Raw genomic sequence first — 576,716 nt, forward strand, 5'->3', positions numbered from 1 at the left:
AATCTATATAAATATGAGCAAAACGTGTACACTGAAACTTAAAAAACATTGCTGAGATAAATAAGATCCAAATAAATGGAGAATTATACTGTTGCTATAGTCTGGATGTTTGTATGGTGACTGGATTGGTTCTGGATAAATGCACCAGTTCCTGAGAGTGGGTGGCTATAAAGTCAGGATGCACATCAGGGTTGGTTCCCCTTTGCATGTGCTTGCTTCCTTTCTGACCTTCTCCACTGTGTTTTAAAGCAGCACAAAAGAAGCTGAGCAGATGCCATCTTTATACTCCTTATACAGCCTGCAGAATGATGATCTAAATAAACTTTCTTTTATAAATTACCCAACCTCAGATATCCCTTTATAGCAACACAGAATGAACTAAGTCAACTGTGTCCATTGTTATTGTTAAGTGGTCATTTATCCCCAAAGTGGTCTGCTGATTCAATCAAAATTCCAGCAGGGTATTTTATAAACATTGACAAGCTGATTTTAAATTAATATGGGAATTCAAAGGACCTAGAATAATCAAAACAACTTTGAAAAAGGACAACAGCATTGGAAAATTAACACTCTGTAATTTCAAGACTTGTAAAGCCACAGCAATTGGGACAGTGTAATATTGGCATAAGATAGACAAATAGATCAATGGAGCAGCATAGAGTCCAGAAATAAATCCAAATGTGTATTCACAGCTAATTTTTTTAACCGGGGAGCTAATAAAAATCAGCGAAGAAATGATAGTCTTTTCAACAAATGGTGCTGGAACAACTGGACATCTACTTGAAAAAAGATGAACTTGGATCCATATCTTGTACCATATGCAATTATTAATTCAAAATGGAACATTTAAAACCTAAAACTATGAAACTTACAGAGGAAAATATTGGGCTTGGCAAAGAGTTCTTACATATATGAAAAGCATGATTCATTAAATAAAGAGATGGACTTCATCAAAATTAAAAAAATTCTGTTCTTTGAAATACATTGTTATGAGAATGAAAGCAAGGTTGGCAAAAAAACTACTGAAATTATGCATCTGATTAAAGTCACTTTTCTAGAACATAAGTAAAAACTCAAAACCCAACAGTAAGAAAACTAACAATTTTTAAAAATGGGCAAGAGATTTAAAGAAAAACTTAACAAAAAAAATATATGGATGGCAGATAAGCACATGACAAATTCTCAACAGCATTAGTAATTAGGGAAATACAAATAAAACCACAGTGAGATACCACTACATATCTGTGAGAATGGCTAAAATTTAGAAGACTGATCAGACCAAGTGTTGCTGAGGGTGTGAAGCAACTGGAATGCTCATACACTGCCAATGAGGATGTTAAATGGTAGAATCACTTTGGAAACAATTTGGCTATTTCTTAAAAAGTTAATAGTAACTACCATATAACACAGCCATTCCACTCTTAGGTATTTACCCAAAGAAATGAAAGTATATGTCCACCCAAGGACGATGTACAATGTTCATAGCTATGGGTATGTGAAGAAATAAACATGGTCGTGCACTATCGGTAAAACTCGATTTTTTCCAACCTTGTTGGGGTGGGGGGTCAGTAATTTAGTAACATTTATCACTTTTTTTTTCCCCAAGAGAAACTTAGTCTGCAGCTTGTGTGAGGTTCTGTGTTTTCCTCCTACATTTTAGAACTTTCTGGGTTACTCTGTATATTCAGAAAACAATAGACATGGAACTGCTGTAGAAATACACACCAAAATATGTTAGTTATGTGTTAGAATTTTTACTTTATACACCCCATTTTCTTACTTCAGTGGTATTAGTAAATTTATTCCAAATGGAACCTTTGTTAAAAACATTGTGGCCGTTGTGCATTTGCAAAGTTGCTTATTGAAACTACTAAACAAAAGCTAATCCCATTGCTGAGTAGAGTCAGTATTATTTTATTCCTAAATACTTCAGTATGTGTTTCCCAAAAACAAGAACATTCTCTTACATAACCACAGTACAGTGATCAAAATCAGGAATTTAACACTGATACAACGCCATCATCCAATTCACAGACATATTAAAATTTTGATGATTGTCAGAATAATGTTCTTGGTTGCTTGATCACCAAGTGATTTCCTATAAGAAAATAAAAAAAAAAAAAACAACGTAGAAGATTGCTGTAACACTGAACCCAAACACTGAAAAACCTGAATGAAAAGACAGTTTTATATGACTGATCGAAATTAAGTAAATATAGAAAATCTAAGCAGACACATTCACATAGAAAAATCAGAACTGCTCCCTTCAACCCCTGACCCCAAATCACCAGGCTTCCGTGATTTCAAAGGGAGCTAATTATATAATCATCTCCATCTATGAAAAACAAGATTTATTTCCTCATTTTTATGGACAAATAGAAAAACAGTGCCTTAGTGGGACACACTTTTAGCATTTCTGCCAAAGTCAGGAACAAGAACAGGCTGCACTCTGTTACCCCACTATTAGAGGCAGACATCCTCACATGAAGTCACACACGCATACATACACGCACACACATGTACACATGTGTGCACACACGCACACATGCATGCACACACATGCACACACGCGCACACATGCACACACATACATGCACACACATGCACACACAAGTGTGCACACGTGCACACCGGTATGCACACACATGTATGCATGCACACTCACGCACAAAGGTACACACATGTACACACACATGCACACACGCGCACACATGCACACACATACATGCACACACATGCGCACAGAAGTGTGCACACGTGCACACCGGTATGCGCACACATGTATGCATGCACACTCACGCACAAACGTACACACATGTACACACACATGCACACATACATGCACACATGTACTCACATGCACAGGCACCGGCACAGGAACTGGAAAAAAGAGGTGAAACCACCTCTATTGCAGATTGTAGTTCTGGTAAAATCAAGGCAATTGACCAAGAAACTATAATATTAAAACAATAACAAAATTCACTAAAGTGGCAGGATATAAAATTAACATAGAGAAATCAGTAGTCCTCACAGACACAATCAACAAATAATAGTAGAAAGTGGACAACATAGCCAGAAATAAACAAGAAATAAGAAAATCTATTAGAAGAAAGTTTAACCCAAAAGACATGGAAGTAGACTTAAACGAATGAAAAACAGGGCCTGTTCTTGGCCAGGAAGACTCAATATCGTGAAGTTGTCAGGTCTCCTTAAATTAATTTATAATCAAAAATACCAAAAGGTTCTCCGTGTCTGCCAGGGCCTAGACAAAATTTATTCTAAGGTTCCAAAAGAAAAAATAAATAAGAAGAGTCAGGAACATCCTGGAAAAGATTAGCAAGGGCAGGGGCTGTGGGGCTGACCCTGGCAGATATTAAAAGTAGGATCAAGTGTTCATAATTAATAGTGTGGTTCTGGTGACAAATAAATGAATAATGGAACAGACTAGAAGATCCAAAAATAGGCCCACATGAATACGTGGGGTTTATGTGTGATAACAGCGGCCCGTCAGGCTCAGAAGATGGACTTGTCAGCAAATGGTTCTGGCTGCTCTGGAGGCCACCTGGAAACGTGGCTTGGATCCTCGTGCCACACTGGGCTTCATAGTGTAGGACACACTCCAGTGAGGTCATCGAGCCGCACAGGAAACAGGAAATCACATGAACACCAGAAGACAATACAAGAATCGCTTCATCACCTGGGCGTGGGGAAATCCTTTTTAAATGTTGTTCAAAATTCCGTACCAACAGAAGAAATGACCAAGAAATTCAGCTACCTTAAAATACAAAACACCCCTGGCCATCCCCTCCCCAAAAAAGCAAAATCAAAATACTGGGGGTAAATTGTGAACAAACACTTGTACGTTGTCACAAAGGGTGAATCTACATGGTATATAGTTTCCAGAAATGGAGAATTAAAAACAGGACGACAGGACAATGGGCAAGAGCCATGAACAGGCCTTTCTCAGAAATAGCGGCTGAGCATGGCCCGCCACGCAAGCAAGGACCCAACTTCCGCGGTGGAGAGAGAAAGGCCAGCGCTCTGAAACAGCTCGTCCCAGCCCCCAGGGTGATAGACGCTGCGGCTGACCGCGTATTCTGTGGGCGGGAATGGTGAGGGAAGGCCCAGATATACATTGCTGGCTGTCATGCAAAACGGCATGACCCTGTGAAGGGAGATGGCCAGTCCCAACAAAGTCACAGATGCGTTTCCATTGACCTGTCCTGAGAGCACGCATGTGAGCAAAGCAGGAAATGATGCCATTGACCTGTCCTGAGAGCACGCATGTGAGCAAAGCAGGAAATGATGCCGACATGTGGATGATGCTGGCATGTGGGTTTCCTTTGCAGCCTCAAAGACTGGAAACCACCCAGACATCTTACTGTGAGGGGCTCTTGAAACGTTGGTAGACCCACCTCCTGGAAACCCCCTTCTACAGGGAACACAGAGTGATATACAGTAATCGCCAACATATGTTATTAAGTGAAAAAGTAGAGTGCAGATCTGTGACGGTAGTGTTCTACCTTTATAAAAAAGGTGTCACAAAAAGAAACGCTGAAAGAATTAACCAGAAATTGAACAGGCTCCTGCTGGGAAGAGAGTCGCGTGGGGCAGAGACAGGCTGGGAAACCTGGCCTTTCCGGGGACACTTTGGTCTCTGACTTTTAACCAGGTCACTGTTTTTTATATTTGAACTATTAAACTAAATTAAAAAGAAACAAAAATCTCAATATTGAAAAGAAGTTGAAAATGTAACTACATTTTCATTCAAACTACATACATTCAAAACGTGACCCCACAAAGGTAAAAACGGTACAAAAAAAATCCATGCAAGTACTTCCAGAACGCCACACTTTACCAACCACCCTTAGTGCAGCACAGGACAAAAAGGACGGAAAAGAATTCTTCAATTTCATGCGAAGTTTGGAGGAAAGAGAGGCAGCTGTAAAGACAACATCAGGAAACTGTGGAAATGTTAAGTGTGCTCTGGGTGTTAAAAGATGTTCGGGAGCTATTTCTAATTTGGCTAAGTGCAGTAATGGTGTTACACTTGTATAGAAAGCACTCTTTTTTTTAGAGATGAATACTGAAGTATTTACCTGTAACTGTTATAATGTCCGTAACTCACTCAGAAACATTCTACCTATAAAGTCATCAAAGCAGGCCGGGCGCGGTGGCTCACGCCTGTAATCCCAGCACTTTGGGAGGCCAAGGCGGGTGGATCACGAGGTCAAGAGATCAAGACCATCCTGGCCAACATGGTGACACCCTGTCTCTACTAAAAATACAAAAATTAGCCGGGCATGGTGGTGCGCCTGTAGTCCCAGCTACTCGGGAGGCTGAGGCAGGAGAATCACTTGAACCCAGGAGGCGGAAGTTGCAGTGAGCCAAGATCGTGCCACCGCACTCCAGCCTGGCAACAGAGTAAGAGTCTGTCCGAAAATACATAAATAAATAAAAATTAAAACTAAATTAAAAGGTCATTAAAGCAAGCTTGGCAAATGGCCGTAGCAATTGACCCGGGAGATGGAGCTGGGATGTTCACTGGACGGTTTGCTGTACTGTCAACATCCAAGGAGTCTCATAAATGAAAGAAAAGATGGTGAGGAAAAACAACAAGGGGATCTAATGAGACACGGGATTGGGCAAGGCCGTGGGGCCGTGTGAGCTGATGCTTGAGAAGGAAGAGGTGCTCAGAGGGCCAGGGCGAGCGGTCCCAGCAGGGGCAGGGGGAGAGGGTTGTGGGGTCGCTGGTGGCATCAGCCCTGTGCCTGGCTGGTGGCTCTGGCAGGGAAAGCTCGGCCCTGCCCACCTTGTTACTTTATGACTTCTCTCCAGGGAGCCTCAAAAGGAACAGCGACGTCTCAGGAACCAGCTGCCGGGCACCGCATGCTGCGAGTCTTGGCCACCATGAGATGGGGCCAGTGTGGTGACTGTCCTGGAGTAGACGGCGCTGCGAGGTCCGCGTTCATGACTCCTCCAGGGAGAGCAGTCCTGTCTTCGAGCTGAGGACGAGGCCGCCCGGCTGAGGGCGTGTCCTCACAGTCCCTGGCCGAGTGTTTTCTGAAGAATCCAAAATGTTTAGAAGCCAAAGTAATATAATCCATGATCAGGATTTGAGGCGCAAAAACAACCGACACTCTATGTTTAAAAACACATCAATTCATCACGGAGTGACCTCTTCACAGACTGACCTCTCCAAGGAAGTGACCTCTTCACAGAGTGGCCTCTTCATGGGAGTCGCATCTGGCAGTGAGAGGAGCCAGGCAAGAGCTGGGAATGATAGACTCTGAGAGAGACGGCTCCCTCTGGCAAGGCGTTTCCAGCGGTCATCACAAAAGGTGTAGGGGAAGAAAGGAAACTGTGTTGGAAAGGACTCTGGGCTGTGGGTGATTCTCCAAGGAGCTCTGGGTTTGCAAAAGACACTGTCGAAGCTGGAGGGAATGACACAAGGTAATACGGTGAGGTAGGCCAAACAGGGCCAGGAAGCGAGGCCTCGCAACACCACTGAGCAGCAAGCCCACTGGCTGCGTTTGGGCGAGGTGGAAGCCACCACCGCTGACTGGGTGGGGTGGGGTGGGGTGGGGTGGGGTGGGGTGGGGTGGGGTGGGGTGTGGAGGGTCACTCCCTTGACGAGGTCACTCTGTGAAGAGGTCACTCCCTTGGAGGTGTTTGCTCATGCCCTGTCCTCTCCAAGGGAGAGAATGAAGATCTGCAGGAAGCCCCCCCGAGCCCAGGATGGACCAGACTGCCTGGGGTCCAGACCCTGCTGCTCCTGCTTGGGTCTGTGTGCGGGGCCAGTGGGTCCCGGAGCTGACAGGAGGTGGGAAGGCCTCACTTCCCCAGGAGATCTATGGGAGGGGATGGTCGATGTGCAAACCAGCCGTGGAAGGAGCTGCCCCCACTCTGCATGGAAGAAAGGAGGGGCACCCACCCTGGGTGAATGGGGGCTCCATTCCAGGAGCAAGGGTTTGGAGGAGGGAAGGAAAAGCCTACTAGAAATATGGCAAGAGCTCACAGGGTTGGGGATAAAGATGAGGTGTATTCATTCTCTAACACAACCACGTATCGAAGCGTCACCACGCAGTGCCTCAGAGCTGCACCAACGTGCCATCTCACCGGCTGTGTGGTCAGACGCCTGGTCATGGCTCAGCTGGGGCCTGTGCTGGGGTCTCAGCAGCACCAACATGCCATCTCGCCGGCTGTGCGGTCAGACGCCTGGTCACGGCTCAGTTGGGGCCTGTGCTGGGGTCTCAGCAGCACCAACGTGCCATCTCGCCAGCTCTGCGGTCAGACGCCTGGTCACGGCTCAGCTGGGGCCTGTGCTGGGGTCTCACAGGTGAAATCAATGCGTCGACCCCTCACTGGAGGCTCAGGCTCCTGTTTCAAGCTCGCCAGGTGGTGGCGGAACTCAGTTGCTTTCAGTTGCAGGGCGGAGGCCCCTTTTGTTGCTGGCCACTCTTGGGGTCTTGTCATGTGCCCCCCATAGGCAGTTTCTAAGAAGGGTGTTTGCTCCTTTAAGGCCGGGAGGAGAATCTGGCGTCTGTTAAGGGCTCATCTGATTAGGTCTGACCCACCAAGCATAAGCGACCTTCTCTCTGATGAACTCAGAGTCAACCGATGAGGGAACTTAATCACAACCGCAAAGTCCCTGATGCCGAATAATGCAGCACCGTCCCGGGTGGGAGGCCCCAGCAGAGTCACACTCCAGGGGAAGGAGTTATGTGGGGCACGGTCAGTGGGGAGTCCCAGGGCCGTCTCTGGATGGTAAATACACACTATATTCCAGCTGCAAAAAGGCTGAGTGGCTTTGCCAATAAAATGAGAAGGGAGGCACGGTCCCAGTGCACCTCCCACCCAGGAGGTCGTGCCTCAAGCTGGGTTGACCATGGGGAGAGAGGAGGGACGGGAGGCGGTGGCCAGATGAGGAACAGTCGCAGCTACTCTGTTTGTCTGTTTAAGGTCGAGTGTTCATACAGGAAATGTGTAGATTCCACACGTACAATTCAGAGTTTTGGGAAATGCACACCCGTGTCCCACGTTCCAGGACAGAAGCCTCTGCAGGACTCCAAAACATTCCTTGGCACCCACCCAGCCCATCCTGCAGGGAATTGCTGTCCTAATTCCATCGCCACAGTTGGCTTTGGCAGTTCTCAGTTTCTTCCACACGGCACCCCCACGTGGAGCTTTCTGCCACCTGCCCTCTGTTCCTGGGCACCGTCATAGATGGACCAGCCATAGTCTGCCAGTTGCTCTCCTGCTGGCGGACGTCCGGCTGCTCCCAGTCCACTCACCAACCGAAGCGGCTGTGAACATCCGTGTGCGTCTTTCCGAACTTGTGCACGAGTTCTGTGTTTCACTGACCTCGGTAAACACACAGGAGCTTGGCTGGGGTGGGCAAGTGTGCTCTTGGCTTTGAGAAACAGGGGACATTCTAAAGCAGCTGCACCCCACAGCCTGCAGGAGGGCTACAGTCACCCCACGTCCTTGCAGACTGCCGGCGCTGGTGCTGCCAGTCCAGCTTCAGTCTTTTGGGGGTGTGAGGGGGCGCCTCTCACAGTTTAACTCATGTCCCTTAGGCGACATCGCACCCTCACTCAAGATGTGGTTCCCAGCCTCCGGGGCCTGAGGCATCACCACCTGGAACTGCGACAAGGAGAGGGACATGGTCTGCAACCTGTGTGGGTTCTAGACAACGCTGCTGTCTAGAAGCTGTCTCTGCAGAAAGTGCTGCCGGACCAGCCAGCACGGAGCGTGGGAGGACACCTGTGCTCGGTCATCTCACCAACCCGGAGGTCTCCCTCGGGCGGGGGTCACGGAACTGCACCGACCCACTGACATTGGATGAAATGGAAACAATCCCTCTACGTGCTTCCGTAATCGTAGCGTAGCATTGAAAAGACCAAATGTCAGTTGTCTGAAATATGAATGTGTTTAACTTTCCCATAAAGAGCAAAGATGACCTGATTGGGTTTGGAAACGTGAATACTGCTGTCTGCAAACGGGCATGGAAGACAACATATCTCAAAAGACTAAAAGTGAAACACAACAAGGAGAAACAAAATCCAGAAAAGGAAAGTGAGGACCCCAGCACTGGTGCCGTCCAGGAAAGGTTCACAGCAAAGCCACAGCTAGGGTCGCTTTTCATCGACGTGGATGAGAGCAGACCACAGCGCTGGGCCGTCATAGCTGCAGTGGCAGAAGGAAAAACAAAAGCGGCCTCAGACCTCCATCCACCACCAACCCCCGGTGACGGATGGTGGTTAGGATGGCACTCAGCTAGAGGGGTTCCGAGGTGGGCGAATAGGCCCTGTAGTCCCCAGCTCAGGCTGTTGAATCTGGGGTAGCTTTTGAGGTAGGCAGGTGGGGCTGGCCTCACAGGGGAGCTGGTGAGGGCTGGAAGGGGGCTGGGGAGACACCTGGGACCCCCACAGTCTGCTAGACCCCAATGCTCCCTCAGATCCCCTGGGTCCCTGTCCCCTCGAGGACCCTTCCTGGGAGGGAACTGCAGCCAGAGGCTCCCAAGGAGAGGCCCAAGCCTGGCACTGCCCCCACGGTTCTGGATCAGGATGGATGGTTGCAGGGGAAGACCCTCCTGACAGGCCTGAGATCCTAGGGCTCTGTGCCTCCGGCCAATCCCCCGCCTTCTTGAGGTCAGTGGGTCCCAGCTCCTCCTGCACCAGGACAGGAGGGGCCAGGAAGGTGCAGGAGCCTGCTTTGACCTAGGAGTCAGGGAGCCATGCTGTGGATGGCCACGGCCCAGGAAGGATTGGGGTCTCTGATCACTCAGAGCATCGGGGTGACTGGCTTCTCCCTCTTACCTGGAGACTTAGTGTGATGATCTGAAACATTACTTTTCTAAACTGGGAATAAGTATGGGCCGGATGGGCTAAGGTTTCTTTCCTAACTATTTTTTCAAAGTCGAGCTGCTGTGTGTGGGGAGCACCCAGAACAAAAGGGTGCTCCTGACCTGGGAGTCCACAGGTGAGAAGCACAGTGCGGCCACCAGCTTGAAGGATGGTTCAGGGATCAAAGCACTTCCCTTCTTGAAGCAGGTGATACTGTTTGGCTCCGTGTCCCCACCCACATCTCATCTCAAATTGTAATCCCCACGTGTTGAGGGAGGGAGGTGACTGGATCCCAGGGGTGGCCTCCCCTGTGCTGTTCTTGTGATAGTGAATGAGTTCACTTGTGATCTGACAGCTTTATAAGTATTCGGAAGTTCCTCCTTCATGCTTCTCTCTCCTGCTGCCATGTGAAGAAGGACGTGTTTGTTCCCCTTCTGCCATGATTGTAAGTTTCCTGAGACCTCCCCAGCCGTGTGGAACTGTAAGTCAATGGAATCTCTTTTAGTCATAAAATCTCTTTTAGTTATAAATCACCCAGTCTTGGCTGGGCTTGGTGGCTCACGCCTGTAATCCCAGCACTTTGGGAGACCAAGGAGAGCGGATCACTAGGTCAGGAGATCAAGACCATCCTGGCTAACATGTGAAACCCTGTCTCTACTAAAAATGCAAGAAAAATTAGCAGGGCATTGTGGTGGGTGCCTGTAATCCAGCTACTCGGGAGGCTGAGGCAGGAGAATGGCGTGAACCTGGGAGGCAGAGCTTGCAGTGAGCCTGGATCGCGCCACTGAACTCCAGCCTGGGCGACAGAGCAAGACTCTGTTTCAAAAAAAAGAAACAAACAAAAAAAACACCCAGCCTTGGGCAGTTCTTTAGAGCAGGGTGAGAATGGCTGAATGCACAGCGAGGCTCACATTCGTGGCTTCTCATATCCCTTCAGGAAGAGGGTCTTGGACACGCTCTGGACACAGCAGCCCTAAGGCCCCTTGGCTGAGGTGTTTTAGTACCAAAGCTAGAGCCTTGGGCGGGTCCTCTTGGGTTGACCTTGTTCGATCTGGCCGGCCCCAGCATTTTCCTGCAGCTCTGCTGGCCACATGGTGTGACGCATCGAGCAAGGCATGTCCCTGCCTGTGGCACCTGAGGGGCTCACCAGGGTCGCTGCAGGTGAGGGCCTTCAGGAAGCCCCACCCTCACCCCCGATGCCCGTTCCTGCTGCCCTCCTCCAGCCCAGCCCTCGGCTGATCCTCTTAGTCCCCCAACGACCCCAGGAACAACCGTGCACCCCAGATTCTGGGATTCAGGGGCTACGAACTTCTTTCTTTTGAGGATGAGCCCCGCTGCCTTTGCCCTCCGCCCTCCACCTTTCACCCTCCTCTTGCTCTGCCCCGAAGGTGGGGCCTCCCAGGACTTCTTCCTCTGGGCCCTGCAGGATCTCAACTCTCCTTGCCAACTCCCAGGAGTATTTCAGTACCAAGCCTAGAACCTGGGGCTGGCCTTTGTGGTTGACCTTGGTGGATGTGGCCGGCCCCAGACCACTGAGGCCTGAAAGCCCAGGGTGATGTCTCCTCAGCTCCTCTCTGTCCACAGGTGCAGCGTCGTCTCCATGTCACCGACGCAGACGCAGATCAGGGGCATGGATGGACAGCTGTAGCCAAGGGCAGCCCTGGTTCTGGCCTGGGACTGGTGGTGATGGGGCTTGGCAGTGGGCACACATGCACACTCCCCCAACCTCCTGTGCCTGCTCCGTTGGCACACACGGCAGGATTTTACTTTGTGGGGAAGATAACCACAGGGAGAGGAGTGAAAACCTTTATTTGGAAAAGTTGGCCACATGGATATGGTTCAGAGAAAAACACAGAGGGAGCAAAACTAACACGAACATAGAAAGGGGCTTTGATAACACGCCAAACATGTCACCGTTCTGAGGAAGGAGAGTTTTGCATTGTTTCTAGTAAGACACAGCCCTCTGCGGCACCAAGGGGCTCTCATGTCCAGTCCAGGCCCCAGTCTCTGCGGGAGGGAGGAGCGGATGGGGTTAGCACCTTTAATCTCGAGGGTCTTGAGTGCAGCCAGCGCCCCGGCGAGTACTCGTTGAGGTCGGGGTCAGTGCTGGTCAGCAGCAGCCCCTAGGGCTGTGGGGCCGAGGTCCAGGCCGGTCACCAGCAGGACACTCAGGAGACAGGGCCAAGTCGCCAAGATTTATGTCTACAGCGGCCTCCTGACCTTGGTTTCCCAAAATGAGACAGAGTCCAATGGCGGCCTCAAGCTGAGGAGAAAAGCTTGCTTTGACTTTAATTGTAAAGTAACTGTTAGGTGAGGATTGGTGGGAAAAGCCGGCTATGGGGACAAAGGAGAGGGAGGTGTGTGCGGCACAGGTCCCAAGAGGGCGTCCGGCTCAGGCTGGTATGCTGCACAGAGGTGCCTAGGGAAGGAGCTGCAGGAGGGAGGACGGGCAGGAGGGCAGGGCAGGAGGGCCCGGGGCGGGGAGCCCAGGTGACGCCAACTTAGGGCTAAGCCTCAGAGGGCCCTGCACAGGTGACGCCAGCTCAGGGCTGAGCCCCGGAGGGCCCTGCACAAAGCAGGCAGCAGCGTTGTGTCCTGGCTTTCCAAGCTTTTCTTTAAAAAAAAAAAAATCTAGCGAATCAGGTTGGTCGGGAAAATTTGCATCACATTTTACTATTTAGTGATGGGTGGGGAGGGGTGGGAGGACAGGGTTTGGGGCCTGCGTGCGGGGCGGCCTAGCCCAGTGCCACCTTCCTGGAGACGGTCTGGTGGAAGACACCGCGCAGCAGGGCCTGGTAGCTGGGGACACGGAACAGGTGGCGCTCGCCGTAGGCCACGTCGTACTCGGCCGTCTTGCCGGTGACCAGGACGCGGATGTGGGGCTCATTCACCTGGCGGCCCACGACCACCACAAAGATCTCGATCCCTGCTCGCTGGGCCTCCTGCACAGCCTTCTCGATGGCCGCGGGCGTGGCGCCCTGTGAGTTGCCATCTGAGAAGAGCAGCAGCCTCTTCTTAGCTGCGCCAGACGAGGCCTCGCGGTAGAAGCGGGTCACATAGCCCAGGGCGTCGTTGACATCCGTGGCGTCGTTGATAAAGTCCATGGCATCGACAGCACTGGCCAGGGCCGTGTAGTTCTGCAGGAACTGCAGCGACGCCCGCTCTGGCCGCTGCTGGCCTGTGCCGCTGTACTGCACCACAGCCACCCGCACATCATGGGCGGGGTCCGTCCTGTCCGCCATGAGGAAGCGCTCGGCCAGGCGCTTGGCAAAGCGCTTGGTGGTGTCGAAGTTGTGGCTGCCCACACTGGCAGAGCCGTCCAGCAGGATGGTGATGTCAGTGGGGGAGGAGAACGTGACTGCAGAGCAGGGTGGGCAGACGTTAGCATGAGGCCAGGGTGATGCAGCCGTGGTGGGCCGGCCAGAGGGCGTCTGAACTCCCCAGAGAGGGCACGGCACGGTAGTGCTCAGCCACCAGAGTGAGCCATGCACCTGCTCTTGTGACTGCCAGGCCCTCCTCCCAGAGCCCCCTCCTCTCAGAGCCCCCGCCACAGCCACGGTGCCCTCCTCCCCATGTGCCCGGGGTGCTGAGGTACTCACTGGGGCAGGTGTAATCTGGACACTTCTTATCTGTAAAAGAGAAAAACCATGCAATGTGGGCCCACTGCTCCACCTATAACCCCTAGGAGATGTCCCAGGACCTCTGGCTGAGCACAGGGGTGGCTGTGCCCCTGGAGGTCACAGTGAGCTGGGAGGAGGCCTCTGTCTGGGACAGCCCCGGGCGCCCCGTGCACCTATGCAGATCTGGGACACCCCTGAACGCCCCGTGCACCTATGCAGATCTGGGACACCCCTGGACGCCCCGTGCACCTATGCAGATCTGGGCGGTGACATTCTTCAGGAAGGCGTCCTCCAGCAGCTCTGCATAGTTCTCCTTGACCAGTGAGAGGCCGGCCCGGCCCTGGGATGGTGCCAGGCCTTGGCAAGAAATGACATTGAGCTGGTCGGAACCGGGGACGAAGTCAAACACGTCCTTGATGCCCACGGAGACCACCTGTGGGGACAGACAGTGTCAGTGTGGCGCAGCCCACTCTGCCGTCATCTTTCTGGGGACAAGGCCACCCTGGCTGGCGGGGCGCCCTAGGCGGGGCAGGTGCAGCCTGGGGGTGGCCACCCCACCTGGACGCCCGGACTGCAGAGCACGTTGAGCGGTGTGGTGTCCCTCTGGGTGTCTGAGCGCCCGTCAGTGATGACCAGGGCAATGCGGTTGTTTGGGCTGGGTGGCAGCAGCTGGTCCCGCGTGTACTGCAGGGCCTCCCCCGTGAAAGTGCCACCCGCCATCCACTGCAGGTTCTTGATGGCTCTGCACAAGAAGGGGTGGGAGGGGCCGGTTGGGGCCAGGCCTGCCACGGGGCCGAGCCCACCTGGGATCAGGGGTCAGGGCCGATTCGCCGCCGGGCCAGGGGTCGGGGCGAGGGGTGGGAGGGCCCTGGCTGCATGGGGGCACTCACTCCTTGAGCTCCTGCACATTCCGGATGCTGGGGCTGCGCAGGCTCACGTGCTCCTGCATCTGGCTGTGGCTGTACTGCACCACACCTGCGTACGACTGTCCCGGCTCAAACTGTGGGACCAGCACCAGGGTCAGGATGGGAGCGCTGCCCCAGGTCCGCATAAGCCTCCCAGGGATGACTCTGTTGGCTGCGGGTGCCTGGGTCCCCTGCGATTGGCTCTGGGTACCCAGGGGGTGGCACAGCCCCCAGAACCTGGGTCCTCCGCAAACCAATCTTCCTTGGTGGATGATGCCCTCGTAGGTTCTGTCCACGAGGGACAAGCCCACCCCCAGAACTCAGTACCCCAGATTGCTGGCCCTCAAGGAGAGGGGGGCCCCTCCCTCATCTGGGGTGCCTGTGTAGAATGGGCCAGCCTCGCCAGGTGGAGCTGGAGGCCTGGACGGACTGGCGCGTGCTTGGCATCCTCCTCACGAGAAGGGAAGTCACAGGATGCAGCGATGGCCTCGGGAGGCTGAGGTCTGGCGCTGGCAGGGGCGGCTGGCAGGGCCGGGATGCACCTGCGCTTGGCAAAGCCGGGAGGGGCGAGGCCTCACCTTGACCAGCTCGTCCCGGCTCAACCGGTCGATGACCTTGACAACGAAGTCCTTGGCAATCTCGAAGTTCTGCAGGCCGATGCTCTCTGAGCTGTCCAGTACGAAGAGCAGGTCGATAGGGCCGCACTTGCATTCTGCAGGCAGGGGCGGTGTCAGAAGGGCATGCCCCTCCCCTCCACCGCCCTGGCCCCTCCCCTTCTCTGCCCTGGCCCCTCCCCTTTCCGCCTTGGCCCCTCCTTGGCTGCCATGTCATCGCCTGACACGGGGTCCCGTCTGTCTCAGCCCTAGATGAGCCCACCCCCTCGCATGGCCCCCCAATGGCCGCTCCGTTCGGTGGCTGGTCAGGGCCTGCGTTGCTCAGGCTGGGCGTGGGGCCTGTGGGCCAGAACGATGGAGCAGGGACCCCCAGCCTGCTCCTGGTTATTTCAGTTATGGGTGAAAGAGGGAGGGGCCCAGCCCAGCACCCGGGACCCTGCTGGCTTGGAGCAGACCCCAGAGGGGTAGACAGGTGCAAGGAGCTGTGGGCAGGGACCAGGGTGCCACGTGCTGTCCTGTGACGTGCGTGGGACCCAGGCCTCGCTCCCCCACCCCCGGGATCCATTCTCTCCAGAGCTAGAGCACGGGTCTCACCACAGCAAGCTGAGGAGAAGAGAAAGAGTCAGTCAGACCATAGTCAGGGCTGCATCCTGCGCACCTCAGACTCCTGCTCTCAGGGCAGCCTCCCCCCTTCCCCGGCCTCCCTCCCTGCCTCCCTGCCTCCCTGGCCGCCCTCCCGACGTGGCAGCTCTGCCCGGCACCAGGGACTCTCAGCCTGTACGGCGACCTGGGGGCCTGGGAGGGCTTCGGAGGCTGGTAGGGGCTGGCTGAGGTGCCTCCTCCAGGATGTACCCAGAGACCCGGGCCCCCAACAGGGGAGAGATCCTTCTAGGAGTGGAACAGGCCAGGCTGGCGGCCCTGCTCTCCCTAAGAAGGACGGCTTCTCAGAGATACTCACAGCACATTTTCATGATGATGTCCAAAATCTCGCATTCCTGGGGAGGGAGAGACGAGGGTACTGAGGCCATGGACAGCCCCTGCCAGCGGGGACTGTGGGCTACTGGGTCTCCAGGTCACCCTCCCCAGGGCCCCCACAGGGCTGGGTTTGGGCACGGGGTTCTTTGCAGGTATGCCCAGCTCTGCCCACTACACCCCTGCTACATGGCTGGACCCCTGACGTGGTCACAGAAACAGCGCTGTCGTGGGTCTCCTCGTGGCCACCATGGGTCCCCTCATGGTCTTCATGGATACAGGCCCCCCAAGATCCTCACGGGCCCCCATGGCCATCACGTGTCCTCCCATGATCCTGTGTCCCCCCACGGCTGTCACGTGTCCCCCCACGGTCGTCACGTGTCCCCCTACGGTCATGTGTCCCCTATGGCCGTCACAGGTCCCCCCACGGCCGTCACATGTCCCCCCATTATCCTCACGTGTCCTCATAGCCTGGCACTAGCTCTTCTTCCACAACCCACCCCCCTTGTGAGCAGCGTCTACAGGAGCTCCCACGGACAGGACCCACACCCCCAGGGACGGAGGCCGCAGTGGTCGCCCCCAGCGATGTTCACAGAGCCCCACTTACATCTGGCCCGGGCGGTCCTGGGTGTCCTGGGGGTCCCTGTCCGAGAAACGGGGTAGAGGAGCTCTGAGGGTGAGGTGCCCACTGAGCTTCCTGAGCTGAGACAGGCTCCACCCCCGGCCCCTCCCTGCCCGGCCCCTCGTCCTCCAGTGAGGGTCCTGTGAGGGCACCTGGGGCTTCGCACACTGGTGGTCCGGGCGACCATCCCAGGTGGGGCCCCCCCTGAGGACCTGCTGTCTCCCTGGGCTCAGCTCTGCTGCCCTGGCCGCCACCCCGACCCTGGCCGACACCAGACCCTGGCGACCGGCGCCTCCCACCCCCAGAGCCTCCCAGATGACGTGCTCCCCCAAATTCCCTCCCGCTGCCTCCCACTCTCCCAGCCTCTTCCAGCGTTCCCCAGCCCCAGCATCCTGCATCCCAGGCGCAGCCCACCGTGGCCTCACCCAGCCACATCCACCCACCTGGGGGCCCTCGGGGCCCTGGTAACCCTTTGCTCCTTTGACTCCTCGGGGTGCAATGTCGTTGTTCTGGAAGGAAACAGCGTGTCAACAGGCTGTGCACCGCCTGGGCATCTGCGCACTGGCCCCGTCCACAGAGCGTCCAGCAGCCGGGGCCCATGAGGCCTCCCACCAGCCAGTCCTGGTCCACTGCCCTTCGAGGGCAACCCTCTGTGGTCCAGGTGGACTCCAGGCTGGCCCTGCCCCCGTCCACACTTACGTCGTCTCCGGGGTCCCCGGCTTCCCCCTCGTCCCCCTTGAGGCCGGGGTAGCCCTTCGTGCCCTGCAGTGATGGGAGAGTGCTTGGTTATCATGGGTTTTATTTTGTTTTTAGGAAGCAGAAATTTTAAAAGGAGAAAAATAAAGATAAGGGAGGCACTCTTCCCTTCCCCACTTCCCCATTTCCTGGGCTGGAGAAACGGGGTCCTGGAGTGGCCTAGGGAGCCGTGGGGCGGCCTCTGGGGCTGGGCCTGCCCTGTTCACCGAGGGGAGCATCGGGCACCAGGCACAGCCAGGGGACCCACCGGCCACACCACAGCGGGAGCCTTGCAGGGCCTTGGCCACGAGCCTCGGCTTCTGCGGGAGCTGATGCCGACTGGGGCTGTGGTCACAGAGCAGGGCAGTGGTCGGTGCCTGTGTGTTTGCTCGGGAGCCTGTTTACACGTGTGTGTTCACACGTGCGTGTCCCTGTGACTGTGAATGTGTGTGTGCCCACAGCCAGATGGAGGAGGGGGTGTACTCACGTTTATCCCGGGAGGGCCCCTGTTGCCCGGATACCCCTGTCATGGAAAAGCAGGGCAGTGACGCCGGGTTCTGACTTCGAGGGGAGGCTGTGAGGGGGGCACTGGGAAGGGCCTGAGCTGACAGAATCCTGGCCATGGAATTCTTGGGCCAGCTGGCGGTCCTGGGGCCAACCCGCCCACCCAGGAGTGCCCAGTCCGCTAAAGAGGGTGCTGCAGGCGGCTTGGGGCATGTTCCTGTGGGCTCAGCCTCTGGGCACTTACGGGGAAGCCAGGGAAGCCCTCGGTGCCATTTCCAGGGGGGCCGTCTTCACCCTGGGGGAGCACAGTAGCCGTCACAATGCGAATCAGCCAGGCCTGGGATACCCACTGACCAGCACGGGCCCAGGAGCACTGACCCCACAGAGCCCCTCCCTCCCCTGGGGCCACCCTGCTGGTCCCCGTGGACCCTGGGACCCAGACCTCAGGGCAGGAGGGGCCCTGCCGAGGCAGCCTCTGGCGCAGGTGCTGACTGTGGCCAGGAGCCAGTGATGCTGCAGGCGCTCCTGGCCCAGTCAGGGACCCCAGGCAGTTCCACAGTGCAGGGCTGGGGCTCCCCAGGGCCTCTGGTAGCCAAGCCTCAGCCCCAGGGCCCGAGCTGTTGGACACTCACCCTCTCACCCATCAGCCCAGGGTCTCCAGGGGGTCCAGCAGGTCCTGGGGCTCCTCTGGCACCCTGAGGAGGAAGAGGGAGGCGTGAAGGGAGCAGGCTCAGGCATGGTGACCTTGGAGGGAAGAGGGCCCTCCTGGGGCCGGGAGAGGTCCCAACAGGAGCCAGGACACCCAGGACCATGGAGTCCTCAGAGGACGCGGGGCAAGCACTGGGCAGAGAGTGGGTTCTGGATCCTCAGGCTCCTCCTGGGTGGCGGGCGTGGGTGGGGAGTGGGACTCACCTCAGATCCTGGGGGACCCTCATCGCCTCGGTAGCCTTTAGGTCCGATAGGGCCAGCCTCGCCCTGTAGAGAGATGGATGTGGCACGTTGGACCGCAGGCCTCACCCAGCCCTCAGGCCTGAGCCCTCCCTGACCCTAAGCTGAGGGTCTCGGACCGTGAAGCGTCAGGACCCCCAGGCTCCGGCCCTGGTCCAATCAGCACAGGGGGCGAGCCAGGCCCACTCTTGGGTCTGATGAAGGGCCTGGGTACACGTGTTGAAACCTCTTTCAGATGACTTCAGTGGGCGCCCGGCTGGTGCCTCAGGCCCCCACGGAGGGGTGAGGCTACAGGTCCCTGGGCCTCAGACCACCTGCCCCTTCTCCCATCAGATTGGCCCCAGACTGCCCTCCCTCATGGTCCCCTTTGGGCCTGGCCTGGTCCCCTTAGCCCACCCCCAACCGCAGGAGCCTCTGTGGGTTGAGCCTGGACACCACCCTGCCCCCACCTGCACCTGAGGCTGCCTGCTGGACTTCCTTGGGTCCCCCACATCTCATGAGGACCCCCTGTGGGGTCTACTTCCAGAGCTGGCCCCAGCCTCCACCCTCGAGGGCCTGCTCCGTGGACAATCCAGTGGTGAGTCCCTGCCCTTCTGAGTCTAGCCCAGGCTCCCCAAGCACTTCCCAGTGCAGCCAGCTGAGCCAAGAAGGGAGCCGTGTGCACACTGCCTGGCCCACCTGGCCCTGGTGGGCCCCAGCCATGAGCCTGCTCGGACGCCTGTCCCTGGCCTGTGGTTAGGCTGATGCTTCGCGATGAGGCCTGTCCTGGTGTTCAAATGTTTACAACTTCCCCACTACCAGACTTGGCCCATTCACCAGCCTGACCTGTGGCCTCCACCAGGCAGACGGGCGGCACCTAGTGTATTGCTCTCCCTGCCCGATCATGTGAGCATCCAGCCCTGGCTGTGAAGCTCCTGCACCCTGCGTGCTCAACACCCCAGCAGTGTGAGGACTTCACACTTGACTGGGGACTTTGCACACAGGCCTCAAGGAGGTCCCGAAGCCCACCAAACTTGGGGTTCACAGGGGTTAGTCTGGTACCCTGAGACCCTGCCTTGGGAACACAAGAAGGGGAGCCAGGAGGGAGGATGGAAAGGAGGTCTCTGTGCCCTGGGCCAGGTGAGTGGGAGGCAGAAGGCCTGGACCTCACCACACACAGTCAGAGTGTGCCACAGAGAGCAGGAGGCCAGACTCGGCAGTTTCTGCAGAGGCAGCTCACTGGGGGCACCTCCCGGGACCAGCCCTGAGGGCCCAACCACTTCTGGTGTCCACACAGGGAGAGCCCTGTGCTGGGCGGGGTGGAGGGGAGCGGTAAGGCTGGCAAGCGCTGAGTAGGGAGGTGCCCAGAGCAGTGAGAGCCCAGGAGGCCAGCTAGGAGCCCAACGTCCCGATGGACAAATGTGGTTCCAAAGTCACCTATCCACATCCCAGGCCCCAAAAGGCCCCAGGGAGGCTCCAGGTGAACAAGTGCCTGCCTCGGCGAGGCAACTGTGAGTCAAGGCTAACATGGTGCCCTGGTCTCAGGCACTGGGGGAACCTCCTCCAGGACAGCAGCCTAGGGACTGCTCCCAGACCCCAGGCACGGGACCAACCAGCCCCTGTGCAGCCTGCCCCGTGACACGGGGGGTCCTGCAGCCGCCTGCTCACGGGACTGCCTCTCTTACCACAACTCTTTGACAGGGGCTTTGTTTTTTCTGATAGTGGCTATTAATTACTTTGAAAACTGAACATATAAAACAGACAGGGTGTGGTCAGAATTCTCCGAGCAAGTCCTGGCCTCTGAACGCTCACTCCCACTGAGACTTTCAGCTACCAAGGCCTTGAGCTGCCTCGAAAGCCTGGAACCTGGCCCTGGGCTGTCCCCGCCCCACCACCTGCCACTGGCTGCATGGCCTCTTCCATGCACTGCGCCCTGCACTTGGCCCTCTCCTGGAGTGACCACACCAGAGGTCAGAGCAGCCTCAGGGCTGGAGCCCTGGGAGCTCAAAGAGCAAAGAGGATCAGAGGCCGAGGCCGTGCGCTTCACCAGGAAGGTGTCGGGAGCCCTTTCTGCCCCGGCTATGAGCTGCACGAAGGACCAGGTGGACGAACGGCCCAGATCCCGCCTGCCCAGCCCTGCCCTGCCCTGGTCCTAATCTATGACAGGTATTTTTAACAGCTGTGCAACACCTGTTGGTACCACAAAAGCACGATTTCACCTCGTGCACAGAAATACAAATGTGACTTGCACTGGGACGGCCTCTCCCATCTCCCTGGGTCTGAGGCCCCGTCTTGCTGGACGTCTGAGACAGCTGCCATGCCTGCTGCCATGCCCAGGGTCTGGCCTTATGCGTGGCAGGTGGGCAGCTATGCGCATGGAGCTATGAGGTTGATTTGTCCACAGAAGCAGACAAGCTCGGGGAGTACAGACTTGCTGTCTCTGGGCGTGACTATGTGGAGGCCTTCCTGTCCCCGTGGGGCAGGTGAGCTCCGGGAGGATGCAACGGCCCAGCCCAGCCTGTGGGCAACACCACAGTAGATTCACCATCATGGCAGTCATCGGAATGGGGGAAGAGACAGAAAGCCACGCGGCATGCACAGCGATTCCAGAGGCTCGGAGAAGGGAATTTAGAATGAGATGAGAGTGCATTTTCATCCCGACATCCCGGGATTCTGGAACCTTCCATAGCCTCACACTCCCCAGTTGACCTCCAGCCACAGTCATGCCTGGCCCCTGACCCAGAAAAACAAATGCTGACCAAGCTCTCACAGTATCTCCCAGGGGCTCCAACGCCTCTTCCTCACTGCAAGGCACCCTTGCCCCAGACGGGTCCCCAGACAGCGCTTCTCCACTTGGGGCTGAGCGTCTGAGCGTCGGGCCCCCGGGCGCTGGGCCTCACCAATCCATACCAGCCCGGCCCAGGCTGCGCCTCACCCCCAGGACCCGGCTCCCGTGCAGGGACACCCACGAGATCTACGGGAACACAGACGCCCTCGAATGGAAATGAAGAGGCCCCCAGTGCGTGAGCTGCTGGAGCACTTCTACCTCCAAAACCCAAATTGGCCAATGCCCCCCAACCCCACAGGGCCTCCTACCGGGTCTCCAGGGACACCAACGGGGCCTTCTCTTCCCTGATCACCTTGTGGGCCAGCTTCACCCTGAGGAGAGACGAGCAGTGAGTGTGGAGCTGGGCCATCCTTGGGGAGGACAGCTGCCAGGGCACGCTGGGAGCCAGAGCGTGCTATCCAGGTGGTTACCGGGCTGCTCCGGCCTTCCCTCCCCACACAGCTCCTTCCTGGCCTCCCCAAGCGTTTCCTCGGCCCACGTGCGCGGCCATCAGCATGGCTGGCTGTCTTCATTCAGGAGGCCGGCAGCTCTCCTGGGGCCCCAGAGGCGTCCCTGCGTGCATCCCTGCTTCTCCAGTGAGCTCTGCAGACCTGGCAGGTGTTTGTAGCCACAGACTTGTGGCCTGCTGGGAAGCCAGAGCTGTGTGGCCCGCCCTTCCTTTGGGCTCTGCCTGGCTGTCAGTCTCATTTCCTGATCTCAGAGAAGTGGGCCTGGAAGGCAGTCTGAGTCACTAAGTCACACGACCCCTGCTTTGACGTCCCCCCGACCCCTCCACGGGGGCTGTGTGCTTCTGGGGAGCTCCCAGGGAGGAGGTCAGAAATACCCCTTCCCCCTTTGGGGAGCCAAACCCCTCGGTGGCGTGACTCTGGCCCTAGCTCAGCTCCCCGGCCCTGCTGGAGCCCCGCCCGATTGTCAGCACACGACAGCTGCATGTCCTGATTGTCGGACGAGGGAGCACCTGGGGGCACTGCCTCTGAGGCCTGGCGGCTCGGCTGGGCACAACAGGGCATTCTTCCCCCCTCACTCTGCCTGAGCCGGGCAGGACTGAGACACCCAGAATCTGCCAGCTGCCCTGCCCCGGGTTCAGTACAGCTTTCCCAGCAAGTCACAGGGACAGAGAAGGGCCCTGTGCTTCTGCACCCTGAGGCTGGGCTGTGGGGTGGCCTAGCGAGGCCCACAGCCATGGAGCTGGAGGTGGGGGGTGGCCTCTGGGGCCGCCAGAATCTCTGCTTTGGGGTGAGGTTTCTATGTCAAGACTTCCCAGGCAGGCGCCCTGCTGGCCCAGCTTCCCATCTGGGGTTCTGACCCAACTTCCTCACGCTGGGAATTTTAACAAAGGAAAATTGTTCCAAAGAAGAACCCAAGCTCGGAGGCAGAAATGTGGGTGCCGCCTGGTGGGAAAGTGGGCACCGGGCCCACGGGCACCGCCATCACACGAAACAGGTCCCAGCATCAGGCACGTGGCTGGGCGCCCTGACGCCATGCGGATGGGCTGGGCAAGGCGAGGGCGACAGGGCTCCGTGACATGTCCTGTGGCTCCGGAGGCCTGAACCAGCCCCAGCATCTGCCTGCCCCTTCCTGGGGTGGGTCCCAGGTCCAGGAACTGTGACTCACAGGGTCTCCTCTTGGTCCCCGTGTGCCTGGGGTCCCCCGTGGTCCTCTCTCTCCAGGGCCGCCCTGAGTGGAGAGACACAGAGGGTGAAGCCTCAGCCGCTGGGGTGGGGCTTGAGGCCTGGCCTGGGCCGACTCCCCCAGCAGGATCCCTGCGAGGTACCATCCCTCCACCTCATGCTCCACGGTTCCAGAGGCCGGAATCTCCTGGTTGCCCAGGTCCCACCCATTCCGAGCCTGTGGGAAGAGGCGTCCTGGACGTGTGGGTGAAGAAACCCACTTGTCTGGGGCGGAAGGCCGTGACTCTCAGTGCTGGGAGGATCAGACTGGGCCACAGAGGCCACGTCCACAGTTACACAGTGAGGCCAACAGCGCAGGCCACCCCTGCCCCACTCACCCGCTCCCCAGGGGCACCGTCAGGTCCTGGGTTCCCCTGCGATGAAGAGAAACAGACGCCACGTTAGTCTGGTGGACACCCTGTATTTGGTCTCAGGGATGTGGAGCAGACCCCGAGCAAAGAGGATCGGAGGCCGAGGCCGTGCACTTCCCCAGGAAGGTGTCCGGAGCCCTCACTCACCTCGTCGCCCGCCTCTCCTTTCTCTCCGGGAGGACCAGGCTCTCCTGGCTCGCCCTGTGGGGAACAGGGGTAGAATGGTTGCTCCATCTCCTTGACCCTCCCTGGGCCCATGCCCAGCATCTGTGGGGGCTGTGCACCTACTCACCTCGTCTCCAGGTGGTCCCGAGCTCCCTGGTCTCCCCGCCTCCCCGTCAGCTCCAGGCTCACCCTGGGGAAGACCGGGGGGTCACACACGCTTGCAGGGGTGTGCACCAGGGGTGCAGCTGCCACATGCCACGTACAGGGCCCGCCTCACCGAAACCAGGCCCTCCCTCTGACCAACACCTTCTGAGCCCGGATCCCTCAGCACCCTCAGCCTGCACATCCACAACCCTGCACAAAAACCTCCTGGAATGTTTCAACCTTGTTCCCTATGAGGCCCAGCCAAGGGCCGTCTTGTCTAAGGGGCAGGACTCAGTTCCCATTAGAGAAGGCACAGCTTTGCCAGGCTGGCAAATTGGCAAACTCAAATCTAGGGCCTGGAGGGCAATCTGGGAACTCAAAGATGAGATTTGGAAACCGTCTGCTGGGTTCTAGGAGCTCGTCCGGGAACATGTGGGTGGGGTCAGCATTCACCCTTGTCTTCCGCAGCACGTAGGTTTCAACAAAGAAACTCCAGAGAAAACACCAGCCATGGCAGACTCAGCTTTCAGTCAGACTAAAAAGCTCCTTCTCCCGCCTTGCGCTCCCGCCCTCCCGCAGCACTCCCGCTGCCCGCCCGCCCTCCCACCTGCTTGCCGCCCTCAGTGCCACCTGGCCCATTCTCAGTTCTCAGAGCCACTCTGGGCTGCGGCTCACAGGCTGGGAGTGACGCGGTGCGGTCCCATTTGTGCAGAGCGAGCGGCAGGTGCGGGCAACAGAATGGCGGAGGCCTGAAGGCCCTTGGGCTGCAGGGAAGGCTCCGGGCAGGAGCACCATGGCGGCTATCCCCACGCTGGGCCCTGTGCCCGCCGCTCCCCTGCCTGCCTCCAGCCTCCACCAGCTCCCCTCCTCTGAGGCCGCATGGGTGGCCGACCCGCTCGGACCAGGACTTGCTTCCAGGAGCGTTTCCGATTCAGCCAACGGTGAAGGCCCTGGCCCTCCAGGGGCCGCCAGTCACTCACCTTTTCTCCTTTCAGTCCAAAGGCGCCGGGGTCTCCCTTGGGTCCGGGGGCTCCTTGGATGCCCTGGAGAGAAGAGGGCAGCATGATACCAGCAGAGGCCACCGGGCCGCCCAGATGGAGTCAAAACTGAGTCCACACGTGGTGCTGCTCACAGCGCTAGTTTTAACTTATCAGTGAGAGGAAGTGACTTACGTCAAACCCGGGCGAGCCCTTGCAGCCTGGCAGGCCTGGGTACCCCATCTCCCCCTGGAAAGAGGAAGAAAACCAGAAAATCTGAAGGCCAAGTGGGTAAACCAAGGCCAATCACCTGTCAGACTTTGCGCCCTCCATGCCCTCCCTGGAAAGCCCCACCTAGCAGACACCCCCCTGGGGTCACCTTCACACCGTCTACCCCACTCCTCCCCGTCCCTCCCGCCGGGGTCGCCTCACCCCATCCCTCCCCGTCCCTCCCCTGGTCACCTTCACACTGTCCACCCCATCCATCCCCTGGCTACCTTCACGCCGTCCACTCCATCTCTCCCCATCCCTCCCCGTCCCTCCTCGTCCCTCCCTGTCCCTCCCAAGGTCACACAGTCCACTCCATCCTTCCCCATCCCTACCCGTCCTTCCCCTGGTCACCTTCATGCTGTCCAACCCATCCCTTACTGTCCCTCCTACCAGGGTCAGCTTCACTCCATCCTTCCCCAACCCTCCCGACCCCCCTCGTACCTTCTCGTCCCTCCCTGTCCCTCCTCATCCCTCCCTGTCCCTCCCCGTCCCTCCTCATCCCCCCCCGTCCACCCCATCCCTCCCCAGTTACCTCCCTGTCCCTCCTCATCCCTCCCCGTCCACCCCATCCTCCCCAGTCACCTTCACGCCATCCACCCCGTCGATACCACGCTTGCCCTTCTCTCCCTGCGAGGCGGGAAAACGAAGGCAGGGGTCAGATGTAGGTCAGACGTGCTGCTGTGGGGGCAGAACTCCCCCCTCCCAGCAGCCCACACTCACCTTGTAGCCCTTGGGTCCCCTGGAGCCCTGCAGAGACAGGAAGAGGATATGAGGGGGTGTTTGGGGTGGGGAGGGCAGAGCAACCTTGGCTTAGGCCCACACAAGGCAGGGGCTCGGGTGCCCCCAACCCAAGGGGGCAACGTCACTGCTGAGAATCATGGGGTCCGACAGTGATGGGGAGGGGCCGCTCCGGAGAGGGTAACCTCCCGTGGGACCCCCACTCTGCAGAGGGTAACCGCCGTGGGACCCCCACTCTGCAGAGGGTAACTGCCCAGAGGACCCCCACTCCGGAGAGGGTAACCGCTCATGGGACCCCCTCTCTGCAGAGGGTAACTGCCCGTGGGACCCCGCTCTGGGGTGGGGTGAAAGTGACACAAGTGCCCCTGCTGGGTGCCCAGGTGGCTGTCCTTGTCCTTCCAGATGGAGGGGACGGCGAGGGGCGGTGGAGCGGGTCTGCCGGGCACGTGGCTCCTGTCAGGGACGCTGTCCTCATCCCCAGGGACACCCTCGTCCAGGATGGCACATCTGCGCCCAGAGGGACCAGCGCCGAGGTTGAGCCTCACTCACCTTCTCCCCACGGCTCCCTTTTTCTCCCTACACGCCCCATGGAAGAAGAGGAAGAGGAAGGCTTGTTAGTGTCGTGCAGAGCTGAGGGCACCGCCAGGCTCGGGTGAGGAAAGGTGGGGCACGTACCTTCATCCCCTGGTACCCAACAGGTCCGAGGTCCCCGGGTCTTCCCTGGAACACAGGAGGAAATGGTGAGACCCCTGGAGGGGCAGGGGCAGGGGCCAGTCCCACCCAGCTGCACACCCTCCCTCCAGCCCAGGCCTGGTCAACCCGAGAGAGTGGCCCTGCTGCACGGGGCCTGTGGTGCCGAGGGGCTCCAAGGTGGAGCTGGGGGAGGGAGGTCTATGGATAGGATTTGGGCCAAGGAGCCACAGCAGAGGCCCCAGACAGTGCCGGCCTGAGCACCCTGGGCCACCTCCCCACCCAGCCCCTCCCTGGCAGGTGGGCTCAGGGGCTGCCTGGGGGGCTGTGTGGAAGGATGGCTGGGCTGTGGCCCCTCCAGGCCTGCTCCCACCCATAAGGAACAGGCAGTGTGACTTTGGCGCTCAGAACCCAGACACTCTTCCAGAAGTTTCCGAGGCCTAGTCATTCCCCGCCTCCAGCTTCTGAGGGCCCCCACCCCACAGTCAGGCACTCACAGGATCTCCGGCTTCTCCCTTCTCTCCCGGGAGCCCTGGCTTGCCTCGTTCTCCCTGGAACATAAAACAGGTCAAGGTTGGGGGCAGTCCCGTTTCTTTCTAAAAAGCTGGCTCACAAAACAGGTTTTTAAAAAGACACTTCGTCCAGTCTTCAGGGATCACAGGGCTTTAAAGCACCTTCCCCATCACTCCTGGTCAGCCTGGGTCTGGGAGCTCCACCCCGCACGCCAGCTCCCCCCACTCCCTGCCTCCGTTCCTGTCTGCTCAGCTCTGCTGACCCCCAGGCACAGGCGGGACGGATGTGCAGCACAGAAGCCCCCCAGGGCCGCGGCTCGACCCCCAGGATACGGCCATGGCCCACAGCTGCTGGGGTGGATGGTTATTAGGAGAAGCCAGAAATCTGAAGTCCATGAGCAGCCTCGTGGCAAGTTGCAATTATCAGCAGCTAATTCTAACGTTGAAGGTCATCCTGTGTGAGCCACACACGACTGGGGGCCCCACGTTCTCACCCTCCGACCCCCAGAAACATCCTTCTCCTGAGCCGAGTGCGGCTGAGGGCGGGGCGGACAGAGACACCCTCAGAAGCCCCCAACGCCCCCAGGGCAGCCCACACCCTGCACGGGCCAGAACCCGCCTGCTGGACCCTCCTGGTGGACTTGGGTGCCCAGGAGGCTTTGGTCCCACCACCCCCACTCCCAGGCCCCGAGCTGCAGGGACACCCCACAACACACGAGGAGCAGGAGTGACCACTCACCTCGAAGCCGGGGTCGCCCCGGAGCCCCGGAGGTCCTCTTGCAGGCTGCAAGGCAGAGGGGATGGTCAGCCCGGACCCCAGACTCAGGTTCCCAGGGTGCAGGGCACGGGGTCAGGGGTGGGAGGCCCCACTCACCTGGCATTCGAAGGAGCAGCACTGTGGGGGGGAAGGCATGGAGACGAGTCAGTGGGAAAGGCACGGACACGTGGCCGGGACACCCAGGGTGACATGTGACCCAGGCACATGGGCAGACGCGGACACACGGGTGGACACACGTCCCGGACACACAGCCAGACATGCAGGGGACACACGTCCCAGGCACACGGGCAGACACATGGGCAGACATGCAGGGGACACGTGTCCCGGGCACATGGGTGGCTGTGCATGGGGACACGCATCCTGAACACCAGGTGGACATGTGGGTGGACGTGTGCGGACTCGTGGCTGGGGGTTGGCGGGGAGGGCTCTTACCACTTGCTCCACGTTATTTTTCTGAAAAGAGAAATGGAAACGTAGAATTACTTTCCACCTGGGGCCACCGCTGGTCTCCCCGTCTCCCGGGCAGGGTCTCCCCGTCTCCCGGGCAGGGGCCTCACGATCATGTCCACGATGGTGTCGATGGTCTGGCTGATAACCTCCTCCGCGTCGCGGCTCTGGCCCCAGTCAGCCGCCGTGAAGTTGCGCCGGTACGTGTGGTCCGTGGCAATGATGCTGAGACGCGGCTCCTGGGGGCAGTGTTCAGGGCGGGCTGAGCAGGGCTGGGACCCCTGATGGCCGGGGACGCTTCCCACAGGGCCAGAGCGGGGGCTGGGGCGCTCCAGGCTCCTCAGCAGGAGGGGCTGCCCTCTCAGGGGCAAGGGTGGCCGGCTGGAGTCCCCACACCCTCCTGAGGACCAAAAGACCGGCCCGGCTGCCAGGGGCCTCGCAGCCGCCACTCCATGAGGTTGGGGGCATCTGCGGGGCAGGCGGTGCCTACCAGGTGGTCAGGCGTGATGGCCACTGAGAAGACTTTGATGCCCAGGTGCTTGGCCTCGTTCACGGCGTCCTCCAGCCCCCCGCATGGCTCCTTGTAGCCCTCCAGGGGGTGCCCATCAGTCACCACAATCAGGTACTTGTTCTCCTTTAGGTGGGAGCCCCTGGACAGGAGAGGGCAGCATGAGACCCCGAGACTAGGTGGGGGAACTGGAGGGAGACCCAAGCCCATCTGGGAGGTGCTGGTCCCTGTCTCATCGCAAGGAGCTGTTTCTCTTTGCTGATCCTGGCTGTACCGTGAGGATCACTGAAAAGAACCTCGCCGTGGGGAGTAATGCTCTGTGGCTCTCATTTCTCTAAACTGCTTTGGAAAATTCACGCCCTCCCAGGAGAGGCACCCACGACCCTGAAGGAGGCTTGGTTCCCGGGGTGCCCGCGGCACAAAGCCCCTGGCCAGTGAGTGGAGGCTGAAAGGGGCAGGGAGTGTGCCCCTCCGAGATGCCCGCCTCGTCTACCCACAAGCTGCCTCAACTGAAGGCTGCTCTGTCACTACGGCTTTTGCAGGAAATGGGTGTGATGAGCAAACAACAGGGCGATCCCAGAGTGCCCCAAATCAAACCCCCCTAAAGGGAAAGTGAGAGCAGATGGAAGGAGGGCAGCGTCGCAGGGCAGTGGAGCGGGCTGCTGGGGACACCGAGCCTGTCGGCCAGCAGGGCGAGCTCATTAGGAGGAGTCATGTCTGTCCGTGGCTTCCACGGCGGGGCCACACTCTGACATGTGTGGCCACGTCCCCCACGCACCCCCTGCAGACAGCAGACAACTTCCTAGCGACTCCAAGTCCCCCAGGTCCCAGCGTGGCACCAACTCTGGAGGGAGGTGGGCACAACCATTGGAAAGCAAGTGTCTGGCCCACGCCGGCCGTGTGGGCCTCTGAGACCGACCTCAGGAGAGGCTCCCCCTGTACCTCGATGGACAGGGCAGCCTCGGGACCCCCACTGTGATCCTGAGGCCTCGGGAAGGGCTGGGTGTGGGGAGGCCACGTTCCCCTCCAGACACTCTGGGGCTTGCAGCCCCTCTCTCCCCACATCTGGACACTGGGATGAGAGGAAACCCCTCAGTCCAGAAAAACCCCGAGGAAGCAAACAAAATTCAGCGCGTGCTTCGGGTCTGATGAGAGTCAGTTCCAATGATCCTAGCCCTGCTTGGTGTTGATGCTGTGGGGAAAACCAGCCCTGTCTCTCTCTGTCTCTCAGTCTCTCTGCCTCTGTTTCTGGTCTCTCTGTCTCTGTGTGTCCCTGTCTGTCTCTGCACTTCTCTCTCTGTCTCTCTGCCTCTGTCTTTGTGTCTCTCTCTCTCTGCTTCTATCTCTCTGTCTCCCTCTCTGCCCCTCTGTCTCTGTCTGCCTGTCTCTGTCCCCTGTCTCTATCTCTCTCTCTGTTTCTGTCTCTCTCTGTCTTTGTCCCTGTCTCTGCTTCTCTGTCTCTCTGCCTCTGTCTCTCTGTCTCTGTCTGTCTCTGTCTCTGTTTCTCTCTGTCTCTTTCTGTCTCTGTCTCTCTGTCTCTGCCTGTCTCTGCCCCTCTGTCTCTGTCTCTCTCTGTTTCTGTCTCTCTGTCTCTGTCTCTCTGTCTCTGTCTGCCTGTCTCTATTCCCATCTCTGTCCCTCTGTCTCTGTCTCTCTCTGTCTCTGTCTCTCTGTCTCTGTTTCTCTCTGTCTCCGTCTCTCTGTTTCTGTCTATCTCTGTCTCTGTCTGTCTCTGTCTGACTGTCTCTATTTCTCTGTCTCTGTTTCTCTCTGCCTCTGTCTTTTTCTATCAGTCTTTGTCTCTGTTTCCCTCTGTCTCTCTCTCTTTCTATCTCTGTCCCTGTCTGTTTCTGTCTCTCTGTCTCTGTCTCTGTCTCTCTGTCTCTGTCTCTCTCTGTCTCTGTCTGTCTCTGTCTCTGTCTGTCTCTGTCTCTTTCCTGCCCACAAAGTGGTCAGGGAGGCCATACAGCCTCCAAGAGAACAGGGAGGCTGCAGCTGAAGCCACACAGGGTCCCCAGGCCAACCCCGGCCCAGGCTGGGTACCACGCGTGAGAGCTGCGTGGGCAGGAGGCCACTCACCCGACAAGAAGCTGCTCCAGCCCCTTCTTGATGGCACAGTCAGTGTAGGTGCCCTTCCCAAAATACTTGATGGCGTCCACTTTGCTTTTGAGCGTGTCGCGGTCACCAGGCATGCGCGTGAGGCCTTGGATGATCTCCACCTCGTCACTGTAGTGCAGTGCACCCGCGTTCCACACCAGGTTTCGGTCACAGCGGTAGTACCTGCCAGGAACAGGCACGGTGGGCGTCAGACGGGCGGCCCCTGGCACCATCACTGCCCGTCCCAGGGTGCGACGTCACCCGGATGGACGGGCTGCCCCACCCTGGCCGAGGCTGACACACAGCTGGACTTCCCCGTGGCCCTGAGGCCAGCCCTCCTGGAAGGCTGTGTGGGCGGGTGTGGCCAGCAGGCAACCTGTGCCCCAATACCCCGGCCTCAGACCAGGAGCCCTGAGCATGTGGCCCTGCTGGGGTGGGGTCCTCGGGCCTGCAGTGGGTCAGCATGACTCTGGGGGAAGGAGGCACCCGGGGGGTCTGAGCACTGGGGCCTGAGGTTCTCAGGGGTCTGCTCTGCCCCAGCCTGGGGTGGGCTCTCCTCCCGCCCTCCCGCCCATTCCGCAGAGTGACCGCAGCTCCTGCAGGAATGCCAGCGGCAATGTGGGGATGACTCCGCCCCATTTCACAGGTGGGAAACTGAGTCACGGGGCGCCTGAGTAAAGGCAACAAGGGCAACTCGGGGGACGCTGGGTCACATGGCCGCCCCTCCCTGGTGCCATCCACAGCCAGACCCCCAGCACACTGCCTCACGGGCCTGGCCACGTCCACTAAGCCCAGGGTTTCTAATCCCAGTGGCTCCCGCTGGGCACGGTGGGGGTTGGCAGGTACACAGTGCTGTTACCACAGCCTCTGACTGTGCCCCTTCTAGGGGCGGGAGGCTCGGGCCCAGTGGCCAGTCAGCAGGGTCAGGGAAGACTGGGGGGTCCTTCGTCGGCTGAGCTGTGTCCCCACTGCCAGGGCCCGTCTCAGTGGGGGAGCCCCCATTCTACATGCCCCACCCCCACGGCCCTGTGCACCCACGGGACAGACCCCTCCCTGCCCCCCGGTGTGTCCTCAGCCACACGCACAGATGGAGGAACGCGGAGGAGAGTGTGCCAGGTCCCAAGCCCAGAACCAAGCCTGGGGGCCCTGGGGCTGCAGAGCGACGCCCCTCCCGGCCCCTGAGTCAGGGAGCTTCAGAACGTGGAATCCAGGACCCAGGTAGAGGCTCTCACGGCCCACAGAATGAACCAGGGCCCGGGTGGTTAGTGAGGGGCTGCCGGGCACCCGGCAGGACTGCGTGGCTGGGCCAACATGCCAAGCCCTCTCGGTCAGCCTGCGGGAGCCTCTCTTCCCTACGTCTCAGCCTCACTGTCACCTTGGCCCCGTTGAACAGGTGCCACCCCCGTGAGCAGGGTCTCAAACCAGCTCACTCTGGAGGGCGCCAGGAGGGGCTCTGGCCAGGGCAACGCTCGCCCTTCTTAGAGGGGAGGTTGAGGCCATCGCGCCCGTGGTCCCCTGGGCCCCCACCCCACCCTCCAAGAAGCCCAGAAGCACCGGAGGAAGGTCACAGGGCGTCCCTCCTACCTGTCCCTCAGGTTGTCGATGAAACGCTTGGTGAAGGACTTAACTTTGTCCACGAGGGCCCCGTAGGGCTTCAGCCTCAGGGCCACACTCTCAGAGGTATCCAGCACAAAGAACAGGTCCACAGGGCAGTCTGGCCGAAGACGGAGGAGAGGGGCCTTCGAGCTCTCGCCCCATTCCCCGCGTCTCTGCTGGGCCTGCTCTCCCCGCCAGCCCAGCGCCTGCAGCACAGAGCCCTGGGCCTGGAGAGGCTCTCCCAGGAAAAGGCAGCAGGACGTCCCTCATCCCTCGGTGGGGACGGTGGGGACGGGGTGGAGTGAGAGACCCCAAACCGCTCCTGTGCCCCGAGGGGAGTCAGAACCCTTCACAACCTCCCCCGAAGGGCAGGGCGTCCCTGGCATGGGACTGGACAAATGAGACCTCACGTGAAGGTGTCTCGCTGGATTCAGAACCAGCAGCAGCACGACTTAGTCTAGAACGGGGGCCGTGCGTCTGGACTCACTGCCAGGTGAGGGGTCAAACGGATTCACGGCTCGACGGCGTTTATGGAGCCCTGAGACAGCCCCGCATCAGCTCCCCCTCACCCGGGAGCCCCTCCTGAGCTGCCTGCTCTCCTTCCCTGCTGAGAAGGCTGACCCTCTAAGGGCCCCGGCCAAGGCCTGGTGGGGCAGAGCTGGGCGCTGCAGCCGCCCCGAGCAGGGAGTGGGGCTCAGGGGCTCCAGGCCCCCAATCTGCAGTTCCACGGATGGGAAGGGACCCCGCTCATCTGGCCCTGGCCGGCAGCAAAGAGCGGGGAGTCTGGAGCCTCCACCCCCAGCCACCACTCACCCTGGAAGGCCACTGCCCTGGGGGTCTCCGGCTCATCCTGCCCAGCCGTCCAGCAGGCCTGCAACAGCAGGGGCAGCAGAGCGCCGGCTGCCCTCATGTCTGGGGCCTGCAGTCACCACACAGCGCGGCCAGGGCAGGGTGGGCCTCCGTGGCCGACCAGAGACCGAGGCCGTCTTCTGCTCCCAGCCAGAGTGAGCGGAGGGCGGGAGGGGCGGGAGGGGGAGGGCCGGGGTGGGAGGGGGAAGGCGGGGCGGGGCGGGGAGGAGCCGGCCCCGTGAGTCACGGCCTCCTTGCTGGGGTCTCTCCCTCCAGAACGGGCAGCAGCTCTGAGCCCAGGGCCCCGCTGGCTGTGGCTGGAGAAGGCGGTTTCCCTGGCTGGCTCGCCGTGGCCTGCAGTTCAGTTCCCGTGTCCGGGAGGACGAAACTGCAGCCAGGCTGAATAAAATGTCTGAAAACGCGCGTGTCCCCCAGAGAGAGTCTCCCTGAAACATTTTTTGGTGGTTTCCAATCCAGATGTCTCCGTGTGGGACGCACGGGCAGGCTCACTCGCCCCTTCCCACCAACCGCTTCCCGCAGAGGACCCCACCGAGGGCTGAACCCTTGCCTTAACAGTCTCTGAGCTCTTTCTCACGTAAATATTTCTTCACAGTGTAGTCAAATACGTCTTTGCCAAAAATATTTGTTTGTACTATGGGAAAACAAAGTTGCCCACAATATAGTTGTTATATATGGTGTGTGTGGAGAGAGAGAGAGAGACAGAGACAGAGACAGAGAGACAGAGACAGAGACACAGAGAGAGACAGAGAGAGACAGAGACAGAGAGACAGAGACAGATACACAGAGACAGAGAGACAGAGACAGAGAGACAGAGAGAGATAGAGACAGAGAGACAGACAGATACACAGAGACAGAGAGACAGAGACAGAGAGACAGAGACAGAGAGACAGAGAGAGGGAAACAGAGAGAGAGTAACAGAGAGAGACACAGAGAGAGGAGAGACGGGACGTCCTGATATCACCCGGGGGTGGACTCCACATGGGGCCAAACGCATCCCTGCCCCAAAGAAGGTCCCAGAAGAGCTTTCCCAGAGCTGGAGCTGCTGACACTTGCCTAACACCTGCTTAAATGTCTGGTAATTTTAAAACATACACAAATTGTTCATACGAAAAACCATGTTAAAGAAACATTTGAAAAAACCTTTAAAATTCATACGTAATCCCACCACACCACAGACTATTCTTGGATTGCCTTCAATATTTCCCCACACCTACTTTATAGAAGTTGTAAACTCTCCTCCTCCTCCTCCTTCCTATTATTATTATTATCTGAGGGCCTCACTCTGTCATCCAGGCTGGAATACAGTCGCCTCATCACAGCTCACTGCAGCCTCAATGTCGTGGGCTCAGGTGATCCTCCCACCTCAGCCTCCCGAGTAGCTGGGATCACAGGCACGTGCCACCATACCCAGCTAATTTTTTATGTTTTGTAGAGATGGGGGTCTCACGATGTCACCCAGGCTGGTCTCGAACTCCTGGACTCAAGGGGTCCTCCTGCCTCGGCCTCCCAAAGTGCTGGGATTACACGCATGAATCACCGTGCCTGGCCTTGTACACTTACTGTACAGGCAATTTACCTGCCACTGATGTCATCCACACTGTGGCTGTGGGTGCTGAGGCTTGGTGCTGCCTGCCTGGAGCTGTGGCACCAGCCTCTGGGCCCCTGACTCAAGCACAGGGGGCTTCAGGACCTCCGTGTTCTCTTGGCCTCCCCGAGTCTGAGCTGTTTTATCTGCAAGAAGTGCTTGCAGATTTGGGAAAAGAAATTGGAACTGCTGGGTAAGCAAACACCAAGAACACGGCATTCCCTGCAGCGAGGACCCCGCCACAGGCACACAGCAGCAGGTGGCTGACACACGGTCTGTAAAACAGAAGAGATGCAGATGCCCTGACACACAGGGACGTGTTCACTGGGCCCGGTGGCCGATGGCCTGTTTTGCAGAGGTGGTTTTGTGAGTCAGTTCATAGACACCACCAGCACCACCAGCAGGTCTGCAGCGTGGGTGCCCACTTCACGAGGCGGGTGCAGCAGGAGCTGTGGAGATGGCGTGGGAATAGCACCAACACGCCAGGCTGCAGCACTCGGAGCTCTAGGGCCACGGTCCGACTCCTCCCCGGGTCCCACGCTGCAGCCTGGCCTGCGCTTCTCGGAGGCAGGGCTGGGGCCGCACTGAGTGAGGGCCTCAGGCTCAGGGCGGTTCCGGGCCTGGGTGGGGCCCAGAGGTGCCTCTGCCTCACAGGAACTCTGCAGTGATGACCCAGAGTAAACTTTACTTTTTCTCTTATGAAGAAGATACATGTTCATCATAGCGAATTTTTTTTAAAATCGTAAAGCAACATCTAGTTTCACCACCGAGCAGGATTCGGAGCTAATACTTTGGTGTGTTTCTGCTGTAAGCATTTTTCTTTTTTTTAGATGGAGTCTCGCTCCTTGCCCAGGCTGGAGTGCAGTGGCGCCGATCTCGGCTCACTGCAAGCTCCGCCTCCCGGGTTCAGGTGATTCTCCTGCCTCAGCCTCCCGAGTAGCTGGGACTACAGGCACCCGCCACCGTGCCCAGCTAATTTTTGTATTTTTAGTAGAGACGGGATTTCACCATATTGGCTAGGCTGGTCTCGAACTCCTGACCTCAGGTGATCTGGCCACCTCGGCCTCCCAAAGTGCTGGGATGACAGGCATGAGCTACTGCGGCCACTGTGCTGTAAGCATGTTTATAGACGTGCGATCGCGCACTTTGTATCCCTTTATGCACTTTCATCAGGGATCTTCCCTGACTGTAAGTGATGCTTATGTCTTGGGGAGAATATGAAAACCACATAAAGCATGAAAATAAAACATCCTGAATCCCAGTCCTGGCTGAGCTTACTGTTGTCATGGGGCTGATTTCCACCCCCCGCCCTACCCTACCCCACAGCGGGTGAGCTCCCTCCGCTCCCCCTCCCCTCCTTCTCCCACTCCCTCTCCCCCTTCCTCTCCTTCTCCCACTCCCTCTCCCCCTTCCTCTCCCCTCTCCTGCCTCCTCCTCTCCCCCTTTCCTTCTCTCTCACTCTCCCTCCTCTCCCTCCCTCCTCTCACGCTCACTCCTGTCCCCTTCCCTCCTCTCCCCTCCCTCCTCTCTCCCTCCCTCCTCTCTCCCTCCCTCCTCTCTCCCTCCCTCCTCTCACGCTCACTCCTCTCCCCTCCCTCCTCTCTCCCTCCCTCCTCTCACGCTCACTCCTGTCCCACTCCCTCCTCTCTCCTGTCACCTCCTCTCCCGTCCCTCCTCTCATGCTCACTCCTCTCCCCTCTTCTCGCCCCCTCCCTCGTCTCCCCCTTTCCTCCTTTCCCCCTCCCTCCTCTCACGCTTACTCCTCTGCTCCTCCCTCCTCTCTCCTGTCCCCTCCTCTCCCCTCCCTTCTCTTCCCCTTCCCTCCTTTCCCCCTCCCTCCTCTCACACTTGCTCCTCTCCCCCTCCCTCTTCTCCCCTGTCCTCATCCTCCTCTACTGCTCCCTCCTCTCCCCCTCGCCCCCTCCCTCCTCTCTCCTGAAGTTACCCAGGTGTCTCTGGCACATGTCCACCCCCAGCCCCAATCCAGGCCATTCCTGCAAGAGATCCTTCTCCCATGGGGCTCCCCTCCTGAGCCCAGTCGGCTTCCAGGATCCTAGGAAGCACAGAGCCAGGAAACTGCTGCCCTGGGGGGACTACCGGAGAGCTGGACTGCAGGGTTTGACTGGGAAGGGCCCTGCAGCCCCGCCTGTGTGTGGGGGGAGGTAAATGCGCTTGCAGAGAAAGGGAAGAAGGAGGCGAGCCACACCCCCTCCCCTGCGACCTGGGGACTTTTCCTCTTTCTCGGGCCTGCCGGCCCTTCTGCGGATGGGGACTCTGGGCCCAGTCTGGTATCCCAGAAGCAGCTGTGGGGAGCAGGCCTTTACCCCACTGTGCCCGTCGTCCACAGCCCTGGGTGGGTCTGAGTCTCCAGGTGTGGGGAGGGGGTAGGAGGAGGGGGAGAGGGGGTGGGAAGAGGCAGAGGGTAGAAGGAGGGAGAGGGTGGGAGGAGGGGGAGGGGGTGGGAGGGGGAGACGGTGGGAGGAGGGAGAGGAAGAAGGATGGAGGAGAGGGCCTTGAATGGCAGTGCCCCTGGCAGGGCCTCTCTGACTCCTGCGGGTGGACCCGACCCTCCTCTTCCAGCACGACCTGGCCAGGCAGGGGATGAGGAGGGAGCATGAGGTGGGCTTGGCAGAGGAAGCTGTCCTGGGAGGCAGGGGAGGGCGGGGCTATTTCTGGAATCTGCCTGCCCTCCACCCCCACCCCACCCCATCGGGATCCTGCGTTCTGGGAGAGGAGCCCCTCGGTCCGCCTCGGGGAGCCCTGGTGCCTCCAAACGTGAGCGCGGGAAAAGAAGCAAGCGCAGGAAAAGGGGAATTACCCACCACCACTGTCCTGTGTGAGTGGTTTTCTTAAACCCATAAAAGTGGGTGGAACAAGAAGGAAAGACCATCCCAGGAAACTGCCTTTGTCCACAGGGAAGTTAAGAGGAGACTCAGGGCTGCTGGTGGGAGCCCAGGGTTGCTGGCCCAGGCCCCGCTTCTGCCAGCCCCTCTCCTCCCCACGCCTCTCCTCCGCCTCCCCTTTTGGACTAACTGCACCCCCTCCCCCGCCCACGCGGAGCCCCCAACTCCAGCCCCAGGGTAGGGTCCCACCTCCCCTTTAAAAATCTTTTTCCTCCCAGGTCTCTCAGTCACCCCCTCTCCTTTGACCACGGCTGGCCAAGCTCTGCGCGATGCCTTGGTCGCCTCCCTGCCCTACCCAGGGCACCCGAGATGTGGAGGGCCTGCTCTCCATGGGCTCCAAAAACTCAGGCCCCACCTGGGAAATTTTCTGGACAAGGAGGCCACCAAGGCCCACGCAGTGAGGGTGGACGGGGAGGGGACAGTGCTCCCAGCCCCGCAGGGCCAAGCTGCAGCGCTGAGCCTCGGGCCCCGCCCTCCACTCTCCCGGCGCTGGCTGGACCTCCCTCCTGTCCTCCACCCCCAGGAAAGGCTGGGAGGAAACTCATCCAGGGATTTTCCATCCCAGAAGCTCTTTTTCCACAAAAGTCCAAGTGCCTTCTGGGAGGAAGCAGGACAGTTGCGCCCACGGGCAGGGGACAGGCCCTGTGTCTGCGCCCAGAGGGCGGGTGGTGGGGCTGTGACCCCTCCCCAGTGACTGCGGAGTTTCCGGAACGCCCTCCCATGACTCCCTCCTAGGGTGTGGTGTTGGAAGGCAGCCCCCACTATAAACACCGAGGACCCAAGCCCTCCAAGCATCTGTGGAACAAAGACATTTTTTATTTCATCCTACTGCCTCCACTATCCAGTGAATTTTCCTCCCAACTTAGAACATGATTCATCAAGGAGGACCCTGTTTCCAGGGGTTACACATGCGGTTTCCATGGTGGTGGCCCTGTAGCCGGTGGAAGTGGCACAGGGACAGAGAGGCACATGCCGGCCCCTCCAAGGGCCCAAGTGGTACAGGTGGCCCTGGGCTCCGCCCCGGCACCTGGGCACGGCGGCCATCCCCTCCCCCTCCCACCTCTGTAGGGGGTGAACCCATCTCCATCTCCTCCCTGTGAGGGTCCAGGGGTCTGGCTGGCCCACGGGTTTGCTGGGCACCTAGGGCAGGGCGGCGCCTGGCCCCAGCCTGTTTGCCGAGTGTGAATGAGTCCACTGGCCGGAGGCAGCCTGCGGTTGGATCTCCCCGGGGTCGGGCGGGGCAGGTCCCAGGGCCACAGGTGGGGAAGGTGCAGCCCGTCCTGGTCCCAAGCGGGGGTGCGACGACTCAACGCTGGTCCTTCTGAGTCAGGCTGTCCCTACAGGACGTCCCCCAGGTGATCTCTGGGGCCTCATTGACCACGGGCCTCCCCAGTCACCAACAGGACGGCAGAAGGCAGAAAACAGGCCGGGGAGAGGCGGCCGTTGCCACAGGGGCCGGTGGCTGCAGGGAAGACGCCTCGGCTGCAGACGGGGCCCCTGGCAAGCGTGGGGGACGCGGCCTCCCACCGGTCGGGTCGGGAGGGAGCAGGCTTCGGGGGAGAGTGGCCGACGTCGGCGATCCAGGAATGGGTCTGCGACAGACTGACTCCCAGACAGGAAAACACGCGTTTCTGGAGCATTGCCTGTAACTGGAAAGACCCGGCCACACAGTCAAGGCTCCATTCCAGGGGCTGTTCTGTCAATCACGGGCCCTGGGACGGGGACCCCCAGACTGCGGGGGAAAGAGCTCTGCGCGCCTCGTGTGTTCCGGGAGCGCCTCTGGGAGCCGCAGACTCTGGATATCAGCGGGCGGGCGCGACCCCATGGCGGGAGACGCAGGGTCCTGGGGTTGCGTCCCCGCCCTCTCTGCGTTTCCTTTAGTGACTCCTGCTGAGACGGGCTGAAGCGGAAACACCCGCACTGAGTGTGACACTCAGGAGCTCGCTGAGGCCCCCTGGTGCTTCCCGGGGCCACGTGCACTGGCCTAATTTCATTTTGTTCCATTGCCTGTAAGCTGAGGATTTCATTTTCTGGTGAGAATCCGTCCTAGAAGCTCTGGTTCTGGGAACTGTCATTTCAAAGAGACGCAAAAAAAAAAAAAAAAAAAAAAAAAAAAAAAAAAAAAAAAAAAAAAAAAAAAAAAAAAAGAAAAGAAAAGAAAAGAAAAAGAAGGCTGTCTCGATGACGCTGTGATCTCGCTGGGTTGAGAGGCCACTGCCCTGAAACCCAGGGCCCATGAGGCAAAGGGTGGGGGGTCCGGGGCTGCCCGGCGCTGGCAACACAGAGGCTCCTCCAGGCCGTGCCGGGTGCTGGAGCCGCCTCCTGAGGACCCCCGAATGCACCCCTCTCCCAGGCTGGCATCACGCCCCATGCTGTGGCTCCCGGGTGCCCATCGGGGGCTGGTCCAACACGCCCTCCAGGGAGGGCTGCAGACTGCGGAAAAGCGCTCTGAGCCCGTCCGACCGCACACGGGGGGCTCCCGCAGCAGGCAGGCCCAGCCCCGGGGACACGGACGCAGCAGGGGCGTCCCCCACAGCACAGGGTCCCCGCAACCCCCCGAGCTGGGTCCTGGAGGCAGCTGCGAGGCTGCGGGGCTGGACGGGTTAAGCTTTCCACGTCACCTCATGCTGGCCTCTGCCTCCCAACATCTGGCAGGAATATTTCTTTAAAGCCGTCTGAGCTGTGGGGGAGTCTGGCTGCGTTCCCAGAGCCTGTTCCTCAGATTTCAGAGGAATGGGGGAGCCAGCAGCAGCCGGCGTGGACCCCAGGGATGAGGCTTCCCAGGAAGTGACGGCGCTGAGGCCGCACCTGGCCCCCCAGAGCCCACCCTGAAGGGTCCCGGGCAGCCAGCGCATTCCTGCTGATGAGAATCACTTCCGTCGCCGCTGACCCGGGCTGGGAGACCCTGAGATGTCTGTGGGCAGCAGTGGGGCCCTCGGGTGGGGTCACCGAGGCTGGGGAGGGCCAGGGCTGCACGACGGACACAGCTCAGACCTGGGGTCCCTGTGTGAGAACTCCCGGGGCTGGGGCCCGAACCTCCTTCCTCTGTGCCCCCACCATGGCTTCTGGGCCCAAAAGGTGGTGGGGGCAAGGGCAGCCTCCTGAGCACTGGGTTTCAAGCCCCTTTCCCGGCCCTGATGCTGTGGGTCCTGCAGGCCCAATGCTCAGACACCCGGTTCTCTTCGCAGTGCGGGGCATGGCTGAAGAGCTGCTAGGACCTGGTCTGGGAGCCCCACACAGGCGCCCCCGCAGTGGGGAGCTCGGCTGCGGAGCGGCTGCTAGGACCTGGTCTGGGAGCCCCACACAGGCCCCCCCGCAGTGGGGAGCTCGGCTGAGGGGCGGCTGCTAGGACCTGGTCTGGGAGCCCCACACAGGCCCCCCCGCAGTGGGGAGCTCGGCTGCGGGGCGGCTGCTAGGACCTGGTCTGGGAGCCCCACACAGGCCCCCCCGCAGTGGGGAGCTCGGCTGCGGGGCGGCTGCTAGGACCTGGTCTGGGAGCCCCACACAGGCCCCCCCGCAGTGGGGAGCTCGGCTGCGGGGCTGCCCCACATCCCGCCCACCCGCCGGGGTGCAGCAGTTTTAATGAGGCTGGAGCAGTAGGGAAGACAGGGTTAGGGTCCCTTACAGTCCAGCAGCCCCCACTCCGGCTGGGTCCCAGGGAGATGGGGCAGGGGGCTCCTTCCCACTCTGCAGGGAGCTGAACATGGGTGGCCTCAGTCCCAGGTCACCCCACTCCTCAGAGACCCAGAGGGTTTCCACGCAGGACCACAGCATCTATAAGGGGCCACTGCCTATCTATAAGGTGTCTCTATAAGACATCTATAAGGTGTCTCTCTGCCTGACCACACCGTGGCTCAGAGAAACTGTTGGCATTCTGCCTGGTATACCCCAGGCTGGATGAGCCAGGAAAGCTGAGGCAGTCAGAACTGGGTGAGGTCCCAGCTCTGTCATCCACTAGTTGCGTGAGCTCAGGTCGGAACACAGGCTCCCAGAAGCTCTGTTTTCTCAAGTTGTCAAGAGAACACCTACTCTGTCGGTGGGAGCTGGTGGAGGGAGTAACAGTGACAGAGTTGGGGCTCCCATGAGGCCAAGATCCACAGGCCTGGGGGCTCAGAGACCAGTCCAGATGGACGCAGCGCACAGCTGCCAGGGGCCCGCCCACCCAGCCCGGCTTCCCGGCATCTGGTTTCCATTGTCCCCACATGGGAGTCACAGAGCCTGGGGCCTAGCGCTTGGGTAATATCTGGGCTTCTCAGAAACACTCACACTCTTTGGGCCAATCAAACCCGAAAGAGAGGGTGCGGTGGGAACACGGCCGGTCCACGGAAAGACGGCACCTCCGTTCAGGGCTTCCGGGCTTCAGGGACATCTCAGCGCCCACCTTATGGAGCTGTGGCTGGAGGGCCTGGGATCAGGACAGGCTGGGAGCAAGACGCAGCCATCCCTGCTCTGAGCCGGGTCTGGGGTCCCAGGGTGCCAGCCACAGCCAGGCAGGAGGGCCCAGAGCAAGGCCCTCCCTGGTGCCTGGCCTCTGGAGTCCCCACCCTTGGGAGGCAGAGACCCTTGCGTTCAGCAGGGCGAGCTCCATGGTCTGGGGGGTCCTGGGCTGTCGCCAGTTCCCTCCCCAAACATGAGACCCCAAGAGCATCAGGATCTGAGGGTTGTTTCAGAGCTGGGGAAGGGGTTGGGTGCCCTTTAGCCCTCGGGAGAGCAGGCCCAGGACTGAGTGCCCAGGGGTGAGGAGGGCGCAGGAGGCCAGCGCGGGGCCATCAGCCTCTGCACCCCAGAGTCTGAACTCAGGGTCTGAGCGAGTCCAAGGCCGCCCTGCAGTGAGAGGGAGGGCCGGGGTTGGCAGAGCAGGGCGGTGGTGGCTCTGGAGATGGCCGTGGGGGAACCAGGGGCAGGCAGCCTGGCTTTGGGACCCCAGGCCCAAAGGTCACAGCGACCTGCCACCTGCCAGGTCCTGATACACAAGCAGTTGTCACAGCCTAGCTGCTGGGGGGCTCTGGGAGGGAGGCGGGGGCTGCACAGTGTGGGGCAGTGCAGGGTGTGGGACACGGTTTCTGGAGTCTCTGCTCCCCCAGCCTCGTCCCTACACAATCGCAGTCCCCCTCCTCCCCTCCCACTGAAGCTCACTCCGAGGTTGACAGCTGGGTGCCCCTGGACCCTGAGGCTGGTGAGGCTCCCGCGGATGCCATGGAGGGATGGTCAGGGGCGCCCTCTGCTGCCCATGGGCACCAGTGCAGGACGGTCCCCAGAGGGGCCCAGAGCCAGTCACTGTCCCCTCTCCATGGCCTCTCCACTGGCCCCAGGTGCCTGGGTCCACCCGTGCCTGGGAGACTCCGGTGAGGCTTCCACTGGAATCAGTGGATTTGCAACCCCCTCCCTGTCCTGACCCTGCCGGAAGCTGGTGAGGGGGCAGCTGGACAGGGAGGCCCCCAGGCCTGCAGGCAGCGGCTTCCCTCGGCTGGAGGGACTGGGTGGGAGCCAGAGCCTGGCCCAGAGGCTGTGGGGTGCAGGAGGTGAGAGGAGCCCTAGGCCAGGGTCACAGCCCAGGTGGGAGGCGTCAGGGCCTCCGTGATTATTGCTTTCAGCAATCTGAAAGATTGTGAGGTTCTGCTCCGGCCAGTGGATGCAGGACACAGCGGTCAGGACGACCCAAATGCGTGAGGGATAACTATGTCTGCCTTTCCTTTGTTCGGGGGTGCTCTCGCCGTCGTTCCATCTGCAATCAAGCACCCTTTCTGCAGAAAGTGAAGATGGCCTTGCTGAGAGATCTTCTGTCTCTGTGCTGACTTTTCTTCACGGCACCGATTATCTAACAATTTTGCGATTTCTAACAGCACTTGTAGAACCAGCTGCGTAGGAGGCTGAGGTGGGAGGGTCGCTTGAGTCTAGGAATTTCTTGGAGGCTTCAGTGAGCTATGACAGCACCACTGCCCTCCAGCCTGGGGAGGACAGCAAGACCTTCTTTCAAAAAAAGAAAAAAAAAAAAAGAAATAGGTCAAGTGAGAATAGAACTAATGATACAAATCACGTAATTGGAGAAAGCAGCAATGTCACAAATGATCCCAAATTAATAAGACAAAGGGAAACTGACAAAGATACTGCCAGAAATCAATGAAATAGAGAACAATAAAATAATATGAGTAGGAAAAACCAATGATCATACTTTGAAAAGATAGACTGATTTTGACATGAGCAAAAAAGAGGAAAATATATAAATAACAATAGAAACTAAAAATAGAAAACTAACTGCAGACAGAAGGGATCAAAGAAATCACAAGAACATTATGAGCAGCTGCATTCTAACGTTTGAATTCCCAGATCGTTTCAAGGAAAAACAAAATGCCAGAGCTGACCCCGGAAGAGGCCGGTGTGCGCCTGCCCCAGGCTTCCAGGTGGACTGTGCCAAACTCAAGGAACAGCTGACTTAACTTAGACAAACTGTCCCAGAACTTAGAGAAGGGGCAAAAGGCTGGTAAAGCCGATTCCAAAACCAGCTAAAGATAATCTGAGCTTTTGCCTGCTCCGCTGCTGGGTACCATTCCCAGACCAAAGCGAGGGTAGGGGCTGCTCCTGGCTCAGTAACGAGACGCAGATGAACTGGGAGAGAAGTTCCCAGTTAGCCTGATCAATCTTTTAATTCATAGTAGCCCCCACACTCTTTTTTCCCTTTATCCTTTCTGCCTTTGTTAGATGCCCAGGCATGCCACAGTACCAGACCACATTACCAGACCATGCCACAGTACCAGACCACATTACCAGACCATGCCACAGTACAGACCACAGTACCAGACCACACTACCAGACCACATTACCAGACCACGCCATAGTACCAGACCACATTACCAGACCATGCCACAGTACCAGACCACATTACCAGACCACGCCACAGTACAGACCACAGTACCAGACCACATTACCAGACCACATTACCAGACCATGCCACAGTACCAGACCACATTACCAGACCACGCCACAGTACAGACCACAGTACCAGACCACAGTACCAGACCACATTACCAGACCATGCCACAGTACAGACCACATTACCAGACCACATTACCAGACCACGCCATAGTACCAGACCATATTACCAGACCACGCCACAGTACCAGACCACAGTACCAGACCACAGACCAGCTCACATTCCTTTCATTATTTGGAAAGAGGACTAACATTCTAGCCCACTACAGACACCCCTTCCCCTTCCCTCTCTTTTTCTTTTATGTGCTCACCTTATCTAAACAAATTCAGATGTTTAGCCAACCGGGATTAGATTGTATGACCCAATCCCGGCCAATGGGGAAAGGGCACAGGGGCAGGAGGTGCGTCAGGAATAAAGTCTCTCGTGCCCCTCTGTTCAGGTGTTCTCTCATGGTGACTGGCCGAGGAGGCACCCCTCTGTGCAGAAGTAAAATTGCTTTGCTAAGAATCCTTTGTTCAAGTGTTCAATTTCCTTAGGATTTTGAGTGTTATTCCTACCATGGCTAAGTGTAGAAAGAGAAAGAAAGAGATGCAAAGATAGGAAGGGAAGAGAGACGGCTGTCATCTGCAGGTGACACAATCCAGCCACAGAAACCATCAGAATCACCAGTCAAAGACAATTTAGCAAAGTTGCCAGATACAAGATGAAATTAAAAATCAATAGCTTGGGATTCAGCCCGGAGCCTGTTGAGCTGGAAGGAACCGTACAGTAAGAAGAGAAAACTCAAGATGGAGCAGGGATCCCGCTTAAGGGCCTGCAGGGCCCAAAACACAGAAGTCGAGGGAAATCTTGAGTCCCTTCAGGGAAAATTCCAGGCAGGTCGCTGGCTTTAAAAAGTAAGCGAGCAGCCTGATAAGCAAGAAGGTGAGAACAGCTGAAAGCAACAGCCAAGGAGGTGAGAGACCAAATGCTCGGTTCCCCAGAGAAACGAAAGGTCCCGTCACGCACAGACATCGGACGGGGTCGGGGTGCTGAGGACTGAACTGGGACCACCATTCTCTGTCCTCAATTTCTTCCTGAGGGGCCTGGAGGAAGTCACACCCATGGGCCAGAGCTAACATTCCTTTCTGACGGCCTCAGTTTTCCAGATAAAGTTTCCTTCCCTTCCTTAACCAATCACAAGTCAGAGAATATGACCTGTAGCCCCCGGCTTCAAGATGTCCCACCCTTTAGGAGAAGCCAAAGGGCAGCCTCCAGGTATTGATCTCTGGCCTTGCCCCTGACCTCTGCCTCCCGCTTTTAGTAACCTGAGCCGGAAGCCGTCGGAGAGTTCAAATCTGAAGCACCAGCTGCCCGATTCTCCTTGCCTGGCATCCTGCAATGAACGCCTCGCTTTCTCTCGCTGCAAATCCCGATGTTGGGGCTTGGTTTTCTGTGGAGTAGGCAGACCCCAGTTCCATTCAGTAACAAACTTTGCAAACTGCAGATTAACAACTTTTCTTGAGCCTGTCAGAGAACCAAGGTCACAGGACCAATCTCTAGCCCAAAATCCAGAGACAGGCACCTGCAGGGTCCTGGCATTTTCTTACCTGAAGGCCAGAGCAGAGGGCAAGATGGTAGAACCGGAAATTCATAACAAACTGCTGAAGGCTGTGAGCTTCAGGGAAGTGTGGAGCCCCTGGGCGCCGCGGACAGAGGGAAGTTTCATCTTTTTGCAGACTCTGCCTCCAGAAACCCCCCTAGGTGCCCATGGGGAAGACAGGGCAAACTCCAAGAGAGGTTTAGCCCCTGGTGCTGGCTGGGGAGGGACGCTCAGACCACCTCCCACCTCTGGAGGGAGCCTAATCTTCAGGATGCCATGAAGCGTGGTAAGAGGGATGGAGAGGAAGCAGCTCTGTCCCCAGGGCAGGTGTGTTCAGCCCCAGCCTACACCTGCAGGGAGGGCCCGGTTACTTCTAGAAGCTGAGTCAGGGGCTGGGTATTTTCTGTTTCTTGACGAAGGTGTCTTACAATTATTCATTGTATCAGGTATTTAGGTTCTCTGTACTTTTGTGTATGTTTGTCAGCTTTTATGGTAAGAATTTAAGTGAGTTATTAAATATGGAAACAGAATAAGAATACAATTTACAAAGATTGCAAAGGAGGTGGCAGGCATGGTGAAGAGTCGAGAGCTAAATCCTCATCTGTCTTGGCAGGAAACAGCAGGAGAGGTGGGGTCAGACCCAACGACAGCCTCGGGCTTTTCTGTACTGAGGCGTCTCCTCCCCCAGCCGCCCTCCCTTGAGGAGGAGCCACAGCACCCTGGAGGTTGAGTGGGTCCTGGAGGCAGAGCAGGAGGTGGCCGCTGGGAGGCTGCCGCGGGGCAGTGAGGACAGCGCCTGGAGAGAGGGAGGCGGGCAAGAGGGGTGTGTCTGAGGCCAGGCCTGGGACACAGTCTCCGCCCTGAGGACAGGTTTCACTCAGGAGGTAATGATATGTGTGCTTTGTAAAAGGCCACTCCGGAGAAGGAGGGTGGCTGTGTTGCAGTGGAGAAGGTGGGTGCATGGCTGCTCTGGACACAGCATGGGATCCTCGAAAGGGCTCGAACCCTCCTGGGGGTTGGAACAGGGCCAGGGGGTTTTGGACAAGCCCTGCCTGTCGTCCTGGGCAAGGCCCCCAGCCCGGTGCCCTGGCCTGGTGCACCCTTCGCTGCTAGTGTCCCCAAGGCCACCCCGCCCCAGGGTCACAGGTCACCGTTTCCAGGCCGGTCACGCAGGGGCGAGGTGGTACCCAACGTCCTCAGGGACCCACAGGAGGCATCTTACAAAGGCACGTAGTCCAGGTCTTCCTCGTAATCCTTAGACGTGAAAGCCTGGGGGGAATCTGGCAGTCGGGGCACTCACTGTCATTCCCGGGTGAGTACGTCACCGCTGCCCACTCACAGCACTGCAGACGCCGGCAGTGGTCGCATCCCGGCCCATCAGACCCAGGCTGGGAGCATGGCCCTGCGGGTACTGAGGGTGCCCCTGTGCCCACCCCCTGTGGGAGCTCCGGGGCCAAAGAGTGAAGCTGGCATCACTCCAGGAGGCGCTGCGGTGACCCCTGGGCTCAACAAGCCAGTCATGTGATGACACAGGGCACCAGGAGGGGCTGGTGGGCGACAGTCGAAGGGGCAGACGGGTCTGCTCAGGGTGGCGCTGCCTTTGGGATTCCTCAGAGCCAGGCGCTGCTTTTTCTTTTTCTTTTTTTTTTTTGGACACAGGGTCTCACTCTGTTGCCCGGGCTGGAGTGCAGTGGCGTGATCTTGGCTCACTGCAGCCTCGACCTCCTGGGCTCAAGTGATCCTCCCACCTCCTCAGCCTCGAGAGCAGCTGGGACTAGCAGCATGCGCCACCACGCCCGGCTAATTTTTGTATTTTTAGTAGAGACAGGGTTTCGCCACATCGGCCAGGCTGGTCTCGAGCTCCTGGGCTCAAGGAATCCACCCACCTTGGCCTCCCAAAGTCCTGGGATGACAGGCGTGAGTCACCGTGCCCGGCCCAGATGCTTCTGCTGGAACATCTGCCTTTCTCAAAACAGTGCCCTCGAGTGTGTTTTTATGACTGTGTGGCTCTGCACTTAACAGAGTTGTCTCCAACTTCTCCAAACTAGAAGGCAATCCCCATGGGAGGTAAAGAGAATTTATTCTCTGGGTGACGCTGAACGAAGCTGACAGCGCAGCCTGCACGTGGCATGCTGTGGAGAAAAGCACACGTCCACGAGGTTTGTTTCAGGTCTCACCACAGTGACACGCCCTTTCGTCAACCACAAACCTCTTAATCCTTTTTATCATGATGCTTTTTACTCCTGTTGAAGTAGTTTTTATGTATTTTTATTATAATATTGTGCATCCGAGGGTTGAAAGTAGAAATTGTTATTTAATGTATTTCATAGCGCAGGAAAAGTCATCATGAACCTTTATCTCAGAGAAACGTGAAATCATCCCAGGTAAGCCACGGAGCTTGTCCTCGGCTCCTGACAAGCATCAGCCCAACGGCCAACACCGAGTGCAGCTCCCAGCGCGTCCGGGCTGTGCCTGTGGCGAACGGTTCCTCCCTTCCTGCCTTCCGGAGGCGGTGAGTCTCCACACTGCCTCGTCGCCTCATCCTAGAGTCAAGATGCTCTTCCAAAGCGGGATGGACGGGGGCCCGGGAGGCCCAAGAACTTTGCTTCCCGGCCTCCCGCTGGACGCTGGAGTCTGCCTTTCCCCAGGTCTCACCCTGTGCTCTTCTGTGGTTCCGGGGGTTGACTGAGGACAAACATGAGATCACCAACATCCACGGGAACCTGCTGGCAACCTCAGGGAGCTGCTCTCTGTCCAGCTGCTGACGTGCTGGGCTTTTTCCCAACTACCCTTGGTCTTGTCAGTAGAAACACCTAAAAATGCAGCCCCGCCCTCATCAACCCGAAATCCACCCATGCAACTCTGCGTGACAGGAACCCCTCCCCCAGGCCTCCTTCCTCCACCTTCCCCACGTCTGTCGACACACGGCACTGGCCTTAGCCATGCTGAGGCGTATACTGGTCCCAGAGGGGGCCTCACTCCCACCCTTGGATCACTGGAGTCGGACGTGAACTCCCGTGGCTGAGCTGCAGGGTGCCTTGGATTTCCACGTGTCCAAACCCTGGACAATTCTGAGGCCGGCCACTCCCGTGACGTTATCCTCTGTTTTACAAAACCGCACTGGTGCTAAGTGATGCTCACCTGGAACAAGAAGAGGTGGCCACTGACTGGACGTCGCCACAGTTCCTGAGAACAGTTTGTCTATTAAATATCAGTATATTTATTACATTAATTTTTTAAAAATGAAAGCTCCTACCTCGTGAGATTTTTACATCAACCATGAGATTCTTTGAAAGCCTTCAAGTTCATGGGCCGCCGCTTCTGTGATGGTGTTTACTTAAACAAACATTCCCACCAAGTATAATTTCAAAAGCTGAACTTTAAAAAATCTGTTGTGCTGCTTGAGGATTTCTGCAGCAGCCTCAGGAGAGAGGCTAGGGTCCTGGAGACAGGAGAGGCCTGAGAGGCGCGGCTCCGGATCTGGAGTACCGCACTGGCTCGCTCGGGCAGGCATCTGCAGCCCCGTGAACCTCACTCAACAGAAGGCTATGAAGACCAGCAGAAAACTGCTCAAAGCTGGACAGAGCTCTGGTCTAATGGTGCTGGGCAGATGACAAGTCAAGTTCAAAACCCACCCAGGAGGAAGGACCAGTGGACACCCAGAGGCAGCCCTGGGCACTCTGTCCTAAGCCGGGGTGACTTGGGAGCAGAGTAACCCTCACAAAGTCTGACCCAACTTCAGTGAGATTAAGATGATCCATCCCAATGCGAGCCAGCGGGTTGGACAAAGCGTCTCCAGAGGAAGACGGATCATCCAGAGCCCAGCCTCTGTCTAGGAGACGGGCAAAGAGCGGCCTTGCCAGCTTCAGGATATGCTGGTCATGGAGAATGGTTCAAATGGTTGAGCATGAAAGCCATTGGTGGGAAGTTCCCTCAGTCCTCAGCCATGTGCCTCTGTCAGCAAGCGACAGAATTCACACTGTGGCCACAGGAGAACCCTCTCCCCTTGGGAATGGGCCGGTAGCGCAGAGCACACCATCACACAGGCAGTGCGTGGGGAGAGCCACACCTGTAGCTCCACGGGGCAGATGCACCCCGGTGGGACCACGGGCTCCGCACAGCTCGGTACACCTGCTGCGTCTGCTGTGTCTTGTCCTCATACACGCTGGCAGTTCCGGATGAAATGGCAGCAAATCTGCACTAATGCATGGCACGCAGAATGGTGTGAAGAGACAAATATCAATACTTCAGTGACAAAGCTCCCTCCCCACATCCCTACATATGTGAATACAGTGCTATGTAACTGGAGCACTATTAGGCAGTTAGAGTCTAAAAACCCATCTGAGCCCAGGTGCGGTGGCTCACGCCTATAATCCCAGCACTTTGGGAAGCCAAGGCAGGTGGATCACGAGGTCAGGAGTTGGAGACCAGCCTTGCCAACATGGTAAAACCTTGTCTCTACTAAAAATACAAAGATTAGACAGGCATGGTGGTGGGCACCTGTAATCCTAGCTATTCTGGAGGCTGACATAGGAGAATTGCTTGAACTCGGGAGGCAGAGGTTGCAGCAAACTGAGATCCTGCCACTGCACTCCAGCCTGGGCAACAGGAGCAAAACTCCATCTCAAACAAACAAACAAACAAACAACAACCAAAAAACCCCCATCTGAATTGCTCTTACTTATGGCTTTACACACACACACACACACACACACACCATATATATAGTAGCGTGTATGTTTCAGAATTATTCCTCATGCCACAATTCAGACTCGATGAGCAGGAAGGAATCAACTGGAGACTAAATGTACAAAGAAAAATCCTGGGCCCTCAAAATGTTAAAAGCAAAGCAAAACACGGTGAAAGTCGGCTGCTGACACAGGAAGCCGGAAGCTCCAGGGCCACAACCACAACAATACGGAGAAGAATAATTTGTGATTGGCAGTTGTTGCCAAGAAAATACAGATAATTACAATGACAACAAAGAAGGAAGAGAAAACGGTAAGACGAAAGAAGACTTGTGTTCTGGAAACCAAAAGACAGGAAGAAGGTACAGTTAAAACAGCAAGAGAAGCTCCACCATGTGGTCCAAGGGGCGCCTGGATGAATTCGACTTTGTAAGGGCAGCGTCCTTCCCTGTTGCCCGTGACAAGGAGCTGTTGGTGAGGCAGCTTGATTTTATAAAATCACGGTCCCGGTAAGATTTTCAGAGATGTCAACAATGGACAATGCGACGCTTCTCCAACAGAATGTTTGGAAAAAATTGCAAATGGTCAAATTTTCACAAGACCCAAACTGCCCATTCTAGGATGAATGTCGGCCCATTGTTCTGCGTGAAAACGGCATTCAACACCAGAGACTTTCCCGTGCCAGGTAGGCTCTCAGACGGAGAGCCCCATATCAGGGGGATGTGTTGATCCAAGGTCACACAGGCCAGAGAGCAACCGGACCTGAGCCTCTGGGGACAGGCCCAGCCTGCTGGGAATGCCTGCCATCCCAGAAGCACCCACTGACCTCGACCCGCCCACGAGCTTCCAGAAGGTAGAAGCGGGAGGAAGCGCCAGCCACGCGTCTGACCACGGCCTTAGTTTTCCAGCCGCGTATCAAATGACCGAAGCGGCGCCCAGGTGTTAACTCAGTTCCTGCGTCAGGAGTTGGCTCAGCTCAGCTGGCTCCTGTTCTTTGGGGTCTCCCAGGCTGCCATCGGGGAGCTGGTGGTCACATTCCCATGCAGGGGCTGGACTGGGGCGGAACCCACTTCTGGGCCCACCCAGGTTGTTGGCAGAATTCATTTCCTTGCAGCCACAGGAGTGAGCGCTTCTGACGTTGGCTGGTTGTCACTGGGGCCCCCAAGCTCGCTCGGAGGGGTGCCTGCAGTCCACCTCCAGAGGCGGTCACTCTGCGGGCACTCTAGGGCAGTCCCAAAATGCCTGCTTGCTTCTCCAGTGCCACCAGGGGAGCTGGAGCCTTACGCAGTGCCAGGGAGTGACGTCCTGGCCCTTGCCACATCCCACAGGTCAGAAGCAACTCACAGATCCCTCCCACAGCCCCGGGGAGGGGGTCCTCCAATGCTGAGTGGGGGTCCCGGGGCCTCTGTGGGGTCCGTCCCCTATGGTCACAGGCTACTTCCTGTGTCGCCTGCATGCAGGCCACTGAAAATTCACGTTGAAACGTGATCCCCAACGCAGCAGTAGTAGAGGCGGGCCTTCTTGTGGTGATGAGCTGGCGAGCGCTCTTCTGCAGGAGGCTGAAGGGGGCCCTCCAGCCTGCTCGTCCTTCCGCTCTCCAGCCACGTGAGGACGCAGCATTCCTCTGCCTGAGGTCACGGTAACAAGGCACCCTTGGAAGCACAGAGCAGCCCTCACCAGACACATAGCCCAGCGCCTCCATCTCGGACGTCCCCGCCTCCAGAATTGTGGGCCACCCGTTTCCGTCGTGTTTGTTTCCCAGTCTCAGCAACTGAGGGACTCAGATGCCGCCCTTCTGGGTACGTGTGCTGCTTCATGAGACTGTCAAATTATTTTCCAATTACTGTGAGCATCTATCGAACGCCACTGGAGTCAGCCAATTCCTGCCCCTTTCCTGACAGCCACAGACCCCACCGCTGTCCTTGAGGAAGCAGGGGGCATAGACTCTGCTGTGTCCACAGGACACCGAGGTGCGGGGATGTCTGATGACTTGGGACACTCGCTGTGACAGGGTGTGACCCCGTGGCCCTGGGCCAGGTGCCAGTGCCCTGGCGAGATGGAGACTCAGCCACAGGCTTCCAGAAGCTAACAGCCACATTTCCCATGCCCATGATGCGCGCCCAGCAGAGCTGGGGTGCCCCAGCGCCCCTTGTTCTAAGCTTGCACATTTCCTCAGCCCAAGGCCTTGACCACGTGGTTGTGGGTGGAACCGGGACTCACACTGTGGGGAAGGGGCACCGGGAGCTGGGTTGCTGGAGATGTAAGAAGGCACAGGATGGGAACCACTGACCTGCAGGGCTGAGGCTCATGCTCACTCGATTCCTTAGAACTGAGAACTGCCACTTTGCGGGGTCTCACATCGCGGGAGAGCCCAGTCCTCGTGTGAGGTCCAATGCTCGCAGCACTGCCCTGTGAGCTGCCCCAAGTGACAGGATGCCTCCAGCTCTGGTTTGGAGCCCTGGTCCCTGGCTCTGAGTCCCCACTCAGGCCCTCTCATACCCAGCTGGGACTCTGGATTCTGCTGTGCCTCCGTGCCCCCGGGTCCTGAGGGTCTGAGTTCTGCACAACCCCCACCCTGCCACTCCAGCACCCCCGTCTCCCCTCCTCACGTGCTCTGGGCTCCCTTCCACCCCAGCTCTGGCTGCCCCTGCACCTGATGTGCTTCCCACATCTACTGTGCTCCCCCCACCTAAAGTGTTCCTCGCTTGGAGTACTCCCCACACCTGGAGTGCCCCCCCACCTGGAGTGCTCCCCACCTGGAGTGCTCCATTGCCTGCTGTTCTTCGTCCAGATGAGTGAGCAACTAACCCCTTACCTTCTTAGGTCCTGCCCAGCCTGCATCTTCTAGGGGTCTTTCCATCCCATTTTCATTCCTCTCTTCTCGTGGTATCTTATTTCCAGGGCGTCTGTCATTGTCAGTTGTATCCACGCTGTTGACTAACCTTCTCCACTGACACGGGTGCTGGGGAAGGCCTGTGTCTTCCCCAGGGGGAACTTCAGTCCTAAGCTGCCAGCATGTGTGCCCAGGTGCCATGCTGGGCTCACTCCTGTGACTGGGCCCTCCCGGGGGCAGAGGTGGGCAAGGAGTGTGTCCAGGAGGCTGAGTCGGGGCCCTCCAGGCCAGCACCTCAGCCAGGTGCCTGAGGCAGGCCAGGTGGAGTCTGGGAAACAGGGCGGCTTCTGCCTGATCGGGCAGGACGGGGCTCCCGTGAGCGGGTGCCTTGTGGCTGGCTAGGAGCCTGGGGCAGGCTGTCCTGGGCCCTTGGAGGCTCCCCAGGTTCTGGCCAGACTCCCATCCTCCTGGAACCGCCGACTCTTGACAGACACCTCCAGTGAGGGGTCAGTGAGCTGTGTCTGTCCACACATCCCAGGCCCACTACCTTCTAGAAGGTCCTGTGAACACTAGGATCCAGGTGTGGAGGTGGTACCCTGAGCCTGCAGAGCTGGGACAGGAGCCTCCGAGTCCTGCCCTCCCTGGTGCCTGGTTCCCCCTCCATCCTGGGTCTGGGTCCTTCCTGATAAATCACGTGGGGGCTCCCCCCATGCCCTGGGCCTGGGTTAGGGATTAATCACCTGAGGGAGGGCCTGAGTCACATCCAGGGCTTCAGGACTGCGCAGGGGCACAGCCGGGCTCCTTAAGGTGAGCACAGGCTGCCAAGTGAGCCATGCGGACCGTCCCCAAGTGGGTGTGACGTGGACAGGCTCCACGCTGTGGAAGCACTGGGGGTCACTGGGCACAGCCTCTGGTACCCACGATGGCTGTGGAGGAGTAAGTCTCACGAATTAGGAACTGGCATTTTGGTGCCTGGGCAAGAATGGTGTTTTTCTGTTTGTCATTTTAGGTAGTTTTGCCAAAGTACAAACAGAAGTGCTTGTGTGTGTTGTGGAAAGGGGGCATGAAATCGTATCTGCGTGTGAGAACAAACTCAGGCTTCTCCAATAAGCACCGGGCTCAGGGCGTGTCTCCCCAGGGGAAGGACATGCTGAGTCCTGGGTGCATTGGGGGCACAGAGACGAGCCAGAGCCGGTGAGGAGGGGCCACGACATTTATTGAACTCTGAGGAGCACAGAGGGGCTCCCTGGCGTGTCTGTGCTCTCCAGCCACCCTGGAAGACGCTCAGGGGACCCCGATGCCTTCCCAGTACGCAGCATCTCTGTGGAGGCGGGGCCCCCAGCAGGCTCCACCCTCCACCCCACTCCTGAGGTCAGAGCCCCAACCTCCTCCACAACCCTCCTCTTCTGGTGCTCCCCGTGGGTGGTGCTCCCCGTGGGTGGTGCTCCCCGTGGGTGGCAGGAGAGCCACCCCTGATTCCAGCACACAACCTGACCTAGGGCAGAAACTCGAGCCCAGATGACACTGGCTCTGAGGGGAAACTGAGTCAGCACAGCAGGGCTGTGTGAGACAGGAGGGGTCTCAGGCAACAGTTCTGGACAGTTCTGGATGGCGGAGGAGAATGGTAGACAGGAAGTGCTGTTGGAACGCCGACCCAGCTCCTAAGACAGACAGCTATGCTGACACCAAGGAACAATATTTCTAAAATAATTAACACTGCATGCCGGTGCATGGGCAGACTGGAGCGCTGTACGTCATAAATAACACGGAAGGGGGACTCGGCGGAGCCTGCAGCCTCTGTAGAGGGGGTGTGTCTCCAGGGCATATGTCCTTCTGTTAATTAGGAAAACCTCTCTATGGATATCTGTGAGGCAGGGAAGGTGGGCTGTCCAGCGTGTGAGGGAAGGTGGGCTGTCCAGAGTGTGAGAGCCGGGGGCCTTGGGCTCTGGCAGGTGGGTGACGTCGGGGGAGGGTGCTGGGTAGGATTAGAGCGTGCCCATCCCGGTGACCTCGGACGTCAGCCTAGAACAAAGGCAGGAGAGGGAGAGACGGTCACAATGAACACCCTCATCCGTGGGCAGATGTGAGGCCGGGCTGTGTGGCCTCTGTGCTCGCTGGGACAGGCTGTCCCGGTCAGCTCAGGAAGTTCTGAGCTGGAGACCACAGCAGAGTACACGGGCCTCTTCTCCGCCCTGGTCCCCGCCATGCCCGTCACCACGTCAGGTGTGTGAGCCAGCCCTGCATGGGGGCTTGAGGCCTTCCCCGTATGAAGCCTCCCGTGCAGCCCCGGGTCTGCCCTTGCGGGGGCACAAGGCCTTCCCAGTCTCACACCTGGCATCTGAGAAGGGGCTTTGGTTGCCACAGGAGTAAGCGTATGTGGGTAAGAGCCATCTGGCCCTAAGCACGGGGCCCAGCGGGGCTGTCAGTGATGTGGTCGGGCAGGCGGGAGCCTCCCTGACCAGCCCCATCCCCAGGCTCGCCCTGGGTTTGCCAACAATGCGCTTTGCTCAGCCTCCTGCCCATGGGCCTGCAGCCACAGGGATGGAAAGAGGCCCAACCTGGCTCTGGATCGAGGCAGAAGCCCAATGGGGCATCCGTGGGTAAAGTCGGGGGGGCTCCTTGTCCTCTCCAGGCAGCCCCTCACCCACTCACTGGGCGTGCAGATAGCAGAAGGGTCATGGGACAGGGGTTCCAGGGCCCATACAGGGCTGTGTCCACCCAGAGACCCCTCCCCTTCCCTCCCCTCCCCTTTCCTCCCCTCCCCTTTCCTCCCACAAGCCCAGCTTGGGGTTCTTGCAGGAGGACATCCTTGGGGAGGGAGGAGGGATGTTCCTTACATCAGAGGCGGGGCTGGTGGTACGGCCTGCCTGGTGGGGGGACTGGTGGTGTGGTGTGTCAGGCGGGGGTGGGCGCTGGTGGTACGACCTGCCTGGCGGGGTGGCTGGTGGTACGGCGTGCCTGGCAGGGGGTGCTGGTGGTACAGCCTGCCTGGCAGGGGTGGGGCACTGGCTGAGAGGTCAGTGAGGCCGAGTGGGGTATAGTCACAGGGACCCAGGTGGCTTCAGACCCTCCCGTGTGCACCAGGGACCCACGGAAGGAAGGGGCCTGCAGAGTCCTGTCCTGCCTTTCCCTACACTTTTCCATGAGGATGAAAAAGGAGGCAAAACAGCAAAGTCCCCAAACACTGGTCTTTCTGGAGAGCTCTGAGTGGACAAGAGTCAGGTCTTCCAGCATAGGTGTGGCCGCCTGTCTGGGGCCACGGGAGCACCTGCCTTCCCCTCTAGCTTTGGGGATCATCCCCGGAGACACTGGATGGGAGGTCGGCAGAGTGAGGTGGCCTCACGTCTACATGAAGGCTGTCGCCATCCCATCCTGTCCCCACTATCCGGCCTGGAGCAGAGGGAAAAGAGGGGGAGGCAGAGTGTGGCCCAGACCGTGCCTCCTCCCACCCCCGACTGTCCGGGCGATGTAACGCCAGCTGGCGCGTCCCTTTCTGGGCGTCTCTCAGAGGCCCTTGGAGCTGCTCACCTGGCGTTGATGAGATACTGGGCAAGGCTGATGTTCGCCGGGGTCCCCGTGATGGTGATCTGACGCTCTGATGACCCTTCAGTGGCGTTGGCGATTTTGATCTGAGCTCCAGACATCTGTCGAATTTCATTGATTTTGGTCCCTTGGCGTCCAATTATGCAGCCTATTAGCTAGAAACAAGGACAGGGGGATTTCTTAGAGAAGAACCCGAGCCAGCCCCTGAAGACTGTGGGCAGTGTGCCCGAGGGGCCTGTGGGACAGGCTGCCAGCCTTGGACTCTGCCCCAAGCCCTGAGCGCAACACCCTGGAGAGGCCCCGCCCACACCTGCCTACAGGTGGTGCCTGATCCAGGCCACCTGCCCGAGGTCAGGCTAAGAGCACCTGTGCCTCTGCTGGCCCCTCTCAGAGCCGCCCTGCTCCCCGCTCCTGTGGGAGGTCCACAAAGCCAAGAGGCCACAGTCACTCGGCCTGGGCGCTCCACACTGGTCACCCCGGGGTCCAGGAGTGACCCACAGGTGGCAGCCAGGGGCTGAGCAGGGAGGCTCCACCACGGCCTGGAGGCGTCTTCTTGGCCGCATCCCAGGGAGACCAGTTCTGCCCAGACAGGCAACATCACAAATGCTCAAAAAGAAATGTGTGCTTGAAGCCAGAGCGAAACTCACTGCTGCCTAAAACTCAGCTTTTGCTGAACTTAGGTGAAACTCTGAGGCCATTCAGGCGCCTCCTTTCATTCTTCCTTTGGGACCCCTGTTTAAAGATGGAACACAATGGCCTCTGGCCAAGGCGGTCATCAAGAATGAGGGTGCTCCTTGAAGTAGCTGAGAGAGGAGGGTGGTGTATGGAGCAGCCATGAGGGGCTTCAGGGACAACTCGGGCACCCAGAGAAGACTGCACAGGAGCCAGTGGCATCTCTCAATGCCCACCACTGGACGGAAGTCCCTTCATGCACGCACAGGCCACTGATGAGAGCTCTGGAGCTTGGACGGAAAGAGAAGTAGCCAGACCTGTGGCAGGGAGAGCCCGAGACTGGAAGGTACCTGGCACAGGGTGCCAGGAGGGCAATTGGGCACACAGATCCCTGAGGGCCCTCAGGCGGAGTCCACTTCCACCTCCCTTGAGGCTGCTAGGGTGTCAGAATGGTGGTGAAATTGAGTGACAGGAGCAGGTTTCTGTCCTTACGCTGGGTGGAAGGGCTGGGCCGGGCCATGTGGCGGCATGCAGGAGGGACGTCCACTTCCAAGAGTGCCGGGGCTCAATCTGTGGTGTGAGCAGCAGCTCCACGGTGGGACACAGCTGCCCTGCCAGCCAGCCCCTGTCCCTGAGGAGACCAACGGTGTCTCAACTCTGTTCACCTTAGAGGCCGTCTCTGCTGGTTACTTAGGAAATGACAGCCATCTTACTAGACTACAGAACCCTCAGTCTTTGCAGACATCTACAGAGACCCCCACTCTAGAGAATCCAGGGCTGCTGGGAGTCCTCTATCTCCTGCTGCATCTCTGGGCTCCACCCACACCTCAGGCCCCACCCACATCTCCCAAGGCCCCGCCCACAGTCCAGCCTTCTCCCTGCTCACACCTGTGTGTGGTGTTCAGTGTGCCCCTGGGGTCAGGAGGGTGGTTTCCTAATCGGCACAAGGCCACATTTACCTGCCTGGCTGCATCCTCCTCCCTGGTGGCAGATCTGAAGGGCTCATCTCTGTTGGGGGCCAGGGACAGCAGCCACGGCCCGCATGGGGAGGGGGAATGTGGCTGACTCGGCAGCATGACCACAGGTCCCTGCAAGATGCCAGCATCCAGGAGGGAGAGCTCCTGGGCTTTCGCACTGCCCCACTTCCTGTATCCCTCCTTGGCCAGCACACAGCCAGCTTTCCTCCCTAGCACTTCCTGCGCTGGAGTGCGTGGTGTCTGCTGAAGCGCACAGCACTGAGAACCTCGTGCACATATGCTGTTGGATCTCTCCTCAGAGCCTGCTGGAGGAAGTATCTCCCTGCCCCTCCTGCACAAAGTGCCTACCCTCTTCTCTTAACCGTCTGCCCGTCTTCTAACTGCCTCACTCCAGCTGTGCCCTGGCACGCATTCCCCTCCTGCTCTCCCCCCGCCCTCTCCCTCTGCTCCCTGTGATGTGCTGCTCAGGGTGCCCCTCTCCCCAGGCTCTGGAGGATGCTGCCTTTGCCACAGGCCTTTCCCCTCCTCTGCACACAGCTGTGGGGTCTGAATGCTGATGGGACATCATTGAGCCGCAAGGCATGCCCACCTCACCACAAATGCCAAGGTGAACAGCACTGTGATTTCTGTACCGGCACTCTCCACCACGAGAAGTGAATGTGGGGAGGTCGGACCTCCTTCACCTGCCCTGCCCTAGGCTGGCTGGCTCAGTGAAGGGGAAGATGGCTTCTAGGCTGAGCTCTACAGCCCAAGGGCACCTCCCACCTGGCCCCACCTGCACCTGTGAACCTTGCCAGCAGTTAGCAGACTTCTCGCCTCCTCTCATCCTCGTGTGCCTCCACTGCAAATTCAAAGAAGAACGATGGAAATATTCTGAAATAACGTGGCCCCTCCTAATCAGATGTCAATGCCAAATTCCACTGGAACTGTGGTGACACCTCCCACTGCAGCCTCTCCTCCTAGAGACCACTGTTGGACACCTTAGATTCCTTTCCCCAGCAGAAGGCCTGGCTGATTCTGCAGCTGAGAACCAGGGAAAGGGGCATGAGCCTTGGTGGGTGGGTGACTGTTGCTTAGGGCAGAGTAGGGGAGACCACAGGCACCACAGTCTGCATGGCCAAGAGCAAGCACTGAAATAGGCGTTGAGGGAAGCCCACAGTGATCGTCAGAAAGGGAACCAAAGGCCTGGGGCCCCTGGACTGCCCTGTGTCCCCATTGGCCATGCTGGGGAGCCTGCGAGTCTCAAGAGTCCCTGCCTCCAAGCAGTGTCTTTCTGCAGGAACCTTGAGGCAGCATGATCCAACTGTGACCAAGAGACAGACGTGAGCGAGATGACAGGCAAGTTCAGAACAAGCACACCCATTTTATTTCTTCCTTTTCTCCAAGAAGGTAGCAGGCAGCTACCAGGTGAGGAACATCAGCTTTGGTGCAGCCCAGATACATCCCCCATGAAGTCTGGGGGTGCTGGTGAAAGCCCCTGACAGTGCCATCAACAGCCTTTTCCATGAAGAAGCATGGAAGGCTGCGCCCAAATGCACTGGGATAAGAGGAAGCTGCCTTCCTTCTGAGAAGTGGGTCTCTTCCCTAGGAAGATCACCAGGAGGAGGATGGGAAGTGAGTGGTGAAGAGCTCAGAAAACCAGCATCCATCTGTACAAAGGAGACCCCAGGAAACAGGTTGACCAGCTCTCCAAAGATGACTTGTCCTCTTAAAGTTCATTCCCGTTTCAAATGAGTGTTTGGATAAGAGCACCAAACCTGGTGTTAGTGAACACTGATTCACCAAAGAAGGAAAACCCCACAGGAAAAGCCTGCTGGCTTTACTACCTGGAGGAAAAGACTCAGGAGGATGCCAGAAGTCGCATGCTCAAGGAACCACTGCAGTGAGGGAAAGGGCTGAGGAAAAATCCCCTCTCTCCAAGAATGCAGGGACCAGTTGGCTGTGCCACCCCACACCTGGGCAGATGGCTCTGTGCTGCTGCCTTTCAAGTTGGGCCAACCTTAGAAATCCTCGGGGATGCCAGAGGCTGGACCACAATGCTGCCTGGAGGGTGAGTGTCCTGAGCTTCTGTTAGCAGACATGGGGACTCTGTGCCTGACCAGCAACCAGGACAGAAGGCCTAGAGTGCACATTGCCACGAGGGGCTCAAATGAGATGGCTCTTCAGGCAGGTCAGTGGCACCAGCCAGACAGCCTCATGGTCCACTCCTCTGGTGACCCTGCTCTCTTCTGCCTCTTTTTCTCCCACTCCACTGTCCATCTTCCACACACAGGACTGGTGATCTCCCTGAACTGCCAAATCTGTGCTTCCTATGGTCAGCTTGTATGAAAGGAAGGAACAGGGCTTAGAATTCCTGCCCAGCAGGTGTAAAGGGGGGCAGAACAGTGAAGGTTTCCAAAATCCACAGCTCTAGGGCAGAAAAGGCTGCTGGATGCTTGAGCTATAAGTGGGGCAGCCATCTCCACAGCCCACACAGGGACTCTGCTTGCTGCTCTGGCAGCTATCCCTCAAGGACATATGGCCCATGCCCTCCCTGGTCTCTCAGTTTGTGGATAAGTCAAGCACTCAGAGAATAGTCCTTACTATCCTCAGGACCCATGCTTACTCTGGGGAGGACTGAGTGTGTTGAGGGGAGCTCGTAAGGCCACATCCTCAGGTATGCTTAAGGCATGAACAGACTGAGGGGTGCTAGAAGAAATCTAGACAAGTCTGTGACATCCAACCAACTTCAGGTCTGTTGGAGCCAACTCATGGAGAATCCCAAACCTCCTGAGAGGCCAGGGCCCATGGAGATAATACTGCGGGTGGGTCCACTCTAGAGCATTCCTGGGCCACCTTGTTCTTTAAGGTTTGACCCGTACCAGGGCAGTGCCTCCACAGCAACATGAGTTCTCAGCCCAACTCTCATCTGACTACTGATTAATATCTGAAGTCCCCTTTAGCCTGCTGCTTGTTCAACATTTTAGGGATATAAAAGCACACAACTTTTGATGGGCATTAAACCCACTTTAAAAAGGAAAGGAGGGAGGATGCAGATCAAACAGTGGGGTTGGGGTGGTGAAGGCATCACCAAGCAGTGGGTCCCTCTGCCCAAAGGACAGCAGAGCTGACAGCCACTTGTGCCTAGTGTTTCCACCCAGGGACAGGCAGGTACAGGGGGCATACTCACATCATTGGGAATGGTGAGCTCATGAGTGCTGGCCGGTGGGCTGGCGTCCAGACCTGGGCATACCAAGGGGACATGGTTAGGCTGGTGGAAGGCTGCTAACAGTCACACCCCAGTGCCCCCACTCTCCTGGTTCAAGAGAGACAGGGCTGTAGAGCTGGCCCAAGTGTGAGGGTCAGCACAGCCCAGAGGGCCAGGACCCTGTGAGCTTTCAGTCTGAAACTGCCACCTAACTTCCTTAGTCCCAACTTCTCTCAAAAGAAGGAAAGAGAGACTTAAGCAGGACATTTTGTTTTTTTCATTTTGTACACAGCGTGACTTCACTCCCCTGTCATGTTTGTATGCTCTCTTGTGACACCTTGGAAGGCCACCCTGGTGGGCCCCCGGCTGAAGGGCAGGGCCACCCAGCATGTCTCAGGGTCTCTGTGCAGCACCCAGGGCACAGGCCATGCTGGTCACACTGATGCTGAGTGCCCATTTTCCCTTAGTTCTCAGGAGACCCCACTGGTTCTGAGGCCTACACCACTCTACCCAACAGTGCCCCACCTCCCTGTGACACCCCCTGGCCTGCTGCATGGGACAGCAGATGGCAGAGCACACAAAGTTGCCTCTCATTCCGATTCTGATGTAACTCTATCCAGAGGCCCCTGCACATAGCCTGGCTCAGACAGCTCAGGTCCACCAGGCAGTTCTTCCAAATTGGAGCAAGGAGATTCAATAGCATCACTGAGCCAAAAAAGAAGTGTTAGGACCAATGAAAAGCTGCACATTTCTATATAGATATCTTTCTTTGTTGAAGAGTGACGATATGGGTCTAATTGATCATCAAGCCTAAGTTTTTATATTTACAAATCTCCACTTAGTACCATCAGATAAAAGACAACCTCTCAGAGTTCAAGTCCAAGATTTGCTCTTGCTTGGAGGCTGCAAGCCTCATGAGTGTTGGCACAGGAGGGGCAGGGCCAGAGGCCTGCTGTGCTCTTCATGCTCAGCATTTCCATTTCCTGGACAAGTGGCGGCTCCAACCTGCAAGTCTAACACTGACACTCTGCTCTTCCCCTTGCAGGCCCCACGTGGTTCTTGTGACTCGGATTCTGCAGCTCAGCCTGGGCCCTGGAAACTGCAGGATCCACTCCTCCTAACCATCACAGGCCCGGCTGATGTACCTTCAGAATACCCCAGACTGGGGAGCCCTCCTCCCACCCACATGCTCCCCTGTTGCTGGTTCCTGCCTCTGCTGTGCCCCTTAGTCTAGGTTCCAGACAGACCAGAGGGCTCCCCAAAATGCACGTCCAATGGCTGTAGACTCCCAATGAGCTCCTACTTCTTCACAGCACCTCCTGTGCCCCCCAACTCCATGTTAAAGCCACACAGCTCCTGTTCTTTCCCACCACCTCTGCCCTGCCCCCCGTCCCTGCCAGCCACACCCTCCCTGGGCCCTGGGTGGGGCAGTCTGTCTACAATGCCACCTCTCATCTTGTCTTATGGTACTGACACCCCCAACCAGAGGATCCTCTCACTGTGACCAGCCAGTCTCCCTGGCAGGGAGAGACCCCACAGGGCAGATGCAGTCCTGTGGGGCCGTCCAGCACAGGAGGGGATCAGTTGGTGCTGAATGAACCAATTCATCTCTAATTCTCCATTATTTTTCTTTTGCATATATAAGCCTAGAGTTTCTGTTCTTTATATTCTTTTAATAAAGATACTTTCAAAACAACACTTATTTGGTTATTCAACTACCTACACACATTCCATAAACAGTGATATTTAAAATGTCACTTAAAAGATTTCCTTGGTCCTGCCTGAGTCCTAGACAGGAATTCCCGAACAAAGTAGATCTTAGATGAACAGAGAGGAGTGAGCCAGACCTGTTGAACTTGGGATATTTTGATTGAAAGGAGGAAAGTATGGGAAATCTTCCTAGGAGGGCACTAAAGTTAAGCAAATAATATAAAGAAATGTCTGCATAACCAGGACATTCATCTCAGGACAGCGTGGCCAATGTGTTCATTCATCTCAAGAGAGCACGGCCAATGTGTTCATCCACAGTATGGCCCAGGTGTTCATCCATCTAAGGGCAGCATGGCCCAGGTGTTCATTCATCTCAGGACAGCACGGCCAATGTGTTTCATCCATCTCAAGACAGCATGGCTGATGTATTCATTCATCTCAGGACGGCAAGGCCCAGGTGTCCATCCATCTCAGGACAGCATGGCCCAGGTGTTCATTCATCTCAGGACAGCATGGCCGATGTCTTCATCCATCTCAAGACAGCATGGCCAATGTGTTCATTCATCTCAGGACGGCAAGGCCCAGGTGTTCATCCATCTCAGGATGGCATGGCCGATGTGTTCATCCATCTCAGGACAGCATGGCCGATGTGTTCATTCATCTCAAGACAGCATGGCCGATGTGTTCATTCATCTCAGGATGGCATGGCAGCTGTGTTCATTCATCTCAGGACGGCATGGACCAGGTGTCCATCCATCTCAGGACAGCATGACTGATGTGTTCATCCATCTCAGTATGGCAAGGCCCAGGTGTTCATCCATCTCAGGATGGCATGGCCGATGTGTTCATCCATCTCAGGACAGCATGGCCGATGTATTCATTCATCTCAGGACGGCATGGCCGATGTCTTCATCCATCTCAAGACAGCATGGCCGATGTCTTCATCCATCTCAAGACAGCATGGCCAATGTGTTCATTCATCTCAGGATGGCATGGCCGATGTGTTCATTCATCTCAGGACAGTATGGCAGCTGTGTTCATTCATCTCAGGACGGCATGGACCAGGTGTCCATCCATCTCAGGACGGCATCGCTGATGTGTTCATCCATCCCAGGACGGCATGGCCCAGGTGTTCATCCATCTCAGGACAGCATGGCCGATGTGTTCATCCATCTCAGGACGGCATGGCCGATGTGTTCATTCATCTCAGGATGGCATGGCAGCTGTGTTCATCCATCTCAGGACAGCATGGCTGATGTGTTCATTCATCTCAGGACAGCATGGCCCAGGTGTTCATTCATCTCAGGACAGCATGGCTGATGTGTTCATCCATCTCAGGACAGCATGGCCGACGTGTTCATCCATCTCAGGACGGCATGGCCGATGTCTTCATCCATCTCAAGACAGCATGGCCGATGTGTTCATTCATCTCAGGATGGCATGGCCGATGTGTTCATTCATCTCAGGATGGCATGGCCGATGTGTTCATTCATCTCAGGATGGCATGGCCGATGTGTTCATTCATCTCAGGATGGCATGGCCGATGTGTTCATTCATCTCAGGACAGTATGGCAGCTGTGTTCATTCATCTCAGGACGGCATGGACCAGGTGTCCATCCATCTCAGGACGGCATTGCTGATGTGTTCATCCATCCCAGGACGGCATGGCCCAGGTGTTCATCCATCTCAGGACAGCATGACCGATGTATTCATTCATCTTAAGACAGCATGGCCGATGTGTTCATTCACCTCAAGATGGCATGGCCAATGTGTTCATTCATCTCAGGACGGCATGGCCCAGGTGTTCGTTTATCTCAGGACGGCATGGCCGATGTGTTCATTCATCTCAGGATGGCATGGCTAATGTGTTCATTCATCTCAGGATGGCATGGCTAATGTGTTCATTCATCTCAGGACGGCATGGCCCAGGTGTTCATCCATCTCGGGACAGCATGGCCGATGTGTTCATCCATCTCAGGACGGCAAGGCCCAGGTGTTCATCCATCTCGGGACAGCATGGCCGATGTGTTCATTCATCTCAGGATGGCATGGCCGATGTGTTCATTCATCTCAGGACGGCATGGCCCAGGTGTTCATCCATCTCAGGACGGCAAGGCCCAGGTGTTCATCCATCTCAGGACAGCATGGCCGATGTGTTCATCCATCTCAGGACGGCAAGACCCAGGTGTTCATTCATCTCAGGACGGCAAGGCCCAGGTGTTCATTCATCTCAGGACGGCATGGCCAATGTGTTCATTCATCTCAGGACAGCATGACCGTTGGGTTCATTCATCTCAGGACGGCATGGCCGATGTGTTCATCCATCTCAGGACGGCAAGGCCCAGGTGTTCATCCATCTCGGGACAGCATGGCTGATGTGTTCATTCATTTTAGGACAGCATGACCGTTGGGTTCATTCATCTCAGGACGGCATGGCCGATGTGTTCATTCATCTCAGGACGGCATGGCCCAGGTGATTCTGTTTCTTATGAAGATGACGACATTCCAGATACCAGGGTAAAGGAGGCCGCCCAACCTGCCGCCCAAGCCCATGCTGGAAGTCTCCTGGCCTCAGCATTCAAAGAGGCCACAAACACCTCCCATTGCTGCCCACTCAGTTTAACCCTGCTGTGGCTGGCATGTGTGTGCACTGCAGTCCCCAGGGCCTTGGTGAGGGGAGGGTCATCACAGGACGCCTAGCTGGCCACCAGGAAGCCACTGTGGCACCGGCCACGTGCACATGGAGCCATGAGGTGTTGCGTGTGTGTGGCATCTTCCTCATGGGCACCTAGGAACCCGCTAAGCCCCAGGCAAACAACTGTGTCTGTTTCATGGCCTTGGTCACTGAATCTACAAATCTATGTGCTACCCCACAGTATCCGAGGAATGAACATTTTAATGCGAGTCGGGAGGGGTGCAGGCAAATCCAGCACAGCCTGATCGTCCTCCTTAAGGGTTTGCTCATAGTCCTAAAAAACCCACTTCCAAAGCACACCATGGGACAACTCCATTTCCTGCTCCCACGGCTGACTCCCATTGCTGGGGTGCTTTGCTCTGAGCACCTCAGGCCCCACCATCCAGCCACAGTGGCAGCATGGCACCACCCATGCCCTTGGCAGTGCCTGAAGCTGGTCCACAGCCTCCCATGGAAGATGTAAACTGCTGCAGCTGTAGGGCCCCCACACCTCCTCCCGCGGGGGCTCTGCTCTGCCGCCCTGGCCTGCTCTCCTGTCCGTGTGGCTTTGTGTTACCTGATGACTGGCCCATCAGATTTTGAGCTTCTTCGGAGGAGTGTAAAGGCAGCTTTTCTCCTGGAGAGCAAAGAAGAGACAGGTTTAATGTTTTGCCCTCAAGGAGATAAGCAGTGTCCCTTCAACTAGGGAAGCTCAAAATATGACTGGCGCACGCACCGGCGCTGTCTCCGGCCACGGCCACAGGCATGGCACTGCCTCTGTGGGGAGGGACACCCAACTGCCAGGCATGCCAGGGGCAGGATGGGCTTGCCACGCATGGCCACCCTTGATGGCCTCATGACAGCGACTGGGCTGGGGCTGACTCGGGCCACTGCTCTCCTGGGGCAGGGCTGGGTGCCACCTTGGGATACACAGTGGCTTCCTGCAGAATAGCATCCACGCCTGCTATGCGCTCGCTCCTGGAGAGAAGTCTCCAGGGCGGCCCAATGGGTACGCTCAGCAGGAAGGGCCACCCAGGACAGACTGTGGGCAGCACAGGGCACTGCCCAGCAAGTGCAGACCCTCGGTGGGCAGACATCTCTTCACAAGCAAGGCTATGGCAAGGCCAGCTGTAAGGTGAACTAGCTCCCCACAGTGGGAGCGAGACCCACACCCCGCCCCTGCCCTGTCCCCAGTCCCGGTCCTGGCAAGCCTGCTGCATGTGAACCCTGCACCACCGGCACTCACAACTCCAACTGCACCTGTTCTACACGCTGCACCGAATAACACAGCTCAGAAAGAGAAAGTCCCCAGGTGAGAAGAGAAGGAGGTGAGAAAAGGGCTGGGTACGTACCGGGGAAAGCGGGGTTGGTCTGTCCGAGGGGAGGAAAGGGGGTTTGCTGCATGGCCAACTGGTGGAGCTTGGTCAACTGCTGGGGTAGGAGGGACATGAGAGCTAAGAAGGTTATTGTCATCGAGTACAAGTCACACCAAATTAAAACGGCAGTAACAGAACTTTGCACAGATAGATAGAAAGAGGGCCATGCGGACACATGGCAGACGCAAGAGAACGCAAGGACTTGGCCTGGGGGAAGCCAATGGAGCCCAGGCTATGAGCAGGCCAATGCCCGGCGTGCAGACAGCAGCACTGGAAGTCGCTGTCTTCTCTCCCTGGCTTCCTGGCAGCTCCAGCCTGGACTGGCCCAGCCTCCCTCTCACTGGCTGGTATGGACAGGAGGCTGGGCCAGTGGGCCACGGAGTGTCTGGGGGAGTCCAGGAGCCACAGAGGAAACCCAGCTGTGCTTCTAGGCGATTCAAGGCCAAGTCACTAGTCACTAAAGTCAGACTAGCCCCTGGGGGGTCCGAGAGGCACGAGTTTGCAAACCTCGCCCCGGTCTCACCCTGTGCTAGGCCTGGCCCACTCCCCTCCCCTGCAGGGCCTTGCTTTACTCATGAGGTGACCTGAGGTGGGGGGAACACCCAAAGGGCCACACACCTGCCTTTTAGTCACCTCCAAGAGTGTCTCGCCTTCCTGGGATTACAGAACACTAGCACTGGAAGGTTCTGTGGAGGGTATGAGGGACACCTAGGGCCCTCAGCTGGGAGCCGCCTGTGCCACTGGCCCCTGCAGGCTGCCCCCAGCCCTTCTCCTCCCATCCTCGGGCCACAAGACTTTTCAAGGGGGCTTTGATGCCATTTTTAAAGTTATTTTACCTGAGCCTCATTTCTTAAATAAAAACTAAAAATAGCAGAAGATAACGGTAAACGTGACAAGGTGAGACTCAAAATTCTTCCACCCTTTGGAGAGCCAAGGGCTGCTCAGCAGAGGGCATGGGGCTCCTCAGGCCTGGCTCTCCCAGGAGCCGCAGGCCTCCAGTGGCGCTGTCAAGGATGGGTGCTGCAGAGGGTGTCCTGGGGCTCAAGTGGGCACCGGGCAAAGCTCCTCTGTAGTACTGCCCGGCAGGCAGGGGAGGCGGCACATTCAGGGAGGGTACCACCTCCCCAGCTTTTTCCCTTCAGAACATTCAACCCAAACGCATCCCAGTGTGGCTGTGTGTGGACTCCTGCGACCCACAGCCAGGCAGGCAGCCCAGCTTCCTCACTGCACAGGGTGTGGGTGGCAGAAGCTGCCACAGAGGCCACCAATGCTTGGGGGTGTGGGCACTCGGAGCAGAGCTGCTGTCCCCATGTGAGAAGGCCGGCTGCTGAGCACCTGACCAGACCCCCATGCTTGCCCTGGCCACCCCTGGAACCTGGGTTCCCTGACACCAGGGAGCAGTCAGGAAGGCAACGACTGTGGTCCCAGCACCTTCCCAGCTGCGCACTACTGGGTGGGTGTGCACTTGGCCTCCCAGGAGCAGGGAGCCCTCCCCTAAGAGTTCACCCAGAGTCAAGGTAAAGTCCCCTTCCTCAGTACCTAGTAACCTGGGAGGATGGGGGGCTGCTCCCCAGCCCCGCCCCCCCCCAACACCTGGCCTTGCAGCCAGGTGCTGGGCTGGGGGGCAGGGCAGGCCTGGCAGGAGGTGGCCATCTGGCGTGCTGCGGCCCATCTGGCCTCTTCTTGCTCCCACGGGATAGGGTCTGGTCCCCATGGCAAGCCCGTGGCCTCTGGCACACCTCTGTGTTCAGTGGAGAGCCATGAGATTGTAGGGTGTTTGTCACCACAGCCTGACTTCGCTCCCTGAGCACCTGCCATTGCAGACACATCTGGTGAGCACTTACACCAGGACAGTCTACCTCCTGGAAAGACGTGAGGCCCTGCGGAGACAGCAGGAGGAAGCAGGCATATCTGGGGTCCTAGTGAAGGCGCCCCACCTAGACAGGGCACGTCAGGAAAGACTGCAGGTGTCCCAGGCCGGGTAGGAGGACTGCAGGCAAGATCGCCCATGGTGGGGTGAGACACTCCTGGCGAATTCATCCAGTTATCAGATGCTGAATGGCACAGGTGGGATCCGCAAACCCCTGACTCCCAGTGGGGCTCAGGAGCTGCCCTGCGGCCAGGGAATGGGGTACAGGGGAGGGGCACGCCCTGGGCTCTACAGGGGTTAGAGTCAGCTCCAAGATGGCCCAGCCGGTTGCTGTGGCGATAGAAGGCCTGGTGTCTCCAGGCCTCAGTTCCTTGAACTATAAAGTGAGGGAATGGATGTGAGTGAGCAGCAACTGTGGCTGTGGATGACAAAAAGTCTCTCAATAGGTTTTTGGCTTTTTACGAAGAAATGACCACACTAGCAAATAAATCTCTCTCCTCCCCACCTACAAATGTAGGGGACGTCCTAGGGAGGTCTGGACTAGAACAGGGCGGTGCTTGGGGAGCATCTGTGGAGAGGATGGGCAGGTGCTCACCCTAGCTCTGCCCAGGATCAGTCAAGCCACTGCACCTCCTTTGGACTCAATTTCCACATTTTTTAAAGGAGAGAACAGGACTAAGTGCCAAGGGGCCTTCCACTTTTTGAGAAGATTCTGCCCTGTAAAAAAATGAGACCTTTGGTTCTCACCAGTACCTCCAAATCACTGAGAGGAAAGGGGAAGAAAGTCAGGTAGGCAGGCGACAGGAAGGGAGGCAGGGAGAGGAGGGCAGGAGGGGAGGAAGTAGGGGGAGAGGGAGGGAGGGAGAGGAGGGGAGGGAGGGAGAAGAGGGGAGGGAGAGGAGGGCAGGGGGAGGAAGTAAGGGGAGAGGGAGGGGAACAGGAGGGGAGGGAGGGAGAGGAAGGCAGGAGGGGAGGGAGGGAGAGGAAGGGAAGGAGGAGGGGGAGAGGGAGGGAGAGGAGGGCAGGAGGGTGGGCAGGGGAAATATCCCGTTACTGATGTTTCTCTGTAAACTGTCTTTTCTACTTCACATTGTCTCAGAATGTAACACACAGACAACTACTAAAATTGCAACCATTTGTTAAGATGCAACTCAATGAATTAACACAAAACGAATGCACCCATGCAACTATCACTCAGGCCAAGAAACAGGTCCCAGCCACGGTGGTTCTAACCTGCATTCTATTTCATTTGCAGCAAAATGCCTATTTCTGTCATTCGTCCATTTTTCTTATTGCTTGATTTTTGTTGACTTCCCAAGAGCACCCAGCATTTCAGATGCCAGCCTGTCTGTCATTCCTGCTGCACAGATCTTCTCCCCTCTCTCCCATGGTGTCTTATAAGAAACAGTATTCTAACATTTAATATAGTTGAACTCACCGGTTATTTTCCTTTATGGTCTGTGCTTACATTTTAAGAAATCCTCCCTTGACCTGAGAATAGGACATTTTTCTATATTTTCTCCTAAAACTGCTCATTTTTTCTGTCTTGTGTTGGAGTTCTTGACACATGGGAAATGATTTTTGTTTATGGCAGGAAGTAAAGATCAATTTCCCCACATGGTTGACCCACCGTCCTGGCACTATGTGGGCCATCTGCCCTCTCTCTCGTGGGCAGCTTTGTTCCGTCCAAGTATCGTGGATGGCTTCCTTCCTGTGTGAGGGATCCTGGACTCTCAGGTCTCATCCAGTCTACTTGTCTCCCACTGCACCAAAACCACACAGTCTGACATAGTCATCTCTGATGATCACAGTGCCTCCTTCTGGACACCTCCTGCAGGACCTGCCTGAGGCTGTTTTACAGCTAATTTTTTTTAGATAATTAGAAGGAATACACTAAAATAATGATAAAAAGCATAGTAATACACAAACCAGTAAAGCAGCTGTTTATCAGCGTTATGAAGAATGATGAGCTGTGCTTAACAGCGGGTGCTAGACGGCCAGACGGCTGGCAGCGCAGTGGGTTTGCACTAGCAGCACACATGGGGGTAACGTGCTGCAATCTCAGGTCAGCTGCAAGGTCTCCAGGCAACAGTAATTTCTCAGCTCCACTATACTCTCATGGGGTCACCATCGTCTATGTGGTCTGATGCTGGCTGAACCGTCATGTGGTGCATGACTGTAATTGCTTTGTGCTAAGACAGTGTGGGTGATACAATTCCAATTTTTGAAAGATGATGAGATGTGCTTTATGGTCTGGTACATGATCAGGTTTTGTAAATGTCTCCATGAATTCTACAGCTGTGGGGGTGTAGTGTTCAAGGTACGTCAATTACGTCAAGATCATGGATAGTTCTGCTGATGCCTTCTTCACACTTGTCTACTTGACCTATCACTCATGGAAAGAGAGGTGTGCCAAGTTTTTGCTACAATGTCTGTCAAATTCTCTATGTTTTGTCAATTATTTTCTTTATATATTTTAAAGCTATGTTTTAGGCACACATAAATTTTGAATTATTATCTTCTTGTGAGCTGACTTGATTTCTATCAACATGTAATGATTACAGTTTTTCTCTTAAAGTCTTGTTTTTTCCCCTGCTGATGTTAATATTGGTACACCAGTTAATTTTGTTGCATATTCCTCAGCCTTTTTCAATTCTTTCATTTTTTCTGGGTCCTTACGCTTTAAGTGTGTCTCTTGAAAGAGAAAAAAACAACAAAATTATTTTTGCTTGTTGATTTGCCTATTTGTTCAGCTTAAAAATACAGTCTGGCAGCCTTTGCTTCTTAACTAGAATTTCATAATTTTACTTTGATCACAATCATCCACATGTTTAGACTAATTTTTGGCACTTGTTTTCTAATTGTCCTGCTTTTCCAGGGTTTCTTTTTGATTTCACTCCTTTTCTTCTTTTGGATTAATAATTTCCCCCTCACTTGTTTCCCCTGTCCTGTCACAGAGGTTACATATCAGACTCCTTTGTTGTTAGTGGTCATTGAAATTTTAACATGTGCGTTGAGAGTCTACACTCGGTGTCTTCACCCTGCAGTGGAATGAGACAGAGACCTGCGGATGTTCACAACTCCTCGCGCACAACTGATCTTACATGTACTGTTTGTATCCACTTGACTGTTCCGGGTGTTCGTATCTCCTCGCGCACACCTGATCTTATGTGTGCTGTTTCTACCCACTCGACTGTTGTATCAATCCTGTGAATCAGGCAAAGGCATCAGTGAGTCCACAGATGATGTATGTTTACCAAATGTGCACACTTTTCTTTGCATTTCCAGCCTTCCTTCTGGGACAGTTTTCCTTCTTCCCACAGGGCATCCATCAGAAGATCATGTGCTGGGGCCTGCTGGTCAGATCAGTTTGTCTACAAATGGCTACATGTAGGTCCTTGGAAGATCCTCCCTTAAGATGGAATTTTATGCTGACTATTTTCTTTGATTATACCAACATCTGCTGGCTTCTAAAGTTACTGATGAGAAGTCACCAAATTTCTCACTGTTGTTCCTCTGTCATATTTTCTGATTACTTTTAAGATTTGATTTTGGTCTTTGGTGTTATATAGTCTGGCTTCGATATTTCGAAGATGGATTTCTCTTTGTTTATTCTTTTTGGGAATTGTTGGGGTTTCTGAATATGAGGATGGTTTCCAATTTTGGAAGGTTTTCTGTGTGTCTCTTGGAATTTTCTCTCTCCATTCCATGTCTCCTCTGGGCTTCCAACTGGATGCATGTTCTTCCTTCTCAGGCCTCCTGACCAGTGTTTCTCAGACCTCCACGGGCCAGTGAGTTGCCCGAGGGTCCTGTAAAAATGCAAGCCCTTGCCCTTCTGAGAAGGGTAAGCTGGGAGGAACGGTGTGTGAGAGCCGTGTCACTGGGGCCCTGCAGAGGATGGGGTGTTCCAAGAAAGGAAAGATGGAACTCCAGCCAACAGTGAGGGTTGCCTGGGCCTCTTGTTTCGTGAGAGGAGTGGCTGCAATAGCACAGCTCTGACAGCAGGTGGGGCCATGGGCAAGTCTCTGCACCACTTGCAGCCGCAGGGTCTAGGAAGGTGCTAGGAAGGTGCCAGGCTTCAGAGCGAGACAGACTGGACCTCTCAGCAGGTGCCCAGGGCACGCGGCACTGACTACTCTCTCTCTACAGTGAGGGGGCCCCTCACCCACCTCCCCACAGGGTTCTAGAGGGAGACACAGAACAAGTGGGAGGAGAAAGCACTCTGCAACAATCTGTCCAAATCTCTGCAGGTACACGAGATTGTCACGAGCCCACATATGCTCTTCATGTGTCCAGGGGAAATGCATGGCACCAACAGGGTCCCGGGGATTACACAGCTGGGATGAAGGGCTGCACCCAGCAACAGATCTGGCCATGCCTCCTATCCCTGGGTTCCTCTTACGACGACATGTTTCTACAATTTCCCCACGACTCTTTCACTGAAGAACCAGCTTCTTAGCAGATACTGGTGTCCACTTGATTCCCAGCATTGCTGCACATCTGTTGCTCATTCCAGCTGCCTGGGCGGCTGTGCCAAGCACCCCCCCACCCCCCCCCCGCCCCATTCCTGGCTCCCTAGCTCTGGCCAAAGCACCTCTCAGAGCTTCCACTTGCTTGTGTGCTGAACTGGCCCCACAGTCCCGAGATCTGCTTCACAGGGTTGGTGCAAGGCTCATCTAAAATAGCCTACATGGCAAATTCTTCATCAACTCTAACATGTTTTTATTTTTGCTTGTTTTCAACATCCCCTTTAAATGATGGGGACGTTAAGTAAGGGAGTGATAAGGAGACCTGGAAGACTGGAAGTAAAGATTCGTATATATGAGGGTATTTTTTCTTTTTTGAGATAAGGTCTTGCTCTGTCACCCAGGCTGGAGTGTGGTGAAGCAATATCTGCTCACTACAGTCTCGACCTCTGGGGCTCAGGTAACCGCCCCACCTCAGCCTCCTGAGTAGCTGGGCCTACAGGTGCGTGCCACCACAACCAGCTAATTTTTGTATTTTTTTGTAGAGATGGGGTCTTGCTCTTTTGTCCAAGCTGGTCTCGAACTCCTGGGCTCAAGCAATCCTCCCATCTTGGCCTCTCAAAGTGCTGGGATCACAGGAGACAGCTACTGTACCTGGCCTATGAGGGTATTTTTGAAGTTCACTCATTTCTTCCAGAAAAAACAGTTCCTTCCTGGTGTAACTTCCCTGCTATAATTAAAGGTGCAGATGTGCTGGGTGAGAGTCAAGCGGTCTGTCCAGGTGTGGGCGCTCTGGGCTCTGCTCTCAGGTGCCAGGTCTCAGGTGCTGTTTCTCTTTCTCGTTTCTGAAACTGCACTTGGCCTGACCCAGGCAGGACACACAGAGTCATATGAATATTCTCCAGGGCTGACGAGTGGCCACACTGGAGAGCCTGACTGCAGTCCTCCAAAGTCCTTCCCCCTGTAGAGTGGCTTTGAGCCTCTTCAAAACACCTGCACATCCAGAGCACAATGAGCCTCGAGGAGCATGTGGGTAAAACGATGTACGTGGCATGCGAGGAGCTGGAGAAAAGTGGGCAAAGGCAGATCAGTGCCAATTACTCCTTTTTGTTTTTGAAATGGGGTCTCACTCTCTGGCCCAGGCTGGAGTGCAGTGGGATGATCTTGGCTCACTGCAACCTCCACCTCCCGGGCTCAAGCAATCCTCTCACCTCAGTCTCCCGAGTAGCTGGAACTACAAGCGTGTGCCACCACATTCGGCTAAATTTTTTTGTAGTTTTGTTAGAGACGGGGTCTTGCCATGTTGGCCAGGCTTGTCTCAAACTCCTGAGCTCAAGTGATCCACCTGCCTCAGCCTCCCAAAGGGCTGGGATTACAGTCTTGAGCCACCACACCCAGCCTAAGCCACCATGCCTAGCCCCAATGATTCTTAAATAAAAACAAGCTAAAAACACTTTTTTAATTGGGCACAGAAAACACATGCATATTTTAGTTTTACATAAAGAAAGACTCAAACCTAAGGAATGTATTAACTTACGCTCAATGTTTCTTATTCACGGGCCCACACATCCAGGTCAAATATCACATTGCTAAAAAATGACTCTAGTATCTGTCCATAAGCCGCCACTGTGGTATAAATAAACTTTGTATTCAATTATATTATAAATTAAAACAATATATTCTATAATTATATTGATATTATAAGAAATTGAAGCTTTAAAGATTTCTACTAAATACCAAGCTCAGATAAAAATTGCTTCCTGACTGTTGTTACATATGTCACTAAATAATCATTTTATTTTTGTGTTTAATGAATTATTAAGTGATGGTCCAAGTCTTCCATTTTACGTGCCTACAACAAAAGCACTATGGAAGCTTCCAGTCTTCTATTAATAACAGCTGCTCTGCAAATCTCACGACACAGATGTAGAAACAGAATGTCTTCCACAGAGAGCTATTTCACAGGAAAGAACCAAGCGCTTTAGTCCACTCCTGCTGCTATGACAAAATGCCTTAGACTGGGCAATTCAGAAACAGCATAAATGTGTCTCACAGTTACGGGGGCTGGAAACTGGAGATCAAAGTGCTGGCTGGTTGGGTGTATGGGAAGGGCCCAGTCTCTGCTTTCAGTATGGTGCCTGAACGCTCTTGTCCTCACATGGCAGGAGGGATGGAGGGGAGGCCACTCTCTGAAGCCTCTGTTATCTGAAGCCTCTGTTATCTGAAGCCTCTGTTATCTGAAGCCTCTGTTATCTGAAGCCTCTGTTATAGGGACCAATGCTGTTCACGAGGGTGGAGCTCTCATGATCCAATCACTCCCCAGCCTTGGGACCCCCCACCCTCTAATACCATCACCTTGGTGATTAGGTTCCAACACAGAAATTGTGAAAGAATAGACACATTTAAACTATAGCACCAGGTATCTCAAATCATTACCATATGCACTGAGGCAGTTCACTTAACAGTTAGTTATACATTAGTTTAAACTAATTTGAAACAATCTGTACAACTACCCATTTATAAGAGACACTGAGACAGTCACATGAGAAAGAACAAAGTCACTGATCGATGTAAACGCCAATAACCACACATCAGGGTCCTGCGGTCCCACTGTGTGCACACAGCCACAGCCTCTGAGAATTTCAGACCATAAGCATTCTGGCTCAGACGGGTGCTCAGCCAAAGGCCGCAGTGAGAACGTTTGGCTCTGTGGCCACAGGAAACCCATAAGGTGTCACCAGAGGGTCCCTGCAGGTCTGATCATCCAACTTCACGGCTACTGTCTGGGGTAAAGACAAACCCTGACCCCACTGACTAACCTTCCCTTTACCATGGGTGCCACACATTGCCTTTCCTTTGGGTTCCAGAGCTTTGCAAAGTCAAGCAGCCCCCCGCCCCGTCTGGAACCTGCCTCTGCACACGTGTATCTCTAGATGTGCATGACCACCTGTCCTGAGTCTGAAATGGAACTGGGCCATCCCAGAAAGTCGGCTCTGACTCCCCTGGCTTCCATCTTCATCTTCCTTCACACAGGCTTTCCGTTGGGAGACATCACACCTGCCCCCCGTGCCCCTGCCACACACACGCACACACACCTCTGCTTCTGCCCAACACTGCTGCTGAGCGGCCCCAACAGTGCCTTCCGGTGTGTGGTGGCCACAGCCCGGCTTCCTGGTGGGGACAGGCACTGGTGTCTACAGCTGACCCCAGGATGAGATGTCCTTGATGTAGCTACAGCCGCATTACCAAAAGTCTGAAGCCAGGAACCACTAAAAATGGCCTCTGGGGCAGGTGGCGAAAGGCTTTTCTTGATCAGGTTTCTCTACCATCTGATTCATGTGTCGCCTTCAACGGGGTAACTATTGTTATCTATTCTCCACTCAATACAAATTTTCCTGCAATGATAGTAAATTGCAGCTCTATAGCAGACTTATTTAATGATCGTTAACTCTTAAAAACACTCCTGACCTGCCTTCTCATCTCACTCAGATGGACGTCTCTGCCCCCAACTCAAAAGCATCAGGGTTTGAAGGCTCCTGAGCAGCCCGCTCACCGGGTGGCCGCCTCCCATCCAGCTCAGAGGTGCCTCTCGCAGTTCACAGGGAACAGCGAACGGCCGGGAAATGTGTTACGAGGAGCAGCTGCTGAGCTGGGCAACCGTTCAAAATGGTTTAGAGAAGAGAAACCTCCTCAGAACCAACTCCAGGTCTGCCCCATCTGCGGACACACGAAGCCCTTCCAGTGGGGCCATCTCTCGTTCTCTCCTGCTCTCGCCTCTCCTCTCCCCAGCGCCAACCAGTGCAGCCCTCACCCCCTGGGGGCCCTAAGGCTGCCTCCAGAGAGGCCCTTTGCTCGCAGTTTGCACCTTTTATCTCTTGGCCCCTAAGGGCTCAGAGCTGCACAGCCCAGAGCAGCCCAGGGTTCCCCTCCAACAGTTTATCTGAGGGTATCTTCTTCCTCCATCACTGGAATGACACCTAGACCCAGCAGGAGCAGGAGAGAGGTGTCGGAGCCACCAGTCATGGAGACGCATGGTACCCAGCTCTGCATGGCCCGGGCCAAGGATGCTGATGCCCGCCTGGCATCCCCCTGACTCTGGAATGAAGACAAAGGCCTGTTCCACTGGCTTTCTACAGCCCGGATCTCTGTGTGTAGATGGACCCTACATTTCCATGTGGACTCTGAAAGGGGAGAGTTAATTTCACCAGGCCCTCAAATGTCCTTCCCAAGGTATCTCTGTGGCCTGTTTGATAATGTTGCCCAACTTCTTAGAGGCACAGAAAGTGCCACTGACACCTGCCTGTGGCGGTGAGCGCATCCTCGCCGCCCTGCACGGGGACAGAGCCCGTCTCAGTTCCCTCCCAGGCCCCATGGGAGGGAGGAAAACCCAGGACTGCGGCAGAATCGAGACAATTTGACATCAGGCCAAGTCCTCAACACAAGCAGAATTAGTGCTAAGAGGTTAAAAGGTTATTTGAGGTCATATGGATACAACACAGGTCAGGAACGCTGAGAAGTGGATTAATATTATTGTGTAATATTAATGTTAGTAGCAATTAACAGCAGCATGCAGGTAGGTAAACAACCATGAGAAGAGAAAGGTGAGAGGAAGACAAAGTGAACTCACATCCGGGTGAGGGATGGCATACTGTCCCTGGATTGTGTAGGCCTAGAGAGAAGGAGAGAGAGAGACCCTGTCAGACTGCGGCCCGGCTGCACCGCGGCTCAGCACCTGCCGCCACCCTCCAGCATGACAAGAACACTCCGGTAGAAGCTTCCCCTCGTGTGCCTCTCCACCTGTCCCCATCCTAGGACAAAGGGCCAACCCTCCCAGGGCACCAGGAGCCCCAGGGGAGCCGCACCCACTTCCTCTGGGCAGGCAGGCAGAGCTGAGCTGGCCAGGTCAGCGAGGGGGAGGGGAAACCAGGGGAACCGCGCCCACTTGCTCTGGGCGGGCAGAGCTGAGCTGGCCAGGTCAGGGGGCGGGAGGGAAACAGTTCAGCTTTGATGCTTCCGACTCCAAGTTTCTTAAAGCAAGAGAATCAAAGAGTTATCTGTTTGACCTCCCAGTAAGAGGTCCACTAATTATTAAGGTTTTGAAAATGTAATCAGCCAACTGAGTAAATACTTTTGGGAAATATTAGCCCCAAGAAATTCAAACAACAAAAGAAAAGCTCTAAAAGGTGACCAAAAACAATTCACCAAAAGCCAGTCTACGTAGGAAGCGGGTCTACGTCAGTCACGGCTTGCTGCCTTTCATGACCGCCCTGAAGACAGGGAGGGGGTGGCCCTCCTGACGTGGGGGCGGCGGGGAGGGGGTGGTCCTCCTGATGTGGGGCGGCAATGCGCCCCTCCAAAGCTGTCGTGTGGGGTTCCTGAGGCCTCATTTTGGGTTCAGCATTTCTCCTGCCTTCAAAACAGTGACTCCGACCTGCAGCCTCTTCCCACCCACCCTGACTCTGAAATCCGGGCAGGTGAGCGAGGCCCCACTTGCCCCACAGGTCCCATCAGTGGAGACGCTTTCAGGTGATTCAGAAACTCATGGCCAGACAACAAATGGATCACACAGAATCAAGGGAGAGTGAAGACCACGGACAGCTGTCAGGACTCGGGACGTGGACGGGACTGCACCAGTCCTGGTGGTGGCCTGGGGGTGGAGGGAGCAGCTACCAGCTCCTGGCTGTGTGGGCCCCACGCCACTTCGCCTGAGGACCTGTGGTGTCAGTGTCCGCGGTGACCACATGTGGGGCCCCTGTGCACCTGAGGGACGCCCCTGACTGTGCAGGCCCCACACCACTTCCCATGAGGACCTGTGGTGTCAGTGTCTGCGGTGGCCACATGTGGGGCCCCTGTGCACCTGAGAGGGACGCCTCAGGGAAGGATGCGTGTCACCTCTGTGCAGCCCAAACCCTCCCATGGGTTTTGTATCTGCCAAGAGTTTTCATCATAAACAACCCAATCCCGCGAGTTAAAGGCCAATCGACCTCCAGACAGGGACCCGGCCTGCAGCCCAGCTCTGAAACAAGCCCCAGGGCTGTAAGGCCACAGTGCTGCATCGGCTGAGGAAGTAAAAGAATCTTATCAGGTAGAGCAGGAACCAAGGGCCTCACTGTCCTGGACAAAGTGTCTTGAGGACCAACTGCGAGGGTTTTGTAAAGGTGCTGCCAGGGGCACGTTCCCACGTGTCACCGAAGGTGAGGGGCCTGTGCTGCCAGGGGCATGTTCCCACATGTCACTGAAGGTGAGGGGCCATGGAACTCATGCTGGGAGCTGCCCCCTCAGGGCACAGGGTCCCAGGTCAGCCCCGACTGTCTGAGCTGAACAGGAAGAGCTCAAGCATCCTGCATCCTGGGCCACACGAGTTTTCTGACTGATCTTCTTAGTGTTATGTTTTCTATCTGCTCATCCCTTAGCAGGCTCTGCTGACTGAACTCATGACCATGTTGTGCTAGAAACGCGGTGGTGGCTGACAGGAGCTGCTGCTGGGTGCAGAGGCCACAGGGGAGCTGCGTGGGCACCCCCAGAGCACTCACAGTGGTGGGGCATCTTCCAGGTCCCTGATTTCTCCAACTGGACAGAAATAAAGTGGACAGCCCACCAGGTGAGTGCTCTCAGGAAGTGGACGGCCTCCAGGTGAGCTCTCAGGAAGTGCATGGGCCTCCAGGTGAGCTCTCAGGAAGTGGACGGCCTCCAGGTGAGCTCTCAGGAAGTGGACGGGCCTCCAGGTGAGCTCTCAGGAAGTGGCCGGCCTCCAGGTGAGCGCTCTCAGGAAGTGGACGGGCCTCCAGGTGAGCTCTCAGGAAGTGGACGGGCCTCCAGGTGAGCTCTCAGGTCCATATTGGGGTGTGTGTCCTAATCTAGGCCCTGTGGGTCTGAGTTGTCAAGGAGATGCCAGTGGCCTTGCAGGCTCAGGTCTTATTCATGCCCACACTTCTGGGTTTGCATTTTGGCAGCTCCCCTGGGTTACCTCAGGGCAGGTAAATCCCTGTGACTCTGTCCTCCACCACTAAGGCTGACCACTGGCCAGACCAGACTGTCACCAGGGCCCCCGGGCCCAGCTCTCAAAGGGCTGACATTTTAGTATCAGCCTTGGGACAGCATCCACTGCAGAGGGCCCTTCACCTGCTGCAGTCGGGAGGGTGGGCTACTGCCCTCTTTACAGGAGTGAGGGGTGCATGGCCAGTGGCTGAGCAGGGCTCAGCTGCACCCCCTCTCTCCTGGAGCTGTGACTTCACCCCCAGTGGCTTTAAGTGACTCCACATGTGTTTGTATAAATACACCTTCCTTTTTAAAAAAATCCTACCTTTTACCACATGATATCATCATGGATTTATTTAAACATCGGTGGAGTCCACAGGTTACTAACCCAGTTACCTAACTATGAATGTGGGAAAAGCAGTGAAATGGAGTTTTGCACAGGGACTTCTCCCGCTGTGTGACTCCGTGTGGCCCTGTGACCTGAGCCCCCTAAGTCAGCGAGGTAAGGACATGTCCCATTGCCCACAAGGCTGTGACACGAGGCAAATCCCTGGCAAGCCAGGCCCAGTTTCCTGGTTATAAAATGGGGGTGTGCCGTGTCCTGGGGCTGCTGTAAGGACAGCACGTGCATGTGGGTGCTCCCTGACCACAGCAAGGCAGGAAGGGGTGTGTGCCAGGCTGTGGAGACGAGGCCAGCGTGGGGGAAAGGCGTGCCCTGCCCTGAGCACATGGGACCCCTTGGAGGGAAGGGATGGACACACTCCGTCTCTCCCTCAAACGTGGGCCACAACTGGGAGATCTGATAAGATTCCTTTACACCATAAAGAAAAGCACCAGGAAAAGTCCTAACATTTGCCTCTTCTCTTCTTTTTGATGGTAAAGTCAAACCTCAGGCCCGTTCTGCCCTGCCAGGGTCACCCGTGGGGACATCTGTCTCAACTCTCCCTTGAACAAAGACATACATGGCAGCCGACTGGACGCAGAGCTCTTCCAGGCCAACCCCCGCCGGACACCTTCAGTCTGTTGGCCACAGAGTGGCCGTGGGTGGACGGGTGCTCCCCATGCCCTGGCCAGGGTCTGAGCTCAGATGAGGGGCTGGGGCAGGGCTCCCCTCCGCCACTCTCCTGCAGAGGTGCTGCCATCCCTGGTGGGAGAACACAAAGCTCGAAGGCTGACACCAAAGGGCCAGCTCTGCAGACTGGGCGTGGGGCGCCCACGAGGCCCCTGCTCACAGCGGAGGGAGGTCTGGGCACAGCGGCACAGACGCCCGCTGGTCGGGCCACGCGTCCTTCCTCGGTGCAGAGCTCCCCCCTCTCGCGTGTCCCTGCTACGAGCACATCCTGGGAGTTTGGGAACACGGATGTCAGGGGAAACAAGACCCTGGTTCTCACCATGCTGTTTCCAACGTGAGCGTTCAAGTCACCTAGAAAGCGCCTGCATGCTGGCTATCTAAGCTTCCTAAAAACACCCAGTTTCCAAGAACTGGATTTAGGCAGAGCCAAATCTTCCTGCCTGGGTCAGGGAGGGAGAACATGATCCCTTGGGGCCGTCTCTGTGGGGGGATGCCGTTCTGAAGGCCCCCTGCGCCCGCCTGGTGCTGGGTGTAGGTGGAAGAGCTCTGCCTCCAGCACGGGTGGGAGACGTGCACGTGAGAAGGCGAGAAAACCTGAGTGCACTAACGGGCAGCGGCGGGTGCTGCAGTAAAAGGCTGAGGTTGGCAGTGGAGGCCGCGAGCGGATCGGCTCTTACCTGACCACCTGCAAAAATGACAGGGGTGGAGGCGGGCTTTGGGCGGTAGGGAATGGTGGCACCTTTCGGTGGGGACTAGGAAAAGGGACAGGAGAGGGAGAGAGAGCGTTAGAGCAGCTTCACAGCCTGGTACTGGAGAGGCGCGCCCCGGCCCACCCCACTCACCCCCCTGCACCAGCTCCACCATCCCCACGCCTCCCTGAGTTTTGAGTTTTGCAGCAGTGCTGGAGGAGGGGAGTGAAGACCTCCAGCCCCCACACCCTCTGTGTGGCTGTCTTACGGCCCGTCCCTCCAGATGGCTCCTTTTTGCAGAGCCCTGGGCTGCAGTTTGCCACACACCGGCCTCCTCAGAGTACCACCTGCCCCGAACATCCCTGGGAGGCTCTGTGGCTGGTCAGTCCCATTGTGGGAGGCCAGGTGGGGTGGGTCCCTTGCGCATGAGACCCTGCTGGACAAGGGCTGGCCGCCAACCCAGACGGCCCCTGTGGTGCTGGCCTCTCCGCGGGGGCCCCTCCTGGGATGCGCAGGGCCCTGCAGGCTGCACGGCTTCACAGGGAGCTGCCCCTTGGAGCAATTCTCTTGAGTGCTCTGAAGAAAGTTGAGCCCTGCAGGACTCCACCAGGACCCATGTCCAAAGCGCTTGGCTTGGCCTGTGGTGACAGTCAGCAGAGATCTCCACAGGAGACTTGGAAACATCCCACTTCACTATTTGAAAAAGCATATTTAAAGCGCTTACAGACTCCAAAGGAAAAATCCCATAGTTATGATGAAGTTGGCCGTAATTTCCCTTGGTTATTCTGTCGGAAACAGAGGATTAACATTCTCAAGCGCTGGCATTTTGAGCCTGCCCTGCTTCTCCTGGGTCAGTTCCCTGTGTGACCGTCCCCCAGGCCCAGGTCAGGGAGGCAGAAGTCCTGGGTCTGGGGGGCACCACAACTGGGTTTGGTCTAGCAGGGAGAGGTGGGGGCTGGAGCCCATGAGCCGTTCCTGGCAGAGGGCAGCCTGTCCTGCTGGGAGTTCTGGGGCCTTGGCAGACTCAGGGCCAGCCCAGCACTCAGGGAGCGCCACTCACACTCAAAACCCCATGATGGCGAGTGGGTGGCTGGATCCGCAGGGCCAGGGTCCTAGGGTGTGGCCTCAAGTACTGTGAGGAAGGGGATGCTGGGCGGGTCTGGGCTGACTCAGGCTGGGTCTGGGGTGGGAGGAACTGACTAAGGTGGAAGGGAGCCGCCGCCACCCTCCCTGACTCCTGGAGATGCTCAGCTTCGGGCCGGTGCCCCTGTGCTATGGGCCTTCAACCCCTACCCTGGCACAGGAGCTCCCAGCTGACCCTGACCTGTGATTCCTGCTTCTTGTGTGGGCACAGGGCCTGCTGGCCTCCCCTGGGACCGCACCAGCCTCCCTGCACTGGGTGCAGGGGTGCTGGGCCCTGGGTGGGCAGGGCACCATCTGTGGCGATGTCTGTATTCTCGGCGGGCCCCACCCAGACTCATGGCACCCTGGGCAGCCCTTTCCTCCGTCATCTCCCGGGTGTGAGGTGAGGCATGCCCACTACCAAGCCCAGAAGTCCTGCAATCAACCAGGAGGGTCTTCAAGGCATCCTTGATTTATTTTTCCAGTCACTCTTCATCTGAGGGCGGAGCCAGCTCTTTCCAGGTGTGACAAATCTTCCTCCCTGGGATGATGGCCCCTGGGCCTCGGGATGCTGCACAGTCAGCGGGAGTGAGGGCAGCTGCCCGGCCATCTTCACTGGCCACGTATGCTATGAGCTCCCTGTCTTGCTCAAACCTCCCTGCCCAGGAAGGAGACAAGGTGGTTGGGATGACGGCCCTGGGGGCGTGGGCAGCCTTGGGACAGCTGGGGCACCTGCATCTGTGGAGCTGCAGCTGGCACTGCACCGGGATGCAGCTGCAGAGGCACGGGGTGGCACTGACGAGACCCACGTGTTGCTGAGGAGCTGGACCTCGGCCCTCCATTAGGGATGTCCCTCCTAGAACTGTTCATGTCACTGGCTGCTGCTAAGCCTCGGCCGGCAGGGCCCCAGGACCCGAGACTGGAGGGTTGAACAGAGAGCTCCGACCAGCATGGCACTGTCACCCTAACCAGGGAGTGGGGAATATTTCAGAACAAGAATATTTTGAAAAATATTTTTGACTTCACAAAATATCAAACTTCAGGGAAACAACTACACAAACATTTTTTAAAGAGGCAAACACGGGGTTTGAACCCCAAGCCAAGTATGAGAGAGGAGTGAGCCTGGGCTGCAGGAGGGGCTGGAGGCTGACCCCGCAGAGCTGCTAGAACCTTCCATTTGGGGTGATGCTTCTTCATTTTTGCTTCAGGAAAGACTGGCAACTGTTGATAGCTTCATGAATTTTGAGTATATTTCAGAGATTTTTTTCCTCCCCCCAAAATTTCAAGACAGGCGTCTGCTCTGAGCCGGTCCTTCTCTGCTTTTCCATTTTAATGCTGTTGTTCACCCATCTCTACTTCTGCATGGGTTTCGTATGTTTTCCCGAGTTCTGCCCTCTGTTCCTCCACAGTGGTTTAAAACGACGCCTCCTTCTGCAGAACTGCATGAGCAGAGGAGCCTACTGCCTTTGCCTCCCTCCCACCCCCAGCTGCCGGCCAAGGCCTGGCTCCAGTGTAATGAGCACCATTTCTGCAGCTCCAACTCAGTGCAGAAGACCCCTCAGTGGGATGACAACTTCTTATCCAACTCTGAAGAGGAGAGGAGAGGCTCCCTCCTCTCCATTTGCTCTCCCCTAGAAGCCCCCATGAAGACACTGGACCCTGAGCTGGCAGCCCCCGCACCCCTATGGCACCCACACCGACACAGCTCTCGCTCAGGCTGCCTTGGAAGCCCAGGTCCGGAGCCCTCCACAGCCCCAACTGTGTGAGTCCTCGGGGCAACCGGGCCTTCCAAGCCTTTGCCTACAGTGCCAGGAGGCCAAACACAGCACTGACGTGGGCTCGTCCTGGCATGCAGACGGTACCTCCAGCATGACCACACAGATCTGCTTGACACACTGGATGATGGCATCTGGGGTCCCCGAGATGGTCACTGCCCGCTCCGTGGAGTTGGGCAGCATGTCCCCGGCCACCTGCACCTGGGCACCTGTGGACTGGAGAGAGGTGACGTTGGAAGGGAGCACCAGGGTGTCAGCACCTCCCGGGTCTCGGCACCCAAGGCAGCTTGAGAACACTTCCTTAGAAACCTGCATACAGCCCACGCACCCCCTCCCCTGCCCCATCCCAGCACCACCCCTGCCACCACAGCCTGGCACTCAGTCACATGCCCCCTCCCCCGCCCCCATCCCAGCACCACCCCCGTGCCGCTGCTGCCACCACAGCCTGCCACCCGGCCCTGTGCCTTCCCTCAGGTGCAAGTGACACCTGGCCAAGGCTAGACAGGAGGCATCTAACCACAGGCGTTTTCAGGGAGATAAATGACTCCTTTCAAATACATGGAATTCTCTCTCTGTGGAGTTTTAGGTCACAGAGAAAGGTGGACTCTGGTCTTGGGAAAGGAAATGAAGATTGGGGCGGCTGCCCTGCTGCGTAGGGAAAGGATTCAGGCTTTCCTTGAAACGGGACAAACGTGTGAATGTGAAGTTCACACCTGCAAACTCCGCCCATTGGGACAGGCCGATGGCTCAGGGCTGTCTCCAGGTGCCATGGAGGCCCCTCACAGGGAGCAGATACAGCGCCCAGTGCCCAGGGCCTCCCTTGCCCAGAGCCATACGACCAGCTAATTCCTCCCTGTCCCCAGCACGGCCCATAGGTGTGCAGTTGGTGGGCAGGATCCATAGGTGAGCAGTGGGGGGGGCTGTGGGGGGGGGGCCGGGTCCCTGCAGCACACTTGCACTTGCTCATGGGTCCTGTGTTCCTCTCTCGGACTTGGAGCTGTGGGGTCTGCGTGGCCAGCACTGGGCTCACAGACCGCAGGGATGAGGCTCAGGAAGGCTGCCTGACCCGTGGCCACCATCCGCAGCCTGCCTAGAGGCTCCGCAGCGGCCCAGGCTGGGAAGGTCCTGTTACCTCCCTGATCTCCTTGATCTTGGAGCCTCCTTTGCCGATCAGGGACCCGCACTGGCTGGCAGGCACCACCAGCCTCAGCGTCACTGGGGGTTTACTGGTGGCAGGGCTGTTGCTCATGGAGTTGATGATATCCTAGGGGAGAGACACACGTGTTGGCAGCACATCAGGCCTCACGCAGTGAGAAAGCAGGAGGAGTGCAGGGGGTGCGTCCTGACTTCCCACGCTTGGAAGCCCACAGAGCCCCTCCCGTGCACAGCCGAGGACACAGTGGCCAGGCCAGGCCAGGGAGGACCAGGAGATGCTGCTGAGATGGACGGGCAGGCCCAACACGGCACACAGACGGCAAGGCAGGATGGTCACTGTGCCACAGTGGGGTTGGGACAGGTCTGGCCTTGGTCGTGGAGACCTGGTGGGCAGGGGATGTGGGTAGACAGGCTGACACAGGAAGTGTGGACACTGGCATAAGGGGAGGGGAGAATGGAGGCTGGAGACTAGCAGGGCTGGGTAGATGCCCAGGGCCAGGTGAGGCAGGGCTGCCGGGGACAGGCCACAACTGGGTGTCGAGGGTATGGGGGCAGAGAATGGCTCCTGGGGTCTGGCCTGGGGAAGGAGACCAATGTAGAAGTGTGAGGGGGCAGCAAAGGCTGAGGTGGGGGTGGGCCAGTGCCCACCCTCCTGGGCAGCCTGGTGTTTGGCTCGTGGTCCTGACACCCAGGAGACGGAGCTGGGCTTTGGGTTCAGGCTGGTAACCCATGGGGGACAGGGCTTCCATCAGCTGCATGGGAAGTGTCCAGGCTGTGGCCTGGAGCTCGCTGCAGAGCGCGGTAAAGAGCTCAGCAGAGGCAGTGACAGGGAGGCTCCCCCAGGACACCCCCCAGCTCTGGGTCCATCATGCCTGAGCTACGATTCAGGGCAACACAATTTGGTCTCCACAAAAAGTGCCCTCTTCTTAGAAACAAGGCCTGGGTCAGTGTGTGCCTGGACACACTGCTATAGACTACCAAGAAAATAGGACGGTGTTCCCATTTATCTATTTTTTGTGCTGGGAGCTTGACTTTGACCCAGACAGAGCGCTCTCTCCGGTGCTGTACCTGCTGGAGGCTGGGGAGAGCCTCTGTGTGTCAAGGCTGGGGACCTGAGGCACAGGCACGGGCACTAAATTCCCACTTCCTGCCACCCACTCTCATGGGGCCATGTCTCAATCCCCTCCTCTCCCAGGAAAACTCTAGAATGGACTCATTGCAACCCCAATTCTGGTGCCTGTTTCTCCAAGTGCTTTCAATTCCCCAAGGATGACTGGGCCTCAGTGGCTGCCCCGGGGAACATTTGACTTTAACAAAATTGTTCAGGGAGAGGCACCTTAAAAAAGAAAGAAAATAAGATTTTTTCAGGCCCAATGGGCAGCAGTTTTTGATTGGTACGAAGAGGCCTCCATATGAAGTTCTGATTTAAAAATAGCTTCACTAAACATTCTTTGGCTAAAGCTAGTCAGCAACCTGGCAGACATCAGCAACACACCAGACCCCCAGGCTCATAAGCTCTCCCCTCCTTTTCCTCCCGCTGCCCCTGCCCAGCACTCCCCCGCCCTGTCCTTCCCTTCCAGTTCCTCCATCGACTCCACCTCTCTCTTTTCCAGCCCTCCTAAAACCCCCAAATGCCAGCTGTCTGTAAAAACCCAACCCCCCAAAAGCCAGGTGAATAGGCAACTCCAGAAGCTAAACCTTGGACTGGAGCTGAATTGAGAGCTATACTTATGGATTCCCTACACCCAGACAAGACCTGCAATGGCCAACAGAAGAATTTAGAATTATTTTGGTTGCACATGACCCAGAGTTACCTGAACTCTGTCAACAAATAAACCCAAGGATCAAAAAAGGTCCCACAGCAAAGTCCTAAATGCCACTCCTAAAACATCCCCAGCAGGAACTGATTAGAACAATCACAAACACAGCTGTAAGACGGAACGACTGGAGATTTGGGGACAGACTAGAAAGTCCCTTCTGACAACCTCGACTGTCTCTACCCTCCAAGGTAAGGGAGGCGCTGGCGTAAGGGCCTCATGTCCCCCTCATGAAACCCCACGTGAAAACAGAAGTGGGGATGGGAATAGCCCTTCTGCTGAATGACAGCCACTGGCAGAACACACTGAAAAAGCTCTGGAACAAAAATGAGCCAGGATTCCTGCAGATTAGAGAGCTAGGCGCCCCTCACCAGCCCCAGCGCCGGACAAGGATGCTCATTATAGCTGCTGCATTCAGAAAGGACGCCAGAGAAAAGATGATCCCATCCTCAGAAATAACAACTGAGACACAGAAAGATCCTGGGTCCAGGCAGTGAGGGAGCCCGGGAAGGAACGGGCGGCCAGCATCCCACCTGGCCCTCAGCCCTCAGAGTGACTAATGCTGGACGCAGGGCGTCTTCCTCATCCTCCCGGTGGCTATGGCGACTCTTCTTGCATCCGAGTTGCAGAAAGGTCTCATGTCATCCTCCTCCTCAGTTTAGGTACACCACACCCTGGAAGGCGCTTCAAATAACCCGCCGTGTTTTCTCTCCCTATTTCCTAACCCTTGGGCCCTTGCCTGGAAAACATTCATTCCTGCTCTGGGACTCCACCCCTGAAAATTTAGTAGGCAGAGACTTTGCTTGAAAATGGAATGGCATCTTAAATGCACATCAGAGACACTGTTTCCTGAGCTCCTGGAGAACTCCTTGGCCCACTGGCAAGCTGTGTGGGCTCTGGACAGACCCCCACCTCATGAGGTGGGTGCAGACTCCAGACAAGGGTCTTGACGCTGTACCTGACACAATCCCACTAACACAGGCAAAATGACTGGGGCAGAGCCTCCAAAGGCTCCGAGAGGTTCCACCAAAACATGACCCGAAATTCTCCACAATCCTGTGACCCCAAATCCAAAAGAAGGTCTTAAACTACTGATAAACGTCCCCTGTTCAAGGCCTTCCCGACCTGACCCCACCCCTACGGCTCCTACCCAAAGGCCTTCTTGACCCGACCCCAGCCGCTGGGACGTGCCCGTCCTGCCAGTACAGATACCAAACAGACAGAGATACTGATCTGCTGCAGACCTCAGGGCCACCAACAAAATCACTCTCCCTTACTTCCTAGGTGTACCGAACCGAAACACAACTTCGCTGTCCATTCTTCCCAAAGCCACTTGCTTCGTGGTGGCTGTTCACAGTCCCTCCAGGGCTGCCGCTAGACCAGGAGAGTGAGCACGTTTTGCCCTCACTGGGGAGGACAACGATGAACCTGGATGGTCACGCCCTGGGGGTCACTGAAGCCCTCGCCTGCTTTTTCCAGGTGCTCATTAAGACTTAGAAGACCTAAATCTCCCTAGCAATTCAGTTCAGTCCTGGTGACACCCTCCTTTGTTCAGAGACCAGGAAGCCTGTGGAGGGACCCCACCCACCTGCAGCCTTAGCAGACTCCTGCTGAGAACCCCAGCCTAACGTCCTACTTCACAACTGAAGCTGGAGGTGATCAGGCAGGGCCTATGCTACAGAACCGGACCAAGTTCATCCACTGAAACCCTGATCCTCTGTGTGACTGCATTTAGAGATGGGGCTTCACAGAGGTAACTAAGGTAAAATGGGGTGCCTACAGTAGAACCTAATGTAATCTGACTCGTGTCCTTGTAAGAAGAGGGGATGAAGATACTGACACACACAGAGGGGTGACCCTGTGAGGACCCAGGAAGAAGGTGGCGTCTGCAAGCCAAAGAGAGAGGCCTCAGAGGAACCGGCCCTGATGGCACCTTGATCTGAGACTTCCAGCCTCCTGGACTGTGAGAGAACCAGCATCTGCTGTGTAAGCCGCCCAGTTGTGGCATTTTGCAATGGCAGCCCAAGCAGGCTGGGACAGTGTGCTGCTGCTAACCTGGCTCTCCTTCGGCATAGTCCCCTGTGATGGGGAAAGTCTGCCAGATGCAGAACTCATCACACTCCCCGGCGCTTGTCAACTGGCCAAGGGCCCGTGGTGGTGGATGCTCTGGAAACAGAGGGGCTTTTAGCTCTGCTGGAAGCCCACCCCACATGGGCCGCGTGCTGAGTTCTCAGGCACACTTCTTCCTAGAGAGGTGGTGACTGCAGACGCGAGGCCAGTGCAGATGGAGATGCGGACGTTGGAGGAGGTGCCCTGGGGGGGTCATTCTGCCCCACCTAGTGCTTTGGCCATGGCGGACTCCAGCTAAGCCTTGAAGGCTGGATCTCTGGAGGCAAGCAAAGAGGCCATTGTAAGATTTCCACACTTTGCCCCTGATTTTGAAAAGGAAGAATGGACAAATTCTGAAAATTCTGGTTGTACCTTTACTCAGTCTTTTCTGGTGCTCGCAAGACAGCTGGCTTTGGCACCAGATGATTTCAAACGGGTATTAGCTAAGTCAATCCATGAAACTACTCCTCATACCATAGACAAATGGATGAACATCTCCAGTCAGCATCGGTGGGAAGCTTTACAAAGACTGCTGAGGTTCTTTTCAGGCCAGGTATCTGTCAACAGCACAATCCCACATGGTGTGAGGGTGAGACAACGCCCCAGAGCGATGCCTCAAGGGCCCTCTGAATACCTTCAGGTAGATTTTAACCAGCGTCCACCTGGGACTGGAAATGCTTTCGTCGTTGTGTGTGTGTTTTCAGGATGGGTTGAAGCATTTCCTTGTTTAAAAGCTGTAGTCCTTAAAGTTGCTAAAAAAAATTCCTTGATTTTGTATTTCCAAGCTGAAGCATACCAACTTTTACATGAAGTGATTGAGAAATACATTTTACACGAACCATTATAACAGAACTCTGTGAGTGGTTATCCCTTACTCAAGAAAAACACTGTCCTGACCTCCCCAGTCTTCTGGAAAAACCGAAGGACCCAAAGATGAAAACTCCGAATCCTTCAAGCTTTCTCGGCCAAACAGTCTGCTCGCTTGGAGACACCTCAGCTCTCCCTCCATGGACTGATGACTGGAGGGCTCATACCTTGAGGGATTCCTGATACTCGATTCTGTCCTGCTGCGGGCAGAGATGGCAAATGACTGCAGAGAACTCAGCACAGCCCTACGTAACCTACGTAATAGCGTAGGTTACGGCTGCTTCCCATGACATCTTCCCAAACATCCTCCTTAGGTTCTTCAACCAGGAGATTTTGTCTATTGGAAGGGACATCAGAGAAAATCTGTTTCTCTAACTTCATTGGAAGGGGCCTTACCTGGTATTGCTAACAAATCCAGCAGTGAAACTCCAAGGAATCAGTCCTTGGTTTCACATTTCACAGCCAAAGTGGCGATTCAGAATTCCACACAACCAGAAAATGACTCCCACACAGGACCTCAAACTGAGGTTCTCTGAGATCCTCTAGAGGCAGCCATTCTTCAGAAACAGACGGCTGATCTGAGACCTTCCTGCGAGCCGAAGACCTTGGACTAGGGCCAGTTTCTGCTTAGATGTCCTGACAAGACCTCTGTCTGATTTGTTTCCTTTTTCATCTGCTTACATTTAATCATTCTCCCTCTCATTCTCCATGGGCCCCTGGTTGTCATCCACCTCTGGTGACGGTCCCTTTTCTATTTTCTTTTCACTTTATGATCATTGTTAGGTTAACACATATTCATTCTAATGCCATTCTTGATTATCCCAAACAGTAACCACTGCCCACACTCTCACTGACTACTGGACACACCGCCCACCACCAGGCCCCAGGGAGGAAAATCTCGAGACATGCCAATTTCATCAAATGGGACCCTGGGGGATGACAGCTGATGCTTTCTGCTTGCATCTACATGGACAACTTACTCTAAACAAATCACCTGTGACTTTGCTAGCATCCCTTTCTCTTAGAAAAGCAAACAATTATTAAAGTTTACTGATCGGTCCCCAGGTCATTTGAAACTTAAATTCAGCAACCTGCATAGGGCAACCAGCTGTTAAACACTGGCCACGAGGGAGAAACAAAGACAGGTCCCAACTGAAGCTGGAGGGCACAGGCCTCGGTTCTAACCTGTTGGCCTGAGCCACAGCCCTTCCCCAGTCTCCATATGCCTCCACCAGACACTGCTTTCTTGGGGCCAGTCACCAGGCCCTGCTGGCCTCAGATGAATACCTCAGACACCTTAGGAAAGGTATCCTGAGACTTCTTTATATACAAAGACCCTAATTCTATAATCTCCACAGCTGGAAATTCTGACTCAAACTTAAGTTCCAAAACCAGGCCACCTGTGATTATCTGTGTACCTTGTGGGAGGGATGACTGAGTGTCTCCCACAGTGGGAATCACACAGGCAGAAACTGCGGTCAGAAACACATCGCCAACTCTGGCAGAAGTTATCTGGGACGCCGCCTGCCCTGGGTGGGAGATGTGTTGGCATAAGCAGCAGTAAGTAATCGCTTTTCTCCAGGTTTCTTGCTGGCCAGCCATGCTGGTGTCTGGGCCACTGCACATGTCACCTGTAGAGCGAAGGTCCCAGGAGCGGGCTGCCCAGCACTCTAAGGAGTGGCCACGAGGCTCTCCAAGGCTGGTCCTCATGGCTATGGGATGTGTCCTCTTGCCTTGGGTTGGGTAACAGCGCTCTTGGTCTCACCACCATCCGGGGACTCAGTTGTTCTTGTTTCTGTCTTGGTGTCACGATGCTGGTCTGCTGCATTCCATCAGTCTCCCGTCAGACAATGGCCAGGATGACTCAGCAACAGAAAGATCCAGAGGACCCCGCAGCACAGCTGACCAAAAAGGCAACTGAACCATCCCCAAGCAGCATGACCTGGCTCTCTAGCCTTTCCTGAACTGGCTATCCTCTTGCAAATGAGAGAATAGCTAAAAGGGGAAACGAAGAAACAACCTCCAGACAGTGGCCAGGCCACCTGTGATAGGGGAACACCGGCCCCAGTGTCTGCAGCATCCAGCCCTGGAGGCCAGGCCACAGCCTCTGCTGCACTCGGCCCTGAGCAGTCAGCTTCCCTCATGTGCGTCCCCACTTCCAACTCAGGACCCACTCGAAAAGGCCTCACACACTCCCCCAACCAGTCACATGGGATGCCCCACTTCTAGCCCCACTGCCTCCCCCAGAGCACATCCCTCCCCTCCTCTCCCACTCCGAAGTTCCCCCTCCTGCCTGACTTTGAGTCTCTGTCAAGCACAGAAGATGGCACCGACCACCACCATGGCCAGCTTTGAATACTAAAGAGCCTCTGCCCATTCTCCCTTGGAGGACTCTTTGTTTATTCCCACAAAGTGTACCTCATTACTTAATGGTCACCCCTCAAAGACACTAAATGCATCTCTAACTTCCAGCAATTTCAAGAAAATTAGAAACACATGGAAGACATTATAATTTCACTCAATGACAGAATACACAGAAGTGCTGCTCTTTCTCTCTCCCCCTCGCTCTCTGTCTCTCTCTCTGTCTCTGTCTGTCTCTCTCATCTCTGTCTCTCTCTCTCTCTCTCTCTCTCTCTCTCTCTCTCTCTCTCTCTCTCCGTTTCTCTCTCTCTGTCTCTGTCTCATAACCACCAACACGGATGGTCTCTACCTTTACCATCCATATCTAAGCCAGGCTACATCAGCTCTCATGGGGGGCCCAGAGGCATGGTGCTGTGTGGCTGAGGACCAGGGCTGTGCAGCCAGGGCTTCGTCGTGAGCCACATGGCAGAGCTGGCTGGAGGCTGGAGGTGCCGGCGGGGCCTGAGGGTCCGCCAGGCTGCATGCCCCGGGGGGAAGGGTGGGGTGTTCTGAGGCCATGCTAGGTGCCCCAGGGCAGGGTCTGGGGAAGCTGAGGGAGGTGGACTTAAGGCACACAGCTGGGAATAGCTGGCTTCAGAAGGACAGAGGGACACTGGCCCCTGACCAGGTGAACCAGAGCTGGGGAAAGGCCCTGGGAGGTAAAGGAGGTGAGTGTAGTTATGGGGCTGCCTGGGCGGGCTGGGGCATCCCCTAGTCCAGGTACAGGGAAGAAGGCCCAGGGAGCCAGCTGGGACCAGGCCCACCCCCGCCAGGCTGGCCAAGGTGCCCGGGTGCAGGTTACCTCCTCAAACTTGTATGCGATCATGGCAAAGGCCTTGAAGATGGCGTCTGTGGGGCCTGTGATGGTCACAATCCTCTCTGGGCAGTTTCCCTCTGAGATGTTGATCCTCGCACCACTCTAGGGTGAGAGCAGAGAAACCCTTGGGCCAGTGGGCCGGGGGCCAAAGTCCGTTGACAATGACACAAACACATGCCTCTGTCCGCTGACTGGCAAACCACGACTGAACAGTAAAATGCTTCTCAACAATCTCCTTTACAAGGAAATTTTAATTAGCAAAAAGAATCCAATGGATTCCTTCCCCACAGGGAAGCACAGGAGGCCTGAGTAGGGGGAAAGAGGCCCCACACTGCACTTCCCACAGGCCCCGGCTGAGAGCACAGGTAGGATGTCAGCAGGGGCAGAGTCTGGGGACCCTCCCCACCCACCCCGGAATGGCTGCAGACAGGTGAGGACCCACAACACTCACCTCCTCACGCATCTTCTTCACAGTTTCTCCTTTCTGGAATAAAGATTTAGACAATAAGGAAGAGGCGTCCCTTTGGCACTGAGGACAATGCGGCCCAGGGTGGGTGGGGAATGGCCTGGCCCATGTGCCCACATAGCAGAGCCTCCCACCTGCGCTGGAGGAGCAAACCAGCCTCTCCACTAAGAAGGCCAGGCTTCATGCCCACCACGCCCTGGTGGACATTTCGGATGGGAAACTGAGGCCTAGGAAGGCAGGTGCACCCACCTACGGGCACACAGCTGGCAAGGGTGGTGCAGGTCTGACCTGACTCCCCACAGCAGCTCACTCGTGGCACGTGGCAGTGTGCGTGCCCTCAGGCGCCCCACATGGCCCGCTGAGCTCTGGCTCGCCCTCCCGGAGGTGGTGACTCTCGGAGACGCGCCCTCTCAAGTGCTTGGGAGGAAGCCGGGACAATAACCTACTAGAGGCGCCCCCATGGTGGGACTGAGGGGAAGGACACAGGACCCCCGGAGGTGGTGAAAATGTGACAAAGACGGGGAGGTGGCCCTCACTGCTCAGCCTCCCAGGGCAGCAGGCTTCCAAACTGGGCCTTACCTTCCCTGGGCCAGCCCTGATTGGGAAAGGAAGTGTCTGGGGGCTGCTGCCTCCACCGGCACTCCTGGAGACCACCCAGACTACACGGCCGGCTGAAGAACGCTTGAGAAATCATTCTTTGTGGGGTCTTCAACCAGGAAAGAAGGGCTGGCCACCAAGGCCATGGGCAGGGGGCAGCGAGGTGACCAGCTGGGGAGAACCCCTTCCCCTCAGGCTGCACAGAGCCAGGTACCAGCTTCAATGTCACGCAGCATAAAGGTGACACCTCTGGGGTCCCGACTTCATGGAACACAGACCACCCACCTACTGGGAATGGCGCACCTACTGGGTGCCACCTAGCACCCAAGGAGGCTGCCGTCCTCACCATCCCCTCACAGAGACCCCAAGAGAGGCAGAGATTCCATCAATAATTACCTTCCCAATGATGCTTCCAACTTCCTGCAGGAAAAAAATCACAGAAAGATAATGTCATACAGCAGGAGGAGGAAAACACTGGAGGCAGACATTGCTGAAACCTGCCTACCTTCCCTGTGTGAGTAAAGAAGGGAGAATTCAGAATCTGCCGGTGGTGGGGGCGGGGTGTGTGTGTACAACAGGCTGCCTCTACAGAGGCCCTGAGCTGGGGCTTCCTTGGCAACCACCTGACCAGGCCAGAGATGGGCTGACTCTAAGTGCCCCGGGGGAGGGCAGCTGCTGCCCCCAATAAATAACTCAGGGGGCATCACCTATGCACTCAGGCTGCCAGGAAACCCTGGAAGAAATGTGTGAAAAATAAAGTCTCCTTCCATTGTGTGACTCAAATAAAACTTAGCACTGCTAGTGCTCCATGACTGCTATTTAAAAGGCGGCCTGTTAAAAGGAACGCTGGAAGATGCTGCCACAGTTCTGATCGCGAGCCGGAGGTGGTCTGGGACACACTCCCCACTGCGCTGAGTGGCCCAGTGTCTCCCTGTCCAGCAGCGGGGCGGAGCTGACGGGTGCAACTGTGCCTGTCACCTGAAGTGGGGCCAGCAATGGTGACTCTGTGAGGCTGTGAGGATGGCGTGCAGAGGGGCCCATGGAGGCAGAGGGAGGCCATGAGGATGGCCTGCAGAGGGGCCGGTGGAGGCAGAGGGAGGCCGTGAGGATGGTGTGCAGAGGGGTCTGTGGAGGCAGAGGGAGGCTGTGAGGACGGCGTGCAGAGGGTTCGGTGGAGGGAGAGGGAGGCCGTGAGGACGGTGTGCAGAGGGGTCGGTGAAGGGAGAGGGAGGCCGTGAGGATGGTATGCAGAGGGGTCTGTGGAGGCAGAGGGAGGCTGTGAGGATGGTGTGCAGAGGGGTCTGTGGAGGCAGAGGGAGGCTGTGAGGATGGTGTGCAGAGGGGTCCGTGGAGGGAAAGGGAGGCCATAAGGACAGTGTGCAGAGAGGTCCGTGGAGGGAGAGGGAGGCCATGAGGACAGTGTGCAGAGGGGTCCGTGGAGGGAGAGGGAGGCCGTGAGGACGGAGTGCAGAGGGGTCCATGGAGGGAGAGGGACACTGGACACAAGGAGGGGCCCCTGTCAACCAGGTCACCTCTCCCCCAGAGTGCAGCTGGGTAGCATGGCCACTGCTGCTGGAGATGGGCCTGTGCACCTGGCCTCACAGAGCCTCATCTACCATGGGGCCTTGGCTCCTGACACCCACAGTCGGAGAGGCAGGTCCCTCTGTCTCCACTGCAGGAATGAACGCTCTGGGTGTGGGCACCACCACCTTCCCTCAGGAGGAGGCTGTCTTCTGGAAACCTAGGATGTGCCAGTGCTGTGGGGCTAGAGCCCAGAACCTCCGCCATCCTCCTCCTGGAGGGAGGCCACACACAGATACTGGCAGTTGGATTCCTCATGGTGCACACCTGAGGCAGGAAGAACTGGGGGACCCTGTGCTGTGGGGTTGGAACTGGGGTTCCATATAGGGAGCTGAACATGGAAGGAAGTGCTCTGCGGAGGTGCAGCCCGGGACCCACAGCAGCCCAGGAGCACCACGCGCCCTGGCTTCCAGAACATGCCACTACATACAGGAGCTACTGAGGGAGTGGCTGGTTCCAGGCCTGGGACAAGGAGGACAAGATGAACAGAGAGCAGGATGGGGCTGTAGGAACAGGGACTCATCAGGCCTTGGGGTTCTGGCCAAAGCAGGGCAGCGAGGGCATCGGAGCAAATCACGTGGTCACGGAAGGATGGGCCAGGGAAGAACACAGCAACCCGCCTCCCAGAGGACAGAAACACATGCTCTGAAAGTCCGAGGAGTTTCCTGGGAGCGGCCAACAGGCACACCCCAGGGCAGAGCTGCTGCTGTGTTCCTGCCAACGGCCAGGAGACCTAGACCAAGGCACAGGTGCTCCACACACACTGCAAAGTGTCAACTGCAGAGTCAAAGCCAACCATCTATTCCAGGTGGAAGGGACTCGAGACGGCACCAGGGGATGCTGTGCGGCCGCTATGAAGGGAGCCAGTGGTAGGAATGCATCCGTGTGGGTGCCCTGACACTGATGGCTGTGTGTGGCTGTGCTGGGGAAGGTCCCTGTTGGTAGGAAACACGCAGGAGGTATCAGGTTGGCACTGAGTCTCAAAGGGGCTGTACCTATAACTGCTTTGTAAGTTTGAGATTGCTTAAAATGAGATTAAAAAATGATCCAAAGACGCAGGCAGTATCAGGTTCTGTCTGCTGTGGCCGCCTTCCCTACAGTGCCAATGGCGGCTCCTCTTACCTTTCCATGCATCAGCAGGCGGATGGTAAGGGTCACGTTCAGGCCACCTTCTGAGACCTTGGACTCCATCCTTCTGCCAAATTGTGGCTGGGGGTGGTGGCTTAAGGCGCTGAGGGTGCTGTGAGGAAGGACAGATGGGGCCCAGAAGGCGTCACCTGGAGAGACAAGGCACAGCTGCTGCTAGAGAAGAGTCTCATGGCCCATGCACATCCAGGGGCCTCCTGGGTGGCAGTGGGAAGGGGTTGCCCATCCGCCACGTGCTGACCAGGCCTCGCATGCTTGGCACAGCGTACGCAGGAGTTCAGGGGAGGGCCTTGGGAGAGGTCTCCAGGGAGGCCCCACGGCTACCTCCCTCCTGACACTGGGCAGGCCACTGCAGCTCCTGGCCAAGGTCTGCATCTGCCCAGGCTCATAGGAGCACCTCTCTCAGCAGCCAGAGACTGGCAGGAGCTACCCCTGTGAGGCCCTGGGGACTCGCATCTCATAGGCCCAGCGCCCTGCGGCTCTGCCCCTCTGCTTCTGCTGTGGCCTCAACACACAGTTGCGGGGTGCCAGAGTCCCCTCGCCAGGGTGTAGGAGCTGGCCCTTCACATCCCGAGCCTGCCATCCTCATCCCCTCATGCTCTCATGTGACTTAGTCTCTGTCAACTAAGCTGCCAAACAGCTGGTGTCCCTGGCAGTTCTCGGCAAGTACCTTCAACGCACACAGCGCTGTCTGCAGTCATCGTGTCACTGCTGTGCACTGTCATTCAGCGAACTGACGGAGCCCACTGGGCAAAATTAAGGCCTCATTTTATGATTGATCAGCAAAGAATGATGGTAGTGAAGGGGAGGAGCTCGTGCGACAGTCAGAGCGACTTTGTGCGGCACGGTGGGGGCCCTGCTCCGAGGAACTGGGCTCTGCAGAGTCAGTTCCACACCGAGTCCTTCCCTGAAGGGCACCACCTCACCCAGGGGGCTGCCTCGCAAAATCCACCAGGAACAGAACCCTGTGAAGCCGCACCCCCACCATCATCGAGCTGCCTGGACACTGCCCTTCCATTCAACCGGTTCACACAGAAGAAGAGGCGATGGGTTAAAAGATGGGACAAAGGGCTTTTTTCTCAATAAAATAGTTCTGTTAAAAATAAGCTAAAAGAAAAACACAAAGATAACACAGAGGCAAAGCCCATTCCAACTGCCTGTGTGGTGTGTAAGGAGGATCTGCAAAAAGCAGCCACAGGTGTTGGGGTGGAGCCACAGCCTCAGATGCACCTCTGCACTGACAAAGTGACATGCTGTCTACACCCCCGCTGATGCTGTCTACACCCCCGCTGATGCTGTCTACACCCGTGCTTACTGTGCTTAAAAACGCATGTATAGGACACTTCATCAACACACTCAGACTATCACAAAATTACTGCAATTTTATTACAAATTGTTATCTGTAATATTATTTGTATTAATTTATCATTTTATTACATTATTATTTGTAATAAAATGACACTTCGAAGGACAAGGATTTTCACGTTGCATTTAACGAGGACTTCACGTAGCACAAAGGGTTCTGAAGATCATCCTTGCATGCGAATGCTCTTGTTTCACTGTGCAGCACATTGGCCCCATGTGGCTTTTTCAGTTTAAAACTAAACATCCGGCCGAGACGGGTGGATCACGAGGTCAGGAGATCGAGACCATCCTGGTCTACACGGTGAAACCCCGTCTCTACTAAAAAATACAAAAAACTAGCCGGGCGAGGTGGCGGGCGCCTGTAGTCCCAGCTACTCGGGAGGCTGAGGCAGGAGAATGGCGGGAACCCGGGAGGCGGAGCTTGCAGTGAGCCGAGATCGCGCCACTGCACTCCAGCCTGGGCTACAGAGCGAGACTCCGTCTCAAAAAAAACAAAACAAAACAAAACAAAAACAAAACAAAAAAAACCTAAACATCCACAAGCACATTTAAAGTGCAAAACAGTCCTGTGTGGGCAGCGGCAGCTCCCGGGGGAAAAGCAGAGAGGCCGTTTCTGGCACCACGGACAGCTCTGCTGGACAGCACAGCTCATGCCATCGCTTCGGTGACTCATTCTAAGTAGTGCATTCGTGTAGAAAGGTCTCAGAAAGGAGAGAAGAGTATCAGTTCCAATGCATGGTGTGGCCCAATAAGCACCTCTGCGCGCACACGGGCAGCCTGAGATAAGCCCGGCTGCAGCCTTTCACCTGTGGGTACCGACAGACCAGCACACATGGACTGGATCTCGGTGTGGCCGCTCTGGAGCTCTGTGCCTCCTTTTTAATTAAAAACTCTCCTCCCTATCAGAGGGACAGCAGGGCCCTGCAGCCATCTGTTATGTCAAGGTTTCCAGCCGAGGGAAGGGAAAGTGGGTCAGCTCCTGCCAGGGGTGCTTGGGGCTCCAGGCTGTCAGCCTCTATCAGTCACACAGGCCAGCGAGCTGCAGCCAGCGCCTCTCTTCATTGCAAGGGCAGGGTGAGTGACGGGCTGTCCTGTGCAGTGCGGGTCACCTGGGACTCAGTGCCCAGGACCCCAGAGGATCTACCCTGCTCCAGTTAGCAGCTCCCAGAGTTGCAGACCACTTGAAAGGCCAGGGTGAACCAAGTGTCAGCTACTGCCTGGCTGTCCCTGGGCCCCTGCCTGTCCATGCCATCTGCAAAGTACCCTGGCCTTGCTGCCACCTCTGCGGCTGCTGCTGTCCTTCCCAGCTAACACTGGCCATCTGCCCAGAGTCCATGGGGCAGTTTGGTGGCTACCAGGATATGAAGGGCTGAAGTGGAGCCTGCAGCAGCCCACGCTCTGACCACGGGCATCCAAGGCCCCATGCGACTGGCCGTTCCTCAGAATGGAGCCCGTTCTGAGGCTTGCCCACCACTCCCCACACTGTGTTCCAGAAACAGGCAGAGCTCTGGTCCATCCAGGTCCCTCCCTCTGTCCTGTCCAGTGCTGGAGATTTACCACATTTTAGCCCATGCAACGGGAGGGGAAGAAGAGACAGGCACAGTCATCCCGTGAGGGCCTGGGCCCCCAATCGCCTCATCCCTGTCCCCGTCTGCACCCGGGGCCCTCACCTGCCTCCCTTCCTGTCTATACCCGGGGCCCTCACCTGCCTCCCTTCCTGTCTATACCCGGGGCCCTCACCTGCCTCCCTTCCTGTCTATACCCGGGACCCTCACCTGCCTCCCCCTGCCCCATCTACACCCAGGGCCCTCACCTGCCTCCCTTCCCGTCTATACCCAGGGCCCTCACCTGCCTCCCTTCCTGTCTATACCCAGGGTCCCCACCTGCCTCCCCCTGCCCCGCATCTGCACCCAGGGTCCCCACCTCCTCCTACTGTCTGCACTTGCCCAGGGGGTCTGTGGACCACCACCCCCAGATGTGTCTCAGGCCAGAACATACTCTGCACCCCAGATCGCAGGGGATGCAGCCTATAGCTGTGGCCACGGGGATTTCAGACACCCACATTTGACATATGTGACCAGCACGACTCCTGACCTACCCCATCCCATGCATTAACAAACCCAGCAGCCCCTACCCACCATGCGAGGCACAATCTGAGCTTTTCTGACCCTCTTCCACCCTCACTGCCCCCAAGTCCTGCCCCACTCTCCAGCCCCTGCTGTCACAAGTGCCAGGGACGCCTCCAACCAGCAACACAGAGCCCCCTCCCCCCTCCCCACTCAAGACAACTCTCCACGGTCCCATTCTCTCAGAGTTTAGTCTAAGGCCTCATCCACCACCCCCCAACTGCCACAGGCCCTGAGGGTAAAAGCCCCCGGCACTTCTCCTCCCCCGAGACTCCCGCCCTGCCTGAGCCTAGAACACCCTCCTTCCCGTGCTCAGTCCTCGCTCCATGGTGGTCCTTCCTCCTGGGGCTTCCCTGTTAGTAATGGCTCCCCTCCCCAGAACTCCCTCCCTTCTCCAGAGTTCCCTGCGCCGACTTCCAGCTCACACAGTGGCCCTGACGCATAGCTACGGAAGCAGAGAGGGTCTCGGCACCCACAGTGGAGACGGTCACCAAGATGGGGAGATCCAGGTGGACGGAGTGAAGGTGCCCTGAGGATACACAGGCTGAAGGGGGCTGAGCGTGGGGCCTAGACGTGGGGACAGTCCGTGCGTAGAACTGGGGTGCAGAACCCCTTACAGAGGACACAGGGCCAGTGCTGGGAGCCCAATTTAGCCACAGCCTTGGGGTCAGTCCTGGCAGGGCCAGCCTCAGCTGCAGAGACGCCTCATCCAAGGCCCTGTGGATCGGCTGGACCTGCCGCACAGACCATGCCCACTTCCCCTCCTCCCAGGTGTGAACATGAACACAGTCTGGGCACATTAAGCCCCGTGAGAGACAGGACCGTGCCTCATGCCCTGTGAGAGATGGGACTGCACCCCTGACGTGCACTTGCAGCTCCCCTTTCTCAGGCCAGGGACTAATGTGCTGTTTCCTTGTTCTGCACAGTGACTGGAGAGAATTAACCAACGCCAGGGGCAGAAACCTCCAGCCTTCTTAGTTCATGACCCTTGTAGATGAACTTCCCCTGTTTTCTGCACTGCTTAGACCAGACGACGGGAAGCAGTGACTGCCGCACCCTCTGACGGGTTAAATGTACCCTTCCCTGAAACAGGCACTGCCCGTCACCCGTCAAACGCTGTGACTGCGCCCACCTCGTAGGAAGGACGCCGCGATCCTGCTAAAAGCCCCTCGGCCTCTACCTGCTTGAGGGCACCCTTCCCCTCCCTGCTTCCGAGGGCGGACTCCATTCCTCTGGAGTTGGTGTTTCCGGGTGGGCCAGCCTCCACCCACCTTTGAATAAACCCCCCTTACATTAGATTCTGACCCTGTGGTGATTTTAGGCCGGTGGGGCTCTGTGGAATGCAGGCTGTGTGGACGTCCTGCCTCAGGGGCTGCTTCTACTGGGTGACAGGCAGGGCACAACTGAGACAACCCAGGAGGCTGGCGCCTGAGGTCAAAGGGGCGCAGAGGCCCCGGGGCTGTGTGGGAGGAGGGGCCGGGCCAGGGGAGCAGGCACTCAGTGAGAGCTCTGACGGCCCCGTCCAGCAGTGTAGACCGACTCACCATTTATCCTTGTGTGTGTAATGTGGCGCCGTGGCCTTTTAAAGGTATCATTGATTGTTAACAGGCTGCACAAACTTAAAGTCTACAGTGTGACAGCCTTGCCCGTGTATACACCTGGAGCTGCCCCACAGCGGCTCACAGAAGTCTGCAGTCCTTGGTCCCCCGCAGTCCTTGCTCCCGCTGCACCCGTCACTGCCCCCCGACAATCCCTCACTTGTGGTCACTATAGGCTCCGGGACTTTCAGAAGTCGATACAAATGGAATCACGTCGTAAGTATTCTTTTGTGTCTGGCTTCTCTTACTCAGTATTTACTGAAGATGTATCCATGCTGCTGAGCGTATCAACAGTTCCTTTCTGTTTAGAATTCCACTGTGGGAAAATACCACCACTGGCTTCCATTCACCCAGTGAAGAACATTCGAGCTGTTTCCAAGGAGAGCTACCCAAATCAAGCTGCTCTGGACATCTGTGCACAGTTCTTCTCATGGAAGCACATTCATTTCCTGCAGGTACCACCTAGGAGTAGAACGGCGGGATCCTGCAGTAGCTGCACGCAGAACGTCCTAAGAAACTGTTCAAGGCCACGGCACAGCGGTTCCACTATCTACATTCCCTCAGCAGTGCAGACTTCCAGGTTCTATTATCTACATCCCCTCAGCAGCGCACAGAGCTCCAGGTTCTATTATCTACATCCCCTCAGCAGTGCAGACTTCCAGGTTCTATTATCTACATCCCCTCAGCAGTGCAGACTTCCAGGTTCTATTATCTACATCCCCTCAGCAGTGCAGACTTCCAGGTTCTATTATCTACATCCCCTCAGCAGCGCACAGAGCTCCAGGTTCTATTATCTACATCCCCTCAGCAGCGCACAGAGCTCCAGGTTCTATAATCTGTATTCCCTCAGCAGCGCACAGAGCTCCAGGTTCTATTATCTACATCCCCTCAGCAGCGCACAGAGCTCCAGGTTCTATAATCTGTATTCCCTCAGCAGCGCACAGAGCTCCAGGTTCTATTATCTACATCCCCTCAGCAGCGCACAGAGCTCCAGGTTCTATTATCTACATCCCCTCAGCAGCACACAGAGCTCCAGGTTCTATAATCTGTATTCCCTCAGCAGCACACAGAGCTCCAGGTTCTATTATCTACATCCCCTCAGCAGCGCACAGAGCTCCAGGTTCTATAATCTGTATTCCCTCAGCAGCGCACAGAGCTCCAGGTTCTATAATCTGTATTCCCTCAGCAGCACACAGAGCTCCAGGTTCTATTATCTACATCCCCTCAGCAGCGCACAGAGCTCCAGGTTCTATAATCTGTATTCCCTCAGCAGCGCACAGAGCTCCAGGTTCTATTATCTACATCCCCTCAGCAGCACACAGAGCTCCAGGTTCTATAATCTGTATTCCCTCAGCAGCGCACAGAGCTCCAGGTTCTATAATCTGTATTCCCTCAGCAGCGCACAGAGCTCCAGGTTCTATTATCTACATCCCCTCAGCAGCGCACAGAGCTCCAGGTTCTATAATCTGTATTCCCTCAGCAGCGCACAGAGCTCCAGGTTCTATTATCTACATCCCCTCAGCAGTGCAGACTTCCAGGTTCTATTATCTACATCCCCTCAGCAGTGCAGACTTCCAGGTTCTATTATCTACATCCCCTCAGCAGCGCACAGAGCTCCAGGTTCTATTATCTACATCCCCTCAGCAGCGCACAGAGCTCCAGGTTCTATAATCTGTATTCCCTCAGCAGCGCACAGAGCTCCAGGTTCTATTATCTACATCCCCTCAGCAGCGCACAGAGCTCCAGGTTCTATTATCTACATCCCCTCAGCAGCACACAGAGCTCCAGGTTCTATAATCTGTATTCCCTCAGCAGCACACAGAGCTCCAGGTTCTATTATCTACATCCCCTCAGCAGCGCACAGAGCTCCAGGTTCTATAATCTGTATTCCCTCAGCAGCGCACAGAGCTCCAGGTTCTATAATCTGTATTCCCTCAGCAGCACACAGAGCTCCAGGTTCTATTATCTACATCCCCTCAGCAGCGCACAGAGCTCCAGGTTCTATAATCTGTATTCCCTCAGCAGCGCACAGAGCTCCAGGTTCTATTATCTACATCCCCTCAGCAGCACACAGAGCTCCAGGTTCTATAATCTGTATTCCCTCAGCAGCGCACAGAGCTCCAGGTTCTATAATCTGTATTCCCTCAGCAGCGCACAGAGCTCCAGGTTCTATTATCTACATCCCCTCAGCAGCGCACAGAGCTCCAGGTTCTATAATCTGTATTCCCTCAGCAGCGCACAGAGCTCCAGGTTCTATTATCTACATCCCCTCAGCAGCGCACAGAGCTCCAGGTTCTATTATCTACATCCCCTCAGCAGCGCACAGAGCTCCAGGTTCTATAATCTGTATTCCCTCAGCAGCGCACAGAGCTCCAGGTTCTATTATCTACATCCCCTCAGCAGCGCACAGAGCTCCAGGTTCTATAATCTGTATTCCCTCAGCAGCGCACAGAGCTCCAGGTTCTATTATCTACATCCCCTCAGCAGCGCACAGAGCTCCAGGTTCTATAATCTGTATTCCCTCAGCAGCGCACAGAGCTCCAGGTTCTATAATCTGTATTCCCTCAGCAGCGCACAGAGCTCCAGGTTCTATTATCTACATCCCCTCAGCAGCACACAGAGCTCCAGGTTCTATAATCTGTATTCCCTCAGCAGCGCACAGAGCTCCAGGTTCTATTATCTACATCCCCTCAGCAGCGCACAGAGCTCCAGGTTCTATAATCTGTATTCCCTCAGCAGCGCACAGAGCTCCAGGTTCTATTATCTACATCCCCTCAGCAGCGCACAGAGCTCCAGGTTCTATTATCTACATCCCCTCAGCAGCGCACAGAGCTCCAGGTTCTATTATCTACATCCCCTCAGCAGCGCACAGAGCTCCAGGTTCTATAATCTGTATTCCCTCAGCAGCGCACAGAGCTCCAGGTTCTATTATCTACATCCCCTCAGCAGCGCACAGAGCTCCAGGTTCTATAATCTGTATTCCCTCAGCAGCGCACAGAGCTCCAGGTTCTATTATCTACATCCCCTCAGCAGCGCACAGAGCTCCAGGTTCTATTATCTACATCCCCTCAGCAGCGCACAGAGCTCCAGGTTCTATTATCTACATCCCCTCAGCAGCGCACAGAGCTCCAGGTTCTATTATCTACATCCCCTCAGCAGCGCACAGAGCTCCAGGTTCTATAATCTGTATTCCCTCAGCAGCGCACAGAGCTCCAGGTTCTATTATCTACATCCCCTCAGCAGCGCACAGAGCTCCAGGTTCTATTATCTACATCCCCTCAGCAGCGCACAGAGCTCCAGGTTCTATTATCTACATCCCCTCAGCAGTGCAGACTTCCAGGTTCTATTATCTACATCCCCTCAGCAGCGCACAGAGCTCCAGGTTCTATTATCTACATCCCCTCAGCAGCGCACAGAGCTCCAGGTTCTATAATCTGTATTCCCTCAGCAGCACACAGAGCTCCAGGTTCTATTATCTACATCCCCTCAGCAGCGCACAGAGCTCCAGGTTCTATAATCTGTATTCCCTCAGCAGCGCACAGAGCTCCAGGTTCTATTATCTACATCCCCTCAGCAGCGCACAGAGCTCCAGGTTCTATAATCTGTATTCCCTCAGCAGCGCACAGAGCTCCAGGTTCTATTATCTACATCCCCTCAGCAGCGCACAGAGCTCCAGGTTCTATAATCTGTATTCCCTCAGCAGCGCACAGAGCTCCAGGTTCTATTATCTACATCCCCTCAGCAGCGCACAGAGCTCCAGGTTCTATTATCTACATCCCCTCAGCAGCGCACAGAGCTCCAGGTTCTATTATCTACATCCCCTCAGCAGCGCACAGAGCTCCAGGTTCTATTATCTACATCCCCTCAGCAGTGCAGACTTCCAGGTTCTATTATCTACATCCCCTCAGCAGTGCAGACTTCCAGGTTCTATTATCTACATCCCCTCAGCAGTGCAGACTTCCAGGTTCTATTATCTACATCCCCTCAGCAGCGCACAGAGCTCCAGGTTCTATTATCTACATCCCCTAAGCAGTGCACAGAGCTCCAGGTTCTATTATCTATATTCCCTCAGCAGCACACAGAGCTCCTGCTCCTCCACGCCCCTGCCAACACCTGGTCCGATCCGCCTTTTCAGTGCTGGCCAGCGGGCGTGCAGTGCTGTCTAGCTGCAGGGTGCCGCCAGGCAGGACCCCTCCACGTGCTCGCATGCTGGCCTCATGGCCTGTCTGCTCCATTCTCTCCCATGGCAGAGGAGCTGGTGGAAACTGTCCCTGCGACAGCTGCGAGGCCACATCTTCCACCCCTGGCAGTGACAGACACAGTCCAGGCCCCTGGATGGGCCAAGTTCTCAGGTCAGGGGCACAGCACTCCTTACTTAGGGCTACTGGAGGAACAGGGTGGCTGGCTGGAGCCACTCTCAGCTCCAAGACAGAGCAGAAACAAGCCTCCGTCTCGGAGCTACGCTGACTTCTAAAAGTTCCCTTTGGTTTTCAAAAGTATCTTTTCTTTAATGTCATGTTGGAGAGAATCTGGGGGGGATCAGAAGCGGCAGGTGAAATCTCCAGGTACTTGCATGCTCTTCCCTGGACACCAGTGTCACAGGCGGACGGACACGCCCCTGAGGGCTGAGCAGCACTCACAGCAACAAAGATCTGGAGCCACCTCAACGTACTGCTGCAAGAGCTGTGGGAGGAGACTCAGGAACTGTTCAAAGGTCCCCAGGCTAGGGAGAGACGCAACCAGGCCCGAAGCTCCCCTGCCTCTAAGTCCACAGCATCCTTTCCCAAGGGTGGGCTGCGGAAGAAGGGAGAAGGAGGCTGGCCGTGGCCCTGGCCACGAGGAGGGGAGGAAGGGGTGCCAGGCGACCACACTGCCTGGACCACTGCTGTCTGCCCAAGGTGGAGACCAGGTTTCCTGCTCTGAGCTGTGCCTGCCAGAAAAAGCACAGGTGCTGTCCCTGCATTCAGAGGTGGGCTGGGTCTTCACAATGGAGGCATCAGGGAGCAGTAAAGATGGTCCTGACAGCTTCTAAACAGGCCCCAGGCTTGATGTGACTTAATGATTCCTTCTGCAGTCAGAGGAAGCACACATCAGAGGCTGCTGGCCCACACGCAGCGGCTCATGGCAGCTCGGGGCGCTTACATTTAACAGGCACAGCTCTTCTCTCCACTCCACCGTCTCTGAAGCCCCTGTGAGCGCTCCTGCCTGAACCCCCACTCCCACACACATCACTCTTTGTCTGCAAAGATGAAACAGACCCAGGATTAGGGCATCAATGCAGCTCCAGTCATGCAACAGTGCACGGGCCAGAATGCAAGATTTCTTTCTTTACTTACCTGCTTATGGCAAAGTGGTACTGAGCCCATAAAGGTATATTTAGGAAGTTAACATACAAGGGCTATTTAACGTGCAAACCTTATAATCGTTCCATGTATAGATACTGTCCACGTGTGTAACATGTGTTTATTCATTTCAGCTTCACTCAAAACCCACAATGGATTTAAGAATTCAGCTCCAATGGCGGGTCTCAAAGCACTGAAGCTGCACACAGGAGGCTGGCGGGAGGAGAGCTGCCTGTGATATCACACGCCGTGTCGCTGTGGAGCAGGGCCCTGCCCCAGAGCAGGCGTCTGCCATGGGGAAGGTGCTGCGTGCGGTGGTGTGTGGGCGGCCCTGGCTGGGAGACACTGGGTGGGTGAGGGGCCAGTCCACCCTGCTGTGGTGTGGGAGGTGGGACTACAGGAGCAGGGTGGGCTGCTCCAGCCCTGGTTCCCACCTGCAGGCACCCATAAATGCAAGGAGCAGATTGAAATCCACCCTGGAGGTAACACCAGTTATTAATTCATAACTTGAGTATTTTCACAAATATTTCCTAGGCAGTCACTAAGCTTTAGGCTCTGTGCTGTCCTTGAAGAAAAACAGGTAAAATAAGGTGCCTTCCCAAGAAAGGAACTGTCATTATTAAAGTAACAGAAACAGGTGACACAGAAGAGCTGCAGGAGCAGAAGGAGGGCCCAGGCTCAGAGCAGGGCTCAGCTACGGGAGACCCCTCTGCCCTGTGCAGCCTCCCTGGGATTCGTACACGGCCAGGATAGGTACCCAGCAGAGTGTGCGGACCCCAGTGCTCCTGAGGAGAGACCCTGAGAACTGTTGGCCCCCTCCGGAAATGCCCATGGCTCAGCAGCGATGCAGGGCCATCCCCGGAGGACAGAGCTGCAGGCACAGCTGCAAGGGCAGGTCGGGGAAAGGCAGCCCTACCTTCCAGAGTCAGGCTTGTCTCTCTTCGCTGGGGGTTGGTCCTAGACATCTATCGATAAGAGCAGCAGTGACAACAGTGAGGTCGTCACAAAGCCAGGGCTCTCTGGGAAGCCTGGGGAGTGTGTAGCAGTTGCAGGCTCTATACAGGGCAACCTGGCAGAATGTACCAATAGCCTAAAATACTTGCCATCTTTAAACTAGAAAAGTATGTTTGCAGAAATCTCTCCTCCCACAAAAAAGGGCACAGACATTCAAAAAGTAGGTGCCTGGAATGGCGATGCTGTTTGCGTGGGTGCCCACTGGAAACCAGCACCAACGTGTCCACAGCTGGGTAACGAGGCCACTAGTGACAGTGTCCCCCACACCAAGGAGCTCCTGTCTGCTTCTGGCTGGGCCTGTCCTCAGCAGCTGGTGTCTGCTGATGCGTTTACTTGTCCCTCTAACTGAATGAGGTGTGGAGCCACCATCACCCTGTCTTACAGATGGAAGGACTGACGCTAGAGGCTGGAGGGCCTGCACTGGGGACACAGCTGAGCAAGGCAAAGCTGGGGCAGCCCCAGCAGCTCCGGCATCTGTGCTCTCAGATGCCACATGCACAAAAGGAGCGGCAAGGCTGCTGCTTCTGGGAAATGGAGCACACAAGCGCTTCCCAATCCTTCCTGCTAAATACAACAAAAGAGCCTCGATATTGTATCCACAACAAACACTAGAAGACTGAAATGCGTAGGGAAAGTAGACTAGCCAGGGACCAGGGTAGCCAGGGAACGGCATGGTGGTGAACCCCCTGGGCTTTCTCTGTGTCTCTCAGACTTGGAAGCGGAAAAGCTGGCAAGCTGGAAATGCCAACAGGCACAGACAAGAAAAGGGCCTCAACAAAAGTCTGCTCTCTCCAGCCGAAGGGTCAGTGAAGGGACAGCACAGTGAGGCTGGAAATGTTGAGTGGCAGCTCCTTTATTCCACCAGGCACCGTGGAGGACACGATGCCCCTCCCCACCGAGGCAGCAAAGGCCGCATACGGAGCCTAGACCTCCACCCTCACCAGGCTGTCAAGAGGCTCCCGAACCCCACGCTGGGGTGGCTTCAGAGCAGGCTGAGCAGGGACAGGGGCTCTCATCCCCGCAGGTGGTGAGTCCTTGCCCCCTGGTGTCAGTGGAGGCGATGCGGGGGCAGGGATGAGGGAGCCCCCTCCTCTGAGCAGGGAGGTTTCTGCACAGGCCTCCAGGGCCCCAGAGCTCCCACCCTTGCCCAGCGGCAGTGAGGCCTCCTCCACACCTCACCATGTCCTCTGCCTTTGGTATCAGCAGCAATGAGGCCTCTTCCACACCTCACCACATCCTCTGCCCTTGGTACCAGCAGAGGCCGAGTGGAAAGCCTGGACTTTCACTTCTTGTTTCCCCTGCTGGAGAAGTATCAGAAGCAGCCAGCTAAATAGAAGGTTTATATAACCAGAGTCTCATAACATAATATCCAGAAGGTCCAGATTTCAAACAGAAAATCACCTGTTATACAAAGAACCCAAAAGATCTCAAACTGAATGAAGGACAGTGTCAGCCCCAGGATGACAGAGCTGTCGGAATCCTCTGACAAAGACGTGAAAGCAGCCTTCATAAAAATGCTTCAGCGAACAAGCAGGAACACTCTTTAAACAAATGAGAAAACAGAACAAAATGTCTCCACAGGGAAGCCAATTCCCACGAAGCTAATGGGAGCTGCAGAGAACTAAAAGGGAACGACAGAACCAGAAAGTACCATAACAGAGTAGAAGAGTCAGGGAAGAGAAGCAGGGAGCTGTGAGAAAAAACAACAGAAAGTACCAATCCCAACAAGAGGGAGAAAACAGACCAAAGACGCACAGACGGGGCTCCTGAGACCTGTGAGACACGAGGAGGACCTAACATTCATGTCCTTAGGGTACCAGAAAAAGAGAACAAAGGGGATGGGGATAAAGACTCTTGAAAAAATAATGGCTAAAACTTCCCAAATTTGGCAAAAAGTAAAAGCTTACATATTCAAGAAGCTGAGTAAACCCCAAACAGGATAAATCAAAGGAAATCCACACAAACACCATTGTAGTCAAGAGTCTAAAAACCGGCCAGGCGCGGTGGCTCAAGCCTGTAATCCCAGCACTTTGGGAGGCCGAGATGGGCAGATCACGAGGTCAGGAGATCGAGATCATCCTGGCTAACACGGTGAAACCCCGTCTCTACTAAAAAATACAAAAAACTAGCCGGGCGAGGTGGCGGGCGCCTGTAGTCCCAGCTACTCGGGAGGCTGAGGCAGGCGAATGGCGTAAAACCCGGGAGGCGGAGCTTGCAGTGAGCTGAGATCCGGCCACTGCACTCCAGCCTGGGTGGCAGAGCGAGACTCCGTCTCAAAAAAAAAAAAAAAAAAAAAAAAAAAAAAAAGTCTAAAAACCAAAGGCAAATAATAATTCTTGAAAGCAGCAAGAGGGACATGACCCTACGCTACAGAAGGGAGACAAGGGCTGACGTGGATTTCAGGCGAGAAGCCACAGAGGCCAGGAGGATGTGGCCCCGAACTGCTCAGTGCTGAAAAGGACAGAAGTGCCAATTGGAATGATATATCCAGTGAAAATAATCAGGAATAAAGACATTATGGGATGAAGCAAAATTAAGAGAAGTTGCTGCCAGCGTGCCTACACTGGGAGAATGCTTAAGTCCTCTAAACAGAGACGAAATCTTGGAATATCAGGAAGGAAGAAAGAACATAGAAGGCAAATGTGAGTGCACAGAAAGGCTTCATTCTCCTCTTGAGTTTTCTAAATTATGATTGATGGCTGATGCAAAAATTATAGCATTGATATGTACAGAATGTTTAGGAAATATTTAAAGCAACTACATCATAAATGAGGGACAGTAAAAAAAAATAAATAAAGGAAGTTACAGTTTTTTCCCTCAAACTGGTGAAATGTGAAATGTTGACAGCAGTAGAATTGACAACATATATAAGCCTGGGCAACATGGCAAAACCCTGTCTCTACAAAAAATTTTTAAAAATTAGCTGGGTGTGGTGGTGCCTGTGGTCCCAGCTACTGGCAAGGCTGAGGTGGGAGGAAGGCTGGAGCCTGATTAGTCGAGACTATAGTGAGCCATGATTGTGTTACTGCACTCCAGCCCGGGCAACAGAGCAAGATCCTGTCTCAAATATTATACATGCACACACATGTGACATACGTGTATATATGTGCATACATGTTGCATATGTGTATGTTATGTGTATGTTTGTGTATATGTGTATATATATACATATATATGTGTGTGCTACATATGTGTGTGTATGTGTGTATATATATACATGCTATATACTTAGAATTCAGTACATGAGTGTATATATGTATGATATACTACCTGGAGCAAGCACTAAAAAAGAAAGTCATAGAGATACATACTCAAAAATGCTACTGATAAAATAAAATTCCGAAAAAATGTTCACTAACTCACAGGAAGACAGAAAAAAAACCTAAAACCAGAGAAACAAAAAACAGAACCAACAAAATTAAAAATGAGGCTAGGTGCGGTGGCTCACGCCTGTAATCCCAGCACTTTGGGCGGTCCAGGTGGGAGGATCACTTGAGCCAGGAGTTCAAGGCCAGCCTGGGCAACACAGGAAGACAATGTCTCTACAAAATGTAAAAATACATTGGCTGGGCATGGTGGTGCAAGCCTGTGGTCCCAGCTATTTGAGAGGCTGGGGTGGGGGGATCACTTCAGCCCAGAAGAGGCTGCAGTGAGCCATGATCACACTACTGCACTCCAGCCTGGATGACAGAGTAGGACCCTATCTCAAAATAAATAAATACAAAAGATAAATAAAAGGCAAAATGCCAGATTTAAGCCCTAACATCTCAATACCATAATAACTTTAAGTATAAATGATCCAAATACACCAATAGAAGCACAGATTGGCAGAGTGGATTTAAAAATATGACCCCATCATATACTGTCTACAGAAAACTCACTTCAAATAGAACAATATAAGCAAACTGAAGATAAACTAATGGGAAAAGGTGTATCATGCAACCATTAATCAAAAGAAAGCAGGAATGGCTATATTAGTATCAGAAAAAATAGACATCAGAGCAATGAATGTGATCAGAGACGGAGAGGGACACTACATAACGATAAAAGAGTCTGAATAAGCAATAGCAATCCTAAATGTGTATGAGTCAAATAACAGAGCTGTAAAATATGTGAAGCAGAAACTAATAGAAGTGAAAAGAAAAATATAAAAATCCACAACGATAGCTGAAGACTTTATTACTGTCAACAACTGTAAGAAAAACTGGGCAGAGAATTAGCAAAGGATTTAGAAGAACTCAACACTCTCAACCAACAGGGTCTAATGAACACTTCCGGAACACTCTGTCTAGCCTCAGCAGAATCCATACTCTTTTCCTGCATGTACAGAATCTATAACAGGATAGACCATATCCTTGGCCATAAAAGAAACCCCAACAAATTTAACAGAATTGAAATCATAGTGTATGTTCTCTGACCACAGCTGAATCAAACCGGAATCAGTCATGGGAAGGTAACAAGAGAAGTTCCAAGCACTTGGAAATGAAATACAGACACGAACAATCCATGGGTCAAACAGCAAATCTCAAGGAACATCAAAAAAACACATGGACCTGAATGAAAATAAAAACACAGCATATCAAAAATCGCAGGATGTAACTATAGCAGTGCTGAGAGGGAAACCTGTGGCATGAAACACACACATTTGAAGAGAGAAAAGCCTCCAATCAATAATCTAAGCACTCATTTTAAGAATCTAATAAAAGAAGAACAAAATAAATCCAAGTAAGCAGCAGAAGGCAATGCTAAAGACCAGAACGTGGCGCTGGTATAAAAACGACAAACAGGCCAGTGGAGGAGAACGGAGAACCGAGAGCCTGGCGGAAAACCCCACAGCTGCAGCCAATCCATCCACCTACAGCAAAGACACCAGGAACACACACCGGGGAAGGACAGTGTCTTCAATGAACCATGTTGGGGAAACTTGATGTTCCTATGCAGAAGAATGAAATTAGACCCTCATCTCACACCATCTATAAAAATCAACTCAAAATGGGTTAAAGACTTAAATGTAAGATCTGTAAAACCACTAAGAAAAAACACAGGGCAAAATTCCATGACACTGGTCTAGTTAATGATTTTTTTTTTTTAATATGGCCCTCAAAGCATAGGCAACAAAAGCAGAAAGTAGAAAAATGGCATTATAACAAACTAAAAAGCTTCTGCATAACAAACAACAGAGTGAAGAGACAACCTAGGGAACTGGAAAAAAAATGCAAACCATACAACATCTGATAAGGAGTTAATACTCAAAACGCATAAGGAACCCAAACAACTCAATAGCAAGAAAACAAATACTAGATTTAAAAACAATGGCAAAGAAATGGAATGGAAGCTTCTCAGAAGAAGACATACAAATTGCTAACAGGTATATGAAAAAGTGCACAACATCACTAATCATCAGGAAAAATGCAAATTAAAACCACAATGGGAATATTGGCTCATACCTATTAGAATGACTATTATCAAAAAGATAAAAGATAAGTTTTGGTGAGGATGTGGACAGAAGGGAACCCTTGTACAGTGCTGATGGGAAACTAAGTTAGTACAGTCATTATGGAAAACAGTACAGAAGTTCCTCAAAAAACTAAAACTAGAACCACCATAGAATCCAGCAGTCTCACTTCAGGGCATATACCCAAAGTCACTATAGTGAGGAGACACATGCAGGCCCATGTTGATTGTGGCACGACTCACAACAGCCAAGATACGGTGGAATCAGCCTAAGTGTTCACGGAGAAATGAACGGATAAAGAAAATGTCACACACACACAGACACACACACAGAAAGAAATGATGTCATCTGTGACATCGCAGATGAACCTGGAGGACATTATAACAAGTAAAATGAACCACGCACAGAAAGACAAATCCTGCATGATCTCACGCATGTGGAATCTAAAAAAGTGCATCTCACAGAAGCAGAGGGTGGGATGGTGGCTGTCGGGGACTGCGGGGGTTTGGGGGAAATGGGAGCTGTTGGTCACTGGACACGAGTTCAGTTAGACAAGAGGCAAACAGGCTGGACAGCTGCTGTGCGGCACAGTGACTATGGGGAAGAACAATGTATACTTGAAAATTGCTGAGAGCAGATTTTAAATTTTTTGTAGAGATGGGGTCTCTTTCTATGTTGCCTAGGCTGTTGCCTGAGATAGGCAGGTCGCTGGAGTCTAGGAGTTCAAGACCAGCCTGGGCAAAATAGAGAGACTCCATCTCTACAAAATGTTGAAAAAATTAGCTGGGTGTGGTGGTGTGCACATGTGGTCTCAACTCCTGGGAGACTGAGGTGGGAGGATCGCTCGAGCCTCACCACAAACAAAGGTATGTGAGGTGATGAATATGTTAATTAGCTTGATTTAATCATTTCACACACAAACAAACATGAACAAATAGAATTCAGCAATATACCAGAAGAGTTATATACTATAACCATTCTTCCTGTGATACAAGGCTGGCTCAGGGTTGGAAAATCTATCTGTGTAATCCACCTTATTAACAGACTAAAGAAAGCACACAATCATATCAATGCATGCAGAAAAGCCTGTCACAAAACTCAATACCAACTCATTATAAAAATTAAACAATCAGAAAAAAAGCAGGAATAGAGGTGAACTCGCTCAGCTTGATGAAGGACAGCCAGGAAAGTAGCCACAGCTGTGGCCCGCAGCTTGTCCAGGCACGTCCGCTCAGGAGCACTTGGCTGGGCATGAGCTGCCTGACGCTGCCAGTGAGCTTCTAAGCTTGGACTCGCCCCTTGCTGAAGCCCCTGGGTACCTTCCCACTGCTGTGCTGTTCAATCCCGGCCCTGAGCCTCCCGCCCAGAGCCCCGCACCTGCCCCCTCGGTCTTGTTTGTCACTGCCCCCTGCCCTCCCACTGGCTCCCTGGCTTCCCTTGCAGGGACAGGGTGAATTCTCCTAACCACTTACCAGGGCCTTCTTCTGGAGGGCATTGCCCACCAGGCCATCCCTGCAACCCCGTCTCTCCTGGCCCTGCTGCAGTCACCTGGGGCACCCTGGCACCGAGAGGGCAGAGGGCACACGTGTCTCCTCCATTCATCACTGAATCCCCAGTTCCCAGCACCACTCTTGGCCCACAAGGGGGCAACAGGATGTATTCAAGGATTAGACAGATTCACACCATGCACACTGAGCCCAGCTCAATTTCCATGGCCTCCTGGAACGTTCTGAAATTCAGCGATTTCTAAACTCAATACTCAAAGCATTGCAATCCTATTTCCTCTCACACCATCCACTCCCACGTTTTCCATTCAGTCACTCACTGAGGGTTTGCTGGGAGTCTGCTGTGTGCCAGGCCCACAGAGGGAGGCACAGGGCTGGGTGTGGGGTCATGCCAGGAGAATTTGTGTGGGGCCAGGACCGCAGCGCCCCAGGCGCTCCCCTCCCCTCCGAGGCCCAGGGCCATTCCCAGCCAGTAGGGTAGAGCATTCCAGGAGGGCAACTGGGGAACAAGGCAACAGTCCTGCTTTTGAAGGCTCGACGTGACTTGCAAATCCACCAGCTCCTAGAAGAGGCCAAAGGAAAACCACTCACGAAAGGAATATCTTGTCAATAAAAAGGATGCAGAGAAAAATGCCATGAAAACAGGACAGACTCTTACGCCACACAACAAAAGCAGACAGCAGAGAACTGCCACCATCTTGCAAGCTCTTGAAACCCATGATTGTTTTTGTCCTTCCTTTATTTGAGCTGCTCCAATGCGAAAGGCCTAGTTCTGTTTTTAATTTCATTGGGTTTGGGTCTTGATGATTTACTCCCTTCTGCTTGTTTTCTTTTCTTTTTTTAAAGTTTCTTCAAGTGAAAACTTACATTATTGTTTGAAGACCTTTCCTCTTTTCTAATGGATGCTGTCACGCTATAAATTTCTCTAGGGGCACTGATTTACCAGTGGCCTATAGATTTTTTTTTCATTTTCTCTTACTTCAAAGTATTTTCTAATTTTCTTTGATACTTCCTTTTCGACTAGGGCATTATTTAGAGGTGTGTGTTTTGATTTTCAAGTACTTGGAAAATTTCCAGTTATCTCTGGTTATTGATTTATAGTTTAATTCTACTGTGGCCAGAAAATACACGTTATATGATTTAAATTATTTTAAATTTGTTAGGCTTTAGTTTTTTACATGGAATATGGCCTGCCTGGGGGAACATCCCATGTCCACATAAAAACCACGTGTACTGTGGTGTCTGGATTGTCTGCAGGTCTCGGAAGCTCCATTCATTTCTCCCAGTCCTTTTTCTACCGCTCAGCATGGGTCATCTGTACCGAGCTGTCCTCATGTTTGCTGACTCTGTGCCCTGTCACTTCCATTGCTATTGAGTCTACATCATGCATTTTAAATTCTGGTTATTAGATTTTTTAGTTCTAAAATTTCCATATTGTTCTCTAAATCTTCTACTTCCTTGGCCAGGCGCAGTGGCCCACGCTTGTAAACCCAGTACTGTGGGAGGCTGAGGCAGGCAGATCACTTAAGTTTAGGAGTTTAAGACCAGCCCGGGCAACACAGAGAGACCCCAACTCTACAAAAAATTTTTAAAATTAGCCAGGTGTGGAGGCTGCACCTGTGGCTGCAGCTGCTGGAAGGCTGAGATGGGAGGATCACTTGAGCCTGGGAGGTGGCGGCTGCAGTGAGCTAAGATTGCACCACTGCACTCCAGCCTGGGTGACAGAGTGAGACCCTGCCTCACTCAAACAAACTAACAAACAAAACCTTTGCTTTCCCTGTGTAGAGTTCCTATTTTTCCATTCACTTTGAGAGGGCTCGCCCTTCCTCCTGGAGCACGGTGGTACAGCTGCTCTGAGGATCTTGTGGATCCTCCACCAGGAAGGACCCCAGGCTGGTGTGTGTTGCTCATCTCCCGGCTGGAGAAGCTGAGTTTCCACTTCTTCCTGTGCTGAGTACGGACGTTGAGTTGTCCCTGGTCTGTCTGAATATTGTCATAACACTCCAGTGATCACTTAAATCTCATGCAGAACCACGACATTTTTATTTTGTTGGGCAGTGGTCCTAGTTTCTTCCAAAGTCTCTGTGGGCTGTGGCTCCAACGTCAGTTCTGTTCTGAGAGCTTCTGCACCTCTGATAACTCTGTGCCACGTGTGTGCCACCCAGTGCCCGGCTGGGACCTGGGGGTCATCAACCCTGTAGTCCCCTTGTCAAAGCCTTTGCTGTGCTGTGTGTGGTCGGATCTACACGCAGAGTGCAGGCAGTGCCCAGTAATGCACATACAACTTCATGAAATCCCTTTCTCAAACTCACCCCTCTCTGTGATCTCCAGGGCTTTCTGGCCAGGGTCTGGCTTTTGCCACAGTGCCAGAAACTTCCTGCACCTGCATCCCATCTAGGGCCAAGAGGCAGGAGGGCAGAGACACGAAACAGCCCCAGGAGGACCCCCCACCCCGGAGGGCAGGGACGGGAAATGGCCCTGGGAGGGCCCCCTCATTCTCCGGGACCACAGGTCCTCTGGTCAGACAGAATGGTTCTGCCCCTCTGGATTTCCAGTCTGTCAGGCTGCTGTGCCCTCAAAGCCACTGTGACCACAGGATCGCCTGGGGGTGAGGATGGGAGAGACTGGAAGCTGGAGCAAATGCCAACCAGCAGGAGCTCCCTCTCCATCCTCAGACAGAAATGCGGAGCTTCTCTGTGGCTGCACTTCTGGGTATGTGGCTGCCTGGAGTCCAGGCCATGTAGCAAGGGCAGCGAGGATACGGGAAGCTTCCTGCTGGGCTGGACTCCTTTCCAGCCTGCCCCCACTGCTGCCTCCTCGTCCCGAGGGAGCTGCTCCAGCTATCTGTGCAGAAGTCCCAGCTGTGCTCAGTGGGAGGGGCGGGGGGTGTACCCCCTTTCCATTTGACCAGAATCAAACCTCATTTATTTATTTATTTATTTCTGAGATGGAGTTTCACTCTTGTTGCCAAGGTTAGAGTACAGCAGCTCACTGCAACCTCCACCTCCCTGGTTCAAGTGATTCTCCTGCCTCAGCCTCCCGAGTAGCTGGGATTACAGGCGCACGCCACACACCTGGCTAATGTTTTGTATTTTTAGTAGAGATGGGGTTTCATCATGTTGACCAGGCTGGTCTCAAACTCCCGACCTCAGGTGATTTCCCTGCCTCGGCCTCCCAAAGTGTTGGGATTACAGGCGTGAACAACTGCGCCTGGCCATTTCATTTTTATATTGATTAAATTGGCAACATCTGTTTAAAACTGGTACCATTACAGAGAAATTCTGACAAATTTGCCAGTTACTCTTTTTTAAAAAAATATTCAAATCAACAGAATGCTAGTAAAATGAATACTGTCCTAGTAAGAAGTGATGTGTAATGCAACAGCGGCCACATAGGACGACAGCCCCACATTTTTCCATATATAAATCCAGGCTGTCCTAACACAGTAGGGCGAGTTCTTCCTCCGCTTTACACATGAGGCGATGCAGTGCGATGACCCTGAACTGTGACCAGCTGGCTCCAGGCCCAGGTTCCCGAAAACCAGACAGGTAACCCACCATCTATTTTCATCCCAAAAATAACGGTGAATGACATCCCTTCAGACTCGAAGGGAAGAGCCCCCTGTTTGAAAGTGTCACCTGAGGCCCAAGTTGTAAGGCTTGTTTTCTGGGGGTCGGATGAATAGGTTTGGATATTAACATAGAGATGCCTTGGAGTGTAGAAGGGCGGTCACACCGCTATGAGTGTGGCTGGCAGCAGGCGCCCTGAGCTCTCTCCTATGTGCCACTGCTTGTCACGAGAAGGCGGGAGAAGTCTTGCCAGCAAACTGCCATCTGGGGTCCTTGCAGCCACAGCGAGCGCTGTCACGGCCAGCGGCTCTGGCCATGCCCCCGTTAGCTGTGCTCTGTCCAGGGCTGCACTCAGGGCCTCAGCTGTCTGGGGGACGTGACTATGGGAGGGAACACAGCGGGGGGTGGGCGGGAGCAGCCCCAACTTGATTTATCCTGTTTAACAGCTCAGTGCCTGCATCAGGCTGCATGAGGCCAGGACGGCGGAAATGACAGGGCAGATTAGCTGCCACATTCTCCTTGAGAGCCTCACATAATGCACATCATGTCCCTGAGGCCACCCAGAGCAGGGGAGGCTTCTGGAATTTCATGCTCCTGCCTGTCACAGGCGGCATTCGGAGGCCATCTAGGGCTTACACAGCCTGGTCTCGGCGAGCATCCTGAACAGCCTGCTCCCTTGCTACTCAGTGTCAAGGCAGACAAAGGTGCCGGTGGGGACCAGTGACCGTTCACCTTCCCCTGCTCCGGCAGCCCAGGAACACTGGTCTCATGTCTGGAAGATGCTGAGCTTCCCTGGCCATAGTCAGGCGCCCTCACGGTGCCAGCGTTCTTTGGTCCCACCTTTGGGAATTCATGTAAGAGTGTGCCTCCTACAAATGTCCCAATTCTTTCAAATGCTAATTTCGGGATTCGTAATATCTCTTATGAAAGACAGGGTAGGCCACCCTGAGAGCTGAGTCAAGCCTGAGCTCTGACATCATCCTGGCTGTGATGGACACAGGTGGACTCGCATGCCTGAGGGCAGGTTCAGGCCCCCGGCCGCTCCATCTGCGTCCTGGCGCTGCACACAGCAGCTCAGGCTCCACGGGCCCTCTGGTTGCAGTGGGAAGCTGAACGCAGCAGGGACATCCTATCGGCCCATGAAAAAGGGTCCAGCGGGAACATTCCTCACCCCACACCTTTCTTCAGTTCCCACACAGCATCAGGGATGCGGGGCAGTCTGGTGGAGAAATTGGCTGTGGGCTGGGGCTGGGGCAGTGGGGGAGCCAGATGGCCAAAAATCAACATTGGATCCCCCCTCGCCCTCAAACCTGTGTCCTATATAGGTGAAAGATCCAGAAGTGAACAGTAAAAGTTCAACCCTCTTGCAAGGAAGCAAAGGCCAACCTCCCTGTAGCCTCAGGGCCGGTGGGCATGAGGAGGAGAGGCTGCAAATGAGCAGCATCCTTCCCAGCTCCCTGTGGGCATGAGGAGGAGAGGCTGCAAATGAGCAGAGTCCTTCCCAGCTCCCTGTGGGCATCAGAGACATGATCTGTCCTGCTCTCATCCTGGACAGGGAGTGGCGTCACCCTGGCTATTGCTGGTAATGTCCCAAGACCCCTGGGGGAAGCCGGTGTGGGCAGACTGAGCCAGGGAGAAGTAGAGGCACTGCAACCCGCCAGAGTGGCCCCGACTGACTCTGCCCCTTCCCAGGAGCCCAGCGCAGACCTGAGCTTTTAATCGAATTTGAGTTTTCTGACGTTGTGTGACTTGACCCAATGCATCCCCATGGTGCAGGCGGTGAAAGGCAGCAGCAAGGCGAGTACTGGGCCTGCAGACCCCACAGTTTACTTGAAAAGATAATCCCAGGATGTGGCAACCTGGAACAGCTGCCAGCACATGTTCAGCGGGAGCAGGCAGCATAGAGAGGACCCCAGCCCCGGAGAGTCAGCCTGAGCGCGCAGCATGGAGAGGGCCCCAGCCTCGGTGAGTCAGCTGGAGCGGGCAACATGGAGGAGCCCCCAGTCCATGTGGCTGCTGCTGGACGCCCTGAGCCAGGTGGGGAGCCTGGAAGGAAGGTGCCGCGTCAGGGGCGACCACGCTGCTTGGGCTCAATGACTGTCTATGTGAGGAGGCTCTTTTGGGAGCTGGGCAGAGCTCCCTACTTGGACACGGGCTGGCCCAGGCACTCCTGCAGCACTCCTGCCTCCAACCACTCTCGGTTTGGGACCTGCACGCTCTCTAGGGCCACTCCAGAGCTGGTGACATAGCCAGAGGCCAGCAGGAAGGAGCAGCAGCACAGGGGACACAGGCAGCAAAAACCACAGTGACTGACACAGTGACGGGAAGGGATGCCTTCACAGGGTGAGGGCACTCCACATCTCCACGCAGCCAGCAACGGAAAATCAAATCTTAAAAGAAGATATGATTCGAGACCAGCCTGTCCAACATGGCAAAACCCCGTCTCTACTAAAAATACAAAAAATGAGCCGGGCATGGTGGCAAGTGCCTGTAATCCCAGCTACTCCGGGAGGCTGAAGCAGGAGAATCGTTTAAACCTGGGAGGTGGAGGTTGCAGTGAGCCGAGATCGCGCCACTGCACTCCAGCCTGGGTGACAGAGCAAGGCTCTGTCTCAAAAAAAAAAAAAAAAAAAAGAAGATACCATGTATAAGGCTATCAGAAAAAAGGCAAAGAGTTGGGATAGACCCAAAGAAAGATGTGTGAAACCTCTATGTAGAAATTACAAAGCATCATAAAGAGCAATTAAAGAAGACCCGAGAATTAGAAAACATATTTTTCACTGACTCAAACTCTCCATAACTTAAAATGTTAGTTCTTAAACTAACATTTTAAACTTAAACTTAAACTTAAAAAGTTAGTCCATAGGCCGGGCGTGGTGGCTCAAGCCTGTAATCCCAGCACTTTGGGAGGCCGAGACGGGTGGATCACGAGGTCAGGAGATGGAGACCATCCTGGCTAACACCGTGAAACCCCGTCTCTACTAAAAATACAAAAAACTAGCCGGGCGAGGTGGCGGGCGCCTATAGTCCCAGCTACTCGGGAGGCTGAGACAGGAGAATGGCGTGAACCCGGGAAGCGGAGCTTGCAGTGAGCTGAGAACCGGCCACTGCACTCCAGCCTGGGCGACAGAGCGAGACTCCGTCTCAAAAAAAAAAAAAAAAAAAAAAAAAGTTAGTCCATAACTTAAAATGTTAGATCTCCCATGTTTGATCTCTCCAATTTTGATCAGATTCAATTCCGCAGACAAGCTGATTTTAAAATGTACAGGAAAAATTCATCAGTTCAAGAATATCCTGAAGAAAAAGATAAAAGTGAGCCGACTTATTTTACCAGAGATCTGGACATGAAGCTGCAGCAATTTAGCTCACATGACAGTAGCATGAGAACAGACAAGCGGGCCGGGTGTGGTGGCTCACGCCTGTGATCCCAGCACTTAGGCAGGCTGAGGTGGGTAGATCACTTGAGCCCAGTCTGGGCCAGGCGTGGTGGCTCACGCCTGTGATCCCAGCCTGGGCAATATCCAGAGACCTTGTTTCTACAAAAAAGTTCAAGATTAGCCAGGCATGATGGCACACGCTTGTAGTCCCAGCTGCCTGGGAGGTGGAGGGTATAGTGAGCTGAGGTTGCATCACTGCTCTCCAGCCTAGGTGACAGAGCGAGACCCTGTGTCAACAACAACAACAACAACAACAAAAACCAGACACGCAGACCATGGAATAATTCAACGGAAGGTCATGAAAAACAGGTGTGCACAGACACGGGCAGAGCGGAAGGCCTTTCAGTACCCAGTGCATGGTCCCCTGCATGGGCAGGTGGGTAAAATGAAGCCTGAACCCCCTCATCAATCCACCCTCACACGGACTCGGGCACTGTGCATCTCAAGGGGAAGCGTAAACGACACAGCGTCTGAAAGACAGCACAGGACGCCATTTACACAGAGCTGGGAGGCAGGGGAGAAGATTTACACGGAGCTGGGAAACCGGGAGGGGCAGAGTTTTCAGACACCGGAAAGCTCTGACTGTTAAGAAAAAGGCTGAAATGATAAACCACATTAGAATTAAGATTTTGTTTGGATCAGCCAATACTGTGAGGGGACAGAAATAGAGCCCACAAGTGACAGAAGGTGCCTGCAGTTGTTTAATACGAGGGGTTCCTACGCAGAGAATAGTCTGTGTTGCTCACAGGGGACTGGGCAGAGGCCTTAAGCAGGCACATCCCAGAAGGACACCCTCATGGCCAATCCGTGATCCAAAAGGCAGTGGAACGCATCAGCCAGGAGGGAGAGGCAGCCGGACGTCACAGCACACACCCCACAGCCCCCAGAGGTGAAGACACAGCCCAACAAAAATCGCTCCAGGAAGCGCGGGAGAGCACGCGGCACCAGGCAGCCTGCCCCGCTCGCCCGCATCGCCAGGGAAAGCCGCTCGGTGCCGCCCAGGAAGGTTGTCTGTGGGCACATGCTGTGACGCAGCAATTCCAGCTTCTATCCAGACAGAAATTCCAACTCGTGTTCCAAATCAAATATGAACAAATGCAATCAATCGTATATATGAAGACCAATCAGATAGTATCTTAATGGGGTTTATTTTAGGAATGGATGGGTATCGTAATATCACAAATTCTGTCAACATAATTGACAAATTAAAGGGGAAACCCCAATAACCATACAAATAATAATAAACAACACACTGATAGAATGTTTACCACACGCCAGGCACAGACAGCCCTTGCCACAGCCCTCCAAGCATGGAAGCCGCAGGCCGGCTGGGACCGTGCCGACAGCCACACAGTGGGCAGGGGCACTGGGACCGAAGCCCCAGCGCAGGCTCCGGGGCCTGCTCCACTGTAGAAGCTCGGAGGGCACTTAGTACTGTCCACAGCCATCACCATCAAATGGAATTGAATCCAATCCCGCAGGAACGGAAGAAAACAGCTCAGGGAAGGTAAAGACAATTCAGCAAAACACAAAAGCACAGCACTGATTCCAAATCGGTCCCTGCTCCCACATTTCACAGAAGTGGGTGGGTGGGCACAGAGCTCTCCTTCCAGCTTTCGTTACATTAAATGGTCACAGGAGGTAACTGAGGAGACTAGGAAAAATGAGGGACCAGGGAAGCCTGTTAGACACACATGGTAAAATGGGGCGTTGCACTGCTAGCAGGAAAAGCAGACGAGCCTCCAATTACTTGAGTACCACCTAAGATGTTAAAGGAAAAATAAAGCCCACCTGGCTATGGAGAAAAAGGCTGGGTCTACACGGGTCTGCATGGACGTGATACTAAGGAGGGACCCTCGTCCCAGGAGAGCCCTCATCCTTGTCCACACCCCTCCCCAGCTCACTTAAGGCTTGCGGGATGCCCAGGCAGAGCGTGTTGGAGCAACAGCACACAGCTGCCGCCAGCACGAGCGGATGCTCTCCCAACCCTCTGAGGTGTTTGCCCACTCACTCCTGTGCGCCCCCAAACCGGAGCCCAGCCCCTCCCCTGGGGGTCGGAGGCCTCTGCTCTAGGAGTGTTCTCCGGAGTCTGGCACCTTCCCCATCCCAAGGGAACTGTCACTGCAGCAGGAGACACCACTGCGTCCTTCCAGGAGCTGCTTAAGGAAAACTCCCAGAAACAGGCATGGAAGGAACCAGGGCCTCTGTGGAACCAGGGCTCTGAGGAGAGAGGCAAGTGCAGGGATGCTTCTTCCCACAGAGTCGGAGACTTCGCCACCAGAAAGATCACAGCCATGGTACTGGTGCCAAGGGCAGGGAGAGGGCAGTGGCCCTGGCCTCCTTTCAGCAGGCTCTGCATTCTTGTGGCCTGGTTAGGCTCAGGGATTGCAGCTTCCAGCAAGGATTGAAGAGAAGGGGTCACTCGCTTCTCCTTCCACACCCCATACCCCTGCCCGGGCTGCGGGAGTGAAGCAGAGCCTGGCAGGGGAGAGGGAGGAAGCCCAGAGTCGCCTCTGCAGTATCACCCCGCCCCCAGGGTCCTGGAGAGGAGGTGCTCCCATGAAGGTCTCTGGGTGCAGGTGGAGGGAGGAGGACTCAGGCAAGCCCTGCGCAGCACCTTCCCCACCCTAGTCACAGGGCACCAGCTCTCCAGGACACTGAGCTCTCCCAAGCACTGGGCTGCATGGCCTTCCCAGGGGGTGCCCATCTCTCCTGGGCACTGGGCTGCATGGCCTTCCCTGGGGGATTCTGGGCTCTCCCAGGCACCGGGTTGGATGGCCTTCCCTGGGGGTTGCCAGGCTCTCCTGGGCACTAGGCTGCATGGCCTTCCTGGCGAGGGGGCATCTCTCCGGGGCACTGGGCTGCACTGCCTTCCTGGGGGGGTTCCTGTCTTTCCTGGGCACTAGGCTGCATGGCCTTCCCCGGGGGGTGCTGGGCTCTCCCGGGCACTGGACTATACAGCCTTCCCTGGGGGCCCCCTTTTCCTGGCTGGTCTCGTGAGGGGTGTGAAGACCTGGTGAGAAGGCCGGCCAGGTGCCACAGGGGTTCTGCGCATGAGAGAGCTGACTTCCCTGTCCTAAGAAGACTTAACATCCCCTCTGCCTTCAGAACGGGATGAGTGTGGTGGGAACAGAAACAAGGTAACACTACTCACCAACTTGCTGGCTGGACACACGCAGCTGGGGAAAGAGGCCAGAGGCAGTGAGTGGCTTGGCCCATGGTCGCGTGGCAAGTGGTGGGCAGCAGCAGTAGGGTTTGGACCCTCTGGTCCGCCCAGTCAACCCTGCTGTGCACAGGAAGGGCCCGGGGTGTGGGCCAGGCCTCATCACTTCAGACCCCAGGAGCTTCCAGCCAACCAGAGCTGCTCGCAGCTGGGTCTGGCCTCGCAAGGCTGCCAGTGGTGGTCACACGTGTCTCCATGGAGGGCTGGGAAGGAGGGAAACAGGAGACACAGCTCCCAGCCTCCCTGCTGCCCTAGGAAGGGTGTGCATGGGGCTGGCAGGTCCCCTCAGAGGCATGAATTAATGTTTTTAGGAGACTCATTCATCATCACAGGTAAGATAGATCACTCTATTATGGCAGAAAAATAAGCTAAAATTAGATTAGCAAATCATTTCTTTCAGCATCTTAATATTTTAATAATATGACACATGGTATCTGCTAAAAATATCTCCTTAAAAAAGATATAAGCTAAAGCAACTAAAACCATTAAGAATTTTCCCAAAAGAAAGAAAAAAACCACTAAGAAAAACGCAGAAGACAATAAGTGTTGAGTAGAACTTTAAAGAGAATACAAATGAGTGATATAAGATAAATAAATGATAATAGTTAAAATTTATGAAGGTTAAGAAGATAAAGAGATAACACCACAACTACAAATAAATGAACAAAACTAAATTCAATAAAAATATAGATAGATAAGAAACATACACAAAAAAGTTAAAGTTTGAAGTGCGACTAACAGCTACAAAAAATCTGACTAAAAAGCTAAGCACGGTGTGAGTCCGTGGTTGGGCCTGGCACCACCGGTTTGAAGGTACCGGTGCTAAACCCCCGTGCGGCCACAGCACCTTGGTGGGCCCTGCCTGCGAGGGAGGACGTACGCAGCTCTGCAATCAGGGCTGCAGGGATCCAAAGAGGTGCCAGGTGCGGTGGCATGCAAGGTTGGTGGCGAGGGGACAGGCCCTGGTGCCCTGGGGTCACACTCCCCAGGCCCCAATGCCCTTCTGCCCACCGAGGTCTCTACACCCATCTCCTCCCAGCTCTGGAGCTGCCCGGCCACTGAGGAGCCGCACACGTGTGTGTACACTGACAGCGTCCTGCAGGCTGAGGACTGCAGCCCACATGCATGTTGACAGCATGATGGCAGAGGGTGGGGACGGCGAGAGGAGCAGGAGCGGCGGTCCCCCGAAGCCTCGCCTGCACAGTCGAGCCCCAGGGAGCGGCCACCTGCCAGGGTCCTCTGCTGACCTCGGGTCAGAGTAGGGGCCCAGGCGGAAAAGAAGGAGGGAAGAGGAGGGGGAGCTGAAGATGACCCCGGGGTGTCCAAGGGGTCTGGGTGGGGTCCAGGGTACAGCCTGGTGGGGGGAAGCAAAGGCCACAACCTTCATACCTTCAAGCAGCCACGACTGCAGACGCTGCCCACTGCCTAGCCAGATGCTCCCGGATTAGACCGAATCCTCCGGCAGCAGCATCCCCGTCATGTGCGCAGCTTCAGTCCGCTGATGGCCTGTTAATCCCACAACCTCCCAGCAGCCTGCCTCATCTAATTTATGTTTAATGGGTTTGGTTTTTTTTAATTGTATTTCAGGGTCTGTGCTGGGAGAAAGTTACAGATACTTGGGTGAAAGACAAGCTCTGTATTTCCACTTGCCAGAACACACACCTTTCCTCATAAACACATCCCTAAATACTGCACAGGTAAAATCCATAAACTAAACCTCCAGCTGGGGCATCTGAATCGTTAAATTTGTTCTTACTGAATTCCAGTGGGAAGAAGTGAGTCTCATGAGCTTTGCTGTGGCAGGATCTGAAAGGGAAGTATCCACTGAGCTGCCCAGAGCCAACCCCACCGTCCTGGGGGGCTCCTGTCAGTACCACAGGGGCAGGAAGCCCTGGCTTGGCTTGGATGAGGACGTCCGCCATGGCTCCCTTTCCCATCTCGGCCATGCCATCCTAACGCCTGCCTCCCGGGTTCTTCCTAGTGCTGTGGGCTGCAGTCTCCGGCGACAGGGGGATGTACACCGGGGATGGGGACAGTGTTTCTGTAAGTCTGGCCAGGAGGCGGGCCCAGGGACAGGCTCGCAGAAATGCCCTCCAGACCTGCCCAGGCTGAGGCAGGGAGCTGGGCAAGCATGGGGACCCCCGACACCAGGTGGATTCCTCAATGTGCTTGCCAGACGCCCTAAGGCTCAGTGGCGATTTAAACTGCGGAAAGTCAGACACACACATTTGTAGGTCACCTAGACCTGTGGCTTTTAAAAGATTTGACTGTAACAGCATTGGAATCCTTTATTTAAAAAAAAAAAAAAAGCAAATAAGTCAACACAAACACCAGCAAAGCTGCGCAGGCTGAGATTCGGCGGGACAGAGCAGGGTGTGGGCCGCCTCCTTGCAGCCGGGCAGGCAGGACCCTGGGGCTCTGAAAACTGTGCAGACAGAGGAAGCGACCCAGCAACCCTGGGTGCCCACACCGGGAGGAGCCCCTGTCCCTGGGCTCTCTCCTCCGAGGCACCTGCTTTGTTCTGCGTAAACACCACATTCCAGGTGTTCTGTGACTTACTTCAAAATCCAGGCATAACTGACAGGCAGTGAAGCGCAGGAGTCTGAAGTGACGTCTTGATGTCCACTCGGCACTTACGGTGTGGCCACTAATTCCGGACAGGGCTGCTGCGCCCCCGAGTGAGGTGCCAGACCCCCGGCTGCCAGCCTCCTGCGGCCTCTTCAGCACCATCTGGCTTGCACCTTTTTGTGTCCAGCTTCTTTGACTCAAAGTAACATTTCTGAGACTCATCCATGCTGTGTGTGCGACAGGACTGGGTTCTAGCTATCGCTCTTCCTCTTACCACAGAGCAGAATTCCACGGCGTGAGCCTGGTCCCTGCTGGCCCCTTCTGCTGTGGATGGCACTGGCCACTTCCAGTGTGGGGCTGAGGAAGGAAGATGCTGCGTCCAGGAGGTCGAGTCTTCTGTGGCCGCAGCCGGACTTGCTGTCCTGTGTTCATGAGAGACAGCTGTCCGTCTCCACGATGGGCACAGCACCCAGAGCTCCTGCAGCCCACAGTGAGCCTGGAGGTTTCACTTCTCTCTCTCAGATAAACAATCAGGTCGCAAATACCCGGAGCATGTCTGTGCGCAACGCAAGGGTCGGGTGGCAGATTCCCGGAAGGAGAACTGGCTGGTGGAAGGATATTTGCATTTATAATCTTCACGGCCCGCACCCTCCGCGTGCGGTGAGTGCCGGCAGCAGGTGCGCCAGGGACCCTGTCGCGACCCATCCTGCCCGCACGCCCGCGCCAGGTCCTGTGTGCCAGTGACTACATTCGGGAAGTCTCTCGGGTCATCCGTATTCTGTGTTTCTTAGCAGCTGTACGTTCATTTCTAGCTGGTTGCTGCTTTCCCACTGATTCGTGGGGGCTCCATCGCTGTCCTGCGAGCGATGGTGCTGCTCCCGCAGGCTGGCCCTGTCTCAGATCTGGCGCAGCGGCGGTTGCGTGCCAGCATTCCGTTCCGTCGGCCACCTTCCCTTCCACGCCTGCTCTGCTTAGGATGCCTCCACCAAAAGACCACGTTAAACACACGTTTCTATGGCTGCTGTGGCGCTGCGTTCGGTGTGTGGCAGAGTACTAAACCGTGGTTTGGAATAGATACCTCAGTGACCCGACGTCTTTCACTGAATAGTCTGCCCATGCCAAGTAACTTAAATACCACTGTTATTTAAGCAAAACAAAACAAAACCAGCCTCCAGTCCTGCCTGTGTTAATTACTCATTCCTGCCTGATAATGTTCTGTTACGGGATTCCTATTCCCTTCTTTCCTGTGTCCTTCTGACGACTGTCCCCGACCTCTGCCCTGGTACACGCATCTCCGTGAGGGTGACACACAGAGGGGGGTGGGGTGGGCAGGATGACCACAGGAAGGGGAGGGGACAGGAAGGGGGAGGGGGTGCTGGAGCCTCTGGCAGGGGAGAGGGCGTGAGGAGCTGGCTTCTGAACAGGCTCCATGCTTGTGTGCCGCTGGGGCCAGCCTGAACACCTCAGCCTCTCTGGGACTGCCCCCAGCCACTCCCGCCCCCCACCAGACCCCTCCCCAGCCGGGTCCTCTCCTCCCCTAAGGCCATCTGTGGCTGGTTCCTGCCCCAGAGACACAGACCCTTCATTTCTCCTGAGCCCCTGGAGGGGCTCACAGCCTCTGCCACAATGTCCCTCCCACCCAGCCTCTGTCTTGGGTTCCTGCTAACCTTGACCATGAGTGAGCAGGACCACATTTTCTCCATAGCCCCTTCTCCTTTCACTGTCCATGGGGCAGATGGGGCAGGCCCTGTGTCATTTCCATGCTAGAAGAACCCTGGCCTGTGCACCTGGCCAAGTGTACATGGAATTCCTGTCACTGGGCCACAGGTCTGTCTGGCTTGTATCTGACCTGATGGCTCACTGAACAGCACACGCTGCGCCCCTGGCCCTGGGTGCAAGGTGTGGACACTCAGCTGGGCCCTACCTTAGTGCTCCTGACATAGTCCGGTGGGGAGGGAAGCTGAGAATGTACAGATCCAGAAGGTCCAGAAGGTTCTCAGGTGATGGCAAGGGGGGTCCAGGGGTCACAGGTGGAAAGTCACTGACTCGTCCTGTTTCACTGAAACACCGCAGCCCATGCTTGGAGAAGGAAGCCCACTGCTCTTCTGCCGGCTGGAGTGTGGCAGGACAGGCCAAGCCTGGTGGCTCTGCCCACAGATGGTCCTGTCCATGCAGGGGTCCTGGAGACCCTGTCACAGCATCTGGCCTGTGGCTCTGAGTCCCTTCAGTCGCCTCAGCTGGGGTGAAAGTGTCTCTTTGGGAGGCTCTGGCTGTGGGGGGTGCACACCCCAAGCCTGCCTGAGGCCTCTGTAGGACAGTTGCCTGCCCCACTGAGGTCCTGGTCATGCAGAAGCGGCACGAGCCCCCGCTTTCTGAGCAGAGCCCACAGCTCCTGGTGACAACACACACCCCGCACACGGAGCAGGCCGTGTGGCGTCTGCAGGGCCTTGCGGAAGACCACCCTCAAACCCAGCTCCACCAAGCAGCCCTTTCAGTTCCCAAATGAGTCAGGACCCAAGCAATGAGGCCAGCGTGAGGGAGAACGCCAGCCCCTGCCTGGTGCCAGAGGACACTGCATGAGATACTCAGTGGCAGATGGGATGGGAGGCATGGAGGTTCTTCTGAGAAGTACAAAGGGGACATCACCTTGTTGCTTCTGCATCGTTCCATTTCATTATTTCTGCAGAAACAGCAGTATCTTCCACGGATAGAAGCGAGGGAAAATCCATCCAGTAGCACCGGCAGTCTTTGTTCCTGGAGGTAGCAGTACGCATTCTCCCCTAAAGGCGACTGGGGGTGGGCTACGATTTTGTAATATTTTTAATATGAGCAGACATGCTCATTACAGCAGCATCTCTCCGTCTTGTGACCACATACGATGACTAATTGCTCCCATTAAACCAAGTTTTGGGACATAAGTCAGGTGGAGCAGAAAAATGGAGATAATGTTAAAAACTGCATCAAAGTAAGTGGGACTTTCCCCAAGCATAAAAGAAGCATTTATAAAATGAAAACATTACATTCTTCTACCCCGTCTTAAAGAAACAAGAGAAAAACTCCCTCCCTCAAGATTGGCATTGGTAAGAAACAGCCCTTCAGAAATGTTACATGAGATTCGTTTGAAGGCTGTAGTTGGGGGGAACTGGGCATTAGCCTAAATGCAGAATGTTTTCAAAGGGTATTATTTTCACGCAGAGAAAAGCTTCTTTTTGTTATCAGGGGTACAACTGCTATTCCATACAACTAAAATGTAGAATAATTTAAAAATCTAAAGTGTTTATATTTATTTCTATGAACTTGGTCACAGACCCACTTGCCTGGAAAGCCAGTTAAAACACAAATTTAAAATATTTAGCTCTGAAAGGAAAAACCATTTCCCCGATAGGACACACTCAAATCAAACTCCATTATGACTTTGGCTCTGGCAAGCTATTTCCGGGAACGCTTTTCCCAGCAAATGCAAGCAGGAGCAGGAAATGTGTCTAAACATGGCAGCGATGGTCGGCACACCACACAGACATTGCAAACCCTCTCTATTGTACTCACAACTGCCAAAATACGTTTGCCAGAAAGATCCTGAGCTAAGGGAACACTTTAGTTCATTTACAATAGGCGAAACTAAAACAATTTGTTGTGATTCATGAACTGCAAAACTCAGCATTGTTTTCTAAACATTTTAAAGTATTATGTATTCCCTGATGGCTTCATCACACAGGAATCCTGCCCACTGGCCTTCCCGAGGTTAAGAGAATCGTGTTCTTCCCCATTGTAAGCACCACGCTGCAAAAGTGCATGCTCTCCATCCATCGGCAGCACCCATGATCCCGCCTCACTCCGATGCTGGACTTCACAGTGCCCCACGCTAGTGGCGAGGACGCGCTCACCTGTTCACTTCGAGGCCAGCATTCACCCACAGAAGCAGGGATTGAAGGCACTCATCAGACTTGAAAGGTCTGGCCCCATGAGGGTGACCAGTGTTTGCGCAGGTGAGAGTCACACTCCCACACCACATCCAGTATCTCTGATGGACAAACATCCGTAAAACCACGTTTATGTTTCTATCAATAATAACACTGGACTAGTAAAGAACATTAACACTTGCTATGGGTCCTTGGAAGGAACCCTGTTAGTGGAACAGCAGGCCTGACGGGAACCTCATCACCCGAGCGGGCTATAAATGTAACCCAGTTTCCGCTTTTTCATAGTAACGCATTGTGCACGGCTATGCGGATCCTCTAGGCATTTTCCCGACAGTCGACCAAGCATCGACTCTGCCCGCCACGCCGCCTGCGGCTCCCCTCGAAGCCAGTCTCGGCCAACCGTCCTGCCACAGACCACTCACCCAGGGCCCTCAATCCCTTACCTCGGAACAAAGCAGCTCCGTGAGGCTGGGAACGATCGGGTTTGATGCAGGTATCGGACAGATGGCCACTCTCCCCGTTTAGACAAGATGAGATGCTAACGGAGAAAAATGAGAGTGGTGCTTCGCTCTCCACCGAGGGAGGCTGCCCACCCCATTGGCCTCGGGCGGGAGCCACGTGACATGGGCCAGGCACATGTGACCCACTTTTTGCCCAGCTCCCCTCATGCCCTTGGAGGGTGCACCCAGCGCTCATGCACTGTCATTTCAATACCCTCTTCCCCCCACAGGGGCGACTCAACAGCCCGACAAGCCTGTAGGACACACAGCCGCAGCAGCTAAGCCCCTGGAATAGGAAGGGGTGGGTGGGGGCAGAAACCTCAGGGCCCAGCATTAATCCCAACACGGCTCCTAAGCCACGAGCTTTTGCTGCTGCTGCCGCTGGTCTGCCATGGGCAGTGTGGGTATAAAGCAGGCCCCTACCCAGACAGCAGGGTTGACCTGGGCTTGGCTGGCGACGCTCTTGCAGGTCCTCATGAACTGAAGGATGAGGCTATTCCTCACCAGGAGGAGGTACCTGAAACAGCATAAACTGGAAATTCCCTCCTTTCCCTGTTTTCCTCTTTGTTGTGACTGAGATATTCTAGGTCTGTCCCACAAGCAAAACCCATGCGAAGCGGAGCAGACAAGCTGCAGCCTCAAGTGTGGTCCTGACGCCAGCTGTGCCCCGGGCAGGTGGGGTGTAAAGGCCCGGCCCAGGACCCCATAGCCCAGGCACTCGGGGCCAAGAGAGGAGGTGCAGAATGCACCCTGCTCCACCCATTGAACTGGGCACTCCTGCCATGGAGCAGGAGAAAGTCCCCCTCTCTTCTGTTATGGGCTTCTTACCTTGATCCCACCATGTTACACAAGACTCAGGGGTGGTAATGAGAAAAGCACACCGAACGGGCAGAGGTGAAACGTGAATGCAAAGAGACGCCACTGGGCTGTGAAGAGGGCCCGGTTTCATCGGGGACAGGCTGAGCTGACTCCTGCTGGGGCCCAGGCAATGTGCTTGCAGCCTTCTGATGCCAGACAAGGCACAGAGACAGAGTGTGTGGAGTCCTGCAGGTCTTACTGACCAAGCAAAGTCAGCCGATTGCTTATTAAAGAAAGAAACTAAAATAACGAGTATCGGAGGTTCACACAGAAAAAAAAAGAATATGTGCACATGCAAAAGAAACACCTGTCACTGATCATTACCCAGAAGGATCACCACTGATACGTGTTATCTTGTCTACCTATTCAGATTTTGGTCTAGTAGGCCTGTGTTTTTATATCTTTTTAGCAGAAATAGTAACCAACCATGTTTGTTTTTCTTGCTTACTATTATATATGAAATATTTTTCTATGTTAATGTATTGAAGTCTGCATAAAAGGGAGCAGATTCCCCACAGTATTCCATTTTGTGTGTTTTTATGCATCAGAACACAACTAATCTGCAATGACTGACAATTCCAGGTATTCTGAATTGTCACATTAACTAATAATTTAATGACCGTTGCTATGATTTAAATGTACGTGTCCTCCCTGCCCCAATTCCTATGTTAAAACTTAAGACCCAGTGCGATGGTATCAGGAGGTGATTAGGCTACGAGACTCCACTCTCAGAAATGAATCAGTGCCTCATAAAAAGGCTCAAGAAAACTAGCAGGGTTCTTTATGCCCTTATATCCCATCCACCATGGGGACACAGCGTTTGTGACCTCCAGGGGAAGTAGCGTTCAAGGTGCTGTCTCAGACAGGCCAACCCTTCCCAGGCGTGAAACCTGCTGGAGTCTTAATCCTGGATTGCCAGCCTCCGTAACGGGGAGCCATACATTGATTCCGTTTATAAATTGCCCAGTGTTGGGTATCTTGTTCTAGCAGCAGAAACGGACTAAAATCATGACCTTTGGGGAGATCCCACTCTGTCTCTCTCTTATTTCCTTGTAGTCTGTACTTATAATTTTGGGGCCAAAGGAGGCACCAGCTGAAGCGCAGGGTGAGAAGCAGGCCCAGGCGCTGTCCAGCCCCTTCCTCTCCATCGGGCAGGCTCTGCCCTCGGTGTTGTCTGCAAGCACTGAGCTTATGAACACGGAGTGGAGGAGGATACAACGGTCACATTAAGACTACCCTCGCTCTGCATCTGGCACTGCTGACTAATTTAATCTTGAGCAGCTTTCGGCGTGGGCCGTTACGGTTCCTGTTACACATGGCGAGAACAATGGCAGAATCACTCAGGGCGTGCTCTGGCCCTAAAGCTTGGGTGGTGGGCCTGGCACCCAGGCTGGCAAGGGCCCAGGCTGTTGCCCCGGGTGGCCAGGGGAGGACTGGACACTGAGCGTTGAGTCTGGCGTGGGTGGGCCTGTGGTGGTCACAAACAGCCTACTGGAAGGCAAAGCAGAACAGGCAGGCAGGGCCTGGTTGTCAGTGGGGTGGAAGGCGGGTTGCTGCAAGCAGACGCGAGGCCCAGGTGGGTGCTGTGGGTGAGCGGCCTTCCCACCTGCTGTGTGAGGTGGGGAGAAGGAAGCTGACCAGACAGCAGCTGAGATGGGGTGCTGGCAGAAGTGAGAAGGCATGGAGGTGGCTGCACACCAAGCCACTGTGCTTGTGAAGGGAGGAGCTGAGGGTGTGGCCGGGAAGGAGCAGTCCGGAGGCAGGAGGGCAACTAGGGGGCAGGGGCTTCCACAGGGCCCAGGATGGGCAGGAAGAGCCGCTGGCTCGATGCTGCCAAGAGCCCAGTGAGGGCGAGGGGAGGTACAGAGCGGCCCTGCTCGGAGGGGTCACTGCCAGCAGCCTCGGAGTGGAGACTGAACACAGTCATCTGCACCCAGGGCGAGCGCTCCACCTCCATGGGGTTCGCTGCCAGGGGCTGCTCCTCACCACACTGTTTCCTCTACCAATCTTGCTCCCAGGGCCATGCTCAGGGGAGGGTCACTGCCGGCTGGAGGCACAGCTGCATCACGTGTGTGTGAACCGCCTGCGTAAGGAAGGGCTGTCCGTCTCCTCTGCAGTCTCCATTGTGCCTGTTTTACTCTGCACCGTCACACAGCCTCACATGATCTTTGCTGTTGGCCATGAGAGGCTCTTTCAGGCAGGCTTTGGTACTCCTCCAGGGCGGTGGGTTTTCTGCCTTGGGGCTGTCACGTGCTCAGGCTCATCTGTGCTTCCCCACCCAGAATCTGCCATTTCTCCATGGAACCCTTCTGTGTTTGAGCCATTTCGGTAGAAAGAGGATAAAAGGCCATTTGAGTTGCAGCTCTAGCTACATGTTCAACACAGACAGCAACATGGTGTCAAATGTCAACCAAGTCAGCTGCACGGTCCTAACTGCCATTACCCACGTTGCTCCTGCCAACATGCAACTTTCGATATAATAAAATCAGGGACCTAATGGTGTTGCTGTGAAAATTTCACATTTAGTACAAGTATGTGAATACAGCTGCTTCATTCCTTTTCTCTCAAACCACCAGGACCCAGAAGGGCACCGACGTACCCTGGGACTTGGAAGCCATGGGAAGGAGAAGCAGCCCAGAGGCCATGGCCCGGCCATCGGCTGGAGGGGGCACCTGGGTCTGGCTCTAGTCTTTCTGAAGCTGCGTGCTGGAGCCTTTGGTTACCCACCAGCAGCCCAGGAGGTCAGACCCCATCCACGATGGCAGGAACCTTCCAATCCAGGTGCCAAGGACACTCCCATGCTTGACTCTTGGGTGCATTTGTCGGAGGATGGGGGCACCGGCCATCCCTGCGCTGGCTGATCCCGGAGGCCCCTTCCAGTGCACAGCTGCTGGGGTTTGACAGCAGAGTGGCCCTCTATGTTCCCCAGGAGCAGCCTTCTCTATTTAAAGGAAGTTAAAGGTGTTGAAGGGAGAGGTCACCTGCCCTGCTTCCTCAGGTGAAGCGTCTCTGTGACCCAGGTGTGGAGACCAGGCCTGGCAGGCAAACTGCCCTCACGTGGGGTCCAGGCCTGCGCTGCTCACGGTGCATGATCCCTCTCCAGGGCCTGTGCTGGAACAGACCCTGGAGAGGGAGGTGCCCAGCGGAGTGTGGGGCCTGCCCCGGGGCGAGGCACCCACCCATCACACTGACGGCCACGCCTAGTGGTTTCTCCAAGAGGGGAGACGTTGTGTCTTAGGACTGGCCTTCCCTGGGCAGAGGCAGGGAGCCAAGGTGAGGCTGGCAGCCAGTGGAAGGCCAGCTATCCAGGGTCCCAAGGGCCACTGTGGAGTTTCCTGGGCAACCTGGGAGTTTTCCTCCCCAGGGGCTCTGAAGCAGTAAATGGAGAGTGTGGAATGGGTTCATCCCCACTTCTGATGCATAGCCATGCAGGGGAACCCCCATATGATGCAGTTCCCCCTCAGAGAACCCTCTGTGGCCTTGCACCCTGACTCGCTGGCCACCTCTGCTGTGTGGCGCCTCCCAGGCCAGCTGACTCGCTGGCCACCTCTGCTACTTAGCCCCTCCCGGGCCGGCTGCTCCTGGTCGGGCACCTACTGATACCGTAGTGCAGCACCGGGCGTTCACAGAGCTCACATCCCAAGGACGGCGACACCAACAAAGGAGCGGACAAGCAGCAGGAGTTGGTGGCAGCAGACAAGGCTGGACTGAGGTTTCAAATGGCGTCTGTATTAATCTGTTCTCATGCTGCTGATACAGACATACCCAAGACTGTAATTTATAAGGGAAGGAGGTTTCGTGGACTCACAGTTCCACGTGGTTGAGGAGGCCTCACGATCATGGTGGAAGATGCAGGAAGAGCAAAGGGACATCTTACACGGTGGCCGGCAACAGAGGGCATGTGCAGAGGAACTATGCTTTAGAAAACCATCAGATCTTGTGAGACTTACTCACTATCACGAGAGCAGCATGGGAAAGACCCGCCTCCATGATTCACTTACCTCCCACTGAGTCCCTCCCATGACCTGTAGGAACTGTGGGAGCTACAACTCAAGATGAGATTTGGGTGGGGACACAGCCAGACCATATCAGCATCCGTCAGGAAGACCTCACTGAAGGGGGACCTGGGAACTGTGGAAGGAAAATAAAATCTCAGGACCCCAAACCCACTATGACGAAGAGTTCAGTTTGGGAACAGAGTCACGCAAAGGTGGCCTCCCTTTTGGTCCTAAGCAGACAGCTGCAGATAGAAGGCTGCGAGTCTCCCCGGGGGCCTACCTCATCAGCTGCCCACAAGGAAATGCCCTCTGGGCCCCAGTCTGTGCCCTAAGGCAGTGTCCTGACAGTGTCAATAAACAGCTTATCTTCACAGGTACAGGACTAAGACCAGACCAGAAGCCATCCCTCCTCCGCCTGCCCACGGCACACGCATGTCTTCCTCTGCCCACGGCACACGCATGTCTTCCTCTGCCCGCGGCACACGCATGTCTTCCTCTGCTGCAGGTTTCCTTCACTTTATGACAAATGCAGACTCATGGAGAGACCGTGCGTACATGACAGGTCCTCTACCGCCTCCCGCCAGCTCATTCCCCTTCAAACACGGAAGTCTTAAAAGTCTCCTCGGAAAAAGCCCAGGCCACAGGTCCTACAGTAACTGTCTCTCTTTCCCAGGTGAGTCCTCAACCCTGGCAAAATAAACCTCTGGGCAGATTAAGATCTGCCACAGTCCCATTTTGGTTGACAGGTCAGAGACCGGAGGGAGGTGAGGGAGGTCCATGAGGCTCCCTGGGGCCGGGCCCACAAGGCAAGAGTGCAGGGTGGGTCTGAGGAGCACGGCAGCGGGAAGGGTGTGGGAATGGGGGAGGCCTGGCTTGGCTGTTGAGGGAGCCCACATCCCTGCCCTCCGCGAGCCTCTCCCACACGACACCTCCGTCAACACTGGAGAGCAAGGCCCTGGGGGGCAGCCCTGTTTCCCCATCCCCTTCCAGGGCTCATGGATCCAAGAGTGGCAGAGAAGCCAGCATCAGGGCTGGAGGCTTTCTGGTCACTGGTGGGTGCTGGCTCCTATCAACAAGAAGAGCCAAACTCTGCAAAATAATATTTGAAGAGATTTACTCTGAGCCAAATGTGAGTGACCATGGTTGAGGCACACCTCAGGAGAACCTAAGAACCTGTGGCCAGGGTGGTTGGGCTGCAGTGTGGTTTTATATGGTTTAGGGAGATACAGTGAGGTGTGCACTGGTTTGAGGTCCAGAAAGGCAGGACAGCTCGAAGGCGAGGGCTTATAGGTGGTGTATTAGGCTGTTCTTGCATTGTTATGAAGGAATGCCTGAGGCTGGGTAATTTATAAAGACAAGAGGTTCAGCTGGCTCAGGTTCTGCAGGCCACACAGGAGGCTCCGCACTGGCATCTGCTCAGCTTCTGGAGAGGTGCCTCCATGAGGACTCAATTCTGATTTTTTTATCTTGCCTATATTCCTATCTAAGGGGTCTGGGTAGTCATGCTCTACAAACCATAAATTCTCATCAGATGGGTTTTATTTAACCCTATATCGTGACTTACTTTCCAACCTGGCGTAACATTATGAGACAAGGAATACAAAATAATTTACCTCAAAACATGTTTCTTTGCCATATCTTGAGATTGTCCTGCAAAGCCGTCCTTTGTGGGAGAAAATGTGCATCTGTAAAGATCTCTATTCACATAGCTAGATTTTTTTCTTCCAGGCCCTCCCAATCCTGAAGAGATTAACCAAGAGTCTAGCAGCTTTTAAAGGTCTGAACAGGAAGCATTTGTCATCAATTGTCTCTAAGGGCAGGCACTATGAGACTTCAGAAGAACGTTGGTCTCCACAGTCTTTTATCTTAACTTGAGCATTTCCTTTCTATGATCCCAGGTCTTTAGACAAACTCAACCGTCAACCAGAAAACGTTTAAATTCACCAATAGCCTGGAGGCCCCCACTTTTGAGTTGTCCCACCTTTCTGGACCAAACCAATGTATTTGTTAAATGTATTTGATTGATGTCTCATGCCTCCCTAAAATGAATAAAACCAGGCTGCGCCCCGACTGCCTTGGGCACATGTCATCAGGACCTCCTGAGGGCCGCGTCGCAGGCCGTGGTCACGCAGAGCCATGGTCACGCAGAGCCATGGTCACACAGATTTGGCTCAGAATAAACCTCTTCAAATATTTTAGAGTTGGACTTTTTTCGTTGACATCAGGAAACTTGCGATCATGGCGGGAGGCAGAGAAGCAGGCCTGTCACCTGGGCAGAGCAGAAGGGGAGGGGGTGCCACACACTTTTACACAACCAGGTCTCCTGTGAACTCAAGGGCGAGAGCTCGTCATCACCAAGGGGATGGCCCAGACCATTCATGGGGAAGCCGCCCCCATGCCCCGAACACCTCCCACCAGACCCACCTCTGACACTGGGGATCACATTTCCATGTGAGATGTGGGTAGGGCCAATATCCAAGCTGTATCAGATGAGATAAAAGATGTTCTGATGGGCACTTGGTTCAATGAGTTAAGTTACTATCTGAAGGCCTGGAATCAATAGAAAGGAGTGTCCGGGTTAAGGTAAGGGCTGTGGAGACCAAGGTCCTTATTATATGGCTGAAACCTCACAGGTGTCCTCCCTTAGAGGGATTACATGACAAATGTTTCCTGTTCAGACCTGTACGAGGCACTAGACTCTCAGCCAGTCTCCTCAGGATTGGGAGGGTCTGGAAGGGGAAAGATCCAGTTATGTTAATACAGATTCTTTACAGATGCAAACTTTCCCCCACAAAAGATGGTTCTGGAGGCCCATTTCAAACTATGTCAAATAAACATATTTTGGGGTAAAATATTTCTGTTTCCTACTTTATCTGTCATGTGATATGAAGCCACAGTCAGACTGAAAAACCACGTTATGTTGGGTTAAATAAAACCCCTCTCATGAGACGCTACGGTCTGTAGGGTGTGGCCCCCCAGGCTCCTTAGATAGGAATTTGGGGGCAAGAGAGGAAATAGGTCAGAATTTAGTTCTCACTACAAGCCGAGCATCTTCCCTGGCAGGAGGTTTTCTGTCTCCCTGAGTTCCACCCGCCTGTCACTTCTGTGGTGTGTTCTGTGCCTGTGTGGGGTCCGGCCCTCGAGCACTTGGATCCCGGGCAGAAGGCAGACAGACATGTGGACCTGATCCCACACAGTGCATGGCCTGCAGCACAGACCTAGGGTGGTGGGGTACGGAGGCAACCCTGGGTCTCATTTAAATCCCATAGAGAGTATTTATATCTCAGATGTAGAAGGCAACCAGCCTGGCTGGGTTCAGGCTTCAACTCTAAGGGGCTCTGTGTGGTTCCCACGTTGGTGCTTTCAGTCTTTGCAGGGCTATCCAGGCCTTCCATGCATGCCCCCCTGTGCTGGTGGGGTCTGGGAACTGGGCAGCAGTCCACCCCATGGCGTGGCTCTCAAGGTCTGTGATGGGCTGTTCGGGGGCGGATGCGTGTATGTGAAGCTGGGGGTGAGTGTGGGAGACTGCCCAGCCTTCTCTGTGGGTTTCCCGAGCCTGCGTCTGCGCTGGCCTCCCTACGCCTCCCAGATCCCAGGATTCCTCTTTTCCCTCCTACAGTCGGGAAGCTCCAGCCCTCTGAACTCACTTCCCAGGCACACTCCTCTGGGATCAGCTATGGGAAAGTGCAGAGAGAGAGAGAGAAGGCACTGGGGGATCGTGCCACTTGGGCATCACTGCCAGACTTGGAGAGGAAGCTCCCTCCCTCCATGGTAGAGCCTGGGGGCCCCTGCAAACCCCTTGGCCATTCCTGGCACCACTATTGTCGCCATAAGGCTGCCTAGGGTCTAGATGTGAGACAACAGAGAGGAGACCGAAACCCAGGGCATGCCCCCACTTCCCTGGGCATCGGGGACCCCTTTCCTGCTCTTTGAGCTGTTCCCAGAGGCTCCTCCTGGAGCCCCCTGTCAGCTTTCTGCCAGCTTCTGGGTTTCAGCCTGCCGTGAACTCAGGCAGGAGAGATTGTAAGTTTGCATTTCCTCCAACACTCCTGCTACTCACTTCTCAGACCACTGCATTCCACGGGGCAGAGGCTCAGAGTGCTTGCTCCACCCACCCACAGCCCACACTCAGCTTCATTTCAGTCTCATCAAAGAGCATCTTCTACTCAAGGTGAACAATTCAAAATGGAAATTAAGAAAACAATTCTGTTTACAATAGCATCACAAAAAATAAAATACTTAAGATAGGCACACACAAGGGCACTGCTCCTAACAGCCAAGTGGGTGAAGCCCTCCTGTCCATTGATGGCTGTGGTCTTTACATACAATGGGATATCGGTCAGCTTTCAAAAGGAAGGACATTCTCACACATGCCACAGTGTAGATGAACCCTGAAGACATTGGGCTAAAAGAAATAAGCCAGTTACAAACAGACAAATGCCATATAATCCCAGCATATCCCTGAACCGTATGCTAAAAAATAGTTAAGATGGAAAATTCTATGTTAGGTACATTTTACCACAACTAAAAATAAAACAAATTTTAAAAAAGCATTTGTGGTAGCTGACACACACTGCAGGGCATGAGGAGTCATATTTGAGCCTGCAAGTCCAGACTGGCACTTGTATGGAACAAACCGCTCAGCCTCTCAGGGCCCGGGTTCCTGAGCTATGAAACGTGGAGGCCTCATCCCACCCCTTCCATCTCTCTCCCAGGCCCAACTTCAAATGGATGCTGCTCTCTGTGTTTCTTTGCTTTTTTTTTTTTCCCCCCCAACTTTTACCTTTTTGGAAATCTTTTCTCTTCCTAGCCTCATGCACAGAGGCAGAGATGCGGAGTTCATCCTACAGTTTATGACACGTCGGCACCACCGCTTCCTGGGAGCGGCTCCTGCACCGTATCATCGACTCCTTTTCATTCTCACCAGCCCTTATCACCACCACCTGCCACTGCCACCACGCAGGAGCCCATTCTAAAATACCGAGTGCCTGACTCTTACTCACATATGCTCTTGCCAAGTATATGTGTATTTAATTTCCTATGCATGCATCTGTACTCACACAGGCAGAATGGTTTTAACACCACTCATGTTTCTTAGCTTTTTAACCCAGTGAGGCAGGAGAACAGGGCCTGCAGGGAAGAAACCTAAGGTCTTCCTAGACCTAAATCCAATGCAAACACTTCAGCCAGGACAGGAACACCCTCTCCATTCACATGGGGGTGTACACCAAGCAACCAATGGAAACCTGCAGAGGGTATTGAAACCCCAGAAAATTCTGTCACTGGGGCCCGTGATCTGCTTGCTCGGGCTGCTCCCACCCTGTGGACTGTGCTCTCATTTTCAGTAAATCTCTGCTCTCACTGATTTCTTCCTTGCTTTGTTTGTGTGTTTTGTCCAATTATTTTTTCAAAACGCCAAGAACCTGGACACCCTCCATCAGTAACGCCAGCCCTGCCCTTAAGGCCCATTGGCACATCCAGTCCATGGCATTTGACTTCTGCCACAGCCATATTTTTACTCTTACAGGCAAGGGCACTGAGGTCACCTCCCACCCCGACACCCACAGAGCACAAGGAGATGCCGTGTGCATCTGTCTCCATGAACCTGTGGAGATTTTGTCACCACAGAGATGCAGGACAGCATACCAGGTCACATGCCCCGTTGACTCCCCAGTCCCAGGCTCCAGAGAAGACATGCCAGCCCACCCCCTCTGGACAGCGGCACGTGCACTTTCCGCATCTGCTCCCAATGCCTGGTGCAAATTCATCACCTGCTCCTGCTGGTCTCAGCCATAGGAAGGGTACACGCCATGTCACTCTGCATCTCTTAGACAAGAAGTGAGTTTGCACATCTCTTCACCAGCCTTTTGTACTTCTTCTTCTGTAAACTGTCTTTCAGATCCTTCACCCATTTTTCTATAAAAGTTACAGTATTAGTTTCCTATTGCTGATGTTACAAATTACATCACAAATTTATTATCTTCTATTTCCGGAAGTCAGAGGTCTGAATCAGATCTCACTAGACAAGTCAGGGTGTCTGCAGGGCTGTGTTCCTTCTCAACAAAAGTCAGGGTGGCTGAAGGGCTGTGTTCCTTCTGAACAAAAGTCAGGGTGTCTTCTGAACAAAAGTCGGCTGTCTGCAGGGCTGTGTTCCTTCTGAACAAAAGTCAGGGTGTCTTCTGAACAAAAGTCGGCTGTCTGCAGGGCTGTGTTCCTTCTGAACAAAAGTCAGGGTGTCCACAGAGCTCTGTGTCTTCTGAACAAAAGTTAGGGTGGCTGCAGGGCTGTGTTCCTTCTGAACAAAAGTCAGGGTGACTGCAGGGCTATGTTCCTTCTGAACAAAAATCAATGTGGCTGTAGGGCTGTGTTCCTTCTGAACAAAAGTCAGGATGGCTGCAGGGCTGTGTTCCTTCTGAACAAAAATCAGGGTGGCTGCAGGGCTGCGTTCCTTCTGAACAAAAGTCAGGATGGCTGCAGGGCTGTGTTCCTTCTGAAGGCTTTGGAGAAATTTTCCCTTGTCTTTTCCAGGCCACATTCCTTGCCTCATGGCCCCTTACTCGACCTTTGAAGTCTTCATTTTTTTTTAAGCTTTATTTATAATTGACGCATAATAGTTGTACATATTTATAGGATACAGTATGATGTTTCAATACATGTATACGTTATATAATGATCAAACCAGGGAAATTAGCATATCCATCACTGTAAACATTTACGATTTTGTGATAACATTCAACATCCTGCCTTCCAGCTATCTGGACAGACACATTATTAGCTATAGTTACACTATTGTTAACAGAACACCAGAATTTACTCCTGTCTAACCGTAACTTCATACCTGTGGACCAGCCTCTCTTCTTCCAGCCTCAGGGCTGGGGAGCATTATTATCTATTTTCTGAAACAATCTGCGTAAGTTAGAAATCAAGTGCTCCTTCAAATTAGGTATAATTCATCCATAAAAATGTGTCTGAGAACTTTTTGAATGGAGGTCTTTGATTGTCACTTACATCTCTTTAGGATTGTTGGCTTATCCAAGTTATAGCTTATCTGTATTTCTTCTCAAGTCTATTTTTGCATTTCCTATTTTCCCAGGAAGTTATCAGTTTCACCTACGTCTTCTTTTTTTATACTTAGTGATAATTTATTGATAAGTAGTATTTTGTTCCTAGTGAGATAGATTAGTGTTTTCTTTTTGATTTATTAATTTTTTATTATACTTCAAGTTCTAGGGTACATGTATACAATGTGCAGGTTTGTTACATATGCATCCATGTGCCATGTTGGTGTGCTGCACCCATTAACTTGTCATTTACATTAGGTATATCTCCTAATGCTATCCCTCCCCCTCCCCCTACCCCACAACAGGCCCCGGTGTGTGATGTTCCCCACCCTGTGTCCAAGTGTTCTCACTGTTCAGTTCCCACCTATGAGTGAGAATATGTGGTGTTTGGTTTTCTGTTCTTGTGACAGTTTGCTCAGAATGATGGTTTCCAGCTGCATCCATGTCCCTACAAAGGACGCAAACTCCTCCTTTTTTATGGCTGCATAGTATGCCATGGTGTGTATGTGCCACATTTTCTTAATCCAGTCTATCATTGATGGACATTTGGGTTGGTTCCAAGTATTTGCTATTGTGAATAGTGCCACAATAAACATACGTGTGCATGTGTCTTTATAGTAGAATGATTTATAATCCTTTGGTTATACACCCAGTAATGGGATTGCTGGGTCAAATGGTATTTCTAGTTCTAGATCCTTGAGGAATCACCACACTGTCTTCCACAATGGGTGAACTAGCTTACAGTCCCACCAACAGTGTAAAAGTGTTCCTATTTCTCCACATCCTCTCCAGCACCTGTTGTTTCCTGACTTTTTAATGATCGCCGTTCTAACTGGTGTGAGATGGTATCTCACTGTGGTTTTGATTTGCATTTCTCTGATGGCCAGTGATGATGAGCATTTTTTCATGTGTTTGTGCACTGCATAAATGTCTTCTTTTGAGAAGTGTCTGTTCATATCCTTTGCCCACTTTTTGATGGGGTTGTTTTTTTCTTGTAAATCTGTTTGTAGACTCTGATTATTAGCCCTTTGTCAGATGAGTAGATTGCAAAGTTTCTCCCATTCTGTGGGTTGCCTGTTCACTCTGATGGTAGTTTCTTTTCACCTACGTTTTCAAATGTGTTCGCATATTCAAATGTGTTCCCACAGTACTCTAACTTTTCTTCTCGGCTGTATCTATGGTTATTTCTTATCTATCTATGTATCTATCCATCCATCCATCTACATTTATTTTTATTTATTCACTCATTCACTCCTTCCTATATTCTGTTCCATCAACTGTCACCAGTATCACCCCTCCACTTTCTTTCTTTTTCTTTTTTTAGATGGGGTCTCACTCCATGGCCCAGGCTGGAGTGCAGTGGCACAATCTTGGCTCACTAAAACCTCCTCCTCCTGGGTTCAAGCAATTCTCCCGCCTCAGCCTCCCAAGTAGCTGGGATTACAGGCACGCACCACCACGCCCAGCTAATTTTTGTATTTTAGTAGAGACAGGGTTTCATCATGTTGGCCAGGCTGGTCTCGAACTCCTGACCTCGTGATCTGCCTACCTCGGCCTCCCAAACTGTTGGGATTACAGGCGTGAGCCACCGTGTCCGGCCCTTTCCACTTTCTTTAACCAGAGATCTAACTATTGACTCTAAAACACAAAACAGCTTTTAGGGCTGTTAATTTTCTCTGTGTTTTTCTGTGCTCTCTAGTGCACGGATTTCTGCCCTTTCCTTTATTATTTCCTGTCTTATGGATCCTTGGGCTTTCTCCCTTGCTCTTTTTTCAGCCTCTTGAGTTAATGTTTCATGTTTCTTAACACACGTGTTTATAGCTACAAATGTCCTTCTGAGCACTGCTTTAGTCTGCCGTGCTATTGAGACATACACTGCTTCATAATCACTCAGCCCTAAAGTTCCTTTATTTCTTTTATGATTTTATTTCTAACAAGAGTTTTTTATAGCATATTATTTATATGTTATTCCTTTACTATTAATTTCCAGTATAATTGCCTTATGCTCTCCACATGCTGTGTTATAGACAGATTTCACCTGTACACATACATCCCTATGTTACAGACTTCACCTGTACACATCCTAGTATTGTACATGTTCTCTGTATGCTTAGAAAGTAACATGTAGAGTTCAAAATATACTAACAACTCAAACTTATTTATTATATTGCTTCAGATATTAATACTCCTGCTTATTTTTTGTTGCCCTACTTCTTGGAGGGATGTGTTAAAATCTCCAAACACAACTGCTCATTCATCCACCTTTCCTTGCAATTGTATCAACAGAAGTTCATGGTAACAGCTCAAGCCACAGGCACTAATGTCTGCAGGGTATCACCAGACCACCAAAACAGCACCCCCACTCCTGATGTTTTCATTACCTACTCTTTCCAAACACCTCGGGATGATCTTCAGCCCACAGCACCGCCTTCTTGTCCTTCATTCCTGAAACCTGTGCCTCCCTTGCTTCTCAGGGCTGGCTCCAGGGCAGAGCCGAAAGGCTGTGCAAGAACCACCTGGCCAAGCACTGGACCCAAAGGTGTCCAACCACAACCAGCTTACTGCTACCAAAAGTGGGGATCCCCGATTTCCCAAAGTCATACACAGAATAGTCTTCAGGGCACATTGTAGACTGAAGCAGGGTGAAATACAGCACTGTGTTACTTCAAACAGATTTCATTTGTCAAGCGTAAGTCTGACTTTGTTATATACACTCTTGGTAAACAAACATGCCAACAAAAGACAGTAACTCACCTTCCCCCATAAGCAGGCTATAAGGTTTAGAGCAGATCCATAGACAGCAAAGGTTCAGACGTATTGAACTCAGAGCATCATAACCACAGCAGGTGATTTACAGAAGGGTTGACTTTTGTCGTGGAGCCCACCGACCTAAAACACAAAAACACAGGGCTGTGTGAGTGCATCAGTGCGGGGCCTGCCTGCCAGCACTGGGCTTCAACAGAACTGCCTCTTGCCTTCAACACAGCAGTCAACACCTCTTCAGCATTCGAGTACAAGGCATGGTGTGAGTGTGGAGACGGAGTGCCAGCAAGCGCTCCCCCTGGTGCTCTTCCGCCCAACACCCCAAATGAGATGACTCAACCCAAAGGCAGGCTTCTACTTCACAAGTGAGATGTCTACATGAAATGTTTTGATAAAACTGCACTTACTTAGTGTATCTGCTTATATCTACACTGATTTTAAAACAATATTTATTAAATTATACATTAATACATGGCTGGCTTTCTAATTTCACTGATAGTGAACAAATTTCATCTAATTTCTTCAATTTCAGCATGGTCTTAGAGGAGAGACTTGGGGAAAAAAGGCACATTTGAGGTTGGATGTGGTGGCTCATGCCTGTAATCCCAGCACTTTGGGAAGCCAAGACGGGAGGATCACTTAAGGTCAGGAGTTTGAGGCCAGCCTGGGCAACACGGTGAAACCCCCGTCTCTACCAAAATACAAAAAATTAGCCAGGCGTGGCGGCGGGCGCCTGTAATCCCAGCTACTCCGGAGGCTGAGGCAGGAGACTTGCTTGAAACCGGGAGGTGAAGGTTGCAGTGAGTTGAGACTGCGCCACTGCACTGCAGCCTGGGTGTGACAGGGTGAGACTCCATCTAAAAAAAAAAGGCATATTTGGAACCTTGGGAGAAAAAGGGAAGGAGAGATGGAAAAGGTAGAAATTCAGTTTCCTACAGAAATAAAAGCATAGCAAAGCATAAGAAGACATAGATTTAATCCATTTCCAAATGAACCATTCAGTTTTTTTCTTAAAAAAAACCTACGTTTCTGCTGACCAACAAAAAAGGATGCTATTGGACAAAGAAACCTAGTAAACCACCCGTGTCCCTCGGCACGTCTGTTCCCGGCTGGAAACATCTGTTACTGTTAGTGCAGGAAAATCCAAGTGCTTTTAAAATAAATAGAAAAAAGGCATGCAAAATCCTTTTGGGTAAATGATGTTCTCCAGTCGCAGACACTCCTGAAGTCCATCATGGCTCTGGGAGAGGAAACCAGGGTGTAGGCACTGAAACTTCTTCAGCTAATGGAACTGAGCACGCCCGCCCAGCACCGCAGTCCAAAGTCAAATGAGGAAAAGCTGTGCAGGTGTAAGAAACACCAGAAACGAAACACTAAAATACCAAGAATACAAATGCACAGTTAAAATAAGAAACTGCAAAATGAGAATTAATTTAACCTAAGAAAGAAATTAAAGAGAATGACACAATTAGCCTAGAAATGAGACTAAGTTACAAGGTACCAAAAGAGAGAGATTCAGTTGAGTGTGAGGCAGGAGAACAGAAGGAGGCAGGGAACAGAAGGCCGATTCATCCAGGCTGACTTCCTAGAACTAAATCAAATGAAAGCTCCTCAGCAATGACAGGGATGTGAACGGCTTTGCAACTGCACTCCATCCTCTCAGTTCACAGCATTTACCCTTTGTAACTTCACCTGCAGCCTCTCCATTTACACAGACCACACACTCCAAGTAATATCCTCTCCCTTTACAGTAGGGTGCGTTCTGAGTAAATGACTCTGACTTCATTTTCATAGAATATCCACCAAGTAACCAGTGGGAAACCTTTAGAGTATTGAAACCCCAGAAAATTCTGTAAGCTCCTGAGCCCCAATGGTTAGGCTGCTCCCACACCATAGCGTGTACTTTCGTTCTCCATAAAACCCTGCTTTTGCTTTCTTGCTTTGTTTGTGCGTTTTGTCCAGTCCTTTGTTCGAGATGCCACCTGGACACCCTCTACCGGTAACGACTGCATAAGGAACACTGCAGGAGGACTGAGAACATGAAAGAGAACATGAGGCCGACCAAGAGGTGAGAGACGTGCAGAGAAGCTGCCAGATACGGAGCCCAGGCCAACAAAGACCCAAGAAACACAGACTGGAGTTCCCCAAAAAGAAAAGCAAGACTACGAAACAGACCTAATACTTAAATTCCTAGAAACGTTCTTAGGAAAAAATAATCGACAAGTTGAAAGGCTCATCATGTACTTGAACAAACTGACCCAGAACGGTGGCCCTGAAGGCACTGCCCAGTAATGATTACAACTGAAAGAGAAAATTCTTGGGGACTCCAGGCAAAAAGACCAGCTCATTCACAAAGGAAAGAAAATCAGACAGGGATCGGACTTCCTGACTGCAATGTACAAGGTAAGTGAACAGTGGAGCAGTTATTTTCATAAACTCAAGTAAAAATAAAGTGTGACCAAAGGATTTTATGTCAGCCAAGCTGTCCTTCAAAATTAAAGCTCTAGAGAAATACTTTTAAATAGCTAAGAACCCCATGAACAGTGTGTTTCCAGGCCCTTCACGAGAAACCTACCACAAAAGAATCTCCCTCACACCAAGAGACCACTGGGAAATGTCACATAAACAAAAATAACACAGCTGTGGAGCACAGACTAACACAGAAAGCGAGGACAAGGATGGAGGTGGGGTAGGAAACAGCTTCTTATCGGGAGCAGGCTGTTCTGCAGAAGTAAAAATACAGCAAATAAATCAGAGGTAGATGAATCAGGAAAAAAGGAATGTAGAATAAGTTCATAGACTGAAGCGTGAAAAATAGGTGGGAGAAAAGAATCCCACCAGACAAGCCAAAATAAAGAGGTCAGAGGAAGAAACAGAGGGGCTAAGGCGCGATAAGAGGTGTTGTCGTGACAGTAGCCGACAGGACAAAACATAGACTTTCCTAAATGCCAGAAGCAATAGAAAGAAAAAAAGCAAAGATACAAACTACATAAAAACTGAAACGACAGTAAACGCACTCAGTGCAGGAACAAGTCATGCGGCAGGTGGGACAGGACGTGCGGCCCCAGCAGCACGCGAGCAATCGCGCAACACGCGGCCCTATGAAAGTTTCCACTTGGCTCACAAAGCCAGCTCTGCTTTACACAAGAGACATGACCAACGCCAAGTGATTTGAAAAGGCTAAATGTCAAGGAATGAGCAGACGCATGTGAGGTCAATGCACCAGGCTAAAGAGCAGGGGCTGCCATCTGCCTGTCAGACAAGGTCCAGCCTCACCTCAAAGCAGGAAGCAAGACCAAGAAGGGCACTTCCTGATGCCGGAGGCCCCAGTGCACAGTCAAGCCACACGAGTTAAGAATCTACTAGAACCGGCCGGGCGCGGTGGCTCACGCCTGTAATCCCAGCACTTTGGGAGGCCGAGACGGGCAGATCACGAGGTCAGGAGATCGCGACCATCCTGGCTAACACGGTGAAACCCCGTCTCTACTAAAAAATACAAAAAGCTAGCCGGGCGAGGTGGCGGGCGCCTGTGGTCCCAGCTACTAGGGAGGCTGAGGCAGGAGAATGGCGTGAACCCAGGAGGCGGAGCTTGCAGTGAGCTGAGATCCGGCCACTGCACTCCAGCCTGGGTGACGGAGCGAGACTCCGTCTCAAAAACAAAAACAAAGAATCGACTAGAACCCCTCAAACACAGAAGCTGGAGGACCCAGCGCACAGTGAGGCCCTATGAGTTAAGAATCGACTAGAACCCCAAACACAGAAGCTGGCTTTATAATGCAGAAACTATAGGTGTTGGGGAAAGAAGCAGAAACATAAGAATAGCAATCATTAACACATGACCGTCAACCATGGCAAGGTAAGGGGTCAAAAATAATTAAACATGAAAGAGAGCTAATAACAGGAGGTAGGTCTTGGGGACATTACATCAAACTTTGTACTCCAATAATAGAGATTATACTTTCTTCTTAAACATACTTGAAACATTCATTTAAAAAAAAAACTAGCTTGTATTAGGGCACAAAGAAAACCTCAGTAAGTTACATGAAATAGAAATGGCACAGACAGCAGGCAGCAGGCAGCAGTCTATGCTAACAATGCAAGACCAGAAAATAATGAACTTCAACCAAAGTATACTTCCTTGGTAATTTACATCATGTTAGAAACACCTAAGGGGAACTGGTTCATGACGTGTATCTATCAATCCAGTTACAGATAACTCCCTAATAAGCCCCTAAATTGGTAAGGAACACCATGAGACCAGATGTTGAGAGAGTGACGTGACAGACCCACACATTCTTGCAGTGACCCGCCTCTTCCAACCTCATGCACACGCCCGGGGGAGCCTGAGAGCAGTTCCCCAATGGAGCTGGACACGAACGAGATGGAATCTCCACGTGGAAATGCTCTGCAGCTCCCTTTTCAGTGGAACACAGAGCTGTTTAGGAAGGCAAGGAGACGGAGGAGATGCAGGAGGCGTGGAATCCCCTTCCTCAGCTCTGGCCTGCTCTGGCTGTGAGACCGTGGGAGGAAAGCAGAGCAATGGCTTTAACATCTTGCTGAACATGCTGAACTGGCTGCCACAACAGATCAGCTTCAAAGGCAAGGACCCCAGGGGTGTCGCATTCCCTCCTGGGCACAGTCCAGACAAAAGCCGTGCACTCAGCTGCAAACTACACACACACGTGTGCACACGGGTGCTAAAGCAGCTCACACACACGCATACACATGGCAAAGGCACACACACGTGTGCACACGGGTGCTTAAGCAGCTCACACACATGCATACACATGGCAAAGGCACGCACTCAACATATGTGCACATGGGTGCTTCAGCAGCTCACACACGGCAAAGGCACACACTTACACACATGTGCACACAGGTGCTTCAGCAGCTCACAGCATTATCCAGGCTTTTAAGAAGTGGCTTCAGCTTCACCAGAAGGTTTCAAACCTCAGACAATCACCAGGCAGCGTGCTGTCCCTCTGTAACATTCTCCTTGTGACTCTCAGCGTCAGGGCAGCCGCTTCATACAGGAAACCATGACTTGGTAAGAGATCATCTGGTGGCAGGAGCCCCTTGCTAACCAAGTCTGGTTAAGATTAACAAAAGGCATAAGAGAGCAGAACGTCAGTGACCCCTCCGTAGGTGGACTCCTTGGGAATCCAGGTATGGTCCTTTCAGGGAGGAGAGTTTAGAAGATATTCAAGCTGATACCTTAAATTTCTGGGGTACCCAGTGAAAAAAGTCTTAAGAATTCATAAAAAGAAGCTTCTGATGAATGCAAAATTTTTTTCAACCTTAAATAAAGCATATATATATAAACTTTATATATATAAAAAGGCATATACATATATAAACTTTATACATATAAAAAACTTTATACATATATAAAGTTTCAATATGCATATATAGTTTATATATAAACTTATATAGTTTATATTTATGTTTATAGTTTATATATAAAGCTTATATATGTTTATATATAAAGTTTATATATAAAAACTTTTATTTATATATAAAATATAAATATATATAATTAAAATAAAATACAAAAATATATTTTTATAAATATAAAAAACTTTATATACATGTATATAAAAAGGTTTATGCATATAAACTTTATATATATAAAGTTTATATATGTATATATAGTTTATATATGTTTATATATAAACTTACATATATAGTTTATATGTTTATAGTTTATATATAAAGCTTATATATGTTTATATATAAAAACTTTTATTTATATATAAAATATAAATATATATCATTAAAATAAAATATAAAAATATATTTATAAATATAAAAAACTTTATACACATGTATTAAAAAAGATCTATACATATAAACTTTATATATATAAACATATGTATATAAAGCTTTTATATATATATAAACTCAGACCCAGTCTTCTTCTTATGAATCTGCCTGGAGAGGAAGAAAGAGGAACCGTGGTCTCGTATGTGCCAGAGTTTGGACCCTAACATTGCCACTTTTGTAGGCTAACACCCAGGACTACCTCCGTTGTGTCACATCTAAGATGAGGAAGCCACACTGCCCTTGTGGTGCACGTGGAGCCATGCTGCAGGAGCACCATCAGCAGGGAGCACCAACACACAGTACTCACAAAGGAGTGGGGAGCCCAGCCTGCCTACCACCTCCATTACTTCTGCCGCACAAAATCCTCCAGCCACGCTGAATTCTACCCTTGCAGGTGTCCTGCAGCTGTGACAATGCTGGAGGGAGGGTGGAGAATGTGACCCCAGAGCTCCCTCACCTCGAGCTGGGTGGCATCTGGACCATGTGAAGGGCTCTGGAGGGCAGGGCACCACCACCCATCCCTGCCACCCAATCCAAAGAGTCCTTAGGTGCTGGGGCACCTCCCACCCAGTGTGTCTGTGCTCCATGCAGCAGTGCGCAAGAACTCCTTCAAGTGGGGCTCGCACCAAGATGGCAAAGCATTTCCTAATGCAGTGGGTCAATCGTCCAGCTCAAAGGGCAGCCTTGGAGTTGGACAGACCAGCCCAACAAAAAATAAGTATGGTCTTGTCCGCAACCAGACTGCTGGAGCTGGGGCCTGCAATTTTGGGTAGAAACACTGAGAAGAAACACTGAAAGAAGGTCAAGGAGAGAGACGAGCATTAATGGGGGAAGAATGCTACAAGAAGGAGCAGAGAGGTCAGAGGTCACAGGCCCCAAACCACCCATCTGGTAGGAGATGCCAACACACCTCTCTCCTTTACAGTTCCCACAAGCACACCCCACAAAAGTAATAAAGATGCAGAATATATTAACAGCACAAACAACATGATAGTACGTATGTGTGTCTGTGTGTGTATAAAACCCTGTACCTGACAAGTAGAGGTAACACGTTCTCCTAAGGCTGTCAGAGAACAAAATAAAAATTGTTAACGTTTTAGTTCACAATGCAGGTTTCAGCAAATGTTGAAAACATGGAATCCACAGAATGTACCTGCTACTCAGTAGGCAATTAAATATCATTAGCAAAAGATAACTTTACAATTCCCTTGGACATAACACTTTTTAAACATTCCTAGATAAGAAATGGATGAAATCAGAAAACAGACCTCAACAATAATAAAATCATTGCATGCCAAGATTTGTAGCAAACAGCTGCAGCAGGACTCACAGTAACGTTTACAACTTTTAAAAGGAGTAAAGAAACAAAATTAGTGAGTCACAAATCCCATTTAAGAAGTTAGGAAAAGAACAGAAAGTATCCAAGTATCCACAGAAAGTAGAAAGAAGGTAATAACAAAGAAAAGTTGAGAAGTTAAGCAAAGAAACAAAGGCAACTGAGAAGACCAGTAAATATAAAATTTGGTTCTTAAAGTCTAAATAATATACAACCCTCTGACAAGATTAATCAAGAAAAACAACTGCGAAGGCACAGGGGATGTAGTCATGTGAAGGAAGCCATGCCTTCTGGTTCTGGACAGGATGGAATAGACACCTTTCTCCCTATTCCTCCTGCTGAGCACAGCCAACAACTATGGACATGGCATGTGGAACAAACAGAAAAGAACCCTGAAAGCTGGATGCAAGAAGGGGGACTGGCTGGGGCCCTTGGGATTTGAAGAATGACATAGCAGTGAGTTCACTATTCTTTGGGTTTCTTATTTGTTTGTGTTTCCTCCTGTATATTTCAGACAGGTCACTGGAAAAGCTTGCAATTTAAAAATGCCAAAGGATACACATCAAAAAAAAAAAAAAAAAAAAAAGTCTGAAGAAAACTCTCTCTAGGGAAAGGAATGGGTAAAGGGAAACCTATTAAGTCAGAAAGCATTTGATAATACCCGCCCTACTCCATGCAGAGAGGACAGCACACACACAGCACCCTGCCCTGTCAGAGGGGCTGAGCTGGGAGCCTTGGCTTCCACTCCCACCCAGCAGTCCCAAGCACCCTTCTCCCCAGCAATGGTGTCCCCAGGATCCAGGGAGGAGCCTGGATCTCCACCCTAGCTTGCAGGTAACAAGACATCCCTTCCCCACGGTGTCAACAGAGGCCAAAACAGAAGACTGATGTAAGATTCAGACCCTCATAACATCATAACCTATACTTCCAGGATACAAACAGAAATTATTTGTCATGCCCAACATTAGGCATACCTCAACATGAAAGAGAAAAGAAAATCAACAGAAACCAACTACTGAGATAAGAGAGATGCTAGAATTCCTTTACCAGGATTTTAAAGCAGCTTCCCTGAGCCTTTTACAGACAGGCTTAAACCAAGTTTCTAAAAAAGCCTCAGCAAATAAGTAGGCTATATGGAGAATGAACAACAAACAAACAAAATAAACCCAATAAAAAATGAAACAGACAATCTCAATATCCCTACAGCAATTAAAGAAATTGAATTTATCATTTATCATACCAAGTGGGAATCTATTTGAATATCCTGAGAGCAAATGGAGAAACTCCAACTCGTACTTGTAGACTCCAAGTTCCAGGAAAGTAACAAGAAAATACAACACAATGAAACAAAAAAGAACTATTAGGGAGTTCAGTGGAAATTTAAGCCATGCTGAAGGGCCTAAGTCCTCAAGGATCTCAGAAATATACAACGAAGATTCACTTCTGCACAGAGAACTGCCTGAAAGAAAACTGCCCAAAGCAAAACACAAATTCAGCCAGCCTGGAACACGAGGCATTTCTGTATTGAAAGTGCTAGAGAAAGAGAGATCCAGAGGAGGTAAGCCCCAGAACATACTGGTGACAAAGGGCAGTGACTGAAGGCAACAGCTCAGCATGGAGAGAGAGAGGCTGTGCGTCTCCAGACAAGAGTCAGGGAAGGGAGCCCTCCTGAGTGGGAGGTGATGTCCAGAGACAGAAGTGTCCACGCACAGAAGCCTCAAACATATTTCACCGTAACAACAGAGAGACCTCTTGGTTGTTGAGGCTAGGAATGCTACTGTGGCTCATTCCCAGCTCCTCTACAGAAAACTTTCTCCTCATAGTTCAGGAAGACCCTTATTTAAAAATCGGAAACAAAAAATTATGTTCAAATCCTGCATGCGAATATTACCAAAAAGAAGTAAAAGTATGATAAATAACATAGTAGCCAATAATGACAATATAACAAAAAACTGTGGACACAAAGAAAGTGAAAATCATAGCGTAATATGTGAAACTGAACTAAAAATCAAGAAAATAACCAACATTTTAGAATAACATAATTTAAAATAGTATTAGAACATCTCAGAAGTAGAATGGCAAGAAAACAGGAAGATATTTTATTATTGACAGAACTCAAGAACAAACTAGATTTTTTTTCAGAAATGAAAAGTAGAAGAAATGTAAGAGTAAGGAGACATCACAGAAGGCACAGGAAGAAAACAGAAAGAAGAGAATGAAAATAATTAAACAGAAAGAGAGGTAAAAAAGGTTCAGGAGAACATGACAGACACAAAAGACAGGCAAAAGAGATCCAATATACACACAACTGCGATTCCTGTTGCATCTTCCAAGAGCGTGGGGAGACACAGTCCTGCGTTAATGACAAGGATATGTTCTGAGGAATGCACTGTTAGGTGATTTCATCACTGTGCAAACATCATAGCACATACTTACCCAAACCTAGGTGAGAGAGCCTACACACCTAGGCTAGATGGTGTAGCCTAATGCTCTTAAGCCACAAAGCGGTACACAACACATTACTGTACCGAAGGCAACTGTAGGCAACTGTGACACAATTGTAAGTATTTGTGTTTCTAAACATATCTAAACAACATAGAAAATGTTCCACGAAATATGGTATAAGAGATTTTAAAAGGCCGGGTGCAGTGGCTCATATCTATAATCCCAGCACTTTGGAAGGCTGAGGCTGGAGGATCACCTGACCCCAGGAGTTTGAGACCAGCCTAGGGAATATAGAGAGACCTCGGCTCTACAAAAAATTTTAAAATTCTCCTGGCATGGTGGCACATGCCAGCGATTCAGGAAGCTGAGGCGGGAAGATCACTTGAGCTCAGGAGGTCAAGGTTGCAGTGAACCGATAATAAAATGGTACATCTATCTAGGGCACTTACTATGAATGGAGCTCACAGGACTGGAAGTTGCTCTGGGTGAGTCCATGAGTGAGTGGTGAGTAAATATGAAGGCTTGGGACAGGATGACTACTGTATACTTCAGAGATACTGTACACTTAGGCTATACTAAATTTATGAAGATATTTTTCTTTCTTCAATAAATTAAATTAGTTTACTATAACATTTTTACTCTATAAGCTTTTAAATTTTTATAGCTCTTAGCTTAAAACACACACACAAATTGTACAGCTCCACAAAATATTTTCTTTATATCTTTATTCTATAAGCTTATTTCTAATCTTAAAATTTTTATATTTTTACTTTTAAACTTTTGGTTAAAAACTAAGACACAGAGCTGGGGGCTATGGCTCATGCCTGAAATCCCAGCACTTTGGGAGGCTGAGGCAGGCGAATCACTTGAGGTCAGGAGTTTGAGATCAGCCTGACCAACATGGTGAAACCCCGTCTCTACTAAAAATACAAAAATTAGCCAGGTGTGGTGGCAGGCAACTATAATCCCAGCTACTTGGGAGGCTGAGGCAGGAGAATTGCTTGAACCTGGGAGGTGAAGGTTGCAGTGAGTCAAGTTTGCACCACTGCCCTCCAGCCTAGGTGACAAAGTGAGACTCCATCTCAAAAACAACAACAACAACAAAACTAGACATAAACACACAAATTAGCCTAGGCCTACACACAGTCAGAATCACCATGGTGTAAAGCAACATATTTAAGATACTAAAGAGAAAAATATGAACCAAGGATTTTATGGAGCCAAATTACCCTTCTCCTGTGAAGGCTTCAGATAAAAAGATATGACTCCACAAGAACACAGATAATATTTTTCTGATGAGCCCATCCTGAAGAACCTACTATAAAATGGGGTTAGGCCAACCACAAAATAATTGGAGAAGCTTTGTCATAAGGTATGGTGATAAGTGTCAAACACATTTAACTACTGAACTAGGACTAAATGATGGAGTTAAGGGTGACAGGATAATATGTAATCATTAAATGTGCTTAAAACATAAAATTAATACACTAATGAAATGGGAGAAGAGGTGGGAGAGCAAACGAACATTAGGAGTGGCAGAGGAGGAAGAAGAGACTTCTGGCTGATTTTCATACTGCATATTAGGAGTGGGAGAGGAGGAAGAAGAGACTTCTGGCTAATTTTAATACTGCATACAATAGTAAGTCAATAGAAATTATGTAAAAAAGAGGGGTTTATGCAAATTATATAGAGAGTGATAATATAAAGCCAAGAAAAAAAAAATACAAACCTTCCTAAAAGTGAAAAGAAATATGAACATGGAGGAAAAGTTTACTAAATTGAAGAATTCATGTATGCACACATTTGTTCATGTTTTCAAAAAGAAAAAATGGAAAGATTAAAAAATTTAAAAGCTACTTACAGGGGAAGGGAGGGAACTGAATGGAGAGAAAGGGAGGGAAGTGAGAATTTTGTGAATAGCCCTTGCAATAATTTTGACTTTAGAATCATGTAAATGTTTGTATTTTACATAATCAAATGCAGGAATTTCAGTTGAAGCTATAACCACAGAGAGGAGTGGGCACTGACCTTAAAACACAGGAATCTGACTGCATATCCTCAAGGGAATATATTATACAGACAGAAAAAAGTGCAAAGAGATATACTGCTCTAAATTTAGTCATTAATCATGATACTGGTATTATTCTCCAAGCCTGTTACACATTTATTTAGGCTAAAACAAATAAGTAATCATGGTAATGATGAGAGAAAAGAAAAACTAGTATAAATTTAAAATTTTTAAGTTAAAATAATGTAATCTTAAACATGATTTAGAAATATTTACCTTAATTTTCTCTTCTTTTAAAATTACAAAGATTTATTTCTGTTCACTAAATTATAAAAAAGCAATGACAACCCAATTGCAACGAGCACTCCTAATACTCACGCTGTGGTCTCTAACTATTATTCCCCAAATAGTATTATTATTATTTGGACAAAAACAGGCCTCCTACAAGAGTTTGATTCCGGGCGGTCTGTGGAAGAAAATATAAAAGGTAAGGTGGGAACACATATGACAGAAGGCAATAAAGCCATCCAAGACTGATGTGGTTACATCAGAAAGACAGGGGAGTCCAAAAACCACAGAACAATTTGAGTAAAGAAATGGCAGCTGCACTGGCCAAACTCCACTGTGTGTATACCATCCACCAGTTAATAATAATGCTTCACAGGGAAAGAAAACCAGGCAAAGACAAACTCACAGGACAACACTGGGGCTTCCAGAAACCAGCTCGTCCCAGTGAGAACAACTGAGTGCAAAGAATGAAGCATCTATCCTGCCTTTCTGGCATGAATCACAATTTAGGTAACCAAACAGCCCTAGTGGATGAGGCAAACGTTATTCCACATAGATGAATCCCAACTAATAAGTACAGAAAGAATAACACAATTAGAAAATCACCATTCTGCAGCCCCTAACGTGTACTGCATCCAGGCAACGACCATCAGTGAATATTGACAGCAAGCTGCAAGGCTGGTGGGGAACCCAGCAGTGGCGGATCAGGCTGACCCCCTAAGCTCGCTCCTCAGTCTCAGCACCAGTGAAGGAGAGGCCAGACCACACGCCTCATCATGCCATGCAGTACAACGTGCAGTGCCACTCAGGAGGCTCGCTCGCCTCACAGGAAAAATAACTCTGCATGGAATCACGCCTCGGATCTACCAGAGCAAACATGGGGTTGCAGGTGGGCTCTGCACCACGCCAGAGGAGGCAGCCAGCCAAATCCAGAATGTAGGCATTCCACACGGCCGCGAACCCCAAGAGGCAGACAACCCAGGGCTACAAGTGGGCCTTTGACATGAAACTGCCTGTAGGAGAATTTCCACATGCACGTAGCCATGTCCTATAACGTGAAGCTAGGGCGCCGTGGCCTGTCCTCCTCACAGCACTGTCCCTGGGCTCCAAGAGCCAGCATCCTGGGAGCCCTATAGCACCGTGCTACTGCCTGTGGCTTGGACACGGACGTCACATAACATCATTTCCGCTGCAGGCACATGCCTGCCCAGATTAAAGGGGGATCACGAGCCCCTCCCTGGTGGGAGGCACATCAAAGTCACAGCATAAGAGCATGTGGGATGGGAGATACAGACCACAAGGAAACATTATTTATATTCGCTGCATTGCCAAACATTCAGAACATTGGTGGGACTATAGATCATCTGTGGCACTAACACGCTGCTGGGGGATGGGAATCGATACCTGTGCTTTGAAACAAAAACTGACATGGTCCTGGAAGTTCCTGAAAGTTCGCCTTTCACAGACTTTATGATGCAGCAATTCCACTTCCTTAAACCAAAAACACCTGATCTGTGCACCGAAAGAAACACACAGGAATGTCCACAGAAGCATCACTCACAATGGCAAGCGAGCTGCATGGCCCTGCTGGGAGAACAAATAAACTATGCATATTCACACAGTGCAACACCATGCAGCCGGGTGCAGAAACTGCAGCTCTGCCCAGAAACACACACGAATCTAAGACAACTTGTGTGTAACTAAAAAGAACAGATTTGGGAAGTCTATATAGAGACTGACACCACTTTCCAAGAGTTCAGAAACAAGCAATTTTGTGTAATAAAATAAAATTATTTTAAAGAGAAAACAAAATTCCGGATCACGGTAACATCTGGTCGAGGAGGATCCAGAAGAGGAAGCACCCGCGGCAGCACGGGTCATCTCGCTTAGCCTGGGCGTGGGTTCACGGCTGTTCATTAGAAAGCTACGCTCCGCAGCTCACGTTACATATGTGTCATATGCTAGTTCTCACATGTCACAACATTTTAATGAATAAACTGGAAAGTGTAGCCAAGTATTGCAAGCAGAGGAGCCAGCACGCATGATCCCGGGCCAGGTAGCGTGCAGTGCTTACAAAGGATGGCAGGAAGGCCAAGACGCTGTCATGGAGATGAGGCCCAGCAGGGCAGGAAGGCATGACCAGCAGGCCTGGCCACAGGCAGCACCAAATCCCATTCCAGGTGCCAGGAAAGGCACACACAGGCCTGGCGCAGGTGGGCTGTCCTCTGGCCACTGCCTGGGTGGACTGGTCTTGGAGACTGGATGGTAAGGATTGGGGAGAGTCAGGGTCCACTTTGGAGGCAGAATTGGGAGGGTTTGAATCAGATGAGTAAGGAGGAACCAGGAAGGAGTCTGAGGTTCCTTCCGTTTGTATCCCCCACAGATCTGCTGACATCGGCCCCAGGAGCAGGGCAGCCCATGGCCAGGAAAGCAGGCAAAGCTCTGAGCAGACCAGGTAGCCCCTCTGTAAGGCTGGAGGAGCTGCTGGGGGTGGCCTGCACCCCCTGTCATCTCGGGCCCCACCTTGCCCCTCTGGTGATCAAGGACTCACAGACTTCTTGCTCAGATTCTGGAAGATGGGCAGCTTTTTGTTTGGTGAGGTTACCTGCCCGCGGCCACAGCTTCCTCTGTCGAACTGAGATCCAGACCCCACCCAGCCTGGGGCCTGTTGTCCTGGGGTTGCCGTGACGCTGGTCTTCTGCGGTCTCTTCTCCCCAGGACATAAGGCTCAGGCCTCCTGCTGGTCAAGCTCAAGACCCTGGGCCCAGGGTCTGTCTGTCCCTGGCCCAAGCTGGCAGGTGTAGCCTGGCTCGAAAATGGTTCAGGAGAAGCTGATCCGCTATGCAGCCTCGTTTGCCAGAACCAGGGTCCAAGTCCATGGGCAGCTCGCAGGGATGTGGGGCCATGCGCAGGCTCCGTCTTCCTCACACAGGGGCCATGTGGCCAGGCCAGGCCCAGCACACCATGTGAGTGCCCGGGATGCTGAGTGAGGCAAATTAGGTTTGAACCCTGGATCTGTATTTCTGCCTCTCTGACCTCTCAGACGCACAGGGACTTGCAGAGCAGTTCCTTAAGGTGCTCCAGGTCAGTGCTGTCTGTGACTGGGAGCTGATGGCCCACAGGGAGGTGTGGAGACCTGAGGCCAGGGTTAAAAGTGCTACAGCCACTTGGCTTTGCTGTGACCCCCGCGCACAGGAGCGCCAGACTCCTCTCTGCCAACAGGCCACAGAGCACCTTAGGTGCTGCTAAGCCTCCAGAGTGGGGCAAGTCTTGTGCAGGAGGCTCCCAGGCAGGTCCTGGGGAATGAAGTTTAAACAGGCCGCATCCACACTCCTGGGAGCCTGCGTAGGCCCTACCCCTGGGGCCCAAGGGAGTCGTGGGCTGTTCTCTGTCTTGGCTCCCCTCGTCTGGCACTTGCCACAGGAAAAGATGTACCTAACTCCTGTGATTCCTACATCCTCATAAACAAACCCACAGGAACCTGTGGCTCTGTGAGCGGGGAGCAGCCCCCATTGTCAGCAGAGGCTGCTGCGGCATTCTCAAACCAGCCTCCCAAGCCGCCCGCGTCATTCAGTGGCGCTGCCCACCCTGAGCACAGGTGGACACCCAGCAGAGTGACATTTCCAGCAGCGCTTTGAGGGAATCACAGTGCCTCCCCACGCCTGCTGCCTCACGGGGTCTGCACTCAGCATTCAGAAGTGGGCATTTCTGGGCTCTGCCGAAAAGTGTGCCAGGTGACCTCGGAACTCACCTGTTGCTCTCTAGAGGCAGCTCCGAAGTCTGCTTTGTCCTTTTAAAACCTTTCATACCACCTCCCTTGTGGCCCTCTGAGAGACACATCTGATTTTTCAGTGGTGCTTCCTTTGGAGTCCGATGGCCTGCTTCCATCTGCACGCCATCTCACAGGTGCTGCTGCCTCTGAGGCATCCGGCTGCACCCTCACACTGCAGCACTCGTGGACGTGGTGGTCTGGGGAGAGCAGGGCCGTGGCCGTCTTCTGCTGTGAGGCTAGCACAAGGATTTCTTTGGTGGGCACAGGGACAAGCTGTGCTGGGCAGTGGCGAGGAGGCAGCTGGCCCCTCCCCAGGCACAAGCTGCACAGGGAGGCCACCCCCAGACTCTGTCACGGCAAATACTGTGCCTTGGAAATGGATATCCTAGCTAATCACAGATTTCGGTCAACCTCTAGGAAAGCATTTGGTGATTCATTCACGACTTCCAGTCCCTGCTCTAACACGCGCCCCGGTCAGAGCTAGTGACAGGGCACAACACTGCCAGGAAGAGAAGCTGCCGGCCGGGCTCCAGTCACTGTGCAGCATCTTCCTGAAGGGCCTGCTCAGCCTGGCCTTGCTTGGAGTCTGGGCCCTTGACAATCTCCATGTAGACCCAGACTCCTGAGCTCTATGGACTCGTGAATCAGAGCCTTGGTGGCAGTCCCAGGCTGTGGGGGTGCCGGCCAGCCCAGCTCCTCCCTTCCCTACCCAGGACATGTCCTGGCTCAGCCCCTAGCCTTCCCTGTGCTTGGCTGTCCCTCTGGTGACCAGACAATGTCCACGCCATCCTCAGAGGTCACCAAGTGGTGACAAGCACAGGTGAGTCAATTGCCAACATGGTCCAAATTTGTTTCCAACATTTAAAAAACAGATTTCACATTCAAATATGATTTTATGACTTTAAGAGGGAGTCAGATGTTCCCTGAGCTCCTGCCCAGGCAGGGAGGGCCGCAAGCTCCTCCCAGCAAGGTGGTCCCTCCATGACCCTGCCCTGCACGGGGCCACAGCAGCCACCTGTGGTCTGCCCAGAAACAGACGATCCTTCCAGAGCTCCTAGACCCTTAGGTCTGACCTCTGCCACTGGCACTGGCCATTCACACTCATGGGCACATACACTAGGCCTGGGCACCATCCAGTCGTGCTCAGCGGGGTGGCCCGTGTCTGGAATCCTGGTGAAGTAGAAATGCCCTCTGTCCCAAGAAGCCCTTCTCGCCTCCTCCACCCACTCTCCCGACACGGGCAGCACCTCGGCAACTGGCTGGAACCAGACGGTCTTTGTGAATAAGCTGCCGGGGGCTACTGTGGGAAAGTTCTGAGCCTGGCATGCACCACAAGTAGCATGCTGGATTTTTTAGGTTCTAAGGTTGTACTGTTGTGAGGCCGGGGAAGCGCCCCTCAGCTTGGCAATGCCTTCTTTACAGAGATGCCTGAGGGGACAACAGGCTTTCTCTCAGCTTTCCATCTGATGGCATTAAGTAACTGGCAAGCAAAGTCCAAAACTGTGTGAACATAAAAATGCTACATATTGACGAATGAAAGCCCTACTGCCCTACAGTTACCTATGTAACATAGTTATTTAATAACTGCGAGGTGGGGGTAGCTCCTGCCTGCCCATGGCCTGAGGCCTTGTCTCCACCTGCTGGATGGGGGTGCCCACTCCGTCCCTTGCGTGTGCCCACAGCTGCCCACAGAGAGTCTTGCTGGTTGCTGATATGATTTGGCTGTGTCTCCACCCAAATCTCATCTTGAATTGTATTCCCCACAATCCCCACGTGTTGAGGGACCTGGCAGGAGGTGATTGGATCATGGGGGCAGTTCCATCATACGTTCTCAAGACAGCAAGTTCTCACGAGATCTGACGGTTTTGTCTGGCAAGTTCCTCCTTCACCCATACTTCTCTCTCCTGCCGCCTTGTGAAGAAGGTGCTTGCTTCCCCTTCGGCTTCTGTCATGATTCTAAGTTTCCTGTAAGTTTCCTGAGGCCTCCCCAGCCATGTGGAACTGTGAGTCAATTAAACCTCTTTCCTTTATAAATTACTCAGTCTTGGGTATGTCTTTATAGCAGTGTGAAAACGAACTAATACAGCTGCATTTGTTAAGCTCCATCTGCCAAATTTGTTTCTTCTCTTGCTCCTAGGAGTGCTCAACTTCAGGAGGAAGCCACAACTCACTCACTGTACAACACGAGGTTGGCGTGGGGCCATGGGGGTGGGACTCACTGTCAACATGATGCAGGTGTGGGGTCCCAGGGGTGGCTGCACAGCAGAGAGCGGTCAATTTCCCAAAGCTGAAGTTCTGACTGTCAGAGGCATTTGGCAGAGTGACTCCATCTTGCGTAAGGGCTGGGTAAAATAAAGCTGAGACCTGCTGGGCTGCATTCCCAGATGGTTAAGCATTCTAAGTCTCGGGATGAGATAGGAGGTCAGCACAAGACACAGGGTCATAAAGACCCTGCTGATAAAACAGGTTGCAGTAAAACAGTTGGCCAAACCCCACCAAAACCAAGATGGAGATGAGCACGACCTCCGGTCATCCTCACTGCTACACTCCCACCAGCACCATGACAGTTTACAAATGCCAAGGCAACATCAGGAAGTTACCCTATATGGTGTAAAATCCTCTCAGTTCCAGGAATTGCACATGCCTTTCCCAGAAAACTCATGAATAATCCACCCCTTGTTTAGTATACAATTAAGAACTAACAATAAAAACGGGCAACCAGCAGCCCTCAGGGCTGCTCTGATTATGGAGTAGCCATTCTTTCCCCCTTTACCTTCTTAATCTACTTGCTTTGGCCATGTGCGGTGGCTCACGCCTGGAATTCCAGCACTTTGGGAGGCCAAGGTGGTAGGATCACATGAGGTCAGGAATTTGAAACCAGCCTGACCAAAATTATGAAACTCCGTCTCTACTAAAAATACAAAAATTAGCCAGACATCCTGGCGCACACCTGTAATCCCAGCTACTCAGGAGGCTGAGGCAGGAGAATCGCTTGAACCTGGGAAGTGGAGGTCACAGTGAGCCACATGTGCACCACCGCACTCCAGCCTGACTGGGTGACGGAGTGAAACTCTGTCTAAAATAAACAAACAAACAAACTTGCTTTCACTTTACTCTATGGACTTGCCCTGAATTCTTTCTTGTGTGAGATTCAAGACTCCTCTCTTGGAATCTGGATCGGGACCCCCTTCCCGTAACATGACCAGTGCAATGCTTTCCAGTGTGTGGAATACAGCACAATTCAGGTTGAAAAGCTATGAAGTTCTTTAGAAAATCCTACTACAGCCTCTGCACTGCTGAGAGCCAGACTTTCAACAACAGACCTCACCATCTATATGCACATCAAATTCTCATGTTTTCTTACATTAATTCCCTAAGCTGTTAATCAGTTTTGATACTTTTTTTTTTTTTTTTTTTTTTTTTTTTGAGACAGCATCTAACTCTGTTGCCCTGGCTGGACAGCAGTGGCGTGATCTTGGCTCACTCCAACCTCCACCTCCCAGACTCAAGCGATCCTCCCACCTCAGCCTCCCGGCTAGTTGGGATTACAGGCGTGTGCCACACACCCGGCTAATTTTTATATTTTTTGTAGAGACAGCCGGCACTGCCCTGAGTAATGTGTGGAGGATCTGCCTGGAGCTAGCCAGCCTCATGGCCTGGACATGGCCTCAGTGAGCCTGTGATCAGGGCCCTCGGAGCAGAGCCAGCTGCAGGGAGGCAAGTCAGGAGGCCTTTCCTTTTAAGCCCAGGAGAGAAGAACAAATCAGCCAGGAGGGCAGGACAGACTACAGAGACACTCGTTGAGAAAACTGACTTCTGCTCCAGAGTGGGGGGGCGGAGGGGCCGCTCCACCTGGGCAGTGTGGGGACTGCTGTCCGCCGGAGAAGCTGCCAAGAGCCCGGGAGAGAAGGGCAGAGGGCACAGCACTCCTTCTTTATAGACAGCAGGGACAAAGGTGGACAGTGACTACGTCACTCTCGATTCTCTGCCTTTCTGGGAAGGCCTCATCATTAAACATTTTCAGCATCATAATGCTGGCTTATAAATGTTAGTATACCCAATTCCCAAACCATTGATTAATTACTTTATTAAAGCTATGATTTACGTAAGGATGAGCATTTAATTAGAGACGGGCTTCTGCCATTTCACAACCCAGGCAGGGGGAAGGGGTGCGGAGGGGCGGCCGCTGTCCCGGGGTGGCCCTTGGTGTCCTGGTCCAGGCTTTCTCCCCTCCCTTCAGAGGCCTCCTGAGCCCGCTGCTGTGCTGTCTGCGCTAGAAGCCCTGCCCTAGGCTGTGCTGAGCATGCGCACACACACTCCCAACAGGTCAGCGGCCTCACTCTCTACCCTACTCTCCCAGCCAGCCTGCTGTCCGTAGTCTAGCAGGTCTCCTCTTCCCGTTTAGTGACAGAACTGCTCGGCGCATTACAGAGGTCTCCGAAAGGCTGTGTGTTCATGAACCTCCCATGGAGAGGCTCAGAGGAGCAGCCTAAGAGATGCCTGCACTGTGCAAAAAAAGGGGGGCGCCCTGCAGAGCCAGTGCCGTTGGTGGGGGCAGGAGTGGTCTCCACAGTGCACATTTGCACAGATGTTAGGACGAGGCTCTGGGGCACAGAGGGACCATCTGCCCTGCCTGGAGACTGGTCGAGGGTTGCAGGGCCCATGTTCACTGCATGCCCCCAAAAGAGTCAGGGGAAGGCAGTGCCTCCATCCCCGTGGGGCCGCAGCCTCCTACTTGCCTAGGGAAACCTGCCTCTCGGAGGCCCAGGGAGGCCGCTCCCCTGCTGAGTAGGCAGGCCCCAAACTAAGGTGGAGACTGCAGCAGGGCAGCAGAAGCTGGTCTCAGGCTGGTGGGTGAAAGCTGAGGTTACTGGCAGTTGCCATGGCATAAGATTGCCAGGATGAGGGCCCACTTGAAGAACATGCCTGCACTGCCCTAGAGCTCCATCTTCCTAGCAGCAAAATGTCAGGGGAACCAGGCCTCCCCGCTTCAAGTGGGACAAGTGTATGAGCCTGGGGGGCAGGTGGGGAGGGCCCTGCAGGGTGCCTGGGCAGCCTGCGGAGTGGGGGCTCCCTTCGCACCGGGTGTAGCCAGCCGCACTGCATTAACAGCCACTTCTCCTTCAGAACTTTGCTCTTCAGGTGGGGTCTGGGGTGAGGAAGCCCAGTAACCCAGGATTTGTACAAGGAAAGCAGCTTCCTGTGGCTTGGCTTCTTACAAGTGTCTTAAAAGAACCGTCTTGGTACCTCTAGGCCACCAAAAGTTCAGAAAACACTGCAAGAGACACTGGGACACTCTAAAGCCAGGCCCAGAGAAGGAATGCCGAGGAGAGGCCCAGCGGGAAGGGGTTTTGCCCAGCACCCTCTGCTGGTCCCGGGCTCCCTGTGCAGGGAGCTATGCCAGCATGCTGAGGGTGTTCGATGAGGGCAGAGGCTCACAACTGCAGAAGCCATGGACTCCTGAAGAAATGGACCACGCACCTTCTCTCCAGCAAAGTGTCCTCTCTCCAAAGAGCTTTGAATCTCAGAGAATCTGAAGCCCCCACCACACGGGGCCCATCCAGAGCCCTGGCCCAGAGCAGCAGAGGAGAAATCTCTTTAGAGGACGTAGGGAATGCATTGCCAGTCTGCTCCTTCCTTCCACGATTAAGTTTAGGAATTCTAGGATGTGGGTTCTCAAGCCAATCTTTCTGACATGACTTGCCTGATGCCCTGAGTCTCTTAGTTAGACAATGGAACGAATGTAGAAAAAGAAGGAAATGAGATCCAAACACACAGCAAAACTCGGAGGGTTCTAAAAGCACATGTGCTCTGGAAACGAACTTGCATCTGAGTGCAGTGGTGTGATCCTTAGACTTGTCCTGAGTGTCTGAGAGAAACGATACGGGAGACAGGACTCCCAGGAGGCAGAGTGAGGGGCTCAGCATATCCCTTCCCCAAGACAATGACAAATGGGACGAAACCATAAAAAATAGCCATTTTAGGATGCTGGAAATCAACTAAAGGCACGTTATAAATTGAGAAGCATTTATTTAAAAGAAACAAACAGGCCAGGCATGGTGGCTCATGCCTGTAATCCCAGCACTTTGGGAGGCCAAGGTGGGTGAATCAACTGAGGTCGGGAGTTTAAGACCAGCCTGGACAACATGGTGAAACCCCGTCTCTACTAAAAATAAAAAAAATTAGCCGGGTGTGGTGGTGGGTGCCTGTAATTCCAGCTACTCAGGAGGCTGAGGCAGGAGAATTGCTGGAACCCGGAAGATGGGAGGTTGCAGTGAGCCGAGATCGTGCCATTGCACTCCAAACTGGGCTACAGAATGGGACTCCGTCTCAAAATAAATAAATAAAATTTAAAAAATAAAAAAAACAACCAACCTATTTTGCTGGGGGTCCTTTACCACGCTCTCTGAGGAACATCCCCGACCCCAGGCCCATAGACCCCAAATTGCCACGGCTGCCCTGCAGGCACCTATTGGTCACCCCTTTGGGAGAGTCAGTGAATCACAGAGCCAAAGACTGCAGCCCATGCCAAGCCCACGCACTGTGTGAGGACCAGGAAAAACTTTCGAAAGAATGGACATGCATGGTTCCGCAGGACGTGAAAGGGAATCTGCACAGCGGAAAGTACACGCCTGGGCTTGGGGCTCAAGGGGGTTAAGTGGCTGCACTTTCCACTCATGAAGAAACCAGACGCCACCTCAACCGAATCCCCAGCAGGACACCTCAGCCAAATCCCCAGGACGCCTCAACCAGCTCTCCTGGAGCTGCAGAGTGTGGAAGGTCCTCTGAAGGAATCAAGGTCGATGTTTTCCGAAACTCTGAAACTCCTCTGTGTTCCTGGCACAGCAGAGCAGCCACACCAGCGGGCGCCGGGGAGGACGACATGCAGAGAATAGAGATGACTGACCTGAGAGGTCATGGGGACTGGAGAGATCATTTCGCAAAAGGTGCTGGTACAATCAGTTTTAGACCAGAAAGTAAAAAAGTCACAGTCAAATTCTAATCTCACCCACTACATCAGTGTAAGTCCTTTTTAAGGACTTAAAGTAAAGGACTTAAAGTTTTAAGGACTTTAAAGTAAAATTTTAAAAGTAAGAGTTGAATACAACTACAATCTTATCTTACCCCTTAGGTTGCACAGACCGACGTCCTATAAGAGGACAGCATGGAGGAGGAAGACCTTGCCACCAGCTAGGGCCCAGTTCAGCCTCATGAGTCACAGGGGCAGAGTGTGCCGGATACCATGGGGTGACAGTGGTACTTCACCTCTGGGGGCTTCCTCCCCAAACTCATAGCCCCTTCCTGTACCCACGAGAAAAGCATCAGACAGATCCCAGCTGAGGGATATCCTGAAAAATGCCTGATTAGTCCTGCCTAGGACAGTCAAGGTCACCAAAACCAAGAAGAGTCAGAAACTCACAGCCAAGATGGGTGTGTCCCGTGCCAGGTCTGCCCCTCACGCTCCTAACCCTGCCCCTCACGCTCCTAACCCTGTCCGCTGCTGGGTCCGCCCCTCACTCTCCTAACCCTGTCCCATGCCATGTCCACCCCTCACTCTCCTGGCTGTGTCTTGGGTCTGTTATCTGCTTAACTGACTATAATTTTTAAAGAATCGTTTTCTTAAAATAATTTTTACAGTCACTTGGAAAGAGATCAGTTCTTGCTATGGTTGATTTATAGCTTCTTGGGGGATGTGTCCAGTATTAACCATGAAACATTTAAAAGAACACAAAACACTGGAGAAGGCCCCAGAAAAGGCAAAAGAGGGGCTAAAGAAATGGACAGTGCGGCCAGAAGAAAGGCTCAGGCTGCAGTGGGGACTAAGGACCCCGATGGCTTCCAGGATGACGGTGCCTGTGCCTGCGGGAGTCCTGCCAGCTTCTCCTGACCTTCAAAAGGGTCAAATGAGCAAATGGCCTCACACTGAAAACGGAGAGATGCCGGAGGCTATGGGTGACAGTCGTACATCGAGGGACATCATGAAACCACTTCCCAGGGCAAGCAGGGAACAAGCTCAGTTCCAGATGTTCTCCAGAGGATCAGCACGTGGAATATCATTTCTCAAGGCTCATGATTTTGAGGTTTGATAAATATCTAAGTTGTCAGGAAAGATAAGGTAGGAAAATGATGAGAGCAGGTCTCGGAAACACCGAGTGACAATGCACCCTGAGGAGGAGCCCCCGGGGCAGTGCCTCCCGACACTGCCAGCGCTCGCACGACGGAGGCACGAAGGGCCAGGGCTGGGCTCTGCTGCCTCCCATGACCTGCAGCTCCAGTACAGTAGAGGGAACAGAACCCCAACCCCAGCCTGCATGACAGCCCCAGAGCACCAGGCAGAAGTGACAAGAGCAGGGAAGGGAACAGAGACAGGCTGCAACATGTCACGAGCAGTCAGCATCACACGGGAGGACAGGAGGTTCTCGTGGAGAAGTCAGAGCAAGAACCAGGGAGACAGGTGAGGAAGAGTGTTCTAGAAATGAGTTAGGGGAGGGGGCGGGGCCCACAGCAGGGTGCCAGGGGGAAGTGTTCTAGAAATGAGTTGGGGGAGGGTGTGGGGCCCACAGCGTGGTGCAGTGGGGTACTGGACCTCAGCTGAGGACCTGCTGGGCTGGACATCAGGCTGGAGCTCAGTGTGTGCTGGGCCACAGTGCGACCCAGGAGTCACTGGCGGTCCTGAGGGTCTTGGAGCCCCTGCAGAGTCCAGGATTAGCGAAAGGCTGCACAGGAGAGAGGGTGCCACCCAGCCTGCCAGGCAAAGAGGGGGAACCGGGAAGGGGGAGGTCAGGAGTAGAAAGATGCTGTTCTCAAGAAAGGATTCTGCCTCTAAAAAGAAAAAAGTTGCCAAGTTAGCCCAGGTCACAACACCAGGCTCGCTGGCTCTGCAAGACGAGGGTGCTTTGCAGGAGCCACATGGATGGACAAGGACGAGGGGCCGGGTCTCCTCTCAGAACGCACTCCTCAGACACAGGTGTGCTATCACTCCTGTGGCCTTCAGAGTCTGAGGCCCTGTCTTCTCGGGGCTGCATCCCACAGGGTCCTAAGGGTCTCTGCCAAAGGCGGGGCACACAGTCCAGATCGCCGGGCCAACAGAGCTGCCTGTTGGCTGCAAGGATGAAAAAGCGCCTCCCACTGGGACATTTCTAAACCAGGAGAAAAGGACGCAGGTCAGGTAAGTCAGCTCTGCCACAAGGTGGCAGTAGAGGTCCACGGTCATCCTCCAGCTCCCAGGAACTCCTTCCCCTGGCTTCTCCGAGACCAAGGTGCCTCTGGGGCTTGGCTCTAACCCAGGGGTCTGCAGGCCCCACTGGCTGCCCATTTCCACAATCCACATTTCCCCGGAGCACAGTCTCACCCTCGCCTTGACTCGTGGTCTGCAGTTGCCTTCCAGCACCAGGGCAAGGCCACACACGCTGCAGACTGCGTGGCCCGCAGAACCCAAGCCACCTGTCCCATCCTGACCTGGGTCATCACAGGCCCTCAAAGGGATTGCCAGCAGCCCAGCCAAAGTGCCAACACTGCGTGACATCTTCTTGGGCCTGGCACTCCTATCCGTGGGTGACAAGAGTTCCCAGACAGCAAAGCGACGAGGTAAAATGGAGCCCATGGGGCCAGGTAGGTGTGATGACCTCACAGGCAGTAAAGGTGCGCTGGCCCGTGGTGCCCACTGCCGTGGCAGCCAGATTGGGTGTCCCTAGGACGGATACACTTGACATGGACACACCAAAAACTCCCGAGAGCCGGGAGAAGGCCAACACCACTCCCTTCAGAGAAGAAGACGACGTCTGAGTTGGTCCATGGGTCAGACCCAGTGGCTGAAAGGGAGGCCCTGACTCCAGGGAAGACCCACAACAGTCCTGCGGAGTACAGCAAACATTCACCCCCCTTCTCCAGAGGGCCTGACCGCGTGATGGGCAGAGTGAGTGGCCAGGCCCCGGGCCTTCAGACAATGGCTGGGTCTGGGGCCTGAGCTCCTGCCCACTCCAGGGGACACAGACACCATCATGGACCCACAATTAAAATGACAGACAAAGCCTGGCCCGAGCCCATCTGGCAGAGGCCCTGTGCCCCCACCCTGTGCCCCCACCCATCTCTAGACGTTTTGGCACAGCCCTGGACAGAGGCACCCAGCAGCTGCCAGACAAGCCCTCTGGCCCCAGCCGTGAGCAGGATATTAAGGCAGAAAAGGCCAAGTACGGTCCCTGGGAGTCTTCCCCACCTCAGCCAAGACAGCATCTGGGGAAGACTGTAGAGTCTGGGCTACCACCAAGGACTTCAGGGCTGTACGGGCGATTTGGCCCCTTTCCATTTTCCACTCTAGAAACCAGACGGACTCTGGGGACAACAGTGGCTGCCGGCCTCAGCCTCAGGGTGCCCAATGGCAGTGTCGTGCCAGGTGTTGTCTCCGCACCTGCATCAGCTTACCTGACGGACATGCTCTTCCTCCCGTCTGTAAAGAGGATCAAAATCAGACTGAGTGTTCTTGGGAGAAGAGCAAATACATAACCAGCGCTTTCCCTCTGAGCGAAGGGAGTCCTTCCTGCTTGGTCACAGGACAGTCTTCAGGAACTACGACTGCTTTGTTTAGGCTTTATTTTTTGGAGCAGCAAACTGAGCACAAAGCAGCGAGATTTCCTATATACCCTCATCCCCCCATGGCCCCCCACCAGAGCAGCCCATTAGTCACAACCGAACCCACGTGGGCACATCACCACCCCCCAGGTCCGGAGTCACAGCAGGGCTCACGCTCGGTGCCGTGCTCTGTGGTTTGGGCGAATGTGTAGTGACACGTTGACACGTATCCACCACGACAGCATCACCCGGAGTATTTTCCCTGTCGTAAAAGTCCTCTGTGATCCACCTACACATCCATCTCTCCGCCCAACTCTTGGCAACCACTGATCTTTATACTATTTTTATAGTTTCGTCTTTTCCAGAATGTCATATAGTTGGAATCATACAGCTTTCACTACGTAACACGCATTTGAGGTTCCTCCGTGTCTCTTCATGGCTTGACAGCTCATTTCTTTGTAGTGCTGAACCACATTCCACCGTCTGGATGCACCACTGGTTTATGTATTCATTTGCCTACTAAAGGATGTCTCGGTTGCTTCCAAGTGTTGGCAATGATAAACAAAGCTGCTATAAACATCTGTGTGCAGGTTGTTGTGTAGGCTGAAGTTTTCAAATCCTTTGAGTAAATACCAAGGAGCATGACTAATAGATCTTATGGTTAGAGAGTTTTTAGTTTGCAAAATGATGCAACCACTTGGGAAGATAGTTTGGCAGTTTCTTACAAAACGTTGGCAGTTCCTCACAAAACATTCTGCAAATGGCAAAACTATAGCGACAATAAAAACATCAGTGGTTGCCAGGGGCTTCAGGGGAGGGAGGAGTGAGTACATGAAGCTCACGGGGACAGTGGAGCTCTTCTGTATGACACAGTAATGACAGGGAAACATGTCACTGGACACTTGTCAAAACCTGTGTTCAACACAGTGAACCCCAATGCAAACTATGAACATCCATTAATAGTAATGAACCAGGCTGGGAGCAGTGGCTTATACCAGTTATCCTAGAACTTTGGGAGGCCCAGGCAGGCAGATCATGAGATCAGGAGATCAAGACCATCCTGGCTAACAAGATGAAACCCCGTCTCTATTAAAATACAAAAACTTAGCAAGGCGTGGTGGCGCGCACCTGTAGTCCCAGCTACTCAGGAGGCTGAGGCAGGAGAATCGCTTGAACCCAGGAGGCAGAGGTTGCAGTGAGCCGAGATCGCGCCACTGCACTCCAGCCTGGGCGACAGTGCGAGACTCCATCTCAAAAAATAATAATAATGTACCAATATTGGTTCATTGACTGTACCACACTTGAGGCAAGATATATGTAACAGGAGAAGCTCTGTATGAGGGGAGAAGGTGGCACACTCTTTACTTTCCAATAATTTTTCTGTATTGTAGAATAAAACTGCCCTAAAACATAGACTATTAACTTTTCAAAAGTGAAATAAATCCTGAGTTCATAAGGATATCATCAACTGAAAATGGAAATTACAAGGTTTTAGATTTTGATTCCAACCATGAAGGAGTAAGGACTTACGATCCCACAATAAAAACCTTAAGAATTGGACAGAAATAAGAAGCAAATGTGTCCGGGCACTGCACAGCAGGGTGCAGGACTGTGATCTTTCACCCGGCAGAGACGCACGCTGAGCTCCTCTTCGGCTGCTTTCTAGCTGTGTCCACTGTCAAGCTGCTGCCCATGGCAGTGCAGCACACACAGAAGCTGCTGCCTCGCTGGGGGGCTGAGGACAAAAGGCAAGCATGGGGGCTGCGGCAGTGGCTGGAATATGAGAGATGGGGATAGCAAAGGCAAGAGCTAAGAGGAGACAGGGCCCCCAAACTGCAGGAAGATGTCGGCCAAATACTATGCTGTGCATGCAAGGACTCCATTAGGAATGGCCGAGAGAGAGAGAACTACTGAGGTGTATGAGATGAACAGACACGCTGAATGTCATGTGGTACCATGAGGCAGGGACTGCTCACAGGCCACAAGGGAGGCCCCTCACTCAACATCCAGGGTGTTCACGTGAGACCCACGAAAGGCTACACCTTAGGAGGAGGACAACATTAAGTTCTAGAGGAAGGGATAATGAAGACCTTCCTTGACAAAGTTCGACCGAGCCATGACATGAAGTTTCAGTAAATTAGATGCCTGCAGAAATAAAAACCAAAACAACAAACACAACACCCCAAATTCTTAACAGCGTAGCATATACAATCACGTGCCACACAACGACATTTCAGGCAAAACAGACGTGCCATATACCACAGCCGTCCCTTAAAATTAGAATGGAGCTGAAAAGTCCCATCACCCCATGACGCTGTGGCCTCATTAGGCAGGAGTGCAGATGGTTCCTCCCACACTTGCGGTGAAACTGGTGTAAAACTCACCTGCTGCACTGCCAGTCACATCAGAGCGTAACTCGTATAATTATTTATAATAGTAATACCTGACAATGATAATAAACAATGGTGTTACTGGTTTGTGTATTTACTATACTATTTTTTACCATTATGCTAGTGTACTCCTACTTATTAAAAAAAAAAAAGTTAATGTAGAACAGCCTCAGGCAGGTCCCTCAGGAGGTGTCAAGAAGCAGGCATTGTGATCACAGCAGAGGACAGCTCCACGCCTGTTACTGCCCCTGAAGACCTTCCTTCCAGCGGGACAAGTAGTAGAGGTAGAAGACAGTGGCATGCACAATTCGGACCCTGTGCAGGCCTAGGCTAAACGTGTGTGTGTGTGTGTCTCAGTTTTTAACAAAAATGTTTAAAAAGGAAAAGAAAAAAGAAAGGAAAAGAAAAGAAAGGAAAAGAATCTTAAAAATGAAAAATTATTATAATAACATAAAGAAAGAAAATATTTTGGTGCAGCTGTATCCAATGTGTTTGTGTTTTAAGCTAAGGTTATTACAAAAGAGTCAAAAAGTTAAAAAATAAAACTAAAGGTTTATAAAGCAAAAAAGTTACAGTAAGCTAAGATTAATTTATTATTGAAGAAATAAATTTTGTTATATCATAAATTTAGCACATCCCAAGTGTACAGTACTTATGAAGTCTACAGCAGTGCACAGTAATGTCGTGGCCTTCAGATTCACCCACCACTCACTCACTTACCGCTCACTCACCACTCATTCACCACTCACCACTCACCACTCACCCACCACTTTCCACTCACACCACTCACTCACCACTCACTAACCCACCACTCACCACTCACTCACCACTCACTCACTCACCACTCACTCACCACTCACTCACCACTCACTCGTCACTCACTCACCACTCACCCACCACTCTCCACTCACACCACTCACTCACCACTCATCACCCACCACTCACTCACCACTCACCACTCACTCACCACTCATCACCCACCACTCTCCACTCACACCACTCACTCACCACTCACTCACCACTCACTCACCACTCACTCGTCACTCACTCACCACTCACCCACCACTCTCCACTCACACCACTCACTCACCACCCACTCACCACTCACCACTCACTCACCACTCACTCACCACTCACCACTCACCGACCACTCTCCACTCACACCACTCACTCACCCAGAGCAACCTCCAGTCCTGCCAGCTCCTTTCATAAGTGCCCTACCCAGGTGTGCCATTCTTTATGTTTTATACTGTATTTTTGCTGCACCTCTTCTATGTTTCGATGTGTTTAGACACACAATGACCATTGTGTCACAACTGCGTACAGTATTCAGCACAGTCAGGCACTACATAGCTTTGTAGCCTGGGACCAATAGGCTGTACCATACAGCTTAGATGTGTAGTGGGCTGCACCAGCTATGTTTGTGTAAGTACACACCATGATGTTCATACAGGGAGGAAATTGCCTAGCAACACATTTCTCAGCATGTGTCCCTGTCACTAAGTGCCGCACGACTATCCAATGAACATCATACAAACAAAAATACTGCACATACGTAAACACAGAAAAACATGCTCCAATATCAGAAAACAAACTTAGTCCATAAAAATAAAGAGATGGCAGACATATTGGGGTTATTGGGCAGGGACTTTTAAAGGAGATATTATAAATTTGTTAGAAAATGAAAGGAAGGCTGGGCGTGGTGGCTCACGCCCTGGGAGGCCAAGGCAGGTGGATCACTTGAGGCCAGGAGTTCAAGACCAGCCTGGCCAACACGGTGAAACCCCATCTCTACTAAAAGAAAATACAAAAAGTAGCTGGGCGTGGTGGTGGATGCCTGTCATCCCAGCTACTTGGGAGGCTGAGGCAGGAGAATCCCTTGAACCCGGGAGGCAGAGGTTGCAGTGAGCTGAGATCGCGCCACTGCACTCCAGCCTGGTGACAGAGCGAGACTCCATCTCCAAAAAAGAAAATGAAAGGAAAACTGAATAAACTGAACATAATGAGTGAACTCATAAGAGGATCTAAAGAAGAAAATGAAAACTATAAAAATGAGCCAACTAGAAATCAAGAAATGAAAAATAAAAATTTCTGAAAAGACAATCCACTGGATGGACTCAGCAGCAGAACACACACTACAGACAAAGCAACCAGTGAACTACAATGTAGATCAACAGAAGCTATTCACACTATGCACAGATAGAAAAAAAAAGCTTAAAATAAAATCACAGAACCGGAAAGACCTGTGTGACAATAGTGAGTGGTCTAAAATACGTTTAAGTGGAGTCCTAGAAGAGAAAGACGGAAATGGGAAAAAGTTAAGTATGATAGCTAACCGTTTTCTAAATCTGATGGCTAGTGTCAATCACACATATAAAGATGCTCAACAAACTCCCATACAAAAACAGAAGAGAAGAAAACCATACACATACACATCCTAGGCAAACTGCTGAAAATCAGAGACAGAAAATTTTCAAAGCAATGGGAAAAAAATACATTGCACAAAGAGAATGAACACAGTAAGGAATGACCTCTCATCAAAAACAGTGGAAGCCAGAGGCAAAGGAATGATATATTACATGTGGGCAAAAAATCCCAAAACCTCTAACCTAAAATCTGAGAAAGAATTTCAAAATGAAGGCAAAATAAAGACATCATCAAAATTATCTATCAATAAAAATGGAGAGAATTCATACCTAGCAGAACTGCACTACAAAAAATGTTAACAGCTGGGCACAGTGGCTCATGCCTGTAATCCCAGCACTTTGGGAGGCCGAGGCAGGTGGATCACCTGAGGTCAGCAGTTCGAGACCACCCTGGCCAACACGGTGAAACCTGGTTTCTACTAAAAATACAAAAATTAGCAAGGTGTGGTGGTGGGCATCATCCCAGCTACTCAGGAGGCTGAGGCAGGAGAATCACTTGAACTTGGGAAGCAGAGATTGCAGGGAGCCCAGATTGCACCATTGCACTCCAGCCTGCACGACAGCAAGACTCCATCTCAAAAACAACAACAACAACAACAAAATGTTAACGGCAAATCTTCAGACTGAAGAAAATGATGCCAGATGGAAACTCAGATCCATGAGAAAGAATACAGAGTGCCAAAAACAGAAAACAGTAAAGAATATTTCCTTATTCTCAATATTTTAAAAAGAAATCTGACTAAAGCAAATTATAACAATATTTTATATGGTTTATAGTGTAAACCAAAAATAAAATTCTAAGCACCCTGAATGACTGAATGGACTCCCCTTTTGGCCAAGGGGATCCCAAAGAAATGGGAGAAATGAGTTCAGGCCATGACAGGAAAGGGAGGGGTTTTACATGCCCCCCTCATTATAACTACAATGCTTCATTATACCTCCTCCCTTTGGAGTTTACACACAACTGACCAACTTTCACACTAGAACAGAGATGGTAGGACTGATAAAATGGACTCTTTGTAGCAACAAGATTCCACATTCCAACCTGACTCTGGTATGGCATCACATGACGGAGAGCAGGCCCTGAAGGAAATCAAAGTATTTTATCCCAAAATTGATATATTCTGAAATGCCCTTGCAAAGCTGTCTCTTTTCAGAGAAATTCGCATTCTGTAGAGAATTTCCTTTCCTTACTAGGTCTTTTCCGGAAAGTCTGACACTTATTACACCTATTCTCTATGAGGCCCTCTACCTGGAGGCTTCATATACATGACAAGAACCTTGGTTTCCACAACCCCCTTATCTAAACTCAAGCATTTCTTTATGCTGAACTCAACTCCTCAGGCAGAGCTTAACTCTTTCAACCAATTGCCAGTCAGAAAATCTTTAATCCACTTATGACCTGGAAGCCCTTGTTTTGAGATGTCCCACCTTTCTAGGCCAAACCAATATATACCTTACAGGCATTGATTTATGTTTGTGTCTATAACTTCTGTCTCCCTAAAATGTATAAAACCCACACTTTGGGTACATGTTCTCAGGACCTCTCAAGGCTGTGTCATGGCCCATGGTCTTTAACCCTAGCAAAATAAACCTCTAAATTGACTGAGACGTGTATCAGATACTTTCTGGCTTAGGACAGCATGTGCAGAAGTTAATTGTATGGCAACACAATCTCCCCCAAAAGGGAGCAGTTAAATGGAAGTATATTGTTGTATAGATCTTCACAGTAAATGTGAAAAGGTGTCATATAAATTTGAGTGAACAACGGCAAGGTTGTATATTGCAATTTTTAAAACAACAATACAAAGCACGGCTAAAAGATAAAGAGGAAATAAAATAAAATTCTAAGGAATAACTGATCAATATTAAGGCAGAAAAGGAAAAGATATAAAAGAAGAGAGGGACAATTTAAAACACATATAAGAAGAAGAAAGAATAAACTCAACCAAATCAGGTATTACAATAGGTGTAAACAGATTTAACACTCCAGTTAAAAATGTACTGCTAGACTAGATAACCAAAGCACGACTCAAGGCACGTGCTACTTTTAGAGAAACACTTCAAATACAAAGGCACAGACAGTGAAAAGTAAAACAATGAGAAAAAATATGGCATGCAAATACTGATCCTAGCAAGCCAACATGGCTCATTAATACCAGACAAAGCTGGTGTAAGGACAATGAGTATTAGCAGGTAGAAAGGGAAATGTTTCACAATAAAAAAGGGTCAATTTGTCAAGAAGATGTAACAGTCCTAAATGTGTTTGCTGTTTCTGTGCAAAGGGACTGTGCAGATGTGATGAAGGTCACAGACCTTGCAATGGCGAGATTATCCTGGATTATCCAGGTAGGGCCACTCTAATCACTTGAGTTCTTAAAAGTGGAGAATCTTTCCAAAGTGGGTCCTATGGCTGACACAGGAGGTGGAGGAGGACTCAGGAGCAGAGGAACAGGAGCACTTTTAGAATCTGGAAAAGGCAAGGAGGGGAGTCCTCCCTGTGAGCCTTCAGAAGGGATGCAGCACTGCTGTGGAGAGCCCAGTGGGCCTCCTGCTGTCGGGGTTCTCATCAGCAGAACTGAAAGGTGATGAGCTTGTGCTGTAAGCCATGGAGTCTGTGGTGATATTTGGAGGTGGCCATATGTAGCAAATGCAGCAGGAAATAACAAACAGAAATGGAGACTGATGAAAGCACAGTGAACAAACAGTAAACAAAATAAAGGTTAATATAAAAATACGAAAAAATGGAAAAACCCCTAGACCAAGAGAAAAAGAAAACAAAATCACAAAAGATATGAAAGACAAGTTGTCAGTACTGATCTGGTAGATATTAAAATGATAATGTGAGATTACTATGATGACCAACTTCACGCCAACATATGCATCAGTTTAGATGAAGTGGGGCCATTTTAAAACTACAACTTCCAAAATTTATACAAACTATAAAAGGAAATTTTAATATCTCTATATAAACCAAAAAATGAAATTTGTTGTCAAATACCTTCCCAACAAGAAGACTCAAAGGACCAGCAAATTCTGTCAAACACATAGAGACGTAACAACACCAATCTTACACAAGCCCTTTCAGAAAACAGGGAAGAGGGAATAATTCCAAAGTCATTGCATAAACCAACCATAACTGAATTTAAAATCTGACAGAGATGAGAAAAATGAAAATGTCTCCCATGACCATAGCTATAAAAAATCACTACCAAAATACCAGCAAAAAAAATGTAAGAATTGGCTGGGCACAGAGGGCTCACGCCTATAATCCCAGCACTTTGGGAGACTGAGGTGGGAGGATCGCTTGAGCCCAGGAGTTTGAGACCAGCCTGAGAAATGTGGCTAAACCTCATCTCTATTTAAAAAAAAAAAAAAAAAAAAAAAATTAGCCAGGCTTGATGGTGCACACCTGTAGTCCCAGCTACTCAGAAGGCTGGGGTGTAAAGACTGCTTGAGCACAGGAGGCTGAGACTGCCGTGAGCTGAGATTGTGCCACTACATTCCAGCCTGGGCCACAGAGCGAGACTCTGTCACACACACACAACCCCAAGAATCGAATCACAACCAAGTAGGGTTTATACCAGAAATGCAAAATTGGTTATATATTGCAAAATCTGGCAATATGTAATTTGCCATGCTAATATAAGGCAGTAAATTATTATTTCAATAGATGCAGAAAAATGCATTTGACAAAATTCAATACTGTGCATAAAACTTCACAATAAATCTTTTTTCTATTAGGCTAAAACTTGCTTTCCAGTGGCATCACCCTGATTACTGATGTCCTTGATCCTTCAGAGTTAACTGGTTAGAAACCCTGATATCATCTGCAAAACCCCTTGGCCAAGTAACATGGCATAATCACAGGGGTGATGTCCCACCTTATCAGCAGATCCCAGCCACTCTCAAGAGGATGCGTGTATGCAAGGCTTGTACACCAGTGAGCAGAAGCCTTAGGAACCCCTAGAATTCTGCCCCCTCAAACCTCATCAGCTGGCTTCCTGTGGGAGATGCTGCAGGGAGGAGGCAGCAGGACAGAGGGCCCTCCCCTGACCGGGATCGCAGCATAGCAGCTGCTGGCATCTGCTGCGCTTAGCAGCTGCTGTAATGGCAGTGGCAGGAGGGGAGCAGAGGAAGCTCCTTTTAGAAGAGTCAAGCCCTACACAAATCAGATCCTTCACGTGGATCCAGAGCCAAGCACAATAGTGCTCCCAGTGCAGCAGCTGGCCCAGGCTGACAGGCCCAGCCCAGAACCACCAGCAACTCCAGCCCAAGTGAGCCCCTTCCTCCCCTTGCTCGCACACCCCCTCTTTATCTCTCATACTCCTCAGCCCTGCATCACCTTTCTAATCAACTCCCGGTACTCAACATGCTCTCTTTAAATGCCTGGAGTGGAAATGGTTTTCCTAACTGAACCCTGATGTATAGAGTCATCGAAATAAATTCTAGATAGATTAGAGATGGAAATGCAGAGAGATAATTACTACAATAAGTCATCCAATATTTATATAATTGTAAAATGATAAAAGCAGAAAATCACAAATGATAAGTGCTCTTAGAAATCTTTTTTTTTTTTTTTTTTTAATAGTTTAAATCCTGGGATACATGCACAGAACATGCAGGTTTGTTACACAGGTATACACATGCCATGGTGGTTTGCTGCACCCATCAACCTGTCATCTACATTAGGTATTTCTCCTAATGCTATCCCTTGCCTAGCCCCCCACCCCCTGACAGGCCCCAGTATGTGATGTTCCCCTCCCTGTGTCCGTGTGTTCTCATTGTTCAAATCCCACAATATGAGTGAGAACATGCGGTGTTTGGTTTTCTGTTCTTGTGTTAGTTTGCTGAGAATGATGATTTCCAGTTTCATCCATGTCCCTGCAAAGGGCATGAACTCATCCTTTTTTATGCCTGCATAGTATTCCATGGTGTATATTTGCCACATTTTCTTTATCCAGCCTATCACTGGTGGACATTTAGGTTGGTTCCAAGTCTTTGCTATTGTGAACAGTGCTGCAATAAACATACGTGTGCATGTGTCTTTATAGTAGAATGATTTATAATCCTTTGGGTATATACTCAGTAATGGGATTTCTGGGTCAAATGGTATTTCTGGTTCTAGATCCTTGAGGAATCGCCATTCTGTCTTCCACAATGGTTGAACTAATTTACGCTCCCACCAACAGTGTAAAAGCATTCCTATTTCTCCACGTCCTCTCCAGCGTCTGTGGTTTCCTGACTTTTTAGTGATCACCATTCTAACTGGTGTGAGATGGTATCTCATTGTGGCTTTGATTTGCATTTCTCTAATGACCAGTGATGATTAGCGTTTTTTCACGTTTGTTGGCCACATGAATGTCTTCTTTTGAGAAGTGACTGTTCATATCCTTTGCCCACTGTTTGATGGGGGTTTTTTTTTTTTTCTTGTAAACTTGCTTAAGTTCCTTGTAGATTCTGGATATTAACCCTTTGTCAGAGGGATAGATTGCAAAAATTCTCTCCCATTATGTAGGCTGCTTGTTCACTCTGATGATAGTTTCTTTTGCTGTGCAGAAGCTCTTTAGTTTAATTAGATCCCATTTGTCAATTTTGGCTTTTGTTGCCATTGCTTTCGGTTTCAGTCATTAAGTCTTTGCCCATGCCTATGTCCTGAATGGTATTGCCTACGTTTTCTTCTAGGATTTTTATGGTTTTAGGTCTTATATGTAAGTCTTTAATCCATCTTAATTTTTGTGTAAGGTATAAGGAAGGGGTCCAGTTTCAGTTTTCCGCATATGGCTAGCCAGTTTTCCCAACACCGTTTATTAAATAGGGAATCCTTTCCCTATTGCTTTTGTCAGGTGTGTCAAAGATCAGATGGTTGTAGATGTGTGGCATTATATCGGAGGCCTCTGTTCTGTTCCATTGGTCTATATATCTGTTTTGGTACCAGGACCACACTGTTTTGGTTACTGTAGCCTTATAGTATAGTTTGAAGTCAGGTAGCATGAAGCCTCCAGGTTTGAGTTTTTCTGCTTAGAATTGTCTTGGCTATACATGCTCTTTTTTGGTTCCATATGAAATTTAAAGTAGTTTTTTCTAATTCTGTGAAGAAAGTCAATGGTAGCTTCATGGAGCTAGCATTGAATCTATAAATTACTTTGGGCAGTATGGCCATTTTCATGATACCGATTCTTCCTAACCACGAGCACAGAATGTTTTCCCACTTATTTGTGTCCTCTTATTTCCTTGAGCAGTGATTTGTAGTTCTCCTTGAAGAGGTCCTTCACATCACATGTAAGTTGTATTTCTAGGTATTTTATTTTCTTTGTAGCAATTGTGCCTGGGAGTTTACTCATGATTTGGCTGTTTGTCTATTATTAGTATAGAGGAATGCTTGTGGTTTTTACACTTTGATTTTGTATCCTGAGACTTTGCTGAAGTTGCTTATCAGCTTAAGGAGATTTTGGGCTGCGATAATGGAATTTTCTAAATATACAATCATGTCGTCTGTAAAGAGAGACAATTTGACTTCCTCTCTTCCTATTTGAATACCTTTCTTTCTTTCTCTTGCCTGATTGCCCTGGCTAGAACTTCCAATACTATGTTGAAGAGGAGTGGTGAGAGAGGGCATCCTTGTCTTGTGCCGGTTTTCAAAGGGAATGCTTCCAGCTTTTGCCCATTCACTATGATACTGGCAGTGGGTCTGTCATAAATAGCAGAAATCAGTTTGTTTGTTTTTTTAAGCTGACTCCCTTGAAAGGAAAATGGGCAATGCAACACAAATATAAAATTCATGAAAAGCCACAAGGGTTTTTCTAAATCCTGGAGTGTGCAGTGTCCACAGAGACTGGGTGCTGCGTACAGGAGCCAATGACAAGGCGCTCGGAGCATCCGATGAGAAAGAACAAGAGCGAGGCAGGGAGGCCAGCATCCAGAGAGAACAGAGCCCAGTGCCTCAGTGCTCTGGGTGAGAGGACCAGAGTGGAATTCTGAATGCAGGCTGCTCCCTGACCCCAAGGAGATGTTCTGTGGGGTGTGGGGACTCTGTGGCCTGGGTCCCTGGCCCTTTGGGGTCTGCTTTGTGGAGGACTCTTCATTAGAGCGGCCCTGGCTGGTCCCCATGACTCAGCTCCTCATTCCAAAAAAGAGAGATGAAATACCCACCTTTCAAGGTTGTGAAAAGTACTCTGTAATTTGCAAAGTGCTATACAAATGAGAGAACTTCAAGCCTTATTTTCCCAGCATAATTCTAGAGTAAAAATAGGAGATAAGAAAAGGGGACAGAGAAAAGTAGGAGGAATGCCTTGGCCATACTTTTCTGAAGGCATCCAGGGCCACACAGAGCCAGGGTGCAGTTATGTGCCGGTGGATCTGAGAAGAAAGGAGGACTTGGCCCTGTACTCCAGGAAGAACACGTCTCCTGCCCCCACCTCCACTTCCCTTTCTGTGCAGTGAGGGGTAGCTGGCAGCAGCCCTCAGCTCCCACCCTGCTCGAGTCTCTGTATGCACTTGGCTGAAGGGACGGAGAGGCCGCCATTCCATCCAGCACGCGAGTACAGCCACTTATCCGCACCAAGCCTGCCACAAGGGCGATTCTGCGATCCTGCAGCAGGGTGGCTGTGCTGGGGTCTTCCACACTCTGTGCAGAGCTGCTGGTCCTCAGACACATCACATCTGCTCTCTGCCCAGCGAGAGCCCTGGAGGCAGCAATGACAGAGGCTGAAGAAAAAACATCCCCAACAACATGACATTCATGTGGACTGCCCTCTCTACTGCTGAGACACAGCAGCACAGGGAGGCTCCTCCATCTTCTCATGCAATGGGAACCGCACAGACTCCTGGGTGGAGAGGCCTGGACTTCCCCTGATGGCCTGCCCCCCAGCTCTGCTCTCGTCCTCCTTTCCTCAGGACCACCCGAGTGTGCAGGTGCTCAGAGGGGATGCCACCTTTTCCACCACAGAAAGACAGGAGCATGCCTGCAAGCTCAGGTGCAAGGACGAGCTGCCAGCAGCAACGGCTGGTCCTTCCAGTCACACCCTCACTGCGGAATGTGCTTGCCCCAACTGGTGACACAAAAGCAGACAGGAAGCATTATCTTCAAGGTCCCCTAACTTGATTTTAGGCACCTGTGTGTGCTGTTCTGCCACACTGCCCACAAAGCCTCTGAGAACCTCGTCAGCACCAACCCAGGTGGCCCCACTCTGCTGGCGGGAATCTTGAGGCAGTGGATGAGGGAGGACATGGGGCTCCAGAAGGAAGGGCTGCCCGTGGCCACCTCCCCGAGGCCCCAGCACACAGGGCAGGTGGGCAAGGGGGGTGCCAAATCCCTGCATGTTACCAGTCACACCCACCCATAATCTATCTTCTAATTACTTTCCTCCCCTAGACACCACCTGGGGGGTTCCCAGCTCTGCCAAGCAAACAACCAGAGAGTCACACAGGAATGCCTCTTCCTGTAGAAGGCAGGCTTCCGGGGTACAGCCTTAGACCCTGCCACGGGGGCCAGGCCACAGGGGTGTGGCTGTGACATAGTGCCTTGCTAGGAAGCGCCATATGTGGCAGCCATGGCCCAAGATGATGATGCCCAGGGTGGCACAGGCCTTCCCACACATGGCATAGGGCCGCAAGGCTCTCCCCACAGCAGGGCTGTGCCATCACCACGGGATCAGGCAGTCACAGCATCCAGGCAGTGGGAGGCCTTTATCTATGTCAACGACACCCTCCTGTGAGACCCATTTCATAGAAGCACAGGGCCTGCCACAGCAGGGTTGGGATTTGAACCACGCCCAGCTCTGAGCTGGTAAGCCTGACTCCCAGGAGCATGGCCTGGCCTTCCCGTGCTGCCTCTCTCAGGGGCGATCCTTCCTTCCCACCCCTCCTGCTTGTGGTGGCAGCAGAAGAACTGGCCCAAGGTGAAAACTGTCATTCACACACAGGAGGTTTCAGAAGCCATCTTCATGTGGCTAAAACTGGCCAACACTGCAACCCAAGTGATTCCTGAAAGTCACTGTGATTTCGGGAGGCCGAATGCCTGGCATGTGGCGACATCAGCAGGACAGCAGGGACTGGGGAAGCAGCAGTGCCTGGTGAGGACAGCAGAGCCCAGGCCACTGACCAAGGGACACTCAGAGTTGGGGGGTGCAGAATAAATAGAAGTCTTTTATAAGCAAATGCACACATTTTCACCAAGCATCTCCCCTAAGACTAGGATCTTCAGTAAGCTCCCCTGCTCATTTCCGTGGTTTTCGGTTTTGCCAGTTAATCGTGCTGTTTCATGTGGTTTGACATTGTACATCACCTCAAAGCCTTTCAAAGAATAGGTGGAGTAAACCAATATAATCTACATGGATGGTGTGGGCACTAGGATGCAACACATTTTATACCATTTTTATTAAGAATAAGTTACCAAGATGACAAGGTATTGTACCACGCATTCTAAAAATAGAATCCCTCCAAAGGAGTCCTGTGAACATGCCAGAGCCTGCAGCACAAAGCCCAGTGCACAGGAGGGAACCAACGTGTATGTGCCAAGCGAAACAGCAATGGGGTAAAAAACGCTATAGCCACACGGGCAGCAGAGAGGGAGGCACGGCAGTGCGCACCTGTGGGCTGGACCTCCTGTTCCAGGCAGACTGCCACCTCCCCTGGAGGCCCACAACGCCACAGATGAGGAAGAGAAGCACCACAGACGTCTCAAGGATGTTTAGTGCCAGGACACCCCCAAGGCACCCGCACTAAGGTCTAGGTGTCCTTCATCTCAGCGAGGGCACAACTGAGATACAGCGCAAGAACAACATTCACAGGAAGGTACTCAGCAGCCCACCCCAGCAGGACCTGGGCCACCCTGAGGCAGACTCTGTGCAGGCTTCTGGGAGCAGCCGTGGTGCCGTGGCACGGGGTCACCTCACGAAGCCTGACTGTGGCAGCAAGGCAACGGGGAAGCCATGCTCCAGGCTGTCGCCATCTGGGTCCCAGAGAAACTCAGGGGTCTCACGGAGCCCATATTGTTCCAGGTTCTGCTGGGTTATCCCAGGTTCATGCCCAGGTTGGCAGTGCCCAGGGACCGTGGGGTGGCCACCAGAGCCAAGCACTGTGCAGGGCAGCTCAGCATACCTTCCTGCCCTCAGTGTCCTGTTTGCATTTAAACTTCATGGGAAAGCTCCCTACACTGGCAGGCTAAAACCACCACGGCTTTTCCCGACCCAATAACAGACTGCAGGATCCTGGAGAAAGGGTCATCCTTGGATGGAGAGGCCTGGACTTCCCCTCATGGCCCACCCGCTAGTTCTGCTCTCGCCCTCCTCTCCTCAGGACCACCCCAGTGTGCAGCTGCTAGGAGGGGATGCCACCTTTGTCACCACAGAAAAGAAACAATAAAAACAACAAAAATGGCTGCTGTCATTGACCAAACCATTCTGAGGGGCGAAAGGTAAACAAAAGTCCATCTGCTTATTTTAAAGCATGGCCAGCTACATGTGCAAAAAACACACCAATACCCTTACATGGCCACCACCCGCAGCAGAAACGTGGGCTCTGCCACTCAGACTGCAGCCTCTGCCTCTGCTGAGAAAGTGAAGAGGGGACGCACCCACACAGCTGCAGGCACACCAGGCTGGAGGCAGAGACGGGCTGTTTTCTGAAGTGGCTCTGTGACAGATTTCCAATGAATTGATGAAGTTAAAGAATCAGAACAATTGTTTACACAACAAAACAACTTTTGTTTTCAAATTATGACTGTGCAATGCAGACGGGAAATGTTACTTTATTGAAAACAAGAAAAATCATTAAAAAGAACTCATAGAGATTCAACAGTAAATATATAAGTACCAATGAAAAATGCACCAAGACCTAGTGAGTCCTTTATACACGACAAGGGTTCAAAGCTTTTCCCTCTGTGGCCTGCGTGTGGTTTCCCTGGGGTTAGCCCTGCTCAGGGCCCTCCGGACCCCTCCTGCCCCTGCCTCCTCCCAGCACCAGCCCTGGAGGCCCTGCCTGGGCTCCTCAGGGTCTGATGCCCTTCTTGCTCCTGTCTCCCTCAGGGCCTCTCCTCCCCCTGAAGGAGAGGAACATCCCAAACACACAATCTGATCTCCTGCCCTGCTTAGGGCCCCACCATCCTCCCCGAGCCCGGTCCTCCTCCTCCCTCAGCCCGTCCCCATCTCTCATGTCTCCCAGGGGCTCCTGTCCCTTCTCCAGTACAGCTCACTCTTATTCTCAGAGCCCTCTCTGCAGAGCCCTCTGGGCCACGTGCCCTGACACTCATACCACCTTGGGCAGCCCGGGTGGCCGAGTATCTCCACAGGACAATGTAGGCACTCAGTAAGTACAACTGTTTTTAATGAACAACAAGCTAAGAAGAGGTGAGTGAAGGGAGGTGATGCCATCAGGGCTGTCTTGAAAGATCATCCTGACCATGGAAGACAGGACGCTTCAGGAACACAGCAAGGGGTGGTGCTGATGCAGGGGCTGGACGGCTGGCTCACCCCCAGTCCCAGCACCCAGCTGCGAGCCTCTGCACCCAGCCACGGCCACCCCACTTGCATGACAGGGCAGAAACAGCGCCCAGCTACAGAGCCACTACCAGGAGAACGTGGGCAGAAAGTTCACACTGGGCCAAGGCCTCTGCCCAGCATGGCATCCAAGGGGTCTGAGGGTAAAGGAGGGAGCCCCTCTAGCCACGCAGCCCAGAAGTCACTGCTGAATCATGACAATGCCTTCAAGGAAGAGGAGGGGAGACCCTGAGAGCCACAGAGGGACAGTCAGTGTCACAGGACAACAGACCAGCTCCACAGACGATGCTGAGATGTTCGGGAGGGATCACAAACATGATTAACCTGCAGAATCTGATGAAACTGAGTAGATCATGGGGAATAATCATATGGGTTTGGATCTCCACATACTGTTTTTCTGTTTCCACACTGGACTATTTAACGTTGTCTCGCATGCACAAGCCAAATACTTGCTAATGCAACAAATTAGCAAATGCAGTGATAGGCTCAGCCACAGGGACATCACCTCAAGAGGCTGCTTGTTCTCGCTCATTATTTATTTCTTAATCATATTCTGAGGCATTAATTTTGTTGTAATTAAAATTCCAGTTTGAGAAAAGCATTTGAGTAACTAAAACAAAGCCCAGTTCCCAGCACCCCAGGCTCTGGGTGGCCCTGCCGAGGACGCGTGCCTGGCCCCTCAGGACCAGGCACAGACACCTTGGCCTGGCCGCCCAGGTGGGGTCACAGCATCATCTGCCAAAGTCTCGCAGAAGATCTGTTCTGAGAAGAAGGCTGAAGAATTCATTCTGCAGCCCTACCCCCTTATCCAAGGGGGGTACATTCCAAGACTCCTAGTGGCTGCCTGGAACCACGGACTATACCAAACCCTGTTATAAACTGTCCTATGATAAATTTTAATGTATAAATTAGGTACAGAAGGAGATTAACAACAATAATAAAACAGAACAATTTTATCAATATGCCATAATAAAAGTTATGTAAATATGGTTTCTCTCTTAAGATATCTCACTATACTGTACCATGGGTGACTGAAATCACAGAAAGTGAAACTGTGGACAAAGGGGGACTACTGTACTCATTGGACAACTTGTTACTGTGATATAATTTCAAATCTTGAAAAAAGTGTATGAGTATTACAAAGAATCTACACATCCTTTACCACATTTATCCAATTACTTACATTCTGGCCCAACTGTGTGTCATGAATTCGTCCATGCACGCATTCACTCTCTCTACAGATCCATGCATTCATCCATGTATGCATCCATTCATTATCCCTATGGATCCATGCACTCATCCATCCATGCATTCACTCTGTCGAAGGATCCATGCATTCATCCATCCATGCATTCACTCTCTATGGATCCATGCACTCATCCATCCATGCATTCACTCTCTCTATGGATCCATGCACTCGTCCATCCATGCATTCACTCTATGGATCCATGCACACATCCATCCATGCATTCATTCTCTGTGGATCCATGCACTCGTCCATCCATGCATTCACTCTCTGTGGATCCATACACTCGTCCATCCATGCATTCACTCTCTCTATGGATCCATGCACTCGTCCATCCATCCATTCACTCTATGGATCCATGCACACGTCCATCCATGCATTCACTCTCTGTGGATCCATATACTCGTCCATCCATGCATTCACTCTCTGTGGATCCATGCACTCGTCCATCCATACATTCACTCTGTCAAAGGATCCATGCATTCATCCATCCATGCATTCACTCTCTATGGATCCATGCACTCGTCCATCCATACATTCACTCTCTGTGAATCCATGCACTCGTCCATCCATGCATTCACTCTATGGATCCATGCATACGTCCATCCATGCATTCACTGTCTCTATGGATCCATGCACTCGTCCATCCATGCATTCACTCTATGGATCCATACACTCGTCCGTCCATGCATTCACTCTCTCTATGGATCCATGCACTCATCCATCCACGCATTCACTCTCTGTGAATCCATGCACTCGTCCATCCATGCATTCACTCTATGGATCCATGCACACGTCCATCCATGCATTCACTGTCTCTATGGATCCATGCACTCGTCCATCCATGCATTCACTCTATGGATCCATACACTCGTCCGTCCATGCATTCACTCTCTCTATGGATCCATGCACTCATCCATCCACGCATTCACTCTCTGTGAATCCATGCACTCGTCCATCCATGCATTCACTCTCTTTATGGATCCATGCACTTATCTATCCATGTATTCACTCTATGGATCCATGCACTCGTCCATCCATGCATTCACTCTATGGATCCATGCACTCGTCCATCCATGCATTCACTCTCTGTGGATCCATGCACTCGTCCATCCATGCATTCACTCTCTCTATGGATCCATGCACTTGTCTATCCATGTATTCACTCTATGGATCCATGCACTCGTCCATCCATGCATTCACTCTATGGATCCATGCACTCGTCCATCCATGCATTCACTCTCTGTGGATCCATGCACTCGTCCATCCATGCATTCACTCTCTCTATGGATCCATGCACTTGTCTATCCATGTATTCACTTCCTGTGGATCCATGCATTCATCCATCCATGCATTCATTCTCGGTGGATCCATGAACTCGTCTATCCAGTCTATCTATGCATTCACTCTCTCTATGGATCCATGCACTCGTCCATCCATGCATTCTCTCTCTATGGATCCATGTACTCGTCCATCCATGCATTCACTCTCTATGGATCCAAGCACTCGTCCATCCATGCATTCACTCTCTGTGGATCCATGCACTCGTCCATCCATGCATTCATTCTATGGATCCATGCACTCGTCCATCCATGTATTCACTCTCTATGGATCCATGTACTCGTCTATCCATGCATTCACCCTCTGTGGATCCAAGCACTCGTCCATCCATGCATTCACTCTCTCTATGGATCCATGCACTCGTCCATCCATGCATTCACTCTCTGTGGATCCATGCACTCGTGCATCCATGCATTCACTCTCTCTATGGATCCATGCACTCGTCCATCCATGCATTCACTCTCTGTGGATCCATGCACTCGTCCATCCATGCATTCACTCTCTGTGGATCCATGCACTCGTCCATCCATGCATTCACTCTCTGTGGATCCATGTACTCGTCCATCCATGCATTCACTCTCTGTGGATCCATGCACTCGTCCATCCATGCATTCACTCTATGGATCCATGCACTTGTCTATCCATGTATTCACTTCCTGTGGATCCATGCATTCATCCATCCATGCATTCACTCTCGGTGGATCCATGAACTCGTCTATCCAGTCTATCTATGCATTCACTCTCTCTACGGATCCATGCACTCGTCCATCCATGCATTCTCTCTCTATGGATCCATGTACTCGTCCATCCATGCATTCACTCTCTGTGAATCCACGCACTCGTCCATCCATGCATTCACTCTCTCTATGGATCCATGCACTCATCCATCCATGCATTCACTCTCTGTGGATCCACGCACTCGTCCATCCATGCATTCACTCTCTCTATGGATCCATGCACTCATCCATCCATGCATTCACTCTCTGTGGATCCACGCACTCGTCCATCCATGCATTCACTCTCTCTATGGATCCATGCACTCATCCATCCATGCATTCACTCTCTGTGGATCCATGCACTCGTCCATCCATGCATTCACTCTCTCTATGGATCCATGCACTCATCCATCCATGCATTCACTCTCTGTGAACCCATGCATTCGCCCATCCATGCATTCATCCATTCATGCACACATTCACTTTCTCTATGGATCCATGCATCCATCCATCCATGCATTCACATTCACTTTCTCTACAGATCCATGCATCCGTCCATCCACATATTCACTCTCTCTATAGGCCCATACCATCTGAGAGTGCTTACCAGACACCATACTCTTTCACCCCAAATACTGTACCATGTGTTTCCCCAAAACAATGTACAGATAACCACAGTACAATGATCAAAATCAGAACATGAGCACTGAGCCGGTACTATCACCTAATTCTCTGCTGATTCTCCATGCTCTGTCCCCAGACATATTACAAATTCATTGATTAAGCCCTCATATTTAAACTTTACATAAAAATAACACAAGAGGGCCTTCAAGAGCTATGTAATTAGAAATGCTATTATAAATCATGCTTCCATTCTAAGAGGTTTGGGAAACAAATTTCACGCAATTCAAACCCCATATAAAGTTTTTTAAAAGACAAAAGAAAATAAGAAACTAAGTATCATCTTTACTGACAATAAACACACCATAAAAACATGCTAACGAAAAACACAAAAATCATAATCTAGTATTTTTTAATAGGCTAAAAGGCATTAATGTGCAAAAGGTGAAAAAATACAAATCAGAATTAGAAAAACTAAAAATCTGAGGTCACAGAACTACAAAATACGTGGGAATAGAAAGAAAAATATTTAAAAAATAAAGATGAAATTAGAAGACACAAAAAGACCAAATAAACACAACAGACAAAAAATAGAAAAATTTCTAAAATTTTTACAAAAGCAATGAAAAGAATTCAAGAGAAGTAATACATACAGAAGACAGACAAGGAAGTGCAAACACATGTGAACAGCATCCCAAAGAGGAAACTAAGGCAGGAGACACAGCAAAATCTCCCAACCAAATTGTAAAAAGCTCTTCCTAAATGAAAATAAAAATAGTTAAAACTAAGTGCAGGTTGGATTTAATTTTCTAACACTTTACTTACGATTGCACATCTGTTTCCTGAGGGCACAGTTACCTATACAATTTTTTTTTTTAACAATTCTTGCACAATTTCTGCATGACAATATTGCTGAGCTCATCAGACAATCTGGAGAACTTTTGTTGTTTCTTTACTCCAGGATGGTTTACAGACCTCACACATCACCCTTTCTTTGGGACACGCTGAAACGCACCTGCAGAGGGGATCATCAGGTGGTGTGAGTGCAGCCCTCTGAATGGCGTTTTCAGTCACTCTCACAATTACAGGTCTTTTCAGACTTGTCACATACATTGAGGCAGTTTTGTTGATATACATCTTTGTAGAAAACTGTTCACTTAGATTTCCAAATTTCTTTGCACAGAGGCTGTAAACAGCAGTTTCTTAGAGTGTTAACAGCTTCCTACATGCAGTGCCATCTATTTTCCTGTTTCCCAAGTTTCAAGGTTTCACACCTTCTCTTTCTTGATCAAAGTGGCTAATAGTTTAAGTATTTTATTGATTCTTTTTCAGAATTTATCACACCAAGCAATAAGTTCCCATGGTCTACTGTATCAACCTCTACTTTTATCTTCATTCATTTTTCCTACTTTGTCTTGAATTGGTTTTAAGTCTCTCTAATCTTTAGAGTCATATGACCAATTCATTCATTGTAAACGTTTCTGGTTTTCCAACATTTTCTTCTGAGAATTGCTTTTGTGACATCCCTCATGTTTGACACGCAGTGTTCTCTCATTTTCATTACTTTTTAAACAGTATGCCTTATTTAAAGGCATTCCAAAATTCCCAAGTATATAATGACATCTGGGTTATTTTTGGCTATCATTTTGTGTGTTTTTTTTTCCATTTTTACTGTACTTTATGATTTCCACTTTTGAAAATTAAGATTTTCTATAAAATCGAATACATGGCAGAGATATTTGTGAATGGTCCTGGAGGGACAGAGAAGGTAAAGAAAAAAAGAGAAGAAAGGAAAGCCAAAAAAAAAAAAGAAAAAAGAAAAAAGAAGAAGACAAGTGTCCTCTGTGTCCCCTTCCAAAAAGAGAGTGGGTTACAAATGTTCTTCAAATTCCTCGTAAACATACAGACATTCTGGTCCCCTTGATTTGTCAATTGAAATTTCCCATTATGGTACTGAATTAATCCATCTCTTATTCTTAGAATTTCTTCCGGGTGGAGTGGCTCACGCTGTAATCCCAGCACTTTGGGAGGCCAAGGCGGGCGGATCACGAGGTCAGGAGATCAAGACCATCCTGGCTAACACGGTGAAACCCCATCTCTACTAAAAAAAAAAATACAAAAAATTAGCCGGGCGTGGTGGTGGGCGCCTACAGTCCCAGCTACTCGGGAGGCTGAGGCAGGAGAATGGCGTGAACCCGGGAGGCGGAGCTTGCAGTGAGCCGAGATCATGCCACTGCACTCCAGCCTGGGCGACAGAGCAAGACTCCGTCTCAAAAAAAAAAAAAAAAAAAAAAAAAAAAGAATTTCTTCCTACATAAATTTCACAGCTATGTAATTATGTACATAAAAGTTCACAATGATCGTATTTTCTTAGAGGATTATAACTTACCAACATGAAGTATCTTTGTCCCATTTAATGCCTTTCATCTTTTTCGTGAAAATGTCATTGCTGGTCTGCTTTCTAGTGGCTGGCATTGCTCAGTGCCTTTCCCATTAACAAATTCTCTGTTTCTGGGTTTTTTTTTTTTTTTTTTTTTTGAGACAGAGTCTTGCACTGTCACCCAGGCTGCAGTGCAGTGACACGAACTCGGCTCACTGCAAGCTCTGCCTCTCGGGTTCACACCATTCTCCTGCCTCAGCCTCCTGAGTAGCTGGGGCTACAGGTACCTACCACCACGCCCGGCTAATTTTTTGTATTTTTAGTAGAGATAGGGTTTCACCGTGTTAGCTAGGATGGTCTTGATCTTCTGACCTCGTGATCCTCCCGCCTTGGCCTCCCAAAGCGCTGGGATTACAGGCGTCAGCTACCACACCTGGCCTCTGGGTCATTTTTAAGACAATCTGAGGTCTGCCTCTTAGTAGAGAAATCTAACCTTGTATTTGAATTAATGTCTACATAATGTCTTGCCTTATATATTTTCTATTTCAAATGTTTTCCCTTCTACTACACCTTTTGGTGAATTGATGAGGTTTTCTTAGTTCTGAAATTTTTCCTGTTCAAGATGTGAAGTCATGCATCTGTCCCTATTCCTCAGGGGGCTCCTATTTACTTATGTTTAGAGATGGGGTCTCGCTCTGTCACCTGGGCTGGAGTGCAGAGGCACAGTCATGGCTTGCTACAGCCTCAAACTCCTACACTCAAGCGATAATCCCACCTCAGCCTCTGGAGTAGCTGGGACCACATGCATGCACCACTACACCCAGCTAACTTGTAAATTTTCTGTAGAGCCAGGGTTCCTTGTAAATCATTTACAGTCATTCCTTGGAAATCATTAATCCATTTAAGCCTTCATTTCTACACTATGGAGATGAGTAGCATCTATAAATTCCCCCTGAAAAAAAAAAACCCTGAAGTTTAGTAAGCTTTCATTTTTCTCCTTCTCATCATTACATATAGATACATATACTTGAGATTTTGATTTCAAATAGTATTTTAATTTGCATACCATTATACACCAACAGTGATTAGACTAGTACGTGTTACTCTGGATACTTTCCTCACCATTATCTGTGGAATCAAAACTTGTTTTCTTTCATAGATAGTTGTCTTTTTTTTAGTTTTGTCAGGGTATTAGGGATGAGGCTGGTAACCTCCGAGTCCTTCACTATCTGAAGGCACTTTTCCTTTGCCCTTCAATTTGAATTTGTCTGTGTCTAGTCTGTCTGTGTCTAAAATTCCAGGTTTGAAATCATTTTTCCCGAGTATTTTGAAGATACTGTTCCAATTAAATCTAGAGTACAATTTCTCATTGAGAAGTCTGATGCCAATCACCAGCCAGAGCTTTGCAGAGGCTGACTATTGCCTCCTGTCTCCTCCTGCAGAGCCCCTGTGGAGTCTCTGCTGTCCACAGTATCTGGAACTCTGAACTCGGTCCTCACAGGTCCCGGCAGCCGTGTTTTCCCCACGCCCACTCAACACTGCTCAGTCCTGTGATGCGCTCTGTGCTCGGGGAGATGATCTTCTAGGATGTCTCCATTGTCCCCTCAATCTTCTCTTTTTCCTGGTCCTCAGACTCCTGTTAAACACAATATGGAGCTTCTCAGTATCGCACTCAGCCTCAGCTTTTCCTCTCGCTCTCCTCGCCTGTCAGTCCTGGAGCTCTGCATCAGCGAGTCCTGGACTCCCTGGTCCTCAGTCTGCGCTCGGGAATAGCTCTCGGTCTTTGACGTCTGAGTAACAGCACTGGGTCTGCGTTCTCAATAGTCCGTGGCTATTCACTCTTCATGCTGCCCGTTCTGTGAGTCCTGCCTTCCTGGCTGTGCCATTTTGACCGTCCACTCTTCAAGGCCTTTGGTGCTCCCTTTGAAGGAGCCGTGTGTCTGACCCAGTCTCCGTCCAGAAGGCAGCCCCACGTCTTCTTTCTGCCATGCTTGCTGCTGCTTTCTCCTGCTGCCGGTTTCCCTCCAGCATGCTGTGGTTCCCAGCTTGTCGGCAGTTTGGCTTTGGAGAGGCTTGGTTTGCTCATCCTGGATACTGTTCCTGTCTACTTTTGTCAGCCTTGGGTGTTGCAGCGGGGAGAGGGAGGGGTGTCTTTGGACTGCATGTGACAATGTTTAGTCTCCTGGAATTGGCTCCCTGTCCCTCTCTGGAGTTAGTGGCTGGCCCCAACATACCTTCTGACTGCCTGGGCCCAAAGTCGGGGGGTTTGAGGGGGATACCTGACTCTGCTCCTCTGAGTTAGTGCTGCCAGCCAACCCCCAACTCCCTGAGTCCACTAATCTGAGCTGAGTGTCCTCACTTCCACTCTTCTCTGCGTGTCTTCTGTGGTGTTTTGATTCCACAAACATTGCCTGTTTCTATCTCTTAATAATCAATCAAGACATCTGGTCCTCTGACTGCAGTCATCCCTGTCTCCTAGCACATCATGAATTTCTGTTGTTGCTGGTGTTTTAAAATTTCTGTCTTTTCTAGAGATTCTGGTTCAGGATGTCAGTAGATCACTGTTCTCTGGTGACCATCCTGTTACAATCACCAGAAGACCGACTTGTGCCGTCTTTTTTAAAAAAGAAAACTCTATTTAGGTTTTCTTTCCACAGACAATAGATAAGCTAACTTCTTATCCCAGAGGGGCTTCCTGGGAGGGCCCCCACCTTCTCTGCACCTTCATCACTGCCAGACGCTGGCCTCGGTGGGCCAGCCGGGCCCTCCACTGAGCCAGCCCTCCTCGCATCCCAAGACTGCCCCAGCGGTTCTCCTGCCCTTGCTGCAGCTCTGTGGGTTGCTGCAACCGGCACAGAAACAAGCTACTGTTTCTCCCACTTTCAAATAAAGGCTGGAAACACAATTTTTAAAGTTCTGGTTGGTAAGATTAACCTCAACACAGTAGTCTGGAGCCCGGGGCCTGGCCTCCAACTGCTTCACAGCCTGGCCCTGGGAAGGGTGGCCCTGCAGTGGCCTGGGCCAGGTAGGCTTGGAGTTGGCTTGCCTGAGGTCCCAGCACAGAGAAGACGGGAGAAGCAGGACTCACACCCAAGCGACTGGAGCAAGGAAAGGAAAGGCTGTCAGCCTGAGGGCAGGCATTGCCCTAGGATGGGGACTGGGCATGAGGCTCCTGAGTGCAGCCCAGGGCTGGAAATGAACTGTATCCTCGCTTTCATGAGCAGGACCTAACTATGTAGTTGCTTTATGTTTATTTAAGCCTTACCCTGCAATTTCTCTGTTGTCTGTAATTACCCTGAGCCACGACCTAACACTTGCTGTGCAGTTAGTCAAGCGGTTGACAGTTACCAAGGAAACCAAGTAGTACTATTCTCTAAGTTGAAGAGGTAGTTATATTTTAAAGTTTTTTCTTAGTTGTATTCTACTTCGATAGAGACTGACTTATGATTGCCACCAACTGGAAAAAGAAAGTTGTTGGCAGCCACCTGCCTTCCGGCTGTTGCATACCTCCCTCCCAAGCCTCTCTCCTTCGATAGCCCAGATCATGCCGTGAGACCATTGTCTCCTCTCTGCCTTCATATCTGGCTCCCCGCTTGCTTCCTTGTCCTTGCTTGACAAAAGTCACACCCTATTAAAGTCTCACTCTCTGCCAATTCCGTGCCTAGACTCGTGAGCTGCACACAACTGGAGGAGAACACAAACGGTTCAGTATACGCCAGACCAGACCACAGGAAGGCCACACACACCAGTGACAACACCCACTTCCTGGCCTGGCCATGCTCCCAGCCTTCCAAATTCTACTGCACACACCAGACACGGAACCATATGAAACTGCCTTTTATTGTACGTCAAAAACATATAAATATGCATATCTCATACCGATTCCTGTCTTCAAACCTCCCCCTTCCCATGCTGGGCTGACGACCAACACAGCCTTGTTGTGAGGGGCTTCCTGGGATGGACCCCACCATCTCTGCACCTTCACCACTCCAAGATGCTGGCCTCGGTGGGTTGGCCAGCCCCTCTACTGAGCCTACCCCCATCCTGGGCATCCCAACGCTGCCCAGTGGTTCTCCTGCCCTTGGGAGAGCTCTGCTGGTTGCTGTGACCTGCACAGAAACAACCTACGGTTTCTTCCACTCTCAAATAAAACTGTGGCTTCCTTTTCCCCTACTACTCTCTTTTCCTTTGTAGTAAAACTCTTCAAAACTCCACCTTGCTGCCCCAGCCCTTCTGCTGTCCTTCTCCGTCTCCAGAGCACCCCGCTTTTGCTTTTGTTGCCTGCCAAGTCTAAAACTGCTCAAGACCCCCAAGGACCTGCGTGAGCTATGGTGGCTCATTCCTGGCTCTCCCTTTACCCGACCTGTCCCCAGGATTGAGACTCTCTGTCCTCTCCTGATGAGGCAATGCCCTCAGCTTTTGCGTCTCCTGGGTCCCTCGCTGGTCTCTTAGGCTCAGACTTTGCTTGTTCCTCTGGTGCATCCCAGCCTGCCAAGGGAGGGGTGTCCCAGGCCTCAGTCCTCGCTCCTCTTCTCTCCGCAGACGGCCCCTGGACCACCCATGCCATTTCCTGGCATAAAACATCATGGAGGGACCAATCAGGCACAAGTCCACCTCTCCTGCGTCTCTCTATCCAACTGTGTGCTCACTGCTCTGCCTGAATGGCACAGCATCTCACCTTGGCTGCCCTCATCGCAAGTGCTGGACACAACTCCGTCCCTCCTGCTAATCGGGCCTAGAGCCCCGCAGTCATCTCAACTCCCTCATCCCACAGGTCACTTCCACTCCGTTTGAAGGTCCTACCTGCAAACCAATCCCGAATCTGACCCTCTCATGACGTCCCTGGGACCACCTCTCACCTGGGTCCAGGTAGAGCCTCCTCACTGGTCTCTGCTTCCCCACTGGATCCCCTGAGAGATTATTCTGTTTTTTTTTTTTTTTTTTTGAGACGGAGTCTTGCTCAGTCGCCCAGGCTGGAGTGCAGTGGCATGATCTCAGCTCACCGCAAGCTCCGCCTCCCGGGTTCACACCATTCTCCTGCCTCAGTCTCCCGAGTAGCTGGGACTACAGGCGCCTGCTACCACACCTGGCTAATTTTTTTGTATTTTTAGTAGAGACAGGGTTTCACTGTGTTAGCCAGGATGGTCTCAATCTCCTGACCTCGTGATCTACCTGTGTTGGCCTCCCAAAGTGCTGTGATTACAGGCATGAGCCACCGCGCCTGGCTGACAGACTATTCTTTACCCAGACACCAGAGCAATTTGGCGAGAACCTAACTTGGCTCAGGTCTCTCCCCTGTTCAAGACAAGAAGCAATGGCTCCCACTCAGAGCAAAAGCTCTTAGGACACCAGGGGGCCACAAATGACCTGCTCTTTACCTCCTGGAACTCATCCCCTGAAGCTCTTCCTTACTCACTCTACTGTGGCCACACTGGCCCCAGGTTGTTCTCCACCTTAAAGCCTTCATGCTGGGGGCTCCTCTGCCCGGACTACTCCTCATCCATGGCTCACACCCTCATCTTTCCTTTAACATCACCTTCTCAATGAGGCCAACCCTGACGGCCCTATTGAACACTGGCAACCCCCAACTGCATGTATGCATGCACACGTGTACACATACACACATGAAAAGACACTATCACAAACACATATGCACACACTCGTGCACTCACAGGCACACAAGCACACATACACATGCACCCACTCATGCACACATGCACAACTCACATGCACACACCCTCGCACACATGCAGGTACACTCGTGCACTCACAGGCACACAAGCACACATACACATGCACCCACTCATGCACACATGCACAACTCACATGCACACACCCTCGCACACATGCAGGTACACTCGTGCACTCACAGGCACACAAGCACACACACACATGCACCCACTCATGCACACATGCACAACTCACATGCACACACCCTCGCACACATGCAGGTACACTCGTGCACTCACAGGCACACAAGCACACATACACATGCACCCACTCATGCACACATGCACAACTCACATGCACACACACCCTCGCACACATGCAGGTACACTCGTGCACTCACAGGCACACAAGCACACATACACATGCACCCACTCATGCACACATGCACAACTCACATGCACACACCCTCGCACACATGCAGGTACACTCGTGCACTCACAGGCACACAAGCACACATACACATGCACCCACTCATGCACACATGCACAACTCACATGCACACACCCTCGCACACATGCAGGTACACTCGTGCACTCACAGGCACACAAGCACACATACACATGCACCCACTCATGCACACATGCACAACACATGCACACACCCTCGCACACATGCAGGTACACTCGTGCACTCACAGGCACACAAGCACACATACACATGCACCCACTCATGCACACATGCACAACTCACATGCACACACCCTCGCACACATGCAGGTACACTCGTGCACTCACAGGCACACAAGCACACATACACATGCACCCACTCATGCACACATGCACAACTCACATGCACACACCCTCGCACACATGCAGGTACACTCGTGCACTCACAGGCACACAAGCACACACACACATGCACCCACTCATGCACACATGCACAACTCACATGCACACACCCTCGCACACATGCAGGTACACTCGTGCACTCACAGGCACACAAGCACACATACACATGCACCCACTCATGCACACATGCACAACTCACATGCACACACCCTCGCACACATGCAGGTACACTCGTGCACTCACAGGCACACAAGCACACACACACATGCACCCACTCATGCACACATGCACAACTCACATGCACACACCCTCGCACACATGCAGGTACACTCGTGCACTCACAGGCACACAAGCACACACACACATGCACCCACTCATGCACACATGCACAACTCACATGCACACACCCTCGCACACATGCAGGTACACTCGTGCACTCACAGGCACACAAGCACACATACACATGCACCCACTCATGCACACATGCACAACTCACATGCACACACACCCTCGCACACATGCAGGTACACTCGTGCACTCACAGGCACACAAGCACACATACACATGCACCCACTCATGCACACATGCACAACTCACATGCACACACCCTCGCACACATGCAGGTACACTCGTGCACTCACAGGCACACAAGCACACATACACATGCACCCACTCATGCACACATGCACAACTCACATGCACACACCCTCGCACACATGCAGGTACACTCGTGCACTCACAGGCACACAAGCACACATACACATGCACCCACTCATGCACACATGCACAACTCACATGCACACACCCTCGCACACATGCAGGTACACTCGTGCACTCACAGGCACACAAGCACACATACACATGCACCCACTCATGCACACATGCACAACTCACATGCACACACCCTCGCACACATGCAGGTACACTCGTGCACTCACAGGCACACAAGCACACACACACATGCACCCACTCATGCACACATGCACAACTCACATGCACACACCCTCGCACACATGCAGGTACACTCGTGCACTCACAGGCACACAAGCACACATACACATGCACCCACTCATGCACACATGCACAACTCACATGCACACACACCCTCGCACACATGCAGGTACACTCGTGCACTCACAGGCACACAAGCACACATACACATGCACCCACTCATGCACACATGCACAACTCACATGCACACACCCTCGCACACATGCAGGTACACTCGTGCACTCACAGGCACACAAGCACACATACACATGCACCCACTCATGCACACATGCACAACTCACATGCACACACCCTCGCACACATGCAGGTACACTCGTGCACTCACAGGCACACAAGCACACATACACATGCACCCACTCATGCACACATGCACAACACATGCACACACCCTCGCACACATGCAGGTACACTCGTGCACTCACAGGCACACAAGCACACATACACATGCACCCACTCATGCACACATGCACAACTCACATGCACACACCCTCGCACACATGCAGGTACACTCGTGCACTCACAGGCACACAAGCACACATACACATGCACCCACTCATGCACACATGCACAACTCACATGCACACACACCCTCGCACACATGCAGGTACACTACGTGCACAATCACACACATGCATGCACTCACACGCACATGTGCACACACTATGCACAAACATGCGTGCACACTTGCATGTGCAGACACATGCACCCGCACGTGTGCACACACTCACTCCTGGCCTCTGCTTCGTGCCCGTCCTTGATCTGCTGAGCATGCCATCTCCTTTTCTCAGGAATGAAGCACACACAGGACGGCCAGCTCTGGGGACACAGCCATTGGTGTGCGCTCACTGAGAGTGTGTCCAAGCCTAGGACAGAGCCGGGCACAGAGCATGTGTTTAGTTACCGTTGGCTGGGTAAGTCTGTTGGATCTGGACAGCAATTCAATTCTTCCAACCTCATTTAGAATGACTCCTAAAACCATTTCTAACTCTGAAACGTGTCATTAGCTCCACTGTGTCTCTAATCCGAGGAGAACTGCCCTGTGACTGGTGAGTCATTCGCATTCTGCATAGATGAAAAGTTTACAGTCACCACATACTCCAGATCATGTTGTTTAAGAAGTACAACACTTTTTTCTCATTCCACTACAAATTACCCTGTAAAAGGAAACAGACAAGAAGCAGGTCAGCATGAGAGGCTGTTAGCATCGCCTCTGCAGGGGCCCTCGTGGCGGCCCACAGTGACTGAGGTCAGTGGGAGTAGGTGCAGTTCAGGGTTAAGAACCTCGAGAGAACGGTCAAGCAAAGGGAGCAACCAGAAGTCAGGATCGGCCCCGTGGGGTGGGAAAAAAGGGGGCGGGGTGTGGGCTGAGGCAGGTCAGCCAACAGCACTGAGGTCAGGGACAGGCAGGCATGGGGGAGAAGCTGGGCAGGGCAGGCAGGGTCACAGGTGAGCCATCATCTGGAACAGGACAGGGCCGGGCAGGCAGGTCACCAGCAGGGGTAGACGAGAGTACCTGGGAGTGTCTCCTTCTCCCGGCCTGGGGCCGCCTGTCCTGCCAGCCCACCTGCTCCCCGAGGGTGAGACACTGTCCATCTACCAAAAAGCAAGGGAGAAGCATCACGTTACCCGACGAACTTGGCAGGGCCGATGCCAGGCACACCGCCCACACCCCGCATGACCCTCCCCATCCCTCACCCATCTGACTGTGGGGGTTCACAGGACACCTTGTTACTTGAATTCAGTACTGCATCCTCCAGCAATGGTCAGACACGATTCTACAGGTCACAGCAGGTCACAGTAAGGAGACACCAGCTATTCCCGGCTATGCCCTCCTGTCAACTCCTGACAACTGGTGCTCACCCTGCAACTGTAGGTGCCCCCACCTTTCCCCGTAGGTCTCCCCACTCTCTCCCCGCCTTTGCTATAGTCTGCTAAAAAGTTACCCTTTACGTGCAGGTAGCATTACCTGAGCTATACCACAAAGCCTCATCTCTAGCAAGGCTTTCAGCTTTTCCTGTTCCAACAGTCCACATCCTCAGTTATAGCAGAAATACATTTTTAAAAATCTGGCAATACATTTGTGAAGTGTCAAAGGTGCCTGGCATGCTACAGACCCCAACCAAACTCTACCATCTGATGGAGCCAAGTGATGGAGATGCAAGGCCCTACCCTGTGGACAGCCATTAGCCATAGCCTGGGATGTCCCCTACTGCTGTGCGGACAGGAATGCCAGTGCCCACCAGTGCCCAAGCAGGGGGACTCGCTTTGTTCCCTGGAGGCCCCTCTATAGAATTTAGGCAGCAAGGAAACACTTCCAAAAAACTCAGATGAGGCCAGGCACAGGGGCTCACACCTATAATCCCAGCACTGTGGAGGGCCAGGGCAGAAGGATCACTTGAGTCACGGCTGGTCTGGAATTTGAGACCAGCACAAGCAACATAGGGAGACCTAGTCTCTATTAAAGAAAGAAAAAAAAAAAAAAGCCAGGTGTGGTGGCGTGCACCTGTAGTCCCAGCTACTCGGGAGGCTGGGATGAAAGGATCACTTGGGCCCAGGAGGTTGAGGCTGCAGTGAGCTATGATCGTGTCATTGCACTCCAGCCTGGGCAACAGAGCAAGACCCTGTCTCAAACAAAACGAAACTCAGATGAAACGTCAAGATCCAGCTGTTATCCTAATGAATTACGTTCCAGAAACAGGCACTGATTATGAACACATGCAAAATCTTAAAAAGGAGGTGAAACTATTTTCAAGCATTTTATGATTTCTAAGAACATTCAGGTTTATTACAATATACCTAGTATTTACCAGATTGAAAAGCAGGCACTATTATCATGATTTTTGTAGACGAGGATCAGGCTCACAGAAGTAAGCAGTTGTGATGGATCAACAGCTGGAAATTCTTTGTGCAGAGTTGCAGCACAGGCCCTTTCCATCCCAGCAGGCTGCATGCCACTAGGTGACCCATGGACTCTCGTGGAAGGAGGCAGGAGACAGGTTCTAACAATTCCTTCAGAGGGTGTGGGTGAATTCAGGACACATTGCTATTTAGAGCATTTTAATGACTATTATTCTGTGTTCCTAGGAGCAATCATGGTACCAGAACATTCCTGCTCTGCAGGCACCCCCAAGTTGGGGGTGAATTACTTCACATCATGTCTCAGGTTTCCCAATTATTAAACAACAGGAACATACCATGAGTTGGAATGAACGTAGCAATACATGTAAATTCTCTTATTAACAATAATAATTCTTAAAATTCTTTGTGGCTTAGGTGGTTTTCGTAACTCTTCAAAATGATACTTAAGGCTGGGTGTGGTGGCTCACGCCTATAATCCCAGCACTTTGGGAGGCCAAAGCGGGCAGATCACCTGAGATCAGGAGTTCAAGACCAGCTTGGACAACGTGATGAAACTCCGTCTCTACTAAAAATACAAAAATTAGCTGGGCATGTTGGTGGGTGCCTGTAATCCCAGCTACTCAGGAGGCTAAGGCAGAATAATCGCTTGAACCCAGGAGGCGGAGGCTGCAGTGAGCTGAGATTATGCCATTGCACTCCAGCCTGGGTGACAAGAGCAAAACTCCATTTCAAAAAAAAAAAAAGATACTTAAATATAAAGAGTAAAAATGTCAACAATGGAAAACAAGACTCTCTCCTGTTATGCAGAGCTCACTGTCACTATTAACATTCCCTGGTGGTCCATCCAGGAATTTTCTACACAGGTAGGAGCAAAACGTTCATGCCTTTTCTATACCTGGCATGTTATTCTTTACAATCAAAACACCTTAAAATTTTTTTCAATCAGCACATTCAGAGCTACCTTGGCACAAAAAGTGAAACATTGTACACTTTTTATTTCAGAGATGTTAGCCAGAATCTTCTCCACACTGGACTCTGCAAATTACATCCCCATCAAGGTAGACAAGGGGCTGTTTCACACCACTGCTTACACTATTCACTCTCGAATGTTTTAGCCTTTGACAAACTGAAAAGAAAAAATGTTACCTCGTCATTTTAATGATTTAAAACTATAAAACTGCAACCATTTTTAGTGAGTCTGAGTTCTTCTCTATGCTCACTGAACTCCATGCTTTGTGTGTGTGAAGTCCTGCTCACAGCCTGGTCCAGGAAGCGGAATAACTGATGGCTCCCCAAGGGGGAGGAGGAAACTGCCATCTTCACACGCTTGCCACTGCTGGAGTGAGTAGGTTATCCAGCTGGTTTTGGTTCTTTTACTGGTAATCACTGAACGATGTCCTGAAATCCCTGCTTGCTCATCAGTTGGCCCCAAGAGCACAAAGCCGTCTTTCTGACCCTGGCCTCTGCAGCTCAGGCCGTGTACTGACCTCCTCCATCATCATGGCTACCTTGTGAAGCTTGCAACGTTAAAACCCTGTCCCCACCCTGACTTCTCACTCCACTGTGCACTGTGCCTCTGGGAGGCCACTGCCACTCTCTGTGACCTTCCCCCATTCTCCATTCCTCTTCTGGCATCTGATTCTATCTCCAGGAGCTCTTTCAACAATGCTTGTGAGAATCACTTTTCCCAAGTTCTTACAGGTTGAAAATGTACTATTGAGAATATCATTTCTTTCTCTAAAGATTTTTGTATACTTTGCTACACTTTTTTCTACCATGGAAATTGTGGCAAAAACAACTCGGACCAGCCTGATCATCCCTTATACATAACACAGACATCAACAGAAAAACGGCTGAAAACGAAGGAAAGCCCTTCATGAAAGAGGAGCTCCAAATGGCCAATCGCACATGGAAAGATGCTCACGGATTGCAAATTAAGATTTACAAATTAAAACCAAAACCATATTGCTGAAATTTTACTCCATATAGTTTATTTAATGTATTTTTGGGCAAAAATGTCATTATCTGGGCAAGAAAGGTGGAAGATGCTGCTGTCCAAAACTTGGTATAGCTTTTGAAGAGCAATTATGGAGGAAAGTGGTTGCCTGAATGGTCATTATATGAGATCAGTCTGCATTTTACCAGTGGGAGTACAAACTATAAGAGAAAGCCAGAATGGCATCAGTCAGCAAAGCGGAAGCTCCACATAACCTGCGACACAGCAGTTCCGCTCAGCGACACGCGTCACAGAGAAGTGTGTGCTGCGCCCACCACGAGCTTGTGCCAGATGCCGGCTGGGCTCCTCGGAGAGCAACGGACCATTGGAGCAATGGACCATTTTAAAATCTGGTTGGGTTGCTTTTAAGATTTTTTTTGTCTTTGATTTGCAACAAATAATGATATGCCCAGATGTGAAAAGTTTGCTTTGCTTGTTTGCTTGCTTTTTTTATTTGTTCATTTCAGGGTAGGTTGTTTCACGAATTTGAATATAAATGTCTTTTGATGCTTTAGGAAAATCCCTGGTCTTTATCTCTTCAAATATTTTTCTGACCCCCTGCTTCCTGGGATGCTCATTACATGACACTTGACCATTGACTCCATCCTATAGGCCTCTTGCATTCTGCCTTGAATGACTCCATCCTTTTTTCTGTTGTGCTTCAACACTGACTGACTGCACTGAACTGCCTCCCAATGCACCGTGCCTGTTTTCTGCTGTGTTCAGTCTTCTGTTAGACACGTCCAGTAAATTATTAATTTCAGATCCTATATTTTTCAATTCTAAAATGTCCATTTGATTCTTTTTATAGATTATTGCACTTGAAATTCTCCATCTTTTCATATATTTTTCTATTTCTCTTTTTAAAAAAACATACTAATCTTAGTTATTTCCAAGTTCTTATCTGGTAATGCAATTATATACATCATCTCTGGGTCTATTTGTCATGTTTTTATCTCTTGTCTTTCACTTACTGTTCTTGTTTTAGCATGCTTCAAAATTTTTTACTGAGTACTGAACATCATGGTTAAAAAATAATTGAGACTATGGACAATGTTCTCTTGCTCCAAAAAGGAATGCTGCTTTCTTTTGGGGGAAAAAAAATCAGCTTTGAGATATATAATGGAATACTGAATGAGCTACTGATACACATAATGGCACTGAGGAATTTTGTGAGTTATGATGAATAAGAATAGCCAGATCAAAAATCCTAAGTATATATATTGTGCATTTCCATTTATATAAACTTTCAGTGAAAGTAAATTCTGTAGCATCAGAAGGCAAGTAAGTGGTTGCCGGGTAACTGATATATAACAAAATGTACATATTGTAAATATGCAAATTGAAATGTTTTAACATATGTACACACCTTCATTCAGTATTCCATTATATAGATGTACAACAATTTGTATAGCCATTCATGTATGGATGGACATTTGCAATATGAACAAATTGCTACAAATGTTCCTGTTCAAAGTTGTATGGAAATATGCTTTCATTACTTTTGGGTAAATACGTTACAGTGGGATGTTGGCAGGTACATACTTAATAAGCTCTTGGTTTGACTGCCAAAATGTTGCCAAAGTAACTGTACCATTCCCCATTCCCACCAACAGTAGATGAAAGATGCTTCCCATCCTTGCCCATACTTAGTATGATCAGTTACACCAAGTGGCTTTTCATCGTGGTTCTCATTCACATTTCCTTGATGACAATGATGCTGGGCATCTGTTCACGTACTTATGCACCAGTTACACGTCTTTGTGAAATGGATTTTCAAATCTTTCAGTCATTTTTATTTGTTCTTTATTTCCTTAGTACTGCATTTTAAGAGTTCTTTACACATTTTAGATACATTAGATATGTGATTTGCAAACGTTTTTCCTGGTCTGTGGCTTGTTTTTCCATTCTCTTACCCATGTAAGAGAATGTAGTGAATTTTTATAATATTATGTTGCCTGAGAATCCATTTTGAATATAGGTTGGACTTTCTCATACCAGGAGCAGGGCTTGATCATCTTTGACAAACTTTCCAGTTCTCTACCTCCTCCCGGGTCCTCAAGGTGATTGATCAGATATCTGCCTTACACCATAGCCTCCTGGTGATCACCTTCCTGTGGGACAGCTAGACACAACCTACTTGATTCCCCCACTTACCCCCACAGCCCAAATGACTGCCCAGATATACCCCACTGACGCCTTCTCAGTCAGTGTGATCCCACGGACCTTGTGGCTGCTTGATCGAAACCCACCAACTAAAATTCCCTGCAGGAAACCAGCTTGAGCAATGTCCTAGACTCCAATAAAACTGCTGGCCCATCAGTCCCTGGCTCTGTCTCTCTCGCTCCCCACCTGCTGGTTGAGTGCACGTGTCCCACATGGCTTCCCCCGCCTACTGGCCCTGCACGGCTGTCTTCTTCTCTCTGGGATCATATGACATAATACAAAGGCTTCCACTGCTCCATGCTCTGCTGTGCTGTCTCCTGTGTGTTTCACCTGAGCCACATACCCAGACCCAACTCTCCTGTCCTGATCAGGTCTCTCCTAGAGAGTGGCTACCCTGCTAAGAATAAACTAGACGCAGTCAAACAAGGGAACAAGTTGCGTGTGAAAGGGACACCTCGTCACAGGTTGGACCAGGTACCTAAGTAGGCATTAGACCACCTGCCAGGATAAAGAAGAATCCCATTAAAGCACACTGTAAACATTTATGACCCTGGAGCCCCATCAGATCATAACTAGAATTTATAACCTCTTTCCAGAGAGAGACTTCAATATCAAATCAGAGGAAAAAAATCACAACACTGTATCTTGAAGAGCAGAAATTTTTTAATTTTATGAAGTCCAATTTATAAATTTGTATATTTTAGGAATAATGCTTTTAAAGTCATAACTAGGAAAACATTGCCTAATGCAAGATCATACGGTCATAAAGAATGCCTTATCTTTTCTCTAAGAAATTATATATTTTTGAGTTTTAGAGATCGAGATTCCTGATCTACTGTAATTTTTATAAATGGTAAGAAGTATAGGATTTTTTTTCACCTGGATATACAATTATTCCAGGACCATTTGTTTAAAAAGCTATGCTTTTCCCCACTAAATTGCCTGGGCACTACTGTTGAAAATTAGTTGACCATGTATGTGTAGGCCTATTTCTGGACTTTCTATTCTGATCCACTGATCTACTTGTCTATCTTAACAGCGATATCACACTGCATTGATTATTGCAGCCTATAATAAATCATAAAACCAAGTACTGTTATAGTCAAATGTCTATAAAAAGCCTTCTGGGACTTTGATTGGGAGTTCATTGATTCTATTGATCAATTTGGGGAGAATTAACATCTTAACAACATTGAGTCATCTTAACAATGAACATGGTATATCACTCAATGTATTTGTCTTCAATAATTTCTGTCAGCAATTTTTCGTAGTTTTCCATGTTCAAGTGTTGAACATCTCTTGTCCAACTTAGATTTCTAATGTTATTAAAAATAGTATTTTTTCATGGAGAGGAGCTTCAAGATGGCTGACGAGATGCAATTTATGCCCACCTCCTCTACTTTGAAGAAACAAAAGAATGTATAGTCACATTTTGAATATATTATCTAAGAGAGAATGTGAATTCAACAGAGAAGTAACAGGAAATACAAAAAGTGAGTTAAGGAAAAGGAAGACGGGGAGCCTGCCTGGCTGGGATTGGTCAGGAGCCAAAAGTGACTTCCCAACACAAGGAAAGGCTGAATGAGAAACTTCCAGTGGCCCACATCCCTACCATGGAATCATGCAATTCTGCCCATGGGAGACTCCCCCAACCTTCCCCAGTCCCGAAAATAACACCAGGAGCTGCCAGGAGACCGTGGGACAGAGCTGCTCCAGGGAGGGAGCTCATGCTGGGTCCCACGACTCCCTGAGACCTAAGTGGCTACAGCAAGGCACCATTTTCAAACCTAGCCTTTGGCAAACTGCATGATGTCCTAGGGCCCAACAGGGCTGCTACTGAGGCATTACGGAAACTCAGGCTGTCACTGCTGGGACTGGGGAGCAAGCTGGGAGTGTTCCTACAGCTGAGGATAAGAACCACGTGAGGCACAGCCTACTGCCACCAGGGCTGGGGGTCCTGGGAGCTGAGAGGGGTGTGCATTCCCTATCCATCAACCCAGACTTTGATCACTGAGGATGGACCCACCCGCTCCAGTGGCAGGGCCTCAGTGCAGCTGCTCCCACTCTTCACCCAGCACTCCACCTGGGGCCTGAGGATCGACCCACCCCCACCAACCAAAGCTGGTATCTGCCCTCACTACTGGGGGGTCTTGAGCACAAGCCCATCCAGCACAATTTCACCTTCTTTCCCTATTCCAAGACAGAGCATGTAGCCCAGGGTCCTGGGCATTGCCCAACCCAATCTACCATTGTGGGTACCTCAGCACTCCTTCCTGGGGCCTGAGTTTGGGTCTCATCTCCCAGTTGCTATCACCTCAGCTGGCATCTACCTGCAAGCACCACCTGTGGGTCTGGAGACTGGCCCTCCCTGCTCATCACAGCCACCACCAACATAAATGTACATTGCCTAGGACCCAGAGTATCATCCCACCACTGCTATTGTCATCGCCCATGCCAGTTTCCCAGGGGCCCAAGAACCCACCCACCAGCTTGGTCCACTGCTGCTATTACGAGGATCCAAGGAAGACACGTGGAGGCCCAATAGTCGGTCTACTGGTAACCACTAGCACAGGTGACAGGACATGCCACCCTGGGACAAAAAGATGGGCACGCTCAATCCAATGCTGCCTCTAGTGGGGCCTTAAGTCTGGCTCGCCTGGCATCCCAGTCCCAGCACAACTTCAGCACAGCCTCCACTACTAACTGCACCCTAACCTACTGAAGAAATCACAGACACCACTAATGCTGTTTACAGACGAAGATATCATACAGAGACTTCCCTACTGCATGCACCCAGAGTCAAACCCAGAATATCCCAACCAACACAATAGATTCATCTTCAGGAAAAAGTCCTCCCTATGAAGTGAATTCAAAAATAGGAAGAAGCAACTGTTATATCAGAAGTGCAGACATCAAAGTATGAGCACAAGAAACATGAGAAAGCAAAAAAAAAAAAAAAAAAAAAATGACCCTCCCCAAAGGAACACAATAATTATCCATCAATAATAGATCTTAATCAAAAAGAAATATTTGAAATCCCAAATAAAGATTTCAAAATATTGATTTTAAGGAAGTTCAGTGAGATACAAGAGAATTCTGAAAAATAATACAAAGAAATCAGAAAAAGAATTCACGATATAAAAAGGAAATATATGAAAGAGACAGATACTTTAAAAAAAAACAGAAATTCTAGAACTGAAGTTTCATTGAAGGAGATACAAAATACATTTGAAAGCAGCAACAATAGACTAAATCAGGCAGAAGAAAGAATCTCTGCACTTGAAGACAAGTCTTTGGAAATAATCCAGTCAGATAAAAATAAAGATAAAAAATAATACGGAAATCCTTCATGACATTTGGAACAACATAAAGTGATAGAATATTCTAATTATCAGTATCCCCAAGGGTGAAAAGACAAAGGAGGGCCTAGAAAACCTATTTAATGAAATAATAGATGAAAACTTTCCACGTCTAGCAGAAGATTTAGACATTCAGATAAGAATGTTCAGTGATTCCCAGGCAGACACAATGCAAAAAGGTCTTCTCTATGGCATATTATGTCAGAATCTCTAAAGCCAAAGATAAACAGTAAATCCTAAAAACATCAAGAGAAAAGCACCTAGTCATCTATAAAAGAAATCCCTTCAGACTGACAGCAAATTTCTGGGCGGAAAGCTTACAGGCCAGAAGACAATGTGATGATATATTCAAAGTACTGGGTGAAAAAAAAACAAAAAACAAAAAAACCTGCCATCCCAGAAGACTATATCCAACAAAATTATGCTTTGTAAATAAAGTTCTTTCAAGACAAGCAAAGGCTGAGGGAATTTGTTACCATTACATCATCCCTACATGAAATGCTCAAGGGAGTCCTAAACCTGGAAACAGAAAGATGACATTTACCAACATGAAAATATGTGAAACCATAAAACTCAGTAGTAAAGCATCACACAAAGAAGGAAGAGAAATGACTTAAATGGGACCACTAGAAAAATCCACCAAATTAATAAGAGAAAAAGAAACAAAGAATACATAAAACTAGAAAACAACTGTACAACAGAAACAAACCTGTCACATAATCACCTCGAATGCAAACAGGTTAAATGCTCCAGAAACAGAATGGCTGAATATATTTTAAAAACATGATCCAACTAAATGCTGCTTGCGAGAAACTAGCCTTGTTGGTAAAGACACATATGAACTGAAATTAAAGGGATGGAAAAAAATATTTTGTACAAATTGGAAACCAAAAGTGACCAGAAGCTACAGTTATATCAGATAAAACAGACTTTAAGTCAAGAAAGGTAAAAGATAAAGACAAAGAAAGTCATTAAATAATGATAAGTGGATCAATCCAGGAAGAGGATATAACAATTCTAAATATATATGTATCCAACACCAGAGCATCCAGATTCATAAAGCAAATATTACTAGATCTAAAGAGAGAGAGAGACTCAAGTACAAAAATAGTGGGGGACTTCAACATCCCACTCTCAGCATTAGACAGATCATCTAAAGAGAAAATCAACAAAGAAACATTAGATTTAAATTGGACTTCAGCCCAGATGGATTTAACAGACATTTACAGAACCACTGTACTCAACAACTTCAGAATATACATTTTCATCAGCACATGGAACATTCTCCAGGACAGACTACAAAACAAGTCTCAACAAATGTTTAAAAATTATATATCAAGTATCTTCTTAGACCACAACAGAATAAAACCAGAAATCAATACCAACAGGAACTTTGGAAACTACACAAACAGATGGAAATTCCCTATGTTCCTGGGTCAATAAAGAAAAAATGAAAATCAAAAAAATCCCTGAAAAAAATGAAAATAAAAACACATTTCAAAACTGTGTGATACAGCAAAAACAGAGCTAAGAGGGAATTCCATAGCATTAAATACCTACCTGAAAAAAGCAGACAGCTTACAAACTCACAATCTAATAATGCATCTCAAGGAACTAGAAGTGCAAAAACAAATCGAACCCCAAATTAGCAGAAGAGAAGAAATAATAAAAATCAGAGCAGACTAAATGGCATACAGACCAGAAAAACAATACAAAGGATGAATGAAACAAAAACTTGATTTTTCAAAAAGATAAACAAAATTGATAAACCACTAGCTAGACTAACCAAGAAAAGAAGAAGGCTGGGCACAGTGGTTCATACCTATAATCCCAGCATTTTGAGAGCTGCAGTGTGGGAAGACTGCTTGAGGCCAGGAGTTCAAGACCAGTGTGGGCAACATAGCAAGACCTTATCTCTAAAAAAAATTTTTTTAAGTTACCCAAGGGTGGTGGTACCCATCTGTAGTCCTAGCTACTTGGGAAGCTGAGGCTGGTGGACTGCTTGACCCAGGGGTTTGAGGCTGCAGTGAGCTGTGATCATGCCACTGCACTCCAGCCTGGGCAACACAGTGAGGCCCTGTTTCTAAAAAAATTTTTAAATGAAAAAAAGAAAACAATATCAGAAGTGAATAAGGAGGCATCACAACTGATACCACAGAAATACAAAAGGTCATCGGAGACTACTATAAAAAAAAAACCTATATACTCACAAACTAGAAAACCTGGAAGAAATGGATAAACTGGAAATATACAACCTGCCCAGACTGAGTCAGGAGGAAATAAAAATCCTGAACAGACCAATAAGGAATAGTGAGACTGAATCAGTAGTAAAAGTCTCCCAATACAGAAAAGCCCAGGTCCAGATGAATTCACAGCAGAATTCTACTAAAACTACAAAGAAGAACTAATACTAATCCTTCTGAAACTACTCCAAAATATCAAAGGGAATGGAATTCTTCCTAATTCATTCTACGAGGCCAGCATTACCCTGATACCAAAACCAGACACGACTGCAACAAAATAAAACTACAGGCCAATATCCCTGATGAACACAGACACAATAATGCTCAACAAAATATTAGCAAACCGAATTCAACAGCACATCAGAAAAATAATACACCATAATCAAGTGAGATTTATACCAGGAATACAAGTATGGTTTAACATACAGAAATCAATAAACATGATATATCACAAAACAGAGTGAGTGATAAAAACCATATGGCCATCTCAATAAATGCAAAAAAGCATTTGATAAAATTCAACATCGCCTCATGATAAAAACTCTCAACAAACTAAGCATAGTGGTGACATACCTCAAAATAATGAAGCCATATATGACAAAGCCACAACCAACATAATACTAGAGAAAAGCTTAAAGTATTTTCTCTAAGAATTAGAAGAAGATATGTACTTTCACTACTCCTATTCAACATAATACTGGAAGTCCTAGCCAGAGCAGCCAGGAAAGAGAAATAAATAAAAGGAAACCAAATAGAAAACGAGGAAGTCAAATTGTCCTTCTTTGCTGATGATATAATTTCATCCAGAAAAAACTGAAGACTCCACCAAAAAAACTTTTTTTTTTTTTTTGAAATGGAGTCTTGCTCTGTCGCCAGGCTGGAGTGCAGTGGTGCGATCTCGGCTCACAGGTTCAAGGGACTCTCCTGCCTCAGCCTCCCGAGTAGCTGGGATTATAGGTGCGCACCACCACACCCAGCTAATTTTTGCTTTTTTTTTTTTTTTTTTTTTTTAGTAGAGACAGGGTTTCACTATGTTGGCCAGGATGGTCTCAATCTCTTAACCTTGTGATCCACCCACTTCAGCTTCCCAAAGTGCTGGCATTACAGGCGTGAGCCACCACGCCCAGCCCAATAAAACTTGTAGATGCGATAAATGAATTCAATAAGTTACAGGATACACAGTCAACATACAAAAAGCAGTAGCATTTCCATACACCAATAGTGATCTAGTCAAGAAAGACATCAAGAAGACAATCACATTTACAATAGCTACACAAAATACCTAGGAATAATTTAACCAAGGAAACGAAAGATTTCTATAAGGAAAGCTACAAAGTGCTGATCAAAGAAACTGAAGATGACACAAATGGAAAAGCATCCCATGTTCATGGATAAGAAGAATTAATATCATTAAAACGATCATATTGCCCAAAGCAATCTACAGATTCAATGCAAGCCCTATCAAAATACCGACCTCATTCACAGAATTAGAAAAAAAATATCTAAAATTCATATGGAACCAAAAAACGGCATAAAGAGCTAAAGCAATCCTGAGCAAAAAGAACAAAGCTGGAGGCATTACAGTATCTGACTTCAAAATATATAACAAGGGTACAGTAACCAGAACAGTATTGTACTTATATAGAAATAGACATAGAGATCAATGGAGCAGAATAGAGAACCCAGAAATAAAACCACAAAGTTTCTGGTTTAATAGTCCCATTAAAAAGTGAACAAAGAACATGAACAGACATTTCTTAAAAGAAGACACACAAACAGCCAACAAGTATGTGAAAAAATGTTCAACATAATCTTCAACAAAGCTGACAAGAACTTACACTGGGGGAAAAGGACACCCTCTTCAATAAATGATGGTGGAAAAAATTGGATAGCCACATGCAGAAGAATGAAATTAGACCTTATCTATCACCATACACAAAAGTCAATTCACAATGGATTAAATACTTAAAATGTAAGACCTGAAACTATAAAAATACTTAAATGTAAGACCTGAAACTATAAAAACACTAGAAGAAAACCTAGGGAAAACTCTCCCGGACATTGGTCTAGGCAAAGAATTTATGACTAAGACCTCAAAAGCATAGGCAACAAAAGCAAAAACAGACAAATGAAACTATATTAAATTAAAAAGCTTCTGCACAGCAAAGAAAACAATCAGCAGAGTGAAAAGACAACCGTTAAATAGGGAGAAAATATTTACAAATTATTCTTGTGACAGAGAATCAACATCCAGAATATAAAAGGAACTCAAACAATCAAAAGGGAAAAAAACAAACAGTCCCATTAAAAAGTGAACAAAGGACCTGAACAGACATTTCTTGAAAGAAGACACACACACAGTCAAGAAGTATGTGAAAAAATGTTCAACATAATTAATCACCAGAGAAATGCAAATCAAAACCACAATGAGATGTCATCTTGAACCATTCAGAATGGCTACTGTTAAAAATAGAATGGCAATTATCAAAAAATAACAGGTGCTGGTGAGGATGCAGGAAAAAGAAAATACTTACATATTATTGGTGGAAATGTAAACTAGTACAGCCACCATGGAAAACAGTACAGAGATTTTTCAAAAAAACCAACAATAAAATTACCACTCAATCAAGCAATCCCACTACTGAGTATCTACCCAGAGGAAATAAAATCCATATATCAAAGTAGTACCTGCACTCCCATGTTTATTGCAGTACTATTCACAATAACAAAGATAGGGAATCAACCTAAGTATTGATCAAAGGATGAATGAATAAAGAAAATGTAGTATATACACAAAGGAATACTATGCCGCCATAAAAAAGAATAAAATCATGTCAGTTGCAGCAACATGGAGGGAACTCAAAGTCATTACCCTTAAGTGAAATAAGCCAGGCACAAAAAGACAAATTCTTACGTTCTCACTTATATGTGGACGCTAACAAATTTGATCACATGGAGGTACAAAATGGAAAGATAAATACTACAGACTAGGAAGAGTGAATGGGGGTTAGGGGAGAGGATAAAGAGCAAAGGAAGTGGGTTACAAAACCTTCAGTAAGATAGAGGGAATAAATCTAATAATACCAGAGTATGGTATTATTACGTGGTATGAGGCACGGCCCAAGTGAACTTTCATCCAGCTGAGCTGAGGGTCAGAACAACCTTAAAGGGGATCCTTTAGGAGGGAGCACAGCGGAAAATGTCCACACATGCACGCTGGGAAGAAGACAAGACCAGCACTGACTTCTCCTTCAGGGAGCAATGAACAGAAAGAAAGAAACACAGAAGCCATAAAAAAGTCTCTGCCATATGAAGAAAAATACAACAACACAGCAGAAGGTAGAAGAACACATGTTCAGAAATATGTACAAAAAGAAACAGGTGATTTTAGTCAATGGCCTGCTATGTGCTTTCAGAGACAAGAAGGAAAAGAAAAACTCGATGAAACGAGATTAAAAATTGTAAAACGGTAGTCTAAAAAGAAGGGAAATATGAATAAAAAATATATTTGGCTTTAAAATAGCTTTAGATAAAGTCTAGAGGAACTGTAATCATGAGAAGAAATGATCAAAATTACAAATTTCATTTACTTTCCATGTTCTTAATCTTCTGTTTGCTTATTTGACATCAGGGGAGAGGAGGCGCCCCTTCAGCAGAGTTCGGGTGCACCGTCCAGACAGACACAAGGAGCGGAGAGGCAGGGTGACCCTCGATTATTCACCATGTCCAACATGAGGCCGCCACCTGCCGAACTCCCTGCGTTCACCATGTCCAGTGTGGTGAGCACTACTACCCCCATGGTCCACTGTGCATCTCAGGGCTAAAACAAAACCTCCTACAGGCTAAACAACGTCCAGAAAAGTTCTTCCATCTTGTCTTCCCACAGGCTTAATAATAAAGTGTATTTTTCCTAACAAGAGATACAGCTTCTGCTGGGCTGAGTCACAGAGCTGCCGTGCTGTTAAGCTTTCTCTGAATATGTCACATCACATTTCTATCACTTGCGAAAGGAGTAGCCCATTTTCTCTCTCTGAATATCACACACTAGTCACACTACAGAGGCCTGCCTACAAGAGACAGCCAGCCAGGGTGAAGACCTGGCAAGGCAGAAATGCAGGACTTTAGGACCCCAGAGAGAACTTGCAATAATGGGTGGGGCAGAGGCAGGCTGGCCTGCACGCCAACCCAGAGTTTGAGAGAAGGCAACCTAAAAGGTCCAGACACCAGTTCTCTCTTCTGTAGGGGGAACGCAAGACCTGCCTGGAGAGGTGGTTCTAAGAATTAAACTGAACAAAGCACCACAGGGGGCGCCCATTTGAAGATCCCTTTCATTTCAGAGACGCAGGTGCTCCAGCCGCACGGACGGGCGATGCGACCACAGTCCCAGCACAGGCAGCAGACAGCCCTGCGTGAGTACCCACGCCTTCTAATGGTGAGCACGCACTGTCACCTGCACTCAGGGACAGGTTTGGGAGGGCTAGCTTTTACCCTGAGGAATAAGTCGTTCAACACTCTCTCAACTGTAGAAACCTGTGTCCACTCAATTCAAATCACAGAATAACCATGAGAGAGCACTGTGGGAAAACAAACCCATCTCATGCCACCCACAGTGCCTTGTGGGGCCCTCGAACTGAGCTGGGCCTTAGCCAATGCCCAGTGAATGCAAGGAGACAAGGATTCAGTGGCGAAACAAATGAAAGAGGGGCAGAGGCTGAGCTAAGTCAGCACAGGCAATGCAGTCTGCAGCCAGTGCCACACGAAGCCTTGAACCCTACTTCTGGTAACAATCCCCAAACAGCCCTGAACAGAGAAGCAGAGGTACCATCCTCCTGGAACACCCGACACACACTCACCTCCTGCCATCGGTTGTCATGCCCTGATTGCGCCCTGGAGTTCTGGCATCCCCATCAGACAGAACAGGCAGAGGTGCCTGTCGTGGAGACGAGGGGACGATGGCACAGCAGGCCGGGGTGCCCGGCTCCCTGCTCACAGGGCAGGCACAGCACGTCCTCAGCCAGGCCTCCAACTGCAGATGGCGCCCTGGGAAAGTCTGCTGCTGCCGTGGGGAGGGCCAAGCACACCAGTGCAATGGGGTGAAAGTAGCAGCAGGCAGAGCCGTCAGCTTCATGCAATATGTGCACTCAACTGGAGTGTTCTGAGCCATCTTCAATGTTTCCTTTGCTCAACACATTTAAATCTCCACAATTCAGAAAGGAAAAGTTGTGCTGCTGTATTACACTAAATCAAGTTGAATTACCAGGAAGCTATCACACAAGAATGTGGTAATGATATACTGGAAAATGTGAATACATCTCCCCTCAAATGCATCTGCTTTGACATCCCTAAGACACCATGACCATGCCCCACAGTCTGATGCTCAGTAACAAGAATTCTGCCAATGATTTCCACTGAGCAACTGAAATGCCTTCAGGAATTTACTGTAAGCAAAACCAAAGCCAAGTATAACACAATATAACAGACGTGAGAGTCTCGCAATGCTGGAAACCTTCATCTTGTCCAAGTGCTTTTGCTGAGAAACATGAGGGTGGCTCACTGCCACCCACGCAGGAAGCATCAGCAAAGGCCCACAGCAGCGCTAGGCCTCAGCAGGCACCATAGCGGCCACACAGAGAGGCACCCCACAGCCCAGGCTCTCCCTGCCAAAGGGTGAGAAGGCAACTGCCCCACAGAGTGTGCCCCAGTGCAGCTGGGAGGGAAGCAGCCAGCCACCTGCAGGACAGAAGCTGGTGCACTGCGGCAGCAAGGACATTGGCACCATGGCCTTTGGCCAACGTGGGTAGCGGCACTGGTCCTAAAACTACAGGCATCCTTCTCAAACAAGCAAAAAGCAAACCTGCTAGAGCTCACTAAACACCAGCAGGATCTGTGCCCTCGCTCACACTGCCTGCCCCTCTGAGAGCCCTCCCTCTGCCAGCTCAGGGCCCAGCACAGGGCCCCTCCTCTCTGAGAGCCTGTCAGTGCCCTCTAGGGCACCACCTGCAGGGGCCTGGGGACTGACATGAGCACTGGAGCAGGAGCAGGGGCCCTGCCATGGCCTCCCGACTGGCCAGCACAGAGCTGCCTCACCACAAAGGGTTGTCCTATCCTAAGCAAGTCTTTACCTATCCATGCCCCATTTCTTAAAATGGGGATTAAAAAAGTGCTACCTCGAGAAGGCAAAACAGTGCAGTGCAGCTGCTGTGGAAAACAGTCTGGTGGTTCCTCAATCAGTTAAACACAGAGTCTCTACATGTCCCCCAGGTCCACTCCTAAGGAACTGAAAAGAGATGTCAAACAAAAACTTGTACAAGAACGTTCATGGCGGCACTACTCACAACAGCCGAAAGGCAGGAAAAAAACAGTCACTAACCAATAAGTGGATGTGGTATATTCATACAATGGAACATTATTCAGCCATAAAAAGGAATGAAATTCTGACACATGCTACGACGACGTAGAACTACCTCAAAAACAGGATGCAAGTGAAAGAAGCCAGACACTGTGTGGTTCCATTTATATTAAACACCCAGCATGGGCAAATCCGTACACAGAAATTAGACTGGTGGCTGCCCGGGGCTGGGGAAAGGGGGGATTGTGAGGGACTTAACAGGCACAGGGCTTTACTTTGGGGGGATGACAATGTTCTGGAAGTAGGCAGACGTGGTGGCTGCACAGCATGAAGACTGCGCTCAATGCCACTGAATTATACACTTGAAAATGGCACAGTTTATGTTATGTGAATTATGCCTCAATTAAAAGGGGGGAGGGGAGTGACCCCTCACAGAGCTGCTGTCAGGGTCAAAACTGAGTACTTACTGTGTTAATGAGTGACTGTGTGTAAGTGGACATGTTTCTAGTCAGTGTCTGACACAGTAATGATACCACTCTTCTTGTTGTGTTGGCTTTCTCATTTGTTTTTTTCTTTTTTTAAAGAAAGAAAGAAAAAGCTCTAAATAATCCACAAGTTAACTGGCTATGAAGCCCTAAGGGGGAAAGGAGACTCTCAGGATAGGCAGAGTCCTGGCAGCCACACACCTTTCCTGTTGAGAGGAAATCTGCCTCTTCCCTCCAGCCTTTTCAATGACCAACGAGTGACAGGTGACAGGGACATCTGTGGGCATCTGCTGGGGCCTGTGCTCACACAGGCCAGCTGCAGGCTGCTTTCCCAAAAGTGTAACCATGATGTAAAACACAGTGCTTTCGTCTGCTCAGCTGCCATAACAGAACCACACAGACTGGGGGCTTACACAGAAGCTGGAAATTGAGATCAGGGTGCTGGCTGGGTTGGAATCTGGTGCCGGTGCTCTTCCTCGTTTTTGCAGAGGGCTGCCTCCCTGCTGTGTCCTCACATGGGTGCAGAGAGAGACAGCTCTGGCATCCTCCTCTTACAAGGCCACAGTCCTGTCAAATTCGGGCCCGCCCTTATGACCTCAGTAACCTTAATCACATCCCAAGGGCCCCATCTCCAAAGGCAGTCACACTAGAAGTTTGGGCTTCAACACGTGAACTTGGGGGCACAATCCGGTCCATAGCTAGTGGTATCTGAGGAGGAGAAAGTCACATGAGGCACAGCAACACATCAAAGGCGTGGCCAGCCACTCCAGCGGCCCATCTGCAGGGCAGGTGCCTCACGAAGGACCGCTGGTCGACGCTGCTGCTCCCCACATCCTCAGCCTGGGACTGTGAAGCCGTGGATGACGATGCTGTACAGACCCACGTCAGTCTCACAGGAGACAAGACCATGGGAAAAAACGCTGCTTTAAATGTGCCAACATCTCCACATTTAAAAGGCACAGTAGCCCACATCCAACGTCGCTGACCATTAACGTTACTGCATTCATCCTTCCAGGCTCCGGGAGACTTCTGAAGGCATCCACTGAGTACACTATTATTCAGCACAATTATGAGACTGAACAAAATCTGAGCCTTCCCCGATCTCAGAACATGAAGGAAGCACGTCGCCAGTGCTTGTTCAGGAGGAATGATTTGTTTCTGTATTTTATTATCAGCACCATCCGCAGTTACTCCAGTGAACAGCTGTCCCCATGGAAGTCCCCACAGCCCTAAACTGAAGCCGATGTCTGGATATGAGGGGCCTCCTAGGGACCGGCCAGGAGGCAGGAGCCAGGAGACAAGACCCCGACCCCTCAGGAAGGCAGGCAATGGAAGAGTCGCGCTGGCAAAGCCCCCCAGGAACAGCATGGCACTGTCCTCAGTGCCCTCACCAGTCCCAGGAGCCCCACCGGGAGGGGCAGCATGCACCCTGGGGGCTGGCAGGCCCAGCCCGCGGGGAGAGCACATTTGCAGCTCCTCACTGTAGCTGCTGACTTGGTTTGACTGAGGGTTTTTTTCTATTTGAGCTGTCCTCCTATTTAACTTATTGTTTCTACCAACTTCACTTCAGGACCATAATTTTTATGAAACAAAAAATCTGATTACCTCACCTGCTTTCATCTGGCCAATGCCCACCCCAACCTGATGATGCAGATGGCGCTCTGGGAAGGGTTTCCCAGGCCCCAGCCTGGCCACCCTCTCCTCTCACCACAGACATCCTGGCACCCCTGGAGGGTCACCCTGGTGCCCAGTCATCCAAGTCCACAGGGACATCTGCTCATGCCTCTCTGTCTACCCCCACCTTCCCCTAAAGGGCACCATCCCCAACTCAGCAGCTGCACTCTGACCCCACACCGTGCTGTCAGGCACACTCATGCCCTCTGCACACACACCAGGTGTCCATTCTATGGGCTGTACACATGGACAGCAGCGAGTCCACATCTCACCACAGGCTGGCCCAGGCCCCACGGCCCACCCTGGGCCTCGACCACTGATCCTTCCTGTCCAGCTTCAAGGCTCTGCAGCCAAACTCCCAGACCTCCTCCCTTCCAGGAGCATCTCCAGCATAGCCCCCACCCGTTCCCAGGAAGCGCACATCTGTCTCCACACTTGTAATTATCACTTAGCAAACACACAGATGATGGCACCACTCTTTCCCTTGCCAGAATGTGGTAAATGGAAAACTAACATTATAAAGCTATTTTTTACATTCTATGATTTGTTTTAAATTAAAAGCATGAAAACACTCTTGAGTGGGCTGACTCCATGTGTACCCCAGGTGTACTCCTAAGCCCATCTGCCTGCCCACCTTCCAGAAAACTGCAGCGAAAGTTTCTCTGCAAGCCCCCTGCCTTCAGCCTGCAGCTGAAGTTTCTGAGAGAGGCTTCATGGTGGGCAGCAGGGTTAACGGAAGTGGTCAGAAATAGGGTCAGAACATGCAGCACCCCTCACTCAGTGGTTAACTAATACACAGCCAGCTTGTTTTGCTCTAGCACAATTGTTGTATTCAAGAAACTCTGTATTACTGGCTGGTCACAGTGGCTCACGCCTGTCATCCCAGCACTTTGGGAGGCTGAGGCGGGTGGATCGCCTGAGGTTGGAGTTCGAGACCAGCCTGGCCAACAAGGAGAAATGCCATCTCTACTAAAAATACAAAATTAGCCAGGCGTGGTGGCACATGCCTGTAATCCCAACTACTTGGGAGGCTGAGGCAGAAGAATCGCCTGAACCTGGGAGGCGGAGGTTGCAGTGAGCCGAGATCATGCCATTGCACTCCAGCCTGGCCAATAAGAGCAAAACTTTGTCTCAAAAAAAAAAAAAAGAAAAAGAAAAAAAAGAAACAGAAACTTTGTATTACAAAAGCAATTATCTCACTAAGAACAAAAGGGAGGAGCTAGAGAGCTTCACTCACAAATAATAAAGCTATTTTTTTTTCTGCAGATGTTTCAACAGGAAAAGCCATGTATGACATTCAAAACATTGTATTAGTAGAAGCTCAATTAATTGTTTAATGCAGACAAAAATCAAGGCTAACTAAAAGCAGATCAAATGATCCAGTGATCAACCTAGAGGTTCCCACGGGCAAATAGAGGGAGTGCCATGAAGCAGCCTCCAGGGAGAGAGAGGAAGGAGGCCTGCCTGAGAATTCGCTCTGTGTGGACACTGCCCACGTGCAAACAGCAACACTCGCCAGGGCGCTGATGAAACCAACCGCCAGCGAGCAGCACGAGAGACCCGCGGGGAGGTTGCGGCCCTGGCTCTGCCACCTCCCTGCTCCAGGACCACACTGATGGGCTCAGGCAGACGATCCTGATGCTTGACCACGGTCGCATCTCGTCTGGGGGTGCCCTCTGCTATTCTTATCCTCCAGGTGTTCAACCCAAAAAAATCTTTGCAGTGAACTTTGCCTCTTCCTGTCTCTCCTGAGGATGCTCCTCTACCCCCAGTTTAGGAGAAGAGAGGGAGAGGAGCAACAACGAACGGCAAAGGAAACAAATCCATCCACAGGCAGCCCCTTCGCGCCTTCTCCACTGCACCTTGAGCCCCACGGCTGAGAAGCCGCGTCCTGAGACTGTGCCAGCACCGCACGCAGTGCCTGGTGTGTGGTCAGAGCACAGCGTAAGCGGAATGAATGCTGAATAAATAATTATCATCCTACACATCTTCTAAGCCAGAAATAGAGAAATGTTACAGCCCTCAATGGTGGGAACTGCAAAACCTCAGCCCTGCAAAGCATGCCCCATGTAAGGGCAGTGCCACTGCTGCTTGTGCGGCTCAGCTGACTGAGCGGAAAGCCAGAGGGGGCACCTCTGGAGAGTCACCGAGCGCTGCTGCTCCAGTGACCAAACCTCTAGCCTTCTAAGAGGTATGTGTCAACCTCAATCCTAAACAAGCAGCAAGAAGATGTGGATATATATTGTCTCTTTAAGTTAAATTACCTAGAGAAAACCTATTGTAAAAGAAAAGGCAATGAAAGTAACCACAAAAGTGATGAGACAGAAAAGCCAGGGCTCACATGACCCCCTGGAAGGTTTGCCACTGGCCTTACCTACAAGGCAAATGTGGAAAATCCGAGAAGTCCTCAATGAGAGTGAGGTGGTTTGAGAAAATGCCCACAAATTGTTGGATACATCTCTCTTAAAAACGCAGAGTGCAGGCCAGGCGTGGTGGCTCATGCCTGTAATCCCGGCACTTTGGGAGGCTGAGGCAGGCGGATCACTTGAGGTCAACAGTTCAAGACCAGCCTGGCCAACACTGCAAAAACCTGCCTCAACTAAAAATAATAAAATACAAAAAAGTCAGGTGTGGTGGTGGGCACCTGTAATCCCAGCTACTCAGGAGGCTGAGGCAGGAGAATCCCCTAAACCCGGGAGGCAGAAGTTGCAAGGCTGAGCCAAGATCACACCACTGCACTCCAGCCTGGGTGACACAGTGAGACTCTGTCTCAGAAAAAAAACAAAAAGAAAAGAAAAGAAGAAAAAAGGTGGAGCACAATTCCCCTCCCTTAACAGTGGACTGACTTGGTAACGCACATGGAAAGAACACAGTGTGGCAGAAGGGACAGGGTGTGACACCTGAGACTAGGACATGCAGGCCTCGTGACCCCTCCTTGCTGTCTCTCTCTCTCTCTCTCTCTGTCCAATCGCCTGTTCAGGAAAAGCGAATGGCAATGCCACACAGACACGCACGCAGCCCTGTGGGGAGGCCGCAAGGTGCTGGGCTGAGGCCTCCTGCCCTTGCCCTGCGAGAGTACCCTGGAAGTGGGCTGTCCAGCTGGTGTGCAGCCTCAAGAGAGACCCCAAGCCAGACCCACTCATGAAATCTACCCCTGAATTCCGGACTCATAAAATCTCTTAGATAATACATATTTGTTGTTTTAACCCACTCAGTTTTGTGTTGGTTACACAGCAATAGAAAATAAAGAAAGGAGGCAGATAAAATCAATGGAGAAACAATTGCAAAGAAACCCGAATACACAATGCATGAGCCTGTGTCAGGAATGACCATGTGTTCCACAGAAGAGTTGCACAGAGAGAGACCAGTTACAAGATGCTGTCAGGATAACGGGAGCTCCACTGGGGCAGCTGGGCCTTCCGACATCCTCCCTGGTTGTGGTGGCAGTGGTGGTGTCTGCTCCAGGTCAAGGCTGGCACAGAGGAGAAGGGAGGGCCAGCGCCTCAGACAGTCACTGCACCCTCAAGGCCCAGGACACCCAGGGCCACAGGACAAGCATCCCACGGCTCACCTACTGTCCTCACCAGAGACCAACCACACCCACAGAAAGGCCAAGAGGCATTCTGGAAACACAAACCCCACTAACAAAGAAACACTATTTAGGAAAGCCAATGTGATGAAAGAGAGACACCAGACTGAAAGGAGGGACAGTCATCTAAAGGAGGGACAGTCACCCAAGAACACACAAAGCAGGCGGCAAGCGCTAGTGTACACATCCAGGGTGACCGTCACATGCTCTGTCCAGGCAAGAGAGGCAAGCAGCCACCCTGAGAAGGAAAAATGTTGTCAAAATAGAAACCCAATATGCGAACCTAAGAGAAGAATCTAAGAGAAGAACAGACACAGCTTGCGAGCAAACAGACGGTGAGAAGATGAAGCCAAGGCAGTCTCCAGAATGCAGGTGACGGGAAAAAGAGAAGGTAACAAAGATCCACTAGGTCCAGAAGGAATGACCATGGAGCGGAAAGAAAGAAAACAGCATTCAAAAAAGCAATAGAATAAAATTCCCCGAGCTAAAGAAATAAGTCTTCCAAGTGAAAGGATCCAAGGAACAACGTCCTGCTTAAGTTCAGAAAATCCAAGGCTGAGGAGAGAGCCCTGAAAGGCTCAACATGGCAACGCTGTGTGCTAAAGACAGTGGAGTTCTGGGGGGCAGCTCTTTCCACTGAACTTTTTTTTTTTTTTTTTTTTTTTTGAGATGGAGTCTCGCTCTCTAGAATGCAATGGCGTGATCTCAGCTCACTGAAACCTCTGCCTCCCAGGTTCAAGCGATTCTCCTGTCTCAGCCTCCCGAATAACTGGGATTACAGGCACCCACCAGCACGTCAGGTGAATTTTTATATTTTCAGTAGAGACGGAGTTTCACCATGTTGGCCAGGCTGGTCTCAAACTCCTGACCTCCAGTGTTCCGCCCCCACCTTGGCATCCCAAAGTGCTGGGATTACAGGCATGAGCCACCGCACCCAGCCTCAATGGAACTTTTAAATCATCTAGCCCATCAATATTTTAGACATGTCCAATATATCTGGATTTATTTACTATTTTACGTCGTGTTTTCTACTTTTCTTATCTTTCGGTGTTCAAGTATCCTCTCTTGCCTTCTTTTGGATTTTTCTCCCCATTATACATTTTTTTCTTTTTACTTTTTACTCTAGACTTAATTATATAACTTACCAAAGCCTACTGTCCCCACACTCCACCCACACAATCCCAGGACCTTAAAACTCTTTAATGCCATTCCTTTCCCGCTGACATGACCTTGATGTCAATTATGTTAGTTCTACCATTTGTGGTTTAGTCCAGGAGACATCTGCCTCAAGCCTGTTCAATTCACTCACATGCATACAACTTTGTTTATAACGCCTTCTTAGAACTCAGACTTTCCATAGAAGACAACCTTCTCTCTTCCTGAAATAGGTCCTTTAGAAATGCTTTTAGTAGCCAGGCATAGTGGTGCATGCCTGTAGTCCAGGTACTCAGGAGGCTGAGGCAGGAGAATGGACTGAGCCCAGGAGTTCAGGCTGTGGTGCACTGTGCTCATGCCTGTGAGTAGCCACTGCACTCCAGCCTGCGCAACGTGGTGAGACCCTGTCTCTAGACAAACAGAAATGCTTTTAAGAAAGTCCTATAGGTATCAAATTATCTCCACTTGTGTTTGTATAAAAATGTGTTTATTTTTCTATCATTTCTGAAAGATATATTAAGTATATCAGTTAGTGCAAAAGCAATTGCAGGCTAATGGCAAAAACTGCAATTATGTTTGCACCAACCTAATAGAGTGTCATTCTCTTCTCTCCGCATGTGAGATACTATCCAGCTACCTTCTCCTTCCACTGGATTCTTTTCTCTCCGCATGTGAGATACTATCCAGCTGTCTTCTCCTTCCACTGGATTCTCTTCTCTCCGCATGTGAGATACTATCCAGCTACCTTCTCCTTCCACCGGTGCCAGTCAGAAGCCATGTCAGCCTTGATGTCGCTTCCTTGAAGGCAATGTCTTTTCTCTCTGTTAAGAGCTTGTACTTGTCTTCAGTGTTCCAGAGTTTCACCATGATATGTCTGAATATAGACTTCATTTCACCAGGTTGGTATTTGTTAGAGTTTTTGAAACTGTAGATTGGTGGCTTTCACCCACCCTAGAAAACTGTTAGCCATTATTCCAAATGTTACTTTTACTCCATTGTCCCCCTTCTCTTTCTGGAAAACCAGTGAATTGTATGTTATAACTTGTCCACGTCTCTCCATGTCTGAAATCTTCTCTTGCATAGTTTATATCTCTTCGTCCCTCTGGGCTGTGTTCTGTCTGTCTACTGTGGATTACAGTAAAAACCACAGAAGGAAGGTGAATATGAAAAGAAATGACGAGAAGTACAGAGTAAGAAGGTCTGACATAATATAACTGAGGTTTCCAAAGAAGAGAAAAATAATGCAGCAGAGGTGATATTTGACAAGACAAAAAACATGGAATGTTAGTGGAAGCTGTTTCAGATGATATCAAACAAAAACTCAGATCCACACAGAAAAAAAATCTTATAACAATTAAAGAAACGGAATTCACAGTTGAAAAACTCTCTAACAACAACAACAAAAAAAAAACTCCAGGCCCAAATTACTTTAATGGCAAATTCTAATAAACAATTAAGAAAGATAAAACATGATTTCACACAAACTCCTGAAAACAGAAAAGGAGGAAATCCTTCCCAACTCATTTTATGAGGTCAAATTTATCTTAACAGCAAAACTACACAAAGCCACTTCAAGGAAAGAAAATGACAAACCCAAATCCCCCATGAATATAGATGCACAAATTCTTAACAAAATCCCTTTACTGTAACACATCATAACTAAGTAGGATTTAACTTGGAAACCTTCACTCAACAATCAAAAATCAAAGTAATTTGCCATTATATAGATTAAAAATGAAAAAAACATGTTATTTTAATTGATGTAGAAAAAATATGTGACAAAATTCAACTAGCATTCATGATAAAATTTTTCAGCAAATTCCTTAACCTGATAAAACGCTATCATCATACTTAAGGTGAGAAACCAGATGCTTCCCCCAAGAGCAGAAACAAGACAAAGGTGTCCATTTTCACCATCTCCAATCAGCATCCCACCAGGGATCCCAGTAACTACTGTACGAGAAGTAAAAGAAATAAAGAGCCTAGGGGTTAGAATCTGTAAAAAAAATAATTAGAGCTACAAAACAAGTTTAGTAAGATTGCAAGATACCAGGTCAACAAATAAAAATCAGTTGTATTTATTATATACATTAGCCAAGAAAAACCCAAAATAAAATTAAGAAAACGATTACATTTATAATAGCATGGAAAAGCAAAAAATACTTAGAAATAAGTTTAACAAAAAGGCAAGACTTGCACTGTGAGAACTATAAAACATGTTGAAAGAAATCACAGAAGGGCTCAATAAACATAAAGCCATCTCATGTTCCTGACTGAAAGACTTCATATTGTTGTCATGACAATACTCTCCAAATGTATCTACAGATTCAAGGCAATCACTGTCAGATCTGCCATTATTTATTGAAACGGCAAGCTGATCCTAAAATTCACATGGAATGCAGCAATGACAAAAAAAAGTCAAAATTTCGGAAAAGAAGAACTAAGTTAGAGGACTCACCCTTGTCAGTTTCAAAACCTGTAAATCTCCAGGATCCAAAACGTAGTACTGACTTAAGAATATACATAGACTGGTCAGACACGGTGGCTCATGCCACTTTGGGAGGCCGAGGCAGGCAGATTGCCTGAGCTCAGGAGTTCAAGACCACCCTGGGCAACATGGTGAAAACCCGTCTCTACTAAACTACAAAAAATTAGCCAGGCATGGTGGTGCACGCCTGTAATCCCAGCTACTCGGGAGACTGAGAGGCACAACAATCAGTTGAGTCCTGGAGGTGGAGGTTGCAGAGAGCTGAGATCATGCCACTGTACCCCAGCTTGAGCTACAGAGTGAGACTCTGTCTTAAAAAAAAAAAGAATATACATAGACCAATGGGTTAGAATTGAGAATCCAGAAATAAACCCTTCCATCTATGGTTAAATGATTTCCGACTAGAATATTAAGACCATTCCATAGGAAAATAATCGTCTTTTAAAATATAGTTTTGTAACAACTGAATATCCCCAAGCAAAAGAATGACTCTGGACCCCTACTTCACACCACAGACAAAAATTAATTGAAAATGGGCCAAAGACCTAAATGTAAGAGCTAAGACTACAAACCTCTTAGAAGAAAACACTAGCATACATCTCCATAACCTCGGATTAGCCAGCAGTTTCTTAGCTATGACCTTAACTGCACACAACCAAAGAAAAAATAGGTAAAGTGAACTTCACTGAAATTAAAAACTTTTGTTTGTCAAAAGGTACTACCAAGAAAATGAAAAGACAACCTACTAAATGAAAGAAAACTGATAGCCATCTTATATCTGAAAAGTGTCTAGTACCCAGAATATATATTTTTTAAAAACCTACAACTCAACAATAAAAAGAACAAACAATTTAAAAGTGGGCAAAAAAATGTGAATAGACGTTTTTCCAAAGAAGATATACAAATGGTCAATAAGTACAAGAAAAGATGTTCCACATCACTAGTTACCTGGAAATGCTAATCAATACCACAGCATGATACTACTTCATAAAGAAATAGAAGATGGGTGTTGACAGGGATGTGTGGAAACGGGAACACTCACACAGATGGGTGGGAATGTCGAACAGGACAGCATCTGTGAAAAACCACTTGGCATCTTCTCAAAAAGGTAAACACAGAGTTAAGGTATGACACTACAATTATACTTCTACGTATAAACTCAAGCTAAGTTACAATATACGTGCATATAAAAAACTTGTACAGGAATGTTCGTAGAAGCATTATTCATCATAGCCAAAAAGTGTAAACAAACTACATACCCACCAACTACAATGGATAAACCAAATGTGGTCCATCCATACAATGGAGTATTATTCAGCCATAAAAAGGAATAAAGTACTAATACATACCACAACATGGATAAACTTTGAAAATATGCTGAGTGAAAGAAACCAGACACCAAAAGCCACATGTTGTATGATTCCATTAATACAAAACTTCAGAGGAGGCAAATCCATAGGAACAGAAAGGAGGAAGGACTGGGGAGTGACTACTCCCGGGGTTGTTTTACCGGTGGTGATGGTGATAATAGCTGCACACACCAGTGAATGTCCTAAAAACCACTAAAGTCTATAGTGTGTGAATTATATCTTAATACAAACAAGATAAAATGGAAATAAAAGTTTTAAAAACATGCAAATTCTCCCCAAATTGTTCTGCGGACCCAACACTATCTCAATCAAAATCCCAGGGGTCTTTTTTCATAGAAATTGACAGCTGATTCTAAAATTTATATTTTAGAATCAAAGCAAAGGACTTTATAGGAAAAACAATTTTGAAAAAGACCTACATTAGAGGACTCATTGTACCTGATTTAAAGACTTATTATAAAACTATAGTAAACAGAACACTTTGGTGCCGGTGAGAAGACAGGAATGGAGTGCAGTGGACTGGAATACAGAGTCCAGACAGATGCCAGCACAGATGGCTGCCTGGTGAAAGAGCAAACATGACCAATGAAGAAAATAACAGATTTCTGAACAAACAATGCTCAAGGAAATGTACATCCCTGGGGGAAAATGAACCTCAACTCTAATCTTGCACTATATATTTTTAAACTGGCTCAAAATGATGGGGGGTGGGGAATAGATCAGAGACCTAATTAAAAGACCTAAAACTATATAATTTCTAGGAGAAAACAGGAGATAATCTTTGTGACCTCGGGAATGTGCAGAATTCTTAGGACACAGGGACCACAAACCATAAAAGACAAAAATTGACAAATTGTACTTTACCAAGATTCAACACTTCTGTTTCTTTAAAGACATTAAGAAAATAAAAATTCAGGGCACACTTTAGGATAAAACATTTGGAAAATACATATCTGATAAATGGCTGGTATTCATAGTATATAATAAACCCTCACATATCAACAATAAGAAAACAAACAGTACACAAGGTTTTAATTTTAATGGGCAAAATGTATGAACAGACACTTCACCACAGAAGACATACAGATGGCAAACAAGCATGGGTGGAAGGTTGCATATCACAAGTCACCAGGAAAATGCAAATTAAAACTGTAATGTGATACCACTACATGCCCACTAGAAAGGAGAAAATTGTAAAAGCTGACAACACCGAATGCTGACCATTTATTTCACAAGCAACAGGAACTCTCATGCACTGCTTGTGGGAATGTACACTGACTGCTGCAGCAACTTGGGACAATGCGTTCATTGGGAGTTTCTTACAAAATTAAACACACACTTACCATATGATCTAGAAAAGCCCACTCCTATGTATTTACCTATGAAAAACGAAAACATACATCCACATAAAGACCGGTACAAGAAAGTTTATAGCAGATTTATTCATAATCTCTAAAACTGTAAATCTCCAACTTTCTATCAATAGGTGAATGGATGTATAAATTGTGGCATATTTATCAAAAATTGCTCAGCAACAGTATGAATGCATCTCAAAAGTATCATGGGCAAGGGATAAAGCAGAATCAGAACGTCACATACTGTATGATTCCACATTCTGAGAAAGGCAGAGCTGCAGTTAAACAGGTCAGCGATTGTCAGGGGCTTCAGGGGAAGGGTCAGGAGGGAACTTTGAGCTGGTGAAAATATTCTATATATAATATGATTGTGTGGACAGCTAATATCTGCATATATTTGTCGAAACTCATGAAACTGTATCCTTAAAAGGGTGAATTTTATACTATGTAAATTATATCAATATACTTGATGTTAAACAAGATACCAAGAACAAGCCCAAGCAAGATAAATATAAGAAATCTACACTTAAATACACCATAGTAAAACTGTAAAACACCAAAGACATACAGTTCTTAAAAGTAACCAGAATTTTAAAAGAAATTCCTTGAACTGAGTATTATTTAAATTGAAAGATGGCTTCTCAACAGCAATGGAAGCCAAAGACGGTAGAATAAAATCTCTTCCATACTCTAAGAACTTCAACCCAGAGGAGCAGGAGTTAGTATTAGTTTCTCTATTACTAGATTTTCAAACTCTCTACTAAACTCTAATGTGGGATACACAGGCAATTACCATTTAAGTCTTTATGTGGCTGTGAGAAGACACAAGGTGTCATGCTAAATTTAAAACTCATGAATATTTTCTAGCTATTTTCTAGCTATGTCAACAAGGAATATTTTTTAAATGCTGCTGAAAATCTGAGATAATTTCTGGTGGGTCACAAATAGAAACACCAGCAGATTTGGGTAGGTTAGCAGGCCTAATTTAAACAACCACGGCAAAAGAAACGAGCCACTGACATTAATCACCAAAATAAAAAAAACTGTACCGGCAAAGATACAACAAATAAGTCAATACCTTAGATTTCCAGGACACAATTTAAAAGTTTTCTTGGTTTTTCAGCATCAATTTTTTACCGGGTACTTGAACTACTCTTATCATAACCATTTTCATTATGATAATATTATACATATGTTGACAAAGACTCATCACTACTCCTAAACTTGTAGTCCAAGCTTTTTCTATGCCACATGCCAATATTTTTCCATGAAAATTTAATTTTGGAAAGAAGTCTTCGGTAAAACAATTTCAGAATGACTTAATAAGTAAAATATATTTTACTTATTAAAAATTAAAAATAAAATACAGGTTTTGAAAAAAGGTAGAAGGTTTCAGTTAAAAATAGTTTTTTACCCACATTCTCACCACGATGCATTTTAGAAGCAGCATTATCTGTGGTACAAGTGGCAACAAATAGTAATGAATGTTGTGAGATATGAGTAAATCTAAACAGGCACCAATGTATAAAATGTTAGAGAAGGCTGCACGATATTAAAAATACAACAGTTGAGAATGAAAATGCCATTCAAGTCAGGAGAGAATCATCAGAGGTGAGCACTGCCCGCCTTCTCTGGAACGTGGACAGAGTACGGACTGATTCTGGACCCTGATAAATTAAACCTACATATAAGACAAACACAAAAATAAGAGCAATCAAAATTACACAGTGAAGGAGAAAACTGATGGGTAAAACAGTCATCTGTCAATCAAAAGAAGGGAAGAAAGAAAAAATAAGACAGTTGAGCTACAGAGAAAGTCCAAAGTAAAGCGGTATAATGGAGTCCAGATTATAAGTAATTAAAATAAATGAAAGTCAAGTAAATGTTCTAGTCTTTAAAAGGCAAAGATTGTCAGGAAGGATAAAACAAAAATCCATTACATCCCATTTTAAAAGATTCACTAAAACATAACTCAGATACAGAGATACTGAAAAAAGGGGAAAGAAAAATATATACTAGGCAAATACATCAGACAAAGTTTGCTTTAAAACAAGAAGCACTAGCAGAGATAGACTACCTTATACAAAGATTAAAAAGTTCAATTTATCAGCAAGATACTACAATTCTAAACTTACATAGACCTAAGAGCAGAAATGAACAGAAATATAAGAAAATAGGCAAATCTATTAATCCAATCATACCAGCACATGTGAACACAACTGTCATAGTGGCTGATGTATCAGTTGGAGAAACATTTTTCTTTTCCTTTTTTTTTTTTTTTTTTTTTTTTTTTGGAGACGGGGTCTTGCTCTGTCACCCAGGCTGTCATGCAGTGGTACGATCATAGCTCACTACAGCCTCGACCGCCTGGGCTCAAGGATCTTCTTGAGCTCTTGAGTAGCTAGGACTACAAGTGCACACCACTATGCTCAGCTAATTTTTTTTTTTTTTTTTTTAATTTTTGGAGAGACAGGGTTGCTATGTTGCCTAGGTTTGTCTCGAACTCCTGGCCTCAAGCAACCCTCTCACCTTCAGCCTCCCAAAATGCTGAGATTACAGAAGGGTGCCACAGAGAAAAATATCTATGAGAACAGAGAAGACAAGATTATTAAGCTTCACTTAATGGCCATATACAGAAAGCATATATTCAAAATTGTAGAATAGATTCCACTCTCAGATACACAGGCCATTTATAATACGTGACCATATGTGAGCTGCCCTTTGACCACAAACACAAAGATCACCTGGTCCACAATGCAGTGAACTTAGAAACTAAAACACTTAAAATTATTTATATATAAATGTATATTTTTACATGGTTTTTTTTTTTTTTGAGATGGAGTCTCACTCTGTCACCCAGGCTGGAGTGCAGTGGCCGGATCTCAGCTCACTGCAAGCTCCACCTCCCAGGTTTATGCCATTCTCCTGCCTCAGCCTCCCGAGTAGCTGGGATTACAGGCGCCCGCCACCTCGCCCAGCTAGTTTTTTGTATTTTTTTTTAGTAGAGACGGGGTTTCACCGTGTTTGCCAGGATGGTCTCGATCTCCTGACCTCGTGATCTGCCCGTCTCGGCCTCCCAAAGTGCTGGGATTACAGGCTTGAGCCACCGCGCCCGGCCTACATGGTTTTTAAAGCTCTGTGTATTTGGAATTGAGAAACACTTCTAAGTAACTCATAAGCCAAAAAAGGAGTCACAGTAGAAACAAGATAACATTTATAAGTTAAGGATAATAAAAGTACTATATATCTAAATCTATGCACTGCAACATACTTTGAGGGAAATGTACAACTTTAAATGCTTATCTACATTTTTAAAAAGCTGAATATCAATGAGCAAACATCCAACATAAATTTGAAAAAGAACAGAAACATGAACTGGAAAAAAACAAAAGGAAGAAATAAAAACATATATTAATGAAACAGAAAAACATCCCATAGAAAAAAAATCAACAATTGAAAAATTCATGAAAATAAACTAACAAAAAATTAAACTACACAAGTACTAGAATAAAACATGAGCGATTTCCTCTTTAATCTGGGTGTAGAAAAGGCTTTCTAATTGTGAATTAAAAATCTAGATAAAAGATAAATTTGACTATAAAAATTAAAAAATCCTTGGCACAGCAAAATTACATGAGAAAATTTGACAGAAATACTAGGAAGAAAATATTTGCAATGTATTCCACAGGAAAATAAATAATATCCCTAAGATACCAATAAATAAATAAATGTTTAAATTGAGGGGACAAAAAAGACCAAAAACCGTGTAGAAAAATGTATAAAATACATGAAAAGAGACATAAAAATGTCCTTAAACCTATGAAAAGATGTTCTACTTCACTCACAAGAAGAGAAATGCAAGTTAAAACTACACTGAGCTACACTGTTCAGGCATCACTTTGGCAAAAATTCATGAGCTGAAGAACAGACCCCGTGGTGTGGCTGTGGGTGGTGAGGGCGGTGGCCACCCCTGAAGGGGATTTGCAACTGTCTAACTGAAGTAGGAGCACGGAGCACTGCCACTGAACCCAACTACCACACTGCTAAGGCCTTTCCAGGAGATACAGTCACACAAATACAAATGCACAAGGCTATTCACCACTGCACTGTGTGTAACTGCAAAATATCATAAACTACGTCATCATCCCACCATCACGAAACCCAAACGAGGATGCAGCACTGGGCAGCAGAGGAAGCAAAAGGAAGAATGAGGACGATCACTCCGCCCTGGTACGGAGCGACTCCAGGGATGCTGTTTAATAGAAAACACAAAGTACAAAAAGGGAGATGTAGGTGGTGGCATGGCACTGTGAATGTAATTAATGCCACTGAATTATACACTTAAAAACAGCTAAAATAGCAAATGTAATGTTATATTCGTTTACAATAAAAATAGTAAAAAGAGAACATATGTAGCAAGATACATTATGTACATTTTAGGTGAGAAAGAAGAGAAACAGAAAACATACATATGGAGGGCTAATTGTAAAAATGTGTTTGCCTAGAGGTATGCCAGCAAACGTTTAACAAACAGCTCCTGGGGTGGGAGGGAGGACCCGGCCTGTAGTGTTTGCCAGTTTCCTTCCATGTGCAAACCCTCCCACTGTGGGCGATTTCCAACCTACTGCCATGATGTCACTAAACACAGAACTGGGAAGAGATGTGCAGAAGTGGCTCCAGGAGCTGGTGAGAGACCACCTTGGAACATCACTGTCATGTACAAGGCGTGGGGATAACAGGAAAAGAAAGGACTTTGTGGGACTCGTCTGTTTTATACACGCAGATATATGCATGTATATGTGCATATACACACACACACACACACACTTACATGCATGTATGTTTACACAGAGGTGTGTATGCGTACATGCACGTATTTCCCAGCTCTGACCCCTAACAGTGTTAGAAGCAAAGACACCTGACAGCAATAAGCCTACCTCGTACCCAGATATTCTTCCTTGATAACATTTTCACACTACAAAAACTAGAGCCCTTCAAACATCTATCTGGTGGACTCCAGGGCTGGGTAGGTTAGGTGCAAGATGGGCCCGAAACATTATATGGAAAAGTTAGGAAACTGTTTCTTTAAATAAGGCAGATGGTAGCAGGAAGAGAAAGGAAGCTGGGAACTAAAGAGGGAAGGAACCGGGAATTGGTCTGGTGGGCTCCCACTGATCAAATCTAGGAGAATTTGAGCACAAAATCCTCAAGGACAGTGATGAATGAGACACTAGGACAGCGGTGAATTAAGACACAGGAGTCCAGGACAAGAAGTTGGTAAGAGATGAACAGATAAGCAAATGGGGAAGAAGGGAGGGGCCTGCTCCCAGCAGATAGCTAAGTCTGCATGGGAGCTGCACAAGCGCCACTTACAGCCATCACAGTAAAGACGGGTCTAGGCAGAAACCAACCACGGCTAAGTCCACGGGAAATGTCACGAGATGTAGGATTTCCGCATGGTCTTCCAGGGGCTTCCTGCAGATGGTTTATTAGTCATGAGTGGTAACCAAAGTCGGGAGAAGCCAAACAGCTCTGCAGTGAGTCAGCAACCTCACACCCCAAGGTGGGGCAGAGGGTTGCTCTGCACCTGGTGAGGTGAGGCCCTGAGGAAGCACAATCCCATGGAGGCAGGCACCAGCCAAGCGTGCACCACTGAATCCTATCACAGGAGTCCCCGGACATGCCCCAAAGGAGGAAACGTCTACTTATTAAAAGAGACTATTCTTCAAAACGTCAATGTCATGAAAGTGACAGAAAGGCTGTGGAAAATGTTCCTGATTGACAGAGACGACAGACACACGGGTAGGTGCCAACACCTGATCCCAGACCACATCCTGTGCTGGAGGGAAAACAATATAAAAGACATTACTGAGGGAATGGAAATACTGGGGTGTAGCATTAAGATGGGTTTTGTAAAATGGTGCTGTGGTGATGAGAGGACACCCCTATGCCCAGGAAACAGCACCTCTCCACCCTCCAAATAACTTTCTTGACTCCACAGGGACCAATGTCTAGCAGCACCCACGTGTTCTCTGTCTCTTAATTTTCAAAGTTTCTCTACTAACTCATTTTCAGGCTTTAAACATAACCAAGTAGCTAATACTAAAGATGCAACCCAAACACCTCCCTTGTAGGCCCCAAGTTTTCAGAGTCAAACATTTCACACAGCCATCTCCACCCCTCCCTCTCCCTCACTCCTCAAGCTGGCTCAATTTGGCTTCCTCTGCACCTTCTCAAAGTGACTCAGGACCTCTCGACCATCCCTGTGCCAAGTCCAATGCCATCTTTCAGCTCTCATCTGCTGTGCTTTCCTCCCTTCTCAAGCTGGAACAAAGAAAAAGTGCTTCCTGGTGATGCAGCGTGACTGAGGGGTGCTCACACAGGCACTCTCATTAAACGCTGGTGAACAAGTAAAATATCCGTGACTCTGGGTGGTAATTTGACCATGAGTACTTGAGATCTGAACTTCTTACAATCTAATAAAGCGAAGGAGAGAAGGTTCTGAAAAGGGGGAACAATGGGCTGGACTCTGCTCCAATGCTGACTCATCTTTAGTTTCTGTTTCTTTACTGATAAAAAGGGTTAATTCTCCAAGGTTTTGGAGAATTACAGGAATTAAGTGAGGAACCTTTGCAGCGAATATAGTAATGATTAAGGAAACCATCTTCTCACAGGTCATATGTTTGTTCCTAGAAAGACATTGGTGGTTCTTGCCCTCTTTGTAAAAGCTGAAGCAACCTTCCCCCAAGGGTCAGGGCAGGAACAGGTCAGGAAACCCAGTCTCACAGATGGAAAAGCAGCACAGAGAGGGAAGGAACCCAGCCGAGGTCACGTGGTGATCTGGGAGAGGGGACAGAAGCAGAACACAGTCTCTGGATTCTCAGGCTAGTCCTGCTCCACCGGCCCAGCTGGGTCCCTACCGGACACTTCTCTTCCCAGGACTTGTGCTCAGACTCTGCCAGCTTAACACAAGGGAACAATGACAACAGCCCACCGCTGTGCTCCTAACAACAGCTGCCCCCAACTGCAACCAGCCCTGCTGGATGTGGCCAGAGGCAGAAGCTCAGCAAAGAAGGTACACGCGGATGCAGCCGTGTTCAGAGGAGTCCCATCTTGGGTTTGCTGCGAAGGCAGAGGCTGGGAAACAGGTGGGTAAAGTCAAATCCATTTACTCACTACCAGGTGAACAAAGCTGTCGGGCTGTACCTCAGCCTGTACCTCAGAAAAGCAAAATGGCCAGAGCACTTGGAGTAAAGCTCATACCCACACCGAAAGCCTCAACCTAGCTCTATCACTGACTGCCCTTCATCACCAAAGACAGGGTGGCCTCTGTGACACAATTCGCACAGGGCCTATGGCACAAACGCATGAACAATACACAGAATGAAGTAAGCTGTCAAGTGTCACCGCAGATCCAGAGGAAGACGACAGAGGCCTGGGAGGAGCAGGAGACTGGGATGGATGCGGCTCACCATGCACGCTGACGAGCAAGAGTAGACAGGCTGCATCTCCAACGAACAGATAGTGCCTTTGTAAAATAAAAGCACACAGAAATGCTGACTCCCACCTGTCTAAATGTGCACACAGAGGAAATTCTTCTCCATCTGACATACCATCCCCGGCCACCATGGACCAGCAACAACGGCTCTCTAGATCCATCACTGTCTCTGCACGCAGGGTCGCCAGACAGCCTGGCAGCATGGCACGGAGGAGGGATGAGTCATCACGAAAAATGATCATCCCTCCATGCCAGGCTGCAATCTGATCTCAACCTCCGGGAGGGCAGCACTCTCCAAATCCCTGTGAGAGGGAAAAAAGCAAAGCGGAGAAGGTCCAGAAGGAACGCTACCTAGCCAAGGAGAAAACTCAGAGGAGGAAGGAAAGAAGGGCACCAGTGCCATGAGACCTCCGCTGGGCCCATGGCAGTCTGCCCTCCCTTGAGAGGTGTGCCACACCATTTCCAATAAAGAACTTGAGATTCGCTGAGGCTGCAGAGCTTCTGCTGGCTGGCGAGGAGCGGGGTAAGGGCAAGACCTCAGCCTCTGTGACTGAGAGCATGTGGAAACGCCCTGCCCCAGCCGGTCAAGACCTCCAGGTCTTCCCTAGCCCTCCTGGTTCTGGCGCCCACATTTCCACAGTGCAATAGTGCCGCCCATCCCCGCAGGCCCTGGGTCTTGGCTGGGAGGGCTGGAACAGCCCTGCTGCGTCACCACAGCAGCGCCCATGAATGCCAGGTTTGTGCTGGCTAGAATCCAGGAGGCTCAGCAGGCCCAGAACTCACCCCCCAGCCTGGTGCTCCTCTTAGAACAAGGATGCCCGGTGGGCTTTGCAATTGATATGGCTTGGCTGTGTCTGCACCCAAATTTCATCTTGAACTGTAGGTCCCATAATCCCCACGTGTTGTGGGCGGGACCCGGTGGGAGGTGAGTGAATCATGGGGGTGGGTTTTTCTCATGCTGTTCTCATGGCAGTGAGTGAGTCTCACCAGAACTGATGGTTTTATAAAAAGGCAGTTCCCTTGCACACGCTCTCTTGCCTGCCACCATGTAAGATGCACCTTTGATCCTCCTTCCCTTCGGCCATGATTGTGAGGCCTCCCGAGCCATGCGGAACTAAGTCCACTAAACCTCTTTTTCTTTATAAATTACCCAGTCTAGGGTATCTCTTCATAGCAGTTTGAAAACGGACTGATCCAGTGATGCTGACACAACACCGTGTGGGCACTATGTCTGCCTTCACACAACGCCAACACTCTTGCAAGTGTGCCTCACTCTGAAGCGTGGGTGACCCCACGTCCTCACTCACTCCTCTCCTGGCCACTATTCAGTGCCTCCTATGTCCTCATCCTTGCCTATGGAGGCAGAAGCTCTTCCCCTGTCCTCTACTCCCCTTGTCTGTGAAGACAGAGCTTTGGCTGAGCCCAAGGCTGCCCAGCGGGAGAATGTGTTGCCCAGCTCCTCTGCAGAAAGGGTCGCCTGGCACATGTTAGACACACCTGATCTCAGATACCATGACACAAGTCAGCATAACTTGGGCCTCCAATTCTTAAAATGAAGTTGCCTCCTGTTGCATCCACAAGCTAGAACACACGAGGTGCACCTGGGTTCCTTCCACCTTTGCAGTCATGACAACATAGCAAGAGACAGAAACCACACATCAAGAATGGCAGGCCACCCAGAGCCCAGGCCAGGGAAGGCCTCACAGAGCCCAGCCCTCCCATCCTGGAACGATGATGTCAACAAGAGCATCTGACCTTATGAAATAAAGCTGGTGGGTCTGGGAAGCTCTGTGTTTCTGTGGCTTACCCTTTCCCCTGGGTTCAACTCCTCCTCTTGGCACATGGCTCTCTGTATGCCCCACACCGCCCCCTCAGCTGTGAGCTGGGATTCCAAAAGCCTCCATGGCACATCTCCTACGGGTCTCACACAGAAGTCTGTCTGCTCCCCGCAAACGCCAGACTGTTTTTCTTCCAATGCGATCACTCCATCTCCCAGGACTACAGGCAGCATAAAACCCCATGGGGTCCCTCTGGGCACCTTCTCCACTGCTCACACTGTACCCTGCTGCTCTGTGACAGCCTATGACATGCCCACAGTGGGTGCCACTCTTCCATCCCCAACCCCCACAGCCATCTCCTACAAAACACCCACAATCACAAAGGGCCCAGTCCCTCTCTGACCCACACAGGGCAAACATGATACTTAAAAAGCAGAAACCTAACAACAAAAGAATAGTCCTCCTAGACAGGACTACCAATAGATTAATCTTTTAAATTAAAGAATAAAAACATGAGTGACAACAGGTCAGTACATATAAAGCCAGTAGAACAGAGTTAAAAGTGTCTTAGAGGAAGATTGAGAGTCAAATGCATTAGTTGGAAAATAAATGAAAATGTTCAAAGAAGCACTCAGGAAACTATTAAAATAATAGCATTAACTTGAAGAAAAAGAGAATTATAATTATAATGTATGCTAAAATGAGAAATTAATAGTAAAATTATAAATGATCAATATAACTTAAAGCTATTTTGGAGAAAAAATTAGACAAATATGACTAAAATGCTGAAATAAATATTCGAAATAAAGGGAACACAGTAACAGATAAAATGACTGAAAAACTAGGCCCGGCATGGTGGCCTACACCTGTAATCCTAGCACTTTGGGAGGCCATGGCAGGAAGATCACTTGAGGCCAAGAAGTTTGAGACCAGCTTGAGTATCTAAGCAAGACCCCAGTCCCTAAAAAAAATTTTAAAATTAGCTAGATGTGTTGGCACATGCCTGTAGTCCCAGCTACTTAGGAGACTGAGGTGGAAGGATCGCATGAGCCCAGTAGTTCAAGGCTGCAGTGAGCTGAGATCAATATCCAACAGAGTGTGGCTCTGTTTCTAAAAAAAAAAATTAAAATTAAAATTAAATTAAATTAAATTAAAAATTTTAAAAGACTGAAAAATGACAAGAACACAACACATATATTACATACATACATATGTGTGTGTATATATAACATATATACATTTTTACCTATCTACCTAAAAACTTGCTTAAAATTGACTATTTCCTAAGAAAAAACCATTGGTGTATAAGAAAATGTGTATAAAACCAATAACCATGGAAGAAATTATATAGACACTAAAAAATTAGTCTCCAAAATAGACTCCAGGCTTAGCGGCTTTGATAGACGAATTCTATCAAAGGTAGAATTCTATCAAAGGCTGATAACATTGCATTTCTAAACAGAGAACAGAAAAATTTGTTATTTAAATAAAGGATAGAAAAACATGGGAAGATTCTCAAATCATGTTATGAAAGTAAGCTATATATTACCAAAAATCATATAAAAATTAGAAAAAAAGAACCTTATAGAGCAATATCACCCTAGCCATAACCCTCACGATAACCCTAACACTAACCCTAATCCTAACCTTTACAATAACTCGAACACTAACAGTAACCTCAACCCTTATGCTAGCCTTAACTCTAGCCCTAACCCTATTGTTAACCCTTATTCTAGTCCCAGTAAGATATTGGAAGCATATTATAATTGGAAGAGCTATGGCCTAACAGTATTTATTCCAAGAATCAACACTTGGAATGTCAGGAACAGAATTCACTCCATTGAGAGACAAAAGCAGGAATCACATGACCGCCTAAATAGTAGCAATGAACACATTTAGTGAAATGCAGCTTTCATTTTCGATTTTAAAAAACACATAACTTAATAAATAGGAATAAAAGAAAACTTCTGTAGCTTAATGAAGAATATTTATCAGATAGCTACGGCAAGCAAACTTCATGGTGAAGGCATTTGGGTCAAGGTTAAAATAAGCCAAATTTCACCTGAAAACCCTCTTGCAAATAAAACCATTTTAACACATGACCACATTCAAATATATAAAAACTGATAGTTTTCCTATATAATGTTAAATATTTGATAAATGCAATGGGAAAAGTCCCAATTACAATAATCAAGTAACACAAATTAGTTGGAAAAGAATTTGAAAGATAAAACCCATAGCAAGAAAGCTATGAAATGTAACTGAAGGCTAATAACAGAATAAATGGAAAGAGGAATTCCTTGTATATATAGGAAACTATTTAAATATTGTTAAAATATCAGCTGTTTATAATTTAAATTACAGATCTGATCCATTTGAAAAGAAACCTCAATATGATTAACTTTTTAAACTTGAAAATCATTCTAAAGTTCATTTAGAAAGTAGGTAGCCAAGAATAACCAAAATGTTTTTTGAAATATTGGTTACCTTTATCAGATATGGAAATACACCATGAAACTAAAATAATTAAAATAGCGTACCAGCATTAGAACAAAGAGGTCAATTAGAGAATTCAGAAACAGACACTAAAATACACAGTATTTTCATATGTGGTACGCATACATAACAGAAATTGCAACATGAATCATTAGAAAAATGAAGTATTTTTAATAAATGGTGTTTCTTTTTTTTTTTTTTTTTGAGATGGAGTCTCACTCTGTGGAGTGCAGTGGCCGGATCTCAGCTCACTGCAAGCTCCGCCTCCTGGGTTTACACCATTCTCCTGCCTCAGCCTCCCAAGTAGCTGGGACTACAGGCACCAGCCACCTCGCCCGGCTAGCTTTTTTTTGTATTTTTTAGTACAGACAGGGTTTCACCGTGTTAGCCAGGATGGTCTCGAACTCCTGACCTCGTGATCCGCCCGTCTCGGCCTCCCAAAGTGCTGGGATTACAGGCTTGAGCCTCCGCGCCCGGCCTAAATGGTGTTTCTAATATAAGAAAACTAACTTAGATCTAAGAACATACACCTAACTAAATCCCAAGAAAAGGATTTTCTAAATGTAAACACAACAGAAGATGACATCACAAGGGAAAATACTGAGAGCCACCCAAAATGCTACAGATGAGACGAAAGGGTGCGTGACTCAACTGGGGAGAATTCCTCCCACAAACATAAAAGCAGAGTATCTTCAATAACGTAAGAGTGCTTATGAGCATGGGAAAACTACATTATTGTTAAAGAGCTAAAGCCATGTGTGTTCAGTTCGCTTCTGCGTTCTGAGACGGAGACATATGCAGCACCTGGTGTGTCAGGATACAACAGCACAGGTGCTCTGGTACAGCTTGTTCCAGTACAAACTTGCACTTTTGAGATCAGCCTGGCAATTACACATTATGCCTCTTTTAAATGTCCGTGTCCTCTGACCCAGGAATTCTGTAGGTGTGAACATTGCCTACAAAAGAGAGGAAGCTGCTGTGGATTTATGCACAAGGATGTTTACCTTGTATTACGGATATTAGTGGAAATCAGAAAAAAATAAACAAAAAGGGAATAATCCAATAAATGATACCTAGATCCATACATGGGAAACCATGCAACCTTCTAAAAATAATGTTTTCAAACTAGGTAAGGTCGAACACTTTGCAGAATACTATTCAGTTAAAAAGCAGGGCACGGAAGTGTATACTGAATACCTGACGCAGATAGTCTGGACTGAAATTTCCCCACAGCCCCTAGAGCACTGGGCAAGAGGTGCTCACCAGGCCTAACGCTGCAGAGCTCAAGCAACCTGAGTAGAAAGATCTGCCTCAGATTCACCAAGCCAGAGGCTGGGCCTGTGCAGTGGAGAGGACCAGAGGGCAAGGGCAGTGGAAGTCTGACCTGGCAGGAGCAGGGCAAGCAAGGGAGCTTAGGCCCTGAGGTTCATCAATTTTTTATAAAATAATATTTGCCCATATAACCTTTAAAATTTTTTATTTTTAATAAAACTATAAATACACAGTTTTTAAAAGCAAATAATTCGAGAAAGCTTATGAAAAGCAGTGGCCCTGCCCCCCCCTCGTCCCCCACATCACAATCTTTCCCTGAGCTCTTAGCCTCCTTTGGCATTTCTTTATCTCCATATTTCTAATCACTGAGTTTGTATTTGCTATTCGTGATCTTACAATTTTATGTATCAGCTGTTAGCTTCCTGCTATAAAAGATGAGCACCAATTCTCCTGAGCCCCTACCTCGTCCTCCTCCCCACTCTCCAGGACTCCCCTCGCCGGCTGTGCACCTGGTACCTACACCTCATGCTGCAGCTCCCTTCTTGTTTCTGTTTCTCGCAGGGAATCAGGGTCTCCCGACTGCTTTGCTTGGTGCCCTATGAACTTAGGTTGATTTCTTTCCAAACTCCTAGCCATGGGGCTGACCACTGCAGACCCACTCATCCTGACATCACCCTCCAAGCCTTTCTTGGAGCCACGCTCCAGGGCCCCAGCGCCCAGCTTCCTCACCCACCCAGTGGCTCCTTTCCCTCCCTCCTGCGTCTGTTCCTAGGTTCCCAGTGTTCTGGGGCCAAATGAGGGGCTGGGGTGAAGCTATTCTGTGCCCTGCTTTCCGTTTAGGACAGTCCCCCAACACACGGCAGGCTCCCAGGTCACCTTCCAGGGAGGAACCAGACTGGGTAGGAGAGGGCTGAGAGGCTGACTCCTTCTCAGACAGGTTTTCCACAGCTTTCCTATGTCAACACTACCTCCACTGCCTCCCCATGTTCAGCCGCACAGTAACGCCATTCCCAAGACGTGGGGGCACTGTCTGCAACACAAGAAACTCACTTCCCAGTCCCCTCAACACACACACATACAACAGATGCACACAGACCACATACGCACGCACACACCTTCCACACACACAGGTGTGCGCACCTATATACACACTCACCTGCACACACATACACACGCATGTGTACACACAGACCTGCATGGGTAAATACACAGGCACACACACTTCACACACACGCACACTAAACACACCACACACACACTCACACTCACATGCACCTCTCAGCTTTGTAGGTTCAGATCTGCTCTGTTTGTCCATTTGCCTTCCAACTTTCAAAGTTCTGTCATCTTCTTTCTCAATTTCTTGGTGATCGAGACCATCCTGGCTCACACAGTGAAACACCATCTCTACCAAAAATACAAAAAATCAGCCGGCCTGGTGGCGGGCGTCTGTAGTCCCAGCTACTCAGGAGGCTGAGGTAGGAGAATGGCAATGGCCTGAACATGGGAGACAGAGCTTGAAGTGAGCCGAGATGGCACCACTGCACTCCAGCCTGGGCAACAGAGCGAGACTCTGTCTCAAGAAACAAAAAAACAAACAAAAACTCTAAGAAGTAAATAACCAACTCAGTATTACAAGAAATAAAAGACCTCAAAGTAAATAAAAATCTTCAACAAAGTGTTCATTACTACTTATTTCCCCATCTTGCTGTAGCGGAAAAACAGCCCCTAGATGGGGCTAGGAGTGGGCTCTGGCACTAACCAGCTATGGGAGATGGGTCCTTACCTGCAAAATGAAGTGGCCCTCAGAGGTCCGCACAGACCACACACAGCCCAGGGAAGGCCCACCTGTGCTTCTCCATGAGGCCTACGTTTATCGCTCTCTCTCAGGAGGGGGGAAGAGTTCTCCAAGACATGGGAATGGAAAAACCAAGTGCTCCCAAAACTACTGGCTCCCCTGGGAAACATCCACTCAGATGAGCTCTGCGCTGCTTCATCACCGCACCCCAGAATCCCACAGGGGGAAGCTGCAGGACTCACTCGACACAGCCCACGAGAGGAGAGCCCTTCTGTTCCAACCAGCTCAGTGCTCATAGCACCTCCCTTCCCAACAGCAGAAGGGGCCACAGGTGCCTATAAAAGTTCCCTGTCTGTACTGCACACAGGCCTCAGGGAATTTCCAGAATCTGCCTGCTGCAGCCTCCAGAACCCACGTGCTGGCAGGCGATGGTTCCACCTGCACTGCTTGCTCTGCCTCTCAGCCTGGCTGCCAGGGCACGGCTTGCAGGAGGTCAGGCTCGCCCCACCCCAGCACACTGGTTTATTTCCAGAACTGTAGGCTGGGTCTGAAAAGCCTACAGTTAGGCTCAGAAGAAGAATGTGGACAACGCCAAAGTCAAAGAGAAAATGGGAACAGCACATAACAGGTGTTGTTATCTGCCTGAGTCCCAGAGGCTCTTCCCTTGAGATTTTGGTGAAAATTAGATCCAGATCTGTTAGATTACGAAATTGGCCCCAAGGCAACAGCGATTTGGATTCCTCCAAGGAGGTATTACAGAAGCTTTAGTTACAGCCACGACAATAACTTAGCAGAGAGAAGAGACTGGCTGGCTCCCCACTCCCACACCCACCCTGCTGGTAGGCTCCTCTTAGCCCCCAATGCCATGCGGACTGAGAGCAGCCTCAGGATGACCTGTGAGGCCCCTGACATGCCCCAGCCGCACTCTCACCTCCTGCCCCGCAGCCTCCTCACTGCTCCATGGATGCACCAGGCACGTCAGACCCGAACTTCTGCTCAAAACATCCTTGGCCCTGCAGCCCCTTACTTACCTCCTGCACCAAGGGGCTCACACCTGCATCTCTGGCAAGACTCACACAGATGCCCCATGTCTCAGGGCTGACTGACGGCCTATTCACATGGCACCAGGATCCCATACCCTGCCCTTCCGTTTCCTCCACAGCCACTGTCAGCCCCTGACATGCCACAGAATGAACTCACTGACTAGATTTATGTTTTCGAGTCCCCGGCAAGGATGTCAGGATTCTGGCAGTGTGCCTGGGACATCGCAGGCACACTGTAAACATCTGCTAAACAAATGAAGAAACAAACAAAGTATTTGTTCAAGTAATTTGTTGGTAAGAACTCTCCTCTTAGGATATTAGGGTTCCAGTCACCTGCAAGCCCAAGCACCTACATGCACGGGCCCCCAACCCCCCATGCCATCTCTCCAAGGGGCTCCCCCTGCCAACTCCCCACGCCATCTCTCTGACCAGGGCGCTGCCCTGCTGCAGCTGACATCTCTGGAAGCCGGTGGGCAGGAACTGCAGAACTGTCTCCTCAGGATGCACTGTGCCCAGGACCTCACAGCAGCCCAGGGCTGCCATCAAGCACACCAGGAAGGCAAGACACACTGGGAGTTCCGACCAACATCACATCAACAAGGCAGCTCTTCTTACTCTACTATTGTGAAGCTGGAAGACTTGGCTCAAATCCCAGCCCCACCACTGTCACCAAGATAACCTGAGTGAGTTACTTCACCTCGCCAAGCCTCAGGGAATAACAATCCCTATCTCAAAGGGGCACTGGGAGGATGAAGGGAGTGATTCTATGGAAGTTACCAAATCAGGGTGGCTGGTACTACTTCACCAGCATCGGCAGCCATCATGACTACATTAGTTTTCCATGCAAAACTGCAAATATACACTAAGTTCCTGCTGAAAACGTTTTGAAAATGACATTTATAAGCTTTAGAAAAAGAAAGACATCTTAAGGATAATTTTAAAAGGAGTCATCTCGAGGTAGTTTTACAAAACTAGAATTGAGACCACAGTGCATTGTCTGAGACAGGTGTGTGCTGCTGTGTGCTGGCTGGTGCCAGGTCCTTTCCACAGATGTCACCCACGCACCGTGTGGCTTCAGGCATTGTGGTGCCATCACGGCCACCGCATACACAGGCACTATAGGGCAGGGGGCACTGTCGGCACAAGAACAAAGGCGTGCAGTAGGCTCCAAGAGTGCTAACAACTGGCCCTCCAGCTCCTGCTGGTCTACATGGTCAGGTTAACTGTGAAGAAAGGTTACCAGAGAAAGAGGAAACTGCCTCTTTGAAAATCTTGGTTCCACAGAAGCAAGAACGGAAAATGCGTGTCACTCACACTATATGCTCTTGGCAGTAGTGTGACCTGAGGCAGGTTCCTCATGAGACATAAAACCAGGATCCAGGGGGAAGGCAGAGACACATGGCTTCCACTCTGCTGACACAGAAAGAGTCGTTTAGTCTAAAAATATCGCCTGTGACAGCATCATAAGAAGCACTACTTACACAGAACCACGTGGGGAGCTTCTCTCTCGCAGACAGTCCTGTAAACAGTTGAAGGAAAAAACAATTAAAATTGGAAATAACAGGCTTTCCAAAGAGAGACAGAAATCACAATCATCTTTCACCTTAGACACCAAATTTTATCAAACCAAAGTCATCTATTAAAAAGACATGTTCATAACCAGTTATTGGGAAGGTCAAAGACAGTTTCCCAGAGAAAAAATTCCACAAAAAGTGATTCAATTCTAAACTGAGTCTGGAACATACACAATACTGATAAAGACTTAGAGCCGCAGGGTCCCTGAACCTTGACCCACAGTCCTAAGCCTCATTGAAGTCTGGGGCACAGCTGATTCTCAAATCCCTCTGAATCTATGGGGGATGGTAAGAATGCAGGAAGAGTATACGGGACAGGACGGCTGTACCGCGAAGGTCTGCAGCTTCACTCCTGAAGCCAGCGAGACCACGAACCCACCGGGAAGAAGGAACCAACTCCGGTGGTAACAGAGCAAAGTAAGCAGAAGAAAGGAAATAAAGAATAGAAATCGATAAGCTGAAAGCCATTTTAAAAATACTTGCTTCAGGAGACTAAAGTGGGAAGATCACTTGAAGCCAGGAGTTTGAGACCAGCCTGGGCAACATAGCAAGACCTACTCTCTACAGAAAAAAATTCTGTTACATTAGCCAGGCATGGTAGATGGTGGAACATCCCTGTAGTCCTAGCTACTCAAGAGGCAGAGGCAGGAAGATCACTTGAGCCAAGGAGTTCAAGGTTACAGAGCAAGCCTCTGTCTCTAAAATTATATAAATAGAAGCAAAAAATACAGAAAATTAATGAAACCGAAAGTTGGTTCTTTAACAAGGCAAACAATATTGACTGCACTGACCAAGAAAAAAGAGAGAAGGCCGAAATTACCAACATCAAGAATAAGAAATAGAACATTATACAGACACAAAACATATTATAAAGACAATTAGGTCAAACCACAATGTGATACCACTTTACACCAGAATGGCTATAATCAAAAAAGTCTAATGGAAGTGTTGATGAGGACCTGGAGAAACAGGCAACCTCATACATCGCTGGTAGAAATGAAAAATGGCGCTGGTGGAAATGAAAAATGGTGCTGCTAGGGTGGAAAACAGTCTGACAGTTCCACAAAAAGTTAAACATAGAATCACCATACGATAGCAACTCCCCTCCTAGGTACAGACCCAAAAGAATTAAAAATACAGATTTAAGCAGATCCTTGTTTCTAACAGTGCTATTCACAATAGCCAACATGGGGAAACAACCCAAATGTTCATCAGCAGATGAATGGGTAAACACGTTTAGTATAGCCGTACGGGTATAATGGAGTACTCTGCAGACATCAAAAGGAGTGAAGTACGGCACGTGTTACAGATGAACCTCCAAATGGGGCTAAGTCAAAGAACCCAGACATAGAAGGTTATATATTGCATTATCTCTTCAGATGAAATATCTAGAACAGACAAGTCCACAGAGACAAAAAGCAGGTTAGTGGTTTCCAGGGCATAAGGAAAGGGGGAGACCAGGAGTGATTACTTAATGGGTGGGAGGTATTCCTCTGTGGTAACAAACAAGTTTTGAAAACGTCTGAAACTCGGTACTAGTTGTACAACATTCTGAATGCACCAAATTGTACACTTTAAAACGGCTAACTGCATTTTAAGTGAATTGCACCTCAATAAATAAATAAATACAATAAGCGGATGCTATGAACTACTCTGCATGTCAGTAAATCTGCCAACTTAGATGGAGCAAGTTCTTACAAGAATCAAATCATCGAAACTCACTCAAGGAGAATTGAATAATCCTATATATATATATCAAAGAAACTGCATTCAAGATAAAACCTTCCCACAAAGAAAAGAGCTGACTGAGATGACTTCGCAGGTGAATTCTATAAAATATTCAAGGAAGAAATAATATCGATTTCTTACTAACTCATCTAGAAAACTGAAGATGAGAGAATACTTCCCAATTCATTCTATAAGGCAAGCATTAACATGATACAAAATCAGAAAAAGACACAGAAGAAAATACATCCATATTCCTCAGATATAGATGCCAAAATTCTTAAATTTTAGCATATAAAAATCCAACAATATAAAATAAATCCATGCAGATAAAGTGGGTTTTAACCCAGAAATGCAACTGGCTTACTATTGTTTTTTAAAACAAGCAACGTAATTCACCATATAAACAAAAAAAGAGACACCATATGATCATCTCAATAGATCTAGAGAAAACACTTGACAAAATTCAGCATTAACTCATGATAAAAATCCTCAGCAACCTGGGAATTTAAGGACTCTTGCTGAACCTGATAAAGGACCTCCAGTTGAAACATACAGCTAACAGTATACACAGGGGTGAAAACTGAATGCTTACCCCTAAATTCAGGAACAAAGTTACACTGTCTCCTCCAAGCACTTCCTTTAACAAGATACCAACCTCCACAAGTTGATCTATCAATTCAGTGCAACCCCAATCAAAACCTGAACTAATCTAATTCTAGAATTTGTATGAAAATACCGAGGAAATAAACCAGCCAAAGAACTCTGAAAAAGAGAACAAAATGGGAGGGCTTATACTGCCCGATTTCAAGATTATAAAGCTGGTTATAAAGATAAATAAATTGACCCATGGAATAGAGTACAGTCCAGAAATAGTCTGCACACAGTATTAACCATGTTTTTCCTTTTCCGTATCTGATGCTTTGACATCCAGGGTCAGCAGAGGGTCTGCCCTCCAAGCGTTAGCCAATTCCTAGAAATAGCAAACAACCCACCCTAGAGTGTACCTTTCAAATATAAACCCCCCAATCCAGAGCCCACACCCCAACCACCTCCTCTCACATGGGGCCACTCCCCACCTGCCCCAATCACCCAAGGCCAGGCAGCAGACAACTAGGGACAGACTCTACACCCAAGGGCCTGCTGAAATGATTCAAACTGCCACTTCCAAGCCTGCTCCCCGTGCCTCACCCATTCGTCCTGTGGAGACCACGGTGAGGCTTTCCCTGCCCATGTTGTCCCCTTGCTCCCTCTGCCTCTTAACCTACCCGGTGCTTCCCGCGTGGCCCTGCCTGGCAGCCGTGCTCCTGTTTCCAGGGAGCTGTGGGTACAAACACTTTCTTCCTTCATGACAGTCATTTCTATGTCTCATGTCTTAGCACACTGGATTAAAACAAATCCCAGATCTCCTGAAAACACACACATACGAACAAGTGATTTTGACAAAGTTTCCCACGCAACTTAATGAGGAAAAGATCATCTTTTCAAGAAATGGTGCTAGAACAACTGGACATTATATTTTTAAAAAACAAGAAAAATAAGAACCTTGACATTTTCTTTGCATCCAATATAGAATTCAAAATAGATCATAGACTTAAATGTAATAGTCAAAACTATAAAGCTTATAGAAGAATGAAGAAGAGAAAATCTTAAAGACCTTCAATTTCACAAAGAATTATTAAGCATGATACAAAAGGCATGAACTACGAAAGAAAAAAACTGATGTTGGAGGTTAGCAAATTTTAAAATTTTTCATCTTCAAGTCACTGTTATAAAAATGAAAAGTCAGGCTACAGACTGAGAGAAAATATTTGAAAAACACATACGCCATAAAAGACTGTATCCAGAATATATACAGAAAAAATTCTCAAAGCCCAATAAGAAAATAAACAACCCAGTTTTTTAAATGAGCAAAATATTTGATCAGGTACTTCAAAGAAAATATACAGATGGCAAATAAGCACATGAAAAGATGATCTGGCCAGGAAAGCGCAACACATGCTTTCCAGACCAGCCAGACCAGCCATGGGAGCCACACGCGGGTCACTGTCCTCCACATCCTGAATGCCGTGGTGGAAGGCACTGGAAACAGGCAGGCTTCAAGTGGGAGACACAAACATCAGGAAAGGTCGGCACTGTCTGCGACACAGAGACAGATGGACAGGCCTAGCGGGATCATGGGCCTGCAAACCACTGACAGGGGAAAGCAGGGGATGGGGCATGTGAGCAGGGCCAGTCAGGATGCTGCCAACACTCCTTGAGCACACAGAGGTCTGGGGCATGAGCACCCAGGATGGAGTGGAGCAAGCCCCACCTGGAGTTCCAACCACACCAGTCTCTTCTGGGCTCCAGCCACAGGCCTCTGGGTATTGGACCTGGGCCTCTGCTCCTCTCCTAGGTGAGCCCACCCAGTCCATAGCCATGCTCTCTTTCTCTACTGATAATTTCCTAAATTAATCTCCTTGCCCCTGCTGTCCCCCATGAGCTCCCATATCCACTGCCTACCTGGCCAAGCCACTTGGATGTCTATAACCTAAAGTCCAAGACCAAATCATTAACCCCTCCCACCTTGGACCTGACCCTCCCCAAGTCATCCCACCTGAGTTGCTCAGGCCCCTCGGAGTCAGGTCGGAGTCCTCCCTCCAGTCCTGTTGGTGGCCTCAGCACGTATGACATCTCAGCAGGCCTAACCACACTGCCTGGGTACCTGCGGCCTCCGTACCAAACCTGTGCCCCAGTGCCTTTCCCACAGCCAGGGTGAGCCTGTGCTGTGGGGTCTGGGGCCATGCTGTCCACTGCCCTGAGGGTGACACCTGACCTCCTAAGGGGGCCTGCCCTCCTGACCTATCTCCTGCACTGGCTTCCTCACTCCAGCTGCCCCCTGCCTCCTTTCCTTTCCTCCATCAGTTCTTTGCCCCATGCACGCCTCCTGCCTAGACACATGCCTGGCTCCCTCCTGCCACCCAGTTCCAGCACCTCTTCCTCAGAAAGGTCTCCCTTGCCCACCTTCCAGGCAGCCCCTCAGTCCCTCCTGCTCAGCCTCCCTGCTCTCCGTCTAGCATGTGCCTGCTGTGTTTGTAAGTCACTTTCTTTGGTTGTGGGCCCTCTCCCTGCCCACTAGAAATAAGGCCCATGGTAGTAAGAACCTTGCCTGTGTGTCCCCTGCCACTCCGAGACTGGGAAGAGCACTGTGGAGGCAGGCCCCCAGCAGAGGCTTGATGGAGAGAGGACAGGCAGGCACTGCCCCCAAAGTCTTCTCCCTAAGTGGCAGGTCCTGAAGGAGAATGGGGCGTTAAGGACAAGCTTGCTGTGAGACCCATGGCATCTGTGCCTCCACATCTGTGGGCGCTCTTCCTTTTCTAAAAAATCACAGAATGAAGTAATTCTTATTGGACAAGGGAAAGGGAAAACCCTGAACCTTCCACAGGATACTTATAATTCAATTAATCAGAAAAAAAGCACCATCAGAAACTGTCTGACCAGAAGTCATCTGCTCAGAGTTCAGGGCGCTTCCCAAGCGCAGGCCGCAGGTGGAAGCTACCACAGACCATGCCCAGCCGATGCGCCGCAGCCCAGGGCCCAGGCTCTGGCATTGCCACTGGTCTGCAAACACATCCTAGCATCGCAGGGGAAATCACACAGCCACGACAGAATTTCTTCATTAGAAAGATATTTTTAAAACACAGCCAGTAATAGGGCAAAAAAAAAAAAAAAAAAAAAAAAGCAAGCAAAATGTTACACCTTCTGCAGATTTAACCATGATACAAACTGCCATACTTACTGCTCGAAACAGTTTATTTGAGCTATTATCTGTAACTTTCATCACTTAAGTTATAGAGGAAGTTCATGGAATACTGTAGTATCCCAATGACAGCATCTCCTGAGAGTCAGTGCCTCCCTTACAGAGAGGCCGTCTTGTCCTCCTGCCACCCACTTTCTCAGACCAGAGCAGCCTCACAGTCCAACAGCCTGAAAACAATAGCAGACAGAGTGCCACTCCAACTGAGGGAGGGCGGGTTCTCTTTTAGATCCCACTGAGGCACCGCACCCTTGCTGTTCCCCATCACCGCCCACACGTCTACACGTCTCACGCCGCTTCTCATTCTCACACTTAACGGTGACACCGCTAACACCTCACATCAGTTTTAATGTTCGTGTTACAAAGCAGCCTGGCCCGCCACCATGAAGGCAGCGAGATTCCCAGCTGTCCCCACCTCGCTTGGCAGGGGCAGGGCTGGGACTCCTTCCAACATGCAGTGTTGGCTTCTGGGGCTGCCCCATTGGGAGAGGATGAGCAAGCAGAGAGCAGAAAGCAGCAGAGTGGGGGCAGCCCCCATGCACCACCCTGTGGAGTGTTTTAGCCCACCACTTCCAAAGACTGCATTCTCATGACTCGGGGTAACACTGGGGGAGGGGGTGGGTCACAGCTGGACACCCCTGGAAATGCAGCTCCTAGGAATTTGCTCATAGGTTCCATTTTTGCTACATGTGTTAACAGGAGCTCAGACTTCAACAGATCTCAATAAAGGTAAGATGAGCAAATGCTATGTTTTTATCTAAAACCTAAATAGGCCACAGCAAGGATCTGACTTCAGGAGGGGAACAGCCTTGACTCTGAATTTCTCCAGATCTGGGGGACAGTGTCTCATTAACTCACCCTCTCCAGGTGAGTGAATTGAGAGTTTTACAGTGCCAACAAGAAGCAGGATGTGAGGGAGCTAGAGTTTAAAACAGCTTATGATGGAAAAGGACGGGCAAGGAAGATTCAACTTAATTCCTATCGCAGAATCCACCAGTAATCACCATTTCTATTATAAATAATTACCACTCTCAGTGATGGTCTTAGCAGAAAGAAGAAGGAAGCAGTCAGCAGGTGGACTTCTTTACTCCTCCCCCTCAAAAGTGGCATGGCCATGACATGACTGACAAGGCCAGGAAATGCAGATCCCACAGACCCTTAGCTGGACCCTGGGCCTGTCATCCAACCTAAGTGTTGTGCCGGCTGTGCTCCCTTGCTGGGACAGCAGCCAGCCCCTTCCCTCCTTCCAGACACTCGACAGCAAGTTTCCTCCCTTTAGACATTCAGCCTCTGCCCACAGTGTGTATTTTTTATTTCACTTTTCTATTTAAGATAGATCATACTTCAGGTATGTGTGAATACAGATACATATACTCATGTTTCAATCTTATAAAATTACATTGATGGGCTTTACTCACTATCAACTTGTAATGATTTATAAAATGATTTTTGTTTCAATGTTAGCACATGAACTTATTAAAAATTTAAAATTCACTATTTTTACTTTCCTTTTTTCTGAATGGATCACTCTCATTATCAGAACTGGACACAGGAAGTCTGTCTGGCCTCTCACCAGGGTAGTGAAGTTGCCTAAAATATATCTGCTACACTCTCTCTAGACAACTGCCCATATGATCACCAATCCCTGATGGAGAACTAGTTCTGCAGAGCCCTGCCCCAGAGCCTCCCTCAACAGCAGGCCGCCAGGCCGCAGACAGCAGGCCATGTGCTCAGAGCCACTCTCTAGGACGCCTGTGTGTCCCCTGGTTGCCAAACACATGCCAGCTCTCTGTGCAGAAAGCTGGAAAGAACTGAAAAGTGCAAAAAGTATCTGTAAAAGCACCTCCACTTCCCAGATAGAAACGATGATAGCAGTAGAGTGTATTTTCTTCTAGTACTTTCTTATTATTACATTTACCTACATACTTTTTTTTTTTTTTTTTTTGAGACAGAGTCTTGCTGGGTCTCCTAGGCTGGAGTGCAGTGATGCAATATCAGCTCACTGCAACCTCTACCTCCCGGGTTCAAGTGATTCTCATGCCTCAGCCTCCCAAGGAGCTGGGACTACAGGTGCATGCCACCATGCCCGGCTAAGTTTTTTGTTTTTTTAAATATTTTCGGTACAGACGGGGTTTCACCATGTTAGCCAGGATGGTCTCAATCTCCTGACCTCATGATCCACCCGCCTCGGCCTCCCAAAGTGCTAGGATTACAGACGTGAGCCACTGTGCCCGGCTACATTTACCTATATACATTTTTAAAACAAAAATGATATCACACATATGTTTGCTAAGAAAATGTAGTAAATCTGTATCTGTAGTATTTGTAGAAAATATTTATAACAGGTTGTTTTTAGCCTTTTAACAATATTTATTAATAGTCAAAGAAATTTGTCTACGAAAATCTCTATTATTTAAGATTATCTGGATTGCTTTTACGCTTAGAAAAATACTTCTGCATTTCAAATATCAGGTTAATATTCACATAATTCTTCTCCAACAATAAAAATATATATTTATCCTATGAGCATAAAAGTGATATACATTCATTTAAGAAAGCTTAGAAAATTCAGAAGTGTGTGAAAACAAATAGCAGGGTGACCTCAGCTCTCAGCGACAGATGCTGTAAGCCTTTGGTTGTACCTGTACACACACATACACATGCACACATATATCCACTTACATTTTATGTCACGTAGGCCATTTTTACCTACATTACTGATTTAGGTGCCAGTATACTGGGTACATTTTTTTCATGTCATGGATCATTCCTATAAACACTAATTGCTGCCTAATATCTCATTGTGTTGTGAAGCACAATAACTGATTTACTAAATCCTTTATTACTGGGTATTTGGGTTGCTTCCAATTGTTAATTATTTAAATTACTGCTGTAGTGAACATACTCCGTACATAAATTTAGTGCTTATCTGATTATCTCCTGAAGATAAAGCCATAAGAGCAGAATTTTCAGCCAGAGTGCATAAATATTTTTAGAGCTTCTCATACACTTGAACAAAGAGCCCCCAGAAGCTTGCTTCCCTACAGTCATCCTCTGAAACACGCGAAGTGACTTCAGTTTCTGTGATTTCTTGCCAAAACTCTACCTTATCAACCTTCTCAAAACACATGCAGATGAGATCGTGAAAGAACAATGCACATACATTTGCTTAATCAACAGTAAGACTCAGTCCCCTCCCTGTCTATGGACCTCTGTGAAATTCGACAGGAAAGTGACAAAGTGGACCAAATGGAACACATGGAACATGAAAAGAAAGTGGAACCAGTAGCTTCTGGTCAAAGCTCAACAAATTTAAGCAAATACATTTAGATAAGAAATTCTGATGTCTTTCATATTAGAATAACTTTTAAATGAACCTAATAATAATCAAGTCATTTAGTAATAATTAAATTGAGGTCAGGAGCTGTGGATATCATTGTGAACTTGGGACCACAAAAGGCTTATTTCCAGTTCTCTCACCAAAAATGGTCTCCACAAATACTCATGGTCAGTCCTGCAGCCAAGAGTTTAGACTTTTTTTTGTTTTTGTTTTTTGAGATGGAGTCTCACTCTGTCGCCCAGGCTGGAGTACAGACAGTGGCGCAATCTTGGCTCACTGTAACCTCCACCTCCCGGGTTCAAGCGATTCTTATGCCTCCGTCTCCTGAGTAGCTGGGACTACAGGTGCCTGCCACCATACCTGGCTAATTTTTGTATTTTTAGTAGAGAGGGGGTTTCGCCACATTGGCCAGGCTGGTCTTGAACTCCTGGCCTCAAGTGATCCTACTGCCTCGGCCTCCCAAAGTGCTGGGATTACAGGCATGAGCCATCCCACCTGGCCTCAAATACAACTTTCTATACATGCAAACATTATTGGCCAAGTAGCTGCTTCTGCAACTTGAGGCAAGAAAAAGTCAGAGGGCCTGACACAGTGTTCTGACCAGAAAGCAAGTTACCTTCAAACATCTGGGGCAGCGCAGGGCAGCACAAAGTGGCAGCTGAAAGGGCCCCCACACCCAGCCAAGCTGTGGCCATCCTGGCATTGGAGAGAGTAAGTAATATTCTTGTTTAAGTTTGAAGTAGGAGCTCAGATTGAACTCAAGGTCCAAATCATCTTAGAACACGCAACCAAGTCACCTGTCCTAGACTAACTGGTCTAGAACATGAAGCCCGCACCCTGCTGATCAGGGTGCAAGTGCTGAGCTGCTGGACGTTACCCGCACCAGAGAGGTAAGAGAAGCATCCATCAAAACCATTGCAACCTTACAAAGGTAAAGGTACAGAGGTGATGGAGAATTAAACTACAGTGCAGGTGTTTTCAAAACTCTAAACAATCATTGTATTTCTGAATATTTTTACTGCTAAGGCATTTAAAAGAATAATGTACTCACACTGCTTAAATCGTTTTTAAAAATTGATTAGTATATTTTTTTAATTTATTTTTTATTACTTTTTTATTATACTCAAGTTCTGAGATACATGTGCAGAACGTGCAGGTTTGATAGAGTGGATAAAGAAAATGTGGTACATATATACCACGGAATACTATGCAGGCATTAAAAAGAATGAGTTCATGTCCTTTGCAGGGACATGGATGAAGGTGGAAACCATCATTCTCAGCAAACTAACACAGGAACAGAAAACCAAACACCGCATGTTCTCACTCATAAATGAGAGTTGAACAATGAGAACATATGGTCACAGGGAGGGGAATATCACATACTGGGGCCTGTCAGAGGGTCAGGGGTAAGGAGAGGGAGAGCATTAGGAGAAATATCTGATGTAGATGACGGGTTGATGGGTGCAGCGCACCACCATGGCACATATATACAGATGTAACAAACCTGCATGTTCTACACATGTATCCCAGAACTCAAGTATCATATTTTTAACATATTTTTGAGCCCTAAATAAAGTACAAGCAGCAGTGAGCATTCCTCTTTAGGCACTAAGGACCGGTGGATGCTAAAGACCTTTGCAGTTGTCCTGCCAGCTTATCTCTGGCGGGCCATTTGGTGGTGCCTTCTCTACTGGCCCCTCAGGTTTCCACTTACTCTTATTGGCTTTACAAGTTGGTAGGTAATGATTTTGCCTATAGAGGTTCAAAAATCTGGCAATCTTTTAGTTTCCATATTTGGTGTTCATGACGTAGTATGTGTATTAGTCCATTCTCGCACTGCTATGAAGAAATACCTGAGACTGGGTAATTTATAAAGAAAAGAGGTTTAATTGACTCACAGTTCCATACTGCTGGGGAGGCCTCAGGAAACTCAGAATCATGGCAGAAGGCAAAGGAGAAGCAGGCACCTTCTTAACAGGGTGGCAGGATGGAGAAGTGCCAGATGCTTATAAAACCCTCAGATCTCATGAGACTCACTCACTGTCACGAGAACAGCATGGGGGAAATCATCCCCATGATCCAGTTACCTCCACCTGGTCCCGCCCTTGACATGTGTGGATTTTGGGTAATAGGGATTACAATTCAAGATGAGATCTGAGTGAGGACACAAAGCCTAACCATATCAGTATGTCTTGGAGAAGACACACTAAAAATCCTCTGCCCATATCTCCTGCCACCAGATATGGCTTGTTCTCACCACTCAGTTCCTCAGTTGTCTTCTTTTAACTCTCTCAGTGATGGCCCCTCTGGCCTCCCTGAGAACATTTGCTGTTCTGTCCTTCATCCCCAAGAGCGGCCCCAAGTCACTCACATCCACTGAGAAGCCCCTTCCCAACTGCCTCAGCCCTAATTCTGAGGTAAAGCCAACCTTGCTGCAAGGTGAGGATTACGAATGGTCAGCCAGATACAGCTGAGCTAATCATACAACATGGCTTGTTCCCTGAATTCAGCCAGGCCAGGTTTAACCCAAGATAGAACTTTCTCACACGTTGACCTCCCGTCCCATTAGCTGGACTCTAGATTTGCTGCTTGGCCCTGCTTAGCACAAGTCCCACACAGTTTCCACTCCTTTATTTTACAGAGCATCTTGATATCAGATGAATAAACAGCTCTGCACTGCTGTTCTTTTCCAAACTTTATTGGCCAGTCTTGTGCTTTTATTTAATTGTGACATTGAGAAGCAGTTCATCAATTTTCATAAAATATCCTGTGGCAATCACATTCATTTTTTGAAAAGTGTTCATTATAAAACATAGGACGCAGATGACATCCGTGAGAATGGCAGAGTAATAACCACTAACAGCTTACCTCTCCATAAAAGCAATGAGAACACTGGCAAAATTGTCACAATTAACTTTTTAAGAGCTCTGGAAATTCATCAAAGGCTTGCAGCAATCCAAGGATCACTGATTCAAGAAAAACAACTGGACCTTAGTAAGAACAGTGAACTTTGTGGCATTTTAACTTACCCTACTTCCATTCCCTTCCTGCGAGCTGCATCCGAGCCTTAAAAACCAAGAGCCCAGCAATCAATGAGAACCAGCAGCCTGGTGGGCATGGAAGGGGCAGAACAAGACAGGAGTCTTTCGAAGCTGTAAACACCTACCTTTAAAAAAGAAGCAAGATCTCAATTCGATAACCTAAACTTCCATCTTAAGAAATTAGTAAAACAAGAGAAAACTAAACCCAAAGTAAGCAGAAGGAAGGAAACAACAAATACTATGGCAACAAGAAATTAAACACAGAATAGAAAACAAAACCAAAGTTAGTTAGTTTCTTGAAAAGATCAACAAAATTGACAAATCTTCACCTAGACTAGCAAAAAAAAAAAAAAAAAAAGGAGAGAAGACTCAAATTATTAAAATTAGGAACGAAAGTGGAGACATCACTACCAACCTTGCAGAAATAAAAAGGATTATAAGAAAATACTATAAACAATTTTATATCAACAAAAAACCTAGATGAACAAATTCCTAGAAACATACAGAAACTGACTCAAGATAAAAGAGAAATCTGAACAAACCTAAAACAAGTGAAGAGATTTAGTAACCAAAAAACTTTCCACAAGGAAAAGTCCAGGATCAGATGGGATTATACTGTATTCTGCCAAACATTTAAGTAAGAATTAACAACAACCCCTCACAAACTCTTTCAAAATTACAGACAAGAAAAGGATACTTCCCAACTCATTTTATGAGGCCAGTATTAGCCCAATACCAAACCCAGACAAAGACAACAGGAGAAAACCAAAGACCAATGTCTCTTATGAATACGCATGTAAAACATCACAACAAAAATATTAGCAAAGCAAATCTAGCAATATATAAACAAGATTATACACCATAATCAAGTGGGGTTTATCCCCAAAATGCAAAGTTGGCTTAATATCCAAAAATCAATCAATGCAATACACCACATTAATGGAATAAAGGACAAAAACCACATGATCATCTCAGTAGACACAGAAAAAGCATTTGACAAATTTCATTATGTCTAATGATAAAAACACTCAAAAAAACTAGGAATAAAAGGAAGCTTTATTAACTTAATAATGGATATCTATGAAAAGCTCACAGCTAACATCATGATCAACAGCAAAAGACTGAAAGCTTTTCCCCTAAGATGAAAAACAGGACAAGGATGCCAGTACAATCAATGCCGTATTGGAGGTTTTAGCCAGGACAATTAGGCAAGAAAAAGAAATACAGGACATCCAGACTGAAAAGGAAAAATACAAATATCTCTATTTGGAGACGACATGATATTGTATATAGAAAATAATAAGAAATCCACTAAAAAACTAGTATAATAAAGTTCAACAAGGTGGCAGGGATCAATACACAAAAAGTATTTGTATTTCTGTACATTAGCAATGAACAATCCAAAAATAAAATAAAATAAAATTCCATTCATAATAGAGCAAAAAGAATAAAAAACTTAGGAATATATTTAATTTTTAAAAAATGCAAGACTTGCACACCAAAAACTACAAAAAAGGGAAAGGAATTAAACAAAACCTAAATAAATAGAAAAACATCCTATGTTCACCAATTGAAAGATGTAGTATTATTAAGAAGGCAATATGTCCTAAACTAATCTACAAATTCAATGCAATCTCTATAAAAATCCCAGCTGACTTTCTGACAGAAATTGACAAGTTGATCCTAAAATTCATATGAAAACTCAAGGGACTCAGAATAGCCAAAATAATCATTAAAAAGAAAAACAAAGTCAGAGGACTCACATTTCTCAATCTGAAAATGTATTACAAAGCTACAGCACTCAATACATCTGAACTGTATCCCCACAAAACTCATGTGTTGAAGACCTAATCCCCCAAATCACTATATTTAAACATAGGAACTTTAAAGAGGTATTAATAATTAGGATTAAATGAGATCATAACGGTGTGGCCCTAATCCAAAAGAACTAGTGTCCTTACAGGAAGAGGACTGGTATCCTTACAGCAAAAGAACTGTGAAGACATAGCGAGAAGATGTCATCTCCAAACGAAGTAGAGAGTCCCCAGAAGAAACCTAAGCTGCCAACACTTTGATTTTAGACTTCTGGCTTCCAGAACTATGAGAAAATACATTTCTGCTGTTTAAGCCATTCAGTGTAGTATGTTGTTATGGCAGCCCTAGCAGACTAATTCAGGGTATAATGATGTAGATACAGATATATTCTCTCTCCCTCCCCATATATAAATCAACAAATTAACCCTTACATTTATAGTCAACTGGTTTTCACTAAGACTGCCAAGACAATTCAATGGAGAAACACTATTCATTTTAATAATTGTCCCAGTGTGCTGGGACAACTGGATATCCACGTGCTAAAGAATGAATCTGGAACCCTATTTCATACTATATACAAAAATTAATTCAAAATGAATCAAAGACCTAAGGGCTAAACCTACTGAAGCTCTTAGAATAAAACGTGAAAAATATGAAAATATGACCTTGGATTAGGCAGTGGTTTCCTACACATGACACCAAAAGTATAAGCAATGAAAGAAAAAATAAATAAATTGGGCTTAAAACAAAAAACTTGTGTGTTTGCAAGGACATGATCAAAAAAGTAAAAAGTCAACCCATAGAACAAAGGAAAAATTTGGCAAATCTAATAAGGAACTAGTATCCAGAACATATAAAGAATTCCTATAACAATAAAAAGATGACTAACTTAAAAATGGGAAAATGATTTGAATATACATTTCCCTGGAAAATACATGCAAATGGCCAGTAAGCACATGAAAAGCTTTTCAACATCATCAGTCATCAGGGAAATGCCAATGAAAATAACACTGATATACTACTTCACATTCACTAGAACGGTAATAATCAAAAAGACAGACAATAACAAGTACTGGTGAAGACATGCAAAATTCTAACACTCATAAATTGCTGGCAGGAATGCAAAATGACGCAGTCAATTTGGAAAACACTCTGGCATTTTCGTCCCATTTCTCGGGGAAGGAAAGAATGGAGAGTGACTGATAATGTATATGGAATTATTTTCAGGGTATAAAGAATGTTCTGAAATTAGTGATAATAGTTACACAACTCTGTAAATATATTAATACCAAAAACTACTCACTTGGACGCTTTAATGGGAGGATTTTATGGTATGCAAATTATACCTCAATTCAAAAAATAAACGTAATAGACATCTATATACCTACCATGAAGATTAAAAAGTTGTCAACATTTTGATTTGCTTTGGATCTCTTTTAAAAATGCTTGCAGATACCACCAAAGCCCTATACTCCACTGATACCCCACCCTCCCTATAGGAAGGCAGCCACATAATCTACAGATGGTACCTCAGTACTCACATTCACGTGTACATATCTTCACCAACCATATGCATATCCAAAAACAACAATGCCAAACTGCATTTATCCTTTTGCAACCTGCTTTGTTAACACTGTTACTGAGATTTATCCATTTTGATACCCATAGATCTAATTCATTCATTTTAATGTTGAATAGTTTTTGACTATGTGAATAAAACAAATGTCCGGTTCCCCTTACTGAGGCCAGATAAACTGTTTCTACTGTTTTGCTCTTACAAACACCACAGGCCCATATCCTTGGGCACCCACTAGTTCTTCTAGGGCAAACACCTGAAAATGGCATCGGTGGGTCATATTATGTGCACATTTTCAACTTTACCTGAAAATGTGCCTCCAAAATAGTCTCCAAAGTGGTTATAAAAATGTGTACTCCCAAGAGCAAGGTCCCCACATCTCACCAGTACATAGTAACTGACTTCATGCTTGCCAAGCTGATGAATGTGAAATGGTATCTCACTGTTTTAATTCATATTTCATGGATTCATCTCAAAAATGAAGTTTCCATATACTTATAACCTTTTCTGGCTTCTTCATTTTGACTTGTCATTTTACAGCCTTTTATCCACTGTATGCTTATTCTTTCTAGATCTTTGATATTAATCCCTTTCAAGTTATATGATTTTCAAACGTATAATCTTATCTGTAGTTTCTCCTTTAAGTCTATGAATACCCTGTAATGTGAGCTTCATCATTGTGAATCTGCATATGCATGTGTGTGTGTGTTTTCCCTGAAACAGGTTTCCTAGAGGACTGGACTAAGGGTTAAGAGAAGTAGAACCCAGTGTGGCACTAAGGCTTTTGGCCTAAGCAACCAGAAAAAGGAGCTGTCCTGGAATGCTCAAGAGTTCAGTTTTGGACATATTCAGTCTCAAATGCTTATTAGACTTGCAAATGGAAATGTCAAATAGGCACTGAGACAAATTAGTCTGGAGTTGATGGGAGAGTCCCAGAGCAGGAGTCCTCAGAGCACAGCCAGTATTTAAAGTTGAGAGAAGAGATGAGACCCCAAAGGGGAAATGGAGGCACAACCAGCCACGCTGAAGAGAACGAAAACACAGAGCATAGGCAGTGCATTCAGAAGAATGTGTGGGAACTACCAGCCCTTAGAGGAAAGACAAAACAAGAGGACAGAAGTGTACAATGTTTACATTCTCCCATCCCCAAAACTGAAATAAAGGAAGAACACAACTGGAATTTTATCAAGTGGCTCTGCCCATACCCCACCCCTAGCTGTCCTGGCAACAGGCCCCCTTCATAAGACAACAATAAAAATATCGCATGCAAATGAAGAAAACAGAAATCAGAAGCAGGGCCAAGACAACAGCACTGGCTCCTCCTTCGGGAAAGTTCTGGGAGGAGATGCTGAAGCAGATTCACATGGCTGCACATCTGCAGCATCATTCTCATCAGCACCAGCACCATCAAGAGGCTGCTGGAATGGCAGGTGCTCTAAAGAGTGCGTGCGGCCTGTCCTGTGCTCCCTCTGCGCCATGCAAGTAGTGGAGCATGGCATCAGCAGGTGCAGGCACATCTTCAGGGAGCCCACACTGTCTCAGGAAGAGGGGCAGGTACATGCATAACCACGTGCAAAGTAAGGAAGAAATCTCGCTCTGCCTTCATAAGGTGGTCATTAGTGAGGGACAATATTCAAAAGCAGGCCCTGGGTAGTAGATAAGAACACTGCATGGACAGACAAGGTGTGTCTGTATGGGGCCATGTGGGCAGGACTGCTTATGCAGTGAGGGCAGTCCTAGCAGGTAGAAAGCAAGAGCAAGGCCAGTGGCTCATCCCAGTTTGTCTGGATCATAAACCAACTAAAAGGGAGAAGTGGTAGGATATGCTAGAGAGAGAGCCTGCAAGCCAAAGCCAGAAGATCTGGAATGTGAGGCCAAGGGGCTTGCTGGCTGGGCTTTATCTGGAAGATAAAGGGACACTAAGCACAACTTTTAGCAGTAGTGGCATGGTGAAATCTGGAATTCATTACTACTGGAAGTAATTTCCTAAAGTCTACATAATACATTTTATCCCAAAATTCCCATGTGGTCCTAGAAGCTGGCCTCTGTAGCTTCCTGTAAAGGCATTAATAGTTTAGTGTAAATGACTCATAGAAAGAGCAACCCTCAGCCACGTAAGGTGGCTCACACCTATAATCCCAATACTTTGGGAGGCCAAGGCAGGAGGATCACTTGAGCCCAGAGTTCGAGACCACAACAACACAGAGGCAACTGTGTGGGCAACACAGTGAGATCACACCTCTACAAATGATTTTCTTTAATTAGCTGGGCATGGTGGTACATATGGTGTACGTATGGTCCCAGCTACTCAGGAGGCTGTGGCAGGACTATCGCTTCAGTCCAGGAAGCCAAAGGCTGCAGTGAGCCATGATTGCACCACTGCACTCCAGCGTGGGTGAAAGCATGAGGCCCCATCTCAATAGAAAAAAAAAAAAAATGAAAGAAAGAAAGAAAGAGCAACCCTCACAAGAAATGTATAATCATCATCATCATAATTAGTATATAACAGCTCAGGCTAATAAGATGCTGACCACAAACCAATGTGTACAGTGTCAGTAAAGATGCGGAGACAAATCATTTGGAAAAGTAAAAATTTACCTGAAAGAGGTACAAAAGAGTCAGTTTTCCAAACTGGATCACCACATTAAAAAACACATCAAAATTAGGAAAATGCATATTCAAACAAGATACTACCTCACACCTGTTAGAATTATTAATATCAAAAAAACTAAAAATTCTAAATGTTTGCAAGGATGTAGAACAGCAAGAAATCTCATTCACTGCTGGTGGAAATGCAAAATAGTACAGCCACTTTGGAAGAGAGTTTGCTAGTTTCTTATAAATTAAACATACTTTTACAATATGATCCAGCAGTTGTGCTCCCTGGTATTTGCCCAGATGAACTGAAAACATATCCACACAAAAACCTGAACACAAATGTTTATAGCAGCTTTATTCATAACTGCCAAAAACTGGAAGCAACCAAGACATCTTTCAGTAAGTGAATGGATAAACACATCAAGGTATATTTATACAACAGAATATTATTCAGTGATAAGAAGAAATGAACTGTCAAGCAATGAAGACAGATGAACTTTAAATGCATACCACTAAAGCTACACACTGTATCACTCCAACTAGATGACATTCTGGAAAAGGCAAAATTAGAGAGATGGTTAACAGATCAGTGATTATCAGGGATTCAGGGGCAAGGGTAAGGAGATGAAGCACAGGGGATTTTTAGGTCAGTGAAACTACCCTGTATGATGCTGTAATTATAACTACAAGACATTAAGCAGTTCTCAAAAACCACAGAACTTTACAACACAAAAATTAAAACTTAATGTAGGTACTTTATTTTAAAAAATAATTTAGGAGGTCCAAGCTCAAGACAAGATGTGGAAAGTGACAAAACAATCTAACTGTATTAAAAATATATTAAACAACCTTACCAAAGGGGTTGGAGAAGAAGGTGTTGACCTAAGTCATTTTAGAAATAAGTAGAATCTCTAAGGTGGAAGGAGAAAAAGGAACTGTAAGCACTGAAGTACATAAGCACTGTACTCTAGTTGATAAAGTTGTTTACCAAGGAGTACAAGATAACAATCCTCATACTGCTATACGTGTATACTGAAAGTGAACAATTAAGTAAATGAATAGTGGATGGTGCAAACCAGTTTCTCACTGTTGGAGTGAGAGGCCAGCAAGGGGAGAAGGCTAGAACAATCCATGCGGCAATGGATTCAAGTTACAAATGTCAGTATGAACTAATGCTCAAGAAAGGTACAGATGATTACATATAGAAATATCTATAGATGTATATATACACAGGTTAGCTCAAGAAAGATAAAGATGGTTACATATGGAAATATCTATAGACATGTGCCTATATACAAGTTAGTTAGTATACAAACATATATCTCCTTTGCTCTGTCAGCTAAAATGGCCTAAAAGCAACAAAACTCCCATAGCAACAAATACATGCAGCACCTAGATATTGGTTTCTTATATTATTCTCCAATAAAAGGAATCAGGACTCCTTGGAGAAACGGCTGATCCTACCACAAGGGCAGGAAATATTATACACAAAGTGAGCCTGGAGCATCATCACTTTCAGTAGTACCAGAAAGGAAAGAGGTGCTTAAAAACAAAACACACACACAACAATGCGGGTATGTCAAAGGGACACAGGAACCAACTGAAAGTGCTCCCAATGGGCAAAGCTGGAGCAATTTGAGAGAAAAAAAATGCAACATGGAACTATAAACCCAAGAATTTTTTTAAAATCTATCAGTTCATACTGAAATAAATAAATGATTAGAAAAATAAATAAGTGGGAGAGCAGATAAATCTCCCAAGATAATACTAGTCTAAATCATTTATATAGACACTCCATCCTCAGTGAGGCAGAGCACAACCCTCCACCCTTTAAGTGTGCACTACACAAGATAACTTCCTTCCAAACAGTACAGTATGGAAAGACAGAGAAAAAGAAAAGAGTCACTTTACAGTGAAGAAATCTGACAAACACACCTCAGCCAGGTAATCAAGGTCACCATGAAGAGTGATGAGTTATGTTGACAGTGAGCTTCCTTGACATGTGATAGCACTGGCAGTTTATCTCAGTGGTCTTCATCCCCAAAACCCATAACTGGCCGGGTGCAGTGGCTCACGCCTGTAATCCCAGCACTTTGGGAGGCCAAGACGGGTGGATCACAAGGTCAGGAGATCGAGACCATCCTGGCTAACAGGTGAAACCCCATCTCTACTAAAAATACAAAAAACTAGCCGGGCGAGGTGGCGGGCGCCTGTAGTCCCAGCTACTCAGGAGGCTGAGGCAGGAGAATGGCGTGAACCTGGGAGGCAGAGATTGCAGTGAGCCGAGATTGCGCCACTGTACTCCAGCCTGGGCGAGACTCCGTCTCAAAAAACAAAACAAAACCAAAAAAACCCATAACTAATCACGAGAAAACACCAGATCCCAGCAGATCCCAACTGAGGCACATTCTACAGAATACCTGCCCAGTCCTACTCAAAATTGTCAAAGTCATCAAAAACAAGGAAAGTCTGAGAAGCTGTCACAGCCAAGAGGAGTCTGAGGAACCACAATGATTAAATATAATGTGGGATCTTGACTGGGATCCTGGAACAGAAAAGGACATTAAGGGAAAACTGAAGAAATATAAAATATGGACTTTAGTTAATAATAATGGCTTGATATTGGTCCATTAATTTTGACAAATATCCCTTACAGATGTAAGATGTTAAACTGGATGTGGGGTTTACAAAGATTCTCTGTACCATCCTCATCATAATTCTGTAAATCTAACACTGTTCTAAAATCTTAAAAAATATTTTTTAAGAAATAGTAATTAAAGGAAAAAAAAGGCCCCAGTCTTAGTCTGAACACATTGGGAAAACAGCAGCTCCCACAGCAGTGTCAAATTCTGAAAAGTCGTCGCCTATCTTCAGACACTGACATTGCAGAGGTCATGGTAACAGTGTCTTTAGAAGAGGAACCCAGAAAGTCCAACTTTACAGGAAGTACTCAATATTTCATCATTTGAGGCACCCAGTTAGATGCCGTATGTCTAAGATATAGAGTGTTTCCCCTCTGACTAAGGTATGTGATGTGCTTAGTCACAACTGAAGCAGAAAACGTCAGCTTTGCCCCAAAATATTTCCTAATTCTTACAGTGAATACTCAGCTTAAGAGGCTGAATGTTCTGAAGACAGGCTACCAATTTGGGACCCTGCCACAACAGCAGCCCCTTCTGCTGAGAACTTACAGCATGCCAGGCACTTCCTCTGCATGGCTGCTCTCCTCATGCCAGCTCAGCAAAACAAGGACTATTGTTTCTGTTTTACAGATGGGGAAACAGAGGCCCAGAAAGGCTAAGCATTTGTCCACAACTTCTACAGCTAGCAAGCAAGGGAACCAGTCTTTGAAATCACATCTACCAGGCACTGAAGCTCAGGCCAGCTTCTTCATCCATGCTGGGTCCCTTGGCCTCTGCACACACACATAGGCCTGCCAGTGGGGGCCTCGCCCAGCCATGTGCAGAGCTTTCTGGACAACTGGACATTTGTGTGAACAGTGCAAATGCTCCTACGGGGAACAAAGGATTCTTCCGCCCTTGAAACAGAGCCAGGGTCTAAAAGCTCCTACAGAACCCACATGAATCACAGTCACCAATATGCCATTAGATCTTGGACATTAATTCCCTAAAAGTATTTCTGAACCCTTGAAGCGATTAACCCCTCACTGTATTAACTCCCACTCCTGCTGCAAGCTACACTTGCTAGCTTTTCTTTTTCTATTTAAATGAGACGTTGATTTTTATTTCTTTATCTCATGAAGTTTGCTTATATGAAGCTATGTTTTACAAGTGATTATTTTCACTTTATTTCCTGAATTTTAGGATAATCCTTTGTCAGCTTCCAAGATTTCCATGGTTTCCAAACTTAAGCAGCAAAACAGTGGTGTTGCCCTCCTTGGCTTCTTGATCAACAGTGTCCCTCAAGGGTTCAGGGGGTCAGAGACCATGGGGAGTCACAGGATCCCTAAAATCTCACAGCAGCAATTTAACCTTAGAATTGGATAGAAATGCAGATTCTGACCCTCCTGCCATGCCTCCTCCCACAAAGTGGCCCAGCCTCTGCAGGAATACCTTCAGGAGACCAGAGCACCACTCCAGCCCTTGGGAAGAAAAGCTGCAACCCATCCTTCCCCCACAGCACCCACATGGCAAGCCCAAACATCCTCTTTTCATACAGAACCAGTCTAAAGCTTTTTCCCAATTTCGGCATGTGGAACCCCTAGGAAGGAGGGAAGTAGGGTATGCTGAGTCGGACTATCTCAGTAGAACTAAACTTCCTCAGTCCCATAGTTTTACTCAGTGATGAAGCAGAATGTGGGCTTTGCCACTGAAGACACCTGGGCTAAGTTCTGACACCAGTGCAGTGACCTTAAGCAAGCTACTCATGTCATCCTCCTCACCTGGGAGGACCAGCTTCCTGGGGCTGCACGTGCAGTCAGGATGACACCTGGGTGCTCGGCTCTGTAACTCAGAGGATCCTTCAGCGTGGGCTCTTGACACTTCCTCTGACTGCACGTGCCAGTGATGGCCCCACTCTCTCCCTGCTCTCCGAGGAGTCCAAGAACAGGCAGGCAGCACACAGAGAAGCAGGACTATCACCTCCACTATTTGGATATTATGCTCCTAATAATACCTCTGTATTTGGCAAACATCCTCTGGAATCATTCTGATTATGCCTCAGTCAAGGATCACATGCAATGATGGCCCAAAGTCTCACAAAGTGTAGACAGAGGTGCTCACTGGAAATGTGGATCCCCACGCCTCACATCCACTGGGTCAGAAACTGCACTTTATTTATTATATTATTTATTATTTATGTATTTATTTTTGAGATGGAGTCTCACTTTGTCTCCCAGGCTGGGGTGCAATGGCATGATCTCAGCTCACTGCAACCTCTACTTCCCAGGTTCAAGCAATTCTCCTGCCTCAGCCTTCCGAATAGCTGGGATTACAGGCTCCCACCACCATGCCCAGACAATTTTTCTATTTTTAGTAGAGATGGGATTTCACCATGTTGACCAGGCTGGTCTTGAACTCCTGACCTCAGGTGATCCACCCGCCTCAGCCTCCCAAAGTGCTGGGATTACAGGCATGAGTTACTGCACCCGGCCATAATCTGCATTTTAAAAACCCAGGTGACTCATGCACACTAAAGTTTCAGAAGCGCTGACCTAGATCCCCAGAGACAAAAAAGTATTCCAATTCCAAGGGTTCTCTCAGGGAATATTCCCAAGCAGAAAGCATTACTCCTTCCCCATTCCTGCTATCAATAATGTGCGTGCACACTCAGCATGAAGAGCAAGCAGAGGCTGACCTTAGGGGCCTAGAAATAAAAGTTACAGAAAAGGACAAAATAAACGTGCTGACAAGCCTCATAACCAAGAGATTTTCTGTCATCTTTTTACCAACCTCTTTCTAAGCAGTTTCTTGAACTTTGATCCAAACTGCAGAGATAAATATTTTTCAAAGTAAATACCTAATTCCTAGATGTCAGTCCCACTGGGAACTGAAACAGTATCAACTGAAGCACAGAGAGAGAACAGGGGCTTGCTGGTGTCCCTGACATCTGAGAGGCAGCGAGCTCACCCTAAGTGCACACCGTGGATGCTCCACATCAGCCCACCTCCCTCCGCCTGGCTAGGGCTTCTCAACCTAAATGCTGAAAGACCTCCTCATGTCATTTGGGATTTGTGCTAATTGAACCAGCACTTGCTGATTAAGCCAAAAATCTTTCCTCAATTCTAGAGCATTTACAGTATATGGGCAGCGGTGGGGACTGGGGAGGGAGCTATACAGAGGGAGAGAGAGAAATAGAGACAGGTAGGGAAAAAGGGGCAGTAGAGAGAGAAGGCAGAGGGAGAGGGGAGGGAGAGAAGAGAAGGGAGAGAGAGAGCAGAGGGAGGGAAAGGAGAAGCCTGCACTAGTAGCAATAGTAAGCTCCTGTCACACTCCAATGTGTGACAGACTCTGCATACTGTAATGTCAGCCAGACTGGACATCCAGGCAGCACACTCAGAATCAATGAACCTGCTGCTAGACGCTGTAAGCCTGGGCAGAGGGCTCTTCCTCTGGCTACACAGTGATGTCAGGGCCCCCAAGAGATTCAACTTTCCTAGTTAGGGGACCTGGGCACTGCTGTTTTGCAAAAGCCCCCCAGATGACTAATGTGTAGTCAGAGTAGAGAAGACTGCTCTAGGGGGAGAAAGAGTTTGTTCAAATTCATTACCTCTGGTGTATTGCAGCAATGAGGATTTTCTAAAACACAACATTGCTAATGTAAAGGTGGAAAAGATTCTTTGACAACTGAGTGTCTTGAACAGTGAAAGTCTGTAAGAAAGATGGAGAGTCCTCTTCAAAACTGACTTTCACAATGACATAAACACACATGTGCAAAAGAATGATCTGTCCCAAAAAGAGACGTGCTCTGTGCCTCTCTCACCTCTACAGGGACTGAATTAGTGAGCACCACGGCCAAGTCAGTATTTTATTCCTGCCTCCTGGGCTCACAGCAGGGGTCAGTAAGCCATGGCTCACAGACCATTTCTGTACAACCTATGAACTAAAAATGATTTTTATTATTTTAAAAGGCTGAGGGGGGGGAAAAAGACTATAAGAGACCACATGTGACCCTCATGCCTAAAATATTTACTACCCAGGCCTTGACAGAAAACATCCACAGATCCCTGATTTGTGGCAACCACAGGTGCCAAGAGGTTCCCTATTTGGGACCACACTGACGGGCACTTTCCCTGCTAATTCAGACAGGAGCACCCTGAAATGGCTCAAGCAGGTCAAGCCATGTAGAAGTGCACTCTCAGTAAAGAATCCTCAGAGAAAACACAGCCACCAATGGCTAGACTCCCCAGGGAGCTGCAGAAGCCCTTGTCTCTATGTGCACAGTGGCCATCTTCAGCCGAGGAGGGGCCCTGCTTGTCCCAGCCCTGGTGTCACTTACACACTGTGCCCACATCTCCAGCCTGGGTCCTGCTGTGACCTCACATAGAGGCCCTCAGATGCTCACTGAGACCCCTGCTCACAAGGGTGGGGCCTCAAGCTGAAGGCGTCCCTGGATAAGTACAAACAGCAACAGCCCTCACTTGGCGTCAGTGGCCGACGCAGCCAGTCTCCATGAGATTCCCTGGGAACCTGGCTGATCAAGAGAACTCACATAAGCAAATGAGCCTCACTCAGAGGACGCATCCATCACCATGCTGCAGAGAGAGCAACAGCCCAGTGCTCCTGACAAGAGGCCGCAGGGGCCTTCTGGCTGGGCCCAGAAAGAGAGCTCCTCACAGCCAGCAAGGTGACCCTCACAATGGACTCTGGAATCAGCACACTAAAGCCAGAAAAAAGAGGCACACCTCCCCAAGATGGGCTCTGTGGAGGCTAACGGTAGAAACCAGGCTCCAGAGGCCAAAGGGAAGCTGGTATTTGGTTATCTCCAGAATCAACTGTCATCATGTATTCAGCAGACAGCAGGGCTCTGTGTCGTCTACCTGCACTGTATCACATCACTCTCTAGGTCATTTGGCTCACAAAATTGATTTAGGAGAGATTATTCAATTCCATTTTACATTTTCATGTTTTGGAACTCTGCCAGCAGCAACTTCTGTTCTTCCAGAGGTCAGGAAGCTATGGACAAGGCAATCTCTTGCTGTTGTAAATGGAACTCCATATTCCCTTTATGAATTTCCTGTCAATCTTCAAATTACTTCAAATACAATTGCCCTTCACTTAGACAATGTTTAATGTCTCCATGTCTCCCTCCTTCTCATATCCGATCCCCCCCTGCCCCACCCCAGTAGCAGACAGCACTCCCTTGGAGCCCCCTGTGGCACCTCTGCCAGGGGAGAGCAGGAAAATGGAGGCAGACACTGCAGCCTCCCAGTCTGCAGCTGGCCCGCAGACCACAGCAACAGAAGATATCATGTCTTGCATTTTAAAACTTCCTGCTCTTGTTCCCAGTTCCCCCATCAATCACCATGTTTCCTTACTCTTTTCTGCAGAAAAACTATGTCGACTCCCCTCATTCCTGAGGGCTCTGCTCCACCCCAGCAGTGGTGGTCCTTCTCCAGTCACCATTGACTCCACAGTGCTCAGGGTTGCCACCAGAGTCTCCTTGGATCCATCCCCAGCATCTCATACGACCTTCACCACCACCCACTCAGCGGCTGGGCAGTGCCCCTTGGCTTTCCTCCAGCTGACCAGCTTGTTCTTCCCAACTCCCCAAGAGAAACGTGTCTTCCCTTCCAACCTCTTGACATCAGCCAGAGGGCCAGCCTCCATCCTGGATCCTCGTCTCTCCTTGTACTCCCCCCCACTTGGTAATTTCATCCATCCACCACTCCCAACCTCCATCTCCAGGTACTGGTCCCCTCTCCCAAACCCTGGCTCACGTGTAACATCCCATTGCTGTCCCCCACAGGACATGTCCAAACTGCAACCTCATGTGACAATTGCAAGCCATCTTCCTAGGTTATCAGGCCAAGAGCCATTCTTGATGCCTGTCCTTTTCATGTCACATGGATGTTCATGAGCAAGCCCCAGGAGATGTACCACCAAACTACACCCAGAACCCAGCCACCATGCATATCCACTGCTGCCACCCTGGGCACAGCCACCACCATCCTCCCTAGTAAATATGCTCCTTCTTCTGTTCATGCCCCCTGAAACAGCATGCACAATCATCCTTTTACAGGCTAAGTCTATTCATATCACTGCTCTGCTCAAAACCCTGCAATGGCTCCCTATTTCCCATGGAGTAAAAGTCTAATTCTCCCATCAGACTCCAAGGCCCTTCAAGACCAACTCGCCCTCTCCCAGTCACGGTACCCCAGAAAAAGGGTTCTTCTCAAAATATTACTGCTCATGAACAATGCACCCAAGAGCTCTGATGGAGATGTGCAAGGAGAAGAATGTTGTTTTCATGCCTGTTACCACCACATCCATTCTGCAAACCACGGGTCAAGGAGTGATTTTGACTTTCAAGTGTTACTACTTAAGAAATACATTTTGTAAGGCTATAGCTGCCACAGATGGTGATTCCTCTGATGGATCTGGGCAAAGTAAATTGAAAACCTTCTGAGAGGCATTCACCATTCTCGATGCCATTAAGAACATTTGTGACTCATGGGAGGAGGTCAGAACATCAACAGAGTTTAGAAGAAGTTGATTCCAACCCTCATGGATGCCTTTAAGGGGTTCCTTCCTTTATTGAAAGAAGTCACTGCAGATGTGGTGAAAACAGCAAGAGAACTAGAATCAGAAGTGGAGCCAGAAGATGTGACTGAATTGCTGCAATCTCATGATCAAACTTGAACGGATAAGGAGTTGCTTCGTATGCATGAGAAGCAGGAAAGTAGTTACTTGAGATGCAGTCTACTAGTAGTGAAGATGCTGTGAACATTGTTGAGATGACAACGAAGGGTTTAGAACATTACATAAGCTTAGTTACTAAAGCAGCAGCAGGGTTCAAGAAGACTGACTCCAATTTTGAAAGAAGTTATACCGTGGTGAAAGGGTATCAAACAGCATCACATGCTACAGAGAAAACTTTCATGAAAGGAAGAGTCCATTGATGTGGCAAACTTCAGTGTTGTCATATTTTCAGGAATTGCCACAGCCACCCCAGCCTGCAGCCACTATCACCCTGATTGATCAGTGGCCATCAACATCCAGGTAAGACTCTCCACCAGTGAGAAGATGATGACTCACTGAAGGCTTAGATGATCATTAGCATTTTTTAGGAATAAAGTATTTTTTAAATTAAGGCACATACATTGTTTTTAGACATAATGCTATTACACACAATGGAGTGTAAACATAACTTTTGTTTGCCTTGAGAAACCAAAAAATTCACGTGACTTGCTTTGATATTCACTTTATTGTGGTGGTCTGGAATAGAAGCTGCAATAGCTCCGATATTTGCCTATAGTTGATGTTTCTAATGAGCTTAGCGGTGAAATTATCAAGTTATTTTTTGACACTGTATATAGAAATGTGTTAACATTAGGAAAATCTTCGTAACTCAGTGAACTAGTATTTCCAAATGACTAATGCATGTTATGAAAATCATGCATGGTAAAATATTTCTTTGAGGGGCAAGACTGACAGACAATGGGTTATAATAAAGTACTACAAGTTTATTGATAGTGTTTCAGATTCCATTTTGCAACTAACCTTTAAGAAACTACCACCTGTCAAGTTCTGATGTCCTATCTAACAAGAACATCTACAACAATCTGATAAAGCTACAAAAACACTCCTTTTGTTTCTAGTTTTCTTCACATAATTCAATCAGAGCAATGTATCACAACAGATTAATGCAGAAAGACATAGGCAAATCAAGCTGTCGTAGTAACGCTGACATTAAAGAGTTCTAGAAATTCTCCTAATTTATTTTTGTTTTATAAAATATAGTTCTTTTTATTAAAATGTTATTTTGGGGCTGGGTGACGTGGCTCACGCCTGTAATCCCAACACTTTGGGAGGCCGAATTGGCAGATTATTTGAAGTCAGGAGTTCAAGGCCAGCCCGGTCAACATGGCGAAATCCCATCTCTACTAAAAATACAAAAATTAGCCTGGTGTGGTAGCACACACCTGTAATCCCAGCTACTTAGGAGGCTGAGGCAGGAGAATCGCTTGAGCCTAGCAGGCAGAGGTTGCAGTGAGCCAAGATCATGCCACTGCACTCCAGCCTGGGCAACAGAGTGAGAGTCTGTCTCAAAAAAAGAAAATGAAACTCTGTCTCAAAAGGTAAATAATAAAATGTTTTTATTATGTAATGGGTTCATTATTATTACAAATGAATTTCTGAATAACTTTAAAATCTCTGTGTTAATTTCAAGTAAGGTAACTATCAATAGATAGAACCCAACTTAAGAAGTTGAGAGGAAAGGGGTCCTGAATCCAAAATGTTTGAGAGCCCACTGGCCTAGTGTCATAGGATACCTTGGTGCTTGAGGAGGAAACATCAGTGGTTTTGGTGAAGAACGATGGACCCACTGAGATGATAAGCTGTCACCAGATGCTGCCTGTCCCCTTCCTCACACTGAGTCAGAGGGAAGATCTGTTTGTTTGCTTGTTTGTTTTTAGGTGAGTGCTAATAGGAAAGTAGGTTCACTTGAAAGACTAACATTGGAAGGAAACTGATGGATTCATTTCAACTTTAATATTGCAAATAATTTTAGAAACTGATATCAGAATTTAATTTTCAAGGCAAAATCCCTCCAGGCGATTATGCTCTGTGAGAGGAGATTTAACCCAAATTGCTCTGTTATCCAACAACATTTATTAGCACTTGGTGGGGGCAATGTGCTGTTCTAAGAAGGGGATCAGGGATATTGCAGATGATTTTTCTGCCCCTAAGGGTTTTCGGAGAGAGAGAATGTTGGTAGGACAAGCTCTCGATGGAAAGGCTGCCTAAGACGACGTAAAATGGTTGAGGAGATGGGAAAGCTGGAGCCACAGCAACTCTCTACAGAAGGCTCTGGGCCAAGAGAGGCAGTGCCTGAGAAGGAGGGAGTGACCAGCCTTCATGTAGGCTGGAAGCAGTCTGGCAGGTTACAGCCCTAGACAGGAATTCACATCTCACTGCCTGTTATCAGGACATGGAGCTCGCTGGCTCACTCACATGCACGGGGTACCTATGGCACACTGCGTGGTGGAGAAAAAAAGGTCTGTCAGCACCAGAGAGGTCGCTGTTGCTGGGCGGGCACCTTGCAGAAGGAACTCTCCCTGTGGAGGGTGTGGGACACAGGCCCAGGATCACAGAACAGGGGTGCTGTGTACTCATCCTCACTTGGCCTCAGTCCTCTCCACCTATGGGCTGCTTCCAGGGCTCCTTGTGGAAATACAGGAACATCTCTTCTATGGGGAATCCAGGGAACAGGGAATTCTGCTTAATGTGCTCCCTTTCAGTTTCCAGACCATCATTAGAAAATTCCTTAAGCCATAAGACTAAGTTTCTGATTTATTCCCTAGAACACATTAAATATGATTGAGTCTTTCTAAAAAGACAGGATTTTTCAGGGCCTAAGAGCATCACTGACCACAAAATATTAATAATCCAAGTGTCCTGAGAAATCATCTGGTTTAGATCTCCCGTCTCAGAGCAGAAGCACCCAGGGAGCTTTTCCTGCTATTGCGGAGCCTCCCACCAGACTCAGCAAACATTGTCACTGGCATGATGGGTCCTGTCCCTCAGCTTCTTGACTATAGAAATGAAATCAGAAAACCTGACTCAGATGAGACTTTGGACTGTGGACATTTGAGTTAATGGTGAAATGAGTTAAGACTTTGGGGGACTGTTGGGAAAGTATGATTGGTTTGAAATGTGAAGACATGAGATTTGAGAGGGGCTGGGGCAGAATGATATGGCTTGGCTGTGTCCCCACCCAAATCTCATCTTAAATTGTAGGTCCCACAATCCCCACATGTTGTGCGAGGGACCTGGTGGGAGATAAATGAACCGTGCGGGTGGGTCTTTCCCATGCTATTCTGGTGATAGTGAGTAAGTCTCATGAGATTTGATGGTTTTATACAGGGAGTTTCCCTGCACAAGCTCTCTTCTCTTATCTGTTGCCATGTGAGACATGCCTTTCACCTTCTGCCATGATTGTGAGGGCCTCCCCAGCCATGTGGAACTGTGAGCCCTTTAAACCTCTTCCTTTTGTAAATTGTCCAGTCTCAGGTATGTTTATATTAGCAGCGTGAAAACAGACTAATACACTGCGTAAGGGCTAGAGTTCCAGATATGACAAGCTATATGTGACTCTGGACTCTCTTACTGTCTCTTTCTCTACATTGGATGGCACTGAGGTTTGGTGTTAGTAACAAACAGGGAGTGGGTGTTGATTGAAAGCTCTATCAGATTGCATTGGAGGGAGGGCAGATTGAACTCTGGCTTATCTTCTAATCTCCACTGTCTCCTGCTATTCAAGAATCAATCGCAAGAGTCAGTGCCCTCCACAGAAGGTCTCCAGGATGGAGGAATAATGAAAATGCAGAAAGTGATGTGGAATTGTTAGCTTCTAGGTCACTTGGGAGAGCCCTAGGCCATGCCTCGCTGGGGACTCAGAGGTGTGGATTAGGTTGTCTATGCCCATTTTATTTCTTTCATTACCCTCTAACATCTTTCATTACCTTGGGGTACGAAGACTTTCCTCCATTTGTGGGCCATGTTTGAGTTGCTACATAAAGCTCAGGGCTGTGGCAGGTGATGTTAATGAACAAGCTGGTCTTTAAATAGCACAGCTCCAATAAACAGAATCACCTGTTTTATAGCTTGCTATGGAGAAAAGTGTTCACAGAGGATTCCGAATAGCTGGGAGAACATTAGAAAGGCAGTAAAATGTTCCCTGCCCCTGCCGTGAAGCAAGACTGGCTAAGAGCACACCTCACAGCAAAGACACTTCCTTTGGGGTGGACTGGAATCATCCATCATGATGCACTAAACTCAGGTTGCAACAAAATGAAGGGCCAAGCCAAAATCTCCTTGATTACGGGAAACTTAGTCATTTGTTCTCTGAGTCAGCTTAATGGCGCATAATGTTCACATCACATTCTTTTGGGGCTGTGCCAAGAGGCCAGCATGTTTGCCAGCAGTGCAGCAATGAGCTAATCAGCCTTTTGGCTCCCACATTCCTGGCCAAGAGCTCTTCTGGAATGAGTGCTGTCACTGCACCAGACCAGAGACCTCATGTAGACTGCTCTTTCTTTTCCTCTATGTCACATGCTGGTCCTTGCTTTCATCAGATGATCCCCAGATCCCTTCTCCCCAAGAGAGCCCTGCCAGGCTGAGGCTCTGAGATGTGATGCTAGAAATTCAGTCCAACAAATGACTTATTGAAAAGCCCTGTCCTGGTAGCTGCTTGGTGGGCGACAGCTCCCATCCTCAAGGAGCATGTGTCCCCCATAATGGGAGGCTAATGCATGAACACAAGTGTCTTCAGTGCCATACAGTGTCAGGTATGCATAATCAGAGAAGAGCACACACTCCACAAAGCAATGTGGAGCGTCAGAGAGGCGAGCACTTTGGAGAAAGGGAAGGAGCCTCAAGAGGATGGCACCACAGCCTAATCTTGGAGAGGCTGTGGAACAGGCCTGGCACATAGGGATGTTGCAGTAAGGGAGAGTTACTATTATTTTATTGCCTAGACTTCTGTTTTCTAACTTGTAAAATAGAAAAAAGTTGTTTTCCACATCTCTCAGGGACTAAATTGTAAAGCCCAGCTGAGACAACAGGATAAGGTGCATGGGGAGTAGTGTGTAGGGAAGGTGGACGGGCCAGATGGGGACTCAGTATCTGGTGTCTGATGACTGAGATGCTTCAGCCTGCATGATATCTACCCCTGGCCACTTCTGAGGCTCACACAACAGAGGAGAAGTCTTCTGGACTTTGTGGAAACTAGTAGGACACAGCTGATTCAAAAATGAGCCACGGCTACATGTTCTGTCTCTGTCTTATTAATAAGATACTGTAAGTAGGAGAATAATTCCTTTGTAATTTTTTTTTTCTTTTGAGACAAGGTCTCCCTCTGTTGCCCAGGCTGGAGTGCAGTGACATGATCATGGCTCACTGCAGCCCTCACCTGCCAGGCTCAAACAATCCTCCCATCTCAGCCTTCCGAGTAGCTGGGACCACAGGTGTGCACACCTACACCCAGCTAATTCTTAAATTTTTTGTAGAGGTGGCATCTCACTATGTTGTTCAGGCTGGTCTCAACCTCCCGGACTCAAGCAATCCTCCTGCCTCAGCCTCCCAAAGTGCTGGAACTGCAGGTATGAGCCATTGCATCTGGCAACTTTGTGATTTTTTAAAGTGGTTTGTATGATTAAGATGGAAAAGTTTTTAAAAATTAAATTATTAGTGAGTGTATTCTCCACAAGTTTGTGCTGGAACATAAATTTAGGAAGATATTTAGAGTAATTTTTTATGCCATGTAGTATTCCAGTGTACATATGTTCCATAATTTGCTTGTTTGTTTAACTAAAACAGTTGAACTGCTGACGGGCATTCGGGATGTTTCCAGTATTTCACTATTAGGCATAAAGCTTCTATGAAATTTCTTATAGATAACATTTGGCCAACATATGTCCATATTTCTTTTGCATATATATCCAGAAGGAAGACTGGTGTGTCATATGGTTGGTGTAGGTTTATTTTAAGTAGATACTTGCCAGACATTTTTTCAAAGTGGTCAAAGCAGGTCGCAATCAACCAGCAGCATGTAAGAATTCAGTTGCTCTACACCCCTACCAGTACTTGCCATTTTCTGTCTTTTTCACGCTTGCCTTTCTAAAGGCTGTCGTGGTACCTCACTGTGGTTTTGATCTGTACTTTCCAGATCATTGACAGCACTGAGCACTTCTTTATAAGTTACTGGACATTTCAATGTCCTGTTTTGTGAAGTGTCTGCTCAAGTATCTTGCCCACTTTTTGTTGGTTGCTTTTTTTTTTTTTTTTTTTTGAGACAGAGACTGGCACAATCTTGGCTCACTGCAACCTCAGCCTCCCAGGTTCAAGGAATTCTCCTGCCTCAGCCTCCCGAGTAGCTGGGACTACAGGCACGCACCACCATGCCCAGCTAATTTTTGTATTTTTTAGTAGAGACGGAGTTTCACAGTGCTGGCCAGGATGGTCTCAATCTCTTGGCCTCATGATCCACCCACCCCTGCCTCCCAAAGTGCTGGGATTACAGGCGTGAGCCACCGCGCCCAGCCTGTTTGTTGCCTTTTTAAAAAAATTAACTAGGCCGGGCGCGGTGGCTCAAGCCTGTAATCCCAGCACTTTGGGAGGCCGAGACGGGCGGATCACGAGGTCAGGAGATCGAGACCATCCTGGCTAACACGGTGAAACCCCGTCTCTACTAAAAATACAAAAACTAGCCGGGCGAGGTGGCGAGCGCCTGTAGTCCCAGCTACTTGGGAGGCTGAGGCAGGAGAATGGCGTGAACCCGGGAGGCGGAGCTTGCAGTGAGCTGAGATCCGGCCACTGCACTCCAGCCTGGGCGACAGAGCGAGACTCCGCCTCAAAAAAAAAAAAAAAAAAAAAAAAAATTAACTTGCAGTCGCTTTTATACATTCTGGAGACAAATCTTTTGGTTAATATATGTATTGCAAACATCTTTTCTTAGTGTGTGCCCTGTCTTCGCACATTTCTCTCACTTAATGGTCTTCTGATAAACCAAAGTTCTTATTTTTAATAAAGTCCAACTTCTCAATAGTTTCTTTTATAGGTAGGGCTTATTGAGTCTGGTTTAAGAAAAATTTGTTTATCCTGAAGCCATGAAGAAGATATTCTTCCATATTTTCCTCTAGCAGTGTTAGTATATTCATTTAACATTTAGGTCCAATCCAACCGTGGCTGGTGTTAGACGGAGTCCAAGTTCATGTTTGCCATATGTATGTCCAGTTACTCTACTTCCATTTATTGAAAATACTTTTTTTTTTTTGAGACAGAGTTTTGCTCTGTTACCCACGCTGGAGTGCAGTGGCGCAATCTCAGCTCACTGCAACCTCCGCCTCCTGGGTTCAAGTGATTGCCCTGCCTCAGCCTCCTGAGTGGCTGGGATTACAGGTGTGTGCCACCACACCAGGCTAATTTTTGTATTTTTAGTAGAGATGGGATTTCACCATGTTGGTCAGGCTGGTCTTGAACTCCTGACCTCGTGATCCAACTGCCTCAGCCTCCCAAAATGCTGGGATTATAGGTGTAAGCCAACGCGCCTGGCCGGAAAAGACCATTCTTTTCGTGCTTAATTGTAGGTGGTGCCTTTGCTAAAAATCAAACGGCCTTATGTACCAGGTTCTAGTCAGGAGACAATAATTACAGTAGTAATCTGAGTAGGGAAAATTTAATAAAAAGAATAATTAACTAGTAAAAGGGATTAACTACCAAGATGGGTAAAGGGTGAAGACCACTGTAAAGAATACAGGAATAACAAATGTAAAAGCCACTAAAGGAGAGTCCTAAGAAAAGGAATAAACACAGAAGAGGGTCTCTCTAACAAGTCTGAGATTCAGGCACTGTGACAAAGTGCACTGACCCACTGGAGAAACGCACTGAGGTACTTGAGGCTGGAGCCAATGCTGAGGTGCCTGTGAGACTCTCTGGGCACTCATCTACTGGGGTGCTGGCTACTGTTGATAAGAAACTGCCCACTGGCTGCCATGCCATCAAACAATAACAAAAGCCCTGGAACCTGGAAGAGAGGCCCCTTCCTCTACCAGTGTCCCTCCAGCACCCTCTGCTGACAAGCCCACCACTATGCCAAATGGTCAAGAAGAAATTTTCTTAGGGTCCAGCACCAATTTCAACAAATGGGGCCAAGACAGGTGGGATCAGGAGTTAAGAGGTAATAACAGGTAACTGGCACAGCACACCTTTTGGGTGGGTCTGTTTCTTGACTCCTCTGTTTCAATTTCTCCATCTTATGTCAAGGATCTGTACTGATTACCACAGCTTGATAGTATATCCTCATAATGGCTGGTGGAGATCCTCCACTGGCATTCTGCATTAAGACTGCCTGTGCTATTCGAAGTCTTTTGCACATCTTTATGCATTTTAGAATAAACATGCTGCTTTACACCTAAGAAAAAAAAAACCTGCTGAAATTTCTATTGTGGTGTTTAAGTTTCATAGAGTAGTTTGGGAAAGAACTGATACTTTTATAATATTGAGTTTTTCAATGCAAATAATATGATTTATTCCTCCACTTAAGCTTCTTTTTCACAATGATATTCTGTTGTCTTTACTATAGAGGCACTGGTTTTGTTCAATTTATTTCTAGAAATTCTTTTAAGTCTACTGTTGCTGCTACATAGAAATATAATTGAGTGGTGTTTATTCACCTTCTATCCAGCAACCTTGCTAAATTTATTTACAAATTTCAGTGTAATGGCATGTAAAGTCTTCAACTATGATTGCGTATTTATCTATTCCTCTTTTCAGTGCTGTTTTTGCTTTTTGTATTTTAAGGAGACAATATTAGATGCATGCCTATTCAGGGTGTTACATCTTCCCACTGAACTAGCCCTTTTATAATTATGCAATGTCCTTCTTTTTCTCTGGTAATATATTTTGTCCTAGTGTCAATTTTGACTACAGTAATAAAGTTACTCCAGTTTGTCTGGGTTAATGTTCAAGTAGTATAGATTTTTCTCATGTACTTTCAACCTAACTACATCCTTACTTTTAAAATATGCTTCTTTTAGACAGAACATAGTTTTTATTCAGTCTGACAACCTTTAGAATTTTAATTGGAGTGTTTAATCTAGATGCATTCAATTTGTATTTCTAAAATGTTCATTTTAATTCTACCATCTTGCTATTTGGTTGGTTGTTGTTTTTGTTATTTTTTTGGTTCTGTGGTTCTCTGGTTACTTTATTTCCCCTTTCCCAACTTCGTTTGGAATAATGAGGTATTTTTTATTCCGTTGTTTTAATCTCAGCCTTTTGTTTATTCTAGTGTTATCATTTTAGTAGTTATCTAAGAGATTCCAATTACACTATAATTTATTACAGACTGTTTTTAAAATCTCAGAAGAGTTTAACTCCCTTTATCCCCTCCTGCACTGACAGAGTCATACATTTTTACTTTTACATGTTATAGATTCAATATGATATTATTTCTGTTTTAAGCAGTCAGTATCTTAAAATATTTGTTCACATATTTACCCTTTCTTGTGTTCTTCATTCCTTCTATGCTTCCATTTGGGAATATTTCCTTTCAACCTAAAGAACTTGCTAAAAGTATTCTTATAGTACAGGTCTGTCAATGACAGACTGTCTCAATCTTTGTCTGATAACATAATTATGTTGCCCTTCATTTTTAAAAAATATTTTCACTCGGTATAGAAATTCTAGATTGACAGTTTTCTGTCAGCATTGAAATTCTTCATCTTTTTATCCATTTGTTCCTCTTTTCCTGTTTTTAAACATATTAATCATATTTGTTCTCATCAAATTTATTGGGGAATAATTTACCTTAAAAATTATATTCAATCAAAGTGTACAATTTGATGAGTTTTAACAGTTGTATATGATCCTAAGACAGGGCATTTCCATTACCCCCAAAAGATTACTTGTGTTCCTTTATAGGCTATTCCCTCCACTGCCTCTGGGTCCATGAAAAACACAGACACGTTTTTGTCATTTTAGGTTAGTCTGTATTTTTTATTAATGGAATCATATACTATAAACTCTTTTAATTCTGTCTTCTTTCACTTAACATAATAATTTTGAGATTCACCCACGTTATCGTGGGTATCAGAACAATGTTGAAGAGAAGTGGCCAGAGCAGACATCCTTGCCTTGTTGGTAGTCTTAGGAGGTAAGTGTTCACTATTTCACCTTTGAGTATGAAGTTAGCTGTAGGTTTTTTATAGATGCCCTTTATCAGGTTGACAAAATTCTTGTATGTTCCTACTTTACTGAGAATTTTTATCATTAGTGGGTGTTGAATTTTGTCAAATGTTTTTCTGCAACTATTGAAATAATTGTCTGGTTTTTCTCCTTTATTGTTAATATGGTAAATTATATTGAATGATGAGTAAACAAACCTCGTATTCTTGCTATAAACCCCATTTGGTTGTGATGTTTTATCCATTTAAAATATTTCTGAATTTGATTTCATAATGTTTTAAGGATTTTAGTATCTAATTACATGAGGAATATTAGTCAATACCTTTTTCTTGTGATATCTTCATCTGGTTTTGGTATCCGGGTATTATTGGCCTCATAAGTAAGATGAGTTCAGAAGTGTTTTCCTCTCTTCCATTCTCTGGAAGAGTCTGGGTAGAATCAGTATTAGTTCTTTTAAAAATATCTGGTAGAATGCACCAGTGTAGCCTTCTGAGCTTAGAGTTTTTAACTAGAAATTGAATTTATATAGTAGATATGGGCCTATTCTGGTTATTTATTTCTTTTTGAATGAGCTTTAATTGCTTCGTTGTTTTGAATGAGCTTTAGTCTTTCAAGAAATTCGACCAATTCTTCCCAGTTGTGTAATATGCTGGCTAAAGTTGTTTAGGATATTCTCTTTTTATCCTTTTATTATTTGTAGGATCTGTAGAGATAATTCCTCTTTCATTTTTGATATTCATGTTTTGTGCCTTCTTTTTTTTATCTTGATCATTCTAGCTATGAGCTCATAGATTTTGTTGATCTTTTCAAAGAACCAGCTTTTAGCTCAATTTTTTGTCTGTTTTAAATTTTGCTGATTTCCACGATCTTATTTTTTTCCTTCAACTTACTTTAGATTATTTTGCTGTTCTTTTTCTAGTTTTTTGAGTGCAACCTAAGGTCACTGTTTAGAAAACTTCAGTTTGTCCCTGAACTTGAGAGTGGCCTTCCTGGATTCTTCACTGAGACCCTTCCAGGTCCTTATCTCCTCAATCCTGCAAGTTCAGCCAGGTAAAGCTTCTGAGCTGATCGTTTTAGCTTCTTGCCACACACTGATGGATTCAAAATCTGGAAAAATGACTTGAGGGGGAGATGGACTGTGTATTTGTTGCAGGCCTGTTTCCTTCAGGGTGACTTTATTCCCTAGACACCTGGAGAAGGTGGGAGAGTTGCCGTTCTATCTCACTGGCCCATCTCCTGGCTTCCTGGACAGTTCCACAACTTGCCAGATAATCTGATGGACAGAACAGGACTTGTGTTTGGGGACTCCTTTAGTTCCCAGTCAATTACGGTAGTAACTTAAGATTCTACAAACACTCTGCTGGTTTTTCTTTTCTCCCATAGAATCCCTCAGCTTGAACCACACCTGATTCCAGGCAATGTTTGGAATTATTGGCTTATTTTTAGCTTATCTAGGAGGGTTGTTATAGCTCATATACTCTTCATTGCTTTGTTCATTTTAGAAATACAGTTTTTGCAATTTACCATTTTTTATAAATCCGCTTGTTCCATTGGTAACACTGGCCTGCTCTGACTCACTGTATTCTAATTGAAGGCAGAATTCTCCCTCTCTCTGTTTAATTTAAATACAATCAAATTCATCTATTTTAGGTGTACAGATTAGTGAACTGTGATGTATATACACACACCCACACATACATATAAATAGAGTGCTGTATAACTACCCCCACAAACAAGATATAGAACATCACCCCAAAAAGTTCTGGTACCCCTTTTCATTCAATATTCCCCACTCTCACCTTCCAGTCTGGGCAATTATTGATATGCTTATGTAAATAGAATCGTATGATATGTACTGACTTTTTTTGTTACGTCTGGCTTACTTCTTTCATCATTTTTAAGATGAATCCATATTGTATCAATGTATTTTGTTCCTGTTTATTAGTTAGTATTGCACTATATGTTTGTTTACTTGCCTGTTGATAGATTTTTTAATTGTTCCTAGCTTTTAACTATTATAAATAAAGCTACTATGAACACTTTTGTACATGTCTTTGCATAAGAATATACTTTCATTTTTTTGTGGATAATCTGGGAGTGGAATGGTTAGGTGGTATATGGTAAGTGCTATGGTATTTAGCTTTATAAGGATCTGTCAAACTATTTTCCAAAGCGGTTGAGTGGTTTACTCTCCCACTTGGCCTGTGTGATGGATCCAGCTTACCACTATTTGTATCACTACTTATTTTCATTCCATTTTAGGCATTCTGTTAGATGTATACTGGTATCTCTTTATAACTTCAGTTTTTATTTTCCTAAAGACTAATTAATATAGATATTAATCTCTCATTGTGTTTTTAGCTTTCATTTTCCTGAAGACTAATGATGATGAGCATCTTTTTCATATGCTTATTAACCATTTATATGTCTTCTAGGATGTACCTGTAGAAATATTTTGGTATTTTTTTATTGAGTTGCTGTTTCTTTATTATTTAGCTGCAAAAGGTCTTTGTATATTCTGAATGAGCCCTTTTCTCAGATATATGTAGGAAAAAAAATTGCCATTCTGTTATTTGCCTTTTCATTTTGTAAATGGTGCCCTGCAAACAACAGAATTTTAAAACTTTGATGAAATGTAAATTAAAGTTTTTCTTTTGTTGGTATATTGCTTTTTTATTTTTATTTATTTATTTGTTGATGTTTCTAAGAATCTAGTAAGCCCCAAGGTCAGAAAGACTTTCTCCTTTGTTTTCTTCTAAAAGTTTCATGGACTTAGCTTTTATATTCAGGTTAATTTTGAATACAGTGTTAGGCAAGAATCAGGTTCATTTTTTTTATATGGATATTCAGTTCTTCTGACAGTTTGTTGGAAATATTTCCCTTTCTCCACTGAAATGCCTTGACATTTGTCAAAAATCAATTGATCATACAAGCTTGGGTCTAATTTTAGACTCTGTGTTCTGTTCCATCTACATGCCTATCCCTATGCTATTATACGCTATCGATTACTGGATATTTGAAACCAGATAAATCAAGTCCTCCAACTTTGGTCTTATCCAAATAGTTGCGGCTGTTTTAGGTCTTTTGCATTTAAAAACAAAAATTTAGAATCAGCTTCTCAACTTCTTCCAAAAAAGCCTGCTAGAGTTTGATTGAGATAGCTTTCAATCTGTAGATCAATTCAAATTGACATATTACCAACATTGAGTCTTCCATTCAGTGTACATCATAATCTCTTCATGTATTAAGTCTTTTGTTTCTCCTAGCACTGTTTTTGAAATTTCCAGTATACAAGTCTTGCACATATTTTGTTAACTTTACCCTGTTTCATATTCTGGGGTACTATTATAAACGGCTATTTATAATTTTTATCATTTCCAATGTTAGCTAGTATACAGAAATAGTTTGCTTTATATATTGAACTTGAATCCTCGATTTAGCTAAAGCTATTAGTTTTAATAACCTTTGCTCTATGATCTGGTCGTCTGTGAATTTCTATCCAATATGTGTGCCTTTTATTTATTTTTCCCACCTTATTGTCTAGGACTTCCAGTATAATGTTGAATAGAAGTAGTGAGAATGGATCTTCTTGCCTTGTTTTTTACCTTAGGGGGAAACATTCAGTCATTCACCATGAAGTAAAATATTAATGTGGATTTTTCATAAATCCACTTGTTAGCTTGAAGAAGTTCCCTTTTTTCTTGTTTCCTAACATTTTTTTATTATCAATGTGTGTTGAATTTTGTCAAGTGTTTTACCTGCACGTATTGAGGTGATGATAGATTTTTTTTGTTGTTCTGTTAATATTTTGAGTTTACTAAATGTTAAACCAACCTTGCATTCCTAGGTTGAACCCCATTTGGTCCCGATGGCTTATCTACCTACCTACCTATCTTCCTAAGTTTGATTTGCTAATACTTGTCATCTTTTATATCAGTGATTAAGGACTTTTATATCTATGATCCTGAGTTAAATTTTCTGGTGTTTTTTATCTTGGAATATTTTTGCCAGGTTTCATGACAGGATAAAGCTGGCCTCATTAAAGAAAATTCAGCAGTATTCCCTCATCCATTTTCTGGAAAAAAAAAAATTGTGAAGGAATTTTTTTTTCTCAAACTTTTTTGATAGAATTCATCTGGGACTCAAGTTTTCTTAGTGGTAAAATTTTAAATTAAGGACTTAGATTTTTAAAGCTTTTCAGATTTTTGTGTCCTGAGTCACTTTTAGTAATTTCTTTATGTTGTTTTATTAAGGTACTGAATTTTCCTAAGTTATCAAGTTCAGTGATACAAAATATTGCATCATTAGCCTTTTCAGTGTTGTAAGATCTGTAATGTCTTCTTTTTACTACTGATATTTTAACCTGTATTTCTTCTCTTCTCCTGATCAGTTGAGCCAGAGGTTTATTAATTTTATTGACTTTTTCAAGTAAAATGATAATGCCTTCATAGTCTTCTTTCTACTGTTTTCATTTTATTGATCTTTATTCTTAACTTTATTATTTTCTTCCTATTTATTTTGGATATACTTTACTGTTATTTTATTAGCTTCTTAAGGTAAAGGTTAGAGTAATTGATTTGGGATCTTTTTTCTCTTCTGATATCAGCACTGACATCTATACACTTGTACATAACCACTGCCTTAGCTATATCCCACATATTTTTGAACTTTTTATATTTGGAAATAATTGTAGACTTACCAGAAGTTGCAAAAATCATAAGAAGAGTCTCGTGTTCTTATCAATAACCTTATTATTGATTTCTAATTTAATTTTGTGGTAGTCAGAAAACATTTTATTATTTAACACTTTTTCATGTTTTCTTGAAATTAGTTTGTATTCTTCAGTTGTTGCTGACATATTCTATAAGTTTCAGTAGAACAAACTGGTTGATGGTGTTGTTCCACTCTTCTATTCTCTTACTGATTTCATGTCTACTTGCTTTAGTACAGGGAAAAGAGTGCTGTCTTATTTCTACTTTTAATTCTGTTTCATGTATTTTAAAACTTGTTTTTGGGTACATACACAGTAGGATTGTTATATCTTTTTGATAAATTGATACTTTATCATTATGAAATATCTTTGGCTGGGGGCACGGTGGCTCACGCCTGTAATCCCAGCACTTTGGGAGGCCGAGGCGGGCAGATCACGAGGTCAGGAGATCGAGACCATCCTGGCTAACACTGTGAAACCCTGTCTCTACTGAAAATACAAAAAAAAAGCAGGGCATGGTGGTGGGTGCCTGTAGTCCCATCTACTTGGGAGGCTGAGGCAGGAGAATGGCGTGAAACCTTGGGGGCAGAGCTTGCAGTGAGTGGAAATCACACCACTGCACTCCAGCCTGAGCAACAGAGCGAGACTCCATTTCAAAAAAAGAAAAAAAAAGAAAAAGGAAAATAAAAGAAATGTCTTTATCTCTAATTAGTCTTTGCATGGTATATCTTTTTCATCCTTTTTCTTCTAACCTGGTTGTATCTTTATATTTAATGTGAGTTTTATTCATATTGTTGGGTCTCGTTTTTTTATCCTGTCTTTGCCTTGTAATTGGAATGTTTTGACCATTTACTTTTATTATTTAATTTTGATACTGTTGGGTTTAAATTTACTAACTTAATACTTGTTTTTTGTTCATTTCATCTGTTCTTTGTTCCTCTTATTAGTTCTTTATCTTTTAGCATTCCATTTATCTCCAGCCCTGACAACATCACTGTATTATCCATATCTATCATAGCGGATTTTTTTTTTTTTTTTTTTTTTTGAGACGGAGTCTCGCTCTGTCGCCCAGGCTGGAGTGCAGTGGCCGGATCTCAGCTCACTGCAAGCTCCGCCTCCCGGGTTCATGCCATTCTCCTGCCTCAGCCTCCCGAGTAGCTGGGACTACAGGCACCCGCCACCTCGCCCGGCTAGTTTTTGTATTTTTAGTAGAGATGGGGTTTCACAGTGTTAGCCAGGATGGTCTCGATCTCCTGACCTCGTGATCTGCCCATCTCGGCCTCCCAAAGTGCTGGGATTACAGGCTTGAGCCACCACGCCCGGCCAGATTTTTCTTTTTCTTGATGGATAGATGCTCACCTATAACATTTTAATTCCTCCTTAAGAACTTTCTCTAACATCTCTTATTACCTAAATTTGCTGGTGACAAATTCGGCTTTTGTTTTTCTGGAAGTCTTTATTTGCCCTTAATTTTAAATAATATTTACTCCAGAAATAGAATTATAGGTTGACAGTCTTTCTTTTAGCACTTTAAAGTTGTAGGTCCACTGGTTTTTTTTTTGTTTATTTGTTTGTTTTTTAGGTTAATTTCTGATGAGAAATCCATGCGTATTCATTCTTATATTTCTGCCTCTGTGCTTAAGGTTCTCCTCCTATACTTTGGGGTCTCAATATGGTTTTCACTGTGCTTATCTTTCTTGAGTTTTATTAAGCATCTTCAAATTGTGGGTTTATTGCTTTTATCACATTTGAAATATTTTCTGGCATTGCCTGCCATTGTTTCTTCAATTGTTTTTTTTCTTCACACCTTCCTCTTCTCCTCTTCTGGGACTTGTAAGTTATGCCACACTGCCTGATATTGTTCCACAGGTCACTGAAGCTCTTTTTCCCTCCCTGTGTTTTAGTTTAGGTCTTTTCTGTTTCTATGTTATACCACTCTTTTTCTTCTGCACATCTAATCAGCTGTTAATTTCATTTATTAAATTTTTCATTTCTGATATTTATTTCACTGTCAAAGTTCCATCTGATTCTTTTTTATATATCTTCTATTTATCTTACACTATGTTCATGTTGCCCTTTAAGTACTTCTACATATTTATAATACTTGTTTTAAGATCCTTGTTTGGACAGTTCATCATCTCTACCTTTCAGGGTCTGTTTCTATTGACTGTTTTTCCTCTTGTTTTTGGCCATATTTTCTTGCTTTTTTGTAGGTTCAATAGCTTTAGATGATAGTAGACATTGTGAAAATTACATTGTGTCTGGACTTTGTCAGTATTTTTTAAAGAACAGTAGACTTTCTTCTTTCATGCAGTTAATTTACTTGTGGGTCAGCTTTTTAAAGCTTTGTTAGATTGGATGTACAGTATCTTTTACTCTAGAGCTAAGTTAGCCCTACTCTTGAGGTACACCTTTCATTATCTCTACTGATTGCCTTGGTGGTTCAGCAGGGATGCTCCATTCTGGCTGGCCAAAACTCTAATTGTCTCCCAACCCTCTGTTGAGCAATGTAAATTGTTCACTTTAGGCCAGGCACAGTGGTTCACACCTGTAATCCCAGCACTTTGGGAGGCCAAGGCAGGTGAATCACTTGAGGTCAGGAGTTTGAGATCAGCCTGGCCAATATGGCGAAACCCTGTCTCTACTAAAAACAAAAAATTAGGCAAGGTGGTGGCAGGTACCTGTAATCCCAGCTACTCGGGAGGCTGAGGCAGGAGAATCGCCTGAACCCAGGAGGCAGAGGCTGCAGTGACCCAAGATCGTGCCACTGCACTCCAGCCTGGGAGACAGAGTAAGACTCCATCTCAAAAAAAAAAAAAAAAAAAAAAAAAAAAAAATTCATCTTATAGGCTTTTTGTTTTGTTTTGTTTTTGTTTCTTGTCTTGCCTCATGGAGTTTCATGTGTTGGTTATTGGTCAGTGTTTGGCAACAGACTGAAGGAATCCCCAGTGCAGATGTTTGGAGTCATTTTTACTTCTCTTCAGTCTTTCCATGTATCTCCTCTTCACCATCTCCAACTAACTAAGCCTGCCTGAGCTTTTATCTGTTTTACCAACTCGAATGCTGTCAGCCTCTGCTTATGTTCATGTTCCCCCTCATTGCCATGCAGTTTGAAAAGTACTTTTACTAAGAAAGTTGGGAATTATAGGGTTTATCTTTATCAGTCTTGTGCAGCCTGTTATAAATATTATATATTTATAAATATATAAAATTGTTTTATATATTTTGCCAGTTTTCTGGTTGTTTACAACAGAAGGATAAGTCCTATCCTAGTTACTCCATCATGGGCAGAGGCAAAGGTATCCTTCCTTTTTGTATTTCTTATTTTTATTTTTTTAATGGTGGTAAACTACACATAAAATTCACCATCTTAACCATTTTCAAGTGTACAGCTAAGTGGCTTTAAGTACATTCACACTGTTTGCAACTATTACCACCATCTATCTCCAGAACAGTTTTCATCTTGCAAAACTGAAACTCTGTATCCATTAAACAATAATTCCCCAGTTTTCCCTTCCCCACAACCTTTAAAACCCACTCCCCATGTTATTTTCTGTCTCTGAATTTGACTACTCTTGATATCTCACTTAAGTGGAATCATACATTATTCATCCTTTTATGACGGGCTTATTTCACCTCTCTTTGTTTTTAAAGAAAGTGTAACATTTGGTCTTTGCTTCTAATGTTAGGATGATGGTTTGTAATATTCAAAATGTTCAAGCCAACAAGCTGATATGGTAGAGAGTCACAGGGATATAAGTTGATGGTTTTCTGTGGCAGAGTAGCAGGGGGCAGGGTGTGGGGAAGATAGACTTCTGTGTGTTTTATTCCATAGCTTAACATTCATCAAACCTCATGTAAATCACTATAAATACTAAGAATGGAAAATTAAGCTGTAGCATTGCCCATTCATATTCCTCTGGTTTAGCAGACATTTTATGAGCACTATGTTATTCTGTTTTGCATTGCTATAAAGGAATACTTGAGACTGGGCAATTTATGAAGAAAAGAGGTGTTTTGGCTTATGGTTCTGCAGGCTGTAGAGGCATGGCACCAGCATCTGCTTGGCTTCTGCTGAGGCCTCAGGAAGCTTTTACTCATGGTGGAAGGTGAAAGAGGAACAGGCATGTCACATAAACAGAAAGAGAGCAAGGAGGGGGGAAGTTCCATGCTCTTCTTTAAACGAACAGTTATCATGTGAATTAACAGAGTAAGAACTCTCTCATTACTGCGGGGAGGACACCAAGCCATTGATGAGGCATCTTCCCCCATGATTCAAACACCTCCCACTAGGCCCCACCTCCAACACTGGGGATCACATTTCAATATGAGATTTGGAAAGGACAAATATCCAAACTATACAAAGCAGTAAAATCAGTAGTTCTCCATCTCTCTTAAGAGTTAAACTCAGGTCCTTCCTTACCAATGGCACCATCAGAACAGATTAAATTTCATACTTAATACCCTCTTAAATAATTTAACATATACTTCCACAGGACCTTATTACTTGTTTGTTTGTTTTGTTTTTAGAGACAGGGTCTCACTGTCACCCATGCGAGAGTGAAGTGGTGTGATTATAGCTCACTACTACCTTGAACTTCTGAGCTTAAGTGATCCTTCCACCTCAGCCTCCAGAGTAGCTGGGACTACAGGCATGTGCCACCACACCTGGCAATTTCTTTTCTTTTTGTAGACGTGGGGTCTATGTTGACCAGGCTGGTCTTAAGCAATCCTCCTGTCACGGCCTCCCAAAGCACTAGGATTACAGTTATGAGCCACCATGCCCAGCAACATCTTATTTTACTTATTTATTTTATTTATTTATTTATTTATTTTGAGACGAAGTCTCGCTGTCACCCAGGCTGGAGTGCAGTGGAGCGATCTCAGCTCACTGTAAGCTCTGTCTCCCGGGTTCACGCCATTCTCCTGCTTCAGCCTCCTGAGTAGCTGGGACTACAGGTGCCCGCTACCATGCGGGGCTAATGTTTTGTAATTTTGTAGAGACGGGGTTTCACCGTGTTAGCCAGGATGGTCTCAATCTCCTGACCTCGTGATCCACCTGCCTCAGCCTCCCAAAGTGCTGGGACTACAGGTGCAGCAACACCTTATTTTTAAAACACTCACGTGTATTGATTCCTGTGATAAACTTCTTCAAGGCATAGTGTCACATTCCTGGAAAATTCTGTCCTGACTTCCCATCCTGTAAAGAATCTGCCATTCCATTGCAGTATTATACATATTTGTCTATGATCTCCTGTTACAATCCAATATACCTGTTATTTTTATATCTCTCCCTATAACCCTAAAAGTCTCTTTCACCCTAGATCTCCTTACTTTGCTGTGTCTAACCCAAAGTAAGTCCTCAGTAAAGATTAATTTAAGGAAGGAAAGGCATCATCACTATCCTCAATTATAGGTGAACTTAGTGACTCACCTAAATCTACATGTATTATCTCCAATTCCTTCCTATTCTTTCTTTAACCCACTGCAATCTGGATTTTGTCCTATTACTCCACCAAAAACAGCTTTGTGGGGATCACCAAAGGCCTCTTTGACTTTGCTAAATCCAGTGGTCAAGTCTCAATCCTATCTTATTTGACCTATCAGCAGCATCTGCACCAGGTCATTGTTCCCTCCTTCTTGAAATACTTTTTTGACTTGGCTTCTAGGATCTACCCCTATCCTGTCTTTCCTCCTAGCTCTCTGACTGATGATATGCAGTATTTTGTTTTGTTTTGTTTTGTTTTAGATTCCTTCCTCTATCCCAGGCCTCACTGGAAAACCCAGGGTTAGGTTCTTGGTACTCTTCTCTAGCTCACTTCCTTAGTGATTTCACGTGGTTTCATGGCTCTAAATAACTCCTATGGGCTGATGAATCTCCAGTATCTCTTTTCAGCCTGAACTCCATTCCCTAAGCTCCAAGGTGCTCTCCATATGCCTACCTAACACCTTGATTTGGCTGTATAATTGGCATGTTTCACTTCTCATTTGAAAAACATAATTCAACCATCCTTCTGTTCCCCCTAGTCTGCTCCTCCTCATCTTTCTCTATATCAACTGATGGCACGCCATTCTCGTGCTCATCAGTCTAAAACCCTGGGACTCTTTTCTTCCTCTCATACTACATACCTCATAAATCAGCAAATTCTACCTGCACTTTCTTCACACTATGTTCAGAGCCCAGCTGCTTCTTACCACCTCCACTGCTATCACTCTATGGCCGTAAGCCACCATTATTCTTCACGTGGATAAGTGCATTCAGTTTTTTAATAGGTCTTCTTGCTTCAGCTGTTGCCCAGTTACAGGCAGTCAGTCCCATACTAGTCAGAATGATGTTTCTGTAGGTTAACTTCCACTTCTGGGAAGATGGAGTAGATGTGCTTTTTTCTGTATTCCTCCCACTAAGTATAACTGAAAACACTGGACATTATATATAAAACAAATCATAGACTCTGTAAGATGGCTAGAGGAAGGCCGACCAGCTAGAGACCTTGGGACCCAAGGAATGACACGATAGTGAACTCCCTGGGTGTTCATAATACCATAAATATGAATGGGGTGGGAGGGGGAAGAAGCCCCAACAAAAGTATATTTTATCTAGTTTTGACCAGAAAAGGGACAGCCTAGTAAGACAGAAAACTTTAACAAAATAACTGCTCACTCCAGACAAACACCACAGAAATTTTTAGCTATTGTTTTTTCAAGTACTTTTTCCAACTTTGCTCTTTTTCTCCTCTTCTTCTAGAACTGTGATGACATGATTCTTACTCTTTTTTTCATAGCCCCCCAGGTTTCTGAGCCTTTGTTCTTTTTTGGTCTATATTATATCTGTTATTAGTTTAGATAATTTCTAATGTTCTTTCATTTCACTGATTCCTTCCTCTGATCTCTCCATTCATCCATTGAGTTTTTTATTTTGGTTATCATATTTTCCAGAAGAAAAAAGAAGAGGAAAAACTTCTGAATTCATCTTACAAAGTTAGTATTACCCTGACACCAAAACCAAACAAGACATTACCGAAAGAAATAAAAATACAGACCTACATCCCTCATGAATATAGATGTAAAATATCCTTAGCAAAGTATTAAAAAATAGAATTCAGCAATTCCCTGACTTACAATGGTTCAGCTTATGACTTTTTTTATTTTATGATGGTGAAAAAATCATATGAAACCATGAGGTTTCAGACTTTTAGCAACAGTGATTCTTTGACCAAAGACCGGTTGCATTTTTTACTTATGCTACTTTCAATATACAATGGGTTTATCAGGATGTAACCCCATCCTAAGTCAGGGAGCCTCTGTACAAAGAATTGTGCAACATGACCAAATGCGGTTTACTCCAGGAATGCAAAACTGCTCCAGTATTTGAAAATCAATTAATGTAGTACTTCATATTTACAAGCTAAAGAAGAAAAATCAAGTAATCCTATTGCTCAATGTAGTGAAGCATTTGACAAAATCCAACATCTATTCGTGATAAAACCTCTCAGAAAACTAGAAATAGAGGCTGTTATGGTCTGATTGTCCCCTAAAATTAATGTGTTGAAACTAAATCCCCATTGTAGTGGTGTTAAGAGTGGCATCTTCTGGGAAGTGATTAAGTCATCAGGGCTCTGCCCTAATAAATAGATTAATGTCTTATAAAAGGGGTGGAGAGAACTAGCTTAGGCCCTTTTTTGCCCTCTGCCTTCTGCCACGTAAGGACAGAGCATTTGACCCTTCTGCCATGTGAGAATGCAGCAAGGAGGCTCTCACCAACTACCAAATACTGGGACCTTGATCTTGAGCTTCCCGTATTCCAAAACCATGGGAAGTAAATGTCTATTGTTTATAAATTACTAAGTCCAGGTATTTTGTTAGAGCAGTACAAATAGACTAGGACAGAGAAAAAGTTATTTTAACTTGATAAATATAATCTATACAAATCTACAACTAGCATTATACTTCACAGTAAAATAGTGAATGATTTTCCCCTAACATCGGGAACAGGACAAGGTTGCTCACTCATATTCCACATAGTGCTGGAAATTCTAATCTGTGTAATAAGGAAATAAATAAAAGACCTAGAGATCAGAAAAGATACACTAAAATTGTCCAAATCTGCAGATGACTTGATTATGTAAAAAATCCTAAGGAACCTACCAAAAAATTCTAGAATCAATGAGTTCAGCAATGTCAGAAAACTAAAGATAAACACACAAAAATTCATTTTATTTTTGTATATTATCAATGAACACATGGACACTCAAATTTAAAATATAATGAAATCCCTGAAAATAAACAACACTTAGGTGTAAATCCACCAAAACGTGTAGAAATTTTATGCTGAAAACTACAACACTGAAGAATTAAAACAAAATAGATCTAAATAAATGGAGACATACTATGTTCATGGATAAGAACATTCAACATAGTAGAGATATCAACCTTCCCTAAGTTATTATACAAGTTTAATGCAACTTTCATTAAAATTTCATCAAAAATGTGTGTATATAATAATATGGAAAAGCAAATAATATATATGTGTAAAATAAATATGGAAAAGCAAAGAAACTAGAATAACTGAAACATTTTTTAAAAGAGCAAAATGAGAGAAATCTCTACCCAATTTCAAGACTTACAGTCACAGTAGCCAAGATTATGTGACACTGTCAGAAGGATGGACATGTGGCAATCAATCAAACAATATAAGACATCCAGTATGGAAAATACTATAGAGAACCAAATGATTTTGGAGAAATGAGTTTCTCAGATGATTTGGAGAATTGCAAAGGCAACTGCTGACAGGATAGACTTTCCAAAAAATGATGTAAGAGCAATCAAATATCCATAGGCAAAAACATGAACTTCAATCTAAGTCTCACACCTTACACAAAAATTAACTGAAAATAAATTGCACACTCAAATATAAAACGTAAAACTGTAAAACTTAGACAGAATAGAAGGAATCTTTGTGATCTAGGGCTAAATTTAACACCAAACATGCTTTGTAAGAACTGATAATATGGACTTCATGAAAATTACAAATATTTTATCTGCAAAAGCACAGATTAAGAGGATTAAGAGCAGATACAGGATGAGAGAAATATTTGCAAATGTGATAAAAGACACCTATTAGAATATAGCTATACCTCAGAAATACTGCAGGTTCATTTTTCAGGTACCATAATAAAGCAAACATTAAATTAAAGCAAGTCACCTGAATTTTTTCATTTCCCAAGGCATATAAAATTTATGTTTACACCCTACTGTAGTCTATTGTGTGCAACAGCATTATGTCTAAAAACAATGTACATACCTTAATTTTAAAAATACTTTATTGCAGCCAGGAGTGGTGGCTCACACCTGTAGTCCCAGCACACTGGGAGGCTGAAGTGAGTAGACCACTTGAGGTCAGGAGTTCGAGACTAGCTTGGCCAACATGGCAAAACCTCGTTTCTACTAAAAATATAAAAATTAGCTGGGCATGGTGGTACACACCTATAATCCCAGCTACTCGGGAGGTTGAGGCAGGACGATCGCTTGAACCTAGGAGGCAGAGGTTGCAGTGAGCCAAGATTGCACCATTGCACTCCAGCCTGGGCAACAGAGAGAGACTCCGTCTCAAAAAAGTAAAAAGAAAAAAGTAAAAATAGTTTATTGCTTAAAAAAAAATGCTAACTATCATCTGAGTCTTCAGTGAGTCATCATCTTTTTAGTGGTGAGGGTCTTGCCTGGATGTTGATGGCCACTGATCAATCAGGTTGATAGTCGCTGCAGGCTGGGGTGGCTGTGGCAATTCCTGAAAATATGACAACACTAAAGTTTGCCACATCAGTGATGCTGTTTGATACCCTTTCACCACGGTATAACTTCTTTCAAAATTGGAGTCAGTCTTCTTGAACCCTGCTGCTGCTTTAGTAACTAAGCTTATGTAATGTTCTAAACCCTTCGTTGTCATCTCAACAATGTTCACAGCATCTTCACTACTAGTAGACTGCATCTCAAGTAACTACTTTCCTGCTTCTCATGCATACGAAGCAACTCCTTATCCGTTCAAGTTTGATCATGAGATTGCAGCAATTCAGTCACATCTTCTGGCTCCACTTCTGATTCTAGTTCTCTTGCTGTTTTCACCACATCTGCAGTGACTTCTTTCAATAAAGGAAGGAATCCATGAGGGGTGGAATCAACTTCTTCTAAACTCTGTTGATGTTCTGACCTCCTCCCATGAGTCACAAATGTTCTTAATGGCATCGAGAATGGTGAATGCCTCTCAGAAGGTTTTCAATTTACTTTGCCCACATCCATCAGAGGAATCACCATCTGTGGCAGCTATAGCCTTACAAAATGTATTTCTTAAGTAGTAACACTTGAAAGTCAAAATCACTCCTTGACCCGTGGTTTGCAGAACGGATGCGGTGTTAACGGGCATGAAAACAACATTCTTCTCCTTGCACATCTCCATCAGAGCCCTTGGGTGACCAGGTGCATTGTTCACAAGCAGTAACATTTTGAGAAGAACCCTTTTCTGGGTAGCAGGTCTCAAGAGAAGTCTTAAAAGATTTAGTAAACCATGCTGTAAACAGATGTGCTGTTATCTAGGCTTTATTGTTCCAGTATAGAGCACAGGCCGAGTAGATTTAGCATACTTCTTAAGGGTCCTAGGAGTTTTGGAATAGTAAATGAGCACTGGTTTCAACTTACAGTCGTCAGCTGCATTAGGCCCTAACAAAAAAGTCAGCCTGTACTTTAAATCTTTGAAGGCAGGCATTGACTTCTTCTCTCTAGCTATGAGTGTCCTAGATGGCATGCTCTTTCAACAGAAGGCTATTTTGTCTACATTAAAAATCTACTCCTTAGTGTAGCTGCCTTCATCAGTTCTCTTACATATTCTGGAGAACATGGTGCAGCATCTACGTCAGCACTTGCTGTTTTACCTTGCACTTTAATATTATGGAGACTTCTTTACTTAAATCCCATGAACCAACCTCTACTACCTTCAAATTCTCCTATACCTTCCTCATCTATCTCAGTCTCATAGAGGTGAAGCACATTAGGCCTTACTCTGGAGTGGACATTGGCTTAAAGCAATGTTGTGGTTAGTTGCACCTTCTATCCAGACCACTCAAACTTTCTCCATATCAGCAACAAGGCTATTTCACTTTCTTATCATTTGTGTGTTCACTGGAATAACATTTTTCACTTACTTCAAGAACTTCCTTTGCATTCACAACTTGGCTGTTTGGCATAGGAGGGCCAGCTTTTGGCCTATCTGGGCTTTCAACATGCCTTCTTTACTAAGCTTAATCATTTCTAGTTTTTCATGTAAAGTGGGAGACGTGTCCAGGCGCAGTGGCTAATGCAGCACTTTGGGAGGCCGAGGCGGGTGGATCACCTGAGGCCAAGAGTTGGAGACCAGCTTGGCCAACATAGCGAAACCCCGACTCTACTAAAAATACAAAAAATTAGCTAGGCATGATGGCATGCACCTGTAATCCCAGCTACTCGGGAGGCTGAGGCACAAGAATAGCTTGAACCTAAGAGGAAGAGGTTGCAGTGAGCCGAAATCACACCACTGCACTCCAGCCTGGGGAACAGAGTGAGACTCTGTCTCAAAAATAAAAATAAAAAATAAAGTGAGAGATGTGTGACCCTCCCTTTCATCTGAACATGTAGAGGCCACTGAAGGGTTATTAATTGGCCTAATTTCAATATTGTTGTGTCTCAGGGCATACGCAGGTCCCAAGAGAAGCAGAGAGATGGAATGATCGGCTGTGGAGCAGTCAGAACACATAGAACATCTTATATGGGCACAGTTCATGGCACCACAAAATAATACAACAGTAACAAAGATCGCTGACCAGAGACAACCATAACAGATATAATAATGCAAATGTTTGAAATACCATGAGCAGTACTAAAATGTGACACAGAGACATGAAGTAAGCAATGCTATTGGAAAAATGGTATTGAAAGACTTTCTTGATGCAGAGTTGCCACAAACCTTAAATTTGTTAAAAAAAAAAAAAAAAATTCTGTAAAGTGCAATAATATGAGTGATGCCCATATTGGGAGGCTATCAAGCTCACCATGACAGATACAAGTTTTCCACAATTCTAACTTTTGCCTGAAAATTCAATTTTATCATTTGCAACAAATACAGGCAGTTAATTCCTTTGAAGTAACAGTCTCAGTCAGTTCAATTTTCAGACATTTTATGCCAAAAATACAAGTCTGAATAACCATGGTTTGTCTGTCAGTTGTTCTTTAAAGTAAAAACAGTGTTCCATTAAAAGAGGAGCTAGTTTAACTCCTAACCCAAAAAAAGCACAAGTGCTTTTCCTCAAACAATCGTTGTAGTTCCATCTGCCAAAGTACATTATGCAAACTTTCAATTCCATCTCACAGAATATTAAAAAGACATGTACTCATAGGTCAAAATTTAATAAAATTAATCATTCCTACGACTTCATCAAGAACATTCTTAAATGCTGTTGGCTTTTTGTATGCGAGTGGGTGGCAGTGAAGAGTATGATGACTGTCAGTAGAGTTTGGTGCCACAGTCTTGATTTGTGTCAAAGCACCTGCCATTGCTTTTACACCATCAGTGCAAATGTCCACACAGTGAAAAAGGAAAGAATGGCTCCATATCATTACGAAAACAGTTTTGACCTTATGAGTTCACTGAAAGGTTTCCAGGGACCCTGAAACTCCACAAATCACAGGAGATTTTACAGGCTTACCGTGGTTGCTATGGCATAGAGAGAGGGAAAAAAAGAGGGTTTGAGTCCCAGCTCTGCTTTCACTGGCGCTGCAATATGCCTAGTGCCCCCAACCCTGAGCCAACCAGGAGTAAGAACCACCATGACTGCTCGTCAGCTATTACTGCCCTCAATGGGTCACAGTTTTTTCCTCTGTTCAGCAGGAAGTTGTAAGCTCCCTTCCGGCTTGATAGTCCAATCTGGTTCTTTGCCTAATGTACACCACAAATAAGAGCATTTGGGCCTTGTCTGTGGGTTCCCTTGGTGGCACCCCCCTGTCTGTAGGAGCATGTTCGCTGAAATAAGATCTATCCCTGCATCAAGGACACCAAGCAGACAGGCCCAGCCCAGGACCTCAGCCTCAGCTGCCCAAGAGGTAGAAGGCTCTGCCTCCCCACTGTGTGTGCTCACTGAACTGACCTCCACCCCACTGCCCCCATGCACTCACTTTCGGAAATGACAGAAGGAAGACCGGGGTCAAAGTCTCCTCAGTAAGTCCTGCAAAGCACAGCACCTCACCTCAACTATGCTGTTCTTCAGGTGAGAAAACTTCTTGGGACCTTACCACAGAACTCTGGACAACAGAGGCACTCCACAGGCTCCAGGGCATCCCTATCAGCTCGGGAGAAGCTGTGTCCTGAAGATGTGGTGGCACCCAGAGCAAGAGAAATAGAAATGATGGGTGCTAGGTGGGGCAGGTCCAAAAGAAAGAGGCCCCTGTGGATGTCCAAATGAGCCAGGGAACGGGGAAGTCATGTGGGGCTGGATCCCTGTTCCAAGAGCTGGGGAGAAGAGTCAGTCCCAGCATGGGTCACAGACTATGGGAATCTACAGATCACATCTCATTCCAGTGCCCTCATATAAAAGCAAGCTACTACACCTTCTCTCAATATCAGCCTCCACACTAATCATATGAATAATACATGGCTTATCTTTGAAAAGACTAAAACTTTCAGTTTCCTAAGTGGACCTAAAGAAGTATGGCTACCTCAAGTTTATCAGTTTTTTAGTAAGCAACATAACCTACTTCATTATCATTTTTTAAATTAATTGGATAATTAATCAAGTATTCTGTGAAAGGGCCATATACGCAAAGCGATCCTCAAATATCAAAGGAGAAACCAAAGGAGACAGAGAAATCCAAGAAACCAAAGGAGACAGAGAAATCCAGTTTGTTGGTATTGGGTGATTTACTGGAGAATTTACAGACAGAATCATGGTCTTGGGCAGGTGCAAACAGGTAGATTTCTGCACTACAAAACCCTAGACATAGGGTTTATATCTTGGAACAAAAGTATAGTGCTCTGGAAGATATGTGTAGGATGCTGTAATCATCACAGCCTATGATCTCTGCAACAACAAGGGTTGTTTTGAAGAAAACTTACAATGAATTGGTCTTCCTACATAAAGAGTAATAACATTAACTAAACATTGTGGAGGTATGATCAGGTCAGGGTTAGTCAGAAGTTACATGGCAGATTTACATTTAAAATAAAGTCACTCTTGAGTCTTGTCTTGACTCAAGTCAAGATAATTCAGTAAAAGACATTACTGAGAAACATGGTTCCATTACAAAATCTCATTATCTTCAAAATTCCATAAAAACTCAAACCAGCAGTCTAGGACCCTAAGTATTATGGTGATTATTAACTGGGTTATATCACAGATAACTGTAAATTGGACTCTCTGTGTCACCATTTTGGATTGTTTCTTTTTTGCTTAAGGATAATTATAAATAGAGCTCAGAACTCTATAGAAAAGCCCCCAACTCAGTAAAACTCATAGAGAGACATGATCACTGGAACCTCTCCTCTCTCAATGTGTAAGTTTCCAAGGCTGGTTTGGGTACCTTATAGTAGAAACACATGGCCTCAGAGGATGAACTTAGTATGCTAAATAAATCATTTACCTTCCAAAAGTACTTCAGGATGAAATAATGTCTTCTCTACCCAGAGAGCTTTACTATTGAATGTGTTTGCACATCAGTCATTTCATGTTGCTTCCACAAGGGCCCCAGGAGAAGCTCAGGCCAGGTATTCGTTTCTGCCTGTCTTCAAAGCAGAAAAAGACTGAAAGCAAGAAGGTCCAGGCACTTCTTGTAGGATACTACAGAGAGACGGGAATGAGTCTGGGAGTTGTCCACATCACTGCAACTTAAATGCAAAACTCTTCTCTTCATCAAAAATGTTTATCTTTATATCTCATTTTATTCAAAAAAACTGAAGTGTCTTGTTTTTTCTTCTTGTAAGAAATCAGAAAAGGTTTGATTTTCCAATGTTAACACAGTTAAAAACAAAAAAGATGAACTGCCATACCACACCTTTGTGACGTCTGCTTAGAAAACTGCCACAAATGTACAGCTTCATTTCCAAACAGTGGAGAGGAGGAGAGAAGAAGAAAATGGGTCAAATAATTGCCAAAGAAAGAGTCCCAAAGAAAGAGTCTAATCAGAAATTTTCTTCTTTCAAATTATCTATCATTAAACACATATTTCAACAAAAATAAATTAACACGGAATTGGGCTCTTTGAAGAAGGTGACACCATGATAAAAAACCGCTGTCAGAAAGCTGATAGTGAGAAGACCTATTTTATACAGTGCATGTCATTTTATGAAACCGTTTACCCTTGATCACCTGAAAGCAGACCATGCACACACCCAGTCTCCAGCTCAGGGGGAAGAGAAAAAAGAATGCCAACTGTCTAGGTGACTGTTACCCATTTTACTCAGTTGAGCATCACAGAAAGACATGAGCTTAGGCAAAAACTGGCTGGCTTGAGAGAGACAGGAAAGCATCTAGAGACAGTCCAGAAACATGGGCCTCACAATCCAGGAAAAGCTATCCCTCGGCACCCAAAGAGTAAGATATGCGACTGAACATGTTCTGAGCAGCAAAGACCCATTAAGACTCCACAATGAAAAGAGGGCTAAACTGTACACACAGGTGAGATTACAGGTGTGTCTCCCACCCACACCTATGCCTATTATATTATGTTAAGCTTCAAGATGCCCTGAGTGGGGAGAGACACATGCATAAGAAAGCAAAAATATGAAGTAGCTGGAAGATTGTGACTAGAAAAGAACTTTGGCTATAGTTACTGGCACATGAAACTATCAGACGCAAATAGATCAGAAGCTACTAGAACTGGGGAGAAACTGCATTGCCAAAGAAACATGAGCCTAAAACAGTCAGTGACCGTCAAAACAACCCCAGACCTCCAAACTTCCACAAGCAGAAAGCAGGATGTGGGATCTTGCAGCCCCTAACCCCTAAGGAAGATGTTCTCCCTATTTTAGTCAATTTTCTGTTGCTTATAACAGAATACCAAAAGCTCAGTAATTTATAAGGAAAATGAATTTATTTCTTACAGTTGTAGAAGCTGAGAAGTCTAAGGTCAAGGAGGAGAATCTAGTGAGGATCTTCTTGCTGGTGGGGACTCTGCAGAGTCCTGAGGTGGTGCAGGGCATCACTCAATAAGGGGCTGAGTGTGCTAGCTCAGGTCTCTCTTCCTCTTTTTATAAAGTCACCAATTCCACTTCCCTGATAACACATTAATCCATTAATCCATTAACCCATGAATGGATTAATCCACTCATAAGGGAACAGTCCTCAAGATCCAATCATATCTGAAGATTAAGCTTCAACATGAGTTTTGCAGGCGACAAATACTCAAACCACAGCACTCCCAAGGCCTAGCCAGATGGAGGGACAGAGAAAGGAGCCCTGGAGAACAACAGACCAGTTTCTCCTGCCCCCATTTCCAAGATAGGAGATGAAAGAATCAGACACGCCAGCCACACTGTGACCACGATGAATGAAGACAAAAACAAGATTGTGCCAAAATCCCTCTCCCCACTGACGTAAGTGATGACTGTTTCTTTACCAATCACAGCTTTATCCTCATTCCAGTCTAACCTCCTTGTAGATAAGATTTACAGACACTTATCATAAAATTGTCCCCACTTAGTGATACCATCCCACTTTCTTGAACCCTCCCCCAAATCACCTAACCAAAGTCCAAATCCTGTAACAGGTTCTTTCTAATGCCCTCTTACCACAACACCCCATGGTTCCCAAGTGAGTGTCTAGTGGCCTTTGCTTAGAAAACATTGATAGATACCTTCATAATACTTGCCCGTGGGATGTTGCTCTTACTGTGGACCAAGAAATGACGTTTATCTTCCATTCTCCCCTTCCAACATAGAAGTTTTAAAATTGCAATTGGCTTGATTTGGCTCCACTATTGTACAGTGTGAACAGCAGATAACCTGTGTGTCAGTTCAGTCATTCAAACCACAAGAGCAACAACTGGATTTGATAAAGATCACACAATGCTAGAAATCCATCCTTTGTGCAAGACACAGTAACTGGGGGCAACTCTGGATTGTGTCCCTGGAGAGATAAATGCATGACAGTTGTGAAAGAAGGGTGTGCCAAGGCAAAGGACTGAAGCAGAGATAACTAACTGTTCATGAAGAACTGTGCTCCCCTTTCCCAGGACAGCAATGAAACTGGGAAGCAACTGTCAACCAGAAATAACACACTGCAGATCTCAGGCCTGCATCTAGATAGAACCCTGTAACTAGATCTTGCCAGTGGAAAGTATGAAGAGATACAGATCATGGTCCTCGTCACTTTTGGGCCAACATGGCTGAGAAGCATGTGTGCCTTCTTCATGTGTGCTCTCCCATCTGCCAGCTGGACTTACAGGAAGCTGGGCGTAGAGGATAAGGATGCCACCTCCGTAGCAGATGGCATGACCACCCACTGTGAGGAGCTAGGCCGAATCACCACACAGAGGAAACCCAATCACTGATGAGGAACATCCACAGTGAACTGTTACATGAGCAAGAAGTAAATTTTACCATGTAAGGCCCTGAAATTTGTGGGATTGAAAGTTAACCAAAATATCCAAAAACTGGGGGCAAGAGATACAGAGTAAAAGCATGAATCAGATACTGAGAAACCACCCCTCAATTTGCACTGGAACCACAAAGGCTAACCCCTCAAGGTAGAGAATAAGTCCTCAGAAGCAAGTCAGCCCTCCCAAGCACTGAGTCTTTGTTCTACTCATCCGGCTGTCCTTAAGACTACACTGGATTAAGTTTGCTCCTTTAAGAACCTTAGCAGTACCTGACAAAAACCTCTCTAAAAACAATAATCATCCCAAATTATCTCAAATCATTCCTCAAAAAAATTCTGCAAATACAAATGTCTAGCAGCCTAACAGAAATCAGTAACACATCTAGGAAGAAAGAGTAGAAATCACAGCAAACAAAAACATATCTACAAAGACAAGAAGTTAGAATTACCCAACATAGACTATTTTAACAACTACACTTGTATAATTACAAAAACCCCAACAACCCAATTAAAAATCTGGCCAATAACCTGAATACACATTTCCCTCAAGAACACATACTAATGGGCAATAAGCACAAGAAAAAATGGTCAACATTACTAATCATTAGAGAAAAGCAAACCAAAACTACAAAGAGATATCACCTCATACCCATTAGAATGGCTATCATCAAAATAATAATAAGTATTGGTTAGGATATGGAGAAGCTGGAAGCCTTGTGCACTGCTGGTAGAAATGTAAAATGCTGGAGCTGCTATAAAAATAATACAGTCATTCCTCAAAAAGTTAAGAAAATTATTAGCATATGATCTAGTAATTCCATTTCTGGGTATATGCGCAAATGACGTAAAAGCAAGGGACTCAAATATTTTGTATAACCATGTTCGTGGCAGCATTATTCACTATAGCCAGAAGTAGATGCAACCCAAGTGTCCATCAAAGAATGAATAAACAAAATGTGGTGTATATATATATATATATACACACACACACACAAAGTGGAATATTATACAGTCTTAAAAAGGGAAGAAATTCCAACACATGCTACAACACGGATGAACCCTGAAGACATTATGCTACATTAAATAAGCCAGTCACAAAAGGAAAAATATTTATGACTCCACTTATACGAGGTATCTATAGAAGTCAAATTCATAGAAACAGAAAGTAGAATGGTAGTTGCCAGGGATTAATGGGTAAAGAGTTTCAGTTTTGCAAGATGAAAAGAGTATTGGAAATGGATGGTTGCACAACAACATGAATGTACTTAATATCACAGAACTGTACACATAAAACGTACTCTTTAAAATGGCAAATTTTATGTTATATACGCTTGACTAAAATTTTAAAACTATACTTGTAGTTAAAAACAGAAACAAGAAATTAGAAGCTACAAAAAGTAATAGTTTCAATTTTTTTAAATCTAAAACTGGAAAGTTATAAAGTCATGAATGGGTTTTAAAGCAGATTGGGTGCTGCTGAAGAAAGAATTGGTGAACTGGAAACTAGGTCAAAATAAAATAAAATATTCAAAGCAAAGTGGAGCAGCCAAAATCTAGAAATACAAGAGAGAGCATGAGAATATATGGTGAAAAATCTAACACAAATTTAATCAGAGTCCCAGAAAGAAAGAAAAAGGATGATGCAGAAGCAACAGCTGAAGAAAATGGCAGTGAATTTTCCAGACTTATGAAAGACATCATGCCATAGATACAAGAAGCCAACATACCTCAGGCAGGGATGCATGAAACTTAGTAAAACCATAGAAACCTAAGGATAATTGGAAAATCCTTTATGGCAATAGATTACCTCCAGAGGATAGCAGTTACATTTACTGACTTCAGAACAGGAACAAGAAAAGCCAGATGCTGTGGAAATATATCTCCAATGTGCTGAAAAAAAATAATGTCAACATTAAATTCAATATACGGAAACAAAATCTTTTAAGAATAAACATGAGAGTGTGATATCAGTGAAAATATCAAAGTAAGAACTTCCAAAAATCCCTTCTTCCACAAAAGCAATTTTTAAATGCCAAAAAATTAGCCAAATCAACTTTTCTTTAGAAATCTAGAAATTTAACCAAAGATTTGTCACAATCTGGAGAATATTTGTTAAAGGAAAATGATTAAATATCCTAAGAACATAAATTTTGTGGTATTTTAACTTGCCCTATTCCCTCCCCCAATCCCCAACCCTACCCCAGCTCTATAGTAGTCTTGAAAACCAACAGCCTACAATCATAGTGAAAACCAACATCCTATCCTGGCAGCAACAGAAGAGGACGAAACAGGGTTGGAGCTCCTTCAAAGTCTTATTATTTGTTATGGCTACAAGGTTCCACCTGCAAGGTTACATTTATTTGGCCTGACACAGAGCTCACTGAAAAGTATTTTCCTCAGAGGTATCTGTCAAAACAACTAAAGACAATTGTTTAATTTTGTGACTACCTGAGACAGTGGACAACAGTTGGAGCAAATAATATGTTAACCCAAAAGCTTAAAAGGAAAATCTGGGGAATGAGATGCCCACAGGGTATTAAAAACTCTGTATATTTCTGGAAATCTAGAAGACCATGGTGCATACATAGAGCCATGCACCCACTCAAGGTTGTGGGAATGCCCAGAAAAGAAACTGGAGTGCCCTGAGATAGCCCTAAGCTCTCACAATGAGCTGATACTGAGACTCTGCACAATCAGAAAATGAAGACTAATGTTGCAAAATGTTTGCCCTGTTTCTTTCCTGCAGACTGTGAGAACAGGCTGTTCCAATGAGACTTGAAAAGTTGCCTTTGCAATTATAAACTGGTAGGTTAAGAGCTGACACATGTCCCAACACATACACAGGGTCTCTTGGGAAAGACTATGAGACTTACTGATTCCTGGCATTTAAGGAAACCTCTGTCCAATTATTAGCTGACCACTAAGCTATTCAAGTACAGAGTCAGTGAAGATACATGACAAAGAATACAGACTTTACAGAGTTAGTTCAGGAAAGTCACTACACAAACAAATGAACAGAAACTACTATAACAAGCAGCAACAACAACAACAAAAGAAAATGGAAGAAAGGAGAATCAGATTTCCAGAGTTGCCATATTATATTATTTAAAACATAAAGTTTTCAAAAAAGTATTATGACACATACAAAGAAACAGGAAAATATGGCCCATACACAGGGCAAGAAAAAGTAATCAACAGAAACTGTTCCCAAGGAAGCCCCAGTATTGGACTTCAAATAACCTATTTTAAACATATTTGAATAACTAAAGGAAGCCATGTCTAAAGGATTAAATAATGGCAGTGTTGTTTCACCAAGCAGACATCAATAAAGAAACAAATTATAAAAAGAAACCAAATAAAAATTCTGGAGTTAAAAAATACAATAACTGAAATAGCAAAGTCATTAGAGTGGTTCAACATCATATTTGAACAGGCAGGAGAATCAGTGAGCTTGACGATAGATCAACTGAGATTAACCAATCTAAGGAACAGAAAGTCAAGTAAAGAAGTTTGAAAAAAATGAACTGAACCTCAGAGCCCTGTGGGAAACCACCAAGAATACCAACAGATGGCCAACCACGGTGGCTCACACCTGTAATCCCAACATTTGGGGAGGCTGAGGTGGAAGGATGTCTTAAGGTTGGGAGCTCAAGACCAGCCTGGGCAACATAGTGAGAACTCATCTCTACAAAAATGGAAAGAAAGAATGAATGAATGAATGAATGAATGAGAGAAACAGAGAAGAAGGAAGGAAGGAAGGAAGGAAGGAAGAAAGGAAGGAAGGAAGGAAGGAAGGAAGGAAGGAAGGAAGGAAGGAAGGAAGGAAGGAAGGAAGGAAGGAAGGAAGGAAGGAGGGAGGGAGGGAGGGAGGGAGGGAGGGAGGGAGGGAAGGAAGGAAAAATGGATGCATAATGAAACTCTCAGAAGGAGACAAAATAAAGGGGTATAAAGAATATTTGAAAGGATAATAATTGAAAACCTCCCAGATCTGATGGAAAAAAATTATACATTCAAGAACCTGAATATACTTCAAGGATAAACTCAAAGATATCCACACCTAAACATATTATAATCAAACTATCAAAGACAAAGAATTGTGAAAGCAGCAAGAAAGCAACTCATTAAAAAGGAATTCTCGAATTGCTTGAACCCGGGAGGCAGAGGTTGCAGTGAGCTGAGATCACGCTATTACACACCGGTCTGGTGACAGAGCAAGACCCTGTCTTAAAAAAAAAAAAAAAAAAGGATTCTCAATAAGAATAATAGCAGATCTCTCACCAGAAACCATAGAAACTAGAAGGCTGTAGGATAACATATGCAAAATCATAGAAGAAAAAGACTGTCAAACAAGAATTCTATATCCAGAAAAATCATTCTGCAAAAACAAAGGAGAAATTAAGACACTCTCAAATAAAAGCTGAGAGAAGATGTCACTAGAAAACCTACCTAACAAGAAACAGTAAAAGGAGTCCTTCAGGCTTAAATTAAAGGACACTAGATAGTACAGAAAATCCAGGTGAATGAATAAATAGCACCAGTAAAGATGTAACTATAACGGTAAATATAAAAGACAGTATAAATGTAACTTCTATTTGTAACCCTTTCCTCCTACCCGATTTAAAAGATAACTACACATCATCAATGAACAGAAATAATATTATTTCCTCTTTTCCAAATTGGATGCCTTTTATTTCTTTCTCTTACCTGACTGCTCTGTCTAGGACTTCCAGTATTACGATGAACAAGAGTGGTGAAAATGGACATCCTTGTTTTGTTCCAATTCTTAGAGGGAATGCTTTAGGTGTTTCCTCATTCAGAATGATGTGGGCTGTGGGTCTTTCATATATGGTTTGAATTATTTTGAGGTATGTTCCTTCTATGCCTAGTTTATTGAGGATTTTTTCATGAAAAGATATTGAATTTTATTAAATGCTTTCTCTGCATCTATCGAGATAATCATGTTTTTTGTTTTTAATTCTGTTTATGTGGTAAATCACATTTAATGATTTGCATATGTTGAACCATCCTTGCATCCCTGGAATAAAACCCACTTAATTGTGGTGTATTATCTTTTCGATATGTTGTTGGATTTGGATTGCTAGTATTTTTTTGGGAATTTCTGCATGTATTTTCATCAACGATATTGGTCTCTAGTTTTCTTTTCATTGTATCCTTGCCTGGCTTTGGTTTCAGGGTAATACTAGCTTCAGAGAATGACTTAGGGAGAAGGCCCTCCTCCTCAATTTTTTGGAATAGTTTCAGTAGGATTAGTACCGGTTCTTCTTTTACACATCTGGTAGAATTCAGCTCTGATTCCATTTGGTCCTGGGCTTTGTTTTGTTGGGAGAATTTTTATTACTGATTCAATCTCACTACTTGTTATTGGTCTGTTCGGGATATCTAATTTCTTCCTGGTTCAATCTTGGAAGGTTGTATGTTTGGATATGATCTTGTACCTAGAAAGCCCTAAAGACCTAGAAAGCCCTAAATGACTCCTGGATTTGATAAATGAATTCAGTCGCATTTCAGGATACAAAATTAACCAACAAAAATCAGTAGCACTTCTTTTTTTTTTTTTTTTTTTTTTGAGACAGAGTCTCGCTTTTGTCGCCCAGACTGGAGTGCAGTGGCGCAAGCTCAGCTCACTGTAAGCTCCGCCTCCTGGGATCACGCCCTTCTCCTACCTCAGCCTCCTGAGTAGCTAGGAGTTACAGGCACCCTCCACCACACCCAGCTAATTTTTTGTATTTTTAGTAGAGACAGGGTTTTACTGTGTTAGCCAGGATGGTCTAGATCTCCTGACCTTGTGATCCGCCCACCTTGGCCTTCCAAGTGCTGGGATTACAGGTGTGAGCCACCGCGCCCGGCCTCACTTTTTTTTTTAAAGATGAGGTCTCACTCTGTGACAAAGGCCACGGTGCAGTGGTGTGATCAAGGCTCACTGTAGCCTCAAACTCCTGAGCTCAAATGATCCTCCCACCTCAGCCCCCCAAGCAGCTAGGACTACAGGCATGTACCACCATACCTGCCTAAGTTTTTTTTAAATTTTTTGTAGATACGGGGGTCTCATCATGTTACCCAGGACAGTCTTGAACTCCTGGCCTCAAGTGATCCTCCTGCCTTGGCCTCCCAAAATGCTGGAATTATAGGCATGAACCACCATACCCCCGCAGTAGTATTTCTAAACACCAATAACCATCAAGCTGAAAACCAAATAAAGAACTCAATTTCATTTGTGATAGCTACAAAAAAATAATAAAATACCTAGGAATACATTTAACCATGAAGGTGAAAGATTTCTACAAGGACAACAGCAAAATGCTGATGAAAGAAACTGCAGATGACACAAACATATGGAAAAACATCCTATGCTCATGAAATGGAAAAATCAGTATCATTAAAATGACCATACTGCCCAAAGCAATCCACAGATTCAATGCAATTCCTACCAGAACACTAATGTCATTTTTCATAGAGTTAGGGAAAACAATCATACAATTCATATGGAACCAAAAAGAGCCCAAATAACCAAATCAAAAAGAACAAGGCTAGTGGCATCACATTACCTGACTTCAAATTATACTACAAGACAAAGGGAGAATCAGACAGTTCAACAGTCATGGTTGGAAACTTCAAAAGTCCACTTTCAATAAAGGATGGAATGCAAGACAGAAAATCAGAAAGAAAACAAAAGATTTAAACAATACTAATAAACTAATTAGACCTAGCAGACATTTATAGAATTCTCCATTCAAAAAGCAGAAAACATATTATTCTCAAATACACATGGAACATTCTCTAGAATAGAACAGGTGTTAGCCAAGAAAATAAGTCTCAAAATTTTAAAGGATTGAAATAATATAAAACATGTTCCCCAACCACAAGGGAAAAAAATAGAAATCAGTAACAGATAGAAATTTAAGAAATTCAAAATCTGTGGAAATTTAACAATACACTGCTAAATAACCAAAGAGTCAAGGGAGAAACCACAAGGGAAATTAGAAAAGACTTTGAGATCATGAAAAATGAGGCCAGGCACAGTGGCTCACACCTGTAATCCCAGCACTTTGGGAGGCCGTAGTGGGAGGACTGCTTGAGCCCAGGAGTTCAGGACCAGTCTGAGCAACACGACAAGACCTTGTGTTTCACAAAAAATTTAAAAATTAGCCAGGTGTAGGGGAATGCACCTGTAGGCCCACCTACTCAGGAGGCTGAGGTGGGAAGATCATTTGAGCTCAGGAGACTCAAAGTTGAGGCTGCAGTGAGTTGTGATGGCACCAATGCACTTTAGCCTGCATGACAGACCAAGGCCCTGTCTCACAAAAAAAAAAAAAAAAAAAAAGTAAAGTAAAAGAAAGCACAACATATCAAAACTTATGAAAGGCAGTGAAAGCAGTTCTTACAAAATTATAGCTGTAAACACCTATATTAAAAGAGAAGTATCTCAAATCAATAACCTAATGTTCTACCTTAAGAAATTAGAAAAAGAGCCAACTAAACCTTTGCAAGTGGAAGAAAAAAACAAATATTCGAGCAAAAATGAAATAGAAAATAGAAAAACAACAATGAAACCAAAGTTGCTTTTTCTTTTTTTAAAGACCAACGAAATTGACAAACTTTTATCTACAATGACCAAGAAAAAAAGAGGGAAGTCAATTTACTAAAATCAGAAAGAAAACTACCAACCTTACAGAAATAAAAGGACTATAAAGAAATACTATGAACAACTGTTGGCCAATAGGTGAAATTCACAAATTCCTAGAAAGACAGAAACTATCAAAACTAACCCAAAAAATAGTACATCTGAAAAAAAACTAAAACAAGTAAAGATATTCAGTATTTTTAAAATTTCCCACAAGGAAAAATTTAGAAACAGATGGCTTCACTATTAAATTCTACCAAACATTTAAAGAATGAACACCAATCCTTAACAAGGAGAAACGGACACTTCCCAACTCATTCTATAAGGCCAGTATTACCCTAATACGAAAACCAGACAAAGAGATCACAAGAAAACTACAGATTAACACGCCTTAAGAATACAAACATAAAAATCCTTAATAAGGCTGGATGTGGCGGCTCATGTCTGTAATCCCAGCATTTTAGGAGGCCGGGGCAGGTGGATCACTTGAGGTCAGGAGTTCGAGACCAGCCTGGCCAACATGGTAAGACCCCCATCTCAACTGAAAATTCAAAAATTAGCCAGGCATGGAGGCATGCACCTGTCATCCCAGCTAGTTGGGAGACTGAGGCAGGAGAATTGCTTGAACCCAGGAGGCAAGGGGCTGCAGTGAGCTGAGATCGCACCTCTGCACTCCAGCCTGGGTGACAGAGGGAGACTCCATCTCAAAAAATCCTCAACAAAACACTGGCAAAACCAAATCCACCAATATATAAAAAGGATTATACGCCATGACAAGTGGGATTTATCTAAGGAATTCAGAGTTGGCTCAACATACAAAACTGAATCAATGTAATACATGACATTAATATAATAAAGGACAAAAATAACATAGTACAGATGCAGGAAAAGCATCTGTCAACATTCAACACCCTTTCATGGTAATAATACTCAACAAAATAGGAATAGAAGGGAAATTCCTCAACCCAATTAAGTGCATCTATAAAAATTCACAGCTAACTATACTTACTTGTGACTGGCTGAAAGCCTCCCTGTAAGATGAGGAACAAACAATGATGTCCACCCTTGCCACAACAATTAAACAGTGTGTTAAAGGTTATAACCAGGGCAATTACATGAGAAAAATTTTTTAAATTAATGCAGATTAGAAACAAAGAATTAAAAGCATATATATCTGCAGATGATATATTTTTACATATAGAAAATCCTCAGGAATCCACTAAAAAACTATTATAGCTACTAAGTGCTATGCTCATGGATTGGAAAACTTAATATTGTTAACCTGACAATACTCCCCAAATTATCTACAGATTCAATTAATCCCCATCAAAATTCTACCTGCCTTTTTTTTTTTTCCAGAAAGTGACAAACCAAACCTAAAAATTATATGGAAATGCAAGGGACCAGGAATAACCAAAATAAATAAAAAGAACAAAGTTGAAGGACTCACACTTCCCAATCTTAAAACTTACTACAAAGCTACAATAATCAAGACTGTGTGCTGCTGGCATAGAGACAGACATAAAGGTCCGTGGAATCGAGTGGAGAGTTCAGAAATAAGCCCATATTTTATGGTCAATTGATTTTTGACAAAAGTGCTAAGGCCATTCAATAGGTAGTCTTTTGAACGAATGGTACCAGGACTAGACAGCCACAGGCAGAAGAACGAAGTTAAACTCCTCCTTCATACCACAGATAAAAATTAACTCAAAATGCACCAAAGACCTAAATTTCAGAGCTAAAACTATAAAACAGATGTAGAATAAAACAGAGGTATAAATCTGTGTGACCTAGGATTAGGCAATGTCTTAAATATGGCAAAGCATAAGTAACAAAAGAAAAAAAACAGATAAATGTGGTATTATCAAAATAAAAATCATTTGTGCATCAAAGGAAACTATCAAGAAAATGAGGCCGGGTGCGGTGGCTCACGCCTGTAAATCCCAGCACTTTGGGAGACTGAAGCGGGTGGATCACGAGGTCAGGAGATCGAGATCATCCTGGCTAACACGGTGAAACCCTGTCTCTACTGAAAACACAAAAAATTAGCTGGGCGCGGTGGCGGGCGCCTGTAGTCCCAGCTACTTGGGAGGCTGAGGCAGGAGAACGGCGTGAACCTGGGAGGCGGAGCTTGCAGTGAGCCGAGGTCACGCCACTGCACTCTAGTCTAGGTGACAGAGTGAAACTCTGTCTCAAAAAGAAAAGAAAGAAAAGAAAATGAAAAGACTACTCACAGTTCAAGGGGAAATATTTGCAAATCATATACTTGATAAGGAACTAATAGACAGAATATATAAAGAACACTTACAACTCAGTGATAAAAAGACAATCCAGTTTTTAAATGGGCAAAGGATTTATTTTTGTTTTTGCTTTCAGCTTTTTAAAAATTTATTATTATTATTCTGGAATACATGTACAGAATGTGCAGTTTTGTTACATAGGTATACAAATGCCATGGTGGTTTGCAGTACCCATCAACATGTCATCTATATTAGTTCTCCTAATGCTATCCTTTTCCTAGGCCCCCACCACCGACAGGCCCTGGTGTGTGATGTTCTCCTCCCTGTGTCCATGTGTTCTCATTGTTCAACTCCCACTTATGAGTAAGAACATGCAGTGTTCGGTTTTCTGTTCTTGTGTTAGTTTGCTGAGAATGATGGTTTCCAGCTTCATCCATGTCCCTGCAAAGGACATGAACTTATCTTTTTTTTACAGCTGCATGGTATTCCATGGTATATATGTGCCACATTTTCTTTATCCAGTCTATCACTGATGGGCATTTGGGTTGGTTCCAAGTCTTTGCTATCACGAACAATGCTGCAATAAATACATGTATGCACATGTCTTTATAGTAGAATGATTTATAATCCTTTGGGTATATACCCAGTAATGGGATTCCTGGGTCAAATGGTATTTCTGATTCTAGATCCTTGAGAAATTGCCACACTGTCCTCCACAATGGTTGAACTAATTTATACTCCCACCAAAAGTGTAAAAGCGTTCCTATTTCTCCACATCCTCTCCAGCATCTGTTGTTTCCTGACTTTTTAACGATTGCCATTCAAACTGGTGTGAGATGGTATCTCATTGTGGTTTTCATTTGCATTTCTCTAATGACCAGTGATGATGAGCTTTTTTTCATGTTTGTTGGCTGCATAAATGTCTTCTTCTGTTCATATCCCTCGCCCCTTTTTGATGGACTTTTTTTTTTCCTTGTAAATTTGTTTAAGTTCTTTGTAGACTCTGGATATTAGACCTTTGTCAGATGGATAGATTGTAAAAACGTTCTCCAATTCTGTAGGTTGCCTGTTCACTCTGATGATAGTTTCTTTTGCTGTGCAGAAGCTCTTTAGTTTAATTAGATCCCACTTGTTAATTTTGGTTCTGTTGCCATTGCTTTTGGTGTTTTAGTCATAAAGTCTTGTGCAAAGGATTTAAATAGCCATTTCTCCAAAGAAAAAACAAAAATGGCCAATAAGCAGTACATGAAAAGGGTTGAATATCATCAGTCACTACAGAAATGCTAATACCACAGTATCTACTACTTCCCATCCACTACATGGCTATAATCAAAAAACTGAAAAATAACAAGTGTTTGAGAGAATGTGCAGAAATTGGAACCCTCATAAATTACTGATGGGAATATAAAATGGTGCAGCATTTTACATTCCAAATTGTTTGGAATTTTACATTGCCAAATTGTTTTCCGAAGATGCTGCAACATCTTTGGGAAACAATTTGGCAGTTATTCAAAAATTTAAACAGAGTTACTGTATCACTCAGGATTTCTACTTCTAGTGTAAACCCAAGACAAGTGAAAACATATATTCATATGAAAACACGTACCGACTTTACACAATAGCCAAAAAACAACCAAAATGTCTATGTACTGATGAATGGATAAACAAAATGCCATATAGCTACACAACTGAATATTAGCCATAAAAAGGAATGAAATATTGATACATACTACAACATGGATAAAGCTTGAAAATGTTATGCAAAGTGAAAGAAGCCAGATACAAAAGGCCACATCCTATATAATTCCACTTATATGAAATGTTCATAATGGCAAATTCTCAGAGATGAAAACTAAATTAACCGTTGCCAGGGCCTTTGGGGAGGGAGAAACAGGTAGTTACTGTGTATGAGGTTTCTTTGAAGTGAAAAAAAGGTTCTAGAATTATGTAGTGATGATAGTTGTACAACCTTGAAAATTCACCAAAAAAACACTTAACCGTAAACTTTGAAAGGGTGAATTTTATGATGTGTGAATTATATCCCACAAAATGTTTAAGTAAGTTGAAAGAATTTGCTAAAAGATGAAATAAAAATATTTTTAGATTAAAAAATACGTAATGTTGGCCAGGCGCAGTGGCTCACTCCTGTAATCCCAGCACTCTAGGAAGCCAAGGTGGGCAGATCACAAGGTCAAGAGATAGAGACCATCCTGGCCAACAGGGTGAAATCCCGTCTCTACCAAAAATACAAAAATTAGCTAGATGTGTTGGTGTGCACCTGTAGTCTCAGCTACTAGGGAGGCTGAGGCAGGAGAATCGCTTGAACCCAGGAGGCGGAGGTTGCAGTGAGCCAAGATCGCGTCACTGCACTCCAGCCTGGCAACAGAGCAAATCTCAAAAAAAAAAAAAAAAAAAAAAAACTATATATATATACATACACATATATATATGCAGTGTCTACATCAGCTGACCTACAATAAAGGAATTTCTAAAGAGGGCCCTTTGGGCAGAAATGAAATCATCCCAGAATAAGTCAGAAATGCCAGAGAGCAATGAAGAGCAAAGACAAGACAAGTATCTGAATAAATCTAAATGAACACTAACTGTTAATATTACTGTTAATACAATACTGCTAATGTTACCAGTAATAATACTATTAATACCAATATTGTTAATATAATACTGCTAATGTTAATTTATTTCACTGAATTTAAAAAGAATATACAGAATTAAAGTGCACAATAATAAGCACATATGAAACTGGAGGGGGGCTCATAGAGTTCAAGTCTTCTAAGAAACTATGATTTGTCTAGGAGAAAGATGAAGGTATAACCACATTATCTGGATAAGTTAGTAGCAATTTACACAATAACCTCTAAAAGAACGAAAAATAGGACATAATCTCCAATCTACTGGAGAAGGTGGAAAAATAGAGTGATTTTTTCAAAATATCACATAATCAGATTCAAATAATGCAAGAAAAAGAGAGAAAAATAAACAGAAAATGTAGAAAAGACAAATACATAATAGGATGATGAATTTAAACCCAAATAGATCAGTAATTACATTTAATGTAAATGAACTGTTCCAATTAAAAGACACAGACTGTCAGACTTAATGAAAAAAATATATATATCAGCCAGGCGCAGTGGCTCACGCCTGTAATCCCAGCACTTTGGGAGGCTGAGGTGGGCAGATCACGAGGTCAGGAGATCGAGACAATCCTGGTTAACACGGTGAAACCCCGTCTCTACCAAAAAATACAAAAAAAATTAGCCAGGCATGGTGGTGGGCACCTGCAGTCCCAGCTACTGGGGAGGTTGAGGTAGGAGAATGGCATGAACCTGGGAGGCGGAGCTTGCAGGGAGCCGAGACCGCACCACTGCACTTCAGCCTGGGCGACAGAGCAAGACACCATCTCAAAAAAAAAAATCTAACTATACTCTTTGCAAGAGACATACCTAAAGCATAAAACTATAGTAAGGTCGAGAATAAGATAAAAAACAAAGACATCATGTAAATATGAGCCTAAAACATCTAGTACAGGTATGTTAATATTAACATCAGACATACTATATCATAAAGTCAAATATTCATTACTAGATACAAAGAGAAACAGTCATAATAATTAAAGTCTCCATTCATCAGGAAACCTGACAGTTTTTTTTTTTTTTTTGAGACGGAGTCTGGCTCTGTTGCCCAGGCTGGAGTGCAGTGGCCGGATCTTAGCTCACTGCAAGCTCCGCCTCCCAGGTTTATGCCATTCTCCTGCCTCAGCCTCCCGAGTAGCTGGGGCTACAGGCGCCCGCCACCTCGCCCGGCTAGTTTTTTGCATTTTTTAGTAGAGACGGGGTTTCACCGTGTTAGCCAGGATGGTCTCAATCTCCTGACCTAGTGATCCACCCGTCTCGACCTCCCAAAGTGCTGGGATTACAGGCTTGAGCCACCATGCCCGGCCGACCTAATAGTTTTAAATCTGTGTAGCCCTGACAACACAGTCTCAAAAATTTGTAAATAAAAACTTACAGAACTGCAAGGAAAAATGAGACAAATCCATAATCATAATGAAATTGTGTAATTATCTCAGTGATGGATATAACAACCAAAAAAACTAGTAAGAAAGCAGATATAATATGCTTACTAACTCAGCTAAACAGAATACGTAGTATAGTACATTGAACCCAATTATTTCCAGGCACATAGGAATATCTGAGAAAACTTACATACCATATTCTGGGCTGTAAGGCAAATCAGCAAATTTTAAAGGATTAAAATCATAGAAAGCAAGATCTTTGGGCAATATAATTGTCCTGAAGAATAATAAAACAAGAAAATATGCATATGTTTAGAAATGTTTAAATGTTCTTCTAAATTACCTAGGAATCAAAGAAAAAACCATAATGGAAATTAGAAAGTATAACAAACAATAATGAAAATGCCTTAAATCTAAGTTTGTATGATGTAGTTGAGGCATTGTTTACAAGAAAATATATCACTTTAAACACACATATTAGAAAAAAAGGAAAAGCTGCAAATTAATAAATTAAGTATTCATCTCAGATTAGAAAGAGAACAGCTATAATAAAGGAAAATTACAAGCCAATTTCACTCACAGGCACAAATGCAAAAACTCCAAACAAAATATTAGTCATCAGGGCGGGCGCGGTGGCTCACGCCTATAATCCCAGCACTTTGGGAGGCTGAGGCGGGTGGATCACCTGAGGTCAGGAGTTTGAGACCAGCCTGGCCAACATGGTGAAACCCCGTCTCTACTAAAAAATACAAAAATTAGCCAGGCGTGGTGGCATGTGCCTGTAATCCCAGCTACTCTGGAGCTTGAGACAGGGAGAACTGCTTGAACCCAGAAGGAGGAGGTTGCAGTGAGCCGAGATCATGCCACTGCACTCAAACCTGGGCAACAGAGCAAGACTCCATCTAAAAAAATATATATATATATATATATATATATGCCATCAGAATCCAGTCACATATTTTAAGAATAAGCTGGCATGATCAAGTTATGGTTAAATAGTGGTCATCTGTGGGTAGCAGAATTATCAAGATTTTTATTCTGCTTTTTATGCTAATCTTTCCTTTAGAAATTTTCTACACAAACATCCATTACTTTAGAGACCAGGAAAAATATTTTTGAATTAATCATTAATATTCTGATGGCTCATCTTTTTGAGATCCACTAGTTAATAAATGTCAAGAAGAAAAGAACAAGGGCTGGCTCAGAATAGCCATTTTATCTGAGTAATATAAGGATACAAGTCCTTATTTGTCTCAGTGTCTCTACTGGGTTGACTGAGAACAAAGAAAGGGTGAATAGGAGTAGAAAAGATTTACAAAGATAGGAATGTGATAATAGCAATTTGTAGGCTTTTCCCCAAACATTAAGGAAGTGATCTCATACACAAATGCGTCTATAAATAGAATCCATATTGCACTTTAATGAATAATTTAAAACCACTCTGCAAACAGGGTTAAGAAAACAGGAATCTAGATGCTCAAAAATCAATAGTTCTGTCCTATCCCAACCTGGTGAGTTACAAAAACAGATGTCTAAGTTTTATATTATTTTTTAGAAATGTTGGAAGATAGATGGTTAAGCACAAAAAGACTTAAAAACATTTACAACCTTTGAGCTAATAGTTCTACCTTTAGAAATTTAGAAGCAATCAGTGATACGCACAATGATTTTTGTATATGATATTTTTCAAAGCATTATTTATTAATGATGAGTATTTTAAAGCAACATAAATGTCTAGCTATAGGGAAATGGTTCAATAAACTGGGACGCTTCGGAATAGTATGCAGCCATTTGAAATCATATTTTGGAAGAACACATTATGAGACAAGGAAATGCTCATGATCTAGTAAAAGGAAAAATACTGCTTCAAAAAACATACTTCAGAATGAATCCCAATTTTAGGATATGCATATCATACAAAAATATAAGTAGGAAAAAACACTGAATATCCTTTTGTGGTAAGATTATGGATAATGTTGATCTTCTACTTTATACTTTTCTGTTTGTTCCAATTTTTCTACACAAAATATTTATATTACTTTTATAAATAGAAACATCATATAAAAGAAAATAAATAATATGTTGATTACCTTAAACAGAGTCAAACACCCTTCATCAACCCAAATCCACTTCTAAGGGGAGGTCAGTAGAAATCAGTACATCAGTTTTCTATTGCCGCATAACAAACTATCACAAATTTAACACCTTAAACCAATATGTGTTTAATATCTCACAGTTTCTGTGAGTCAGGAATTTAAGCAGGCTTAACTGGGTCGGCTGCTTAGGGTCTCACAAGGCTGCATTCAAAGTGTTAGCCAGGCTGTGTTCTCACCTGAAGGCTTGACTGAAGAAGAATCTGTTTCCACGCTCACTCAAGATTATTGACAAAATTCGTTTCCTTGTGCTATTGGACTGAGTGTCCCCTGCTTCCAGGATGAGGAAGATTCTACCACCCTGCCCCATCTGAAATTAGGTACGGCCAGAATGACTCCTTCTGGCCATGAAATGTGAGCAGAATGGACTAGCGACCCTTCCAAAGTGATTAATTGCTACTGCAAGTGGCTCCATGTTTTAAAAGGTCCAGATCCAGACCAGCTAGAATCGATTTTGCCAAATTTCCAGGAAACAAAAATTCCTCCCTTTCCAAAACTATTACATTTGGGAGGCCAAGGTGGGAGAATTTCTTGAGCCCAGGAGTTCAAGACCAGCCTAGGCAACATAGCAAGACCCTTATTCTACAAAAAGAAAATTTAAAAATTATCTGAGCATGGTGGTTTGTGCCTATAATCCCAGCTAATCAAGAGGCTAAGGCAAGAAGATCACTGGAGCCCAGGAGTTCAAGGCTGCAGTAGGATATGATAGCACCACTGAACTCCAGCCTGAGTGACAGAGAGAGTCCCTGTCCCTAAAAAACAGAAAGAAACTATTACAAAGATGATGAAGTATCATGTTGATACCAAATCTGAATAAGGGCAATACAAGAAAAGATTATCACTGGTCAACACCTCTTATGAATATATGCCAAAATCCTAAATGAAATATTTGCATATTGGGTCCAATAATTTAGGCTGGAGTGCAGAGGCATGATCACAGTTCACTGCAGCTTCAACCTCCCAGTCGCAAGTGATCCTTCAACCTCAGTCCCCCAAGTACCCAAGTAGCTGGGACTACAGATGCATGCCACCATGCCCAGCCAATTTTTTTATTTGGTTTTTTTTTTGTTTGTTTGTTTGTTTTTGTAAAAATGGGGTCTCACTATATTTCCCAGTCTGGTTTTGAACTCCTGGGCTCAAATGATCCTCCGGCCTCAGCCTCTCAGTGTTGGGATTACAAGTGTGAGCCACCACACCTGCCCCGATAATATTTTTTAATGTAGTACATCACAGTTTCTCCCAGGAAATCAATGATGGCTTAAATTAAAAGAATAAAATATTTCATCTCAATCATAAGTTTTAAGAAAAGCATAAAATTATGTAAATAAGTATACTGTATAGAAAACCATTTGAGAAAATTCAAAATCCATTCACGATTTTTTAAAAAAGCTTTTATTAAACTACTAGTAAATGTGATCATCCTTAACCTAATAAAGGAATCTACCAAGAAAAAAAATAACAAAGTTCACAATAAGGTCTTTCACAGCATTTCTTTGAAATGAAAAACAATATAAGGATAATCTTACCACAATCTCCATGCAACTTTCTCTAGTGGTCCAAGCAAAGGAAAAAAGACAAAAAAAAAAAAAAGCTCAATAAAAGATTTAAGAACTAGGGAGAAAGAAATTAAGTTATCATTAGGTACATAAAGAAACCAGAAACTGATTCACCCATTTGTGAAATCTGATGTATTTCAAAGGTACCACTGCAAATCACTGGGGAAAGGACTGTACTCAATAAACAATGCTGATACAACTGGTTATCAGTTTGGAAAAAAATTTAAAATTGGATCTCTATCTCATACCCCACACAAAAATAAGCTCCAAGTAGACTATAAAAAGCAAATATTTAAATATTTTTTAAAGAGGAGGATCTATCATGACTGATATGGTTTAGCTGTGTCCCCACCCAAATTTCATCTTTAATTCCCATGTGTTATGGGAGGGACCCAGTAAGCAGGTAATTGAATCATGGGGGCAGGTCTTTCCCATGCTGTTCTTGTGATAGGAAGTAAGTCTCACGAGAGCTGATAGTTTTAAAAAGGGGAGTTTCCCTGCACAAGCTCTCTCTTCTCTTGTCTGCTGCCATGTGAGATGTACCTTTCATCATCATCACCTTCCGCCATCATTGTGAGGCCTCCCCAGCCACGTGGAACTGTAAGTTATTCAAACCTCTTTCTTTTGTAAATTGCCCAGTCTCGGATATGTCTTTATCAGCAGCATGAAAATGGACTAATACAACGACCTTGGAGTAACACAAGATTTCTTAAATCAGACTCAATCACCATAAACCATAAAGAAAAGATTGATAAATCTGACTACATTAAAACTGAACATCTGTTCATCAAAACAGCATATTTCAAAGGATAAAGAACAGGATACAAATATAATCTAGAATATGTAAAAGAACTTCTACAAAGCTATAAAAAGGATAATCCAGACAATAAATGGACAAACAATATAAGAATACAATTTTTAGAAGAAGTTCAAGTAGCCAAAGTATGGGTGGAAAATCCTCAAACTCACTAGCCAAGGAAACGCTAATTAAAACAGTAAGATAATTAATATCTACTCAATTGACAACAATTAAAACATCTGAAGATACAAAGGATTAGTGAGGATGTAAAGAAACTAACCTCTGGAAAGTAATCTGACAACAACTAGGTTGTTGGAATTGGGCCTAGCCTGTGACAACACAATCTCAGTGGTAAGTGTATACCTGGTCTACTCTTTCCCACGTGTCCAACACAGAGGAAAGATGACCCAGTGGGACATGGCAGTTGGGAAGGGTAGAGGCTGTGGAAGCTGCTCAGAGAGACTGTAAGTGGGATCCGGGCCAAATAAGACAGTATCAGATGCCAGTCTTGCCTAGGAGGTGAAATAGAGAATAGAACTATGCTTATCTGGAGTGAATTCTCCCCAAGTGGCAGCTCCATCATTTTATCTTCTAAAACCAATCTAATCATGTTATTTCCTCCTTAATTTTGTCAGCTAAGACTGCCAAATGAAGAGCCCCAGCTTGTATCAGTTTCTTACCGCTGTTGGAACAAACTTCCAGACACTTAGTGTTTTAATACAACAAACATTTACCTTACAGTTCTGGAGGTCACAAGTCAGACAAGGGTCTCACTGGGCTAGAAATCTAGGACTGCATTCCTTTCCCAAGTCTCTAGGGGAAAGAATCCCTTTTCTTGCCTTTTCCAAAGGCTTCCCACATTCCTTGACTAGTGCACCCTTCCATCCTCAAAGCCAGCAATGGCAGTTAGAGTCTTTCTCACTTCACATCACTCTGACACTGACTATTCTGCCTCTCTCTTCCACTTTTAAGAACCCTTGTGATTACTCAGAGCCCACCCAGATAATCCAGGATAATCTCCCTATTTTAAAATCAGCTGATTAGCAACCTCATTCCATCTGCTGCCTTAACTCCCCTGCCATGTAACATAACATAGTCCTGAGATTAGGATGTGGACAGCTTTGTGAGCCATTATTCTACCTACCATGTAACTCCTCCTCCACTTTCGCCCCCCTCCATCTCCAACAGAATTCCAACCATTTCACAATGCCCCTAACACTTCCAGCAGCGTCCCAACTCCTTTACTATGCTTCCGTACCTCCAGCCTCCACACCACTACACACTCTGTACTCCGGTTATTCCAACCTTCCAGTCTTTTTCTAATAAAGGTATACCCAATCCATGCCCAATTATAACTCATGCCCTAGGGCCCAGCCCAAAGACCACCTCCTCTCTAAAGCTTTCCCTGATTCTCGGCCCAAATGAATCGCCCCTCAACACATTCGCCTGGCTTTCTATGTATCCCAACTGCAGCACTGACTATGGCCCCCTATAATTATATGTTTACATGTTCCTTCCTCAATCTGAACTGGTGAGCCCTTCAATAAGAACTCTGTCTCATTCCCCCATGGGTTCCCAGGTCATAGCATAGGAAATGGCAAAGAGTAGGCAATCAGGGAGTATTTCTGAAGCTTGGATGAGGCAGAAGGAAGATTTCCTGAGTTTCTGTCTACAGAAGAGATGTCAAAAACTAACCTGGGTTAAGTGTACAACAAATGGGGCCAAAGCATTAGTTCAGATGATCATAACAAAAAGCACCTCAACAATCCACTGCTTAGCTTGATATACAATTTACTACCATGTGCAACAATCTCTGTACCACAAGTGACATCTATCATTTTTTTTTACTGCTAACCTGTGGGGCAATTCTAAAGTAGCTGACAAAATTAACCTCAAGAGAAAGAAAAGACTCATGTAAAATGATTTACAAAAATGTCCTCAACGTTAGAGAAAAGAGAGTAGGTATAGCTCTAACACAACAGGAATCCTGACAACCACTCACTAGCCCAACACATAAACAGATCCCTTCATCAGGAAAGGCTGAGAACCAACATACTGGAGAATGCAAAACATGCTACAGTCAACCCTTTTGGGAACAAGTTGCCCCTGCGTAGATATATGCCTACAGATGTATCGCCTGTATTGTAATAAAGGTACTATGGTTGGAATATCCCCTCCAAAACTTATGCTGAAACATAATCCTCAATGCAGCAGTATTGAGAGGTGAGGCCTTTAAGAGGTGATTGGATCAAGAGGGCTCTGCCCTCATAAAATGAATTAATCCATTCAAGGGTTAATGGATTAGTGGGTTGTCATGTGAGTTGGAACTAATGGCTTTGGCCCCTGGACCTTAGACTTCTCAGCCTCCATGACTATAAGAAATAAATTCCTTTTCTTTGTAAATTACCTAGTTTCAGGTATTCTGTTATAAGCAAAACAAAACAGACTAAAACAAACTGGTACTTTCTTAAAAGAATGGTTGTTAAGAAAACAGGGTTTCATGTAATGTCAGTGATTTGTTACTTGATGCCCACACTCAAGCAACAAAACTCCCACCTAGAGAGACGGTGAAGACTAAGCAAAGGAAACGGAATGCTGTAGCATAACTATCCTCCTTAAAAAGAAGAATAAAATGGCTTAAGTGTTTTGAAGACATGCTCCCATTCAACAGAATTTCCCTGATCAAATTTTATTTAATCACATGAATTCTGAAATTAATTTTAAAGTACGCTGGAAAGGAAGTTTGAGCCCCCCGCCCCACGCAAAACACACCCCTCACACACACAACACCCCCCACCAAACACACACAGAGAGAAACAGGTGACACGGATTCAGCACCATGGACAGCGGGCCCACGACGCCTTGCCTGTGAGAGTCACTGCCACCAGAGATGAGAGCTGAGACATCAGAGCTGCCCCAAAATCTACAGCATTTATTCTAATGTTTAAGTTGGGGCAATTCCAATACATGAGCAAGTGTTGTCCTTGGTTATGGCCCAAAGCACAGCCTTCTTCACCGAGAGGATACACAACTTACGTCTACTAAAATCTGCTTCAGTGATCACCTTTACAATAAAGCCCTGAGACTTTTGTAAAAATACAAATGATTCTGCCATTGACACAGGAGCTGAAATAATCAAAACTGACACACAGAATCCAAATTTGAATGGCTAGATTGGTTCAAGAAGCTCATTGAGACTTTTTCAAATTTATAAATGCAACATGCTCTCAGCCTCCCTCAGAACAATAGGGTAAAGGGTAGCTTCTTCAAAACAGCTAACAATATATAACCATGTGTTGAATTTTTTCTCATAAATAGCTAAAAATGTAACCACAAAGCTGTGTGGATTTTCCCCCACCTTGAGTATTATAAAGATATCTGGGAAAGAGATGTTTTGAGGTCCAATAGCACTGCTAATCAGCAGCACTTGTGGCAATACCAGCCAAAAAGCACTGAATTCTAGAGAGTCCATTTTTTTTCAGTTATAAAGACCCCATTTACCATCAAAACTTTTTCAAAACCTTATAATATTGAGTGTCAACTAAGAAAATACGTGAAGTTATGTAAGTTCTAAAACATTTGTAATGAACTTGCACTGTATAAACAACAGCATCTACACACAAGCGAAAAAAAAACTACTACTCGAAAGTGAGACATCAGTTCGTCAGTCACTGCACTTATGTTTTAAGGCCCCATGTTTTCTGGATCTCCAAGTCTGAAAACACCAGAACTATTTCTGTTTCTCTCATGTGAGGATCAATCAGGTCCTTTCAGATCTTGCCAGTGATCCCTTCAGAGTGCCACTGTCCTACAAACACTCCTTTTGGGGCTAAAATAAGTATCTCTGACGCGCTTTAAGATGATGAATTTTTCTTGAATATGAAGAGACTGGGAGTTAGTTCTCTTAAACAGGGAAGCACCCTTGCACACTCCTTTGGGATCCACATCTGAGAAAGTCCAAAGAAAAGAAAAAGGGCAACAGTTTGCCCCTCAAAGTGAGTTCAATTTCGGAGGAATGTGTGAGGGCCTGTGCCAGGGAAATATTTTTGAATTGGGGGAGTCTGTAAGTTACCCAGTCAAATCTCGAAAGGCCTCTCCGCAAGGCCCTGCTGCCCAAGATTCCTTCTGGTGAATCTCCCTCTACAAACACTCAACAACTAAGAGTGCTGTCGGCTCACACTGAGGGCTCACAAGACCTGCAAATCCAGGCTGCTCTGAAGGACGGTGGAAGATAATCCACCCCGAGCCACCAGATGGAGGACCCGACTTTTGGTGAACTTTCGAATGTCTTAGCCAGTATTTCCGAGTAGCGGGAGGGGAAACTGGAAACCATCACCAGGCGAAAACAAGCTCTTTCACAAAACAAGACTTCCAATGACAACACGTGCGGGGACAATAAGAAACACGTTCTAACCAGCCCACATTAAAACAGCACCGCTACCAACAAGAGGAACCTGCGCGCGCCCCGCCGCCCGCGCCGGCTCTCCGTGCGGTCACCGAGGGGTGAGGCCGCGCTCTCCCGGCGGCCGTCCAGGGGGAGGAGTCCCCGCGCCGCGCCCCGCCGCCCTCCAGCCGCCGCGGCCGCCCCGGGCTGTTCCCCAGATCTCTTCTCAACCAAGAGATGAAATCTGTGCTGTTTTGAAACTGAAGCCTCAAGTATCAAGTAGTCCAGACGTTTTCTGACCCACGTCCGAGGCGCTCTCGGCTTCCCGCCGCAACTTCCGAATTTGGGGAAGGGGCGGAGGCGGGCGGGCCAGGCCCGGCGACCGCACCTGGAGGGAGCGCGGGTCCCCTCGCTGCCCCGGGCCGCCGCAGGCGCCGGCGGCGGTCGGGGACGGCGCGACCCAGCCCGGGACCCCCGCCCGCCGCGGCTCGGGCGAAGTTTGCCGCGGCCCGGGGTCGCCCCGCCACTCGGCCTCCGTCGGGGACTCGGTCTCCGTAACCCGCAAGGGCGCCCGACCCCGACCCCGCCCGCCATCGCTCACTCACCTGCCCTGCGCCGGACGGCGAGCCCGCGGGCCGGCGGGGAGAGGCCGGGAGGCCCGGGCGGGATCAGGGCGAGGCGGGCGAGGCGGGTGAGAAGGCGGCGGCGGAGCGTAAGTCGGCTGAGGCGGCGGCGACCGCGGCTGAGGCGGCGGTCGCGGCTTCAGGCGCTTCAGCCGGAGCGTTGCGCGCGGCGCGGGCCCGCCCCTCTGCGCCGCTAACCAATCTAGCGCCGCGCGCCGCCGCCGGCCCCGCCCCCGCCTAAGGGCAGGCTCACGAAAGCGGGCGCCGCGGGCCAATCAAACGGTGGAACATCGACCGGCGCGGCCAATCCAAGCCCGGGAAGTTCTCTGGAAAAAGCCAACTCGAGTCAAAGGGGCGGGGATGGGGCTGCGGGCGGGGCGGGGACTAGGCCCAAAGACGCGTAGGGCGGGGCCGAGTATTGGGCGGGGAGGAGGCGGGGCCTCGAAAGGGCGTGCTAGTCACTGGTAGTGGGCGGGGTCGTAGGCGGGACATTGAGCGGGCGGGGCAAGAATCGGGGCGGGGCCCTAATGAAGTGAAGCGGGGCGGACACGGGCAGTAGGAGGGGCGGGTCATCATTTGGGGTGGGGAAGGGGCGGGGCTGAGTTCGAGAAGCCAGGCCGGGGAGAGGCCTAAGTCGGGGCTGGCGGGAGACGAGCAAGAGCAGTGGACGGGGTTCGGGGTCGGGGGATTCCTGTCCTTGACGGGGCGGGGTCCAGACTGGGGGCGGGCCTGTGGTGGGCGGGGCCGGGGATGGGCGGGGCGAGCCTTGGTAGGCGGGCCAGGCCTGTGGTGGGCGGGGCGGGCCTGTGGTAAGCGAGACCTTGGTGGACGGGGCGGGTCCGTGGTGGACGGGGCGGGTCCGTGGTGGACGGGGCGGGTCCGTGGTGGACGGGGCGGGCCCGTGGTGGGCGGGTCGGACTGGACGCTAGTGGCCGTTGAATTCCCGGCCGGGCCGCAGCCCCGAGCGTCCCGTTGCAGCTCCCGCTTCTCGTTCCCTGCGGGTCTGGCCCCGGCCCCGAGGCTGGGGCCGCAGCGCCCGGCGGGCAGGGGCTCCGAGCGCCCCGTGAAGGGCTGGTCCTCTCGGGCTGGGCCCAGACACCGCCCGCCCCGCGTTGGTCCCGCGGCCCCGTCCCCTCCGCCCGCCCGGCGTTCGCGTGCCCTGGCCTGGGGCGGGGCGTTGCCGGGCCCCGCGGGCTGCAGGGCGAGGCCGCCCTTTCTCTGGACTGGCTCCGGGGTGTTCTGCTCCGCGCCGTTTTCCCGGTACTTCCCGCGGAGCCCGCCTCGCTGTGCGTCCCGCCCCCGGCGTTGCTTCCGCGGCGCTGAGCGCCCGCCTCGGGCAAGGGCAGCTGGACGCCCCCAGGACCAGGGCTCTGGGGCCGAGACGCGTCCTCCGCAGTCGCCGCGCCTGGGCCCCGTTTCCCCGCGGGTCCTCGCCGGGGCGGCAGAGCAGGAGGTGGGGCCTGAGCCGGAGAAACGTCCTCTCCCCGCCCGGGACCTCGGACACCCCAGAACCTCAGGCCGGCAGCCAGTGGCAGGAATTGCGCCCCAAAGCCCGGGGTCCGCGCCCGCCCGCCTGCCGCGAGCGCCAGGGGCTGCCGGGTCACCGGATGCGGCCTCGAGGCAACGTCACAGGCCCCACGCACCCCCGGAGCGGGCGCGGGGACAGGGGTTCGGGATGGACGGAACCCACCCAGGGAACGCTCCGGCCGTCCACGCCAGGCGCAGGGCGGCCGTCAGCTGGGGTTGGAAGTGGGTCAGAAAGAGATGTGCCCTCTTGTCTCCAAATGTCGCTTGTGTCATTAAAAGAAAACCTTAAAATAGAAAAAAAAAAAAAAGCCTGGCTGGCGTGAGGAGGGGCCGTCCGCGAGCTACGGAGGCTGAGTCCGCGGGGAAGGGAATGTGGAGCGGGGGGCGCTTGGCGAACCCATGCTTTGGACGGGCCTGGCGGTTCCGGGGAGAATGAGAATGGAGGAGAGGAAGGCCGAGGCCCGCAGCCTGGTGGGAATGCTGAGAAGGACGCTGTGGACAGGACCTTACTGGAAATGAACCAGAAGGGATGGTGGGCCGGGTGCGGTGGCTTGCCCCTTAATCCCAGCGCTTTGGGAGGCCGAGGCAGGAGGATCGCTTGAGCCCAGGAGTTGGAGACCCGCCTGGGAAACATCGTGAGACTGTGTTTTTAAAAAAGGAGGAGGAGAAGGGATACTGGGCGGCCTCAGCCTCACCTGGACTCTACGGGCAGGGGGCTGGAGGGACCGAGGGCTGCTGTGCTGGAGGCTGGAGCCGGCGCCAGGGTCTGGGCAGAGCGCTGTCAGCGCCCCCAGATTACAGGCTGCCAGCCTCCCACGTCGCGGTCCTCTGCGGGAGCCTGCGGCCTCAGCTGCCTGCCCCACCGGCTGAAAGACACAGTTAGTCATTAGGAAAGTAATGATAGTGTTTTCAGGGCAGCGTGTTGGACCCTAACGACTTTCTATTATTTCCAGTTCCTGCCAACCCTGCGAAGAAAAAAGCAGCTCCATCTCTCACGCCCCGCGCCTTGACACGCGCTGATCCGGCCTCGCTCTGGGTTCTCCCGGAGCCTGCAGGGCAGCCCCGCCCCAGGTGGCAGCAGCTGGGCCTGCAGCGTGTCCCTCGTGGTCCCTGGCCTCCAGGTCCAGAGTTTCCTGCCTCCCTGAGCTCGGAGTGCGCTGTCTCCACCCTCTCATGGTGGTCAGGGTGCTGGTCCCGGCACCAAGGGTTCACATTTATAAATAACTCCAGGGTGTCTTGCTGCGGGTATGGAAATCGGGAAGGCAGGTTATCATCTGCTTGGAATGATGTCAGATCCAGCCCCAGGACCCGGCCTTCCTGCTTGTCGTGGGCTGGGACATCTGGAGGGGTAGGGGCGGGGGCCTTCTGTAGCTCCACATTAGATGACTAAAGTTTGGGGAAAGCAGTTACACACAGAAAGCAATCACGGTGGTAATTAGCGTCACAATCCTGCGAGATGTTTAGGCCTCCCAGGAGCCCTGGAGAAGCCCAGTCCTTCCACACAACCCCAGCACTCCTAGCGGCAGGGCCTCCATCCCCCTGCTGGGGAGGGAGATCCGGAGTCTGGGTGGAGTGTGTGGTCTCTGTGGCCTTCAGCAGGACTACACTCCAGGCTGAGCCTTTCCTCAGGGAGAATTCACACCCTTACCTCAGCCTGCAACCCCAGAACACATGTTACCTAGGGGCAAATGAATACTTTACCCTCCTGTCCTCTTCACAAAGCACTGGGGCAGAAGTCCCTCTTCCAGGGACCAGCAGCACCCAGCCCCTGCTTCCCCAGGCTCCTGCCCTGCACAGGGACCGCTGCCACTGCCCACCAAAAGCTGCTGGGGTGGCGGGGCGGGGGGGGGGGTGCTGGCGCAGCTGAGCTCACAGAGGATCCTCTGATGGCCAGAGTGCTGGAGTGGAAATCAGAGACCAAGAAGCCAATTCCTGTGCCAGCTGCCCTGGTTAGGGAAATACAGAAACTAAAAATACTTCCCACTTCCGCTTCCTCCTTTTTATATCAGCCTCATCATAAATGCACCTGACCTAACTTACCTGGTGCCGTGGTGTTTGTACTTGGATTAGATGAAGCTGCTCAGGGGTCCCCTCATGCCCTCTCCTCTGTCCCCCTGCTGAAGAGGCAGCTCCCACATGCGGCACTGCCTGACTGACTCCTGGCCCTGGGCCTGGGGCACCTGCAGATAGACAGCAAGCCATGGCCAGCAGGCTTGCAAGGTGCCCCCAGCTTGGGTGATGGTGACACCCAGAACAGGGCACTTCCTGGAAGTGTGCTCTGGAAGGGCAGTGGGCATGGGTGGAGCATTGGAAAGAAACACCCAGGACAGGCGGAGAGAGGCATCTGGCGTAGGTGGGGCTGCAGCCACCTCTCCTCTTCAGCGCTGGCAAGGTAACCCTTGCCCTGTGCCCCACAGCCGCCCTGCTTTCCAGGCATCTCCCAGAAGCACACTCCGCACTGCTTCTGCATCCTGGCCACTCCCTCAGTGTCCAACCCCCTTCCCCAGCGTAGAGTGAACACAGAGAGGATGGGGAGTGCCTGCTCTGCCAACGTGAAGGGCTGGCAGTGACACCTGTCCCTATCATATGCACAAAAAGTTATCAATGTTGGTAAGTTGGATTCAAGCCATGCATGGAAGCAGATGGCTCTGCCCCGAAGGGTAAAACATCGTGGAAGTGATTTGGAGTCTCACACAGAGCAGCCCATCAGCTTCTCTGGTGGCGTGCCCTGGTTTTAGCAGAAAATAATCACAGGGTGTCTAATATCTGGCTGTGGAGAAGCGCCCAGAACTCCCCCAGTTGTCCTCATCATGCCTAATGGACGAGGGGTGGGCCCTGTGTCCTCTCAGCCCTTCATGGTAAGAAGCAAATGAATCCTTGGCCTGCCCCCCTCAGACGGGCATCTCGGCAACTGGGATAGACATCTCAGGCCCTGAGGTCCATGAGTCACTGCTGACAGAGAGAGACAGAGAGGGAGGAAAGAGCTCCTGCTGCCACCCTGGTGCCCTTGGGTGCTTCTCAGCCCTGGGGAGCAGTCCTCCTCTGCCCTGGGCCCCTCCCCCACTGCATGCAGAGCATTCTCCCCAGTCTTTTTTATATGCAAGGTTTCTTATATTTTGCATAAAGAAGAAATGCACACACTTCACAGATGCACCAGAAACGTCACGGGTCATCCAGACCTTCCTTTTATTTTGGGAAGACTTTCAGCTCAGAGGCAGCCAGAACTCCGCCCCTTCTCTGTGTGCCTCAACGGGCACCATTAAGACTCTAAAATTAGAACAACTCTTTGTTTTGGTGCCGAGCTACCACGTCACTCCCACCCTCCCTCCAACCTCTGCTGGGTTCTCAGGAAGAGACTGGAGGGGAAACGCAAAGCTTCCAAATCCCGCAAAGAAAGTCCACCAGCTGCTGGGCAGACCAGCATGGGTGGGGTGTGCTGCAGACGCCCTTGCTTTGCCTACCGACAAGTAACACCTTAAGACTGACTTTTATATCCATTTGCAGCTTTTTTATTACAGCCACCTAAAACCTCTCTGTTGACATCAGTAATCCTCTGTAATATTTGTAGAGATGGATTTAAACACGTGGAGCTGTTCAGCAGAGTATTCCTGTAAGAGAAAGAGGGTGGTGGGACAGGCTTCACCCAGCCCCCCAAGCCTTTATTTACTTAGGACCCCAAATTTCTTGGTGTCCCACCTCTGCCACAGTTTAGCAAGCACCTGCCTTCCTACTTTACTGGACTGGAAAATAAATACCAATGCATTTAGTCTCCTTGCAACCAACGACCTCTGGTAAGTGTTTTATGGTGAAAATTCAAGAACATAAATCGTGAGAAATATACCATTAAAATGTAAATTAAGGGGACAAAACCCTCCACTGTAGCTGGAGTCACAAATGGGGAACATAGGAACTTAGTCTGGCTCACAAAGGATTCTTTTTAGCCCCTTCTCTCCCAATTGCCACCCCCCAGACCACCTAGGACTAGGTCAGTCTCTATGTTTATGGTACCTGGGGAGCCTAGGAGTTTGCAAACCTATGAACAAAGGCTGGCAACAAAGCCAAGGTCAGGAGGTCTTGTGTGTACTGCCCTCTGGCCTCCCGAGTGAACGAGTGGGAAGCCCCACACCCAGAGAACAGGATGCGCCCAGCAGGTGGGTTGCCACGGCAGGTTCCCTTCCTCCCTGCCTGACATCCAGATGATGGGGCCTCCTGGAAATGCACAGATATGACTCACATCTGTTAGCGTCCCAAGCTTCGACCGCACTGGTGTATCCTTCCCCCCACCCCCCGCCCCGCCCCGCGCCCGTTGTGGGTCCCTGCTTAAATACTGAAGGGACAGGTGGAGATGGAGGTGGAGGAGCCTGCTTGTCCACTCCCGAGTCCCGGGGTCAGCCATCGTGGAGAGCCAGGGGCGCTCCAGGCCGCTCCAGCTGGGAAAGCTCCTTGGGGTCTGCCCCACCGCATGCCCCAGTTGCCCCACTAACCACCAGCTCTGTGGCCGCTGTATCAGCAGCCCTGGCCCACACAGGCTCTCTCCTGGAGCACAGCAGGTCTACCCTTGCCTACCTCTGGCCTAAAGGACCCCAGAGGAGCTGGTGGCACTCACTCTGCTGGTGTGGACACTACACGGAGGGTGCTTGTCAGCTGCTCAAAGAGGGCCTGACAGACAGCAGCTTCAACTCCACCCCAGCAGGCTCCACAGCTGCACCCACGCAGGATGCTACTGCTGTTCCTTCTCTCTCTGATCGCTGACCCTCTGCGGCAGGCAGAGCATGCTGTGCTGATCCTGTGAGCAGTCCCGTCCAAGCCACGGTGGAGCCGCAGCACGCGGGCATCGTGGTCCCGGGCTACTGGACACATGGAGTGGCAGGGCGCTGAGCTCCCTGGCACAGACTGCGGGTACAGAACGGCGCCAAGGATGGGAATGCTCCGGGCTGGAGAAGTTGTGCCCGGTCACCAGCATGCCCACGGCCCTGTGCCTGGCAGCCCTTTGGGAGGACTGCAAGGAGGCAGTGTGAACTCAGGGGAGAGGCCTGGAGCCAGGTCGCCACTTTGTGTGTGGGGGTCTAGGGGAGAGCAGTCTCTGCTGGCTGCCCGGCGCCAAGCTGAGAGCAGAAATGCACAGCCCTCCCCAAACACATGCACACCACACACATCACACACATACACATATCACACACACCACACCACACACATCACTCACATACACATATCACACACACACCACACACACATCACACACATACAAATATCACACACACACCACACACATCACACACATACAAATATCACACACACCACCCCACACACATCACACATACACATATCACACACACACCACACATGCACCACCACACACATCACACACATACCATACACACCACCACACAATCACACACATACACATACACACACACCACACACATCACACACATTCACACACCACACACACCACCACACACACCACACCACACACATCACACACATTCACACACCACATGCACACCACACCACATACACATCACACATATGCACACCACACACACATCACACATATACATGTATCACATGTACACACAGCACATATAAATATATACACATCACACACATATCACACACATTCACACCCACACCACACACATCACATCCATACACATAACACACACACATACACATATCATGCATACATACACGCACCACACACATACATATATATGTACATCACACACATTCACATACACACACACCACACCACACACCACACCACACACATGTACAAGCACATATCACACACACCACACACATACACATATATTACATACCCCACACATTACATGCAAACACACATCACACACATACGCATATCTCACACACACTCCACACACATCACACACACACACACTATGAATCACACACACAGACACACCACACATACACATAGGCACATAACACATACACCACACACACATCACACACATACACACCACACATCACACATACATATCAGATACAACACACACATACATCACACACATACACCACACATACATCACACACAAACACATCAACATACATATCACAAACACACATCGCATACATATCACACACACACTCATACACACACGTCACACACATACATATCACACACAACACACACATACATCACACACACCATACACACATACATACCACACACATATGTCACATACAAACACATACACACACCACACATGCATACACACCACACACATACATCACATACAAACACACCTCACACACATACATATCACACAACACACACATATACCACACATACATACACACACACATCACATACGTACACACTCCACACAGATTCCACAGCCCATACACATGCACACACACCATCTGAGACCTCCAGCCTCAGAGACCCACATGCCCCAGAGAAGACTCGGCTGCATTCCCAGCCCACCACTCCCACAGCAGCAGCCAGTTATGGCAAAACGTCTCCGTCTTCTGCTAGTCCCCGCCAACAAGAGTGCTGTTCTTTGAAAACAGAAAAGAAGTGAAACAGGAAGTTCCCCAGGGATAGCACACATTTTAATATGATTACTAATTGACTCCAGCCCTCAAACCAGCCTCTGTTTTCAAACTAGATGGAGCTGATGTCACTGCTTTGGTGGGAAGGGGACGTGGTGGGAAGGAGGGGCCAGGAAACCAGCCTCAAGGAGCCCGACAGCAGCTGCTGCAGCAGATGTGGGGTCTTACCTGGGGCAGATCCGCCCAGCCTCTGGCCCAGGAAGGTAGCTATGGAGTGGCACCCATGTTCTCCTCAATCTCCACCAGCACGGGGACCAGAAGCACTTCGCCGGCTTGGCCGGAACAGCAGCACAGGCTCCCAACCCTGCGCTGCTCTTGGACTACTGAGGGTGTAGTCCACAGGGCCTTGAGTGCTGGGGGCTGCTGTATTGCTGCATCCTAACTGGGCCTGGTGAGCAGAACACAGGGGTGCCCTGCCGGCCCTAGGAGCTAAACGCCATGGTGCCCTGCCCACCCTAGGAACTGAACACCATGGTGCCCTGGCCACCCTAGAAGCAGAACACGGCAGTGCCCTACCTGCCCTAGGAAATACCTGTGCACAGGACATTGGGAGCCAACCCAGGAGGACTCAGGGACCTACCCAGGAGTGAAGACGTGGGGGTCTAGTGACTCGGGGCATGCCAGGATCTGTCTTCTAGGTAAATGGCAAGTTGTTGCACCTTGAATCTTCTTCCTTTAAGAAGGAGGCACCAGCTTTGGTGGGCCTCTGTAGATTTCAGAGATAGCGTATGCCACAGCTGGAATGAGTTCCAACCCACCTAGTGTCAGAGCCAGAAAGTGCCTGTTTCCAGTGGGACCCAGAGCAAGGGAAGGCTCCGCATCAGGTCCAGGCCACAGTGCAAGCTGCTGAGCCACTTGTTCTGTGGGATCGGCAGAGTCAATGGTTCTGGAAGTTCCTCTGGAGAGAACGGCATGGCAGTGTTTCTGGTGAATCCTGATACGACAGTCACAGAACATCCCTTGGCGTTCTCAAGCAAGGCCGTGCTTTCAGTGCCAAAGAGCTACCCTCCGTTTCAAAAGCAACTGGGCACGCTTGGCGTTAGCAGAGGCTGACTACGCAACTCGCGGTCAAGTGACTGTGTGAGCAGAGCTGCCGTGTGGGCTGGCTATCACCAGTGCACTGAGCCACAGGAGGGCGAGTGCAGGGTCAGCCCAGAGCACGAGGGAAACAGTCTGAGCAGGTTCAGAAGGCACAGGTGAGTTTCAGGTGCTGCGGAGTCCATGCTGCCTGCCTCCATGCACCGTTACTACTCCTCTGCTCACAGCGCACTCTCGCGGGGGTTCCCTGTGGTAACTGACGGAGGAAGATGGAAACGCTGCCATGTTTCTAGCCAGAAACACAGATGCAACAGCACAATATGTTAGTTCCAGACAGGCATGGATGCTGCCACCCGATGACCTCTCTGGGTGCGGGAAGTCCTCCTGGTGAGAGCTGGGCACACAGCACTCAGGGCTCCAGTTCTGTGGAACGAATGCTAAACACCGGATGGCAGGTATCTTCACTGGCTCCTAGGCAAGCAAACCAAAAGGAGCAAGATCAGAACATGGGAAATAATAGATGTGGGGGAAGAGGCAGGCAGGTGGTCCTACAAAAGAGGGCCCCACATGTGGAGGCATTTGTGTCTTACATTAACACACACCAGGAAGCATCTCCTGCAGAGAACGCAATAGGCCACCAGGCTGACTGGATGGCCGGATAGTAGCCACGAGCCAGCCTGTGCCATCAGCCAACTGAGCCAGGAACAGAGCACACAAGAGAGAAAGGCTGAAAGCTTGGCCTGGGTCCAGCAGCGTCGGTCTCCTCAAGGCTGGCTTGCCAGAGCATGGACTAGCACGGTTTGTGACCTGGCCCTGCTCTTGGGGAAAACCAGTCAGCCTCGTGGAGGCAAACCAATGACCTCAAACTCCTCTCGCCTTGGAGAAGAGGGCAATTCATCCTTACAGAACTTGACCTACACTCACGGTGTGGGGCTGCCTTCCCACCCTTCCTGTGTCTTCCAGCTTCCCTGGCAGTGGCTTTCAGAATTTGAACCCCACTGAATTGCTGACATAGAAGATTAAAGATGCTCACAAATTCCTTGACAGCCCTCCCATGAAAAGGTGAAAACTGTGCTCCTTGTCTTTGAAAGTGGGTGGGTTCTTTAGCCAATACAGTATGGTAGAAGCAATGCTGTGCATTTCCGGGGTTGACCTGCAAATTCTTCCCTCTGGGATTGCTCACTCTGGAAAAAGCCAGTCAGCACATAGGATCCAACTGCGCTGGGCTTACCATGCCATGAGGAAACCCCAGCTGGACGGAAGGAGGGGCTTCATAGAAGGAGAGATCCCTGCAGCAGACACAGTGTCCCAGTGAAGAAGCTTTCAGATGATTCCAGCCTCCGCCGCCATCTGACTGCACCACGTGAAGGAACAGAGTGAGAACAGAACACCCAGCTGAGCCTGTCAGCCCTCAGCACAGTGAGAGATAACACGTCGAGGTTTCAGGCCACTGAGTTCGTAGGTAGCTTCTTACGCTGCATGAGACATTTATGACAGTATTTCACACAGCACCTGCCTTGCACCCAGAGACCTCTTCCAAGTAAAGAAGGTCTGATGACGGGCATGTGACCGTGGAATTCACTGGTGTTACCACAGACCCATCACCCAGAAGCAGCCGGCCTACAACAAGTGAAGGGAGACTTGCGAATGGCCCAGCGTGGGTGGCAGCTCTGAGACAGCCTGGGCCTGTCTGGCCCAGGAACTGCACTCCAGGATGTAGGATCCGTGCTGAGCCCACGGTCAGGAAATGATCCCATGTCCTTGGAACCTTGCATACAAAGCTCCAGAGACCCCAGGGATGGAAGCCAGTTCGGCCCCTCCCCAGCACGCACGGTGAAGGGCTCGCATGACTGTGCTTCCTGGGGCTGAAATCTGAGGCTCTCTTGGACTGGAACCCTTGGCACCCTGGTTGAGACGAGGCTCCTGCCAGAGTACACAGGTTGCCTCAAGACTGGAAGCCATGACCACCATTTGGCCACTGTGGCCTCCTCGTGTCAGTGGGCAAGCCACACATGCACTTGCTGTACCTGTGAAGGGGCCAGGCTCTGAACATCATGGAAATCGGCGGGGTTGTGGGGTGGGTGCCAGGCTCCGAACACCATGGAGATTGGGGTTGGGGGGCCACACTCTGAACACATGGAGATGGGGAGTGGGCAGGCTCTGAACATCGTGGAGATCGAGGCTTGCTTCTGCACCACAGGGACAATGAGGGGAATGCCTGCAGCCGACAGACTCGCTGGGGCACTTCGGGATCTGCGCTGAGTGGCAGCTGTAATCACAGCAACCATGACCTATTCAATGCAGGACGACCAAGGCCTGGGTGTGTGGGGCGAACAGTTCGGACCAAGGCTCAGCTGAGGGAGGCCAGTCTAGAATGTGGGGAGGGCAAGGACAGGGAGTGTGGGGTTTGGCCCCAGGACTAGTGGTGTCAGCAGGGACCACAGCCTGGTGTGGCAACCCTTTTAATGGCTTTTCAGTAGATTACAACCAGAGAGCCTCTGGAGGAATTGCACTTGCACCACCCCTCAGGAACCAGGGCCGTCCATTCCCGGGTGAGACACGCAGGGTGGGCTGTCATCGGTTCCAGGGCCGTCCATTCCCGGGTGAGACACGCAGGGTGGGCTGTCATCGGTTCCAGGGCCGTCCATTCCCGGGTGAGACACGCAGGGTGGGCTGTCATCGGTTCCAGGGCCGTCCATTCCCCCGTGAGACATGCGAGGTGGGCTGTCATTGGTTCCAGGGCCATCTGTTCCCGGGTGAGACATGCGGGGTGGGCTGTGATTGGTTCCAGGGCCATCCAATCCTGGGTGAGACTCACGGGGTGGGCTGTCATCGGTTCCAGGGCCGTCTGTTCCTGGGTGAGACTCGCGGGGTGGACTATCTCAGGTTCCATTCAGGTCACTGAGGCTGGCATGGTCGCCTTGCTGTCGGGCTTGAGCAGCCGTCGCGAATGTCCAGCCCAGCTCCTGCATGCACAGCTGGGTGGCTCCTGTTGCTCCTGCAGCTGTGGCCAGTTGCTGGGTCCCTGGGGAGTTGCTCCCAGGTCCACCCATCAGGTATCAACAAACCCCAACAACGCTCAGCTCCGATCGCACTGGAGGCCTCTTGCTTACTTTCTCAGGGCTCTCTTGTTGCCTGTGATGGGGGAGACGCATCAGAAGCTGTCTGCCACCTGCATTCTGAGGTGTGAGATGATGCCAGCAACAGGAACTGGCAGGTCCACCCTGTCCCACTCCTCTCCCTGCTCCACTGATCAGAGATGCAGGAGCTTCACGCAGTCCCTGAGGAGAAGCATGGAGCCAGCCATCAGCCTGCAGTGGACCTCCCTGAGAGTCGCTTCCCTGCTTTTCTTGCCCTAGTCCCCTCTTCCCTCACTCCTGCTTCCTGGGATTGCACTCCCCAGAAAAATGCAGGCACAAGACTTTTGCCTCAGGTTCTGTTTGCTTGGGGAGCTAGGCTAAGAATACACAACCACCACAATAAAATGTTGGCTATCCAGCCTTGTTCAAAAGAAAGAAAGAAAGGAAGGTATAGAATCATGGTGTCAGAAAACAGAGACAATTTGACTTCTTCTCTTCCTGTTCGAATACCCTTTATGTCTTTCTCTTGCCTGATTGCCCTGGCCAGAACGTCCAATACTATGTTGAAGAGGAGTGGTGAGAGAGGGCATCCTTGTCTTGTGCCGGTTTTCAAAGGGAATGCTTCCAGCTTGCCCATTCACTATGATATTGGCTGTGGGTTTGTCATAAATAGCTCTTACTATTTTGAGATATGTTCCATCGATACCTAGTTTATTGAGAGTTTTTAACATGAAGGATGTTCAATTTTATCAAAGGCCTTTTCTGCATCTATTGAGATAATCATGTGGTTTTGTCTTTGGTTATATTTATGTGATGGATTACGCTTATTGATTTGCATATGTTGAACCAGCCTTGCATCCCAGGGATGAAGCCGACTTGATTGTGGTGGATAAGCTTTTTGATGTGCTGCTGGATTTGGTTTGCCAGTATTTTATTGAGGATTTTTTTTTTTTTTTTTTTTTTTTTTTTTTTTTTTTTTTTTTTTTTTTGAGACGGAGTCTCACTCTGTCGCCCGGGCTGGAGTGCAGTGGCCGGATCTCAGCTCACTGCAAGCTCCGCCTCCCGGATTCACGCCATTCTCCTGCCTCAGCCTCCCGAGTAGCTGGGACTACAGGCGCCCGCCACCTCGCCCAGCTAATTTTTTGTGTTTTTTAGTAGAGACGGGGTTTCACCGTGTTAGCCAGGATGGTCTCGATCTCCTGACCTTGTGATCCGCCCGTCTCGGCCTCCCAAAGTGCTGGGATTACAGGCTTGAGCCACCGCGCCCAGCCCTAAATTTCTTATGGAACCAAAGAAGAGCCCATATAGCCAAGACAATCCTAAGCAAAAAGAACAAAGCTGGAGGCATCATGCTACCTGACTTCAAACTATACTGTAAGTCTACAGTAACCAAAACAGCATGGTACTTATACCAAAACAGACATATAGACCAATGTAACAGAACAGAGACCTCAGAAATAACACTACACATCTACAACCATCTGATCTTCAACAAACCTGACAAAAACAAGCAATGGGGAAAGGATTTCCTATCTAATAAATGGTGCAGGAAGAACTAGCTAGCCACATGCAGAAACCTGAAACTGGATCCCTTCCTTACATCTTATACAAAAATTAATTCAATATAGATTAAAGAGTTAAATGTAAAACCCAAAACCACAAAAACCCTACAAGAAAACCTGGGCAATACCATTCAGAACATAGGCATGGGCAAAGACTTCATGAGAAAAATGCCAAAAGCAACGGCAACAAAAGCCAAAGTTGACAAACGGGATCAAACTAAAGAGCTTCTGCACAGCAAAAGAAACTATCATCAGAGTGAACAGGCAACCTACAGAATGGGAGAAATTTTTTGCAATCTACCCATCTAACCAAGGTCTAATATCCAGAATCTACAAGGAACCTACACAAATTTACAAGGAAAAAAAAAAAAAAAAAACCCCATCAAAAAGTGGGTAAAGGATATGAACAGACACTCCGCAAAAGAAGACATTTATAGGCCGGGCACAGTGGCTCAAGCCTGTAATTCCGGCACTTTGGGAGACCGAGACGGGCGGATCACGAGGTCAGGAGATCGAGACCATCCTGGCTAACACGGTGAAACCCCATCTCTACTAAAAAATACAAAAAACTAGCTGAGCACAGTGGTGGGCACCTGTAGTCCCAGCTACTCGGGAGGCTGAGGCAGGAGAATGGGGGGAACCCGGGAGGCGGAGCTTGCAGTCAGCTGAGATCTGGCCACTGCACTCCAGCCTGGGCGACAGAGCAAGACTCCGTCTCAAAAAAAAAAAAAAAAAAGGAAGACATTTATGCAGCCAACAAACATATAAAAAAGGCTTTACATCATTGATCATTAGATAAATGAAAATCATAACCACAATGAAATACCATCTCACGCCAGTCAGAACAGGGATTATTAAAAAGTTAAGAAACAATAGATGCTGGAGAGACTGTGGAGAAACAGGAACGCTTTTACACAGTTGGTGGGAATGTAAATTAGTTCGACCATTGTGGAAGACAGTGTGGTGATTCCTCAAGGATCTAGAGCCAGAAATATCATTTGACCCAGCAATCCCATTACTGGGTATATACCCAAAGGACTATAAATCATTCTAGTATAAAGACACACACACACGTATGCTTATTGCAGCACTATTTACAATAGCAAAGACACGGAACCAACCCAAATGCCTATCAATGATAGACTGGATAAAGAAAATGTGGTACATATACACCATGGAATACTACACAGCCACAAAAAGGAATGAGATCATGTCCTTTGCAGGGACACAGATGAACCTGAAAACCATCATTCTCAGCAAACTAATATAGGAACAGAAAACCAAACACTGCATGTTCTCACTCGTAAGTGGGAGCTGAACAATGAGAACACATGGACCTAGGGAGGGGAACATCACATACTGGAGCCTGTTGGAGGGTGGGGGGTGAGGGGAGGGAAGCTCTAGAGGATGGGTCAGTAGGTACAGGAAACCACCATGGCACACGTATACCTATGTAACAAACCTGCACGTTCTGCACATGTATCCTGGAACTTAAAGTAAAATAAAAAAGATTTAAAAAGAAAGAGAACTTCATCAGTGCCCAAAAGAAGCAAGACATCACAGCCCGAGTTGTCATGGGAGCTGATGCTGGAAGCAGCCCTGGGAAGAGGGACCAGAAACAGGCCCTGGAGAGGTGAGGGTTGGGTTTTATTTCAAATGGGGTAAAAGAGATGGCCCTGGCCTGCCACAGCAGGGACAGCAGCCTCCTATAGGGTCATTAGGCCACGAGGGCTCTGCCCTCACCCATGACATTTCTTTTCTTTATTTTTTTGAGGCAGAGTCTTGCTCTGTTGCCCAGGCTGGAGTGCAGTGGCACAATCCTGGCTCACTGCAGCCTTGACCTCCTGGGCACAAGCAATCCTCCCACCTCAGCCTCCTGAGTAGCTGGGACCACAGGTGTGCACCACTGCGCCCAGCTAAGGATACTGGCAAGGTCAACACCCTGAAGAGCTATCTCATCCGTGAAGAAAGACTAGGTAAATTCTACCCACGGCTCTAAGATATCAGCAAAGGCATTTTCCCTCTGCCTAGAGATCTTAATGAAAAAAAAACCTCCCCAAAGAGATAAATGAACATGTGACATGTGACCATGTGAAATCTGATTTTCCACTCACTCTTGGTGTGTGGATCTCAACGAAAAAAGTAAAATGAAACATTGTTTAATGTGATTGAAGTCCCTGGTGCCTGGAAAGAAGCAAATACATGTCTCCCTGGAAGGAAACTCCTGCAACCTGAAAGACAAGCTTGTTCTAAAGACACCCAAGCCCCACGAGGGAGAGAAACACACGAGGAAGCATCAAAGAGCTGAGGAATGCAGGTTCTGTGTCCTCCAGAGCTAAAGATGCATTAAAGAATCAAAACAATAATAAAATCAAGAGCAACACGAATAAACAAATGGCTTAGAAATGAACAACATAGGCCGGGCACGGTGGCTGAAGCCTGTAATCCCAGCACTTTGGGAGGCCGAGACGGGTGGATCACGAGGTCAGGAGATCGAGACCATCCTGGCGAACATAGTGAAACCCCGTCTCTACTAAAAAATACAAAAAAAAAAAAAAAAAAAAAAACTAGCAGGGCGAGGTGGCGGGCGCCTGTAGTCCCAGCTACTCTGGAGGCTGAGGCAGGAGAATGGCGTGAACCTGGGAGGCAGAGCCTGCAGTGAACTGAGATCTGGCCACTGCACTCCAGTCTGGGCGACAGAGCGAGACTCCGTCTCAAAAAAAAAAAGAAGTGAACAACATAATCACAGAACCTAAAAACTCAAAGGAAAGGTGAGAACCAGATGAGACACTGTAGAAATGAGAACAAACAAGCTAGAATGCAGAGATGAGAAAATTATCCAGAAAACAGCAGAGAAAGGCCTTAAAATATTCGGGATCTGGGTCATGACGAGATGTGAAAAGCAGAATGAGCCACATAGCAGAGGCAGCATCTGTCAGTTCCTGCTGCTGTAACAAAATGCCCAAGGCCATGCGAGCTGTAAACAGCATGAGCTTATGGCTCACAGTTTGGAGGCTGGAAGTCCAAGATCAAGGTGCCGGCAGGTTTGGTGTCTGGTGAGGGCTGTCTCTGCTTCCAAGACGGTGCCCTGTGGCTGTGTCCTCATGTGGAGGATGATGGAAGGGCAAAAAGGGCCCAGACAGTTGTTTTGAGCCTTTTTAGGAGGCACTCACCTCATCTGTCAGCCTGGGCAACATAGTAAGACCCTGTCTCTACAAAAAACATTTAAAATTAGGCTGGGCACAGTGGCTCACGCCTGTTATCTCAGCACTTTGGAAGGCTGAGGCGGGCGGATCACCTGAGGTCGGGAGTTCGAGACCAGCCTGACCAACACAGAGAAACCCCATCTCTACTAAAAACATACAAAATTAGCTGGGTGTGGTGGCACATGACTGTAATCCCAGCTACTCGGGAGGCTGAGGCAGGAAAATTGCTTGAACCCAGGAGGCGGAGGTTGCCATGAGCCGAGATCTCACCATTGCACTCCAGCCTGGGCAACAACAGTGAAACTCCATCTCAAAAAATATATATATATATATTTTTTAATTGGCCAGGTATGGTGGTGCGTGCTGCAGTCCCATCTATTCACGAGGCCGAGGTAGGAGGATCACTTGAACCCAGGAGGTCAAGGCTGCAGGGAGCCAGGATTGCACCAATGCACTCCAGCATGGGCAACAGAATGAGACTCTCTCCAAAAAGGAAAAGGAAAGAAAGTCAGTCCTGAGGGCAGAGCCCTTGTGGCCTAACGACCTCCTAAAGCCCCATTTCCTAACACTAGCTCAGGTTCCCACACACGAATCTGGGGGACATGTATTCGAAGCACAGCAGGCAGTGATGAGAGAGGGGAAGAAGATGAGGTTCAAAGAGATGGTGACTCAGAATTCTCCAGAATGTGAAGTGCTTTTATCTACTAGGGCTGCCACGAGAAATGCCACAGCCTGAGCGGCTTAAACGAGGCACATTGTCCCGGAGGCTGGACGTCCAAGGTCAGAGTGCCACGGGGCCGGTTCCTCTGGGAACTCTCCCCTGGGCTTGCAGATGGCATCTTCTCCCTGCGTCCTCACAAGGCCATCCCTCTTGCGTGTCTGTGTCCTCATCCCCTCTTCCTGTAAGGACATCGGTCATACTGGTTTAGGCTCACCCTAACATCCCCATTTTAAATCAGTGACCCATCTCCCGGTGCAGTCCCATTCTGAGGTCTGGGGGTTAGGACTTCGACGCAGGAATCTGGTGAGGGGGGAGGACCCCGTTCAGCCTGTAACAGAAAGCGACTGAAGATAGAAAAACAGGAAAGCAGCATTCTTAGGCTTGGGCAAGATTAAAACACAGAATCTCAAAAGTGAAGAGGAGCTTGAAGGTAACTGGAGAGAAAAGGTAAATGCTGTCAAGGAGGAGGGACCAGAGCGACAGGAGGGGCCAGCAGCAGCCTCAGATGCCAGAGAAAGAGCGACATCTTCCCCGCTAGGAGGGGAGCAGACCCCCGAGAATGGGTCCAGGAGGGGAGCGGATCCCCGAGAATGGGCCCAGCTGAACTGTCATCCAGCTGGGAGCTGAGGTCAGTGTCCGTCCAGAGTGACCACTGAATGTTATGGCCCAGCAAGAAGGAAACTGAACCCAGAAGGAAGCCGTGGGATGCAGGGGCTGGAGCATGAAGCCTGAATAAGCCTGGGGCATGAGATGAGCCTCGCAGTGAGGGATGTGGGGACTGCAGGCAAGACAGGGCTGAGACAGCAGAGCCTCGTCTGCAGGATGACACTGGGGATTCTTGCTGTCACTCACTGACCTGACCCTAGGGCCATGAAGCATCGTTGCGGTGGCCTGTCTGCCACGTTTTGGAAACAGCCACCGTTTGGCCACAGGCTGGCAGCTGGGTCTGCCTTGGAGGCCCACACGGGCTTGAAAGCTATCCCAGATAGTTTGTCAGGAAGTTCCAGGCTTCGGGGACCCAGGATGTGGTTCTCCAGGGAAGGAGTGTGGGATCCAGGTGGAGACACCCCGTTGGTTGGCCCCACGGATTTCTACGGGGTCTATGTCCTACTACGGGAGAGGCAGGTCGAACCAGACAGGCTCTGGGTGAAATTTCTCAGGTCCAGGTGACATGAGCCTGACGGCGTGGGTGCACACACGTCTCACTCTGCTTTCAGTAACTATCCCCCACCAGATGGATAAGTGGCTTTTTAAAAAATTATACTTTAAGTTCTAGGGTACATGTGCCCAACATGCAGGTTTGTTACATATGTATACATGTGCCATGTTGGTGGGCTGCACCCATTAACTCGTCATTTACATTAGGTATATCTCCTAGTGCTATCCCTCCCCCCTCCCCCTACCCCACAACAGGCCCTGCTGTGTGATGTTCCCCATCCTGTGTTTAAGTGATCTCATTGTTCAATTCCCACCTATGAGTGAGAACATGCGGTGTTTGGTTTTCTGTCCTTGCGATAGTTTGCTCAGAATGATGGTTTCCAGCTTCATCCATGTCCCTATAAAGGGTATATATCCATGGTGTATATGTGCCACATTTTCTTAATCCTGTCTATCATTGATGGACATTTGGGTTGGTTCCAAGTCTTTGCTATTGTGAATAGTGCCATAATAAACATACGTGTGCATGTGTCTTTATAGCAGCATGATTTATAATCCTTTGGGTAAGATAAGTGGCTTTAAGAGACACACACACACACAGCCCCACAGGCTGGAGACAAGGCAGCAGCTCACACCACACGTGGAAGAGAAGGCACTGACCCTGCCGGCTCTCCAGCCTGTGGACGCCCACATAGGCACCGTCCTCACACTCCAGGCAGGCCTGAAAGCGGGGCGCTGCCGGCGGTCTTAACGAAAAGCAAAAGTACTGACATAATCTCTCTCCCTTCCAGGTAAAAATGAAGTTTTTAGCAATCACTGAAAAGTCAGCTGCCCTTAGAGGCAGGTGCTGGGAGAGGCTGCTGGGGAAGCAAACGTTTGGAACGGTTTCTGAATGTCATGTGACCTTCTTGCCAAAACCTGTTAAACTTGTCACATCTAACAACTACCATATTTGCTCATCCTTAAATTATAGAAATGTTTTCTCTAACCTGTTAAAAAAAGTATTCTAAATCAAAGGTTTCAGTGAAGCCGTTTGTTAGACATATACAAATACAACTCTTTTTTTTTTTTGAGATAGAGTCTTGCTCTGCCGCCCGGGCTGGAGTGCAGTGGCCGGATCTCAGCTCACTTCAGCTCACTGCAAGCTCTGCCTCCCGGGTTTACGCCATTCTCCTGCCTCAGCCTCCCGAGTAGCTGGGACTACAGGCGCCCGCCACCTCGCCCGGCTAGTTTTTGTATTTTTTTTTTAGTAGAGACGGGGTTTCACCGTGTTAGCCAGGATAGTCTCGATCTCCTGACCTCGTGATCCACCCGTCTCGGCCTCCCAAAGTGCTGGGATTACAGGCTTGAACAAATACAACTCTTTCCAAGTAGTTTGCAAGAACGGCGATTGGCATCAGGGAAGACGGAAATTTACCAGCCAAAAGCCAGTGCATAATTGATAGATGGGGTGAAACCAAGAATATTATGATTCTGTACGTGCAGCCAACAATCCACTTTTTAATTTGAATTTGCATATTTTTGAGGTGTTCTTTTCGGCTGTAATAGCCAACTATTCAAACAAGCTAGTCTTAAACCAGACTCTTGAAATCAGTTTCACAGCGTGCTAAACCAAGGTGTTTAAGATAAGGAAGCTGACATTAATTCACTAAATAGGATTATGATTATTAATTTTACATTAGTAAAATGTTAAATTGAGTGCACAGTGTTTTTAATAATAAGTGAAACATTTGGAAATACTGTTTATTCCATTTTACCTCATCCTTTTTCATGTTTGTGCATGTTTTTAGTGTGTTTTTAATTAGATTACAGATATTTGGGGAAATTTGCTCAGATGTTTTTACTGATGAGCTGAATGACCAAAAAAGTTTAAAGACCACTCATCAAGCTAAAGAATTAGAAAAAAAAAATGTAAAGAGCTAAAAAATAGACAAAATGCCGAGGAGAAATCGGAAACAGCAGAGAAGAAAGTGCGAGTGGCCAGGAGTTTCATCCGAAGCTGTTTTTGTTCACTCATTCCCACAATGAATGTACAAGTAAAGCCCTGCCTGGGTCCCCAACTGGAAAACACGGATAATAACAGTCCGTCTCTGGGTCTGGTGGGAGGATGAGCAAACAGACATAAATCATCAGTGCCCAGCACATGGCAATTGCTGTAGAAAGGCTGCCGTTCTGATGAGGTTGAATTGTATGAACTTGCCACTGTTTAACTGTCTGACCCACAAATCAGTATTCATCTTTCTCCCAATGGCAGAGATGAGGAAAATGAGGCATGGAGGCATTAGAGGAACATGGCAGCTCATACTTTCCAAAAAATGCAGTGTTTCCTGGCACAGATTTCCTGCCCATACATCCTTCCAGAACTTGCTACTGGCCCACGAAGAGGCAAGGCCTGTGTCCGCTCCCCTCAACCCCAGCTGGACTGTGGCCTGTTTCAATTCAGAAGACGGAGTGGGCAATGCCCCGTGGCTTCTGAGGTCAGGCTAGAAAACACAATTCAGCTTTTTCCTGGCTCTGTCTCTCTGGGGCCAATCCCTCTGGAGCCCCGAGCTGCCACGTAAAACATCTGCCTGCCTGAAGTGAGCCAGGCTGGAGACCGCATGGAGGTAGACGGGGCTCCACAGGGCCTGGTAGTTCTGAAACTGCCTTTGCAAAAATTATAACTGAGGAAGTGATGACAGTGAAAGAGGCCAGACCTCACCAACTCCAACTTACTTCTAATCCTTAAGCTGCCCCTGTTCACTCCTGCGTGTAGGCTGAACTAACCCAGGGAAGGAGTTCAGTTCATGGTTTGACTCGGCTGAACTAACCTAGGGAAGGAGTTCAGTTCATGGTTTGACTCGGCTGAACTAACCTAGGGAAGGAGTTCAGTTCATGGTTTGACTCGGCTGAACTAACCTACGGAAAGAGTTCAGTTCATGGTTTGACTCGGCTGAACTAACCTAGGGAAGGAGTTCAGTTCATGGTTTGACTCGGCTGAACTAACCTAGGGAAGGAGTTCAGTTCATGGTTTGACTCGGCTGAACTAACCCAGGGAAGGAGTTCAGTTCATGGTTTGACTCGGCTGAACTAACCTACGGAAAGAATTCAGTTCATGGTTTTGAATCTGAAACAAAATTGTTAACAGCCCTTTCCTGAAAGGACCGCCTTCTTGCCTAGGGACCAGTCTGCCTTTACAGGACTAACAAATTAGCTACAAGATTAGAAATTACGGTTTAGGGGGTCAGGCAGCCTCTGGCTGCAAGAGTCTGAACCTCCCCAAATTGCTCCTGGGGATAACATCAATATCATAAAACCTAAGATCAGTGCATGAGGTATTCTGCAGACCCTACCCGACCGGTCATCTGGCTCAGCCTGGTCTGCCGTCATACCCAGAAACAGAAGACAGCAAGAAAAACTCGCTTTGACCCCCTGTGATTCCGTCTCCAGCCTGACCAATCAGCACTTTCCCCTACATAAACCCCTACCTGCCAAGTTATCTTTAAAAACTCTGATCCCCGAATGCTTGGGGAGACTCATTTGAGCAATAATGAATCTCAGGTCTCCTGCACAGCCAATTCTGTGTGAGTTTCTCTTTCTCCATTGGAATTCCCCTGTCTTGATAAATCAGCTCTGTCTAGGCAGTGGGCAAGGTGAACCCACTGGGCGGTTAGAGCTCCAGTGCCAGATGCTGAGTCTCCCCAGCCCTGGGTCAGGCACAGGTGAATGAGCCTCCGTGGTTCCCTATCACCATTCAGTGCACACGACAGCCAGCCAGCTGAGCCCCGCCAACACAGAACCAACACAGACAAGAATACACACCACTGCCGTTGTTCTAAGCCACTAGGTGTCCGGCTGCTGGTTACCCAGCCCTGCGTAACTGAAAAGAGTAGCTTTGCTGAGTCACCACAACGCTGGTCAATGCTGCAGCCTCTGCTGTCAGCCCGGGGCAGCTTTCGTGCCTGGGGCCCTGCCTGGGAAGAGGAACACCACAACTCCATGGGAACCTGCTTCCCAGTTCACAAGCCCTTCGTCCATGGAGAGCTGTGAGAGGCTAGAGGGAATGAGAAGGAACGTTACCTCTCACTGACTCAGCAAAACCCCGAAGCACCTCCCAGGCGCCGAGCCCTGGGAAGACAAGGGTGTGTAATGCGGGGTCCCGTCCACACGGGCTCACAGTCCCCAAGCACTGAAGGGAAATTGGCTGGTGGCATCGGTGAGGCTGGTGACCTTGGTTTCCAAGGAGAGGAGGCTACCCAGCTCCCACCCCCAGGACCCCTGCCCACTCCCAGCCAGCTGGTCACCTCGGTCACCTGATCACCTTGCTGAGAGCACTGTCCCAGGAATGTTACCACATTTTCCTTACAAGCAAAAGAAAAGAAACAGCAAAACAAGCCACACACCCCCAGGGGCTCCTGCTCCTTTAAAGCACTTTAAAAGCAGAATTTTAATCAGTCCAAAGCTAGGACAGGTCCCCATAAGCCCTTGGATTATCAGCTCAGTGTTACAGCTGCACTCTGTAATGTCCTGTGACGCCTTTCCCAGGATGTGAGGCCCCCAGGACTCCTCACAGAGCCAGTAACCCCCGGCGCCCTGGCACCCTGCCACATTGCGTCATTCTCCGTGACAAACGACACTCATCTTGGACAAAGCTGGGCATTAAAATGTTCAAGGGAGAAAAGTCTGGGGAAGATTCTGACGAGGATGAAGTGACTGATCCTTCCTGAGAGTTTATATCCCTGTGCGGGGAGGCTTCGGATTAAAGCCTCGGTCCTCGAGACATGGGGCATTGTACTTCCTGCTGCCTATCACTGGAAACCAAAGTATTTGGCTTAAGCTTATTTTTTCTCTTTAAGCTCCCGGCACGCAATTCGCTTGAGAGTGATTTTACAAAGCAAAGATATTTATTTCCTGAGTTATGGGAAATCTGCCCCCCTCCGTGTGACCTGCTTCTGGGAGAAGTTAAAGAAGGAAGCCCAGGCTGTCCAGATGAGGCTGCTGAGCCCTCAGGGTGGCCCAGACACCACCTCGGGGTTGAAACTTGAGTCTGCTCAGTGGTCCACACCAGATAATTCTTACCTCTGGGTGTAACTGCACTGTTTTTGTTAAGCGTTCTAGACATCCCTGGGTCAGTGATTCCCAAGTCCAAGAGTCCAGGAGCGGGGCCTCAAAACTCCTTGTCCTTCTCCTCCCAGGCACCCACACTCTCCCCAGTCAGGGTCAGGTTTGCCTGGGTGGACACTCCCCTACATGAGTACCTCCAGCTGCCTGGTCAGCACCCACTGTCTCTGGGCCTCAGTTTCTCTGTCTATATGCAAGACAAGGACATCCATGTCCTGACTTGGTCTCAAGGTCACTGTGAGAACCGAATGGCATTGCAGGCCGTGGAAGGTGCTTTAAGCAGACCCAAGCGCTGGCTGTCCAGCAAGCAGCCAGGCTGAGCAGCAGAGGGAGCCGGCTTGGGGCAACCTTCCTGTCCAAAAGCTTCCTCCTCGAATTTCCCATCTCCAGGACACACCTCTGTGGCTCTGGTTAAACCACAGCGCCTGGTGTCCAGCAGGCTCTTGAAAAAACTTTGTGGAGAAGAGTGAAGAAAAGGGGGAAAGCACAGAGGCAGAGCGGATCAGGAGAATAGGGAGAAAGGAGGAGAGGCCTGGGCAGAGGGAGTGGCTGCCCCAGGGCCTGAGGAAGCAGCACCTCTGCCATCGCTCCAGGCTTCAGCTTGTGGGAGGGCGAGGAGTGAGAGTGGGGCAGACCCTGCGGCTCCTTCCCATGGGTCAGGGCCACCACGGCTGGTTCTCACGGCGTTCTCTGCGCTGCTGCGAGGTCTCATTAAGTGCCCTCATCTCTCATCCATGTGGGGTACCCCAGACGAGCACAGAATCCACAGGAGGACAAAGCCACCTCCTGGCCCCGGGGCTGCAGGCGGGAGTGGAGCTTACAGACCCTGCTGGGGAGCCCACCCTGGGCTCATGGCCTGTGCAGAGGATGCACGTGCGTGTCCACCCTCTGGTCCGCTGAGTGGATTCAGCAGTGATTCTAGGAGTGCCGATGGGGGTCTAGAGATCCACATCCCCAGCAGCCACCTTCCTGGAGGAACCCGCCCCCCGTGACCCACCCTCACTAGCCACATCTGCAGGCCCTGATGGGAAAGAGCAGAGACCCCCGGGCCACTAGACATCAGGAGGGAGTGACCTGCCCAAGACCACACAGCTGGGATGATGCCATGTGGGACACGGGTCTGGGTACCACTGCCCAAGGCATTTTGCACCCATGTAGATAACTTACAGAAACCAAAACTCATTCTAAATACCAAAACTTTAACGATGTCTTGACTATTTAATTTAAAAATGTGATGTAAATATAGTTTAAGTATTCAGCTTTTTTGAAGCCTTGTGACACTCAGCATCCTTTAAGGTGACCTGTCTTGCACAGAAAACTGTGGGTAGGCGTGGATCCCGGCCGGGAGCCCGGCGGGGAGGGGCTGGTGGGAAACCGGGATCTTGCGTGGGAAAGGTGACAAGGGGGCATTTTCAGCAGAGACTCAGCTTCTCTGGGTGGGCGAGGTGGACACGGGCTCCTGGGAAGCCTGTGGTGCAGGTGGTCAGTACGTGCAGGGCAGCCAGCTAACCCAGGACAAGGCAGATGTCGGCTGGGGTACAGCTGCCGTGTGGTCCTCACCACCCTCTGCCTGGCCCAGGACAGACTCTGCAGTGCAAGACCCAAGGGGCAGGAGGGGCTGAGGAGGCCAGCGGGGACGGGGTCTGCCAGCTGGGGCTGCTGGGAGGTGAGGGATGTGCAGACCACATCATGAGAAGTGCCAGATGTGTGTGTTCTGCAATGGTGCCCATTAGTATGTATAACTTTGGAATACACATGTTGTCCTCATTTCAGGACAGTCCAGGAGTGGGCTGACTGTGGGAGAGGCTCTGTTAGGTTCCATGAAGCTCCCCAGCTTTCACAAATCCCTGGGAGATCTGCAGCAGTGGAGGTGGCAGAGGCGTGGCCTTTGTCTGCACTTTTTATTCTTTAACTTTTGTTACAGTGTTACATACAGAGAGGTGCACAGAGCAGAAGAGGATGGCTAGCAAGTTACCACCAAGCCCGGCAAAGGCAAAGCAGCAGAACTCTGGACATCCACAGCCCTCCTGGCACCCCGCCAGGGCCGCTCTGTTTTTCATCTGGGTGAGTTTCCTACACGTGGTTTCCTCTGCTCCCCACGCGGTGGTCACCTGCGTCACCGTCACCCAGTACAGCTGCAGCCTGCTCGCTCCCACGCCTGCTTACTGTGTCGTCTGTCTTGATTTCTCTCCCCTCTGCTGGTGAGCCTGTGGCCGTTCCCCCTTCTCCCACGTCTGAGCACACACGCGTGCACTTGTCTGTGGTATGGACCTAGGACATGAATTGCTGGGTCAGCACCGGCGGACATGCTTGGCTTTAATGACCGGGGGCCAGGCAGCCCTCCAAGGAGGCAGAGCCAGTTCACATTCGCGCCCGCCATCTGCTGGGGTCCTTGTCACCCCACAGGGTCATCGACAGTGCCATAGTTTAGCCATTCTGCCAAGTGGAGGCATCTGACTGAGCTTTACTTGTATTTCCTTGGTGGGTCCTGAGGCTTTTCACCCTCTGACTTTTTACCACCCATTCGAATGTCCTCTTTGGTGAAGCTGGACGTGTTTGTCCCCTTTCCCACCATGCCGTTTCCCTTCTGGATTTGCAGGACTCCTGCGTGTGGTCTGTAAGACCTCCACGGCTGCATGCGCTGCAGGCACCATCCTGCACTCCGTGGCATGTCTGTTCACTTTCTTATTTTTTTTTTTTTATATATTTTTGAGATAAAGTTTTGCTTTGTTTGCCAAGCTGCCATGTAGTGGCATCATCTGGGATCACTGCAGCCTCCGCCTCCTGGGTCCAAGTGATTTTTGTGCCTCAGCCTCCCAAGTAGCTGGGATTACAGGCATCCACCAAGACACCCACTAATGTTTGTATTTTTAGTAGAGACGGAGTTTCACCATGTTGACCAGGCTGGTCTTGAACTCCTAACTTCAGGGGATCCACCTGCCTTTGCCTCCCAAAGTGCTGGGATGACAGGCGTGAGCCACCACACCCAGCCCCTGTTCGCTTTCTTAATGGCATCCACTAGACAACAGAAGGTCTGAATTCTAACCTTACCAGTTTACCAATCTTTGCCTTTATGTTTAGTGCCGTTTGTGTATCTCAAGGTCGTAACTATATTTTCTTAGAAAATTTTGTTTTGTCAGCCAGGCACGTTGGCTCACGCCTGTAATCCCAGCACTTTGGGAGGCCAAAGTGGGTGGATCACGAGGTCAGGAGATCGAGACCATCCTGGCTAACAGGGTGAAACTCCGTCTCTGCTAAAAATACAAAAAATTAGCCGGGTGCGGTGGTGGAGCCTGTAGTCCCAGCTACTTGGGAGGCTGAGGCAGGAGAATGGCGTGAACCCGGGAGGCGGAGCTTGCAGTGAGCCCAGATTGCGCCACTGCACTCTAGCCTGGGCGACAGAGTGAGACTCTGTCTCAAAAAAAAAAAAAAAGAATATTTTGTTTTGTCTTTCACTTTGGAGGCTGGGATGAAACAAGGATTTTATTAGTCAGCTTTTGCTGGATAATGAACCACCCCTCAACTCAGAGGTTTCCAACAGCCCGTGTCTGGGCGGGGCTGGCTCTCCGCTGGTCTCTGCAGGTGGGCGTTTGGCTGGAGACTCAACGCCTCACTCAACTGTCCTTTGTTTCACTTTCAATTTTTCCCTTTATCCGTGGCTTTCCACATTTTCCCTCCAGGTGAGGGTGAGGTTTCCTTTTAGTTTATCCTGCGTGGTGTGTGGGGGGCTTCTGGAATCTGGGGTTTGGTATCAATTTTACATAATCATCAGTCGTTACCTCTTTACATATGTCTTCTGCTCGTACTCTCATTCCTTCCCTTCCAGGACTCAAATCCCACCTGTGAAGCCTCCTGCTGTGGCTGGTGCCCTCTCTCCCTGTCACGGTTTCTAGTCTTTGTCTCTTGCATACTTTACTCCGCTAACCTAAAGCACTTGCCCGTTACATGAATAATGCACAGTAACAGTTACGCTGACTGACCCACAAATACCCTGGCCCAGCCCCAGGTAAACTGCAGGACTTCAAACTGAGCTGAAAGGGAAGCCCCAGGTTGGGGTGCTGGCCAGGCCTCTGCCCTGCGGGGCCCGCCCGTCTCGCAGGCGTGGTGTGCACTGTGTGTGATGTGGCACCTTCTGACACTCAGCCTGCAGGGCTGATATGGAGTGTTGCTGGGGTTCTTCCTTCCTCACAGGTGGTGGGTAAACATGTCCACACAGGAGGAGCTCTGGTCCTCTCACTCTGTAGATCCTAACGGACACGCAGGCCCCCCAGCTGGACCTGGTCTCACTCTAGATCCTAACGGACACGCAGGCCCCCCAGCTGGACCTGGTCTCACTCTGTAGATCCTAACAGACACGCAGGTCCCCCAGCTGGACCTGGTCTCACTCTGTAGATCCTAACAGACACACAGGCCCCCCAGCTGGACCTGGTCTCACTCTAGATCCTAACAGACACGCAGGTCCCCCAGCTGGACCTGGTCTCACTCTAGATCCTAATGCACACATGGGCCCCCCAGCTGGACCTGGTCTCTTCTTCTCCAGCATCCCATAGAAAGTGGTCTTGGGCTGGTGCCAAGGGAGTCTGTGCGAATGAGTGAGGAAGAAAGCGCCTTCTCTCTGCTCTTCATTGGAGCCCTTCTGGGAGAGCCCAGGGGCCTGGGACAGCGCCACTCCCTAAAAGCCAAGTCATGCACCCAAACCCCAAAGCTTCCTGAGATTCCGAAGACTTCTGACTTACATCTCATTTTTGCCCTAGGAGGTTTTAGGAGGCAGCCTCTGTCAGACTGAGGGTGAGTCACTTTCAGGTTTATTTAAAGTCTGATGCTCCTAGTGTGAAATGTCCCCAGCTAATAACTGTCTGAGAAGAACCAGAATGTCATCTTCCTACGCTCTGTAAGCCTCAGGTTCCTCCACACCCCCAGTCACCTGAAACGGCAACCTCAGGGCATCAGACGGCCGCTCCACCTTCCTGCTCAGAAGGGCATGGCGTCATCCTGGCTCTGAGGCTGCTCCCGGCAGGGAGGCACATCTTGGGCCTGCTGCCCAGGAGCTGCTCTTCCCAGCCCTGCACGGTGACGTCCTTGCCATTCCAGCCTGAGCTCGCTCACTAACACCAGCTGCTTCTCCCCAGCTCTACATAAGAGGCTGCGACTGACAGGAGAACTCTGTGGCGACCTCGTATCGTTTTTGGAGTGAAGAGGCAGGGAGGCCGGCAGATGGACAGAGGGACCAGGCGAGCAGCGGACCATCACAAGGAGTCAAAGCTGGACGGAGAAACTAAACCCAAAGAGAGCAGACAGAAGGGAAAAGCAAAATGCAGACATCAGTGAGAGAGAGCAGACGTGCAATGGAGAAAGCCAACAAAACGGAAACCCGGTTCTTTGAAATGATCAATAAAATTGATTAAAAAAAAAAACACAGAGGGGAAAAATGAGCAAGGAGCAATGGTGGCTACTTTCTCAGGAAAGAAGGTGCGGACACCCGGCAGGTCTTCCAGGCACCAGAAGGTTAAGACAAGGCTCTTGTGAGCAATTTCATGTCAGGTGAAAGCGTAAATTCCTTGAAAAACATAACCTATCAAAATTGACACACACAGATATAAAAACTCTGACATATCTACTGCCATACTATATCCATTACAAATTTAATCTATAATTAAACAGATTCCACAGAGAAAACTCCCAGCCCTGAGGGGTCACCGATGAGCTCCAGCAAACCCTTAAGGATGAAGAACAAATGCAGTGTTGCCCGTGTTCCCACGGAAAGCCCTGTGCTCAGAAATCCTAAACCCGGTTCCGGCAAATCAGACTCAGTGACATACGAAAAGGTGGCCAGGCGCGGTGGCTCACGCCTGTCATCCCAGCACTTTGGGAGTCCAAGGCAGGATTGCTTGAGCCCAGGAGTTCAAGACTAGCCTAGGTAACATAGCAAGATCCCATCTCTACAAAAATGTTTACAATTTAGCCAGGTGTGGTGTCATGTACCTGTAGCCCCAGCTATTCCAGAGGATGAGTGGGAAGATCGCTTGAGCCTGGGAGGTCAGGGCTGCAGTAGGCCATGATCTTGCCATTGTACTCCAGCCTGAGCGACAGAGCAAGACTCTGTCTCGAAAACAAATAAATAAATAAAATGAAAATTAAAAGGCCAAGACCAAGAAAAGCTATCTCAGAAATGCAAGATTGTTTTGACATTTAAAAATCAATCAATGTCACTGATAAAATAAAAAACAAAAACCATATGATCAACTCAATAGACTCAGAAAAAACATTTTTTTCTTTCTTTTCTTTTCTTTTTTTTTTTTTGAGATGGAGTTTTGCTCTTGTTGCCCAGGCTGGAGTGCAGTGGCGCTATCTCAGCTCATCACAGCCTCCACCTCCCGGGTTCAAGCAATTCTCCACCCTCAGCCTCTCAAGTAGCTGGGATTACAGGCATGCGCCACCACACCCAGCTAATTTTTTATTTTTAGGAGAGATGGGGTTTCTCCATGTTGGCCAGGCTGGTCTTGAACTCCTGACCTCAGGTGATCCACCCACCTTGGCCTCCCAAAGTTCTGGGATTACAGGCGTGCGTGAGCCATCATGCCCGGTGGAAATAACATTTTATAAAATCCAGTTGGTTCACAATAAAAACTATCAACAAACTGGAAGCAGTAGGTTCCCCAGTCCGGTAAAGCATATCTATGGAAAACCCTCGGCTAACATCAACACTTCCTCGTGAAGACCGCCCGGCACTCAGCCACCTGCCTGGAGACAGGCGGCATCTTCACTCAGAGGTGCCGCAACAACTGGGCGTCAACAGGGAAAATAAGGAACGTTGGTCCTTCTTCTGGGCTACACATGAAAGCTAATTTGAAGCAGGTCATAGATCCAAAGGGGATGGGGCACAAGGGGCACAAACACGATGACGCTTCTACAGGAAAACACAGGAGATGCCTCCGGACCAGGCACTGGTGAGGATTTCTTGGGCAGGACTGAAAAATCCCACTGATGTAAAATTAAACATTGACAAATTGGACTTAAAAAAAATTAAAAGCAATTTCGTTCAAGATGGATTAGACAAATTTGGCCAGGCACGGTGGCTCACACCTGTAATCCCAGCACTTTGGGAGGCCGAAGTGGGCAGATCGCCTGAGGTCAGGAGTTCAAGACCAGCCTGGCCAACCATAGCGAAACCCCATCTCTACTAAAAATACAAAATTAGTCGGGCGTGGTGGCACATGCCTGTAGTCCCAACTACTCAGGAGGCTGAGGCAAGAAGATCGCTTGAACCCAGGAGGCAGAGATTGCAGTGAGCCGAGATTGTGCCATCACCCTCCAGCCTGGGTGACAGAGTGAGACTCTGTCTAAAAAAAAAAAAAAGAAGAAGAAGAAGAAGAAATAAAGAAAAAAGGAAGAAAGAGACAAATTCCTTGAAAAGCACAACCTACCAAAATTGACACAGCAGATATAAGAACGTTGAATATCTGTGACAGTATTGCATCTACTACAAATTCATCAAGAGACACCGTCAAGACAATGAAGCAGCAAGCCAGAGTCTGGCAAAGACGTTTGTAATACATTTATATGGCAGAGGATTTCTGTACAGATAGATAACGAATTACAAGTAATTAAGAAAGCGACAAACAACTGAACGAAAGCATTGACAGTGCCTTGAGCAGATTCCCAGGACAGGATATCCGGGCGGCCCTAAGCATCGAACACGTGCACAGAATCAGCATTCATCAGAGGAATGCAAATCAACACCACCGCAAGACACCACCACACCCCCACCAGGAGGATGAACGTTAAAAAGACTGACAACACCAAGCACCAGCCGGCGGGGACGGGGAGCCGTAGGAAGTCCTGTACGTTGCTGTGGGAGTGTGAACGGTACAATCACTTTGAAAATCATTTCGACAATTTCTAATAAAGTTAAACCTATATCCACCCTATGGCCCAGCAATGCTCCTTCTAGGTGTGTGCCCAAGAGATGGAGGCATCTGTCTACAAAAAGGCTTGAGAACAATCTTCACAGCAGCCTTGTGCGTTACACCCCAAACTGGAAACAGTGCCGGCATTTAGCAAGAGGAGAATGGATATGCTAATCAGGCCCACACACGGGGTGGGGCACTGTGGGAGGCGCAAACGCTGTACAAGTCTCAAAGCTCAGATTGAGAGGATCAGTCAGATTCTGTAGCACAGGACACACCGAGGCACTCCACTTTATTCGAAGCTCGAGAAAGGAAAAATGAATCGCCGAGCTAGAAATCAGACTGTGAGTATCTAGTAGGGGTAGGGTGGGGAGCTGCTGCCTGGGAAGGGGCAGGAGGGGACTTCCTGGGAGATAGAAATGCTCCATATTTTGCTTTGGGGGGGTCAGTCACATAAGCGTATATGTGTGTGAACTCTACTGTGCTGTAAAGTGACAGCGGATGCATTTTACTGCCTGTAAACTGCACCTTAACATAAAATACAGCAAGCACCCCTCAAAGTCCAAACTAACATGCACAAGTATATAAGCAACCTGAGGGGCGTGGGTGGGAGCGGAGCTGCCCAGGGCACAGTGGAGCATGACTCAGGCACAGGGAGGCTGCAGCTGCCGCAGGAACACTCGCCACCCACCCTGAAGTCAAGTAGGACACGGTGATTTCTCCTAACTCGAGAATAGCAGGGATAGCTGCGGCCTGGACTTTGATTTCTCTCTCAGGCATTAATAATGGAAAAGGCTCATAATGTTCAGTATGGAGTATTTTTAAATGGTTGGCATTTCGAAAGTGAATTCTCTTTACTCTGACTTTTCCGTTGTTTTCTGTTTTTTCCTCCAGCTTTAGTGAGGCATAATTGATACACAATTACATGTAGTTAGGCTGCCCCTGTTTAAAGTGCACAGCATGTTGAGTTTTGACACATGACACCCTGAACCCATCTCTGCAGCTCTCAGAGTTCCCTCCCTCCTCTCGTGGTCCCTCCTTCCCCTCCCTCCTCCCTCCCCTCCCTCCTCTCCTTCCTCCTTCCTTCCTCCCTCCTTCCCTTCCTCCCCTCCCTCCCCTCCCTTCCCTCTTTCCTCCCCTCCTCCCCTCCCTCCTCCCCGCCTTCCCCCCTCCTCCCTTCTCCCCTCCATCCTCTTCCTCCTCCTTCCTTCCTCCTTCCCTCCTCCCTCCTTCCCTCCCTCCTCCTTCCCTCCCTCCTCCTTCCCTCCCTCCCCTCCCTCCTCCTTCCCTCCCTCCCATCCCTCCTTATCCTGCCTCCCCCCTCCTCCCCTCCCTCCCCTCCCTCCTCCCTCCCCTCCCTCCTCCCTCCCCTCCCTCCTCCTCTTCTTCCCCTCCTTCCTCCCCCCTCCTCCCCTCCATCTTCCCCTCCCTCCTCCCTCTATCCTCCCTCTGTCCTCCCCTCCCTCCTACATGTCCTGGATCCACAACAAGTGCAGGTCTGCCTCCTGCCACTGCTGGTGAGTTTGCTGTAGGATTCTGGATACATGGGATTATACTGTGTAGATTTTTTCATCTGACTTCTTTCATTTGGCAGAATTATCCTGAGGTCCACGCATCAGTACTTCCTTCCTTTTCACTGCTGAGTGCTACAGTCATGCGTCGCTTAATGACAGGGAGACTTTCTGAAAGACGCATCTGTAGCAGTTTCGCTGTTGTGAGAACATCAGAGGCAACTCACATACCCCGGGACAGTAGAGTTGGCGACACACCTAGGACATGTGGTGCAGCGTATCACTCCTGGGCTGCACACCTGTGCAGCATGTGACTGCACTGAATACTGCAGGTGACTGTAACACAGAATATTGCAGGCGACTGTAACACAGTGGTATTTGTGTATCTAAGCATAGAAAAGGTACAGTAAAATATGGAATAAAAGAAAAAAGTGGGGGATAGTGATGTCAGTGAAACAGCTGACTAGAAGCCCCCAGCACTGGTGTCCCTCACAAAGACCCAGAACAGTAAACAAGCCAGGAAATGGTTTTTTTTGTTTTTTTGAGATGGAGTTTCATTCTTATCACCCAGACTGGAGTGCAATGGTGCGATCTCAGCTCACTGTAATCTGTACCTCCCAGGTTCAAGTGATTCTCATGTCTCAGCCTCCCAAGTAGCTGGGATTACAGGCACCCGCCACCATGCCTGGCTAATTTTTTATTTATTTTTTATTTTTAGTAGGGATGGGGTTTCACCATGTTGGCCAGGCTGGTCTCAAACTCCTGATCTCAGGTGATCTGCCTGCCTTGGCCTCCCAAAGTGCTGGGATTACAGGCGTGAGTCACTGTGACCGGCCACAAGCCATGAAATGTTAATGAAAATCCCCACAGGGAGCTCCAGAACACATCAGAGGAGCCACAGCAACCCTGGCGAGCCCAGAAATTCGTGATAATCACAAAAAGAACATAAGGAAATGCCAGCCACCTGCCACCCAATCCCCTAACCAGGGTCAGCTAGAAGCCAGGAAGATATCTCCCTTCAGTGAGGAGATAATCAAGAGGACCCCAGCAGCCCCCACCAACACCGTGGACACCCACCACCCTCACCCTTGGGGTCCCCTGCAGTCCTCACAGGCACGAAGCCCAGGGTGGAGTGAGCTGCCTGGAGGTCACACCGCCGTGCTCCCGCCAGAGAAAGAATCGACACTGTGCCTAACCGCATGGCCCTCGCGGTGCCCTCCTGGAACTGGAACTACCGTGGAGTGTCTTGTTCCTGGGGGAGCAGCCCCCAGCTCCCCTTCACCCCTGAGGCTAGCCTGCTGCCCAACCACCCCACCCCGTGGCCCCACATCCCCCAGCCAAGCTGCAGGCAGCTGTTACACCTTCTCTGTGGGGTCAAGCAAAGGTGGAACCACTCCACTACCCGCTCTCGCCCCCTCAGGCTGGAGCTAAAGCCATAAACTGCCTCCGTGAAAACAATACCTTGGCTGCTCAGAGCAGTCGTACCTCCTGGAACCCAAGTGGAAGCAGCACTCTGCATCCAGGAAAATGATGCCTGGGCCACCCAGGACAGTCCCATCCCTCAGGCCTGAGCAGAAGCGACAAACCACCCCAAGGGGAATCAGAGCCCTGGCTGAGCGGAGCAGCCTCACACCCCAGCGAGGGCTGAGCTGAGGCAGGGCCCTACATCCCAGAGAAACAGAAGAAGCTGAATCCAGACATCCCACCTTACAGGCCAAACAACTCAACTGCCTGCTTCCTTGGAGCTGAACTATCCCCCTAGAGTCTAAGGAATCCCCCTGGCTAGTCTTCCCATTACAGGGAAAATGAGAATAGAAGAACCCCAACAGCCCTTGAACTGAGGACGTTAAAAACCCACACTGTCCCCACCAGTGTCACAAACTCCTACAGCCTAGGCTACTGGGGGTCCACAAGCTGCAGAGACTATACCACTGCACTGATCCAGAAACAGTCACCATACCCTTCCCAAATGGCACGCTAAAATCCACTGCAAGTAAAAGCTTTTCTCTATGAAAGCCACTCTAGAAAGTTTGAAAGAAGCAACTGTTCCACCAGATACATAGACATCAACACGGGGACACAAGAAACATAAAAGGACAAGGAAATATATCACCAAAGGAACAAAATAACTCTCTACTAACAGGCCCCAGTGAAGAGGAAATCAACTAACTGCCAGAAAAGGTACTCAAAACAATGATCTTAAGGAAACTCAATGAGATACAAGTAGATAAGACAAGTCCACAAAATCAGGAAAACAATTCATTATGTGAGCTAGAAATTTAACAAAGAACTAGAAATAATAAAGAGAGCCAAATAGAAATCCCATAGCTGAAGATTTCAAGCAATGAAATACAAATTACGATAGATAGCTTCAACAGCAGACTTGATCAAGCAGAAAAAAGAATTTCTGAACTTGAAAACTGGTTATTTGAAATTACCCCATCAAAGACAAAAAGAAATGAGAATGAAAGACAGTGAAGACAGCCTACAAGGAGTATGTAACACTATTAAGTGAACAAATGTTCATGTAATGGGAATTTCAAAAGTAGAAGAGAAGGAGAAAGGCAAAGAAAATCTATTTAATGAAATTAGAGTTAAAAAATTCCCAAGTCTGGGGAGAGATATGAATACTGACATTTAAGAAGCTCAAAGTCCCTAAGTAGATTCAACCCCAAAATGTCCTCTTACAGGCACATTATAGTCAAACTTTCAAGTAAAAGAAATAATCTAAAAATGTCAAGAGAAAATCATCAAGCCACATATAAGGGAATCCTCATTAGACTAACATAAGATTACAGGGCAGGAGAGAATGAGATAAGATATTACAGGGCAGGAGAGAATGAGATAATATATTCAAAGTGCTGAAAAAAAAAAAAAGTCAGCCAAGAATGCTATACTATATATTCTTCAGAAATGAGAGAGAAACAAAATATTTCCCAGAAAAGCAAAAATTGAGGGAAATCATCACCATTAGACTGATCTCACAAGAAATGCTCGAGGGAATCCTACATCTGGAAGTGAAAACATGACAATCACTATCATGAAAACACACAAAAGTATAAAACTCACTGGTAAAGCAGATATACAAAAGAGAAAGAGAAAAGAATCAAACCTTATCACTACAAGAAACCACCCAACCTCAGTGATTAATAATGAGAAGGAAGAAAGGAACAAAGAAACAAAGGATATACAAAACAATCAGAAAACAATTAACAAAAGTGTAAAATAAACCCTCACCTACCAATAATAATCCTGAAGGTAAATGGATGAAATTCCCCACTTAAAAGACATAGACTTGCTGAATGGATTATTTTTTTAAATGACCTAACTATATACTGCCTGTTAGAAACTCACTTCACCTATAAATACACATACAGACTGAAAGGAAAGGGATGTAAAAAGATATTTCATTAACCCAAAGTGAGCAATAGTAGCTATATTTCTATCAGATAAAACAGACTTTAAGTCAGAAACTAAAAAGAGATGAAGGTCATTACATAAAGGGACTGACTCAGCAAGAAGATATAACAATTGTAAATATATATGCACCCAACACCAGGTCACCCAGATATATACAGCGAGTATTATTAGATCTAAAGAGAGAGAGAGACTCCAACATACTAACAGTTGGGGTCTTCAACGTCACACTGTCAGCCTTCGCCATATCATCAGATAGAAAATCAACAAATAAGCATTGGATTTAAACTATGGTTTAGACCAAACGGACCTAACAGGCATTTACAGACCATTTCATCCAACAGCTGCACAGAATATACATTCTTTTCCTCAGCACATGGAACATTCTCCAGGATAGACCACATGTTAGGCCACAAAACAAGTCTCAACAAATTTAAAATAATTGAAATACCAAGTTTCTTCCTCTCTTCTCCTATCCTTTCCACTCCTTTCCTTTCTTTTCTTTATTTTTAAGAGATGAAGTCCTACTCTGTTGCCCAGGCTGGAGTGCAGTGGCATGATCACAGTTCACCAAGCCTCAAACTCGTGGACTCAAGTGATCCTCCCTCCTCAGCCTCCCAAGCAGCTGTGACCACGGGCATGTGCACCACATCTAGCCAATTAAAAAAAAATTATTGTAGAGGTACAGTCTTGCTTTGGTGCCCAGGCTGGTTATGAGCTCCTGGGCTTTAAGCAATCCTCCTGCCTTGGCCTCCCAAAGGGCTGGGATCACAGGCATGAGCCACTGCACCCGGCCCCAGCTAGACTTTTAAATTTTAGCCATGCTAGTGTGAGTGTTGTGGTGTCTCATCTCTGGTTTGATTTGCATTTCCCTGATGAATAGTGATGTTCAGATCCACACTGATCTTTGATCTCATTTCCAACATCTTGAGAAAAACAGGTAAAAACTGAGATGAGAACAGCATAGGGAGGAGTGTCCATTGGGGGAAGAGTTGAACCTTGGAGTTGATTTGTCATCCTGTTCTTAGCCACCTCGGAGCCTCTGGGAACCCCAAGCTGCAGTGCCTGCCGGGGTCTCACAGGACATAGGGGTGCCCCCAACCCCACCCGCCCACCTGCTGACCGACGGCTTCCTGACCAAGCCCAGTGGGTTGAAAGAGGATGGTGGATGAAGGGGACGTTTCCGAGAGGGCACTTTGATAATGTCTCTCCGGTCCAAGTGGCCGACTGGGAGAGCCATAGAGGATGCAGTAGAGGATGTGTGGGAGGAGGATCACTGTGTGGGTCCCCTCAGTGGGGATGGTGTGGGTCATGTCACTCTTGCTGTGGGCCCTGGGGACCCTCCTCCCGGGCTGCTCAGACCCACCCGCTGCCAGGTCCCAGGTGGGGCTGATGAGGCCATTCCACTGCCACACAACATCTGCATCACAGACTAAAGTAACATGGCTCGAGGTGGGACGGGCTGGCTCTGCCCAGTGCACCATGTAACAGCATGGACAAAACTACACAAATCCCAGCCAGCACGGTGGCTCACACCTGTGATCCCAGCACTGTTCGAGGCCACGGTGGGAGGATCACTTGAGGTCAGGAGTTTGAGACCTGCCTGGCCAACCTGGTGAAACCCCCGTCTTCACTAAAAGTACAAAAATTAGCAGGGCATGGTGACACGTGCCTGTGATCCCAGCTACTCGGGAGGCTGAAGCAACAGAATCACTTGAACCAGGGAGGCAGAGGCTGCAGTGAGCAGAGATCACGCCACTGCATTCCAGCCTGGGCGACAGAGCAAAACTCCATCTTGAAAAAAGAAAAAAAAAAAAAACACTATGCAAATCCGCATTAAACACAAGCAGCTGAGTCTGCTTTGCACTCCGTGTCAAGGTTGGGCTGCCTCTGGGGGCCCAAAGAGACACGGACTCCATCCAGGGGTTTGCTTCCAAGAGAGGCCAGGTCCATCAAAACGTTAAAACCTGATCCACCATGGAAGCTTCTTGTCAATAATTTTCTTTCCCTTCTTTTAAATGCCAGTGGAAACATCTGTGTCTCTCCCGACACTTTGCCTGATGTGAACAGTTTCCAGGTAGCTGAGGCTGCTGACCCAGTCACTCCCTGCCCTGGAAGGAGATACTACTGAAGGATGTTAGGGCCTTTCCTTAAGATGTGCAGGTATTTAATTGTGCAAAAGCATGCAGTGATTCCTTCTCTGTGAGGTCTTTATGGAGGACTCTGGTCTTGGCGATTCTGGGGTCTAAGGAGGGACAAGTTGGGCTCAGCCTCTTCCTCTCACCCCACGTCTGCTGCCCAGCCATGCTTGAGGTATCGGCCATGTCTGCCACAAGCTCAGAGAGGAGAATTAGAGAGCCACAGCAGAGGATACAGGGATCTTGAGCAAAGCCATGTCCTCTTCAGCAAATAGCTCTCCTCTCCCCGCTCCGTGGAAATAGCTCTCAGATTGGTCCGGAATCTGAGGTTGACCAAGGAGCTGTTTGGGGGACACCAGGTGTCTTGGATGATTTGTGTTGGGAGGTTGGGTGATTTATAAAGGAAAGGGGTTTATTTGGCACAGAGTTCTGCAGGCTGTACAAGAAGTATGGTGCCAGCCGGGCGCGGCGGCTCAAGCCTGTAATCCTAGCACTTTGGGAGGCCGAGACAGGCGGATCACGAGGTCAGGAGATCGAGACCATCCTGGCTAACACTGTGAAACCCCGTCTCTACCAAAAAATACAAAAAACTAGCTGGGCGAGGTGGCGGGCGCCTGTAGTCCCAGCTACTCGGGAGGCTGAGACAGGAGAATGGCGTGAACCCGGGAGGCGGAGCTTGCAGTGAGCTGAGATCCGGCCACTCACTCCAGCCCGGGCGACAGAGCGAGACTCCGTCTCAAAAAAAAAAAAAAAAAAAAAAAAAAAAAAAGAAGTATGGCACCAGCATCTGCTTCTGGTGAGGCCTCAGGAAGTGTCCACTCATGGCGGAAGGTGATGGGAGCAGGTGCCTGCAGACCATATGGTGAGAGAGGGAGCAAGAGAGAGTGGGCAAAGGAGGCGCCAAGCGTTTTAAACAATCACTTCTTGTGAGAAGGAATAAAGCATGAAAGCATTCATGACCGCGAGGACAGCACTAAGCACTCATGACCCAGGCACCTTCTGTCAGGTCCCACCTCCAACATTGGGGTCCAAAATTTCAACACGAGGTTGGGGAGACAAATGTCTGAATTATAGCACCAGGCAGGTGCCATTGCAATGAGGGTTACAGGCTGGCACTTCCAGCAGCCCCCAACATCAGGAGGAGGCAGCGTCAGGAGACCAGGCTTGAGAGGGTCTCCAGGTGCACATGCAGGTGCTCTGCCATCTCCACGTGACCTGCAGATGGAGGAAGAGAGGTTCCCACCTTGGGCAGGTGGCTCAGCTGAACATGCCGCTCAGCGTGTGTAATTGGGATTTGCATAGTTTTTTTTTTGAAACCAAGTCTCCCTCTGTTGCTCAGGCTGGAGTGCAGTGGTCCAATCCTGGCTTACTGCAACCTCTGCCTCCTGCCTCAGCCTCCCAAGTAGCTGGGATTACAGGATGGATCCTGGTGCATCACAGGCAGTCCTGGAGAAAGTGGAGCTGGGGTCCTCCTGGAGGGAGGCGTGTGAGTGTTGGAGTGGTCCACATCCAGGCAGGGGCGGCCTGCAGATGGGATGGGGAACAAGACCATGACTCCAACCCCACGGGAGTCTGAGGAAGGAACGCATAGGTGACTGGGAGGGGCCAAGTTCAGTCCACCCTGCGTGATTGTCAGCTCCTCCCCAGACTGTCCCAGGAATTGCTCCAGGGGCCATGGCAGCCCGGAGGGAACAAGGAATAGCATGGGCAACATGCCCCTCTGTCCGCCAGGAGCAGCCAGGGCCATGGGGACCTGGGACAGGGTCACACTGGTTTCTCCATCCTGGAGGGGCTGGAGTCACCCTTGCTCTGGACACAGTCTTGTATTCCCTGCCTAACTCCCTGCTGGGAGCTTCTGGCAGTTCCTTTGATGTCAGCAGAATTGACCCCCAGGCTCGCGGGGAGGATTCAGAATCAGGTGGGCTTGCTGGCTTCCCAGAGGCCTAGCATGCAGCCGACTGGGGAAAGCACAGGGTGCTGGGTGGTGGAAACTCGACTTGGATGACCCACTCAGGGCCAGAGCCATCCCAGCCAGAGAGCCCGACCTCGCTGCTTTCAGAAGTTTTAGCCGAGGGAGTGAGGACTCTACCAGGAGACATGTGAGGTCCCCACAGTTGAAAGCTGAGGGTGACCATGAGCGTTCTGCTGGGGGAAGGTCCCTGCGGACGTTACTGTGGTTCCCAGGTGACCAACCCTCACGATCAGGGTGCTGCCCTCTTGCCTACATTCCGGGGGGAGCCCCCTAACCAGATCTCTCAGCGGGGATGGTGTGGGTCACCTCCCTCTTCAATAAACCCTTATCTGCAAAGCCTTGAGAGGGTGCTGACGCTGCCCTCCTTGTGAGGGCCCAGCCACAGAAGCATAGCTCGGAATACTGTTCCTGCTCCAGGGGCCCATGTGCAGCACGCCGACCTGATCCCGCCCTCCCCCGCTCGCCACAGCCATAGTTAGGGCGCTCTGAGCCAGTGAACTTTAGGGTACATCCCAAGATGCCAGATGCTGAGAAGGGAGATTGCTGGGACTGGGAGAGGAACAGGCATCATCTGGAGTCCCGGACTGGGGCTGGGGGGACTTTTCTGCTCCCCCAGTAAGAAAAGGGCTGACCTAGTCTGGTGGGAGTATCTGGGAAGTGAACAGTGCTGTGCAGTCAGGGGGTGGCTGTTGTCACTTTGGTCAGACTCTCTTCCTATGCTAGGGGAATTCTCACGGTCTGGAGGCGGGAGCCCAGGCAAGCCCAGCGGGAGGCAGGTAGGCAGGCCTCCCCTGTACCTCAGGCCCAGCGCCAGCCCCTTCCACGCCGCTGCAGGCTGCTCTGGGTGTGCCTGTTGGGATGAGGGGGTTCCCTGAAGCCCTGGCTCCACCCTGAAAGCCCATGTAGCTCCTTGCCATGAGCACAGGGGCTTCAGATTGCATATCCATGAGCAAGACCAGCACTCCAGGCCATGAGCTGAGCTTGTCCTGTGGGTCTGTGTGCTTACTGATAAAACGCCAGAAATGGCTCCAGGGTAAGAAACAAAATGCTGTGTGTTCATTTTCCCCAACTGGGGTTTTGTTTTCTCCATATAGAACCATGGATTATAGACGTGATGCTGACAACAAACCAATCTTTGAGGTCTACCTGGAAGATGCAAAAGGACAGCAGGTAGGCGAGGCACAGTGGCTCATGCCTGGAATCCCAGCACCTTGGGAGGCCGAGGCGGGTGGATCACGAGGTCAGGAGATCAAGACCATCCTGGCTAACACAGTGAAACCCAGTCTCTACTAAAAATACAAAAAATTAGCCGGGTGAGGTGGCAGCACCTGTAGTCCCAGCTATTCGGGAGGCTGAAGCAGGAGAATGGCGTGAACCCGGCAGGTAGAGCATGCAGTGAGCTGAGATCGCACCACTGCACTCCAGCCTGGGCGACAGAGCAAGACTCGTCTCAAAAAAAAAAAAAAAAAAAAAAAAAAAAAGACATATCTGAGTCTGGGCACTTTATAAAGAAAAGAGGTTTAATTGGCTCACGGTTCTGCAGGCTGTGCAGGAAGCATTGCGGCTTCTGCTTCTAGGGAGGCCTCAGGAAACCTTCAGTCATGGTAGAAGGAAGGGAGTGTGAGGCGTCTCAATGGCGGGAGCAGGAGAGAGAGAAAAAGAGGGGGTGCCGCACACTTTCAAACAGCCAGATCTCACGATGACTCACTCACTATCACTAGAACAGCACCAAGAAACTGGCACTAACCCACTCGTGAAGGACCACCACCATGATCCAATCCCCTCCCACCAGGCCCCACCTCCAACGTGGGGGATTACAATTCAAGGTGAGATTTGGGCAGAGGGGACACAGGTCCAAACCACATCACCTGCTGTCTTTTTATTTATTTATTTTTGAGACAGACTTTCGCTCTTGTGGCCCAGGCTGGAGGGCAATGGCATGACCTCAGCTCACCGCAACCTCCGCCTCTCAGGTTTTAGTGATTTCCTGCCACCACGCCCGGCCCTGAGGTATGTCTTTATAGCAGTGTAAGAACAGACGAATGCACCAGGTCTTCAGGACAAGCCCGATTTTGTTGGTTACGAGATACATGTTTTTCATTCTAGCCCCCAGAGACCTGGATACATTGCACAGGTGTGACAGCAGGTGGCAGTGTGGAGCAGTGGTGTGACATCTGCAAGGTCCTCTGGGGACACCACACAAGGACAGTCCCAGCGTCCCGGAACCCATGCAGTGTGACGGCTGTAGGTACCTGTCTAGCCAGCACTCCACCCGTGGAATTACAGCCGACCGAAGCATCTCTGCTGTATTCGTCAGCTTGATAAATGTCTGAGGAATGAACCAAGACTAGGGACCATCTCTTCCAGCAGCTTCTCACCACCACAGCTTCTCACCATTGCACACACTTGGCAGGGCCGAGGGCTCTTCCTGGCCCATATCTAGCACCTGGATTTTTTTTCCACTTATGTTTTGAATATTTCATGGGTTCTTCTCCCCCAGAGGCCTCAGAGCACTCCCAGAATTGAAATGGAAATACACAGTGTGTCCTTGTCAGCTGTCCAGGCTGCCGCGTTCAAAGGGCAGGACATGCAACTTCCGCTCAAATTAGAATGATATGTCTTGTCAAGCGGAAGATGGTTGTTGGGCCTTTGTGTTTTTAAAGTATTGCCTTAAAAAGCAAGATTAAATGAACGCATGAATGCTTGTGCAGTATGGCAGGAAAATCCCGGGGGTCTGCCTGGACTGCTCGCCCCAACCCTCTCTACACGTGGGTTCTGCTGCAACATTGAGGAGAGAGCAGGGGGTGCTCATCTCCAGGCCATCAGCAAAGATGTCAGACTGTGCTTGTCCCACAGGCCTGGCCGGTAACAGCAGGGTCTCCCCCAAGTGGAGCTTGCCAGCCTCACTGCTGCATGTGGCTCTGGGAGGGCCTGTGGGAGCCTGCTGGTCCCCATGGGCCTGGCAAGCACCTGCCCAGGTAGGCTGAAGTGCCCCCAGGCCCTGTGGCTAGAGGAAGCCTGCTGGCACCTGGGAGATCTGGGAGAGGAGAACTGGACAGCTCACCCACCATGGCCAGCATGAAAGGCAGCTAGTAAGTCCCCATGCACTGTCAGCCTCTGCTCAGAAGTCTCTGGAGTGATGTCCAGGTGCTAAGGGAGTGCACTGATGCCGCACTGATGCTCAGCCAGGAGCAACTGGAGCAGAAAGCAGCAGTCATGGGAAGATGCCTCAGATCACACACATGCACAGACACACACATGCACACACATGCACACACACACACATGCACACACATGTACAGACACACACGCACACATACAGATGGACACGTGCACACGCACATGCACACACATGCACACACATGCACAGACACATACACACATACATACACGCGCACACATACATGCACAGACACATAGACATGCACACATGCAGATGGACAAATGCACAGATGGACATGCACAGACACACACGTATATGCGTGCACATATGCACAGACACGCACACCATGCACACGCACACATACACAGACACATGCACACAGGAGTGACTGAAACTTACAATAAAGCACGAACAAGTCTAAGGTTCCATAGACGTAGCTCTCTTCTAGCAGACACTGACCAACTCTCCAATTAAAAACAACAACACAAGCTAGAAACAACTATCTTAACATGTCTGTTCAAAATCAATGGAGAATTCCTAAAGCAGTGAGAATTTGGGGGGCCAAGGTCTGAAAGGGAAAGTAAAGATGATGGGCTGACGCTTGGGGCAGCGTGGATCCGGGCTGACCAGTCACTGGGGAAGCAAAAGCCGAGGTGAGCCATGGGAGCTGGACTCAGCTCTCAGCACTCATGGGGCCAAAGGAAACGAAAGAGGGGCCCCAAGAAGCCGAGAAGCCCCTCAGCTGTTGGTGGGAACCCTGAAGGGGAATCAGCCTGACCTGACCCTCCCAGAGTCTGCCACTGGGTCACAGGGGTCTCCCTCCCTGGGTGGCCACAGGAGTGAGCGCCACTCGTGTCCCTGGAGACGGCACCACTGGTGGCCTGAGATGGCCTCTGAGACCTGTCCTAGGAACATCTGTCACTCAACCAAAAATGCCAAGGGCTACAAGACGAAAATCAACCAAAAAAGGTGAAGGAGAAGCAGCAACGCAGAGAAGCTACAGGGGGGTGGGGGCAGGGGAGTGGGAGGGAGGCGGCCCCGGACGGGCAGGGGAGTAGAGGGAGGTGACCCCAGGCAGGCAGGGGAATGGAGAGGGTGACCCCAGGCAGACAGGGGAGTGGAGGGAGGTGACCCCGGGCAGGCAGGGAAGCGGCCACCCAGAGACCTGCGCCCATGATGAGGGGCTCATAGGGTGGAAGGAAAATGACCCCCCAGGTGGGATGGGAGCTTGGGGATAAAGGAAGGAACGCAGAGCCAGGAAGCGGGAGTGAATACACAGATGCACACATGGTAGAAAATAATGATAACGTGCCCGGCACAGGGGCTCACACCTGCAATTCCAGCACTTTAGGAGGCAGAGGCAGGAGGATCACTTGAGCCCAGGAGTTTGAGACCAGCCTGGGTAAAACAGCGAGACACCGTCTCTACCAAAAATTTTTGAAAATTAGGCTGGCATGGTCATGTATGCCTGTAGTCCTGGCTACTGGGGAGGCTGAGGTGGGAGGATTGCTAGAGCCTGGGAGTTGGAGGCTGCAGTGAGCTGTGATGGTGCCACTGCACTCCAGCCTGGGTGACAGAGCAAGACCCTGAAAAAAATGAAAAAGAAAATAATAACAATAGTGATTCCCAGAGTTTGACAGAGTAGAGTTAAAATACGTAAGAACAACAGAACAAAGGGTGGGATGGAATAAAGGGGGAATCTAAATTTTTGGTGGTCTGGTAAGAGATGGCAGGAAGAATTTACGCTGGACTTTAACATGGATAACTACTGAATGAACAGTAACTTATAACTGGCAGGCTAGGAGAGGATAAACATGCAATAAAAAATAATTGATCTGAAAGAAGCCACAAGAAGAGAGAAGAAGGAACAGGGAACAGGTAGGAAAAACAGGAAACAATTCATAATGCCAGAATTCAAACCCAGATAATGAAATCAAAATAAAAGAACCAGAAAGTTCAATTCAAACAGAAAGATGGTCAGACTGGATCCTGCAGGAGACAAGCCCTCAATGTAAGGCCACAGAAGGATAAATGGAGAGGGAGGTCTGGAAAGCTGGGGTGTCAGCATTAACACCAAGTGGAGGAACCACGGGCAAGAGGCTCAGCAGACCAGGGTCAGCTGGTGGCATGGGGCCCAGCCCACGGGAAGATGCCAGCCTCAAACTACAGAAAACAAAGTTGCAGAGTCCAAGAGAGAAGCAGAGAAATCCACAATCATATAGAAAAATTTAAAACATCTCCTGGTCACCAATAAAGCATGTGTATTAGTCCCTTTTCATTGCCACTGACAAAGACATACCTGAGATTGGGAAGAAAAAAGGTTTAATTGGACTTACAGTTCCACATGGCTGGGGAGGCCTCAGAATCATGGCAGCAGCAAGAGAAAATGTGGAAGAAGGAAAAGCAGAAATCCCTGATAAACCCATCAGATCTCGTGAGCCTTATTCACTCTCACGAGAATAGCACGGGAGAGACCGGCCCCTGTGATTCAATTACCTTCCCCTGGGTCCCTCCCACAACACGTGGGAATTCGGGGAGATACAATTCAAGTTGAGATTTAGGTGTGGACACAGCCAACCCATATCAGCATGCAAGGAAAATACTAGCAAGCGTAGGCAGGATTTGAATCAATCACCTCACTGACGTTTAAATCGATGCACGCGGCAGGCGCATCCCAGAGCAGAGCAGCCGTCAGTGCTCAAACGACCGGGCCTGGGGCGACGGGGCCGTGGGGTGCTGCTGGGCGTAAACCTAGGCGTCACAGTGTTAACGGTGGAGGGTGTACAGGTTCTTGGCGTCTTCAACAAAGAATTGGACAAAATGCACAAAGCAAGGAATGAAGGAACTGATTGAAAACAAAAGCACCTGCCACAGGGTGGGAGCCGCGGCCAAGCATAGGGGCTCAGGGCCCCCATTACAGAATTTTTGGAAGTTTAAATACCTTCTAGGGGATTCCATTGGCTTCTTGGTGGTGCGCCCTATGTAACTGGAGAGGATGAAGTGAAGTTGCAGAGTCATTTACTGGGCCCACGCCCTATGGAGAGGATATTTCCTGTCTTAGCTGAAGTGTGAACTGCCTTATGCTCCCTGCCTCCAGACCCAATTTTCCTGCCTTAACAGGTGCAGGTTTCCCTGTCAGCCTGCCCTGCACTCCTAACTGATCACCGGGTGTTATCTTTAAATCACTGTCAGATTTGTGTGGTGATTTCTGTAAGTTTAGATTTTTGCACCCTTGTTCCCAGCAAAGTTGGCTGATGATTTTCTTGCGCTATTGACGGGGACCCCGTGTGACCTCAACCAGGCCCTATGGATGGGTGGCCATGGGCGGTCCACAGTTGACTAACAGAAATGTGGACGCATAGTTTTCTTCTATTTCAAGCACTGTCATCGTGAATGTCCTTGTGCATGTGTGTGTTGTATGTCCACGTGGTGTGTTGTGTGTCTGTTACTGGGAATTCAGTGTTTGGATGGATTTTTTTTTTTTTTTTTTTTTTTTTTTTTTGAGACTGAGTCTAGCTCTGTCACCCAGGCTGGAGTGCAGTGGTGAGATCTCGGCTCACTGCAAGTTCTGCCTCCCGGGTTCACACCATTCTCCTGCCTCAGCCTCCCGAGTAGCTGGGACTACAGGCGCCTGCCACAACGCCCGGCTAATTTTTTGTATTTTTAGTAGAGACAGGGTTTCACCATGTTAGCCAGGAAGGTGGATGGATTTTTTAACCGACGACATCCACAGAGCCAGAGCTCTGAACCAGCAATCTGGTTCTTGTGACAGTGAGCAAAGAATTGCAAACACCAAAATGTAAGCTTAAAGCAAGGATGATTGAAATTTGCAGTGATACTCTCTCAGAGGGTGTGCAGGCTGATTTCTGTGAAGTGATGTCAGCACCTGGTTACAGAGTTCAAGGTGCTTCTGTGGGGTGTGTGAGGAGGAGCTGAGGTTTGGGCTGTGCCTGACAGAGTGATGTCATTTTAAACTGTGCATATTTTTACCCATACTTCATTAAGAAAAGCCCGGTGCGAGGGGACCACATGTAAACGTTATTACAGTTTTAGGTTACTGGGCATATGCTGCTTTAGGGCGATTTCCACCTATGCCCTGGTTTTGCCTTCCACAGGACATGGTGGCCACAGGTTTTACCTCAAACCCCGTCCCTCAGGGTGGAGTTAGGGCGGCGTGTTGTATGTGTGTGTGGTTTGTGCATGGTGTGTGTCTGTGTGGAGTGTATCTCTGTATGTGTGTCCATATGGAGTGTTGTGTGTACCTGTGTATCTGTGTGTGTGCCTATGTGGAGTGTTGTGTCTCTGTGTGTGTGTGTCCACATGGAGTGTTGCTTGTATCTGTGTGTGTGTGCCCGCGCATGCAAGGGTTTCTCGGGCAGGCCCTGGGAGGCGTCTCAGGCTTGGCGCGCATCTGCCCCGGGGTCCCCACGCGGCCCGGCCCTATCACGGCCTGGAAATGCCCCAGCGCCTCCCGCGCGGACGGGACATCGGAATTTCCCAAACTTCAAGCCGGGCGCCGTCCCCTGTGCGAAACCCCCGCTCCCTGCGAGTGGAAGCCGCCGCCTCGCCCGCCGTGGGTGCCCCGGGGACCCCTGCCACCCCCGCCCCGCCTCTCCCGCAGGCGCGCGCTTCCCCAGCACCGAGGCCCCCTGCACCCGGGCGGTGCTCAGCACGAAGCCCGACCGCCCCAGACCCTCTCGGGCCCTACGCCGTGGCAGTGTCCCGTGCCAGGGCGACCTCCCCGGGGTCCCCCACAGAGCCAGGGGAGAGGACCCCCAGGTTTGCCCTGGGACAGGAGCCTGGGGGAGGGGCGGGCCCGAGGCGGAGGTGGGGGGCGGGGTGTCTCAGGCTCCGCCCCGCCCCACCCGTCTCCGCCCCGCCCCTCCCGTCTCCGCCCCGCCCTCCCGTCTCCGCCCCGCCCCTCCCGTCTCCGCCCCGCCCTCCCGTCTCCGCCCCGCCCCTCCCGTCTCCGCCCCGCCCTCCCGTCTCCGCCCCGCCCCTCCCGTCTCCGCCCCGCCCTCCCTTCTCCGCCCCGCCCCTCCCGTCTCCGCCCCGCCCTCCCGTCTCCGCCCCGCCCCTCCCGTCTCCGCCCCGCCCTCCCGTCTCCGCCCCGCCCCTCCCGTCTCCGCCCCGCCCCTCCCGTCTCCGCCCCGCACCAGCCCCGCCCTCTCGTAGCTCCGCCTCGCCCCCTCCCTGGCCCGCCCCGCCCCCATCCTGGGCCGTTTCCCGTCTTAGGGCCTCTGGGAGCCGCCGCTGCCGACCCGAGCCCTCCCCGCGGTCCCTGCGCCCCTCGCGCTCCCGGGGCGGGCACGGAGCTGTCGGCAGCCGCGTCCCCGCCCTCCCCGCCGGCTCCGGAGCGAGGGCTGCTGCGGGCCGCGGGCACCGCGCTTGGTCCAGAACCTCAGAGGCGGCCGGGGCCGAGACGGAGGGAAACCCGGGAGCGGTGCTGGGTCTGGGCTCGGCCGCGCGTCCTCGGGGCTCCTTCCCCGACCCCGAGTCGCACCCGGACCGGGAGCGGTCCCCGTAGTTCCGCCTGGTCCAGGACGCTGCGCCCCCTTCTGTCTCCCCAGCTTTCCTACCAGTGCGGGAAACGGAACGAGGACTTTTTCGAGAAAACCAGTGTCTGCGCTTCCCGCCGGGCGGGTCGGACCTGAAGACTCGTCGGTCCCGCAGAGAACACGCGACACCGTGACCCACACGCGGCTGTCCCGCCTTAGAAGCGCGGCCCGGCCCGCGCGGGACCCGCAACCTGGGGACCGTCCCCGCGCCCCAGAGGGGTCTGGGTGGAACGGGAAAATTATAAATAAATAAACGAAAAGGCGAGAAAGGAAGAAGCCCGCTGGAGAACTCCGTGCGAAGGCCCCGCTCCTACACGTCCCGGCCTCAAGGGGAGACGAGGAAGACAGGGCCCAGCCTGGACCTGGGAGTGTCGTGACCCTTTAAAGAACTATACGTGGGGTTAAAAATAGGTGGACAAGACACCATCAGAATTCTTTGTTTTTAGATGGAGTCTCACTCTGTGGCCAGCCTGGAGTGCAAGGGCGCGATCTGGGCTCACTGCAACCTCCACCTCCTGGGTTCAAGCGATTCTCCTGCCTCAGCCTCCTGCAGCCTCCTGTGTCGCTGGGAACAGGCACGTGCCACCACGCCTACCTAATGTTTGTATTTTTAACAGAGACGGGGTTCCACCATATTGGCCAGGCTGGTCTCAAACTCCTGACCTCAGGTGATCCACCAGCCACAGCCTCCCAAAGTGCTGGAATTAAAGGTGTGAGCCACCGCACCCTGCCACACAGTCAGAATTGAGGAGGCAGATATGAGAAACATCTTAGGAATAAAAAAGAATAAATGAATTTGAAAACAATGAATAGGCTAAGCAGCAAATTAGATGCAAATACATATAAAATTAGCGAACTGGAAGATATATTTGAAGAAGTCACCCAGAATGCAACACAGACACAGGGTGAAAAACCAGTTATCTTTAGTGGTTGGCATTGTGATGGAGTAAAATGGCCCCACATGGCCTAACTGGGGCTCGGGGGGGGGGGGGGGGGGGGGGGGGGGGGATGGATTAAATGGGCCAAGAGATGTGAATGGAAAGGTACCATCTCTCAGACTCTGAAGCTTCAGAGAATCTAAGCAGAGTGTGTTTGAAGAAAGCCACATCTGGATACATCTGTTGTACTGGAGATTCTCAAAGACAAAGAGATTATAAAAGCAGCTGGGGAGAAGAATGAGTAGCTGTTAAACAGCACTGAAACCAACACCTAAACAGCAATAGGGGAAACCGTGAGAAGCAGTTTGATTCTCCTTACGAGAATCTAATGCCTGATGATCTGAGATGGAATAGTTTTGTCCTGAAATCCTGAAACCATAGCCCCCTGTCACCCCTCATCTGTGGAAAAATTGTCTTCCATGAGACTGGTTCCTGGTGCCAAAAAGGTTGGGGACCATCGCTTCATAGTACCTAAAATGACATTATGTTTTTGTTGATAGAGTTTTCTAGAGGGATCTGCAAGAAACTGTTACTATTTATTGCATGGGGAGGGAAGCTTGGGGTGGTTAGAATTCTTTACTTCTCCTGTGTTGATTGCACTTTCTACATTGTATGTATGTACCTTTAATATTTTATAAATATGTGTTTTTCAAAAGAGGTATGCTGACATAGGACACAGGAAGATTTAAAATAAAGTGAAAGAAAATATATATTAAACCAATATTATCCATTAGAAAGCTGCTGAATTGCTATGACTATCCCATGAAATACACTTAATGGCAAAAAGCATCATGAACATCAAAGATGTTAAGAGGAATGACTCACCAGCAGGACAAAAACTGTGGGCATGAGGAATGACTGTGATGAATCCATATGCACCTGAGAACAAGGCCTCCAAACACAGAAAGCAAATACTAATGGGACTGTGAGTCCACAAGAAGTTGTGTGTATCTATTTCACTGGCAAGACAATAACAACAGATAGGATACAAAAGAATGAGTTGAGTCTGTTTGTATTAATTTGAAAAGATCCCTTCAATGTATTATTTATTCAATATGCCAAGATGCAGAGCAGTATTGCATAGTGTAATCTCATTGATGTGTTAAAAGTATACATATGCACACGCACACACACACGCCCTTTGGTTCTGCATATATATGTTCTGCAAGGTTCCAGTGGGGAATGGAACCAGAGTTTGTAGGGATGGGGAAAGAGAAACTTGTATCTCAAATTTTACTTCCCTTATGTTTAAATTTTGTCATGCACATGTATTAGTATTATACCATTTTTTTAAAAAAAGAAGGAAAAGAAAAAGTCAGTTTAAAAAATCTGATTAACTCTCCCTGCAAAAGGCATCCAGCTGGTTTCCCAAGTGCTGTCAAGTCAAATTGGTGACAGAAATAATCGCCACAGTCTATTTTCAATGGAGAAAAGGAACACAGTTTTTGAACATTGGTCTATTTACTTTGAAAACTGAAATGTGTATCAAGATATGACAAACCTTACAGTGGGGAGAAGTTTGTGTGAATTCTCTACCTCTTCCATTTAAAAACCACTTTATCTCTAATTTTCACAGCCTGGTCTTATCTTTCCAAGTTTGGTGGTGTGAGTTAAGATAAAGGGATCCTTAGACCCTGTTGTTGTCAATGGAACTGGTGCACACCACCCCTGCTTGCAGTGAGTCACACAGAGTTTCCCCACTGCAGGGTACAGAGACTCACGCTGTTTTGGTTTTAGAAAGGAAGCACCTGCCCTTGTTACCAGGTACCTTCTCTGAGGACCATGACTACCTCCCCAGAGCCGCACCCACCATACTCTCCAGAAAAATACCAGGGGTTCACCAAAGACCGTATAGAGTCAGAAGCCTTGGTAACCTCACGTCTGTGCGGAGTACCCAGGAGGCCCTCAGGGCCCCTCGTGCTTGCTCTGTACGAGGTCACGTTCCTCCCAGGGGCTCCTGCTGTCTGCTGTCCCTAACCACGTAACGTTGACCCCTAAAGCAGCTGAGGGACTTGCTCAGTTAAAAAGGCTGGGCTGGGCCAGGCGCAGTGGCTCACACCTGTAATCCCAGCACTTTGGGAGGCCGGGGCAGGTGAATCATGAGGTCAGGAGATCAAGACCACAGTGAAACCCCATCTCTACTAAAAATACAAAAAATTAGCCGGGCGCAGTGGCGGACACCTGTAGTCCCAGTTACTTGGGAGGCTGAGGCAGGAGAATGGCACGAACCCAGGAGGCGGAGCTTGCAGTGAGCCAAGATCACGCCACTGCACTCCAGCCTGGGCAACAGAGCAAGACTCCATCTCAAAAAAAAAAAAAAAAGGCTGGGCTGGGCAGACAGTACCCTTCCAAGGCGGCCTCCTTCTCACTTGCTTGTCTGGTGTACCCCTGACCCTGGGCTCCCTCTCCCCACATGGAAGCCCACCCCCCAGGCCTCTCCATGAGCCTGGGCTCCACCCAGCATGGGGTTCTAGGGTAGATGGACTTCCTGCATGGCAGGAGCTTCTAGACAGCAGGAAGGGGTGGCCATAAGCCAGTTCCCAAGGACAGGCGGCCCTGCTGTGTGCTGCCCGTCAGCCTGGCCGTGGGGCATGCTGGACTCGGGGTCCCATTATGGGATGAGGGCTGTGGCAGCTGTCTCTGGGGAACATACTGGCCACAGTGAATCACATGTTGGCATGTAGGGTGCACTCACCCTGCTCAAAGCCCCAATGACGCATCCCCTAGAATATCGCTCCAAGTGCATGATCTCGTCATCCATATGGGGTCCAGGCGAGGCTGAGGCTTCACAGGTATGGATCCCCCTAGTCTACAACGGGACAGAATAGCTGCAAATAGCACTCCCTACTCCAAAGAGGGGCACGGGTGCTAGTGGCCGCTGGCCCACAGCAATTCTGAAATCCGTCTGGGTGCAGGCCACCAGTGATCGCCCCAGAGACCCGGTCAGTGGCTTTGCTGTGCCAGAAAGACAGCGCAGGTCCAACGCCCACCTCACGTTGACCCTCCTCACCCAAGGCCTTCTCTGAGCCCAGGTTCAAATCCAAGCAGGCGTCTCACGAGGGAAGTGAGAATTCGTCACTGCCTTCCCTTCACGTCTGCTACAGTTCACACCTGGCTTCGCACTCACTGAATGGCGTGGGGCATGGGCCTGTGTCCCACAGAGATTCCCCTGGGACTGCGGTGTCACCTCCTACTCGCTCGTCCCCACCCTCCCAGTGCTGCTGGGCCTCCTGCCTTGTCCTCGCCATCTGAGATTTGTCCCCTGCCAGGTGTGCACTCCTAGGGTGGCATTCTGCCCTTCTCCTCCTGCGGTCACAGCTGCAGGGTGGCAAAAGCACCTGGAATGGGGTGGAGCCTGTTGTCCTTGCTGCAGGGTGGCGAAAGCACCTAGAATGGGGTGGAGACCATGACCAGCTCCTCCTGCACCCCATGGGGAGTCTGGCAGGGATGTGACTGCCATCCAGAAAGCCTTGGACCTGTGTGGCCCTGAGACTGGTTCTTACCAGCAGCACTTGGCAGGAGAGACGCAGTCCACTCCACTTTTAGAGGCTTTTAGAGGCAGCTGTGTCTCCATCAGGCTCAGGAGATGGTGGGGCTCAGCCACCAGTTAGGCAGGGACCCCATCTGGGACCACAGGGGTGGAGAACACTGTTATGCTTGAGCTGTTTTGTACTTTGGGGCCTGTTTTTCACACACCCAGCCTGCCCTGGCAGCACAGAGGACCTCCGAGAATGTGTGTGGAACGAATGAGTGAATGTGGAAGCTGGTGGCTGGCACTGGGCATGTGTCTGCTGCAGCTGAAGCCCAGCCTCACATTCCAACTGCCCCCCCCAGTGGCCAGATGCCCAACAAGGGTACAGCTGGCACCAGAGGTCTTGGCCCCATGCAGGAACCTGAAGAAAGTTCTGGAACAGGGCTGCTGGCTTTGCATGCCATCATACCCACCGTTCATGTACCTCGACTCTCCATTCAGTACTGGTACCTTCAGGCAGAACCTTACAGTGTGCAGGGCTTCCACTGTGCCTTCCCAGTCCCTGCCACCAGGAAGCTCTCCTTGGCTCACATTGGAATGAAGCTGTGGTCAGAGTTTACACAAGCGGCCAAAGGCCAAGTGGCTGAAGCTGCCCACTGGGAAGGATGTCAGAGGCAAGGGCACCCACATCCCAGGGGCATCCACATCCCAGAGGCACCAACATCCCAGAGGCATCTGCATCCCGGGGGTACCCACGTCCCAGAGGCATCTGCATCCCAGGGGTACCCACATCCCAGGGGCACCCACGTCCCAGGGTTGTCCACATTCCAGGGGCACCCACATCCCAGGGTTAGAGACTTCCCAGAGGTACCCACATCCCAGGGGTGCCAGCATCCCAGGGGTCCAGACATCCCAGAGGCACCCACATCCCAGGGGCACCCACATTCCAAGGGTACAGACATCCCAGAGACACCCGCATCCCAGGGCGCCAGCATCTCAAGGGCACCCGCATCCCAGGGGCACCAGCATCCCAAGGGCGCCTGCATTCCAGGGGCACCAGCATCCCAAGGGCACCGACATCCCAGGGGTGACTGCTCCCAGGGGCACCCACATCCCAGGGGCGCTGACATCCCAGGGGCACCCACATCCCAGAAGCACCCACATCCCAGGGGTGCTGTGCACAAGAGGTGACCCTCCCCTCCCCCAGGAGCACTCCTCTCCAGGAGCTGCAGGCCAGGGTGGAGAGAACCCTGTCTGGATTGGGAGTGTCAGGGCAGGGTGGGCCCCAGGCTAGGAATGCACACTGTGGCAGCGGGAGCCCTGATTCCCTGATTTGAGTGGAGTTTGGCAGAGACACCCTGAAGATGCAGCACTTGGGCACAGAGCTCCAGGCTGAGTGGGAGGGATGTGGATGCAGGGTGGTGAATGGACGTCCACCCAGTGCTGGGGAAAAGTCCCATCAAAGTGACAGACTCTTTGTAGAAACTGGCTCAGGGCCAGCTCCAGTCGAAGGACAAACAAGAGGTGAGCCCCAGGCTGCCAAGGCAGGCGGGTCTGATGCAGGGCTTATGGGTGTCTGGCATCCAGGCACTCGGACCAGAACCTGCAGCAGGTTCAGAGACAGCTGCGCCACGCCCTCACACCTCCACCAGGAAATCGATTCTGGAGCTCAGAAAGAAGAAGTGGGCCTGGGACAGCTGCCTACACAGGAGCCCCCGTGGCTGAGGACGGGCCAGAGTCACACAGCAAGGACACTCGCCCACCTCTGCCTGCTGGCCTCGCTGCCTGCACTGGGGCGCATCTGGGTCCCAAGTGGAGACCACACCTGCCCCAGTCCCCAGGCCCCTCCCAGGCTCCCTAAAGGGCAGTGAAGGCTCAGGAACCTTCCAGGCCACACCCAAGCTTCTTCCCCACTTCGGGTGTGAGGCCACATACCTTCTCCAAAAGCTGGTGCAGACATCACAGTCACCACTCACATGACCCCGAGGGGCAGACTTGGTCACTGTCCCTGCACACCTGACCCTGGGGAGTCCAAGCACATGTATAACTCACCTTCAGCCTGGCTGTGCCCTAACTCCAGGTATCCAGGGTCATGTGGGCAGGATCTGAGGATCAGATCAGCAACCCCACCCACCTGCCCCGGGGCTGTGCACTGGCCAGCACTCCAGGCCCTTTCCTGAACTGGGATGCAGCCCACCTGGGCCCCCTGAGCAGGTGGACAGTCCTGCCCCTCCACGGGGCTGTGCACTGGCCAGCATTCGAGGCCCTTTCCTGAGCCAGGACGTACCCCACAGAGCCCACCTGGGCCCCCTGAGCAGGTGGACTGTTCTCCCCCTCCACAGGGCTGTGCACTGGCCAGCACTCGAGGCCCTTTCCTGAGCCGGGACATACCCCACACAGCCCACCTGGGCCCCCTGAGCAGGTGGACTGTCCTGCCCATCACCCTGAGAACTCCTGGTTCTCACCACTAGAGTCGCCAAGCTCCTCCAGGTCCTTCGGGGCCACCAAGTCGCCACCTCCTTGGTAACCCCCAGTCTCCCCCAGGCCAGCTCAGGGCCCACAACACTGTTATAATTACTTTTAAATCATAAGAAAAGAAAAAAGAAATTTTAGGTCAAATAAAATGTTTTAATATATAATATGAGCACATTTGGGCTTCTTATCAACACAGATGTAAAACAGGATTTTTGATGTTTTGTGGAGGGAGGGCCCACGGAGGCAGAGTGCTTGTCCCACGGCATCTCGTGTCCTGGCCACTGGGCCACGTGGCTTCCCAGCTGGGCAGGACCCTCACCCTCTAACTCCCGGGGCTCCCAGCCTTGGCAGGAGCTGAAACCTCATGGGTCCAATTGAGCCTCCGGATTCTTATTGAACGGAGCTCAGGAAGGACTTCCTGCTTCTGTGAAACCTTGCAGGTCCGGCACAGCTGCCCTCTTCTTCCTGCGAAAAGTGCCAATCACTCCCTGGTGTGGTGGAGCTGCCAGCCAGCTGGGTGGCTTGTGGCCCAGAGCCAGCAGTGCTAAACAGAGCCCCCCACCCTGGGAGTGCCTGGGGGGCTAGTGGGGAGGGGTCCTCAAGCCCCTCCAAGGAGCGCCCCGGCAGTGCCATGTGGTCCAGATAGATTTCACCCCTGCCCAGAAGCCATACGAGGCAGGCAACCGCTGCTTCCCACGGGGTGAGGGCTGCTCACCCAGCCCACTGCAGCCACTGGCAGGAAGGCATGGGCTGCCCCGTGTCAGGGGAGGCACGGAGCATGGGCCTGGGTCGCTCTGACAGGTTCTCCTCACCGTGAGAAGGGATGGCATTGTGTGTTCAGAGGTAGGAATCAGTGTCAGGTGTTGCTTGGTGCTGTGGCATGCTTTCCTGTGCAGCCCAAGGCTGTCTGGGGAGAGGGGGGACTGACTGGGGAGAGGGGGGACTGTCTGGGGAGAGGAGGGACTGACTGGGGAGAGGGGGGACTGGGGAGAGGGGAGACTGACTGGGGAGAGGGGGGACTGACTGGGGAGAGGGGGGACTGGGGAGAGGGGAGACTGGGGAGAGGGGGCACTGACTGGGGAGAGGGGGGACTGACTGGGGAGAGGGGAGACTGACTGGGGAGAGGGGAGACTGACTGGGGAGAGGGGGGAACTGACCTTTTGTCACTCTGCAGCATTCCCCGCCACAGGCAGCTCCCCAGACGCCACCTCTTGTTCTGCGGCCCTGGCCCTGCCCCAGGGGGAACTCAAGGGTTGTCTCACCCCTAAAATCAACCTGTAGGTCGATGCCCCCGAAGACCCATGGAAACCAGGAGCCTACCTCAGGCAGCTTCGGCCTCATTTTGGAGGTTCCAGCTGAGCTGAGCCAACAGCTGAACAAACCCCACCGGCCCCTCAGTGTCCTTCCCGGGTGGTTCCGGGGCCTCCACAAGCTGGTGGGGTGGGGAGCATGCCTCTCCCTGGCAGAGGCTGGGGGCTGGGTGGGGCGGAAGGACAGCCAGGGTCTCTGATGAAGGAGAGAAGACTTTTACTGTCAATGAGAGGAAGACGGAAACAAGGGACAAAAAAGATGTTATTGGTGAAAGCTTGGGGGATTCAGCCAACTTCTATTTCTAACAAATGAAGGATGAGAAAAGGCTTAATCAGCTAATGGAATACAGGCTGGGCCACTAACGCGGTGTGAGGGGCCAGGGAGACGGCGTCCGTGTTCGAAATGTAAATCAGCTGTGAAGGCGCCCGTCTGCCAGGGAGAAACCAAGCCGTGACGCCAGAGTTGCTCACAGCGCCGGCCCTGCAGGCAGGGGAATGAGCTGGGCCAGGGTGCCATGTGAGGGGGCAAGGGGGGCCAGGGCAGGGAGCTTCATCCCAGGGTCCTCCTGCATCTGCAGCTCACGCAGCTGTGGACAAGGGCAGGATGAGTGGGGGCGCCAGGCGGGGGCCTCCAGGAGGCACTAAGAGAAGGCCCAGGGGGCCGGAGTGGAGCCTGCGAGGTCCTCCTCGGGATGGATTCTCCAAGGGCCAAGACTGTTGGCAGCAGTTTCACTGATGTCCACCCAAGGCTGGCGCTGTCCAGCTGCGCATTCAAAGCCCTCTCAGCAGAGAGAAGACCACTATCCCCACAGCAGGAACAGAAACCCACCTGGACCACTATCCCCACGGCAGGAACAGAAACCCACCTGGACCACTATCCCCACGGCAGGAAAAGAAACCCAGCTGCAGGGAGGGAAGCCAAGAATCCTCCCAGGGCATGCCCAGCAGTGGGTGGGGAGCTGGTGGGAAAGGGGCTTTCCTGTGGGGAAACAGCCCGGCCTGCTCTGGGTGGCGGGTGCACCTGTGCATGAAGTGATCAGAACCCAGAAATAGACACCTGGTTTGTGCATTGTAGTAGAAGCTAATTAACCTCAACTACCCCCAGGCACATAAAATTCTCGGAACCAAACTTCCATCCTGTTGTCTCTGGAGGCAAATCCAGGAGCCCCCTGGGCACTGCTTACTCACCGCGCCCCACCGGAGGGCACAGGTGAGCTCCTGTGCCCAGGTAAGTGGATGTGGGAAGTACTCGTCCAGCAATGGCGGTGACTGCCCGTCTGCAGTGCTGGGGTTGTTACTGTGCATATCTACAGGGGGCCGGCCGGGATACAGGGCAGGGCCTCTCCCACCCACCTGGGGGGTGCTGCTTTCGGGAGCAGGTCACACTTTGGGGGCCACCTGGAGAATGCTAGGGTTCTTGGTTCCCTAAGGAGATGGGAGGGGCCCGGTGGTGCATGCTGTAAGCTGCTTCGTGGGGCTGGGTCATCCTCAGAAGTGCTTACGGCCACGTAGGTGTTCTCCGCAGAGTCCACCAACCTGTACAAACTCGGAGGGGTTTTAAATTATTCTTATAATTTTTAATGAGGTAGGAACTAAAACAGAAAAACTTGAACCACCAACAACCAGAAAATGCCCATCACCGGAGGCAGGAGCTGGGCTGACTCCTCCTCATCCTGTGGGCACCAAGTGGCCGGGGCCCGGTGGCTCAAGCCTGTAATCCCAGCACTTTGGGAGGCCGAGGTGGGCGGATCACGAGGTCAGGAGATCGAGACCATCCTGGCTAATAAGGTGAAACCCCGTCTCTACTAAAAAATACAAAAAACTAGCCGGGCGAGGTGGCGGGTGCCTGTAGTCCCAGCTACTTAGGAGGCTGAGGCAGGAGAATGGCATAAACCCAGGAGGCGGAGCTTGCAGTGAGCTGAGATCCGGCCACTGCACTCCAGCCTGGGCGACAGAGCGAGACTCCGTCTCAAAAAAAAAAAGAAAAAAAAGTGGCCCGGGCCCACTGTCCAGCCAGGCGCTCCAGGGGAGACCAGCAGGGAGACGGCAGCTGCTGTGGGGTGGGGGCTGTGTGGGAGACACACCTGTCATGCCGGGGCAGGGCCTCCACGCCCTCCCCGCCAGCCCTGTGGCCCTGTGACTCTCCGAGCAGTGCCTGCTGCCTCTGCCTGGGGGTGGGGTCCGCGTCGGTGTTCTCTGCCCCTGGATGGGGGGCACTGCCCGATTCTTGGCTGCTCACTGAAGTGGGGGTGGGGCTGGATGCCTGCGCACTGCTGGGGTGCACAGAGGTCAGGGAGGTCCTCCGCAGACTCCCAGCCCGCACAGCTGCAGCCGGCTGGCCACACACAGCTCCAGGCCCAAGAACGGTGCCAAGTCCTCCTGAGGCCCTGGTCCCCATAAGAAGCATTGGGCAGTTAGATTTCCCCTACTCTGGGGGAAAAAGGATGGAATCTAAAACGTGGGACTGTTCACTGCTCTCAGGAGGGCACAGCAGGGAATCAGCAGCTTTCCGCCAAGATCAGTTTAACGTTGTGAAAAAGAAGCACGCAGGTCACGCCTGCAGCCTTGAAACGTGATGTCCCGCAGGCCCCGGGGCTCACTGAGGTCAGAACCACCTGACAGAGCCGACCCCTCCCCACACATGGGCAGCCTGAGGCTGCAGGCGTGGGCGGAGGGGACTTGAGAGCCTGGCCAGGTGTGGGGTAGGCTGCTCAGGGCAGGAAGTGAGGCCCAGGACACAGCCCTGGGACAAAAGAGTCTGGACGGGGAGGAGGGTGGCTGGAACGCCCACTGCCTCTTTGGCTTCGCTGTCCTGCCAGGGTGCAGGTGTGGGGTGTCTCTCCCAGGTGGTCGGGCGCAGGTGTGGGACGTTTCTCCCAGGTGGTCGGTGTCGCTGCCAGTCTGGCATGTTAGCACAGGCGGCTCTGCAGGGGGGATGCAGCCAGTGAGGAGAGCCCAGCAGAGCCGGAGAAACTAAAACTCAGGGTGTGCAGCCGCTGCTGGCCTTTACATCTGTGGGAACAAGCAAAATGGAAAAACACTGAGAGGCCGAGAATAAACCACCATGAGGCCATTTGAAGGCCCCTCAGCCCAGCAGGTGGAAGGTGGTCCCACCTAAAACTTCTGGGCTGTGACAAACAGAATGGGCGAGGTCTGGAAGCCTCAGCATCCACTACGATGAGGCAAAAAGCCACGAAAAGAGGAGAGTGGGATAAGAAGCAAGGGCTACAGCTGAGTTCCAGAGAAATGCAGGTCACAAGGCCAGGAGGCCCTTCCTGGGAGCCAGTCACAGACCAGACACGGCTGCAAAGCAGACCTGACCCGGAGGCCAAGGCAGAGACGTCGTGCTGCACCAAGGGAGAGTGAAAGCAGCCAACATCCTCGGAGAAGACAGAGTCCCACTCAAGTAAGGGCTCTAGACATTTTTGAGGAATAAACAAAAACATTTGAATGGAAAGAAAAATAACTGAAAACATAAGTGGAAATGTTTTCCTCGGGCCTCAGAAGGATCTGTTGACGCAGATGGGGACGTGCCCTGTGTTGCTTTAAGGAGTCAAAGCAGAGAAACACAGACACATGCTGGGAATGAATTTGAATCACACGAATTTTGGAAACATCCTACGTGTGTCTAATGAAGAAAAAAAAACCACAGGGAAAAAGATTCCCAAAAGAAACCAAAGCTGGCCTGTCCTCAGTCCCCCACCCCCTGCCCCACCCCAGGGTGTCTCTGTGTGGGAGAAAGAAAAGCAGAACCCAGGGAGGCGGGTGAAGCTCCTGCCTCTGTTTCCTCCTCTGCAAGATGGAGCTAATTACAGCTCCCGCCCAGAATACTGTTGGGAAGACGAAGCCAGTTCCTGCCTGGGGAGACCTTGGCACTGCCCCAGGTAGGGTCAGGCACTGTATTATTACATTGTTATCATTGGCATGTATGAGCCCACAGAAAGACAGCTTTAGCAACCCGAGAGCTTGATGTTCTCTCTAGTACTAAGAATGTGCCATTTAGTGCTGGCATCAGATGGGGACTTCTATGTTTCAAGAATGCCCAACTCGGCGGGGCGCGGTGGCTCAAGCCTGTAATCCCAGCACTTTGGGAGGCCGAGACGGGCGGATCACGAGGTCAGGAGATGGAGACCATCCTGGCTAACACGTTGAAACCCTGTCTCTACTAAAAAAAATACAAAAAACTAGCCGGGCGAGGTGGCGGGCGCCTGTAGTCCCAGCTACTCGGGAGGCTGAGGCAGGAGAATGGCGTGAACCTGGGAGGCGGAGCTTGCAGTGAGCTGAGATCCGGCCACTGCACTCCAGCCTGGGCGACAGAGCGAAACTCCGTCTCAAAGAAAAAAAAGAATGCCCAACTCAAACCAGCTTAAACATGAATTTGTTGATTAATATTGACTCTTATAACTAGAAAGTCCAGAGAAGAGCAGGTTCGGGTACAATGTGATCAGGGTTCCAGTAACATTTATCTGCAAATCTCTGCTATGCTGTGCTCCACCCATCTGTCTCTGTCTTACCCTCAGGGATGCTTCCCTCCTGGTATCAAAGTAACTGTAGTAGCCGGGCACAGTGGCTCATGCCTGTAATCCCAGCACTTTAGGAGGCCAAGGCAAGCAGATCACTTGAGGTCATCAGGCCAACATGGTACAGCCCTGTCTCTACTAAAAATGCGAAACTTAGCTGGGTGTGGTGGTGTGTGCCTTGAATCCCAGCTACTGGGGAGGCTGAGACAGGAGAATCACTTGAATCTGGGAGGTGGAGGTTGCAGTGAGCCAAGATCGTGCCACGGCACTCCAGCCTGGGCAACAGGGTGAGACTCTGTATAAAAACAAAAACAAAACAAACAAAAAAGCAAAACAAAAAAAAAACCTGCAGTAGTTCCAGGCTTCACATCCACACCTCACACCCCACACCAGGGACAGCAGGAGCTTCTGTCCTATACTTCCAAATAAAGATCAGGAACTGCCCTGATGATTGAAGGGCCATCTGACAGAAGCTGGGATCAGTGCGGAGGCTGTGCTGACTGGCTCAGAGCATCAGGGCACCCCTCCAGCAGGGGAGTGTGCGCATCCAGCACTAATGGGGAAGTCGCTGAACCCTGAGGATAGGCAGTTGGCCTGCAAACCCAGACTCCCCGCAGCCCCCTCCCCTGGTAAGAACCAGGCATCCAGCTGGCCACAAGTCGTGGCGACTTCAGAGCTGGGCCAGGGCCTTGCCTCCTCCAGCACCCCACGCCAGCTTCTGTCCTTTCCAGGGTGTTGAGTCATCCTCCAACGCATCTCTCACCCCAGGTTTCAAGTCTCCTCCCTCCTCTTACAGTAGGCCCTGGGGCTGCTCTGTCTGCATGTATCTAATAGCTGGCCTTTGACTTGCACAGCTGGACAGTTCATGCTAGAAGAAACTTTTACCTGTTCTCCCTGGAAGGAAAGCTGCAGAGACCCACACAAGACCTGCAGCCTTGCTGGTGTCCTCTGCAGTTGCTTTCTTTCACATGATAGAAAATAAACGGTCTCTTTTTCGTGAACTTTGTAGAAACACTGAATCAGAGTCCGAAGAGCCCCAGGATGGTAGATAGGAAGGGGACACTTTGACCGCAGGGTGCAGGAGATTGGGGCCCAGAAAGAGTAAATCATGCTCTCAGGGTCACAGGTAGCAGTTCATAGAACCAGATCTCATCCAAAACAATAGTCCATTAACAGACCTTTGAGCAAAGAACGATTTCATGAATCACGATGCACCTGCACACTCTGTCTTTTCTAATTGGAATGAGGAGGGAAGCGTGTGCTTTTAAAGACGGCATCCGTCTGGAAACGCTGCACATTCATTTTGACAGGAACAAGGCAGGCAAAACAATCTGATTAGTGACCCTCTGGGAGCTGTGATCCGATTAGGCCTCCCAGGCGCCTGTGCTGGCTGCCCCTGGACGGAGGTGGCTGGAGACAGCAGAGCGGGCAGAATCAGGTCTGGTTTATGTTGAAGACTAAGATGCATCTCTGGGGACGCTTGCCAGTTTCTTCTTGGCCTTGGCAGCTTTGTTAACCTGGCAACTGGAGCAAGAGAGAGGCCCATTTGAAAAATTAAAGATGTGACAAAGGAAAAAAAAGGTCTCTGGAAATTTCCATCTGAGTTCTGGAGACCAAATCTGTTTCCCCCCATCAGGACAGCAACTTGGGCTGCTATCTTCCTGCCAAGAAGCTCAGTGGGGCACGTTTCCACTCGAGGAGAAGTCAGCTATTAGCAGTGTTATTTTTTAAACATGAGACGCATTCTAAGAGAATTCGGAAGACATATTTGTCTTAAAAATTATGACTCATTCGATGCAAGCTGTTTGTTTAACAAGATTGGGTGAAATGAAATCCGCTCCGATGACAGGGCTTCTGTTGGAGTGTGCCACTAGACGGTCTGTGTTTACAGACTTGAGAGTTAATCATTTTAATCTCAGAAAGAACCCACAGACCTCCAGGGTGAATGCTAAAGGCAGTGCTGTGGTCCCCTGTAACACCAGCAATCCTCAGGCTTTACTCCAAAACCCACATTTCCAACTCTGGGGTTCCTATGTGCTTCCCCCACCCTGGCTTCGCTTTATTGGGAACGCAAATTAATTGCACAAGTTTAAAGTGTACAATGTGCTATGTAGGCACTTGTGAAACTCACAAATCTAGATCATGAACATATTCACCCCAAAATATCTTCCTCCCCCTCGGATTCTTATACTGCTCCCCTGTCCCCAGGCAGCTGTCGGTCTGTTTCCAGAGCTACCGACAGATCCCCACCTTCCAGAGTTGTGTAGAAATGGACTCGGGGGGCGGGTACGGTGGCTCATGCCTGTCATCCCAGCACTTCGGGAGGCTGAGGCTGGTGGATCACCTGAGGTAGGGAGTTCGAGACCAGCCTGGCCAACATGGTAAAACCGTGTCTCTACTAAAAATACAAAAATTACCCGAGCGTGGTGGTGCACATCTGTAGCCCCAGCTAGTGGGGAGGCTGATGCAGGAGAATCGCTTGAACGATTGAACAGGGAGGTGGAGGTTGCAGTGAGCCGAGATCATGCCATCACACTCCAGCCTGGGCAACAGAGTGAGACTCCATCTCAAAAAAAAAAAAAAAAAAAAAAAAGGGACTCAGGCAGCACACACTGTTGTTAGACTGGCCTTAGTCACGAGTACAGTCGCTTTGACATTCATTCACGGCATTATGTGGGCCGGTCACTCCTTCACCGAGCGTGTGGATTGGTCATTTACTTTTTTTTTTTTTTGGAGATGGAGTCTCACTCTGTTGCCCAGGCTGGAGTGCAGTGGGTGCTATCTTGGCTCACTGCAAACTCCACCTTCCAGGTTTAGGTTCAAGCAATTCTCCTGTCTCAGCCACCGGAGTAGCTGGGATTACAAGTACCCGCCACCATACCTGGCTAATTTTTTGTATTTTTTAGTAAAGACGTGGCTTTTGCCATGTTGGCCAGGCTGGTCTTGACTCCTGACCTCAGATGATCCACCCACCTCAGCCTCTCAAAGTGCTGGGATTACAGGTGTGAACCACCGCGCCCAGCCCATTCACTCCTTTTTATATGGCTGCATGGTATTCCTTGTCCAGATGCACCACAATTTATTGATTCACACATTGATATTTAGGTTACTTCTAGTTCATGAACACACACTTTTATTTCTCCTGAGTAAATGCCTGGGAGTGGGGTGGCTGGGTCATGTGGTAGTGTATCTTTTTTTTTCTTTTTCTTTTTAGACAGGGTTTCGCTCTTGTTGCCCGGGCTGGAGTGCAGTGGCGTGATCTCAGCAACCTCTGCCTCCCAGGTTCAAGTGATTCTCCTGCCTCAGCCTCCTGAGTAGCTGGGATTACAGGCACACGCCACCACGCCCAGCTAATTTTATAGTTTTAGTAGAGACGGGGTCTCTCCATGTTGGTCAGGCTGGTCTTGAATTCCTGACCTCAGGTGATCTGCCCACCTCAGCCTCCCAAAGTGCTGGGATTACAGGCGTGAGTCACCGAGCCTGGCTGGCAGTGTATCTTTTGAGGAGCGGCCGTACCACTTTCTAAAGCAGTTGTGCTCTCACATTCCCACCACAGTGCACGGGTGTTCCAGCTGCTTCCCCTCCTCCACAGCACCTGGTATATCCAATCGTATGCATTTCAGCCCTTCCAGCCGTGGGTGGTGCTGTCTCACCCTGTTTTAATTTCCGCTTCCCTCGTGAATAATGACACTTTCATGTGCTTATTTGCCACAACTAAACTGTTTATCATTTTTTTCTAGTGTAGTTTTTTCTTTTATTCATTTTTAAATCCTTTTTTTGTTGTTGTTTTTTTTTTTTGTTTGTTTGTTTTTTTGAGGTGGAGTCTCTGTCATCCAGGCTGGAGTGGCACAATTGCAGCTCACGGCAACCTCCGCCTCCCTGGTTCAAGCGATTCTCCTGCCTCAGCCTCTCAAGTAGCTGGGACTACAAGTACCCGTCACCACGCCCGGCTAATTTTTGTATTTTTAATAGAGATGGGGCTTCTCCATGTTGGCCAGGCTGGTCTTGAACTCCTGACCTCAGGTGATCCACCCACCTCAGCCTCCCAAAGCACTAGGATTACAGGCATGAGCCACCTTAAAGTACTTTTTGAAACAGATTCAGATTTACAGAAAAATTGTGAAGATGGTACAGAGAGTTCCCACATACCTGGTATCCCCACAGCTTCCCTCATTATAAACGTCTTCCATTACTAGGATACATTTGTTACAATTCATGAACCAATATTGATACATTGTCACTCTCCAAAGGCCCTGGCTTATTCAGATCTTATGTTTTTCTCTGAGGCAACTTTTCTGTCCCAGGATCCTGTTCAGAATCCCATACTACGTTTAGTCATCTCGTCCCCATAGACTTCTCTTGACTGTGACAGCTTCTCAGACTTTTCTTACTTTCGATGGTCTTGTCAGTTTTGAGGAGGACTGGGCAGATATTCTACAGAGTGTCTCTCAGTTGGGATCTGCTGGGGTCTGAGGTTTTCTCATGATTAATCTGGGATTATGGGGTTTTGGAAGAAGACCATTGAGGTAACCTGCCATTTTCAGCCAATCATGTGAAGGATCCAGATGACCAACATGATTGTCACCATTGATGAGGACTTTCATCACCTGGCTGAGGCAGTTCGTCCATGTCCTTGCTGACCATGTCCTTTCCCCTTCCAGAACAATCCTCTTGGAGGGAAGTCGCTGTGCCCAGCCTGCACGCAAGGAGTTACCCCACTTTGAGGCAGAGTGTCTACGTAAATTATTTGTAATTCCTCCACACAGATTTGTCTCTTCTCCTTCATTTCTTTGTGGTATATTATGGCATCCTTTGTTTACGATTGGCATGGATTTGTGGGTATTTACACTTGGGTCATGTTGCAATAACATTTCTTGATTTTGTTGCTCACACTGTTCCAGCATTGCCCGTTAGGAGCTGTTCCAGTCAGCTCCTGTAGCCCTTTGACAAGGCCCGTCAGTGTGAGGTTTATTTTGGCATCTTACTACTACCTTTTACTAGAAGATGCTAGAGGTCTTACTAGAAGTCTCATCTTGTATATTACTGGCCCCAGCTCTGGAATCCAACAGTTCTTCAAGGAACCCTGGTTCCTTTCACTGAAGAAGGGTGTTGAAAACCAAGATCTGAGCATGAGATGTGCTTATAGCCAGTGGGATGTTGCTGCTGCTGAACCCTCTCAGCTCACAGAGAAGAAAATATATGTGCAGGTATTAACCCATGTGTATATGCGTATCTAAAACACTTCTCCGGGTAGCCATCAAAATCTATATTGGGCTAAACATCAGTTCATACCAATGTCTCCAACTCAAATCTAGCACCATGTGGATCATCCCAGCTGCCTCCTCTTGCTTCTGTAACCTCCTAATAGTGAGAAACCTGGCTCCTACCATCTGCTATCCGTGTATTTAATTGTTCAATTTCAGTATACATGTGCTGTGGTGTGAATGTGTTCCCCAAAAGTTCCTATGTTGAAATTTGACCCCCAGTGAAGCAGTGTTGAGAGGCAGGACCTTTGAGAGTTGATTGGATTAATCAATTCATGGATGAATGGGTTATGCAGGGAGTGGGTTAGTTCTCACGAGAATGGGTCTGTTGTAGAAGCGAGTCTGGCCCTCTCTTGTAAGTACCCTCACCATCTGATGCCCTGTGCGACCTGGGACTCTCCAGAGAGTCTCCACTAGCAAGAAGGCCCTAACCAGATGCAGCTCTCTGATGTTGGAACTCCCAACTTCCAGAATGGTAAGAAATAGATTTCTACGCCGGGAGCGGTGGCTCAAGCCTGTAATCCCAGCACTTTGGGAGGCCGAGACGGGCGGATCACGAGGTCAGGAGATCGAGACCGTCCTGGCTAACACGGTGAAACCCCATCTCTACTAAAAAATACAAAACACTAGCCGGGCGACGTGGCGGGCACCTGTAGTCCCAGTTACATGGGAGGCTGAGGCAGGAGAATGGCATAAACCTGGGAGGCGGAGCTTGCAGTGAGCCGAGATCGCGCCACTGCACTCCAACCTGGGTGACTGAGCGAGACTCCGTCTCAAAAGGAAAAAATAAAAAAAAAGAAATAGATTTCTTTGTAAAGTACCTAGTCTTGGGCATTCAGTTATAGCAACAGAAAACAGACTAGGACAATATTATGGTGGTGTCGGAACTGTTAACTCACGCCTCACTGGGGGACAGCTTTGTCAGCTAGAGTCCAGTGCTTATGTTCCTTTGTCTGTAGTCTCACAGACTCCACTCATCCTGAGTTAGGTCACTGCTTTCCCCCCACTCCCTTCAGTGAGGATGTTTCATGCATTTGTAATACAGTTAGATGGTTTTGTCACATTCTGGATTCCATCCTGAGGTCCCTGAGCTTCCTAAATGATTTTTAAATTTGCATACAATGAGGTGTATTGTTTGTACTATAAAGTTTCACAGGTTTTTGATAGGTTTGGAATATGACATATCCACCAATACACTATCATACAGAATACTTTAACTGCCCTAAATAATCTCCTGTGCTTTAGCTATTCAGTCCTCCAGCCCTTCCCACAAACTCTTCACCACTGATCTTTTTGCCAGCACAATGACTGTGCCTTCTCCAGAATGTCATATCATTGGGGTTATATAGTGCGTAGTGTTTTCTGCCTGACTTCTTTCACTGTCTTATGCTTTTAAGATTTATCAGGAATGTGTTTCTGTATCTATTGACCATATGGTTTTTCTTTATGTTTATTGTGGTGAATTCCATTGATTGATTTTCCATTGCTAAACCAACTTTACATGCTTGATAAACACCAATAGGTCACAATGGAGTTTCTTTTGTATATGTTTTTGGGCATAATTGCTAACATTTTAGTTGAGAATTTTTCTATCTACATTTAACCAAGTACAGAGCAGGGTGAAATATTTAAAGTGTTGAAAAGGCCGGGCCCCGGTGGCTCACACCCGTAATCCCAGCACTTAGGGAAGCTGAGGCGGGCGGATCACGAGGTCAGGAGATTGAGACCATCCTGGCTAACACGGTGAAACCCCGTCTCTACTAAAAATACAAAAAAATTGGCCAGGTGTGGTGGCGGCACCTGTAATCCCAGCTACTCGGGAGGCTGAGGCAGGAGAATGGCATGAACCCAGGAGGCGGAGCTTGCAGTGAGCCGAGATGGCGCCACTGCACTCCAGCCTGGGCAACAGAACGAGACTCCGTCTCAAAAAAAAAAAAAAAAAAGTGTTGAGAATCCCACCAACTTCGAGTTCTATATCCAGTAAAATTATTCTTCAGTGTAAGGGAAAAATAAACATGCTCTCAGACAAATGAAAATGGAGAGAATTAATCACCAGCAGAAATAGTAGAAGTTCCTTAGGAAGAAGGAAATTATATAGCTCAGAAACTTGAATCTACATAAAGAAACTAAGTGTTTGAGAATGAATAAATATAAAATCCTCCCCCCTTATTCTTAGTTTATCTAAAATACAGCTATTTATGAAAAATAATAATAATGATATTGTGTGATTATAGCATATAGGAGATAAGTAAAACCAATGACAGCAATGTGGTAAGGGATGGGAGAGGATTGGGAATAGTCTGTTACAGGATACTTGTACGTGGAGCAACATAGCATTATTTGACAGTGGATTTAGATGAATTATAAGTGTATATTGCAAACTCTAGGAAAACAACTTAAAATGTTTAATAAAAATTGATATGGAAAGAAAAGAAACATGTCAGATGGAATGTATATAGAATCATGTAAGATGCTCAGTTAAAACCAGAGAAAGCAGAAAAAGAATCTCAAATTGTGTTTTCATCTTCAACCAGTTTAAAATACTTTCTAATTTCCCTGTTCATCATTTCTTTGACTGGTGGGTTATTCAGATATCTGTTTTCAATTTCTAAATATTTGGAGATTATTGAGAAATCTTTGTACTATTAATACCTGATATATTTCTGATGGACCAGAGAACATACCCTGGTGCAGTGAATCCTTCAAATTTATTGGGAATTTTTTTTTTTTTTTTTTTTGAGATGGAGTCTTGCTCTGTCACCCAGGCTGGAGTGCAGTGGTACGATATTGGTTCACTGCAAGCTCCATCTCCCAAGTTCATGCCATTCTCCTGCCTCAGCCTCCTGAGTAGCTGGGACTACAGGCGCCCGCCACCATGCCCAGCTAATTTTTTTTGCATTTTTTTTTAAGGAGAGATGGGGTTTCACCATGTTAGCCAGGATGGTCTCCATCTCCTGACCTTGTGATCTGCCTGCTTCGGCCTCCCAAAGTTCTGGGATTACAGGCATGAGCCACCGCGCCCAGCCAGGAATTGTTTTGTGACCCAGAATACAGCCTATTTTGGTAAATTGTTTGTGTACAGATGAAACGAATGTGTATTCTCCTGTTGTTGGGTGACATGTTTGATAAATATTAATTTGGCTGATTGTATCCTTCAAGTCTTGTCTGCGTTTCCTAAGTTGTCTGTCAATTTGTTCTATCAGTTACTGAAATGGGATTTTGAAATCTCTGACTATAATTGCTGGTTTGTCTGCTTCTCCTTATGTCCTAGCTGTTTTTCCTTCATGTATTTTGAAGCTTTATTATTAGGTGCGTACATGGTTAGGGTTGTTAAGATCTCTTGATGAATCGATCCCTTTATTATTATAAAATAATGCTCTTTATTTCTTATAATGTTCCTTATCTGATATCTACTTTGATATTGTAATAGCTACTCCGGCCATCTTTTGAATAGTGTAATGGCATATATTTTTCCATCTTTTGATTTTAAACCAATTTGTATATTTACATTTAAAGTGTTTTTCCCTGTCAGCAACATAAAGTTGAGTCTGGCTTTCTTATCTAATCATATAATTTCTGCCCCATTTGAAATGTTCGGGCCATTAGAACATAATTGTAATTACGAATATAATTGGGTTTAAATCTATTATCTTACTATTCTTCTTATATTTGTTCCATCTGTTATTTTTTCTTTTTTCTGCCTTCTTTTGCATTGTGTTTTTAGTTCCATTTATCTTCTTTGTTGGCTTAATAGCTATAATTCTTTTTTCTTTTATGTGTAGCTTTAAGATAAATAATATACATCTTTAACTTATACAGTAATGTGATATTAAAATAGCATATTTCCATTCCCTCTCATAGCTTTTGTGCTGTTGTCAAACATTTTTAAACCTCACACTTTTTTTTTTTTTTCCTGAGACAGGGTCTTTCTTACTCTATCATCCAGGCTGGAGTGTGGAGTGCAACGGCATGATCATGGCTAATTGCCACCCTGACCTCTTGGGCACAGAAGATCCTCCCACCTCAACTTCCCGAGTAGTGGGAAGTATGGCACGTGCCACCATGCCCAGCTAATTGTTTGTATTTTTTGTAGAGATGGGGTTTCACTATGTTTCTCAGGCTGGTCTTAAACTCCTGAGCTCAAGCAATCCGCCCATCTCATCCCAAAGTGCTGGGATTACAGGCGTGAGACACCGTACCTGGCCAAAGTCACGCATTTTTAAACCTCACAATACATCATTAGGTTTTTTTCTTTTCATTTTAAGCAGTTGGTTATCTTTTAAAGAGATTTTAAAAGTAAGTTTTTAATATTTGTCCACGTTTTCCATTTCCAATACTTTTTATTCCTTTTTCCAGTTCAGATTGTCCTTCTGTCTGAGGACTGCCTTTAACATGTCATATGACATTTGTCTACTGTTGATGAAATCTTTCAGTCTTTGGATGCCTAAAAAAGTCTATTTCACCTCCACTTTTAAAAGATGCTTTTCTCAGGTAATAGAATTTGAACACTTTTTAAAAATCTGTTGGTATTTTCGGGCAGGCACGGTGGCTCACGCCTGTAATCCCAGCACATTGGGAGGCTGAGGCGAGTGGATCACAAAGTCAAGATATTGAGACCACCTTGGCCAACATGGTGAAACCCCGTCTCTACTAAAAACATGAAAATTAGCCAGGCGTGGTGGCGCATGCCTGTAGTCCCAGCTACTTGGGAGGCTGAGGCAGGAGAATTGCTTGAACCTGGGAGGGGCAGCTTGCAGTGAGCCGAGATCACACCACTGCACTCCAGCCTGGGTGACACAGTAAGACTCCGTCTCAAATAAAAAAAAAAAAAATGTATATATATATATATATGTATGTGTGTATATATAGCTGTATATCTGTTGGCTGTTGGTACTTTAAAGAGGTTGCTCCATGGTCTTCTCACTCGCATTGTTTCCAATCAGAAATCCATCCTTGTACTTATCTTCATTCCTTTGTATGCGAAGTTTTCCCTCCCTCTGGCTGGTTTTAAGAAATTTTTCTTTAACACAAGTTTTGAGCAGTGTGATTATAATGTGACGTGGTGGTGTTTTCTTAATATGTATTGTGCTTGGGGTTTATTGAGATTCTTGGATTTGTGGGTTTCCCTTGTTCAAATCCTTGTTTTACAACGTGACATGTCCTAACATTACACACATATGAGGACACTTTCAGTTGTCCCGTAGCTCACTGATGCTCTGCTCATTTTTTTAAGTCTTTTTTCTGTGTGTTTTATTTTGTACAGTCTCTCTTGCTGTTGCTGTGTCTTCAAGTTCACACATCTTTTCTTCTTCAGTGTCTAATCTGCGGGGATCCCATCCAGTGCATTTTTCACCTCAGACATTGTAGTTTTCATCTCTAGAAGTTTAATTTGTGTTCTTTTTGAATCTTCAATGTGTCTCCTCCTAATACTCTTTTCTTTGCCATTTTGAACATAAAAATATAGTTATAATAATTGTTTTAATGTCCTTTTCTACTAAATCTACCTTTGTCATTTCTAGATCTGTTTCCATGGATTAATTTATATCCTCATTTTGGGTTACGTTTTCTTTCTTTCTTATTATTTTTTGCATGCCCACTAGTTTTTGATTGCATGCCAGACATTATGAGTTTATTTTGTTAAATAATTGACATTTTTGTCTTCCTACAAATATTCTTGAGCTTTGTTCTGGAATGCAATTAAGTTACATGGAAACAGTCTGTTTCTTCCAGGGCTTGCTTTGAACTTTTCATGCAAGGTCAGAACAGTTTTTAGCCTAGAACAAGATCATCTCCCCTGCTGTGGCAAAGTCTTGCGAGTGCTCCACTCCACGTCCCACGGGCCATGAGATCTGCTCTCTGACTGGCGGGAACAGGCAGCATTCCTGGCTGTGCATGAGCTCCAAGTGTCACTCCTGCTTCTTTCTGATGGTCCTTCTCTGGCCTTGAGTATTTGCCTCTCACACCTGCACTGATCCGTACACACCTAGATACCAGAGGAGGATCTTCCATGATTGTTGGAATCTACTGTAAGTTCAGCTCCTTCCTCTCTGATCCATTCACAACTAGATACCGGAGGAGGATCTTCCACGGACTGTTGGAATCTACCGTAAGTACAGTTCCTTTCTGTCTGGGACTCCGTCCTGTGATTTCTGGCCATCTTTGGCTCTCAGGCTTCCAGCTTTGTTTCTTCAGCTGTAGGAAACTGTGGTTCTGCCTGGATTCCTTTTCACTGTGCTGCGTCCTGGAAACTTTCTCCCTGTCATGAGCTCTGGCAGCTCTAGGTCTCAACCCGTTTGTTTCGTGTCTCTCAGGGAGCACTGCACCACAGTGCCGGGAGACCAGGGTCTGGAAACATTTTGCTTCACATATTTGCCTGTTTTTTCAGTTGTTTCATGGGGGAGAGAAAGTCTAGGTTCTGCTCCTCCACGCGCTGTAAGTGGATGTTTTCAGAACTTGGCCTTTTGAAAAACCTCCCGGAGACCGTCATAAATGTTCAGTAGTCATGAGGGTTTCCCTTTACGATGCCGATGTGGCGATGTGTGTGGTGTTGTGTCAGTGTGATGTGCATGTATTTCTGGAAGTCTTTTTTTTTTTTTTTTTTTTTTTTGAGACGGAGTCTTGATCTGTTGCCAGACTGGAGTGCAGTGGTGTGATCTTGGCTCACTGCAACCTCCACCTCTTGGGTTCAAGTGATTCTTCTGCCTTAGCCTCCTGAATAGCTGGCATTACAGGCACCCGCCACCACGCCCAGCCAATTTTTGTCTTTTTAGTAGAGATGGAGTTTCACCATGTTGGACAGGATGGTCTCAATCTCCTGACCTTATGGTCCGCCCACCTCAGCCTCTCAAAGTGCTGCGATTACAGGCGTCAGCCACTGCACCCAGCCTGGAAGTCTTATCTTTCTTTGCTGTGCAGGTTCCCACCTTCACTTTTTATTATTACTATTTTTCATTTATTTATTTATTTTTGAGATGGAGTCTCGCTGTGTCCCCCAGGCTGGAGTGCAGTGGCACAATCTTGGCTTACTATAATCTCCGCCTCCCAGGTTCAAGCAAGTCTCTTGTCTCAGCCTCCCAAATAGCTGAGATTACAGGTGCGTGCCACCACACCTGACTAATTTTTGTATATTTAGTAGAGATGGGGTTTCACCATGTTGACCAGGCTGGTCTCGAACTCCTGACCTCAGGTGATCTGCCCGCCTCAGCCTCCCAATGTGCTGGGATTATAGGCGTGAGCCACCGCGCCTGGCCTCACCCTCACTTCCAATGCAGAGTCCAGCACTTGTAGCTGGAACCCACTAGGCCAGGAGTGGGAACACTGGGAGGCACTCCGGGCCCCAGAACGGCCATAGGTAATCCTGGTTCAGAAGATGGACAAAGGCAACACTGTTCTAACGTGACAGATTGATTTATTGCAAGTGAATGGCACGGCAAATTATTGCAATAGAATACTCAAATACTTATTTTATACTTTGTCAATTATTTTTAGCGCATCTTTTAGGGTCATTACTCATTCCTGTTTTACTTTGGTCGCTTGTCTGAAGGCATTTGCCCCGAGCTGGGTGTTGTTCAGATCTCTTGCCTCTCTCGTCTTCTCAACAAGACGGTGACATTTGCTCTCTCCAAGTGCACAGGAGTGGAAAATACTGTGGTTCACATGGCAGGGAAAGTGGATTAGGCTCGGTCGTCTGTTCCCGTTCTTTCCTTCCTTCTTTGCACATGGGTGGCTGGCAAGCAGCTTTGTTTCGAAGGGCAGCGAATGACCACAGCAGTGGTAAGAGCAGCTGCTGAGGCTGAGCCAGGCCACCAGCATCCCCTCCGCCAGCCATGAGAATGCCTCTTTATCAGGGAGAAAGCAGGATCAGAGAGGCCAGCTCAGAGGACAGCACCGACTCTCCGGGGCTTGGGCATCTCTTAGCTCCAAGCCTGGGTGCTGTTCTTCTTGTTTCTCTGTTTGGCCTCAGCCTAGCATTGGGTTTGTCCTCCTCGTTGGCACTTGGCCACTGCTGTCACCACTCCGCAAGGCCCCTCACCTTTGTCGTTCCGCCTCTTGGTCCCTCAAATCCTCATTCCCAACTCTGACCCCGCCCCCCTCCCCCGTGTGGGCAGCTGTCCTTGCTGGTGTGGTCTCTTCCCTCCTGTTCTGGAGGAGCGTGTGTCTCTTTGTTTGGACTCTGACTTTGCTTCCTACCAGGGTGCCAGTACCACGTCCCATTCCCACATGGTGTCTCCAAGTCCCCTCCCTGCTGTGTGGTGGATTAGCTCCTGTGGGGGCCATGGTGGGCACCCTAGCGGGGGTGCCAGTGCCATGTCCCATTCCCACATGGCATCTCCAAGACCCCTCCCTGCTGCGTGGTGGATTAGCTCCTGTGGGGGCCACACTGGGCACCCAGTGCGCTTTGCCTGACCCTCCCCAGGTGATGGACATGGAGTGTCCTACTCCTGCCGGCCTCACCTAGCTGTGGCACGTCCCCGTGTGGGTCCTGTGTGGCTGTGGAGGAGTCCTTGAGGGATGGGTCCTGGAGAGGACTTGTGGGGCCCTGGCGTCCCCACCTCTCAGGGCCAGGCTGCTCCCCAGGAAGGCTGCATGGTTTATGCTCCATGAGTGACCCCAGGGCTCCCCTATGCCCACGTTCTGGCCACACCTGGCACAAGCCAGTTTCCTACATTTTGGGAGCAGGGGGTATGACGTGCTGCCTCTCGCAGAGTAAGCTGTGTTTCCGACATTTGGGCCCCTGTGGATGGTCTGTTCACATGCGGATCCTGTCTCTGGGGCTGTGGCTGATTGCCTGAGGTTCACCTGTGCCCACTGCCCATGTGGAGGGCTGTCTGCCCCTGTCATCACCAGAACTGGATGTTATAGTGAAAATAAATCTGCTTGTCACACTGGGGGCCATTTTGACAGCAAACTCCATGTCTAGCAATTTCTCTTAAAAATACCCTGTGTGGGCCAGGTGCGGTGGCTCAAGCCTGTAATCCCAGCACTTCGGGAGGCCGAGACTGGTGGATCACGAGGTCAGGAGATCGAGACCATCCTGGCTAACATGGTGAAATCCCGTCTCTACTAAAAAAATACAAAAAACTAGCCAGGTGAGGTGGCGGGCGCCTGTAGTCCCAGCTACTCGGGAGGCTGAGGCAGGAGAATGGCGTGAACCTGGGAGGCGGAGCTTGCAGTGAGCTGAGATCCAGCCACTGCACTCCAGCCTGGGCGACAGAGCGAGACTCTGTCTCAAAAAAAAAAAAAATACCCTGTGTGAGGGAGTGATGGGCATTTGAGTGACTAGTTCTTCACTGCTGTTAATGAGGAACATAGAAGCTCTGTGTGTGCTGATGTGGAACCACCTCCAGACAGTAAGTGAGAAAACTCGGTGCGCAGGTGTGGCCCCACGTCCAGAGGTCCATCTGCACGCCCCGGGCTCCAGGTTTGGCTGGACGCTCCCTGGACAGAGCTGCAAATCAGAATCCACAAGTACCTTCAGGGGCCTCCATAAAATAAAGACTGAAAAACAACTGGAAAAAAATATATAAATCTTAGCAAATCTTTGCAAGTTGGAGCTGGAGGACGTCGCATTCCCGTGGTCTCCGGAGGACCCTGCCTACCGCTGGTCCCCATGGGAGGATTCGCCCACACCCCTGGCCATTTTCAGTGTGTATGTTTGTCTCCTTGTTGGTACATGGTGACACCTCACCGACCTAAATACACAGACAGAGGCAATTGCCTGATGGACCCAGGACACTGACGCTCACCCAGCCTCAATGTTGTGATGTTTCCACACAGCTGAGGGGCTGGCAGTTCTTCATGGTGACTTTTGACTTAAAGATGTTTTTAGATTGGATGCAAGCATGTCTACCTGTCTTTTCCTTTGTGATTTCTGCTACTGGCATCCCCAAATGTATGTAGTTATTGACTTCCACATGAAAATTCAACTTAGGCCAGGCACGGTGGCTCATGCCTGGAATCCCACCACTTTGGATGGCCAAGATGGATGGATCACAAGGTCAAGAGATTGAGACCATCCTGGCCAACATGGTGAAACCCCGTCTCTACTAAAAATACAAAAATTAGCCAGGTGTGGTGGCAGGCGCCTGTAATCCCAGCTACTTGGGATGCTGAGGTAGGGGAATCGCTTGAACCTGGGAAGCAGAGGTTGCAGTGAACTGAGATCGCGCCATTGCACTCCAGCCTGGAGACCTAGCCAGACTCCGTCTAAAAAAAAAAAAAAAAGAAAATTCAATTTAACTGAAATGTGTTTTCTTGTGTGCTGAGAAATTGGAACACAGCTCTCCATCTTACTCCAAGCAACCAGGTGGCCGTCCTCTGTCTTGCCGTGGGAACAAGCCTGCCCTGACTCCCTCAGATTCCCGGCCTCAGGGCTTCCTGTAGGAGCTCTGCTCCCTACCTGTGCCTGCCCTGGCTCAAACCAAATGTAGTCCTCTCACACACGTATTTCTGGAGCTGAACTCGAGTCACGCTGGCCACATGCAAAGAAGAAACGCCCACTGCAGCCTGGTCACAGCCCCACCATCGGCTGCATCCCTGGGAGGATCCCCAGGACTCGCCAGCCAGCACCCCTTCTGTGGCACCACTGCCTTCCTGGGTTCTCAGGGGATCTCACTGCAGTGACAATGGGGCGAATCCTTCCCCCTTCAAAGGTTGAAGTGCTCACTCAGGATTTCTCAGCAGCCAGAGCTGCAGGCCCACACCCTGGGGCCAGGCTGCAGAGCAAGCAGGTCCGAGTCCCAGCTGAGGTCCAGCCAGCCGTGGCCCACCTGGGCTTGGGGGTCTCAGTCTGTCGTCTGGGATGCCTGGCGTCATGCACTTGTCTGGCCTGATCTGTCACCGGCCGTGTGGAGCCCGACTAGACAGCCTTGGCCCTAAAGCGTTTTCAGAAGCCGCCTCCAGTCTCTCACCAGCATGGGACGTGCCAACCACTGCGATCAGGCTTGGAGATGATGCCACCGCTGTCTGAATATGGAGCCACTTGGCACAGACTGCCTTGGATGGCACGACCCTAAATATAGGTGGCCTCCTGGTCATGCCCTCCAAGGAATGGAGCTCATGTCTGAACAGGAATGATTCTGTCAGAGACACAGGAGGCAAGTGTGGGCATCGCACTAACACTCCCCACCCCACTGGGCTCAGGAGGCCAAGTCCGAGTGCTGAGGGCACGGCCATCCCCACACCCCCCTTCTCCTCCGCAGCTGTCTGGGCTGCATCTGTGCTGTTAGTTGAGCAGAGGGCTCAGTCTGAGCCAGGACAAGCTCCTCACTAGCATCCCTGAGGGTCACCAGAGCCCAGGGCAGGGTTCAAGAGAGGCACACCGTCTGAGTGGGGTGGAGGGTTGAGGCTCCCCGGAACATCCCTTCTGCTCAATTGAGGGCAGTGAGTGGCCTTGGTTTGGGCCCCTGCACCCTGGTCTTGGTCACTGCACAAACCCCCAGCCCTCGCTCCTCTGCTCTGGCCACGAACCACTCCAGGGCTGTGACTGAAGCGGGACACTCCAGGTGGACCCTCCCATCTCTGTGGCAGAGGCTACCAGCAAGGTGTGCAGGACCCGGGGTTCAGGGCCAGGCGGGGGCCACGAGGCACAGGTCAGCATCGAATTCACCCAGAGTGGACAAGAAGCCTCAGGAGAATGTGGCAGGGGCTACGGGGTCAAAGCCAGGGACTCCAGAGTGTCACAAGACCAAGGTCTGGCTCCACTGATAGGGAAGACCCGTCTCCTGGGGCTGCTCTCTGAGCCCCAGTGCCCTGGCCTCGGGTTCTCTATCTCAAATCGCTTCCTGCTGCCAGGGCTCCAGCAGCCCCAGGGCCCAGCCTCCAGCTCTGTTCTTCCTGAGTCCTGGGCAGCTCCATGAAGCAGGTGCTGTTGTGCAAGGAGCTGACGTGGGGATGCAGTGGCTGGTGCCCAAGTCCCGGCAACAGGGCAGTAGCCAGGCCAGGGAAGCCTGGGAAGGCTAAGAGGTGTCCAGAGGCCCTTCGGAGTGGCCAGGCCTCTGAGGCACTGTCCCAGGAGACACATGCAGGCCGGTTGCAGTGCAGGGCCCCCAGGAAGCCCCAGCCATAGGTCTCCCACGCCACCCTCCACCCCGCCTCTCTCCCCATCCAAGATCTTCCAGGGGACGTGAGAGAACACTTAAAATACTTTGGTGCAACAGAGACAGATCAGCCACGGAGCCCTTGACAACGTCCTGTTCTGTCCCGTCTGCGGCAGCTTCGGCCACGTCCCTGGCCCCGACTCCGTGTCTCCTAAAGCCATGGCTGCAGACAGGTGTGTCTCTGGCTAGTTTCATCTGCACGGTGTTTTGAGAAGAATTCAGTTAGCTTTAATTAGTACAAATTTAATCAATTTTAATTAATTTTAACTAGTTAATTTTAAGTCTTTAGTTAAGAAAGGCAGGGTTTCACATAATTACAGATTTCAAGCTTCTCTTTAAAAGTTGGAAGCATCAAAAATCCAAGCCCACAGCCGGGTGCTGGTGGGGAGCAGCGGGGGAGGACTGCGGACCCGGGCCTGGCTCCGAGCAGCTTCCACCCTGGGCCCTCACAGGCTCAGCTGCCCTGCAGCCAGAGCTTGAGCTTGCAGTCTTGGGTCGGCCTGGTCTTTCTGTCTGCGGGGGCGGTGGAGACGCTGTTGTGCTCAACTTAGAAGTCTCAGGTCTCCCCTGACCGCAAGCCATGAGGACCTCTGCTGGTCACCCCCCTGGTGACTGGAGCTACCCTCTTCCGGGAACTGGGACCGGAGCATCCTTGTGGCCTGGAGGGGACCCTGCTGGTGGCCGCCCGACACTCAGGCCCCTCTTTCCAGCTCTGTGTGCTCCGCCCCAGCTTCTGTTCTCGGCTTTGATCCGTGACCTCCGACCTTCAGAGGGTTAGGGCGGGGGTCTTCCTGGAAACCTCCTGGGAGCGTCTGTCCCGTGGCCACCTCCCGGGCGTAGACCCTGCTCCATGCGCACCGTGGCCACCTCCCGGGTGCAGACCTTGGTCCATGCGCAGCATCGCAGTGATGTCACTCACTGGGGCCGTGGGGACCACGTGGATCCAGCCTCAAGGTCCGAGACCCCCTCCCGGCACCTCCAGGACCGCGCATGGGCAGCAGCTGGGCCCCTCGGGCTCGCGCGAAACTCTGCGTGTGTCGCTTTCTGCCAGCGCCCGCCGTTCGCGTGGAGACCCGCCTGAACCGGAGGCTGCGGTCCCAGGCCCCGGGCCAGCCTCAGGCGCTCCCCACGCAGGCCGCCCGGCCCCCGCCGCCGCCCCCTGCACCTCCGTTCCCTGCAACCTGCGCCGCCACCCAAGCCGGTCCCCTTGCCCCTACAACCGCGTCCAACCCCCCCACACCGCCCCTGCCCCCGCCCTGCTGTCCCCGCCGCCCCCTGCAACCCCCACCCCCACCGGCAGCGCCGCCCCCTGCGCCGCGAGGCTGCTGGGCTGGGACCCGCGGAGGCTCCGGGCGCCGCTCGCCCCCTGGTGGCCGCTCCCCGCGCTGCGTGCGGGAAACCCGCGGCCTCCGGGAGCGCGCACGAGGCGGCCCCGCGCATCACCTAGACGGGCTCCGGGGACTGGGCGCGCGTTCCGGAAACGTCGACCCAGGGAATGGACCGAAAGTCCCGATGTCGTCAAAGGGGCTGCTGCTGGGGAGAAGGCGAGGGGCCTCGCCACTGAAGCCAAGAACCGGGCCCGCTGCTGGGGCTCAATGAATCCGGACAGTTAAAAGCAGATAAAATGGGAAAAACCCAAACAGTAAGAGGACGGTTCATTTGTCAACTTTTCATAGCAATGACAGTAAAAACGATAGCACAGCGGCTTTAGTCACCACAGCCAAGCGGAAGGACACGTCCACATGTCCATCCGTGAAGGAAAAATGAAAAGGTGGAGACGCACGCAGGGAGGATCGCCGGCTTGAAAGGAAGTTCCCGCGCCGCGGCCGGGTGCAGGGACCTGGAGACACGATGCTGAGCGCACCTGGCCAGGCACCAGAGGACGCCCCTGTGCGCGGTTCCACTTAGAGGCCGCAGTGGCCAAACCCGGACAGAAAGTGGGATGGGGGCGCGGGGGATTGGGAGGGAGGACACGGTGGATTGGGAGGGGGCGCGGGGGATTGGGAGGGAGGACACGGGGGATTGGGAGGGAGGACACGAGGGATTGGGAGGGAGGACACGGGGGATTGGGAGGGGGCGCGGGGGATTGGGAGGGGGCGCGGGGGATTGGGAGGGAGGACACGAGGGATTGGGAGGGGGCGCGGGGGATTGGGAGGGAGGACACGGTGGATTGGGAGGGGGCGCGGGGGATTGGGAGGGAGGACACGGGGGATTGGGAGGGAGGACACGAGGGATTGGGAGGGAGGACACGGGGGATTGGGAGGGGGCGCGGGGGATTGGGAGGGGGCGCGGGGGATTGGATGGGGCGCGGGGGATTGGGAGGCGGGACGCGGGGAACTGGGATGGGGCGCAGGGGATTGGCATGGGGGCTTCGGGGAATTGGGAGGGGGCATGGGGGATTGGGAGGGAGACGTGGGGGTTTGGGGGTGAGTGTGTCCTGGGTGCTGAGCTTCAGTTTTGCAGGATGAAAGAGTTCTGGAGATGATGGGGGTGATGGCCGTACAACAGTGTGAATGTCCTTAATGCCATTGATGTGTGCAGTTAAAAATAGTTAACATGGTACTTTTATGTCTCTTTTACCACAAAAAAATACAAAATAATAGCAACAGGGCCTCGGGCTGGCACTGTGATGGGCCAGGCTCCCTGTGGCTCCTCTGGACTTTATCCCAGGGACCCTCATGGGCCGGAGGGAGGAGGTGGCCTGGAGTCATGTCCTACACACAGCACCATGACCATTGCACAGGTCCTAAAGGTCAGCGGCTCCCGTCCCCTTAGGCGGGTGGGAGGGATGCACTGTGCCCGGAAGGACCAGTAGAGCTTGCAGGGCAGGACGCAGCCCCAGCCTCTGCTTACAAAAGAGCACCCAGGGAATGGCAGCAAAGGCCCCTGCCCTCCAGGCCCAGCCTCCAGCGAGGCCCGCTCCCGTCCTGCCCCAGCGCTGAGCCTGGCCACCTGCCGCCCTGATGGAGTCTTCTTTCTTCTCAGCCTTGGTGCTGAGGCCTCCAGGTGGTAAGATAGTGGAAGCTCATGGTACTGTGAGCACGGGCGCCTCAAGCATGAGGGATCTGTCCCTGTGATTTGCCTGGAGGAAGAGCTTCCATTGCGCGAGGTCTTGTGTAAAAGTGAGCACACAGGGGGCCCCAGGGAGAGCTGGGGCTGGCGCTGCCGTGGGTGCCCTGTTCTGGGCGAGAGGCCGTCTGCTGTGCTGGTGAGTGTGGATCATAGCGCACAGCCGTCATGTGTTTTGTGCACTGTCCTCTTATCAGCACAAACACAGGGATAGGGTGGACAGGCGGACCAGCCCAGAGACTCCGTGTCAGGTCAGACTCGTGGCCCAGGAACCTGCAGGCTCGGCATTAGGGGTCTGGGACCCCACCCAGGGCCAGGCTGTGACTGGCCCCACTCCACTGAGACCCGCCCCACTCTGCTGAGACCGGCCCCTCCCTGCTGGGGCCGACACTGTCCCGGGTGCCCTGTTCTGGGCGAGAGGCCATCTGCTCTGCTGGTGACTGCGGATTATAGCACCCGCTTGTCTCTCATCCACATGGTCTCGAGACCAGGGCCTGGGTGGGGACGGGGCATCTCTGCACATTCGAAGGCTGTGGTCCTGGCCTGGGCTGAGCCTCCAGGTGGGTGTGGCTCTCCCCCGTGGCTCTCCCTGAGGCCCCTGATCCAACAGTCACAAATGTCCACGCCGCCTGCTGGTGGCACAGCCTGGGGATCTCCCTGGAGCAGACAGGAGGGCAACTTTCCTCTTCCCCTGGGATGCTCCTGAGAGCTGGACCGGCCCGACCCCTGCTGCTCAGGCCGGGAGGGAGGTCCTGAGGCCAGGACGCAGCTCCCCTGGGCGGACACAGACAGCAGCAGCCCAGCCTCTTCTTTGGCTCGTTGCAGATCTCTTTGGTCTGGCAGTGCCCATGCCCACTCCCTGGGCTTCTCCTGAGGAGGCCGTCAGTCCCCACCACACAGCCAGCCTCGTGGGGTGGTGGAGACCATGGGTCAGGCACTTGTGGTGGAGACCTTTTGTAGAAAAGCAAATCCCACCCCATGCTCTGAGGGATGCACCGGAAACAGCCATAAGGAGGCTGCACAGGAAGCCGAGGCTCTCAGGCAGGCGCAGCGGCAGAACACGCAGGTGATGCAGGTCCATCTCCACACTGCCCTAAAATGTGGACACGAAGGCGTGGACATGCAGGGAGGCGTGAACCCCAGTCACAGAGGGCCCTCAACTCTGGCAAACTTGACACATACCCCAGAAAATGCAAATGAGGCTATGAAAGACTGAAATCCCATTGTTTGCAATTTAGATTTTATTGTTCATAGAAAACACAATGTGCATAGAGAATATGCATTTTTCAAAAGCCCATGAAAAAGTTTAAAAGATAACCCAAAACCAAGCCACAAATCGAAGCGCAAAACAATTTCACAAAATGAAAACCTGCTTAGGCCACCTTCTTTGATCTTAACTTTACAAAACGACATATTAATGAAACCAACAAACAACACCACCTGGCCGCTGGAAACGTTTGAATCATTCTCTCAAATGAGTCATGAGTCCAAAAGGAAGTCAAGCAAAAATCACGTCCTACATAGAGGCTGACAGCAACAAATGTAGTGACACAGCACCTATGGGCTGGCCAGAGGTGCCCCGTGAGAGGAATGAATTATTAAATGGTTTATTATTCCTAGTTTTATTCAAATTAAAGGAACATAGCAGTTAACTCAGAAACTAGAACAGAAAAGGAACAACAAAATCAACAGGAAAAAGAAAAAATGAGAAAAGCAGAAATTAATTGGAAAGCAATTAAAACTTGATTTTTGTTTTGTTTTCCTTTGAGATGGAGTCTTGCTCTTGTCGCCCAGGCTGGAGTGCAGTGTCTCGGCTCACTGCAACCTCCATCCACTGGGTTCAAGCTATTCTCCTGCCTCAGCCTCTTAAGTAAAACTTGATTTTTTAGATCCAAAAGGTAGTTCCTTGAAAGAAAATAAGAGGAACAGAGAATGCGCTGGCCAGTTTAAGAAATAAAACGAACTTCCAGTGCTAGGACTGAGAAAGGGTGCCCAACCCAGGTGCAGCTGGGACTGTGAAGAACAGGAGAGGGACGAAGATGAGGGGGAAGGTGGAGGAGGAAGTGGGTGTTGTGAGGAGGAAGTGGGTGTTGCGAGGAGGAGAATGGAGGCGGGCGCCGGTGCGGGGGAAGGTCAGGGAGGGCGGGGGAAGGGTTGTGGTGGGGGGGTGGCAGGAGGGAAGGGGAGGGAAAGGAGGAGGAGAGGGGAGGAAGGCGGAGGAGGGAGGCAGGGAGGGGAGGTGGGTGTGGGGGGAAGGGAGGTTGAGGGGGAGGCGGAGGAGAGGAGAGGTGTCTGCAGACTGCACGCCCCTGCACCACTGCGTGTGAAAATTGAGAGGGAACGCCAATCATCCAGGAACACGTGAATACTGAAACATGCTGAAGAAGACGACAAAACCTGCAACAAAACCACAGAAGCACGAGGCCTGCAAGGCTGAGCCTCTGGGCGGGGCTGCCGTGATCCTGGACCGTGGATGGAGTGCTGGCTGTGGTCTCCCCTGGGCTGGGAGAACTGAACTCCATCCTGCCCAAATCTGCCTGTTAATTTCCTGCAGTTCCACTCCGGATCTAATAAGACAGTGCAGTCAAGGAAATTCCAGCTGGAGAACCAGCCCTCTCCACCTGGAACCGTTCACTTGTGCTTGTGGACAGGGTGGCGGGTGGGCCCTCGGGAAGAAGGGAGCACGGAAGACCCGGTCTCCATGGGGTCTGGCATACGGGGGCCTGAGGTGTCTGTGGGGGCCAGAGAGAACCACCAGCTGCCACCTGGGGACACAGTCTCAAGTGACCCTTTGGGGCTCAGAGGCCTCACAGGGCAGGAGGCGCCTCCCCAGGAGGGAAACTCCCCAACCACGAAGGTGACCAGGGCAGGGCATGGCGTGTGGGAGAGACCAGGAGGAGGTGCCAGCCTGGGCTGGGTGGGCAGGAGCAGGATGCACAGGAACCCGGGAGGGGCTGGGATGGGGTCGGCGGTACCCCACACTGACCCACACTGTCTACTTTTAGCCAATCCTGCAACATCCACATGTGCCAGCCTGGCCGGGGAGAGACAGTTCCCAAGATGCTGGAGAGTTTGGGGCTCTGCAGCCTGGGAGGGCCGCCCTGGGGCTGAGAAAGGGCAGAGATGGGGGTCTCTGTGGGGACAAGATGTGAAGGAGGACACATGGAGACCTACCTGGCCGAAGCACACTGGACCTGCACCCCACCTGCAACCAAGAGCCAGAGTGTGTGCCCAGCTGTCCCCTCCCTGCTGTCCACCAGCCACCACCTGTCCCCCAAACCCCCGCACTGCCCACCACCTGTCCCCCTGCCCCTCCCCCACCACCTGTCCCCCCCCCCCCCCGCACTGCCCACCACCTGTCCCCCTGCCCCTCCCCTGCCACACCACTGCCCTTTTCTCCCGAGGCTGAGGCCATTCTGGGTTCTCCTTTGTAATCAGCTGAGGCCTGGATTTTCTCCCAAGAGACACGAGAGGGTTTGGAGCATTCGACCTGCTTCCAGGCCTTTCACCCACTTCCACCAGTGCAGGCTTTTAAAAAACAATTTTATTGAGGTGCAATTCACATGCCATAAATTGTACCCATTAGAAGCATTTGTCAAACATGTCTGACAGGTGAACACAACCATTAACCTCTGTCCCCATCAGACACAAAACAATTCCACTGACCCCGAGCCTCCACCACAGGTCCCTGCTCACCTGCCTCCCCCACAGATGAACTTTCCCAGGCTGAACTCTGGCCCCCCAGCACAAGGGTGCTGAGACTCACTCCTTTGTTATTTCCTTTTAGTCTGAGTAGTCCCTGTTATGTGGATGTACTGCGTGTTTATCCTTCATCCCATAATGGATATTCGGGTTGTTGCCAGTTTTTAGCAGTTACATGAGAACAGGGTACAGCCTGTGTGCATGGGCTTTTGTGGGATCATGCATTCATATCTCTTCAGCAGATGCCTAGGAGTAGAACTATGGTTCATAAAGTAGACACATGTTCACAAGAAGCTGCCCCAGTGTTTTCCAAGTGTTTGTAACATTTCACATCCCCATATATTGCTCCACAGCCTTGTCAACACTTAGTATTGTCAGCTTCTTAAATTTTAGCCTTTATAGTGGGAGTGGTTTGGTACCTCAGGCCTTAATGACAAAGGATTATGATATTTATGATATTAGATATATTTTCACATCTTATTTAAGTGTTCAAATCTTTTGTGCATATATATATATATATATATATTTTTTTTTTTTGAGGCGGAGTCTCGCTCTGTCGCCCAGGCTGGAGTGCAGTGGCCAGATCTCAGCTCACTGCAAGCTCTGCCTCCTGGGTTTACGCCATTCTCCTGCCTCAGCCTCCCGAGTAGCTGGGACTATAGGCACCCGCCACCTCACCTGGCTAGTTTTTTGTATTTTTTTAGTAGAGACGGGATTTCACCATGTTAGCCAGGATGGTCTCGATCTCCTGACCTCGTGGTCCGCCCGCCTCGGCCTCCCAAAGTGCTGGGATTACAGGATTGAGCCACCGCGCCTGGCCTATTTTTTTTTTTTTTGAGACAGAGTCTTACTCTGCTGCCCAGGCTGGAGTGCAGTGGCGAGATCTCGGCTCATTGCAACCTCCACCTCCCAGATTCAAGCCATTCTCCTGCCTCAGCCTCCTGAGTAGCTGGGACTACAGGCACCCGCCACCACACCAGCCTCATTTTTGTATTTTTAGTAGTGATGGGGTTTCACCGTGTTGGCCAGGCTGGTCTTGAACTCCTGACTTCAAGTGATCAACGGGCCTCAGCCTCCCAAAGTGCTGGGATTACAGGCCTGAGCCACTGTGCTCGGCTTCTCTTGTGTATTTTAAGAAGTGGGCTGTTTTCTTATTACTCAGTTGTAAGGCACAGTTATGTGTCTGGATACAAGTCCTGTATCAGATACAAGGAATATGAATGTTTCCTCCCAGGTGTGGCCTGACATTTTGTTTGCCTCTTGTGTCGCTGGACACAGATCTACAAGTTTGACAGTGTTAGCTTTTAATTTGGGTCTATCAGCCGTCTCAAATTAGTGTTTGTGAAAGGGATGTGGTAAGTCTGATGTTCATCTTCCCCTGTGGATATCCAGCTGTTCTCGAACTATGTGATCTAGAGACCGTCCTTTCCCCAACTGAATTAAATGGACACCCTTGTTGGAAATCTGTTCTCCGTGTGGGTGGTCCTATTTTCGGACTCCACCAGCTTCCCTTAGTCTCTATATCTCTGAGCTCTCCAACGTCGCTCTTCTTAGTCACAATTGTTTTGGCTATTATAAATCTTTTACATTTTCACCTCAATTCTAATCAACATCTCAATTTCTAAAAAATAAGCCTGTGAGATCTCTATTGGATTGTGCTGAATCTATGGATCAATTTGGGGAGAATTTTCACCTTAAATAAAGCACCTTCCAATTGTCAATGAAAAGAGTCAAACTATGTAAAATATATGAAAAGATTTATGCTGAGCCAAATATGAGTGACCATGGCTTTTGACACAGCCCTCAGGAGATCCTAAAGCATGCATCCAAGGTGACTGGGCACAGCCTGGTCTCATACATTTAAGGGAACATGAGACCCAATCAAATACATGTAAGATAAACACTGCTCTGGTCTGGAAAGGTGGGACAACCTGGTGGGGGCTGGCTTCAAGGTTACAGGTAAAGCTAAAAATGTTGGGATTGGCAATTGGTTGAGTTATTATCAATAGAAAGGAATGTCTAGGTTACAGTAAGGGGTTGTGGAGATCAAAGTTTTATCAACAGTTGAAGTCTCTGGGTCGCAGGCTTCAAAGACTAGATTCTAAATGATTCTTATCAGACTTAAGGTCTGTGTTGACGTTGAAAGCTGGTCAACTTTCCCTGAATTGCAAAAGGGGGTCAGGTATAATGACGTGTATCCATCCCTCCCTTCCCCTCCTGGTCTGAACCAGTTTTTCAGGTTAATTTTGGAATGCCCTTGCCCACAGGAGTGGTCTGTTCAGAGGGTTGGGGGCTTAGAATTTTATTTTTGGTTTACACAATCCATGAACAAGGTGTGTCTCCCCCATTTGTTTAGCTACTCATTAATTTCTCTCAGCAATGTTCTGCAGCTTTCGGTATAGGGAACTTACAAATTTTTCATTAAATGCATTCTTAGGTATTTTCTGATTTTCAATGGCATTGTAAATGCTGTTTTTCAAATTCTGTCTTCCAATTATTTGTTGCTAGATTATAGAAGCACAATTACTTTTGTATATAGACTTAGTATCTCATGACCTTGCTAAATGCCCTTATTATTTATAGTATTTTTGATAAACTGTTAGGATTTTCTGCCCTGGCAATTGCATCATCTGTGAACAGAGACTCTGCCCCTTCCTTCCCAATCATTTCGTCTTCTAACATCATGCATAGGTTTCTCAAATAGCTTGCTTGCAACCAGGATGCATGCCTGTGATTGTAGAGCTTAATGCAAACCTCTTCCGACCGCAGGATGTTCCTGTAGCTGGCCTCACTGCACACTCCACCTGCGGGCAGGAGGGTTATCACCTGCAAGTTCTGGAAATGAGGACCAGGCTGGGTAGCCTTCAAACTCCACCTTGCACTGGCCAGATTTCCACTGGTTATTTTAATTTTTTTTAACACTCTCTTGTTAGATGACATTATTCTAAACAGCTGCCTTGTGATTCCAAAGAGGTTCAAACCTCCCGCTTTCCCTAGTAAAGATGGGCTATTTAATCACAATTTTGTGAAAGTCTGGCTGCAGGGAGACTTGGAGGCATCAGGATTCAGTGTTCTGCTGCTGGGCCAGGCAGGGCTCAACTGGGAGTGTCTGGGCCTGCTGGGGCCACTGTCTGGGGCCCCAGTGGGGCTCGGGATTCAACTCCATAGGACCAGGTCGGACACACTTCCAGGGAAGGAGTGTGGCAGGCACAGGCCCAGGTTAGCCCCACTGCTGTAACGGGCTGTGAGGGTCCTGCGCTCACCTAGGGGATGCAGAAGCCGGGAGCTCCTGGGCTCCAGGGACAACACTCCTTCCTCTAGGGGTTGCTTCTCCGCTCAGCCGCCACAGGGCTTCTGGCTTCATAGAGAAGGTGCTGAGGACGGTGGCCCCGCTCAGCCTCTGAGAGGATGGGGGCCACAGCTGCAGGCCGGCCTGGGCCTGGGGGCCAGTGCTGGGAGGCCTGACACAAAGGCATCCATGTCAGCCCCCTTTCTCCAGACCTTTGGGCCCCTAGGTCCTTGTGATGGGCCACCCCTGGCCGCTGGGAGTGTTAGGAGGTCAGCTCATGGAAAAAGTGGGGGTGAAGGCCCGGCGGGAGTTGGGGGTGGAGAGAGGGGCAGCTGCAGCAGAGACCCACTGGCCAACAAGCGAGGCAAGGCATTTACAGGGCGCATTGCACCTCTACCAAGCAGATTCAGATGGGAGCAGAAGCACCTGTCATTCAGTGAGACTGGGGCGACGCCTGGAAGGGTAGGAGGAGAAACTGTGTCTGAGGCCGTGTGCAGGCCAGTCCACTGTACACGCTGGGGCATGGAAGGCTGGTCCGCACCCATCTTCCTGCATGTGGAGTGCCATGTGCATGTGAGCATACATGTGTCTGTATGTCTCTGTGTCTCTGTATGTCTGCATCGTGTGTATGTCTGTGTGTTTACATCTCTGTATCTGTGCATATGTCTCGGTGGTGTCTGTACGTGTATGTGTCTGTGGGGGGCTGTTTTTGTGTTGCTATAAAGGAATACAGAGACTAAGTATTATACAGAAAAGAGGTTTAATTGGCTCACGGTTCTGCAGGCTGTACAGGAAACATGGTGCCAGCATCTGCTCCTGTGAGGCCTCAGGAAGCTTCCACTCATGGTGGAAGGTGACAGGGAGCCAGTATCACATAGCAAGAGTGGGAGAAGGGGAAGGAAAAGGGGAGTTCCCAGACTCTTTTAAACAATCCACTATCGAGTGAGCTAACTGAACGAGAACTCACTCATCACCAAGGGGATGGTGCTAAGCCATTCATGACGGATCCGCCCTCATGATCCAACACCTCCCACCAGGCCCCACTTCCACCACGGAATCACATTCCAACATGAGATTTGGAGGGAACAAAGAATCCAAACCACATCAGTGTGTGTGCGTGTCTGTGCGTGTCCATCTGTGTGTGCACGTCTCTGCACGTCTGCGTGGATGTATCTCTATGCATGTGTCCATGTGTTAGCATTTGGTCCAAGCCTTGCTTCCAGAGCCACAGCAGCCACAACAGCACCAGCTGAGAGGGAAAGGGCTGCTCGAACGCCACTGCCTCCCTGATGCTGACAGGTAACTTAACCACAGGGACAGCCCTGGGTCTCTCCAGCCAAGGCAGAGGATTGGCTGGTTGGTCTCAGAAGGCAGTGGGTGGGCAGGGTCCTCATTCTCTGGCCGAGATTTCTTGGGCCTGGACTATGGGTGCTAAGGCTGCTGAGGAGTGGGGGCCCAGGAGCTGGGGATGGGTCACTGCTGTGGGGTGGGCTGCAGAGCCCACCTGAGCCCCTCCAGGAGGGGAAGGGGTCTCTGTGGCCTGCAGCCCCCAGACATCACTGTATATGGCTGGAGCCTACAGGCTGGAGGGCTGGGATCCATACTGCTAGGCCCCTGCTGATCCCTCCAGCCCAGGGCTTCACCCAGGAACCAGCTCTCCCTCCCGTCCCTAACGCTCAGGCACTTAAACTATTTGACAAACCAATGACGAAATACGCAAGGACAGGGACCGCTGGAGCCTCATGAGGCCCCAAGCACAGGATCCATTCCCAGATGCCAGTGTCACTCCCAAGTCACCTGCTTTTGTAAGTCTCTATTTTGGGTGGAGCCCTCTGGAAGCCCACACCCTGCTGTCTGTGGCCACTCCTCGCAGCGAAGCCTCAGTGGAGGTTTCTGTAAGATCTTCACCAGTCTCCTGGCTCCTCCCTCAGAGCAGCTGCCTCCAGATTATAATTGCCACGTGCTGTTTGTGGTTGCAGCCCCACCCCCCCTACTCCGAAGCAGCTCCTGCAGGAAACCTGGGCCTTGTGTGGCTGGGGAACTCCCAGGACTCCTGCCACACAGGTGGACCGGAGGACGGCTTGGGCAGGCAGGGGAAGATTTGCTTGGCTCCACCTGGCCGGAGAGACAGGTGAGGGACTGGCCTTTGTGGGTACTCTTCGGGCTGTGGCTCCTTGCCTTGCTGTTTCCAGGTGGGAAGGGGGTGGGAGCCAACCTTCTGTGGTAAGGGGTCTAGGAGCCTCGCTGCTGTTCATCCTCACTTCCTCTGGGCTTCCTGGCCTGTCTTGCGCATAAAGGGAGCACACTGCCCTGGAGCGCTGGCCCCATGGCCGGCTCCTCTTTGCCTGGAGGGAAGGAAGGCCTCCTCCTCCTTGGCGTTGCCCCTCCTGTCTTCCAGCAGGGCCAGGCTCTGCCCGCCCGTGGAGAAGGCTAGTACTGGGGAGACAGCCAGGGCTCCCACGAAGCGGGGAGTCCCTCCAGGCGAGGCGCTCCATCCTGTAGTGCTCCCTTAAATTCTGCAAGCTACCCCAGATCCCCTGTTTCCAGCCAACAAATCCTTTTTAAGTTCCTTTGAGATTTGTTCGTGTGGACTCCGGAAAGAAGGCTCAGGCCAGAGCTTTGGGCAGGCGGCCATTTAGGGCAAGGACGCTGTGCCGGCTTCCCAGTGGGGCTGCCCGGCTGGTGGGCAGGAGAGCCAGGGCACTCCTCACACCAGAAGGCAGGTCGTGGACTGTGTCGTCTACACCCGGGAAGGGGTGCATTCCAGGGACGCTGCTCCAGACTCACCGCTCACCTGGGACCCGCAGTCTTGAGGTGTAGGTACCAGGGTGGCCATCCCCTTCTGTTTTGTGCGGCTGACTTCCTGGCTACTCCTTAGCCTTGGGGCCCCCACAGCCCTCGGCTTAGCTTCCCTCCCCATAGCCAGGGCTTGGATAACTCCAGGGTAAAGTGACCCTGTGGCCCCCCACTTCCCCTGTGTCCTGCGCAGTCCTGGGGCTTTCGGCGGCGCTGTCTGCTGCAGCCCCGCGCCTTCCTGGGAGAGTGGCCCAGACCTCCCTTCCTGAGTGTGACTGCGCTGCCGTCCCCACCTGCCAGGCCTGCGCGGGTCTTCCCCGGGCTCTCCCTGCTGGGATGGGGACTGGTGGCCCCGGGCCGCGTCCTGGATCCGACTTGCTCTTCGTACAAGCCGGTAGGGGTCACCGTCAGGCAGGAGGGCGGGCGGCGGGGGTCCTGGGGGCGCCGGATTCGGGGCCGTGCAGTCCCCAAGAGCAGGCTGTGCGTGTCCCTGTTGGAGCCCCAGGAAGGCGGCCCAGGGCCACCCCTGAGGGCGCGTGGGCCCGCCGCGCTCCGGGATCCGGCTTGCGACCGGCCGGGAAGGCAGGTGTTTAACGGTGCAAAAAGGAACGCACAAGGCCTCGTCCAGGAGGGGGACTAAGGGGGGGCTGGGGGTGGAAAGAACGCGGGGAGAGGGATGGCAGGGTGCCCGCCCGAGGGACCGACACTTCCGCGCATGCCGCCCCAGGATGCTGATGCCGGCGGGGGTGGGGGCCCGAGGGGCGGTCGGGGTCAGGTGGCGGCCCCAGGGGCAGGGCCGCAGCACGAGGGGCCTCGTGACCCGGGCGGGGAGAGGCCGGCGCCGGGGCTGGGAGAGGGCAGTGGGCGGGCGCTGCTGTAGGTGGGAGGATGCCCCGTGGGGACGCTCCTGCAGCTGCGCCCCGCCACGCGCGAGGCCCCGCCCTCAAGGCGCGTTCAGTGGGGACGGACCCGCCCTCCCCGCAGCCGCGGGCCCGCCGCGCCGCCTTGTGGGCGCTGTAGTCCTGGAGTCCGCGTGCGCGGGGCCGAGTCCCGGGAGCCCCAGCTCAGCCGCTCCGCCGAGCCGCAGGTACTGGTGGGGAACGGGGCCGCGTGTCGGGGGCTGCGGGGTGTCTCTTGGCCCTGGGGTGAGTGCGAGGCGCGGGCCGAGGTTTGCAGGGCCCTGTGAAGTGAGTGTGGGGGGCTGGCACTGGGGTCCGCGGGGCTTGGGGAGGGTGCTGGGGCTCGGGCCGGGGTCTGCGGTCTGCGGCCTGGGGGGCCCTGGGGAGGGTGCGGGGCGTGGGCCGGGGTCTCAGCGGGGGGCGCGGTGGGCTGAGAGCCGGGCGCCTGGCAGAACAGTTGCAGTGCAGCGGGTTTCCCGCCGCTAACTTGCCGCCCCAGCCTGCTATTGGGTTGGTGAGGCCCGCCCCCCAGCCTGCCCTCCGCGTCATCCTGGGGCGCCAAGTCCCACCCCCGGGTCTGGAGGAACGCGTGGATCCGGAGTTCGCGTCCAGGCACGTGCTGCTTCGGGACGGGCCAGCCGGCGGGTGAATCCTGCCAGCCACGCGTGGGGCGGGCCCCTGGCACCTCTCCAGGCCATTCTCTTCTGTGCCAGAAACTTTGTAGGTGCAGCTTCCCCTTGGAGCAGCTGTGAGTGCGGATCCAGCAGAGCAAACCCGAGGCGTCTCAGAGAGAGTCTGGACAGCCGCTGCAGCCCTTCCCGAGTGGGTCCTAACAACACCCCTACAGCAGGAAAGCCATCCCGCTAGGGTCCTGTCCATCGGAAACTCCTGTCCTGGGGAGTCTGGCCTGCCTGGCCTCAGGACACAGGCTTAACTAAGGTGGCCCCGAAATCCAGAATGCATCCAGAGGGGAGGTGGGAGAGTCCTTGGAGGTGCCTGTCGGCAGCCCTGTAAAGAGGTGGCCTATAATCCCAGCACTTTGGGAGGCCGAGACGGGTGGATCACGAGGTCAGGAGATCGAGACCATCCTGGCTAACCCGGTGAAACCCCGTCTCTACTAAAAAATACAAAAAAACTAGCCGGGCGAGGTGGTGGGCACCTGTAGTCCCAGCTACTCCAGAGACTGAGGCCGGAGAATGGCGTGAACCCGGGAGGCGGAACTTGCAGTGAGCTGAGATCTGGCCACTGCACTCCAGCCTGGGCGACAGAGCGAGACTCCATCTCAAAAAAAAAAAAAAAAAAAAAAATGGTGGCCTGCCCTCACGGAGACCCGAGGATCCCTGTGCAACCCTGGTTCAATCAGCAGAGCTGAGGCCGCTCTGGCCCAGTGCACCTGCCTGCCCTGTCCAGGCCTGGGAGACAGGCTGCATCTCACTGGCCGCCTTTGGGTGCCACCTGTGCACTGCTTGTTGCAATTGCTAATTGCTTTCTTTCTGAAGGGGCTTTGGTGGATTTTTACAATACCAGATAGTACAGTTTTCTGTGCTGGACACAGATGAGAAACAGTGCTTCTCGGGTGTTTGGGCCTGCAGCAGTGATAGCTGGAGGGTCTAATTATGCTCTTAGGAACCCTGAACTTGGTCATCTGAACAGGGGTGGGAGGGTGTGCAATGCTTTCTTCTTTTTAAACTAGCAGGCGTTCTAAAAACGCGACGAACATTCTTGGTTAGCCTTCCAGAGTAGGAGCTGGTTTAAACACGGAATGATAGGTGGTGTTTGCTTTTGTTTTGATTGCGGGTCTCCAGCCTTCTCAGGTGCTTGGAAGGACAGAGTCTGGGCAGGGGTGGTCACAGGGGACAGTGGGGCTGGCGATTTGCGGGGGCTGTTACAACCTTCTCCTGAGGCAGGGATTCTCACTGCTTCCCCGTGGCCCTCCTGTCTGGCTGGGGACTTCCTTCAGATGCGGGGAAGAGGCCTCAAGCTTATGGGACTGGGCTGGAGTCTAGGCTTCCCCTGGCTTAGGGCTGCATTTCTATGATGGTGACCAAGTTCCCTGTCTTTTCTCTTGGAGGTGGTCTTGGTCGTGCGCATCTGCCAGTGGGCTACGTTCACTGCACATAAGTTAAGCATGCTGGCAGCAGAGGCTGTTAAGACCAGCAGCACCCCCTTTGCTGGCTGAGACTCTGGCTGTCTCTCCAAGGAAGGAATGTTCTGGTCGCTTCTGGAGGTGGCACCTTTCCGAACAGGGGGGCCGAAGTACCTGGGGCTCCTGGGGGTCCTGTGGGTGGGGATCTGACTCCTGGGGCTGTGGACTGTGGGCCCAGACCCTGGGCTTAGTTCAGCTCCTGACGGCTCCCGTTGTCTGTGGTGATCTGGTTGCTCTGTGTGTCTGGGGATCGGTGCACCTGTCTAAACCTGCTGATGGGTGGGAAAGTGAGCTTGACAGGGAGTCCCAGGGCCGAATGGGTCTCCCAGTGGGGAGGGGTGGGTGTGGTCTGAGGTATGTCCAGCTCTACCCGTGGCCTCTCTGGGCATCAGGGTCCCTGGTAATGGAGCCCAACCTTTGTGCACTGATCTTCCCAGCTGTTGTCACAGGCCCTGGGGAGGCGTGGAATGCGAGGCCGAGGCAGGTGACCGTCAGATCTGCCTCAGCCTTGCAGTGGCCCCTGCCTGCGCTTCCTCCTGCCTGGCTGGCTGTTTTCATTCTGGCCCTTTGAGAACTTCTGGAGTCCCAGCTGCCTCCAATGGGGGGTGCTGGTCTCATCATCTTCCCAGCCGTGCCCTGCCATGGAGCTCTGGAAATCTCGAGGTTCCCCAACCCTTCCCCCACTTCCCTGCGGCCCCCACAGCAAGCCCACCAGCCTGTGCCTCTTAAGGGCTTCCCTGCTGTCACCTGTCTGTGTGCCTTTGTCACAGATGTGAGTGTGTAGAGGTGTGAAGACGGGACCCAGGATGATGCTGATGGCTTTGCCTGAGTGGCCTGGGGAGGGTCCCCCTCTCCGGTCCCTGCAGGCCACCTCTTTCCTAAGCCTGTGTGTCAGGTTGGGGGCAGTTCAGGGACCACTTCCAGCCTGATGGTCTCTGATACTCAGAGACTGAGTGCTGAGAGCTTGGGGCAGCTTTTCCTCAGAGTCCCTGGACCCCCAAAGCCGGCCTCACATCGAGGGATGCTCTGAGCACGTGCTGGAGGGTTGGAGGAGACTCTCCCCAAATCCAGACCCTCTGCAGACCCCCCCGCCAGCCTCCCAAGCAGGCCCTATGGTGAGGCACAACTGTCCGACTGTGTCAGGCCAGTGCAGACAGGACGGCGACCCCGCCCCGTGCGGCTGCCCAGCTGCCCTCGGCATGTGCCGTGCCCCCACCCCGCCTAAGCAGCAGGTGGCCTTTCCACGAGCACTCTGCCAGGCCTGGCCTCCGGGAGCAGAGGTCGGCTGATACAGACCTGAGGTGCACCCGTCAGGGACCGGGGCTGGGTCCCGGCCTCACTGAGTTGGCTTGGTGTGGGCCCTGACACACTTGTTTATGACGGCTCACTTTTGACTTACTTGAAAGAGAACTTTACACTGAGGCCTTAAATGGAAAACCAGCACTATGTGGCACCTGGAGACATGATTCTGATAAGTGGACAGGCTGCTACCCCGCAGCTAGAAGGCACGATTTGTGGTGGCGAGATGAGCTCTTGCCCGCACCAGAGGAGCCTTTCTCCTGGGCAGAGTCAGGACTGAAAGAGACAAGCCCTCGAGGGGCTGCGTGCTGCTGCTGCTCCGCCACGTGCCCTGGCCGTGTGGGGCGGGGGTGCTGCTGGGATGGTCCCCAAGGTTGGATGCGTGTTGCCTCGTGGATGAAGGCCCGTGGTCTGGGGTGCTCCATTTGGAACGTGTCAGGTCCACTCATGGCTCCTGCTAGCTGCTTTTGTCTAGGATAACCTGCCTCCGGGGATGCTGGGGTCTCTGGGCTCAGGGGCTGGGCCTTGGCTCCATCCCATCCTCCGTCCCATGCATGTTTCACCCCTGGCTGCCCTCAGCCCCCTCAAAGACACCTGCTTTTTCCTCTGCCCTTCCCTCCCTGTGGACTTGGCCTGCATGCCCTTCTGCCAGGGCACAGGGGCGCGTGTGTTTCCCACGGTCGTGTGCAGGATCCAACCCCAGGCTGATGGGGACCTGAGGCTGGTACCTGCAGCCACCCACTGTCGGCCACCCGTGGTGTGACCAGGTGTGTGCCTGGCCTCCAGCAGCGTCTGTTCGGCCTGTGCCCTCCCCGGGCCACCTGGGTGCTTCTACAGCAGCAGCAGGCATGTGGGCTGCCCTTAGGCCTGTGGGGTGAGGTGTGCCCGCCCGGCTGCCACAGCCACACGCGCTGCCCAGCAGTGACATGAGTCTGCTATGGCCCCAAACCCTAAATTTTGTTAGTATAGTTAATCTAGTAAGTCAATTAGTTAATTAACTTGGTTTTGATTGGCATTTAAATCACTCCATGAGACTGGAGACGTCCCTCAGCCTTAGAGACCCTGGAGGTGGTGACAGCCTGGCCTGGGGGACTCCGGAGCAACTCAGGTGTGGGTGGCTCCCAGTTTGGTGCTGCAGGGTGAGGATGGGTCCGGGGTCTGCGTTTGTCTCAAAGGTGGTTGGTCCTGAGTGGCGAGGAGGAGGCCGGCACTGGGCCTCATTCTGCGGGGTGGGGAGGCCTGCAGACCATCTTCTGAGCTGCCCTGACTCCACCCCTCCTTCCAGGCAGAGTGTCACCATCGTCCCCTCCGGAGCTGCATGTGACCTGAGCAGCATGGTGCCCTCCAGTCCAGCGGTGGAGAAGCAGGTGCCTGTGGAACCTGGGCCTGACCCTGAGCTCCGGTCCTGGAGGCGCCTTGTGTGCTACCTTTGCTTCTACGGCTTCATGGCGCAGATACGGCCAGGGGAGAGCTTCATCACGCCCTACCTCCTGGGGCCAGACAAGAACTTCACGCGGAAGGAGGCACGTAGGCGCCAGGGTGTCGGGGCGGCTGCCTGTGGGTGGGTGGGGAGCAGCTTTGGGGGCCAGGGCGCTTTTCCTGTTGGAGGCGTGAGCACTTGAGGCTGGAGAGGGTGAGTGGCCATGTCAGCTGATAATGGTCCCGGAGCGAACCCGGCTGGGGTCTCACACCCCCTGCAGCGGGCACCATCAGATGGAGGGGCCTGGCTGTGGCTTAATAACCAGGCTAGATAAAAAGTGATACTGTTCCTGCCGAGAGGGAGCCTGCCCCACCCCACCTGCCAGGCTGGGCTCATCGGCCCTCCTGGAGGAGGAAGCCCACGTCCAACCCTGCTGGGCACCTGCCTCCAACAGACTTAGTGGCTATTTATCTAAAGAGATTATTGAAGGAATTTTCATTTTACTCAGCCATGAGGACAAAGGGTCTTATTGAAACTGTTCTAATAGACTTATGCCCAGTCACGGGTCTCTCAGGCCACATGAACGGTGGAGGCAGGAGCAGCCGTATCTGAAGCAGTTTCCTCCTGGGGCTGTGGGGTCCTTGTCCATACGGCACGTCCGCACAGGAGGAGCCTGGAAGCTCTCACAGGCTGCCGGCCCAGCTGATCACCCCGACACCCCATCTCAGGGCCTGGGGCCTGCTCAGCTGCCCATCTCAGCCGCTGTCCCCGTCCTCTGCAGCACAGCCACCTGGCCCCTGCACCCACATTGCTGTCGCTAGGCATGCCTCTTGTTCCCTGTGTCTCCTGGCTGGAAGCCGGGCCCCCACCCCTCGCAGACCCTAGAATTGTGAAACTGATGTGCAGCCGAGGGGTGTGGTCTTGGAAAAGTGGAGGTGCTGCCCTTCCCGCGTGCCTGGCTCAGAGCACCATGCGTGTGTGACTGTTGTCTAGTCCCACGGCCAGCACTGCTAACCGCCAGGGTGGGGTCACTTTCCAGGTGAGGACAGGGTCTTTTCCTGGCTCTGGCTGTCGGTGGCGGGGCTGGGGCTGGAGCGGCAGAGCCATCTCCTTGACCCCTCATGAAGTGCCTTCTGCTCCTGGCCAGTCTGCCCCTCTCCCTGCCACCCACTGACCAGATGGCATCTCTGCTCTTAGTGGAGGGCCACTGTCAACCGCCAAGGTTATTTATAGGGATGAGCATTATGTGTGGCATTTCCCTTAAAATAACACAATAAGAAAAGTCTCTAGAGCGAAAATGTTTAAATCCCATCTGCCTGCCCTCTCATGTTGCACATTAATGGATTACAAAGTAGATTCCAGAAATTAAGCCATTCCATCAGGCCTTGGATGTCATCAGAGGGACGATGGGTGCAGGTGCTCTGCGCACCTGCCACTTGGCGGGGCCCCCTGATCTCAGCTCCTCTGGCTGCAGGAGAGGCCGGAGGAGAGCTTTATCGCTCCCTGCCTCCTGGGGTCCAACAAGAACTTCTCACGGGAGCAGGCACGTGGGCGCCGAGGTGCGGGGGCGGCCACCGGTAGGTGGATGGGGAACAGCTTTGGGGGCAAGGGAGGCCCAGCCTGCCAGTACTTGCCAGCCCCTGTTGTTGCCGGGCTTGTGTCTAGGAAGTTCGTGTAAGTGGTGTCTTATGACCCAGCTTTCGCAAGTTGCTCTCCTGCCCAGTCTGACTTAAGAGATGTTCCACGTGGGTTCAAGGGTGTTCTTAAGCTGCGCCTACCGGGTTGAACTACAAGGTGCTTATCTGGTGCTTTGCTGGAGGCGATTAGGGGATTCCGGTTTCTGCCACTGCTTGGTGATGGCTTCGGGTAGAGCACGAGCCGGCAGCCTCAGGCAGTGGGCCTGAGTGACCCAGCTGGCCCGGGCTGGCATTTCCAGCTCACTGCTGGGGCAAATGCTGCTTCCTCTGCAGCCTGCCACGGGCTGCCTGTGTTCCCCTCACCAGCTCGGGTGGGCTGCTGAGCGCCAGCCATCTGGCCGCTGTGAGGAGCGTGGTTTCCGTTGCTCACATTTGCTCTGCCTCCATTTCTCCTGCCGTGGGCCGGTGTTTCCTGGCATCCCTGCGGTTGCTGTCCTCCTTGGACCTGGTTCCCTCCTCTGCTTCCTGGAGACCCTGTGCCCTTGGGATTGGACTGGCTGTGTGTTACGTATGATGTTTCTCTGGAGTCATTTTGAATTTGGCCACATTTCCCTCTGAGGTTTCTGCTTTGAGTGGCAGCTGAGAGTGCTTTCCGCGGCGGGGTCCGTGAGGTGCTCCTGGGTGGGTTGCGGTTGCCTGGAACCTCACTGGAACTGTGCTGTGTGGTGGGAGCTGCAGCCCCCACCCTCCTCCAGGGAGACCCCCGGCCCAGGACCCTGTGCACAGCCATCCTTCCTGACCCGCGCGCGGCCCATGCCCCATCCCCAGCCAGTCCCTGTTGGGTGCCCTTCTCTGGCATCCAGTCCTGCTGCCCCACGCCCGGCCCTGCCCCAACGTCCTGCCTGCCTTTGGGCCTTGCCCACCTTCCCACCTCCCTGTTCAGAGAAGCCTCCCTTGCTGTCCGGGTGTAAATTTGGGTGCAGCTCCCTGCACTCTGCCCATTCAGCCTGGACCCCAACCACAACCTGTGGAGAACAGGGCGGACGCTAGGCTCAGGCAGCAGGAGGCTGTCCTCGTGTCAGAGCCGTGGCCGCCTGACAGATGCCACCTCCCTGCTGGGACCGTTGTGGGGGCCCCTCCCCCAGCAGCCTAGTAAGTGGGTCGCAGGTCACAGCTCTGGGCAGAGCCTCCCTGCTGTCTGCCTGCCAAAGCTGAGGAAGGGGGAGTAGGGGCCATCGAGGAGGTGCAGGGAGAGGAGCAGGAGGGCCCTGGGTGGGTGTTGGGGGGTGTTAAGGCTCCACCTTGACCCTGTGGTCTGCCAAGGGGGAGCTCTGCACTCGGTCCCTCAACTAAGACCAGGAGGTGCCTGATGAGGCCCCGGCCTGCAGAGCCGGTTCCTGGTGGAAGAGGAGATGAGCGAGGTGGGCAAGGCTTCTAGGACCCCCAGCGCCCTTTTCCAGAGAGCCGTGGGCTCTGGGGAGAGCCTCTTTGCTGGTTGGCTACCATTTTGCCTCTGGGCTGTGGGCAGGACCTGTGCCCTGGCCAGGGGCTGGGGCGGTCATGCCCCCGCGCGGCCTCCTGTGTCTGGGGGTCAGGGGTCCCTGAGGCCCTGGGAGGGCCCCTGCCTCTGAGCCGCTTCTTTCGGCCTCTGCAGGGGTTCCCTGGGCTGGCCCCGAGGAGGAGCCTCCCGCGGTCAAGCAGGCCGTCAGCCAGGAGAGCTTGCCCACAGTGGGGCTGTTTGATGTCCCCAGGACATTACTGTAAACACAGTGAAGAAGCCGATGGCCGGCCCTGAGGCTCTCTGTGACCCGGCATGGTCACTCAGCCTCCTGACGCCTGACCTACCCTCAGAGTGTCCCAGAATGTCCTGAGCAGGATGGAGTGCAGGAGGGACCTTGGGTGCCTGGTGCTGCTGGGACCACAGCCTTCAGGTCAGCCTGGTCTCCATGACGGTGCAGGCTCCGGGGTGCAACCTCAGGGTGCCCTGAGGTGGGGTCTCTGGGCAGCCTTCCCCTGAGCCCCTGGGAAGCTTCTCAGCATGCTGGCCTGGCTGCAGGGGCCTGTTCCCCAGCTGTCCACAGTGACCAGTGGCCAGACTCCGAGCACATCGGGCCACACATCTTAGGTGTGCTGAGAGGCCCTGGGGAGGAGGCGTGGCTTGGCACAGCACCCCTATGCTGACCCAGGGTTTGGTCTTCTCAAGTGTGGCTGGCAGGGGCTGAGGTCACCTGGGGCAGCATGAGTAGGGCTGTGGGGTTGCTGGTGGTCAGGCCTGAGTCAGGTGGGGCCTACTGGAGGCCCAGAGTCCAGCAGCGCCCTGCTGGCCCACCTGGTACCAACCTCCAGCGGATCTGAGGTGGGGTCTGGTGGGGCCCCTGGGCAGGGCCATCTGCTGAAAATGCACCTGGGCCCCAGGGGAGGCTCCAAGCATAAGGTGGCTCCCACATCAGTCCCCAGGGAGGGGCAAGGCAAGCGGCTTGCGCCTCACGGGGGTGGGGCCTCTTCCTCTGGACTGTGCCCAGGTGAGCCCAAGTGTGCCTGCAGAAGCCCTGGCCCCTGCCAAGCCAGCTGGGGACATTTGGTGCCTGCCTGGAGTAGAGTCTGGGGCAGTGCCCTCTGACCTTGTCCTGTAGGAGGTAGCACCCCCAGACCCATGCCCAGCTCCACGTTCCCATGGAAGGTGGATGTGTGTTGAGGCCACAGGCACAGAAGCCAGGCCCGGAGTGTCCACCGGCAGCTCAGTGGCCAAGGCTGTGGAGCTGGGTTCCCACATAACATGTGATGGAGGAGGTGAGGGTGGGCAGGCCGACAGCCTGTGCTCCCCGTCCTGGGTGGGTGTAGGGCGGCTGCAGGGGTGCTTGCCCCCCTCCCTGCCCCTGGGTTGGAGCCTGGCCTGAAAGACCTTGCTCTGGGGACAAGTGTGAGATGGGAGTGCGCAGCCCAGGGCCCTCTGCCCTTCCCCACGCCCTCTCTTTCCCCTTCTTCCCTTTCCTGTCTTTCTTCCCCTGCTGGGTTCCCCACAGTCCCTCCCACGAACCTGCTGTTCCTGATCCTGCTCTTCCTTTCTGTGCCTTCTGTTTTTGTCTCTCTCCAGGAAGGATGGAAGGAACTTGTGTTAGTGTGAATGTGTTATGGGTTACAGCTCTGTTTTCCATATTGTTTAAGATGAAATAAAACCATGTTTTTATTCTATTAAAAATAGAGAAGCTGGTTGGGTGTGGTGGCTCATGCCTGTAATCCCAGCACTTTGGGAGGCCAAGGCGGGCAGATCACCTGAGGTCAGGAGTTCGAGACCAGCCTGTCCAACATGGTGAAATCCCGTCTCTACTAAAAATACAAAAATCAGCCAGACATGGTGGCACGCACCTGTAACTCGGGAGGCTGAGGCAGGAGAATTGCTTGAACCTGGGAGGTGGAGGTTGCAGTGAGCTAAGATTGTACCATTGCACTCCAGCCTGGGCGACAGAGCGAGACTCTGTCTCAGAAAAAAATAAAAATAAAAATAGAGAAGCTTAGATGAACAGGATTATTAATAACAATTCCTTCTGTGGCTACTGTCAGCTTTCTGCAGGCAAATGCTCCCAGGCTCCCGGGAGGGTCGGGAGTCAGAGGTCCCCGTTCAGAGAGGACGATGCAATGGGACATGGGACAGGGGCGTGTTGGGGAGAGGGGTCACACCAGGCAGTGTTGGGGCAGGAAGCCGTCAGCAGCCATGACTTCGGGCGGGCTGTGTCTGCGGCAGCCTCAGCATTGCTAATGCCTAGTGGGGCGCCCGCCCGCCTGTCCGCAGGTCACCAACAAGATCACGCCGGTGCTGTCGTACTCCTACCTGGCCGTGCTGGTGCCCGTGTTCCTGCTCACCGACTACCTGCGCTACACGCCCGTGCTGCTGCTGCAGGGGCTCAGCTTCGTGTCGGTGTGGCTGCTGCTGCTGCTGGGCCACTCGGTGGCACACATGCAGCTCATGGAGCTCTTCTACAGTGTCACCATGGCCGCGCGCATCGCCTACTCCTCCTACATCTTCTCTCTCGTGCGGCCCGCGCGCTACCAGCGTGTGGCTGGCTACTCGCGCGCTGCCGTGCTGCTGGGTGTGTTCACCAGCTCCGTGCTGGGCCAGCTGCTGGTCACCGTGGGCCGAGTCTCCTTCTCCACGCTCAACTACATCTCGCTGGCCTTCCTCACCTTCAGTGTGGTCCTCGCCCTCTTCCTGAAGCGCCCCAAACGCAGCCTCTTCTTCAACCGCGACGACCGGGAACGGGGCGAAGCCTCGGCGTCGGAGCTGGAGCGCATGAACGCCGGCCCTGGAGGGAAGCTGGGGCGCGCGCTGCGGGCGGCCTGTGGGGACTCCGTGCTGGCGCGGATGCTGCGGGAGCTGGGGGATAGCCTGCGGCGGCCGCAGCTCCGCCTTTGGTCCCTCTGGTGGGTCTTCAACTCGGCCGGCTACTACCTGGTGGTCTACTACGTGCACATCCTGTGGAACGAGGTGGACCCCACCACCGACAGTGCACAAGTCTACAACGGCGCGGCAGATGCTGCCTCTACGCTACTGGGTACGTGCGCCCTGGTCCCCGAGGCTCCCCGTTCACCCCCCTGCCCCGTGGATCCTTACCCCGGAGGCTCCCCTTTGCCGCCCCATGCCCCGTGGATACCTTCCCCCAGAGGCTCCCCACCACCTCCCCCTGCCCCGTGGGTGCTTCCCCCAGAGGCTCCTCGCCACCTCCCCCTGCCCCGTGGATCCTTCCTCCAAAGGCTCCCCACCACCTCCCCCATGCCCCGTGGATACCTTCCCCCAGAGGTTCCCCACCACCTCCCCCTGCCCCGTGGGTGCTTCCCCCAGAGGCTCCCCACCACCTCCCCGTGCCCCGTGGGTGCTTCCCCCGGAGGCTCCTCGCCACCTCCCCCTGCCCCATGGATCCTTCCTCCAAAGGCTCCCCGCCACCTCCCCCTGCCCCGTGGATCCATCCTCCAAAGGCTCCCCGCCACCTCCCCCTGCCCCGTGGATACCTTCCCTCAGAGGCTCCTGCCACCTCCCCCTGCCCCGTGGCCCCCCAGGGCCACTGCAACGCCCCATCCCTCCCGTCTCAGGTGCCATCACGTCCTTCGCCGCGGGCTTCGTGAAGATCCGCTGGGTGCGCTGGTCCAAGCTGCTCATCGCGGGCGTCACGGCCACGCAGGCCGGGCTGGTCTTCCTTCTGGTGCACACGAGTAGCATCTGGCTGTGCTATGCGGCCTTCGTGCTGTTCCGCGGCTCCTACCAGTTCCTCGTGCCCATCGCCACGTGAGTTCCAGAAGGGTGGGGAGCCGGGGGTGGGCAGGCACCAGGATCACGCCTCGCGCTTCGCCGGGTGCTCCCATCTTCCCGTCACGCCCCAGCGACTGTGCCATTGCTGGCCCCGCCAGCCACCTGGAGCTGACCAGGGTCCCCGCTTGTCTCTTCCTGGGACCTGGGGCATCCCTGCCTGTGCCGTCCAGCTGCTACCCCAGGCCCTCCGCGCTCCTCTCTGAAGCCTGCTGCTGCCCTGCTCCCAACCCCATCCTCCAGGCCCCAGGCTGCTGAGACCCCATCCAGGCAGGAGCGGGAGCATGCACCTGTGTGAGTTCATCCTCAGCTTACACTCACACCAGGCACTCACACCACACAGACACACACCACACACTCATGAACACACACCACATGCTCACAGACGGGCACACAACACAGACACGCCATACTCACATGGACACAACACATGCTCACACACGGACACACCACACGGACACACCACACACATGAACACCACACACATGAACGCACCACACACACGGACACACCACACACGTGAACACACCACACACATGAACACACCACACACACGGACACACCACACACACGGACACACCAACATGGACACACACCACACACATGAACACACCACACACACGGACACACCACACACGTGAACATACCACACACATGAACACACCACACACACGGACACACACCACACACGCGAACACACCAACACACATGGACACACATCACACACATGAACACCACACACATGGACACACCACACATGGACACACACCACACACATGAACACACCACACACATGAACACACCACACACACGGACACACCACACACACGGACACACCACACACAGACACACCACGCACGTAAACACACCCACACACAGACACACACCACACGTGAACACACACCGCACTCACATGGATACACACCACACGTGAACACACCACACACGGACACACCACACATGAACACACGCTCACACATGCACACCCACCACACATGTGAACAGATACCACACACCAATGGACACACCACACACATACCACACGTGCACACATGGACAAACACACTCACACATGGATATTTCACACATGGACACAGACTACACATGGACACCACACACGGACAAACGCACACTCACATGAACACACCACACACTCGGACACACACCACACGCTCACACATGGACACACCTACACATTGACACACCCACACATTGACACACCCACACATTGACACACCCACACATTGACACACCTATCACATACTCAGACCACACACACTGACACACTCAGACACTGACCCTGTGTGCTCACACTGGCCCCTGCCTCCCTGGACCTGCCCCCTCTTTCCTGCCAGCTGGGAGGACTTTGGCCCCAGCTCCCCTTCCTGGGCCTCCACTCCAGGGTGGCCTCCGAGCCCTGTCTCCCTCCCTCCGTGGGTCGTCCCCCTGAGGCTTACGCTGGCCACAAGCCTGTTGAGCTGAGAGTGCCCTGCCGACCCTTGCATTGTGCCCTCTGCGTTGGTAGCCTCATCCCTGCAGCATTCTGCCTGGATGTGCCCAGCCCCATACTTCCCTGTCCTCCCCACACGCAGGCAGCAGTCTCCTGGCATGGGCAGCCCGGCCCACCCTTCTCTCCTGCCCCTGCCATACTTGGGTTCCCTTTTGCTCCTGTGTGGCCGCCTTCTCCATGCTCCCTGAGGCCCACGCAGGGCTCTTGCTGCCCCCAGCTCCTGAAGGCCCCCCTCCCTGACTTGCCAGCACTGTGGAAAGTGCCAGGGCCTCTGCTGATGTGCCGTCCCATTGCTGCATCCAGGGGGACAATGCCTGAAAGGTTTTAGTTATAAAGTCATTGATGCCCATCGCAGAAAATCCAACACGGTGCAGCAGTGTGCAAAGCAGAAAACCGCCATTTGCTGTGGGGAATCCCAGCATTTTCTGCTTGTCTGTGTTGGGTTGATGTCAGACACAGACGTAGGTGGTCACTCCGGGTCATGAGTGGTGGGCCTTACAACCCACCCCCAGTCTGTGGGTAAAGTCACCATTTCTATTTTTCTTACAACAGAAGAACACTGAGATGAATGCCCTTCTACCTACATTTTTCTTTCCAAATTCTAATAATGGCCCTCAGGTGGATTCCTGGAAGGGGAATGGCCAGGTTGGAGAGTATGTGCTTTTGAAAGGTTTCTGTCAATATTGCAGGTACCCTGCAGGCTGGCCTGCGGGCTTTCTCCCCATCAGGATGGTGGAGTGGCCTTCCCACCCTCCCTGAGACCCTGATGGACCAGCTGGGCTCCCAGCCTTTCCTTCACAAGAGCAAGGCCGGCCAGCCTGCTGTGGACTGAGTGGCCCCTGTGTGTCTCCTGACTGTGTTGGGACTCACTTTCCTCTCTGCTGATCTGGGGAGCGCTCATCTGTATCATGTATTTTCAATCACCTGTGCCCCCATCATGCCCCACACTCGTTTGCCTTTAATTCAACTCCCAGTGTTTCTCAGTGTCCTTGGAAGCACCCTGGGGGCTGGTCTACCCAGCGCCAGCGTCCAGAAGCTCGTTTGTGCTGGGTTCTCCCTGTTGTTCATCTGCCCTTTGTCCTGCTGACCTGCTCACTGGGACCTCCGTGTGCTTCTCGTCCTCACTGCCACCCGCCCCCCATCTGCACTGTCCCCGCTGTCCCCCCATCTCCAGTGCCTGGCAGCACAGACACCTTTGCCCTTCTCTAAAGGGTTTCTGGCATTTTTGTTTATTTTTTCTTCAGGTGAATTTTAGGATATTTTTTTGTCCAGTTCTTTTTTCTTTTTTTTTTTTTTAAAGCACTTTGCAGATTTTAATTGGAACTGCATCTGAAGACTAGTTTCTTTGCAGAGCACCAGAAGCCTTGTGTGTCACCTCTCCATGTCAGGAATGTGGTGCCTTCATTCCTGGACATGTGCATGCCACCACCCACTTCCAGGGCTCGCGGTAACCGGCTGTTACCTCCAGGGCCTGCCCTGCCTGGCTGCCACTCACCTCCAGGGCCCCCCCCTACCCAGCTGCCACTCACCTCCAGGGCCCACTGTATCTGGCTGCCATTCACCTCAAGGCCTGCTCTGCCTCCAGGCCCACCCACCTCCCACCCAGCTGCCACTCACCTTCAGGGCCCGCCCTACCCGGCTGCCCCTCACCTCCAGGGCCTGCCCTGCCTGGCTGCTGCTCCCTCACCGACTCTGGTTTCACTGCTCTTCTAATTTATCGAACATTTAACCATGAAAGACTTTCGTTCCAGACTTTTCTGTCAGTGCCCAGGGGTTCTCTTGATGATTTTCTGAGTGTTTTGAGATGCCTGTGACCTGGTCCGTCCCAGAGCTCATGGGAGCCCTTCTCGGCATCTTGTTGAGTTTGTGTTTTGTGACACCCATTGTACAGGTTCAGCATCCCTAATCAAAACAGCCAGAATTCAGCCAGGTGCGGTGGCTCACGCCTTTGATCCCAGCACTTTGGGAGGCCGAGGTGGGCAGGTCACCTGAGGCCAGGAGCTCGAGACCAGCCTGGCCAACATGGTGAAACTGTCTCTACTAAAAATACAAAAATTAGCTGGGTGTTGTGGCACATGCCTGTAATCCCAGCTACTCGAAGCCTGAGATAGGAGAATTGCTTGAACCTAGGGGCAGAGGTTGCAGTGAGCTGAGATGGTGCCATTGCACACCTGGGCAACAGAGCGAGACTCCATCTAAAAAATAACAACAACCACCACCACAAAAATCCAGAATTTGAAATACTCCAAAATCTGACAGTTTTGAGCTCTGAAAAGACAATGCAGTGGGAATCCCACACCTGACCTTGTTTGACAAGTCTCAGAACACGGCGAAAGTTTCTTCATGCACAAATTACTCCAGAACTCAGGGTGAGGCCCTGGGCAGTAGCGCCCCTTTGGCTTGCAAGTGTCTGTTAGGTATTATATAAAATCACCTTCTGGCTGTGCGTATACAGTGTATATGAGCATAAATGAATTTCATGTTTAGACTTGGGTTCCATCCTCAAGGTATCTCCTTATGGATATGTGAATATTCCAAAATCCAAAACCTCTGGCCCCAGGCATTTTGGATAAGGGATCCTCACCCTGTACTGAGCCAGGGGGATGCAGCAGCTCCCAGAATGGCCCCTCAAGGGTGGGTGGCCTGGGTGCTGGCTCCTGCCTGGCAGGGGCGGGCATGTGTGGGAGAGATGGGGGCTTGGTGGGGGGCTTATACATGCCCTGGGACCCCATGGCTGCCAGGCGAGTCATGGGCTGGTGGGAGCCGGGCCGCAGGCTTTTCCCTGTTGCTGCTTCTCGTTCTCCCAGCAGTGCCTGATCTGCCCGCTCTTCCTGTTCAGCTTTCAGATCGCATCTTCTCTATCTAAAGAGCTCTGTGCCCTGGTCTTCGGGGTCAACACGTTCTTTGCCACCGTTGTCAAGACCATCATCACCTTCATCGTCTCGGACGTGCGGGGCCTGGGCTTCCCGGTCCGCAAGCAGGTGAGCCCATTTCAGGCCTGCATCCTCCGGGAGGGAAGCTACTTGTGGGGACGTTGCCAAGGCCTCCTGGTGCCCTCCTGATGTGGAACCCACTGTGGGCCGGGGGCACAGGGTGCGGGCCTGGGGCTTCCAGTGGGACACACCAGGCCAGTGAGAGCAGGAAATGAGAGAGACCCCAGCAGGGCTCAGTTGTTGTGGGTGGGAGCCTCCGTCAGGCCCTGGGCCTTGGTGGAAGCGACTGAGCCTCTGCTCGCCAAGGTGGACCTGTCCTTGTCTCTGCTCTCTGCCTGTGGCTGCCGGAACTTGGTGTCCTTGAGCCCTGGCTAGAGGCCACGTGAGCTTTGTTCTCTTCAGGAAGGAGAGCTGAGCAGAGCCACTCAGCAGTGTTGGCACGCAGGCTTTTGCGGGTACCCTCCCCTTCCCCACCTCTGGTGGGCCTTTGCTGCTTCTAAGAGGAGCTGGAAAACACACATTTAACTCCTGAGGGTCCCAGCCAAGGCCGGGTCTCCAAGTGAGCTGGATACAGCCATGGTGGGCGTGGTGTGAGAGGTCCTCCCGGGCTCCTCAGGACTGCCCCGCCCCAGCCTGCAGCTAGACAGATGGGCTTGGCGGGTGGAACAAGGGCTTTGTCCACCTGCGGCCCAGGTCTCACTGGGCAGGAGGACTGTCAGGGCTGGCCCTGATCCTCTGAGGGTGCCACGTCTGTTCAGCCTCGGTGACTCTGGAGCTCAGGATGAGGCCTGGGCAACAGCAGGCATCCCCTTCGGCTTGCGAATGCCTGTTAGGTGAGGGTGGCTGTCGCCCACTCATCGAAATGCATCCTTCAGCCCAAGATTGTCATTAGGGCCTGTCCACAGTGGCAGGCCACATGGCCCCGTTCCACAGAGCCCTCTGGGTGCAACGCCCCTGACCCAGATGTGAACACTCAGGGTGGTGACCCTCCGAGGCTCAGGGGTGAACACTCAGGGTGGTGACCCTCCGAGGCCCAGGGGTGAACGCTCAGGGCGGTGACCCTCTGAGGCCCGGGGTTGAATGCGTCCAGGCCTGGCCTGGGTGGACACAGCCTCCTGGTGGCTGGGCTGGTCTCAGGTCTGCAGAAAGGGGGCCCAGAAGGCTTCTGTTGAATGCATGGCCCCGGGGGTGGGGGTGCTGGCAGCAGTCCAGCTGGCCTTGGAGGGGCTCCAGCACCCCGTAGGAAGTCCTCCCCATTCTTGGAGCCCCTAGTTACCTCTGCCCCCAGACAGCGGTGGCTGCCAGCGTGTATGGGCAGGGAGGGCCTGTCCCAGGGAGACTCCAAGGGCCCTGTGTGGCCCCCGCCAGGCTGGGCCTGGCTTTTGACCTGCCTCTGGGTGCTGACTGCCCTGACTACTGTGCCCCCCCCCTCCACCTACATCCCTCTGTGACTGCCTCTTGTTCAGCCCCTGGCAGCTGGAGGGGCAGATGCCTGAGGGCCCTTTAGGGACCCTGTGCGTGTGCTCCCCTGCAGCTGCCCTGTGGAGGGGGCGCCTCCCAGTGGACTTCTAAGGGCCCATGGGGGCTTGGTGCAGGGGTGCTGCAGTTCTTCCCGAGAGGGGTGCTCACGAGGAAGCCCCTTCCCTTCCTCAGCTGGTCCTTGTCCTGGTGTGCCCATGGAGGCCGTGGGGAGATGGCTATGGGGAGGCGAAGGCAGGTTCTGGCCTGTGGTTCCTGGCTGCCTCTTGTCACATAGAAAAAAAACACACGGACTTTTCTCTGGCTGGTTTGATTTCCAGGTTAAAAAGTAACTAGTGGGGCATTTTGCTCATGGCTAGACATCCTGCTGGGTCTAGAGGAGGTGGTGCCGGCTCATCTTGCCCCCCCCCCCCCCCCCCCGCCTGTTACTGGGTGCCGAGTGTCCCCTCTCGCTCCTCCAGCATGGGGAGAACAGCTGGAGGAGTTCAGACTTGGCTGCGGGTAGTCTAGAGACGGGTGGGAGCTGTGATGGAGCACCGCGGGGCAGACAGGCCTGGAGCTTGCCTGGGTTTGCCTGCTTTTTAAATTAAGCTTTATGTTTGGGTAATCTTATATTCACATGCTGTTTAATAAATCATACAGGGAGATCCATGTACCCCATACCCAGTTTTCGCAGTGGTCACATCTTACAGTTCTGCAGCACATCCCAACCAGCATGGTGACAGTCGGGATCCAGAATATTCTGTCCCCACAGGGATCCCTCATGCCGCTCTTTACAGTCACGGCCCACCCTGCTCCCAGCCTCACCTCCTCTTTAACCCCTGGCAACCACTACCCTCTTCTCCACTTGTACAAGTTTGTCATTTCAGGAGTGTTATATAAACAGTTATGCATTGGGTATCGTTTAGGGATTGGCGCTTTTCACTCAACATTGTTCTCTGAACATTCATCCAGGTTGTTATTGTGGCTCTAGCTGATTCCTTCTTGCTGCTGAGTGGTGTTCCAGGGTGTGGATACAGCACGCTTTATTTAACTCTTCACTATGAAAGACTTGTTTCCAGTGTGGGGTATTACAAATAAAGCTGCTACAGACATTCTTTTATAGGTTTTTGTGTGAATATAGGTTTTCCTTTCCCTGGGACACACGCCCAGAAGTGCAAATGTTGGGTCACGAGGTAGTTGCCTGTTTATGAAGAAGAAACCTGCTTTCCACAGCAGTTGTACCTTTTTGTACCCCCCACCAGACTTTGAGAGATCAGTCACAGTGTCTTCAGTATGTCGTGTTGCTACTCGTTGTTATTTTGGCCATTGTGATAGGTGTAGTGATATTTGATTGTGGTTTTAATTTGCATTTCCCTGGGGGATAATGTTGTTTTGCATTTCCCTGGTGGATAATGATGTTGAACATCTTTTTATGTCCTTATTTTTCGTTTGCAAAATCTTCACGTCTTCTGCCCATTTTCTCATTGGATTGTTCATTTTTATACTCTTGAGTTTTAAGCATTGTTTGTGTATTCCAGATTTTAGTCCTTTGTTGGATATATACAGTTTGCAGTTTTTTTCAACTCTGTAGCTTGTTGTTTCATCTACTTAACATGGTCTTTTACAGAACAAGTGTTTTTTTAACTCCCACGAGGTCTGATTTACAGTTTTTCCTTTTATGGAAACTCTTTGCCTAGCCCTAAATTCAGAAGAGTTTCCTCAAATTTCTTTTTTAAAGTTTTGTGTTTTTACATTTAAGTCTCTGATCAGCTTTGAGTTAATTTTTGTATAAGATGTGAAGTTTGGCCGGGCGCGGTGGCTCAAGCCTGTAATCCCAGCACTTAGGGAGGCCGAGACGGGCGGATCACGAGGTCAGGAGATCGAGACCATCCTGGCTAACACCGTGAAACCCCGTCTCTACTAAAGAAGTACAAAAAACTAGCCGGGTGAGGTGGCGGGCGCCTGTAGTCACAGCTACTCGGGAGGCTGAGGCAGGAGAATGGCGTAAACCCGGGAGGCGGAGCTTGCAGTGAGCTGAGATCCGGCCACTGCACTCCAGCCTGGGCGACAGAGCGAGACTCCGTCTCAAAAAAAAAAAAAAAAAAAAAGATGTGAAGTTTAGGTTGAGGTCACTGTTTTTGGCCTGTGTATCCATTTATTCCGGCATCGTTTGTTGAAAAGACTTAGCTCTCCCCATTGAATTACTTTTACACCTTTGTCAAAAGTTGGGCGTATTTATGTGAGCCTGTTTCTGGGTTTTTATCCTGTTCCAGTGAAGTGTGTGTTTCCCGTTGTACCAATATCACACCGTCTTGGTTATGAAGCTTTCTAGCACGTTTTGAAATTGGATAGACTGATTCCTCCAACTTCTTTTTATTCAAAATTGTTTTGACTCTTACAGTTTCTTTGCCTTTCCATATACATTTTAGAGTAATCTTGTCTATATCTACAAAAATTCTTGCTCAGATTTTGTTAGGAATTGCAATTAAGCCAGTATATCAATTTTGGGAGAACTGACATGGTGACTGTGTTGTTTTCCAATCCATGAACATGGCATATCTTTCCAATTATTTAGATCTTTGATTTCTTTCAGCATTTTGTAGTTTTCAGCATATGAGTACTGTACATGTTTTAGTTTATGCTTTTTTTTAAGTAAATCAAACCGTATCTTGAAATTTGTTATCTGCATTAGTCTGCTTGGGCTGCCATAGCCCAATATCACAAACTGGGTGACAAACAACAGAAATGTATTCTCTCACAGTTCTGGAGGCTGGAAGTCTGAGATTAAAGTGTTGGCAGATTGGTTTCTCCTGATGCCTCTCTTCTTGGTTTGCAGATGGCATTTTCTCCCTTTGTCTTCATATGGTCTTTTTAATGTGTGTGGTCCTCCCTGGTATCTGGTTTTTTTTTTTTTTTTTTTTTGAGATGGAGTTTCCCTCTTGTTGCCCAGGCTAGGGTACAATGGTGTGATCTTGGCCGATCGTAGCCTCCTCCTCCCGGGTTCAAGCAATTCTTCCTCAGCCTCCCGAGTAGCTGGGATTACAGGCATGTGCCACCACGCCTGGCTAACTTTGTGTTTTTAGTAGAGACGGGGTTTCTCCATGTTGGCCAGGCTGGTCTCAAACTCCAGACCTCAGGTGATCCACCCACCTCGGCCTCCCAAAGTGCTGGGGTTACAGGCGTGAGCCACCACGCCTGGCTAGTGTCTGTCTGCTTATAAGGACACCCAGTCAGGTTGGAGTAAGACGCCATCCTTATGACCTCATTTAACTGTAATTACCTTTTGAAAGGCCCTGTCTTCAAATGCAGTGACATTGCGGGTTAGGACTGCAACATATGAATTGGGGGATGGGTTCACAATAGTGAACCCTAGTGTATACGTGTTCATTGCTAGTGTATAGAAATATAGTTGATATTTGTGTGTTTATCTTGTATACTGCAATTTTGCTGAGCTTACTTATTAGTTCTAGGAGGCTTTTCTGTTTTTTGGTCTTTGTTTTTTAAATTCCTTGAGATTTTCTATGTAGATAATTATGTCATCTGCAAAAATTTCTTCCTTTCTGATCTGTATATCTTTTATTTTTTTTTTCTTAGTGCACTGGCTGGAACTTGATTAATTCCTTATTTCTGCTTACTTTAGATTTATTTTGCTCTTCTTTTTCTAGGTTCTGGAGATGAGCTATCGGTTTGAGACCTCTCCTCTTTTCTAATTTGTGCATCTAATGCTATAAATTTCCCCACTCAGTACTGCTTTAGTTGCATCCCACAAATCTTAATAGGCTATGTTTTCATTTTCATTCAGTTCAGTGTGTTTTTTGATGCATCATTATCTCAAATTTTGTTGTTTAATTTCCAAGTGTTTTGAGATTTTCCTGTTATCTGTTATTAATTTTTTTGATTATATTGTGATCAGAAAACACATTCTATAATTATTTCAGTCCTTATAAATTTGTTAAGATTTGTCTTATGACCCAGAATATTATCCGTTTTGATATACTGTGGACACTTGGAAAGAATGTATATTCTGCTTTTGGGTGGAGTGTTCTGTAAATGCTGATCGGATCCTATTGGCTGATGGTATTGATTTCCTCTCAGTTCTTGTGGATTTTCTGTCTAGTTTTATTATTATTGAGAGGGAGTATTGACGTCTCCTAAGTATAATTGTGGATCTATTTCTCCTCTCAGTTCTGTCATGTTTTGCTTCACATATTGGTAGCTCTTTTGTTTGCTGCATACGCGTTTGGGATTGAAATTTGTCTTGGTGGACTGACTTTCTTGTCCATTGTGTAATAGTGGATTATATTATGTCCTTCTCTGTCTCTGGTCTTTTTTTTTTTTTTTGCTCGGAAGTTTACTTTACCTGACATTAATATAGCCACCCCTGCTTTCCTTTGATTAATGTTTGCATGATACATCTTTTTCCATCGTTTTACTTTCAGCCTTCCTATCTTGGTATATTTGAAGTGAGCTTCTTGTAGACAGCACGTGGTTGAGTCATGTTTTAAAATCTACTTTGCTAATCTCTGTCTTACAGTTGGTGTATTTAGACCATTTATATTTAATGTGATAATTTGTATATTAGGGCTTAAGTGCCATTTCGTTTTTAATTTTTCATTGATTCTCTGTTTTTAGTTTCTGTTTACATTTTTTCAGCTTCCAGTGGGTTACTTGTACATCCTTTAGAATTTTGTTTGGTTTATCTATTGTGTTTTTGAATATACTTAGTATAGCTTTTTTGGTTGCTTTCTGTATTACATTACTAGTTTGAGTGAAGTATGGAAACTTTGCCTGCCTTTATGTCACTTTACCATCTCCCGCTTACAGTACAATTATCTTAAATATTTTCTCTACATACCTTTAGTGCTACATAAGAAAATATTGTAATTTTTGCATTAATCATCACACATATTTTAGAAAACTCAAGAAGGAAAGTCTGTTTTGTTTACCCATAATGTTGCGTACTATGGTATTTCCTCTTTCCTGTTATTTCAAGATTCTTTCCTTCTTTAGTAATTTCCTTTCTGTTTAGATAACTTTTTTTTTTTTTTTTTTGCCATTATTTTAGATAGATCTGCTGGTTATGAATTTCTTCTCTTAGTTTTTCTTCACCTGACTGTCTTGATTGTTCTTTTATTCTTGAAGGATGTTTTCACTGGATATAGGATGTTGGGTAGACTGTTCTTTTTTTCAGCCTGTGAGAAATGTGGTACCCCTTCCTCATAGCTTTCGGGATTTTTGATGAGAAATTAGTGTTATTCAAATTGCTTGTCCATGAAGGGTCATTCTTCTCTGGCCACTACCAAGATTTTTTTACTTATTTTTATCGTTAGCTTATAGAAGTTTGAATATGGTATGTGTTGGTGTGATTTTGTTTGGGTTTTCTGTTTGGGGTTTGCTCAGCTTCATGAATCTGCAGTGTATGTCTCACCAAATTTGGGAAGTTTTCAGCCATTATTTCCTAAAGTGCTCTTTGAACCCCACTCCTTTTCTCCTCTTTTTCTAGAACCCCCGTGTCACAAATGTTAGGTTCATGTTATGAAACCCCACAAGGAATGAGACTTTGTTCATTTTTTTTTCAGTCCATTTTTTTTTTTGTTCAGGTTGGATAATTTCTATTGTTCTACCTCCAGTTCATTGATCATTTCTCTGCCTCTTCTATTTTGTTGAGATGATTCATTAAGTTTTAAAATTTTGGTTATTGTACTTTTCAGTTCTAAATTTTTTTTTATTTCTCCCCTTTCTTTGCTGAGACTGTGTTTTTTCATTTGTTTCCAGCATGTTTGTTATTGTTCACCGAAGCATTTTTATGGTGGCTGCTTTAAGATCTTTCTCAGCGAATTCGACCGTCCCTGTTGTCTTAGTGCCGGTGTCTGTTGTTTTTCAGTTTGAGAGCTTTGTGGCTTAGTGTGCCAAGGGATTTTTTAGTGAGATGCAAGCATTTTGGGTATGATGTAATTTCAGCATCCTGTCATGGCTGACGCAGCTCCAGCAGGTCAAGTGGGTGTGCACCTCACTACAGGGAGGAGCAGTGGAAGTCCAGGCTCCCACTCAGCCTTCGTGACACCTGAGCGAGGGTGGGTGGCTGGGTGGGGGCTCCTTCTTGTTGCCAGGCAAGGATGGGAGTCCAGCTCCCCTTGGGGTCCCCTTGATGCCCCTAGGGTTGGGACATTCTTGTTATTCCTGGGTTGGGTGAAAGTCTGGACTCCCTGCTTGACCTCCTCTGACACCTCCCAGCATGGAGGGGGATGGGCACCCTCTTACTACTGGGCGAGGATAAGAGGCCACGCTCCCCACATGGTCTTCACTGACTCCATGAGGCTTTGGGGGTGACAGTCTAGGCTTCCCTGTGGTCTCCACTGACTCATGCAGTTGAGGGTGGGCATCTTTACCAGCCAGTGGGAGTGAAAGCTGTCGTGCCCACTGGTGTTGTCTGATACCACGCCACAGGGGACTTGGGGGTCCTTGTTACAGGCTGGGGAGGATGAGGTGTCCTTGCTGACATGGTGGTTGGAGCCGAGGTCTGGTGTCTGCAGGGACCAGGGCGATTCCTGTCAAAAGGTCTTTCTTCATGTTGGGCTGCTCCTTCCCTGGGTCTGAGGCCAGAGAGAGCTGCTTTCATGGGCTCTTTTTTCTGCATCTGTTGGCATTTCCAGCCTGCTGCCTTCTTGAGTTTCAAAATATCTAAGGCGAAAAGAAAAGCCCCCAGGGAGCTCTGCGTGGCACAACTCCCCAGACCCCAAGGGCCCGGCCGGTCTGCCCGCCTCACTCCCGCTTTCAGTCTTCCCAGGTTTTTATCTCAGTGTCTTGGGTAGGAGAACAGGGAGAAGTGTGTCAGCCCCATCTTCCTGAGTTTGCTTTAAAAACGGTTTTCCTGGAAGGGTGCCGGTGCCGATGGGCTGCAGGGATTCTGGCCTGCGGGCGTGGAGTTGGGGCCTCGGGGTCTTGGGTGGGACTCACTGGGCTCTGCCCACAGATGTCCTGAAAGCACTGCAGCCTCCTGAACCCTCTGCACCTCCGGGAATGATCAGGTCCCTCCCTGGTGTCCCAGGGACATCTCCAGTCCCTCCTGCCCCTGGCAGCTGTGAGAATCAGGAGAGACGTGGCTGCTGCTGGTGCCGCTCCTTCTGGTCATCGTAGCACAGCTTCCACCGCCAAGGCGGAGACGGGCTTCATGCGCGTGTGCAGGCTGCTGAGGGGTCGCTCTGGGCGTGAAGCCCTGGGGAGCAGCTCCCGGTCACCTGCTGTGGCTGTCCTCACCCTGATCTGCCCGGAGGGACATTCTAGCCCTCATGGGCGTCCTCCTGTTGTCTCAGCACCATGGATGGGCAGCAGGCACCACCAAGCAGGGGCCTCAGGAGCAGACACTGCAGGCCATGCAGAGCCACCTGCCAGGTTCCAAGGGGTTCTTGGGAAATGGCGGGAGCCCCTCTTCAGGCCTGTGCCAGGCCGTGGCGGGAAGGGGGGCTGTGGTGAGCACTGTGGCACCTACTCCTGGGGCTGGCCTCTGACTGCTGTGCCATGTTCAGGGTCAGCCTCTGAGCTGGAGGAAGATGAGCCTGGGAGCAGGCGTTGGGGTGTAGGGTGCCATCATCCCAGCCAGGCCCTCCTCACCCGCCTCACCTGCCTCTCTTTCCAGTTCCACTTCTACTGTGTGTACTTCCTGATCCTGTCCATCATCTACTTCTTGGGGGCCATGCTGGATGGCCTGCGGCACTGCCAGCGGGGCCACCACGTGCCGCTGCCCCCGGCCCAGGGTCTGAGGAGTCCCACGGAGGAGAAGGCAGCACAGGAGCTGAGCGTGCAGGACAAGGGCCTCGGAGGCGTGCAGCCAGCCCACAGCCCGCCGCTCTCCCCAGAAGATGGCCTGGGGACTGTGGGGCCAGCGTCCCTGGAGCAAAGACAGGGCGACCCAGCCCCAGCCCCGGCCCTGCAGGCAGCTGGATTCCTGAGCCCAGTGACAGTCCCTTCTGCCTGCACTCCGTGCTCCGCCCAGGCCTCAGGCTCTGACACTGCAGATGAGACTTGTCCCCAGCCGGCTGTCCATCCTCCTGCTGTCAGCAGGCTGGGTTTGCAGCGTCATCCAAGTGACAGTGTTCAGAATGTGAACCAGTGACTCTCGGGGGCCCCTCTGGTAACTTTGCAGGTGGCCCTCGGTACGTCCCTGTGACTCCTGCCTTGAAGGTCGCTTGCCTTAGCCACGGGGGCCTCCGCTTAGCCTGCTGGCAGGTCCCCTGGGATTCCCCCCACCCTGTGCTGCACTCGAGCGGTGGCCACAGCCTGCTGGCGACACTCAGGGCAGCTGCCTGGCCATGCTGTCCCTGCGCTGTGCCCCGCGGGCTTTGGTTGCTGGAAGAGGTGGGTGGTGGGCTCCTGTGTCCACCAGGCCTCACTGGCTCATGCTCCTTCTGGGGCTTGAGACAAATCTGTGCCCCTCCGGGCTGGTGAAGTGGCCTTAGATACCAGCTCAGGGGACACTGGCCACACAGGAGTTCTGAGCCCTCTAGGGCAGGGTGGGAGCCTAGGCCCCCGGGCATAGCTGAGCTGTGACATTGCTGGTCATCCTCGGTGCTCTTGCGTTTTGGAAGATGCTCTGCTTTTTTTTTTTTTTTTTTTTGAGACGGAGTCTCACTCTGTCGCCCAGGCTGGAGTGCAGTGGCACCATCTCCGCTCACTGCAAGCTCTGCCTCCCGGGTTCCCGCCATTTTCCTGCCTCAGCCTCCTGTGTAGCTGGGACTACAGGCGCCCGCTGCCACGCCTGGCTAATTTTTTTTTGTATTTTTAGTAGAGACGGGGTTTCACCGTGTTAGCCAGGATGGTCTTGATCTCCTGACCTCATGATCCGCCTGCCTTGGCCTCCCAAAGTGCTGGGATTACAGGCGTGAGCCACCGTGCCCGGCCCTTTTTTTTTTTTTTTCAAATTGACGTAGAATGAAGAACTGCACGTGGCTTCTCTGTCTCTTTGGAAAAGCCATCTCAGGTTGGCGGCAAACGCATCCTCATCAGAGGGAGCAGCGGCTCTGGTCCTCGGAGCTGGTTGCTCTCTCCCACCCTAAGGGCAGCCCTCCATGGTCCTGTCTGTCCTTCTGAAGTGTGTCCATCCTGACCTGCAGGTCCTCAGCTGCTCCCACGCTTGTGCCAGCCCGGAGAGGACTGGTCCCGATCACCGCAGACGTGCTGGCCTTGGTGTGTGCGGGGCTTGCCTGGGCTGGGGAGCCGTGGGGGAGCTGCCTTGGTGGTGGGCGCTGGGGAAGTATGTCCCAGCGGCCTCGGGGTCTAAGGAGCGCTAGTGCCTTGCCCACAGGTGCCGGACCATCTGATGTGATGTGAACGCTCTTCCCACATACATCAAACACACTTGTTACGTGAGTGTGCCCAGGGCTTCTGATTCTGGGCCCGCCTGGCCTGGGGGTTGAGGGTTGGCAGTCAGTGAGGAAGCCAGAAGAGGCATCCCAGCCTTCTCCCCCCACCAGCCCACTCAGGGCCTTGGTGCCCATGAGCTGAGCCCCCCTACAACCCTAGTCAATGGGCCTATCCTGCAGGGCCTCTGCCACATCTCAGTGGCCCCGGGTGAATGGCTGGCTGCTCACCGGCTCCACACAGAGAGCTGGGGACAGAATCTCTGGCTGAGGAGGGGCCGCTGGAGCTGCTCGACCCAAGGGTCTCCCGAGGTGGCTCAGGGGAGCAGGCATCTTGGGGTACCCTGGATTGAAGCAGAGGCTGCACGTGGAAGATGGCCCGAGTCAGTGGATGGTGCTGGTCAGACAGGGCTGTGGTCCTGGACACATCCAGGGGCCCTGTCACGGCCACCCTGGGGACCCTGCTGGGAAGGGTCTGTACCAGCCATTTCCTGGGCTCGTAGATCTAGCAGGATGTGATGGGTGGAGGTGGGCTGGGCCTGTGCCATGGGCCAGAGCGTCACTGGGGAGGCCCACGCTGTCATCAGAACCCGCCCCCCAGGCAAGGGCTTGCTCCCTCCGCAGCCCGCTCACTGCACCCACCGCCTGCCTGCCTCTGAGTCCTGCACTCACCTGGCCACCAGGACAGGGATGGCTGTCAGGATGTAGTGTTCCCGGGAGCAAGCCAGGTCCTGCTGTGAGGAGAGACTTGAGAGTGTTGGTGTGTCCACACACCTGTGCATGCCTGTGTACCTGTGTACACTACGGATGCTCCTGCACACCTGTGTATAACTGCACACCTGTGTATGCCCAGGCACACCTGTGTATAACTGTGCACACCTGTGTATGCCCAGGCATGCATACCCCCATGTAACTGCATGCCTGTGCACACTCGGGTTCTGCCAGTGGGGCAGTCCAGGGATAGAAGACTCCTGAGGACTCCTTTTGGAGAATTGTGTCCTTCCTGTGACAGTGAAGACTCTTGCAAACCAAGAGTCAGTGTCAAAGGTCACTTTTATTTACCTGTCTGAATTGGCTTCACATCACACACAGTTACAGAACCAGCCCCACCAGTTTTGTCGCAGTCCCGAGGCAGGTGTGTGCTGGTGTGCTGTGGTCAGCCTGGCACTGCCCTGAGTCCACTTGTCCCTCCACACCACGAATGACTCTGGTGTCGATGCTGCCAGATCTCACGGGTGGCTGCGACAGAGGACCTCGTTGCACCTCGTGGCTGCTTTGTTCGCCTGCAGGGCAGCCTGTGTGCACCCCGGGTGTCCCCTTCAGTCCCAAAGAGGGCAAGGATGTGGGTTTCCTAGGAGACAGCTGATGACTGCCCTGCATCTGGAGCCAGCCTGTCCATGGGCAGTGCACAGATGGCAGCCCTTCCCCACTGCCCTGTGCGCTGGCTGCCGCATGTCCTGTGCCAGCCTCAGCCTCTTCGACGTGGCCTTGTTCCATCCTGGCACTCAGCTGGACAAGTGCTGGCTGAGCCAAGTCCCAGCCGGGCGTATGAGATGGGGGCCCTGGATGGGAGGCTGCCAGACCCCAACTCACAGGTCCCTCGTATCTTCCAGCTTGGACTTGGCCAGCATGGAGCTATTTGCTTTGGATGTATCTCATGGGTCATTTGGGAGGCCAGCCCCAGGCTCCTGTGTGTGATGTTGGAGGACAGGCCAGAGCCAGGGGTCACAGTGGACCTCTGAGCTTGGAAACCTGCTCATGCCTGGGGTTGCTGTGAACAGCCCAGAGCTGAGCAGAAGGGGTTGCCCCTAGCCCCAGAGACCTGAGCCCCCTCCTATCTACCGCAGGGCAAGCCCACCCTGGAGGAGAGCCCAGGTGGCCCTGTGCTGAGTGTGGCCACAGCTCCCATTGCCTCACGGGGCCCGTCTGCTACCAGGTCTGGGTTTTGGGCACAGAACAGAGGTGCTAGGTGGGAAATGAAGTTGGCACTTGCCAGGGCGAGCACAGCTTCCCAGAGTAGGAAATCCTGGAGAAATCAAGCCGTGGTCTGATTCAGGCCAAGAGGGTGCACAGGGCATTGATACTGCAGCCTGCCTGACCCAGGCTGTGCCAGCTGGGCTCACAGCTCAGGGGAGAGCTGGGGCAGGTGAACGTCAGCATCAGGCTTCCATTTTAAACTTTTAAAAAAATACACTCTTTGGCTTCCTTTTATTTCTTGAGGATTACATGACACGTGAACTATACAGGAAAGTATGGCCGCCGGGTCCTGGGGCTGGGGGCTGGCCGGCCGCTCCCTGCCCACAGTGGCTGCTTCCTCCGAGCCGCCCGTCCTCTCCGGCCATCCGCATCCAGGCGGCGGCTACTTGGAGGCAGTCATGAAGCTGTTCTCGATGCAGAGGACGATGTAGGCGTGGTGGCAGCTTGCAGCATTCTGCCCTAGGAGCCTGCCCCCCAGCAGGGAGGAGGCCTGACCTGTGACCGAGGGAGACTCTGTCCGCCACGTCTCGCAGTAGCTCTCAGTCAGCCTGCGCCCGCTGGGGTCCGAGCCATGCCACACGCTCTTCTGGGGCCTGTAAGACGCGCCGGGCCGTCAGTCACACCCAGACCTGCTCCGCTTAGGGCAGAGGCCGCCCCCCAGGCAGGAAAGGTGGAGGCAGGAGGCCGGCCCTAGGGGTAACGGGGCTGCAGAGGCTCCCACAACCTGGAGGGCCACGTGGCCTCCCTGCTGGCTGCCTGTGGAGGGAGCTGCATCTCCCAGACTGCACCCCATGCTGCTTCTGCCACACCCACAGCAGAGGCAAGAGGGCCCAGGGCTTGGCCTGGCTGGGTGAACCTGGCCCTCATGCCTGCTAAGCAAAGCCTTCCTGCGGCTGCCTCGCTAGGAAGCAGCTCCACCTCCTGGGCTCCTGGCTTCCGGCCTGCCCTGTGGCCCAGCCCCACCCACAGCGCTGCTGTCAGAGACCCTTGGCAGGTGCATCTCCGTTACAGCAGATGGCCAGGCACTGCTGGGGACACGCTGTGTGGCACCCCGAGACACCCCTAAAAGCATGAGTGTTGGAAGAATCGGGGCGCTCATGTGGGGAGGGCACAGCGACATTTGGGATGAAGTATTCTTCTGGACACCCTGGAAATTTCTCAACATTTCAAGGGCACACATGCTCGGACTCCGTGTTGTCCTTTGAGGAGTTTATTCTCCATGAATAAACTCACGGCGATGCTTACATGGCTGACCACGGGTGTGGTGACATCTTGGGAGACTTGGAGTCTATCCGCCATGGGCAGAGGGCCGGGGGCGCTTAAAGGCGTTCTTAGAACTACATTCCTCTCAAACACATGCTAATGATTACTTATCAGAGCAGTTTTCATTTTTCTCAATGTTCTTTTGGATTTTATAATTTTTAAGTAATGAGCATGTATAAGATCTGTCCCAAAACTTAGGGGGAACTGCTCTTAGGTGCACTGGGCACACGCCTGCCCATCCATCTGTCCTGCCTGTCTGCCTTCCCTGGCTGGGGCTCTCAGAGCTGCTCACACGGCAGTGGGAACCTACCAGGTGGGGTGCCTCAGGACATCCTTGCCGTCAAAGGAGAAGATGCGTGTCCCGGGCTTCAGCGGACCCTCAGAGCCTGCGAACAAAGCCTCCCAGCTGGGAAACAGCAGCTCATCCTGGAGGAGAAACCATGTGTGTGTGGGCGGAGGGGCTTTTGCAGCCTCTGGGCACGTCCCGCCAGGGAACAAGCGCAGGGAAGCCAGTCCTGGCCAGGCAGCCTCTGCAGACTCCAAGAGGCCTCGGCTAAGGCAGGGGACCCTGTCCCCTCATGCCAGGCTATAAGAGGGTGGGGAGCACCGGGCCGCAGCCGCCTGCTCCCAGCCCTGGACCCTGGGTCTGTGACCCCTCTGCTGTTGCTTCTGGGAATGTGGTCCTCCCCAGGGCACCCAGAAATAGCCCAGTGCACGAAAAGGAGCCACAGAATAAAGCAACATGGAGGGGGGTGCTGTGGCAGAGGGGCCACCAGGCCGGGTGGCACTGGAGGCCCAAGGGACGGTTCCTGATTCCAGGCTTGTGAGGCCTGTCACCTGTGTGGACACTCGGGCCAGCAGCACGGGAGCCTCTGAGAGGCACTGCTGGGGGAGTGGGGGTCAGGGGACCACGTGGGGGGCCTCATGGGATGGCCTGGGGGAGGCGGCAGCACCCAGGGATGCAGAGGCCCTGGCCTGAGCCTCATGGGATGTGACCCACCCGGAGCCTGCCCTGAAGTCACCAGCCTGGGTGGCAGTGTCTACCATGGCGGCCTCCAGAGGTCCTCGAGGGGAGCCCCCCGCTGGGAGTTCGCCCCAGAGGTCAAGTGGGGGCCGAGGAGCCCATGCCCTCAGGACTGGACTGACCCACCTTGAGGTTGACGATGGGCACGGCTGCGCGGTCGGCACGGCGCACGATGCTGTACAGGTCCTGCAGCCGTGAGGACAGGAAGGCGCGGAAGGTGCCCGCCAGCCCCACAGCCCGCGCCTGCTGGAAGCACTGGAAGTCGGCCCCGCGGATGCCCCGCATGCTGCCCGGCAGTGGGCTGTTGAGTGCAACCAGGTGGAGCTGTGGGGAGAGGGGCACATCATGGGCTGTGTCCCATGCTGCACCCTATACCCAGGCCCTGGGCGCCCCACCCCGGCCCCACACCTGTATGGACAGGCACGGCCAAGGGGGGCTGAGTGGGAAACGCCCAAGGGACACACTGAGGGGCCCAGGCAGCAGCCCCCATACCCTGCCGGGTCAGAGCAGCCCCGGGCCACGTGGGTGCCCCCAGCTGCCGCTGCAGGCGGAGGTACGCCGGTTCCTCAAGGACGTGATAGGGGCTGGACTTTCATGACCGCTGCTTGGCCACCAGGAGGGCAAGTCCCAGGCTGAGCCACCAGACACCCACCCATGGCCGAAGTCTGGGACCCCCCAGCAGCTCTGCAGGGGCTGGGTCCTCTTCTGCCGCCCCAAGAGCCAAGGGGCTAGATGGAGCCGAACCCACTATGAGGGCACTCACCACGGGCTGGAAGTCGCGGTGGGTGTGGGCGGGTGGGCTCGTGGGGAGCGCTGGCCGCAGGTGCACGTAGGAGCTGTGGTGCGGGGCTCCAGGGTAGGGCTGGGGCTCGGGCAGGCGAGGGGGGCTGGCCAAGATGTCGTCTGCCCGCCAGGGCCTTGCGGTGGGGTGGGAGTACTCCCGCCGGGGGTAGGGGTTGCTGTCGTGCAGCTGCACCACGGGGGGCTGCAAGGCAGCCACTTCGTTGTCCTGCAGGTGGGAGATGCGGGGCCTGTCGGCAGGGGGGCCCTCCACTTGCCCCTCCTCCATCTGTGTCCTCCTCTGGGCTGTGTAGGGGCTGCACTCCAAGCTGGCAAGCAGGGCGCTGTGCCCCCAACCCTGGAGCTGCCTTGCCAGGGGGGGCAGGAGTAAGATCGTGGTCACCTCTGCTCAGGCCCCCAGACCCAGCTGTGCGCAGAAGCTGTGGGCCTCACTGACCACGTGCCCTGACCTGCCCTCTCCTTGCTGTGGCTCCAATTTAGGGCCCCTGACCTAAGCGCAGTGACCTCCAACCTTCTCATGTCCCTGAGCCCTTGCTCTGTCTCCCTCAGAGGTGACCTCCACCCTAGAAATCCCAGCCCCCAGGTCTGCACCCCAGTCTGGATTCCCCTGATTCTGCACCTTTCCCCACAGCCCTGAGCCCCTCTTGACCCAGCTGCCATCCACCTGCACTGCGTCCACATTGCTGTCCCCATTGTCCACTCCACAGGGCCGGGCTGTGTGCTACCCAGGGCAATATCCATGGCCACCCGGCACACAGGAGGGGCCGTGACTATTGACTGGCCAACTGAATGAATGAATGAATGGGCAAATGAGTGAGAGCAGACTGGGCTGAACCCTGTGAGGAGATCGGCTGCTGCAGAGCCCGACACTGCTCCACATCAGGCTTCACTCCTGAGCCAATTAAGAAGTCATGACCTGTACTCAAGGAGGGGCCAACAGCAGCCGGACGCAACACTTGGGAAAACGAAAATATTCACCCAGCTTTGCACCATCCATCCACCCACCCATCCACTCACCCACCTGTCCACCATCCATCCACCCATCCACTCACCCACCTGTCCACCATCCATCCACCCATCCACCCACCCACCTGTGCACCATCCATCCACCCATCCACCCACCCACCTGTGCACCATCCATCCACCCACCCACCTGTGCACCATCCATCCACTCACCCACCTGTGCATCATCCACCCATTCATCCACCTCCCCATCTACCTACCCATCCACTCACCCACCTGTCCACCATCCATCCACCCACCTATCCACTCACTCACCTGTGCACCATCCATCTACCCATTCATCCACTCATCTACCTGTTCACCATCCATCCACTCACCCACCTGTCCATCATCCACCCATCCATCTACCTCCCCATCTACCTACCCATCCACTCACCCACCTGTCCACCATCTACCCACCCACCTATCCACTCACCCACCTGTCCACCATCCATCCACCCACCTATCCACTCACCCACCTGTCCACCATCCATCCACCCATTCATCCACTCATCTACCTGTTCACCATCCATCCACTCACCCACCTGTCCATCATCCACCCATCCAGCTACCGCCCCATCTACCTACCCATCCACTCACCCACCTGTCCACCATCTACCCACCCACCCATTCACTCACCCACCTGTCCACCATCCATCCACCCATCCACTCACCCACCTGTGCACCATCCATCCACCCATTTATCCACTCATCTACCTGTCCACCATCCATCCACCCACCCACCTGTGCACCATCCATCCACTCACCCACCTGTGCATCATCCACCCATTCATCCACCTCCCCATCTACCTACCCATCCACTCACCCACCTGTCCACCATCCATCCACCCATTCATCCATTCATCTACCTGTCCACCATCCATCCACCCACCTATCCACTCACTCACCTGTGCACCATCCATCTACCCATTCATCCACTCATCTACCTGTTCACCATCCATCCACTCACCCACCTGTCTATCATCCACCCATCCATCTACCTCCCCATCTACCTACCCATCCACTCACCCACCTGTCCACCATCTACCCACCCACCTATCCACTCACCCACCTGTCCACCATCCATCCACCCACCTATCCACTCACCCACCTGTCCACCATCCATCCACCCATTCATCCACTCATCTACCTGTTCACCATCCATCCACTCACCCACCTGTCCATCATCCACCCATCCAGCTACCGCCCCATCTACCTACCCATCCACTCACCCACCTGTCCACCATCTACCCACCCACCCATTCACCCACCTGTCCACCATCCATCCGCCCATCTATCCACTCACCCACCTGTCCGCCATCTTATCCACCCATCCATCCACCTCCCCATTGATTCACCCACCCAGTCAGCCACCACCCTAGAGATATCCATTCTTGTGTCTGGCACTTTGGGAGAGGGAAGGCAAAGATACAAGATGTGGATTTTGGCCCCAAGGATTTTGACCCTGAGGAGGGCAATGAGTGACAGACACATTTGGGAAAGTTGAGGGATGAGAGTGGCTCCCTCGTGAGGCCAGCGGCTGAGACGGAGGTAGTGGGGTGTCCTGCACTGAGACGGAGGTATTGGGGTGTCCTGCACTGAGACGGAGGTAGTGAGGTGTCCTGCACTGAGACAGAGGTACTGGGGTGTCCTGCACTGAGACGGAGGTAGTGGGGTGTCCTGCACTGAGACAGAGGTACTGGGGTGTTCTGCACTGAGACGGAAGTATTGGGGTGTCCTACACTGAGACAGAGGTACTGGGGTGTCCTGCATTGAGACGGAGGTATTGGGTGGCCTGCACCCGTTTTCTGCACCAGAGGCTGATGGTGAGCCACATGCTCAGCTCCAGGGCTCCAAAGGACCACGTGTTGTTCCCCAAACAAGAGACAGCACATACCCCCTCGTGTCCTGACCACCCACCAGTCTCAACAGAGAAAACGCTCCTTACCGTCCCTCGTGGAAGTGGCGTCCGGGGCTCCAGCTGGAAGAAAGCAGCAGGGTCATCCAGGACCTGCGGCTGGGCCTGAGCCAGGGTGCCCTCCCTGCCCAGCACCCGCCTCTCCCTCCCCAGCACCTGGCCCTTCCAGACCACAGAAGGGTACCCTCCCTGCCCAGCACCCGGCCCTCCCAGCACGTTTGCTAGGATGCCATCCTCTGCCTCCTCCTGTCAGGACTAAAGCCCCTGAAAGTTAGGATGGGGTTGCATCTCACTGCCTACGAGGACACCTGGCACACAGTGGGCACCAGCTTGGCATCTGCTGTGAGACTGGCAGCCTCTCCCTGGCCAGATAAGGGACTGGAATGGGATTCACAGTCTGGGGGACTGCAGGGGCCGGCCCAGGCCCGGGTGGGGGCCGGTGGTGAGATGGAGGGAGTGCTAGCAGGAAGGTGGGAGGGCTGCAGAAGTCAGGGCTGTGTCAATGCACAGTCTGCCGTGGAGGCTCCCACAGACGTCACAGGCCGTTTTGGCGGCACGGGGCTTCTATCAGTCCTCACCTTTGCCACATGAAGGCAAACCCATGCCACACCCACCTGGGTCAGAGTGGCCGCTCTTGCCATCCAGGCCGTTTTGGGAAAGCAGGAAAGAGGCTGGCCTGGACTGGAAGGGGCGATCCCAGGTGTGTCCGAGGAACCAGGCTGGTGAGCAAGGCCCATGCTAAGCGGCGAGGGCACATTTCATCCCACCTCGGTGTTTATAACGTGGGGTGCAGAGCCATGGGACAGCCTGCATCCCAGCCGGGGCCGTGCTGTGGACATCACGTGGCCCTGGAGGGCCCGAGCCCCACTCCAGCCTTGTCCCACCAGACACCTTAACAGGCGTGTGAGGTGATGTTTATCTTTGTAAATGTTCACTGTGACGTGACCCACCAGGAGCCCCTCATGCACCATGTGTTCATCTGCTTCCAGAAGTTTGAGCTCACTTTTCTCTAATCCCAAAACTGCTCACAAAAGTATTTTACTAAACTTTGCCAAAAGTTTGAAAGTTTAACAAGCGCTGGCTGCCACCTGCCTCCATCCCTGTCTGGGGCCTGGGCCTCTCGCCTCCCTTAAGCCCCAGGAGGCAGCTTGGGTCCTTCCACAAGTCAGGAACCTGCCATGCACAGCACTCACCTGGACCTTCCGGAACCCATTCCGCACACGGACGTAGAGCTCCTCCTGCTCGGCCACGAAGATGAGCCAACCCTCGGGAACCTCGTGCACCTGGCCCAACATGGCCTGGCGCGTGGCCCAGAGCCTCACCTGCTGGGACCCAAACGCAGGGGCATGGGGCTCAAGGCGGGAGGGCACGGGGCAGGGGCAAAAGAAAGGGATGCCTGCTTCAGGGCGCAGGGCAGGGGCAGAAGGGATGCCTGTTTCAGGGGGCTGGGCAGGGGCAGAAGGAATGGATGCCCGTTTCAGGGTGCTGGGCAGGGGCAGAAGGAAGGGATGCCCGTTTCAGGGTGCTGGGCAGGGGCAGAAGGAAGGGATGCCTGTTTCAGGGTGCTGGGCAGGGGCAGAAGGAAGTGATGCCCGTTTCAGGGTGCTGGGCAGGGGCAGAAGGAAGTGATGCCCATTTCAGGGTGCTGGGCAGGGGCCGCAGGGCTTTGGGCAGGCATGGACTGAGGCAGCTGCCCCCATGAGCACCGTGGGGACCCCTGCCCACCTCAAGCCCCTCAGCCTCCATGGACAGTGCATGGGCCCTAGACACTTCCCAGCTGGTGGTCGTCCTCCTGGGCCCACTGGATCCCCCCGCAGCCTGGCCCTGCTTCTACCCTGGAAACCACATCTCGGCCTCCTGTGCATCTCCCTGTGGGGTCCGTGGGACAGTGCCTCTGAGGGGCAGGGGCTGCAGAACCAGCCAGGGCATGGGACCCAGGTGCCCAGCCGGCTGCCTAGATACTCACCCCTGAGGAGGTGCCCATGGTTCCAGGGGGCCCAGGGGGCCCAGGGGGGCCCGGAGGGCCAGGAACGCTGATAGCTGCAGGAGAGAAACCAAGGTGGGAACAGGAAGCCACACGAGGCGGCCTCTGCCCGGGGTCCACTCCCCACTGACTTACTCTGCCTGTGAGGGCCGGGAAATGAAGGGGGCCCTGGGGGGCCAGGGGGGCCTGGGGGGCCGGGAGGGCCCTGGCGCCCCTCGTAGCCGATGCCGGGGGGTCCCTGAGGTCCAGGTGGGCCAGGCTGGCCCCGGATGCTCTCTCCCTTGGGACCCTAGGGACGGCGACAAGAGACGCTTCCTGGTTACCTCGTGCTCTGGGCTGGGGGCGGGCAAGCTTGTGGGGTTGGGGCTGCACTGGGCTGGGGGCGGGCAAGCTTGTGGGGCTGCGGCTGCACTGGGCTGGGGGCGGGCAAGCTTGTGGGGCTGGGGCTGCACTGGGCTGGGGGCGGGCAAGCTTGTGGGGCTGCGGCTGCACTGGGCTGGGGGCAGGCAAGCTTGTGGGGCTGGGTCTGCACTGGGCTGGGAGTGGGCAAGCTTGTGGGGCTGGGTCTGCAGCTGCCAACATCCCCTTGATGAGCGCAACCTGAGTCACTGGTCCCCTCCCTGCCCACACCATAGCCTGAGAAACCCCCACACCTGAGTCACTGGTCCCCTCCCTGCCCACACCATGGCCTGAGAAACCCCCACACCATCACCCCTTCTTCCCTGGGGGTGCGATCCTGGGGCAGAGACCAGCTCTGACCAGAGAGACCAGCAGATACCAGAGACCTGACAACAGTGTGGGCCCCCAGGCAGAAGCTGGGGCCCATGGCTCTCTGGAGTCTTTCAGGACTGATGGGCCTAAACCCCGATCTGAACCAGCCCAGGAGCAGAGGTGGATGCGCTTGGCCCTGGCAGGAGGGCAGGCCATGGAACGCTGCAGGGGGATGGGGTGTGTCCGGGGCCAGTGCACCCACACCTGGGCGGCCTGCTGCGTCCCCACACGGGGACAGGGCCATGTCGGGGCTGCTGAGCTTACAGGGGCAGCTCCAGCCTTGGCGGGCGTTGGTGGCCGGGCTGGACCTGCCCTCAGCTCCTGCACCCAGACCCCTGGGACATACACTCTGCCTGCACAGGCTGGGACTTACTGGAATCCCAGGGTAGCCAGGTGGGCCTGGGGGGCCGGGGGGGCCTGGCAGGCTGGAGCCAAAAAAGCCGCCACCCCCGGGCTCACCCCTTTCGCCTTTCTGTCCTGCATCACCTCGGTCTCCCTTCTCCCCCTGTGGACGGAAACACTTGTCAGACACAGGAGCCCCGAACCCCTACAAGCCACAGGTGACCTCCCATCCCTCCCGAGCCAGGGTACGGCAGTCGGAAGCTTCTGGAGCCCAGGCCTGGGAGCTGCTGGCTGCAGAGAATAGGGCTTGACTCCCCACCTCCCACTGTATCAGCTAAGTCCCCAAAAACTGAGCTGGGGACAGAAACGTCCTGAGAGACGCCCTCGATGCCCTCTGGAGCCAGCGCTCCTCTCAGGGCTGAACAGGAAGGGGTCTTGGGCTGGATGGCGCAAGGAATTGGAAGCAGCCACCCAGGGGGATGTACAGGATCTTGGAGGCCCCCAACCCCACCAGGGAGGTCACTCACCTTCATTTCAGCCTCCAACTGAAGAAAGTCGAATGGAAACTGCCCTGCAAGAGAGACACAGGTGGGGTCTCGCTGAGGTGGCATCTGACGACGCCGGGCTCCCCCTGCAGCCCCCAGCACTGGCGGGTTTGCCTGAGGCGCTTCTAGCCATTGCCTGATTTCCTGGTAGAGATCCCATATTTCATTAGGTTCTTCTTAGCTGATACTTTCTGATGTTTTTGCTAACGGTGTCTTTTTTTTGAGATGGTCTCGCTCTGTCACCCAGGCTGGAGTGCAGGGGGCGATTTCGGCTCACTGCAAGCTCCGCCCCCCGGGTGCCCGCCATTCTCCTGCCTCAGCCTCCCGAGAAGCTGGGACTACAGGTGCCCGCCACCACGCCCGGCTAATTTTTTTGTATTTTTAGTAGAGACGGGGTTTCACTGTGTTCGCCAGGATGGTCTTGATCTCCTGACCTCGTGATCCGCCCGCCTCGGCCTCCCAAAGTGCTGGGATGACAGGCGTGAGCCACCGCGCCCGGCCTGGTTGGTGGTTTTTCTCAACTCCCCTTCCATCTGGTGACCTCGGTGAACCCTGACGGTCCACCTGCAGATCCACTTGGGCGGCTTATGTTGGAAACGTGCCGAGAAAAGAGCAACGCGATTCCTTCCTTCCCGCGTCCTGTCCTTCCTGTCTCTCCTCTGCCCCTCCCAGGGTGGGCAGGCAGCTGCCTTGGCCCTGACTTGAGGTCCCCACACCGCCTCCGAGGGGGAAGCTGTGGAAGTCCCAGGTGGCTCCTTCCAGACCACGGAGGGGCCTTTGCTGAAATCACTCCTTGTCGCTTCTCCCCTTTCCATCAGCCTTGGCAGAGGTTAGGAATGTTGTGAGCCTTTTCAAAGAATTAACTTCGGATTGTTGGACTGTCCTGATCCTTGCTATTTTTATATACGTACACCGTACACAATTTCTCTTCACTCATTTTTGATCTTTACTATTTCTTCCCATCTATTTTCATCAAATAAATGTTTGTTGCTCTTTAACAATAAATGCTGTTTGTTCTTTAGCATTTGATGTGTGGAAACAGTACTATTTAAAGCTGTAATTTTGTCAGTGGAGATGACAAAACCCGTTCTCCTTCCAGGTGGGACCTTAGACGGCCTTGGGCAAACCTTCTCCTGTGACTGTTCCCCTGGAACCCTGACCGGGGTGGAGACAACCTCACTCTTTTTTTTTTTTTTTTTGAGACGGAGTCTCGCTCTGTCGCCCGGGCTGAAGTGTAGTGGCCGGATCTCAGCTCACTGCAAGCTCTGCCTCCCGGGTTTACGCCATTCTCCTGCCTCAGCCTCCCGAGCAGCTGGGACTACCGGTGCCCGCCACCTCGCCCGGCCAGTTTTTTTGTATTTTTTAGTAGAGACGGGGGTTTCACCATGTTAGCCAGGATGGTCTCGATCTCCTGACCTCGTGATCCGCCCGTCTCGGCCTCCCAAAGTGCTGGGATTACAGGCTTGAGCCACTGCGCCCGGCCCAACCTCATTCTTGGAGGCTGTGCCCTGTAACCCAGAAGCCTCTGAGCAGGTGGCTCCACACCCCCAGGGCACCCCCATCCCACAGGTGCAGTCCCTGGGGTTGGAGGTCATGGCTGCTGTCAGGACCCATGCTCCCTCCTGGACTGGGTCCTTTTGCAGAGGGAGGTGACCGGTTGTGGAGGCCCCTGAGGGTCCTTCCGCAGAGGGATGTGACCGGCCGTGGAGGCCCCTGAGGCTGCAGTGTGAGGACTAAGGATGCCCTGGACGTATCTAAGCGCCAGGGGTTCCTCACTTCCAGCTGCTTCTCCTTGACTCATGAGCCGCCTGGAAGGGCACTACCCTGTGGGCATTTCCCACTTGTTTCTACTGCACTCATGAGATCACAGTTCCTGGAAGCCAGGCCTGCATTCAGCCTAGCCTGGGCCCCTCCGGGGCAGACCCTGGTCCCAATGCTGGGGACGTGGCCTGGAGACCATTGCAGGTGACGCCTGTCAGACCTGCTGTTCAGATCTCTGACTCCATTGTCGCTGGGATCCCGTGCTGGGCAGCCCACGCCGGTTCCTGCAGGAGCCTCAGATCCCACTGTCACTGGGACCCTGTGCTGGGCAGCCCACGCTGGTTCCCCACACACGACCCCACTATTGCTGGGATGCCAGTTCCCGCCGGCGCTGTCTCTCCCCATCTCTGCACTCCTTTCTGTCGGCCTCATCTTCCCCCTGAAGTGCCCTTCACCGCCGAGACAGCTCGGGTCTGGAGTGGCCAGCCTGCATGTCATCCTCGTTCCAAAGGCTACGGGAATACCATTGGCTGTCGGAGTCTACACTGGCCTTTCTTGGATATTTTGGAAACCATTTATGGACACCTCTGAGCTTCCCAGCTCTCTGCTGCCATCTCCAGGCTTCCTGCGGCTTTTGAATGTGACCTTCAGAGTTCAAGGCGGGTCCGATGACCCCATGAGCTGGGCCTCCCGGTCGGGTGTGTCATCGGCCTCTCCTCCTGGTTTCTGGTCAGCGCCAGTCATCTATGCCCCACTCACTCCTTCCTGGGCATCGTGTGTGACGCTGAGAGATCCAAGGATGGGACAGGCACGTCTTCCATCTTCCCGCTTGCTTTCTGCCTCCCTTTTCCTCCACAGGCCTTAAGGATGTCCCAGCCTGACTCAACCTCTGCCTGCCTGGTCCCTTCCCATTCCAAGGTGCAGCCCCAGCTAGAGTAGGTATTGCAGCCTCCTCAGCAGAGGACCCTGGTGGCGAGAGGGGACCATGGCGGCGAGAGGCGCCCGAGGCTGGCCTGGCTCTCTGGGCTTCTGCTCTGCCAGCCCCCAGACATCCTCAAACAGTGGTTTTCTCACATTTTATCCAGCTGTTCTCGGTGGTCTTGGCAGGACATCCAAGCAGCCCCACCACCCTCAATGGAGGTGGGGCTCAGGGGGCAATTCTCGTTCTTCAGGAGGAGCAGGGGTGTTGGGCTCACCCTCCGGACAGCCTGTTGGACAATGCCTCCTTCCCACATGAGGCCCTGGAGAGTTTCTCGACCTAAGGTCCTCCAGGGCCAACCCCCGGCCCCATGTAGGGGAGGGGGCGTCTCAGGACCGCCGGCCCCATGGTGGGGAGGGGAGGGGGCGTCTCAGGGCCGCCGGCCCCACGGAGGGGAGGGGAGGGGGCGTCTCAGGGCCGCCGGCACACCTAGGCTGCTGTGTCTTTGCGCAGTGCCCACTGGGGTCTAGTGCGGAAGGGCAGCCGCCTGCTCCTCAGGAGATGGGGTGATGGGGGTATCTTGCTGGGCCTGTGCCCTGCAGCCGCCCCCGCCTCCAAATCCAGGTCCTTTGACATCCGCATCAACCCAGAAGGGGCTTCCTTCCTCCCACAGGGCGAGGTGGTCACCACCCAGTGAGGGTCCAGGAGCCGCCGGGGGGCTCTGGGTGTGACCATGCCTCAGTGCTGGCCACACCACCTCCTCCGCCTGGGAGACCCAGAGGTGCTCACCTGGTGGTCCGGGGGGGCCCACTTCTCCTTTGGCGCCCTTAGGTCCTGCAGGGCCCTGATTCCCTGGAGGAAGAGACCCAGTGCCCGTCACGGAGTGTGCCAGGGAGGGCTCCAGGGTGGTGCCCCTCCTGCCTGAAATACCCCAGTGCCTGGGGGCCTGGCTGGCGGGCATCAGATGGACGTGGGGACAGTCAGGGTAGGAGCTCCTGGAGAGCAGGGGCACCCCGGGTCCCCCTCAGCAGGCCACGTGGAGGCCAGGCCACATCTGCAGGGCATGTGCTGACCAACAGCAGGGATGGGGCTGCTTCCACTCTGCTTTGGGCAGAAAAGCAAAGTCTAAACGGAGAACAGCAAATGGGGCCACCCCAAGGTCAGGTCCTGGACAGCTGTGCTGGGAGGGCCAACATCATCAGAACTGGGGCATGGGCTGGGCGCGTGGCACCGGCCTTAGGGCACTGGGGGCATGGGCTGGGCGCGTGGCACCGGCCTTAGGGCACTGGGGGGTCTCACTGCTGCTGGCGCGGGAAGGCACGTGGGGCCCTGGAGCATCCCTTCAGCGCCTGTATCCCCAGCTGTGAGCCCGGGGCCCTCACCTGGCAATCCTGGAGGCCCGGGGCGGCTGGACTCAGCAAACATCTGCAAGGAATGGGGAGAGGTGGCTGTGAGGGCGATGTTCTGAAGTGAAGGCCGCCACCACTCAGGGGTCCCCAAGTCCAGAAGCACCAGCCCCTGCATGAGGCCACATGGCAGCCTCCCCTAGTCAGAGACAGGAGGGAACAGGGGTGCGGAGAGCAGGAGCCACGGCAGCCACCCCTAGTCAGAGACAGGAGGGAACAGGGGTGCGGAGAGCAGGAGCCACGGCAGCCTCCCCTAGTCAGAGACAGGAGGGAACAGGGGTGTGGAGAGCAGGAGCCACGGCGTGACACCACTTGACCCTTATCGGTCACTTCACCTTGCTGAGCCTGGGAAAAAGCGGGTGCCCCCAGCACCCCTGGGCTCAGGCTCTTAGCAGAGTTTCAGCTGGAAGCAGCTCCACACCGAGAGAGCCCTGCCTTCCACATGCCTTCGCCTTCCTCGGGAACTCAGCTGCTAATCCACTGCCCACCAGACTGGCCCATCCCGGAAGGACCCCTGGACGCAGAGGCCAGGGGAGAAGAAGGCCCAGCCCCTCTGTGGGGCTCTGTGGAAGAGCCAAGGGCAGCCGCAGGACAGTGGGCGCCCCGGAGACTTACATTGCTGTCGTAAACAGGAGTCCCTGGAGGGCCTGGGGGCCCTGGAGGCCCTGGGGGGCCGGGCATTCCCTGTGGGGAGGGCAGAGAGCTGTTGTCAGGCTTATGGCCTGTCAGGCAGCAGGTGGGAGCAGGGACAGTTCAGAAAAATCAGAAAAATCAGAAACCTGGCCAGGCAGACCTCTGACCAGGCAGAACCGAGAATGCAGTGGGTCACTCGGGCCACGGCTCCCTGGGGACAGGAGCTGGCCCCGGCCCCACCTCATCCCACGTTGGAGTCGTGCACAGACGTCCCTCGGGAGGAGTGAAGAGGCCACCGGGTCTGCGTCTCAGGTAAAAGCTGACTGAAAATGCCCCACCCTGCTGACACCAGGGACACAAAGCTCTTGGCTCAAATGCAGCAGAGTGGATGCCTTTGGGCTGAGCGGGAGAACCCCCAGAATGGAGGGCATGGAGGGCATGGAGGGCATGGAGGGCTGCAGGGCATGGCCCAGGCCCATGAACGCCCTGCTGAGAATCCATGCTGGCCTGGTGTGTGTGTGTATGGGTGCACATGCGTGCATGTATGTGTACAGGTGTGTGTGCTTGTGTATATGTGTGCATGAGTGTACGTGTGCAGTGTGTATGCCAATCATGGAATGAGCCAGGGAGGGCTTACATTCATGTGTGAGTATATGGATACACATGTGTATATGTACACACGTATATGAGCATCTGTATACACGTGTGTGTGCATGTGGACAGGCACGCATATGCACGAATACATGTGTATATGTGCACATATGTGGAGTGTGTGGGCATGTGTACATGTATGAGCATGTGTGGATATGGATGTACACGATGCATGTGTATGTGTGCACACATGTACGAGTGTATGGGCATGTGTGCATGCATGTATGAGTGGGCCATGTGTGCATGTGTGTGGACATGTATGAGTGTGCATAGGTATGGCAGGACCAGCGCAGTGTGGCCACATGGCAGTGCTGCTTATAAGTGGCCTCTGAGAGGAGCTGTAGGACCCCAAGCTGTGGCCAGGCCATTCCCAGGTCCTGGTCTCCCAGCCACCCAGGCCCCCCTTGAGGGACACTCACCCTCATGCCAAATCCAAGGTGGGCATCTCCCGGCTCCCCTTTCTCTCCTTTCAATCCGTTCATCCCGGGGCGACCCTGGGGCAGAGCACAGGGGGTGGGGACTGCTGGGCTCTGGTCATCACCAGCCACATTCCGGCAAGGTGGCTGCAGTAGCCCCACACCAGGCCCGGCCCACACTCAGCCTCAAACGTTCCCAGCCTTCAGGCTACTCCAGCCCTTCTCACCCCTCCTTCCTGCTCAAGAACCCTTTTGGGAGGAGGTGACTGACTCCAGCACACACAGGCCCACTGCCCTGTCTGCCCCCCAGGGCCGCCTCCTGGGTACTGGCCCCTCCTGGTGTATTGCCAGCCACATCCAGGACAAGAGCTGTGCCCAGGCCGGTTCTGGGGGGAGCACAGGGGGTGCGGTGGCCGTCCACTCCCCTCTGGGCATGTCACCCCCGTGGGCCTGGGCTGCTCCCCACCTGCCAGACCCCATCTGCTGCCCCCACTGGAGACCCCAGGTCCTCACCGGCCGTCCAGGGAAGCCAATGTCTCCCTTGTACCCCGGCCGTCCGTACGGGCCCTGTGAGAGGAAGGGAGCCAGGCTTAGAGGAACAGACCCTGGCCCTTGTCCACGAGCTGGGGGGTCCTGGGGAAGGGGAGGGGCCGTGCAGAGCCTGTCGCCCTGGGCCACCCATCAGCTCGGAGGAGCCCGCTGCAGCCTCACACCGACACCTGCCCCACGTGCTTTAGAGCTGCACTTGGGAGATGAGCCCTGGGCCGCACAGCACGAACTCAGCAGCCGCGGGCGACCGCGTCCTTGGGGGCCGTCATGCCCAAGCTCGGTGCAGAGAAAGCCACAGGCCGACTTACCGGGGGTCCTCGGAAGCCTGGCTCTCCCTGAGCAAAAACAACCAAGAAGGCACAGTTAGATGGCGGCTTGTGCCCCACCGGCAGCCTCCCTGAGGACCCTTGTGGCTCCTTTGGGTGCACTGGGCAGTCCTCAAGGCGCCGGCAGCCCTGGGGAGGACGGGAGCTGCTGGCAAGAGGAGGTTCAGGATTGGGGTTTGCATCCAGGTTGGTGCGAGCATGGGGTATACCCCGGGGCCCTGAAGCAGGGGCGGAGGGTGTGTGTGCCACAGTGTCCTGGTTGCTGCAGGCCCCGGCTCCGATGCACAGCTGGGTAGGACAGTGGAGCTCTCGCTGGGCCTGGGGATCTTGTGTCTGAGGTGCACCCCTAAGACCCCAGAGGGCTCACTGCTCCTCTGAAAGTGGGAGAGCCAGTGCTCCACACCCCAAAGATCCAGGTTCCCCCCCAGGACCCTCCCCCAGGGCTTGTCTGGGTGACTGCCTGCTGGGGTGGGGACCCAGGCACAGGCCCCTTGACGAACTGACTCCGGGCCCTGCTATGCTCAGGGTCCTGCAGGCACCCTGGGGCTGCAGAGAGGAAGGATCATGCGGCTGCTGCCCACAGCATCAGGGCCCCCAGGAAGAGGTTGGAGGGGCAGCAAGAAACCTGGTGAGGCTGAGGTGGTACAGCCTGGGCTCCTGCACCCCACAGGCCAGGCCCCAGGGAGGCGCGAGTTCAGAGCCGCAGCCCACTGAGAATCTCCCTTCGGCAGGGTGGGCTCAGGGGCAGGGAGAGGATGAGGGGCCGGCGGGACCTCTGACATGGGTGCAAGAGAGGAGGGGCCACGAGGGCCAGGCCAGGATGCTGGAGCCCTGCTTGGGAGAAGCTCGTGCGTCAGGAGCCAGACCCTAAGGAAGACCTTCCTCAGGCTGTCTCCATGGCCCCAGGAGCCCCCATGCCCACTGGAAGGAGGCTGCCCAGCCCTCACCTTGGCTCCTTTCTGGGCAGGGCCCAGGGCACTGCCATCGGGGCTGAAGACGCTGCCCGGCTCACCCTTCTCACCCTGGAACAGCAGCAGGTATGGCAGGGTCAGGGCCAGCTCCTTCCCACAAAGCCTCACCCAGAGCCCCGAAGGCAGGGCCGCTGTGACTGAGCATCACAGCCCGGGGTCCTCTCACGGGAGGTGACCACAGGGACAGCAGGACCACAGGGACAGCAGGACCACAGGGATGGCAGGGTCTCTGTGACTGAGCATAACAGCCCCGGGTCCTCTCACGGGAGGTGACCACAGGGACGGCCCGAGCGCGGCTTGTGAGTCACAGTAGCAGCCGGGGGATCCCAGGTTTCTCCCAACAGTGGCCACCTGGGCAGGATGGGGCCACCCCTGCATCACAAAGTGGGTTGAGGGACAGCACCTGAGCCCCTTACCTTGGGTCCCGGGGAGCCTCGTTCACCCTTAGAGCCCAGGTCGCCCTTGGGTCCTGCAGGTCCCTGGAATGGAGGCCAGGCAGTGAGGCCCGAGTGGCCAGCGTCTCCCCCATCTCTGACAGCTGCTCCACCTCCCTGGACAGCTGCCCCCTGGCAATATGCCTGTCTTGTCTGCCCCCCCAGGGCCCCTCTCGGTCCCAGCCTCACTCCGGACACTGCAGGCCTCCGCAGGTGCAAGGAGCAGCCTCAGTGTCACAGGTGTCCACCCAGCACGGGGCCTGCCAGGGGCTCTCGCCCACATCCTGCTCCCATCACTTCCTCGGGGCAGTGACTGTCGCTATCCCTCAGGCCTGACGAGGCCCACCCCAGCTTGACCAGGCTGCTCTGTGCTACCAGGCGGAGACCCCTCCCCAGCAGGGAGGGCAGTGGCGGGCAGCGCGTAGCTCTGGCGCCAGGTTACTCACGGGAAAGCCTGCGAAACCCGGCCGGCCCTGGGGAAAAAGGGACAGCGTCAGCTGGGGTCATCACGCACCCACGCGGCTGCCCGGACCCCACTCAGCCTTGTACCAAGGTCCCCACAGGCCTGTCCCTTAGAAGCCAGGCAGGCACGTACCTCAGGTCCCGGCACGCTCAGGACGGCACCCTGTCCACCAGTCAGCAAAAAGAAAAACCGGAAACAAAGAGCCACATTTAAAATGAAACTGGACTCCCACCGAGCGACTTACAAGATCAACAAAACACCGAAACAGGAAATTCAAGGAAAATGTTCTTTCCACACTCTTTCTTGGCCTGGGGCGTCCCTCCTGCAGCGCAGACGCCCCGCGGCTCAGAGCGGCGGACACAGACTCCAGACACCCTAAGCCCTAAGCCACTTTTTACTTCCATTTTGGTTTAAAATGCTCCTCCCTGTGCTAGATGCTCCCTTGCTTGCTGGCGGAGGCGGCTGGGCTGACAGGGGGCTTTTCTGATGTTCCAATGACTTGACCGTCACGCCAAGGTCCCTGTGGCCTCTTGAGCTGCTGTCTCCCGATGCCTGTCTGCCTGCTCCGAGCAAAGCCATGAGGGGGCAGGCCCTCTCCTGCCTTTCCCCAACCCCACCCCTCCTCTTGAGACTGTTATGGTCCCACCTCCTAGGTGAGGAGCTGGAGCACAAGGGTTAAGTAACTTGTCCAGTGTCACAGACGGTGCCTGCTCTCAGCTCTGCCCTGGGCAGCCCCTTCCACTGGTGGCCACAGAGAAGCAGGGATCTGAACCCCTGGCCACACCCAGCTCTGCTCCCCTGGGCCCTGCATCTGCCCGGGGCTCAGCTTCCTGCCTAGACGGGGGCTTGGTCCCTGTGTTCCATGTGGCGGGGCTGGGTGGGGACGTGTCTGCCTCTGTGAGGCCAGTGGGACACGCTGCTGGCAGGCGCAGAGGGTGCAGCTGAGAGGCCTGATGGACGGGCTGCGGTGGGGAGGAAGGTTCTGGAACCAACACAACCTTCACCAGAGAGCCAAGGGTGCGTCTGCTTCTTCTGACGGGGCAGCTGGGTGACTACATGCAGCTTTGGGGCCACAGTGTCAAGGACACAGGGACTGAACCCGATGGGAGCCTCTGACATAAAAACACTGGTCCCCTGTGCAGGCCCTCACCCCTCCCCGGTGTCTGTATCACCACATGGAGCTGAGCTCCCTGGGCATCTCTGACCGAGGGCCTCTGCAGCCCCCAATGTGGAGTTGGAGTGTGGCCTTGCAGTCAAGGCCTGTCCTGACCTGGGGGGTGTGGGGGGCTCAGGGAGGGATCTCTGCACCCAGTGGGGTATCTGGACAGATTGGGTGCCCACCCACGCAGCGTCCTTACATCCTGCTCCGACACGTAGACCACAGGCCCCGGGGGTCCAGGGGGTCCGGGGAGGCCTGGCTGCCCGACTCCGTCCTTCCCTGGATCTCCCTGGAAAAGGATGAAACATGTCCAGCATTTCATCTCAGCCACTCTGGCCAGGACCCCAAAGTCCACCCAGTCCTGGAGGGGGTGCCCAGAGCCCACGGGGGGTGAGGAGGGGCCCAGGGCTGTGGACTGTGGCCTTGGAGCCCCCTGCCAGGCAGGGCAGGCGCCAACAGGGATGGCCGAGCCACACACACTGCCCCCAGCCTGAAAGCCACCCCTGTCAACTTGAGGGTCTTTTCCCCGAGTCTCTGAGGTCACATGGGTGGCAGGGGCACGGACCTGGGGGCAGCTGAGGCCAAACCTTCCAGATGTCCCAGCACCCCCCACCCCATCCACCCGCCCCAGGGACACTCACCTTTTCTCCCTGGCTGCCTCTGTCTCCCTTTGGCCCCTGAGGAGATAGGAAGGAAATGGTTGATCACCCATAGAAACAGGAGCCCCTGGCTCCCCGTGAGGGATGGCCGTGATGAAGACGTGGGGTTACTTCCCGACCGGCTGGGGCCTGGGAGGGAGGCAGCCACCGAGAGTCCTGATGGAGACTTGTATTCGGCTCCTGGCACTCAGAGACCCGGGAGGGCACACGGAGGCCCAGGGACCCAGGAGGGACACAGCTCCTGCCAGCTTTCACGTCGGCATAGTCCCTTTGGGGCTCCACCCCCGAACCCTGGGCCCACCGAGGCGGCTCACCTGGGGCCCAGCAGTGCCCTCTCTGCCAGGGAGGCCGGGGAACCCGGGGGCTCCGTTTGCTCCAACTTCTCCCTGAAAGGGTCACATGGAGGACACAGGGCATTGGCCACATGTCCAGGAATGCGGGGACCCCCACGAGGAGTCTGGGGCACCCGTGGGTGTGGTGGTGGCCTGGGCTTCTCTATCTCACCCCTGTGGGCTTGAGCAGGGGCTGTAGAGGGATGGAGGAATGGGGGAGGGGGGAGTCGGGAGGAAGAGGACGGGAGGAGGAGGACGTGGGGAGGGGGACGTGGGGGAGGGGGAAGGGGGGAGTGGGATGTGGGGGAGGGGGATGTGGGGGAGGGGGATGTGGGGGAGGGGAGAGGGAAGGGGGGAGGGGGAAGTGGGGGAGAGGGGAGGGGAAGTGGGGGAGAGGGAAGGGGGAGGGGGAAGTGGCGGAGAGGGACGGGAGGGGAGGGGGAACGGGGGAGAGGGTAAGGGGGAGGGTGGGAAGTGGGGGAGAGGAAAGGGGGAGGGGGATAGTGGGCGAGATGGGAAGGGGGAGGGGAAGGTGTGAGGATGAGGGAAGGGGGATGGGGCGAAGTGTGAGGAGAGGGAAGGGGCAGGGGAAGGAAGTGGGGGAGGGAGGGAAAGTGGGGAGCGGGGAGGAAGGGGGGAGGGGAAAGTGGCTGGGGGGAGAGGAAGGGGAGGGGGAAGTGTGAGAGTGGGGGGGGGGGGGAAGTGGGAAGGGAGGGGGAGGGGGAAGGGGGAGGGGGAGTGGGGAGGGGGAATGGGGGAGGGGGAGTGGGGGAGGGGGAATGGGGGAGGGGAGGGGGAGGGGAGGGGGAGGGGGGGAGGGGGAATGGGGGAGGGGGAGGGGGAGGGGGAAGTCACGGAAAAGGAGGGAGAGGCGGGAGGCCAGTGGCAGGGGCTGAAGGGGCCTGCACCGTCAGACAGCTGGGAGGAAGGAAGGCCATGTTCCTGACGCAGTCAAACCAGGGGGTACCCTGGGGTTGGGTGCCCTACAGGTGGGTGTTCTGGGGGTTGCCTTTGAAACTAGCACGTCTTCAATTATAAAGAAACAAAGCAGTGCGAGGAAGAGCAGGCGAGGCTGCCCCGAGTGGATCTCCACAGGCGTCCGCCTGGGCCCTCCCTGCCTCTGCCTGGTCATGTCCCCGTCCAGTATTTCATCTCAGCCACTCTGGCCAGGACCCCACAGCCCACCCAGCGCTGGAGGGGGTGCCCAGAGCCTACATGGGGTGAGGAGGCTCCCAGGGCTGTGGACTGTGGCCTTGGGGCCCTCTGCCAGGCACAGAGCTTACCTTGGCTCCCCGCAGCCCAGGCACACCAGGATCCCCCTAAGTGAATAAAGTGGGCTTGGTAAGCATCTGCTTGGGCCGGCCCCGTCCTCAGGCAGCGTCCATCCCGGGGGCAGGGAAGGGTGAGTTACCCAGGATGCATTTCACCGCCCTCCCCCAGCCCAGAGCCGAGGGGTCCCAGGGACACTGAGCAACTTGTGCAGGGACCCCATGGTCCCCGCTGGCCGAAGGCACCCGGCCTGGACTGCTGTGGAGCCTGTGGACATATCCCATCACTAGGACTGCAGGCAGAACCCCGCTGAGATGGCCTCATTTAAACAATTTAAGAAATCGAATACATGGATCTTCCAAAAAGCCTTTTGCAATGTCCCAACATCTTGCAAATGAAAGCAAAGCATTCTCAAAGGAGTGGGTGCCACGGTAGGGGCTGGTGACAAGTGAAAGTCCAGTCCCAGGGTGGGCCCCATGTGCCCTTGGCCCCCACGCAGCAGAGGACACATTGATGAGCGCACAGCGGGGTGAAAGGTGGCTGCTGCCCAGGGCCCAGGAGAGGAGCCTCCAGGCTCACCCCTCAGGCACTTGCCCTGGGAGCTTCGGGGTCTGGGCAAGGGTGGGGTCTTTGGGGCCAGGCTGGGGGCTGCTGTCCCCCAGGGACAGGGGAAGCAGAGGACAAAGTTCCTGGGTCCTACAAGGTCACCACGCCTCTGTCCCTGAGCCCAGGAGCCCACCTGTCCCTGAAGCTGAGGTGGGAACCCCGGGTTCTTCTCCTATGCCCCTCTTTTCAGCCCGAGTCTGAGAATATGCTTCAGGTGTGTGAACCCAGGAAACTTGATTCCTGGGCTTTGGAGAGAGAACGGGACAATGGCCCCTTAACGCTGGAAGTCTGGGTTGGAGGAGTATGTGATTATTTCTGTTAGGCTTTTTTGCTGTATTTTGCAAATTTCCCAGGATGAATTCATCCTACTCCTGCCATCAGAAAACCCAAGGGAAGGCCCTGTCTCTCCCAGCCCGGGGGTGCCGAGGCCAGGGCCAAGCCAGCGACCGCAGAAACCCAGGCGCATCCGTCACTGACCTTCAGTCCTGGCAGGCCGGGGGGTCCCTGTCAGGGCAGAGGAGACACAGCGTTAGTGCAGCTGGAGGCCCTGCTGTGAGATGCTTCTCCCACAAGAAAAGCCCGCTGGTAATAGTCAAGAATTAAAAATGTGTGTGTAAAAGGAAATGTACTGACTTAAAATGGTAAAGCCATTCTAACTTATTATGGAATCAATTAGGTTCTGCCTAATTGAAATTTCTCATTCATTTTGCTCAGAGTAAGAAATGTGTCCCAGACACCCGTGCTCTCAACAGGCTGAGTCTCTGAGCCTGAAGCTGGACGCTGTGGCTTCAGCCGCCCCATGTGGCTCTTGGGCAGGGCTGTGGCCCTGGGGGCTCCTCCATGCTGGCGCCACAGGAGAGATGGTGGCGTGGAGGGGACAGCGGGGGTGGGGGAGGAAGGAGCTGCCGGTCCCTGGGTCTGCCCCTGACACATCTGAGCTGTCTGAACACAGTTGTTTTGGGATTTAGGTCACTCTTTGCTGGCCCTAACCCTGAGCAGTATATATGTTAACAGTAGAACAAGGTGGAGATTTCATAGGAATTTCAGATTCTACTCAGGCCAAACATTTGTTACTTCCCAAAACTGGGGCCACAAAAAGAATGTGATGACTTGAATTTCCCCAGAAAGTCCTGTCCTTCAGGCGGCATGCGGCCCCACGCTCCTTTGTCTTGACCACCCACAGTGCCTCCCACTTTGCAGACCAGGCCCTCATCCCGTGACTTTACTTCAATGAAGGGGCATCTCCAAAGAGCGAGGGTGGCCCACAGTGCACAGCACCCGCCACACGCGGCCCTCACAGCTCTGCAGGGCGGTGTCCAGCCCATGCAAGTCTGGTGGCTCTCAGGGACACCCTCCTGCCCCAGGCAACACTCCCTCAGCCCTCAGAGCTGGCCATGCCCAGCTCACAAGAGTACCTGCGGCCCGTCAGCGCCTCGGGCTGTTGACCACAAGGGCCCCCCGGAGCCTTCCATGTCATCCTGGAGGAGACACACAAGACACACGTGGGCCTGTGTTGCTTCTTAGGTAAGGACCCCTCCCTGGGGCCGGCACCAACCCCTCCCTTTGGGGCCACGGTGGCCTGGGGAGCCTCCATTCTCGGATGGGGACTGTCTACCTGGTGGCAGGGCCTGGGTGGGGGCCCCCAGGGGCAGCCCATCTCGGGGCAGCTCATTCGCTCTTGGTCAGGGCACAGGTGCCGGGGTATGGCTGGGCCGAGTTCCCCATCAGCACCGTGGGGCACGGGCAACGGGAGAGAGACTCGAGCTCCACCATGGGGAATATGGAATCGTGGGCCAGGGCAGTGCCAGTGAGACCACCGCCCAGGACGTGCTGCCCTGTGAGTGAGATGCCAGGGGTAGCAGGGCTGGGGCAAGGGCAGCCCCCGGCTCTCCAGGGGGTCAGGTGTAGGCGGTACTCACAAATCCAGCGGGGAGTCCTGGTCCTGGTGGCCCAGGGGGCCCAGGGGGGCCTGGTGGTCCAGCGGGTCCAGGGGCTCCTGCCAGGCCACTCTCTCCGCGAGCGCCAGCAGGACCGGGGTCTCCCTTGCTCCCCTGCGTGGGGTGAGGACAGCGTGTCAGGACCCAGCCCAGCCCCCGCTGGCCCTGCAACCCTGGTGTAGACACGTTTTCTTATGATGCCTTCTAAACCCTGCAAATCAAAAGGTAAGGAACATTCCACAAAGCAACGCAGACCTCACAGCAGCCTTTCTTCTAACTTTATGCTGGAGAGATCTGTGTGTGTGTGTGCACATACGCTGGAGATTGTATGTGTGTGTGTGTGCATTGTGTGTGCATGCGCACGTGTATATGCACATGCATTCACTCCCAGCCTGTGTCCTCTCAGCCCCTCCTGGTGCTCTCACCACCTGACTCGCTGCTGTCCTCTTCCTCATGCCTCTCCCCACTGGCCTTCCTTCCCTCATCACCCCCAGCCTGGAGCTTGGCCGTGCTCTGGGGGAAGTTCCCTGTTAGTGCCAACCCTGTCCAGCCCAAGGTGAGGAGCTCCTGATGTTTTGGACATGATTCGAGTGTGTGGCCCACAGAGGCCTGGATCCTCGAGGGGACCTCTGGGGGCATGTGTGGTGGTGGGGTCGGCACGGATGCCGACTGGAGGCCCAGGACCAGCTCCCAGCACCTCCTCTGCAGGGTTCCGGCTCCTCCTCCAGCTCCACTCCAGCAGAACAGGAGGAGGAAGTGGGTCGTTGTGGGGGCGTCAGATAAGCTGTCTGGTCAAGCAGGCTGTGGCCCAGACCTCAAGCTGCCCGAAGGAAGGCTGGGTCCATGGAGAGTGGCTGCCCTGAGTCCAGAGGGTCTGAGCAGACTCTGGGCCAGGCCAGGGCCGCCAAGGACACCCCGGCTGCCTTCAGCGCTCCCTCCGAGTGCCCCCAGACGCTCATGAGCCTGCAGGGCAGGTGGATGGGGCTCGTCTGTGGGAGGATGTTGGGGGGCCCAGCTCAGGGCCCTCCCCAGGCCACAGGTGACCTCTCCACCTGCAGTGGCCCAGCCCCTCCTCCCGAAGCTCCCAGAGCTGCTTTATCGCACTTGCCACAGGGAGCTCGCTTCCAGAGGAGCTCAGCTTCCAGGACACATCTGCCCTCAGTTCACCAGCAGACCAGAGCTCGGAGGAAGCCACATCGCAAGAGTGACAAGGGCCGAAGCCACCTCACCAGAGGGACAGAGGCCGCTGCCAGCAATTCTGGCAGGGTGGAGAGATGGCAGGATTGGGGGTCAAGGCCAGCCCCAGGAGAGCTCACTCCCTCGACCGTGGGGCCCCCACCCTCTTTGGGAGCACAACCACTGAGTGGGCACCAGGGACAGGGGACCGCTGTGCCGGGGATTCTGCTTGTACCTTATGTCCCGGGGCACCTGCTTCACCCTATACGGAAAAGAGCAGGGTTATGACACAATCAGACCTGCAGCACAGAGGACAGAGGAAGGCACATCGCCCTGCCAGGAACTACGCCCTGACCGGGATATCCCTGCTTTGCTGCCTGCGCCGGTTTAATAGTTTCTGAGGCTGTTGCCACTGTCATCCCCCTTTCTGGTATGGTTGGGGTCCTGAAAGGGAAGCCACAAGGGACGCCAAGCCTGATCCCAATGCTGGACCCGGCTCCCCGTGGGGCCTGGGGTCCGGATGCCTCCCCAAGGAAGGCCCTTCAGCTCAGCCACAGGCTTAGAGCCGCAAGGGGCATTTACAGCCCAAAGCAGAGCAGCTCTCATCCAAGGTCACGCTGGAGACCGCTCTCCAGGGGGCTGGACGCAGGCACCTCCCACCAGGTCCACCCACAAACGTCCGGGGCCCCGGCTCCTGGCGTCAGTCCGACAGAGGCTCGTGGCCACTGCCCCGTAACCAATGTGGAAACTTGGAGTAAGATCTCAGATCTCGCGGGGCACCCACGTTCTTAAAACCAGTGAGTCCCGTCATTTTATCACGGTCCATGATTTCTACCCGAGCCACAGCTGCCCAGGTCAGGGCGACCTGCAGAGCCCGAGGCCCCAGGCTGTGGGGCAGTGATGGGGGGCGCTATTCCTGGCACTTCCCCTTCACGGACATCACCAGGCACCCCTGGACCCCCAGGGCTCGGCCAGCCCTGGCCACATGGTGTGGTGCCAAGCCCCATTCACCCTAGACTCGAGGGGAGACTTACCAGGCTGCCTTTCTGCCCCGTCCTTCCTGGGGGCCCCTCTTTTCCTGGAGGGCCTGGGGGTCCCTGGGGAAGAGCAGAGCATAGGAGATCTTGATGGCCTTCAGCCACTAAAACGATTTCTGGATTAACAGGTTATCTGGGCTTCCACAGGTGGCCCGAAGGCAGGACACAGAGCATTCCCCAGACACAGGGCCTGGGTCCCAGGGCTCACAGGAGACCCCACAGCCTGCGCAGCCCACAGTTTCATGGCCACATTGGCAGGATGAGATGGCAGGGCCAACAGCACCACGGCCGGAAGGCACTTAACACCAGGGCTGGGGTAACCACTGCTCCCTCTGAGGGACGGTCTGGCCACACATATGAATATGGATTAGACATGTTCTTTAAGCCCAAATTGCCCCTTAGAATGGATGCTGGGGAGGGCTTGCCACGTGGCAACCAGAGAGGCCTCAGAGCCAATGGTGATGGTGAACGCCCATCAGGAGGGTTGGTTGGCTCAGGTAGGGACTGTCACGGAGGCAGGGGCATGTCATGGGTGACCTAACCACACACTCCCTGCCCTGCACGCCACGGCCACCGAGTGACCTCGGGCCACGGGATGCCAGCACAGCGTGACCCAATTACGGCAGCCATGTCTGCAGGCACCTGCTGCCCATCATGTGTGGCAGAGCCGGTGGGGAGCCTGCCACGGGGCCCTGAGACCCCACAAGTCGTGCTGGCCAAGCAGGCTCCTCCCTCCCCTGGCCCTCCGGCAGTGCTGACCTCAGCCCTCCCACCCCCACCCATGGGAATTGCTCGTGGAGACACTGTGCGGTCCGCGGACCCACAGGGCCAGAGAGGTCGGAGGCCTTGCTTGCGGTCACCCTCACTGGTCAGCACCCCCAGAACCACGGGGTGGCCACTCAGGTGCCTCCGCACACCCCAGGGTGGCCCCGAGTCCGCAGTCGTCCGCCAGCTCCCAGAGGAGATGAGGTGAGGGGCGGGGACTGGGGAGGCCTGAGGTGGGGCAGGGGCCCCACGTGGGGTGTTCACCCCCCACTCCCAGCAGACAGGGTTCGCCAGGCAGGACTTACCGGGAGGCCAGGAAACCCGGGGGGACCCTCGCGCCCAGGCACACCAGGAAGGCCGGCGGGTCCTGGGACGTCAGAACTGTTCACCCCAAAGCGGCCTGGCTCGCCGGGCAGGCCTGGGACACCGGGGGGTCCGGGGGGTCCGGGGAAGCCTCGAGGACCCTGGATGTGGGCAAACACAGATGGTCACAGCCCATGTGGCACCCACCAGGGATGACCACCCCCAAACCAGGGCTCATCCCCACCCCCCACAGGATCCCAGCTGAATCTTGGGGGTCCGTGGCCTGTTCCTCATGGGCACAGACATCGGGCAGCGCCGCAGGTTAAGGGCCACTCACCCGCAGGGCCTCCAGATCGCCACCGAAGCCAGATCCCTCCATGTCAATGAAGGTCTGAGGAGAAGAGCCAGAGAGAAGCGTTGCCCTGAGCTTGGCCCCCGCCTGGCCTACTCCTGGCCCTGCGCTGCAAGCTGCGTATCAAGCTGTTTCTACGAGGAGCTGAGAAACCACGGCCCCTCTGCTGCCCCCAGAGAAGCCTGAAGGCAGGTGAGTGGGAGCTCCCACCACACCTGTGACCCCTCAGCTCAGCTGAGACCTCATGCAAGCCCCTAAGGGTGGAGCTGATGCTCCTGGGATGGATACCCTCCCAGAAGTAGTACCTGCTTTTGAGGAGGGCAGACCCCAGGTCACAGGAAGCCAAGGGCGGGACTCACCAGTTTGTCATGTCTGAAGGAGGGTCCTGGGGGCCCTGGAGGTCCTTGGGGTCCTGGGGGCCCTCTTGCTCCAACCCCGGGGTCTCCCTGAGAACACAAGACAAGCTCGTCACACCCTGGACACGCACGCAGCCCCCACCTTGGGCCAAGGGCCAACACAGGAACGGGCCCCGCCCAGCCATGAAGACTCACCTTGTCACCCTTGGGGCCCACGTCCCCTGGAGTCCCGGGAAAGCCCTGCGGCCCGGTGTCGCCCTGGAACACAGCAGCCGGGAGCCCGGTCAGGGGAGGCACCCCACCGTGGACCGCAGCCCAGCACCCGCAGTGCTCTTCCCCCGGGCAGGGGACAGACGGGAGCTGAGCTCTTCAGGGGAGTCTCCGGGGCCCGGAAAGTAGGAGGGTGCCAGGCCCAGCAGACTGTCTCCCGCCTGAACCCATCTCGCCAGCCACGCCTCAGAGATGCTGTGGGGAGCATCCCTCGGGAGGTCACGGCAGGTCCCCCGACGGCCTCCACAATAGCCGGTGCTTGGGTTGTTACATATGTGTGTGTGCATGTGGTATGCATGGTATGTGTGAGGGGTGTGGTGTGTCCATGTGTGATATGTATGTGTGATGTGTGAGTGTGCATGCATGGTGTGCATAATGCACGGGGTGTGCATGTGGTACGCATGGTATGTGTGAGGGGTGTGGTGCGTGCATCTATGATATGTATGTGTGATGTGTGTGTGCATGTATGGTGTGCATAATGCACGGTGTGTCTATGTGGTATGCATGGTATGTGTGAGGAGTGTGGTGTGTGCACCTGTGATATGTATGTGTGATGTGTGTGTGCATGTATGGTGTGCATAACGCACGGTGTGTGCACACATGGTATGTGTATGTGTGTAGTGCATGGTCATGTGTGGTGTATGCCATGTGTGCGTGTGGTATGTTTACGTGTGTGCATGTGCCCACCTGTGGTGTGTGTAATGTGTGGTGTGTGCACACGTAGTGTGTGTAGTGTGCATGTGTCCACATGTGGTGTGGTGGGGATGTGGTTGGCAGAGCATCTGCGTGTTTGCTGCACGGGTAAGCAGGTGAGGGCCTCATGCCTAGGTGAAGGTCAGTGTTTTGAAGTGTCCAAGTGAGGGTGACAAAGTCGGGCAGGATTTTCTTTTCTGGATGGGAAAGTCTAAGATCAAGCCTGTTGCTGAGCCCTGTGGATCCTCATCCCACCCACTCACACATTCACACACAGAAACACTCAAACACATATATGCATGCACACACGTACATTAACACACGCACACACATTAACACACACACAAACGCATACACACATGCACATGCACATACACAAACACGCGTGCACATTCACAGACACTGAAACACATACATTCACACACTCAAACATGCACACACACGCACACATACACAAACACACACACCCATACACATTCACACACGTGCACAAACACATGCACACACATTCACACACGTGCACACGTACCCACATTCACACACAAGCTCACACTCGCACACACACAAACAGGCACACGCACACACATGCACACACACACACACACACACATGCATGTGTGTGCCCTGTTGTGGGTAGGCCCCGTGAATCCTCACCCCACACTCACAAGTGTGTGTACCCTGTTGCAGTGGGTGGGCCCCGTGCCGCCCCCCAGCCGACTGCCCTGCTTAGTCCACCATGGTCCTCATCACAGGCAGCTTGGCTGTGGGGTGCCAGGCGGTCGGTAATGACCGTTCGGTGGGCACCATGAGATGCCCTCCCTGTCTTTTCAGACTTTCTAGACTGTTTTTAACTTGAACCCTCCTGTCCAGTGCTTGTGACGGCCCCACTTTCTGCCGAGTGTTACCATTCGCTGGGCAGGCTATTCCCAGATCTTTATTCGCAGTCTATCACGTCATTTCACTGTTCTTGGAAACAGTGTTGGCGATTTTTAAAATCTGAACTGCGTGTTTTGAGACAGAAGCTCTGACTTTACAGATCCCCTGGTCGCTCCGCGCTTCTCTCTTGTCTTGCGCCCCCACCCCCCGACTTCTTTTTTCTTTGCGGTGCGTTTTCTCTCTAAGGGTTTGGAAGCTCTGCCTTTTCTCACTTCCTTTCCTTTTTCCTGGTAGTTGTGGCCTAAATGTCTCAACACAAACACGTAAATACCTATTTCCCATCAAGTTACCCTCATCTTTTCTTTACAAAATTTCATTTTCAAAACGGTTTTGCTGTGCAGTCTCCTCTTAAAAAGAGTGTCCCCAGCAACAAAGCCCTGGGGTCTAAGCAAACATCACATGGGGGTCAGAAAGAAAAGCAGACTTACCGGCTTTCCGTCTTCACCAGGGTCACCCTGGGTGTGCAAGAGAAGCCATGAGTGATCGGAAAGGCACCGCCCGTTCCAAGTCCCCACGAGGTGGCAAAGATGCCTTCCCTGGATGTCCCGGGACCCACACCAGGAGCCTCCTCACACCCACAAGGGCTGTGTCTGAGCAGCTCCGCCTCCCACATCTGACCACCTTCCAGCACCAACCACGCAATGGTGGTCCCAAGGATGCTGCTAACGTGCCCCAATCCCAACTCAGCTCACTCCCATGTCGGCCGCAGCCTCTCCCCGTCCTGCCTGAGCCCCCACCTCCAGAAGGCGCTGGACTGGAGGGGCAGGAGGACTCACCGGCTCGCCGTCCCTTCCAGGGGTGCCATCCCTCCCTGGCAGCCCTGGAGGTCCTTGTGGTCCGGGGACAGGTTGCAACGCTGGGCCTACAGGACCCAGGGGACTGACCGGGCACGGGAGACCCGGGGGACCCGGCAGGCAGGGGGAGCCTGGGGGGCCTGCCCGGCCAGGAGGGCCTGGAATACCTGGCTCCCCTTTCTGCCCCTTCAGGCCGCCCTGGGAATAAAGAGAACACAAGGGCCCGGGCTGGGATGAGGCCCCACACACCCTGCCCACTGTCCCGCTGTGCCCTACAGAGTTCCGGGCTGGGCTCTGCTTCCCACGGGGGACACGCAGGGTGGATGCATGCTGGCACTGTGTGCTGGGCACAAAGGAGGCACGGGTACGGAGGGGCTTCATCAGGGCTCACCAGTGAGTGGCCCGAAAGGCCATGGGTCTTTGGTTCAGAATGGTTCCAGAGCACAGGGAGGTGGCCTTACCTCTTTCACGCGGCCCCCAGGGGTCCGGACACTCCCGTCCCACGTGGAGACAGAATCTGAGCCAGGAAGTGTCTGAGCTGAGAAGAGAAGCAGAGGTGGCCACTGTCAGGTCCCCCAGGTGGCCCCAGCTCTACTCTCGGCACCCCAGATAGCCCCGGCAGCCCAAACGCTTTCAGTCCTGGACCCTGGCTGGACACCATCAGATTCCCAGCCTCAAGCTGCACTCCCCTAAGCTCTAGCTCTCAGGCACGGGAAACAGGGAGAGAGAATTTAAAATCAACAGTGAGGCCAGTGTGGCCACCTAAGCCGATGACAGCCGAAACCTGGGAGATGCTTCCTGAACTTGTTACAAGAGACCCCAGCCCCCCAAAATGGCTTATCACCCAGCATGCTTTGTCTCTCTTCCTTTTTTCCTCTTAACTTTTAATTAAAATAAAAATGAAAACCAACAGAAATCCTGCAAGAGAAGCACAGTGAATACCCAGAGCCTGTACCCAGAGCCACCATCCAGGCCTTAGCATCTCCCCACCTGCCTCACACACACACACACACACACACACCACACAATACACACACACATACTACACACATCACACACACGCTTTACACATGCACATCACACACATACACTACACACAACACACACACACTACACACAACACACACACTACACACACATACACATACATTCCACATGCACATCACACACACTACACATACAACACACACATCACACACATACACGTGCACATCACACACACTACACACAATACACACACTACACACACATCACACATTACACATGCACATCACACACATACACTACACACAATACACTACACATACAACACACACCACGCACTGCACACCACATGTACGCTACACGCAACACACACCACACACAATACACACCACACTGCACACACCCCCACACACGCATGCACCATACACGCTACACACACATCACATAAACATCACATACATCACACAAACATGCACATCACACCACACATCACACACACATCAAACACGTGCCACATATTACACATACATGCACTATATACACCACACACTACACATGCCATACATCACACACACCTCAGCACCACACAAACATGCATGTTACACACCACACTCACACACGCACCACACACACCCCACACCACACCACATACACACATCCAGAAAAGAGCTTACCTCCTAATGAAGTCACCGTGGTCTGCTCCTCGATTTCTTCACTTCTGGAATCTTCCGTGTTGCTGCCTCCAGCCAAAGGTGGAGCAGTGACTGGGGGTGGCGTGGGGAGCCTGGGTTTTAGGGCTGTGCCCTGGAGGATGAGGGGAGATGGCCTGTTATTCAGCCAGCAGATGCCCGGCAGAGCCTTGCTTGGTTTGTGAAATGAAATACTTAAGATTGCAAGAAAGATAAAGAAAAATCCTCTGAAACAGGAGGGGCGCTGCAGGGCTGCGTGCAAGGGGCTTCCTTACGTGGGCTGCAGGGGTGTGGCCGCCTGTGGGCCACCCGGCTCCAGGATGGTGCCTGCCATCACCACAGAGGCCTCCTGGCGCCCGACAGGCCATGCTGGGAAGCTGATGTGAACCTGCAGAGGGTCCCTGCAGGGACCACATTCCCACACCCGTCTCTAACAGAAAGCACGGCGCCTCAGTCCTGGGGCTGGGGCCTCCCCGCTCCGCGCCCCTCCTGTGTTTTCTCAGGTGGCCCGAGCTGGGGAAAGCCCTTCCTCATGCTCCCTGCACCGCCTTCTCCTCCTGGTCGTCAGACTCACACATCCGTTCATTCCCTGGCGGCCACCCACGAGCTAACGGAGGGATGGGGCGAACGGAAGGCCAAGGTCACCTCAAAGACCAAGGAATGTGCAGGGCAGGACCTCGTTTAAAGGAACGTCGTCTCACCAGAGACACGCGGTTGCCAGGCAGGGCTGGAGCAGGGCCTGTCCCCAGGCTCAGAGCGTCTGCCCAGCCTAGCATTCCTGTTCCCAGCCAAGAATGTGTCTTCATGGCATAGAGGCAGCTCTTGGAGCCACACCTGTGTGTGCACATGTGTGCACTGCACTGCTGGGAGGGGCTCTCCCGGGACCCTGCAGGGTGGGCTGGGCCTCGTCCGGCTACTCACCATCTCCTCCCTGAGAAGCTCCCGGGTGTCCCCGAGCCCGCTGCCAAAGTCTCCGGATGCCTGAGGAGTTTGAAAAGGGAAAGGCTGGAGAGATGGCAGCCAGGCCAGGCCCCGAGCCCAGCAGGCCTGGGAAGCAAAGGAGGCTGTTCTTGCCTCCTCCTGGCCCCCTCTCGCCGCATCCAGACCTCTCTGGTGCTCTCAGAGGGGCCGCTGGGGTGGGCACGCTGGCCTTCCCTGCCCAAGCACCCTCTGAGCTTCAACAAGTCTTGTCCAGTCGGGTCATGGACAGCGACGCTTCCGAAACTGCCTCAGCCGGTGGTGAGACACGCGGAGGTGGGAGAGGGAACACGCTCCTCTCCTCCAGCCGGAGCCCTGCCCTGGAGGAGGCCCCACCACAGATGCTTCCCGCACAGGTTTCCCCAGCACAGGCCCCGCTGGGCCCAGGCCTGGGCTGAACCCGCACCAAGGCAGCTGGACGTTTTAAACTTCATGAAAACCCGGAAGAGAAACATCCTCAGGGTCCACTAATGACCCCTGAGGGCAAGGCAGGCCAGGGGAGGGGTGTGGCGCCTCGGAGACCCCCAGCACCCAGCAGCCTTGTCATGGCCACCATGTGAACAATCTGGCATCTTCTGGCATGTTCCAGGCAAAAACAACGGACTTCTCGGGTGAAATATAGAAAAAAACATGAAAGTAACATGGATGTGCACACGCTGCTCACAGTTCAGCCACGGTGTCTCCTGCCCACACCGCCCAGGAGTGAGGCTGTGGGTCCACGGTCACGTGGGGCACGCTGTGACCTGGGCTCCCGAGTGAGAAGAATTCCTCACACCTGGGGCTGGCGGACTCCCCTTGGCTACCACGAGATTCCACACACCCCAACACACACGCCGCACAACACACACGCCACACAACACACACGCCGCACAACACACACGCCGCACAACACACACGCCGCACAACACACAGACACGAACACAGAGATACACACACGAGATTCCACACACCCCACCAACATACAGCCCAACACACACGCTGCACAACACACACGCCGCACAACACACGCCGCACAACACACATGCCGCACAACACACACACCCCAACACACAGGCACAGACACAGACACACACGAGATTCCACACACCCCAATACACACGCCACACAACACACACAGACACTGAGACACACACCACACAGAGATTCCACACAGCCCACCAACACACACCCCATTGACACACACACCCCACCGACACACACCCCAACACACAGGTACACAGAGACACACGAGATTCCACACACCCCAGCAACACACACGCCATACAACACACAGACACAGAAACACATGCACCATGCAGACATACAGACACAACACACAAGACAGAGACACACACCAGACATACACACACACAGACATGCACACATCCACACAGACACACCACACACAGAGACACACCACAGACACAGAGACACACACACAACACCCAAGACAGACACACCACAGAGACACACCACACAGACACACCACACAGACACACCACAGACACACTAAACACACAGACACACCACAGACATGCAGACACACCACACACCTGCACACACAAGACAAACACCAGAGACACACACAGAGACACACCACACACAGAGACACCACAGAGATGCACTACACAGACACACCACAGACACACATGACACACAAGACAGACACACCACAGACACACCACACACCCACACACACAAGATACACACACCACACAGAGACACACACAGAGACACACACCACATACGCACACAAGACAGACACATCACACAGATATACACACACAAAAACACAGACATGAACACATCCACACAACCCACAAGACAGACACAGAGACACACCACACACACACACACCACACACAGACACACCACAGACATGCAGACATAACACATAAGACAGACACACACACCAGACATACAAACACAAAAACAGACATGCACACATCCACACACAACATCCAAGACAGACACACCAGAGACACACCACACACACACACACGACACACAGACACACCACACAAAGACACACAGAGACACATACCACACACAACACACAAGACAGACACACCACACCTACACCACACACACACCACACAAGACACAGACACACCACACACGCACACACACTTTGCTGAGCTGCCTAACAGCCTTCGTCTCACCAGCTGCCATGGAGGGTGGTTTCTGGTGTTTATTTTCTGCTTTGTATTTGTTTTTATATGGGAAAGTTTAGGGTAAGGAAGGGCTCCGAGGTGTTACAGGAGAGCATGGAAATGGTATCGCAGCTTCCCGGTACCCAAAGTGGCATCTTTTGGGACTTTTCCTGTCACAGCCCTTGGCCCTGAACTCCGCGTGCCAGGGGTTGAGGGAGATCCCACCCGGGTCCCGGCTGTCACTCACCCCATCTGAGTCATCGCCTTCCTCGTCCAGGCAGTGCATGGGGCCCACCTGGGGGTCCCTGCGCACCTTCAGCTCAGCGATCATCCCCTAAATGCAGACAGAGAAAGGGGTCACCAGCGGTCCTGAGGCGGCAGCGGCAACCCCGGCACTGCCTGAGCTCCAGATTTCGGCGGCCCACAGAGGGCTGGAGCGTCTCGGGGAGGGAAGGGGTCTCGGGCAGCCTCCTGGTGGTGCCTTATGGTAGGAAGACGTGGTGAGACCCAGGGGGGTCCTGGGCACTTTCGTGTGGAAAGCACCCGGCTGGGCGGAGGCTGCTCCCTCAGACTCGGCTCATCCGAGGCGGCTGATGGGCCACCTGAGTGCTATGGGTTTAGAACCACAGTGGGCGTGGCTCGATCCAAGGCCTGGGAGAGAGGGGCAGATTCGAGGGGCTGCAGGTCAAGTTCCCCAACCCCAAGTCCTGGGAGCTTTACACAAGCCCCAGGCGGCCTCATCTCCCGACTCGGACTAACCAAGGCAGCACCACGGCTTTGCTTTCTTTGAACTTTACCTTTTCATAAAAAGCAAAACCCAGAAGCCAAGGACCCAAACGCCGCAGGTGTAGGGGAGTTTCCTGGGTCTCTGCGCCCATTCCATCTAGAGCCGATCTCACTCATCCACCCACCCACCCACCGCTCCCTCCGGCATCCTCAGTCCTGGGCTGAGTGCCAGGGTGCCTGCCCCTGCCCTCTCGGGTCCTGGCGCGGCCGGCAGTGTCTCGTGAGACGCAGGCTGGGGACGCTGGGCAGGGACACAGCAGGGCGCAACGTCCTAAGCCTCAAGCGAGCAGCTCATCGGGGGAGAGGACGCTGGGAGGGGCTTTGGCAGGAAGAGGGGCTGCCAGGTGGGGGCTGTGCACAGGACCAGGAGCTCCACTGGCCGCACTGCAGGTTCTGCATCCTGGCCTAGATTTCAGAGCCAAGTGAGGCCAGGTGGAGCCTGGGGCTCCCCACGCCAGCTGGGCCCTGAAGCCCAGGCAGGTGGCTCAGGAGTGGGGCCTGAGCCTGCAGGATGGGGTGTGAGTGCTGAGTGTATGGGCACGTGTGTGTAAGACCATGCATCTCCGTGGACACGTGTGTGCAAACATGAGATCATGTATGCATGCGTGAGTTCATGCATGGGGCATGTGGACCCCATGAGCCCCCTGGGTGTGCATGGGTTTCCCACAGAACGCACCAGCGGTTCTCGGCGTCACATTGCAGGGGAGGGGCATTGCCTACAGCACCCCGGGTAGGCCAGGGGCAGCACTGCGGGGTCCAGGGTCCACCGTCCACCAGGACCTGCTGCGTGGGGGCGGGGCAGCAGCCTTCACATTCAAGAGCCCCCAGGTCATGCCCGGGGAAGGAGCTGGGGTTGCATTCTAGCCCTGGGGCAGCCCGGGCAGGGGGGTGCCGAGAGTGCATCTTAGGTGGTCTTGGTGTGGGGGAGGGGCTGGGCATTCCTGACATCCATCCCCACGCAGACATGCACCGTCCAGAGAGGCCTGTGAGGCCCTGACAACCCTGACATGTGGCCGCCATGCTCTCCGGCCACAGCGCTCTCCTGAGGGTGCTCCCAAGGGCACCGACGCCTTCTGCACGGGGCTACAGGGTGCCTGGGTCGGGGGCAGCTACAGAGGGCAGAGAAGCTCTGAGCCTGTCTGGCCACTGGCTCCAGAGGTGGGGCAGACGGCACTAGTGCAAAAGCCACAGGCCCACTGCAAATATTTAAGGGACTTAGGACTGAAAGTTATGAAATCCGGAGACACCCGAAACAGAGATCACAGGAATTCTGTTAGGGAAAAGCGTGTAAAATGCTTCCCGACATGCTGCAGCCTCAGCGCCCTGGAAATCAGGACACAGCTGGAAATGATGATCACGGCAACAGCACAGCTTGGGGGGTGCATGATTTCCCGGGAGACGGCCACTGACAAACCCGACTCAAGAAAGTGAACCTGAAAAGACCAACAACGCCCCAGGACTCTTACGACGAGCAACACAACCAAGGCCCCGGGGGGCTCTGTCGGACGCCGCCGAGGCCGGGGGTCCCAGGCACCATCTGTGGCAGCGTTGGGGGCACTGCAGCCTCGTGGAGTCTGAGGAGGAGGAAGCCTCGGTTTCCTCCCTGCTCCCAAAGCTCTGTGCTTGTTTCTGCCAAAAATGATGAGTCATACAACTTGAATGTTTCTTTCCCAAGAATCTCAATTCAGAAGTCTGAGAAAATCTTGTGCTGAGCAATTTCACCTTCTTCTCTACCACACAAGCGTGCTTCTCCTCTCCCCAGCTGGAATCTCATCTAAGACCCAAAGAGAAAGTTCCTGACGCCTGAGGCCTGCAGGGACCTGACACAGAGATCAACCAACACAGCCTTCAGCACACAGCCCGCAGTGCGCCACCCACACCCAGCAGCACACGGCCTGCGGCACGCCACCCACACCCAGCAGCACACGGCCCGCGGCACGCCACCCACGCCCAGCAGCACACGGCCTGCGGCGCACCACCCACGCCCAGCAGCACACACCCTGCAGTGCGCCACCCAGGCCCAGCAGGGCCCCAGCCCAGGGCCCGACCCAGGGCCCTCTAGCTCCTTCCTGTTCCAGCTCTCTGACCTTCCAAGGTTTCACTGGGCTGTGTAAATCATGGTGTCTTCTTCAGGCCAGATTTAACCACATAAGCACATCAAATCTCAGCCGGGCGCAGTGGCTCACACCTATCATCCCAGCACTTTGAGAGGCTTAGGCAGGTGGATCACCTGAGGTCAGGAGCTCGAGACCAGCCTGACCAATATGGTGAAACACCATCTCTACTAAAAATACAAAAATTAGCCAGGCATGGTGGTCGGTGTCTGTAATCCCAGCTACTTGGGAGGCTGAGGCAGGAGAATCACATGAACCCAGGAGGCAGAGGTTGCAGTGAACCAAGATCACCCCATCGCACTCCAACCTGGGCAACAGAGCGAGACTCCATCTAAAACAAACAGAACCAAAAAAACCAAAAAAACCCCAAAAAACCACACATCAAATCCCAATGGTCAAAAAAAAAAAAAAAAAAAAAGACAAGGTGGAAATAAAGTCTGCAGCATGCAGAACCAAATCCCAGCACTTTGGGAGGCCGAGACGGGTGGATCACAAGGTCAGGAGATCGAGACCATCCTGGCTAACGCAGTGAAACCCCGTCTCTACTAAAAAAATACAAAAAACTAGCCGGGTGAGGTGGCAGGCGCCTGTAGTCCCAGCTACTCGGGAGGCTGAGGCAGGAGAATGGCGTGAACCCGGGAGGCGGAGCTTGCAGTGAGCTGAGATCCAGCCACTGCACTCCAGCCCGGGTGACAGAGCGAGACTCCGTCTCAAAAAAAAAAAAAAAAAAAAAAAGAGTAGTTTCTTTTACATGTAAGGAGTTTGTATAAATCAATGAGAGTTGGGCCCACCGAAAACACAGAGAACATAAACCAGTCAGTCACAAAGGAAGAAATACAGACAATAAACAAGTGACAACATGAAAGTTTGTCCTCACTAACAGTCCAAGAAATGCAAAATTAAACACCCAGACCCGCTTTTCCTACACATCTAACTGGGAAGTGGGACTTCGCTGATGAGGAGGCCTTCCCTGCAGGGCGGCGGCCCGGCTCTCCGCAGCACCATCGGGCACAGCTGCGTACCCACGTACCCGAGCTCTCGGCACTTGGCCGCTTTTCCTTACAGCGTTAAAGATGTACAGCACTTGTGGGCGACTTTATTCCACCAAGAAATGGCTGGGGATTCACACAACAAATTGCCTCTCACAGGAGGGGGTGACTCTGACTTCTTTCCCGGCAATCATGTTTGTGATCAAGAGGAAAACAAAGAGGCCCAGTTTGGTGTCAACGTCCTAGCGGCTCCTGAGCTCTGAGGGTTAAAAGTTCCTGCCAAAGGTGAAAGGTCAGCTTTCAGAACCCTCAGACACCAGGACTTAGAACAACTTCAAACAAACAGCCCTTGTCAGGGCAATAGTTAACCTTCTGTCCCCTGTGGCCCGCCAGGGCAGGGGGCGTCCCAGCTGCAGGCCAGCTTGAATGTTAGAATTCAGGGACTTGGGAGACAGTGCCAGCTGAGGTCACCCACACGGCTGTTCCCAGCCAAAGGTTCCCAGAAATGCAGGGGCTTTGGACATAGACCCCACATGGGTTTAGGGCTCTGTCCGCTCCCCCAGCCCCAAGAAATGAAGGCGCATTGGAGGGACTTCTCAGAGACTCAGGTGGAGACGGCCACACGCCATCACCACTGGGGGATCCCACCACATGCTCCGAAGTGGAGTCTCACAGGCACCCTTGCTGAAGGTGCTGACCTAAAGGGCCACCCTGAGCCCCTGGTCCCAGCCGGTGTGGAGTCACCACAGGAGAACCCTGCTGGGACCGACACCCTGCTGCCGCCAGCTTTGGATCATTCATTGTTTTCAACAAGGACCCCAGCTTTCATTCTGCATGGGGCCCCGAGGCTTGTGGCTGGACCCAGACTCGGTCCCCACTCACCCAACCTGCTGGTCAGAGGTCGGGAGCCCCAGTTCACCACGGGGCTTGGCACAGGCCTGGGGATGTCTCTGGATCATGGGGTCACGGCTGGGGTGGATATCTAGTTACAAAGTTGTTCAAATGGGGCCCTCCTAGGCTGGGCTTTGGTGTCTCAGAGAAACCACAGAAGCCCAGGGCAACCCTTCCTAGGGGCACAGGAGCCAGGGAGCCAAGAAAGTGAATGCTACCCCAGCCGGGCCGGCCAAGAACCTGGGAGGCCTGCACTGGAGGCCGGGGCTGACCACAGCTGGGGTGGGGCTCTCCTCTTCAGGCTGCAGCTCTGTCCCTGTCCCAGGGGCCCACCTCCACCCCACCCTACCCTGGCTGCTCCAGCCCCCCGGCAACAGCATAGTGGGGGTTACCTGGAACTTGTCAGGGTCCGCTCCTCCTGCCTGCGCCACGAAGAGCCCGGCGCCAGGCTCTAGCTCCAGACCCCGTGAGGACCGAGCAAGCGGCATTCTCTGGAACTCCTCACAGTCCACGTAGAGGGCCACGTAGCCGCCCTCCACACTGAGTGCGAAGTGTGTCCACTGGCCGACGAAGGCAGGGAGCTGGAAGCTGGCGGCTGTGTGGGTCTGGCCTGCGCCTGGCTCCGTGTAGAGCAGGGAGATGTCCTGGTGCCCGTCCCGCACCCCAGAGAGCTTCACGCCCAGCGAGACCACTGCCTGCGCCGCGTCGGTGATGGCAAACAGCACCCCTGGGCCCTCCGTGGCCGGCTGGATGTGGAACAGCAGCGAGAAGTCACGGAAGAAGAGGCTGGGGAAGTGGTACCGGGCCACTTGGCCGCTGTTGGCATCTGGCCCAAAGACATAGGCCAGCCCGACGTCGGGGTCATCCGTCTGGGTGATTTGCTGGGGCGGAGGGTCCCCAAGGAGCTGCAGCAGCCCCACCTCCTCGCCGACGCTCTCTGCAAAAAGAAAGACAGCTGGTGAGGTGGCTGTGCAGGACAGAACCAGGGGCCACCGATGTGGCCTGGAGAGGCGGCCAGGCAGGGGCACAAAGGGGAAACTGAGTCTGAGAGGGCTTTCCACGTGCCTGGCAGCCTGCCCTGATGCCCTGGGCTGAGCCACCCAATGGCCACCCAACGGCCACCCTGGTTCACTCATTCCCAAACGACGGGCGCGCTCCATGCAGAAACCTGCCTGCAGGGGACATGGTGTCCACAGGCCCCCCACTTCCCTGCTTTCAGCAGGGATGGGCACAGCCAGTGGGGAGAAGGGGCCAGGGACTGGCCGGCACCCCTGCCGAAGCAAGGAGCTATGAGGGGCTGGGGCTGGCAGCCCTGTGCCCCGCCCACCCACTCTGCCCCTGCTGGAGCAGCCCAGGCAGGCAACCCAGCGTGGCCTCCACTGTGAAGCCACAGCTCCACTGCAGGGAAGGAAGGAGGCTGACTCCACGTCCCAATGTTCTTCAAAGCCTCGGCTACGGAGCCTCGCCCAGAGCGGCTGCCTCGGCTGGGGGTCCGCGTGGCGTCTGAGAGGCACCGTGTGGGATTTCACCCAGCGCCGGCTCACCCGCTGGGCGAGGTGCCACATGTGGCAAGGACAAGTAGTGTCTCCCGACCCCACCGTGCTGATTCCTCTCAGGGCCACAGTCACCCCTTGGAGGGGATGCATGCCTGATGTACCTGCCAACGTGCCACAGTCTCCTCACCAGCCCCGCTGCTCCCTGCAAATTCCCCACAGCGCTGGGTGACTCACTCCACTCATTCCTGCCCAGGCGGAGCTTGACCTCACTTCAACTCAGTAGCCCAGGGTCAGAAGAAGCCCTGTCCATCCCTCTCTGCGTACCTGCCAGGATGCAGCCCCAGTGCCCGGAGTTCTCACGCCTCATTTCCTGCCCACAGGAGGGGGCAGCACCCACTCAAGGACAGACCCTGCTCAGAGTGACTTCCCAGCACACCTGCCATGCCAGGCAGAGCAGGGGCTTTGCGGCCACAGTCTGGGCCAGGGACTTTCCCCAAGGCCCTACTCCCGTGACCGCGAGGCCCCAGACAGACTGGACACGGTCTGCTTCCGACAGAGTGTAACGGTTACTCCAGGACGCCTGTGCAGCGGGCTGGCTCCTGGTCGAGCTCTCCTGTGGGAAGGGGCTGCTGATGCCCAGGCGTCCTGAGGAAGGCGGGCGCGAGCACCTGTGTGCGTGTACCTGTGGGCTGGGGGCCCTGTGGCTGGGCCAGGCTGACCTGGGACAAGACACAAGGGAAGAAGTGCTGAGCCTGGACATCACAAGGGAAGCAGTATCTCCACAGAGCTCACAGAACCAACGGAAACTAGAGCGCAGACCCCGCCCGGCACACGCCATGGGCACCTCCAGCGCCATCGCTGCCCCCACGAGGCCCTGACTCCAGCATGAGGTGGTGTGGCGGCCTGGACTCCCTGTGGGCCCTACCCTCGTGCCGACTGGAAGCAGGGTCAGGTGCAGAGTGGACAATGGGCTCTGTGGACAGCAGCCTGGTCCGTCCGGCGCCTGCACCCCGAGGCTAGGGGCAGAGGGGTCCCGACAGGCTGAGCCTGGACTCTGGGGCCAGCAGTCATCTCCCCCCAGACAGAGGCTGCTGTCTACCCAGATGGGAGCTGTTACAATGATCCTTTCTTATAAGAAGTGCCCAGGCCCCACATGTCCACACCGGGGCTGTGCTAAGATCAGGAAAAAGGACTCTCGGCCTGGGGGCCAGATGCCCTGGCAGTCGCCCAGCTGGCCCAGAGTTCACCTTGGAGAAACCTCCCGCCACCCTTCCTAGAACATTCTGACATTCATTGGGAAAGCAAGATGTGGCAGCTGCCACCTTCCTGGGCTGGAAGGCACCAGCACGCTACGCAGGCGGCCCCAGGGACCCCAGTGACAGCAAAGCCCTTTCCAAAGCTGTCCCGTCTCCTCTCCACAAAGCTCCTGGGGGTTCCCTTCGGAAGTCAGCTTCCAAACACCCGGCCCCAAGATGCTGGATGGGCAGAGAATGGCGCAGCCTTCACTCCCCGAGGTGCAGGCCCAGCTGTCTCAGATGTCCTGGAGTCAAACAGCAAGTGCCTGAACCCCACTTCGAGAGCTCGGCCTTCCCGGATGTGGTGGGCCGGCCCCTCCTGCTGGGTCACCTCACCTTGGATCAAGGTGCTTGCCTCATTAAAGACCATTTCCTCCTCAGGAATCAGGCCAGCCAGAAGTGTGGATGGTTCTGGAGGCCTGTGTGTGTTAACAAAGGCTCCTTTAAATAAGCCCAGGACAAACGGCGCAGCCAGCATCCTCCCCACAGGAGAGCAGCAGGGACCTCTGGCTAGGACTCTCCGCTGTTCTCATAGCGCAGGAGGTCCCCGCCCCTCCCCTTGGGTCCTTCATCTTAGGGGGCCGGGGACATCCATCCCTTCCATGGCAGCAGCCTCTGAGCCAAAGCGCCCCCTCCCAGAAGCGGGACTTTCCAGGACCCTCACTCCTCAGCCTCACCCTGACACGGCCTGACTGGGGGTCCCCTGTGAGTCCCATCCTCAGCTTTGTCTGACAACTCCCAGGACAAGACCCTCCCTTCTCCCCAAACTGGGCTCTCCACCCAGAGCAGCGTTCACCCACGAGGGAGTGGGCTCCAGCCAGCTCAGTCCTCGAGGGCCACACCCGGTGTCCTGCATCCCTCATGGCCACCGTGGCCCCGAAGAAAAGGGCAGACCCCTCAGAGACCCTCAGACACGTGCACTCCACGGACGCCCGTCAGCACTAGGCGCTCCAGCCGCTCCCCAGAACCAGCCCAGCCTGACTCCCTGAGGCACGGGGCCTGGAGTCTCTGCCGCCCCTTTGAAGGGCTCCTGAGGACAAGATCCAAGGCTGCCTGGCCAGCCCCCCGCCCTCCCACGCAGCCGCCTCCCGTCCTGCAGAGCCAGGGCTGCTCCTGCCTGCGTGGGGTGAGCTGAGTCGGGGAAGCCTAGTGCAGCCAGGTGGGTTTCACGTTGCTCAGGCAACATCCAGTTCAGCACTCAGAGACCCAAGAGGTTCCGAGACACAGGGTTTGATGCAAACTAGAAATCAATATCCAGTTCAGCACTCAGAGGCCCAACAGCTTCCAAGACACAGGGTTTGATGCAAACTAGAAATCAAAGCAATCTCATGGGTGCTCCGAGAGAAAATGGCCCTGAGACGGGACGTTTCCCTCAGGCCAGGGGAGCCAGCACAGCCTGTCCTTCAGCTCCAGCTGGGCCTGTTCAGAAATCCAAACACACAGCGGCTGTGGGGCCCATGGGGGCCAAGGGCAGGTGGGCTGCAGCATCCCCAGGGCGTGACCTCGAAGTCCAAAAACCCACAGCATCCATGTCATGGTAGCTGAGACCTCGGGGTGTGGCCACAAAAGCTGCCCTGTGACTCCCAGGACCAAGTGCCCAGGAGATTTGCGTGGACCTGCTGCCCAGGTCCGTGCCAGCAAGTGGAGGCCACGTCAGTGGTTCTGTGAAAGCTTTCAGGGACCATGGAAGCCTCCATTTCAAGCACACACGGGCAGGACTCTCGTTAAACGGAGACGTCACAACTGACACAAAAGAGGCAGAAGAAGGACAAAAGCCAGAACCTGCAGTCAGTGACCACAGTGGCACGAGAGGGCAGGGCAGGTGCCGGTGAGCCGGTGGTTTTGGTGCCCGGGGCACAGGACATGCAGACCACATTGGTGGGCACAAGGCAAGCAGTGGATGAAAAACAGCGGCAGCAAGAAAAATCCAGCTCCACCTTGTCAAAAACGTTAGCTAAAGTAACACCAAAGGCTAACGGAGAAACAGCAGGTAAATGGCTGTGAGAGTGAGCACTGCAACACTGACATCGGCCGAAAGGACCCGAGCCGGAGCCATTCAGCGGACAGAGGGGACGACGCGTCCTGACAGCCCTGTGGGGTCTGCTGAGCCAGAACCACTGTGCACCTGCAGGCGAGGGAGTCGCTGCCAATGACAGACCCTAAGGCTCCTTGCTCAGCCCACTCTCCTGTGAAGAGAGAAAATAACCACCTCAGTAAGACTCACACAGAGCTTCCGGAACCCAATCCAGAGCTTGAAGAGCGCGCCATCATCACTGCCCCATCACACTGCAGCACTTACGCAGTGAAGTGCCCGGAGGCATCAACACGCCACCATCATCCCCCCATCGCACCATGGCACTGACATGGTAAAGTACCCGGGGGCATCAACACGCCACCATCATCGCCCCATCACACCGTGGTACTTACACAGTGAAGTGCCTGGGGGGACATCTTGGCATCAAAGAAAAACAGCCTCCGAACAAACACTTCCACCAATGCCCAAGGCTGCAGAGCCCCACGGAAGGGCTAAAAACAAGCTAGGAGACGGCCGTCCCTGGGTGGAGACCTCCTGCTGACACTCGGACACATTTATAACATCCAGTCTCTCCACTGTCAGTGCTGACCCAAAACTCATGTCAGGCCCACGTGGGGCAGCTCAGCTGGTGTCCGACAAACAACGGTGAGTCTGCGCGATGAACCCGCCAGTCAGGGCTGAGCAGGTTCTGCAGGGCCATCTGTTACACAGAGAGGCAGAAATACGTGCAGGTGCTTCAGGCAGGAGGAGTTGAGGAAAAGACCAGAGCCACACGAAGAGCCAAGGCATCTGCCTGGAGTTAGGGAGACTCCTGAGATGCAGGATAAAGGAAAGAGGAACTTGCAGACACAGGGTAATCCCATTTATGCAACGTAAGACTCCCATGCGTACGCACACATGTGCAGCCGTGCACATGGGCAAACTGTGATGGGCCGAACCATGGCCCCAAGGATGTCCACAGCACAACAGCTGGAACCCACAAGCATAATTTTACGTGGCAAGGGGATGCTGCAGCTGGGACTCAGGCTGTGGACCTGGAGATGGGAGATGATCCACATCTAACCACACAAAGCCTTAAAATCGAAGGACAAAAGACGGCACCATGAGGACTTGCCCAACACTGTTGGCTTTGAAGGGGGAAGAAGGGGCTTTGAGCGAAGGAAAGCAGCAGCCTCTAGAAGCTGGAAAAGTCAAGAAAACGGATTCTCCTCCAGAGCCCCAGAGGGACCCAGCCCTGACAACACCTTGGTTTCAACTCAGTGAAGTGGTTTCAGACTCTGACCTCCAGAACGGAAAGATAAGACAGCTGTGCTGGTTTAAGTTACTGAATTTGTGGCAATTTCTTACAGTCGCCAATAGGAAGCTACACGCCTATATGCAAATCGGTGCAAACCCATGGGGGCAGGTGGCCGCGGGGAGTGGGACTCAGGAGCTGTGTTCCGTCCTCTCATGTGTGGCTGGAGTCTTGCCGAGGGTCTACCTTATCTAAGGGGTTCTTGCGGCCCCAGGGTGAGCTGTTGACTTCTGGGACAGACTCCAGCCCACCAGAAAGATCTCATCCCCCAAATCCCATCCCAGGAAGAGGAAGAGAGGAAAACGGCAGGCTTTGGAGCTTCCATTGAGGGACTGGGATCCACCTCTGCCCCAGTGCCCGAGCACTGCGCCACTCCCGAGGGCTGGGCAACCTGGAAATGTAGTCACTCTGCCCCTACAGATGTGTGTCTCTTCCCCAGAGCTAGAGGCTTCCACCATGGTTGGGCTCCAGCCCAGTTCTCAGAGCTCCAGCCTCTGAGCTCTGGACCCAGCCACGGTGCCCATAGGGAGTTTCTCCCTGCACTTGGCGTAGCTGGGTGGCATCCAGGATAGACACCTGCACATGATATAACAATGATGATGCCTCAAGACTTGATTTCTTTTCTTTTCTTTTCTTTTCTGCTTTTTGAGATGGAGTTTCGCTCTTGTTGCCCAGGCTGGAGTACAGTGGCGTGATCTCAGCTCACCACAACCTCCACCTCCTAACTTCAAGCAATTCTCCTGCCTCAGCCTCCTGAGTAGCTAGGATTACAGAAACCCACCACTACGCCTGGCTAATTTTGTATTTTTAGTAGAGGCGGGGTTTCTCCATCATGTTGGTCAGGCTGGTCTCGAACTTCCGACCTCAGGCGATCCACAAGCCTTGGTATCCCAAAGTGCTGGGATTACAGGCATAAGCCACCACACCTGGCCAAGACCTGATTATTTGACAGAAAGAAACATGTTTGAAAATGACTCTGGAGTACTCTGGGAAATGGCAGATGGAAAGCACCAGGAATCCATCTCTCCAACTAATTAACAAGTGCATAGACAGAATTTGTCTTAGAACTCTTTTGGAACTCTGGAGTCTACTGAAAGTTTGCAATGTCCAGAGGAAGGTTTGAACAGTAACAGATGGTTAATTTAGCTGAACCCCAGCTCTTGGCACAATAGCAGCTGCACATCCATCCCCCACCCCCATTCCCATAGCAGGTGCCATGCACAAGTTCCTGGAGCAGTGGCCACACAGCTTGTGGGAAACAGGATGGCAAAAAGGACTCTGTCCTGCAGACATTGAGAACCTGTGCTCTGATCAGGTTGCTTGGGAACACAGAGGTGCAGACAGGGAGGTGGGGCCGTTGTTTTACACTCCCTCTGTTGTTGCAAGTTCCCCTTCCAGATGAAGTGACTTCAAGAGGATTTAGATGGCTGGCACTGTTTTTTCTTCCTCATTCTCATCTTGTTCCTCCTTTGGGAGCCAAACATGAAAGAACAGGACATTGAAAAACAGCAGCATGTAAGAGTAAAATTAGAAAGTGGCTGCACACACCCAGGGAAAGGGACAGGCTCAGAAAAGACCCAAGAAGACCTGAAGTTCACACCTCAGGGAGATCTTTGGCACAGAGACAAAAATTTTTTTCAAAGTAACAAAAAGCAGTGAACACTGGTGAAGGGCGAGTATTTACTTCCAGAGCTACATTACTGAGTTCAAATGTTCACTTTTTAACACAAAGTCACAAGGCACACAAAGTGATAAGAAAGTATAGCACATTAAAAGGAGAAAAATAAATCAACAGAAGCTGTCCCTGCAAAAGACCTGATGGCAGATCTACTAGAAAAAGACTTTAAAACAACTGTCTTAAAGATGCTCAAAGAACTAAAGGAAGGTGTGGAGAAAGTCAAGAAAGTGACGTATGAACAAAATGGAAATATCAATATAAAAACCTTGACAGAATCCATAAAGAAATTATAGAACTGAAAAGTACAATAGTTGAAATTGAAAACATCACTAGAGGAATCTGAAGGTGAGGCCGGGCGCGGTGGCTCAAGCCTGTAATCCCAGCACTTTAGGAGGCCAAGACGGGCGGATCACGAGGTCAGGAGATCGAGACCATCCTGGCTAACACGGTGAAACCCCGTCTCTACTAAAAATACAAAAACTAGCCGGGCGAGGTGGCGGGCGCCTGTAGTCCCAGCTACTCCGGAGGCTGAGGCAGGAGAATGGCGTAAACCCGGGAGGCGGAGCTTGCAGTGAGCTGAGTGCACTGCACTCCAGTCTGGGCAACAGAGCGAGACTCCGCCTCAAAAAAAAAAAAAAAAAAAAAAAAAAAAAAAAAAAAAGGAATCTGAAGGTGATTTGGGCAGATAGAAGAATAAATCAATGAGCTTGAAGATAGGATAATGGAAATTATCAAAGACAAAAGATAAATGAAAGGTGAAAAGAGCCTAAGAGGCATGTGGCCACCATCAAGAGACAAGGAAGCATGCATGCTGTGGAAGCTGCAAACAGAAGAGAAAAAGAAAGGTGCAGAGAGACTATCTGAAGAAATAATGGCTGAAAACGTCTCAAATTTGTAAGGAGACATGAATATAAACAGTTAAGCTCAGGGAACTGCAAGTAAGATGAACTCAAAGAGACTCACACCAAGGTACATTATGATAAAACTTTTAAAAACAGAGAATCTTGAAAGCAGCAAGAGAAAAACAACTGATCACATACAAGGCTTCTTAATAAGATTATCACCAGATTTCTCACAGAAACTTTGGAAGCCAAAAGGCAGTGGACCAATATATTCAATGTCCTAAAAGAAAAAAAAAATTGTTAACCGAGAGTCCTATATTCAGCAAAACTGTCCTTCAAAAGTGAAGAAGAAATTGGCATTCCCAGATAAACAAAAGCGAAGGGAGTTGATTGCCACTAGACCTGCCCTGCAGGAAATGGTCCAGGTAGTCCAGCAGGTGAAATGAAAGACACTAGTCAATAACAACAGGTTACATGAAGAAATGAAGATTTCAATAAAGGTAAATACATGGGCAATTATAAAAGCTGGTATTGCAACGACAGTTTGTAACTGCACTTTTTATGAATGAACCTGGAGGATATTAAACTACAAGAAATGACAGGCACAGATGCAAATACTGCATGATCTTACTTATATATGGTATCTAAAAAGGTCATATTCATAGGAGCAGAGTAGAATGGTGGTTGTCAGGGGCTGAGGTCTAGAAAGGACAAATATGTGTGTGTGCCACAGATATGGCTAGCCAGAAGGGACCCTCAAAGGGGGCCCAGCAGCCTGGCTCCAGAGTGCCCTTCAGCATTGCAGCAGATGTAGGACAAGCAAGGGCCCAGTAAGGGAGCACCAGGAGACCAGCAGGCATCCACCCTAATGGTGCAGGCCATCTGATGAGGGGTAGGGACCGGTGCCAGGACAGATGGTGCCCATGCACAGAGTGGGGTGCAATGGGGCACAGCTGCCACCCCACTCTGTGCATAGGCAATGGGGGCCTCCTTGACTTACTGTTACTAAGCAATGCCCTTTCATTTCACCTGTTGGACTACCAGACCATTTCCTGCAGGGAAGGTCCAGTGGCAATTAAATCCCTTAGCTGTTGTTTATCTGGGAATGCTAACAGGGCACAGCCCAGGCCAGCCCACGGAGAGAAGGAAATATGACTGTGGGTTGAAGGGTACAAAGCTTCAGTTATGCAGGAAGCGTAAGTTCTAGAGGTCTAATGTACACATGGTGATTACAGATAGAATACTGTACTGCATATGGCACTTCAAACTTGAGTAGATCTTAAGTGTTCTCACCACACTTACAACGGTAACTGGTTGAAGGGACAGATGTCCACTAGCTTGACTTTAGATATCTACAAAACCCAAATATATGTAAGGACCTGCAGGGAGCCCTGTTTGGAGTGCTGTGCTTTTCATTCTATCTGTGCCTGGTTCAGAATCACACAAGATCTTGTACCCACAGACAACTGAACCCAATGCACTGGGCCCTTGACACTCCAGTAGGAGTTAAATGCTGAGTCACTCTTGGTGCATCTGAGAGACATGGAGAATTTATGAGAAGCTTAGCCAGCATCATCGAAAAAATATTTGTAGGTTGCCAAGCGGTGAGAGATAAGAATGAGCTGTTTCTCATGGAGTGGTCTTCTCTCCTTCTTAAACCAAAGTTACACAGAAATATCAGGCAAATCAATTTTCTCAAGTTCTGCATTTGACTAAAGGAGCAAGAGGTAGGCACCGTGTAAGGACACTTGTGCACCAGCGGCTGGCCCACAGGGTAGGGAGCAGCAAGAAAGGAGCAGCCCCTCAGGGCCATCACGGTGATGAGACCTCCACGTGCACTCCCGTGGCCTCCCATCGACCTCCGAATGTCCAGTGATGGGGGTGGAGGTAGAGGAAGCCCCAGCCCAGGGACCTGTGCACCACTTGCCAAGATCATGGGACTGGTACATTGGAGATGAGTGACCTGGCTGGCGTGTGTGTGGACCTGCTTCCCAAGCACCCCGGTGGCAGCTGTGCCCAGGTGCGCCCCACTCTATGCATAGGCATCGTCCATCCCAGCACTGGTCCCTGCCCCTCATCAGATGGCCTGTACCACGAGGGTGGACGCTGCTGGTCTCCTGGTGCTCCCCGGCTGGGGGCTTGCTTGTCCTGCATCTGCTGCGATGCTAAAGAGCACTCTAGGGCCAGGCTGCGGGGCCCTCTCAAGGCTCCCTTCTTGCTGCCACACTCGTGGCAGGCACACGTGTCTGTCCTTCCTAGGCCTCAGTTTCTCAACTGTAAACAGGAACAATACCCACCTCCCAGGTCAGAAGACGCTTGCCTGTAGGACTCCTTGGAAACATCACCTGCCTCTGCTACGGTCCCAGGGGCCAGGGTTTGCGAGAGCTCAGGAGGGGCGTAGAGAGCAGAGTCCAGAGGGCCAGGCACCCATTGCTGTCGTGGGGTGACACTCCCACAGCCCTTGTGGCCTGAGCTCCGTGTCACTCATAGAGTCCCACTGAGACAGCCCAGGGGGCTTCCTGGAGGCAGTGTCCCCAGCAGCCCAAGCCCAAGCCCTGTTCACTCACTCTTGGCACCTGCAGTGGGGGAGCCTCCCTACCCCACTCCGGCCCTCCCCTGTGTGGGGGCCTCACTCCCTTCCTTGTGGGTCTGAGGGACAAGCCCACAACACGCCAAAACCCTCCACAGGGTCCCTGCCTGCGTGCTGACCACGGGGTGCACCCTCCCTTTGAGTGCCCCCACACCCCAGCATGGCCACACTGCCCCCCATGCTCTCCTCGAGGTGTGCCAGGGGGGTGGACACACAGGGCAGTGCCCAGGACCAGGTGGAGAGGGCGTTGGAGATGGAGCCAGGCAGGAGGCAGCAGGACCCCTCCAGCTCCCCTCCCCTCAGGGGCTCATACTCCCTGACCCCATGGCCTGGAGATGCAGCCAGGGCCCTCTGTGGGCCTCGAGGGCTCTGTTCTGGTGCCAGGACCATAGCCCAGCACCCCCACTTCCAGGGCCTCACAGCCTGCCCCGAGGGGTCAGGCACCAACATGGGGGGCTGGGCTCCCCCTCCTCCTCTTGCCCCTCACCCAGGGCTGGGAGTGTCCAGCCCAACACGGGGGCCCGGCAGGAGTGGGGGCTCACCCAAGAGGAACCTGGGCTGGGGAGGAGCTGAGAGGCCAGAAGACGGGGCAGGACCCTCCGGGCCAGGCCACACCTGGGAAGGGACTCCATGATGAAGCCCGAGGCCCACCTCTGGCCAGAGGCAACGTAGGCCACGAATGCCGATGGAGATCCCCAGGACCCTGTGCGGGACACTGCCTTCCTCACATGGGGACACTATCAAGCTGTCCAGTGTTCAGTGAAAAGTCCCCTTCAGTCTGTGCCACCGACTGGGCCAGCTGCAGTTACAGAAATTCCTTGCCCTCATAGCCCCACTCATACCCCAGCCCCCAAGCCATGCAGCTGAGCACCGACTCCCAGGAGATCAGCACCTTCCCTGAGGCCGACGCTTGTTCAGAGTGCTCAGCTGATCCCAGACAGCCTCGGGGCCTGGCGTTTCCCTTCCCACAGGCCGCAGCCCTCCCAGCCCGCCGCTGTCCTGTCTGCCTCCGAGGACAAGGTGGGCTGTGCTCGAGCCTCCTGGGGCTCCAGGACACTGGACCAGGGTCTCTCCAGGCAGGACGGCCCCTGAAGTGCTGCCCTACCCACACACTGGGTGGGGAACAGGGCTTGGCCACCAGTTGCCAGGTGGGGTGTGGCCCTAGGGGGGTTGCCTGCAAGACGGCTGGTGCTTGCTTGGTATTTGGGTGTTCCAGGGACAGAGCATGAGTGGGACCCACGAATCTGGCTGCTTGTGGCAGTGCCGGCTGCCCTGGGGGTACCATCGAAGCCCCGAGATGCCAACAGCCATGGGCACAGCCCCTGCCACAGGAGAGCTCCAGCCCTACGCTTCTGGGGCGTATCCACAAGGGCCCCCACGCCTGTACACACCACGTCCCCCAGCACAGTTCCTGTACCTGCCTCAGGCTCAGCCATGCCCCACTGCAGCCCTCCCTCCCTTCCTGCCTGCCCCTCCATTCCAGCCCATGTGGGCTTTGCTCCTGGGACCACCTGTTGTCAGCACTTGTCCCTGCCCTGCCTGTGGCCCCCCGGCCACACCCCAGGCCCCACACAGGGTCTGCAGAGGCTCTGGGCTTTGCTGAGTGAAATGGTCACTGGCCTGAAACTCGAGGGGAATCAGCAAGCTCGTCATCCCTCACGGAGCCTGGCAGGTGGGCGTCCACTAAAATTTCCACTGCAGGTAACCCCACCTCCAGGTCCGGCACAGCTGCTAACCCCCACCAACCCTGTCCCAAAGCCCACAGGGCAAAGACCAAGGCTGCGTCCCCTCGGCACTATGGGGAGGACAGCAGAAGAGGACAGAGCACCTCGCCCTGTGGGAACGGGGCCTCTGGGCCAAGGCTGCCAGGTGAACACAGCAGGCAGAATCTGAATGGGGCAGGCATAGCTCAGGGGCCCTGTCTACCCCCGGACACAGAGGAGGGAGCTGCTGGGGTCCTTCCTGGGCTGCCCCTGCCCCCGGGAGGTTAAAGAGTTCCCCCTTCCCTCCCCTTCCTGACCCCCAACTGCCCAGCCAGCAACAGGGCCAGGCCACGTGGTGATGGGGTAACGTCCCCTGGGCCCAGGAGCGTCCCCTACTGTGGCAGGGAGGCTGTGTGCTTCATGATGGGGAGGGGGACATGAAAGGCTCCCTCTCAGGACAGGCCCTGCGGACCTCCCTGGTCCCCACCCTGGTGAGGGTCTCTGCACTGTCCACAAGGCAGCACCCTTGGCCTGAGCACGCTAAGGCTCCCAGGAAGCGGGTCGAACTGTGCAGCTTAGTGACTGGGGCAAAGTTGATGCAGCCGCACCTGAGTGGGAATCCCGGCTCCCTGGGATGAGTCACGCCACTGCCCCACGCCTCAGTTTCCTCTCTGTGACTCAGGGCATGGCAGGGTATCTCGGGACTGTACTGAGGACTAAATGCGCTAAAATGCCCAGGAAGCCGCAGGACACATTGGCTGTGGTTCATCCACCCTCTTCCCGTCCAGACGCCGGCCTCCTCCCGGCACAGGATGCCTCACTCCCAGCTCTCCCGCCTCCCGAGGGCCACGGGCCCCTGACCGTAGAGACTCAGTGTGGGGGAACCTGTACCAGGCTCATGCCAGCCCTGACCACGCTTACCTGGCAAGGCAAAGAGAAAAGGGTGGGGAGAGTGGAGCCAGCCAGTTACCTGCAGCCGGCCCAATGAACACACAGTACCCGTCCTCCTGGGCTGGGAGCGAGGCACAGGCAACAGGCAGCCGGCCCCCACTCAGGTGGCTCCAGCACGTGTCCTGCAGGGCCTCGCAGAACTGGCGGCAGGGTGGCGGGGCGGGCAGCGGGACCCTGCCGCACGGTGGGGCCAGGAGCAGGCAGAAGAACCAGGCGAGGAAGGGGTGGCAGTGCGTCCGCAGCAGGCCCCCCCACACCCGTGCCGCAGCCTGCACCTGCTCGACGCTCTCATGGTGGAGGTGGTTGGGCAGCCAGGAGCGCGAGATGCCCAGTCGGCCACAGACCGGCAGGGAGGGCGGCAGGGGCAGGCAGCGACCGGTGGGGACCTCAGGGTCAGCCCCGAGCAGGGCAGAGTTATTAGCAAGACCCAGCCCCGCAGAGTTAGCCGCGTGGGAGACCCAAGCACCGCTGTCCCCGATTAAAGTGGTAACTGCAACCTGAGACAGTGCGCCCGGGAGCCCAGAGGAGAAGGCAGAGGGGGCCGCGTGCACGCCCAGGGAGCCCGTCACCAGGGGGTGCAGAAGTGGTGTGCGCAGGCGGACGTCAGGGCGTTGCAGCTGCTGGCTGGGAGCGGCTGCGGTGGGCGAGAGTCCTTGGCTGTCCAGGTCCTGCAGGCTTCCCCAGGCAGGGGCCCCGCCCAGCGAGGAGGAGAGAGAAGCTCTACCTGAGGACTGTGGTGGCACTGAGGGCCCCGTGAGTGGTGCCCAGGGCCTGCCCAGGGAGGGAGGCGATGGGGTGGGTGCAGGCAGGGTGCCAGCCTCGGTCGTGTGGGCGCCAGGAGAGCTGGGAGTGCCACGGCTGGGCCACAGAGTGGTCCCATTCTCCTGGGGGTTGCTGGAAGGCCCAGGGAGGGCGAGGGGGCCCACAGGAGCCTCGACAACCAGTGTTTCCGCCTGGGCCAAGCTCTCAGTGGGCACAGTGCCATTCCACAGCTGGACAAAGCTCCGGATGCCCTGGGCCACGTTCAGGATCTTGGCTCCCACACCGGCAATGTTCTCCTCTGGCGTGTCCGGGCTCTCGGCAGAAGTGGGGGTGCCCTGGCTGTCCTCCAGCAGCTCTGAGGGTGCCTCAGGGCTGCCAGGGGCTGTCGCTGGCTCCGTGGAACCATCCTGGGGGACCACGTGCGTGGTGGCGTCTGCTGTGGGCTGCACAGGCAGGAGCCCCTGGGGCTCAGGGATCGTGGTAGCTGCTTGGCTGGTGTCCTTATTATTGAACCAAAGCCAGTTCAGGTTCAGCAGGTCGGCCTGGGCAGCTGCCAGGCAGCAGAAGAGCAGCAGCAGGACGCGGCAGCCGCTGGGGTCGGGAGCCATCTGGGCTGTGACGCTGGAGCCGAGGGCGGCGGGAGGGCCTTTGTGCCTGGAGGTGGGGCTAGCCAGGCTCCCGCCCTCCTGCCCTCCCCTATGCAGGCTTCCCAGCCTCTGGCCAGTTCTGTCTCCCACCCCTCACTCTTGCAGAAGGAAAGAAGGCACTAGCCTTGGAATCAAGGTGCCCAGCACCCGAGGGTTCGAGCACCCAAGGATTTTCAACTTCTTTCCCACAGCCCTGCAGCAGCCCCAGGCTCCGTGAGGACAGAGGGCAGTGTGTGCAGTGTCCGCGGGGCTCCCCATGTGCTCCGCTAGGCTCTGCCCAGGCAGGGCTGCTGAGTCTCTGGACTGGGGTTCCAGGCCAGGACCCCATCACAAAAGCACTGAGGCAGCGGCCCCCAGCCCCTGCTGCCCCTCTGACCTGGAACGCCCAGAGGTGCCTGGCCCGGAGCCATTGTGCTGTAGGAAACTTGGAACTGAAAAAATGCTCAGCTTGCTGCAGTGCCAATTCCACTGTTGCAATGGCTGCCCCAGTCGTTAAACATCCCGGGGAGGGTCTCGGGGAGCTCGGACCCCCTCAGAGCCACTGTGCCTCCCCTCGAAGCTGGGGCTTTACTTGTCTTGGACTGTGTTCCTTTCAGCCCTTCCTGACCTTCTGCCCAGGAGACCCAGCAGAGGTGGAGCCTGGGACCAGGGCAGGAATGCATCCTCCTTCCCGGCCTCAGTCTCCCCATCAACAAAAGGATCCGATTAGACTGGAACATTCCAGGCAGTGGGTAACCCACAGGGCTGTGAGTGGCATGTGAGTGGCTGCTGTGCCCCCACCAGCTGCCCGGGCACAGCAGTGGGTGCTGAGTGTGCCTTACGCCCTCTGAGGATCTGTGTGCAGCCCGGCCATCGGCCCATTTCACAGATGAAGAAAACTGAGGCATGAGCCTGGGGACCCTGCTCAAGATCACGGAGCCCAGAAGAGGTGGAGCCACATGGAATCCAGACAGTCTACACAGGCATGCTCACACACATGCACTCACACGCACACACGTGCTATCACACACATGTTCACACATGTGTACATCCTCACACGCACATACCCACAGTTTTCACCCCACAACCCATCCCCCCCGCCACAGCGCTCTGCACACCCGCTCCCCCAGCTGGAGTCCCTTGTCACCCTGCCTCCTCCAGGCTGTGTGGCTGGGTTCGCAGCCACCCTCCCCCGGGGCCGGGGTCAGTAGATGTGACAGCCTCACAACCTGTCCCCAGCTGTCCCCAGGTCAGGACATGCTACAGCCAGCGGCTCCCACAGGGCAGGGCCGGGCTGCCTGGGACCCGGCCTCGTTTCAAGCAGCTGAGTGCCACATCCGTCTCGAGGGCAGGCGCAGGCATCCCACAAGCAAACACCTGCGTCTTGGCGAGGGCTTGATCCCCAAACGAATCCCCACACTGCCCAAACTCGTCTTAGAGATGCCCAGAGAATAGTCTCTTTGCTTGAAAACTGACTGCCGCGGATGTGATTTTATGCCTAAACACGCTTCCGAAAGTCTCCGAACAGAAATTCCAGAGACCGCCCCCTCCTCCCCCAGCACTTCTCTGGGAGGGAACTCTGGGCTCCACTTGTGAGGGATGCCCTGCCACACTGTCAGGGTGGGGACGCCCCCAGCCCCATCCCAAAGGCTCTGTGCTCGAGGTCATTCACACCCCCCACATACAGCTCCTGGGCAGAGCCAGGCACAAGGAACTGATTACACCCGGCAATGGAGGGACAGCAGCGCTGGCCCTCGGGGCCACACTTGGAGGATGGTGGCAGCCCCATCGCACTGAGCACCCACCCTGCCATCTGCAGGGTGCCCAGCTCCCTCCAACCTTCACCTGCCCACTGCACTCCTGACCCTACCCTTCCTGCCCATTGTCCCGGACTCCTCCACCTCCAAGTGCTTTGAGAGCCTCCTGTCCCCCATCGGGGTTCCCTCACCTCCAAGCACCTCCACAGCATCACACATTTCACCTCTTGGAAATCCTAGTGCAGCTCTGCCACGGCCCCACAGCTCAGCCCCTGGGATCTAGTTCCCACTAGGAAGCACCTGGCAAGAGTGGCTACTACATGAGCCTCCTCATACATGTCATCACACACACGTGTGTATACACACACGCTCACACACGAACACCCACATACACACACACATATGTACGCTCACTCCTGCTCACACATGAACACATGTAGTGCATGCTCAGCTATGCCATACGTCATGTGTGAATACTCACATACATACACAAGCCCACACACGTACATACATGCTCACACATCACACACACTGTGCATACGCATGCTCAGCTCTGCCATGCATGCTCACAAGACCACTCACACATGTGCACACACACATGCCCGCACACACATACTTGCACACACATACAGGCAAGCACACTCACCATGTACTTGTGCTCTCAGAAAGCACCCTGGTGTTGCCCAAGTCCTCTAGCAGTATGGCCAGGGATCCAGGCCTCCTCCCCAGCCCCTGCCCAGCTCCGTGTAGAGGGCCTGACTATGACTTGTTCCAGGAGTCCGTGTGCCCAGACGGCACCATGAGCAGCGCAGACCAGGGTTTCGGCGCGGCCTCTTCACCTTGGTGGAGAGAGCAGAGAAGCTGAGGCACAGGGAGCAGCAGTTGGCAGTTTCCCTGCAGCTCCTTGGCCCCTCCTGGGGTGAGTGCGGCCTCAGGCCTGCTAGAGACGGAGGACACGTCATCATGAGGGACCCTGGGGTCTGCAGGAAGGCAGGAACCGCTTGGCTCTGATGAGGCGGCTGGGAGGCCCATGATGAAGCTCCCATGGGATGACCCAAGCTAAGGATGAAGAGGGTCCACGGCTCTCCACAGAGCACAGCCAACAAGACAGGTGAGACCCCTCCCTGGGGGTGCACAGGACCTGGGTGACACAGGAGGGTGCCCCAGTCTGAAGTCCTTCCACCCTGTTGCCTTGAGGCCTGAGATCGACCTTCCCCGTCTGACTTCGCAGAGGAAGCAGCCTTCAAATCCCACCACCTTCCCCTCTGAGTGCTCCTTGGCTGAGCGCAGAACACGGGGTCCTCATGCGACTCAACAAGGGCAATGTTAACCACAAACTCCCTCAGCAAACCCCACGCAGACAAGCACATCATCCCTGCGAAGGCCAGCGGGGAGCTGGGGAAGAGCACGGCTCGCCAATCCCGGGGATACCGGAAAGGCGGCACCACACAACACAGCCACCCAGCTGCGTCCCCAGGGCCCCGGAGCCTGTGGAGCCCCTTTCTCTGGCTCTCAGTTATGACAACAGGCGGGCCAAGGGGCTCCCTTCCTGGAAGCCAAGCTGACCCAGCTGCTGTGTTGGGCATCATCACAGCCTGTCCCACTCGGTGTGGAGACAGACTTGGGGTGACTCCCTGCTCTACTCCCCGGCTAACCTGATGAGAAAATTGGTCTCCCTCTGTTGCTAGGCTCCAGTGTGGCGGTACCATGGCCACCGCTGGCCGGCCATCTGGCCAGGGCACTAGAAATGCCCGTTGGAAGCTGTAGCCATGGGCTGCCCGCATGCAGCCACTCCTGTTATCATGACCTGCCCGCTCCTGAGGGTCCTGAGGCAAACAGCTCAGAACCCCACACCCCCCAGAGGACCTGCCATCCCCCACCGGTGCCGTCCTGTAGAGTCGGGCCCTGTCTCCTTAGGTGACGGGGCCACTGGAGCAGCCACGAGGCCCTGGAGCCTCAGCGTCCACCTGGTCTTGGTGGACCCGGGGGTGCTGTCCCACCACAGAGCAGGTGTCCTCCCTCAGCCTCTGGCGTCCACACAGCCATCGAGGGCTCGCCACTGCCACGCCAGCCACGGGCTCCGAACACTGAAGCAGCTGGCAGCGGGGTGCAGGGTGGGCACAGCGGGAGGGAGGCCTGAGATGCGGAGGGAGGTCATATGCACTGGTGGCTGTTTCAGAGGCCAAGGGAGACTCTGCCCACCATGAACACAGGTGCCAAGAACTGAGCCTCCCCCCTCCCCGCACCCCATCTGGTCTCCAGGAAGGCTCCTCCCACTGCTTCACCTGCCCCGAGCCGGGCTTTGTACTGTCTTGTTGGTCTGTCTTGTTCGGATTCCTAAATGGTGTGGTCTTTTATTTTCTTTTTTAAAAAAGGCACAAACACCCACACGTGAACAGGGGAAACTGGTTCGTCAGGGGGCAAAGAGGGGGGCCCATTTCCGGGCTGAAGGCCCCAACCGTAGCTTTGAGGCGCCAGGCTATTCAATTGTCAGAAGTGCTCCTCCTACTCGTGGCCACCCTAGGCCTCGGCCTGTGGCGGGTGGCTCTGGGCTCCCTCCCCGTGGGCCTCCCACACCTCAGCCCTGGAGGCTGGGGGAGGACGACAGAGATAAGGGAGCAGGGCAGCCCCCACCTGAGCCACCCCCTTCATTCCCTCCCTGTCCTTGCCCCCAGATACCTGCCTGAGCCCAGAATGTCCTGCAGAGACCCCTCAGGAGTGGCCTCCCTCCCCTCCTTCCCCAGGGACCAGAGACTGTCCAAGGACAGGCCCAGGCAGGGCTCCTGGAGATTCCACGGAGGGAAACCTGGGCCCTGAGGTCCCAGTAGCCACTGCCCATGGGCACGCCCCCCAGGCGGGCACAGCCAGTCAAGGTTTGGATGCTGCGGACATGTCTCCAGCCCTTTTGAAATGAAAACATGACTTTTCATCTTTCTGTGGCGCAACTAGTTTATGATTGTCTAAAGTCTCTGAATGTGCTTCCTGGACTCTATATCTTGTGGCTACTTTTTCAAACCACAATGACAAAAGGCCAGAAGCTCTGCAAGTGCCCCCTGGAGGCTCCACTGCTTGGCCAGGACCTCTCACCAGACCTGGACTGGGCACACCCCAGCCAGCGGCATGACCAGCTGCCGCCATCTGCAGATTCAGTGGCTGGAGGTGGCCACACAGTGAGAGGGCCAGGTGGCTGGGCCCGGGTCCAGGTCCCTGGAGGGCGCTCCCCTGTCACCGAACACCATGTGGACCTGAAGACCTAAGGAGGCAGAGGGGGTGTGACAACACCTTGTCTAACATCTACCCCCAGCTTACAGCCTCTTTCCCCCTCTGCTCAGTGCTCAGCGTGCCCCATAGGCCCATTCTCTCCTCCATGGTGGGGCAGAGCGGAGGCTTCTGTCCCCTGATTCCATGAGGAGGCTTCTCTTAGCTCTTCCCTGGATGTACATTCCTGGACTCAGCCGTGTCCCTCCCCAGGCTCTGGTGTCCCTCTGACCGCTCGGGAGAGCTCGGGGACCACCAGGTGGGGAGCCTGAGCTCTTCAACCTCTTCAACCCCAGTCCTCCGCTGGGTGATCACGAGCGGTGGGAGCCTTCTTGGCTCCTAAATTAATGCCAAGCACAGCCTGGCGCTCAGTGGGCAACCTGCCTCTTCCCGCACCTGGCCGGCAGCAGCTGGAAGCCCATGAGAGCCAGGTCCTCCCCTTGGGCTTGGTGCAACCTCCTCCGCACCCCCACGGCCCACCCTTGGGAAGGCCGCCAGAGACACGGGAGATGGATCACTGGTGAAGGGTCATGAGCCGGGCAGCGGGGCCTGAGGCAGGAGCAGCATGAGGATCAAAGCGTCGCAGAGAAAAGACATTTGAGGCATCTTCCCAGGGACAGCTGCCACCTGTGCCCCTGACAGGAGGCCACAAGGAGGACACATGGACCACTGCCATGGTTCTCCACAAAGCCTGCACCTAAACACGAGCAGGCAGGTGGGTAAGTCCAGGCTGCGGGACAGACACCCCCGCAGAAACCCAGCTGGACTCCCAGAAACACCCATGTCAGGAAGAAGGTGGTGGGGCGGCGGGGGCAGGTAGGGCTGCTCCAGAGTCAACAGACTACAGAGCAGGACACTAATGCAACACGTGGTCCCCGACAGCTCTGGGACTGCCCAAAAGACACGCAGGCCAGTGGGGCAAAGGACATTATGGAGTGCATCTGGAGACGGCCTGTTCACGGGAGCATGGACAGAATTATTGTAAACTTCTCGGGCGTGACGATGACACTGTGGCTCTGTGAAAGAATGTCCTTGTTCCTGGGATATGCACACAGAAGTGCATCTACAGGGCAATGGGTGGAGATGCTGTGGCTCACCTCAGCGAGTGTCTGTACTTGCCTGTGGATATGCAGGAGCACACGTGTGTGCGTGTACATGGATGTATGGCTATGGATACATGCATACGTGGCTATCTGTGTGCGTGGACTGCATGTGGATTATGTGTGCAAAGAGACGAGCATGCGTGAATGTGTGCATGGGTATGTACATGTGCACACATGGATATGCATCATGGATGTGTGCAGATATGTACACACATGGAGGTGCATGTAGATATTCTTGTGTGTGCACACACATGGATACCCGTGTGCGTGGATATGTGTGTGTGTGTGGATATGGATGGAGAGAAAGGGAGTGCCTGGGAAAAACGTAGCAAGTGTTTGCTTGTGAGTTGAATGGAAGGTGTGTATGAGCATTTTCTGATCATCCTATCAACGTCAATGCAGGTTTGAAATGTTCTCAATCGGATGTTTGTAGAGAAAATAGAGGTTTCTTCCTGATGTCTTTTGGCAAACTCCCTATGCCAGCTCCGCCTCTGGCAGTGCAGGTGACTCAGCAGAGGGTGGGAAGAAATGCTTTTCAGACCTCGATCCATGTCCCCTGGGGCTCCGTGTGGGTGTTATTCCTGGCACGCCTTCAAAGTCTTGTTACTCCTCCCAGTCCGAGGAGGTTGGCAGAAGACACTGCCTCTGTCTTCTCCTGAATGCTGCAGCAAGGAGGGCCGATGGGTGGAGCACAGCGGGGCAGTGAGGCTCACCGACATCTCCTGCTTGATGTTATAAAGTTCACTAAGGCAAAACAAAAGATCTCATTGTGCTCTGTAGGCTCTAAGGGAACCATCCACACTCTACCCAAAACAAAGCAGATATTTTCAAAGACACTAAGAACTTCGAGAGCCAAGGGGTCCCCGATTTTGTTCTTCTCCAAGATTGCTCTGGCCATTCCGGGTTCCTTGAAATTCAATTTAAGTATTGGGGTCACTTTGACAATTTCTGTAGCCAGTGGGGATTCCAGCAGGAGTTGTGTGGACTCTAGTCGATTTAGGAAATATTCTATCTTCCAATCCATAAACACGGGATAACTTTCCATTTATTTAGATCTTCCTTAATTACTTTCAATGCTGTTTTGAAGTTTTCAGAGCATAAGTTCTTGTTGATGCTGTTGTAAACAGATTTTTCTTTCTTAATGTCATCTTTGGATTGTTCATTGCAAGTATAAATAAATACAATAGATTTTTCTATATTGATCTTACACCCTGCAACCTTTCTGAGCTCATTTATTAGTTCTAATAGTTTTTTTGTGGATTACTTAGAAAAAACTGTATTTTTAGAGGAACAATAAAAAACTTTTTAGAAGAAACTTTTGCTTTTAAATATATATGATATACAATATATATGATATGTGATATATATGATACATGATATATATATCTCATATATAAGATATACATATATAAGATCTGGCCTCTAAAAATACAGTTTTACTTGTTCCTTTCCAATCTGGATGTCTTTTATTTCTTCTTGCCTAACTTTCCTGGCTAGAACCTCCAGTACAATGTTAAATAGAAGGGGCAATAGGGAACGTCCTTGTCTTGCTCCTGATCTTAGGAGGAAATCATTTGCTCCTTCACCACAAGCATGGTGTCAGCTGTGGACTTTGTCACAGACGCTTGCTATCAGCTTGTGGAGTGTTTTCATGAATGGTGTTGAATTGTGTCAAATACTTTCTCTGCATCTATTGAGATGATTGGGTGTTTTAAATTTTTTATTCTATTGATATAATGTATTACATTAATTTTCAAGTGTTAAACCAACCTTGAATTCCTGGGATAAATCCCACTTAGTTATGGTGAATTTTTTTTATATGTTGCTGGATTTTATTTACTAGTAGTCTACCAAGGATTTCTGTGACCATATTCATAAGATAAATTAGTCTGCAATTTTCTTTTTTTGGCAATGTCTTTGTCTGATTATGGTGTCAGAGTAATACTGGTCTCATAAAATGAACTGGGAAGTGCTTTCCACTCTCCTAGCCTTCTGAAAGAGTTTGTGAGAACTGGTTTTAATTCTTTAAATGCCTGGTAGAATTTAGCTGGGAAGCTCTCTGGTCCTTGGCTTTTCTTTAAGGGTGTTTTTGGACTACTAATTCAACCTCTTCACTTGTTATAGATCTATTCACACTGTCTATTTCTTGTTGAATCAGTTTGAGTAGTTTGCACCTTTCCAGGAAATTTTCAGTTTCATCTGCCATCCAGTTTGTTCATAGGATTGGATTAGAAAATAGTTGAAGGACTTATACTCCCAATTTTAAAACTTACTACAAAGCAATGGTAACAGGACAGTGTGGGAGTGGTGCAAGGACAGACACATGCATCGATGCAGTGAACTGAGGGTTCTGGAATAAACTCATAAACCTACAGGCAACTCACGTTTGACAAGAATGTCGAAACTGTTCAATGAGGAAAGAGCAGCCTTCAACAAACGGTGCTGGGTCAACGGAACAGACACACGCAAAAGGGTGAAGCTGGATCCTTACTTCACACCACATGCAGCTATTAAATTTTTTATCTTAATACATTAAATATATATTAAAACATATTATGTTAATATATATTATATAATAAATACATAAATTATATAATATATAATCTAATATATATAATAAATATATATAATACATAATATATAATTATATAATATAATATATTGTATAATTGTATAATATATAATATAATATATTAATATATAAATACATATTAAAAATATTAAAAATATATTAAATATAAGAGCTAAAATAAAAAACCTTTTAAAGGTTTTCTTTTTCATAACCTTGGATTTGGCAAAGGCTTCTTACATATGACAGCAAAAGCCCAAGTGACAAAAGAAAAATAAATTGACTTCATAAAAATTTAAAAGTTTTGTGCTTTTAAAAGTTTGTGCTTCAAAGGACACCATCAAGAAAGTGAAATGACAACTCACAGAATGGGAGAAAGTATTTGCGAATCATATATGTGAGGAAGCACATCCATCTAGACTATGTAAAGAACTCATAGCTCGACAACAAAAGACAATCATCCAACTAAAAGTGGGCAAGAATCGGAATAGACATTTCTCCAAGGAAGAAATGCAAATTGCCAACAAAAACACACAAAAAAAGATGTTCAACATTATCAGTCATCATGAAAATGCAAATGAAAACCAAGAGATACTGTTTTACATCCAAGTTGGGCTGGAATCAAAAAGTCAGGTAAAAACAAGTGATGGCAAAGATGTGGTGAAATCGGAACTCTCAAGGCTGCACGAAGGGATGTGAGACGGTGCAGACACTTGGGAAAGCCGGCTGGCGGTTGCTCAAATGAGTAAACACAGCTACCATAGTCCCAGTGATTCCACCTTAGGTATATACCCAAGAGAAACGAAGACACACGTCCACATTGAAACTTGTACACAAGTGTTCACAGCAGCACCGTTCATCACAGCTAAAAGGTGGACACTGCTCAGAAGTCCACCAACTGCTGAATCGACAAACACAGTGTGGTGTCTCCACCCGGTGGGGTATCATTCAGTGACAGCAAGGAATAAAGCCCTGGGACAGGGTGTAACACGGACGAACCTGGAAACCACATGCTGAGGGGAAGAAGCCAGACAGAAAGGACCACACCTTACATGGTTTAATTTGTACGGAAGCTCAGAAGAGGGACCCCAGGAGATGAACAGTGGCCAGGACTGGAGGGAGGGAGGGTGGCGGAAAGGCTTCTCTCTGGAGTGATGAAATGTTCCGCAGTCAACGGGGATGATGGTGGCACAGATTTTTGAATATACTGAAAACCACTGGATTGCACACTTCGAGTGAATTGCACAGAATGTGAATTACATCTCAATAAAGCTGTTCAAATCAATCAAGGGAGACCCGTATCACATTTTCCAAACCACACAATCCTTAATGCTGCTTGATTTCTTAATTACTTCCATTTTGAGTGAGATTGATTTTTTTCATGTATCTGATGAAAGTGTTTCTCTTCTAAATTCCTGTGCTTTTAAAACTCATTTTTAGAGGGGGTATTTATCAACTTCTAAAAACTAGGGTATGGACACGGAGTCATCTTTGCTGCTAGTGTTGGTTTTCAAACCTAGTACCAGCATGTTCGAGGAGCACGCCGTTTCCTCCTAACGGTTGAGTAGCATTTCCTCCCTGGCTCACAGCCTGTGCTCCCCATGGCCTCTCTCGCCCTGAACCACCCAGGACACGTCGAGTAGCGAGTTTCCTCCTTGGCTCGCAGCCTCCGCTCCCGGAGCCTCTCTCGCCCCGAACGACCCAGGCTCTCAAACCTGCTCTTGTGCCGGCTCCCGATGCTCACGGCTGGCATTTATCGAGGGCTCCTCTGTCCACAGCACTGTAGAACCATGCTCCATGCACGAGTGAGCGTGCACCTCACAACTATCCTGGCACGTGCATTTTACAGCCAGAAAACCAAAAGTCCGGACGACCAGCCGACCCCAGCCCCACGCCCCACCACACCCCCGCACACCACCCACACAAGCACACGGCCCTCCATTCACTCCGCACGTCCCACACCTCGCTACACCCCTGCACGTGCCTCACCACACCTCCGCACACCACCCACATGGGCACATGGCCCTTCATTCACTCCGCACGCTCATCCGTGCTCCTGCTGCAAGCCGAGCCTGCTCGCAGCACTGAAGATGCGTTGGAGAACAAAAGGGGAGGGTCTCAGCCCTCGTGGCTACTGTACCTGGCACAAAGTGAACCGAGAGGTGATTTCGGGAGGCAGGAGGTACCACGGAGCACACAAGTCACATGGGAGAGGGTCAAGGATGCCACAGGATGACCACGCCAGGCCAGGATGTGCAACAGGGAAGGGGCCAAACAGAAGACAAGAGAGAGCGGCAGCGTGGCAGCCAGGAAGCACATTCCCCACAGAGGGACACTGAATTCTTACGTGGCAACGTGGCCCCCCAGTGGTAAGGCCAGACACCTACTCAGCCTGCAACATCCTGGCCACCCAAAAGAGGACAGGCAGTCCTGACTGCCATTGGGAAGACAGTCCCCTTCCTAGGAGTCTGCAGGGCCACCAGATGTCCAGTGTCCCTGGGACACGTCTAGGGGCTCATGTAGCAGGCATCTCTCTTTAGTGCTACAGCTCAGCTACTCCTCTCCACCAGCAGAGCCCCGCAAAGGAGCACGGGGCCGCATTGTTCTCATAAAGACTCTTTACCAGGAAATTAGCATTTGATTTGTGTTTTCATGGAGGCCTCCCTGGGGACCCAGCTGCAGCCCAGGATGTGACAGACAGGTACAGGACCACCCAGAGGCTTCACCCTTTGCCCACCTGGGAGAAAAAGGGCCATCTGTCGGAGAACAGTTCACCACAGTCCACACCCTGGGACCTCCTAGGTCCCGAGAGAACACAGTGCAAGGAAGGAGCCCTTGGCCGAGGCTCCCAGCCCTGGGTGGCCAGTGGGCAAAGCATCTCCACCACCAGGACTCTGCTATGACGCCGAGCTGGGCTGTGAGGGCCGAGGAGGAAAGGCATGGGCAGCCTTTCAACCCGGTGAAGGCCCACTCGGTTTTCAAGGGTTTACAGGTTGCTCATTAACTGGGTTTTCTCATGGAAGGCCTCAGGGCAGCCTCATGCAGCCAGGTTCCCACAGAGCTGCCTGACCTACCTAGACCCCAGCTGTGACAGCCACACTCGTGCCTGCTGGGTCCATGGGGTAAGCACCTCCCAGGCACTAGGACCTGTGCTGGATGCAAGACCCACATGTCCTCCAGGAATCCGCCCACACCAGGACCGCCACCCTTGGGTCTGCTCAGGGCCACCCAGCTAACCAGGGCAGGCTGGACCTCAATGCAGGTTGGGGTCCCAGGTCCTGCTCCTGACCACGGACCACCCCTCAGCCCGGTCTGCTCCTTGCCCCAGGACCTAGCCTCACTGCAAATACCTAGAAATCATCACCAATGTGGAAAGCAGGACTGGCTGGGAAGTGAGGTGCATGGAGGTGGTCCGCCTAGGGCACCATGGCCACCATCAGCAAGGCAGCCCCGACCTGGGGCAGACCCAGGCCCATGAGCTGCTGTGGCAACGCTGCAGGCATCACCCTCCCAGCTCATGCCCTGGAAAGTGAAGGCAGGCGTGCGATACCCCAGCGGTTCCAGCTCCCTCCTACACCACACCCGCCCTGTCCTCCGATGCTCTCAATCACTTCTTTGACAGTGGGACCCACATCATCACGCGGGGCCTCATCCTACTGATGAGGGAAATCTGCAGGGCAGACCCCGGCCTGGCTGGATCTGTATGGCTGTGGGCCCTCACCCCTGGGCCTGGGCGTGCTCGCCCAAAGGAGCCCGGCCCTGCTACTACCTGGTGACAGAGACTACTATGGCCGGGAGGTGGTGGAGGCGGAGGCAGAGAGGGCAGCGCCTACCCAGCTGAGGACACAGGTGAGGGTGGGCTCAGGGGCAGGGACACCCATGGTGAGTGAGACACGTGGATGATGCAGAGCCAGAGAGTAAGGGGCCCTCCCCGCAGACAGGACGCGTGCCTCGGTGGCTTTGCGGTTTTCATCATGCTCTGCAGTTACAAAAATAAAACTCGCAGGTGGGATTCAAAGAAGAAAAGAGCAAGGCACAGGCACGGAACGCGGCACAGAGGCCCAGGACCTGGAGCCAGGGGTCAGCCCTGCAGGGTCTGAGGAGCCCACCCAGCAACTCCCAGGGGCCCCCGGCAGGCCTGAAGCACCTGCTTTCCTCACAGACAGCAAGGCGCAGCTCTGGACCCTCTACGTGGGTGGGCAAGAAGCCAGGGGGTCGAGAGCCCAGGGAGGCCTCTGCTTCTGAATCTTGCAGAGCTTGGAGAACGCAGCAAATTCCAGCCGGAGCCTGTGTGCCAGCTGAGGAAGCTAAGCTGGTGTGGAGCCCTCACACAGAAACAGCCACGGCCGACGTTCCGACCGCACAGCCCTTGCTCTTGCATCCCCGAGCCCAGGGGGCTGGGCCGGAGACGTCTGCCCCATCGTCGGCCCTCCGCCAGTGCGACCCACGGCCTGCCAGCCTCCCCTCGTGCTTTCTGGGTGCTGGCCCCACAGCAAGGGTGGGAGGTGCGAGGTCGGGACAAGAGCGCGCAGCCCGAGATTTCCCGGTTTGCTTTCGCTCAGGAAGTCATTCAGACGAACCCTCCCATCTCCCAGGCCTAGTTCCCACTCCTTGCTACATTCGCAGCCGGAGACTGTAGTGGCCGCCACAGGTTCGCACTGAGCACTCCGGGGCGCAGAGAGCGGCATTTCCTGAGCATCCTGGAGGCCAGGCTCTGTGCTTGGCAGCAGGACGAGCTGCACTTCCAAATCCAAACCCTGCTTGCTGCACGCGCCCAAAGCCGCCCAGGGTGGCAGCAGCTCCAGGGAGAACACGCTCTGAACCCCGCCGCAGCTCGCAGACCCGGAGGCCCGTGCACAGGACATGATCCAGGACGCCCGGAGCCTGCGCGAGGCGCTTCCGTCAGCCGGGGACCGGCCGCCAGGGGGAGCCAGAGGCCCAGGCATTGCTCAGCCGGCACCGAAGTCCCAATGGGAGCCTTAACCAAAAAGTTCACTTCGCTCTTCGTTTCGTTGGACATTTTTATTACGAGCGGGACGCACGCGTTGCAACATGTAAAGGCCCAGAAAGTAAAAGGTCATGACCTCTCTGCCCACCAGCCCGTGACCGGCGGGCGCCCGGCATCCACAGCCTCTGCTCACGCACGCGAGGCACGCAGGCAGGGAGCACAGCGACCCCCACCGGAGGAGCCGAAACGGAACGCGCTGCGCCCTCCGCGCCCTGGACCACGGCTACTCGACCACAGCCACTGGACCACGGCCACTGGACCACGGCCACTTGACCACAGCCACTGGACCACGGCCACTTGGGCCCGTCCAGGCCGGCCTGGGGTGCTGCGGCAGAGCAGGTCCCTCCCACCGTGTTCTGATGGGGAAATGACCAAGGGACACGTCTGTTTAGGCCAGCACTGTCCATAACAGCAACAGAAACGTTTTCTCGAATTGAAAAACTTTGACACATAAGGGTCACATTTGTGAGGTGCCTGGTGGGGTCAGATGCAGGTGATAAGCGCGGCCCGCACCTCCGACAGCCTTTCTTTGTGCCGGGAACGGCCCTGCCAAATGACCATGAATGTTCCTAGGCACGTCCTGTGGCTTTCGGTATCCACCTCCACACAGACCCAGAGCAGCCCCTCGGCCCCCATCGGCCCCCAGACCACACCAGGGAGCCCCAGGTGGCCATCTGGAATGTGTCTCTGGGTGCCAAATTACAAGTGGGCATCTAACTTCATTTTCTTCCTTCCGGCTGCACAGACAGACCTGCTAATGTGTCTTATAAGCCACTCTGCCCACAAGGATTAGATGCACCTTTGTCAATGTGCTGCAGAGCTCGTGTGGCCCTGGCACCATGCAGAGGTCCCCTGAGCCTCAGTGGGCTCCTGCCGGAGTTGAGCAACCATGGAAGGGCTCAGTGCAAATGGGGTCTCAGCCTCCACAGCACACACTCCCTCTCAACTGCCCCTTTCCCTTTCTTGCCTCGAACACCAGCCCTGCAGAGTAGCCCAAAGCCCTGAGAAGGGCAGGCCATGCGGCTGGCAAGAAAAGTAAATCCAGCATTGAGAAAACAAGGATGGGGTGCACAGTGTGACCAACACTCCCTGCCCAGGTACCCAGGGATGAGCTCTGGAGGCCAGGTCCGGGGTCCCCTGCCCAACCCTGGAGTGTGAGGGTCTGAGTGTGTGTGTGTGTGTGTGTGTGTGCAGGAGAGTGCCTGTGTGATGCTGTGGTGTGAACGGCACACACCCCACCTGCAGAACCTTGGCAATAGAACCCATCTTCACTGTGTACAGGAACAGACGCAGGGAGCAGAAGCCCCAGCCACGGCTCCTGCCACAGCCAGCTGCTCCCCAGCCAGGGCCCCCCCTTCCAGCCCGGCTCACCCCTAGCCAGCCCCTCCCTAGCCAGAGTTCCCCCAGCCATGGCTGCCCCCCAGCCAACAACTCCCCAGTAAGGGACCCCCAGGCATGCCATCCCCCCAGCCACAGCTCCCTCCCCCGACAGCTTCCCCGCCAAGCCATATCCTTCTCCCCTCAGGGACCCCACAGCCACAGCTCCTTCCTTCTAGGGCACCCCCAGTGGCGGTCCCCCCAGCAGCCTCAGCTCCCTCCCTGCCAGACCCCCTCTCCCAGCCTTAGCCCTACCCCAGCCACAGTTCCAGGGCTGCAGGGGTGGGGCACTTTCCCGCCATCCAGTCCCACGGTCCCCACCCCCAAGGGAGTTCCATGTGGCCTCCACGTGGCCTGAGACACAGTCGCCCACAAAGACGACCTTTTTGCCGAATTGAAAGCCTTCTCCTTCCAGATAGAGCAGGAAATGGAACCTCCACTCCCCAGCTTTCAAATCACAAGAAATGCAGGAAGTCAGGAAAATGAACGCAGATTCACAATGGGGTGGCAGCACCGTCCCTCGTCCCTGCCCAGCTCACGCAGGCTTCTACCCACTGCACACACTGGATGGGCCCAGGGCAAGGACGGCTGCTTTGCTCTGACACTGCTGCACAGCTCACTCGTCCCTGGGCCTGGGAACTCCTGGCTGAGGGGCTTCTCAGCCCAGGGGCCCACCATCTGCTCAAGGAAATCAAGGACTAGAATCACTGTCACCCGTGTGGGCATTTCACCAAAGGGACGGCAACCCTGTAGGTAGGATTTCAAATGAGCCCTCTTTAAACATGGTCCTGTTCACAGAGAATACTGTCTGCAAAGATCCCACGTTGTGCTGGCTTTCTAAAGGAGCCCAGATGAGCCTGAGGCCCCAGTGTCCCCCTCGCCGACTCCAGTGGGCAGGAGTTGGCCACCCTGCCTGGGCCATGGACCTGCAGCTCTGCTGTGAAGGACAGCGGGTGAGGCCGGGACCCCAGGATGCATCTTACAGGGGCCCAAGAGACGGGCTCATGGGGTTACTGATGGGAAGAGCATTTGTTCATAGGTGTTCCAATTAACAGGCCCATGATCCTGACTGCAGAGGAGGCCAACACCCTGAGCAGACCTGTGCCAGGGAATACCGAGGGCATGTTCGAAGGGCGCACAGGTGCCCGTGATGCCCCGACAGGGCCTCAGCCCAGGGCAGACCCTTCTCCCCATAGGACTCCCGGCTCCCCATCCACCCAGCGTCCACCCCAGCGGGCAAACACTCACTGCCTGCAACCTGATCCCACCTCTGCCCCAGTCAACCCCCTACTCGCTCCCAGACTCCCACAGCCTGGCCCTGCCCATGCCTTCCACCTCACACGTGGAGGCTAAGCTAGGGCTCAGAGGGTGGGTGCTCCCCAGCCCCCAGGGTCACCAAGAATGGGCTGCCCATTCCTGGTGGGTCTGTGCTCAGAGGGAAAGCCAGGGCTCCGTGGCCCAGCTGAGCACCTAACACTGCAGGGGCTTCTGAACCCAGGCCTAACCAACCCACCCATGGACCAAACTGCTGGAGGTCTCTGATGGGGATGCCCCCACTTCCTCCTCCTCCCTCCGCCCACCTCACAATCCCCTTCCTCCTTCTCCCTTCTTCCCACCCCCATCCCACCTTCCCCCTCTTCCTTCCTCCCTCCCCCCACCCCCTTCCTCCTCCTCTCTCCTCCCGCCCCCACCCCACCTTCCTCTTATTCCTCCCATCGCCCCCCTACCCACTTCCCGGGACTCACACCTGTAGCATGGCATCCCGGCATCCCCATATCTGTCCCCGGGAGGGTGGGCTCACCCCACTATCCCCACCTGCACCCACAGAAGAACTCTCATGGCTGAGACACAGCAGCTTTCCTGCAGCCCTTGGTGCTCCAGGGACAAATCCCACTGAGCACATCCCTCAGGAAACCATGCAGGGTCAGAACCAGCCCCTGGCTTCCCCGACTGGGCTTTCCTGACCCAGGCTCTCAAGCCGCAGTCTGTCAGCGTCACAGGAACCACGGCCTGGTCTAGAACCAGCTGCTCAAAGGCCCTGGGTCACCCTTCCCCAGAGAGACCCCAGCAGAGCCCAAAGGACAGAAGCGACGTCCCTTTCTGGGAAGCCCAGCTCTGGGGGCTGCAACCCGCCAGGACCCCGCCAAGGTGTGGGGTAGCCCCCATCTTCTCCCCGCTGCCAGCCAGCCCTCCTCACCTCCGATACCCAGGAACCACCTGCATATACAGTCTTTGGTCAGGAAGAAGGTGGAGGCGGAACGTCCAGGTGCAAATTCATTCAGCCTCTGCTTCCCTCTGAGGAGAAAACACACTGGGTTCTTCTCCGTGACTTTTTAAAGGTTGTCGCAACAGCCCTGCTTGTACATGCCGAGCCTCTGAAGCTCACAGAGCTGCAGGAAGCCCTCACCCCGACTCAGGCAGGGAGTCCCAGCCTCTGGCCTGATGCTCAGAACTGCTGCAACCCCCCCTGGAGAGTGCCCCAGGAGAGAGCACGGAAAGCGGGTCTCAGAGACAAACTCTCTCACCTGGGCCTGTTAACTGCTGCCTGGGGGGTCAGATGGGAAAGGTATCTGGTTTCTGAACTGAGAGCGGAGGCTTCAGCCATCCCAGCACAGGCCCCCTGTCCCCAAGGGCAGAAATGCTGCGGCCCTGCAGCCTCTGGTCAGATGCTTCTGTCCTGCCCTGTCACAACCCCCTCCTGCAAGAGCTTGAATGTCACCACCCCCCGGTAAAGCCACTGCCTCTGGGTTTCTGGATCACACAACCCATGAGCCACAGGAGCACAGGCTTGCACAGGAAGTGTCTGCTCACACATCTGGCCCACGCACCTGCTCACATACCTGGCCCATACACCTTCTCACACATCTGGCCCATGCACCGTCTCACAAATCTGGCCCATGCACCTTCTCACACATCTGGCTCATGCACCTGCTCTCACATCTGGCCCATGCACCTGCTCACACATCTGGCCCATGCACCTGCTCACACATCTGGCACCTGAGCCCCCAAAGGGTGGGTGTTCATTCCCCTCTGCCCCTGACGGCCTCTTTCCCACTGTGCACACAGACTGGGGTTCCTGGGAGGCTTGCCTGACACCACCTGGCTCCTGGCACCTGCTCAGTGCCCCTCAGCCTGTCATGCCATGCCACAGCCCTGCCCCTGGCCAGTGCTTTCAGTGAACCCATTTGCAGGGGAGAAAAATTGAGGCACAGAGAAGACACATGACTCAACAGTCACACGGCTGGCCAAAGAGATGCTGCCTGTCAGTGTAAAGAAAATTATTGAACCCCACATGGGACCAAGAGCTCAGGAAAGTGAGCAGCTGGGGGCTCCAAACGCCGTCCAGCTCATCTCCCCAAGGGGTCACCTCAAAAGGTGTTCCTGCAGGAGCCCTTCCCATAGGACAAACCGAGCTCCCAGGGGCCATGGCAGCCATGCAAAAGGAGCCTCCTTGCAGGCCCTGGGCTGGGGTCTGTTGGATCAACCTGAATCCACCTGAGACCTGCAAAGGCCCTGGTATTTTGTCGGCGCTCTGTGGCCCTGCCCACCTTCCGGACAGAGCTACTACCAGGCACAGGCACAGACGCCCACAAAGATGATCAGAGAGGCTTCCGGGCTTCACTCTCATGGAGCTGGTCCAATCCACACACAGTGAGTGCTAGCAATCTCAAATTTTAAAGTCTTTAAAGCATGTTACTTATAAAAATAAAGGGCTTTTAAGAGCCTTAAGTTGAAAGATTGAACTAAATGTTCCGTGCTATCAACCAAACTTTCTGTCCACATCTGAACAAACCCAGCACATCCCTCTCTCCTTGTCCTTCTATAAACTCCCAAGGTCAGAAGAAATCACACATGAAAGGATGTCCGTGACCCTCTCAAAATGAAGTCACTGTTAACTATTTTCTTTGGCTAAATGATTCGGTCAAGTTTCGAAGAGGATTAACATCTGTGCACACTGCTGTTTTTTTCTAGAAACTATTTGGGGTTTCTCATACTTATTCCAGGAAAAGCGGCCGCAGGAGGCACCTCTCCTAGAAGCGTGAATTCAGTGGGACGTTTGGCATAACTCTGCCGGAGGGGTTGGCGCAGGGTTCTGCCTTCCGTAGCCCTTGATTTCTGTGGGTGGAGGGTGAGGCCCCTCGCGGCTGTACTGAGGGAGGCCTGCATAGGGCTGGCACACAGGGCAGGTTGTTGCTCTAGGGCGGCCTGCTACGGGGCCATGTGCCGCCCTGACCCACAGAGCCACGTGCCCAGAGACATTTCAAGGAAGCTTCCAGATCCCAGCCCATGGAATGGCTCAAGATTCCCATCAGCAATCACAGAGAAACTGGCCATTGTCCTGCCAGGCTCTGACCTCAGCAGTGTGGTCCAGTCGCTCTGAGTGAAGCCACAGGCGCTGAGGTGTGGCAGATGTAAGTGGGTGATGAAAAGTGGCAATGTGGCCCCCAGCAAGGCCTGCATAGCCCAGGGGGCCGTGTCCACAGAGCCTCCAGCTGAGCACCCCAGTCCATCCCACTCCAGGCCCTGTGCAGAGGCAGAGGAGGCCGCTAGGTAAATATCTGCCTGATTTAAACCTGGAGGCAATCGATGGGCCGCATCACCCACAACACAAAGTGGGGGGTCCCTCAGCAGTGTCTGCAAGGCTGCCTGCCTCAGACTCTCAGTGAGACCCTGGAACGTGGCCTCTGCCAAGGCCACCTCTGCCAGCCCAGCCCCAGCCCTGACCTTTAGGAGCCCCCATGAGGGCACCTGTCCCCCAAACCCAGGGAGGCCCTGCTGGGGCAGGGAGAGGCCTGGGGCTTGTTCCAATCTGTGCTCTGGAACTTTCCTTATCTCCAACCTGTGTCTGCTCTAAAGTGCTGGAAGGAGGCCAGTGGGGACTGAGGTGGGCACCATCCAGGGCATGCAGCCCACAGCAGGCTCAGCTGCGGGAGGGTCTCCATGGGCTTAACAGGATGTGGGCCGGGAAAGCAGCTCATGACACCCTTGTTAGCAACGGGGCAGGAATGAGAGCAGCCGTCACCAGGGGCAACAAGTGCAAAACGAACCCAGGGCTGCCTGTGGCAGGAGCGGTCGGTGCCCACCCACCCACACACTCACCCGTCCTGGTGTCCCCACTGTACCCCGAGAAGCTGAGAGCAGGGGCTCTGCTGCCCCCACCAATGCGCGTGGCTTAGACCATCCGTGACAGCCTGCCCTGGCAGCCTGACCTGCCTGTGTCCCAATTGTCTCAAACGGCAGACACCAAGAGCCGCAGCCAGCCAGCTGGGATTGTCTTGGGGGCCTTCGGGTCTGCTGGGCCCTCCAGAACATCACCATCTTCCGGGGACGTCCAGGAATCGGTCAGAATGAGTCCACACTCCTGTGGGCCGTCTAGACCTGGCCTCCACCCCTGACCCCCAGGGCCACCTGGTGCTACCTGCCTACCTCCCCTGGGCCTGGGGTCCAAGCAGGCTCCACCATCTCTGCAGCCAGCAGGTGCTCGGTGGAGGTCACCTGGGCCTCCCCAGGTCTCTGCAAACACTGCCCTTCTGTCCTCGGCCCAGAAAGGGTGGGATACCCTGTGTGTCGGTCGCCCACCCTTGGCGAGCACAGAGGCGGGCTCCCTCCCAGGCCTGCCTGACAGCCCAGATAAGCCGCTATGAATGGAATGCGACCTCCTCCGGCACCGGGCACAGGTGTGTCACCCCCAGCGTCGCCCCCAGCCTCGCAAACAAACCACCTGGAAGCCAACAGACCAGTGCCTGCCTGTGAACAGTCCTGCTCGGCCCGCCCGTCGACAGGCAAGGGCACCCCGGACCTTATTTCTAGGTCTTTCTACAAACCTGATTTTCAACAGCCCAGCCCACTAAGGGCAGGCAAGGCAGTCCACGCATTCTGTTCCGTCTGATCCGTCTTGCTCCCAAGCTGACCCTGCCTGATGGGGTGACCACGGCTGGCAGAGCCTCGTGATCCCGGCTTCCCAGGCCAGCCCACAAAGGAGCTTGCTTTGGTGGACGAGCGCAGGCTGAGGGCCAGGGAAAGCCAGCTGGGCCATCGATGCTCCCGTGCAGTGTGGCCTCCTGCCTAGAAATAAAGGCAAGTTCTGCCAGACCAGCCACGAGACCCCAGGCCGAGACGCGCCATCTCCACATTCTTGGGCTTCCAGAGACTTAGGCAGCCACCCACGCTCTCCACCAGCCTTTGTAACCAGACCCGGGGTCACCAAGAATGATCCTGAACGTGCCCAGGGTGGATGCCCCACCTGGCCCCTCCTCAGCAGCTACCCTGGGCACAGCTGGAGCAGAAGCCCAGGATCCCAGTCTCGAGCCCAATCCCCAGCAAACAGCAGGCAGCAGAGGACCCGGGTGGCAGGGAGGCCCCTCCTGCCATGTCAGTCATAGCCCATGAAAAGGCTGTGTCCTCCCAGAGCACTCAGGGTGAGAGGCGCCAGGGAGGTGCTTCGACCTGTTTGGAGCTTTAGCTCTGATCACAGAGTTCCACACACGCAGGAGAGGTCAAAGGGCACTAGGGAAATGGGGGTCCCTCAAACCATGACCCCGCTTCACGGACACAGCACACGCAGGAGAGAACGAGAGTGCACTAGGGAGACGGGGGGTCCCCAACGAGAGGGCGCTAGGGAGATGGGGGTCCCCAATGAGAGGGCACTAGGGAGAGATGGGGGGCCCCTAATGAGAGGGTACTAGGGAGACGGGGGCCCCCAAACCATGACCCCGCTTCACATGCCAGAGAGGGCGAGAGGGCGTTAGGGAGATAGGGGCCCCCAAACCATGACCCTGCTTCACATGCCAGAGAGGGCGAGAGGGCGTTAGGGAGATAAGGGGCCCCCAAACCATGACCCTGCTTCACGGACACAGCACTCCTGGCCTGGCACCGCTATAGAGGCAGGAGCTGCTCTGCTGTACCACGGCGGGCAGGCGTCAGGGTTGGCTTGGTGCGGGGAGCCCAGGTCCTGTGCACATGGGCCCAGAGTACGTGGGGAGGGGGCACTGGCAGCCGAGGACACACAGTGGCCTTCACAGGCCATGGAGGGGATACTGACAGAGGCCGCAAGAGCCTGTCCGTCACCTGCAGTCCGGCTCCACCGTCCTGGGATCCCGCCGCCTGCTCACGAGCACGTTCATTAGCTCAGAACTCAAAACTAGAAGATGCCTCCAGCCCTGTCACGAGACTGGAGAGGGGAGAAGAGGAGACAAGAAGTGGAGCCTTCCTGGGCCATGTTCTATGGAGCCGAGCCGGGGTGCTGGGCGCACAGCGGGTGACTAAATGATGGAATGGGCGGGCACTGCCAATCAACGTCCGCTGACTCCTCTCCTCCTGCTCTGGGCACTGCCCCTTCCTCACAGGGACCTGCAGCAGCCATCCTGACTGTGACCGTTGCCCACAGCTCACCGTGGCAACTGTGCACCTGTAATGTCCATGCCTGGGACTCTGGCCTTTCATCTCAGGAAGGCCTCGCTGAAACGTTTTCCAAAGGAAAAGAGACAGGGAAAGGACTCTCAGATCCCTCCCGGGACGCAGTTAAAGAAAGCTGTAGAGAGTCTCGGCCGGGCGTGGCGGCTCACGCCTATAATCCCAACACTTTTGGAGGCCGAGGCGGGCAGATCACAAGGTTGGGAGATCAAGACCATCCTGGCCAACACGATGAAACCCCATCTCTACTAAAAATACAAAAAAATTGGCTGGGTGGGGTGGCGCGCACCTGTAACCCAGCTACTTGGGAGGCTGAGGCAAAAGAATCGCTTGAACCTGGGAGGCAGAGGCCGTAGTGAGCCGAGATTGCGCCACTGCACTCCAGCCTGGCAACAGAGCAAGACTCTGTCTCAAATTAAAAAAAAAAAAAGAAAAACTAGAGAACCTATGGTGGACTATTACACACCCATGAAAAGGGATGAAACGTGGGTCTGCACAGCAACACGACGTACCTGGAAATGTGAGGCTTGTGAGAGGAGTCAGACACAAAAGGCCTCACACCGTGGGAGCTACTTGCGTGAACGGCCAGAACGGCCGATCCACAGAGGTGGAGAGTGGACTCACAGGTTCTCGGGGCTGGGCAGTGGGCTCCCTATCCCCGGCGTGCAAATGTTCTAGAATTGGGCAGTGCTGATGGCTGCACAGCGTTCTGACTATACTAATGTCACTGAATTGTTCACTTTAAGATGGTTACTTTCATGCATTGTGAATTTCATCTCAATTTTAAAAAGTTAAAGTATCCAATTGTTTCCAGTTCTTCCAAAGATGGAACATGACAAGGGTGGAAATTGGTGGCCTTGGTCCTGGCTGCTACTGAAGTCTCCTGACCCCACAGACCCCACCCTTGGCCATGCCTGGCTGGTCACCCCGGCATGCCAGGTCAGCTGAGGGTGCCCCTGGCCCCACCTTTCTCAGAGCGGGCTCAGTCAGTCTCCTGGTTCCCACAGTGCTGAGTGTTTGAGGCCCGAGGCCACCCTCACCACACGCTTCTCAAACTGAGAGACCCCAGGCCCAGACGCCACCTGCTCACAAAAGCACCAGACCCCACACTGCACAGCACTCAAGATGCACACTCGAGCCATCCACGGAGGAATGGGGGGCAGTCAGGAAGGCTTCATGGAGGAGGTGGTGCCAACGGGCCTTGGCCGGTGCGAGCAGTGGGCAGGAGTCGGCTGCCTTGGCTGTGACCTAGGAGACCTCGCATCCTCCCAGCTCTGCAGGGCCAGGGACAGCATCTCCCAGGACAGAACAAGCAGGGAAGTGCCTGCCCCGTCAGACTCATCCAGGCCCGGGGTGTATGAGTCACCTCGCTCATTAGTCAGGCCTGAGCTCATCTCTAGGTGCCGGCACATTCCCGAGGCCTCACCCCGCTTCCGCTGGTTCTGAGTCCTGCAGACCCAACCCCAGGCCCAGGGCGCACGGAGGTCCCGTGACGGCGACCAGCATGAATGCTGGGCCCGGCAGACCCATTGTCCAGCAAAGGCACCAGAGCACTGGCTGCCCCTCACGGCAAAGTCCAGGGTACACACAAGTATGCCCGGAACCCTCAACGCCTGCCGGCCTGCCCACCCCACCTGGAGAATTCCGCTCCCCACCCGCCGTGGTGCTGGTGTGTCCAGACACGTGGCAGAGGTGTGAGGTCAGGGGCAGGGGTGGCCGAAGAGCAAGAGGGGGGAGCCTGGGGGAGGCAGAGCCCATGAGCACGGTACCTGGGCACACAGTCTGGTCAGTGCTAGACGGGTCAAGAGGCCTGAGACAGGCATGGGAAGCTGGTGGGTCGGGGGAGCCAGAAGCCTCAGGGACTACTGGTGAGTTATGAGGGGCCACATCTGGCCTCCTGGGTCAATGCCAACCTTAAGCCCCAGAACAAAGGGGTGGGGAGAAGCCTCCAGGGGCCACCGGCAGGACAGCAGGGGGAGGTGACACTGAGATTTAAAAGGTCTAGAGAGAAAGGGCTGCGATGGAGGTGGATACGGTACCCACACAAAGAACAGAAAGCTGGGCCCAGCCCCCAGCGTGGCTGCGCATCAACACCAAGTCCAGATATTCCAGTGACCAGACCCCACACATGCTCCCGAGAGAGCCTGGCTTTTTAAACTGCAGCAGAAAGCAAACACACAGGCATCACCTTCCAGAAGCGTGAGCATGAAGCTGGGGCGTCTGCACCTCAGGAGGCTGCCCTGCTGGGGTGCGGCCCTGGGGTGGCGGGGCTGAGATGCCCCTGTATCCTGAGAGCACCTGTGTTGACAGCGCCCCCGCCTTCCCTCCCCTCTGCTCAGCCCCTTGCTGTTCAAGAGGCAGCTCCTTCCACCGCGGGGAACTCAGTCCCAGCAGCACTGGCACCCCCCAAGGCCTCCCTCCCAGACCCCTCAACACTCAGAGGAGAAAAGACAGAGAGGAGGCCCCAGAATGGGCAAGTGTCTGCTAGGGTGCAGCCACCAGCTCCCCAACCTGCCGGACAAAGCAGCAATCAGCAGCACGCGCAGAGGGCGGACACTTCCGTGGTCTCACGCCAGGGCTGAGCATTCGGTGCTGCTGCCGTCCCGGCCAGGCCTGGCACCCAAAGGGACCCGCGCTCTCCTGCTCAGGCCTGGCAAGGTTTCCAGGGGCTCCCAGAGCCGGATGTGATGGGGCAGCCCTGCAGGGATCTGGGCTTCTCCATCTCCACGGGAAGTGTGTGAGCACCCACCGGGAGAGCAAGCGCGGCCTCACCACACTGAACCAGGGGCCACCCTCTCTCAAAATAACTCCAGGCCAGGCGCGGTGGCTCACGCCTGTAATACCAGCACTTTGGGAGACGAAGGCAGGTGGATCACCTGAGGTCAGGAGCTCGAGACCAGCCTGGCCAACATGGTGAAACCCCATCTCTACTAAAAACACAAAAATTAGCCGGGTGTGGTGGCACTCACCTGTAATTCCAGCTACTCTGGAGGCTGAGACATGAAAATTGCTTGAACCCGGGAGGTAGAGGTTGCAATGAGCTGACATTATGCCACTGCACTACAGCCCGGGTGACAGAGCAAGACTCCGTCTCAAAAAAAGAAAAAAAGTAACCCAAAAGTCACTCAAACTAAATGTTGTCAATTCACTTATGCCCTGGTCAGGCAACTGCAAAAAGGTGGGGAAGCAGGAGGGGGCGGGGCGGGGGCGGGGCTCTCTAAAAACCAGGGGAGTCACACTCAGCCCCTTCCTGGGTTCTCATCCCACATGAAAGAAGCAACAGGGATGCGGAGATGAGGCCTCACGGTGCTTCAAGCAAGAACGACGGCGTCCTGGCAGCCGGACCAAGTCAAAGTGAAGTCTGCACGCACAAACGTGCTGTTCTGACTTGGGATAAATGTGGATCTCGTGAACCCCCAGAGCCTTGGCCCTCTGCCTCCGCTTTGGAAAACAATGTCCCCTACCAGACCACCCTGGGGAGGATGGGGGTCACCACAGGCCCCCAGGGGCGTTTCCTTCCTGCTGCCCAAGTCCAGAGGCCGCAGGCCCCGAACCTGCCCGAAGGAGCCGGGAAGGCTGGACAACGAGAGGGACCCTCTGACTCCAGACACAGGATCCCACCTTCTGCAAGTCTGCAGCTCAACGCCACACCTCACAGGGCAGCCCCCAGGAGGCTGCTGTGCAGTGTTCACACAGGAGGGTGTGGGTGAGCGGGGTCATGGCCCCTGCCATGACGGTTTTCAGAGGCCTTGGGCCACCGGAGAGTGAGGCAGGGGGTCCACCTCCACGCAGACCTCTTAGGGGACAGTTGCAGGGACCCCAGGGACGGGGCAGCACCAGGGTGCTCTCCTGCAGGGGAGCCCAGTCTGGGGCTCTGACAGGCGTATCCAGGGAGACAGGTAGATACAGTCACACTGTCCGGGGAGACGGACAGGCGTGTCCAGGGAGACGGGCAGACACAGTCACACTGCACTCACACCACACACGGCTGTGGCTCTGACAGGCGTGTCTGGGGAGCTGGGCGGACGCGGTCACACTGCACTCACGGCACACACAGCCGGAGCTCTGACAGGCGACACTGTCCGGGGAGACGGGCGGACGTGGTCACACTGCACTCACAGCACGCACGGCTGTGGCTCTGCGCAGCCCGAGGCTGGTGTGAGGAAGGAGGCGGTGGGCGGTACTGCCCACCCTTGGCTCACAGGCCCAGCAACACCAACAGAGAGGCTGCGATGCCACAAGTCAGACCCACCCCCTCACCACGAGACTGAGTGACCCCCGAGCCCAGGGCGTCCATCTGAGAAACCTCCTGTGAACAGCTACAGAGGAAATTTTCAGGTGCAAGAGACCTGCAGAAAGTTCTGGAACCCATGCCTGGACCGGTTTGGACCTTCAGTGGAAACACGTCAAAGAGAAGGAAAACCAGCTGGGGAAGGATGCCAGCAGCGGCGGCTCAGGTCTGGGAAAAAGGCGCAGGCGAGGCAGTGCCTGAGCAACGGAGACCGACAGGCAGGAGGCGGGACGGGCTGCGCCACAGGCCTCCCAGGGTCCCCACGCCACTGCACACCTAGGACTGCGGGAGGGTCAGTGGGGGCCAAGGGCTGCCCCGGAAGGGAGCCGGTTTTCAGGAGCTTCCAAGCTGAAGGGCAGAAGCCGCCAGGACCTGGCCCAGCGCTCTGGTCCAGGGTCAGGTCACACCTCCGACCAGGGATTGGAGGCTGCAAATTGGAGGCACCACTGGCCGCATGCTTGTGAGTTCTCCACTGGCACAGGTGGGCCGCGGGGCCTCGAGGAAGCGCCTTGGTACTGTGGGAGGTGACTCCATGCAGGTTCAGGCACGGCCGCCTTGGAGGTCGTCCTCTGTGGGGCACCTTGGGGCAGGTGTCCTTATCCTGGGAACCCTCGCCCGGAGACCCACAGCTAACCCGCAGCAGAGTTGCACTCCAGGCATGTTTACCTGCAGCCACACACCTCCCCAGGTGGCTCCCCGCCCTGCAGAGAGGGCCTTCCACTGCTCCCTGGTGGAGCCCTGCGTCTGCCTGTGCCGTGGGCCTGCCAGCACCACCAGGGCCCACCACAGAGGCACAGGAAGCCCGGATTTGCTCCTGAATTGCTGTGACTGCCACCTCCTCCACCTGAGAAGGTGCCCCTGTGTCACTATGGATGGCAGACCGGGCACTGCGGGAGCTGGGGCAGCCTGCTATGGTCCCGACACGTGGCCTCCTTAAACCCTGCACTCCCTGCCCTCCCCCAACACCAGCGCCTGGGACCCTCTGCAGGGACTGTTTCCACCAGGGCCCAGCAGCAGTACCCAGCACCCTGGCCTGGCTTCACATGCAGGACCTGCTGGCAGGACAGGCCCCTGTCTGTGCATCAGAATTCGCTGGGAGGCAGCTGCTCCTACAGCCTCAGATTCCAAATCCAAATGCCCAACAGGAGGGTCCTGGGTGAGGAGCTGAGTGCGTCCAGCCTCTGTCCCCAGGACACTGCAGAATTCTGGTCCAAGAGGGTCTTAAACTGGCCGGTAAAGGATCCACCTCAGAACCACGGAGTCTGCAGGACGGAACTGCCTCCACCCGGTATGGGCAATACACTCAGGAAGAAAACCAGGCTATCCTCCAAACACTGGGGGCTCTGGCCGGCCTCCTCTGTTAATATTTGACTCAAGCCTGAGGTACCTAATTCAGCATTAACTGGAGTCACTCAATGGCCATGAGCCCCCTGGTTCCGCAGTAACTCAGATGGGGGTGGAGACAACCTGGGCTGACCCTGAGGAGGCTGGGATTCAAGAGAGGCCGATCCCCAGATCCCCTCACATGACCCTGGGAGCCAGGCCGTCCGGGAGGTGGGAGGTGGGCGCCCGGCTGTGTGTGGACACAGCTTTGGGAGGGTACTGCTGCCACCCGAGGTGCTTGTGGGGCTCCACACCTTTCTCTCGGCAAATAACTGAACGCAGCAGCAAGGAAAGGGAAGACGGTGGAAGCTCGGGGAACGTACCCCAGCCCAGCAAGGGCAGCTGGCTGACACTCAGGGGCTGCACCAGCCAACACTCGGGACCAGACCGGCCAACACTTGGGAACTGGACCAGCTAACCCTCAGGAACTATGTCACCATGGAATGTAAGCCACGGTTTCCAACTCCCCTAAGCTCCAGGACACCATTTCCAAGCTCAATTTGCCCTGTGGAGAAGGAGAAGTGGTCAAAAGTGAGGACATTAAGACCACTTCAGCTGGGAGCGGTGGCTCACACCTGTAATCCCAGCACTTTGGGAGGCCAAGGCGGGCGGATCACCTGAGGTCAGGAGTTTGAGACCAACCCGACCAATACGGAGAAACCCCGTCTCTACTAAAACTACAAAAAATTAGCCGGGCGTGGTGGCGCATGCCTGTAGTCCCAGCTACTCAGAAGGCTGAGGCAGGAGAATCTCTTGAACCCAGAGGCGGAGGTTGCAGTGACCAGAGATCACGCCACTGCACTGCAACCTGGGCAACAACAGTGAAACTCCATCTCAAAAAAAAAAAAAAAAAAAAGCCACTTGGACCTTCCTGAAACCCCCCATCAGGTGGTCTCCCAAAGAACAGACCCCTCCACCCAGGAGGCCCACAGCCCTGCCTCACCCAGTGGCCTAACCTGGGGCTGCCACCTCCCCTTTCCTTGGCAGGCTGCTGGGCGGAGTCCCCATTTTTCATCCCCGTTTTCCCAGACCGACAGCTGGGAGAGCCCGTGCCACCCACTGTGCCCTGAGATCTGCACAGCACAGCGACTCACAGATGCCTTTTGCTGTCCCGCCACAGCGCGAGGTGCGTCAGGCCAGACAGCCATGCAAAGGCCCCGGCTCCTGGCTTCTGCCATCTTTTCTGTTCCTACAACTCCACCCTGGAGCCTCCCACTCCTTCAAAAGCTGCAGGAAGAGGTGAGACCCCTCAGTGCCCACAGGCAAGGCCCTGCCATTGCACTCCAAATGCCTGCACCAAGCCCAGGGCCCTCCTGCCCTTCTACAGACAGAGCCCACCAAGCCCAGGGGCCTCCTGCCCCTCTACAGACAGACAGCAAGGGGATGTGCCAGGGTCCCTAAGCCAAGTCCAGGTGCTCAGGCTTTGCTGAGACTAAAACTCACAGTGAGCCTGTGTGTGCACATGTGTGTGTGCGGGCCTGTGTGTGCCTGCATGTGTGTGTGTGAGCCCATGTGTAAGCCATGTGTGTATGTGAACTTGTGTGTGAGCCTATGTGTGTGTGAGCCTGTGTGTGAGCCTGTGTGTGTGAACCTGTGTGTGCCTGCATGTGTGTGTGTTAGCCCATGTGTGCGGGAGCCGTGTGTGTATGTGAACCTGTGTGAGCCTGTGTGTGTGTGTGTGAGCCTGTATGTGTATGTATGAGCTCATGTGTGTATGTGAGCCTGTGTGTATAAGCCTGTGTGTGTGTGAGCCTGTGTCTGCATGTGTGTGTGCCTGTATGTGTGTGTGAGCCACGTATGAGAGCCTGTGTGTATAAGCCTGTGTGAGCCTGTGTCTGCATGTGTGTGTGTGTCTGTATATGTGTGAGCCCATGTGTGTATGCGAGCCTGTGTGTGAGCCTGTGCATGTGAGCTGTGTGTATGTGAACCTGTATGTGAGCCTATGTGTGAGCCTATGTGTGCCTGCACGTGTGTGTCTGTGAACCTGTGTGTGTGAGCCTGTGTGTGACAGCCTGTGTGTGCCTGCGTGTGTGTGAGCATGTGTGAGCTGTGTGTATGTGAACCTGTGTGCGTGTGAGTTGAGTGTATGTGAACCTGTGTGTGACAGCCATGTGTGCGTATTGGCCTGGGCGTGTGTCTGTGTGTGTGAGTGTGTTGGCATGGAATGGGGTGAAGATGGCTCCACACCACAGGCAGGAATGGAGGGTTGCAAGCTGAGAGGCCACACATATGACACAGGTCATGGTCACGGTGCTCAGGAATTCCAGAGGTTCAGCTGGCCCTGGGGGACCCAGGCTGTGTCCTGTCACAGGGCCCTGAGCCTCAGGTGCTGAGGTGTTCAAAGGTTCTCTCCAATTGGTGGTGGCTGCCTAATGCCTGGGAGGTGGCAGGAATGAGGGTCTCTGTGCCAGGCAGGCACGGCAGGTCCCTGGCCAACGCTGAAACAGTGTGAGCTTCCTTCCTGGCAACTTGCTGACCACCCGACCCGCTCCATGGCTTCCAGGCCTGCAGGCAAGAGAAGAGGACTACAGGAATGAGCAATTTAAGAAATGGAAGACCGAGGTTTTCCAATCTAATTAACAGCATGACAAGCCAGGATGGGCTGCTGATCCGCATGGAGCCTTGCACAGCCAGAAACACAGCGTCCTGCTCCGCTCCTGAGACACTGGGGCTGTCACTGCAGCACAGCCCCAGACACTTCCACACAGGCAGACTGTGGCTCTCCAGGCACTGCGGCACCCTCTCCTCCCCTTCCCAGCTCTCCTGAGGCCTGTGGTTCTGGAATTCTCTGCTCTGTGCAAGCATGACTGTGGCCCTCCTCCCACGTCCAGCCGCACCAGGCCCTGGGATCCCAGACGGGCTTCCCCTTCGCAAGGGGCTCAAAGCAAGCACCTATGGGGGTGGGGGCAGCAAAGCCGTCTGGCCAAGGTCCCTTCTCTAGAGTGCCTGTCTGTCCGTCTGTCCTTGAGGAGCCTTAAGAGTGCAGGGCGGGACAGGCAGGCACCAGCTGACACAGTACCGGGCAGGGACCAGTGCAAGATCTCGAGGCAGGGCTGGGTGGGGTGGGGGTGGCCAGAGTCTCCTGGCTGGGAGCAGATGTGGGTGAGTGGCACAGACTGTCCTCATGCCCTCCTGGGAGAGAGGCAGGAATCCATGACCAGGACAGACAGAGTAAGGACTGGGAGAGGCAGAGCAGGTGCCTGAGCTTGGCCATGCACAGCTTCCAGCGAGGTTGGGTTATCCACGGCTCCCCGAGGTTCCCCGCTACCACTCGCTGCACCCCAGCACAGCCGAGAGCTGTGGTTTCTCCTCCCGTGGAGTCCCGCGTGGCCACCCATTCCAGGTCCAGCCCGAGGGCACCGCCTTCTCCAGGCTGCCTTCCCCACACACGCCACACCTCCAGCACCAGAAGGTTCTGAGGAGGGGAGGAGCTGGGGCCCCCACTCGCCTTCCTGTTGCCAGGATACAGGCCCAGGAAAAAATGCCACAGCGCTGGATTAATGTCTAGACAGCGTGACCTTTCCCCTGGTTCTCTAGATATAATTGGGACCCAAATTGTCCGGTGTCATGAGCTGACAGCAGGGATGAAGGAGGGGGCTGTTCTCGGTGCCCCAAGGGGACTCTGGGAGAGGGCCGCCCACTACCTGCGTGGGGGCTGCATGGGGACAAGCCAGGGTCACCCACAAAGGCGCTTTCTGTGGAGGGGACGTCACCTCTTCCATCAGCGATGACACAGCTCTGAGATCACAGTGTCCTCGCAATGGCTCCCATTAACTCCCTGCTGCCCATTCTGCCAGCCTGGTGCCACGAGACCCTCGGGGCTGGGCCGTGGGACAGGTGCCTGTCCTGCCAGCCTGGTGCCACGAGACCCTCGGGGCTGGGCCGTGGGACAGGTGCCCATCCTGCCAGTCTGGTGCCACGAGACCCTTGGGGCTGGGCCGTGGGACAGGTGCCCGTCCTGCCAGGCTGGTGCCACGAGACCCTCGGGGCTGGGCCGTGGGACAGGTACCCGTCCTGCCAGGCTGGTGCCACGAGACCCTCGGGGCTGGGCCGTGGGACAGGTGCCCGTCCTGCCAGGCTGGTGCCACGAGACCCTCGGGGCTGGGCCGTGGGACAGATGCCCGTCCTGCCAGGCTGGTGCCATGAGACCCTCGGGGCTGGGCCGTGGGACAGATGCCCGTCCTGCCAGCCTGGTGCCATGAGACCCTCAGGGCTGGGCCGTGGGACAGGTGCCTGCCCAGCCCTGCAAACACATCCAGCAGGCATCAAGGGCTGCCAGGCACAGCGACTCCTACTGCCAGCAGTGAACAGTGCCAGCTGCGACAGCAACGCCTCTGCCAGGAGATGCAGAGGAGACCAGCCCTGACGCTCCTGTCCCGGGGGGCCTGCTGCACACTCAGGCAGAATGAGGGGTCCTGAGGGGGACCCTCGGCCTACCCACGGCTCCCGGGGCAGGTGGCCGGTCTGGTCCTGGTGTTTATCTCAACCTCATTGTTGTTCAGAAGCTGCTTTTTATTATTTGTGACCATAAAAGGATGTAAACAAATTCCTGTTTTGAGTCAAAACTACCTGGGTCCACCGGGCAACAGAGCAGGGAGGCAGCCTCAATGTGGAATCAACAAGCCAAGGTTGTAAGAAGATTCTCAGGAGTGGGGTTCAGGGAGGGAGAACTGAGGGCTGGAGTTTCGGGGGGCATTTTACTTTTTATTCCAGGCAGCGCTATATTGGCTGGGATCTCAAATGCTGAATAACGCTCCTGTTGGACTTCAGTAATTTTAAAAAATAAAACTGTTTAAAAATCATGAACACTTCACAATGCAACCAAGTGGCCCCACGTCCTCCCCTAAGCATGGTGCCCACCCGTGGCTTTGAGGAGGGTCCTTCAGCCCCAGCCAGGCCCTCTGGCATTTACACCCAAAACACCCAATAAATCTGCTGAGAGAAACGCTGTCCCTGGTGGTAAATGAACTCCAGGCCACTTTGCAGCCCAGCTCCCACCCCAGGGCCCGAACAGGGATGGGCGGCCTGAGAGCACCCAGTGGCCCCCGGTAGCCGGACCCGAGCCTTCGGAGCCAGCCTGGCCTTGGCAATCCTGCAAGCACGTCACCACACACGGCATCACGTGTCACCACACATGGCATCGAGTGTCACCACACACGGCATCACGTGTCAACACACACGGCATCACGTCACTACACAGCATTGTATCACCACACAGAATTACATGTCACTACACATGCCATCGCGTGTCAGGGCCCAGCCCCAGAGCCTCTGGCCAGGACTGGCCAACCTCTGCTCAGTCCTTTGGCCTCCCTGACCTGCCACTGACACTGGGGACCTGGGTCCTCTCGTCCGTCCTTTACTGAAGAAAAGGAAGAGCAGACCTGCAGCCCCAATGCCCCCCAGACTGAGGCGGTGAAGACTATGGCACCGTCTGCCCCGTGAAGGGGCTGCTTCTCCATCTCCCTGCCTGCCTGCGTCCGGCGGGCCTGGCTGGTTCCACATGACAGAAGTTCCTCTAGAGGATGTATGTTGGTCATCACGCCTGGCAGGTCCGCAGGCACAGGGGGTCGGGGTGGGAGGAACCCGGGAAACTGACACGAAAGCAGAGACAGCCTCGGAGGTGGCTGGGAGGCCCCTGAAGAGGTGCTGCTTCCCTGAGACCCCAGGAAGAGACGTGAGCCAAGGAGGGCGGGCTGTGGACACAGTGGGGTCAGGAGGTGCACAAGGCGGACTGTGCAGAGCAGGTGAGAACGGCCAGTGAGTGTCCTGAGGCTCAGCGAGGAGGCAGCCTCTGCATTCACTGCAGCAGACAAGCGACCAGGCAAGAGTGGCTCCGGGGCCCACCCGGGAATTCATCTAAACACCCAGCAGTTGTTTACAGGCCACCAGCTCCTGCCACAAAGCAAGGGAAACCACCAAGAAGGGATGGCTACCTTGGTGTGGAAAGAATGAGCCCAGCACTGAGCTGCCCTGCCAGAGACATCCTTCCCTAGCTTGGGGACCCTCAGCAATGCTGGCAGGCAGGCATGGGAAGGGCACACCCACCCCACCACTTCAGCAGCTGGGGGTTGGGATGCAGATCCCTCTGCCCCCACCAGGGATGAGCACCCAGCCAGCTCCGCTCAGCGCTGTCCTCGATCTGCAGATGCAGTCCGCAAAAAGCTCGGAGTCGGAGCCGGCTCCCTGGAAAGGAAGGGTCTTGTCACTGCACATCTAGACAGCAAGCCCTGGCCGTCCAGCCCCACGCCAGGTGCCCCCACTCACAGCCAGCGCTCCAGGAGCGGCACGTGTGAACGAACAGGCACTTGCCCTTCTCGGTTCCTGCGGCAGCAGGACTGGCCATGCCAAGGCCACCTCCCGGGAAAGGTGGGTCTGGGGTGGCAGGAGAGGCAGGAGATGCAGAGTGCCACCAGCTGCGCTGTGCGTGGGGCCTGGGGAAGGAAGCTGGAGGCCAGAACCCCCTTCTCTCTTCCCTACAATGCAATTCTCCCCACCCTTAGCGTTTTCCACCGAGGAGCACCTCCTTTGCCGCTTCATGGGAGTGGCACCCAGGACGGAGGGCCTAGCTCTGCCCAGGCCACAGTGGCCACAACAACGGATGCAGAGGATTTGGGCCAAACCACATCCCCCGGCAAAGAGTGGTCACACTTCTGTCTGCTGTTATTAACAGGCCTGGTGCGCAGGTCCTGGGTGTGCCGAAAAGCCCATCAGGGAACTGGAGGGAGCCACAGTTGGCGCACAGAACACCAGAGAGACCGCGGGCCTGGAAACACCACAGAGAAGGCAGCTGGGCTGGGCACGGCGGGGGCACCCGTGAGGCCCTCGAGTCGGAAGAGGACACCTGAGGACGCTGAGCAAGTCACAGACCACAGGACAGGGAACCTGCAGGTAAAATGGCCCCAAGGCCCAGGGAAGCCCAGGGCTCCCTGCACAGCAGGCAGGCATGGCCAGGGGCCAATCCAGAGACTACAGTGGAACAGTCCACAACACAGAGAAGCAAGCGCAGAAAGGAAGTAAGACAAGCTGGAGCCATTCATACCCATTAAGAGGCAAAGATGGCCGGGCATGGTGGCTCAAGCCTGTCATCCCAGCACTTTGGGAGGCCGAGACGGGCGGATCACGAGGTCAGGAGATCGAGACCATCCTGGCTAACCCGGTGAAACCCCGTCTCTACTAAAAAAATACAAAAAAAAAAACTAGCCGGGCGAGGTGGCGGCACCTGTAGTCCCAGCTACTCGGGAGACTGAGGTCGGAGAATGGCGTAAAACCCAGGAGGCGGAGCTTGCAGTGAGCTGAGATCCAGGCACTGCACTCCAGCCTGGGCGACAGAGCGAGACTCCGTCTCAAAAAAAAAAAAAAAAGACGTAAAGAATCCCACAAGGCCCTGACAAGCCAGGAGGTGAGTCCACGTGAAATACAAAAACCAGCAGGGGTCTGGCAGCGACAGGGGAGCTGCTCCGGGGGAATCTGGGCAGGCTCTCTGGGATCCCAGCACCACCTCTGGAAAGATCATTCTCCAAAACACACGTTATCTGGACAGCGACCCACCATGACCAAAAGCAACCAAGAACACTAACACTCCAAAAACCCCTTTAACAAAACTAACTTAGGGAACTAGAATTATTTCTGCTGAAAACAGAAGGGCAAAGATCAAATTAGCTGCTTCCAAATATCTGAAAACTCACGGAGCAAGAAAACATACCTGACACTGAAAGCGCCGTCACTCTCCTGAGAGCAAGATCAGCTCGCAATTCAGACGAGGGAATGCAGAACGAAGGAACGGAAGAGTTGTCAGGGGCAGGGGCTGGGGATAAAAGACCCGGCCAAAGTGAGCTGTGCTGCTTCCAGTCAAGTGGGAGAGTAGAGGCTGCACCTCTGGAGTTCAACTAGAAACCGTGTGCTGGTTAGCATGCAGCTCCAATCTGACTAATATTTAGCACCTGCTGGGCCTAAGCTGGAACCTAAGAGAAGCCGGGTGACCGGGTCACAGAGGACAGACCTAAAGCACCAAAAACAGACCTGAGGGCCTGCTTGGCATGCACCTGGTCAGCTTTTCTTTATGAAAACCCCCAACACACTATGCCCGCCTGTCTGTGTGAGCACCACCCAGGGCTCCACACGGCATCGGTTCTCCCCTCGGCTGCAGCACCAGGCACTGGGCTGGACGGCACTTTCCAGGACTGCTTGTAGCGCTCACACCTCTCTGAAGGCCAGGCAAGGCGTGAACCCCAGGCCCCCAGCTGGGGTCTGATCAACGGCACCACCGGCACTTTCCTGTCCGGGGCCTGCCCAGTCTGCCTGCCGCACCCCTGCCCTCAACTCCACACTGCGCTGGCTCCCACCTGCATCCATCTTCCAGAAGGGGGGCTCCATTCACAGCCCCACTCTGCCACCCCTGCGCGTGGTTCTGCCCCTCCTCCTGCCCCACCCATGGCAGCCGGCCCTGAGCCCCGAGCCCCAGGCGTCCAGCTCCTGGCTGCTGCCCCAGGCCTGTTGGGAGGTCATCCTGGGGACCTGATGACCAGAGGTTCCATTGACAGTCAGGAGATTCTGAAGGCCAAGGACTCATCTGTAAGTCCCAACAGAGCCCACAGTCTGGGGTGGCCCTGGGTGTGCAGGAAGTGCCCACATTCTGACCCCCAGCAGCCTAGAGGGTCCTGCTGAGGCTCAGAACACATCCAAGGCTTCCTGCCCCACGGAGTGGTCCCTCACAGGTGAGAGACCCTTATTCCCATGGTTACTAATGCCTCCCTTTCTGCGAACCAACACCACACCGCGCTGCCACCTCTGGCTGCTGGGACAGGTCAGTGTCTTAAAGCAACACAGGCGTCTCTCGGAGCTCAGGAGACTGGAAGTCAGAAGTCACGGTGCCCAGAGGGGTCCTCTGGAGGCTCCAAGGGAACCCACTTCCTGCTAACCTTCTCCCCAGCCCCGCCCGTGGCTCCGCCTCCGCCATCCCCTCCTCCCTGTCTTGCTTCTTCTCTATAAGGACCCTTGTGACGACGTGGGGCCCACCCGATAATCCAGGGTCATCCCCACCTGATCCTGAGCCTCATCCCACACACAGGCCACACGCACGGGTCCCACAGGCCGGGGTGGTCAGCTCGGGGTCGGTATTCAGCCTTCTACGTGTGTGATCGGAAGTGGAAGCATAAATGTGGGTTTGGGGTTTTGTTTCTTAAGTTCGGAGATGTTAGCGTCCATCTGTCTGCCCTCTCACTGGCGGGCAGGGCTGTTTTCCGGTCTGGGAGGCTGGCTGTCCGTGAGGCCCTCAGGCCACGTGCCCGGAGTGTAGCTGTCAGCAGGGGCCAGGCCGGGGCAGAGTCGGCTGCAGGGTCCCCGTCTTGCCTGCAGGAGGCCACCCAGGTCTGTTTAAAGTGTCAGACGTCCCCCGTGTTGGCGCGACAGGCTGAATTGGGACAGGTGGTTTTCCTGGTTTCCAAACCTCCCACAATATTCTTAGTCATTTTCACAATAGAAACGTGTGACTAGCAACCTGAGTAGCCCAAATTCTGAGCAGGTCAGGCTGGAGCCCATCCCTTTGGGGGTGAAGTCTCATTTCAGCTGGGAAACAGGGATGTCCTGGCTGCCCTGAGGGGATCAGAGACCCCGCATCAAGATGTGCCCCCGAAAGGGAGACAGGGCTGAGATTCCAGGACCCAAGACAGATCAGAGGTCAGCACCAACACAGCCTGCCTCTTCCCCCTCCTCCCCTTCCTCCTCCTCCTCCTAAGGACCAAGGCTGAGAGCAGAGATAGTTCAGGTGCACACGGGCTTGGAGAGGGTAAGCTGTTTAGCTGAAATGAGAATTTATACTAGAAGATGCCTCCCAGCTCCATGGACCAGCTCACTACATAAGGCTCCTGCCCCTGAAGGTCTGCCACCTCCCTCAGCACCCCTCCAATCCCACACCTAGGGAATTTCCTGAGAACCTGCCTTTTAAGCCCTCTCCATCCTCCACTCTGCCTCTGTCCTCTGCAAAGGCCCAGGCACAAGTGCTGGGCATGGCTGGCGGGGCCTTTGCTTCCCTCAGTGCCCGGGGACAAGGATGTGCAGGACTGGCAGAGGGACCCCGGGGTTAGCTCGGATGGGATCCATGGACACTTCCTTCTTTCTGGCTGGAAGGCTGAGGTGATAACAGAAAGGAAGCGGATGTTCTCTGATCTCCTCCTCAGAGGCGGCACGTGAGGCTCAACTTTACAAAGCACAGACGCCTGCCTACGGGAACCGCCTCTTGACAAGAAAGCTCCTCGCAGGGGCAAAAGAGGCCCAGCTTTCTCTGAAGTCTCCTGACAGCCGAGGGGTCTTAGCAGGAGATTTTAGAAAACGCTCGCCGCCCAGTAACAAAATCCAGCAAGCAGAGGAGGCGGGTGTTCCCCGGGTCCCCGTGACAGGAGCGCTGAAGCCTGTCAGAGTGCAGGCGCCCTGGCCTGCGGACACAAGGGGGGCTGGAGGAGGTCGGGGTGGCTGCCCTCCCTCATACACATCGTTGTGGGCAGGCACAGCGTGGGGCTGAGTAAGCAGCAGCACAAACCTGCGTCTGGTCACAGGGACCCATTTTACTCATGGTGTGCACCAGTCCCTCCTATGCGGCTCTGCCCTAAGGGCGGGGATGGAGCCCTCTCCACCGTGGAGTCCCCCGCAGAGCCTCAGGACCAGCTGGCCTCAGAGGGCTGTCAGCAGGACCCACCCCAGGAAGCCCATGTGTGATGTCCCACCCTTCCTGTGTGGCCCCATGACCATCCCCAGGCACAGATTAGAGGCCAAGACACAGAGAGGGTAAGCAGCCTGCCTGTGGCCACACAGCACTCAGGGTCACAGCCTGAGCTCTCAGTCATCACACTAGATGGCATCCCACTCCTGAGGGCAAAGAGGACCATAGACGATGGCCAGGCTTTCTGACAGTTTAGCCATTACTGTGAGAAGCATCTCTAACTCCATATCCACAAAGGCAGAGTCAAGACGCTAACAGTTGACAGGTGCCACGTGCCTCTCCACAGGCACTGAGGCCTCAAGCACCTTCGCGTGCAGGACCCCCACTGCCCCTCAGCAGACCTGTGCTGCAGATGAGCAAAGTGACAGGGCCAGCTCCACTGTCGGTGTGCCTGGGCCACAGGCCCCTGAGCTCTGCTGGCCACTCCAGGGTCCCACCTCTAAAGGAACCAGAAAAATGAGGAAAAACAACTCTACACATTAAGAAATATCATACCCCATGGCTGGGCATGGGGGCTCACGCCTGGAATCCCAGCACTTTGGGAGGCCGAGGCAGGTGGACCCCTTGAGGTCGGGAGTTTGAGACCAGCCTGGCCAACATGGCAAAACTGTCTCTACTAAAAAAAAAAAAAAAAAAAAAAAAAAGCCAGGTGTGGTGGTGCACCCTTGTAGTCCCAGCTACTCAGGAGGCTGAAATAGCAGAATTGCTTAAGCCCGGGAGGCGGAGCTTGCAGTGAGCCGAGGTCACGCCACAGCACTCCAGCCTGGGCGACAGAGCCAGACTCCGTCTCAAAAAAAAAAAAAAATCAAACCCCCAGTTAAAGGCTAACCATAAACAATAAAAGTACGCAAAATAGGACATCCAGAGCTGAAAGCATCAACAGACAAAAAGCAAAGGGGAAAGCGAACGCACCTTCAGGGAAGTGGGCACGAGCCGCAAACCCAGCATTCCCAGAGAAGCATGACAGCCCCCGAGTGCGTGAAAACGTTCACCCGCACGGCGAACTCCACATTCCCCGAGAAACACCACGGCCCGTGAGTGGATGAAACGTTCGCCCGCACGGCAACGGGGACTCACAAAACAGAACTCTGAGATGACACTTTCCATCAACCAAATTAACAAGGTTTTTTAAAAGACAGGACCCAGCCTGGCCATTAGGGCTGCAGAGCTGCGTGTAAATGAACGTCGCCCATGAGAAGTGAGGCCCTCCCCTCTCCTGCAGGTCCCCGACCACTGCCCCCCTCCACTCAGCCCTGACTCTGGCTGGGGTGGCACCCAAGATAAGAGACGTGAGACGACGAAGCCCTCGCCTACGTCAGCGATAAGGGTGCGCTGTTCCCTGTCACTGCTTGTTCACGGTGTCGGGCCCTCCACAGCCTGCGTCAGAGATAAGGGCGCGCTGTTCCCTGTGTCTGCTCGTTCACAGCACTGGGCCCTCCAGACTGTGGGCGTCCGAGGCTCACTGTGGTGTTTCCTTCCCCTGTCTTGGGCAGGCATGGCCTCTCACACACAGAGGTGCTCAAAAATGCACACAGGAAAAAGAATCAAAGGCCAGAAGGACGAAGAACAGTGGCTGGGCTCTCCCAGAGCAGCTGGTGGGGGCCTCACCGCCCATCAGCCCACAGCCCTGGGCTCTGAGGTCCTCCACTGATGCCAGCCCCCAACCCCACTGGCCTCTTTAGCCCCAAAACATGGAGGAAGTCACAGACACTGGTTCCGTGGGGTCACCTGGCATCGGGGAAGGCAGAGTCACTGCAGACGATGTCCTGCCCCCTGGATAACACCCTGCATTGGCAGCTGCAGGGCTGGGGCTTCACCGCAGGCCCACGGAGGTCCTGGGGCGCTACCCCTGTCTCTCTCCCATGCCCCTCCCTGCCACAGCCAAAGGCCCGATGTCCCGCCCAGCAGCGGCATCCACGTGAATCGAGTGATTCCTCCCAAAACAAAGTCTCCCACTGTCTAAGCTGAAACATGGAAGGGAGGTCTCTCTCGGTCCCCGAGGCTGTGGGGTGTGTGGACTCGGGCCTGCCCAGGTGCGTCCAGAAGAGGCCTCTGGAGCAGCCGAATCAGAGGCTCTCCTGAGCCCTCAAGCTCCGGGACTGGAGACGCCAGACCTGGTGAAGCCGCCACCAAGACGGGCTGCTGGCCCAGGAGCTATGTCCAGCCTGGCATTCTCATCGGTTCACGTCACCCCAAAACAGACAGTGCCTCTCCTGCCCCAGGAGCAGCTGTGCTGGCAGGTTCTCTGCAGACAGAGGAGTCTGAGCTGCTGAAACTTGATGCTATCTCAACATCTCTAAGCGCAGATTCCAAAAAAGCCTAACTGCGGCATATGTTGAAGCTGCTCATTGGAACGGTGGGAAAATACAAAAGCAAGGACTTCAGACCAAAAATAAATGAGCAAACGAACAAACAAACAGCTGGGGGGTGGGTGCGAGTTCCACCACTGTAACCCATCACGCTCTCTCCTCCTGCTGCTCCCATTGGCCTTCCTGCCTGTGGCTCTGGCCCAATGTCTATCCACAGGTACTCACCACAGGGGTCAGTCCTCACCCTCAGTGTCCGTCCACGGGCACTCTCCGCAGGGTCAGCCCTCACCCCCAGTGTCCATCCACGGGCACTGCCCGCAGGGTCAGCCCTCACCCCCGGTCAGTGCCTGGCCCCAGCACCAGCGTGTGCCCACTCACAGGCCTGCTGGCCTTCTGGAGGACAGCATGGTGACAGCCAAACCACCATCCAGCCTGGTGCTGGTGCCTGCCCTGCCCATCACATGGCCCCGGTGGGAACGAGGGGCCCCACAGGGGATCAGCCCCGAGGTGGAGAGGTGACCCCATCTGCCAGCATGAAATGCCAGAAAGTGCCAGAAAGATGCGAGGGCTTGAGAATAGTTCCCCTTTCCACAGCTCTTGTGGAAGAAGCCAGAACAGCCGTGCTGGGGCTTGCCTGCACTGGAGGAGCTGTGGAGGGAAGGCAAGGCTCCTGCGGGCATGGGGTACAGACACTTCCCCTGCAGCCTCCACATTTCATCTGACTCAGCGCATCCGAGATCAAAAGCTCCCCGACAGCCCTTCTACAGAGGCCCAAACCTGCCATCTCAAACATTACCGCCAGGGCCGGTAAGCGCCGCTCCCTCATTCTCTGTGGCCCTGGGCAGCGCCAGGGGACAACACAGATCAGCTCCCTGCCTGGGCTGGCTGTCTTCTCACGTGGCACGGGGTCTGGCACAAAGACACAGTCTGTGGAATGTGGCTTTTACACAGTTGCCAGCAGCCGCTCATAGAACCCCTCGAAGCAGCAGCCACTCCCGCCCTGGGGTTAAGGAGGGGGAACTGAGGCAGCAAGGCTGGTGATGGCCACTGGCTGTGGAACAGGGTCTGCGCTTAGGCACCAGATGGCAGGGCCTCACTTGCCTGGCACTCTGCTGCCTTGGACAGGTCCTTGCCTGTGACCACCTGGTGCTGGGCTCTGGCCTGTGACTGCCCAGTGCTGGCCCTGGCAAGGCTCCCAGGAGGCGGGGCTCAGTGGCCCAGTCATTCTGGGCAGGTGCCTGGGCCTCAAAAAGGGCCCCAGACCCCAAACTTTCAGGCCTGAGAGGCCTCAGATGATAGAAGCACCCAAGCCCAGAGGCCACAGAGCACCCCACAGTGCCCCAAACTGCTTTCAGGATCTTCATGGGCCACAGTATTTCAAAATGTACCAAATGTCATCATCGTATAAGGGCACCCAACATGTATTTTAGTTTCCCAGGATTCTGTCCCTGCCCTGCACAGCACCACATGAGGGAACATCTGTCTCAGGCCCTGTGCTGTCCACCGCTGGCTGGCCAGTGAAATCTCGCCATGGGGTTTGGCCCAGCCAGGCCTATCATCTTTTTCTCTGACAGGCACCTGCTAACAGACAGCCCGGAGGGTGGCAGCTCTGACTGGCCCTGGCAGGCACTGGGGTGGCCCCTTCTCCGCATGGTCCAGTGCCCCATGCCAGGGGTGAGGTGAGGGCCATGGCCAGCCCCTCCAGACACAGCCCCAGCCTGGGGGCTGTTCTCAGCCATAGCCAGCTTTCTCCCCGCCAGCCTCTGCACCTGACCCCTGAGCACTGGTGGGGAGCCAGTGCCGGGCACAAAGGCCCCGTTGGCTGGCACACCCTCCTCTGCAGGCCTGGGGCTGAGAGAGGAAGAGACTTGCTAGAGGTTTCAGGTGTCACCCCACCCCATCCCCCACAGCTGTGAGGTTCTCTGGATCCCTGGGCTTCACCTAGAGAGTTCCAGGGGGGACCGGGGTCTCCAACATATGCTCCACAGCAGACCCAGGAGGGTCTCCTTCCTGAGCAGAAGCAGGCACCCCCTCCCCCCACACAGTGAGTGGGGGTGGGAGGGTGTTGTGGGGGCCCCTCTCTCTGAGCTGCCTGCATACCCCCTGTCCCCACACAGTGGGGGGGCGGGTGGGAGGGTGTTGTGGGGGCCCCTCTCTCTGGGCTGCCTGCATACCCCCGTCCCCACACAGTGGGGGGGGCGGGCGGGGAGGGTGTTGTGGGGGCCCCTCTCTCTGAGCTGCCTGCATACCCCCTGTCCCCACACAGTGGGGGGACGGGCGGGGAGGGTGTTGTGGGGGCCCCTCTCTCTGAGCTGCCTGCATACCCCCGTCCCCACACAGTGGGGGGGCGGGCGGGGAGGGTGTTGTGGGGGCCCCTCTCTCTGGGCTGCCTGCAGGCTGCAGCTTCTACCCCACCCCAGCCCATCCCCTACTGTCCGTCCTCAGCAATCAAGAGCTGCTCCCAGGGCAGTGGTGCTATTGCTCATACCACAGGTTCCCCTGGTACTCCCGGGGCCCAGAGAACCCAGCCTTTCCCACAATCCAGGTGAAGACAGAACAAGGCACTCTGAGGGAGAAAGAGTTTGTGTGGATGCAGCATGACTACGTGAGAATCACACATCTGCGGGGTGCATGTGTGTGTGCATGTACACAGGTGTGCCCCCGCACTTGTGTGTGACTGGGAATGTGCTCCTGTGTGCACAATTGTGCATGCCCATGTATGCGTGTGCCTTGCACTTTTAAATGGAGCAGCAGCGGGTGAGGTGGGGCTCTCCCGGACTGGCCCCCAGTGTCTGGCGCCTGCACTCTGGAGCAGGGCGGTTTGCCCCTTCTAGGTTTTCCTGCAGAGGATTTCCCCCGCTCTGCTTTCATTTATAGGAAAACAGGAGTACCCTGAAAAACAAGTTTTGCTGAAATTCAAAACTATCTTCCAAAGTCCCTGCATCTGAATCCTGAAGACTCCCCAGTGGGTGAGCCGAGGAATAAGACCACCTTCTATGGGAGGGTCTCTCCCGTTACCTAGGTGCTGTGTGCCCTGGGGTGAGCCACACCCATGGAAGCCAGGTCACTGAAGCCCAATCCCCGCAGGGCTTCAGAGGGAATGGGGAGTGAGGTGCAGGGACCCTGCCTTGTACCCACACACTGGGCTCTGTGCTCACCACCAAACAGGAGGAGGTCCTAGTGGTGAGCAGGGGCAGGATATGCACCTTCTGGGAGCTACAGGGGGGCGAGGGGAGAGCTTGATGCAGTGGTGGAGTGTAGGAGAGGCTCAGAGACAAGGCCACTCATGAGACCAGGCTCCTGGCATGGCCATGGGCATCAGCAACTGCTTCTCTTCCTCAGCCCCATTCTGACTCTGAAGCACTGACTACAAGCACCTCCCGGGGACCATGGACATGTCACACACACGAATTCACCAGAGGAGAAACTGCAGGTAAGACTGCAGCACCTGATTGCTGGGTGGCAATCAGGTGGTCAAGTGAGCACCGAGCCTGCAGGTTCCTGATTACGGGGAAAGGCACAAACACCATTCAAAAACCTCAGCATCACAGCGACCAATCCTGACACAAAAAAGCAAAAGACTTTTCTAGGGGTCAAGTGCAGCACAGAGACACGGAAAGATGCATCATTCTTGGCCAGAAAAAAAAATGTGCAAATCAGCAAACCGGGCCTCAGGCCTTCAGCTCTCCAGGGTGCTTTTTAACTTTTGAGAACAACTCAAACCCTTGCCAGAGTCAGCATTTCAGACACATTAGCTCTTCTCCAATAACCCCTAAAGGGGGCGACTGTTTTCCCATTTCACTGGGACTTGGTCCTGCAGGGACTGGAACCTGGGCTGCAGGTGGCCTGGAGCCTGAGTTCTCTCCGGATTGGGGGAGGGGTGTGTGGGCAGCATCCAGGCCCCTCTCCGGGCCTGCTTCCGCTTCAGCCTCCAGGACACCCGCCTTCCACATTCCATTAGACACCTCCAAGGGGCCTTCCTGCCCCAGAGTGCTTGAGGCTGGGGCAGGCCCAGGACAGAAGAGGAACGCACAGCCCCTTTGGTGAAGGGTAACTTTCCCAGCTGAGATCTGCACTGACTTTACACCCCACTCTTAGATCTCAAGATTGCATCTCACCAAAGTTCGCATAACAGTTTTTGTTTTTCTATTAAAAGGCAAAATCCATCACCTTTTACATCTCCTCCTTGATAACATTTCATAAGCTCGGGGCTTGGGCCCCAGCGTCTTTCCTTTCCTTTGTCCCTGTGCGATTTTAAACGTCCCGCCCAGGGATCCCTGGTCTGGGCCCTGTGGGCGCTGGCGGCCCGGCTCAGAGGGCAGCTCTGCAGCCTGATTAATGGCCCCGAGTGACCCTGGGCCGCGGTAGGGATGGAGCTGCGTGAGCTCGCACGGCCCTTCTCCGCCAGTGTTTCACCCCCTACAGTTCACACAGTAAATGAGGAATTGTCTACGACTCAACAAGCAGGTGTTTTCAATACATCTACTTACAAGGTAGCTACGGTTTTGAAAGGTCTATGCGACTATTTAACCTGGTGACTAACTCGATTGGAAACAATGAAACAAATTACTACAAGAATCCAGACGACATCCCTCCCTCCCTCCCCCTTTCCTGCTTCCTCACCCGCTGTAGCAAGCAGGTGGGGAGTCGAGTCAGAGGCAGGGGCTGGCTGCGTGGACCCCCGGGTGGGATCCCACCCGCGACAAGGCACCCAGGCCCTTTGGGCGGGGCTCCCCGGGGTCAGCGTCCCGCCGCCTCCCCCGGGCCTCTGCTGGGCTGGCTGGAGGCAGGAGGACCCGGCCAGCAGCGTGGTGGGGAACTGGGTCCTGGGGTTGGCGGCAGGAAGGTCCCCACGGGCCCCCGCGCAGTTTGCCGCGCACGGGAAACGGCGAGGCCGGCAGGGCAGCGGCTTCTGGGCATTGTTCTCGGGCCGCGCGGCGCTCGGTGGCATCAAAGGGGACCGCGCAACCCGACACCGCGGCGGACGCGGGGACAGAGGCCTGAGGGCGGCGGGGACAGAGGCGCACAAGGCCCGGCCCGCGGCGAGGAGCCTGGGAGCCCGCGCGGCTTCGCTTCAACAGGTTGGAAACGCGGAGACGACGCCCCGCGCTCCATCGTCTTCCGCCCGCGGTCAGTCCCGGGACCGGCCTGCGGGGACGAGGCCGTGACGGCGACACAGGCCGCGTCTCCCGAGACCCCGCGGCCCCGCCCCGAGCCCTCCCGGCACCGACGGCCCCGCCGGCCGCGGGGGTCGGGTCACCGCGCGTGGACTCCGGCCGCTCGCACCGCGCACCCCGCCCGGCCCGGACCCGCGGGGAGAATGAATGGGCGGGACTCCGGCAACCCCGCCCGCCCGCTCCGTCCGGCTCTGGCGCCTCCTGCGCGCGTGGGCAGGGCCGGGGCTGAGCCCAGAGCGGCCGGGGCGGGGGCGAGCGAGCCGGGCGGGGACCCCAGCCAGGGCGGCGAGGCCGGCGGGGACCGGCGTGAACCTTCCCGTCCGGCCCGGTCTTACCTGGCTCCACGGAGGCCGCGCAGACCCAGAGCAGCAGGAGCAGGGGCGCACGCACGTCCAGGAGGCGCCGCCGCCGCGGCCACAGCCAGGGACACCTGCGCGGGACAGGCACGGGTCAGGGCCCCGCACACCTCCGCCGACCCCCGTCGGCCCCCGCAGCCCCGCCGCTCTGCAGCCGCACCTCGGCGCCCCCCGACCCCTGCCCGCAGCCCCAGCCGCACCTCGGCGCCATGCTCTCCCCGGGACCGTCAGCGCCGCGGGATGCTGCCTCCTCCACCGCGGTGCACCCGCTCGGACCGCCGCGCTCCAGCCGCCGCCGCTGAGAGGCCGGGCAGGGGGCGGGCAGCGGGCGGGCGCGGGGCGGGGACGCGCGGGGGGCGGAGCGACGAGCCGGGCCAGGCCAGGGGAGGGGAGAGCGGGGCGGGCGCCGCCGCGGGCCTGCGGCTGCGAGGACGGGGCGGGCTGGGACCCGGGCGCGGCGGGGACGGGCGAGGGCGGACAGGGACGCGCCCCGCCCCCAGGGAGCTGCCCGAGGCTGAGACCCAGAGTAGGGTCCGGGGGCTGCCCTGCGAGGAAGCCCAGGTTTATGCAGAAGGTGACCACCGCTGCCCGCCGGGCTACGACCCCAGCCCCTGAGGCCGGTGGGGCAGCGGGAAGGAGGGAGATTTGAATAAAAACATTCACCGCGGGGGCGGGGGACAGGATGGAGGAAGAAGCCTGCACCTCCTGCCCCGCAAAGCCCCTGCAGGATCCTGTCCCGGCTGCACGGAGGGACGCGAGACAGGAGGGGCGTGCGAGGGCCAGCTCTGTCCCCAGGTGCCCCTGTCCGGAGGACCCGGCTCAGCAGAGCCCCTTCCTCCCCAGTTCCCAGGCTCCTCCTCCCTCTCAGGTGAAGACCCTGTTTCCATTTCTGCAGGGCCAGCATCCTGAGCCCCACCTGCGGGCCCTGAGTGCCTTCCTCCCGGCAGCTGTGCCCCCACCCCACCGGACCGCTCCCTGCAACCAGAGAGCCCTCACTCACACCAGCAACCCCCTACCACGCACCTGCTCCCTCCCGGTGCGCACAAAACTCATGGCACTGACTTGACAGCTTTCTCTAAAACCCTGATTCCACCTTGGCCCATCCACACTGTCCCTTCCCAGCCAGGGCTCATCTCCTATGCCTGGACCAAGCAGCATAGTCTCCTGTCTCCCTGGTCTACCCACATGTGACCCCACCCATCCTCTGAAGCAGCCCCAGGAGGAAGCAGGGACTTCACACTTCTAGTGCCCGGCCCTCTGGGCCCTCCTCTCTGGGCTTCTTGCCAGGGTCCTCCCAACCTGACCACTGCCTCCCACCTCCTCTCCACTCCTGTGGCTTTTCCGCCGCAGCTGCACGGCCTGCTTGGGATTCTCCTCTGCTGGCATCATCGCTGCCTGCCTCAGCCTTCCCAGGCCCAGTCCTGCCCAGTCTCACCCCTTCCCACCCATCCACCTGACCAGGTCCCCACCAGCATCTGCCTTCAAACCTGGAGTCCTTCTCTGAGTGCTTGTGGTCCTCTGTGAGGAAGGACATCAATTTAAAGGATTATGACCCACATTTTTTAAAAAATAAAAAGATTAAGAACAGCATAGAGTAGAAGTGGTCATCGCACACTCTTCTGCAAAACTTTTGTTTCTCAGGTGGACGGAGGAGTGAGTCTGTGTGGTGTATGTCAGGATCTGGTGGTGTCTCTGCAGTGCAGTGGGCGTGTCTGCGTGTCTGCTGTGTGTGTGTCTGTGACTGTATCTTGTGTGCATGTGTCTGCATGTCTCTGTGTGCTGTGTCTGTGCATGTGTGTGTTTCTGTAACTATGTGCAGTGTGTGCATGTGTGTCAGTATGTGTGCGTGTGTGTGTCGGGGGTGTTCGTGTGTCCTGGGTCCTGGTGGCATCTCCTCTCTAGGCTCCTGGTCTGTCTGGCGCCCTGTCCATTAACCCTGCAGTGCAGGTCTCTTTCACCTCTTCCATCTCACCTGCCCTGGGGCGCCACTTCCGCCCAACCCCAACCCATTCCTAAGTCTTCCGTCAGGGGAGACGCCTGCTGCCAGGGAAGCAGGTCTCTGCAGGTGTGGCCTGATGCACGGCCCTGGGGGCCTGTCTGCGGCTCCTGGGAGGCAGGGGCTGGGGCAGGGCGGGTGCCAGCCCACCTGTGGCCTGAGTTGGCCTACCTCTCTCCCGCCCCACTCCCCACCTTTGGGGACTATAGGGTGCAATCAGTAGGAGACACAACTACTAAGAAACGCATGTGACTGCTCACCTGAGAGCTGTAGAACTCTTTTTGCTCATTTGTTTCACTTGGGGCCTTACCTTGGCCTCGTGGCTGCGTCTCCATAGGCCCTGCAGCATCCCCTCTTTCTGTTAAGAGTTGTATTGTTTCCTTTATAGACACAAGTGATACGTGATCGCCATGGAAAAATCAACAGAAAATGCACAAACGCACGTAGAAAATAAGACCAAAAGTCCCTCCATTCACCTTATCTCCTCCCGGGTCCTTCTGCACAGACACCCACAGGTGCTCTGACGGCAGCGCCCAACGCCCACGTGGAGCTCTGCTCAGCCCTGTTTGTCCCTCCGCCAGGGTCCCAGAGGCTCTGTGTCCTCTGGTAGGGGCAGGCTCAAACCAGTGCCCCCAAAGAGACAGGCATGCCAGGTGCTTGGGGGGCTTTGGAGCACATGTGTGGGCAGCAGGAGAGTGGCCATGGTGCAACCAGCACAGGTGTGGGTTGCAGGGACCAGGGGAGGACTCATGGGCTGTGGAGGAGTGGGCTGTGGGGGGGGGGGCACAGGGAGGAGAGAGCATCCAGGACTGAGGGCAACTGCAGCAAAGGTCCTGGGGTGGAGCAGGTGGAGCAGGCTTAGGACTGTGTCTGGGTTCCAAGAAGTGGTAGCAGATTCCTCAAGTCTGGGGCCTGCACCACAGGTGTCTGTCTTTCTTCCTGGGCAGGTGGGCCTGGGATGGGGTTGGTGGGTTTGCAGGGGAAAGTGGTACAGACACGGAAGGGGCTGCACTCAGGCTCAGAGGAGCTGCCCGGGCCATGGCTACAGCCCGCTGTGCAGCCCTCTAAGGGGCCCCAGGAGCCTAGGAAAGGTTCAACTTTTGTGAGGGGCTGCACTCCTCCTGACATGGAGCAGACCCAACCTCAGCCCTGGCTCTGGCCCTGAAGGGGCTTTAACAGCACAGACTCAGGCCCTTGGCCTCAGCGCCCACCCCAGCGGCCCTTCATGCCTGAGACACCAGAGGAAAACAGGTGGACATGGGGAGTGCTCGCCCAGCTGGCCCAGTGCTCCCTGGAGGCACAATGGGATCCAGGCTGCAGGAACCGTCCCTCCTCCCCGTGCCCAGCGGGCCCTGCCCCGCAGAGCTTGCCGTGTACTATGGAAGTAACTTTTCGTCCAGTAAGGAAGAAAACTGTCGCACAGGCAGGGCAGGCTGTGAAAAGCACAAACATGTATCCCAAAATCAAGTTTTCTGCGGGGTCACACACTGGCGTTCCCAGGCCCTAACCACACGTGCCCACCCATAACTGAGGCGCCTCTGGGCCTGCTTGCTCCCATCCTGGCCGTGAGCACCCACCTGAGATCTGCAGCGGGAGAGAGGCTGGGCCGTGGCCCCTGCATGACCCTGTGCTTCCCACCCCTGTTCCTGCCACTTGGCCCTGCTGCCCAGATTATCTCCTCCTTGGCCCCAGTTGCTGCAGCACATTGCAGTCCAGGCTTGTTTCCCTGTGTCCCACCTGGGGCTCGGGCACCCCCCACGGGATGCTCTGGCTTGCTGGTGTCTGCATCTTCGCTCCTGGCATGGTGTGGAGTAAACACCCATCACATGAAAGACCTAGGGGCCGGCTGCCTTTCTCACCTGGACCTCAGCCCTTACTGCTGGGCCTCGCTGGTGGACATGGCCTGAGGGGACACTGACCCGCTGAGCCCTGCGCACCAGGCAGGGCCAGCCCCTCTGTGTCACAGACAGTTCGTAGGAGGATTGTCATGGCAGAATCTGGAATTAGCAGGTGAACAATGGGAAACCCACACAATGGGCCACCAGAGCCATCAGAATAAAAAGCATCTTGTGGAAAGAGCCGCAGCCAGAACCCCACACGCCACATGGCCCATGGCATGGAGCATCCGTGTAGGACGCTTTGAGCCTACTGTGCCACACGCCTCCCTCTGAGTGTCAAAGTACAGGAGATCTCGATTCTTTTCGCTCTGATTTTCCACACTTCCGAAGGGTTCTACAACAACCATTTGAGTTGGTTTTGGGTGCACGTCCCCATCTTGCTGCTGCGAGAAAAGGCCTCCGGTCCCCGATCCACCTGGCCTGTGTTGACTGAGGAGAATCCACACACCGGGATACATACCGCCTGGCCTCCCACGTGGTGCTGCTGACGCGGGAGGAAGGAACCAGGCCCCAGACACCCGGCCCTGCCGCTCCCTGCCTGCCTGACAGCCGCCACCAGCAGCAGAGCCACCACCCAGACCTGGGCCCCCTCTCCTTCCTGCTGCTCAGCCTCACGTGGAGAAGGGAATCTCACTGCTGGCTTCACAGAGGACACAGCCCTCCCAGGGAGCTGGGACTATGCTCAGGGGGAGGCACCCTGACTATGCACACACCACATGCACACACACACACATGCCATCCACACACCACATGCACACACACACGCCATCCACACACCACATGCACACACACACACATGCCATCCACACACCACATGCACACACACACGCCATCCACACACCACACACACACGCCATCCACACACCACATGCACACACACACATGCCATCCACACACCACACGCACACACACACATGCCATCCACACACCACACACATACACACGCCATCCACACACCACACCCCACAAGCAACACCACACACATGCCATCCACACACCACACGCACACACACACACGCCATCCACACACCACACCCCACAAGCAACACCACACACACACCCAGTACCACACACCCCTCAACACCACACACACCACACACATGCCTTACACACATCCCCAAACACACCATCCACACACCACAAACCACACACATACATCACACTCATGCACTGTATACACATGCCATCCACCCACCACATACTACACATACACATCATACACTACACACACATGCCATCCACATGCCACAAACCACACACATGCTATCCATCACACACACACCATCTACACCATCTACATACTATACATCACACACGTTCACTACACACATGCCATCCACACACACCATATACATACCACACTGCTGCATCACCAGCATCCAGAGCCATGCTTGGCAGGATGCAGATGCTGAATACATGTGTTTAGATGGAAGGACTGGACGTGGGGAGGAACTTGAGCCTGGCATGTCTGAGACAGATGATTGGGAGTGTGCAGCCCCAGGGAGGTGCTGGCATGAACCCACCACAGCCTCCCAGGCCTCCACCTGCACCTGTCGGGACCCTTTGTGCTCCCTCTCCGGTCACACCATCCACGCAATCACAGGATGAGTCGTCTGAAGACACACAACTCACGCAGGACACAACCTCACTGTAAAACTCCACCTGTGACCAGTAAAGCTGGAGTCCCATCACCGCCTCCTGCCAAACCGAACCCTTATCATCTCCTGTGGGTTGTCCTTCCAGGCTGTTTTACAAAAAGCATTTTGTAGATATTCGTTACTTTAGAAATATTAGGTTGCTTTGTGGAGGTTTAAAACAAAGCATACATGAGATAATATCCATGGTTTTGAAGCTTGCTTTTAAAGCTCAATTTATGTTCTAGCTGTTTCTATGTCAGGATGAATACATTTATGTAAATGATTGAAATGAAACTAACTAGCTAAGTCTCCCTAAAATTAATGAGTTAGCTTATTAATTAATAATGAGAGTCAATTCTTCACCATTACTGAGACTTAGCTTATTTCCATTTCTTTGCTTAAAATAACATACTATCTTGAAAAGAGATAGAAGCTGTGAGAAAGAAAGAAATGAAAAGGCTAAAAATGAAAACACAGTAAAAGAGATGAAAAATGGCTTTGAGAAGCTTGTCAGTAAACTCGACCTAGCCAAAGAAATCGGTGAATTTGAAAAGAGCTCTACAGAAATCATCCAAATGAAAAACCAGAGAGATAAAAGGAATGGGGGAAACACAGAGCATGTCTCCAAGGGATTACGAGATGTTATCAAGCAGTTTAACATACATACATTGGAATCACAGATGGTGAGGGGGTATGGGAGGAATAGTTGAAGAAATAATGGTTAATAATTTTCCAAAATCAATGACAGACATCAAAGCACAGATTAACAAAACTCAGAGACAAATGCCAAAAAAGTAAAACAAACAAAACAGAACAGAAACAAAAACAAGCACAGAAACCTGTGCATATTCAAGCTGCTGAGGAAAAAAGACATATAGAAACTCTCTAAGGCAACTGGGAGGAGAAGGGAGGTAGAGGGACACATGAGACATGAGAGAAACAAAGACAAGAAGCACAGCAGAGCTATCTGCAGACACTATGCAAGGTGGATGACGATGGAGGGATGGCTTTCTAGTACTGAAAGGAAAAAAAGTACTGATTCAGAATTTTTTTTTTTTTTTTTTTTTTTTTTTTTTTTTTTTTTTTTTTGAGATGGAGTCTCTCTGTTAACTGGGCTGGAATGCAGTGGCGCAATCTCTGCTCACTGCAAGCTCTGCCTACCAGGTTCACGCCATTCTCCTGCCTCAGCCTCCCGAGTAGCTGGGACTCAGGCACTGGCCACCATGCCTGGCTAATTTTTTGTATTTTTAGTAGAGATGGGGTTTCACCATGTTAGCCAGGATGGTCTTGATCTCCTCACCTCGTGATCCACCTGCTTCAGCCTCCCAAAGTGCTGGGATTGCAGGCATGAGCTACCATGCCCGGCCTGATTCAGAATTCTTTACCAGTGAAAATAACTTTTAAAAATTAAGGGAGGAAGGGGGAGGCCAACAAGCAGGCGTTGGCTATCTGAGCAGGGGCCTAGGATATCCTGTTCCTTCTGTAGTTTGCTCACCTAAGCCAATTCAAGGCACTTTGTCTTGGAAATGGACCACTGTATACATTATTTATTTCAGACATGAAGAACAATATAGAAAAGGATGAAATGAAAATGAAAATTAAAAAAAAAATTTAATTGCTGCAAATGACAACTATTTCAAGGGAAAGTGGTAACATTGTACTGTGTTGATAACATGCTCCAAGGTAAAGTGTGTGATGATAATTCACAGAGGATGAAAGGGAAGAGTTGGGAAAACACCGCTGTTGGGTCCTTACACTATAAGTGAAGCAGTCTCACTATCTGAAGATAAACTCTGATTACTTTAAGACTTAACCCTGGGACAGTGAGTACAATTTTCTAAAAGAGGTGTAAGTTATAGGACAAGAGGGCATAACATGGAATAATGAAGTAATGCTCAGTTAACCAAGAGAAGGCAGAAAAGCAAGCAAAAGAAGCAAAAAACAGACATAACAAATAGAAAACACGTGACAAAATGGTAGCTTGTAATCCAATTGTATCAATAATCCTATTAAATGTGAATGGTCTAGCCATACCAGTTAAAAGATAGATTGTCAGACTGGATTTTAAAAAGCAGGATTCAACTACATCGTGTCTATAAGAAATGCACTTTAAATCTAAAGACATATATAGAGTTAAGCATAATACACCATTCAAACACCAGCCAAAAGAAAGGCGGAGTCACTGTCTTCACCTCCGACAAATAGATTTCAACATCTACATGGATGTAGATGTAGATCTAGAAGGAGCATCAACATAGATGATGAGGGACTTTGCATAATAATGAGGGTCAGTGCTCCAAGAAGACATCACAATCATACATGAACATGTACCAAACAACGGGGTTTCAAAACCCATGAAGAAGGCCGGGTGCAGTAGCTCATGCCTGTAATCCCAGCACTTTGGGAGGCCGAGGCGGGCGGATCACGGGGTCAGGAGATCGAGACCATCCTGGCTAACACAGTGAAACCCCATCTCTACTAAAAATACAAAAAATTAACCGGGCATGGTGGCGGGCACCTGTAGTCCCAGCTACTCGGGAGGCTGAGGCAGGAGAATGGTGTGAACCCAGGAGGCGGAGCTTGCAGTGAGCCGAGATCACGCCACTACACTCCAGCCTGGGCGGCAAAGCGAGACTCCGTCTCAAAAAAAAAAAAAAAAAAAAAAAAAAAAAAAAAAAACCCGTGAAGAAAAACCCATCGAACTGGAAGGAGAAATAGACAGAACCTCAGTTATGCTTTAAAATTTCATCTCTTTTCTCTCGGTAATTGTCAGACACATGGACAGAAAAATCAGTAAGGATGCAGAGGGCGTGAGTGACACTATCCGGCATCTAGAGCTGACTGATGTTTGTAGAACACACACCCAACAACAGCTTAGAATGTTCTTCTCAAATGCACATGGACGTCACCAACAGAGACCATATCCTGGGCCTTAAGATACATCTTAACACATTTTTAAAAATACAAATCCTGGCCGGGCGCGGTGGCTCACGCCTGTAATCCCAGCACTTTGGGAGGCTGAGGTGGGCAGATCATGAGGTCAGGAGATCGAGACCATCCTGGCTAACATGGTGAAACCCTGTCTCTACTAAAAATAAAAAAAAAATTAGCCAGGTGCCATGGTGGGTGCCTGTAGTACCAGCTACTCAGGAGGCTGAGGCAGGACAATGGCGTGAACCCGGGAGGCAGAGCTTGCAGTGAGTGGAGATCGCGCCACTGCACTCCAGCCTGGGCAACAGAGCGAGACTCCATCTCAAAAAAAAAAAAAAAAAAAAAAAACAAATCCTACAAAGTATGCTTTTAGGGCATAACAGAGTTAAGCAAGAAATAAAAAATTGTTATCTGGAAAGTCCCAACATATTTGGAAATTTTAAACAACACATTTCTCAATAAATCGTATGACTCTTGGACTCTTGGGAGACAATTAATACTTTGTTTAGTTAATTGAAAATAACAGCATATCCACATTTCTGGGGAAAAGCTAATGCAGCACTTAACGGGAAATTTATAGCAGTGAATATGGAAAAGAAGGAGCGCAAAGAAATGACCCAAGCTTCCAACTGAAGAAGCCAGGAAAAAAGCAAATTAAGCACAAAGGAAGTAATAAATATCAGAACTGAAATTAATGAAAAATAGGAAGCAGACCAAAACAGTAGTGAAAAATTATTGAAGTCAAAAGCTGGCTGTTTCTTCTTTTGTTTTGTCTTCTGGAAATTCTGTCTGGACTGAATTTTTTTTTTTTTTTTTTTTTTTAATGGAGTCTCACTCTGTTGCCCAGGCTGGAGTGCAATGACACGATCTCGGCTCACTGCAGCCTCCACCTCCTGGGTTCAAGTGGTTCTCCTGCCTCAGCCTCCTGAGTAGCTGGGATTACAGGCGTGAGCCACCACACCCAGCTAATTTTTGTATTTTTAGTAGAGATGGGGTTTCATCATGTTGGCCAGGCTGGCCTGGAATTGCTGACCTCAAGTGATCCACCCACCTTGGCCTCCCGAAGTGCTGAGATTACAGGTGTGAACCACTGCACCCAGCCCAGACTGATTTTTTTTTAAAGGGTACCGATATAAATTTCCAATATCAAGAATGAAAGAATAGAAGAAGGAGAGATACTGCAGATACTAAAAAGATAGGCCAGGCACAGAGTCCCATGCCAGCAACACCAGAGCTTTGGGAGGTCAAAGCAGGATGATCGTCTGAGCCCAGGAGTTCAATGTTACAGAGAGCTATGATCACACCACTGCACTCCAGCCAGGGTGACAGAGTGAGACCCTGTCTCTTAAAAAATAAAAGGGATAATAAATGCTACTGGTGAAAATAGAGAATTTATAAAATACCGTTTGTGAACAATTTTAATTTTAAAAACTGAATAGCTTCACATCTGTTGAAGAAATTAAACTCATAATTAAAAGCCATTTAGGAAGAAAACCCCTAGCCCAGATGTCTTCACTGCTAAATATTATAAAATATTTATTGAAGGAATAATTGCAAATTACAGAAGCTCTTTTAGAACATGGAGGAGAAAGGGAAACTTCCCAACTCATTTCACGAGGCCTCTATTACTCTGATACCAGACAGAGACACTGCAAGAAAAGAAAACTGCAGATCAATATCCTGCAAAAATCCTTCACAAAATGTTAGCAAAGAAAAGCCAGTACTGCAGAGAAAGGATCATCACAATCCTGACCAGCAGGTGCCATCTCAGGGATGCAAGGTTGGTTTAACATTCAAAAGTCAGTCAATGTAATTCACTGTATTAGTAGAATAATTGAAAAAAGTCATGGGATCATCTCCTTACAAAGAATACAACATCTACAGAAAAAGAATACGGCAAAATTAAACGCCCATTCATTCTTTAAAAAGTTCAGGAAGTTAAGAATAGAAGGGAATTTTCTCAGCCTGGTAAAGAGCATAAATTTATACTTAATATTGAAAAACGAAATACTTTCTCCCAAGATAAGGAACAAAAGAAGGATGCTGCTTTCAACATTTCTATATGATATTGCATGGAAAATCTTAGTTTAATTAAACAAGAAAAGGAAATAAAGGGGTAAAGATTGGAAAAGAAGAAATAAAAAACTGTTATTCACACATGACGTGATTGTGTCTAGGAAATCCTAAGGAAACTACACACAAACTTTTAGAATTAATAAATGAGTTCAGCAAGGTTTCAGGACATAAGGGCAACACAGAACAACTGGCTGTGTTTCTATATACTAGCTGTGAAAAATTAGAAATGAAACAAAAGGCAATACTTACACCACAGCAGGGAACATGAAGACTCAGAAGATTCTTGATCAGAAGGTTTAATATCATGAACATGTCAATTGTCCCTAAATTATGTATAAATACAACACAATTACAAGCTACATGCTAGCAGTTTTTTGGTAAGTATTAGCAAGCTGATTACAAACTCTGTATAAAAACCCAAAGGAACAAGGATAGCCAAAGCAAGGCTGAAAAAGGAAGAACGAGTGGGAGAATGCTACTCCCTGTCTTCGATAGTTTATTATAAAGCTACAGTCATCAAAACAGTGCAGTTTGCAAAAGGAAACAAACATAGACCAATACAACAGAATAGAATCCAGAAATAGATTCGTGTGTATATGATCAATTGGTTTTCAGCAAAGGTGCCTCCTCTTCTCTGCCTCCCCCCGCCCCCGCCAAGTGGCAGCTGGGATGTGGGAGAGCAAGACCCATGTGGATGGGTGAAGCCACCTGGCCTACGGTTCCGTCTCTAGCTCAGCTCCAGAGGGGTCAGTGTGGTGCACACCAAGGAACACACCCAGAAGCAGGTCACTGCACTCGGGGAACCGAAATCAAGGGTGCTCCCAGCAGATATTTCTAGTACCTGCAAAGATCTGCAGATTTAGGTGCAATGTGTCCATCAAGGGTCATCTCCTGAGTGACATTCTGTCTTGATCAGACTTTCAGGGAAACGTACCTGGAAAATTAAACCAGTATTCACTTGTCCATATTGATGAGAGAAGGTTATGTTAATCTTTTACTCACCTCCCAGAATCGGCAAAAAGAACACATGAGACAACACCAGCTCTCGGAGGGGATAAGAACCGGGTGGAGCACCCCCATGCTGCTGGTGGGAGCATAAATTGTACAGTCTCTTTGGAGAAGTGGCCCCTCTGATAAAGTGGAACATGTGTGCATCTGACAAGAAGTCCTCTCCTGGGAATGCGCCCCACAGATACTGCTGCATATGTTCTAAAAACACGTGTCCAGGAACCTTCACAGAGCAGCGTTCATCACAGTCTGAACCAGAAATAGCCCAGTGTCCCTCAGCAGTCCAATGGAGAAGGTGGTTGTTTAACACAATGTGGTGACCTTCAGCAATGAGGAGGAAGGTCAGACAGCAGGGCTGAGCCTCACAGATGTCATGGCTGCGTGGGAGGAGACAGATGCCTAAGTGCACACAGGCAATGATTCCTTGCACACAAAACCCTTACTGTTTAGTGGTCAAAAACATTCAAAGTGGGCTGGGGGGCAGTGGCTCACGCCTGTAATCCCAGTACTTTGGGAGGCCGAGATGGGTGGATCCCTTGAGTCCAGGAGTTCGAGACCAGCCTGGCCAACGTGGCGAAACCCCATCTCTACTTAAAATACAAACATTAGCCAGGCATGGTGGTACGCCATGTGCCTATAATCCCAGCTACTTGGGAGGCTGAGGTGGGAGAATTGCTTGAACTCGGGAAACAGAGGTTGCAGTGAGCCGAGATCATGCCACTGTACTCCAACCTGGGCAACAGAGCAAGACCCTGTATCAAAACACACACACACACACACACACACACACACACACACACACAACCACCATTCAAAGTTATTCTTACAGATCATAGAAAAACTGGGGCATTTTCCAATTCGTTATACATCACACAGAGACTAGTCTTCCCTAGAAATACAGAGTCTCAGAATCCCATCACATGGGATTCATCTGTGTATTTACCAACAACAACACATTCAGAAATATAAACATGGGTCAATATTAGGACATCAGTGACCACAAGTCACTGCTTTACCAGGTCAGAACAGAAAGCCATGTGATGCGTCAATAAATTCCAAGATATTTAATAAAATTCAACACTTGATGATAAAAACTCTTTTGCTATGGGGCAAAGCACGCTTTCTTTTTCTCTTTTCTTTTCTTTCTTTTTTGAGATAAGGTCTCACCGTCACCAAGGCTGGAGTGCAGTGGTGTAATCATGGCTCACTGCAACCTTGAATTCCTGGGCTCAAGCAATCCTCTTGCCTCAGCCCCCTGAGTAGCTGGGACTACAGGCACGTGCCACCATGCCCAGCTAATTTTTGTATTTTTTGTAGAAATAGGGTTTCACCATGCTGCCCAGGCTGGTCTTGAACTCCTGCGCTCAAGTGATCTGCACACCTCAGCCTCCCAAAGTGCTGGGATTATAGGTGTGAACCACCGTGCCTGGCCAGCATGCATTCTTAACTTGATAAAAGTTATCTCCCAGATATTTAAAATAGATTGTGAAATATTTTGCATTCCTTTTAAAATCACCAAAAACAAAAGGATAAAATTTGGTAAGAACAAACGCTGGATACTTCTTGAGATCCTAGATGATGTGATCAGATAAGGAATGAGATGAAGAATAAGATGTTATTTGTAGATGACAATTATTTGTCCATCTAGAAACTCCGAGAGAAATCAGAACACGGCAAAGATATCAGAACAAAGAAAAGTTGGGGATGATGGGCATGGGCAAGGTGAATGTCAAAACAAACCAATAGTTTTCTTATCCATCAACAGTAACTAATATAGTATGATAGAAAAAATGTCTTCACAATAGTCATGAAACATGAAATGCCCACAGTGAGCCTTGAAAGATGTGCAAACAACTTCATCAAAAGGATAAACTTCTACCAAGGGCTTGGAAAGCATCTCCGTAAACGTGAGAGCCCCTTTCGTTCTGGCAGCGAAGTCCAAGGGTGAAAAGCAGAGCTTTCGATGTTAGAAAGAGGATGGGACACCCAGTGGTCCCCAGGCCGGTCAGCTTAGGGCCCCATCTCGTCATCACCCTGCCTGTCCCCTGCTCTCCGCCTGCTCCCTGGATCACAGTCCTCATAAAGCTCTTACACTTAACCCTTTCCTCAGGCTGGAGTCTCCAGGGAACCCACCCAGGACATCCTCTAAATTCACAGCTAGGGAGTTCACACCAACGGGTGGTGAAGCAGGAGAGGCACACTCAGCCTCTGCAGCCGGCCTGCCTGGCCCATGTCCACTTGCCAGCAAGGACCACAGCAGACGCTCACCCCTCTGACCTGTCTGTCCTTGTCTGAAAAATGGCGGTAATAACAGTGTTTGCCTCCTGAACCAGCTGTGGGGATCCAACCTGACAATCCACTGAATCTCAGCGCTGGGACCTGCAGGAGCCGAAGTGGAGAGAGTGTAGGCCAGGGTCTGATCCCATTTTGGAGACCGGGTTCACAGAGCGGAGGCCGTTTTCCCCAAGCCTGCATGACCACAAGGGAAGAGCTGGGATCAGAGGTAGACAGCCTAAGAGTGCCTGCTCAGCCCCCAACCACACAGCCGACTGGGACCCAGGCTCAGCCCCCGACCCCACAGCCAACAGGGACCCAGGCTCAGCCCCCAACCCCACAACCAACAGGGATCCAGGCTCAGCCCCCACCCCCACAGCCAACGGCAACCCAGGCTCAGCCCCTAATGCCTTGTGGCCAATACCATCCCAGTTTGTGGCTTGTCTTTTCACCTTTAACTTTGTGTCCTTTGACAAATAGTTCTTTTTTTAAATGTAGCCAAATGTATCCATTTTTAATTTTAGAATAGAAAATACCAGGAAGCATTGCACACTCTAAGGGTAAGTGTTGATTCATAGTCATTGGTTGTCCTGCTGTGTGTGTGCACTAGGTTGCTGTAGACAGTGCGTGCTCAGAAGATTTGGACAACACTCAGAGAAAGGCTTGCACACATGCCCCTGGTGACACACACAGCAAAGCTTACAGGAGAAACACTGGGAACAGCCAAGTGTCCTCAGGAGCGGGATGTT

The 576,716-nt window shown here is 51.5% G+C and overlaps 4 protein-coding genes and 3 long non-coding RNA genes across 24 annotated transcripts; 4 read left to right on the forward strand and 3 right to left on the reverse strand.

The window, feature by feature from the left end:
* Positions 1-11,640: 11,640 nt before the first annotated feature.
* On the reverse strand, positions 11,641-33,583 carry COL6A1 (collagen type VI alpha 1 chain). 2 transcript variants are annotated; one of them, XM_010370113.2, is made up of 35 exons: positions 33,372-33,583; positions 32,547-32,676; positions 30,945-31,145; positions 28,848-29,007; positions 28,468-28,596; positions 28,343-28,363; positions 28,007-28,027; positions 27,872-27,916; positions 27,118-27,171; positions 26,606-26,650; positions 26,480-26,506; positions 25,913-25,939; positions 25,775-25,819; positions 25,118-25,171; positions 24,926-24,988; positions 23,929-23,991; positions 23,784-23,837; positions 23,604-23,639; positions 23,210-23,272; positions 21,844-21,906; positions 18,733-18,795; positions 18,453-18,515; positions 18,065-18,115; positions 17,804-17,839; positions 17,281-17,343; positions 17,025-17,090; positions 16,567-16,602; positions 15,946-15,982; positions 15,582-15,590; positions 14,952-15,085; positions 14,359-14,468; positions 14,027-14,210; positions 13,718-13,901; positions 13,448-13,477; positions 11,641-13,206 (listed from the first exon to the last, which is right to left on the reverse strand). In XM_010370113.2, exons 1-35 carry the CDS (start codon positions 33,466-33,468, stop codon positions 12,584-12,586), a joined length of 3,087 nt encoding a protein of 1,028 aa, XP_010368415.1. In that variant the 5' UTR covers positions 33,469-33,583; the 3' UTR covers positions 11,641-12,583. The 2 variants fall into 2 exon arrangements, with proteins under 2 accessions (XP_010368415.1, XP_030771049.1); XM_030915189.1 differs by lacking the exon at positions 32,547-32,676 and having other exon boundaries at positions 33,372-33,507.
* A 21,572-nt stretch (positions 33,584-55,155) lies between these two features.
* On the reverse strand, positions 55,156-337,362 carry PCBP3 (poly(rC) binding protein 3). 10 transcript variants are annotated; one of them, XM_030915860.1, is made up of 16 exons: positions 337,247-337,362; positions 254,158-254,195; positions 149,310-149,444; positions 98,993-99,110; positions 96,686-96,709; positions 95,678-95,710; positions 95,212-95,328; positions 87,194-87,325; positions 86,149-86,277; positions 83,084-83,227; positions 79,053-79,094; positions 68,066-68,144; positions 67,291-67,350; positions 62,312-62,364; positions 57,479-57,648; positions 55,156-55,972 (listed from the first exon to the last, which is right to left on the reverse strand). In XM_030915860.1, exons 4-16 carry the CDS (start codon positions 99,059-99,061, stop codon positions 55,936-55,938), a joined length of 1,089 nt encoding a protein of 362 aa, XP_030771720.1. In that variant the 5' UTR covers positions 99,062-99,110; positions 149,310-149,444; positions 254,158-254,195; positions 337,247-337,362; the 3' UTR covers positions 55,156-55,935. The 10 variants fall into 10 exon arrangements, with proteins under 10 accessions (XP_030771720.1, XP_030771719.1, XP_030771716.1 ...); XM_030915859.1 differs by having other exon boundaries at positions 68,066-68,141; positions 83,153-83,227; positions 98,993-99,147; XM_030915856.1 differs by having other exon boundaries at positions 68,066-68,141; positions 98,993-99,147.
* LOC104667606 lies at positions 163,354-170,579 on the forward strand. Its single transcript, XR_748695.2, has 3 exons — positions 163,354-163,483; positions 167,128-167,178; positions 168,583-170,579. It is a non-coding gene; the product is annotated as an uncharacterized LOC104667606 (long non-coding RNA).
* Positions 337,363-428,906: 91,544 nt separating the features above from the next.
* Positions 428,907-459,985, forward strand: SLC19A1 (solute carrier family 19 member 1). 3 transcript variants are annotated; one of them, XR_004052587.1, is made up of 8 exons: positions 430,760-430,921; positions 435,464-435,701; positions 441,026-441,785; positions 442,321-442,513; positions 446,884-447,025; positions 456,075-456,591; positions 457,549-457,621; positions 457,740-459,985. XR_004052587.1 is itself a non-coding variant. In XM_030914289.1 (7 exons), exons 2-6 carry the CDS (start codon positions 435,513-435,515, stop codon positions 456,549-456,551), a joined length of 1,761 nt encoding a protein of 586 aa, XP_030770149.1. In that variant the 5' UTR covers positions 428,907-429,169; positions 435,464-435,512; the 3' UTR covers positions 456,552-456,591; positions 457,549-459,985. The 3 variants fall into 3 exon arrangements, 2 of the variants coding, with proteins under 2 accessions (XP_030770149.1, XP_010368423.1); XM_030914289.1 differs by lacking the exon at positions 430,760-430,921 and adding an exon at positions 428,907-429,169 and having other exon boundaries at positions 457,549-459,985; XM_010370121.2 differs by having other exon boundaries at positions 457,549-459,985.
* COL18A1 (collagen type XVIII alpha 1 chain) lies at positions 458,830-562,463 on the reverse strand. 5 transcript variants are annotated; one of them, XM_030914288.1, is made up of 42 exons: positions 562,348-562,463; positions 562,127-562,221; positions 500,550-501,094; positions 495,625-495,711; positions 493,189-493,248; positions 492,253-492,382; positions 491,056-491,132; positions 490,577-490,792; positions 490,229-490,255; positions 488,097-488,159; positions 487,905-487,991; positions 487,531-487,584; positions 487,196-487,354; positions 486,123-486,185; positions 485,324-485,350; positions 483,895-484,026; positions 483,391-483,453; positions 482,453-482,479; positions 481,384-481,419; positions 480,083-480,154; positions 479,751-479,786; positions 479,309-479,398; positions 478,083-478,112; positions 477,934-477,960; positions 477,470-477,532; positions 477,030-477,104; positions 476,065-476,091; positions 475,721-475,774; positions 475,211-475,285; positions 474,123-474,191; positions 473,484-473,526; positions 472,891-472,953; positions 469,404-469,447; positions 468,908-469,039; positions 467,899-468,052; positions 467,746-467,819; positions 466,973-467,101; positions 465,810-465,842; positions 462,822-463,067; positions 462,185-462,382; positions 461,345-461,460; positions 458,830-460,364 (listed from the first exon to the last, which is right to left on the reverse strand). In XM_030914288.1, exons 1-42 carry the CDS (start codon positions 562,356-562,358, stop codon positions 460,154-460,156), a joined length of 4,020 nt encoding a protein of 1,339 aa, XP_030770148.1. In that variant the 5' UTR covers positions 562,359-562,463; the 3' UTR covers positions 458,830-460,153. The 5 variants fall into 5 exon arrangements, with proteins under 5 accessions (XP_030770148.1, XP_030770147.1, XP_010368422.2 ...); XM_030914287.1 differs by having other exon boundaries at positions 466,973-467,104; XM_010370120.2 differs by lacking the exons at positions 562,127-562,221; positions 562,348-562,463 and adding an exon at positions 514,766-515,445.
* LOC115892697 lies at positions 542,181-548,388 on the forward strand. 2 transcript variants are annotated; one of them, XR_004052589.1, is made up of 4 exons: positions 542,181-542,371; positions 544,576-544,827; positions 546,092-547,425; positions 547,818-548,388. It is a non-coding gene; the product is annotated as an uncharacterized LOC115892697 (long non-coding RNA). The 2 variants fall into 2 exon arrangements; XR_004052588.1 differs by having other exon boundaries at positions 542,215-543,493.
* On the forward strand, positions 557,306-560,191 carry LOC104667609. Its single transcript, XR_748696.1, has 4 exons — positions 557,306-557,421; positions 559,060-559,159; positions 559,492-559,583; positions 559,957-560,191. It is a non-coding gene; the product is annotated as an uncharacterized LOC104667609 (long non-coding RNA).
* Positions 562,464-576,716: the final 14,253 nt, after the last annotated feature.

Source organism: Rhinopithecus roxellana, chromosome 13 (assembly GCF_007565055.1).
Source record: "Rhinopithecus roxellana isolate Shanxi Qingling chromosome 13, ASM756505v1, whole genome shotgun sequence".
NCBI lineage: Eukaryota > Metazoa > Chordata > Mammalia > Primates > Cercopithecidae > Rhinopithecus > Rhinopithecus roxellana.

Excerpts from the sequence above, each read along its gene's own strand:
- SLC19A1 (XM_030914289.1), top strand. The coding sequence starts at position 435,513 with ATGGTGCCCTCCAGTCCAGCGGTGGAGAAGCAGGTGCCTGTGGAACCT. Across the intron at positions 442,514-446,883 it reads TTCCTCGTGCCCATCGCCAC|CTTTCAGATCGCATCTTCTC; the intron begins GTGAGTTCCAGA and ends CTTCCTGTTCAG. Across the intron at positions 447,026-456,074 it reads GCTTCCCGGTCCGCAAGCAG|TTCCACTTCTACTGTGTGTA; the intron begins GTGAGCCCATTT and ends CTCTCTTTCCAG.
- COL6A1 (XM_010370113.2), bottom strand. The coding sequence starts at position 33,468 with ATGAGGGCAGCCGGCGCTCTGCTGCCCCTGCTGTTGCAGGCCTGCTGG. Across the intron at positions 23,640-23,783 it reads AAGGAGAGGCGGGCGACGAG|GGGAACCCAGGACCTGACGG; the intron begins GTGAGTGAGGGC and ends TCTTCATCGCAG. Across the intron at positions 18,796-21,843 it reads TTGGTGTCCCTGGAGACCCG|GGCGAGGCTGGCCCTATCGG; the intron begins GTAGGAGGCCCT and ends ATCTCTCTACAG.
- COL18A1 (XM_030914286.1), bottom strand. The coding sequence starts at position 515,411 with ATGGCTCCCGACCCCAGCGGCTGCCGCGTCCTGCTGCTGCTCTTCTGC. Across the intron at positions 501,095-514,060 it reads GTTCATTGGGCCGGCTGCAG|AGAGCGTCGGCGAGGAGGTG; the intron begins GTAACTGGCTGG and ends TTCTTTTTGCAG. Across the intron at positions 490,256-490,576 it reads CTGGAAGGGACGGCGAGCCG|GGTGACCCTGGTGAAGACGG; the intron begins GTGAGTCCTCCT and ends TTGCACACCCAG.
- PCBP3 (XM_030915854.1), bottom strand. Across the intron at positions 79,095-83,083 it reads TGCAGCACCCGCCGCTGCCC|GCCTACACAATCCAGGGACA; the intron begins GTTAGTGCACTC and ends CCTTCTCTCTAG. Across the intron at positions 57,649-62,311 it reads AGCTCACCATTCCCAATGAT|CTAATAGGCTGCATAATTGG; the intron begins GTGAGTATGCCC and ends CCTTGTTTCTAG.